This window comes from Rhinolophus sinicus, linkage group LG14 (genome assembly GCF_036562045.2).
Source record: "Rhinolophus sinicus isolate RSC01 linkage group LG14, ASM3656204v1, whole genome shotgun sequence".
NCBI classification, from domain to species: domain Eukaryota; kingdom Metazoa; phylum Chordata; class Mammalia; order Chiroptera; family Rhinolophidae; genus Rhinolophus; species Rhinolophus sinicus.
In genome coordinates, this window is record NC_133763.1 from 39,939,838 (window position 1) to 40,427,424 (window position 487,587).

Genomic DNA, 487,587 nt, shown 5'->3' on the forward strand with positions numbered 1-487,587 from the left:
TCATCCCTTGCATCCTAAACCGTTCTCTCCCTGATCCTATGGAAGCACTGATTATATAGAATTTAGACACATACCATCTTGCGCTGTATCTTAAAAAATTTTTATTTTGGGTAATTGTTTCACTCTACTGATCCCCAACCCCACATCACACACACCATACATCAGGACACATACAGATGATTTCTCAGGCAGGGCAAACTCTTTCTTACAATGTTAGGAAGAATTTTGTTTACTCTGTGGATATTTCTTTTCAATAGCAAAGCCCCAGAAATATGAATTATTTACAATTCTTGCCTGGATAATTTCCATTCCTTCCTAACTGAATTCTCTGTCTCTGTTTCTCCCCACTCTAACCTTTTCTTTTCTACAACACAAATATTTGTATTTCTCTACTACCTAGAAAATCAAGTTCATCTCTTTAGCATTATATGCAATCCTTTAGCAGGACATCTATTCTCTTTCAAAAATGTATCCCCAACTCTTCTTTTCAGTTCCATCTTCAACCAGAAACCTTTCCGGTGTCCATGTCCTAGCCATATCAACGATTTGCATTTCCTAATAGCAGCCTGCTACCTTTTTGTTTTATCTTCATGCTTTCTACATTCTGGCCAATCTAGCTGGCATGTTTGTTCTCATCTCTACCTAGTAAAACTCTACTCAGGCCTTTAAGACCTCTGTCAAATATTATCTCCCTGTGCGTTTCCACAGACATTAAGGTGAATAGCCACGCTCTTTCTGTTCCCATGGCCCTCTGTTAGCACCCTGCCGTTCTGCCATCATAACACTCACCACACTGTATAGTAATTACCTACAGAGTATCTGTCTTCACTACCAGAGTGCAAGCAGAGACTGTCTTATTAACCAACATATCACTAGCCTGATGTCACTGCCTATTACATAACAGACAGTCTATAAAGTCTTGTTGGATGAACAGAAGAAGGAATTAATTAGTTATATTCATATTTATATGTCTTCCACTACCCACAGAATTGTTCCAGAACAATAGTTAGTGTTGAGTAAAAGATTGCTGGGTGGGTAAATGAAGGGGTAAATTAATGAATGACCTCTATTTTCCTATGTCTAACCTTTATCAAATTACTTCCCCTGCCCCCCTGACTTAAATTTGTTATTAAACATTAATATTGGTCACAAACTGACCTCTCTTAGCTTTACGGGTCCCTTAAAATCTGTTAAATATCATTTAAAATATATTCCTAATTCTATTTTTAGGATAGTTTATTGTTCATTATTATATGTGCTGCCGAAGCGAGCACTATTGTTCATTATTATTATATCGGGGCACAGGAATGGATTAAGCATAATCCTTGGTTCATGAACGTTATCATTATTGGTTATTAATGCCCTTTTTCATTTTATTTGTTTGATTATTTGTTTGCTTATTTACTGAATGTATTTCTGTGAGCCCGTCAAACAACCTAAGAATAGAATATTACCAGCATCTTATATCTATCTCTGTATTACTTCTTTATTCACACTTCCCCTTCCCCACTATGCCAGAGTAACCTCTATACTGAATTGTATTTTTATCATTCCCTTGTTGATTTTCTTCTTCTTTCTCATATAGATATACACTTGCTTTTGAACTATATAAAAAGCATGTTATACTGTATATATCCTTCAGGGAATTCCTCCATTCCCTGAGCATTATACTATAAAGAATCAGACAATTTCTGTTTTTCCTATAGGGTAGACCCTCTTATCCAAGGGGAATATGTTCCAGGAATCCTCAGTGGATGCCTGCAATCATCGATAGTACTGAACCCTATATATACTAGATTTGTTTGTTTGTTTGTTTGTTTGTTTTTCCTATACATGCCTTTTCATTTAAAGGAGGATTTTATGGCTTCTCTTTGGCATATCCGAATTGCCAGCATTACTACTCTTGCACTTTGAGGTCATTATTAAGTACAACAAAAATTACTTGAACACAAACACTGCAATACCGCAACGGTGGGTCTGATTAACTGAGATAGCTACTAAGTGAGTAATGGGTGGGGAGCATACACAACATGGATACAAGGCACAAAGGGAGGAGTCACTACCAGGGAGGGAGGGAGCAGAACCGTTGAGATTTCATCACACTACTCAGCACAGTATGCAATTTAAAACTTATAAACTGTTTATTTCTGGAATTTTCCATTTAATATTTTCAGACCGAGGTTGACTGTGGGTAACAGACAATGTGGAAAGCAAAACCGTGGATAAGGGTTAACTACTGCAGCTATAATTTCTTCTTCTGGGGTGGTTAAAATCCACTGTATTCAATTACAGGAGACCAATGCCTCCTCTCTGAGAAGTCAGGGTCCTCTCAGACGTAATTTCCAAACACTTATACAGTGATAAAATTAGTATATTTTTAGATTGAGACTTAAGAAACAAACAAGTAGTCTAAGAAAGGTTATTTCTAAACTCTAAGCACATTGCCCAATTATTTTTTCTTTTTTTCAAATAAGGCGTAAAGTTTCAAGCATGGGAGTCTGCAGCAAACTATCCAAATACAACCAGGATTACTCTATGTCTCACTAATCAGAACACAATCTCTTCCTGTCTAATTTGTTCATTCAAGAAGCATTCTTTTTAGTCTGCTTCCTGTGCACCTGGCACTGATTATAATGCCAGGTATTCCTTTTGTCTGGTAATCTTCCTGACTTATCTTTTGCCAACCAATCACATAAAGGATGAACTCTGCTTATCAGAAACCCAGTGTGCAGTAGTTGATACATAATGCTCACTGGCCAATAGAAAATTATTTTAGCCTGAAACAAAAGCAGGGGAAGCAGCAGCAAATCTTGATGTAGTGAAATGAGATTAACTCTAAAGAGGCAAAAGGCAGCAGAGTGTAACTGTGAAGGACACAGACTTTAGGACCTGGCTCTGCCATGTTTTGTCTGAGTATTCTTGAGAAAGTTACTTAAGTTCTCTGTACCTTAGTTTATTCATCTGCACAATGAAACTAACATCAGCACTGGCTTCACAGAGTTGTTATAAAGATAACATGATTTAATATTTATAAAGTGCTTAGAAAAATGTCTGCCCCATAATAGAAGCCAATATAAGTATTTGATACGTAAATAAATGATTTTACTGATATTTCATATTTGCTTGCTTCTAACTTTAGCTGCATTTTGATTCCTTCTAAAAAAGTATAGTACCAGAGGGTAAGGGGGATCAAATATATGGTGATGGAAGGAGAACTGACTCTGGGTGGTGAACACACAATGGGATTTATAGATGATGTAATACAGAATTGTACACCTGAAATCTATGTAATTTTACTAACAATTGTCACCCCAATAAATTTAAAAAATAAAAAAAATAAAAAAGTATAGTAGTCTTTTGTCATTCTATGAGAATCTTTCCTGTTGGAAACCATGGTATCTTATTCAACATGGCAACTCAGGTGGAAGACCCCGTTCTTGATAATTTTGCATATATGATCATTTCAAGTGAAGACATTGTGTTGACCTAATTCATTCATATAACTGTGTGATTAATGTTTATTGACCTCTTACTTTGTGCAGAGAAATGTGCAAGTGCTTCAGCAAATATAAAGAAAAATAAGACTTGGGACTTGACTTTGAACTGCTTACAATCTAGTAGCACAATCTTACGTAAATGTCATAAGAGAAGTGAAGGTAAATTGTCATGCAAGTTCAGGAAAGGGAGATATTGTACCCAGATAGAAATACTAAGAATTTCTGAGAAGGATGCAACTCAGGTAGACCATGAAGTGTGAGCAGAACATGCAGAAAAAGGAGAGTATTCCAATGCGAGAGAACACAGGACTGGGCAATTGGGCAGCAAGTTAGCTAAGTCTGAATTTAGTACAGGTAGTAAGAGCAATGAAGGCTAGAAACGTAAACTAAGACTAGATTATAAAAGCTAACCATTATTAAGCAGATAACAGCTCTAGGAATGGCACTGACTGTTCTAGATATATTATCATATTTAATCCTCACAATAACCTTGTGGGTAGATACTAATATTATCCCATTTTATAGATGAAGATACTGAAGATCAAAGAGGTTAAGAAGATCCCTAATGTCTCATACTAGCAAGTAGGAGATCTGGGTTTTGAATCAGGTCACTCAGAGGCCCAAATCTCTGAAATTAATTTTGAATTAATTTAAGATTTTATTCATTTTTTTTAAATTTCAATGTTTTATTTGCATTACAATGGAAGCCCAAAGGAGAAAAGATTTGGATTCTAAATAAGTAAATATTAAAATCCTTGCTATGTAAAGAGATGCTATTTGGAAAAAAGGTACAAGGCCCATATAAAAGCAATGTGTATCTGAGATGCTTCCATTGCCATTAACTCCCTACAGACACAGATGGAGATTGCCATGCAGGACATTCTATAAAGGAAGTTCTTACCATCAACACCTGGGGAAGGAAGAGGAAGGAAGCAGGACTGGGTAGAAGAAATTGTTCTATAATGAAGTCTCAACAAAGTCCTTACCCCACAACACGGGGAGCTCTCCTGCTGAGATGGCCGTTTAAGAGTTCTCGCTAGTTGAGCTGAGGGGACCATGAGCATTTGTATCTGCTTGTTCACCAGTCATGGGATGATATCTACTCCTAGCAGGGAGTATGACCTTGAATAAGACGAAACTGTTCAGTCCAGGCATTCTCAATGGTGGCTGATAATGGGGGCTATGTGCTGGCAGCACTCCCTGGAAATAAGTCCTTCATTCCTAAGAAGAACCTTCTTAAAGAAGGCTCATCACAGCTTCCACTACAGGTAATAGATTAACCCCTAAATCTCAAAGACTTAATCTAAGAGAAGTTCATTTCTCTCTTACATAAAGTCCAATTTGTCTTGGGAGTTGGGTAGGGATGCTCTGACTACGCCATCATTCAGAAACCTGCGATCATTCTATCTGTGGCTTCCTTCACATTTGAGGTTTCAGCATCCTCTTCACTCATTCATCAGAAGGGGAGAGAAAGAGGAAAGGATCACATAGGAGATTTCCGCAGGCTAAGCCTGGAAGTGATATATATTACTCTTGCCTACGTAAGTCTTGCCTCCAACAGGCAGAATTCAGTCATGTGACCATACTTACCTGAAAGGGAAACTAGCAAATGTAGTTAATCTGTGTACTCAGGAAGAAAGAGAAATATGGTCTAAAACAACTACCCAGTCTTTTACAAAAGTATTTTCTTAATAAGACTAATTTTTCTGTTTTTTTATTGTACAAAGCAATGTGCTTTCCAAACGATTCAGCATGGATTTCAGCATACATGGACTTCCTTCGTAGTGAATGGTGTCTTTGAGATCAGGCAAGCCTAATATCTGACCCAGATTTAGACAGACTTAAGAAAATGTGCAAGTACATGATAACAGGGTCAAAATGTGGTGGTTTACCTGAGGTCACTACTTTTCTTCCCTCAACTTTATCCCTCTAAAAAATAATACTTATCTGATGATTAGTGATATTGAACATTTTTTCATATGTCTATTTGCCATTCGTATGTCCTCTTTGGAGAAATGTCTCTTCAGGTCCTCTGCCCATTTTTAAATTGGATTGTTTGTTTTTTTGTTGTTGAGCTGTATGAGTTCCTTATATATTTTGGATATTAGCCCCATAAAAACCACAATAAGATATCACCTCACACCAGTTAGAATGGCTATCATCAACAAAACAAATAGTACAAATAGTAACAAGTGTTCGAGAAGCTGTGCAGAAAAAGGAACCCTCATACACTGTTGGTGGGAATGCAGATTGGTGCAGCTGCTATGGAAGGCAGTGTGGAGGTTCCTCAAAAAATTAGGAATAGAATTACCATACGACCCAGCAATCCCTCTCTTGGGTATCTACCAAAAAAAATCTGAAAACATTTATCCATAAAGATATATGTGCTCCGATGTTCACTGTAGCTTTATTTACAGTGACCAAGACATGGAAACAACTGAAGTGTCCTTCGATAGATGATTGGATAAAGATGTTGTGGTATATATACACAATGGAATACTATTCTGCCATAAGAAAATATGAAATAGTGCCATTTGCTACACCATGGATGGATCTCGAGATTGTAATGCTAAGCGAAATAAGTCAGACAAAAAAAGTCGAGAACCATATGATTTCACTGATATGTGGCATATAAAAATGAAAGCAATAAAAGAACAAGACAAACAAATGAAGAAACAAAACTCATAGACACAGACAATAGTTTAGTGATTACCAGAGGGTAAGAGGGGATGAGGGTGGGAGATGACGGAAAATGGGATCAAATATATGGTGAGGGAAGGAGAATTGATTCTGGGTGGTGAACACACAATGTGATATAGAGGTGATGTATTACAGAATTGTACACCTGAAACCTATGTATGTAACTTTGATAACAATTGTCACCCTAATAAATTTTAATAAAAAAATAAATAATAATAATAATACTTCAAAATATTTGGTCTATTGACAGTAATATTCTAGTGCAAGGATAATCATATTTTTTCTTTTGGTTAGACTTTTACAGTTTGGAGCCAGAATGCTAGAGATTGCCAGCAGTGCTTGCTGTTGGAAACACTACATCCACACTACCAAGAATTCTTCAGTGAGCAAAGGGCAAGTGGAGGGTTTCCTGTGTGCTGGTTAAAAAACTGCTTTTTTCCCACCTTCTAAGTTCTTCTAGTTGGGCTAATCAAATAAACAGAGACAGAAAAACAGAAGAAAATATACAAAGTTTATTATAGCTGTACATGCCAGGGGTGTCTAAGATATGAGACCCAAAATGCATTGGGCAGTTGAGGTTTATATGCCATTATGACAAAGGAGAAAGTGGGCAGAGGTGTGAGATTTCAAAGGAAAACAGCAATTTACAGGTAGCTAAAGAAGAGTGGACCACACATGGCAGGCATATTCCTGCTAGGTAACCCAGAAACAATGGGACACGTGTGTGGGTGGGGATCGAGCTACTAGGCCCCTGCCTGGGGCCTCCTGATCTAACCTTAAGGCGATTATGTTAAGATGCCCTTCCTGGAGTAGGCCTTTCCATCTGAATCTCTTAGGCAGGAAAGGGAGAAGAGTCTTTTGTTTCTTAATAACCAGCTTAAAATCAATATCCCAAAAGGCACAGTTTGAGGAGAGGCAAAACTTTAGTCCCCTTCACATGGCAAAAACATAGTAAATACCGCAATTTTATATTCATAAAATTTCAAGTTTTTAATAAACATTGATCCTAAACCTCGCAGGAAAAGAACACATTGCTTATTTTTTTGGACTTATCTCTCGCTCAGATGGGCTGGTATACAGTACTATACCATGCCAGCATGCTTATTTGCTTGAGCTATACTATACAGCCATTTCTCTTCCTCACTTACCTTGCTATATTTCTAAAATAACACCCTGACACTTTTGATCCTCCATTTGTATCATTCTAGAACTTTCCTCTTTCAACTGCAGCCTGGAATGTATATCAACAAGTGTTAAGATATCCAGGGATTGTTTCCTACATGGCGACCAGCAGTGCACAAAAAGCAACTTGAAAAGTAACTTATTATTGCTCTTTGAATAAGCTTTAGGGTCAGACTCTTTAGGTCCATCTGTTGCTACCTTCTCAACCTTGTGTCTAGGGACAATCATTTTACTTTACACTCTTCAGTTGTTGTTGTTTTTTCATCTGTAGAATAGGGTTTGTTTGGTCTTTGTCCCCTTTCTTGCACAGGGCTCCTAAAACCCTTGGGATTTTCCTAAGCGATGAGAGCCAGAAAAGTGTCTTTTGTTATGTTAATGAGTGATTGTTGGAACTCCCAGAAGGATGGGGGCTGATTGCCAATGAAGCCAGTCATGTGATTATAGGGTTGGAGTTTTTAGTCCCACCTCCCACTCCACTGCACCCCACCTCTGGGGAGGAAAGAGGGTCTGGAGATCGAGTTCAATCACCAATGGCCAATGACTTATCACTCATATATATGTGATAAAGCCTCCATAGAAAACCCAAAGAAGAGGGTTCAGAGAGCTTCCGGGTTGATGAACATATGGAGATTGGGGACAGTGGCATGCCTAGAGACAGGATGGAAGCTCCTTGCTATTTCCCATACCTGCCTTACGCATCTCTTCACCTTGCTGTTCCTGTGTTATATCCTTTTATAATAAACCTGTGTGGACAAAAAACAGGGCCACATACTAAACCTGACAAGCTCAGGGGAGGTCAGCATGGCAGGCCCCACCAACTCAGAGACCAAAATTAACCATATAGGATGGTCTGAACATAAAAATCCCTAGCTAAAAGCAGATCATGGTGGGTAGGCACACCCTAGGCCAGTAGTTTTCTTGACAAAGGTTCATCCTTACCATAAGTGAGCCTGTCTATTGTTTTTTTGCATCTTAGATGACATACCCTTGGAATGTCAGAGTAATCCCTTTTTTCTGGACCCCTCAGGGCACAGCCCACTGCACCAGAGCAGGAGACCACAGAACCCCTCATTGTTATCTTGTTTCCCCGAATGCCACCTCTATGTGTTGTAAATGTTAATCATTAACTACCATGTACTCACCAATGTAAAAGAAGTATGTGTCTTTCCATTTTACTTTTTATCCAATCATAAAGATTTCCCACTTTGCTTTCTCCCACCCCCTAAATCTACCACCAGTGGATTTTATGTAACCCTCCTACATCTCCTCCTTTGATTCTAATTTATAAAATAAGCTGCAAAGCTGTCATTCTCTGGAGTATTTTCGTAATCTGTTGAGATTTTGCTTCCCTGAGATTGTCATTACCTTGGTTCAAATAAACTCATTAAAATTCTCAGATTTGGACGTTTCTCACATGGACATTCTAAAAATTGCTTGTTGGTATGGGGAAAATAAACCTTTTCTCACACATTGGAATTGGTAACCAGAACCTTTAGTTAACCATCACACAGAGTTCTTAGGGATTGTGGGTAATTAACATTCATTATGTGCCTGATACTGTTCTTAGTGATTTACTTGTGTAAAAATATAACTGGGCCACTTCAAAATGGAGTCAGAGCTGCCATCCCCCAGGAACTGTTTTGTATGTCTTATTCCTCAAACCTTTGGATGTTAGAATTGGGCAAAATAACCTTTGGATTGAGCCTAAAGCAGCACTGTATTCCAAATACTTGTTTGCAAAGATAACAGGAAAGCAGACATTTTGACTACTATACTGAAAATTAATACATTCTTTAAAATTAGTGTCACTATGTTAACTTAGCTGCACCAATAGAAATTCTTTCCTTAGCTTACTAACACCCATAGAAATTACTTCCTTCTAGTCATGTAATTATTCCCCTTACCTTTCTTATATGTACCTCTTGCTCTCATCTCATAATCTAATTAGAACACTATTTGGGTTTCTGCCTGAATCAGTACTTCTGGAATGGCTGTTCTTTTGGATCTTAAATAAACACCCGTATCCTCTCACTTTTGCTTTCTGTTTTTAGGTTAATATTTGTTTAATTCTTACATACCTAAACTGTATGAGGTGAGAGCAATTATCCCCCCTTTTCCATTTTACAGATGAGAAAACTGATGCATAGGAAACTTAAATAATTTGCCAAAGGTATGGGCAGGGATAGAATCTGAATCCAGCCAGTCTGACTTCAGAAATTAGACTTTCACTCAACACACTGCATACTGAGAACTGAAGTCAATTGACTCAGGGTCATTTAAAAACATCCCTACTGGGCAAAACTCACTCTGCTTTTCATAATGGGAACCTTAGCGATGTTCATGAGTTACCTGTCCCAGACCTGTGCTGTTACTTAATCCTGTGAGTTGATATCAGCAGTAGAAAATCTAAATGTTCCAAATCCTTTGAATTCTCCAATAATGATGATGATAATAATAATTCATAAAACTAAATTGTTAGCAGAAAACTTATTTTCCTAATAATATTCTGTATGAACACAACAGGTAATTTTAAGGTTGCTTTCTTTAAAATTGAAATAACTTAGTCTAAACTATACAAGTATTAAGGCTACAGGGAAACAAGCCAAATCAATCATGGTCGAATGGCATGAAAAAAGTCTTCCAAGACTGAAGTTTTGAAAAATTATTGCTTTTCAACTACAATTTCATTTTCAAAGTATCCTTTCTTTGTGACCCCTAAGAAGTGGAAAGATGAAATCCAACACTTTATTTAAAATTGCCACTTTTCAAAACAAGAAATGGGAGATGTCTTCTGTTTATGTTATTAAATAAATCATTCTTTAAAAATATCTTTTCATATTTACATAGCTCACTTCTCTAAGATACTCAACATACTCAAACCAAAACTCTCATTGTAATAAATTACCTTTGAACTAGAACTTGAAAATGTAACATGACTAAGTATTTAAATTTAGAATTTCATTGGTAAAATACCTCAGAGACTCTAAAAGACTTCTTATTTGATGCTGGATGAGGAAAAAATGGAATGGAGTATTGTATAATAGTTACATAGAGGCAAGAAGATACAGCTCAGCCTGTTTTGAAAACCTACGATATGTGCTGCATGGAACCCACTGCCCTAACGACCTCTAGGATTGGGACCAGGGTTTCCTCCTCACAGAATGTCTCTAATTAGCTTTGTGGCTGCCTCTTCAAGGATGGGTAGGATTTCAACAAAATGAAATTAAATAATAAGAAGAATGGTTTGTGTTAGAAAATAGGCAGAGGTATAACTGACCAAAGCACAGGGATCGTGGTGGAGACTAGTGAACGCTGAGGCTAGAAATAGAATGACCTGGAAATATGTGAGTGTCCATCCAGACCTAACCTCTGGCACATGAGGAAACTGAATCGCAGGGAGATGAAGTGCCTTTCCCAAGTCCCACCGCTAATGGCTGCGCTGAGATGCTCCTCAGCAACCCTGCTCCCCAGGCTGGTTCACTTTCCATCACCTAATAGTTGGGGACGGATAATGGATGGAATTGAATACCATACTCAGGTTTTCCTCTATAAGAAGTGATCTGACACTGAAACACTTTGAGCAGCAGAATATCATAGTCAGAGATGTAAACATCTGATTTAAGCAGCACTGTGACAGGGGAACTGAAGAAGGAAGAGGCTAGAGGCAGGGAGACAGGCAAACGTTTTGATCTTTGACCACTGGGGGCCTGAACAAGGGTACCGGTGCTGAGAATGGCTTGGATGGGACAGCTAAGAGGCTTACTGTGAAAGGAGAGCCAGACAACTGGAGGAGACCTAGAGGAATGAGAGAGAAGAAACTGTCAAACCAGCCGTGCACCTGTGGGCAAATCATTGAACCTCTCAGTGAGTCCTGTGTGTGAAGCACTAAAGAACAATTTGCTTCTGCCTTTATTCTGTAGGAACCTAACAGGTAATTTAAAGACGGCTTTCTTTAAAATTGAAAAATTCAGTGGAAACAATATCAACATTAATGCTATAGGGATAAAAAGTCAAATAAATCATGGTTCAGTGGCTTGAAAAAAATCTTCCAAGACTGGAGTTTTGAACGAGAGAATCGTTGCTTTCCAAATTTTATTTTCAAAGTATTCTTATTCTTTGCATTATGACTTCACTACAGAGCGAACATATTACCCTTCTGTACATAGAAGAGACAGAGTAGAGAAGAAAGGGCTCTGTGCTCTATCCCAAATCTGCTACTGACTCTTCGCAGCTCCTAGCAAGTCCCTTTTCTGAGCTCTCATTGTCCCATTCTGTGATACCGGGCATTGCCTGGGTGATGTCTGACACCTCCTCCAGCTCTCATGACAGTGTTTCTGAATCTCAAATGTGAGAAGGGACACAGGGGTCAAGGACTGCCAGGTAGAAAAACGCTTCCACCTGGAGTATCTTGGAAGTTAGAGGGGCACGGGTTGGAAGACAAGTTTGCTCTCCTGAGTTCAAGGAGAATCCGGCTTGGTTGTTTCATCACCCTCCCTGAATCCTGGAGTTAAACACATGGCCTGATGGAGTGGCAGAAGAGCCTCTAGAAAGATGTAACCTAGCAGCTTGCCTCTATGCAGCGAAGTCCACAAATAGCACACCCCGTGCAGGAGGCTGCCCTTTCTGTCAGTTCACTCAGCACGTCTCTGAGGTGTCACCTGCCTGGGCGGGTCATCAGTCTGGAAGTTGTCCTCAGCCTTCAGGAAAAGGGTGTCTGTGAGCACACCTTATTGAGCAGAAGGCTTTCTGGCTATTGGGGCGGACTTTTTACATTTCACTCTGTTACCCATAGCTGGGTGTCAGGAACCTACTATTCAATGCTTTACACACAGCCCCCACATGCCTTCTGTATTCACTGTGCCGAGTCACCAACCAGAGCTCCAAACACATTCTTCTGAGTAGTTTTTGTGCTTCTGAGCCAATGCAAGTGCCCTACGGCACAATATGATGGATCTATCTTTCAATATCAAATAATCAATTATGCAGAATGCTTCATTAACAATAACGACTAGAGTAAATGGCCAGGGTCGTGGCTACACAGCTCATCTGTGCTTGAATTCACTGACCCCCTCCCACTCTCCTTGTCAAGAGATATCAAGAAACAGATTCATCAGGAATAACGGCCAGATGTTTGCTTGTTAATGATCCTTCCACAGTCAAAAATGCGATGACCATGGGACACTTCATCTTGTCAATTTTTATGACAGAAAACATGCTTAATTTATCATCAGCTTTGCAGAAAACAGAGCTCTTGCTCATCCAAACCAAACCAGAATTTAGTCTCGTTTGCACTCTAAGTACAACAAGAGCTTTGCATAGTTTGGCCAAACTGTTTCTATTTCTTGCCCGTCCTATGAACTTACCATCGGGAACTTGAACAAGCAGCTCCCAGACCCCACTCCAAGTGCTGAACTGAGCTGAGTGTTGTGCTAAAATGAGCCATGGTGGGATCAGTGCCAGGCTCTTCAATCTTGCCTGAGGCCCCCATCAGTGCTCTGTCTCACCTGCACAGTGTGGAAATGCCTCACCAGCTCCTGCCACTCTCAGCCCTCATAGTCACCTCTGCAGTGAGTGATGCCCTCCACACTCTTCTCTGGCAACCTAAGTGTCCCACAGACTCCAGAGCTCCTATCAGGGTGTATCTGTGTGTGTGCCCCCTCCCAGGGTAGTCTCAGCACCAACCACAGTGCACTTTTCTTTCCAAATATGAATGTGCCTACAGCCCACACAGCCATGCTGTATGCAGTGTCATCTGGTTGTTTCATGGCCTGTCTCCCCCACTGAATGGGGCAGGATCCGAGTGAGGGCTATTTCATAACTTCCACAGTTGATAAACTGGGCAAAAGTGTAAGAAATTATGGGTAAAAATGTATTAAAGGGGTCGACCCGGTGGCTCAGGCAGTTGGAGCTCCGTGCTCCTAACTCTGAAGGCTGCTGGTTCGATTCCCACATGGGCCAGTGGGCTCTCAACCACAAGGTTGCCGGTTCAATTCCTGGAGTCCCGCAAGGGATAGTGGGCTCCGCCCCCTGCAACTAAGATTGAACACGGCACTTTGAGCTGAGCTGCCTCCCGAATGGCTCAGTTGGTTGGAGCGCAGGCTCTCAACCACAAGGTTGCCGGTTCAACTCCTCCGAATCCCGCAAGGGATGGTGGGCTCCACACCCTGCAACTAGCAATGGCAACTGGACCTGGAGCTGAGCTGCGCCCTCCACAACTAAGACTGAAAAGAACAACAACTTGAAGCTGAACAGCACCCTCCACAACTAAGATGGAAAGGACAACAACTTGACTTGGAAAAAAAAAAAGTATTAAAAAATCCTCATAAAGGCAATGCAAATTATAGAAAAGGACTTGGAATCTGAAGTCCAGAACCAAGTTAGAAATTATAATTCAGTCTTCTACCTGTGGTGTAACCGGCAAATTATTTTACCTCTATGAGCCTCGGTTCTTCATGTATAAAATGGAGTTCTTGGGCGGATCAAGAAAAATAGCATATGTAAAAAGCCTGGCACAGTGCCTGGTACATAGTAAGGAGTCAATAAATGTCAGTTCCCGTTTCCTTTTTGAGTTATCCAGTAAAAAGACCAGACCCATCCAATCTCAATTTCTTTCTTTCCGTCTTTGTCTTACACAGACTCTCTCTCTCTCTCTCTCTCTCTCAAACATAATGCCCAGCAATTGATCCCCCTAGAAGAATAATTTGAAGAATAAAGAAGAAACAACAGTACTGAAACCAAAACAATATGAAAAGTATACACTTGACATAATACAAGATCTTGTTATAATATCATCCCCATTTTCTCAGTTTACAAACAATTGCAGACACATAAAAGTGTTTTCCAGCTACCTTATCTTAGTCTGCGCAGCCTGCTATAACAAAACACTGTAGACAAGGTGACTTATACAACAAACATTTATTTCTCCCAGTTCTGGAGGCTGAGCACCTGAGATCATGGTGCCAACATGGGTGGGTTCTGGTAAGAACCCACTTCCTGGTTTGTAGACAGTCACTTTCTTGCAGTATCTTCATATGGCCAAGAGAAAGGTCTGTGTCTTCTCTTTTTGGAAGGTCATTAATCCCATTGGGTGGGCCTCACCCACATGATCTAATCTAACCCTCATTACCTCCCAAAGGACCCACTTCCAAATACCATCATATTGGGGATTAGGTCTTCAACATATGGCTCTGGGGAGGGGGGTATATATTCAGTCCATAGAATATGTCATATAAGTATTGTTCATAAAACTGCAAAATGGAGCCACCTCATTATGTTTCATGACTCTGAAAGCATTCTATGTTCATTTTTAACAGTAAGCAGTCACTTTATGGGTTTAGTTATTATTAGTAATATTTTTACCAGTAATTTAAAGCTAAAGTCGTTTCTCCAACACTTAATTTATACACTAATACCTGGAGTGGCAAAGTTTTCTTTGTAGAGTCAAACAAATTAGGAAGCTGTTCTAATTTAGTTTTTTAACTGCATTTTTGTTCCATAAAAAAGGGAGACACAATACACAACATAAAGAGAACAAAAATGGACTGAAAGAGATTATGCAGTTTCATATTCCCCCATTACTTGGGGTAATGATGTGAAAATACCTCAAATGCTGTGGTCACCATGAGGACACAGCAGCAGAAAAATAGTATTTTATTCCATATTTATCCCTGAGTATGAAATTATAGCAATATTGAAAGTCCCACAGTTCTCCAGCTTCTGGAAATGAGAAATATCTCTTTACTACTCCCGTTCAGCTAACGCAAAAAGTCATTGAGAAAGCTTCCTCCCCATCTTCAACCTTGTATTTCAGTGGCTAGTGCCCATTTAATGTTACAGTTTTATCTGTCTTATTGTCTCCCGCTGGGGCAGCTATCATGGAAGTAAGTATTAATGATCAAGGGCTACACGCTGTGAGAGAGAAAAGGAGGAACAGAAGGAGAGTAAGAAGGATGAAGACAGAGAAATTTCTAAACACAAGAAAATATTTGATGTGTAAAATCCATTTAAAACACCAGAATTGCAGCAGGGGTACATAAAAGGAAGAGTTTTTGTACTAAAGATCTACACATTTGGCAAGCTATTAAAAATGTTATGAAATTTTTGGTTACGCATTCCCAAATTTAAGTTGACAATGCTTGGACCAAATGACATTGCTCTATTTCTATAATAAAACTGCAAATCCTTAATGCATATCTACAAACCTCATCAACAGCAATGCTGTTAACCGAACCAGCTCATCAGGAATTGATACCCACATCTATCCACTTGCTCAGCCAAGACAACGTCGTTCTTGAGCCTGTCTCTCTTTCATCCCAATCACCACAATTCACCACCAACTCCTCAGTTCTACTTGCCAAACACATCTCTGAGTCATTCAATTTCCCTGAGTTTTCACTCTTACCCGCCTCGCCCATCACCTTTCACTAGAACTTGTCCAGTGAAAATCTATTCTCTCTGGATATCCATTCTTCCCTCTCCTAATCCATTCTCAGACAGTAGGCCAGAATGATCTCTATAAAATAAAGTCTGACTTTGTCACTTGCTAGGCTCAAATCCTTTTAACTGCTTCCCGACATTTTTTAGAAAAATGTCAAAATTGTTGACAAAAACCCAGAAGTTTCTTCATGATCTGGCCACTACTTGCCTCTGCAACTTCTTTTTTCTTACTCTTCCCCTTCTCACTCTGCTGCTTCTCACTGCCCTGCTTTGGTTTCCTCAAAATGCCAGGTACATCGTTACATCAGTCCTTTGGTACACACTGTTCTCTGTATTTGAAGCAACACCAGCAGCCCTAGTCCCTCTTTCCTGGCTAATTCCTATTGATCCTTCAAGTTTGGGCTTGACAGTTACCTTCTCAGGGAGCCCTGGAGTCCAGTTTAGGTTCCCTGTTAGATTCTCCTATGGCATTAGTTTATATTTTCTTCAAGGCACTTAGAATAATTATATATAGCTATTTGTGTGAGTGTAGATTTAATGCCTGTATCCACCACTCTAAGTACCATGAGGGCAGAGAATGGCTCTGTTGTTTGCCTAGCACAACACCTATAAATAGTATCAGTGCTTTGCGGAATTAATTCATTAGTAAAGTTTACTTTTCCTTAAGCAAGCATCTACATTCCCTTGCAGCTATACTTCTGTGCTAATTAATGGCTATAATTTTTCGAGCACGTATTATGTGCCAGGCATATATTATGTGCTAAGCATGTCATGTGATATGCTGAGTGATATGCTTTATGGTAACCTATAATGTAATGCAGTTATCATCTCCATTTTCTAAACAGGAAACGGAGCCTCTCAAGGTCACAGATTAGTAAAATAAAGATTCAAAACAAAGACTTTCAGGCTCCCCTGGCCCATATTCTTGAACAATTCATTCTACTGCTCCCTTGCAAGAGAAGGTCAATTAAACTTCGTGGGGTGAGGAGAGGAATCAGGAAGTATGTGTTTTGTTAAAAGTTGGGCTGTCTATTATTACTGATTCACACTGACCCCAAAACATCGTTTTTCTCTATATTTGTCATTGCCATTGACACTTCCTCTAACCACACCATGCTGAAGTGGGGAGAAATGTGTTTCTGGTTTCCATTCGATGTTACACCTCAGACAGGAATGAGTTTGCAGCCTGTCTCTTCGAGCTGCTTGAGTTTGTTTGTTTTAAATATGAACACATAAGATTTTTCCTTTACTGCCCTCAATACAGGTTTCCCTGCTTGGCATCCTTGCTGACCAAAGACTGTGGATGACGGAAGCAGTAATGTACGTGTGGCAGGATTCCATCAGGGAAAAGGAAATAGGGACTTTTCCAAGGGAAGTTAAATATACACTAGCTTGGCTTTAATCAAAATGGTGAAAGATGTCATTTAACCACTTTTTAAAAGCGCAACCAACTCTCCTGCCATAGGATTATCTCAACATGCAACCTTATCCATTACAAATCCTGGAAATAGCCAACTCCTCTGTCTTATAAATACACCAACTCTTTGCTCCTCCAAAACTGTTCCCTTGGTGACAAGTCCGTTCCCTGGGTGATAACTGATGGATTTCTTCCTGATGTCACACAGACGATGACTTTAATCTGAAGAAAGGCTTCAGCTCTTTCTGAAGCATTAAAAACAGGATGCAATCATGGTTCTCCTAAGGATAAAAAAATGGAACTTTCTATTCAGCCAGGAAAAGTCTGCATTCTGTACTAAAACTTGAGGAAAATGCCAATAGAGGTGCTTTGGATAAATATTCCCATGTTCTTGTCCATTTTGGTTGCTTCTGCCCTATGTCTGACTCTGAGCAAGGAGGAGTGGAATATATGCATTGTACAGAAATGTCACTAGTGAGTACAATTTACTGAGCCTCTGCTCATCATTGAGATGACAGTATTTCACAATCCCAGAGAAAATCTTAAGACAGCACATCCAACTTATGGAAGAGAGCCTTCTTTTTCCTATTAATCCATTTTTTGTGGGAGACTTGAACTGCAGTCAATAATACTCTTTGGTATTTATCGTTTATTTATTTTTAAAAATGTTTATTCTCCATATACTTTTTTCTTCATATTAAATATCAAGGGTTTCAACAGGAAAACTATCATGCAGTTAAAAACTTTGAAGCTAGCCAAAATCATTTTCACAATTATTATTCTCCGATTTCCTGCAGATGACAAAATAGCCTAGTCCACAGGAACAGAAAAACAAAATTGATGTCCACCTAAAACGACTTAATGTTTTTTTACAGGAATTATTAGGAGGCAAACAAAATAGTTTAATGCTAAATGTTTGTTTTAGCCATTGTTCTGAGCATCCTGTGTTATTTTATAGGATGTTTTAGGTAGGAATGCACCTGGTACATATGTTAGCTTTCTAAATTAAGCCTTTCAGATCACAGTTGAGGTTTTAACAGCCTCTTAATTTAGATGCCTTGATATATCTTCACTTTCATCACTGCTGCCATTAAAAACAGGATTTTTGCGAGTTCACATGTGCCCTATCAAAATGCTAAATTTTGGTTATTACAAAATTGATCGTCTTAAAGCCACAGATGACTGTATTAACAGGCTACTTGGTAAAGTTTTTAATATTCCTATCCTATTTGCATCTCAAAACTGTTGACTATTCCAGTTCCTTTTTTAAAATCCTGCCCTAAGTAATCATCTGACAACTTTCCCTTAGTGTCAGCTAAATGAATATTCTGGGGGGACAAGGAAAAACAGAGACATTGCCACATAGTAGCAAGCTAAGAAGAAAAGTGAATCCCAAAGTGGAAAAGAGAAGAACGTATATTCTAACCCAGATTCTGCTCCTTATTTCTTTGGTCCTTATACATTTAGTCCTCAGGACTTGGCTTTTCTCAGATTGTGCTGTGATATATATATTACCTTATTACTACCCAGAGTATCAACGTTAATACAGCACTTTGACTCTTGAATTGTGAAGGCAATGGCTTAGAAGCAACATTTTGATAATTCCATGTTTTGGGGAGAGAATATATTTTATACCAATTTCCACTCTATTGATCGTCCCCAAAGACATAACAGTTATTAATAGACAAGAATGGCAAAGGTGCCCAAGATAAGCACTTCAGGCAAAACAGTCTCTACCATTTTTGCTTACCATTACTAGGCATACAATTGGTACTTAATAAAAATTTATGAATGAACACATAGTGAATATGATATGAATGAAGATATAGGGGGAGAAGGGAGGGACAAGGTGATTTGAACCTCTGACTACAGCAGCTTCTGCCTCCTGAGAGAGCGGCATATAGTCTCTCTGGGATATAACAAAACACTTGATGCGTCATTTGGTTATCGGGGGTAAAAAAGCCCAGGATACTCCCACATATACCTGTGTCACCAGTAGTACAAACATTAACTTCTCATTTAAATATGTTTCCAGCCTTCCAGATATTGGTATCACAAGTGGTACGTAAACTTAAAAGTAAGCCTATACTACATAACATTTTGTTGGCTCTATTTACTTGCAGAGTTTGGGGTGGTTGCCCAAGGTTTTTGTTTGTTTGGTTTCCTATATATCTTGAATTGCATAAAATAGCTCTGTGATCTCGTTTAATTCTCACAACAAGCATATATAGTAGGAATCCATCCGCATCTCCATTTTACAGATGAGAAAATTTACATTCAAAAGTAATTTGTTCAAGAGTCACACAGATAATAAGAGACAGAGTCAGGGATTGAACCCCCATGACTACCTGGCTCCAAGGCCTATGATGTGTTTTGAGATGAGCTCAAAAGAGAGGTGTGCCGTTCTGGAAAGAATAACTATTATGTTCCCCTAAATGAATCTCTAGTCTTGAGAGGAAGTTGGTCTGTGAGATGGAGGGCTTTGGGCAGATCTGTCTTATAGGGAAAACTGTGATCCCCACGGGGCTCCTAGATAAAGAAGAGAACTCCAAGTATAACTTGTAACATCCAGGATCTGAAAAACAAGTTGGGGTGGCCTGAATGCATGCAGGATAGGAAGGAATTTAGCAACGTGGTTAATGTCACCTTGAGGTCCATCATGACATACATAAGGCAGGGCTGGGTTCAGACTCGACTGCAATATACACTTCTCTGAGTTTGTTTCCTCACCCGAAAAACAGGTGTTGTAATGGTATCTACGCCCCAAAGTGATTGTGAGGGTGAACTGACAGAATGCAACTCGGCAGGTTACCTGGCATATTTGCTTTACCTAAGGCTAGTGATGAAGGTGGTAATATGGACCATCACCCTCCAGCTGAGATGAATAAAAGTGCCCTGGACCCTAGTACATGGATTTTGCTCTCTTTGAATTAAAATTTATCCTCATAAGTTGGTTCAGGAGTCTTTATAAGGCAGAACAAAAGTCTTCCCCATAAGATTTTTATCTCGTTATTTTTGGTGAGGGCTGAAGGCAAGAAAACCTAAGGAAGATAAACTGAGTCCTTCAAGTCATGTAGGCAATGATGGCGAAAGGAGCTGGTTACTGTCAGCTGTTTTTATTACACCTTATTGGTTTAAATTTTGTGATTTAAGGAACAGTGTCCTCTAAGTACTGTAGCCCCCAATGGACCAAGGATATAGGAAGAAACATTTCCTGAGTGAGTAGCATTGTTTTTGTGAGTTCTTCTTTGACAACCTGGGAAAATCATAGCAAAACCCAAGCTAATTAATATAAAATAAATATAAATATCCCTATATGGGTCATGAAGAAGATGAGAAAAATGACACCTATTTCCTACCTCACTGACAAAGACACTTAAAAAAAAAAAAACACAAGCAGATACTGCTGGCTGGCTTCTAGGTGTGTTTAACTAATTGGAAAAACACTGAATTTTGAACAGATCCCTCTGTCTGCCGAAGGCTACATTTTGCCACTCAGAAATACAGCTGCTAATGTGAACTCAAGCAATGCACTCAGAACCGTCTCAATAGCTGCAGAAGTCACAGAGCATGGAGGCGATGTGGTCTATCTCCTTGACAGGTGGACTCCCATTTAGCCATCACATCCCCAAATGGTTGAACCACAGTGACTTGCTAAAGGAGAAAAAAGTACTTTGGAAATAATCAATTTTCACTGCTGTATGGTACTTCTAAAAGGCTGCTACTGTAATAAAATTAGGATGCCACTTTATTATGGCAGTGGAAGTAATTTTATTTACTTTCGCAGTCGACACATACACACAGGGTGGTGAGAGCAAGCAGCTGCCGCACTTGTTAGCTCACTGATTAAATATGTTGTCACCTAACTCTGAGCTAATTAAAGGAAATTGAAGGTGTTTCTGCATTAGCCAATGTGGCATTAACTTTAACTGAGGTTTCTGAGCTTGCTTACTCTTTTATCTACCATATTTTAAAAATCACTTTTCTTTTTCAGTAGAGATTTCAACCAGAGTTACCAAAACCCATTAGAGCTATCTTTGAATCTTTGGGGTATGTTATTTATAATAGCTATTTACGTCTCTTGCCATCCGATTGTGGAAGAAACTGCAAATAAGAAACAGAGAACTACAGAAACCAGAAACATAAAATTAATTAATACAAGATTTTTGTTTTGCTTTTCCCTACACGATGCCTCTATTTGTGAGTGGACCTATGCATTTCAATAGAAGTAAACCTTCTATTTCAATAGAAGTAAACCTTCTTGTATAGGCTTAAGGCTGATCCTGTGGAACCAACCCGAATCCTGGGAACTCTGTGACTCCACTCCCCTGGCCTCTCACATCAGCTGCCTGGAAGCTTCCTGGCCAGCGGTACTGCCACTGTGTATGTCTCTATATGCAATAACCTCATCATACAGCTATCCCAGTACCAGAAAGTTGATTTGTCTCTTTCCAAAAGCAGATGGATGTCAGTGGGTTGTTTTTCCCAAAATGTTAGCTCTGAAATATTTATCTGTGGCTTTGTTTATTCTTATGCTAGTGAAAAGGTAACTTTGGGGCTTCCGAGATCTAAAAGAGAAAGCTCTTAGATACTTCAAAGGGAAGGAAGAAAAAAAGGTAGATCTGGAACAAAAGTTGAACTACCTTGCTGTACCAAACCCACTTCACCAAGGTTACTTTCCCAAATGAAAAAAATATCAGTAATTTGTATTTATATGATGCTTTTAACTTTTTCAAAGCACTTTCACTTATATTATCCTGTGGAATCCAGGAGCTGGCTTTTATAAATGGAAAGTACGTAAGTGATTCTAGGGTGCTTCTAGAGTTCCAAGCGAAAAAAGCTGTCAAGATTAATTAAAAGAAAAGTGCCCAGAAAAGAATCAAACCAGTGCTAATCAAGCAGCACACAGGTGATCGGGAGGAGACAAAGCCTATCGTGTAAATGGTTGAGAATTCAACAGTTTAAGTAGTACCGTGTTTCCCCAAAAATAAGACCTAGCCAACCATCAGCTCTAATGCATCTTTTGGTGCAAAAATTAATATAAGACCCGGTCTTAATATAAAACCGGGTCTTTATAATATAATACAATATGATATGATATGATATAATATATAATACCGGGTCTTGTATTAATTTTTGCTCCAAAAGATGCATTAGAATTGATTGATGGTCCAGCTAGGTCTTATTTTCAGGGAAACACAGTGATAGCAATTCTAAGCAAGATTAAATGCAGGGGGAACAGCTGGAACCACTTTTAGCCAATATTGATTGATTTAGTTTTCATAACACCAGTCAACCAAACAAGTAAACAAAGGCTTTTCACCTCCCACTGGTTATATTGACTTTAAATTCATTGTCTGTGTCTTACCAGATTTTGAAAATTATAAACCCAGGAGATAGACGATCTGGGGTTAAAATTGGGGTGAGGGGAGATAATACTTATGGATTTTAAAATGCAAAAAATTGGGGGGGCTACATACCCAGCATGGAATAGTACATGGAAAATAATACTAGTACAGACAGTGAGCAACACACTCATTGTATAAGGTTCATTTTTTTTAAGAATTGCAAGTCCATGAATTTGAAAGGAAGTGCTTTAGGCAAGTCAATGGACGAGGTGTTTCTCTAAGATCCATTGTAGCATTAATATATTATGATTCTGTGAACAACACCCTGGAAACATGGTTTATCAACATCTCCATCTATAGCAGCAGCTTATATATAACATCCAAATCCTAAGGAAGTAGTTTGCTCTGTCGTACATTAACAGGAAACAGAATTACCAGTTTATAAAAAATGAAAATGAAGAAAGGAAAGAAGGTGGGAGGAAGGGAGGAAGAAAGGAAAAAAAGGCCTTCTCAAGGGCCATCAAATCCATTTCTACATTTTGATTCGATATAGAATCTCTCAGAATTTTCCATGAGCATCCAGACACGTCTCAATACATTCTGGTGACTGACCCTTGTTTGCTGCCAACTTAATCCATCAACTGCTTTAACCGAAAGCCCTGGAGAGCTGAGGCAGTCAAAGGTATTGGACTCTTCCAGCACAGCTAAGGAGACATCCCCTCAAAAGCTATGGAGACATGGCCCAGGATTGCTTTTTCACTAAAAGGATGTAATTGCTAATGCAGTTATTGACTTGATGGATCTGTCCCAGCCTAGTTTATTTCATTAGGGCCGTTTCCTCAGCCATTTTAGGATGAAATTTCCTAGGCACCTTACTACAATGAAAACATCTGTCTTCCTTTTCTCCGTTTTTTCAACATGTCATTAAAATTGACTCATGTTTTTTAAGGGCCCATGACGTACTAAGCACTGTATAATACATGGCTGTAATCCCTTAGCAGTTTATATCTTAAATATGCCCTACCAGTGAACACAAAAGCAGCCTCCATATTTGTTCCCTAAGATACCTGTGAAAAGCTTTGCTGCTTTCATGAGTCAGTTATTTTAGACCACTTATGGTTCATTGATCCTCTTAAACAATTGCTTGATCATTTCCTTCTTCATCAAAATATGGGCAGAGATGCCGAAGAACAGTTGTAGCCAAAAGCCTTACATTTTCCTCTCGTGAGATAAGAGTTTTGCAGTGATTTCTAAGCTGCAGATTAGGAGACCAAACCCCTTATTTTTCACCGGTTAGCTAAAAAAAAAAAAAACAGATCTCAGTGATAACAGTCATCAAAAGCAGCTTATATATAACATCCAAATCCAAAGAAAGTATGTTCGCTACAACAGCTTAGGAAGGTTGGCTTATTCAAAGATGGCAGATTGCTTTCATCCAAATCTGAGGAATGAAACTATTTCTTATAACTTGAAAGACAGTATTTCTTGGAAGGGACAAAGAAACAAAGAAACGGAACCCATGTACAAACTCAGTGACTTCGAAATACACATTTTCAGTACGGAATGGCAAAGCCCACCTGCATGTACAGCCGAGTGTGAATGAAGAGTTAATGCGATGTTTCTCACCTCAACCCTTGCCACACTAATTAAAGTGGTGTCAGCCCTCCACTGTAAACTAGTGGTATGATTTTCAGAGGTTTATGACTCAACCATAAAAATTCACTCTCAGCTGAAAACTGGCACAAGGCAATGAAACTTGAGAACACAATTTTTGTAGAGAAAAATCATTTCAGCTCTTTTAAGGTTATAGAAACTTTTTTTTTTAACTTTTCATGCTCACATAATGAAAATAAATCTGCTGTATATATACAAATTTTCTATGAGTTTGTTGAATTTCAATGATCTATGATGTTTAAAGCTCTAAAATATTTATGTTTATACCCCTCCCCACCCCTCAACAGCAGTTTTTGATGCAAGCAAATATTGGGACTTTGCAGAACTGGAGTCAGAAGAAAGCACAAGAGGGTATCAGATCTAATCCCTTTTCTCCATGTACAGTTTCCCTTTGTTTCCCTTCCTTCCTTCTGCACGTTATTAATAAGTTAAGGCTAATTTCTTCCTTGGGTTTCTCAAGAATTCTTTTTTAAAAACTGCAAGACTTCCAGGGAGATGGCAGTATCTATTCTGGCTGGAAATATGGAATGCAGTGTGGAGGTTCCTCAAAAAATTACGAATAGAATTACCATATGACCCAGCAATCCCTCTCCTGGGTATCTACCCAAAAAATCTGAAAACATTTATACATAAAGACACGTGTGCTCCAATGTTCATTGCAGCTTTGTTTATGGTGGCCAAGACATGGAAACAACCAAAATGTCCTTCAATAGATGAATAGATAAAGAAGTTGTGGGATATATACACAATGGAATACTATTCGGTGGTAAGAAAGATGATATAGGAACATTTGTGACAACATGGATGGACTTTGAGAGTGTATTGCTGAGTGAAATAAGTCAGACAGAAAAAGCAGATAACCATGTGATTTCACTGATATGTGGTATATAAACGAAAAACAACAAAGGAACAAGACAAACAAATGAGAAACAAAAACTCATAGACACAGACAATAGTTTAGTGGTTACCAGAGGGTAAGGGGGGTGGGGGGTGGGAGATGAGGGTAAGGGGGATCAAATATATGGTGATGGAAGGAGAACTGACTCTGGATGGTGAACACACAATGGGATTTATAGATGATGTAATACAGAATTGTACACCTGAAATCTATGTAATTTTACTAACAGTTGTCACCCCAATAAATTTAAATTAAAAAAAAAGAATTCTACGAATTTTTTTTTTAAATAAACTTTCTAGAAGAATGTGTGGTAAGAAGGGCGATGTGATTGGTGTCTCAAAGACCATTGACCAAAAAGTTGGTTTGGCTGTTGGGGATGGTAAAAAACACCTTCTCCCTTTGGAAGAGAAGAAGCCATTCTGAAGCAATGGAATCAGAGGATGGATGTATTTTTCAGGTATATCCTATTCTTGCAGCAAGCTCCTTAGATAAAACCCTTTTAAAGTCACTCATCTTTTGATGTCATTTGCTTCATATAAACTGTCACTTTAATCAGATCTTAAAAAGAATGAAGATCCATTTATGAACTCGAAAGTTTCTTCCTTGAAACAGCAAACAAATATTAACAACAACAACAACAACAACAAAAGATTAATTCATTTTAAAGCATGCTTCTCTCTCTAGTCTTGTAAAAACAATAAACAAAGAAATCCAGTCCTAAATCAGTTCTACGATGATGAACTGTGTATCTTTCCATAGTAAGTATTTTAATTCCATTGATTTAAAATAATCTGTACAGTAAAGGATATATTATGGAAATCTTCCAGAGAAAAAGAAAGCAATTATTTTAATTATTTTAAAAGGTAAATGAATTAGAAGAAATGAAATAAAATTACCATTTAATCAGTGTCTATTACATATCAGGCAGTTTGCTAGGCAACTTTCATTTACATATTGTGCTTAAGGAGCCAAATAAATTCCAGTTGACACTGATGCTTTTTCTATGAGGTTAAAAGAGCCTAAATCACAGGGAGAGGAGGGAGATGGATAAAAGCACCAGATGAGAGAAAAACACCACATTGCCACTGAAGAATGCTCTTTCTTACATTCTTTCGAATACACATAGAGTACACATCAAATCCGTAGGCAGCAGGTATAGACTGGCTTCGGAAAACGCATGGGAAAAGTTAACCCCTACACCAAATCCATCAAGCAGTGATTAAACTCTCCCAATAAGTGTGAGGTCAATGAAGAAAAGGGCTCTTACACTCTGGCTCCTTTTGTAAAAGCTGAGCCTCTCTAAGTGCCAGAGTTCCATCTTGACTTGTATTTTTTATGTTGAGCTTCCTCTCCCAGGAGAAGAATGGAATATTCCAGGTGGTCAGAAGAGCTAGAGGAGAGTGAAGAAGTTTTGGCTTGTATGCAGCAGGCCAAGAGAAAGGTTTCCAATGACCTAATTTAAAGGACTCTCACCTTGTAGGGCATAGAGAAGACACCACAGACTGTCGGACAAGTAGGTGTTCCATGATCAGAGGTAAAACAATTCGGTTTGACATCTCTCTGACTTTGAGGCCAAGACCACCAACAGAGCGTGCTTGGCAAGCTGCACTGAGAATCCTTGCTCAAAGGACAGGCAGGAAGGGAAACCAGAGTGTGCAAAACTTGCTGATTGGTCTCTGGGATTTTCAGCCACATCAGCATACACAGAAAGGAGCACTTTCAACTTGGCCCTCTCTAAACACAATGGGCAGGGACAGAAAATGAATGTAGCTTTAAAAACGAGGGGAAAGTCCTTCCCAGTGAAGAATTTTGGAACAGCAAAAATGTTTTTCTCCTACAGGGATTTGAATCTTTGCTTGTTTGTTGTTCTTGTCATTTTGGTTCTTAATGTGATCACAGTAATTTGCCAAATGAGACTTATGGACTTCATATTTTCCCTTTAATATTATTTTTTTCTAAATGAAAAAGGTATGTTCTCAAAGGCTGTATTTTGAGCATTTTCTACTTCTATTTCAATCTGAAAGTTTGGATAAAACAGAATTGAGGTATGGATATGGCCTCCTTACATTCTGAATTTTCTCGTATTCCCTGAATTGATGTAATGTTTTTTCAAGTAAATTATTTGTGAGATAATTGTGTACAAATAGGTCAAAAAATACTTTCATATATTTCAAGGTATTTTTTTATCCATGAATTGATTTAGGTTGGGTATCAGGATTTATATTTTGATGTTCAAACCATAATTAGGGCAGCTGTAGATTTGTAGATGAGCTTTTAACAGATCTTTGATGGTTCGTGAATACCAGCAAGGAGAAATTATCGTTTAATTATCTGTGCCTGAAACTGTTCAGTTTACCTTGACTGAAAAAGCTGCCCAAACTGCTAAACTATCTACTAACCCAGCTTCCCTAAGTCTATTCCTGCCTCCCCACTTATGTTCACAACATCTTAGAACCTGGAAAGGAAAAATGTACAGTTATGAGCGTGATTCTTCCCTCTGCCCTCTGTGATACGTACATTGTCCGTGATCTATGCTGAGCATTGAACTTGGCTTGCTTCCTCTTCCCCATCATGGATTATACCACCCCACACCTTATTGCTCTGGATTCCTGGCATTGAACTTCTCACCTTAGGCCAGGTTCCATTCCTTGGTCTCTCTTCCCAATCCTCACCAAAACTTATTTTCAGCTACCTGTCACTTTGGAAATACAAGATCAAGTAAATCATCACCTCGCAGCACTCACACTTCAGGTCTGTAACTCAATTCTATTCTGAGAGCCTTCCTGAAAACTGCAGAGAGATGAGTTCTCCCTGTTTTACATTTTAAAGAACTTTGTCCTTTGCAGGATTCATCACAATTGTCATCGTACAACTGATTATATAATCATTTGTTTAATGTCTATCTTTCCTACTGTACCATAAGATGGCTGAGAGAAGGAACTTGTTCTGTCTCATTTCCTGCTGTGCACTCAGCACCAACCACCATACCTGACAGATAGTAGGCCTTCATGAAACACTCATCACTGCTAAGTCAATAGTCACTGTGGTTTTATGTGCTATTCCTCACATGGAACATTTGTCTTAAAGGAAGAGAAGGGAAGCATGCTTATTGGGCTTCTTCATGTTCCAGTATTATGATAGGATCAAAAGCATTACCTCATGGGTCCTCTCAATAACTCTGTGAGGAATGGGTCATTATTCTCAGATAAGTTCATTATTCAAAATCCCAGAGATAGAGTAGGGTTTAAACCCAAATCTGCCTGACTCCTAAGTATTTTCACTACACTGCACTTCTTTTGTTTCCAAAGAAAGTAATCCTTATGATCAAATGTACAACATTTCTTTCTGACCCTTCATTCATATCAACAAGGTGATCATTTACGTAATTTATGAGCTTTTAATAAGTCTCATTGTTTACTCTCCTAACTCCTAAAATCCTTTGTCTATACCACAATGTAATCTTATCTATAAATCAGGCATGCCTATCTGCTGCCTTGAATCTTCCAGGTTTTTAAATGCACCTAGAATGAAGTCCAGATTCCTTGCAATGGCCAACCAGGTCCTCTGTGATCTGTCCAGCCTACTTTTCAGACCTCATCTCCTACCACAATCCTTTTTGATCGCCATGCCTCAGCCATGCTAGTCCTCTTAATTTTCCTCGACTACACCAAGCTCATTCCTGTCTTAGGACTTTTGCACTCTTCTCTCCTTCTGAAAGTCTACTGTCCTGGCATTTACATGGTTGCATCCTTCTTGCCAGTCAGGTCTCAACTCAGCTTTTATGTCCTCAGGGAATCTCCTCTGACTCCCAGGTTAAAGTAGTACCCTTACCTTGACCCCTATCATTCCCACCGTACTTCTCTGAGATACTTTTTCATCTAGTTAAGCCAAACCTTCACCTAGCTAACTCTTACCATCCAGGCCTCAGCCTAATTATCACTTCCTCAGAGGAGCCATCCCTACACCTTCAGAGAGGGGAGGTCTTCCAACTGCAGATTTTTTAAAAAACTACTTTTTCTTTGCTAAAATTATAATCAAGTAATATTGCTGTTAGCCCTTTTAACTCATATTCTCTTATTTATTTATTTGTGCGATTTCCCAAACACAAATATGAATGTAAGCTCCATAAGACTAGGAAACTTACGTGTCTATTTTTTTTTATTTTTTTTTTTTTACTGCAGTATCACCCAGGGATAAGTAAGTGGTTATTTTTTGTGGAATTTAGAGTGTAGAAAACATTTTAAATGGCTATTTAAAGTAATTATTTCAAGTAATTACTTAAGAAGTTATAATATATAACTGATTAAACTGAGACCTGGAATGTAAGTATGGAAAATGGGGTGGGATGGTAAGGTAAGATTACATAAACACGTATATATCCTACACTCCACCCCAGAGATCTACTGACTCTCTGTCTCATTGCCCTGTTCTCTTCATAGAACTCACAACCATCAGAAAATACATTGTTTTCTTTGTTTGTGGCCTGTCCCTCCAAACCATTAAAAAAACAGTGCCATGAGAAAGAGGACTTTGTCAGTCCTGCTTACCACTATACTTGAGTGCTCAGAACAGTGGCTGTCATGTAGGAGGTGATTGATAAATGACTTTTAAATGACTATGTGAAGATCTTGAAGCAGTAAAAATGAAATCAAGACACTAAAAGAAAAGCACTATGGCTGTGACATAAGATGGGAAGAGATAATGGTGCCCGCTAATTTGGGTTTGGTGAGCCTGTGGGTAAGCAAAAAAACAGAACTGGTAAGCATGCTAAGGAAGTTGGACTTCAGGCAAATGATATCAGGTTTAAGCAGCTGCATTATACGATCAAATATGTGATTTTAAAACACTGCTCTAGCTACAGTGTAGAGAATGGATTGAAGAGAAGCAAAACTGGAAGAAGAGCAGCCAGTATCAGAAAATTTTATAGTTATCCCCACGGGAAATGACAGTCTCTTGGACCAAGGTGAAGGCCATAGCAATACAGAAGAGCAACTAGATCTAAAAGGTATTTGAGTAACAGAACTGATTGACGTGATGGATAATTGGATGTAGCAAGTGAAGAGAGAGAAGACAGTGTTGATTCCCACCTTGAGCCACAGATGAATGGTGGAGCTATTGCCTACATAGGAAAATCGCTGGAGGAGAAAGCTTAGTGCACAGGGTGAGAGTTCTGTAACTCTGTGGATTGGAAGGGACTCTGAGACTTTCCAGTGGGTCAGTCTAGTAAGCAGGTGGACATACATGTCTAGGGCTCAGGTACATTAAGCTAAAGATAAGCACACTTAGGAATAGTCTGCATTATTGTCAGTTGGTTGGTTTTGTTGTCACTGTGTATAGATAAGGCTCTGGAGTCAAACTGCCTGAATTTGAATCCTGGGTCCCCTCCACCTTTGTTGAGTGATCTTGGCCAGGTTACTTATTACCAGCAAACCTCAGTTTTCTCATCTGCAATATAAAGTTAATAAAAGGACCCACCCTCACAGGATTGTATTGATGGTGAAATGAGATAAAAGGTAATATGATAAAATGAGATAAAACATAGCCTTATATAGAGTGAGCTCTTAATAAATGTTAACAATATTAGCCATTATCAGCCATTTGGGCATCATAGAGACTACTAAATTCATGGATTTTTGTAAATATTACAGAGGTAACATAAAGCCAACAGACTCTCACAGGTTAAATTTTTGTAGTTTTCATCCAAATTTAGATCACGTAGTTCAAATCTTCAACAATAATGACAGCTGAGTTCCTATTTACAGGCTGATGCCTTTAATTATTATAGCAAGCACTGACACCATTTATGACACATTCCATTCCATATTTATTCTATTCTTCAGATTCTACTTGTGTCATTTTTGGTAAATAGTTACTAGCATACAAATATGCATTACACTCATAAGGAAGCGTTAATAGGAATAAAAACTAGTTACCCTAAATTTCTGTCATAATTATTTTTCCTGACTAATCAATGAAAAAGCATTCAAAATGTAATATTATGCTTCCCAGAGGTATATGCTGAAACCTGCCATTGAATAAGTGGTCTCCTTTTCACCTATAATAGATAATATATGTATAAAAGCATATGTAACTTTATCAGCTGTCATTATCTTGTTCTTTTTCTTCATCAAATGATACTATGGGATGGAATTGAAACACTAAGTTAACTAGAGATAGAGATATGTGTGTGTATACACACACAGGTATTCTCACACACATACCTATATACATATCTACAGAGTAAATTAAAACGGCATGTGAATTATATACACAGAATAGTTTTTAAAAGGTAATAAATCTTTGCCCTGGGAGGGACCTTAAAAGTCACATCATCCAGTGGCCTCATCACACAGATGCAGTATCTGAAGTTGAAAGAGTTGGGATGAATTGCTTGAGATCATGCAATGATATAGGGCAGAATCATGAGAGCTGGCCTTTTAACTTCCAGCCAGTGTTTCTTCACTATACTGTGATTAACAGATTTGCAACCGCACTTTATTTTCAATTGATTCTGATGGAATCATGAGTATGTTTGTTGTATTCAACTTCCATGCCTTTACTCTAGTAGTTAAACAGACTCAAAAAGTTAAACTGATTATCTTTATCTCCTTTCTTTTGTCATATATTATAGCTTTAAAAAATAAACAACCCATTATAGACAATTAAAAGATCCATACGGCAAGTCATTGTCTACAAAAGATTTGAAAATAAGGCTGACATCTGTTACAAAGAAGGATTAATTAAGTATTACTTTAAATGATGAATTCTGGTTCTATTTCCCATGAGAACATTTGGTAAATGTACTGTTCTAATTAGGGATTTGGATCAAAATATCATTTTATTCTAATCATGAAGTCTATTAAGATTTTTATTAATACTATCAGTTTTACTAACTATGTACATCACACATGTTTATGTGACAAACACAAATAGTTTTCCTTTGGTGAAAAAACAATCTTGTAAATGGTATTAACATTGATAATTGCTGGTTATTAATTTAGAGCTAAACTACTACATTATAATTCCCTTCTATCAAAGCATGCTTTCTTCGTGATATGTCATTAAGCACACTATGTCATTAAAACCTCCTAAGATCCTATAAAGTGAGTGACAACAAAAGTAAGGCTATGCCAAAAGGTATGGCAGATTTGGCTTAAATATTGGCCTTATCTTCAGTATGAAGGACTGGTTCCTACCAAAGTCATTTTCAACAGAAAGTACATGCCATAAGCCACACCTCTCCTCTACTATCTTCCTAGTTCCATCTGAATCTAGTCACGTGACTTGCCCTAGTCCTATAGTATAGCATTTAAAAAGGTAGTATAGATAATAGAAAGAATACAGAAATTAGAATATGGAGTCCTGGGCTGAAATCCTGACTTTACTGCTTATTCCCTCTGTCAATTTAGGCTGGTGACTTAAGCCCCTAAACTCTTCTTTTCTTTATTTTGTCATGTATACTATAGGGATAAGTTATGATGATAATACACCCATTTCTCAAGAATTATTGTGAGAATTACATGAGATAATTTAAGGGTATGCCATACAGCATTCCTCAAAGAATCATTCAGTTCAGGACTTATCAAGTAACTCTCCTAGAATTTGTGCATAGCTGTTACACATTTTCCAGAAATATACTAGGCCACCAGCAGGTGGGGGGAAGAATGGAATAAGACAAAATGAAAATATATGTGTATGTGCAAATAAATATTAAATTGCCTGCATATTTCTAATGATAACATGCTTATTTTTTTAATGAATGCTTGATTACTTACAGAAAGTAATTATTTTAATCTTACTTAGAACATCTAAAGAAAATTACCTGTTTAAAAATTTTGTTATAATGGGAGGAAATGTAAAATGCCAAATCATCCTATTAAATAATAGACATTTGGAATGCTAGTTACATGAGGAGGCCTGCTCCATTGTGAATGCAACCTCAGTGCCACAACTGTACTCTGTCACCTCAAAGGACAAGAGGGTAGTGACAGCTGGGATGGAGGATATAGCCAGGGCTTAGCTGGGAAAGAGTTATTTGCTGGGTGGATTTTCATAGACAGAAAGGAGGGAGCCTGCAAGAGGAATGTTTGTGTATAGGAGAGTAATTATAGAATTCGTTTTTAAAAATGTATTGAATGTACATCTTCAGAGAGAGTAAATTATAAACAGGGAAGTATTATCAAAAAATGTTTAAGAAATAGTTCTTTTACATGTGTGCTCTAATCTAAGTTACATTCATATTTAGGTGAATGTTTTTAATTTTCTTAAAGCAAATTTTGGAACCTCTTGCACCCACTTGGCCAAGCAAACATCCATGATATCAAATGACAAGGTAGTTTCTGGAAGCAAGCAAACCTTACTGGTTTGGCCTTTACTTTTAGTAATGTGTTACAAGTGAAGGCAGCTGCCCAAAAGCCATTGACCACTCATGCCCTAAGTCTGTGGTTGTTTTCAACAGCCACCATGCCCTCTGAATCAGCAGTAAGCTAAATCTTTGTGTGAGGACCAACTCAGAATAAAATTTTTAAAAGATGTTTATAAGGCCCACTTTTAGAATTCAATATGAAAAGAACTTTTATAGAGATTCATAAAAACATTTATTCCTACAACTTAGATAACTTACTTTACTGAAAAGAAGAGTGTCAATGAGAAAAACTGGCACTGCATTTAGCTACTGAAATGTTCATATTTAGACATATTTCTGAAGTAGCAACAAAGAAACAGGCATTAGACTTCAAACTGAATAAGCATTACTGGGTACATCCTAGTAGTAGTTAGGTCATACACAGCTTACTGCTACAAATCTAAAGTCTACATCAATTTAATATCAGAAGTGCTAAACTCAAGCAGCTATAATCACTCCCTTGTAACTTCCATTGTTGGTCCCACTCATTCTGCCTCTAGGCTGTATCCTTGAAGCTCAACATCAATGAAGAGATTTATACAACTGAGCAAATTTGTATCACCCATTTTTATGATCATTAACCCCTTCTCCTAACAAAAAGTACTTCTGCTTCTATTCTGAATCCCAGTCCCTCTTGCCTTTCCAAGGAATTTACTTCTTTGGATATTCTTTCTCTCTCCCTCATCTTAAACTTCTTCTCAATTGGATTATTCTTATTAACATGTAAGTATATGCTACTATTTCTGATCTTTAAAAAATAATAACAAAAAAATGAAAGCATCTTATCTTCCAACGGTTACTGCTCTATGTTTCTCTTTCTGTTTGTATCCAAATGATTAAAGAATTTTCTTCTTGCCCTGGCTTTACCTTTGCACTTCTTGTTTACATTTCAACTCACTTGAATCTGTCCTCTGTCTGCAACATTCCACCTAGCTCAAGCTTGCTAAAGTTAGCACTGACCTCCATGATGGATTTTTAAGCATTTGACCTAGTCGGCCACTGTTTTCAAAACATCGCTTCATTGACTCCTTGACATTACATTTCGTCTGACTTGTTTGGGAATTCTCTCAGTCTCCTTTGCTAGCTACTCTTCTTTTTAACCTCTCAATGTTAGAGTCCCTTGGGCTCAGGCTCAGTACTTCCTTTCTTAGCCTCTCTCCCTAAGGCTCTCATCCATTTCCATGATTTTAAGTACTGTCTGTGCTAATGACGCCCAAATTGATATTGTCAATCCTGACACCCAGAACGACAGACTCATATCCAATTAACTATGGCAGGTCCTCAAATGATGTCATTTCATTCAATGTTTCGTTATGATGTTGATGAGATGGCTAAGTAACTTAACTCTTGTCTATGTCAATTAGCCTATGGTAAAATTGCTTTCATTATATATCGTTTCGTTTAAAGTGGCAGAATCCATTGAAGAAGTTAGATGGAGGACTTACAATACTTGACTCAGTGATTTACATGCCTTGGGGTCATTGCAAACCAACTGTCCAATATGGAACCCTTATTCTTCCCTCCACTAATCCATTCAGTGGCTTTCCATTCCACTCAGAATAAAATCCAATCTCTTTAACATGGTCCCCAAGGTTCTGCACGATTTGTCCTTTGTCCAGAACTTCAAACTCATCCTATGTTTCTGCACGGCAGCCTCACTGAACCAATTTTAGTTCCTAGAAAACATCAACCTCTTGCCTGCCTCAGGTTTCGCATATGTTATTTCTTCTGTCTAGAAAGCGCCTTCACTTCCTTTCATCCATCAGTTAACACTCTTCACTCAACTAAAGTCAACTCATCTATTAGGGTTCAGTTCAAACATTACACCTACAGCTCTCCAAATCAAGTCAACTCTCACTCCCCAGCTATTATTCTCTCTCATAGAATCCAGTTAATTTGCTTCATGGAAGTCATCACAATGTTTAATTATATAATCATGTGTGTGTTTATATCCAGCTCTTCTAGTAGATGGTAAACTCTATGAAGTGGGGAAATTTTCTATTTTATTTACCATTGTAACATACTGTGTGGTCCATAGCCAGGGTTCAATACACATGAGATCCTGAACTAAATGAACAAAAGTTCATTACTAGCTACTTAAACAGAATAAGCTATTTAATCTTGGTAATGACTCTACATATAATATTATCCATGCATATTATAAATATAAAACATTTAGTGTTTGTGTCTCATATAATATCTGAATTTGCATAAAGTTTGTGACATGGCGTAACTGCCTAGAAAATTCTCCAATTTACAAAATGTCTCCATTTTGTATTATGTATTTGAACTCCCAAGCATCACTTTCATTATCAGATAATGCAACTGAATCTTAGAAAAATAAAAGACTTACTAAAAATCATATTTCTGGTAAGATGACATATCTTTAGATTCTCATGTCAAAGACTCTTTATAGTATATTATGTTGCTCCAAGACTAAATTTTAAACATTTGGAGAAATATAGCAGAAGCACAACTTTAATTTCCCATTTATTCCCTTGAAAGACAATTACAAGAAACATTAACTTTGATGCCATTAATAAGATTTCATTACGAAATTCACCCCCCACTCTCAGCCATTACAATGTTAAATAATTTTGGCATCAAAATGGAAACATTTAAAATGATTCTATCTAGAGACAAACTATACCATCATAGTTTCCTGGTTCCATTCACTGATTAATGTAGAATAATGTGGTAAGGGAAGAATCCCCCTAATTTTGAGGAGTGGAAGATGATAAAAATTATAGTTAGCAAGTCCTATCATTAAAACACTGTCTTCCACTAACCTATTCACTCATCAGGAAATCCACATATATATTTTGATAGCTATTTTTCAAGTTTAAACATATAAATAGCAAAATTCTATTCATAGAATAATGCAGGCAGGTTCCACGGCATCAACAAACATAGACTTATATGGAGCCATTTCTCAAAGAACTACTACTTTACTTTATTAGTAATATGAACAATAAGAATAAATAACAATTACTGAGTACTTTTAATGGTCGAAGCACTATTTTAGACTTTTTAACTGCTATTTTATTTTACCCTCAAATCACTCTTTAAGATAGACATTATTTCTGCCATTTTGATGATAACGATGCAAAAGCTCATGGGTCATAAAACCAAGCTTCACGATTGCTCAACGTGTATGTTGTGGATATGGGATTTTAACTCAGGTTTGTCTACATCACACCTGTTTTCTTTACATGCTGGCAATACTGACCACCTTTGCAGGTAGCTAACCTTGGTTTTTTTATCTTCAATGTAATGATTATTGTTCTTTTTCTGGGAATCTAATGTTTTCCTAAGAATCTTCTAAAACCTCCATTAAGAATGGGTGGGAGTAAAAACAACAAAATGGCTATTATGTGAGGTGAAGGATGTTAACGAACCTTATTGTGGTAAACATTTCATAATATATATATATATACGCTTTTTTGATAAATTATATCTCAATAAAGCTGAAAAAGAATGTGTAAGAGACATAAATATTAACTCAGACAGAAGCATGAAATCCCATTTTTTTTACTTACCAGTTGTTGATCTTGGGTACGTCATCTTACTTGAAGTAATTTCTTTGTCTCTAAAACAGAAATGAAAATAACTATAAGCTACTTCATGGGATTCTCAAGAGAAATAAATAAAGCATGTCATATACCAAATATGTTCCCCGATCCATAGGAGATGTCCAATAAGTAATAGTTCTTAGTGCATCTTTTTAAGTTGTTTTGAATATTACTATGTTACTTTTTAGTTGTGTGACTTTGACAAGTTTACGTAACCTCCCCAGGATCCATTTCTTCTTAACTTAAATGAAATTATCATATTACACCTGCCAAATTATTTTGTCCAAATCAATTTTTGTTCAGACTGGCTAGTTTTGAGAATGAAAAAGGCATTAAAATAATTCAAATAATATAAATTTTGAAATATTCACTAAAATTGGTTTCATTTATATTAGTATAACCAGAAAATAGTTCCATACAAAAATATTTATAAAAATAAAACTATTTCTAAAAAAATAAATAATATATCTATATACTTTAAAGAAAAAAAGAAACATTTATAATGGTTACCTGAGCCTTAAAAATAACATAGGCACAATAATCATTCTTGTTAAAAATTCATATAATTTAAGTAGTTCCTTAGCTACCGTATTTCCCTGAAAATAAGAGCTAGCCCAACAATCAGCTCTAATGCATCTTTTGGAGCAAAAATTAATGTAAGACCCAGTCTTATTTTCTATAATATAAGACTGGGTTTTTAATAACATAATATAATAATAATATAATATAATATAGTATAGTATAATATAATACTGGGTCTTATATTAATTTTTGTTCCAAAAGATGCATTAAAGATGATTGTCCGGCTAGCTCTTATTTTCGGGAAACACGGTATCTTTATCTCATAGCATATCACTGCTATTATTTCCACAACATGATTTTTCAACATTGATTTAGTTTTAATTTTTCATAATATTGCCTAGAATCATCCTTAAAATTACATTTGTCATCAACAAATTTGAAATTCTTGATACCGCCAATTGATTTTTTTACATAGAACATAATACTTGAGAAAATATTCTGTCTACAAGTGCTGAGGAATATGGTATGCTCAGAGCAACTTCTGCTAAATGCAGGGAAGTCTAAATTTTATTTTTTTTCATATTTAGATGTGAAAATATTTTATCTCAAATATTTTTATAAATAATATATTTTGGGCCTACTTAAAGTAACAATGTTCAACAAATATTTTTGTAATTAAACTTGTCACTACATTCACTCTTTTATTATTCTTTTGAATGTTTCACCAAATTTGATTTTCCAAAATCATTGATCTTCTCAATTTCATTTTATTATGATAGCGAATATAAATTTATACAAGTAAAACAAGAAGCCACATCAAATTCAATTTTAGATTATGTTTGAGCCTATAGTAAAAAAATTTGTAAATCGTTCTGATTTTCCCACGATCTTTTTTATCTTTTTTTGTAACCAAGTTTTTTAATATTTTATGTTGTTTAAAAAAAAAAAAAATTGGGGAGAGTGACGTCAGCAACAGGGTGGCATGAAGGGTGTTCCCTGAAATTTCTCTTGGAAGCTAAAATAAATTGAGCAGCTATATTCAACAAATGATTAACTATGCAAAACACAGACACACCTGTGAGATCCACGCATCAAAGCATCTGAAGGTGGATGAATCAGGGCAAACAGGGAAGGAGGAAAGGGAGAAGTGCAGAAACGGGGGCTGCAAGATGCAGCCCAGACCTCATTGCACTCCCAAGAGATGGTAGGACTGAGACTGCAGGTGCACGTCCTGTGGCCACAGCAATCCTGCCTGAGGGATCAGCATATAATACAGCTAAACCCAGTAATGGAGGCAGAGGCCTTGGGGAAAGACAGAATACAGAAGTGTGACAACTGGGGTCTAATGGCCTTCACTGCCAGCAGAAAAGAAAGCCAGAGCCTTGCTGCCTCCTCCAACCTCCCAACGCTCGCCTCCTCAATACCCTCCCAGTATTAGCAGCAGCCCCTAGAAAACAAAACAAAACAAAACAAAAAGGTAGCAGTGTCGAATTAAAGAGCAGAATATCTACAGCCTTGAGAACTGGAGAGACAGTTACTGAGCAGCAGACGCACAGTGAGGCTAATTCCAGTGACAAAGGAGGAGCTGTAGGAGTGAGGCAACTATGCTCTGGTAGTCATCATTACTTAGACGAGTACAAAGTCACAGATACACCGGTCACCTCTCCTAGCCCACCCTGCCCTGACCTTTCCCAGCTGACCACAGCAGGAGCAACCAGGGCTGCTGAGGTGTACAGCTCTGCGTGTGGCTGCAGAGGCAGCACTGGGAGTTCAGAGGCTGGCAACCGCAGCGACCACCACATCCTCCCACAGAGGGTGGTGCCCTGAGACCAAGGAGACCTGGTCACAGAGGAGAAGCCCATCTCCACAGGAAATCTCCCACCATGCAAGAAGCAAGAACAGTGCATGAGAAAATAAAAAAACTCTAGCACGAGAGAGAGAAAAGAAAAACAAAACAAAACACTCAGTGCTACCTACTGGAAAGAAAAAGAAAGACCTCTTCACATCAGCCTGCTGCAGAATCAACTCCCATGACACCCAAGAAAAGAAATAATCCATTAATTGCCATGAATAACCAAGGTAACAAGGCAACTCAGAAAGAAAATGAAAAATCTCTACAAAATGAACTTAAAGACATGGAAATATGTGACTTAAACAGCAGAGAATTCAAGATTGCAGTTCTGTAAAAAACTCAATGAGATGCAAGAAAACTCAGATAAGCAGTTTAATAAATTCAGAAATAAAACCAACAAACAAAATGAATATTTTACCAAGGAGATTGAGATTAAAAAAAAAAAAAAGCAAATAGAAATTCTGGAGCTGAAGATCTGAATAAAAGAGATGAAGAATGAAACAGTGAGCTTAGGAAATAGAACTGACCAGATGGAGGAAAAATTTAATGATATCAAAGATAGAAATCTGGAAATGACATAGATGGGAGATGAGAGAAACTTGAGAGTTAAAAGAAATAAAAGAACTCTACAGGAACTATCTGACTCCATCAGAAAGAGCAATATAAAAATATGGGTATACCGGAAAGAGAAGAGAATAAGGGCGCAGAGAGTGTACTCAAACAGTCAACAAGAATTTCCCAAACCCACGTAAAGAACTGGATCCTTGAATACAAAAAGCAAATAGAATACTTAATTACGTCAATCCTAACAGGCCTTCTCCAAGACACATTATATTACAACTATCAAAAATTAATGACAAAGAAATAATTCTCAAGATAACCAGGAAAAAAAAGACTAACTTATAAAGGAAAGCCCATTAGATTATCATCAGACTTTTCAGCAAAAACTCTACAAACTAGGAGGGAGTGGAATTCAAATATTCAAACTACTGAAAGAGAAAAATTACCAGCCAAGAATAATATATCCAACAAAGTTATCCTTTAGATATGAAGGAGGAATAAAGACCTTTTCAAATATACAAAAGCTGAGGAAATTTTCCACCACAAGGCCTGCATTACAGGAAATACGGAAGGAGACTACTAATACTGAAACAAAAAGACAAAAGTGTAAAAAACCATCAGCAAGATTACTAACAGACAGAAGCAGGAAATGCAACCCCTATACAAATAGGGCACTATCCACTTAAACATAATACCAAGGGTAAAGAAGATGAAAACATAAAAAAAAAAAAAAAAAAAAAAAAAGAGAGAGAGAGAAAGAAGACAATTTGCTACTCTGAGTCAGAAATCAACTCACAGCATAATTTATGACAACAAAAACATAAAAGGAGAGGGAGTAAAAGTCTGAATTTGCAAAGGGAAATGGAGATAAGAAGCATGCTGAAGAAAAAGGACTACTGTATATATGCAATTTTCTTTTAAATAAACTTAATGTAACCACTAAAAAAAAAAAAAAAAAAAAAATCTAGAACTGAGACACATAAGAAAAGAGGAAACAGAGGGGAAAAAATCATAGAATACCACCAAACTAAAACAACAGATACAACAAAAAGACAAAGAAATAATGGAGACACTGAGTACCAGAAAACAAAAGATAAAATATCTATAGGAAATTCTCATATATCTATAATCATCTTAAATGTAAATGGACTGAACTCACCAATAAAAAGTCACAGATTAGCAGATTAAACCAAAAACCAAAACCCAACCATATGCTGACTCTGAGATATATCTCAGCTACAAGGACAAATATAAACTCAAAGTGAAATGGTGAAAAATGATACTCCAAGCCAATGCCATCCAGGGAAAAGTGGGTATAGTCATACTTATATCTAACAAGACTTCAGGATAAAAAAGGTAACAAGAGACAAAGATGGACATATCATAATGATAAAGAGGACAATACAACAAGAAGACATAACATTTATTAATATATATATGCTCCCAATCAGGGAACACTAAAATATATAAAACAACTACTAACAGAACTAAAGGGAGAAACTGACAGAAACACAATTAGAGTAAAGGACCTAAATATACCACTGACTGCTAAGGATAGATCACCCACACAGGAAATCAATCAGGAAATATCAGACTGAAGTGACACACTAGACCAAATGGAAACAATCAACATTTACAGAGCACTTCATCCTAGAACACCAGATTATACATTCTTTTCTAGGGCACATGGAACATCCTCAATGATAAACCATATTTTGGAAAACAAACACAGCCTCAGCAAATTTAAGAAGACTGAATTCATACCAAGCATATTGTTCAACCACAAAGCTTTGAAATTGGAGATGAACTACAAAAAAAAAAAAGCAGGAAAACCACAAATATGTGGGGATTAAAAACCATACTATTAAAGAAGGACTGGGTCAAAGAAGAAATCAGCAATCAAAAGATACATAGAAACAAATGATAATGAAAATACATTGTATCAAAATTATTGGGATGCAGTGAAAGCAGTAGTAAGAGGAAAATGTGTATCATTACAGGCTTATCTCAAGAAAAATCCCAAATAAACAACCTAACATTACATCTTAAAGAACTAGAAAAAGAAGAACAAATGAAGCCCAAAGTCAGAAGAAGGGAGGAAATAATAAAAATTAGAGCAGAACAAAATGAATTAGAGAACAAAAAGACAATAGAAAAAAATAATGCAACAAAGAACAGGCTCCTTGAAGAGATTAACAAAATTGACAAACCCTTGGCTAACCTCACTAAGGAAAAAAGAGAGAAGACGCAAATAAAATCAGACATGAAAGAGAAGTTACAGCAGATACCACAGAAATAAAAAAGGATCATACAAGAATACTATAAAGGACTATATGCCACCAAATTAAATGACCTAGAAGAAATGGACAAGTTCTTAGAAATATATAGCCTTCCTATACTGAACCAGGAAGAACTGGAAAATCTAAATAGACCGATCAACAGTAAGGAAATTGAACTGTCATCCAAAACCTCCCCAAAGGCAAAATTCTGGGACATGATGACTTCATTAGTGAATTCTACAAAACATTAAAAGAAGATTTAATACCTATCTGTCTTCCTCAGACTCTTCCAAAAATTGAAGAAGAGGGAATAATTCCTAACTCGTTTTATGAGGTCAACATTACCCTGATACCAAAACCTGGTAAGGATAACACACACACACACACACACACACACACTACAGACCAATTATCTCTGATGAATACAGATGCAAAAATTCTAAACAAAATACTAGCCAGGGCAATCAAGCAAGAGAAAGAAATAAAAGGCATCTTAATTGGAAATGAAAAAGTAAAATTGTCACTTTTCGCAGATGACATAATTCTTTATATAGGAAACTCTAAAGACTCCACACAAAAAACAAAAACTATTAGAAACAATAAATGAATACAGTAGGATACAAAATCAAGATATAAAAATCCATTGCATTCCTATATATTAACAATGAAATTTCAGAAAAAGAAATTTAAAACAACAAACAATTCCTTTTGCAATTGCAACAACAAAATATATGAAAGACCTATACATTGAAAACTACAAGACATTATTAAAATAAATTGAATAAGACACAAAGAAATGGAAAGATATTTCATGTTCATGGATTGGAAGAATCAACATAGTTAAAATGGCCATATCACCCAAAGCAATATACAGATTTAATGCCATCCCCATAAAAATCCCAGTGACATTTTTTTAAAGAAATAGAACAAAAAACTCATCAAATTTGTATGGAATCACAAAAGACCCCAAAAGCCAAAGCAATCCTGAGAAAAAAGAACAAGGCCAGAGGTGTCAAATTATACTACAAAGTGACAATAAGCAATACAGCATGGCATCGGCAGAAAAACAGACACAGAGACCGGTGGAACAGCAGTGTGCACCCATAAACAAACCCACATATATATGAGCAAATAATTTTCGATTAAGGAGACAGAAATGAACAATGGAGGAAAGACAGCCTCTTTAATAAATGGGGCTGGGAAAATTAGAAAGCCATGTGCAAAAGAACAAAACTAGACTTCTATCTGTCACCCTATGCCAAATTAACTCAAAATGGATCCAAGACCCAAACATAAGACCTGAAACAATAAAGTGCATAGGAGAAAACATAGGTACTAAACTTATGGACGTTGGGTTCAGAGAGGATTTTATGAACTGGACCTAAAAGGCAAGGGAAGTAAGAGCAAAAATAAATGAATGGGACTATATGAAGCTAAAAAGCTCCTGCATAGCAAAGAAAGCATTAAGAAAACAAAGAGGCAACCAACCAAATGCGAAAATGCTTGCAAACAACGCCTCCGATAAGGGATTAATATCTAAAATATATAAAGAACTCGTACAACTCAACGACAAAGAAACAAACAATACATTTAAAAAATGGGTAGTGGACCTGAACAGAAAATTTTCCCAAGAAGGCACACAAACAGCCAACAGATATATGAAAAGATGTTCAACTTCACTAGCTATTAGGAAAATGCAAATCAAAACTACAATGAGGTATCGCCTCATATCTGTTAGAATGGCTATCATCAACAAGACACGGAATAAAAAGTGTTGGAGAGGGTGTGGAGAAAAAGGAACCCTCATACACTGTTACATAGTGGGAATGCAAATGGATATTGTCACTATGGAAAACAGTATGAAGTTTCCTCAAAAAATTAAGAATAGAAGTGCCATACAATCCAGCAATCCTTCTCCTGGGTATCTACACAAAAAAAAGGTGAAAACGTTTATCTGTAAAGATATATGTACTCCAATGTTCACTGCAGCATTATTCATGGTTGCCAAGACATGGAAACAAAAATGTCCTCCAATAAGTGATTGGATAAAGAAGATGTGGTATATATACACAATGGAATGTTACTTGGCCATAAGAACTAATGAAATACTGCCATTTGTGACAACATGAATGAATCTTGAGATTATCATACTAAGCGAAATAAGTCAGAAAGAAAATGTCAAGAACCGTATGACTTCACTCTTATGTGGGATACAAAACTGAAAGCAACAAATACACAAGACAAACAAATGAAAAATCATAGACACAGACAACAGTTTACTGGTTACCAGTGGCTAAGACGGGTGGGGTGGGGTCAAAGAGGGTAAAGGGACTCAAACGTACAGTGACAGAAGGAGAACTGACTCTGGGTAGTGAACACACAATGAAATATATAAATGATGTATTATGGAAATGTACACTTGAAACCTATATAGTTTTAATGAACAGTGTCATACCAATAAATGTAATAAAAAAATTTTAAAAGTCAGAAAAATTATAAAATATTAAAAAATCAGATTAAATAATTTCACGTGAAAGGCACAACTTGAAATGATTTTTATTTTATACAAAATACGTCCATTGGAGAAACTAGAGTTTTCACTTCAATTCTTATCTGTATTTTTAGAAATTAAATGCATTATGTGGCTGAAATATTAGAATTATTTTTCCATGGAAGTTATAGAAATCTCAAAAAAAATATTTAAATAAACCTTAAATATATTGAAAAAATTGGGAGTATTTAATCACAGTGTAAGAGTAAAATTTCAACTTCTGAAGATTTGGAGGGAACTACAAATATTGAAAACCAAACATTCAAATAGGTAGACACTGAAATGTATCCCTGTAAAAGAAACAATTGAACAAATTAAGTGCTGAGGATGTAAATGTTGCAAACAATTTAATTTTAAAATCCTATAATTGTACTTTGGAATATCTCCTCGGGTGCTGTCCCGTGAGAAGAGAAAATATATGCTGTCATGATGATATATGTGTATGTTTAATACCAGCTCTTTTACAAAAAAATTTGTAATTCAGTTATTTTGTATGTATAGGATATTTGTACATTTGGATAATTATAGCTTGTATTTCAAAAAATAGAACACTGTAGCTTATTTGGATAATAAATTATGCATGCACCAAAACAAATTTCCTATACATATGTGATCCATGAGTTTCTTAATTTATGAGGAAACTATTTTTTTTACCATGCATTATATCGTAATGTGAAAATAGTAGTCATACTATCACCATGAAAACAAATACATCTTCACCTTTAGAAATGAATTTACAGGGTTCCGGAAAAATGGCGGAGTGAGGTGAGCCTCTGTAAAGCTCCCCTGGAATTTACAAAGAATCGAACAACAAAAACTCCACAAAGGACTCCCTGCACAGCAGACAGGCAAGACGAAGAGGCCCACTACCGACTGAAATCACCTACAGGTGGGAGATTCGCGCGCGCGAGCGGGGGGAGGAGGAAAGTGAGAAGCGGGCGGAGACGCAGCTCCGCGGGCGCAGGACTCAGACCCAGCTCAGTGCGCCGAGCTCGCTGCTTCCCGGAACTACCGCAGCTGCGGGAGATCGGACTGCTAGGGCTCCGCCAGGGCTCCACAGGGCTGAGGGGACAGCATATAACACGGCTGAACCCAACGCTCACGGCAGAGACCTCGGAGAAAAGACTGAGGGAAAAAGGCTGAAAACGGTGGTTTAAGCCCGCACTGCCGAGCAGAGAACGGAGCCTTAGGCACTGAGACTAGCCGCCTCCCTCCCTCACAGAGCTCGCCCCGCCCCCACCTGCCCGGTGCTAGAAGCAGAACAGTAGCAGTGTCAGATCAAAACAACAGAAAATTTGCTATATTTGAGAACTGTGGCCCACAAACACAAATCCACAGCCCAACTAGTTCCGGCAAAGGGAAGAGAGCTGTGGAAGCAGGACCGGCTGTGGTGGTGGTCGCTGCCATTGCTCTGGGCCACCTCTCACAGCTCACCCCGCCCCTGGCCCCACCTATCTGGGCGGTTCCCTGCAGGAGTAAACAGAACTGCTGAACAAAAGAAAGACCTCTTCCTATCAACTTGTTGCAGAAGTCACTCCTGTAGATGTCTAGGAAGAGAAATAGTAAACCAGTAATCGCCATGAGTAACCAAGGCAACAAGATAGCTCAGAAAGAAAGTGAAAAATCTCCAGAAAAGGCACTTAAATATACAGAAATATGTGACTTAAATGACAGAGAATTCAAGGCTGCAGTTCTGAAAAAACTCAACGAGATACAAGAAAACACAGATAGGCAGTTAAATGAACTCAGAAACTCAATTAAAGAACAGTATGAGCATTTTACGAAAGAGATTGAAATTTTAAAAAAGAACCAAATAGAATTTCTGGAGATTAAGAACTCAATAGAAGAAATTAAGAATGAAATAACCAGCTTAGGTAGTAGAGTTGACCAGATGGAGGAAAGAATCAGTGACATCGAAGATAGAAACCTGGAAATGACACAGATAGAAGAAGAAAGAGACTTGAGACTTAAAAGAAATGAAAGAACTCTACAAGAACTTTCTGACTCCATCAGAAAGAGCAATATAAGAATAATGGGCATACCAGAAGGAGAAGAAAGAGAGAACGGAACAGAGAATATATTCAAACAAATCGTCGATGAGAACTTCCCAAATTTGTGGACAGAACTGGACCCTCGAATCCAAGAAGCAAATAGAACACCTAGTTACCTCAATCCCAACAGGCCTTCTCCAAGGCACATTGTACTGAAGCTGTCTAAAATCAACGACAAAGAAAGAATCCTCAAGGCAGCCAGGGAAAAGAAGACGGTAACTTACAAAGGAAAGCCCATTAGATTATCATCAGATTTTTCAGCAGAAACTCTACAAGCCAGGAGGCAGTGGAACCAAATATTCAAACTATTGAAAGAGAGAAATCATGAGCCAAGAATAATATATCCAGCAAAGATATCCTTTAGATATGAAGGAGGAATAAAGACCTTTCCAGACATACAGAAGCTGAGGGAATTTTCTAATGCACGACCTGCACTACAAGAAATACTAAAGGAGGCTATTCGACCACCATCAACAGGGACAATTTGTGGCAACCAAAACTCAAAAAGGGGGAGAATAAAGGCCTGAACCGGAATATGGGAATGGAGAAAGTAAGCGTGCTGAAGAAAATGGAATACTCTAAATATCAAACTTTCTTTTACATAAACTTAAGGGTAACCACTCAAAAAAAATCCAGAACTGAAATATACACTGTAATAAAAGAAGAAACAGGGAAACATCATAGAATACCACCACACAGAAATAATAGACAACAACAAAAAGGCAAAGAAACAATGGAGACACAGCCTTACCAGAAAACTAAAGATAGAATGACAGGAAATTCTCACATATCAATAATCACCCTAAATGTAAATGGACTGAACTCACCAATAAAAAGGCACAGAGTAGCAGATTGGATCAAAAAACTAAACCCAACCATATGCTGTCTCCAAGAGACACATCTCAGCTACAAGGACAAGCATAGACTCAAAGTGAAAGGGTGGAAATTGACACTCCAAGCAAATGGTGCCCAGAGAAAATCAGGTGTAGCCATAATGATATCAGATGAAACAGACTTCAAGGTGAAAAAGATAACAAGAGACAAAGATGGACATTTCATAATGGTGAAGGGACTGTAAAACAAGAAGACATAACAGTCATCAATATTTATGCCCCCAGTCAGGGAGCACCGAAATACACCAAGCAACTACTAACAGAACTAAAGGGAGAAATTGACCAAAACACAATTATACTAGGGGACTTAAATACATCATTGACAGCTATGGATAGATCATCCAAACAGAAAATAAATAACGACATAGTAGCCCTAAATGACACATTAGATGAAATGGACATAATTGACATTTATAGAGCACTTCATCCTAAAACATCAGACTACACATTCTTTTCTAGTGTACATGGAACATTCTCAAGGATAGACCATATATTGGGACATAAAATCAGTCTCAACAAATTTAAAAAGATTGAAATCATACCATGCATATTCTCTGATCACAAGGCTTTGAAATTGGATATCAACTGTAAAAAGAAAGCGGGAAAAAACACAAATACATGGAGACTAAACAACATACTTTTAAAGAAGGACTGGGTCAAAGAAGAAATTAGAGGAGAGATCAAAAGATACATAGAAACAAATGACAATGAAAATACATCCTACCAAAATTTTTGGGATGCAGCGAAAGCAGTTTTAAGAGGGAAATTTATCTCATTACAGGCCTATCTCAAGAAACAGGAAAATTCCCAAATAAATAACCTCATGTTACACCTTAAAGAACTAGAAAAAGAAGAACAGGTAAAACCCAAGGTCAGCAGAAGAAAGGAAATAACAAAAATTAGAGCAGAAATAAATGAAATAGAGAACAGAAAGACAATAGAAAAAATTAATGTGACAAAGAGCTGGTTCTTTGAGAAGATTAACAAAATTGACAAACCCTTGGCTAGACTTACTAAGATAAAAAGAGAAGACACTGATTAACAAAATCATAAACGTAAAAGGGAAGTTATCACGGACACCACAGAAATACAAAGGATCATCCAAGAATACTATGAAGGACTATATGCCACCAAATTCAACAACCTAGAAGAAATGGATAAGTTCTTAGAAACATATAGCCTTCCAAGGCTGAACCATGAAGAACTGGAAAATCTAAACAGACCGATCACCAGTGAAATTGAATCAGTCATCCAAAACCTTCCCAAAAGCAAAAGTCCGGGACCAGATGGCTTCACTAGTGAATTCTACCAAACCTTCAAAGAGGATCTAATACCAATTCTGCACAAACTCTTCCAAAAAATTGAAGAAGAAACAGTACTCCCCAACACATTTTATGAGGCCAACATTACCCTGATACCAAAACCTGGTAAAGACAGCACAAAAAAAGAAAACTACAGACCAATATCTCTGATGAATACCGATGCAAAAATCCTAAATAAAATTCTAGCAAATCGAATACAACAATGCATTAAAAAGATTATTCATCACGACCAAGTGGGGTTCATCCCCGGGGCACAAGGATGGTTCAACATACGCAAATCCATCAATGTGATACATCATATAAACAAAATAAAGGACAAAAATCATATGATTATATCAATTGATGCAGAAAAAGCATTTGACAAGATACAACATCCATTTATGATTAAAACACTTAATAAAATAGGTATAGAAGGAAAATACCTTAACATAATAAAAGCCATATATGACAAGCCCTCTGCTAATCTCATAATTAATGGAGAAAGACTGAAGCCCTTTGCTCTTCGTTCAGGAACACGACAGGGATGTCCCCTATCACCTCTGCTTTTCAACATAGTGTTGGAAGTCCTTGCCAGAGCAATCAGGCAAGAGAAAGAAATAAAAGGCATCCAAATTGGGAATGAAGAAGTTAAATTATCACTCTTTGCAGATGACATGATGCTATATATAGAAAACCCTAAAGACTCCACCAAAAAGCTATTAGAAACAATCAACGAATACAGTAAAGTTGCTGGCTACAAAATCAACGCACAAAAGTCCATTGCCTTCCTATATACCAACAATGAAATCTCAGAAAAGAAATACAAAAACAATTCCTTTTACAATTGCATCAAAAAGAATAAAATACCTAGGAATAAACTTAACCAAGGATGTGAAAGACCTATATGCTGAAAACTATAAGACTTTTCTGAAAGAAATTGAAGAAGACACAAAGAAATGGAAAGACATTCCGTGCTCATGGATTGGAAGAATCAACATAGTTAAAATGGCCATATTACCCAAAGCAATATACAGATTCAATGCAATCCCCATCAAAATCCCAATGGCATATTTTAAAGAAATAGAACAAAAATCATCAGATTTGTTTGGAACCACAAAAGACCCCGAATAGCCAAAGCAATCTTAAGAAAAAAGAACTATAATGGAGGTATCACACTTCCTGACTTTGGCCTGTACTACAGGGCCACAATAATCAAAACAGCATGGTATTGGCAGAAAAACAGACATATAGACCAATGGAATAGAATTGAGAACCCAGAAATAAAACCACATAAATATGGACAGATAATTTTTGACAAAGAAGCTAAAACATACAATGGAGCAAAGACAGCCTCTTCAATAAATGGTGCTGGGAGAATTGGATAGCCACGTGCAAAAGAATGAAACTGGACTGCTATTTGTCACCATGTACCAAAATTAATTCAAAATGGATCAAAGACTTAAGCATAAGACCTGACACAATAAACTGCATAGAAGAAAACATAGGTACTAAACTTATGGACCTTGGGTTCAAAGAGCATTTTATGAATTTGACTCAAAGGCAATGGAAGTAAAAGCTAAAATAAACAAATGGGACTATATGAAACTTAAAAGCTTCTGCACAGCAAAAGAAACCATTGACAAAATAAAGAGGCCACCAACTGAATGGGAGAAGATTTTTGCAAACAGTGCCTCCGATAAGGGGCTAGTATCCAGAATATACAAGGAACTCATGCAACTCAACAACAAAAAAACAAACAACCCAATTGAAAAATGGGCAGAGGACTTGAAGAGACATTTCTCCAAAGAGGACATACAAATGGCAAATAGACATATGAAAAAATGCTCAACATCACTAATCATCAGAGAAATGCAAATCAAAACCACAATGAGATATCACCTCACCCCAGTCAGAATGGCCATCATCAACAAGACAAATAGTAACAAATGTTGGAGAGGCTGTGGAGAAAAAGGAACCCTCATACACTGTTGGTGGGAATGCAGACTGGTGCAGCCGTTATGGAAGGCGGTGTGGAGGTTCCTCAAAAAATTACGAATAGAATTGCCATATGACCCAGCAATCCCTCTCCTGGGTATCTACCCAAAAAATCTGAAAACATTTAGAGATAAAGACACGTGTGCTCCAATGTTCATTGCAGCTTTGTTTACAGTGGCCAAGACATGGAAACAACCAAAATGTCCTTCGATAGATGAATGGATGAAGAAGTTGTGGTATATATACACAATGGAATACTATTCGGCAGTAAGAAAAGATGATATAGGAACATTTGTGACAACATGGATGGATCTTGAGAGTGTAATGCTGAGCGAAATAAGTCAGACAGAAAAAGCAGAGAACCATGTGATTTCACTGATATGTGGTATATAAACCAAAACAACAAAAGAACAAGACAAACAAATGAGAAACAGAAACTCATAGACACAGACAATGGTTTGGTGGTTGCCAGAGGGTAAGGGGGGTGGGGGGGGGGGGGTGGGAGATGTGGGTAAGGGGGATCGAATATATGGTGATGGAAGGAGAACTGACTCTGGGTGATGAACACACAACGGGATTTATAGATGATGTAATACAGAATTGTACACCTGAAATCTATGTAATTTTACTAACAACTGTCACCTCAATAAATTTAATAAAAAAAAAAAAAAAAAAAAAGAAATGAATTTACAAAAGTGTTCAAAATAACGTCAGATGTTTCACTTTCAATATAATGAACTTTTAAACTTTCCTTAAATTGTGTGAATTGGATTTAAATTAATCAAACCCTATGGGAATGTAACTATTTTTTGTATTTCACATTTGACGACTGATATAAATGTATATGAACTTCTATGGAGGTGGCATAAGTATGTTTAAATGTCAATGAAGTTCTTCAACTATGAAAGCCACATGTTAGCTACCTCTTCGCTTCTCATAGGAGTTCAGGAAATCTTAGAATCATCCATAGCAAAATGAGTTTATAACAATCATTCATTCTCAGTCTCTGTTGTCCAGGGGAGTGATTTAACCTCACCCTTGCGTTCTGTGCTTTCACAATAATATCCTACCTATGCATACGTAGTGGCTAGTTCGTCTTCTTGTTAGGGGGTCTATAGTTAGGAACAACCTATGTCACCATTTTGATGATGTCACCTGCCCTCCTTTAAATTACTATTCTTAAAATGAAAATTTTAAATATGCAAAGCATTAATTCCTTGATAGTCTTAATCTTTGTTTCATAAAAAAAAAATACTCCACACATACAACACTTTCTTTTATTTTGTGTTTTCCTTGATTGAATTTTTAAGAATGGTTCCAAAATCACCTTCAAGGTGGGCATTAGAGTATCTATTGTTTCATAGAAGTTCATTTCCTGTTTTAAAGACGAAAATATCTTTTCTCTTGGCACTGATTTCAGTTTTACCATTGAAATCAATATTGCTTTTGCTAATTCAGATTTTAAATCAATTTCTGGTTTCACTTAGAGTATCCCACACAGCATTCACATCTTTTTTTTCTTTGCATGTCCTCTATTAAAGTATTTAAAAGAGCTGTGGTCTGTGGAGAATATTCAAATACTGGGAAATGATAGTGAACATTTCGAGTTGTATTAGAATACTATATTGTTCAGATAGCCTAGCAAGGCAATAGCACTATGCAGCATCACATGTCAAAATTACCAATTTAACAACTATTTTGTTTTCAGAACTTGTTTCTTGGAATGCCACTTGTGTCTTGGAAGACTACTCATTAGTTTTGTGTAATGTATTTTACAAATATCACTGACAACTTTTTTTTTTTTCTAGAATAACTCACCATTAGCAGCAGACAGGGCCAAGAACCTACACTTATAAAATGGCAAAAAGTACAAGCATGAATGACAGATGAGATCATGACTGTTTCTTTCCATCACGTCCTTGCCCCCCTTCCTTCAAGTTGCATAACTGCCTTTCAAGTGTCCAGAAAAGTTGATCTCAAACATCCCCATTTCTCAGATTCTAAGATTGGCCAAAGATCCATGCCAGTTAACACACTACACAAAGACACAGAAGTAAACATTAGTAAATTGCCATCCTTCCTGAAACAAGGACAAGATTACACAGTTGACTGTATATTTATTCCACTTGCATGACAGTCAAACTCCAGGAAAGTTCACCCAGAGAGGCAACATATTAGTCTATTTTGGAGGTTTGAAAGACTGAATTAGGCCTCCATTTGAATGCATCTATATCACATTAGGAAAGAAAATCAGATGACCTTGAAGCCACTTAGGGCCTTAAAATAATGCTAAGATTTTGATGCCAGAGATTGAACCATTAAACCATCACCACCATCACCACTAGCTGTAAGCGTTATGATACTCAGAGGCTGGAATGAGCCTCTGTACTGCTGGGACTTAGCGACTACAGAAAACAGAAAAGTCAGAGTAAGCTGTCATCCAAAAAATTAACTTATGCACCTAATTGGCTTAGGGCTTTTTATTATTATTATTCATACAATTACAACTTGTGTCTATAAAAAATATGGCCATTATTTTTAAATTACTATTTCTGAAAAGCAAGTTATCAATATTAAGGTAGTGACAGAAAGAAGGGAAATTCATCAAATGTACAGAAATTACAGCTAAATCCAAAATAGGCATATCAGGACATAAGTAGGAACACATTTTCAAGTTCTTGGTATGCTTGGCCTCTATCCCATACCACTAATTACTTCTCAGCTCAAATGGGCAAAACCGTTAGCGATTTGCTTGGCAATAGGTAAAAAAGATATGTTTCTTTTTTTCTTTCCCTGTGGAAAATTATCTGCATTGTACCGCAATGCTGAGCAAGTTATTCTTAGCAGCACGTCTCCTCAGGCATTTTATGGCAGCTTGGGGAGTATTAAATGTATGATTAATAAATAATTACAACTATGTGTCCAATCTTCAACTCAAATTCAAAAAGGAGTTTTGACTGTGGAAGGCATTTGAGAGAAGTTCGGAAAACAATATACTTATACATTTTAATTTAGATATATTCCTGCATTAAAATACACATATTTACATATTTCACACATACTTTACATAGAGAATTATTGTAACCATTATCAGTATACACCAACCTCCAGGGAGAAATGCAGTAAAGAATTTAACAGCAGGAAAATGTAGTAAACAACAATTTAGGACAGAAGGTAAAGAGTATCGTAAACATGGAGCATCTGAAATTAGAGAAAGAATTTTTAATTAGGTGGAATGTAATTACTCAGCTGGAATTTGTCTACGTTACAAGAACAGGGGCATTTTGTTATTGTTCTGGAAAGTGCTTTCAGATATTTCATTAACAAACCAAGCAGAAAATCCCATTTCAGTCTTATCCACTGCCTCTCTCTCTCTCTCTCCCCTCTCTCTCTCTCTGCCTAGGAGTACAATGCAATCTGAGCTTAGCTTATCTACCACTGCGCAGTGATATGATATTGGGATGATTTCATCATTTGCTGCCTGGTACAGTCATGGTGAGTGTGGGTCCTGAATTTTCTGGGAAAATCCCAAATTCCTACTTGATCAATTCTATGTGTTATCTCTACGTTCCAAAGTTATGATCACTGCGAGTATGAAACAAAAACTGGCTGGGTAAGAGAATACTTTTAGTTCCAGCTCTACCATTCAGGGTGTGCCCAGAACGTTTCTTAAGCAGTTTGGATTGCAATCCCTACCCCACTCTTTATGCAAAGGCATGAATGCTAAAATGCCAAACAGCCCTTCTCCTTCCGTGGCTTAGCTAGTATTAAGCAGCATGGCATAGCAGCTAAAAACACAGATAGGTACAAGTATGCTTGGATTTGAATCCCATTTCTGTTAATCCTAGCTCTGTTTGACCCTGGGCAGAGCCTCTCTGTGCCTTAGCTTCTCCATCCATAAAATAGGCTCAATGACAATTTCTCATGGAGTTATTATATGAGGCCTTGATGAGTTGATATACATAAAGCACCTAAAACAGCATAGAATAGTAAATGTGAGATAGGTATGGGTTAAATAAACACATTCAGCATAAGAGCTCAAATTTGTTATTAATTCATGTATTCAGCTGCTGTTCCCTCTTTGGACTCCAGCTTGTAACACCCTAAGAGATGGGTTTTGTTCTGTGTAACTACGAAAAAACAGATTAAAGAGGTTAAGAAACGTGCTTACAGTCTCATCCAGTAAGTAACACCCAATATTTAAATCCTTGTATGTCTGATTTCAAATCTGTGCTTTCTAAACTCTGCTTCCCCAGGGTCTCCAGAGATTTTGCAAGCTGATTATTCTGATTATTATTCTGTTATAATATGTGTTGGTCCCATCTGCAAAAATACTTAACAAGCATGATTGTTGGACACAGAGTGACTAAAAACAATGCTGGTTTACTTTCTCACAATAAAGAATAGTGGTTAAAGAACCAGATTCCATAGCAAGACTGCCCATGTTCATAATATCAGTTCTATCACTATCTGGGTGACCTTGGGTTTCACCTTTTTGTGACTCAGATTCCTCTTCTACTAAATGCACATAATAGCACCTAATTGAGGAGGTTATTTAAATATTGAATTAATTAATAAAAATAAAGCATTAGAATAGCGCCTGGCACATAGGAAGTACTATAGAAAGGCTTCTTGTTAGTATAATTATCATTACTCCTGTTAGTATGACTTGGGAGGGCTGGGGGTTGGATTGAAGAAGAGCTGTTTGATAGTATTACACAGATATAATCATGGGTCTACAGAAATGGGTAAATGTGTTTCCAGCTTTCATTCAAACATAAAGTCACTCTTCCTGTCAAAAGGGATTTAATCCATCTTCCTCACAAACCATCATGTCAGAGTGCAGAAGGACATTGATCCTCAAAGAAGAGACACTTAAATTGATCAGTTTAGAGATACAGACAGTTGGGATTATACAAGCCCAACTAACAATAAATAAGAATGTTGACAGGGGCAAAGCCTTCCATGAAAACTAGCTGTTATGTCAGTATCTAATAACTAATCTTTGAGCAAGTACATTAACAAAACAAAAAATTAAAACAGTGGATATGTCCAGTTGACCTGGAAGAATGAGGAGAACAATGTCAGGCACCAAAGAAGGTGAAGACTGGAACAGAAGCATCCCCTTGGGTACACCTGTTCAAAGCTTTCAGTAATTAATGAGCAAAGTGGAAAAGGAAACTGACTTTAGGACTCGTGTATAGCCTTCAAAGTTTGTCATATTATGTAAATAGTATATAGCTCTTAGTACACAATGTAGCATTAGTTGTTTGTCCCTATTCATAAAAACTAAATGAAAAGGTCTTGGACCCAGATATGGTCAAGATGGTAGAGTAGGTAAACGCTTACCTTTTCTCAATGACCACATCAAAATTAAAATATATTAAACTACAGAACAACCATCATTGAGAACCACCTGAAGTCTAGCTGAATCAAAGACCTACACCTAAGGACATACAGAATAAGTCACTTCAAGACCCGTAGAAGAGGCAGAGATGCAAAATGGACTGGCCTCACACCCATACGTGACCATTAAAAACTATGAGGGATATCTCGGCTGCAGAGGTCCCCCTGGGAAGATTGAGGGGTCCCATCCCATACCAGGATCCCCAGCGCAGGGTTTCAGTGCTGGGGAGAGAAAGCACCATTACTACTGGCTGTGAAAACCAGTGGAGATTGTGGCTGAGTGAGACGGAGGGCAGCTGCATTCCCAGGCGCTCATCTTAAAGGGAGCACACATGGACTTAACTTGCTGACGGACTCACTCGCTCTGAGCTCTAGCGCTGGGCCAGTGGCTTGAAAGGTGCTAGGGACATATGGAGAGGAACTGAGTTGTCTGGCTTTAGGGCAAGTGCCAGAGGGGCACCTTTCTCCCAGACAGCGGAGCTGGTGGAAGCTATTGTTTCTTTATTGAGCTTCCCCCCTCCCGGTGGGCAGATATAGGCAGATGCCATTGGATATGAACAAGCTAACACCATTCGTTTACCCTGATTCCTTGAGACACTGCCCCACCCAACTTTTGGGTCCACTCAAACCACTTCTAGTGGCTTTTCCATATAAACAGCTTGTCTTTGCTTAAGCTATGGACTTTCTTAAAATCTCTCATAGATTCACAAAACCCAAACAAGCAGCATATGGCTTTAGTATGTCCTGTATCTCTTGCTGAGCAACCCTAAGCCAAGCACTATCAGCAGCCGGCCTGAGTTTGCAGTGTAGCCTCTCTAGGCACCTCAAAGCCATGTGCAGGAGACGGCCATCTATGGATTGCTTTGTGGCTCATGCCAGGTGCCCCAGGAAGGGCACCGGCTGCAGCTGAATTTGGCCTGCAGTGGGGCCCCTCCCAGGATGCCTCGGGGGCTGGCACGCCCAGTGGCCAGCTTCAGACCAAACCAGAGCTTCACCCAGCAGCCTCCACGGAATACACACTCAAAGGGCACACCGCGTAGGCACCAAAGCCCTGCTAAGTGAATCCTGCTCCATAGTGTGAGCCCCTGCACAACAGCTCTCCCACTGTACTCATGGCCACGCCTCACAACCAATCAGACCAAGAGTCAATTCCTCCCATTTACACGCAAATAGAAACCAAGGCACAACTATAACAGGAGGGGACACACAAAGGACACACCTGGAGCACCCAGCTCTGGTGACCAGGGAGACTGTACCAATGGGCCCCATAGCACATTTACTACATAAGCCCACTCTACCAAGACCAGGAGATACAGCAACCCTACCTAATACATATAAACAAACACAGGGAGGCAGCGAAAATGGGGAGACAAATAAACATGTACCAAATAAAAGAATATGACAAAGCTCCAGACAAAGAATTAAACTAAATGGAGACCAGCTATAGAGTTCCAAACACTGGTTATAAGGATGCTCAGTGATCTTAGGGAGAACGTCAACAAAGAGATAGGAAACATAAAAATGGAGGTACAAAAGATAAAAAAGAACCAGTCAGAAATAAAGAATACAATAATGGAAATTAAAAATATGTTACAGAGAAGCAACAGTACATTAGATGAAGCAGAGGACTGAATCAGCAATTTAGAAGATAAGGTAACGAAAACACCCAATCAGAACAGAAAAAAAAAAAAAAAGAATCACAAGAAATAAGGATAGTTTAAGAGACCTCTGGGATGACATCAAGTGTTCCAACATTCGTATCACTGGGCTACTAGAAGGAGAAGACAGAGAACAAGAAATTGAAAACCAACATGAAGAAATAATGATGCAAAACTTCCCTAACCAGGCAAAGGAAATAGACATACAAGCCTAGAAACTGCAGAGTTTCAAACAAGATGAACCCAAACAGACCAACACCAAGAGACATCATAATTAAAATGTCAAAGGCTAAAGATAAAGAAAGAATCTTAAAAGCAGCAAAAGAAAAGCACTTAGTTATAAGGGAGCTCCCATAAGACTGTCAGCTGAGTTTTCAACAGAAACTTTGCAGGACCAAAGGGAATGACAGGAAATATTCAAAGTGATGAAAAGCTAGGACCTACAACCAAGATTACTCTACCCAGCAAAGCTGTCATTTATAATTGAAGGACAGATAAAGAGCTTCCCAGACAAGAAGAAGCTAAAGGGGCTCATCACCACTATAGCAGTATTTCAAGAAATGTTAAAGAGGCTTCTTTAAGAAGAAGAAAAAAGATAAAAAATATGAATACTAAAATGGCAATAACTACATATCTATCAACAATCACCTTCAATGTAAATGAATTAAATGCTCCAATCAAGATAGGGTGACTGAATGGCTAAGAAAACAAGACCCTTACATATGCTGCCTATAAGAGACTCACTTCAGATCAACACACACACACAGAGATTGAAAGTAAAGGGATGGAAAAAAGATAATTCATGAAAATTAAAAAAAAAAAAAAGTGGGGTAGCAATAGTTATACCAGACAAAATAGACTTTAAAACAAAGGCTATAACAAGAGACACAGAAGGACCCAGTAATCTCACTTCTGGGTATTTATCCAAAGAAACCCAAAATGCTACTTCAACGGGATGTGTGCATCCATATGCTCATTGCAGCATTATTTACAATGGCCAAGATGTAGAGGCAGCCTGGGTGTCTGTCAATGAATGAATGGATAAAGAGTAGGTGGTACATGTATACAATGGGATATTGCTCAGCCATGGAAGGAAATGGGTTCTTGCCAGCTGCAGCGGCATGGATGGACCTGGAAAGTATTGTGCTGAGTAAAATATGTCAGACGGAGAAAGACAGATGTAATGTGATTTCACTTATATGTGGAATCTGAAGAACAAAAGAAACAAACAAAACAGAAAAATACTTGTAGATACAGAGAATATTTTGATGGTTGCCAGACAGGAGGGGGATTGGAGGTAGGTGAAAAATGGGAAGAGATTAAGAAGTACAAATTGGTAGCTACAAAATAGTCATGGGAATATAGTAAAGGGTAGGAAATATAGTCAATGATATGGTAATAACTATGTATACTAGACTAGTCAGGGGGATTACTTCTTAAAGTATATAAATGTCTAACCACTATGCTATATGCCTAAAATATTATGTAAAATATTAATTAATTAAAATAATATTTAATGTTAACTGTAATTGAAAATGTTTTAAATGGGGGAAGATGAAGGAGAATAAGAGGTTCAAATTCTCAGGTATAAAACAAATAAGTCATGGGGATGTAATGTACAGCATGGGGAACATAGTATATCGTATGCTAGCTTTATTTTAATAAAAATCTTAAAAGAAAAAGTCCTATACCCACTCAGCTGTTAGATTTGAGATGTTGGTGCTCAGAGCATGCAAAATAAGTAGCACCTGAAATATTCTCTCTTAATAAGACTTATTTCGGAGTGGGCTCATCTTAGATTTGCCTTGGTAGGGTTTCAGTTTCCCATTTGCTTTTTCCTTTGTTTTCAGGAGAGGGTAAAACTTAAACAGATTTGTTGGGAGACCCAGTGAATGGGTCACTAAGAGGATTACTGATTTTAATGGATTCTTTTTTCCCAGGCAGCTAGCTAGCTCTTTTCTAAAATCCTAAATTTGAAGGATTTGAAATAGATCTTTACCTATTATAGAGCTGAATCATCAAGGGGTTTTAAACCTGCCACTGGATAAAGGACTGAAAGAAAGTACCATCTGATCTAATGCTGTGAATTCTTAGCAGTGAGGCTGGCTCCCCCCGGAGCAGAACAGAAAAAAACAGGAAAGGCAATGCTTAATTGAACCAAAATAGGCTACTCTGACATACATGGAAATCAAAGCTTTAAATGACGAATTAAAATAAAGAGGAAAGAAAGCAAAGGTGATGTTAACTTTTTTCCTGGAGGCTGTTAACTGATCTAGGGCAATGCTTCTCAGATGCTAGAAAAAGTGCTGATCAATAGTGATGTTTTGTATGGTTCCCTCCAAAGTGAGGACACAGTGGTAAGTTTTTGCATTAAGTGTAATTTATTTGATTTAAGTGATTATTCTTTATTCTGGGAATGTGTTCTACTTACATTTTTGCATTAAAATATCCTTTCTTCGGAAGAGATGATGATAACATAGGGTATTATTTTTATATGGTTCATTTTTTTCATTTCAATGCCTTATCAAAATTAGAAGTCAACATCTCTACACATCTCATTAAACAACAACAAAAAAGTTCTGATCCATGAAAAACAAAAATCTGACTCCCAACAATCAAAGTCAAGTTCCCTTGCAGAGGGTAGATTAGAACTACCTTGGAAATATTTTCAAAACAGACACTGCCCTCCCTTCTATTGGGACCTCTCAGAAGGAAGTAGACGGAGGGGGAGGAGACGTGTGTATTTATACAAGATTCTGATAGATACCCTAAATGACATCCAAAGTGCTCAGGGTCAACTCTCACCCTTGGAACACCCCTATCATCTTTACTTTTGTATTTTTTTTTAACTTATTTACCTTTGTGGATAGGAGACAAATGATTTACAATAGACTTTCCTAAATAAGAAGAATATTTCAGGAAACAAGCTTCTATGCTCTACATAAAAAAGATCTTTGAAGGAGAAGCTTCAAGCAAATGACAATTGTTTTCATAAAGGAATCATAATATTAAGACTCTAGGGATATATCCAGTATATTCTTGGTGGCACACTAAATAAAGTCCTTGAGCTAATTTTAATGGAAAAAGTTTCTACACACAAACTGAATAAGTAGATATATTCTTCATATATACTTTTATATAGATTTCTTGAACTTTAAAAAGCTACATGGAAGAATGCTGAACCAAATATTCAAACTGTAAGATGGTGAAAGGGTAAAGGAAATCCAGATTTCTTTTACACTGTGAGGCAAAATAAAATGTTTAAGATACTAAGTTCCTCTCTGTCCTTAAGATCAGTCTAATATAATCATTTTGTTCCAATTCAGCTAATTTCCTCATTTATATTTATATACATATTTACATGAAGTTCCGACATTAAGTTCATGAACTTATTGCAACAATGTTGCTAACCATTTTTTGATATCAGAGGGATTATTCATTATAAATTTGTACCAACTGGACAGCTAGCCAAGTTTATTATTTGGAAGTGCTGAAAAGGCTTCATGAAAAGTTACACAACCTGAACTTATCGCCAACAATTCATGACTTTTGTATCACGACAATGCACCAGTTCACATGACACTGTCTGTGAGGGAGTTTATAGCCAATAAACAAATAGCTGTATTGGAACACCTTCCCTACTCACCTGATCTGCCCCCCAATGACTTCTTTCTTTACCCAAAGATAAAGGAAATATTGAAAGGAAATTCAGGATATCAAGGGTAATACAACGACAGCTCTGATGGCCATTCCAGAAAAAAGAGTTCCAAGATTGCTTTGAAGGGTGGACGAGGCACTGACATCAATGAATAGCTTCCCAAGGGGAGCATTTAGAAGGTGACCTTAGTGATATTCGGTAAATAGGTATTAACACTTTTTCTAGAATGAGCTCATGAACTTAATTGTCAGATTTTGTGGTGTGTGTGTGTGTGTGTGTGTGTGTGTGTGTGTGTGTGTAATTGACTTATTTAGCAACTGATTTCCCTGAAAGGCTTTCTTTTATTACAATATTATTGCAATTAATACTATACCCTGTTCCTTCCCTCACTCACGCTAATGTTGGCATAAACGTGTCTCAACTCTTCCTATGCAAATTCCACCTATTGTCTAATGCCTATTTTTTTTTTCTTTTTTTCAATTTATTGGGGTGACAATTGTTAGTAAAATTACATAGATTTCAGGTGTACAATTCTGTATTACATCATCTATAAATCCCATTGTGTGTTCACCACCCAGAGTCAGTTCTCCTTCCATCACCATATATTTGATCCCCCTTACCCTCATCTCCCACCCCCAACCCCTCTTACCCTCTAGTAACCACTAAACTATTGTCTGTGTCTATGAGTTTTTGTTTCTCATTTGTTTGTCTTGTTCTTTTGTTGTTTTTGGTTTATATACCACATATCAGTGAAATCCTGTGGTTCTCTGCTTTTCCGTCTGACTTGTTTCGCTCAGCATTACACTCTCAAGATCCATCCATATTGTCACAAATGTTCCTATATCATCTTTTCTTACCGCCGAATAGTATTCCATTGTGTATATATACCACAACTTCTTTATCCATTCATCTATTGAAGGACATTTTGGTTGTTTCCATGTCTTGGCCACTGTAAACAAAGCTGCAATGAACATTGGAGCACACATGTCTTTATGTATAAATGTTTTCAGATTTTTTGGGTAGATACCCAGGAGAGGGATTGCTGGGTCATATGGTAATTCTATTCGTAATTTTTTGAGGAACCTCCACACTGCCTTCCATAACGGCTGCACCAGTCTGCATTCCCACCAACAGTGTATGAGGGTTCCTTTTTCTCCACAGCCTCTCCAACACTTGTTACTATTTGTCTTGTTGATGATAGCCATTCTGACTGGGGTGAGGTGATATCTCATTGTGGTTTTTAGTTGCATTTCTCTGATGATTAGTGATGTTGAGCATTTTTTCATATGTCAATTTGCCATTTGTATGTCCTCTTTGGAGAAATGTCTCTCTAGGTCCTCTGCCCATTTTTCAATTGGGTTGTTTGTTTTTTTGTTGTAGAATTGCATGAGTTCCTTGTACATTTTGGATATTAGGCCCTTATCGGAGGCACTGTTTGCAAAAATTTTCTCCCATTCAGTTGGTTGCCTCTTTATTTTTCCGATGGTTTCTTTTGCTGTGCAGAAGCTTTTAAGTTTCATGTAGTCCCATTCGTTTATTTTAGCTTTTACTTCCATTGCCTTTGGAGTCAAATTCATAAAATGCTCTTTGAACCCAAGGTCCATAAGTTTAGTACCTATGTTTTCTTCTATGCAGTTTATTGTGTCAGGTCTTATGCTTAAGTCTTTGATCCATTTTGAATTAATTTTGGTACATGGTGACAGATAGCAGTCCAGTTTCATTCTTTTGCACGTGGTTATCCAATTCTCCCAGCACCATTTATTGAAGAGGCTGTCTTTCCTCCATTGTATGTTTTTAGCTTCTTTGTTAAATATTATCTGTCCATATTTATGTGGTTTTATTTTTGTGTTCTCAGTTCTATTCCATTGGTCTATGTGTCTGTTTTTCTGCCATTACCATGCTGTTTTGATTATTGTAGCCCTGTAGTACAAGCTAAAGTCAGGAAGTGTGATACCTCCATTATTGTTCTTTTTTCTTAAGATTGCTTTGGTTATTCAAAGGTCTTTTGTGGTTCCAAACAAATCTGATGATTTTTTGTTCTATTTCTTTAAAAAATACCATTGGGATTTTGATGGGGATTGCATTAAATCTTTGTATTGCCTTGGGTAATATGGCCATTTTAACTATATTGATTCTTCCAATCCATGAGCACAGAATGGCTTTCCATTTCTTTGTGTCTTCTTCAATTTCTTTCAAAAATGTCTTATAGTTTTCAGCATATAGGTCTTTCACATCCTTGGTTAAGTTTATTCCTAGGTATTTTATTCTTTTTGCTGCAATTGCAAAAGGAATTGTTTTTGTATTTATTTTTCTGAGATTTCATTGTTAGTATATAGGAAAGCAATGGACTTTTGTAAGTAGATTTTGTAGCCAGCAACTTTACTGTATTCGTTCATTGTTTCTAATAACTTTTTGGTGGAGTCTTTAGGGTTTTCTATATATAGCATCATGTCATCTGCAAAGAGTGATAATTTAACTTCATTCCCAATTTGGATGCCTTTTTTTCTTTCTCTTGCCTGATTGCTCTGGCAAGGACTTCCAACACTATGGTGAAAAGCAGAGGTAACAAGGGACAGCCCTGTTGTGTTCCTGAACGTAGAGCAAAGGGCTTCAGTTTTTCACCATTAATTATGAGATTAGCAGAGGGCTTGCCATATATGGACTTTATTGTGTTAAGGTATTTTCCTTCTATACCTATTTTATTAAGTGTTTTAATCATAAATGGATGTTGTATCTTGTCAAATGCTTTTTCTGCATCAATTGATATAATCATATGATTTTTGTCCTTTATTTTGTTTATGTGATGTATCACATTGATGGATTTGTGGATGTTGGACCATCCTTGTGCCCCGGGGACGAACCCCACTTGGTCGTGATGAATAATCGTTTTAATGCATTGTTGTATTCGATTTGCTAGAATTTTGTTTAGGATTTTTGCGTCTGTATTCATCAGAGATATTGGTCTGTAGTTTTTTTGTTGTTGTTGTCCTTACCAGGTTTTGGTAGCAGGGTAATGTTGGCCTCATAAAATGAGTTAGGGAGTACTGTCTCTTCTTCAATTTTTTGGAAGAGTTTGAGCAGGATTGGTATTAGATCCTCTTTGAAGGTTTGGTAGAATTCACTAGTGAAGCCATCTGGTCCCGGACTTTTGCTTTTGGGAAGGTTTTGGATGACTGATTCAATTTCGTTACTGGTGATCGGTCTGTTTAGATTTTCCAGTTCTTCATGGTTCAGCCTTGGAAGGCTATATGTTTCTAAGAACTTGTCCATTTCTTCTAGGTTATTGAATTTGGTGGCATATAGTCCTTCATAGTATTCTTGGATGATCCTTTGTATTTCTGTGGTGTCCGTGATAACTTCCCCTTTTTCATTTCTGATTTTGTTAATTAGTGTCTTCTCTCTTTATCTTAGTGAGTCTAGCCAAGGGTTTGTCAATTTTGTTAATCTTTTCAAAGAACCAGCTATTTGTCACATTAATTTTTTCTATTGTCCTTTTGTTCTCTGTTTCATTTAGTTCTGCTCTGATTTTTGTTATTTCCTTTCTTCTGCTGACCTTGGGTTTCATTTGTTCTTCTAGTTCTTTAAGGTGTAACATGGGGTTATTTATTTAGGATTTTTCTTGTTTCTTGAGATAGGCCTGTAATGATATAAATTTCCCTCTTAAAACTGCTTTCGTTGCATCCCAAAAAATTTGGTAGGATGTATTTTCATTGTCATTTGTTTCTATGTATCGTTTGATCTCTCCTCTAATTTCTTCTTTGACCCGGTTGTTCTTTAAAAGTATGTTGTTTAAATCTCCATGTATTTGTGTTTTTTCCCGCTTTCCTTTTGCAGTTGATATCCAATTTCAAAGCCTTGTGATCAGAGAATATGCTTGGTATGATTTCAATCTTCTTAAATTTGCTGAGGCTGATTTTATGTCCCAATATATGGTCTATCCTTGAGAATGTTCCATGTACACTAGAAAAGAATGTATAGTCTGATGTTTTAGGATGAAGTGCTCTATATATGTCAATTATGTCCATTTCATCTAATGTGTCATTTAGGGCTGCTATTTCGTTATTTATTTTCTGTTTGGATGATCTATCCATAGCTGTCAATGATGTATTTAAGTCCCCTAGTATAATTGTGTTTTGGTCAATTTCTCCCTTTAGTTCTGTTAGTAGTTGCTTGGTATATTTCGGTGCTCCCTGATTGGGGCATAAATATTGATGACTGTTATGTCTTCTTGTTGTATAGTCCCCTTTACCATTATGAAATGTCCATCTTTGTCTCTTGTTACCTTTTTCACCCTGAAGTCTGTTTCATCTGACATCATTATGGCTACACCTGATTTTCTCTGGGTACCATTTGCTTGGAGTGTCAATTTTCACCCTTTCACTTTGAGGCTATGCTTATCCTTGTAGCTGAGATGTGTCTCTTGGAGACAGCATATGATTGGGTTTCGTTTTTTGATCCAATCTGCTACTCTGTGTCTTTTTATTGGTGAGATCAGTCCATTTACATTTAGGGTGATTATTGATATGTGAGGATTTCCTGTTATTCTATCTTTAGTTTTCTGGTAAGGCTGTGTCTCCATTGTTTCTTTGCCTTTTTGTTGTCTATTATTTGTGTGTGGTGGTATTCTATGATGTTTCCCTCTGTTTCTTCTTTTATTATATATTTCAGTTCTGGATTTTTTTTGAGTGGTTACCCTTAAGTTTATGTAAAAGAAAGTTTGATATTCAGAGTATTCCATTTTCTTCAGCATGCTTACTTTCTCCATTCCCATATTCCAGTTCAGGCCTTTACTCTCCCCCTTTTTGAGTTGTGGTTGCCACAAATTGTCCCTGTTGATGGTGGTCGAATAGCCTCCTTTAGTATTTCTTGTAGTGCAGGTCGTGTATTAGAAAATTTCCTCAGCTTCTGTATGTCTGGAAAGGTCTTTATTCCTCCTTCATATCTAAAGGATATCTTTGCTGGGTATATTATTCTTGGCTCATAATTTCTTTCTTTCAATTGTTTGAATATTTGGTTCCACTCCCTCCTGGCTTGTAGAGTTTCTGCTGAAGAATCTGATGATAATCTAATGGGCTTTCCTTTGTAGGTTACCGTCTTCTTTTCCCTGGCTGCCTTGAGGATTCTTTCTTTGTCGTTGATTTTAGACAGTTCCAATACAATGTGCCTTGGAGTAGGCCTGTTGGAATTGAGGTAATTAGGTATTCTATTAGGTATTCTACTGTTTCTTGGATTCGAGGATCCAGTTCTGTCCACAAGTTTGGGAAGTTCTCATCGACAATTTGTTTGAATATATTCTTTGTTCCCTTCTCTCTTTCTTCTCCTTCTGGTTTGCCCATTATTCTTATATTGCTCTTTCTGATGGAGTCAGAAAGTTCTTGTAGAGTTCTTTCATTTCTTTTAAGTCTCAAGTCTCTTTCTTCTTCTAGCCGTGTCATTTCCAGGTTTCTATCTTTGATGTCACTGATTCTTTCCTCCATCTGGTCAACTCTACTACCTAAGCTGGTTATTTCATTCTTAATTTCTTCTATTGAGTTCTTAATCTCCAGAAATTCTATTTGGTTCTTTTTTAAAATTTCAGTCTCTTTTGTAAAATGCTCATGTTGTTCTTTGATTGTGTTTCTGAGTTCATTAAACTGCCTTTATGTGTTTTTTTGCATCTCATTGAGTTTTTTCAGAACTGCAATCTTGAATTCTCTGTCATTTAAGTCATATATTTCCATATCTTTAAATTCCTTTTCTGAAGACTTTTCACTTTCATTCCTTTTCACTTTCTTTCTGAGCTGTCTTGTTGCCTTAGTTATTCATGGTAATTACTGATTTATTATTTCTCTTCCTAGACATCTACAAAAGTGGCTTCTGCAACAGGTTGATAGGAAAAGGTCTTTCTTTTGTTTTCTAGTACTTGTTGGTAGAATATTTTATTTTCTCTCCGACTGCAGCCTTTTTTTCTCTCTCACACAGTAGTGCTATGTTTTCTCTGCACCGTTGCAGCTTCTCACACAATGGGGGTATTATCTGGGAGATGGACTTCTCCTCTGTTAATAGTCTGCCTGGGTCACAGGGTGCAGTGTCTGTGTGGGTATGCTGAGAGCTTTTGAAGTTCCAAAGCTCTTCCTGCACCAGATTCAGAGCCTGTATGTTTCAGCAGTTCTGTTTACTCCTGCAGGGATCTGCCCAGATAGGTGGGGCCAGGGGCAGGGTGAGTTGGGAGAGGTGGTCCAGAGCAATGGCAGCAACCACCACCATAGCCAGTCCTGCTTCCACAGCTCCCTCCCTTTTGCCAGAACTAGTTGGGCTGCGAATCAGTGTCTGCGGTCCACAGTTCTCAGAACAGCAAATGTTCTGTTCTTTTGATCTGACACTGCTATTGTTCCGTTTCTAGCACCGGGCCGGTGGAGGTGGGGTGAGCTCTGGGAGGGTAGGGAGGGGGTGGCTAGTCTCAGTACCTAAGGCTTCTGTTCTCTGCTTGGCAGTGAGGGCTTAAACCACCGTTTTCAGCCCTTTTCCCTCAGTCCCTTCTCCGAGATCTCTGCCGTGAGCTTTGGGCCCAGCCGTGTTAGATGCTGTCCCCTCAGCCCTGTGGGCCATAAACAGAGCCCTAGCAGTCCGAGTTCTTCCCTTTCCCGCAACTGCGGTGGCTCCAGGATGCAGCGAGCTCGGAGCACTGAGCTACATCTGCGTCCTACGCCCCCGTCCCCCTCTCCTCAGTTCTCCCTTCCCTCCTCCCCTACTAGCACGATTCGCCCACTTTTAGGTGAATTCAGTAGTGGGCCTCTTTGTCTTGCCTGTCTGCTGTGCAGGGAGTCCTTTGTGGAGTTATAGTTGTTCAATTAGTTGTAAATTCCAGGGGAGATTTACAGAGGCTCCCCTCACGCCGCCATTTTGATGATGTCTCCTGCCCATTTTCTTTATACAAACACCGAACATGTAGCATATGCCAGGCATTTGGTGGGCCCTGAAAGGCCATGAAGCGTAATTACAGGTTTTAAGCAGATTTGTATTTTTGATGTGGAATATGGCATGGGAGACATCTTGAATAGAAACAGGGAGATTCATTAGGAGGCTATTGAAATAATCTAGGACAATGATTGTGAAAGTATGGTCTCCAAATTTGCAGAATCCAAATCACATGGCAACTTGTTAGAAATGCACATTGCCATGCCCCTTTTCAGATCTACCAAATCACTAATCCAGTCTTCCTCCCAGCAATCTGCCTTGTTGCAGCCTTCCAGGTCATGATGAAGCACACTGATGTCTGTGAACCACTGACTTAGGAGAATATTGGTAGGAGACAAGATCTGTGGCGGTGGGTTTGGAGAGCAGATAACACATTTTCCAGATGTTACGGAACGGAAACATGTGATGACAGACTAGATGATAAGGAAGAAATTAAATACAATTTTGAGGCTTATGATTTGTGTGATTGATGCTTAGGATAACCTTTTCAGAGATAGAAATATATAAGGACATATCAGATTTATGGTGGTCAGTGTAGATAATGAATGCTTAGTTCATATTGAGATGTATCAAATTTGAAATATTAGACATTCAAAAGGAGACATCCAGAATGGTAGTTTAATAGAGAGATCTGGACATAGGAAAAAAGGATTAAAATAAAAATGATCTTGGTAGTAATTAAAATTGAAAATAAAATAAAAAAGAAAGTAGAGGATTTACTCAAAGAGAATATAAGAATAAGTGAAGGACACTGAAGACGGAATCTGGAAAAGACTAACATTTAAAGGATAGATAATGGCAGGACTTTGAAGAAGAAAAACGTAATTGTGATATTTTAGAAATTCAGCAAGGCAAGAGTTTTCAGAAAGAGGAGTTAATCAAAGTGTCAAATGTCACAGAGAGATTGAGGTAAGAAAAGAAATGAATCCATTGCATTTAGAAATGAAAGATAGCTGTGACTTTGCTAAGAGAAATGTCAATGGTAAAGAAATCAGATTATAGTAGGAAAAAATGAATCTGGTTTCAGTACCCACATGTAAAAAGCTTAAAATTTATCACCTTTACCTTTACAACAGGAAAAGTTTCAACAAACTAAAAATGATTTTTCTCAGACCCATTAGAAAATGGCAGTGTCAGGGCAAACCATCACCCAAAAATCCGGAGAGAAGGATTCTCTAGGAAGAGGACAGATATGTTTACCTTAAGTAAATGCAACTGGAGCCATAAGCTGATAGGAATTCAAAGAGTAATTTTGGCAAATTTCTGGAGAAGTGCAGACTAGCATGAGTTTGAGAAACTCCTGGGAACCTCCATAATCTCACGGACACTCCTTCTAGGTGATGATCCAATAAAGATCCCTCCCTGAATTGATCGTGAAGGGTGTTTTGATCACTTCCTCTTTACCCCATTAGTGAGGAAGGGGTTCCATTCAAAGGTCATGGGGTTGACCAAACACACAACAGCCAACACTAGACACATAAGCTGGACAGCCATTTACTGGTCACATATACTCACAGCCCAAGAAAGGAGGAGACCACAGGCAATAAAGGAATACAAGAGGGTTTCACTTGGGAGCAGAGAGAAAAATCAAGGGCTGAGAGAGGCAGCCTTGGTAATAGCAAGAGGGCATGTGCCCCTTAGTACCTACATAAAGATGTGATTGCTTGTTTGAATAATTCTGGCAAGGTGGCAGGAAATGGAAACCCACTACTTTCTGGGATAAACAGGAACCTGTATATCCAATGGATAAGGAGTGGTTAGGTAGGGGACTTTATCCAAGGGAGCAGAAAGGGGTGGGCATAATAACCAAGTTTTCTAGTTTCTGTACTAGATGCTTGGATACCTGGACTTTGCTGACTGTGGAGGCCTGCCCCTCCCGGGGCTAGCCAACTCCTAGAGGTTGTAAAAAACTTGCTTATGAGCACAACTTTCATATGCAAACCAATCAGTTCAGAGCCAATACTCTGAATTTACTGAGTTCTTACACTTCAGGCCATTATTCTCCTTCTCTAATCATGCCAGAACCAGGTATTAGAAAACTAGGGACAGTCCTTATACCCCCAAGCCCACTGAAATTATTCAAACCAGCCAATTCTAAGCCTGTTTACCCTGATTTGCCTATGTCTTCTTGTGGAAGCCTCAATACAGACTCTTGCCCACATTTTCCCTTGCTCCTTCCTTCTCCTGATTGACCTTGGTGCATCCCCATGTGGTCCTGTGTAACATGCTGTGCCTCCTGTTCTAGAGATATGAGTATAAAAAAATGCTTCCTTTATGACAGTGAAGTCTATGTCTGTATGTCTTACCATACCTGACTAAAACAAATTCACCTTTTGGCTACTTTTAAAGCTGATGGGAATTTCAGTTAGGTCATTCATGTCCCTCTTGATTTTCCCAGATGTGAAAACAGCATATAATTTTCATTTTTGGCCTTACACCTCAGGGAGGAGAAGAGAATAATCATCGTGAAATATGTCCAGAGCCTTATCAGAGCAAATACCTATACTCCAGAGGAAAATAATTTGCCAAAGACTATCCCAGTTGAGGGGAGGGCATTTTTCCATTTTAGCCCTATCTATACTACCTATTTCACAAAAAAGGAAATAAACAAACAAACATAGTCAACAGGAGTCAAGATTTCAAGAGAATAGATAGGGAATGCTACATCCAGGGAAAGGAGTAGTCAACAGAAAAAAAGAAAAAAGAAAAAAAACACACAAACAAATGAAAAAAGCTGTACCTCTAGAGAAACACTTATAAAAGTAATAAACCTAAGATACAGGTCCATTAAAACCTTGAGACTTAATTGGGAGATTATAGAATGCCTCTCTCCCCCACACCTCACCAACACGGCTCTAGTACAGTGACAGTGGATTACAGCTGAAAAAACAAGACACAAACTCTCTCTAAGGAGGAGGCATTAGGATATCAAAAAGTCAAGAACGGAAACAAAAGCAGGAAACCAGAGAAGCTAAAGCCTCTAGTACCTAGAACTACGGAAAACATTAAACACATCCCACTCCTAGCCAAGTCACCATATGTCTTCACAATAAAGACCTTGTTACCTCAGTTCCTATTTCCTGATACAAGATATCCAGCTTTTGACAAAAAAAAAAAAGTATTATTTCTTATAACCTGCAGAGCAGAAAATGACTACTCAAACACACAAATGCATCAATACTAACTAATTACACCTATGATAAATCTCTATTTCATATACCTGAAAAAATACAATTTTAATATAATGTCGCTTTAATATTTTAATTTTAAGTCTTTTGTAGCTAAGTTAAAATGTTTTATTTTTTACTTGATGATGAAGTTAAACAATCTCTATGTGGTAAGGTTGCTTTTCTTTGAGAAAGTTTGACCCAGCATGATAGTAAAAGAAAAAGAAAATTTGTCCACATTAGAAAAGGATTAAAGAAAATCTAGTGAAGTACTTGAAGGGTGAAAACTAACTATAAGTTTAGATAAAAGTGGAGGTAGTTGACTTGTTCAGAGTAGAACCTAAAGGCAGAGGTAGAAACTATGGATATATAATATTTTTTTCTAGTCTGCACTGCCCCACAATGAAGCATACCATTTCAGGAAGGAAGTCAGCTTTGGTGATAGGGATTCTCAGACAAGAGTAGTGAGACCAGCTGCCAGAGAGACTTTAAGAGATTTTCATGGTAGACAGGAAGTTGCAATTTCCTTTATAGAAATCTTTGATTCATGATAAAGTCTAGGAGATTAGGAGACTAGGAGATTAAGTAAAATCTTTGATCTTATAATATTGTAATATAAACTATATATTGTTTTTAGTACCAGAAACTAACCAACTGCTTCATCCAATAAATAATTAATATTTACTAAGGAAAAATGCATTTTTAGAAAGCTCTTGTAGAGGACTGACACTAATAATATCTATTACATCTTAGCTATCCACTACTTGCCAAGCACTGCTCTAAATGCTATACATTTACTATCTCATTGAATGCTCACAACAATCTTTGAGGTATTATACTGTCCCATTTTGCATATGCAAATACTGGGACAGAGATTACGAAGTCCATACAACTAAGAAATGAAAAGGCTAGAATTTTAATAACAATGCTATGACCACAGATCATAACTCCATTCATTAGAGGTATACCAGTTCTTTCATACATATTTTTTTACTGAAGTCGTCTCTTTTTCCATTGATATATTTATGCTACCATGGGGAAAGTAAAAAGGGCAGCAGGAAAAATTATCTCAGCATCTGGATTCTTGTCTGCTAGCTCCTCTGACAACCTTCATTAATCTTTAGAAGCTTCCTCCTGGTTATAGGACTTTTCAATTAACTAGCATGAATACAGAGCAGTGTCTTAACTAAATGAAGTTTATTTGTACCTATAGTGTTACAATGCAATATGGCAAAATGATCTTTATTATCAATCAATTCTAACCCCACAAGCTAAAATATTCCATCTACTAGGAAAAAGAAAAGTACCTTTTACAAATAAAAGTTATCAGTTTCCTTTGTTTCTAACAAAGAAGACTGAACTGGTAATTATCTATCTGAAAATTTATTTTAAAGAAACAATCAGAATTACGAACAAAGATTTATGTAAAAGATGTCACTTATAGCAGTGAAAATTCAAAGTTGTCTAAATGTCCCATAGAAAGGTAATAATTAAGTAGACAATTGTGCATCTATAAATAGATGAAACTCATGTTTAGAAAAGCAGTTAACATCACCAGAAAATTCTCATATATAATATTGGGGGGAAAGGATCCCACTATATGCAAAAATGAATTAAGAGCATATATTCCAAAATATCACCAGTGATTATATCTTGGTGGTATGATTATAGGTAATTTTAATATTATTTTTTGTCCTTCTGTTTTCCAAATAATCTATAATAAGCATACTGACTCTTATAATAAAAAAATCTATATTAAAATAGAATTTCATGGTTGCTTTTGAATAATAAGATGATATTTACACTTTATACATTGTTCTGGAAATAATGAACATATGTATGGAACTTTATACGCAAACATATTTTGACATACTATTTCATATAATTGTTAAAAGAAACCAGCCAAGATAAAATAACATATATTGGACGTACCCTCCTGCCTGAAGCAACTAAAAAACTTGATGAAAAACATGAAATAATGGTTTTCAGTACACTGGACATCAGGCAATGTAGGATATTCATTCCTAAAGGACAGGACTCTAATGAGGTGATCCTTAAGATTGCCCCAGCTTACTTCCTTGAGAAGTTTACAAAGCATGAAATAGGGTGAGTGGTGGGGAGGAGCCTGGGATGAAGACAATGGTTCCCTAAGGTGAAAAGATGGATTTATGAGTCCAAGGCAACAAAACAGCTAAAGTCCATAGAATAGGACACTGTAAAGTGAGTTGCAAAGAGCAGGAACAATGTGTAAAGAAACCTCATGAGACCTAGGAGAGAACCACCCTGAAGGATTAGAAGGGACAGTACCAAAGCTCACATGTGACTGGAAATGGTGCCTGCTCCCACCAGCCAAACTGGAAAACATAATTTACAGGACATTGGATAGAGTACTCACAGAGATTTTTTTCTCAGCAGCAGAGAAAAATTAGCCCTGGACTAAATGTGACTGTGTCCATCCAACGAATCTTAAAAGCTAGACCAAAAGGATAAAACTGTTTTGAGTAATTTTCTCACACTCTAGAATACACTTCAAGAATATTTATAGCAATACAAAAATATCCAGCACACAATGCAGTAAAATCTACAATGTCTGGACTCACATATTTAAAATAATAAGCCTGCAGAGAAGCCAGAGACAAGAATTCATAATGAGAGAAAAAGATTAGTCAAAATTGACCCAGAACTGAGACAAATGTTAAAATTAGCAGACAAGGATATTAAAACAGTAATAATAACTACATTCCATTTGTTCAAAAAATTAAATAGGGAAACAGGAAATATATAAAAGACTCAGCATGAACTTTTAGCAATGAAAACTACAGTGTTGAGAAGAAAAATACACTGGGTGGGATAATTGGCAGATTAAAACATGAAAACATAGCAACAAAACTATCCAAAATGAAACATACAGAGGAAAAATGAACTAAAAATTAAACAGAGTGGGAGAAAGCTGTGGGAAAAATTCACCTGGCCCAATATATTAGGTTGGTGCAAAAGTAATTGTGGTTTAAAAGTTTAAATTGCAAACACTGCAATTACTTTTGCACCAACCTAATACATATAATAATAATCCCAAAGGAGAGGACAGAGAGGGTGTTACATACAAGTGGTTGTGAGGAGTTGGGTAGCAGGGAGGGAGGGATAGGCTGAGCCACGCCTGGAAATGCTGAGCTGAAGAAACAACCACTGTCACTGGGATTCCAGGATCAGGAAACCACAGCCTCTGAACTACAACTATCTCTTAACTCTGATGAAACTAGTGACTTGCCATTCATGGCTACTGCAAGAAAAACAAAACACAAAACAATGTCTGTGTGACTTTGCCTGCCAACCAACACAGAACTTCAGAAATTGCCCCATAACACTTCTACTCTCCAAATATTGCTCAACTGTATCAGATTGGCAGCACATAATGTTCTTCTGGAGCTCAAACTTCATGAGAATTCTGAGAAATGTTGACTCTTCTCAGTCTTTAACAGAACAAAATGTCACAATAAACCAACATGGGAATGAATGCTGGGGCACCCACTGCATAGCATCTGTGAATCTTAAACTTAACCACACATTGTGAAATAGATCTGTCTCAGTCAACTCAGGCTGTCATAATAAAACACAATACATTGGATGATTTAAAGAACAGAAATTTATTTCTCACAGTTCTAGAGACTGGAAAGTCAAAGATCAAGGAGCCAGCCTACTTGATTCGTGGTGAGAATTCTCTTCCTGGCTTGCAGATGACCACCTTTTTGTCGTGACTTCACATGGCAGAGGTCTTGTATCTCTTCCTCTTCTTATAAGGACTCTAATCTCATGGGGGGGGGGGCACTCTCACCATCTCATCTAAACCTAATTACCTCCCAAAGGTCCCACCTCCAAATACTAACACATTGGGGGTGAGAGCTGCAACATATGAATTTGGAGGAGCACATTCAATCCATAACAATCTCCCATGTGGTTTTATCAATACAGTCTGTATTCCTACCATTTGTGTTATCAGTACTCCCATTGTCAACACCGTTTCCAATGCCTGCTATTTTCAAGATTTCTTTTATTTTTATCAATCTAATAGGTGTAAAATTGTATTTTATTCTGGTTTTAATTTGCATTTTTTGATTACTATTTAGACTGAACGTATTTTCACTTGTTAGTTGGACATTTTAATTTCCCCTTGAGATATCTTGTCAAATTTTTCTAATTGGGTTGTTAATCTTCACCATAATGATTTATATGAGGTCTTTGTAAATTCTGCATACTAATCTTCTTTGTTATCTGCATTGAAATTATCTTCTAGTATATGGCTTATACTTGTTGCTTTTCTGTTGTTATTTATAGCATCTTTTTATGATACACTTTTTTTTTTTAATTTTTAAATAGTCAAATTTTTCTTTATAGTTTATTCTCTTTGGGTCCTATTTATTATATTCCTTTCCAAGAGATAATAAAGATATTTTATAACAGAAAAGTTCTTTATCACTTCTAAAAATTCCAAAGACTTGATTTGCTTAGTAGGTTTGATTAATCTTCTGACATTAAATACAATATATATTTTATTATTTATGGGTGACTCATTGTTTGTGCACCATTTGTTCTAACTAGATCAACCACCCCTTACTGATAGAAAATACCATGTCTGTCATATATCAAGTTTCTGAATCTGATTCTGAGGTCTTTCTTCTATTTGTCTATTCTAGCACAGTACTAAAATGTCTTAATAACTTGATAATTTTTGTCTTATAGTCTATTTTTCTGATTTTAGTATACCAGCTTCATTTTGCTTGATATTTATTGAAAAATTTTAGTTGTTTCACTTCCAATTTTTCTGTGTTGGTTTAAGTATGTTTGTTTTTGTTTTTGTTTTTTAAATAACATATAGCTAGATATTTTAAAAATTCAAGTCTTACAATTTCTTTTTCAACTGGCAGGTTAATCCATTTACATTTAGTGTAGATATATTTGGGTATATGTCTCATTTTGTTCTTTATCTATGCCTTATTTCTATATTTTGGTATTTTTCCATTTTCTGCCTTCTTTTGGATTCATCAATTTTATTTATGATAATTATAGTCATTATTATTCCATCCCCCCACTTGTTTGGGAGTTATTCCCTCCATTTTTATTATTTTAGTGTTTACAATCCCCTTTAAGTGGTTTAGCATGTGTAACTGATTGTTAAAATGAACTCTTTCTCTCATTGAGTTTCAGCTAAAACCACAAAACCACAACCAATAGATTCAAGTAACCTCCATTCAAAAACAAAATATGTTAGATCATTTATGAGTAATTTGCAAGGTTGGTGACTCAAGACTTGTTCTGCTACCTCATAGGCTATCTTTCCACCACATAAGAGAACACTAAAGATTCATTGGAGGTACATTAGAATTGGAACATTCATTGTAAGATGTTCTTTGCAGTGCTGTTCACTTTCTCTTTGCCACATCTCCACCAAGCCAGGTGAGATGAAATTGGGAGATGCTCAGAAAAACACTTAGAAAACTGACTTGTACTACTTGGAGTTTGGGGATCACAAAGCAACTGGAACCTGACTCCCTCCTGGAGAAGTCTGAAGGTGGGTGCTATATTTGTACATGTTGAAAACAAGACAAGTAGAGAGGGCTAGGGTATAGCAACCTGTGGGGAGCCAAACTTGCACTGTTTTTAAGCAAACCCTTTCTACCCAAGATGTTCAAGAGGGGGAAAGTAACCCAATAGAGAAAAATCTGTGTAGGAGGAAGAGAGAAGCCAGAGCCTAAAGGGAAAGACATAAAACCTGGAGATTTGCATTTCTCATGCTAGGGCATGAGGAAGAGGAGGTCCCCAATGAGGAAGGGTCCCTGAGAAACTCATAAAAGAGCCACATTAGAGAAAGAGCCAATATGTGTGTGTCTGCCAAACAGAAGGCTCAACACACAATTATACGTTGGAAACTAAACACCACCAGAACTAAAACCTAACATGTGATGACAAATGTTTTATTACACTACAGAGCAACAACTCACTCTAGCCAACATGAAAAATATGGCCAAGTCCATTGGAATCTAATTCTCCAACGATTTCTTGCTATTTCCTTTGTCCTAGTCACCTCCTTAGGGGTGTGCCTCATAAGCTATGAACCACAAATATTTTACAGATAAGCAGGAAGTGGTCTGTTTGCCAGTGTATTGGTGAAGGCTCTGCCAAGACACAGGGGTCAAGTCTAAAACCTCTGCCTTCCTCTTAAAAGGTTGGATCCCTCTCTCAACATAACATCTGCTGCCAGCCTGCACTTGGACCTTTCTCTGCCTACCCCTACTCTTTGACTCCCTAGTTCTTAGATTTAACATCTCTGTTCATTGCTCAGGAACAGGTCCTTAACTGGCCAATTCACCCTATTAAAATAAAGCTGTTGTAGGGAAAGATTATCGTAACTGATGGGCAAGAGCTGACTACATCTTTATTTGTGTGATTGTAGACTGCAAGATATGAAATAAGATAAATGGATAACTAAACAGATGCTTTTTAAATAGCCCTCCATTTCCTCTATAGTTCTTAAATTGCTAATGGATTCTTTACTTTTCAACATGAAGAGAACAGGAGGCTCTCTACTGTTATAAACTTTCACAGAGTAAACATGTACCCCTGCATCATTGGACTGGTTCAGTGATGGGGCATGATGGTGCCATTTGTGGGACCACCACTAGCAGCAGCCATTACCAGCCAGTCACAATCATTGCCAAGCCTCTGTTTCTTCTTTTAGGCTCGTCTCTGAAATCTGAAACTCAATTGGCATTTATTTGCTAAAGTGTAAAGCTTCCACCAAGCCTTGGCTCAAATTTGGTGTGAAATTCAGCTCTCCAAGTTGTGTGTGGATATAGGCTAGATTCCAGCTTCTTACACTCCCTATCTTTATCCATCCTCAAGAAACCTCCTGAATCCCACTGTGTCCTTATGGGAACACCCTTCGGCTTGACTTATTCCTGCATGTCTCACATACACAAGCCAGGTGGCCTTCTTCCCAGACTTAATTCATTTGTCAATTCTTTCTGTCATCTTTTGAGGGGGACAATATGGAGGAATCATTTCTTCTTGTAACCAGAAATATAAGATACTGGTTTTTTTAAGATCAAAATAAAGATATCTGGGCTCTCTAAATTTTCTGCCAATCTTCTAATTGTCTCTATAATTATTGGAATCAAGTGCTACAACAACAGTGAATCCTCTGAACAATCTTAAAATTTAAAAAAACCTAACAATTTAGCTACTTTTTGAGGTTTAGTAATATTTCAAATGTAACAACAAAGTTGAAAAAGAGCCCCAACTGAGTAGAAACTAAAAAATTTTCAAAACTGCTTTTATCTCCTAACTTGTTTGATTTGTAGTAAGAGTGAAGATTAATTTGCATTTAAAAAGAGCAAAAATATCATAGTTTTGAGTTGTGCCAAGCACACAGGTACAAGGTTAACACAAAATTAACACAAAAAGTCATCACTGGTTATGAGATTGTGATTCTGATTAGGGACTTTTTCAGAGAGGTATGTCAAACAAAATAATTTTTTTTTTTAATTCTTAAAAGTTTTTCATAAAAATTCTATTCTTAAAAGTAGAGGAATAAAATACCAAGACACAAGAAGGTTAAGGAGGTTCTCCTCCCAGAAGTTTGCTGGGAGATTTGATTGCCATCAATAAGCCAAAAGTTCAGACAAAATCCCTCTTTCCGCCTCCAACGAAAACAATTATTGTCTAAAATGTTTCCGTAATTCTCAAATTGAGCTAATTGCCTCTCTGCTCCACTTCACTTTTCACTTATTTGGCTGTGTCTGATTCACACTTCCTCTATTTCACTTTCAAACCCTTTAAGGCTGGCTGATGTCTTTGGCTAGGAGAGGCCATGCTGCAGTAACAATTTGTTATTCAGGTGACAAGTCAGGACTACCACAATTCTCCTCCATGTGGTAACTCAGAGATCTAGGATGCCTCCATCTTACATTCATGTAATCCAGAACATACAGGCTCTAGGTTACCACGGTAAAAAAAAAAAAAAATAAGGGAATGAGGTGGTTTACTGCTCTTCTTCATCCTGCAAGGAGTACATTGCATTGACTAGAACCATCACATACAAGGGAGACTGGGAGTAAGAGGAGCTCATGGACAGTGGGTGAGTGCTAATCATTTCTGACACAAGAGTGAACTTCTCAAACGATATTTCTGCCTTGTCTCTTTACCTGAGACTTTCTAATGCTACAGTTTTGCTCACCATGAAAGAGCACTATTTGTGTATGTGTATATATGGCTTCATTCGAATCTCAGCATCTCTTGCTCTTGGACTGCACTGCATTTCCCAGTAACTCAGTAACACAATTTTTAGTAAATGTTTACCTTTTCAGTGTAATTTGAGTTAGATGAAAGATAGGGAGTTGAGTAGCTTGTCCATAAAAGCCTATCTGCCTTTTTTTCTCATGAGCAAAGAAAATGAGATGTGGGGCTCAGGCATGATGGGACTCTTTCCATTTTCCTAAAGAGGTTATCATGTGACTCTAGCTCTATGGGTGCAGGAAAGTTAAAAAAGACAAAGTTCTGACTTACCCATTAGGAATGTGTGAATGTAAATCTACTGCATGTTTTTACTTGCCAACATATATTTTTCATGTTTTAATAAATCACAAAACAGCATTCACAGTCTGACTCACTTGGAAAAAGTAGAAAATAGTTATCATGCTCTTTCAGACAATGAATTCTCATCAGCCATCTGAGCGACCAGCTTAAGCAGAAATGAATATGAAATTGCCAATACAGTACAGGGGGAAATGTGTACTCCTGTATTAAAAATGTCGTCAACATCATGTGAGCAGCACACAGAACCACCAATGGATGACATTCAGCCCGAGTTAAAATAGATTCCAGCCCAGAATGGAGAGAACACAGAGAGGAAAAGAAAACCAACAGCAACACAACTACAGTGGAGACCATGATGTTCCCCGAGCAGTTTACGTCAGGTGGTTTGTCTTTGCACCTCACCATCCTTGGAGAATTTGGTTCACATCTAAAAGTTGAGCAAATTGAAAAAGAATGAACCATACGTAGCAGGGCGCTTCTGCTACATATGTAAAAGAACCCTTGCGATCCACTGGACACCAGGAAATGGGTGACCCCATTAAGTCACAAACTGAAAAAATGTTTCAAAATACACTATGGTACCCAGATAGTTAGTTTAGTTTGTTTTAAGCATTGGGATTCTTGATGCCATCCATAAACACACACAGACACACACACACTCACACACTCACACACTCACACACACACATATGAAAGGCTATACATCTAAAGTAGTGGTTTTCAGTTGGGGTGATTTTCTCCCACAGGGGACATCTGGCCATCTATCGAGAACGTTTTGTTGGTCAGAACTGTGTGGATGCTCCTGGAATCTAGTGAATAAAGGCCAGGAGTGCTGCTAAGCATCCTATAATGCACAGGAGAACCCCCGTAACATGGAATTACCCAATTCAAAACGTCCATAGTGCTACTGCTCAGAAATCTTGATCTATACATTAATGATTTCTCTGAGTTATAGAATTAATAGTTATTGTTGTTTCTTCTTTGTGCTTTTCCATATTATGGATTATTTATAGAAAGTAGGTGTTAGCTTTATTTTTTTAATCAGGGTAAAAGGCAATTCCATTTGGGGGAAAAAAGAAAATTATTTTAACATAATTGAATTAACTTGAATAAATTTAAATCTAGAGGCATTTTATTCAGGAAAACTTGGGAGCCTTAATTGTTATAGATAGATGATAGATGACAGATAGATAGATGATAGATAGATGATAGATAGATAGATAGATAGATAGATAGATAGATGATAGATAGATTTCTATTATGTGACCTTCTAATTCTAATGAATTTGTGTTTGTGTTTTTCTTTGCTGTTACATCTATTCCCCAACTTCTCAGAATTGCATTGCTGTCATTCTAAAACTGAATTTCCTATTCATCATTCTTACAGTAAGCCCGCAACGCAGAAATGATTCAAGCATCAGATGGTGGCTGGCCTGATCAGGAATTGGGAAAGGCAATTCCTCATTATCCTGAATCATTCTGAACACTTTAAGATGTCTACCATCTCTGCTCCCTCCCACATCCACTAAACACCAGTAGGGCCCCTTCCATTCGGGCATGTAACAATGAAAAATGCCAAATACATTCTCAAGTACTCCTCGGAGGGGCTATAAACAACCCTGCCTGACAATCACTTAACTAGGTGGTTTCTGATGGCTTCTTTCAATCTTTTGATTCGTGTATCTTCCACATACCAACAACAACAAAAAAACCCTCTTCTGATTCTTTCATTTCAATAAGATATGTTCCTCTAATAGAGGCATAAAGATTCCCAGATTTCTCATGCTGAAAAAATGCCATTTTAAAAATGTACTTGGGTTTTGATAGAGTTAACCAAAGTAAATTCAAGAGACAAAACAATAGACCATAACAAAGTTCTAAGTGGAACTGAATGTTTATTAATAAATGTTGACTTAGTGTGATTGGTAAGAGCATTTGCATAAATTTGACATTTCTCTCTACTGTTACTATCTTGAATTTCTGCCTGGTTGCCTCTAATTCCCAAGTTCTAAAGTAATTACTATAAATAGCTAAAATTTTTTAATCTCTATGACATATTTTCATACATTTTGTCAGGTGTATTATTGTCCAAAGAGTTACTGCTAAAGGATATCATAAGTAAAATTTTGCACTACTCAGAGTAGAATACTGCATCTAAAACAATTACTATATTTCAAAAATTCACATTACAAAACACTAAAATTTCATCCCATGAGGAGGTTATATTTTCCTTAGACAAATTATAATCACATATATATTTAGTGACCTGGAATTTATATTTACTAAGGTATAGTAAAATCTTCTCCAAGCTCATCTTTTTCACATATCAGCTGACATGTATGGGAAACAGTGAAAGGCAACAGGAAATTTGAACTTTAACTGAGGTACTAGAGGTATATTGGGTTGAGATTAGGAGGGGACCATCTTAAACTACAGTTGAAAGCAAAAGAGAAAGAAAAGAAACAGGGTATTTCTTAAAAGGATGAACAGGTCATCAATTAAGTGGCTTCTTAAACCAATAGTAGTGGCAAACTAGATTATTAGGAAGTTAACTTGATCTTGATTCAAAAAGACATGTTTTGACTAAAGTCCACAGCTTTCTTAGAGGCATATAATTTAAATTATTTTGAGTATACGAGGTATGATCACACAATATGGTGAATGTTTAAATTTAAAAAAAAATTATTATAGTAAAAGACACTTTGTCACTAATCCCCTTCAATATATTCCCATGCCCACCATCCAACGCGGGCATTGAACTGGCAACCTTGTTGTTGAGAGCTCCTGCTCTAAGCAACTGAGCCATCTGGCCACCCCTCTGGAAGCTCAGTGGCAGCTCGTTGTCTTCAGTCTAGTTGTGGAGGGCACAACCCACCGACCCATGTGGGAATCAAACCCATTCTTGCCACTTTCTGAAGCAGTTCTGGAAGCAGATCTGGAAGTCCTCTTTCATGAGTGTCTTTAGTTGTGCTGTTGTAGCTGCCTTGATGTCCTGAATCAATTAAAAACATTTACCTTTCATAGTAATTTTGACTTTGGGGAAGAGCCAGAAGTCTCACATATCTGGTGAATAAGGTGGATAAGGACACACTGTAATGTTTTTATTTGACAGAAATTGACATACACCAGAAAAGATGCGTGATATGGAGCATTGTCATGATGGAGGATGATTTATGGCACACTTTAAAACACACCTCCTCTCAACATAGCTCACACCCAACTGACTACACCAAACTTGAAACTTGTCACACACTGTTACTAAGGTTCGACACACCTACTTCCCATATTGAAGATCCCTGCCTTTCCATTGCATAGCACTCAGCAGCAGCATTCACCGTATTTTGTGATCACAACAGAAAGGCTCTATGTCACACACTGCTTCTGGTATGGCAATTTCTGTCAAATAGAAACATTAAAGTGTGTCCTCATCCTCCTTATTCACTGGATCTGGCACTGTGCAACTTCTGGCTCATCCCCAAAGTCAAAATGACCATGAAATGTAAACGTTTTGAATCTATTCAGGACATCGAGGCAGCCATGACTGTGCAATTAAACACACTCACAAAAGAGGACTTCTAGAACTGCTTCAGAAAGTGGCAAGAACAATAGGATAAGTGTGTTCAAAGCCAGGGGGAATATTTTGAGGGGGGTTAATGGAAATGTGTCTTTTACTGTAATAATTTTTTTGTTTAAACATTCACTGTATGTTTTGATCACATCTCATATAGCATATATGACAATGCTATGTAAAATTTAAGGGAAAACTAGTTGATTCTTGGATTTAGAAACACTACTGAGGATTGTACAATAGTCCTTATTTTTTAAACTTTTTGTTATGGGAAATTTCAAATGTTTATAATAGTAGAGAGTATGTATGATGAACCCACATGTATGCATTATCCAATTCCAACCATTATCATCACAATGCCAATCTTCCTCTTTGAATATGTTTTAATTTTAACTAATGCCTATCTGACTGGATGAATTTAGGAGTAGCCTCCCCAGAAAGCCTGAACATAGCCTGTATAATCTCTGAATTTCCATCTTCAGTCGATAAAGAATAATTTTAGGAAGATTAGATCCTAGATAAAGAAATCAAATTGCACACAGCCATCCACTTTTTATTCCTTCAATAACTCAACCAAAACAACAGTAAATGAACTTTTTTTTTTCAGTATTATTCCACAATGACCAGTAGTGCAGAAGAAAGAACAACAGCAATCAAGTTTAGAAGCTGGAAAGATATGGAAGAGTGGTTTCAACTGAATCCTAAATGGGAGCTGGGAAAAACTGAAAGCAGATCCCATTTATATCTCTGAATCTCTGAAGAGTTTAGGAAGAGAAAATTCCAAATCCTAGAATGCTAACAGCCATCCTTTGTCTCCTCAAAGGTGAATGGAGGGTGAGTCTCTGCAGAATTTGACCAACATAAAGTAAAAGCCCTAAAAACAGAGATAGCAGGGTCTTCACAACTAAACAGCTCAGCCAGATCATCATACAGCAAAGCTCATAGATATGAAACTCCTTTCATAGTGTCAGAGATTCCAATCAGAGTTTTAAATTCCCCACTTTTTAACATGAGAAAACTGAGTAATACCAAGCATCTGAGGAAAACATCTAACATGAGAAATTGAGATCAAAATAATCAAATAGGAAAAGTAATTTGGAGGGAAAATGGACTATAGAGTGAACTCTTTAAACAAAAATAATAAAAAAAATCAGTATTCTTAGAAAGACAAAAGAAGGTATTACAACCATGAAACAAGAATAGAATATTATTTTTAAAAGCATTAGAGGAGCAAAGAGAGTTATTGGAAATTTAAAAAATATGACATCAGATATGCAAAACTCAATAGATAACATTGAGTACATTTGCAACAAATAGAAGAAAAAAGGAAAACAAAAACAATAAAAAACAAGTAAATGGAAAATAGGAGGGGAAAAGATAAGAAAATGAGAGAATCAATCTAGATGATCCAAACTTCAAATTATAGAAAGAAGAAAACAGAGAACACTGAAAGAAAAACCAACCAGGAAATAGTAAAAGAAAATTTCCCAGAACTGATTGAGAAGCCCACCAACTGCCAATAAAAATGATAAAAATACAGCCATACCACAGAAGTTCACCATGAATGTTCTAACACCAAGTACAAACACAAGACCCTAAAAGATTCCAGAGAGGTGGGAAAAAAAGAAAAAGTTCTTATGCAAAGAAACAGAAATCAGAGTAGCCTTGAGTTCTCAACAGCAGCATTCAAGGTATTCAGTTTACTATATAGCACAGATCTGGATAAATATCCCTAGTCTTAATAATGTAAGCTCTGAAATCTGTTCCAATCAAAATCAAAAATAACAATATAAGCATGTTGTTTAGACACAGGAGGTAAATACTACACACACACACACACACACACACACTCAGATGATAGAGAGATAGATGTAGATGGTAGATAGGTGATAGCAGATAGATACATAGATATTTAAAAGATGGGAAACTGATTTCTCTGAGAAGGGAAAATGGATAAGAGAAGGAAGAGTAAGACTAATGTTTTTTTCTTATCAAATCTTATTCAGTGAATTAATTTATTTGATTTTAAAAATTATTTAATTGTTTGATTAACATTATAGAAATGTATAATTTTGATTAAAATTTAAAACTGCAACATTGACTTAAAAAAAGACTTACTCAACGTTTTTATGTTACTTGTTAATTGATATTTGTGCTCATTTCATTTGGAGAGACTCCTCATGTGATCAAAACACCCCACTTTCTAACACTTCTGATTTGCCAGCAGTCCTCTGTGTTTGTGAGAAGGCTGCTACAAGGCTGATTTGAGAATGAGCTTTGACAAAAGTTATGAAAGTGAAACATAGAACAAGTGACCCACATAGTGTTTAATATGTCAGCTGGGTACACAAACCTTTAATTAGCTGGAATGTGTTGACAAAGTAAGACCTTCCTGATGGCTCAACAATTTTACCTGAGAAGAAGATCCTCCAAAACACCGAGTTAAACTGTTGAATTGCTTACAATCAGGTTCTAATATCTAAATCTGTGCTGTCTCAGAAGGAGCTTAAAGAGCAACACAGAGCTTTAGAAAACACTAGCAGGCATTCTTGAGATGATAATTTTCAGCCACAAGAGATTTAACATGAAAAGATAGCACTGACTTTGCCACAGCTCTACTCTGAGTTATGTGCTGATGAGAAGCAGATATCCTTACCCTTCCTGACTAAACCATTCATTTCTTCTACCTAATTTTTAAAATTACTAACAACCGTATTACTAGCAGCTCTAACCATCTCCATGGGCACCAGGACCCATGCTCTCCTTCTCCCCTGTTACCACCTCCACAACCGTGGTAAAATACTAAAAACATAGACACTTGGAGATGAGCAAATGGTGATATAAGTCAGGGAAAACGATCAATGAGAAGCATAGCTGTTTTCACTTATTGGATTACCTATTTTGGAATCTGTCTGAGATATGATATTTAAAATAGATTGATATTTTAATATTTATGGAGGGCTCACACTAAATCATAAATATGTACACAGAAACTTCCTTTCACACAGTTGGGAAAAAAATGCAAAGATATCTAAACTAAATGAGATAAGAAGCAGAGCACAAAAGTAACTGTAGAATACCTTTATGATCCCTGTCACCAGACATTCCAATCATTAATGTTATACTGGAAAACATTAATCATCACCCTAAATTGTATCTTTATGTAATATTTAAGATAATACAATGAGAGTCACTTCAAATAGTTTATTTTTATAATTTACATAATTATCTCATTGTTTGTTTAATTTCCTTTGATCTTTTAGGCTATAGCAAGCTTTGAGCAATCAACAAGGAAAAAATGAAATGAAATGAAATGAGGTTGTTTCAAAATACACTCCTTTTAATTCTTTTGAGGCTTGTTTTTTAAAAAGGAGTTAGATACGTCCCTGTAGTTAAGATTCCTTATGCTACCATATTTTTCTGTGAGATAAAAATCACATCTGTGGTTTAATATATGTTCCTAATTTTCTGATCATTTAAAAACTGTCGGTGTCATAAATTGTCTAACATTGGATGGAAAGAATTCTGAGTCTTTCTACTCCTTATAGGTCCAGGTCAATCAGCAATAGTCAAAGTCTCCAAACGATTACAATTTCATCTGACACATGTTCACGAACTATTCTTTTCATAATTTCAGAATCCTGTCCAGATGCTTTACTAGAGTTGATCAACAATATCTTTGCACTTATTGAAAATATAGAGTATATCTATCCTTACATATTTTTCATGATTCTTCTAAGATTTCTGACAGAAGTTCAATAATATTATCTTTAGGTTTCTTGTTTCCTGCAATATAATTTGCCTGAATCAACATATTTAAACAATGTAGACTGCCAAAGACCTGAGAGACTGCATAGAGGACATTTCAGAGGGGCAAGGAAGCAAGGTCATTATGCACACTCTTGTCAATCATTAGTTAAAGGCTTTCCCCAAAGATATTAACTCTTAAATATGTCTGCCCTGCCCTTTGTAGACTGAGAAATCTCCACCTAACCAAGGAATTTGGGGTTCAATTTCCTTTCACTGACATTTGTTCTGCTCTTTTTATTAAAGGTAAAGACAACTTTTCTTAACAGAGAAGGGAGAAGCAATATTGATTTTTCAACATTGGAACACACAGTTCTCAAATCTTTATCATTCTTCCTTTAGTTCCTAAGACAGACATTTAAGTTGTCTACAACAATTTTCATAGGCCTTAGTTTATTCAAGATTTGACAGTCCTTTGATTTATTCATATTCATCCTTACCTGGTTATTCCTCATGTCTTTGTTTTGCTTCATGTTCTTTCAAAATCTGACCCAATCTGAGAATACCTATCTTAGGTTAGCTTCCACCAGAAGACCTTGAGCAAGTTTATGAGTTCGAGGTCGTCCTAGGAAGCACTCATAGAACACAGAGTAAATGAGACAAGGAAAGGAAGTAACTCAGTGTAAGATGTGTTAAAAAGCAGGTCACCATTGCAAACAACAGAGACTCAATTCTGCTGAGGAGCTTGGGAAACTGGATAAAGTCCTCTTCAAAGAGCCAAGGAAACTGCCTTATTATGCACACTCTTGTCCATCATTAGTGAAGGCTTTTACCAAAGAAATTAATTCTAAAAACATGTCTGAGCTGCCCCTGGCAGCTGAGAGCTCCTCACCTCCCCAAGGAAAGTTTCAGGCAAAGAGATGCAGATGTTTACAGTAGGAAGCTCTTGGGTCAGGTCTGCAAGCATGTGAACTATATGCGTTCAGTGATATGAACAAGGATACTGACAGCATCTGCTACAACACACTAAAATGATTAATATGCCTCTTTAGAAAACAGCCATTCTTTATTTTGATGAGAGCATTCTCTTTATCATTATTAGAATGTGTTTTCAGAAAATCCAAATCCCATTAAGCCATCGTTTATCACAGTCTCGATCACAGAAGCCCACCTCTTTCCTTCCATTTTTGAAAGCCATATCTCTAGTGTCTATGGTAACCATGTCAGTGAGTCAATTGTTCCTTTCTCCCATTACTCCAGCATAATAATGCAACCACTTCCTAGTTTCAGCTAGAGGGCAAGAGTCTCAGAGTCTTCATCTATAAAATGAAGATAATAGTAAGATTTAGTTATTAAGTTGCAAGGATTAAGGAGGTGAAATAACTACAATATTTATCATAGTTCCTGTAAAATAGTAAACACACTAGTGTTAGCTATTATATTATTACTGTAATTAATAAGTAGTGCTTTCTCAAAAGACTTAACTTCCACTTTTTTCCTCTTAATCAAAAGTATGCCTAGAAGAGTAGTTCCCTTCATGTCTAAAATATTCTAGGACAGGGTTTCTCAACTTCAACACTTGGCGTTAGATTAATTTTTGTAGTGGGGTGGGGGACCGTCCTATACATTGTAGGACATTAATTTTTGTAGTGGGGTGGGGAACCGTCCTATACATTGTAGGACATGTCCTGGCCTCTACCTACTATGTTCTAGTAGCACACTAGTCCCAAGTTAGGACAACTAAAAATGTCTTCAGACATAGACAAATGTTCCCTGAGGTTGGGAGTCAAAATAGTTAGGAGAAAAATAGTACCTGATGTGATTTTTCCCATCCAGACGGCAGAGTAGGTAAACTCTGTGCTCATCTCCTCTCAGGACCACATCAATTACTACTAAACTACAGAACCATTATTCAGAATCACCTAAAATCTTGCTTTACTGAAGCCTAAAACTAAAGACATACAAAAGAAGCCACCTAAAGACTGGGAGGAGAGGTAAAGACATGGAACAGGCAGGACCCACACATGCACGTGACCATTAAAAATCGGGAGGAATATCTCAGTGGCAGAGGTAACCCCTGGAGAAGCAAAAGGTCCTAGTCCCTCCCAAGTCCAGGGTTTCAGTTCCAGGGAGAGAAGTTCCCAAAACTTCTGGCTGTGAAAACCAGAGGAGATTGTGGCTCAGTGAGGAGGAGGGCAGCTGCACTCTCAGGCACTCCTCGTAAAGGGCCCACACATAGACTTACTTGCAGATGGACTCACTCGCTCTGAGCTCTAGCACTAGGGCAGCAGCTTGAAAGTTGCCAGGGACATATGGGGAGGAAATGAATTATCTAGCTTCAGGATGAGAGCTAAAGGGACAGCTTTCCCTGAACTGAGGAGCTGGCGGAAGCCATTGTTTCTTTGTTGAGCCCTCCCCCTTCCCAGCATGCAGATGCAGGCAGACACCTCATCTCCATCTCCATCCAACTGGCTGTCGCCTTTCATTGCCCTGCCCTAACGATTCCCTAAGACCAGGCCCTACCCAATTTCTGGGCCAACCCAAGATACTTCTAGTGGCTTTTCTATGTCAATGGTCTGCCTTGGCTCATGCTGTAGACTTTTCTAAAATCTCTCAAAGGTTCACAAAACCCAAACAAACAGCACCTGGCTTCAGCATGTTCTGAACCTCTGGTGGAGCAGCCCTAAGCTCGGCACTAAGTACAGCCTGCCTTGTTTTGTGGCTTAGTCTCTCAAGGCACCTCCAGGCAGAGTGTGGACAGTTGCCAGCTCTGGATTTCTCTGTGGTTTATGTCAGATGGCCCCAGGCAGGACACAGACTGCAGCTGAACTTGGCCTGAAGCGGGTCCCTTCCCAGGAGGCCCTGGGGCTGGCAGGCCCAGTCGCCATCTTCAGACTTGACCAGAGCATTGCCTGCCACCTCCAAATATGATACACCCAAAGGAAGACTGCGCAGACACCAGAGCCCTGCTAGAGCAAACCCTGTTCTGTAGGGTCAGCCCCTTCTCAACACTCCTCCACTGTAGTCATAGCCAGTCTCACAACCAATCAGCCTGAGGGTCAATCCCTCCCATTGACATGCAAATGGGTGCTTGATGGGTGCTAGCCATCAAGTCTCAACTACAACAGGAGGACACACACAACCCACACAAAGGACACACCTGGAGCACCCAGCTCTGGTGAGCAGGGAGACTGCTCTACTGAATCCCACAGAACATCTACTACATAAGGCCACTCTACTGAAACAGAAGGAATAGCAGCCCTACATAGAAGCAAACACAGGGAGGCAGCCAAAAGGGGAGACCAAAAAAGTCCCAAATAAAAGAACAGAACAAAGCTCCAGAAAAAGAACTAAACAAAATAGAGACAAGCAATCTGCCAGATGCAGAGTTCCCAACACTGGTTATTAAGATGCTCAGTGATCTCAGGGAGAACTTCAACAAAGAGATAGGAAACATAAAAATGGAGATAGAAAACGTGAAAAAGAACCAATCAGAAATAAAGAATTCAATAACGGAAATGAAGAATACATTACAGGGAATCAACAGTAAATTAGATGAAGCAGAGGTTGTATCAGTGATTTAGAAGATGAGGTGGCAGAAAACACCCAATCAGAACAGAAAAAAAAAAAAGAATCCAAAAAAATGAGGAGAGTTTAAGGAGCCTCTGGGACAACATCTAGTGTAGCAACATTAGCATCATAGTGCTACCAGAAGGGGAAGAGAGATAGCAAGGAATTGAAAACCTATTTGAAGAAATAATGACTGAAAATTTTCCTAACCTGGTGAAGGAAGTAAATATATAAGCTCAGGAAGCAGAGAGAGTCCCAAACAAGATGAACCCAAAGAGGCCCACACCAACACACATCATAATTAAAATGCCAAAGGTTAAAGACAAAGATATAATCTTAAAAGCAACAAGTGAAAGCAGTTGGTTACCTGTAAGGGAGCTCCCATAAGATTGTCAGCTGATTTCCCAACAGAACCTTTGCAAGCCAGAAGGGTTTGGCAGGAAATATTCAAAGCAATGAAAAACAAGCAGCTACAACCAAGATTACTCTACCGAGCAAAGCTATCATTTAGAATCAATAAGAAAAAGCTAAAGGAGTTCATCAACACCAAACCAGTATTACAAGGAATCTTAGAGGGGTTTCTTAAAAAAAAAAATCATAAATATGAACAATAAAATGGCAATAACTACATACTTGGGTGCTAGTCTAGTCAGGGGGATCACTTCCTAAATTATATAGATGTCTAATAACTATGCTGTACATTTGAAGTCAATATAAAATAATATTGAATGTTAACTCTTCTGGAAAATTTTTTAAATGGCGGAAGGTGAAGGGGAATAAGAGGTTTAAATTTCCAGGTATAAAACAAGTAAGTCATGGGGATGTAAGGTACAGCATGGGGAATATTGTCAATAATATTGTGATAGCATAGTATGGTGTCAGATGGTTGTTGGACTTACGGTTATCACTTCTTTAGGTATGTAAATGTTGACTAACTATTGTGTACACCTGAAACTAATATTGTATGTTAGATATATTTTAATAAAAATCTTTTTAAAAATAGTACATGATGCATAAATAAGTAGTCAATAATCATTTGTTAAAAGAGAGGGCAAAAGGAAAGTAAAAAAAAAAAAAAGTGAAGGATGAAGGGAAAAGGAAAAAGGGGAGAGGGAAAAGGAAAACGGGGAGGGAAAGTGGGTGTAACGGAGGAAAGACAGAAACAGAGACACAAACATATTTCCCACAAATGGCAAGAATTTATCCTATGTACTGCATTTAACTAAATGAGAATATGAGTAGATGATCTGACAAATGTCTTGACAAATGACATTACTTGATCTCTTCTGCTTAGAACTTTATCATTTTTGAATAACATATAACTGCCCTGTCCAACATGGTAGACACTAGCCGTATATATAATAGCTGATTAATAATTTTATTTGATTACCTGTTAGTATGATAGTATTTTGAATACAGTGAGTTAAATAAAATATGTTGGTGATACTAATTCACTGGTATCTTCTTACTTTTTTTGATATGTAAATAGAGTCAACCAAACTGTGAAGTTGAGGACACAATCCTCCAAACTGCCAAATATGCCCAAGACTTCTGACACCAACTGTAAGGAGACTTCTGACACCAACTGTAAGGAGACTTCTGACACCAACTGTAAGGAGTTGGAGTCCAGCTAACTGCCCTCACTTCAGGCACCAATTAGAAGCTCTAGGGGTTTCCAAAAGCATTCTCAGTTTTGATAATAGACTAGAAGGACTCACAGATATCACTGAAAGCTATTATGCTCCCCATTATGGTTTATGATGCGGTAGGCAAGGGATGCATAGTGAAATCAACCAAGGGAAGAAACTCATAGAGCAATATCTAGGAGGGTTCCAAATGTGAAGCTTCCATTGGTGTCAGAAAGAATTACCACCCTCTTGGCATCAATGTATGACAACATGCATAGAACATTGCCAACCAGGGGAGCTCACCCAAGCTTTTGTGTCCAGAGTTTTTATTGAGGCTTCATTATAAAGGCAAGATTGATTGATATCCCACACAGTTGAACTCAATCTCTAGGTTGACTGATACCATTTCACCCAAAGCTCCCACCCTAAATCAGATGGTTGGTCTTGCTGGCATAGTCAACCCTCGCTCTAAGACTATTGGGCATAGGTGGTCCCACCTTGAGATCTGGTGTGGCTGGCCCCTACCCTAAACAAAGATGCCCCTATCAGGTATGACAGATTACTCCTAAAAGTAAATACAAAAGCCTCCTTGGGGTATGGCCAAATTCTTCACTACACAATGTGGTTACTAGAAAATGTTAACCGATATATGTGGCTCACATTATAGTTCTATTAGGCAGTACTTATCTATATGCTTCCACAGCCAAATTTCTTGTAGTCAATTCTGTAATACTAAATCTCATATAGATTCATATAACCAAGTTGTGCCATCTTCTGTCATCTCATTTAGTTATTTATTTTCATTCCCACTATGATCTATTGGGAACTTTCTCCATCACTTTTTCTCTTTCTAGGTCAGTTTAGGGTAACTGAATATATTTACATGTTTTAGAATCTCTGGCCTATTTTCAGCTGATTAACCTGGCAGATTTCTTCATAAATAAATTTTTCTCCATCCTTGGAGCTCCATTTTTTTTCCATCCTGAGCTCATAATTTTGGTAATCTTTAATGATTCTCTAGGAAAGCACTGACATCATCTAGCAACCAAGTTTTCAACTGGGCATATCCTCCTTTCTCTTCCATAGTCTATACATTCTATAGAGAAAAGGAGCCCAAGGCGTCATAGACTCTAGACACACTCTCTAGGTCTTTTTCAGCCTTAATCATCCTTTAAAAATAGTAAAATCAAATCATGTTCCTTAATTTTTACCAGGTCCCTTTTGTAATTGCACCAAAGACATAGTTCTCTTCCCAGTTAGACATTTCAGGACTACACCTCTACTTCAGAACTACTCTCCCTTGATCAGTACTTTGTTGATCAGATATAAAGTTCTTGGTTCGTACACCATTTATTATTACTATTCACCTGTGGTGTGATATTAAGCAAGAGCGATAAAAAGAGAAAAGAGAACATTTCTGCTTTCAATGAATTCTTAGCCTGTAATATAGACTTGGCAAAAACATGGCTAATGCCTTTTAAGATAATGAGCCCTATGGGACAGGCAAGTCAAAGGCAAACCAAGATCTGTACTGGTCAGTCCACTCACTATTTATTTCACACTATTATTAATCTACATCTGTGAGAGATTAGTCTACACCTGTCCTTTCCTGTCAGAAGAAAAGGAAAGTTGTTAGGTTTAATAAGACCTCAAGTAAGAAATGCCCACAGTTAAGTAATGTGTGCTGCAGCAACTGTATAAAAGCAACTCGATTATCTATGTCTTTGCAAAGGGGATTCCTAAATCCTGGATCTCGTGAGGTTAAAACAGGCCATTAATTATGTTCAGTTTGAGTTCATCTTCCTATACCATTCCATTCTGTCCTGAGGCGTAGACCAATCAAAATGTATATATGTTGTTTTTATGAGTACATTAAATGGGAATGACAATCACTAATGCAAAAGGAAAACAACTAAGTTGTTCTGTTGTGGTTAGCTCTGGAGGTGGGCATTGCACTAGATTCAGCCACAAGCGGTTGTGGTCATGGCTTCCCTTCCCTGGCCAAACCACTGAGGATGATTCTAATAGATATTACATCTACACAGATGCTGTTGGTTGTCCTTCCTTCCCGCTCATTGTGCCCTAGCTGACTTTGCAAGATGACCATGTCATGTTTTGGTGAATAATAATAAATACACTTATTCACTGTATGATGCTGCAAGGCACAAACAACTGAAAATTCATTAGGCAACTGAGAATGGAGAATAATCACCTAGTATTAGGGACCACGTCATTGTAGTCATCTTGTGCCAGACCAGGAGTTAGGAAAGCTAAGTCCTGATCTAATATTTCTCCTCCCTTACTGAAAGGCCTTAGGAAAATTGCTTAACTTTTGCCTTCATCATTAATCTCAATAATGAATAACAATATATCTGTTTCAGTTGCTTCAGAGTGATTATAAACATTCAGTTTTCTTTTTAAGTACTTAAAAAACATTCTCTCAGAAATCTGTACAGATGTTTTCTTTAAGGTTTTATTGACCACATATTCCTTAAATGAGATGGTTTTCCATACCACCACACAATAATCAGACCCTTTCAGGGAACAGGTTTGAAATTCCAGTTACTATTTCATAAGCCTGAAGTTGTCATTTGAAACAGAAGTCATAATGTTTTGATCACCCATCAAAAGATATTAAGGCAGCAATCTTCTCATATGTTCATGCTAGTCTGGGAAACCTCAGAGGTTTAGCTGCAACTAAAGACCACAGACTGTTTCAGAAAAGTTTTTTATATTTCTTCTCTCTTGTCAAGAGGTGGTTGTACTTTTCCCTTCATTTTTAAAGCATTCCCTGACAAATAGCTAGCTGTATTACCATCAAGTGGTAAAACAAGTGTTTTCTACCATTATTCTATGACCATGGAAATGTTTCTGCTGTTGGCTTATTGCAAATTAACTCAATGGTGCTGAAATTAATCACCCAGATTCCTTATCTCTATTTAGAAAAATAGGGAGGGACTCCTTGGCTTTTTGTTATTGGTACCATGAGGAGCCCAACATAACATTTTCATCATGTATAGTGCTTTGTAATTGCCTTAATAGGACTAATTAGTACACTGGATTTTGTTTTCCAAGAGTCTGCATATTTTTAATGGTTTTCCTCTCTTGTTAAATGATCTAAATGACTTTCCATGAAGACCAGCTCCCAACACAAGCAGACTGCATGTCAGTAAAAAGACTACTAATCTCAGAATGTTTTTCCCCATGATTAAAAATTCAAATATTTAATGTTGAGTTTTTATGAATTACAAGTAAACCCACTACATTAATAGTAATGGTTCAAATCTTTTAACACACTTTGCATGACTTTAAGTTTATATATTTAGAAGTTTCATCAATATAAGGTACTGTGTTCTGTTAAAGATAAAATGACTATTGTTGGTGCAAGAGATATTTTCCAAGTTACTACAGTCAAAATGTTAAATATAATAATATTTTATACCTGAAAAGCATTTCAAAGTGCTTTCATAAGCATCATTCCTATTAATGACTCTTCAATGTTTCAATAAATGGTAAAATATAGATGCTTTCAAGATCCTTATGTAGAGGTAAATATTCTCTTTATTTTTCTTTTTTATGAATAGTTTTACAATTTTTTAAAAATCAGGTAGAGTATAAAGATTGGTAGCGATTCAGACAATTTATTTAAAGGAAACCATTTGATTCCATATATTGCTACAGAAGAAAAAGATCATGGAAGATACTCAGTGGGATAGGAATCATATCAGCTAAAGAAGATACAACATGTGATTACTTTGTTTTAAAGAAAAAAAAAGAAATCAAAAGCTGCTCTCCATAGATATTTTGAGAAATGGGAAAGTAAAGGAAAAGAATCCACAAGGAAACTAATGAAAATGCCCTGAGGCAGCAGAGTGCTCGGCATAGTCAAGGAAGGGAGCTGAGGTACATACAGCCAGAACACAATGGAAATCCATCTTTAATTAGAATTCTTGTTACAGTGACTTAAATTTCCACACAGTGGTTTAAAACGCCTACTGCCCAACACAATGCAAACAGTGAAAAACCTCTGAACAAAACGTATAAGCATACTGAGTAAAAATCAATAATGTGATCGATATGCAGACCACATTTATGTTCAGGGAAAAAAAGCACTACTGTGATTTATAAAACGAAAACAAAGGCCGTGTTATTTTGTTCTGCGGTGTTCGTCTGATATCTTGGAAAATTAATTACATTGTCTTTGAAAAATTAAAATCTAAGTTAAATTTAATGTGAAAGTGGAAAAACAAAATGCTAAGGAGTCCAATCACTATTTGTGGGAAATTAGAATACAGACTTCAAAATCTGATAAAACTGAACTTTCATTCGTAAACTCCCTAAAGCATTATTAATAAAATGCTCTCTCTTGAGGTATGTGTTTTATAATAATCAGGTATAGTTATATATTTTTGACACTGGGGTTTCCATAATCCTGGATTTTATGAGATTAAAATAAACAACTTTTTTAAACTTTAAAAAAAGTATTTTATTTTACATAATGTTGACTATCTTCATAATCATTTTCTGCCACAGGGGGGAGGGAAGGAAGGAAGGAAGGATGATAGATGGATGGATGGATGGATGGATGGATGGATGGATGGATGGGTAGGTAGATAGATTTATGCATTGATTTTATGAGCACATTAATGGGAAATGACAACCACTTACGCAAAACCAAAATAACTAAGGTGCTCTTATAGTACTTGCTCTGAAGGTTAGTCTTACATGAGACTTTCTCTATCATGTAACTAATATTTAGCAGCAAAGTGAGAAGAGAACAGAATATTTTTCTACTACTTAAGAGGAGAACACAGACATTGTATAATCCTGCCTCTGCCACTTACTAGTTGGGACTTACGCAAATTGCTCAACAGCCCTGAGCCTTAGTATACAGTTCTGTAAAACCAAAATAATAATTTCTTATTGTTTCAGAGATACACTATCAAAATCCATGGTACAGTACCAGGCATCTGATAATGCTAGCACCTAGCCATGCTAGCACAGAAACAAACAGTGACCAACACCTGCAGAATTATAAGCTCAGTGAGGGAAAATAATGAAGAAGGTTGTTCTCATATTTTGGCATAGAAATTCTTTTATAGCAAAAAAATGTAAATGAGTTAATGCCTTCCCACAACAAATAATAGCTGTATATTTTTATGACCTACGTTTTGAGAAAAATCACATTCACAAAGGCTTCTATATCTAAGTAATACTTCTTAAAGAATATTTATTCATCACAACAGCTCTCAATACAACAAGACACATATGCAGACAATCTTGGATATGGGAATTTAGTGTATGTTAAAGCTGGTATCTCTAATCTCTGGGGGAAAGATAGACTATCAAAAAAAAAAAAAAGAAAAGAAAGAAAGAAAAACAAAAAAGGTTTTGAACTTGGTAACTATGTAGAAGAAAATAATGTTGGTTCAATAAGTCACACAGTAAAACAGGATAAATTCCTAAATAAGCAGAAGGGAAGCAGCCACCACATTCAGTGTAATTCTCTGCTTTCTTAGAAGCCCGCAAGGATATCACATGGGGTCAAGACACAGTACATTCTGAATAAGATCCCTCGAACTTGGTTCAAGGTCAAGAGCCTGACACCATACCTCCAAGGACTTCTATTCCCTCCCCACTCTCCAACTCAAACTCTTAAATCCTGAAGAGGCTCTCTGCCTTAAACATTCTCAGACTTACTTCAATGCCCTGTATCCCTACTTATGGTTCTCACCACATCCTTAGAACAGAAGAATCCCTACATCCTCTTTTGTGTCTCATTCTCCCGAGCCATCCAATCACTGAAATTCTTCCATTCTACTCTCTGAAATTCATGGTTGCATAGCAACAGAATCCTCGTCCCTTCACCATTTTCACCCCAATGAAACCTGGCTCTCCCCTGTGCTCTCTGATTTTCCTGCAGCACTCAAGTGGTGGCTGTTTTTTGATCTATAACACTAGTTTCACTGGACTGTGAGGTAGATATCCTCCATCCTCATTGCTTCTTTCAGACCATCCCTTCCCTAAAATACCCAGCTTTGACTCTATTGTCACCAGATTACATCAGTAAATATTCCCTATTTTTGCTGACATGTCATATGATCTGGATCATTTCCCTTAATTTCTCAATTATTACAGCCCCTGATTCATTATCTGTCTCTCCCAAACTACTCCTTCCTTCTTCTGTGGTAATTCAATAGACATGCTGTGTTAGTTTGCAAGGGCTGCCATAACAAAATACTGGGTGGCTTTAAAAAAAAAAACTTTTTTTTTTCCTTCACAGTTCTGGAGACTGGAAGTCAAAAATGCTGGCAGGGTTGGTTTTCTCTGAGGCCTCTCTCTGGCTTACCGATGGCCACCCTTTTGCTTCCTCTTTCACATGGGTTTGTCTGTGTGCGCACAATTCTTGGTGTCTCTGTATATCCTATTCTTCTCTTCTTATAAAGGCACTGGTAAGATTGGATTAGGGACTACCCTGATGAGCACATTTAACTTAATTACCTCTTTAAAGGCCCTACCTCCAAACACAGTCACATTTTGAGGTACTGGGGTTAGGGCTTCAACATGAATTTGGGGGGACACAATTCAGCTCATATCACACACTCTGTCTTCTCTTTTCTTTGGCTTCGTCTCTCTTAATGATTCTGTCATTAAAGGTATGTCCTTTAAAAATATGTCACATTATGTCATTAACCCTCTCTGAGCCATCCACTTTCAAGATAGCACTGTAGGCTTTGTCATAACTCCAACACCATCATAATCTCAATTCATTGGTTCCCACTCTTGGTACATGCCCCTTTCCAGCCTACTGCTAAAAATACTCAGTCTTAATAATTTTTCAACCCCAATAAAATGGGTCCTACAACCTTTCCCTGCCCTTTGATGTCTTACCTCTCATCTTTCCTTGGTAAATTACTTGGTACCTCTACCCCTTCTCTCACTTCATTGAACTAACTTGGAAAAGCCACAATCCTGATTAAATCCAACTCCCACCATTCTGTACCTGCATCCTTACAGGTACATAGCTGAAACATAGCTGAAATAAAGCATGCTATCTGGTCTCATTAAAATCCAAGATCATGAGTCTCGGGAGAGGCATTCATGCTACCAGCAGACTTTATGCTCCTTGCATATTCACTCCCACACCCTCCAAGATGAACATAACACACGTATTCTCCCTCCTCAACCTCCAATGCCTCCTCCCTCATCCTCATTCTTAAAGCCTTCTTCCTTCTTAAAACCCCATTCATTTCTCCATATTTCCATTTTGGTTGATGGTAACTTCAATCTTCCAATTGCTCAGGAAAACCATCAAATTCATCTTTGTATACCCTCTTTCTTTTCCCTGTATCTATTTCATCAGGAATTTCTGCTGGTAAATCCAACAGCATATTCCAGTGTGACAGCACTGTACCATCTCTGTTGCTTCCACCCTGTTGTCAAGCATCATTATATCTTTCCTAGAATTTTCCAATAGCATTCTAACCAGTCTCTACATTTCTACCTTTGTTTACCCATAATGCATTCTCAACACAGCTGTCAATGTGATCCTTTTAAAACATTTCCTATGTGTCACTGTTCTGCTCAAAATTCAGTGATGATTCCTCATTTCACTCAAAGTAAAATTTAATGTCTTTATAAGAGTCTAGAAAGCTCTAAATGATCTGGTCTCTGTTGAGGCTCTGGTTTCCTCTCCAACTATTCCCTTCTTCATTCATCAGACACTGTCTTGTTGTTCTTTCTCAGGCATGCTCATGACTTAGAACCTCAACTTAGAACTTTCTCCTCCCAGAGATTTACATGAAAGTCATTCACTTCCTTCCTAGCTTTGCTCAGATATTACCTTCTCAATGAGGTTTGCACCCATCACCTTAAAATTGCTACTTATATCTGCCACTTGTTATTCCAGGTCTCCTTAACTGACTTTTCTTATTTTTATTTTAATAGCACTCACCATTTTCTGACACGCTATATAGTTTACTTATTTTGTTATTGTTGTTGTTTCTAATCTATCTTCTTCCACTAGAATGTAAACTCTACAAGGGCAAGGGTATTTGTCTGTCTTGATCACTGATACACTCCAAGAACTTAAAATAGTTCCTAATACATGAGAGATACTCAAATATTTGTTCAATGAATAGATGAATAAATCAAACAAATCTAAATGTTAAAATGATGAAATTATAAAATGCTGGAAGAAAACTGTGTGTTGAGCCAGAGGAAAGGGCTTTCTATTGTATCTCAAAACCATAAATCCATAAAAAAGATAAATATATTTAAATGAATTAAAAATTTTTAAACCCTTTTGCCCAGCAAACCACCACAAGCCAAAACAAATTTCAAACCACAAAAAAATGATGTCATATCATATAACAGATAAAGTCAATGCTTATATAAAGAGCTTCTAAAAATTGTTAAGAAAAATTTAACAATTCAGTAGAAAATAGATAAAGGCTTTGAGCATACAGTTCATACATAAATGGAAATAACAATGACATTTAACCATATGAAAATATGTGCAGCTGCTCTCATAAGGCATATTAAATATGCCTTTAGATACTATATTTACCCGTCAGACTAATAAAATCCAAAAGCTTGGTAAAGCTTTCTATAGGTGAGACTTACAACACCACTTTCACACATTACTGCTGGAAGTACAAACTGGTACAACCCCTGTGGAAGGCAATTTACCAATATCTGACAAAATTTTAAATACATAGACCTTTTGACCTAGTATTACCACTTCTGGGAATTTATTCTATATAAATCTATTTGCATATGTGTGGCATGAGGTCTGTAGGAGGTTGTTTACTATAATATGATATGTCCTAGTAAAATACTAAAAACAAACAAATTTCATCAATAAGATCTTGGGTAAATAAATTATCGTACCTCCATCAAATGAAATACTTACTATTCAACTGTATAAAAGACTGTGGTGTTCTATATTTTGTTATGGCAGAAGCTCCAAAATATATAATAATATTAAGTGAAAACTGGAAGAAACAGAACAATGATATCTTGTTGTGTTTTGTTGTTTTTAATGGGTAACTAAGAATATAAACAAACACTGGAATGGCATATAAAAAAATTAATAAAAGTAGTTATCTATGGAATTGCGAGGTAGGAACTGGGCAAAAGAGAAGGAAAGGTGGGAATAAGCCTTTTCACTGTGTATCTTGCTGCATTTTTATATTATTTTTGAACTAGGAAAATGTATTTTCTATCCTAAAAATCAAATGATGGAAAATAGTTGCAGAAAAATAGCTCATAAAAAAAAATCCTATTGGAACTACAACATTGAAATGCCAACTAACTTCATTTTATCAACACCTTGATTGAATATATATACCAAATATGAAACTAGAGAAAAAGAACATTTCTCCATTTTGACTCCAGGAAGATTGTGGTGAGGGAGGAACAGAAACTGGTAAAGAATTCATTACTGTTATTTGTCAGATACCGTAGGCCTGAAAACATGTCAGGAATCCAAATAAAACAAGAAGCAGTATTAGCATCAAAACCAACTACTGACAATCAGCAATACCACTTGCAGAATGAACAAACAGGTGTATAGCCACTTAAAGATTAATTTCCACACAATAGGTACAAATAGATAAATAAAAGAGAAGCCTTCCCACTGAGACTAAGAGAAACTGGACCACGGAGCAGTAACACAGCACTATTACTGAAATAACAAAAGATGGTGAGTGATGAAAACAGAAGGAAAACACAGAAATCAGAAGAAACCCTCCTTGTATTTTGCATCTGTCAATTCCTTTCTATGTACAGTTCAAGGTCTTCAGTTGAAAAGGGACCTCCATGCCAATTCTCACTTTTGAGACCAAAAGTATAGAGTTAAAAAGTGGTGAGTACAGACAAGTGGATTCCTCCCAGTATGGCTTCTAACAAAAGTCTTCACCAAAAGCTGAGAGATTAAAAAATAATAATAATACAACCAAATGAACTAAAAATATAATAGAAGAAGAATGGAAGAATGAATGTAATTGGGAATACTTTACATAGAGAAGAGAATCATCAGAGCAAGAGCAAGTAGAGTCAGCATCAACAAGAACACATATTATTTGATTACAAAGCATTTTAGACCTTGGGAATCAGAGAATAAAAATAAAACACACTCACTTCAAGGAACTTAGAAAATAGTACATATGTATTAAAACAAAATTTGTGAATTTGTGACTTGTGGATAGATCCAGCATAGAAATGTGTTATATTAGAACAATATGTTAATATTAAAAGTTTTCTGCAATTTCATATAAAAATCTGGAGTTTTCAGCTTTTCTTCAAAAACTGGGATATAGAGGATTACCAAGTGTTGAGAGAAAGTTTTTCGGGAACCATGGGATGTAGTTTACCTTGAGAACAGAGAAAGCTTAGAACAAAATGAAAGACAATATTAAGGCCTTTTATTAGTCAGCTTGGGCAGCCATAACAAAATACCATGGATTGGGTGGCTTAAACAACAGCAATTTATTTTCTTACAATTCTGGACACTAGAAATCTAAAAGCAGGGTGCCAAAATGGTCAGGTTCTGGTGAGACCTCTCTTCCTGGCTTGCAAATCAACGCACATGAGGAAGAGACAGTGATCTCTCTCTCTCTTCCCCTTCGTATAAGGCCAGTGATCCCATCATGACCCACCACCTTACCGACCTAATCTAATCCTAATTACCTCCCAAAGGTCCCATCTCCAAATACCATCACATTGAGGGTTAGGGCTTCAACATATACATTTAGGGCGACCACACAAACATTCTATCTGTATAAGGGGCCAAAGTGAACTGCTTGCTGGGTGAGAAATGTGCATATTATGTAAGCAATACATTTGCATATTATGGAAGAGATGATTTTTCAATTATCACTTTTCACTCTTGCAATTTAAATTTGGTGTACTCGGATCCTGAGAGTATAATGCTAAGGGAAGTAAGTCAGACAGAAAAAGCAGAGAACCGTATGATTTCACTGATATGTGGTATATAAACCAAAAACAACAAAAGAACAAGACAAACAAATGAGAAACAAAAACTCATAGAAACAGACAATAGTTTAGTGGTTACCAGAGTGTAAGGGGGTTGGGGGGTGGGAGATGAGGGTAAGGGGGATCAAATATATGGTGATGGAAGGAGAACTGACTCTGGGTGGTGAACACACAATGGGATTTATAGATGATGTAATACAGAATTGTACACCTGAAATCTATGTAATTTTACTAACAATTGTCACCCCAATAAATTAAAAAACAAATGTTTCTCCATTCCAAACTTCACCCTCTAATTACAGCCCCCCAAAATATCTTCTGAAAACTCGTATTCCTATCATCACTTCCAGAAAAGGTAATTTATATTCCCTTCCATACCAGTTACCTACATAAAGCTATGGGGTCAATTTCACAAACTACATAAGGAAATTGGTCTTGTTAATTCATATTTACCTTCCATGAAAAAAAAAAAATCAATATTTTTAGAGAGCAGAGATTTAGAATCTAGTCAATTTGGCAGATTAAATTTGCTAATTAATTAATTTACTGATGCTAAATACAGTCAAATGAGGTCACAAATTTTACTTTAAAATTAATTACCTGTGCACATTCTTTAATAATATGGAAGCATTTCACTTATTTTGCAAAGCAGCTGTTAAATATTTAGTTTTTGAAAACATGCTGTTAAAAATCTGCTTTTGCCCATAAAAGTCACCATATTTACATCTCTATTTTTCCCCATTCTAGCTCCTTCTTTTGAAAGCAGGTGGCATGTATTTCATAATTAGCAAAATACTAAAATAGATCATCAAAATGCAACTTTATCAAGCTCCTAAAAGAAAGAACTTATATGGGAATACAGTCCAATCCATACAGAGGATAGAGCTGGTAAAAGTCAGCTCTTTATAGAACAGAAGCTCTCTCATTCTATGACCACTCAGGTTTCTCTTCACAGATCCTCCCATAGTCCCTAAAGCTGGGTTTGGAATCAGGCTTCTCCCTGATAAATGCAGAAGAATGAACTTGCCTTTTCTATCAGTGTTAGCCCACGAGACCTCATAACCTATGTGAAACACTACAGATTTGAGAGCCACTTATAAGCCATAGTTATACCACTTGCTAGTTATTTGGCCACTTAATCTCTCTGAAATCCAGTTCCCTAATCTGCAAAACTTATACAATAATAATGCCTGCTACTTTGAATTATGAGGAATTAAATTCAAAGCCCCATGTCCTACTAAAAGGAGACACTTAGATGCAAGTTAAACAGAAGGCAGAATACACAAGTTTACTTTCTCTCCTTCTGAAACCATATCATAATGGAGTTTTTGTTGTTTTGTTTTAGGACACAAAGCTACAAGCACAAAGAGAACAAAAGAGTTAGAGAAAAGGAACAAACATTTGAAACCAGAAAGAAAGTAACTGACTAATGGTAACTGACAGCAGACCCAAGAAGGCAAAATGCAAAGCTGGTAATGGGGCAAGTGAGAAGCAACCATATTTAACACCATATAACTAACTGCACACCACCCCACACACACACACACACACACACACAGGTGTTTGTGAAAATAAAGGCAAACTATAAAGACTGGTGAAAAGTCTTTTTAATAACCAGTTATCCCACCACTATAAAGCTAGATTATCTGGGTGACTGTCTGACCCCAATGAACATTCATATTCTAAATGCTGTAACCTTCAGAATGTAAATGTTCTTACCTCTGCAATTCACAGAGGTTGATGGCCAGGCCTATATATAACCTGTCAGGCAGGAGACTGGAAAAGCTAAGAAGAATGGGACCTCTACCTTGAAAGATAGGAACAAAACAAACAAAAATGAAAAGGCTTCTCAGAAGAAACAGAAACTATGCAGGGAGAACACATTTACAAAATAGTATTAAGACTCTCAGAAATATAATAAAAGATAATGACGTATGAAAAAGAGGACAGCACACTCTAAAAAAGGAATATCAGAGAACAAAGAAAAGTTTCCTGGTCTCCTCTCTAGGTAATAAATACAGTAAGTGAAGAGTTAGTCTGTCTCCTAATAAAGATTTCCAAAAAGAGATTCCAGTCAAGATGGCAGAATAGGTAAATGCTGTGCTTGCCTTCTCTCACAACCACATCAAAATTATAATTAAATTACAAAACCGTCACTGAGAATCACCTGAATTCTAGTTGAACCAAAGCCATACAATCACGGACATGCAGAAGAAACCACCTCAAGACTGGAAGGAGAGGCAGAGATGTGGAATGGGCTGGTTTCATACCCGTGTGTAATTAAAAATATGGAGGGATATCACAGTTGTGGAGCCCTCCTCCTCCTCCTCCCACAAAGGAACAATTGTTCCCAGGGCCACACCAGGCTCTCTGGCCCAGGGTTGCAGTGCCAGGAAGAGAAGTCCCCATAATTTCTGGTTTGAAAAACAGTGGAGATTGTGGATGAGTGAGACTGAGGGCAGTTGCACTGCCAGGTGCTCCTCTTAAAGTGACCATGCACAGACTTACTTACCAATGGACTCACTGGCTCTGAGCTCAAGCACTGGGGCAGCAGTTGAAGAGTTGACATGGACATATGAGGGGAACTGAGTTGTCTGGTGTCAGGATAAGGGCTGGAGGGGCAGCTTTCTCTGGAATGGGGCAGCTGGTGGAAGCCATTGTTTCTTTGTTGAGCCATCCCCCTTCCTGGCATGTAGATGCAGGCAGCTGCCAAATCTGAGTCGATCAAGCTGGCTGACATCATTCATTCACCATGCCCTAGTGATTCTGAGACCCCACCCCACCCAATGTTCAGTCATATCCAAGCTGCTTCCAGTGGCTTTTTCATACAAACTGCCTGCCCTGGCTCATGCTGCAGACTTTCCTAAGGTCTCTCAAGGTTCATGGAGCCCAGACAAGCAGCATGTAGCTTGAGCATGCCCATATGTCCTGTACCTCTGGCTGAACAGCCCTAAGCCAGCATTAGTGGCAGCTGGCCTTGGTTCTTGGTTTGGTCTCTCAAGGCATTTCCAAGCATGGCAGGGGCAGCAGCCATTTGCAGATTGTTTTGTGGTTCCTGTTGATTGGCCCTGTGGTGGGGGGGGAGCAATGTCTGCAGCTGAATTTGATCTGTACCAAGTCCCCTCCCAGGTGGTCCTGGGGCTGTCATGCCTAGTGGGTAGCTTCAAAAGAAGCTGGAGCATCACACAGCCACCTCCAAGGATGACACATGCAAAGGGCAAATTCAGCAGGCACCTGAGCTCTGCTGAGGCAGATTCTGCTCTGTGGGGTCAGCCCCTGCACAACAACTCCTCCACTGTAGTCACCACCAGTTCTCACAACCAATGAGCCCGAGGGTTAATCCCTCTCATTAACATGCAAACAGCAATCAAGTCTCAACTACAAGAGGAGGGGCACACACAACCCACAATGGAGTGCATAGCTCAGGTGACGAGGAAGACTGCACCACTGAGCCCACAGCACACCTACTACATCAGGCCACTCGACTAAGACTGGGAAACATAGTAGCTCTACCTAATACATAGAAACAAACATAGGGAAGCAGCCAAAGTGGGGAGACAAACATTTCCCAAATGAAAGAACAGAATAAAGCTCCAGAAAGAGAACTAAGCAACAAGAGACAAGTAATCTACCAGATGCAGAGTTCTAAATACTGGTTATAACGATACTCAATGATCTCAGGGAGAATTTCAACAAAAAGATACAAAACAAAAAAATGGAGATAGAAAACGTAAAAAAGAACCAGTCATAAATAAAGAATACAATAACAGAAATGAAAAATACATTACAGGGAATCAACAGTAGATTAAATGAAGCAGAGGACCAAATCAGTGATTTGGAAGATAAGGTAGCAGAAAACTCAATCAGAACAGCAACAAGGAAAAAGAATCCAAAAAAGGATGAGAAGAGTTTAAGGCGCCTCTGGTACAACATCTAGTGTAGTAACAGTCACATCATGGTGGTACCAGAAGGAGAAGAGAAAGAACAAGGAATTGAAAACGTATCTGAAGAAATAATGACTGAAAACTTCACTAACCTAGCGAAGGAAATAGATATATATAAGCCCAGGAAGTTCAGAGTCCCAAATAAGATGAACCCAAAGAAGCACACACCAACACACATCGTAATGAACAAGCCAAAGATTAAAGACAAACAGAATCTTAAAAGCAGCAAAACTAGTTAGTTACCTACAAGGGAGCTCCCATAAGACTATCAGTTGATTCCTCAACAGAAACTTTGCAGGCCACAAGGGATTGTCAGGAAATATTCAAAGTGACGAAAAGCAAGGAGCTATAACCAGGATTACTCTACCCAGCAAAGCTATCATTTAGAATCAAAGGACCGATAAAAAGCTTCCCAGACAAGAAAAAGCTAAAGAAGTTCATCAACACCAAACCAGTATTACAAGGAATCTTAGAGGGACTTCTTTAAGACAACAACAATAAAACCTCAAAAATAGGAATAATAAAATGGCAATAACTACATACCTATCAATAATTAACAAGATCCTTACATGTGCTGCCTACAAGAGACTCACTTCAGATCAAAAGACTCACACAAACTGAAAGTAAAGGAATGGAAAAAGTTATTTCATGAAAATGGTACCAAACAAAAAGAAAGTTGGGGTAGCAATACTTATACCAAACAAAATAGACTTTAAAACAAAGACTGTAACAAGAAACAAAGAAGGAGCTAGTAATCCCACTTCTGGGTATTTGAAGAAACCCAAAACACTATTTCAAGGGGACAAATGCATCCATATGTTCATTGCAGCATTGTTTATTTTGACCAAGATATGAAGGCAACCTGGGTGTCACTGAATGGATGAATGGATAAAGAAATTTAGTAAAGCTAGCATGTGCCTTTAGCAAACAAAAAATTTTTACAAAATTAGCAATGGATATAAATGAGTATCTTGTAGATCTAAGGCTCTGCTTTCCCATCCTTTCTTTCTATTCTTCCTCCCTGACACCTTATTCTTATTTGGATATCCCTTATATGTACACTCAACACATCCTGAGCACACATCTTTCACAGCACATATATACTATAATTTTTGTTTGTTTGTTTGTCTATCTCCCATATTAGAGTGTGAAGTTTCTCCAGGGAAGGATCTGGGTATTACTAACACAGAGCATAGTGTTTGGCATATTAGTAGGTGCTCAATAAGTATTTCTTAAATGGATAAATAAATTGGTGAGTGAACTGCTGTCACACCAGTGTGGTATGTTCCCAGAGCAGATGCTTTTACAAGCCCATTATCAGCTTTGCTGAACCCCCATGCTAAACTCAGATATGCTACTCCTTAAGGGAAAGAAACAAAAAAATACATATTTAACTAAAAGAAGAAGGGATGGATGGGACTCTCCCTTCAGTAAAGAATGACAACTTGAACAAATAATATCTGATTATATACAAGAAAAACAACTCTCAGGAGCACCTATGGCTTTCTGCTTCCAATTGCAAAGGTAAAAGCTCTATCACTATAGTTAAATTCTGAATGTCCATTTGTTTTTTTAAAGATATTAACAGTGATCATATTTTAATCTATTTCCCTTTTTTGCTTCTGTATTTTGTGATGCTTCTACAATGCACAGGTATTACTTAGATAATTAAAATTAATTTTATATACATACAAATATTATAAAATAATATAAATTCAAATCAATGCTGAAATATAATACAAAAATCCTCACATCTTTATGAAATGTACTTTGAACCAACAAGGGTATAAGATTCTCAATCCTGTTCATGTATAATAAACTACATTTGTCCTGGCTCCTCCCAGATTATCAAACCAAAATCTATGGGAGCGAGACACCCAGGCATTCATAGTTCTAGTAGGCTCCACAGGTGATTCTGATAGGCAGGCAGGTCTGAGAATCACCATTTATAGAACTCTTAAAAGGCCCATTAGAGATCCACGATCTTAATCCAAAAACTAGGACTCCATCCAATAATGGTATTCAATATCTTCACTCATAGCTTGTAGGTGGGAAAGTAATCATTAGTTCAGTAAGAAGAGGGGTAGAAGGAGAATACATAAAGAATAGGATTTCTTGGGGTGACTACTGAGCACAGTTTAATCAAGATCCAAAGTATCTACTAAGACAATGGTTAAGATAGGATTTATCCGGCTTATTTCAAGTTTATCTTGCTTTTCTATATTTCTAACTGCTAAGAAGTAATTTCTTAGAGGATTACCTCCATTAAAACCCACCCTTTTATCCTTTTTGCTAGCAATTCTTTCCAGAGTATGTAAAAGTGCATTTCAGTTTCTAAGAAGCTAGTTAATCAAATGGGTATCCAAATTCATTTGCCTGCTATCCTTTGCTAAGAGTTGACACTGAAATAAGGGCTTATAGCACATTCATTTGTGCTATTAACCATGCCTGCTAACCATTTATCTCCTTTTTTCTAAACTGAAAAGCTGAAATTCTGTTAGCCTGCCACTTTACTTTTATTCACCATATTGCATTCGATCAGCATTGCTATTATATTAATGTAATAGATCATCTCTATAATGAATGTGAATACTGTCACTTTGAACCCTTCTAGAGTTATTAAATCCACAGTATTCATTGTATTTTTTAATGTAGCTGTACAGTAAATAATGCAACACAAATAGACTTGAACCTTTTCCCAAAGTCTACAACAAGGATCTAGAGCCAGTGGTGTATTAACTTAAAAAATAGGTCAATCTTATCTTGTAAAAAGAAGATAAAAGGTAGTTCTGTCGTAAGGACAACCATGCTTAAGGTTGTAAACTATACTTGAGAATATAAAGAGAAGCCTGGAAGCATGTATTAAATTTTGTTTCTTGTCCTCGGAGAAAGTCTTCAACTCCATGAACATTTTAAAAACAAAAAACGGATACATTCACCCAGGTATTTCCTCATGTTGACTATGCTGAGAAAGAATAAACCCAACAACAGCAGCAATAATTATAAGGTCATTTCATAGCACTTTACAAAGGGCTTTAATATACATGAAGCGAAAATTAACTGAATTCTTAAATATGGCCATTACACTATCCAATGATATCCTAAATCATATAAATTAAGTAGAGAACCTAACAGTATCCAGCAGAAGAGTAACACAAGAGTTCCTCAAAACAGCAACAAAAACTCAGTGTAAATTAAATGTGTGCAGAGCCCACATATTGGAAAGACATTTGGATAATACAAGAATTATTCTCAAGTTTTTGAGAGAGGCACTCAGCATCATTTGCAAACCATGGACAAACCTGCATTAAAAGACTGGCAAATGGATTAGGAGCTCTTTGTGTTGTTGTTGGTTCACACCCTCAGGAGCTTCCTGAGTGAAATCTGTAACCCGCCTCTCCATGCAGGGAGGGCAAAGAGACAGAAGCGAACTGTAAACCAGTCCAGACCGGTAGGTATTAGGTTTACTGAGCAAGGGGACTTACTCACCAGGCTTGTCTTGGGCTCCTCAGGAAGAGTCCACCTCTGTATCCGCCCGCCAGAATTTTAAAAGTTTATATTGAGGGGATAGCTGGTATAGTCACGTACACAATCCAGACGGCCTCAACATCACCCTACTCTCTCAAGGCTGCATCCTTTTAAAATAGCTCCAGCTGTGGGTACGGTGTGTGGAATGTATATTCCAAGGCCAGGGGAGCAGGCAAAGAGCTTCCGATTGCCCAGGTCCAGCTTGAGGTCTCAACTAGGGGTCACTTTCTCTCCATCACCTCCTCCAGTAATTGTGAACTCCTTAGGGTGGAAGCTGAGACTGCTGCTTCCTTCTCGCTGTTCCTAAAGCCCGGCGCAGTGCTAGGTATGTAGAAGGAACTCAGTAATATTAAGTGACTACACCAACTAAGGTTCTTAAACAGTCAGTCGATGACAGCCTAATTCCCCCACCCAACTCTTCTGAGTAAAACACCTGTAAAGATTAGATAAAAACACAATGTCTAATGTGTTTTCCTTTGTTGTATAGAAATATAATAGCTGTAGAACAGAGACAGGAGAAATGAGGAGCTCAGTTACCTTCTCTATGCAAAGTCATTCATAGATTTAGCATCATGTATGCCATAGTGGCTTTAGAGGTAGCTGAGAAATGAATACTATACAGGAACATAAATAAAGGAGCTACTGTTATATGCAACCACATGGATCAATTTCTATATACAGAATGTAGAGCAAAAGAATCTAGACCAAAGCCAAGTTACTTGGCCTCTTTTTGCCCATTTTCTGATCTCTAAATGGGGTTAATGATGATAACTACGGTACCATAAAGGTTTTGTGAAGATTGAGGTCTAGTGTATAGATATCATGAAATAAATGTTAATTATCAAAATTATTATTATGACTATATGTATGGTGCTCCACGAGACATTGTGAGGAGATAAAAGGAATTGGTTACTGACTAGAAGGAATTTATAATCCGATAGAAAAGATTAAATAAGATTAAATAAGCTGCTATGTGCCTTGGTTTCCCAAATTGTAAAAACAGGGATGATAATAGCCACCTCACAGATTTTGAGAATTGGAGATTATTGCCTAAAATATAAACTTCATAAAAATACAGATTTTTGTCTGTCTTGTTTACCCCTATACTTTTCCATACAGAGTATGAGCTGTTCAGTACATATTTGTTGACTGAAAGAATGAATGAATTAATAATGCATATAAAACATTTAAGTAATACCTAGCACATGGCAAACACATAATAAGTTCTAGCAATTATTAGACATTAAATATATGATAATAAAAATAAATTATTTATATAAAATAGACTATATTGAGTCAAGAAACCCATACAGAAAAACAAAAACTATGTAAGTCCTGGTAGAAATTATTTCCATCTCAGAGGATCTATGCAATAATAGAAGCCTGGTTAAACAAATTATAATATATTCATAAAATGAAATACTATAAAATAGAGCAATGACAGTGAAAAAAATACTGCTACATATAGTCATATGGATGAATCTCACAATCAGAATGAACAAAAGAAATTAGACACAAGGGAACACATAGTACTGTATGATTAGAGGTATATGAAGTTCAAAAACCAGGTCACTGAATCTTTCATGGTATTATCAGGATACATACCTTTGGTAAAGAGGAAAAACATAGGGTTGGAGGAACACAGGCACAACTGTGGCACTCGTAATGCTTTATGTCTTCACCTGGGTAGTGGTTATACAACGATAATTCATTCTGTGTGTATGTTTGTATTAGCTCAGCTTTGTTTTTGCTATGGTAGCAAATTACCCCCAATATCTACGTGGGTTACAACAACAAAAGTATTTTTGTTTCTTACTTTCATTACATGAGAGCTTCAGTCAGCTAGGTTCTCCTGGGTTCACTTAGGCTCAGCTCTACCTGGCTTAAAATTCCAGGAGTCTGCTTCGTGAACCCAGACTAGAAAAGTAGCCACGATTTGGGGTATGCTTTTTCACATGGTAGGGTTCAGAATCTCGAGGATGACTGAGGTAAATTGTGCATCTAGCTGCATTAAAATTTGGGGCTCAGATATGGTGTACCACTTATTTAAAACTTTGTTTCTGATTTATTTGATCCAGTCATCTCCACATGCATAAGGCACACACATAGTTCTCTAAGACATACATTTATTTGCAGGTATTTTGCAATATTTATCCAGTTTCAGTGATACCTTTACCCTGAGCCATTTTCTCCAACTTGAAAGTATTATTTTACAGATGTAATTGAAGTCCCAAATCAGTTGATTTGGAGGTAATCAAAAAGGAGATTATTCTGTTGGGGATAGAGGGCAGGGAAATAATTTGGACTAGAGCCCTCCCTGAGATCAAAAGTAAGATGCCTGTTGTGAGAGAGCCTGGGAGAGGGCCATGAGACAAGGAACTGCCAGCAGCCTCTAGGAACTGAAAGTAGGCCCCACCTGATGATCAGAAAGAAGAGGGAATCCTCAGTCCCACAACTGCAAGGAAATTAATTCTTCCAAAAACCACGTAAGCTAGGAAGAGAATTCCAAGCTCCAGAAAGGAATATGGCCTGGCCCATTCCTGCATCCTTACAGAGGACCCCATGAAACAAAGCCTGGACTCCTGACCCATGGACACTACAAGATAAAAAAAAAAAAAAAAGGGTTTGTTGTTTTAAGCTGCTAAATTTGTAGTAATTTGTTGCATAGCAGTAGAAAAAATAATAGACCCTCCATTCCATCAACTCTATGGCCTCAGACTGGTCCTGGCACTCTTCAAATTGTCAAATATCAAATAGTCGGTAACCACAAGATGGTCATGGGGGTTTGAAAATTAATTTGGGGAACGTACAGAGGGATAGTGGATGGGGGGAGGGGGGTTCACACAGTGTGAGGGATATAAATGATAAACGTCTAAGTTTTGCTTTGTCTTGTGCACCTGAAACTAATAAAAAAAATAAATTGTCAAATATCAGTGTGCATCAGATTCACCGGAAGGTCTGTTGGAACAAAGAATGCTGAGCCCCAACCCCAGAGATTCTAATTCATTAGACATAGAGCGAGGTTCATGATGTATAATTCTAACAGCTCCCCAGGTGATGCTGATGCTGTTGGCCTCCAATCACACTTACAGAACCACAGGACTAGCAAGACTATATTTACCTCTAGGTACTTCAAATGCCCTCAGTAGCAAAATACTATGAGAACATAAGCATCTGATTGAATGAAGCAAATGGTGGGTTTCCTTTCATATTAAAGGTTTCCACCAAAGAAGGAAGAGAGAAAAGATCTTACTAAATTATATTTTAAGGCATAATACCTGATTTTCATTAAGGTACCTGATTCATATTACTCCTGGGACAGGTGAGCAAATGCTTATTTCCATAGATACACTGACACATGACTTTTCCCCATATAATTTACTTTTTTTTTTCTGTACTGTTTTCATTATAGTGGCCTGATTTATAGTAGAAATTGTTAAAATGTCATAACCAATATTTATACTTGAAACTGTTAAAATGCCGTATTCAATATTCTGAAAAGACTCAATAAATTTAAACTGAATTGATAATTATGGATTAAGTTCGTAATATCCCTATCGTAACTACCTAAACAATACAATACACACATTTTTTAAAAGAATTACAACCACTCATAATAATATCATCAAGGAACTATAAATTAAATATTCTTCTGTTTTAGTATTAGGTTTAATAGCTGGGCCAATACACCATGGATCTAAAGGACAATATACACATCAATAGAATTACAATACCTAGGCTTTTTATGTTTGATGTTCCAATTTGTTTAAATATAAAAATCACCACCTTTTGTCTTCATTTTCTATAAAGCTTTTTTTTTTTTTTTTTACAGAAGTGCCTCTTTCTATGTTGGCAACTTCCAAGAAACTGCAGAATGGTTAAGAACTACATTTTGAAATGAATATTCATATCAGAGATATTTATAACATTGTTCATGTCATTGGTCTTTATCCTTCCTCAACACACACTTCTGAGAATTACAATGAATTCTTCAAATGCTGAAGAAATGACCTTCAATTCTTGCGTAGGCTTGAAAATACATTTTTAAATAACAAACCTTCAAATTAAAAAGGAAATGAAATCAAAAATAAGTTTTGTGGGAGGAAATCACATTGGCAAATCCAAGATAATATAGAAAAGAAAGCTGAGAGTTAAAAGTGGTCTAATAATTTGCTTAAGTAAAATAATTTGCTTATAGATATTATAACAGCAACACAAAAATATAAGCTCCTGAGGATAGGGATTTTTGTCTTTTGTTTATTGATGTGTTCTCTGTTTCTAGATTATTTAGTACAGAGTAGAAGTCCAGAACGTTTGTTGAACGAATGAATGAATGATTGGATAAGGCAAACAAAACACAGCTATGATCCTGTGTGTATTCAGCACCAACAACCTAGAATGTGGAAATGGTTCAGATTCCAGCACAACATGCTAGATTCTCAATATAAAAGTGAAAAATACAAAATCTTGGTGTCCCAATAACCACTGTCTTAAGTATATAAAAGCTAAGTATATAAATAGCTCTGGTGCAATGGAATAAATGAAAAAAGAGTTATATGTAAGTATTATCAGGCCACAGACTGGTTGAAAAGCTACAAATAAGTGATAATGTTTGAGTCCTACCTAAAAAGATGAGTGAGAGAAGAAAAGAAGGTTTGAGCATTAAATAGATCTTAGACCACTGTGAACCTGGAGGGCGTCATGCGGGGTCTCTGCTCCCGCTCCCCACAAGAGAACGCAGGATATGGTGAGGCCAAAAAGGAACACCCACGGAGCCATAGATAGGGGAGTCATACCACTATACTCTCGCTGGCGGCTGGGTTGGAGACACAGGAAACAGGAGCCACACTGTTCGCAACCCTCAGTGTACCGCTTGCAGGCTCAGCCACCATCTTCTTGCCAGCCCCCATTTTTTTTGCTAGCGTAGCCACGGCAGTTATATTAGTGGCCAATGGCTCACTGGTTACAGCTGACGGCCAACTAGCCACAGCTGATGGCCATCCAATCAGTTGATGGCCATTTACTACCTGAGCCAGCACCTTTCCATGTGAGGCTGAGAGCCTGGAAACTGCTCTCTGGGGCTCTGTCCCCACAACCACTGACATGAGAACACATAGTACGCACTGCAAGTGCATCTCCAGCTCTTCTCCCATCCAGGTAATTTTCTGCTGAGCTGCGCTGCTTAGAGAAGGGTATGATCTAGATCCCTTTCCTATTTAAAACAACTCTGGTAGAAAAGATGAGTAAAGAAATCCCTCTCTGTATCAAGCCAAAGTGCAGAAAGTGAAAAGGCCACAAGCCATTTCTTCTCTACTCTGAGCATAACATTTAGAGTTACCATTATTTTATCCAGATAGGTTAAGAGTGTTTGGAAATGAAATTAGTCTCACAACTTGGAACATCTTAAATTCCATCTATCTCTGGATTTATCTCAGAGTTTAGCAGAGTCAAGTTGTCATATTGAACTACAAAAAGCAACACTCTCTTGTCCTACTCCTAGGAATAACAATTTAATTGTTTTCAAATTATTGAGCACTTTCTACCTGTCAGGGTCTATTCTAGAGCTAGGAACTACAATGGCGGGGAAATGAAAGTCCAAGTCTTTTGGAATTTCTATTTTACAGAAAAAAAAATAGACAAATACACTCAGATAACAATAAAGCTATGAAGGGAATAAACAGTGTCTTGGATTAAAAAAAAGGTATTTAAAGTAGCCAAGGAAGGCCTTTCTCAGGGTGTAATATGTAAATCGAGACCTGTTGGATGAGAAGGAGCCATTGAAGTGCTAAGGAGAAAAACTATTTTACAGACCCTGGAAAAGCACAGGACCTAAGACAAGAAAGACGTGTGTTATTCCAGGCCAGTCTAGCTTTAGCCCAATAGGAGCTGGGAAGAGTAGTGTGAGATGAAATGGGAAATTACTGGAGAATGACATGGTTCAATTTGGGTTTTTCAAAGCTCATTCTTGTACGTAGGTGGAGAATGCATTAGATAGGGGTATGACTAAAAGCTGAGAGATCTCTTAGAAGACTAACTACCAGGCAAGCAAAGATGGAAGATTAGATGTAATGCAGGGTCTCTGGTCCCACTCTTGGTGGGTGGACACAGAATATGGTGAGGCCAAAAAGGAACACCAACGGAACCATGGGTAGGGGGTTCATAGCACTATAGTCTCGCTAGCAGCTGGGTTGAAGATACAGGAAGCAGGATCCACGCAATGCACCGTCCGCTTCTCTGCCAACCGCCTTGCCAGTGTAGCTATGGCAGTTATATTAGTGGGTAATGACTAACCTGTTAAAGCTGATGGCCAACTATTTACAGCGGATGGCCATCTGATTCATCTGATGGCCATCTAATAACTGAGCCAGCACCTTTCCACCTGAGGCCGAGAGCCTGGAAACTGCTCTCTCGGGCTCCGTCCCTACATTAGACTAGTGTTGGCAGTGAAGGAAGAGAATAGAAGATGACTCAGAGGTATTTTGAAGGTAGAACCAAAAAAATGTATACTTAAAATTTTCTAAAGAGACAAGTAAGTGAATTTAAAATTGCAGAGAGGAGATTTAAAAAGTAAGGAAAACATTTTGAGGCAGGAAAGAATGGGAGAAGCACACACTAAGGAACAGCCCCAAAATAAAATATTAAAGTGATATTTACAACTCAAATCCCATGTCCTGCCCTGGGCCTCTGTTTTCTTAAAACAAGATTAAACTCAGCAGAAAGAGGAACTGCTCTGAAGATTTTTAGCCTTAAATGGTTGAGCCCAAGCCACTGGAAAAAGATAATTTACCCAATGAAAATAACAAAGCAAGATTTAACTAAGATCATTTTAGTGAGACACAGTGGTTTTCACTCTGGCTGCACATTCAAATTCCCTGATGAGCTTTTAGAATTATATACCCTAGCTCCACTGGAGTCCTTCTGATTTAATTTGTTTGAGGTGGGACACAGGCATAGGTATTTTTTAAAAGTTCCACAGAGGCTTGTAATGAGCAACCAGAAATGAGAGCCCTTGAAGAACAGCTGAGGATGTCAGGTCAATAAACCTATTCCATTAAATGATGGATTAATAGCAAGAATGGGGTGAAGGAACTCCACCCCCTCCCCCAGATGAGGAATACAGGCCCATTGGTTAAACTTAGTTCAAGACGACAAGAAAATAAAAGTCAACTTTCTTCGATGTGTTTTTTTTTTAAGCTAGGAAAAATGTTATTCTCACCTCACTTAAGAATACACTCATATAGACATCAGACATATTTTAAAATATATTTTATTTCTATTATAAACAACAAACAGGAAGAGATTAATAGCTGATAGTTAACTGAAAGAAAAATAGAAGAGGAAGAGGGGAGTACCAATCTTGCCTACACAAGGAGACACACAGGAAAAAATAAGAATTGCAGTGGGAAAGTGATCACAAGGGATAAAAGGTTCCGTTATTACGGGGGGGGGGGGAGGTTGTAATTGGTGACCAGACTACACCTGGCAGTGGGTTTCACTACTGTACCACACCACTGTAGCTTTTCAACTGCTCTCAAGTCAGAACTCTTCCAAGATTTTGAATGAGCCACAGAATTACCAAAGCGGGACTAAAAACCAAGTGCTATTCTCCTTAAATAGAGACCAGAAACGTAATTCTTCGTTGGCAAGCAAGATTCCTTGTTTCTGGAGGGTGAATGGGTAATTGAAAGCAAGTGCAGTTATACAACTTGCCCTAATCATTCGATTAATTTGTGGTCTCACTGGAATCAGAACCAAGGTTTAACATTGTTAGGTTTTTTTCTTTGTTCCATTTACACTTTCTTTGCACCCTAACTCCACTGAAAACAGAAAAGCCTGTAGTGGAATTTCTAAATCTACACGTCTGGAGTTTTAAGAGTTGCAAAAGTCCAGGTGAGGTGCTATTGTGTGAAGGGTGCCACCCAAATAATTCGGTGGGATAAAATCTGGGAGTTGAGCAGAAAAGATAAAACATGCATTTTTAGTTTTAAGTGGGCGTGTCCACTATAGGAAGAGAGTGAAAGGAAGAGAGAATTGAGGGCTAAAGGAAGGAGGGGGGACGTAAAGAATCACAGAATGTGGTTACGGTGGGGGGAAGGGGATGCCAGGACACCAAGGGTGCAGATGAAGAGTTGAACCGAGTTCCTAGGTACCGGCAGGCACTGGCCGGACAACTCCCAAGTAGGAAGCGCGAGCGCGCACTACAAGTCCCAGAAGCTCCCGCTTCCTGGAGCCCGCGCCGCGCCGCGCAACGCCCGCCGGGAGTCGGCAGGAGCCGCCAAGATGTCGCAGCCCAAGAAAAGAAAACTTGAGTCGGGGGGCGGTGGCGAATTAGGGGAGGGAACTGAAGAGAAAGATGGCGGAGAGCGCGAGGCGGCCCTGCTGCGACCCCGGAGGACTAGGCGGGAGCGGGACCAGCTGTACTACGAGTGCTACTCGGACATATCAGTCCACGAGGAGATGATTGCAGACCGTGTCCGCACAGACGCCTACCGCCTGGGCATCCTGCGTAACTGGGCTGCGCTGAGAGGCAAGACGGTGCTGGACGTGGGCGCGGGCACCGGCATTCTTAGCATCTTCTGTGTGCAGGCCGGGGCCCGGCGCGTGTACGCGGTGGAGGCCAGCGCCATCTGGCAACAGGCCCGGGAGGTGGTGCGGCTCAACGGGCTGGAAGACCGGGTGCACGTCCTGCCCGGGCCGGTGGAAACGGTGGAGTTGCCGGAGCAGGTGGATGTCATCGTTAGCGAGTGGATGGGCTACGGGCTCTTGCACGAGTCCATGCTGAGCTCTGTGCTCCACGCACGGTCCAAGTGGCTGAAGGAGGGCGGTCTTCTCTTGCCGGCTTCCGCCGAGCTCTTCGTGGCGCCCATCAGCGACCAGATGCTGGAGTTGCGCCTCGGCTTCTGGAGCCAGGTGAAGCAGCTCTACGGTGTGGACATGAGCTGCCTGGAGAGTTTCGCCACGCGCTGCATCATGGGCCACTCGGAAATCGTGGTGCAGGACCTGTCCGGCGAGGATGTGCTGGCCCGGCCGCAGCGCTTTGCTCAGCTGGAGCTCGCCCGCGCCGGCCTCGAGCAGGAACTGGAGGCTGGGGTGGGTGGGCGCTTCCGCTTCAGCTGCTACGGCTCGGCCCCCATGCACGGCTTTGCCATCTGGTTCCAGGTGACCTTCCCCGGAGGAGACTCGGAGAAACCCCTGGTGCTGTCCACCTCGCCTTTTCACCCGGTCACGCACTGGAAGCAGGCACTCCTCTACCTGAACGAGCCTGTGCCAGTGGAGCAAGATACGGACATTTCCGGAGAGATCACTCTGCTTCCCTCCCGGGACAACCATCGTCTCCTGCGCGTGCAGCTGCGCTACAAAGTGGGCGACCAGGAGGAAAAGACCAAAGACTTTGCCATGGAGGACTGAGCGTTACCTTTTCTCCCAGCCACCTCCCAAAGCGGCCAGACCTGCGTAGTAGAGGCGGAGGGGGTTCGGAGGAGAAAGGGAGATCCCACCAGCAAGTAGGGGGCACTATCTTCTGTCTCCCTTTTCCCTCTTGGCTCCTGGGGAGGGAGAGTGACTTCAGTCTCCCTTGGAGGAGAGTCTTCTGGCGATATTTATTAAAAAAGTGAATCGGATGCCCCCAACGTTGGAAACAGTGTTTTTATTAATAGGCTTTTAAGCCTCAAAAGCATGTGGTACCAAGCACTTGTATTTCTTTTTTGTTTGTTTCACGGAAAAAAAGAAAACACAGAAGAAAATGTCAGTTTATGAAGGATCGGTGCACATCCCTGACACTTAACACCTTATCTAAGTTAGAGAAGCCAGGGAGAACGGTAATAAAGAGTTTATGGTTAGACTCCATAAATTTCCAATATGACTTTAATATCTCTCCAGAGCTGTAGTCTCGCCTTCTCTGAATTCCCTCCTTTCCCAGTTGCCTCTAGGCTACAGTACTTCTTCCTCATTGTTTGTTAAATAAACTTTAGTACTGGTGAGGAGAATGAGGCAGCAGTTTGACCCTGTTCTCATTACACTTACTACTTACATAGGGTGCTAAAATTGATGAACACATTACTCCATTAAGTAGACTGTATATATAATTATACAGCCTACCTGAGAAAGCTAGAGATGGTACATTAAGGAGCAAAAGACCTGAAAGACAGTGAAATGGATTTTTTATTTTTGTATTTGTTATTAAGACTTAACCAAGAAAATTTTTCATGTATGTTCCATAATACATTTTTGGGTAATTTTATGAAACAGGCTAATAGAGGATGTTTCAGAACCTGACTCAAGGGCTTATTCATCACCATGGGTAAATTATTTAAGTTCACTTAATTAAGGAAAATATTTTCCCAGCTAGAAAAGTTCACTCTCTTTTAAATTCCTTCACTTAGATGGGTCATGTAACCTGGCCTACATACATCAAGTGAAAGTTCCCTTTTTAGCGCGTTTTTTTTCTTTTTAGCTCAGCCAAATGTGAAAGTTGTGAATTTAGGAAAATCGTTTGTAATGAAGTGTGAGCCATGTTATCCAATTTATTTTCCCGATGTTTCCCTCATCTCTGTGGCAAATAAAACATTGGCCTTCTATTTTTATAGATGAAGAAATTTTGTGTACTGTCTTGAGTTATAATGCTTTTGCCTTTTCAATATTGTCAGTTCCTAAGAACGTTGTTACAGCCCGTTCAGAACATAGCTTCAGGGTAATTCAGACTGCTTAGTGTATGGTTTTTTTCATACTGTTAGCTTTTGTAAGGTGTGAAAACTGGTTTTCTGAAGCGCTCTAACACAAGTTTTGTTTCTAGTAACTGAGTTTTCTGCTCCTTGACAGGTTGGATATTAAAGTACTTAAGTATTATAACTAATTTTTTAAAATTTGGTGTTATAACACTTGGGGTCTGCCATTATGAAGGGAAACAAATGTACAAAATCATAGATTTCGTCGAGTCGTGGCCTTTGTCGAGATCCTTGAATAGCAAGCAGGACAGTTATACTTGTCACCATTTTGATGTCAAGATAGTTAACAGCCTGTATAAGTGGTACAGTCATAGCAAGTTAGGCTTGGTTTAAGCTGTTTTATACTCCTTATTGTAGGATCAACAATATAAGTTGAACATTTATTTAGAATTTTAGTGTATGGTTTTTGAGTAGATTTCTGGTGTTTTTTGTTCTGTTAACTTGCTATTATGTAATGATCCCTTTGCCGTATAGGCCAATGAAAGCATCTTCCAAGTTCCATTTTTTAAAATCTGTTTTCTAAATATATGAGTATTATAGAGTTCTTATTACCAGTATAAGCACACAAAGGGAAACACTAGCTGTAACTCTGGATAACTATAGAAGTGAAAGGTAAGTATTTCATAATTAGGCAAAGTAAGCTTTAAAATTATTTATTGTTTCCCCAAAGAAAAATGAATTATCATAAAAATAAAGCTACTAAAGCAATCAAGAGGCAGCATAGCATAGTGGTTAAAACCTTGAATGCTGAAGCCAGACACCTCATGCTGGAGCCAAGCCTCTACCACTCTCAATGTATGACCTTGGGCAAAGGGCTAAACTGTTTTTCTCTCCTGCTTTCCTGCAAATTGGGAATGACAATGGAACCCTCTTAGAAATGTGAGGAAGCAGTGAATACATGTAAGCGTGTAGTACCTGAAAGATCTCAGTCTCTCCTGGCTGTTGTGATTATGGAAAATTTTGTATGCCAACCTGGAGCATTTGGACACATACAAAATGTGCTACAGAATAAACACTCAACATTTTGGTTTTTTCACAGGTGTTGTTTGACAGTATCAACGTGGCTGTATATGACAAGCAATGTATGACACTGGATACCCGACGATCCAAAGGAAGCCCAAGGCCTTTGGCATGAGGACACTTCCAAAAGGATGAAAGTGTGAGATGCAACAACATCCACGCACTGTCCAATCTCTGTATGAACTGGTATTGATTGCTTAGGGCCTTCTGAGCCACGGAAGGAACTTCCAGCCCTAAGGAATAGAAACACATGGCGAAGTTCTACCTGCTTTCCTCGAATAGCTTACATTTATTTAGCCCTGTGAAACTTTCCAAATATTTCCATTAATTCACTGGACCAATGGGCATTTTTATTGAGTGTACAGTCTAACAGTCACTGTGATAAGCACTTAGGATACAAACCAATAAAACATAGTTTCTGCCTTCAAGTACCATGTTTCCCCGAAAATAAGACCTAGTTGGACCATGAGCTCTAATGCGTCTTTTGGAGCAAAAATTAATATAAGACCCGGTGTTATGTTTTATGTTATATTAATATTAAAATAAGACCAGGTCTTATATTAATGCTCCAAAAGACGCATTAGAGCTGATGGTTCATCTAGGTCTCACTTTCAGGGACACACGGTAGGTATGTTCGTTCATAGGATAAGCCAGAAAGTAAAATAAACAATAATGGGATAAAGACTGTAATGACACCAGTTGTTAGGGAGGGCAGGTAATTACATGTTAGGAAAAATGACACAGGTAGTAAAGAATTCACCTAAGGTTACATAGCTAATTCTTCACAGTTGAACACAAGTCTTTCAATTCCTTACCACAAACAAACAAACAAAAAAATCACTTTTTAATTATGTTAACCTTGCATGCTTAAAAAAAAAAAAAAGGTTCATACCTCTGGAAGGGAAACAGCAGTTGTTATCTTTCGATGAACTTAGGGAAAAGTCCTTAGTTTAAGGAAGTCTCATTGGAGATCTAATAGACCTCTAAGAGCCACTTTCAGTATATAGGATCTCAAGATTGACAGATAGTAAGCACTCATTGAAACACCCCCTGTACCTATTTCTCTAACAGAGGTAATAAAAAATGGCACTCTTTCTGGGGGCCTCAGGAAACTGAATCCCCAACACTAACAAAAGTAGATGAACTCTGCCATTCTGGCTATAGCGCTGGAGAGCAGAGAGGCATCCGATGAGGCATTCAGTCATTTAATTATTTAATAAACACCAACTACCTAATAATTAAATTCTATGATAAATAAGCAAATCCTAACCTCAAAGAACTGGAATACAGTAGAGGAATAAAATCTGCATCAGTGAATTGCATACATTCTGTAGCCTAGAAAAATTTCATTCCAACTAAAAGAAGGATCGGGAAGCCAGCCCTCTCACCAATTCCATCCTTAAAATTTCTCCCAGGTACAAAAAAATATTATTACATTATGAGATCTCAGAGAAAAATCCCTCTATGGTGTTAGTTCCAAAAATAAATCTATGCCTTCTAAATAACTGGTTTATTTCAGCTAATGGACACTGTATTGGGTAGATGATTCTTCTCACATTGGTGATTAGAAAGCTGAGCCAAATTTATGGCTCACTTGTGCTCTTTTTTTGCTTTATACCTGGCTCCATGTCCATACCCATTTGTTTTCTTGATTTATCTCTCTCACTTATAATAAATATTGCAGTTTTGTTGGAATTTATGTATCTTTGTCCTAATACTTTTTGGCATTAAAATATGTTCCTACTTTCTGTAATACCTTCATAAGTTCTGAGGGCAAAGAGTTTAGAGAAAGGGCCAGAAGATTCTGAGATATGTCCCCTTTATTTCCTATGAAATCTGGTATCTAACGTTGTTAATATGGATGGAGAGCTGATTGGATCCCATCCTTCTAGCCAACCTACAACATTTTACATTTTGTAGAATCAAGATTTCTGAATCTGTGAAAAACTCTCAGACATATAGACAATCTTGAGGAAAACTTGAATGTTGTGCATCTCTTTCTAAACCTAGAATAGACCCCATTGAATCTTAACAGTAAAGAAAATTATAGATTGTGAAACCTCTTCCAAAAATGTGTCGAAATAGTTTATAGTAATGATAAAGGAGAAAGATGATATAATGAGACTATTTCTGAAAATATCATAGATGCTTATAGAGAAAGGCATTTGAAACAAAGAATCTTGGACCTAACTAAACACAAAAAGAATTTTAATAAAAATTAAGACATAACCTTTATATACTTGCCCTTCTTTCTATTCTCTCCCTAGATGATCTCATCCAGACCCATTACTTTAAATAGTGTACTGTATGCTGATGACTCCTTGAAGGTATGACAACAGCACAGAGCATTTACATCAGATCATGATAATCGGTACGTGTTTATTGAGTGTTTGTTACATGAGAGTACTAGTTTTGGTTTTAGTGTGTCAAGAAGTATACGATAAGGTCCCTGGCCTGAATGAGCTGAGTCTTAAGTGGAGAGCAAACATCTCAGCATTTCAAAGATACTGGTATTATAATGCAATGTCAAGTGAATCACACAAACACATGCTATAAGAGTTTGGTCATTGCAAGACGGAAGAATCAGAGCTTCTCATTAAAAATGCAGTAATGGACCTAGATCTTGCTGATTCTCAATCATTTCAAGATTCTACCTTAGGTACTCCCTACCTGGAACATTCTTTAGACTGCATGTTATACACACTCTTACTTGCCTTTCAGTTCTCTATTCAAATGTCACCTCAGAATAGCGTTCCTTGACTACCATGATATGTACCCAGATACTCTTTTCCCCTTTTTATTTGAAATTCAGTTGTTTATTTGTTTGTCTTTCTCACAATATAAGATTTGTAAGAGCAAGAATTTTATTGTCCCCTTGTTCACCATTGTCTATCCATTGAAAACATCTGGCACAAAGTAGGTAGTCCATAAATATTTGTCGAGTAAATGGGCCTCGTAAACCAAATGGAACTTATATGAGGGCAGAGTAACCATTTTAGGCAAGGATGATGATTTGAAAAGCAGGTGCTCCTTACATCTTTTCAATCATGGTCTATAGATGGCTTTCTATGGTCTACGTAGAAATTTTAGTAATACCTGGGATACTGATAATGTCACTGATGCATAGGGCAAATGTTTAGGCATGCCACTATTACAGTAATTCCTGTTCAGCTTATAGCCAGTGAGCCTTCTCATGGGTCTGCCAATTGTCCCTAAGCACACAGCATGAAGCTTGTCAAAGAGGACTTGGTGGAATCTCTAGAAATAAAACTTTACAAGGCACAAGACAAAAGTGTCGAAAAGACTTTCAAAATTATTGGCTTAGTTTTCAGGATTTCCATGAACAAAAGAGAAAGACTGAAAATGATGACAAAGGATGAAAATGCAACCAAGGTATAATTTATTAAGGTTAATGAAAACTTTTTTCCCCAAAACTATATTTTGGCAACCAGTTTATTTAGATTTCCCCCTAACTACCGTGTTTCCCCAAAAATAAGACCTAGCTGAACAATCAGCTCTAATGCATCTTTTGGAGCAAAAATTAATGTAAGACCCGGTCTTATATTACATTGTATTATATAAGACCCAGTATTTTATATTATATTATATTATATTATATTATATTATATTATTATTTTATATTATATTATATTATACCTGGTCTTATAGTAAAATAAGACCGGGTCTTATATTAATATTTGCTCCAAAAGACTCATTAGAGCTGATTGTCCAGCTGGGTCTTATTTTCGGGGAAACACAGTACTGTTTGACAAGTAAGTACCTGCCAGTTTTCCCCTGAATGGACAAGATCCCACAAAATTGCACCCCTAAAAAAAGCAAAACACTGAAGAAGTTACAGACCTGTGTCTCTTCATTCGTTGGCAGCTCAGTGCTGCCCAATCTCTGCCAGGAGATCATCCCTGGCCCAGTCCGTTTGGGGTTAGCGTGAGTCTGCATGTGCCTCTGGGGTAGGAAGTAGGCAAGATCTTCTCACTGAGTGCTCTGTACGGCTGAAGCTCAGCAAAGGCATGCTTTGTGATAGACTACAGTAAGAGGCAGCAACCACACAGTGAGGCTACATTCCAACATATTGTGTCAGAATTTTATTAAAAACTATTTTGAAAAACGATTCAGTTATTTTGATAGTACTCTTTTATTAATGTGTGATTATAGCAACTTTGAAGCTACAGAGACATAGGAGAGAAAAATAATACATCACTCGCAATTTCACCCCCTAGACTATTTCTTTTCCAACTTTTATGTATGCTTGTTTTCAAATTTTATAAAAATGATATCATGCTGTCTTCTACAATCTTAATTTACATAATTATAACACCACCATCTTCTTTTTCAAACAGCACCTATTGACACCTGAAATTATTTTGTTTCTTTCTTTACTTTTATATTGACTTTCTCCAAATAAAATCTACATTTTACAGAGAACAGAATCCTCTTAAGCACTCAAGAAATTAATTAATGAATAAATGTTAAATCAATATTCTTATAATTATTATCTTATGTAGTGGTGTTTTTACATCTTTAGATTCCCCTAAGTATTTTGCTTAAGTTCAATTTTAATGAATTTTGATACATGGCTTTCTGGAAGGTTGTCAAAATACACATTCCCAACAAAGATATATGAGAAAATCTGTTTCTTGATATCCTCACTCACTTAAATTTGATTAATCTTATTTTTTTTAAATCTTATGCATAAAAAATGCTAGTTTCTTATTTAAGTTTCATTACCCTAACCTTAACTAAATGGTTGAGCATCTTTCCTTATATTCTTTGGCCCTTTGCATTTCATTTTCTGTGAATTTACTGCTTATTTTACCCATTTTCCTATTAGATTTTATGGCTATTGGAGGACTCTTTGTTAATTAGGAATAGTCTATCATATATACTATAACACATTAATTTTTTACTTAATTAATTTTGGCTCATTGAGAATTTTTCCATTTTAATGAATCCAAATCTAGTTATTTTGTTTGTAATTGCTCCTGATTAAGAAGCCTTTTCCTAGTTGAAAATTGGGAAAAGACTCCCAAATTAACTTCCATTTTCATTATTTGATTTTTAAATTTAGATATTTAACCTCTATGTAATTTTTGTTTTGTTTTGCTTTTTACAGTTTGAGGTAATGATTCTTTTTTTCCCCCCCACAGCTTTATTTGGGAACTAATGTCCCTCCAGAGGCCAATGCTCTTGTAAGCACAGAAGATTATACAGAATAGAATAAAACTTAGTAATAACGAACCAAGTCCCAGAGTCAATCAAGATGAGAAGGTCCCTGGTCCATGAGAGACGTCTGGGCCCACGACAGGTCTGAGGCAAACTGGTCTTGCAAGGAAGAACTTTGGAGAGTCCTGGTGGCTTGCCCCTCCCAGAGGGTGAGCAGGAGTGCCCAGTGAGACTACTCCGAGGTAATGCTTCTTTGTTTTCAATGTAAAAGCATAAAATCCATTTAATTATGCTACCAAATTACTCTTTTAGCATAAATTGGTTTCTGTGGATTGGCTGGATGGTTCCTATACTAATCTTGTCTGAACTGGCTCATGTAGCTGCGATCAGATTGTAAGTCAAAAGGTGGCTGGGTTCAGCTAGGGCAAATGGGATGGTTGATCCCCCTTACCTAGCATATAGTATTTGATTGTTTGTACTCTATAACCCTCTCCATGTTTCTTCCTGTTCCTCATAAGGGAAGAGAGAATTTTTGTTCTTTCAGGTAGAATTCCCGGCTTAACTGATTTTACAGAAGGACTTAGATGAATTTAGCATCTTTATGCTAGAAAATTCTCTTATTCTAAAAGGAAATCAAAATATTGTATTCCAAAAAGATGGCATATTTTTAATTGAACAATAACTTTGCGACTAAGTTCTGGCTGGCAAAATAATAATAAAATAAAATTGAACATGTTATTGTTCCTCAAAAAACCTTAACCAATTTACAAGTTTCTTGGAAAGAAATTTATTTAAAACCGCAGTGCACATGCCAAGTTCTGCCATAATGTGTTAAAATTGCTTCAGTATAATGTTTGTGGTCCATCCATATCTAATCTATACATGTGAAGTATTGACATTATTATAAAGTGTAATTATTTCCAGAAACTTTAAAATAAAAAGTGTTTTTAATTAAACATTTTTCTTACAAGTCACAGCTGTAAGTCACTTTATCTCAGAAAAAATTAGGCAATATTTTAACTAGATCTTGACAAAAATGAATTAAGTCTATTTTTTAAACATCTTATTACTTGCAAGTTTTAGCCTGATCTGATTTTAAAATAGCCAAGTTATAAACCCCTGAAAATTGGAGTTTATAATGGAAGTACTGACATACCCTTAACTTTTAGAAGGAGGAATGTGCTGCTGTTACAACATTTGCTGAGGCTGCCTCAGTGGAGCAACACGACTAGGGTGCTACTAGATGTAGTATTTCAAGTATAAAACTGGTTGAATACTTGCTGAAATATTTTCCTACATTTCTAAAATTTTAGAAAATCATTGTTTTGGAAACTCCTTTTCTGTCACAAGTTATAATAAACAAGTTTAAAGACCTCTTTTCCTGCTTTCTGTCATATTTGCTTAGTTATCTCATCTTCTCCCATGGCTGGCTTCCACGGAGCTTTCCTGTCTTAGTGTATTGCACCTTCACCTACCAGTTAGTCATTCAAGCAAGAAAATGAGAGGTCTGTCTTAACTCCTCATATTACTTCTTCACTACATCTGTTTGGTTGCAAATACTGAGGGTTTTACTACCAAAATATATTTTGAAACCATTTATTCTTTATTATCACTGCAATCACCTTAGTTCATGCCACCAAAACCTCTGGCCAAGATAATCACAATAGCCTCCTGACCTGCGTTTCAGGAGAGCCAATAGTTGGTTAGGTGGTTAGGGAAAGTTCTTTTTTTGTAGAATTCCAGCAAATAAAGCAGTAGGAATCATAGAATTAGAAAATAATCATTTTGGAACTCATGATGAAATAATGGATCTCTGCAATGATACCCAGAGTTGCTAAAACTAGGAGGGGAGTGCTTTACAGAGAATTTTATAATGAAGGAATCAGGCTGAGGTGCTCACAATCCATCAACTGCACTCATCACTGAAGTGGGAAAACCAGATACTATATGTCTTAGACTATGATGAGTGCAACAGATGTATACTTGCCTAAAACACCAAACCTGAATGTAATAGGGCCTCTAGATTTATGGGAGATATAAGGAATGGAAGAATAAGTTAAACACTATGAAGAAGTAATCGGCCAGATCTGGAAGGTGAGAATTCTATAGAAAAACAGTGGCCTAATTTCTCCAACAAATTGATGACATATAAAAGACAGTGTGATGGGGCAGGGATAGTTGTTATAAAATAAGAGTCTTAAGAGACATAACAGCCGAATGCAATATGAGTACCTAGTGGGTCTGATTCACACAAACTACTTATAAAAATAATATTTGAGACAATAAGGGAAATTCACATATGCACTGTATCAAAAATATTAAGAAATTATTGTTAATTTTTTAGGTATGAAAATGGCAATGAGGTTGTTTTTAAAAAATGTTCTTCTTAGAGCTATATACTGAAGTATTTGTAGGTGAAATGACATTGTATATAGGATTTGCTTTAAAATATTCCAGGGGTAAAAAAGGAGGGTGAAAGGAGGAAGCAGATCAACATACACTGATAAGTGTTATAACAGGGAATGAGCACATAGGGTTTATTATACTATTTTCCTTCTTTTGTGTATTTTTCAATTTTCCCCTAAGAAATCATTTTAGAGGAGCATTTAAGTCCTGTATGAAAGAAATGATAAGGCCTTAGCAAAGCTTGTCATAATGGAGAGGGAGAGACATATACAGATTTGAGATATATTTTTAAATTAATAGGAACTGTTAATGGAGGTTAAGGAAAAACACAGGAATCCTTGTTGATTCCTTGGTTTTTTATTTGAGCAACTGGATAGATAAATGGTGCCATTTACTGAATTAGTTTAGACTTCAGAGGAACAGGTTTGGGGATGCATTAAAAACCCAATTTCAGATATTGAGACCCGTATTAGTTTTCTATTGATGCAGTAACAAATTACCACATACATAGTGGCCTCCAGCAACACAGATTTATTATCTTGCAGTTATAAAGGTCAGAAGTCCAAAATCAGTTTCGCTGCACTCAAGTCCAAATGTCAGCAGGGTTAGTTCCTTCTGGAGGATAAAAGGGTTTCCTTTTTGTCTCCAGCGTCTGAAGGCTGTCCTCATTCCTTGGCTTGTGGCCTCACAGCCCATCTTCTTTTCTCTCTCTTGCTTCATGGTCATATCACCTTCTCTGGCTTTGACCTTCTGGCATCCCTCTTGTAAGGATGCTTTTGATTATATTGGTCCTACCAAGATAATAATTCAGGATAAACTCCCCATCTCAAGATCCTTAATTTAGTCCAACCTGCAGAGTCTCTTTTGCCATGTAAGATAACATATTCAGTTCTGAGGATTAGGACTTAGACAAATTTGGGGGACCATTATTTAGCCTACCTCAAGGTCTGATATGTTTGAAGCACCTATTAGGTATCCATGTAGATAGGGTTTCCAGGAGGGAATTCCTGCCCAGTCTCAGGAATTCTTTTCACTTTCCCATTCCCAAATCCTGAGAAAAGTTGGTCGGGAAATCGGGGAAATCAGCTCCTTGAACCCAGGTGGTTGGTAGTATCAGCCGTCACTTTGTGGAAATGATTCATGGCGGAGAACAGAAAACAGTTTATGTCTCAGGATTTGGGAACGGGAAAGCAGAAAAAAAAAATTTGAGAACGGGCAGGAATTCCCTCCTGGAAATCCTATCTGTAGAGATGTGTCAGATGGATAGTTATGAATGCAGAGGTCAGAAAAGAGAACTGAAAGACTAAATTGGGGAGTAATCAGCAAACAGATATGATTTGAAACTAAGCAATGGTTGAATCTGAAGAATTCCAAATTTAGTAGATGGCATCCCAGGTGACTTTAGAGTGAGATGTTCAGGAAGCTAGGCAAGCACTGCACCAGAATAGCTAGGAGAGCAAACCATTCACATAGTACGGAGAGTTGTATTGAATGTGGCTGAGAGGTCAAGCCAGAGGAAAAATATTCATTGCATTTGGCATCATAAATAAAGTTAGTGATTTTTATAAGAGCAGTTCCAGTCTAACTGAAGTGGATTGAAGAATGAAATGGATCCAGTGAGTGCAGGCAAAGCTTCACTGTGGAGAACAGAAACCACACATAAAGGAAGGGATGTTCTTTTTTCAAGAGAGGAGATAAGAAAATATGCTTGTTTGACGATAGAAATGATCTAGTAGAAAAAGAAAGGTTTATAATGGAAGAGAAAGAAAGAGTAAAGGAAGGAGGAACATCGTTAGCAAGGTAACACAGAGGTTCCCCAGCAAAGGGGAAAGGTTTTGATGGGAACAGAGCACTTCTCTGGGCATAAACAAGGGAAGGCAGGATAGTACAAGTGGAGGCTGGCAGGTCAGTTTGCAGAGCTTCCAGGAAGTAGATCTGCTTTGGTAGCTCTATTTTCTTAGTTATGAGAGTTGCAGGTAAAGCTGCAGAGTCAAGTGAAGTTGGGGAGTCAGTTGACGAGGGAAGGTTGGAGAATTGTCCCACCAAGAGGGGTATGATAAAGTCCCTTTCACAGAGCCAATTTGCTGCTCGCAAAACAAGGGGGGTGGATGAGAGAAAGCCTTCTCCTGGTGATGAGATGCATTTGGGAGGTCAGTTTCCTAAGACTGATATTTATAAACACATTATTGTGGATTAATAAATAATAGCCAAATATAATAAACTAATAGATTAAAAGAGAATGTTTCTTTTGTGCTGATGCAATAGGTGTATGTTGACTGCTTGAAATTCACTATGCAGAAAGGATTTCAAAGTCCAACACCTTGTAATGCGTTGTTAAGAATTAGACTTAAAAGTATGTAAAAATGATGGATTCTGTCTGTAGCCCTGGATGAGTGTTTGTCCCTAAGCTTTAACATCAGTTAACACCCCAGAGCCCCAGAAACGTAGCTGTTTCATCCCAGTTAAAGTAGGAGTCATTTCAACAGTCTTGCTGTCCAGCCACAATAATATGTTGCCCACCCTCTCCCAAGTCATAGGCAGATGATATACCAATGAATGAACACTCAAGATTGCCTGGATTCAAATTCCTCTCACACGAACATCAGAAGAGCAAAAATGTGTTGTTCCTGGGCTAAAATCCTCCATCCCTATCTTGAGGTTTAGGATTGAGGGTTGCAAGTACCAGCAATGAAGAGTTAATGTGCTTGAATTTTGTTTTGAGGGATATAAACCTTTGGAAGTATCTTTCAATGCAGAACCACAGTCTTATTAAGAAGGGATGTGTCTCTATATCGCTGAGACTGTTTCTGATTAGTTTGCTCATTTATTCTATTCTTTAGATTCCACATATAAGTGAGATCATATGGTTATTTGTCTTTCTAGAAAAAATTGAGGGTTGCTAGCTGGGAGGGGGGTGGGGATGAGGGAGAAGGTTAGGGGATTAGAAAGCACAGATAGGTAACCACAAGATTGTGATGGGAATATGAAGGACAGTTTGGGGAATATAATCAATAATATTGTGAAGATTTGGTAGGGTATCCGATGGACAATGTCTTATTAGGGAAACCACTTCATGGATGGTGTAAGTACCTGACCACTACAGTGTACACCTGAAGCTGAATAATAATAAATGTCAACTATAATTTAATATATGTATATATATTATATATATATAGTCACAGGATGTGGAGTACAGCATAGGGAATAGAGTCAATGGAATTGTAACAGTTATATACGATGTCAGAGGGGTAGTAGATTGGGGAAAGGGGGTAATCACTTTTTGAGGGATGTAAATGTCTATTACATTGTTTTGTGCACCTGAAACAAATGAAAAAAGAAGAAGGGATATGTCTCAATCTATTCCCTTTGGAAGGAGTATATGAAGGTGTGAAACAGTTATCTTAGGAAAAAAAATTACTTGGAAAGCGTAATAGGATTCTTTATTAAAATACAATCAATTAGGTTTCATTTTCAAGACACATAGTATTGGTTACTTTAATTAGATTCACAGAAATAATCTGGGTTCTTGATCTGATCCAGGAAATAACTTGATTCAAGAGTATTAGCAAACTATCCCCTAAGGCATAAAGAAGATTATTTCTAGTAGTTAATATCTACTACATGTTATTTATTTATTTACTAATTTTACTTTAATAAGTTAACACGTGATTTTAGCTCTAAATTCTGAGTGTACTCTAGTCTGGTTGCCTGTGCACCAAAAATAACATCATTAATAATTTGCCTTCATAGTGCAAAGCTCTTTCCTGGGTTTAAAAAAGTGTACTCTTACAACTTGTCCTTCAGAAGAGACAAAGTTTACTATTCCCACTTAAAAATAATAATAAATTAAGGCACAGACATTAAAAAGTACTATCCCCAAGTACATCAGGTTCCTTTGACTTACAGTTTAATTCACATGCCACAAAATTTGTATGGGTAAGTATAAAAATGTAAACTAAATGGGGCATTTAGGAGACCATTGAAGGAAGGTTCCAACTCCACTTGCTTTGTCTTCTGAATTCGCTTGCAGCAAGACTCAATTCAATTCAACAAGCATGGATTGAAGATCTATTATACTATGTTTAATGCACGTAGAACTTTGTAAGAAGGCAAAAATATCAGTTAATAATAATTTGAAACAAAGACTTGAGCACAAAACATACTAGGTTCATTTACTAGGTTGTTTTCTGAAATTAAAAGTGACGGATTGCTACCCATGTTGATGCTGTTAGACTTAATGCTTTTGTTGCTTTTGCTATTGTTTTGGTAGTGATAATAATGAATTTCTAATTCACTGATTTTTCAGTGCAACAAAAAGATTTGTTCAAAACTCTTGTTTCATTCAAGAAAAACAAAACCTGTAACTACTTTTTGTATTTGACTCGAAACTGGGTAATCAGCAGTCACTACCTTCTCAGTGAGGGACCTCTCTCCTGTGATACATGACATAGCTGGTTCTGTCTGGATAAATGTTCAACTGCATATTTGCTTATGAGGACTGATGCTTATTCTTATGTTATTTTGGTAAGTCCCTAATTACTTAACACAGTCTCTTAGATATGCTATGGTAGTCAATAAATATTGATTAATTTTAAGTTATTTAATTCTAACATTTCTGAATTATAGAAATGTTATATAAAGAGGGAAGACTTTGGATGATTGAGTGGGCCATTAAGCCATTTAGGCACTCAACAGAGATTGGAAGTGATTTTTCTGAACAAGACAGTTGAAGGGAAAAAAAGAAAATAAACCGGTCACTTTAAGAGAAAATAGTTGTATTATAAGTCCTCTTGCAATATCAGAAAGGGTTGTGGTTTTGGTGAAACTAGGTAACCTTTACTGTGCAAAGTATACTTTCCAGAAGTTCAAAACATCATTGGCTGAGGAGTGACATCGGAGAGTAGTGACACCAGAGAAGTGACATAGGAGAAAAAAGATGGCAATTCAAGAGGGGACAGACCAGAGAGGCACTCACCTGAGATTTCAGTGATTGAATGAATTAAGGAGAGTCCCAGAAAATGCCTAAGACTGAGCAGAAAAACAAATGCAGCCCAAGGGGAAAATAATGTAGTATCAAAACATAGGTTTTGCACACTAAGGCCTAACAGGTGTTCTGAATCTACATATGCGTTAATATCAGGCTAATAATTTTTAATGGAAATAGTTTTATGGTTTTGTGTTCCTGCTGTATGCTAAGCACAGTGCTTAGGGGCTAAGAATGAAACTTGAACAAAACAGATACGGTCTCTGCTTTGCTGGGCACAGCTAGTCCTTCTTTGAAAAGGGACCCAAGGGGCACATCTTTGTCTCTACATGAAGGTCACTTCCTTAGAGAGATCTGCCCAGAGCACTCAATTAAAATAGTACCTCACCCCTTTGCCGGATGGTATATTGTATAGAATAGTTATTAACATATTGTTTGTTCCCCCCAGCAAGACATGGATGGACACCATGACAGTGGGGACACTGTCTAGTTTACCACTTTGTCATCAGGGCCACCATATGTGCCTACACATAACAAACTCTCAATAAGTATTTGTTGGATGAATGCATGAATGAATAATGAATTGAGCTAGTTTGCATTTTTGGTTATTGTAATCGACTTTGGGAGAGACATTCTTATACTTTATTTTGGTCTACTTGTCTAATTTTCTTTAATTATTTTTTTTAAGTTAAAGTTTATTGGGGTGACAGTTGTTAGTAAAGTTACATACATAGGTTTCAGGTGTACAATTCTGTAATACATCATCTATATATCACATTGTGTGTTCACCACCCAGCGTCTGTTCTTCTATCACCATGTATTTGATCCCTTTTACCTTCATCTACCACCCACCTTCCTCCTTATCCTCTGGTAGTCACTAAACTAGTGTCTGTGTCTATGAGTTTTGGTTTCTTCATTTGTTTGTCTCGTTCCTTTGTTGTTTTCAGTTTTATATACCACATATCAGTGAAATCATATGGTTCTAGGCTTTTTCTATCTGACTTATTTTGCTTAGCGTAATAATCTCAAGATCCACCCATGTTGTCACAAAAGGCACTATTTCATCTTTTCTTACCGCCGAATAGTATTCCATTGTGTATATATATATCACAACTTCTTTATCCAATCATCTATCAAAGGACACTTGGGTTGTTTCCGTGCCTTGGCTGCCGTAAATAAAGCTGCGATGAACATCAGAGCACATACATCTTTATGGATAAATGTTTTCAGATTTTTTGGGTAGATACCCAGGAGAGGGATTGCTGGGTCATATGGTAATTCTATTCTTAATTTTTTTCGGAACCTCCACACTGCCTTCCATAGTGGCTGCACCAGTCTGCATTCCCACCAACAGTGTATGAGGGTTCCTTTTTCTCCACAGCCTCTCCCACACTTGTCATTATTTGTCTTGTTGATGATAGCCATTATAACTGGTGTAAGGTGATATCTCATTGCGGTTTTTATTTGCATTTCTCTTATGATTAGTGATGTTGAGCATTTTTTCATATGTCTATTGGCTATTTGTATGTTCTCTTTGGAGAAATATATCTTCAAGTCCTCTACCCTTTTTTTAATTGGATTGTTTTTTTGTTGTTGAGTTGTATGAGTGCCTTATATATTTTGGATATTAGCCCCTTATTGGAGGTGCTGTTTGCAAAAATTTTCTTCCATTCAGTTGGTTGCCTCTTTATTTTGTTGATGGTTTCTTTTGCAGAAGATGGGACTATATCAAATTAAAAAGCTTCTGCTTTTTTGTTATCTTTTTAGTTTGATATAGTCCCATTCATTTATTTTTGCTTTTACTTTGTCTTTGAAATCAAATTGATAAAATCCTCTTTGAACCCAGGACCCATAAGTTTAGTACCTATGTTTTCTTCTATACAGTTTATTGTTTCAGGTCGTATGTTTAGGTCTTTGATCCATTTGAGTTGATTTTGGTGTATGGTGACAGATAGCAGTCTAGTTTCATTCTTTTGCACGTGGTTTTCCAATTCTGCCAGCACCATTTATTGAAGAGACTTTTTTCTCCATTGTATGTTTTTGGCTTCATTGTCGAAAATTATCTGTCCATATTTATGAGGGTTTATTTCTGGGTTCTCAATTTTATTCCATTGGTCTGTGTGTCTGTTTTTCTGCCAATACCATACTGTTTTGATTATTGTTGCCCTGTAGTACAAGGTAAAGTCGGGAAGTATGATACCTCCAGCATTGTTCTTTTTTTTTTAGTATTGCTTTGGCTATTCTGGGTCTTTTGTGGTTCCATTCAAATCTGATGATTTTTTGTTCTATTTCTTTAAAAAATGCCTTTGGGATTTTGATTTTTTTGTTCTATTTCTTTAAAAAATGCCTTTGGGATTTTGATAGGGATTGCATTAAATCTGTATATTGCTTTGGGTAATATGGCTATTTTAACGATGTTGATTCTTCCAATCCATGGACATGGAATATCTTTCCATTTCTGTGTGTCTTGTTCAATTTCTTTTAAAAATGTCTTATAGTTTTCAGTGTATAGGTTTTTCACATCATTGGTTAAGTATATTCTTAGGTATTTTGTTCTTTTTGTTGCAATTGCAAAAGGAATTGGTTTTTTAAAATTTCTTTTTCTGAGATTTCATTGTTAGTATATAGGACTGCAGTAGACTTTTGTACATTGATTTTGTAGCCAGCAACTTTACTGTATTCATTGATTGTTTCTAATAGCTTTTTGGTGGCATCTTTAGGGTTTTCTATATATAGCATCATGTCATCTGCAAAAAGTGACAATTTAACTTCTTCATTCCCAATTCAGATGCCTTTTATTTCTTTCTCTTGCCTGATTGCTCTGGCAAGGACTTCCAACACTATGTTGAAAAGCAGAGGTGATAGGGGGCAGCCCTGTCGTATTCCTGAACGTAGGGCAAAGGGCTTCAGTTTTTCACCGTTAATTATGATATTAGCTGAGGGTTTGTGATCTAATTTTCTTAAAATAATTTGTTAGAAGTGGAATTATTGGGTGTGCATATTTTTAAATACTTTTGATAGACTGCCAAGTTGTTATCCTGAAAACAAATTCAAATTTATATTCTTGCAGTGTAGGACAATCCTCATTTCTTATAATTTTCCACAAAAGGATGGTAAATTATTTAACTTGTACCAATTTTATGGGTGCTGTTTTATTTTGAATTTATTTGATTATTAGGTGCATTAGAGTTAGGCTATTTTCATTCTATTGTTGATATTTCTTGTTTTGTGAATTGTTATTACAATGGGCGTATCTCGTTATTCACCTTGTTTCATTGATTTGTACAAACTCTTTATATATCAGAAATATTAACTCTTTGTTACATGTGTTACAAAATATTTTTAACCACTTTGTCATTTGTTGGTCTATCTTCTTTATTATGGGAACTTGGCAGTAAAGGTTTTCATTTTTATGTAATCTGAACAATCAGAATTGTCCTTTAAGGTTTGTACCTGTGGTAGATTAAAAATCCTTTGCAGCCTCTCTCATCACGAGGACGAGTTTTCTTTCCCACCCCTTGAAACTAGCAGATCTTGTGAACTGATATGGTTAACAGAATGAGGCAGAAGTGGCTTGATATAAACTCTGAGAAAGGCCTCCATGTCTGCAGTTTCTGCTTTTGCCTTTTGAATCCTGGAGGCTACTGTACTCTGAATAAGCCCAGTCTAGCCACCCTGAAGATGAAAGATAAACCACCCATTTTTCCTAGCTGAACCCAGCCACCTTTTGATCTATGATCTGTTTGCAGCTGTATGAGCCAGTCCAGCCAAGATCAGCATAGGAACTACCCAGCCAATCCACAGAAGCCTAAGAAATAATACATCATTATTTAAATGCACTAAGATTTAGGGTACTTTGTTACACAGCCATAAATAACAGATGCAATGGCTTTGCTTTATGCTCAGATATTATTTTCATTATATTATAATTATAGAAATAAATACCTAAATTGTATTTTAGTATATTTATTAATTTATTTTTTACCTTTTTGTCTCTAAGTGTAAATTATTTTTGCTGCAATATGTGAGATGGAATTTCAACATAACTTTATTCTCCAAATTGCCAGATCACTGTACCCAAATCATATATTGAATAACTTATATTTACCTTATTCATTTTAATGCCACCACACCAAAATTCCCAAAATTTCAATTTATTTGGTAACTCTTTAAACTTTCCATTGATTTTTTTTATTTGTCCCTATCTAGTATCACACTTTTAATAAATACAGCTTTATATTTTTTTTATAATACGACTTTATTTTTTTTAGACAAACGTTAAGTTCATAGCTAAATGAGAAGAAGGTACAGAGATTTTTCTCATACCCCTTGCTCCCACATATGTGTAGCCTCCTGCATTATCAACAGCACTCACTGAAGTGGTATATTTGTTGTAATTGATGAACCGATACTTATAATCGACCAAAGTTCATAGTCCATTATGGTTTATTCTATGGCTTTAGACAAGTGGATAATGACATGTATCCATCCTTACAATATCATACAGATTGTCTATTCATTCTCTCCTCTCCCCTCACCCTCACCTGTAATTGATCTTTTTATTGTCTTCATAGTTTTGCCTTTTCCAGAATGTCCTATAGTTGGAATCATGCCGTATGTAAGCTTTACAGATTGGCTTCTTTCACTTAGTAATATGCATTTAAGGTTCCTCAGTATCTTTTCATGGCTTGATAGCTCATTTTTTTTCAGAACTGAATAATATGCCATTCTCTGGATATACCACAGGGTATTTATCCTTTCACCTACTGAAGGACATCTTAATTGCTTCCAAGCTTCAGCTATTATGAATAAAGCTGCTATAAACAGCGTGTACAGCTTTTTGTGGAAGTTTTCAAATCCTCTAAGTAAATACCAAGCAGCACAATGCTGGATTGTATGCACACAGAATGTTTAGTTTTGTAAGAAACTGCCAAACTGTCTTTCAAAGTGTCTGTACCATTTCGCATCCCCACCAACAATGTATGGGAGTTCCTGTTGCTCCAAGACTTCACCAGCATTTGCTGTTAACAGTGTTCCAGATTTTGTCCATTCCTATGGGTGTGTAGTGGTAGCTCATTGTTATTTTACTTTGCATTTCCCTAATGACCTACTGTGTTTCCCTGAAAATAAGACCTAGCCGGACAATCAGCTCTAATGCGTCTTTTGGAGCATTAATTTTTGCTCCAAAAGACACATTACAGCTGATTGTCCTGCTAGGTGTTATTTTCGGGGAAATACAGTATGATGTAAAACATCTTTTAACATGCTTATTTACGATTTGTATATCTTCTTTGGTGAGATGTCTTTAAAGGTGTCTGGCCCATTTTTTAATTAGATTGTTTTCTTAATGCTGAGTTTTAAGAGTTCTTTGTATATTTTGGTTAACAGTCTTTTATCAGATGTATCTTTTGAAAGTATTTTCTCCCAGTCCGTGGCTTGTCTTCTCATTGTCTTGATAGTGTCTTTTGCTGAGCAGAAGTTTTAAATTTTAATAAAATCTAGTTTATTAATTATTTCTTTCATGGATTGTGCCTTTGGTGGTGTATCTAAAAAGTCATCATTATAACCAAGGTCATGTAGGTTTTCTCCTATGTTGTTTTATAGGAGTTTTCTAATTTTATGGTTTATATTTGGGCATATGATACATCTTAAGTTACTTTTTTGTGAAGGGTATAAGGCCTGTGTCTAGGTTCTTTTATTTTTTTTCCCCAATGTGGATTTCCAGTTGTTCCAGCACCATTTGTTGAAAAAACAATCTTTGCTCCATTGTATCATCTTTGTTCCTTTACTGAAGATCAGTTGACTGTATGTGAGTCTATTTCTAGGCTCTCTATTCTGTTCCATTGATCTACTTATCCATTTTTTTGCCAATACTACTACACTCTCTTGATTACTGTAGTTTCATAGTAAGTGTTGAAGTTGAATAGTTATCAATCCTCCAACTTTGTTCTTCCCCTTCAGTATGGTGTTGGCTACTATGGGTCTTGTCCCTCCCCATATAAACTTTAGAATCACATTGTTGATATCCACAAAATAACTTGCTAGGTTTTTTATTGGGACTGCATCGAATCTATCAAACAAGTTGGCTATCTACGTTTTAACAAATCTGATGATCGTTCAGAGTTTAGTGATGCCCAGTTTAGGGGCTTTTTTCTTCTCCTCCACAGTTTTCAAATGAATGGCCTCTGTGCTTTGTTTGGCTCAACCAAGTGTCAGCCTCCAAATATTTTCTTTTTTAATTCTAACAGTCTTAAATTGAAATCTTTATGGATCTAGAGATTTCACTTAAAAATCTGGAATTTTGACTTGAATGATCTGGCAATAGACGCCTATAATTCCTCTCGATAGCAATCAGAGGAAGCTGAGTAGCAGGCATTTCTATGTCCAGGCCGGACCTCTTCTGTGAGTGACAAACCATGTGTCTAACTGTTTACTGACATTTCCTCATCCACAAAATTGCTTTTCTGGTATCCATCACTACTAAGGAAATGTCAGGACAACTAACTATTTGTGAGTCTTTTGCAAGTAACCCGCTTGTCTTTCCTGAGTACTTGGAGAGATTGTTCTTTACAGAGCATACATGTTGAGCACTAAATCCCATGACACTCAACTCAGAATGAAAAGATTTCTTTGTTCTTCTCAAATCTACTCCCTCCCTCCAGACCTCTTTCCAAAATGAGAAGTGTTACTGGTAATTTTCAGATTTACTTCACTTACTTTGTAAAACACGGAGTTGCTTTGGAAGGATTATTTAATGTCAATTCACAGTGTCTACTTTCAATTTTGTTCAATCTATACTGTTCCTAAAAGATAGTCCATAAAGTTTGTGGTATACCTTTGAAACTAATCCCTAGTTTAAAGTTTCTTGGCTGTTTTCTTCTTTTTTTTTTTTTTTTTTTTTTTTTATTTCAGGATGGGCTGAGCTATAAGCCTTCTTTTATTCCTACACATTTCCTGCAAATGTCTTCACTTAATGTTTGATCTTCGAGTTACATAGTATGTAGTTCATTAAACATTTTAATATAAGAGGACTTGCTTTATTTCCTTTGGATATTCTCTTTTCAAGGATAGGATATATGCCACCTGCATTCCAAGAAACTAATTACATAGGGGAATTTAGGAACAGTTTATTCTTAGAGCTGCTACATGAATAAATATTTGACTGGCATCTATGGTTATTCAACCTAGTAATATTGTCCCTTTTTTTTTTTTCCTTAATCTACCAGCCAGCAAACAAGGTACTTTTAATCTTGTATTTACTCTGAACATTCTAAGAATTCCCACTTTAAAGAAATTTTTAAATAGGTAGAGTGACTTTTCTAAGATAATCATAAGATGTATTAGTCATGGGTCTCCTGAGAAACAAAACCAATAGGATATGTATTTATATATCTATTGAGAAAGGGAGGGAAGGTCGCAGAAAGGGAGAGAGAGAGAGAGAAAGAGAGAGAGAGAGATTGAGATTTATTTATTTATTTTAAGGAATTGGCTCGTGCAATTGTGGAGGCTTGGCAAGTCCAAAATCTGATGGGGGGCAGCCAGCAGTTTGGAGACTCAGGGAAGAAATGCAGTTCTAGTCCAAATTCAGTCCACTTGCAGAATTCCTTCTTACTCGGTGGAAGTCAATCTTTGTTCTATTAAGACTTTCCACCGATTGGATGAGGCCCACCCACATTATGGAAGGTAATCTCCTTCACTCAAAGTCCACCAATTTAGAGGTCAAGCTCATTAAAAACCACCTTCACAGAAAATATCCAGCATAATATTTAACCAAATATCTGGCCACTGTAGCCCAGCCAAGTTGTCATGTAAACTTAACCATCAGAGAGGTGATTTTTATAGGTATTCATATTTATAAAAGTAGGTTACATGGCATCTTTGGATTATTGGAAAAGAAGATCCGTCCTTCGGTGAGCTGTCTCTTTGTTTACTATTAATGTGAATTGACGGGAATCATAGCTATTTTAAACCAGCATTATCGCAACTCATTACAGGAACTGCATATGCTGGAAAAACAAAAAACAAAACAAAACAAAAAATACTGGGCAGTAAAACATATTGATGAATAGTTATTGACAGCTTTTATCCAGACATGCATTTTCAGGAACAATGAGTCAAGTTCTTTTTTGCAACAGTCAAGTTCTTATCACAAGCCTGCTTAGGCCATGGTATACAGATAGTCTGAGCTCAGAAAAAACAAGAACTGAATATGCAAGTGTTGCTCCAGTGTTCACAGATAGCATCTGGAAAATTAGATCCACATTTTGATACAAATATGTGTAGAAAGGCGGGTGTGTACTTTTGTGGAAAGTATTTGCTTGGGGCATTATAGTATTATTTGTTGAAATACTTACTTTACTTTTTTCCCAAAAAAGGAATAGAGGAAAATAATTGTTCTAGAAATATTTAGTGACTACGAGTATGTATTCTTGCCTTTATTATTTTTTTTTTTTTCAGTTTTGTTTTCAGTTTGGGGAGTGAGTATTCCTCAGATATAGAATGTTTGCTGACCACGTAACAGTCGGCACTTAGCAACAATGCTTTGAAATATCAGAAATGTATTTCATCAGTCTGTACTCAGGTATACTCAATGCTAAAACTTGGCACTGCATAAGTTAAATCCCTAATTTCCCCTCTATGTAATATAATTATTCGTTAATTGACTTAAATAATTTTCTAGTTACTACCAATAGAATCACTACTGGTACAGGTTAGTCACCATTTTTTTTTACAAAATAACCATCATTAAAAAAAAAATCTGTATTTGTGCTGATGCTACTCTTTGTCCTGGAAAAGTACTCACCCCTCTTTCAAGCCCTGCTTAAAAATAACCCTCTATCAAAAAAAAAAAAAAAAAAAAAAAAAAAAATGATATTGATTGAAGAGATTCTGCCTCCAGTGGTTCCAGCTCAGGACCTTTCCCGTAGGGCTCGCAGGTGTTCTGCGACAGTGTGTGTGTGCAGTGGTGTGCACAGAGGGTGGCAGGACCAAATAAAGATTTCTGTCATGAAGCACCATACTCTTGTTGGGCATTCAGGGTGAAAGTGGATGAGTCATAAAAGCAAGATTTATCTTTCAAGCTTCAGGGAATTCAACCAATGGGTGCGAGCCTGGTGAGGCTCTTGTCTGGCTGGCAGCTGAGTGGTTCATGGACCAAGACCCAACCCCTGGGAGGTGAGGTCCTTTGGTAGCTTATGAAATCCTTCTTCACTATGTCCGTCCATGAAGTTCTCCCTTCTCTTCTCACTTCTTGAAAATTTTACTGTAATTAGTTCCTAAACTTGAATCCTCTCCTCAGTTGGCCACTCTATCTTCAAAAACGCAATTGTTTCTCAACTCCAAAGTTCTTCCTATGGTTCATGTCACATGGATTCTGCTGCCCCCATCACTAGAAATAGAAACACGGGCTGCTCTGAAATAGCCCAAGATACCAAAAAAAAAAAAAGAGGAAAACAAAAGTGTAAACTTCCTATGTTCAGACAGATTCGGTGTTTTTATTCTGCTATAATGTCTATGCAGGGAAATCAAGATTTAATAAATGACATTTTCCCTGGAACCCTCAAAAACAAATGATTCTTTTCAAATGGTTTCACAGAATGCTCCCTGCAGCATAGTACTTTGCTATGATCGGCTTTCTTTCTGTGTTCTCTTAAATAGAAGCAGCTTCTTTTCTCTTCTCTATTATGTGGCCACACTGAGATTCTGGCAGGGTTACCTGTTCTGAGCTCCAGGTGGAACAGTTTCTCTGAAAAGACTGTTTGGGCCAGTGGAAAATGATGGCAACTGTCCCTCCAGTGATGAAATCCTCTCTTTCACCACTGTAGGGAGAGTTGCAGTCTTCTCTCAATTCCTACTGGACTTGCCTGCAATTATGAAAGAAAGTGAGATGGAGAGAGGAAAGGGGTGAGGAGTAGGGTTTCTAGGTGGGAATTCCTGCCCATTCTCAGGACATTTTCCCGTTCCCGAATCCTGAGAAAAGTTGGTCAGGAAATCAGGAAAATCAGCTCCTTGAACCCAGGTGGTTGGTAGTATTGGCCGTCACATTGTGGAAACGATTCATCGTGGAGAACAGAAAACAGTTTATATCTCGGGATTTGGGAAAGGGAAAGGGAAAAAAATTCCTGAGAACAGACGGGAATTCCTGCCTGGAAACCTTAGTGAGGAGGAATGAAAGAAAGAAGGAAGGGAGGGAGAAGGAAAAGAAAAGAAAAGAAAAAATGAGAATTTAAGCAATGAAATGAAAACAGGAAAGAAAACAAATCTATGTATCCCAGGTTGAAAAACCAATCCCTTTCTTCTCACATTGTGTCAGGATATGTATGCACTCCTAAAATGTCAACCCCTGTTACTGCTCTGATCATTCCCAAATCTCCATTTCCAGCCTCTCAAGGACTGTGAAGAGTTTGAGATTTTACCCTGCTTGCAAGCTAACAAGTTAGCCTACCGCAGTTTCACAGATGCTGACAGAAGACACGAGACACTTGGGTCAGAAACAAAGGGCTTTCTTACTTATGGCACAGCAAGGTGAGTGAGCCTTATGTCCGTACTAGTTTCCCTTTTCCATCCGGGTCCCATGGAGTAATCGTGAAGAGGCCCAGGTAGAGGCTGCACCTGCTGTGAGTTTGCATCACAACTGAGAAACCCCAAGCTTAGACAACCCCAAACGTTTATAATGGACTGCAAGCAAACCTGTCCATCCTGTGCTCCAGAGAAGACATTATCTTTACTATACTGTGAAGTAAAAAAAAAAAAAGACATGCCCTGGACTCCAGAGTGAGATACTATCTCTATCTTCAAGGTTGTTCCCTATACAAACATCCTTGAAAAGATATTAGGGTACCAAAAGTCAAGGTAATGTCTCTGCCAGAAAGATGTGTCTTTGGAGACATGGAGAATGGTCTCCCAACACAGGATAGCTCTCTTGTCTGAATTCGAAACCCACATATACAATTTTCTCCTGAGCAGCACCACCAGGATATCATATAGGCCTTTCGAATTCAGCTTGCCAAGAGTGAACTCCCCTCTAACTCTGCTGTCTCTTTAGTTTCTATTTTAGTGAATAGCAGCCCATCCTGAGACTTGGGGTCCTCCTAGATGCCTCTTCTCCCTCATCTCATCCCTCATCCCACTCCGAGCTATTCAGTGACCAAGTCCACTAAATTCAGTCTCATTACATCTTTTGTACCTGTCCACTCTCCTCCATACTCATGGCGCTGTTTTAGTTCAGGTCTTAACATCTCCCCTGGCTGTTGAAATCCTACTGTTATCCCAGCATTCCAGGCTGTTCTCTACATTCCCATAAAACAACTCCTAATGATGTCTGTAAAACAAAATGTAAACTTCTATGTCACACAATTGTTTTTGCATTCTGGCCCTCACCTCCTTTGCTCTTCAGACTTTTTTCTTCTCTAATTAATTGTATTTATTTGACTTCTCCTACTCAAATGTAAACCCCTCAATTTCAGGGACTCTCACTTATTTGACTTTGATTCTACCAAGATCACAGCAGACACTGCATACATCTTTACTAGATAATTATTGAGAGTTTATGATGTACAAAATTGCATAGATATATGCTTTTTATTTCTAGTGTTTATATATTTTACTTACACTTCAAGATGAAATTTTAGACAGCCTAAACACACAATTTTAGACCAACCTTCAAGGGAACAGATCACTTAATTTTCAATATCTCCCTTTGCCAAAGAGGGCATTCTGTAAGTAATGTTTATAGCCAACCAACTATTTTTACTAGCAAACTGACTATACATTTATATCAGGTTTGTTACTGTTGTTTAATTTTCAGCAGGGTTTCTCAGCCTTGGCACTATTCACATATCCTTGGCTTCATAATTTTGTATTGTGGGTGTTTGTCCTGTGCCGTGTTTCTGGTTTCTACCCACTAGGTCCCAGTAATATACCCCAATCTGATTTTGATAACCAAAATTGAATTCAGACCTTGCCAAATGTCCCCTAGGGGCTAAAATGCCCTCTCCCCCATCCCCTTGCAGTCTGAGAATCACATATTTAGAGTCACTGCTTGGCACTTTTTAGCTTTCTAAAAAGAATTCAAACAGAGTGAAGGTTGTGGACACATTTCTCTCTAGCTGATATTTAAGAATTACTAGAAAAATACATTCCAGCCAGAAAATAGTACCCTGTAGTAAAAATGGGATAAAATCGTTCACAGAATATACATATTAATGAATGAGATATTTACTATGTAGAACAAACCAGTGAAGAGTATAATGCTCAAAAACTATGGTAATAAACCACATGAACCATATTGTGACTATCTTTCTAGAGCCCATAGGAGAGATTTATACCTCCTCCCCTTTTATGGAATAACCTAGCTGTATAGAGTGCTTTTTAATTTACAAGATTTTTCTTTTTGGCTATTAAAATTCTTATTGCCATTTTATTGCCATAGTCAATATTTATTTATTCTAATGCTAATAAATGTTTGCGAGTTTGGTTGATTTTTTTCCAGTAGGATGGTTCAAGATTGATTTCAACAGTCGAAGTTTGCAAAGGGTTTGTCATCATATTGTCTATAATTCTTCTGGTATTTTGAGTAAACGTTTTTCAAATTGCTGAGATATTATGCTCTAGAAAATAACTTGAGTGTTTGGAAGTATCTGCTCTTCATTTGGATTATGAGTCTTAATATTCACTTATAGCATCATCTCCAGTAGTTTCAAATGTGCCATTGTGAGCCATTTGGAATTTAAAAAGCATTCATAAATAAATGCTTGCTAGAATAGTTCCAATTGGTTAGATAAGTAATGTGCATTTAAAAAATTAAAATAAAATAATATCAAAATGCATACACACTTTGGTTAAATAGTGTGTCTTTTAAGTCATTAAAATACGTTCTTCATCATATTAAGTGAGCCTTTCACAAATGTTGCTTTTGCATTTTATAACAAATAGCGAGTCATACACTAGAACTAACAAATGCCAGGACTGAGAGTGAAGATCTCAAATAAGAATGGAATATCACTTTATGATTTTCAGGAAGAGTGAAAATTCAAAATCTGTTGCCATTTGATTTTCAAGAGACTTATTTATTAAGACATTGAAGCAAAAAATACACAAAGGAATCAAATTTTTTATTCCTTTGTATTCAGTATGGATAGTGTTTGGGAAGAATCAAATTAGATCACATAGACTGAGAATTAATTGAGTAATATTAGGTTGGTGCAAAAGTAATTGCAGTTTTTGTAATCATTTCTAACCTTTTAAACTGCAATTACTTTAGCACCAACCTAATAGACACTTTTTTTTTTAGTTTCTTATATATTCAGAAACTTTATAACAGAAGAAATATCAAATACCTTTATTTTCCAAAATCAAAAAGTCTAAGTCTCCCTCCCCTCCTTCCACAATTCAAGAATTCTGAAATCTGTGGAAACCACTCTGCCACTTCTCCATTCCCGGATCTTCACATCCCTTTTCAGGGCATGAATATACTTTACTTCTGAGCCAGGTGTGACCGTAGGAATCTGTGTCAAGAATCCAGACTTCCCTTGGCACACGTGCAGCCATCACCATTTAAAGTCCTACCTGACCCTAGTGTGCTGATACAAATGGAAAACACAACTTTACTGCTCCAGCAATACCTGTATCCTCCTAGGCTCAGGGTCTGGCCACCCCCATCATCCTTCAGATATTTGTCTCCATTTCCTCCCCTTCCTCAGCAGCCCCATCTCCCTGAACCAAAGTTTCAAGCTGGCTTCACATACATCTTCAGATCTTTAAAGTAGCTCTTAATTACCACTGGGGCAAGAGAAGCAAAAAGCAAAGGTTTAGCTCCTCTTCCATTCTTTCTATTCTCTCTTAACAGTGAGAATAAATCAATATTTTAATAGACCTATAAATTATATATATTACCTTTATCCATATTTCTTTATTCCTTACAAAATTCTTGCAACACACATTTTACAGACTGCGAATGACACTGAGAATGTCTAGCTATCTTGCCCAAGGTCACAAAACTAGAAGAGGCAGAATTGGGACTGAAGCCCAACTCTGCGTGACTCAAGCCCCTCAAACCCTGTAAAAGTTTCATTAAATGGATGAGTCAATGAAAGACAATCTGCTATTACTGAATTTAGCCTTTGCTAATTACAGAACAATAATTTCAAACTCAGTGTTTGGTGTCTGTGGCAGGTAGAATAAGGGTTCTACAAAGATGCCCATATCCTAATCCCCTGAATCTGTCAACACAGTACTACCTCGGTTTTCAAATGTCTCCATTGATGAACATTTCGGTTTACGAAAACCATAAACCCGGAAGTAAATGCTTCGAATTTCGAACATGCCTCAGAAGTCGAACATGTCACTTGACTTCCGCTGAGTGCAAGATCCTGAAGCTTAACTGTAGGCTGTTTTCAAACGCTTCAGAATCTGAATGGTCTTCCAGAACCGATTATGTTCGAAAACCAAGGTAGCTTGTCACTTGTTAGGTGACAAGGCAAAGGGGAATTAAGGTTGCAGATGGAATTAAGTTTGCTAATCAGATGACCCTTGAATGGGGAGATGATCCTGGATTATGCAGGCAAGCCCTCTGAAATTACGAGTCTTTGAATGTGGACAAGGGAGGCAGAAGAATGAGTGTCAGACCGATGTGACAAGGGAAGGACTCAACCTGCCATTGCTCAAGGAGGCAACAAACCAAGGAATGTAGGCATAGAAGCTCAAAAAGGCAAGAGAACAGAAGCTCCCCCAGAATTTCTAGAAAGGAATGCAGCTCTGCTACACCTTTATTTTGGCCCAGTTGAACCTGGGCCAAAGTCAACACTTCTGAACTCCACAGCTGTAATACATTTGTGTTGTTTTTAGCCACTAAGTTTGTGGTAATTTGTTACAACAGCCAGAGCAAACTGTTCCAGTGTCTATGCCAATTTTATGTTTTTGTAACGTTCTAACCACCATTAGAAAACAATAAACCGAGAAACAAAACAAAAAAAATCAAAGAAGTTAGTGTTCCATTATCATTAAGAAATTCTCAGCCTAAGGCTATATTAAAAAATATATAAATTTAAAGTTTCTGAAGTTTTTCTGTACATTCAGTTAGGCAGATAGTTATTTAATCAACAATTACTTATGGAGCACCTATTATTAACTTGGTGTTGAGATAATGAGAGGCAAAATAGGTAAAGTTTCTGTTTGTCATAGATTTATAGTCGGAAAGTCTCAAAATGTGATTCATTGGGTGTTCACTTTATATGTAAATTGGTCAAGCAGGATGAGCGGTACAAAAGAAGTTCACAGTGAAGTGAACTCTGGATCAAAAGATGAGATGATGTCGTCAGACTCAGCCCCACAGCCTCTCTTGTAGTTGCCCCCATCAGGAAGTATATGTTAATAGAAAATACTTTGGGAATTGCTTTGTTGAAAGAAGAGCCACCTAAGGAATTAGCTTTAAGGAAGATCTTGTCAATAAAATAAATGGTGTCAAATGACCTCATCTCCTGTTCTGTCACTGTAGAACCAGTGAGTTAACTGGTGATTTTTTTAAAAAGCCATTACAATTTTCTTAAATAACGTCCTCCTCCATCCTCACCTTTGTCTCAATTGCAAGGAGCTAACTTCTAAAATGTCAAAAATCAAACTATGCTGCATAGCAGCCAACCCCCAATATAATTTGTACACATTGGTGATGATGAGGAGGTGGGAAGTTTGCAGCCTAATGTTAACTTTTTAGGTGAAAATAACGGAGAAATAAAGATCATTTCCATTCAGTGATACATACTATTTGATTAAAAATAAAGTAGAAAATGATTCTGATCTTTCCTAAGACTTCCTTCTCATGTATTATCACCTTCTCTGAGGAGACTTTTATATAACTCTCCAGGGAAAGAGTGAATGTCCATCTCCTATGGGCTTGCATGGCATAAGTTATGTGTTTGGGTGTATATACTATGTTTTATTGTATACAGCACAATGTAATTGCCTGTAATTACCTGTCTCCCATACACACATATGAGCAACTGAAGTTTAATGATTTTTGTTTATAATCTGACACTCAGAATAATGATTCTATCTTCCAGAGTGGCTGGCTCAAAATAGGCACAAAACGTTCCCTGAATTCATAGTCAAAGTAATGCATTCATGAGTTAATGAATAGTTCTTTTTGTCTTAAAGATAAACTCTAGACTTTGGAAAAAGTAGACAACTGCCAAAAAGAAGGAAGGGAGGGAGGGAGGGAGGGAGGGAGGGAGGGAGGGAGGGAGGGAGGGAGGGAGGAAGGAAAGAAGAAAGATTAGTTTTTTGAGACCAAACCAATGCTTGTTGCTCTTCAGATTTAATGAGATATCTGATAGACACTAGCTGTTTGGTGTTTGTTCCAAGTGGGAGGGAGATAGGAATTCCATGCATAAGTTAACCCTGGGGGAATTTTCCCTGGGGGAAAATTCAACAACACATTAGTACAAATAGGTGTTTCTTCAGCAGTTATTTCATAGCCAGTACTTCTTCTAGAGGATAGATACCTTGTTGGGTTGCTTTAGAATTTCTGCTGAAGAGTTACTTGCATAAATCTCAAGAACTCAGTAATGTTTGACTATGGCTCACTCAGAACCAGTTATATCCATTTTTATTATTTGGATACACCTCATTCAGGGATTGTTATGCTCATTTATATTTAAATAATTAGGTACAACCAATAGACTGGTCAGATGTGTATCTTCGCCAATGTTTCGTTTAAATAATAAATGCAGAGATTAAACAGCAAAACCAATACCTAACCAAAACACATTACTACATTTCACACAGCTGAATTGGTTGGCTTCCCCTTGCATTTGCTTGTGTAGATGTTAAAGAAGTAAAATTTTCTGTGTCCCTTGGTTTCTGCCAAGTCACAGCCGCCAATAGTCACAGTAAATCAATGCCTATTCTTCCTCGAAGTCCCTTAGGTGCTGTTGAATGGTAATAAATGCAACTCTCCACTTCAGTGAGCAGGGCTCAGATCCAGGAGAAAGGAAACTCTTGAATTTAGAGTCTTGGCTTATCTGCTGTTGAGCAAGACATTCCAAATTTTAAAGAAGATGCAACTAACCAATGCATGTAAATGATGAAGCTAGAGCTTGTTTTAATTGAGCGTGAGACACCGTACTCCATTTGGGAAATCTTTTTGTCTTGTTAGATTTCAAGTTGTCATGCTATTACTTGGACCTGCCTTTTATCATGCATTATGTATCTTTGGATAAGTCTTTCCTATTCCTGCTGTTGCAATTTTTAAATATTTTAATTCTAGATTCAATAATATTTTATATAATAACTATGAACTTAGAAAAATATAATGTACTCTCTCATGGTGGAATTATTAGCTGTATCCTTATCAGACAGTAGAGACTAAAACTCTTTTGGGCACATGCTCAGGGGGAGCCTATGAATGGGTAAGAGATTTTTTTGTTCTAAAGGGTATTTTTTTTTTTTTTTTGCACCAACAATTTGATCAGAGACATCTAGATCAATTGACATTTCATTGTCATTCATTAAAAAATAATTTTGGACCTCTGAAACATTATGTGACACTTACAAGTTTAATTATTTTAAAATTATGGTTCACATTCTTAGAAATAATTAAATAGTAAATGCTTTATTATAAAACTCCCTATAATTTCCCTTATAAAAGAAAAAGACTTTATCTCTTTGTGTTGAACTAGTAAAACAACTGATACAAAACTTAATTAAATTTTAAAACCTGGTAGATGTGTGAGGGAGTTGGGGAAAGGTGCGCACTGGAGGTCAGTTCATGAAAACAAACTCTGCTTCATTTCCAGTTTCAAAAACATTATGCACTGAGATTTATTTTAGAAGAGAAAGAGAAAAAGGAGAATGGAGCCCATTTCTTCAGTTTCACAGAAAGTCAGACTGATTGTCTTTGATTCTTAGCAGCTAGTGAGGACAGAGTTAAAATGTACTAAAGAGACATCAAACACACACACACACACACACACACACACACACACACCTAAAGAGCAAGGATTGTGTCCCATTTTTTTTCTTCCCCTTGAATCTCTCATTCATCCATTGTTCAAGTATCGATTGAGTGTCTGGCACTCTGCTAAACACTGATAATATTGTGGTGAACTGTATTTTCCAAAGATGGCAGCAGTACTAGCTCCCATCCCACATGCTTTTCTATTATGTGACCTGGCCACCCCTCTTTCAGGAGGTGTAGTCTGATTCTTCTCTATTGGGCTGCTCATAACCAATAGAATGTAGTAGAAATGAAAGTGCATGAATTTTGTGGTCAGTTCATTGGAGGCCATGCATCTTCTGCCTGGTTTTCTTGAAACTCTTTCTCTGGGGAAAGATAATAAACCTGACCAGCCTGAGACTACCTGGTGGCGAGACCAAGGGTAGGCTGCCCAGCCGACTGTTTTGCTGAGCTCAGTCTTTCTACCCTTCTCACCAAAACATCAGCTGTTGATCGAAGCTGTCTGGACCCAGCGGAGCAGCTGTTCTTAGTCAGTACTACATAGAGTAGAAAATTGTCCAGAGAAACCCTACTTGGATTTCTAACCTACAAAATTATAATAAAGTGGTGGTGGTTGTAAGCCACTAGGTTTTGGGATTGCTATGACTAATGTGTAACCATAACAAATACTACTAATAATAGCTAGTATTGGTGGAGTATATAGCATATATAAATATAAATATGTATATATACATATATAAATACATATATATAAGTATATATACATATATATATGTATTCTATGGCTCTTCTTATATCTTAGGCACTTATTTAATCCTCAGATAAGTATTAATATTATCTCTGTTTCCTAGAGAGGCCAAAATGAAGTGGCTGGAGATCACAGAGCCTGGAGGAGCTAGAGCTAGGATTCAAATGCAAGGCCAGCATCCTGACCTGCAATGCTCCCCAGAGTTCCCGCCCTCAAGGAGCTCATAATCCAGGGGAGAAATGGACCCATAAATGATATAATGAAATGTGACAAGTGTCATAACATGGACTTCACAAGACACCATGAGAATTTAGAAGAGACAAAATAGACTTCTTTCTGGAATGAGAAGGAGATGGAGCCAAAGAGAAAAGACTCAGGAAGGTTCCGAAGACAAAGTAGAATTTGATCATGTAACGATCATGTGTTTGAGAGAGGAGCATTGGCCTTACTTGTTCCTCTCTCTCTCTCTCTCTCTCTCTCTCTCTCTCTCTCTCTCTCTCTCTCTCTATATATATATATATATATATATATATATATATATGATGTATATATAGATGCATACATATGCATATATCTATATATATGTATCTTAATGGCAGATACATTGACACAAGAGAGACTAACAGGATGGAACAAAAAATTTGAGGAGGCAAGTCAGGAAAGAGTAACATGGACCATTTCATTCCTTGCTAAAGCTTTGGTAATTTTTTCCTATGAGTTATAAGGAATCGCTAGAGAAATTTTGATCAGGGAAGTAGCAAAAAGAGGCTTGTGTTTCTACAATAGAATTCTGGTTGCAGTGTGAAACATAAATTGGATTGAATTTAGCAATAGGTACTCAAATACATATTTTATATTAAAGAATAAATGGATTAATTTAAATTATAATTTTATTTATTTCTTCTTCTCCACTGCCTTAGGCAATCTGCCTTATCATTCACAGCAAAACAATACAGAGTATACAAAACAATATGCAAAGTTAGTAATAATGGTAACTAACGTTTATTGAACACTTATTATGTGTGTCATTTAATCCCAACAGCAGACTACAACATAAGAATTATTATCTCCCTTTTCTAGAAGGGAAACTGAGGCAGAGTTTAATAGAAGATTATATAGCTATTTGGGATTACATAGCAGAGCTATGATTCAAGCCACAGCAATCCAATTCCAATTGATGCTACAACTGATACACTTCGGAGACAGAGTTCAGTGGTGGCAGGTCCCAAAGAAGATATTGTCACCATTAATTTAATAAAGGTTAATATACAGTCATACATAGGGTGCTAGCACTATGAAGGGAATGGGCATGTAGCCAAAACAAAAGGTTAGGAAACGGCTTTCTTGGGGAGATTATGCTTAAGTGAATTTTAAAGGATGGATTTCTTCCTTCTACATTCATTTATTCACTCATCAAGTATTTTTCAATACCTATGGTGCCAGGCACCCTGCCAGGAGAATAAGAGAATTATTTTACCTACTTGAAGGGCATCTTGTAGCATGTAGACTTAATAACCAAATAATCACAAGCTTAAAGAATGTTATGAATCAGAAGTACAAGGTCTATATAAACTCATAAAGGAATCCTCACCAAATATGGGGAGGTCAAGTTTAAACCAAAGGGCGAGTGAGAGTTATTCAGGTGGTGAGAGAATGTGATGTAGGAAGAGCATTCCAGACAGAGACAGAGTCCTGATGGCAGGCAGAGAGGTGGGAGAGCACGAGGAACTGAGAAGCATTGAGTCTGAGGACAATGAGGGAGTGAGTGATGAGCAGAATTATGAGTGTGACAAGTAGAGCCCAACCCGTGAAGAGTTTAATGGTGTCAATGGGCGACGGTACCCGTTGAAGGCATTTTAAAGTCTGACTGAAGATTCATTAAATTCACTCTGGCCATTGTGTGCAGAATGAGTTGAAAGGAGTCAAGAATGGAAGTGGAGAAACAGTGTGAAAAGTGGATATATTTTACATATGTTTTGGAAATATAATTGATAAGATTTGGGGATTGATTACGTATCGAAATTGAAAAAGGAAAAGGGAATTTAAAGGACATTTATAGATTGGATGACTGGACAGTTGGTTGTGCCAGACACTGAACATTACAGAAAACTGGAAGAGGAAGAGTAGGGATGGGAGCGAGGCACTGAAGGGTGAGGGGGCATTGGAGCGATCGTAATTGCAGGTCGAACAAGCTTAGTTTGAGGGGCCTGTGAACTACCCAAGGTGAGAGTTAATGTATAGTTGGCTACAGGGAGTCAGGAATGCTGTCCAGACTGAAGATGCAGATCTGAAAATTCCTGGAAAATCCATATTGGTAAATGAAGCTATGAAATTGCTTAGGGAGGGAGAGTCGCATAACAATAGAAGAGTACGCTGGGCAGAGGATGAGAGAACATTTCCGAGTTGGATGTGTTACGAGACAAAGGAGACAGAGGAATTTCCTAGAGAGTTAGCAATGAAAATGGAACAAGACACTTATAGAGAGAGTTTTGAGGTGAAAGAAATGGTTCATAATGTCATTTTCCTGACATGAGGAAACGGAGACGAAAGAATGAAAAGTGTTGAATTTGGACGCCTCAGGTGACACTTGTTTCAGTGGAGTGTTAAGGGTAGGTCACAGAAGGAAGGGAAGGTGCCGCTGAAGAAATTTGGCAGTGAAAGAGATAAGACAGTACGACGGTAAGATATGGGGTCAAGGAAGGTGTTTTATGGTTTATTGTTTTATCTTTTTTTTGTTTGTTTTCCAGCGGAAGATTCTAGGCAGTGTTTGGATGTTCTAGTCAGCATTCACCAAGCAGAGAAAGGGGAGTGCTTATATGTCAAGTCCTGCTACTTCCACTAAGAAAAGGGAGTTGTTTCAAAGTATGAGATCAAAGAGAAAAAAGAGAGCACAGAGATCAAAATTTGCTTGAAAGGTGAGAACATGACCAGAAAATATATTGCTGGAATAATTTTTGTGAAATCTTTCCCAAAGTCATTTTTTTTCTCATTACTTCAAATAAATCTGTGGTCATTTGTACACTTATTAATTCCTCCCTGTGAGGATTGTGGCTCTTAATGTGGTTAATAGCTTAAACATTTATTGAGAGTAGGTATCCGTTCGACACTATGTATGTTAAATGTGCCCAATGGAAGTACATTTTCAAGTCTGTATTTCCCAAATGTCTAACCTCATCTCCACATTACAAACAAGAATTTGTCTTCTGAAAATAATTATAGATTCCTGATTTCTAAAAAACACTAAGAACACAGACTGCAAGCTCCCTTTATTGCGATCCAATGCTTGATATGCCCTAGCAGTGAGATAAAATTTCTCACTAAAAAGTTAACAGCAGCAACAAAAAGGAATCCCTAGGTAGATTATTGCTGGCTCCTTCATCATTGCAAAACAAGGAAAAGCATCTCTGGCCAGCACCATGGTAGAGACAAAGCAGAGTAGTGTTCAAAGCCAGATGTGGTATGGAGCACATGACAACAGGGGCAGGCAGACTGTTTGTCTCTGGGCATCTCCTCCACCCACAGTTCTTCTTCCCTTTGCCCCTCAACACCCGAGAGGTCATGGTGGGGTTGGTGTAAACGGGGCAACCTGGCTGTCCGTTGCTGAGAGAATGGATAAATATGGTGGACACATACAGTGAAAATCATACAACAACAGTCAGAAGCAGTGAATCAAATCTGCATTCGGATGGACATTAATATATGCCTGAGTCCTAAAAAGTGTAAGAAACAGGAAAGGAACTCGAATATCTAGTACAATACCATTTACATACATTTTTAGAAAAGATTTAAAACAATACTCCAGAAGGATAGGATATAAAAATGGGCATAATCTTAAATAGAGTAAGTGTCTTTGGTGAGAAGAGGGGGCAGGAGAAGAATGGAACTAGTGACTGTTGAAGAAAGGGGGGGAGGGAGAATGGGATACTTAATTAAAATAAAATGAGGACGGATGGTGATAGTATGCTATGAACCTAGACCTGTGATGAGAACAATTCATCCAAAAAAAGATGAAAGACAGTATAACCAAAAACAAATGTAATAAATATGCAAGTAGGTTTATAGTTAATGAGATTTACAGAAGATTGAAATCTGCCCAAATGTAAATTTAAAAGGGAGTAGGCTTTCTGCTACTGAGCCATTTTAGATGAAGAAAAAATTCAGCAGCCATTCCCCCCAGGCTGTCGATTCATCAAACTTTCCCTAGCAGTTCCAAAAAGTACATAGTGAAAAGGGTCATAGAGGGTACAAAATAAGATTCTGGATGAAGTGACCCTTTGGTGAAAGAACAGGAAATGTGGGAGAAGGGTTAAAGAAATCTCAGTAGGCTAGTAAAAACCTCAAGAGATTGATCAATTTTGTCAAGCTAGTTTTGAGATTGCTTTCATATATCACAAAATATTTTTGAGAGGCAAAGACCTAAAGGCATTGCCAATTAATAAATACAGAAAATCTATATACTGGAAAATTTTATTAAATTAATATTTTATACTTGTGGTCCATGTCAATCTTGACCCAATGATGCTATGACTTTGACGAGAACAAAAGAATGTCCTTCACATGAAAGTTTTATATTCTGACAGCACAAAGGAATGAAATACTTTCTCATCCGAAATAGCAATTGTTTGGCAGGTTCTTTTATTCTTTCATTGGCACATAGTAAATTGAGTCTTTTCAACAGAAATGCAATTGGGAACTTTAAAGATAATTAAGAAACATAAAATATGTCAGTCTTCTCAAACAGTCAGAATATGAGTTTTAATCTCTCTCCTTCAAGAGCATTAGTATAAGTTTAAATCTATAGTCTCATAATTTTTGAAAAAAAGGTATCATTTAAATGTATACTAGGAAAAAATCTCTGATAACTGTAGAAAACAGTAAAATGTATTTTTATAAATATTTAATAAGCTGTATTTGAAATATAGTGCTGATACATGAGCAAATATATTTCTTAAATTTGCTGATATAATGTAGCAAAAAAATATAAAAGAAAAGAAAGGAAATCCTACAATAAAAATTAGGTTTGATGACTGCCTCTGGTATAAATGCAGGGGTTTACTTCTCTCCTGAATGTCTTGGAGGTCACGGGCAACATGAAAGGACATGTGTCTATCTGTCTCCTTATAATCTCGGCAGCTAAAGTGATTGCAGTACAGCATGTACCTAATTGATTGCAGTACGAGAACCTACACCAAATCCTTGTAGTATCTGTAGTCTCCATGAGGTTTCCAAGAGTCCTAACCAGTCTACAGAATTTAAGAAAGACCGTCTGATTCCCACCCGCAGATTGGGAATAGATGATGCGTGTCTCAACTCCAGTTCAAAAGAGTAAACTTGCATGGCCGTTCAGACAGGTAGTCTATACGTTGTTGTAATGCCTTTTAGAACCCACTCGCAGGTGGCCTTTCTCATCTCCTCTGTGCTCTGCATCCACATTCCACAATTCTTAAGTCTGTTATCAAGAGACATATTACTCCCAATCCGGAGGTGTTGATCCTCAGAGCTATTTCCCCCCTAAAGGTTCTTGATACAGTAAAGACATAGACCTTCAAGCAATCAACGCCTGGCGGCCCCCACCTGAGCCAAGGCGCTATCCACCTCTTACTATCAAGGCTCCTACTCCGTGTCCTCCCCAGTATCCATTGTCATGATAAAGCTTGAACACCAAGTTAACATAGGTCCTACATAGCACACATGCAAATAAAACAGATTCCCAGCTGTAACTATACCCTCATCACAAAAGAAAATTACACAATGCTCTAAAAGAAAAGACAACACAGAATCTCACCAAGAAGACGGAGCAAACCTGTGAAGCAGATTTGAAACATCAAAAACAGACCCATAGCTACCATTTAAATATCTTAGTATTAAACTCTTCCAACGTAGGGGACTTCGATGTATTCCAGTTTAAATATTTCAAACACAAAATAGAGTGTGCCATTAGATGACACATGCTCAGAGTAATTCTCACCCATCGGGGTACGGAGGCAAGGCAGTGGCACCCAGTGAGACGTCAAGAAGGAGAATGCATCTCCATTCTGTGCAGCCTGAGCAGGGCCACCATCCTGGGTGTATGCGCTCTCTCTTCTCTCCCAAAAGGACTGCACCACTCAAGGTTTAATCAGAGCAAACACCTTGGAGTTACAAGCTGGTATAGCTGAATGGAGAGCTGTGTTTTCATTTTCATTTTGCAAATAATTAGTTATGTGAGGTTGGGGGAAAACAAACAAACAAACAAAAACCTCTGTGGGCCTCAGTTTGCAAATTTATAAATTATCAAGTTTATATCAGATGGTTTCTAAGGCTCTTTGTACCTCTCATTTTTGTCTCAATCTCCTAATCCTAAATTAAATTTAATGATTTGTTACATTTATGAAATAAATGCATTTTCAGTATCAAAAGAATGCTAGGTATGTGCTAAATATTGAAATACAAAGCCAAAAACCTACAACATACATTTTATATACCTATTCAAATGCCTATATAATAGATACGATATTAACAGCATAGGAAAAATAATTTAAAGAGGAAAAAATAATTAATTCTTTGTACAATATAAAGAAAATAATCTCAGTGAAAGTATTGAGTTAAACCTTGAAGGACGTTATTTTCTGCAGATTGGGGTGCATAAAGATGCCCTCTCCAAGTTCCTTCAAATACTATGATACCAAAAATTTACTGGGATCTGCACCATCAAGTATTGAACAAAGCAATATTACCATTACTAAAAATAATAAAAACCTTAATGTGTACCTCAAAGCTAAAAGCTATAAAACTGAAACTCTGAAGTCACTATACACCACAAATGCAGTCAAAGATGAGGCCGCTTAGCGTTTAAATTCCTTTTTTTCATTTGCATTTGGTCAAGACTTTTGGTGGCAAGTGACAGAAACCCAGGTTGAACTATATTATGTAATAGCAGGGAGAGAGGAAAAGACATCTATCATTCACTTCAATTTAAAGCTTTGTCCAATTATAGAATTCGTATATAATTTATATGTTATAAATTGCATAATTTAGTGTACTATAACTTTTAGATGGGGCCCAGCGTCTCTTTGATAAAAATATTCACTGATTCAGATTCCTCTCCTTTCTTCTCTACCTTACATGTTATCTGGGCATGTAGTTGGCATTGGAGGAGGGAGACGGTAAGGAATAGCGGTGCATGCTCGTCTATCTGGAACTTACCCACATATACCCGCCCTGCTGACAACTGGGGACTCTGCTTCTGACTGTACTGTCTGTGATTGGTCTCTTTGGCTTGGTCAGATAGTCCTGCCTGACTATCTCAATCTCAGTGTGGTTTCCACCAACGGAAGACACTTTGGTGTCCCCCAGACCTTTCATCCAGCCTGGACTGGTGGTTCCTCTGTAGCCCCTGCCTCTGCTGGAGGCTTATCTGCCCCTGGCATGGTAGGTAGGTCTCATGGCAAGCTGGCTGGCTCTCAAATCAGCATTTGCTACGTTTCCGATATCCATCTGTGCTCCCTCATCTCCTTCAGGTTTTTACTAACATGTCACTTTTCAATGAAGCCTGTATAAAATTGCATCCCCATCACGCTTCCTATTGCCCTTCCTGCTTAGCACTCAGTGGCATCTTACATGTAATGTATTTAATTTATTTTTTGTTTTGTGTGCATCTTTCTCCTACTAGAATATAAATTCTGTGGGGGTAGGGATTTTTGCCTTTGTTTAATACTGTATATTCAGTATCTAAAACATAGCCTTGCATAAAATAAGTGACCAATAAATATTTGTGGAATGAATGAATGGACAAATAGAAACAGGAATGCTTCAGAGTTCTCTCTCTCTCTCTCTCTCTCTCTCTCTCTACTTTTATTCTCCTAACTCATCTGGCTCTTGGCACAGAATTTGAGGTCTGACAATTAAGTTTGCAAACTCATTCTAGAAGAAGTGCTACACACCTCATTGCTGAATATCACTATGGTCACCTTCGAAGGACTCCCCTTGGGAAGCTATGCACTGATGCCAGTGCCTAGTCCACCCTTCAAAGCAATTTTGGAATGTTTTTTTTCTGGAATGGCCATTACAGCTGTCGGTGTATTACCCTTGAGGTCCTGAATGTCATCAAAATGTCTACCTTTCAATATTTCCTTTATCTTTGGGTAAAGAAAGAAGTCATTGGGGGCCAGATCAGGTGAGTAGGGAGGGTGTTCCAATACCGTTATTTGTTTACTGGCTAAAAACTCCCTCACAGACAGTGCCGTTCGAGCTGGTACATTGTTGTGATGCAAGAGCCATGAATTGTTAGCGAAAAGTTCAGGTCGTCTAACTTTTTGACGCAGTCTTTTCAGCACTTCCAAATAGTAAATTTGGTTAACTGTTTGTCCAGTTGGTACAAATTCACAATGAATAATCCCTCTGATATCAAAAAAGGTTAGCAACAGTGCTGCAACATGTTTGCAAACTTAATTGCCAGACCTCATAGGTGAATGAATAAATGGGTTTACCATCAATTTGTCCCTTAGTCCTTGGTCTGGCTCCGTTGATGTGGTCCGTCAGCTAGTCTTTTGGTCCATTTGCTTTCATTCCTCAACTGCTGATGACTCCCTTTCCAGCCTTTGATTCCGTCTGTGGCCTGATGTAGCATCCCTCTGTGTAATATACCCTTGAAGATTCTGTATCTGTCTTTTACCTGTGTCCCATTCTCACCTCTCCAACTCCTTGCCTGCTCAGGAGAGGAATTCCTGCCTATACCGGTCTTCACTACCCTTAAATGGTTTCAGGCTGTTAGATTATCAGCTAATTATCTTTATTCTTAATCTGGATGTCCCTGTTCATCTCATTTGGACCATCAGGGAAAAATGAACTAATTGGACCCAATCTTAAATTCTTTTGTGTAGTCACACTGTATTTAAAATTGTGGGCCCTTGCTCCATTAAAAGACAAACATGTATGGATTTCAATTCTATATGCATACTAGTATGAATGTTGCAAGGTTATGTAAGCTTGCAAGTTTAAAAATAGCAAATATTTATTGAGCTTTTAGTATGTGCCAGACACTGCACTAAGCATTTTCTATGTATTCATTTTATTTTCACATAACCTTATATAAGTAGAGACTGTTGTTTTAGCCCCATTTTAGAGATTTTAAAAAAAGAAAAAAGACTAAGATTCAGAGAGGCTAAGAAATTTCCCGAAGATCACATTTAGTAAGTAGCGGAGCTGAAGTTCAGAGTCAGTTACGTTTGTCATCGATGCTTGTGTTCTGGAGGACCACACTAAATAGCCTTTATTATTCATGGCTTCTAAACAAGGATTTTACCACAATTCGTTTATCAAATAAGTGAACTGTGTAAATTCAGAACCAAGCATTCCTTTAATTGACTGCACAGAACAGAAAAGCGCATTTTTGTCCCTCAGACGTATCTTATGATTTGGAAAGTTCCCAGATGAAGATTGCGATCATAAACAAACAAATGGATTTCGATGAGACAGAAATATCTTCTTTTCTCTTTTATGCCCATATCATCTTTCTTTTACTCATTTTTCATGCTATACACAAAACTGTTGCTCTAACATTCCTCCCTATACCCCTTTACGTAATGACTTAGCTATTAAGCCACTGGACTATATGTATTTTAGTTGACAATGGTTACAGTTTTCCTTAGTAGCTTAAATAATGCAGTGCAAATGACTGATAATAACATGCTAGATCACATTAGTGCTTGCAACTCACTCTCAAGTTGTTTACTAGTCTTTATATTCTAATTACCATTATGGTCAGGAACAAAAATGCCATTTTGTTGTATTTTCTCTCCCGTTTTACATGGCTCAGCGTGGATAAGCTGTGAAATGTATTAGAGAACAATGTTTCTAATGATTTTATTTCAAAATATGTTTCAGATTTTTCATGCTGAGAAAGTTACCCTGTGAATTCATAAACTGCTGCGATGAAGTGAATGCTTGGAATTCTGAAATCTCTCAACTGAGGGAGATCTTCAAAACAAGAATTGCTCTGTGACCCAAGCCCTTCCTGTACTTTGTGTTGACCTGGGACTTAGTTTCTGTGGCCTCAGAAGTGAATGTTTTATTCCTAAAACAGGAACAGGCTGAGAAGGTGGTCAGTACAAGATAAAAATTAGAGGAATAGAGTATGGCTGCCACTACACGTTACATCTAAATTTCCTCCGTATCATTTCACTCAAGCTTTCTCACCAAGTTCATATACACTCTTGCTTTGTCTTTCAGCAAATAGGGTTTTTCATGCCTCTTTCAGAGCAGCAACTACTTTTATCAGCAACCAAAGTAGCTCACCACTGTGAAAATAACTTGGAGTCAAAAACAAGCAACCAAGTAAACAAAATATTTTATTCCTCAAAACTGAAGTGTGAACAAAAATACCTGGGGATATTATATTCAAAGGAATATGGTAAGGAGGCTTGAAAAATAATGCTGTACGCCTTGCTGGGAATGTAGTTTAGAGTTTGAAATTTCTTCAGAATGGAGGCCATTCTGGCATCCTCTGAAATGAGTACTTAAATAATAGACTCTTCCAGATGCTGTTATGCTTTGATAGTCCGGGTGATTCAAGAAGAGTGAGGAGAAGGGGGCTGAATACTTTATTTTGTGATCCTAAGTATAAATGTTTCTCAGGCTAGAGTCCAGCAATTCATTACATGATTTTAATCATTGGCTATGATGGATTGAAACGATTAAAAGAACACTTGAAACCAATATAATAGTGTATGTCAACTGTAACTGAAAATTTTAAAAGAAGGAAGGAAGGAAGGAAGGAAGGAAGGAAGGAAAAAAGGAAAAAAGGAAAAAAGGAAAAAAGGAAAAAAGGAAGGAAAGAAGCCTTGTTACTGAAAGGAAATGAACAACATAGAATACATCTGCTCCTGCTTTGCGAACCTAGGAACCCATAACCTAAGGTGTCTGGAATTTGAACTGTCAAGTGTTAAATGACAAAAACCAGTTGTTTTCATGAGTGCTGAGATAAAATTAGGATATTTGGGAAGTAACTGTGAAGCGGAGATAACTTTAGGTGGCCTCATTTATTTACCATAATCACGGATAAAGTGCTGAAAAAAAGGACCACACGGCATGTTAAAAGCATATTTCATCCTCTCTTCATGGCGCAGTTGCATGGCCATTGCTGGGCTAACTTTGTATGTCTCAGGATTTACTGACACTGAAAAATGTCTGTGATTCATTATATTGGTGAGATTTTGAGAAGTGCTACCTACCTCATCATAGTAATGACATGATATCACAAAGTAGGTCACATCCTTATTACTTTTGCAGATCTAAAAATCTGGTCTGAAAAAAACTGTCTCTTAAACAACTTCTCCAAGGCCAAGGGATAATATAAAACATGCTATGAGAGAGAGAGACGTTCCCTCAAAAATTCTGTTTTGACTTTTCCCTTCTATTGAATGATTACCTTTTTTTGGTTCCTTCCATAGATTGCCTCATACAGGCAAACCCCAGTATAAAATCAATTGGCCTAGACATCCTATTGCAACCATTTCTGAACTGTGGCTGCATATCCAGTATCAGGGGATGGGTTGGTTTGCTCTTGAAAAAAACACTTAAGAAAATAAAAAATAAAACCTCTGCCACAAATCATTTCAGGGATGCAAGAGATCCCCTCACAAATTTATTTCTCATAACATCATGTAAAGTCTATTCTCTGAACGTTCCTGAGGTGGGTGAACAGGTTATCAATGAAAAAAACCACTTTAGTCTTCCTGTCACCCTCAGCCTTTGATGCCTTCCTCTACAGGATTCCAAGAAAGTTATGGCATTTAAACTTATTTGGTATAAGCTATTTCAGACCCATGTTTGAACCAACATCTAAAAGAAAAAAAGAAAAAAATAATTAGAGCTGTTTCTAGCTCCTCTACTTAAAACTTTAAATATAGAATCTCTCCTTAGTGGGCCAATAGCAATATTTTAGGCCTGATACACTTTATATTCCTTCTACCTCGATCCCACACTGGTAAGATCTAGTCCTACACATATTCTCCATGTTTCTGTCAAACTCAGTTAGCAGATCATGCAATTCTCTTGGTGAATATTACACCTTATTACAGGTCATGATTTGTATGTTACTGGTGGGGGCCTATTGGGACTTGAGTCTAGCTATAGAGCTGGAAGGGTGACATGGGTAGGTCCAGGGACGATCAGCAGTGCCTTGCAAGGCAGCCTTATCAAGGGAGGTCATTACAGGTTCTTCAGGAAAAGAAAGACTCACCTATCCAGGCAGAGGAGTAAGGGCTGCTTCCACTGGCAAAGAAGGCTCATAAGATTTTAGGAGATTGGGTTATCAGAATCTGCTCACATGTCCCATCCCAATTTTAAGGATCTCATTCCTTCCCAATCAATAGCATAACTTGAAGAGACTTTTTAGTGTTGGAATTCAATTTGCATTATAGTTCAGCTACCTGCAGGATTAGACTTTGTGTTTGGTTTTCAGAAATCTTAGTCCCATTGTTACAGGGGTAGTCATACAAGCTTTTAAGTACTTTGTGTAGAGCTTGAGATGGGAATTTAAAGCACCACGAGCTCATTATCTTCTTGCCTCAACTTCTCCAGCACAGTTAGAAGCAACCAGCCCACCCCATCATGCTCTGTATTTTCACTATAATATTTTAAGACTGTAAATACTTGGTCACCCAGAAACTTGCCTTCTAAAAGCACTTGATTACAGGTGTTTAGAGGTCATAAGATGAGTCACTGCATTGCCTATGCTGTCTCTCATGCCACAGATTACCAGTGCCTCCTTTATCATGGGATACAGGATCATTAATATTTTTAAATTTAATCATATCAGAGAGAGAGATTTGTTTGTTACAGGGAGTTGATCTCATGCAATTGTGGGAGCCGGTGTTGGTTAAACAATCTCTGTGAGGCTTTACGCTTCACGTTTGAGGTGGAACCTTAAGTCCACAGGCCAAGTAGAGTCACGAAGGGAAGATGGGTGCAAAGTGGGGAAGAATAAGAATAAGCGGGAACCCATAAGCATGAGATGAACTCATGAGGATACATTTCATATCTGGTTCTTGTTCCCTTTGACTAGTGTGGGTCCTGAAGAAGCCAGAACACTTCATTATGAAGCTTGAAACACACACACTTGCCCCAGGAGTCAGAGAAGCAGAAGGAAGATCCAGGGACAACTGGAGCAGTTTCAGGCCCAGCTTCTGCCACATATCAACATGGTGATGTCGTAGACTGCACAATGGCTGCCATTTTATTTATGTCCTCCAAATCTTGCAAAAAAAAAAAAAAATCCCTCTTGGGCCTATTGTAACTGGAAACATAGGAAAGAGAATTCTGGGAAATGTAGTTCAGCTTAACCAATTTGCTGCATTATAAAACCCCCATACACTCTGAGGAGAAGTGTTCCAACAGAAATTTTCTGAAGAGATTTTTGACAGTTGATAGGAGGTAAAGGATGTAAAGCAATGCTAAGTGACTAAGGAGCTATAACAGTAAATAGCAAAAATCCTTAATGGAGAAAATAAGTAGCATAAGACACTCCTATGTACCATAATAGAAATTTATCTACCTTATTATACTATATTGGCTTCTGATTTCCTTTATTGATATCTTACCCAAAACGATGCTGTTTATTTCCCATGGATTCTGGTAAAGATTTCTTTTTCTCAGGCTCTGCCTTCTGTCTCTTTCACTCCTTTGAGATATTCCTATATAACTATTTCTTCATTTGCAAAAACAATAATAGGCTTATTTATATATAATAAAATCGCTGAGTTTATTAAATATATAATGATTGCAAAGTATTAGATTAATACTTAAAAATTGAATCAATCAGTAAGTATAACTAAATATTAATTGAAAATTAAATTAACAATAATTATGGCCAGATCATTGTGTTCCTACAGTGTTATTTATGGTTTTCATTTGCATGGTAGATTTTAAAATTGAGATGCTTTTATGATACTAATATCTTTACTTATGACATTGGGTATAAGAATTATTTTAAAAGATTAAATTTTCTAGATCATTTGCATTTTTGATAGAGAAAATAACCATGTTAGATACTGTCCCAGTTATGAACTTCCCACTTAGAAATTGCCTGTTGCATGTTGCATTTTCTTTCCCTTCACTCACTTGAATTTTTTTCTCCCTAACTACAACTGAAATAATAAATACCACTTACTGAATAATTTTTATGTGGCCAGCACATGACTTATTGATTTAACCCTCCAAAGTTTGAAAGTGCGGTGTTCTGCTATGTGCAGATGGCTTTAGTATGACAGTGTTTTCAAATGTCATCTCCACCTGTGGAAGGGTGGAGAGTAAGAAACTAAAAAATAAAGAGGTAGTTAACCACCATAAAACCAGGAAAACCACAGGGAGCCAGGGAGGCACATAGTAAGTACACAAACCAGCCTTGATGAATCAGGAAAGGTTTCCAAAGGAAGTGAAAACCTGAAGGATATTTGAAATCAGGAAAAGATATGGTAGAACATGAGAGAGAAAATAGTATGTGTGAAGACTGAAGGTGAAAAGTCTAAAGAACTTTTCAAGAAGCTACAAATAATTAAGATGGCTTAAAGTTTGGATTATGAGGGTGTGAGTGGTGCTGTGTGAGAATGGAGAGGTAAGCAGAGTTCTTCTGAAGGGCGGAACTGAGCTGGGATGATTATGCTCAATGCTAAAAACAAGAAGGAACCACTAAAGGACAGTGAACATGGGAGTGCCTGATTAAGCTATAAGTTTAGGAAATTACACTGCATGACGACAGAATGCCATGGAAGAAAAGACTGGTGGCAGATGGACCAATTAAGAGGTGAAAGGTGATTATGGCCTAAACTCAGGTATTGGCAGTGACCTTAAGAAGTGGATGGATCAAGAGACATCGACATGGTAGATTTTCAAGTTTTTTTTTTTTCCTTATGTGAAAGATTTTAGTTAACTCATTGAATGAGACAGATTTTCAAGTCTTAATACATGGGCTAGATGAAAGGAAGAGGTAAAATTCAAGATGGTTCTCAACATTCTTACCTGGGCAACTGGTTCAATGGTGGTGCCAATCACTGAGTAGGTAACAAAGGGAATAATATCCCTTGCATCAGGTGTTGTTATACCCATTTTAGAAATGCACAGTCTGTACGACTAGATCCCTGACTCCTGAGTCCCTGCTGGTAGTATATGTTGTGATATGCTTCCCACATCCCCTTTTGGGATTGAAGAAAATTTTCTCTCAGCTGTTGGGAGTGCTGTCAGCTGACAAACCCCCCCGGGAAAAGAACTACACCAGTGTTTCTCAAAGTATGAGCCCACGGCCAGCATTGTCAGCATCACTTGGCGACTTGTTAGATATGCAAGTTCTCAGGCCACATCCCGGACCTAATTACAAACTCTGGCAGTGGGACCCAATAATCTGTTTTATTAAGCTCTCCTGGATTCTGAATCTGATACATGCTAAAGTTTGAGAACCACTGACCTATGAGAACGCTAATGAGAATTGCCTTGACAAAGTCCCGCTCCTTTCGACCCCTTTGTCCCAACTTGGAACAACTCAGAAGGGCTAGACTCATGATGTCTCTACTGAGGCTGCACTGCAGTACAGCCCACCTTCACTCTCTGCCCTCTTATGTTTGCTTTCCTTTTGCCATGGTTGTCTATCCTGCGCGCTAATCTTCACTTCCCATTCCACCCCCTTGAGAACCCAGCCAGCAATAGCCAATACCAGGGTGTCCAAAAAGTGTAGACACTAAGATGGGATAGTGGATCTTGACCACCTGCCTGTCCCCTGGCAATGAGGACCCTAATACTGTTGGTAGATGATGCTCCTGGAACAGGTGCCAGTGAAATTTTAAAAATGCTCACTGGTAGTGAATGGTGTTGGTGTAACAGTAGAAGTAAATAAATGCACTAGTGGGTGCAATGTAGCTGGTGTTTGAATACTATTAATATAATTATAAGGATAATGGAAGTTTTTGGTTATCGAAGGGGACAACTGATGGTTGGAAAAGGTAATAAAAGGCTGAGCCATTAAGGGGTGGTTATGAAAGCCTGCAGTTCCTCTCTGACACCGTGTAAAGAGACTCTCGTTTTCTGATGCTGGATGGCAAAAACATGCTGAGAACTAGGTCCCAAATGTAATTTTAAAAGTAGCAGAGTTCCAGAGAAGCCGGAATTTTTAACATAAGCAAGTCTGCTATATCAAGGTTAGAATTTTAACTAGGAAAGAATGGAATCCTGAGATGTAGGATGCACTTGAAAACCTTCAATTCCCAGTTCCCAGTGGACCCTCTGGATCTGCAGAATTTGCCCACTCTTCTCCCTCTGAGGACAGCACTGGCCCGTTGCTTGATGGTGATGCACAAGTCACACATTATGACACTACACGTGCTCCCCCAACCCATCCTTGTCTCCCGATCAACAATTAGGGTTAAAATCACATGTAGTCAAACATAACCTGGCTGGGGAAGTGCTAGATCTAAGTGCTAAGGGTCAAAAAATCATGCTCTTAAATACTCTATTTACCAAAACAGTAAGGAAAGTCCCAGTGAGGGGGCCATTAGCACCATGAGAAGTTCGGTGGGGGCTCTCCTTTATAAGCCAGGGCTGTGTTGTTATAGAGCTAGGCTCTCAGATAGCAGTGCCGAGATAGGATCTTCAAATGGTCAATTCCAGATGGCGGTTTTCCTAGGCTGCATCTTACTAGCTGAAGCCAGGGCTTTTGTAAGCCAGTAGGCACCACTATAGACATCTTGTGAGTTAAAATATTGAAATATGTCTGCACTGGTTGGTAGATAGCCACTGTAGTCAGCACTCTGCCACTCCCCACTGCCAGAGTCCCATCTCCCCACAGCTAAAGTTTCAATTGTTGCCATAGCATTAAACAGAAGCCCATGTCGGTTGTGTTTGGTCCAGGTCTGTGCCATATTCGTTGTTCAGCATTTTGATATTTTGAAGGGTCTTAATCTATTAAGCTTATTATGAAGATTTGAAGAAAATGCTTCAATATTCCTTTTACCACATATATCATCTGTGTTTATATGTATCAACTCTGTTTTAAAAATCACATAACATTTGTGTTTGTGTTACTATGATATATTTACAACATTTATTTGAAGGAAGGTACACCAGGATGGTGTGGGTGCCATACTATTCCAAGAAAAGTGGGGCAAAGGATGGAATGAAAAAAATAGATAACGTGGTCCCTGGTTATTGTCTATGTTGAGAATATCAAATGCATGAGCAGTGTTTAATTATCCACCTTACTTGCATTAATTCACAACTAATAAATAATTCTATTTTTTTGCAAAACTTACAGTTTTATATTAGAGCATCCCTTTGAATCTAAGGTATTTTAAGCTTTCAATAAAACATATATTTAAGTCCTTCATTTGCTGACCTATGATTGAAAATCATTGTCAGAAATACAAATACTTTTTAATAATTCTCCCAAACCAAACAGACTCTAGCCAAATATTCCCCAAAGTGTGAAACAACAAAGGCAGTAGATGAAAATGAATCAGTGATGTCGTCTGGAATTTTAGCTTAATTTTTTTGCAGTTGCTCAAATATTAATAACTTGTGATCTGATCTTTTTAAACATGCAGAATCTGCTTCAGCCTTTAAAAAATAAAAAGCTAAACAGAGACTTAGCATCACACTGTAGGAAGTGATCACGACTTGGTAGAAAAAGGAACTAGACAATTCCAAGACATTTTAGGGTTGTTATTTCTATGGTTTCCTAGAGAGTATGTACTGAGTGGGGTTGCTATAAAGAAATTGACTCTACATGCCATGGACACAGGACAGCATGTGTGCTGTTTTTCATCTAGTCAGACACTGACAGAAATGGTTGAATGATTGGATCAGTAGGGTAGGTCTCTTACCACAGGTTTGAACAGATAGAAGCAAAATGTAAATCAGCTAAAAGCAGGACCCGCTTTAGTGGCAGAGTTATGGGAGAATTTCCAAGGGCTGAGAAACAAGCATTGAATTCTTAATTAGGAAATTATTACAGTTTTATTTTTTGCTTTTCAAAGTATGAAATAGGGAGAAAAAAAAAAAAAACCTTCAAAATTATGCTTTGTTACCAAAGCCTAAGCTGCTATTCTACTAATGTTGGAAGTATAAATAGCAGACATATGAATATGATTTTTCTTATAAAAATTATCATTGTCGTTTACCTTAGCTTGAATTTTTCCTAGTTGGAATCCGTAATGTTTTTATTGAACAGAAATTGTCATATACAAGAAGCGATGTGTGACACGGAGCCTTTCATTGTGATCAAAAAAATACTGTGAATGGTGCTGCCAAGTGCCATCCAATGGAAAGGCAGGGATCTTCAATATGGGAAGTGGCACATCAAACCTTAGTAACACTGTGTGACAAGTTTCAGCTTGTTTGGTGGAGTCAGTTGGGTGTGAGCTACAGTTGAGAGAAGGTCTGTTTTAAAGTGTGCCGTAAATCACCCTCCATCATGGCAACGCTCTGTGTCACGTGTCGCTTCTGGTACGGCAATTTCTGTCAAATAAAGACATTATGATGTGTCCTCATCCACCTTATTCACTGGATCTGGCACCATGAAACTTCTGGCTCTTCCCCAAAGTCAAAATTACCACGAAAAGTAAACGTTTTTAATTGATTCAGGACATCGAGGCAGCTACAATAGCACAACTAAAGGTTGTGGAGTTCCAGAACTGCTTCAGAAAGTGGCAAGAATGATGGCATAAGTGTGTTCAAAGCGAGGGGGAATATTTTGAAGGGGATTAGTAGCAATATGTCTTTAACTGCAATAAGTTTGTTTTAATTTAAACATTCACCATATTTGTTGATCATACCTTGTAACTATTAGGTGTTATTTTGCCAAATATTGTTATTTTGTCAAATAGAAAGTCACAGTATGTTCAGTAGTATAGATTTGCTACGTCGTAGGCAAAGTAGGCATTTACGGTCTTCAAACATGACTAATTTTTATAACACCAACTCTGGGAAAATGCATTATCTGTCCTAAGCAACCCATTTATAACAGTTGGGGCACATATGCACATTTTAGTTGGGGACAGTCTGAATCAGGCAGTGTGTGATAAGTGCCCAGGAAGTGTTGATTATGTTTAATATTTTCTATTCTAGGCCTTATCCCTGGAATGCAGTTCAGATGACAAGATGCCTACCTTTCTTAACTTATTAGGAAAAGGAAAGGCAAAGTGTTGAGATCAGTCTGGCTAAGTAGGTAGGGGCTAGATCATATCTTTCCTTACAGGTCATGATAAGGATTTCGTTTTCATCCCCAAAGCAATGGAAAGCCATGAAGGTGTTAGGCAGAACATGGCATGTGATTAGATATTTTTATAAGATCACTCTGCTGCCATGTTGAGAATGCATTGGTGGGAGGCTAGAAGTTTAGACAAATGTGGATGCTAGGAGACCATTAGGTACTATTGCAATGGGTTGGGGAAAATAGGTGTTTGATCCAGTTGTGTTTGTAATAGACACAGACAGCAGATGAAAGTACATGAGATTTCCTTTCAGAGGATCAAATTCAAATCCAGGCTATTGCACTAACATCTTTGATTCTGTGTCCACATTAGTAAGGTAGGGAAATTATAGTTACCATACCTGGGAGCTGTGAAGGATTCAAGGTAACTTTGACCCAGAGAGGCAACAAGCCACACAGTGTGAAAGCAGTCATGCCAAGATTAAACTCAAGCTATCTGACCCTTAAAGCTTCTGCCTGTGTGGGCCACCATAAGAACGAAATGAGGGGATGCTTATAAAATGCTTAGAACCCAAACTTGTCCTAGTGTAAGCTCCCACTAATTGTTACCTATTGCTGTGGTTGTTAAAAAATGCTTTGTAAATTTTAAAGCACCATGGTGACGGATTTATAAGGTGATCCATCGAACAAGACATATGCCTGAGTGCCAGTCACACGTATAACAGGATAGTTTTAAAGCTCAGCTTGTAATTATTTGATGGTGGTTTTAAAGAGAAAGGGCAAAGAGGAAGCAGCCTGGGTAGTAGGGATTTTCCTCTGCAAATTGTGGTGTGTGTGCCCCCTTGCCGGTTGCTATGGTGGTTTTGACAGGGGATGTTAAAAAAGGATGAAATTGGGTCTCAAAGCCCTTCTATGAATAAACAAGATGTGAACTGCAGCAGCCCCCTTTCTGACTGGAATCCACTTTTGTAAAGAATCCTCCATTCTTGCTCATCCACTGACAAGGAAACAGAGTCCCAAATATGTTGACTCACTACTTATTCCTGTAAACAACTATTATTCTTATAAACAACTGTGGGGACAGAGCCAGGAGTGCAGTTTCCAGGCTCTCGGCCTCACATAGAAAGGTTCTGGCTCAGGTAGTAAATGGCCATCAACTGTGATTGGATGGCCATCAGCTGTGGCTAGTTGGCCGTCAGCTGTAATCAGTGAGCCACTGGCCACTAATATAACTGCTGTGGCTACGCTAGCAGAAAATGGGGGCTAGCAAGAAGATGGCGGCTGGGTTAGCAAGAGCGGATTGCAGTTAGCAAGTGAGTCGGTTGGTTGGCAGAAAAGTGGACAACAGGTCGCACATCGTGTGAATCCAGCCTCCAGTGAGAATATAGTGGTATGACTCCCCTACCTATGGCTCCCTGGGTGTTCCTTTTTGGCCTCACCATATCCTGCGTTCTTATGTGGGGAGCAGGAGCTGAGACCCCACAGGCCACCCCGCAGGGCAACAACTAACCTAAATATTGCAGCTCTGATGCAGCTGGGCACTGAGCCCTACTCGAGGTTGGGGCTGCTGTGGGTACGTGTGTCTGGTTCAGGCCGTGCTTGGAGATCAAGTGTACCTCTCTTGACTTTACTGTTTAAAAATGTAAGCAAAGCAGATGAATTTGGGAGACCAGCCCCGAGGTTGGAGCTCATAGAGCTCATGGACATCACGTGTTTGGCTCTCCTAGCCACCTGGCCACATCCGAATGCCTGACTATGAGGGCCTTCCTTCCACGTCGGAAGCAGGAATGGCAGATTAGGAGAAGAGCAGTTGGTGCCTTTTCTATCCTTTCCTTTTGGTTCACACAGTCTTTAAATGCGCCTTCCTTTTTAAGCACTAGGTGTTAAAGACTGCTTATTTAGGTCAAACCTTGGGGGTAGAATTGAAGTAGTCTGACAGTAACTCAAGTTATCCCAGAAACCATTCTGCATTTGTTATGCCTTTGCACGTAGTACAACCCCAAAACACATTTGTGGAGCTGATTAACTGCAACGTTTGGAGCGGGTGGGTGGGGTCCTTCAATTCCATTTCCAAGGGAGAGCTGAGTCCATTTGTCCTTGGCCAAAGTTCACAATGCACACGCCAGCCGCAGAAACCTCATGTGCATGAAAATTGTGCAACATGGCACAGAGGTGGCAGTAAAACCTGGAATGCAGAATCAAAACGGTGAATTTTCCATCCGCAGAAAAGAAATGTCAGCTAGAATATATCGTAAATAGTATTGTTAAAGAAAGTGCAGTGAAATGGGCCTGGTTACATTTTCACAGAGCATGGGCCTTCAAAACTGTAACCTCTGCACCTCTGTCACTTTACCTAAATGCCCGTTCCACCATAGATCTGCCTCTGCAGCTTACTGAATGATTGAGAAAATGTGTTCTGTCTCGCTTTTAAATACCTTTAATTCCCAGCAGCTTACAATATTACCATACTATGAGCTAAAGCAAAATGTAAATTCTAATGTGCTCCACAAAAGCACAGACTGGGTGATAACAAAAGGAAAGACAAGAGTAGCCTCCCTCTATTGTTCCAGTAGCTACACAAAGAGCAATGGACAGAAATAATAAATCCCAACCAAATGCAACCTTTCTTGGTGACCCAAAAGGAGGCTTCTCTATTATGTATGTCTAAGGCAGATGTATCCATTAAATACAAAACTGAATTTGCCACTCAAAGGGTATTCTAGTCGAGCTTCAGCAGAGCCCTGCAAAGTTTCCCCGGAACTGGCTTTGCTACTCAAGAAAGAAAAGAAAAAAAGCATCATGATACTAAGGATTTTTGGTGTTTTTTGTTTTGTTTTGTTTTGTTTTTGTCAATTAGTGTGAGACTCACATCTTCCAAAAAAATGTGGGTGGTAACAAATGAAGAAAGCTACGTGTTAGATATTGCTGTGTTGATTGCCTAGCCAACACAGGAAAACTAAAATGGAGTCAAGCTAATAAAGGAATTAAGCTTTTCAACATCATCTCCTGTGCTCCTGGCTTCCTCAGCTGTAACATGTCTATAACTGCGTTTCCTGTGTTGAATCTCTTTCTTCTTTCAACACAGCATGGATTCTGAATTGTTTCATTTGTGTTCTGTTGTATAATCAGAATTTTTTAAAAATAAGAGCATTTAGATTTTAAATAGCAGTCTACCGAAAAATGATGCCTACAAAAAGTGATGAGTACCTAATTACGCCTTACCCCCAATTATATGCCTTTACTCTCTCTGTGTCTTTCACATTTACAAGCAACTACTGCACTGTCAAACATAGTGTGAACATTTATTGGAGGTAGACTTCTTAAGTCTTTAAAAAAGCTTAGTAAGTTTTATGTTTCTGTATATAAAGAGGATGGAATTACAATAGAGGATTTGAGAGTATAAGGAACCTTAGAGAGCATTCATCCCATAGCATTATGCAGAGGAAAGAGAGGCTCAGTTGGGTCACAGAGACACCAGGCTCTAGCAAAAGAGGCAGGGCTTTGAGGCCAGACAGTGTCGGGTTCAATGTGTGACTCCGTAATTTACAAGCAAATTGTGTAGGGCAAGGAAGGCTTGATTTCTTCACCTGGAAAGGTGTAACAATGCCTACTTCACAGGCCTCTTGTAAGGACAAAATTAAATAATGATACCAAGTGTCTAACACATGACAAGGTGCACGATAAGCACTCAACATACATTCTTTGTCCCCTCTTCCCTTTCCTTGGGTCGCTGTGGGGACAGAGCCAGGAGTGCAGTTTCCAGGCTCTTGCCCTCACGTGGAAAGGTGCTCACTAGGATAGTAATGGCCATCAACTGTGATTGGATGGCCATCAGCTGTGGCTTGTTGGCCGTCAGCTGTAACCAGTGAGCCATTGGCCACTAATATAACTGCTGTGGCTATGCTAACAGAAAATGGGGGCTAGCAAGAAGATGGTGGCTGAGCTGGCAAGTGTTGATTGCAGAGAGGCAGATGCTGCCAGCGAGAATATAGTGATATGACTCCCCAGCTATGGCTCCGTGGGTGTTCCGTTTTGGCCTCACCATGTCCTGCATTCTAATGTGGGGAGCGGGAGCTGAGACCCCCGCATGACACCCTGCATGACAGTCACACTCCCAGTCAACGGCAGAATGGAAATGACAGTACAGGTCCCTGGACTCCCACTTACATGATGTCCCATCTTCGGTTAGCTGGGCTGAGCTGTGGTTGACCTCAGAGATACCCTATCATAGAAGCCCAAGCAGCCAATGAAATTTATCTCAAATTCACCAGGAGATAACAATGTAGAGTTGCAGAGGGGGCGAGGAGCAGAGCAGGTCCAAAGTGCAGAGTTGCTCTTCCTCCATTCCCCGTGGAGTTCATTCTAATTCAGCTCCAACCAACTCCAAAAGGAGGCGAGTGCCCCAGCTACTGGCGGGCCCACTGGGAGAGGCCAGCCACACCCATCAGCAGCAGCACTAGGCAAAGAGCCTGAACAAGTCCTCAGACACAGTGTCGACATATTCATGCTCCCGCAGGCGGTCGTTATGTCAGAACACTCTAGGGGGAAGGGGCTAACATTTATCGGGCTCCTACCAGGAATGTTTGCAACCAGACTGTGAAATAGGGGTTATTAATTACCCCCATTTACACACCTGCCTCAAAAAGTCAAGGAAATAACCAGGAAATAGGATAGCAAGTGTCAACACCAGGCTTTACAGCGAGGCATACCTGACTTCCAGGCTCAGGCTGGTTTTACCGTATTCTGCCTCCCAGAATTGTTCACTTCAACACATATTGGCTAAGCCTACTCAAATGAGGCTTTAAGTATGAATAGTCGGGATGATAGTAATCTAATCATAAATCAGTGAGACTGGCAACAGTTTTTAAAGATGTGTTGTTTAGCGTGCATTCTATGGCCCTTCCTCAGACAGGCACAGAAGACAGCTTTAACTAGGGAAGACCAAAATAGCAAGTCAGTGGGTAAGAGTATGGTCAGGGGCATTTAGTACTGATGTTTATAGGAAAATATCAGGTTTTCTAATGAGGTTTTTAAAACCCACTGGTCAGAGTGTCTAGAATATGTTCACTGTGCAAATAGGTAACATTAATTTCCCCTTAATTCTTTATCATATGTTAATAAGTAACTTTTAAAGACTGAGAAACTCAGGACAGAAAAAGTTTGTTTTTTTTAAGTATTTGGAAAGGAAAAGAACAAATTAAATTACCACGTACGTTAGATCAAAATGATAGAATCAATCTAAAATTTGTAAACTAATTGTTATTTGTTTTAAAAACAATTTTACCACAAGAACTGAAATATGATTAGTGTAGTTGAGGTGAGTAGCGATTGTTCTGCTGGGCTGTGAACCATACAGGTTCTGTGCAGATATCACAGAAGCTCTGTTTAGTCATTGTAATAAGACCCCAAATAATCTCCTCTAACCATCTGAGCATAGCAGCCCAGGGGTCCCATGGTGGTCTGTTATTACAGAAAGCCAGGATCATTTACCTTTTGTTCTGCAGCTCTCCACACCTGGCTTCCATGTCATAGTTCAAGATGGTTATTCCAGCTCTGACCTTCACACCTGCCTTCCAAAAGGAAAGAGAAAAGGGGAAAGTAGGATGAAGGGTATTTCCTCCTACTTTCCCTTGAAAGGTATTTCCAGGGATTCTCACATACCATTGAAGTGAGGCTAGAAATGTCCTCAACTACAATTCTATTACTAGGACAGAAAGCAAGATGAGGTTATGGGAACAACTCCTAAACAGGCTCAATCTGCTATTCTTGGTGCAAATCTTAATGGGGGCAATTTGAAAATTACTCTGTCAGAAACTATTTCAAGTTATATAAATTTCACCGATTTTATGGGTCATACTCGTTGACTGCAGAGTGGGGTGTACTCTAGAAGTGCACACTGAAAGAGAACTATGGTAAAGCTAGGCAGACCTAGAGCAAATACATGACTATGGTGAGTCCTTGCAAGTGAGCGGTGATTTTTTGCCTCTTGGTTTGTGTCTCTGGAACCTGTGACAACCAATGCGTTGTAAAGATCAACAAAGATTTCCTAATAAATAAGGTTGTCATTTGGTTTTGTAAGGTAATACATGATGCTTTCTGAGAGAAAAATATTCATCACAAATTTTTATTTTGATTTCATAATTTATAAGTAACTGCAATATTTTGTTAGTAAACATTGGTGGTTTGCATCGTGTCTTATTACACTGTATTAATGTTCCAGTATAAGTGTAAATGTTACGCTTACATATGTTCCATGTGTCTTCAAACAATCCAAAGTGACAAGCCTTCTATAATATATTCTCTAATTGATTTGCCTGATACATTTATGTTAAAGAAGAACATTGTTTTCAGGGTAGACCATTTAACTTAATCCTTTTGGGAACTATATAAATTGTGTATTATCCCTATTTTATTCACTGGAAAACAGAGGATCAAAAAGAGTGAAGTCACTTGTGGATATCACAGAAGTCTTATGTAGAAGAGTCAGAGATCATTTGAATGTCGTCTGCCTCCGGAGACTGTGATGTCCCCTATTTGAAAGCCCCAAATCTAGACATACTTACTGTTGGCAAACCTGGAATGTTTTAAGCCATTAAACATCCTCACATCATGCTTGTAACCAGTGATAGAAAATTAAAGTGAAATGTGGCTCTAAGTACAGGGTTGTGGCCTCCTCCTTCTCTTCCTCTCCTGACTCATTTTAATCACTGAGGATAAACACCTCCTCTCCCCTCACCTTCCAACATGTTGCGATGACAAATTAATTTAATCAGAAAGCTCTGGCCAAGTGTAAAATTTGTTGCAAGGATTTTTTTCCCTTTTCTTGTACAAATTATTAAACTATGGAAAAGAATGTGAGTTCAAGTCATGAACTGAACTGATGTCAGAAAAAGAATAGATTGAATTTAGAATTCTATCAATGGATATCCCATTGAGTGTGATTACTCTTTTGTTTTCAATTTCAGATCAGTGAGGTCTTCGGATGTTTACGCTATTAAATAATATGTTTTTGGATAGCAGACTAGAGGATGAGAAAATACTTCATATAAGTGTTCCCAGAATAGCTGTAGAAAAACCTTTGATTTCTGTCTGCTTCTCTCTATGTTCTATAAGAACCAAATGATTCTGAAATGACAAATGGTCAAGTTAATTATAAATTTTGGTTTTGTGTTAAGATTATATTGTTTAAAGCTAGCCTATCAGAACTATTAGCATAATACAGAAGGTGCCAAAAAATGTGTACACATTTTAAGAAAGGAAAATACTGAATTAAAATTGTGATACTCAATATATACCGATAACAAAAGATGAATACAAGTCACGTTTGACTTCTGCAATTACAGAAAGTGCTCAAAGTGGTTACCATCAGCATAATTTTAATAGTTTTTTCCTTTCCTAAAATGTGTATAAATTCTTTTTACACCCTCTGTATAATTAATTTGCAGCAAATACTTTTACATATAACAAAGCCAATCATTTTTATTTACAACTTGAAATAATTAGGCTTTATTGTTTAGTGTTGCAAAATCCTTTATTGTTTACTATTGCAAAAACCTTTATTGTTTACTGTTGCAGCCCTTTCCTGGCTTGCAGAGGTACCACAAATCACAGGTCATGGTTAGTTGTCAAAGGTGTGAATATCTCCATGGGTTATGCATCAAGCATTATTCCATGTAACGCATATTTGTGAAGACCAGCTGGGGGCCAGCTGAAATAATTCTTCTCCCAACCCCCACCCCAGGCCTCATAGAAGCTGTTCATTACTTATGATGTGTTTCCATGCACCCACTTGAAATCAGGTTCATCAGAATCTCCCATTTGTTTTTCAATATTACCTTACATATCCCAGTGGTCATTGATGTTCTTATGGCACACAAAATTTGTTATAGTCAGTGAGCAGAGATTTTCACATAAATGTAACATAAGACAAATAATTAAGAGATGTAGGCAAACATAAATCATGATAAGTACAAGTATGTAATGGGCACCGCATCGAATGCATACCATATTATAATACTATTGGGATTGTTATCACTGTCTCAAAACAACTTTTAAGAGCATTATCAGTAGGTAGGAGGGTCTTAAAATGTGAAATGTATCGTAATGCTGCCTTGCAGCAGCTCTAAAGCTCCTGATAGTACTTTCTGGTTCTTTTGAAGTATTAAGGTGTTGTTCCTTTCCACCAAGACAAGAATGATACTTAGTATTTCACACGATCCTAAATTTAACAAGATTGGTAAAACTGGACTACAGAACAATCAAGCCTTCCATTTTGACCTTGGTTATGATGTCGTGGTTTCTAGGCTCTGGTACTCAGGCTCAGAGGCTTGCCAGCAGCAGACTAAATATTCCAGTCTCTTCTCTGGCATTCTTATAAGGTTGTGTAACACAACTGAAGATCCCACCCAAGTTTCCCTGGTTTGAATTCAGTATTTTAATGTACAGCAAGGGACAGAGATGGAATTTGTAGAGTTTGTAAACATGGTTATAGAAAATCCTAAGTGAGTAAAGAGATTTCTTTTTTTGCTAAAACAAATATTTTAAGTGTATCCCATGCCTTTCCCAGCATGCTCAACATAACCAGCTGAAGTCTTGAATTAAACTGCCTTTCCTCTGAAACTTTTTTTTACTGTTTATTCATATCTTTGGCAAGGATGCTGTAAATAATGTTTCATCCCATTATATTTTTTGAGGACCCCCAGAAAAAATGCATGCCTGGTCTTATTGCAAAGAATATTCTTTTTCTATATACTTAGTGTTTTGTTTTGTTTTTTAAATCTAATAGTTATTATAAATTGTAAGATTTTTTTTCTTTTTTGTCCACTAGTAAGCTTAAGGGAAATTTTGTGGTATGTGGACATTATGAAGTGCATTTTAAACCTTACTTCTTTTTTTTTTTTTTTCAATTTTATTGGGGAATACTGGGGGACAGTGTGTTTCTCCAGGACCCATCAACTCCAAGTAGTTGTCCTTCAATCTAGTTGTGGAGGGCACAGCCCACTGGCCCATGTGGGAATCGAACCAGCAACCCTGTTGTTCAGAGCTCGCACTCTAACCAACTGAGCCATCAGGCCACCCCTAAACCTTACTTCTTATTGCACTTTGTTTCTGCTCCTTTTGGGTGGGGGTCGTAATTTATGTACTCTTATAAGTGGCCTCAAATCTTTCTGAGATATGGGGGTGGCCAAAATTAAAAATGGGCAAAGGAGTTTTTAAAAATTTTCTCATAAAATTACAGAAATGAAATATCCATACAAAAATCAATAATGTTAATAAAAAATAAAAATCATGCTAACTGACATCAAATGTGAAAAAGACTATTCTCCATGCTTAAAGGACTATAATATTTTTCCACCAAAAGGTTCAGAATTGCTTGACAGAGGCTATGCGATATACAAATAATACAAATATGGTTAGGCCTCAAATGAATGCAATTTGCTGTAAGTTTCTGTCAGATGTTAAAAACAAAATTCTAAATCGCTAGCCATGCTGGCCTCTTCCAACCTGGCAGGGAGGCTAAGGGCCTTCCCACTAGTTATTTCTTCTTTCTGGAACATTCTTCCCTCACATATCTGTGGGACCAGCTGTCTTTCCTCCTGAATTCTGCTCAATGTCACCTTCTCTATGGGGTCTGTACTGACCACTCTGTCTCACACTGCAACTAGCCCTCAATATCCTGCTCTGAATTTTTCTTGTTCCCATATATTTTTCTCTTTCAAACATAGTAGATAACTTATTAATTAGGTGTTTTATTTATGTCCCTTGTCCTCCAACTAGAATGTACAGCCCATGAGTTCAATCTTTTTATATTCCACACTGAATCCCAAGCTCCTAGAATAATGCCCGTGTTATGCATTCAATACATGTGTGAATGAAGAACAGGTGGGTATGTGCATTTTGAACATTTGAAGAAAAATGAAAATGTAAGAGTTTTATAGGACTTTTCATTCTCATCTCACTTATAAGAACTGTTTAGTTTAAAATTATTTTTTAAAATAAATTCTGATAGAAATCTCCATGGTTTCACATATCTATTTTTGGTCTGTTCTCTTTCAACATCTATCATTTTACTATAAATGATCATCTACCTGGCTTCATCCAATAGCCTCCTGAACGCTCTCCTTGCTTCTAGTATCTCTGTACTCAAATGCATTATGAACGTGATTTCCAGATAAATTTATAAAAAAGACCACATTATTCAGGGGTCTCCTCTGCTCAGAACTCTAACTGTTCCATATTACCTCCTGGATAAATTTCAAACTCCTCACTGGGGAATTCAGGAAGCATTGACCTTTGGGCTCACCTACTTTTCAAACGTCTGCACACAGCTCGCTAACATGATGCCTTCATTCCAAGGACTCTGCTCCCCACAATCTCCTGGAAATGGCTTGACCTTCCCAGCTCTGCTAAGTGTCTTTGCTCCTGCTCAGCCTCCTGTTCAAATTCCCGCCATTGTTTACCTGTCACTCGGAAAGGTCTTCCTTCCTTCCACCTCTGTCAGAGAAACACTCCCTGATCTTTGAAGACCAATCGTATTCACTTTTGGTCAGTTTTTTAAATTTGTATTTCAGTTTTTAACCTTACACTGTGTGATAGATATTGTTGTAAAATCCTCAAGTAAAATGTAAGTGACTTAAGCATAGAAATAGAAGCATCTACTTCTATACTTCTTTTCCAGAATATTTGGTACAGTGTTAGAAGCATGATGGATGGTCAAACAAAACCCCCCAAAAAACACCCCTTATTTATTAAATAAATAAATGAATATATAAATGTAAGAATTTATGATGATATATTAATTGCAGACTGAATATTATAATATGGGAATAAATGATAGTTAATATTTGCAGTGTTTTTTTAACCAAATATCACATTTACTCTTCACAACAATCCTGTAAGATACTTATTGTCATGATTTCTACTTTACAACTGAGGAAAGAGAAGCTGAGAAAGATAAAGCTAGTTGCCAAGGCCATGCAACAGTTAAGCAATGTATTAAAGACTTGAATTCTGGTCTTTGAGGATTTGCCAACACATCATACTGCATTTCATAATGACTTGAACTCGAATACACAGAAAATACATGCATGCATATAATATGTACACATACCAATTTATAGTTTAATTGATGAATGTCTAATCTAAAATGTTTTGAAAGTCCTGACCTTTACAAAAGCCTGACTGTAATAAATGAGGAGTGCATTTTACATAGATATATTAGCTAGTGCCAGTAAAGAAAGCCTGTAATCACTGACTGATTTTGAAGAAACTCAACTGGAATAAAATGTTCAAAAGCTTTTAACACCTCATGACTGCATGGTGGGTTTCAGAGAACTGGTGTTTAGAAGTCGAATAATACACTTCCAGGAAAGATTTACGGCAGCTTACAGCTAATATGTATGTTCCAGAAACTGGGCCTTAGTGAGCATGGTTACAAATTAACTGTATTGTGTAACAAATGCTTGATTTCTTCCTTTCTTAACAATATGACTTCAAAGTCCTTGGCCTTCATTCTATCTAATCTTACAGAGAATCAAACATATATCCCACTTAATTCAGATATAAATTTATATATGACTTTTAGATATCAGAGATCCTATTCTATCATATAAGAATTTGAAGGATACATGTATTTTTGTCTCAGCTGTCATTTAAATTAATCCCAATCTCAAAGCAATACTCAAAATGCAAAAGCTAGAAGCAACCTTAAGCTAGTGATGCTCAAAATTTAATGTGCTTCAGGAAGAAGCACATCACCTGTAGAGGTGATGATTCAGGAAGCTGCTTTTTACCAAGCCCCCAAGGCCCTTCCAAGGTAGGGAGTCCATGAATGCCACTTTGAGAACTACTTCCTTAGATTCAACAAACTCCACTTCCTCATTTTACAGATTAGGTAAATTAAGGCCCAGAGAAGTGAAATGACTTATGCAAATTCACGCAGCAAGAAAATGTCTTGACAAGGTCTTGGTCTCTTGGCTCCTAGTCCCACGCTGCTTCAACTTTAGTGTCTCATTGGCTTTTCTGAAAAAGTTAATTTGAATGATGTAAACAATTAATGGTCTCAGAATTTTTGTCTCTGCAATCTGGGATCCTGCTTCTCCAGGTTTAAATGAGCCATGACCAGTCAGCTCTCCTTGTCTATGCATCAGCCCTTAATTTGAGGATAATTGCAACATCTTAGTAATATATACACCGTGATGATATGACAGTCTAGCTCTCTTCTTTTATTGCAAACTCAGCCTTCAGACCAGTGGGGGCAGATACAGTTTCAGGGAAGTGACTGAGGAGAGAGGTAGTTTCTTAAGTATTATATTACACGCATATCAAGAAAACTAAGGTTTATAAATGCAGAAGGCAGTTGGGACTATGTGGGAGGGCAGGTGAAAAATAAAAACAGATTATTCATTTTTTGCCTCATCACTGATACATATCCTGACTTTTTGGTCATAAGCAGCTAAAGAGTCTGACTAATGGTCCCATCTTCACCAAAAAGGAAAAATATCTGAACTCCACTTTGACTCAGAGAAGTACTGTTCGCTGCAAGCATCGCTTTGTTACTGTTTCCTCCCATTCTGCCTAATTATTTCTAAATTTCTTAAATTTTAGCATCTTTTTCTATCTTCTTTTATTTTCTTCCCCCTTCTTTTTGACAAATAGTTATTTTCTAACAGGAGTTTGAAGCACACTGATTTAGAATAGCAAAAATGCAAACCAGGGTGGAATGACTGGGGGCTGGTTCTTTCATCTAAGGTTTAATTGGTGCCTGCAATTACTAATTACTCAACTCTCCATTATTCATGTGTGGCTTATTCCTGGTTAAATATTTGAACCTTGGGTTTCTCGGTCACCAGTCTGCTCTGCAGCCACGTTCCCCCACTGTCAGTGCTTACTCAGGGAAATCCAACGAATTTTAATACCATTCTAAGCACAAAACCTCATTAGGAAGGTATATCTCATGCCAAAAGAAGGCATATAATGTATTCCAAAGCAAATATAGAAGTTTTAAAAATTATTTGCTATTTTAGATTACTGTGGGGACAGAGTCCCAGAGAGCAGTTTCCAGGCTCTCGGCCTCACATGGAAAGGTGCTAGCTCGGGTAGTAGATGGCCATCAGCTGTGATCAGATGGCCATCCACTGTGGGTGGGTGGCCATCAGCTGTTACCAGTTAGCCATTAGCCACTGATATAACTGCCATGGCTGCGCTAACAGGTGTGGATTGCAGCTAGCAAGTGGGTTGGTTGGCAGAGAAGCGGAAGGCGGATTGCGTATCATGTGTATCCTGCTTCCTGAGTCTCCAACCCAGCTGCCAGAGAGAATACAGTGGTGGAGTCCCATGGCCCCCTTGGTGTTCCTTTTTGGCCTCACCGTATCCTGTGTTCTTGTGCGGGGAAAGGGAGCTGAGACCCTGCATGACAATTACTGTGGGGACAGAGCCCCAGAAAGCAGTTTCCAGGCTCTCGGCCTCACATAGAAAGGTGCTGGCTCAGGTAGTAAATGGCCATCAACTGTGATTGCATGGCCGTCCGCTGTGGCTAGTTGGCCGTCAGCTGTAACCAGTGAGCCATTGGCCACTAATATAACTGCCGTGGCTACGCTAGCAAAAACATGGGGTCTAGCAAGAAGATGGTGGCTGAGCCTGCAAGGGGCGCAATAAGGGTTGAGAATTGTGTGGCTGCTGTTTCCTGTTTCTCCAACCCAGCCGCCAGCGAGAATACAGTGGTATGACTCCCCTACTTATGGCTCCATGGGTGTTCCTTTTTGGCCTCACCACATCCTGCATTCTTATGTGGGGAGCGGGAGCAGAGACCCTGCAGGACTCACATAACAATTACTCTTTCCTCTTAACACAAATTACATAGAACTGAATGGGCAGCACTTGGTCTGATTTGATTGAGACCTAAAGATGCCATTTTTGTAGGTCAATAATGATACATTATTGGTCTGTTCATATGTGTCAACCTACATAACATAGGATACTTTCTTTTTAAAAATTTTATCTCCCATAACTCTCGATTGTTGTTACAAACTTTCTGAATGAAAAGCTCATAAGCATTCACCACAAAGGCCATCTGTATGGGGCTGAGAGCTGCAGTCACACCAAAATATGCCCTATCATTTAGGCCTCCTGACTGTTCCCCGTGCTTCCTGGTTGGAAGGCACTTTGCTCCTTTGTCTGCTAGATGAACACTTACTTATCTTTTGAAGTGTAGGTCATATATCACTTTATCTACCCAGCTTTTTCTAGGATCCCCAAGGGGAATTGTACATGGTTTCCTTTGGGGTTCATCTGCTCCCTGTGGGTTTCAATCTCAGTTCCAACAGCAGTTTATAAGTTTGTCTTCTCTAACAGGTTGTAAGCTATAGGAAGGACAGCCTTATTCATCTTGTTATTTCCAATGCAGTCCCCTAGCATGTAGGACGTCTTAAAGTCATGTTTAGGAAAGAGGAAAAAGGGAAGGAAGAGGGAAAAAGAAATATTTCATAATATCATAGAAATCTTACAATCATATTCTTTTCTATGGGATGTCATACTTTGGAGACTATGAAAGTTGACAATCAATGTTCTTCCTGGCTTACTGAAGTAGAAAGAGAATTCATAACGCCTCTAATTTCATTCTCCATTACAAATTGAAACAGGATTTAAGAGAATTAATCATTTTCTGGAGGAGAGGGATTCTTCTTGCCAAAGGAGATGGCAGCTCACTGGGAGGTAAAAGTCACTTGGCAAAAATCCGTTTACTCACTAGAAGCCAACCCAGCTTATATCCACTGCCTCTATTCAGCGTAGAATCTAACGGATGGGAGCCATAGCACTGATGAAAACAGCAGTTGAGGTCATCATTTCAAATAGTAAACATCAAACTAACCCCAGAAGCAGAAGTCAAAAGCAGGGAGAAACATCAGGGTGGCGTAGAAGTCATACCAATGGCACCATGTGATCTTAAATTTCTCTTCTGTGTCTGCTGTTTTTCTATTCTTGGAATACCTTTCATCATGGATATTATCATTGCAGTGGTTCACTGAAGTGTAGCTCAGCCATTAGTACATTCTGCCTTTGGGCCTGATATAGATCTTTGAAACCCTGTACCATCCTCTGAGTTGTGTGCTTCTTTGCTGTATCTTGGGTATAAAAGGAGTCTCCAGACTTAACCATTACAAAAATGCACTTTCCCCAGCATGACAGTGTATACTCTGAGTTGAGAGCTTTGCAGTGCCTCCAGCTTCTAGCACAAGCCCTCGCAGGCAGTGTTGGTTCCATCAATATTTATTGAATGGAAGAAAAGAACCATTGGGATGGAATTAATAAAAAGACCTCTAAATTAGGCAAGGAGTGTTCATCTTCCTCCATATAGTTTCCTTCTCTGTTTGAAAAGGCTGCTGATTTTGTTGTTGGAGAGGAATTGAAAATATGAAAATTACATTGCAGGAAATCTACACAGCTGTTGATTTTTGAGACTGAACTTTTCCAGCCAAATTACTAGATTAATTGTGAGATCTTTTTCCCCCCAAGAAATAAGTTAATGATCTTAGACAAACTAAATACAACAAAATATAAATGCACAAGCATACTGAGTTTGTCCAGACCATAGCATTAGTCCAACATGCCTCTTTTTGTAGCTCGGCAAAAAGATAAATTATTTAACAGATATTGACTATGCATTCTGAGTCTCAAAAAAAAAAAAAAAAAGCTCAGGGTGTCATAATTTTGACAGATTTCACTGGTTGGATAAAAATGTCTAGTGTCATATGCTCTGAAAGCATAAAAATTAAGAAGTAATTTCTGATGCGTGAGCTAGGATAAACACAGATAAGAAAACAATTCTCCTTTCAACACTTTTAGGGTTGTAAAATTGGAATAATAAAGAGACATGAAGTATTTGACTAAAAAAGGTTATCTTTTAGGTTGGCATGCTTTCTCCTATAAAACAAACCAACAAATAAACAAACAAACCAACAAAAAAAACCCAAACCCACATTTTGTTTTCATATTATTTTAACCAAGCTGCTAATTTTATTATTTCCCAACTAGTTTACACTTTACCATATATCAGAAAGCACATGGGTGGTAAAGGTCATGTTCCCTCCATCAGTCATTGACTACCAATGGCTTATACCATCTGCTATTCTTCATGTTCTAGAATCAGTAACACAGTAAATGTGGGTATTTTCTTATGCTATACAATATGTCCTTTGGTCCACTCTCAGTTCTCAGCAGAACTAAATGAGATTGTTGATATACGTACGTATGATACTTAGATAGTTTGGGCTTGTAAATTTAAAGTTTCAAGATAGATGTTGTAGATGTTGGTACATCTACAACAGCAGGAAAATGCCAATACAGTTTAGTGATAGAGCCCAGGCCAGATGCTTAGGGCTTGTGAGAGGTTTAAATGTCAAAATATTTAAACATTAAAAAATCCTGTTAGGTAAGGGCTTCAAAACCTGTCAAAATTACACTCCTAATGGCTCTGTGATAAAATATTTCCCTGAGCACAGAGTGGAGGCAAGAAAGAGCTGAAGCTTTTACAACAGCTAGAAAGGATGTTTCTACTGGGACACAAGCAGTAGTTATAAAGGGCATCTATCACACAGTGTACAATTGGCCAGATAGAACTTGTCCCTGATTTGGGTATTCAGACATCAGAGTCTTAGTGTAATATAATAGGAGTTAGTTTCAGATACCAAGGAGGCTATAACAGAATCCTGGGAATGGACAAAAATTATTCACACCTGTGATGAACATTTATCTATACCTACTTTATGTCAAGTACCTGGCAGTATTTATAAGAAGTATCGTTTGGACTAGATATATTTCAAAATGTGATCACTACCTGTTTGGCGTGCTGACGTTACAAACACTTAAATAACCCTGCCAAATCTCTCAAAAGAAGGTTTTTAAGCAGCTAATAACCTAGAAAAGCGAACAACAGTTAGAGACCTAACAGGATTACAAATAAATGAAAATCTAAGTTGAAGAAGAATGAGCAATGCATATGAAACCAGCCAGACATCGGAAGCCAGGAAACTAAAAGATCAAGCAATTCTCTAAATGGAGAGAGAGAAAAAAAGTATGGAAAGGTTCAATAAAAACAGGAAACCCATTCTTTTCAAAGAACATCAATTATATAGAGGTGGAGAAAGCAAAGGGTGATGGGAAAAGTATGCCCTAAATTATTTTCCCTGATCCCCAGAAAATACCTAAAGTAAATTTCTGATTAGTGTATATTATATAAACAAATGTGCAAAGGTATATTCTGGAAAGCTGGTTTAATATATAAACGTTAGTTCACAGGTTCTCAGTTTAGGGGAGAATATCAGATCCCAAAGTGCTTTCTGGAGATAAAACCCTTCCCACCCCACCCCCACTGGTGGGGACATCAGGATCTGGAGGGGAGGAGGATTTAATGTGGGAAAAGCTCTTCTGGGGATTCTGATTTCCTGCCCAGAGTTTAGCTCCACATGTTTAGTTGGTGATTTACTGATTCTGTGAAAAGATCCAAGCAGATGTGTGGAAGAAAAATTCACCCGTGACTCTCCCACGCTTGGGTGGGAGAAGCCACTTGACTGGAGAGGGTCCCCATTCACATCAGACTCTTTTGGGACTGATGTCTGCCTCCCCATCAAAGGAACCCTGGAATAGGGTGTACGGAGGGTATGGTATAGGATGAAGGGAACAGGGGTTAGTTCCAAGATTTTGGCAGATGAAAGGGAACATTTCTCCAGGTCAGGCATCAATATCACAAAGATCTTGGTGTGTCCCAGAAGGGAATTTTCTAATCTCTGCATGAATTTCGTTACTTTTTACTGGAAAAGTACCTAAAAAGATCAGATAAAGCTGAGAATGAAAACTCAGAAGGGGGTTTCTTAACTTGACAGAAAAAGGCAGGAGGGAAATGTCAGGCTGAGAGCTGTCTGTGTTTCAGTGTTCTGGCCAAGAGCCAATGAGAAGTGAGATGGACACTGCCAGTGTTGATTCTCTAGTCCTGCTGGCTCCCCAGAAGGGATGAGGCTCTAGAGGGCTGTAAGGTAGGGGTGGGGGGCTTGGATGGTGAGCAGTATCTCCATATAATCAGTGTATTTCAATCCTGGAGGAGGATGGATGGAGACTGGTTGAAGAGCCAGGAATGGCCACTGTCAAAGAACCCTTTCTAGGAGTTTCACCCCTGCAAGTAACTCCTTATGTAACGTCAATACTTAAGCACAGAGGTGGGGAAGAAGGAAACAGGGAAACCCCAGATTCCTGCAGTGGAGGGAGTCAGGGGAGGAAGGATTCACTGTAGCCTCTCAGGTGTTGGAGGGTCTGGGTTCCTGGAATCTCTGCCTCCATCCTGGCTACTCAGGGCCCAGGAAGGTCTGGTTATAGGCTCAGTTCCCTAAAGACCTGCTTCCCTATGCATATCGTTCTGTTACCGCCACCCCCAATCATGGCAGAAAAATGCCCCCTCTGCTCTTAGCTCTTGTGCCTTTTTTGTGGGGCAGTATGACTGACGGACAAAGTGTTCACAATCGCCCATTTCTAAGCCTTGTCTACGCTTGAGTCGGGCTTCTCTCATCCCCACTGGATCCTGAACTGCGAGCTTGCCCCACATCTAAGGAAGCACTAAAATGCAGAACACCCTTCCTTGTTAGCTTATTCACCAAATCCTCGGACCACAGAGACCCATGTCTTGTCAAACCAAATGCCTTGGTTTTCTCCCTCTCATCTGCCCAACTTTCCCTTACTGCTCACTCCCCTTACCTTATAAAAGCCGATTTCTATTTGGTTTTGAGATGCTTACAGAGGCCTGAGATCAAAGTGTTCTCCCTATTCAAATAGCCTTTCTTTCTAATTAAAGTCTCTATCTAAGTCTTGATTTTTTTGTTTTTTATATATATTTTTTTTCTATTTTTTGTTTTTTTTGGTTGTTTAAGTCAGTGTGTAGCTAAAGCGTAAGTCTGAGCGTAAGTCTGATTCCAGGTAAGTCTGAGCCCCCACTGGTGGGAAATGAAGTCCTGGGGGCATTTGTCTGTCTCTTGGGAAAGGCAAGGAGGCCTAAAACGCACAGTTCTCTCTTAAACTTCAACTTTTCTAAAGGAGAAATAATTTCTAAATAAGGAGGTTCTAGGTTTGCGCTGTAGGGGCCGCTGGCTGGGCAAGGGAATTGTTGGTTGAAAAACAGTTGCCATCCCTGCTAGGGGCGAGGGGTGTGCTTAGGCACTGTTTGGGGGAGGAGAGCGAGGAGTGAGGGATGGGATGGGCGGGGGTATAAGTGGACGGCACGCGAAGAATCACTGAGCCGCTGGGCGGAGGAGGTGAAGTGTGGTCTCAGCCTCAGGGCCCTGAGGTCGTGGAGCAGCGGCAGCAGCGGCTGGAGCAGGAGCAGCAACAGTGAGCCGGACGGAGTTAGGACCGCTCGGAGCGCTCAGGTCTCGAGGTAGTATAAGGTTTGCAATCCTCTCACTTGCTGCCAGTTGCAGAAGAAGATCTGCTTTTAAGTGAAACGTACATGCTACCCCTCCGAGGGCTGCGGCTTCCCCGGGCTTGCGTCTTTCACTCTCGCTTCTCCAGCCCTCGCGCGCACTCTTTCATTTGCACGCGCCCCTAAGTTTGCCCAGAGCTCGCTGTCCGCTCGGAGCAGGGTCCGGCCGGGTGCCGCGGGCGGGGGCGGGGAGCCGAGGACCCGCAATCCAGAAGCATCGTGGGCCATGTATATTTCATCAAATGGACTTTGGGTGCGTCGCGTCTCGCAGCCATCTCCGCTATGTGCAGTGACATTTCTGACTTGAGTGGAGGAATGCGCGAAGGAAGCCCGGGCGAAATTGGTACTAGAGGATCTTCTTGGCGCCAATGCTAATTGTCCTGATTTATGTCCCTTCTGACTAAGCTCAACGTCTTCATCTAAAATAAAATGAAAGCTGTGCCAAGCGGGGTAGAACCGCCGGGCCGCTGGTTCTGATCCCCGGGAATCAGGAAATCGTCCTGCAGCTTAACAAATTAAAAAGAGAGAGAGAGAGAAAAAGAGAGAGAAAGAGAGACAAAATAGAAATAGAAAAAAAAAAATCCCTCCGTAAAAGTTTAAAGCGAGAAGTGGCAGAGGCAGTGGCGCGACGAGGCGCGGAGGAGAGCCGGCAAGCGGGGGACTGGGCTGGCCAGACCTCCCGAAGGCTGCGATTTCGTTACTAATATCACTAGATTTTTGGAGGGAGAGGCACCTTTCTCATCCTCGCTTCCTCTCCGCCCACCCTGTTCCCTCCCCCTCATCTACCTGTCAAAGTCACTGATCTTTTGCATTTCGGAAGAGGAAGTCAACGGGAAGGAATTTCCCCTCTCCGCTAGGGCTTGGAGAGAGGGCAACGCGTAGGAGCCCCCCCTCGCCCCCCCGGATCCCAAGGCGAAGGTAATTAAGCGGCGGGGAGTGGCGGGCCGGCGCGGGGCTCCGGGCGCGCGGAGTCCTCTCGCACAGCGGGCCGGGCGCTATCCGCACTCCCGGGCTGCGGCGGCGGCGGCAGCGACCTGGTCTCCACCCCGCCCCTCCCGTTCCTCCCGCGCCCCCAGGAGGCTCGGCGGGAGTCGCGGCGGCCCACCGGCTCTGCCGTTGCGGCCGCCGCCCGAGGTGCACCAGGCTGGGCAGGGCCGCCGCCCCGCGCCGTCGGCTCGGCTCCCGGGGGCGCCAGGGCCCCCAGGCCCCACGGTAAGTGACGCTGGCGTGCCCCCCCCCATCAGCCCGTCTCCCCGCTGGCTGCCCCCTCCCTCCGACCCCCCAGTGTCAGCCACTGGCAGGAGGGAAGGCTCCGGGTGGGCGCGGAAGTTTGCGAAGCGCGGGGAGGAGGCAGCGCGCGGAGCCCCTGCCGGTACACACCCCCGCGCACTCTCACCCCCACACTCCCGGCTCCCCGGGTGTGCGCCCGGAGCAGGTGACGCGACTGTGTGTTGTGGCCACAGCTTGGGCTGTGCCTCCACCGACAGACAGACGGACCGGCATACAGCAAGCTCTCCCTTACACATACCTGCCCACACATCACGCACTGGAGGGTCCTTTTTTTTTTTTTTTTTTTATTCCCCCTTTCTTTCGCCAATTGTCTTTGCTTTGGGGGGAAAACTTGCCTTCTTGACTGCCCGATGGAGCTGGTGGTCCCACTGACAGCTTTTGAAGTTCCTTTCATTTAATCTCTTTTGTTGGTGCAAGATTAAAGCTTTACTATCCCATGATGTGCAGCTGGGGAGAAGGGAAAATTGAAAGAGGGAAAGACTTGGTGTAGGAATGCTGTTTGAAACATTTTCTCAGGTTCTTTACCGGCATTGCATTAATCAGTTGATGGATTTAGCTAGGGACACTGAATTGCTCTCCCGTGGGGATTTGTGGATATCTATATATAATACAAATAATACTGAATATTATTGGGCTCAAAATAACCAATTAAGTGATTCATACACTGGAAAACTTAGATAAAAAAAGAAACTGCGCCCTCTGCTGTTTATTTTAGTTACCTCACCTGGGAACCTTTTTTTTTTTTTTTTTTTTCTTTTTCCTGAAATCCACTTAGGAGGCTGTCATTTTACAGAGCAAGGGAGGAAAATTCCTAGCGGGGATTTTAAAGCAACTTTATTTGGAAAAGTCATAGGTTGCGTTCGCATCGTCGCATCAGGTATAGATTTCCAGAGAGTAGAGGCTTTTGTTCCCTATTTTACCCGTTCTCTTTACCCAGGGAAAGGTAATGGAGTCACTCATTACCATTACAATTTGTCAATCTTTGGAATGGAAAATTTTGAGTAAGATTCAAAATTCTGCTAAACATATGGTGTATCTGGCAGTAGCTTTGCTCTAGAAATAAGGCCCTATTTTATGACTGAAAATGCTGTTTTCTTATCTTACAGAAATAATAATAAAAAAAAGAAAGATCTTCCAAAAAATCATTTATTCAAATATACTTAATGGTTAAGCTTGTTAGAAAAAGTTTTCCAGAGAGTCTCTTTTTCGGAGCAGGGGCAAAGTTTTTCTGATTTGTCTACCCTTGAGGTGCATCTCTAACCAGTGGGGAATTAGCAATCGTAGGTTTCATTAAGTATTTTGAACTTTGTCACTTTGAATGGCTGATGCGCCCCACTCCTTTCTCTTTGGCAAAGGAAAAGCAGCTCCATAAACTATCCAAGAGTCTTTTGGAAGATAAACAACCTTCAGTTTTTCATTAAGACAAAACTTGAATCTTTGCCTGTGGATCAGCACACCAAGTAAAAAATGCATGAAGTGTTTCACACGTAATGTTACTCCAGCTTCCATACATAAGGGGTATATTTCTTCTTTTCTGGATATCATGAAATGAGATCTATTTCACCACTCAAGACCAACGTGAGGGCATTCAGAATTCCATACATTTGTCTATTAATCTAGTGATACTTCCCATCGTGAAATTGAAGAGGGATAATCAAAATTTTGTAAGGAAAACATTTTATTTTATTTGCACAGAAAGCTGTTTTTCCTATTGAGATTTTTGTTTTGTCAGCTTTCACTGTGCGTGTGCATTACAGTAATGCAGGTTAGGTTTTTTTTAGGAGGCTAATGTACTTTTCAATTTCCTTTTATATATTTAATTGGAGCAAATACCTGCCTTTAGTTCCATTATTAATCTGGAAAAAAATCAGGTAATATGCTGAAAAATTAAACCATTGCACATTTAGTCCATATGTTTTCTAAGTGTAAAGATTTTGAGAGTGAGTTTTAGAGTTACAAAAGCACCAAGTTGCTTGGCAAGAAATAAAATTTCATAACTCAGAAAATCAATTATGTGTTCACAGAAAAGTATTTGTGAGTGTGAATCATATTGTAGGTCAGTAAGACATTTAGCATACTTGAAAAAATAATTTTATCTTTGGAATCCAGAGTTTTGTTTCAAAACTTCCAGTGGGTGTAGATTTTCTCAAATACGTATTTGAATACGTGGATCTCTGAACTTCCCTACAAGAGAAGGAAAGATTTGTTGTTCTGTGGTAATGAATCACCAGGTTTCCTTTAGGCTTAAATGATTCTGAAATAATTTTACTATTATCCCATCTTCAAACAACCTGCAAAATATATGCTAATTTCTCTAATCATTCTTCTCTCGATGAAAACAGAGATCTTTCACATACTAAGGCGTGCTATTTGGTTTTATTAAGAATCTCATGATAGGCAGTTACTCATAATACCCAATCAAGCATAAGTAAAAAATACCAGTCGTGTTCAGTACATGTTTAATTCCTTATATTTTGAGAGAGAGTTAACAAAAGGATAGAAGCAAATGTTTCCCATTAAGATGAGTAGAAAATGCTTCTTCACAACCAATAAATAAATGCAAAGATCATTCAATATATGTTAACTAGTTCATCTAGTCAATTTCATTATGGCAGTTTTGGAAGCTGCTAATTTTGATAGGTTATGGAATTTGTATATTTCCTTATGTCTATATTTTTCAGTCAATGGAATATGATTATAGTCCTTTTGTCCCTTCCCATTCAGAAACATGCATATTTATATAATTCTTAATGTTTATGAGGAATGAGTCAATAGCTGTCTATTTCAGGTGGCCCTGAAGAGCTGAGTATTGATGGAATAAATAGCCTACTACCACCACCTCCACCTCCTAGTGAGATTATGTAATAAAACAAATGCTGAAAGCCAGCTAGAGTTAGTGGATTTGCTGTCAATATTTTCCTCTCAGTTGATGAAATTGGCAGTTGTTTTTGGAATATAATTGTCTATACTTTTGATCATTATTACTTCCTTGTAGGATTTTGAGAGTCTTCTTTTCTGGTGAAAGAAAGGGCCCGTGAAATACTTTTTGCAAAGTTAACCCAAGGTGGAAGGGAATTAGCTACAGAATCCTGGAGAAAAGATATGTTCCATGGATGCAAAGTCATTTTATAGCCCATTTCAGTCCAGATCAATAACATCCATCAATTTGAGGGCCTGACATAATTTTATATTTTTGCATTGGCTCTGCAAATTTATACACTAGACAGAGGTCTGTGGAATCCTCATAGCATATTAATGGGTATTTTTATCTAAGAGGACTTCTCAGTACCTTAGTGCACAGGTAGAGATGATGGCATTGTTTAATTAATGGTGAGTTCCCAGGTCTGCAAAGTAAAGAACTAGAACTGGGGCTTTCTATAGCTCTTCTGGAACTGCTCTATTGGTGATGCGAACACCTGAGACATATTCAAAGCCCACATTACTTGGCAATGAGTTCCGTTATGGGCCAGCAGGGATTAGTTTAGTTATGTTAAATCCCCAAATATGTCATTGACTGTCCTTCTTATAATTGGTTTGCCTAGCTATTTGCTGTGATGGCCTAGCTTTTAAGAAGCTATTGATGATTTTAACCTGGGTGAAAGCATACCCAGATGGGAACTGGTGCCATTCGGTGATAGAGGTTAAGGGGTAAATAATATTCTATTTTTACGACTATTACATTTCATTTTCTTTGAAAACTCCATAAATATACTTTAATAGAAAATTCCTGATTTTGACAGAGGCTTCTTTTCCATTGTGTGGCATAGAAGTTCATAGATTTAATTTCTTATTAATTTTCTATGAAGAGGATTTCCTTTGAAATGTACAAGGCATTGAAAAGTAAGGAAACCCTGATATGAAAAATACAGATTAGGTGACAAATGCTACGAACATAAAAATGAGAACGAATCCAATAATTAATGTTAAAGAGCGCTTAGTGACCCCATGCTCCTGATCTGTAATATGCTGTGGTCAATATCTTTTTCTATATGAATGGAAACTCATTAAATGTAAACTCTGCAGACTAACTGAGCCATGCCATATTAGTGCTTGCCAAAGCTTGGCGTTTTTAATACATTAATAATACGTCTGTAATGTAATGGAAAACTATTAATCACAACTGGTTATGTGCCAGAAATGTAAGCTATAATTGGCTGCTTCTTGTCAAGAATGTCTGTCGCACAGTCCTGCAACTGCCTAATATTCAAATATCTTGCACGCCTCTGCATTTTTCCTTGTCAGTTCCCTAAATTCAATCATGGTGTAGTCCATAATTCTGTGTAATGACCATCATTATAATTCCGGTATACTCTAATGAGAATTCGTGGCAGTGGGATAGCTGTTGTGTCAGGGAAGAGTAACAGGTTCACATATGTTTCCTTAGTGTCCAAATTTTTCATGTACATATATATATATATATGGTCACTATTTTGTGGTTGCAGGAAGGCCAAATATGGATAAAGACAGTGACCAAGAATAAATGGATTAGGTGGATAACATTTATTAGTTAAAAAAAAAATGTGAAGATTAATCTCAGAGAGAATTCCAATATACACTGAAGGTCATATTTTTGAAATCATATTAACTTCCTGTCTTACTCAGAGTCACTACAGTCCATTTCAGGTCTTCAAGAGTTTAGCATTTTGATAAATAAATTGCTATGTATTTGGAACTAAGAATTGACATTAATAATTTCTGGTCGAGTAGATTTTACACTGCTTCAGTTGTAAAGCCCAGCTCCCCAACCCCACACCCAATGCAAGTGTTTGTTAAAATAAAGTAGTAAAATAAAGCAGTAAACACCATTGAAACATGCATCTAGAAAATGTAAATTTGTATTATTTTAACACCTTTCCATATCATTAATTGTCAAACTGGTGGATGCTTCTGAAAATGTCAACTTACAATTAACTAATGAATCTGAAAAAACTTACTTACAATTAACTAATGAATCTGAAAAAAACAGAAGCCTGTGGTAGCCACAACATATGCTTCTCTGTGACTTTTTTCTTTTTAAGTTAAGATTTCAAAATGTGCTCACCACAGTATAGACTTTACATTACAAGGAAGAGGCAGATTCAAATCTGTAGTTTATACATGTTTAGACAAACTGCTAATTATTGCTTCATAGGAACTCAAATATTCAACACTTTTCCTAATAGAAAATACCAGAAATTGCAGCTGTATGATAACATTTTATGAATTGAATATAATGAAAATTGCACTTGCATCCATAAAGCAATTATTATAAATTACTTTGCTATGGAAACACAATTCAACCATCTGTTGGCATTTCATAGTTTCCGTAGCTTGGTTAATTTTAAGATGGTGCATTATTTAAATATAGTGAATTCCTTTTATAAGATTGTTTGAAGATAGTGAACTTCCGTATTTAAACTGCTTCATGTGAAAAATAACAGTATTTTCTAAAACTGTAGGCTTTTTGTCCTTTTTCAATTGTTTAAAAAAAAATCACTCATTGAGACTATGACAACATGAACCAACTAATTAAACCAATGCACTGTTTTAAACCTGGAATCTAAATTTTACCACTTGTTTAGATTTGCACAGTGATCTCTAAAGAGAAAAGTTGCCAGTTAAACTCACCAATGACTGATACCCATAGCTATATAGGCTGCGTTATCAGTTAACCAACAGCACTTTCAAACAGTAATTTTTATTTTCTCTTAGAATTAGTGCCATATTATTCTGCTTCATGGCCTGTTAACTCACCCTCAGCTATTTTTATATGTGCATTTTAAATTGTGCATTTTACTACAGAGCTTTTAGTTTTAGAGCAGCGTATAGCATTCGCCTTTGGGACAAATTTTCTTCTTCTGTTACTGCAAATGCAGATGTAATGGCTATAAAAAGATGTAAGAGAATAGAAAATTCTTAATGAAAGAAAAATATGCTCCTTTGGTTTTATTTTGAATAATTTTTTCAGAGAGCCAAATTATCTTTATTACTAAACACAGCTAAACAAAAGATGCTAAATTTGTCCAGTATAATGAGCAACTCCAAAAGGACAGGCTCGTTGCTAACAAAGCCAGTTTCCAGTCCTGCTGACAAAAGCTAAGAAATGTATCAGGAATTTGGAGATTTTTAGGGTCTCTTTGCCAAGAGACAAAAGGCATACAAGTAGTTGTCACTCTTTGTCATTGTTATAAAAGTGCTCATTTCCCCCATTGTTCTCCTGGAAGAGTTTCTAGCACTGCGATATTTGAGAAATGTTTAAGTCTAGCTGCTTGCTCTCAGTTTTGTCAAGATGGAGATACAATTTTTGAAGCGACAACGTGTAACTCACCTGAAACACACACATCTGTCTTTGTTACATGGAAGAGTTAAATCCTTCATAGTGAAATTCTCCCCAATGTGAATGATTTCTGTGGTGTGCTCATTTGAGCAAAGCAGCTAAGTAAAGGTTATCTATAATACACCAATTTGCTTTCTATCGCATCTAACCTCCCCCATGTCACCATATCAGACATTTTGTAATGCATTGATTCTAGGACAATAACTCTTATTCATATTGTTTCTAAAAGGGTGTTGGTGCCAGAAGAAAAGAATGATTGATGGGAAACAGACACCGGGCTAGAGACACTCCTCCTTTGGCTTTGGATGCTGACATCTCAGTGCGTCTGAGCAGCCCTTGTGAGCCGTGAGCATCAGGGATCTCCCAGGGTTGTCGGATGTACAAGAGAGCCACCACTTTCAGCGATCGGACATCTTTTACAAAAACCAAACTTGACCCAAGCCTAATATGTTCTAGGACAATGGAAAACCTGCAAGTTGCTGTTAATGCCTAACGCACAAGTATGTTAGCCTTCCACCAAAGTCCCCAGTATCCCTGAACACACACACTATCTCAACCCTTCACTTTTAGTGTGTTTTGGAATCTACTTTGAGGTCTCATCTTTTTTTTTTTTTTTTTAAATATACAGACCTACCTACTTAAAGATATATACGTATATGTAAAATAGACGTAGACCACAGATAAGCAAACCCTGCTTTAGTTACCACGAAGACTGCCAAGAATTTAGAGATGTATTTGTCCAGATTCTTGTCAATTCACGCCCTTTGGGTTACAGTGTCCTCAGTGATGCAGCCCTACCCTCTGGTGTGGGGACATTATGACGTGTGTAAGACTCAGATTTACACAGAAGAGGGGAAAGTTTGGGATTACATGGCCTGTCAGCCGGAATCCACGGACATGACAAAATACCTGAAAGTGAAGTTGGATCCTCCAGACATTACCTGTGGAGACCCTCCTGAGACATTCTGTGCAATGGTGAGGCAACACTTTTGCATGTAATGTTTGATGTTATGTGGGGGCATGCTGAATATTCATACAAATGCAGTGAGAGGGTAAAGACTCAACTCAAGCAATGAGCTGAGTCTGCAAGTGGGAAATTTGTGCCAGCAGGCTAGCTTCGTTCTCAGTGGAGGCAAGTACCACCTGGAATTACAATCGCACAGTATGATTGATGCTCTGGAACGTACCTTCTGCTTTCCATTGACGCTCTGGAACTTACCTTCTGCTTTCCATAGGTTTCACTGAGACAAGCGCACTATATATAAATTATGAAAGAAAACGTCCAACTGAAAGTTAAATTTCAGATTGGACATGGGGAATATGATTAGGCCATATGTGGTATGGTAAGGCTAGAAACCATGGGTAAACCAACTTTAAAACCACAAAGGTTTCTTCATGTGTATATTTAAGGCCAGTCCAAAGTTTCATAATTGAAGGCTAGAGTGGATTTCATGGTTTTCCTCATTGGGGAACTGCTGTGATTTGAAAATCTTTGGTTAGAGCAGGGCTAATGCTTCATGAGAAGCTTTTCCAGAAGAGTCTTATTTGTCAACTCATGTAGCCCCTCATTTTCAAGTGCTGCGGTTTTCTATGGGTATTTTAAAGATGAATGTTGGAGTGTTGAAAACATATTTGCTGAAAGGTAACATTTTCAGTAATGACCTATAAGGTATTAGCATTAGAGTTTGGTGATTAAAATGATATAAATAAATCAATGTGCTAGGTTCATGTTTTTTTGTTTGTTTGTTTTTGTTTTTTTTTTTTCTTTTTTAATATATAGATGGTCTTCATTTGATACAGGATCTGTGATCCTATTTCTCTCACATAACAGATATAATCGTTTGGCAGATTTTAATAGGATTCTTATCTGACTTTATTATCTTGAACCTGGCCTGGCATTTTCAGGGTAGTGAAACTATTAATCAAAGTAGCATCTGTTCACAGTCCCCAGTGATTTAAATTAGCATAAGATCATCCTGGACCTAGCACTGTAGAAAAGGTTTTATAACAGGAAACAATTTTGAGCAATAAAGAGTGTTTTCACCTAAAAGCTAAGGGCTTGCCATTTTTCAGAAGTGCCTTTGGGGACTGGTTTGAATTATAGTCTAAACCTGATTTTGTGAAGAGTGGGAAAAAGAGCTTGGCTATTAGGTGTCACTATGACTAAAGTGCCCTGAAAGACTAAATATTTCAAAGAGAGGACCCGTCTCTCTGGGAAGCAGGTATGTGCTTTGCAAAGAAGTTGCACTTTAGAAACCAGAGACTTCTAAAAGAGGAGTTTATTCAAACACATTAGCAAAATGTAATCAATCTGTAAAAGAGCGGGGATATTTGTTGACTTTAGATCAGGCCTTTAATAATCTCTCAGAAAAGGTCAAATTTAAGATCTCATTGCAAGTCTGGGGGGAAATGGCTGTGCGGGTGATAGGTTGTTCCATTCCTTACCGCAGAGGATGATTCTGGGCCAACTCTTTATGTTACGAAGAACACTCTAGCTCTGTATGTTGGCTCTTGTGCACTTGGAGTAATATGCCACTCCTGGACTTGTTTAATAATTTAGAGATCTAAGTAAAATAGCAAATGTCCTCGTTCCGAGAGCTGTTTCCACTTGTACAGGCCCTTCTTGATGTGTTTGACATGTGATTTGAATGTGCAGCTTGCCTGAGCTCAGCCTCCTGCAAGAGAATGCTTGCTCAGTGCTGTTCCTCCCCATCACGTTGAAGGGTTTACTTGGTGTCTTTAGCAGGCCCCTTCCTCCCATCATGAGTGGGAAAGGGTACACTGGACACCTCCTGCCTGCCTTTCACAGCAAGGTGGTCGAAGGTCCTTAAACACGCCAGTTCCTACCAGTCCACTGGCTAAGTGATGTTAGAGACCAAAACATAAAAAAGAATTAAAATGGGATCCCTCAGCTTTCTCCAGTGCAGTCCATATGCATACTTTATATGCCTGCACAAATCTCCACAGGACGGTCTTTTTAAAAGGCTACATCTTACTATGATAGAGATCTTTGGAAGCCTTGGTGGGCTTCAGATTGTCCTTAAGCAGAATTGTTTTCCAAGGGAGAGTGTAAGATTTGGGAGATATTACCCATCAATGCTTAGTTTGGACTCCTTAATATGCATACAATTGGCATAACAGATTTAATAACCCATCCTGTAAATGCATGCTTTGGGACTGTATGTATGCATATTATATACCGAGTCATGATATGGCCTAATGCAGCAGCATTTCCCCTCTGCCGTTTTGGATTTCCCATAAAACTCTGGTGGAAGGGTTCCTGACACAAGGCTGTAAAGCTGTCTCGGGATGCTGTCATATCAGACCTGTTTAGGTGCTCCTTAGCCCAAGGTCTAATGGGAATCCATAAAGTCATTTGTGTTATGACTTTCACGTTCTCCCCTCCTTGACACATGCAGCCATACCTCTCCCTCAGAGTCATTATGGCCTATTACATCAGGGAGCAGCCTCCTGAGCCCTTATATGTAAATGTTTGCTGCCAAATGGTTTCAGTCGTCAGCTGCTCTCTAGTGGCACCCTTATTAGCTGGGACTAGAGCAATTCTGAGCACCCAGGGGATATTTAGTCAGAGAAATACCCTATAATGCCCATGGCCGATTTATTTTATATAAAGTTGAAGTTCATTGGCAATGCATTAAGAGTCTGTGTTGCTGCGTTTTGCATTTGCTCCATCACTGTAGGCCAGTGACCATCCATGAATGCTGCATTTACTTTAGAGGGAAATTTTAAGAAAAAGGGGCCATATGCTTCCATTTAACAATAGATCTCTGCTTGTTAACCTGGATGACCTACTTAATAACTCATGTTTGGTGATTTTAAATTGTTGTGTGTTAATCCCAGCATTTTAACCATTAGTTTTATGGGAAAATTCTGCCATTTCTACGTAAGATAGTGGAATAAGGGGATTTATATAGAGAGATATCCATATATGTGTGTGAATTATGTATATTGAGATCATACATTTTCTTTGACATGTAGTTTAAGTTGTTGGGAGCTAAAAGAAAAAAATCTCGGCTTTTGTTAAGGGGAAAGTATCTGAAGGGTAGAAGAGGGTTAAGCATTTTTTGTTTTAGGCTGGGTTAACATGTTAGTATAGATCATATTCTTCTTGCAGCCTCAGAAAAGTTTCGCACAGCTCTGTCAGAAAACACAGATCATCTGGTGACTACAATTTGTTGCAATTTGCATAAAGAGCACATAGGACGATATGAACCTGTGTGGAAAGCTGAAGTGACAACACAAAACTATGACTTGTTCTTTGAGTTTAGACAAACTTAGCTGTCATGTCTCCACCCAACACCCCAGTGGCTTAAAAATGGCAAAATTATCTGCAATTATCTCCAGCCTGCAGCTAATTTTCTGGATAAGTTAAACAGAAGCTTTGAAGAGAAGCCTACAGACGGAAGGAGTCATGTGCGTTTGTACAATTTATGGTGCAGAAGTGCTGATGGCTGTAGAAAATGTGAGCCCTTGAGTGCAGCTATGGATTTCAGAGCCAATCAAAACTAAATTAGGAAACAAAGATTATTAAAAAGTCTTCTGTGCATGTAATTTTGGCATAATATTATGAGGTGGACATTAAATGTTTTCCTTGGAGAATTTAGGCATCATTAATGTAGCATGCCTTTAATTACAAGTAGGCTCATATTACTAAAAAAATGGAGAAAATAAAGTACTCTGAGGTGTAGTTAGCAATACCCTCATTATGTTTACTGAAATAATGAAATGAAAGGGTGTCATTTTTCTAAATAAAATGTCAGAATTTGAAATGAAAATGGATTTTCTTTAGGAAATTTACTAAGTGTGCCTGCACTCTTGATAGGCATTTATTCAAGTACCATAACAGGTCTATTAATGATCATTTTATATTGTGTTATTTCTAGATAGACTCCTATTAAGAAAAAAAAACACCTTTAATTATTGTAAGCATTGTGGGTAGAGCATATTTCATTATGTTCAAATGGAATTTATGAAAGTAGTAGAAAGCCTTCGTGTTTTATGATTTTAAAGGAACCCAGGGGGTGAGTGAGTGGTAATGAATAGTCTCAGGGCTATCCATAACTTAAATTTCTGACTTGACATCGGCTCAGGTAAAGCCATCTGGTGACTATCAGGTGGCCTTTGAGAAGATAATTTGATAAACTCAGTTACCTTTCCAATGACAAGGCATTAATATCAATTTTTCCAAAATCTGGAAATGACATTGACATACAATAATTGAATAATCTTAGAAATACACTCTGTTCACATGAAACATAAGTCAATGAATGAATGAAGTTTTAATAACAGTGACATATTTCATTTGAACTGATTTATCCCTTAATTTTGCCAGAATGGAATCTTTAAAAACCTCCAGTTCCTTCATTATTAACACTTCATTGTTATTAGTTCATTATTTAGACTTATTTCTTAGAAAACTTTAATTCATGTTTGCAATGAATTAAGTTCCATGGAGATCAATCTTTCTGATATATCACTGTGTCAAGTATTTCCTTGTTGAGGAGCTTACAAAAGCTCCTTATTATCTATTTCGTCGAGTATAAGGTAGTCTACCTGATTTTTTAATCTGAGTGTGTGCACCCTTACTTCCCGTCACTTGCCATCAGGGCCTTATGGCATCTCCCAGGGATTAAAGGCTAGCAGTCAGGTTGGAAGGGGTCTTCTGGGTTGCAGCTGTATTGGCAAAGCAATGCAGTTGATGGGGGAGGCCTTGGGCGGGAGCTGATAAAGATTATGGCTGGGCCAACAAGACCTAAAACCAACCCATGTCATACATCGATCCCAGACAGTGTTCTCTATGAGCACACATGCCCTTTGCTCTGTTGGGCTAATGCTTCACAAATATTTCAAACGACTGTATGCAGAGTGAAGTGGACAGAGCAGCATGTAGCACATGCAAAACCTACTGGTGTGGTGAGAATCACCGTCCAACAACGTATGGTCCCTGCCTCCAAGGGAAGTAAAGAAGAGTCTTAGGAAAATTCATACAAAATAGTGCGTACACAGAGGGTGGAGGAGCAGAGAAGTAAGGCCAGCACTCACCAGAATTTTAAGGTGAACATTATTTTGCTGCTTATCAAAGGGCCACTTGGGAAACCCTCTCTGGTAGCCAAGTGCCTAACATTAAACAGTGTCTGAAAAAGACAATAAAACGGGCTAAGTGGAACAGATGGAGGCACAGCATTTACATGACAGGGTAGTGCCCTGCTTAATGGTAGAATGACTTATCTGGCAAGATGGAAGAAGAGCAAAAAGTCACAGGACCTGATGAGTTAGACCTGTATATATCTGTTTTTCTTAACTTAGGATATGCTGGAGTATGCTGAGTAAGATAAACCATGGCTCATCTACCTGGAGCTCCAGTTTTACCCCAGGAGTAGGGGAAGCATTTAATTGAATGCACAAGTGCAAGATTTTCAAAGATGAAACACTGAGACTTTAAAATAATAACTGCCTTGTAGTAGACCACTTTGAGTTACTTCCTTCAGTTCCCCCGGCCCTCCCACCCCCCACACCCAGAGGTAAACTTGCCTGCTCAGTCTAGAGGAGCATTACTTTCAAAGTGTGAGAAGCTGTATCCTAAAACAAAACAAAATAAAACAAAAAACCCACAAACAAAATGAAAGTCTGTCTGGACTATTTGGGGTCCCTTAGGCATATTCTTTTGTGGGGGAGCAGAGGAGGGCTTGCTCTGCTTTGCTTTGGAACTCTACGGGGGTCTTAGGTTTGATCCTCTGATTTTGGGGACCAGAATCATCACATAAGAAGCCCCTCATCTCATGTGTTTTCTCCACCTGGAAAAGCAGAAGACATCCCTCAGCCCCCCTTCAAGGTCAAGCTCAAGTTGATTTCTCCATACACTTCCTGCCAATGTCAGCTCATCTCATTCTCCTGACCTTTTAACTCCTCCTGACTCTATGTACAGATTGTACTGTGCCGATGTACTCTACTACGTTCCACTATTTAGTACTGTATTACATTTTGTTGATGTATTGCACCCAAATGCACCGGTTTGCTATATCCTGACTCTTTAACTGGATCACTAGTCTTTAAGTGAGATAATACGTGACAAAGCCTGCCATACTCTCTGATGCAGAGAAGTCAACAGAAACTACACATTCTATTGCCTTTCTACCTCATAACGTTTACTATACTACCAGGCAACAAATAACAACATATTTTTAATGGATCAATTGATTGAATATAGTATTGACTTTCCAGAATGTTTTTTTCTTTCTTGAGAATTTTTATCAGGAATCCAATGTTTGTTTTTTCCTCTGCAAATTAAGAGACAAGTAGGAAAATTTAGCTATCGCACTTGGTTAGCTTATGATGATGTTCTCCAAAGAGAGATGGGAGAGGCGAAATGTACTCTGAGCTCTGATACTGAAAGTATACGTGAGAATTTTTTTCTTCCATTTCTAATTGAATCCTTTAAAAATATTTATCCAAGTAGGAAATTTGGAAAAGATAGAAAAGCCTAACACACAACATCGAAATCATTTTGCCCTCTTTCTTACAAGATTCTCTAACTATAACATATATTTTGTTTTACAAAATTAGAATCGTATTACATATAGTTTTTCATTTCCTATTATGTGTTAGCATTCACTTTATTATATATTCTTAAAAATGTGATTTTGATAGATATCAATATCCTATTATGTGGATATACAATATTTTATTTAATTATCCTCCCACTTTGGCGACTTGACGTTATTTCCGTATTTTCCTATTTGTTATAATGCTATGATAAACATATATATAGGTATAGTCTATATATAGTCTATATATAAACTATAGATATATAGGTATAGTCTTTATTAAACATATCCTTCTCCCATATAACAACCCTCCCATATTAAATGCTTATATTTGGGGGATGTTGAGTTCATCCTATTGTATTTATTTGAAGCTAAGGGATAGGGCTGTACTTCTGTGTTCCCAAGGATGGAATCACTGCTGAATGGATTGGACATTCTGTATGTCAGTCACGGGGAAGGAGGCATTTGTCTGAAATTGGGACGTGGAAGGTAGGCAGGCCCCTCTCTCCAGGCCTTGAGAGAGCTTCTGGGGGTAAAAGGAAGACAGCCTCTGCCACTCGACAGAGAGCAAAGTAGGAGACCTCTTTGGGAGCAGCAGGCTGAAGATGAGCATATTACACCTTGTAAACTATACCTGTAGCTTTAAAACTTGCTTTTAATTGATCTACAGTGAGAAATACATTCTATATTGGAACTCAGTAAACACACACTTCTCCCCACACACAACCAAAACAAAAGCTTCACAAAACAGAACTTACCCTTTCTACATGCTATGCCCTCTGATACTTGTTTTCCCTTCTTTGAGAAATAATTGAAAATTACATATTGATTACAATCCACAAATTATATGTAGCATTGTTTTTGATACTTGTGTAAATGAGAAAGTACAGTATACAACATTGCATAACTTTTTAAATTCAACCTTATGTTTTCGAGATATACTGCTTTGTAGTATACGGATATTTCTTTAATCAATCTTTTATTGATAGACATTTAGGTTGGTTTTTCACTTGACAGCTCTTGACCAGTGTCAAACTGTCCTCCAGAAAGAGAGTTATCAATTTATACCCCCACCAGCATTTTATGAAAATGTGCTAGTCACTAGATACTCATCGATATTGGGCATTATAGTCTTAAATTTTCTTCTAATATAGAGCCTTTGTAGATAAGTGAAAAAAAGTAGTTTACCAAAAAAGATAATAAAATTATCTTTATTCCACCACCTTTTCTGCTAAGGTAATAATTTTTAAAATTTGGCATTAATATAGGACATACTGGAAAGTGAAAAATGACATTTTTTTTTTAAAGATGTATTTATTTGTTTAGGGAAAAGATTGATTTTTATTTTTTCTTGACTATTTAAGTTTTCTTAATCCTAACTGTAGTAGTTTTGTTCCTTTGTACTTTTAGCCACTTTTCTGTTATTAAAATATATATATATAATATATATAAAATTATATATATAATATATATTATATATCAACTGCCAAAAAATGGTGTCTGTGTAAAAGGCTCAAATGTTGAATTTATATATATGTATATATATACATGTTATGTTATATACATATTATATATAATATATATGTACATTATACATATTATAAATATAATATATGTAGATATATTAATTTAACATTTGAGCCTTTTACACAGACACCAATTTTTGGCATTTGATCAAGTTCAAAAACATGAATATCCTTTCTTCCAGAAGAACAGGTCTTGTTTCAGAGATTTTTCCACACTCCTTATTTTGTGGAACTTTTACATATTCTTGCACTGGCTTTCGCTGTCAGGGAGCCATGATCTCAGAGCCAGGACAGATTTATCTGAGGGCCCTCTCATGTCTTTTGCTCCTAATGGATGAACTTTGAGACATTGTCATTTGGCCTAAGCAAAGTGTCCCTTTTTATATAGTCTATTTGGAAGTAGTTGCATACTGAAACGTATTCTTTGTATAAAGTGGCTGGTGTGAAATCTGCCTGCTGTGGTTTTAACTCACCAGACCAACGGGTAGGATAGTTTTCATGTGCCATTTTTTTATTTCATAATTTCTTTTCTTACCAGAGGGGAAAATGGTGAAAGTTGTTTCACACACATACTATTGGAAAAAAACTTATTGAGGTTGGCAGGTTGTAAGTTTCTTCTCATCTTTCTGGGAATAGATAGATTCACATACTGTCAGTTCCATAAAAATTAAAGACCAGAGTTGAGGAAGAAACCAGAATTGGTTTTCACTCTGTGACCTACTTTGAAACTGATTTCTAAAATATTAAATGAAGAATTGAGCTGGCTATGGCTTCTGTACAAAGAAATAGCCCTTCCGTTCCAGAAGGTTGATGTCCATCACATGTAACTTTCTGTTTTCTGTTGCTCCCTTTCCTTCTTGGAAATGATGAAAGGAAGAAATCAAATACATTTCCAAGAACTCTCTCTCAAGGGTCAGCACAGTTGAAGAAGACGATGTGTCTCTCCTGACAGAGAAAGGAGCTGGTGGTTGGTCTGTTCATCTGAGTTGGTTGTGATGCCGGGAACCCTCCTTATGGATTTTGACTTCAAAGTTTAGAGAGACAAATCCTATAGGGGGCGCCCGGGAGCCTTCTCATCAGTGCCTCTGCTGTCTGGCTCAGAGTTATGTTCCGATCGTTCATCACTGGTGTCAGTGCTGCTTCCGAGGTGCCTGGCTCAGTGTGGGGCATATGCTAGTACTTGCTGCATGCTTGTTGGATTGAACTTGTATTTTTACGAATAATATTTAGTTATCAAGAACGTACATGGTGCTGCACGCTGTACTAGATAATGGGCCTGTGTTGGTTCATGCCATCCTCAGTCCTTTCCATTCTCCATATTTAACGGGTGAAGTAATTGAGGCGTGAGATGAAGTAACTTTTCCAACTAACTGGTGGGAGCAGGATCTAAACCCAGGCAGTCTGACATGCATGTCCCACTCTAAAACTATGATATAAACACTCTCCCTACTTTGATGTGTTGTATGTTGGATAAAACCTTTTTAAAAATCACATTGATGACCTGGACTCCGAACTACAATTATGTGATTTTGTTCTTTAAAAAACTTTTCTCTGAAGACTTCAGGAAATTGGATTCTGTAAACAGAGCATATGGAATGTTGGAAATACACATTATGTGATGAGTGTCTTCATTCAGGGATAAGAGAACCAGTCAACAGTGTTTGTTTCCATGCCTGCTTTCTTTTCCATTAATGTGTTCATATAAATGGTAATAAGCTGTTAGACATCATAGAGAATGGAGTACATATTGTATTCACCTTCTAAATCCAGAATAATAAGTCAGCAAACGTTAGCTAGTTAACAAAATCTTGTGGGTGAGGTGTTGAAAAAAGTAATTAGCGTGATACTTTTGATTTTTTATGTTTACAGTATCAAGAACAACTGTTACTGATATTATATAGCCAGCTCCCTCTATGCTGTCTGCACTTGGATATCTAGTAGGCATTTTCAACTTAACATGTTTAGTATAACAGTCTTGATTTCTTTACCCCAAATCTGTGTTTCATCTTTCCCATTTCTATAAACATTAGTTTATATTTATCTAGTTGCTCAAGATGAAAAATCTAGGCATCCTCCTTAACTCTTTATGCCCCTCACAACACATATCAGCAAGTCCTGTGAGCTCAACTTTTGAAAACATACCCCAGATCAGGCCACTTTTCATTATTTTCATTGCTACGTATCAACCAGTTCCCAACCAGCTTTATCTTTAGGTTAAACTCCCGCGGTATCTCCTACCTGGCTTTCCTGCTTCCCACTCTTGCCCTGTTATCAAATTCATTATGGTTTATAAGACTATAATATAGTATATAATACCATGGTATATTAATATTATAAATATAAAATATGAACACCATATATAAATATATATGTAATATAATTATATAATATAATCATAGAAGATATATATAACATTTTTAAGCATCTGAGTCAGTTAGGTCTTTTCCTTGTTCAGTTTCCTCCCATATCTTTGTGTCCCATTGAACATTAAATCCACACCCTTAACACCTCTCTGACCTACACTCTGATTGATCACTCCCGCCTTGCTCAGTCTTTTCACCTACAACTTTATATGCTCTTCATAAAACTATGTTGATTCTTGCCTTATTGTTTGGACCCACATTCTCAATATCTTCCCATTGTTTGTTCCTACCTTTTATTCAGGTGTCTGCTTAAAAACCCTTCTCAAAGGGGCCCATCTTCTCAAAGGGACGCTATCCAAAATCACCTCTTCAACCCTTTATCCATCTCTTGAACCTGCTTAATTTTTCTTTATTGAATTTACTACAGGGTGGTGTTTGAATTATTTAACAACTCAAACAGCACCCACGCTGACTAATCAGAAAGACATCAATGGTTACACCTTGCTGGGTACCTTCTGACTGACTGTCAGTTATAATTACTTGATATTTACTACATTATGTACTGCTCATTTCTTTGTATCTCTTTTCCCCACCACGATACAAGCTCCAAACGGCAGGAACTTTGTCTTGTGTCTGCCTATAGAAGGACTCAATAAATATTTGTTGAGTGAATCAACGAGCTGCTCAAACAGAAATACGTCAGTGTGATCATAACATTTATAGAAAGTGTGTTGCTCTGATACATCCACGGTCTTTGGCATATACAGGCTGCATCAGAGGTCTTTCATCTTGATGGTATCACAAAAATTTTATTTTTTTCAATTAAAAAATTGAAAAGTACATAAGCAATATAATACACATACAAGCACCAAGTAGAATTAACAATGGCAATATTGTATTGTTTTTGTTAGGATTTTAAAAAATAGGCATTACTGAGTTGAAGTCGTCTTTGTCTTTGTCTGTATCCCCCTTGCCTCTCTCTCCCAGGGGGAACAAGTGTCATAATTTTGATGTGTCTCCTTCTCGTCCATGTTTTTATGTTTTTTATACAAAGCTTGTATGTTCATAAGTAATATGTAGTTTTGATTTGGGTATGTTTTTAAATGTTAACATTCTAAAAAAAAACTCGAACTTGTGTTTTCATTTAACATTATTTCTGTAAAGTATCCATTTGCTCTGCGTGATCTAATTTATATTAAAATAACATATATTTCACTGTATAAACGCATTATTAGTGAGAATTTAGGAAGTTCATTTTTTGTTTTGTGTTGTGTTTTTTTTCAGTGTTTGCGTTTACCAGCCACTTTACAAGAAACATCTTTGTGTCTATATCTTGTTGCATATGAGCAAGAGTTTATTTTCTTTGGGTTTCCTAAGGTATATACCTAGAAGCCAGCCTGTTGGGTTGTAGAATGAATACAAATGTAGTTACACCACTTTACATTTTTACCAACAGATTATAAGGATTCTCCTCTCTAAGTTTCGTTTTGTCTTGCTTACGAATATTCTTCCTCTTATTATGTAACGCAGATATTTAAGAAATCATGTTTCTCTTATTATCTTGGCTACCAGAACACTCATAGTTAGATTACATGATCTATCATAGCAATCATACTTAACTCAGGATTTTTGATAAAACTATATTTGCCATGGCTCTTAATCTCTCATCTTTGTTTTAATTGTTTAACAGTAAATCACTTGGAAATTGTATGAGCGCCACTAATAAATATCCGTAATGGTGGCTCAACCGGAAGAAGCATGAAATTGGGGAAATAAATATCAAGCTAAACTATAAGCAAATTTCTTTGACTAGATCTTTATAGAGAGGGCAACACATTTTAAGAGTGTTGCCTTACATCTGACTACCTGAATTGAAAGGTATACTCTGACCTGTACAACATGTGCAAAAATCGCAGTTTTAAAAAGTTATTTTTAATATTTAGTTGTATATATTTTCCCCCCAAATCACTGTCTTTATTACTGAACTCTAACAATAGCCTGATACTGCTTATAAACTGGAAGTCTCCTTGCTTACTTTGCAGCATGATATATAAATATTGCCTCATCCATCACCTGAATGACTTGTCTCCTAGATGAAAACCTGAGGGTGATGTGTAACTGTAATAAATTCAGACAGCAAGGAAAAGGTTGGGTTCCCAATTAAAACCACAGCCAGGAAGTTTCCATTCAGATTGACAGTGTAGGTAGATCAGTACACATTTTGTACACTTGCTTGTTTGTTTGGGGCACATTGGGGTTGTTTTAGGAGTAGCTACACTAAGGTTTACGTGTCTTTGTACCCTTCTAAGAAAGTGCCGCTGCCCCTTCGAGGTAGGAAGGTTCTGGGATCATTGGGTCTTGGACATTCCGAACCAAATATTCAGAAATGGGGTTTTCTAACTGAGAAAAGAGCATGCCTTTAGGGAGATTTTATTTGGATTCAAACAGGTTGGAAGGCTGAAGTTTCAACTTATTTTTATTTCTTTGCTCCAAGGAAAAATGAGATAATGATATACATAGCACAGTGCCTGGCACATAGGAAATACTCAACAAATATTAATCGTCTTTGTCATTGTGACTTTTTAGCATCTTCGGTGCTAAAAAGTTGAAGTCATTCTGAGTTTCATTTTCTGCTTTGAAGGGATCTCCTAAATGTTTTCCCATTAGTTTCCCTTTCTGTGAACTGCCTGGCCCTTCTCTGATGTTACTAATGGCACCTAATAACTAACTGCTTATGAGGCTCTGGCTCCATGCCAGGTATGTAAAATCAAAATAATTTCACAACTGTGGTTCTAAAGTAAATTAAATATATTCTAAATAACACAGTATTAAAATAATCCTTCATAAATGCAGTGGCATTTGCACTAAGATTATAGTGGGTCAATGTTTTAACAACTGCACTAGACAAGCCTAGCAGCCACGTTGTGACTTTTTATAAAAGCAACAAAAAAAAAGTTAACAAAATAAATAGTCATAAATAAAAGTTCGTTTTATTAATAAAATATTGTAATAGGCTCAATGTACTGGCTCTCATGGAGGTTTAGAAGTGAAAGAGAGTTTCAAGTATGGGAAATGGAAATGCTGGGTCCTGAATCAATTTTTTTTTGGCTGCTCTGCTCTCCGTGTTACCCCTTCCTCAACAGCATGCAGAGCTTCTGATCAACAAAACAAAGCCTTCTAGGTGAAACGTTAGATCCATAAGTCTGACTTGTTCCCATGGCAGTTTTTCAGTTCACATGATGTTTGGATCTAGTGTGTTCGATTAGGGCAACAAACGAGTTGCAACGTCAAGGTGACTGACTATGAGAACGAGGAAGAGGTTTCCTTCTAAGAAACGTAGCCTCGCATCATAGCTCAGAGAGGAGAGGGCAGGTTAAATCTCAGCCCCCACCAACCCCTTTGTCTTGGCTCTTAGTGATGGGCGCCCGCCCAGCCATGCTTGCAGGGCATTATGCAGACTTGGTAGCTGTAACTGGGTCTTGTGCAGGACCCACAGTGAATTCTGGAATGAGCACCACGTAGGGGGGGAAAAAGCTCTTGCAGACCATACGAAAACTTTATTTTCATGGTACTGGATGGCAAAGCTCTTTTGTAGTTTAATTTAGCAAATACATATGGAGCACCTACTATGTGCAAGGTATGGAGCTAGAGATGTAAAAATGAGCAAGACAGATACATTTCCTAATCTTGTAGAGCTCATGGTCAAGGCAGAGAGCAACACATTAAAAAAAAGTATACCAACAATTACTACTGTGATAAATCAAAGAAAAAATTGAAGTCTCATGAGAGTATGTAATCATGATGCTGGTGGTGATAGGAAAGTGAAGACCGTTCTTCTTGAGGAAAGTGTGGATGTTGTCAAATGGTAGATTTGCTCAACGATCTTACGGTTTTGCCTATAGTCTATAGTCTCAGTGTTGTTAAGCACACAACCATATTATTGGAGTTCTTACGGCAAAATAACTTTGTTATCGCAAGACTAGAAATCTAACCCTTACCCTCATTTCCTCACGGAAACTATTTTTTAAGGCAATTTAAAAATAAAATTTCTTAGACATGTAACTGCCATGTCGTTGTCTGTCGTTGTGCTTAGCAATACACTTAGCACTTCATTTGGTAATTACCGGTTCCTTTTCTGCCTTCCACACCGGGTTGGGAGCTCCTGAAGGACAGTGACAGAGCCCTGTTCTCTGTTATATCCCCAGCAATTAGTTTAGTGCCTGGTGCACAGTGAGCCCTTAATATATAACCGTGGTGATTGGCTTTCCCAAATCTCTCTGTTCTCTCCACTTTTGCTCTTTTATTTTTATTATTGTCCCTCCCTAATCTTTGCTACCATTTCAATTCTTCTTTGCACTGCCTTTGCCATCATTGGTGATCTGCAGAAGCTGGCAGGAGGTGATCCTCGGGGACGTTTTGTGGAAGCATTCAGTTCCTTACCTTAGTGAGGCTCCCTCCAGTTAGTTCAGTTCTGGGAATGTTTATGTAATTCCTTGCTCTGCAGAGTTCTGTGCTGGGCATAACGGGAGGTAACAGTGACAGGCTACCCTCTGCCTTCAAGAAGCTTTATAAAGGGAACAGTTGTTTACAACGAAGAAGAAAATAAATGCGATGCTAGCACTCCATATAAAGAGCTGTGGGAACCCCGAGAGAAGCAATTCATTGCAAACTCAGGGATCAATGATAGCTTCAAAAGGAGACGGACTTTGAGCTGAGCTTTGGGGGAATAGTAAACTGCTCTGAGGTGGAAGAAGAAAGACAAGGACAGCCCAGCGTAAGGAAACAAGCAAAGCCTTGTCTTTAGCTTTCCTTTTGAAATAATTTCCTTTTGTGGATCTAGCCGAGCAGTAACAAATGTGACTGTACCATCCATGAATTAATCGAAATCCTGCTCAGCCGCCCTTATGTGTCCTCACACAACACCATAAAACATTTCCTATACTGGGCATATTCTCCCACTCTCTAATCTATCAATCGTTAAACACAGGCATGGAGGTGGAGGTCCTTTGTAAAACACAAGTACTATATAAATAGGGGAAAATGAATGCTACACAAAGATCCTGGAATCTACTACGTTTTTATTTGCAAGCTCCGTGATCATAGATCATAGGTACTTAAGAAATGATACAGGGATTCAATTCCATAAATATTTATTGAACCCTAACCAAATAATTTTGGACAAGTTACCTATTTAAACTTTTGGCATTCCAGTTTTTTTGGCGTGGTTTTGTAAAGATTGACCAAAATAATTAATTTTGAAACCTGTAAAATACAGTATGAAGAAAAGTCACTCTTTATACATACCAGACCCTTGGTTTGACGCAGGTCTTTATCTACCAAGAGCTTTGCCAGAGAGATGAGACTTACATAATTGAAATATATAACAATAGATGAGTGAATATCGAAGTCACTGCTACTGTCATTAAGTGTCATGGCTTTAAGTGTCCTTTTTCAGAGATGGGAATAGCTAGAAAGATCACAGTGAACATAGAATTCAATACAAGCAACTTAACCTGATCTACGTCTGTAAGCTGTGATGTTCAGAGGTCTTCCATAATCTTAGCCCAAACCTCAGTTTTCCCTCTTCTCCCCAAATACTAATTCAAGACGATACGACATTTTCACTGGCACACTGAACTATTGGTTTTACCACTGCTTCCCAGTAAGACTGCTTACATGCCTATTTATTTTATTTGCTCCACACTGTTCCAGAACAAATCTTCTTAACTCCATGAGTCTGCCTACAGCCATTCTTAGAATAGCATGAATTTATACATGATCACAGGGAAGAACTTTGTTCTAAAAGAATCTATCCATAAATGGTACAACATTGGTGTTACATTTTCCGCCGTTTATTAAATAGTTGGGATAAATATACAGAGGGTGCCAAAAAAATGTATACACATTTTAAGAGAGGGAAAAAAACTTAAAATTGTAATACTCAATATATACCAATCACAAAAGACAAATACAAGTCATGTGTGTACATTTTTTTGGCACCCCCGGTATATAATTCATTATTATGAGTGTTCCTGAAGTGTCTCAAGTTCAAATCCCGGATTTTTTTTATTTGTATAAAAATAACTTAAAAATGGTTTCAAGCATCTTGAGTCATGTGAATCCTAATATAGGTGGAATATAGGCCCCATTTTATAAATGAGGAAGCTGATTTTTGAAAAGGTTAAATGGCTTGCTCTAAGTCACAATAACTAATTAATGGTCGATCTTGGATTATAACATATTTGTAAACTTATAATAATGAACTTTTATTGAGTATATTGTACCAGGCACTAAGTGCATAACACGTATTAATCTTTGAATGAAAGTTGGAGTAGGTTTAAGAAGGCTGTGTATATATTGCCCTTGATTTCCAAGATTTTTCAAAGCCATACTTTTTTTCTTTTCACATATATGTCTTCTGTTAGTTAAGTAAGCATTCGGCAAAAGAATGTTATAATCATGATGCCCCTTAGCTTGGGTTGTCATAGGCTTAGGAAGGACTTCCACAGAAATAATGCTAGAACAGCGTCCCCTGGGCTCGATAGGATAAGAGGCGTTGGGCTATTGACAAATTGATACCAGAAAAGAACTTTGAGATCTCTGGAGAAAAGGAGCCTGCAGTTTCACAGTATAGCTAATGGGAGCTTAACTGTGAAACTAGAATATTCATGTAGTCTTAGTCCGAAATGAGCAAGCCAGTTCTCAAATGCTGCTTCTACTGGCTTTCCTTTCCTTTAAGGGAAGTCTGCAATTATAGGAAATCATCAGTAAAGTTCTCATTTCCATTTTAGAAAAATACGAAGGAAGAAATACCCTCAGCACCAGATTCTAACATAAATAATTTCCAAAGCTATAAATTCATATTTATGATTAAGTAGGTACTAATCTATGAAATGAGATACTATGTCCAAGAGAGTATTTTTCTGATATGCAAATCTGATTTATTTTTAATAATCTAGGCAGTTAAAAAATTTTTTTCTCTCTCTCAGTAGAACCATGCAATATCTTTAACTTGACAGTGTGCTTCCATTTTCACCTGTTCATGAGCAGCTCTGCTCCCTTGAGGAAAACAGAAGTGGAATGACTTTGAGGTGACATTTGCCAAGGTCAACAAAATAAAGCCAGTAGTAAATCTATTTTAAAATAATTATCTTTTGAATTGCATCCTGTATAAACACAAGAGCAAACACATAGTATAATTTTTTCATATATATATGTATGTATGTATATAGCAGTATCTTTGACCTCTCTACTATTTGGCTGAATCTTCCAATCTTGGAACAGGTCCGTCAGTCTCGCAATCGTAGTGGGCTGACTCATAGAAACTACCAGCAACAAAATCTACAGAAGTATCTTGAGGTTACTGGATATTTTTTGGTGATCTCATGACATTCTAAAAAAATTGATCAAATTGACCAATTTCAAGTACGCACGATGTTTTTGACAGGCAGAAATTTGCCCAAATCATCACAAAGTCCTCTATATGTAGGCTAGCCTTTTTTCCTATCAAACCTGTACCCACATGTATCAGTATAAAAAAACAAAAACTAGCCATTTCAAGCAGTTAATCTATACATGTATTAATTGACTCTGTAGCCTATATATCAAACTTCGTTTTCGTGTGTAGATTTTATAAAGAGTGGCAAGAGTATTTTAGAGCTTCTTGAGACATGGTGTGAGCTGTCCATTTGATAATGAAATCTTATGGGGAGTATATTCCCATAAGATCTTGCCCACCAGGGAGAATGCAAGCTTATGATTGAGCAGGAATCCAAGGAAATTTGGATGGAGACGTACTAATTCTGGTAGGACTGGCCCTTGCCAAGCTACGAGGTGGCAACACTTCCATTTGCTGCCTACTCTTCCCCTGGTTTTTACAGTTCTCCATCGTGGGTTCCACCCTCTCTGTGCCTCAGGTGGGAAGACAGGACCTCTAAAGGTAAAGGCCTTAATAGGAATTGTTTATGCTGTTAATTTTGCTAGAAGTATCTGCATTTTTATAGGACCTCACAAAGCAGTGAATGGCTACCTAATAATGAAATTTTAAATGGTGAGGTATCTATTTTAGGGCAAGTAGAACTTGCCCTAAAACTTTCTGTTTTCACTCATACAGCATCCAAACCACCTTGCACTAGTCTGCTGTATCAGAGTTCAATCAAAGAAGCAGGACTAGTAGGAGACATATATTAAGGGATGTAGTTCAAGGAATTGCCTTATGTGATTATGGAGTCTGGCCAGGCAAATACAAAATGGTAAGGCAGGCTGCCCAAAGGACAGCCCGGAACTCTCAGTCATGGTCTGAAGGTGCTGTCCACAGACAGGAGTTCTTCAGGGAAGGCTTGGCTTCGTTCTTCAGGCCTTCCAACTGGTTAAATCAGGCTCGCCTGCATTTTCCAGGATAGTCTTTCTTATTAAAGTCAACTGATTATGGACTTGAATCACATCTATAAAATACCTTCGCTGCAACACCTAGATTAGTGTTGGAATAACAGACGGCTGTAGCCTAGTGAGTTGACACATCTGCTCTTTAGGAATTCTAAGGAAACCATTTTCAAAGTGGATGAGCTATTTAGGTTTTTTACGTAAATATTTAGTTTAAGACCCAAAGGAAGTGAAATTGAAAGGGTATTAGAGCCTAAGGAAGATAAATAATTTATTTTAGTTCTTGGACCATGTCTACGTCATGCTTCAAAATTCAAGTGGGTGACAAATTTTGGTACCCAGGCAACATTTTATTTATGTTTATGAGTATTTTGTGGATGATGATTTAATACGATATTTATAATTAGCAGTCTTAATAAATGATAAATCAACTAATTATAAGCAAAACACAATTGTTACTGATGATAAAAAGTAATTGTGTAAATGGTAGCTATAGTATTAAGGTTAATAACCAGATACAAACTGAACAGAATTATTGATGCTGATAATCAAAACCAGTTGGAAATGAATTAATTGGATGTACCATTTGGTATCATCTATGTGTTGTTTTAAAAGTAGCTGTTAATGGTCAGGTTTAGAAAACACACTATAATTTACAAGTTACCATTGCTGACCCCCAAATCAAATATAGGTGACCATTTTTCACATTATAGGATACATTTAGGCTCATAATTCCCTTTTCTATTTTTGGAACTCTTCAGTAAGAATAGGAGATTTATAATGGAGCCATCATTACTTGTAGCACCATATAAATATTTAGTGTCTCAACCCCCATTTTAATCAGACAAATTTCATTGTGTTGAAGTCTAGCCCTTAGTATGAGATAAAATCAGATTCACTGGTCTTATTTTGTCACTTCAAAACCAGATACATTTTTTAGCATGACATTTTCTGTATTGCAAATCAATACCACACGCTGTGCCCTTTTTAATATTTAAAAATATTAATGGCTGAGTTATTGATGTTTAAAAATGTTCAGTGTGAATGTATTTTTTTTTCCCCTCATTGTGTATATATGTTTAACTACAACGCTTTCTAATCTTCTCTATCCGTTCTTCACCAGATCTGACTTTTGGACTTAGATGTCTCATCTCCCAGCAAACAGTTTTTCCTCCTCCCCTTGGTTGTCTACCCTCCTCTCAAAGCCATTGGCAGAATGGATTTTAAGATTTGGGATGCAGGGTTTTCTTCCTTAAGGTGTCTGGCTGCCTGAAAGATACTGGCTTGTTTTTTGGTCTCAGTAGCTTGCCCCCAGTGGCTCTGCCACAGTGAGCCCCAGCAGGGGCTCAGAGGCTGCCTGGCAGTCCTGTGTGAAGCCTCCCTAGGGCTCTCTGAGCACTGTCGCCCTCAGCATTAGTCACTACCCACCTGCTGCATTTATCCCTCTAACCTCCATTTCCTCAGCCCCCAATGGACATAACTGCCCATCCGTCCTCCCGAGACGCAGAGTATTTCCAGGCTGAGAAGTGACAATGTTTAACCTTGTCCAAATCCACATGATTGCTGAAGGCTGACTACAGTCACCAACAATTTTATAGTCTCACATTCACAATGAGACATAGAAGTACTTTTTCTTAACAGCCTGGATGGTTTGTTTGTTCGTTTGTTCATTTGTTTTGAGTGGGGGAGGGGCGTGGATGGTGGGCGAGAAATCCAGGAGTCTTTAGAACTAAATGTTAATTTACTCTGCAGTCTCTTGTTTCCTTTCCCAACTTGACAATGTAGTCTATATGCTATGTGTTCACTTTAGTTGTTATATACTATTTGGATAACCACGTGACTATGCAGCATGCATTTTGCTTGTTGCTCGTTTCATACTCAATTATACGAGGTAGGTAGCATTGTCCTTGTTTTACCCTTGAGAACACTGAGACTCAGCAAGGTCAAATAGGTTTGTCTGTGATCACAAAGCTAATGAAGGACTGAGGTGGGAATCATTCCTAGTTTCCAAGTCTGTACTTTGCTGAGGGAATTTTTGGAGACCCCGTAATAATGTATGAATAGCTAACGTCTATTGAGCACCAATTGTGTGGCAGGCACTGTTGTAAGACATTGTAACTGTGTTAACTCAGAGCACCTCCAGTAATTAGGTACTATTATTGCCCCATTTTTTCTAACGAGGAAGGTGGGCATAGAAAAGTTATGCAGTTGCCCCAAATCACACCACTGGCAAAAATCTTGGCAGTCTGGTTTTAGATTCCTTGTACGTAACCTGTGTGCCATAACGTATGAAGTCAGAATTCCACACTTAACATCATCAGAACTCTCCTGTCACTAGGAAAGAAAAGTGACTAGTCTTTCAGCTAAGGCATTTTGGGCATGTGGTGACCACCGGATTTGCTTTTAAACGTTGAAAGGAAATGGAATTGTTATGGAATCAAGGTGCTTAAGGGTTTGCCTTAAATTAGACTGCTTTCCCCATGTCCTCTCACTAGGGACTCTCATAAATGTAAATCCACCGATTTATACTTGAAAAATACAACTCTAGCATTTTTAAAGCCATAGGTACTTGGTAGAATGTGTTACGGTGCAGGAAAGTAATTCTTCCCAGCAAACTCTAACATAGAGAATTTGGTGGTGTCCTTCTGCAATCAGTGTGCTGTGTGTGAACTTGACTCTTGAGAACAGCTGCCATGCTAGAGAAATCACCTCATTCAGAACCGAGGACTTTTCTGGTGCCATGTTGGTATGAGGTTGGCCCAGGAGCACTCCATTATAAATTAACTAGTCCACACGAAGATCGTAATGGCCCTGGAGTAGGAGTGGAAATCAGAATTCACTTCTAAGCCATTATGGGATGTTTGTCAAAGAATCAAGTTGCAGTCCTTTGAAAATTTATTGAGATATACTCAGCCAGTGTGTGTGTTTTTTGTTTTTGTTTTTGTTTTTTTTTTGTTGTTTTTTTTTTGGTGTATCTTAAAAGCTTCTCACAGTTCACTATTCTAGAAGTCTTTTCTATTTTAAGCTTTGTTCCTTTTTTCCTTTATGCTCTTTTATTTATTTTTGGGGTGGGTATCCAGTCTAGTCCAGGGCACAGAGAGGCTTGTGATTCTTTAGAAACACTAGTGTCAAAGCTCTGGTTGAAAGGGACAGGGATTTCTCATTTTCAGTAATAGGGAACTTGAATAACCTGGCAGATTTTCTTGCCTGAGGCAGTGAAGGAAGTAAGAATTGGGCCAAAGTTTCTCTGACAACAAAGTATGACCCACAATGCTTTGCTTTGCCTGAAACATTACATGCCACGCCCACTATCCTTCAATAATGCCCCAGCACACCCGATACCTTGGAAGTGAAGGTTTTACAGCTCTCTGGATCTTAAGGAAGCCCAGAAGCATCTGCTGAAAGTAGTGTGAGATGTTTAAGAAGTTCTTGTGTAGGACAGTGAAATCCAGTGAGAAAAAAATTATAGCGCTTTATCCTTGCTCACCACTCTGAGATAGATAAGCACATCTTAAGTACCAAACGACTTCATGAAGAAAAGACTTCAGTGCCACGTTTAGTGTTTATTCTTAGTCCTGGAGGAGAAAGTTGAGTTTTAGAACTCCATTTCTATGTGGAATTTGAATCCCATTTGAATTCCTTCAGAATTCTGATCTTGATTAATCAGTGTATTGTACTAGTCAATGCTAGTATCGGGAGAGAAAAACTGCATCGTGTTCAGTATTAATGTGACAAAACACAATATGTACTATATCCCACACGAGAAAAATGTGTCAGGGCTGTTTTTATTTAGTCTTTAGATTTCAGTCTTCTAAACAAACAGAACCTCTAATTTTAACCCAATAACTGAAATAGTATTTAAGTAATATCAGGGTTTGAATCATCTATACCTACTTAATGATGGTTATTTATTGAGTGTTTCATGCCACATTCTATTTCTGTTCTTTGCACAATAAATAACCGTGTGAGGTATCTATTTTTATCCCTGATTTATAGCTAAAGGAACAAAGAAGTTCAGGGACACGCTGCTGATGTTTGAGCTGAATTCTCTGAATTGTCACCCAATATTTTGGCTGGATTTTTGCTCATTAATTTATTATGTTAAAATATGTATGACTCCTTGCCAACGTACTTTCTTTTTTTTTTTTTTTTTTTATTGGGGAAGGGGAACAGGACTTTATTGGGGAACAGTGTGTACTTCCAGGCCTTTTTCCCAAGTCAAGTTGTTGTCCTTTCAGTCTTAGTTGTGGAGGGCGCAACTCAGCTCCAGGTCCAGTTGCCGTTGCTAGTTGCAGGGGGTACAGCCCACCATCCCTTGTGGGAGTCGAACTGGCAACCTTGTGGTTGAGAGGATGCGCTCCAACCAACTTTGCCATCTGGGAGCTCAGTGGCAGCTCAGCTCAAGGTGCGCGTTCAACCTTAGTTGCAGGGGGCAGAGCCCACCATCCCTTGCGGGAGTCGAGGAATTGAACTGGCAACCTTGTGGTTGAGAGCCCACTGGCCCATGTGGGAATCGAACCGGCAGCCTTCGGAGTTAGGAGCATGGAGCTCTAACCACCTGAGTCACCGGGTCAGCCTGCCAACTTACTTTCTTAATTCTTTGTCTTCACAACATCCCATCTATGCCTGTGACAGCTTGTACCCCTGCACTGTGATCTCCTGCTTGTTTGTGTAGTTCTTCTATTTGAGCAAGGATCTCATTTCTTGCTCCATGTGAGAACCTCCTGGGGTGTTTTCATGAAATGAAAATATCTGGGCCCTACCTTTGGAGATGAAATCCACAGATTAAAAAAAAAAAATTGGCCAGATAATTTTAATGCAAGTTTAGGCTTGAGAACTATATATTAGCCTATACATTCTTCAAGGGCAAGGATAATTCAACCATATTTCCAGAATTTAGTACCATTGCTGATACATAACAGATATTTATAAAATAATGCTTGGTTGAATGAAGAAATGAATGAGTGAATTTTAAAATGCTGACTTACTATGGTTTTTGCAATATAAATGTTGCAAAACATTTTATTTGTTTGATTAACGTATTGTTGATGAATGCATGGATGCTGGGATATTATTACGTATTCAAGAGCAATTATAATTCTAGCTTTAAATTTGGCTGGTGCTTTCTAATTTTCACAACTAAGCTGTCTTGCCTAGCAGACCTCAGCACAGTGGCTCTTCTAGGGTGCTTTATAAGAAGTCCAAACTCAAGAAAAAGCAGTTTATTAGGATACATGAAGTACAACAATGGTGCAATCAGAATGTGAGGTTTCTTTGCAGGTCTATGCTGGGATTTGAAGGACAAGCCAGTATGTTCTATCCTGCTCAAATTTTGTGTCAGAAAGCAAAGGCATTTTAGAATTTAACCTGCAGAGAGATCCTGGCACCAGCACACAGCAGGCTACCGCCTTGGGCAACTTAATAGGAGAAATTGATTGTTACCCTAGGTAGCCATCAGGATATTACTAGATTTCTTAGAGCCATAAGAACATTAAGTGGGGTTTTCAGGACTATGATACTATATCTTTCAGGTCTAATTTCAGTAGCAATCAATGCTCATAATCCCCCTTTCAAAGCACTGGAAAACATACTGGTATAATTAATGTCACTGAGGTATTGTTTTTCCCTTTGATTTCTGTTGGTTTGTTTTATTTCCTAAGAAAGTTAGGCAAGTTTTAAGACAGATGTCTTCTATGAAAGGCTATTATGTAATTTGAAACAAAAGGCCAGTCTCTAATAATAGTGGGGCATTGGGGGACAATGAATAAATTTGCTTCAATGAGATCAATCATAGAAATTCTCTAGGGCACCATATTTCGACTTGGCATGCAAATTCCAAACCCATTTCCAATATGCCTGGTGAGGACCACAAGTAGTTCTAAGGCCAGTTTTGTCAAGATTCATAATTTGTCAGTTGGTTACGGCTCTGCATAGGATCATAAGTAATTTTAGTGTTGACAAGTACAGATTCTGCTGGGGGCAGGTTGAAATTAAATTCAGCAATTCAGTACAAATCAATAGCTACTTCTTGAGAGCCCACTCTTTTCAAGGCTGAGCACTTAGAGGGAGAGGAAGTTGAGTATGACAAGATTCCTACCCTCAAGGAACTTTCTGTTGAGTAGGAAGAATGTAGCTTTTGATTATAAAATAAAATCTTGTTGCAAAGAAACTAATGGTTTACAAAGTATCACAATGGCAGGGGAGATTGATTTAGGGAAAATTAAGTGGTATCTATTCCCTATGGATACCCTTGTTTTCCATTCAACTGCAATCAGCAACTCATTTGATAAGGGTGATATTGGGAAAATATATGATATACGAGGTAGGACAATTAAGTTCGCGAACTCATCCTAGAAAAAGTGCTACATACCTCATTGCTGAATATCACTACAGTCAACCTTGGAGTACCCCCCTTGGGAAGCTATGCACCAATGCCAGCGCCTAGTCCACCCTTCAAAGCAATTTTGGAACTCTTTTTCTGGAATGGCCATTAGAGTTGTTGTCGTATTACCCTTGATGTCCTGAATGTCATCAAAATGTCTTCCATTCAAAATTTCCTTTATCTTTGGCTAGTGAAAGAAGTCACTGGGGCCCAGATAAGGTGAGTAGGGAGGGTGTTCCAATATAGTTATTTGTTCACTGGCTAAAAACTCCCTCACAGACAGTGCCGTGTGAGCTGGTGCATTGTCGTGATGCAAGAGCCATGAGTTGTTGGCGAAAAGTTCAGGTCGTCTAACTTTTTCACGCAGCCTTTTCAGCACTTCCAAATAGTAAACTTGGTTAACTGTTTGTCCGGTTGGTACAGATTCATAATGAATAATCCCTCTGATATCAAAAAAAAAAAAAAAAAAAAGGTTAGCAACCGTGTTGCAACAAGTTCACGAACTTGATTGTCAGGCCTCATACATTATTTCTAACATTAAAGTAAAAATCACTATGCATGTCCATCAACATGAAAAGCATATTTTTACCCTAGGTACCTGAATCCAGAATGCTTTGGAGAAAGAATTTCACTGAATTAACCCTTATAAATAACTCAGTTGTATTGATTCTCAACAGAAAAATTCAAGGATTGCCTATAGCAACGTACAAATCTTAATGTCTCCATTAAGTGCATCAGCTGACTCTTACAGCAAGGCTTAAGGATGTTATGATGCTCATCAGAATTGGAGTGTATTGAAAATTGGCAGGTGAAATATAGTGTCCTGTTACATTCCTGTTAAGGAATTCACTACAATGGATAAACAATACGACGTTTCATCATCTATATTTGCAAAGGTTTCTGATCTTCATTTACCATCCAGGGTGCCCCCAAATGCTGCCCTTTCCTCTTAACTGGGTCTTTCATTCAGTCCTTATTGCCATTTGCCAAGTTTGGTGTCTTTTTACCTCTCATTTGAACAAATGTATATAGTCTAAAGCCGAGTTTTTCAGCCGGGCTGGGTAATTCCTTGTCTTGTACATCCTAGTAGGATGTTAAGCTTCTACCCACTTGGCACTGGTAACATACAACCCCAGTTGTGACAAACAAAAATATCTCCAGACATTGCCAGATGTCCCCTGGGAGTCAGAATTGCCCCATGAGAACCATTCTTCTTAGGCACCTTCCTAAACATCCTCCCCTAGTCTCACCTCTGTTCATGATAGTTGCCATTTTAATGGTTCTCAGCGTTGCCTTCCCGTGTCGCTCCTGAGCCCTCAAACTTGCAATGGCTTTTTGCCCTAGTATTCAGCCCTTTATCATCGTCACCTTTTCTAAGTTTCACCTTTAACAAAGTACTACCTGCAATTAATAAAGAAGAGTGTCCTGGAGAGCCGTGAAATGCAAGTCTCCCCCTCTACTCCGTCTTTCTCTTATGGCGAAGAGGCAAGTTTAAAAACAGTTTCTGATTGACTTCCAGTAGTTTTCTCTGAAGCTCTAGATATAGCTATACTTCTGTTTATTTGACTTAACAATTTCAGGCAGTATCTATTGCCTCTCTGCCTGAAAGATGGGGTTAGAGCTCGGTTATATAACTCGCTATTCTTCCTCCCTTCTTTCCATTTTTTGACATTTAGGTGGTTATTTATAGTCATATCCATATGACCTTTAAAAAATAATATATTATTTGTCAATCAACGTTCAGGACCACAATGTTCCACCCTCTGAAGCTGGGTGGGACCAGAGACCCAGTGGATTTCATCTCTGAACCCTCCTGCTTAGTAAGAAGAGACCCTCGGTGATGTTACCCTTCCTTCCTCTCTTCCATATCCCACCCTCTGTCAGCTGCACTTACATTTACATTACCATTTACAATGCTGATGTTTTCATTCTGCCTTGCAAATACAACAAATTCTTCTGTGCTTTATTCTTAGGTTGACTTTTTAAGTTGAAAGCTAATGAACCAAATTTACATTATGACAACTATGCAAAAGCATTTTTCAATGCCAGGTCAAGTGCAGAGCTATAATTTTATTTTCTTCTCCATAAGTCCAATGTCATGATCCTTGCATCACTTGCAGGAGAAAGACAGTGTCAGTGTCAGAGCCGTTATTTCTTCAGTTCTTATCAACTATGAGAAATCAGGCGATAGTTTATGTTTACATTGATTCATAAATAGCCCGTATCTTTCTTGTGAGTTTTTGTTTGTTTGTTTGTGTGTTTTTTTTTTTTTTTTTTTTTTTTGTCTAGTCAACTAATATCCATCACTACATGTAGTTACAGTTTTTTACCTTGTGATGAGAACTTTTTTAAGATCTACTCTCTTGGCAACTTGTACATATGCAATATAGTATTGTTAACTGTAATCACCATGCTTGCGTTACATCTTGTCAATTTTTATTTACCTTGTTTCTTGCACTATTTGCCTATTTTCCTTCATCATATCCTCACATTTATCATGTCCATCTTTTCCCCACATGCCCAACTCCGTGGTTCTCCTAGGTTGCACCCACAGTTTCCTGGATCCTATGTCTTTCTAACTTTTATGTTCATTTTGCTGAGGTATACGTTCAAGTAACTTACAAATAAAAAAGTGTATGGAAAGTAAACTTTTCATGGATCCTTGTGTGATTCTCTGTTCTACCCTCACTTTGATTGAAAAGATAGACGAAGAATTCTAAATCAAAAATATTTTTGTTCCCAATTCTAAAGGCCCAGTTAGACTCAATGGTGCTGAAAGGTATACTTTTTTTTTTTTCTTTTTTTGGTGACATATTCTGTTCTCTTGTATTTGGTCTCGCTAAGGCCACGGTAACATATAATCCCCAAATCTCAGTGTCTTGCCACATGTTGGCTATGGATGGCTCCAGCTTGGCTCATTTGTCTTGTTAAGTATAGGATCCAGACTAAAGGAGTTGTCCCCGTTAAGGAATGTTCATCTCTTGACAAGAAGAAGTAACTATGGTAGACCCGAACCTGACACTTAAATCTTCTGCTTATGTTATTTCCACACACATTGCAAACCTGACACCAGTGGAGCCAAAAACATTCCCTCCAAGCTTCTTCCTCCTCAGACTTCACCCTCCCCCCAGGAAGGGGCCCTGAGAGGTGAGACCTCTAGAGAGGGCCAGTGAATAAGAACAATAACACCATGTACCACACTCTGGAAAGATGTTATGACTTCCTGTTTATTCTTGGTGTTCTAAAAAATTTATGATGTTTTATCAGATGCTTAGAACATGTTTTTATTCATCTATTACGCTGGACACTTGGAGGATCCTTCCAATTCAAAAGACTTAAACCCTTCTTGTGGGAAGTATTTCTCAATTATCTCTTCTCCTTCCTGTTCTTCAGTCATTCTTTCTAGACGCTGAACCACCTGAGTTGCTTTTCCATGTTTCTTTTATCTTTTTTTTTTTAAAAAAGCAAAAACAAACATATATGCCATTATCTTGTCTGTGTTCTATGACATTTTTCAAGGCATTTATTCTCTTTAAAAAAAATCTGACAATAACAGATTATTGTTTGATTGTTTCTTACTTAAAGTATTTTGTTCTGTTTTATGAATGCAAAACATTCTTGAATTTCTGAATAGGTGAATCAGATTATTTTAATGTTCTTTTCAGTTTCCTGGTTTATCTCCATTTCTCTCAAGGTATGGTTTGGTGTTTCTCTTTTGAAGAGTTCCGAATAGGTCTAGTCTGGCTTCAGGAAGTAGTAGGTCCAGCAATGAGTGTCCCAAGTGCAAAAGTGCAAAGGCTCCACTTTGAGACTCAGGTGTCCACACAGAAGTCTCACCTTTGTCTAGGCAGGGTTCAGGTCCTTTGTAATTCTTACCATCTACACTCCAAAGAGTGTCTTACATTTTCCTGCCTAAGACGTGAACATGGGTGGATATCCATCTTTAGCAACAACATAGGAATTCTTAAAATATGTGCATCTCTTGGAAGAGCCCATTAAGGAATGGAAATGTGTTTGCATTTCTAGAAGGTTGGAGTTTCACAAAGCTTGTATCTGATACTGGTATGGAAGACTCAATCAGTCCTTTTACTTAGGAAGTTTAATAATTAAGCTGGTTTGGCTTCTCTGTCCTCCTTTCCAATGCCAATGTGAGTGTTAGATGATTTGATGAAGGGCCCTAGAACACAAGCTTTCAAATTTTTTTTAAACTTAAAATGAACAATAATGGATTTTACATCAAGACCCAGTAAACACATAGAAACAAACATGCATTTAACTCAAATGAAAGTTTCACAAAAATGCCCATACTATATACAAAGCAGCTTTATACTTCCTGTTCTATTTCAGATTTTTAAATTCTGATCAAGACTTACTAAACTTGTTTTATGGCTCACTAATCATTTCATAGTGTAAAAATAGTGCTATAGAACACAGTCCTTAGAAGTAAATAAATGTTCTCTGGGTTTTCAAATAAATGTCACAAAATCCCTACTCTAAAGTTATTTCCTTTATTTTTTGAACATTATTTTTAAACTCAGAGTCTTACATGTATTGAACATAACAATTCTTAGCAAGCGTTGTTACCTGTGTATTTTCTCCAAAAAAAATCAAACTTATAGGAAAAACCACAAAACTAAAATGTGGAAGTGACCCAATGATTGCCTCATATAATAATGGGTAGATGTGGTTGTTGTTCTAATTAGGATATTGTGTGGTTAGTATTGCTTGTTTTATATGGCATAGAATTTGCAACGTATTTCAAACAATTTTCATCAAAAAGATTTATGTATTGTTGCTTGATTTTGGTCCACTTCTGAATTTTGAGGTCCGCCTAAGGATGGCTTGAAACAAATAGCTCAAAGACTGTGCTGCAGATTCCCTTCTGGCAGGTGACTGCTCCTGCCTAAAGCTCTGCTAAATATTTTTGTGGAAAATTGTATCACAATTGCACAAGATTAGTCAAGCACTCTTTAAGATTGATTAAAATCTGGGGCTAGCAGAGAAAGGGACTCAACAACAAACATGAGGCATGTACAGTAATGTTACATAAGGAAAGCAATTCTGTAGTCAGTGCTACTCTCTTAGAAAACTAGAGACAACAACAGCATGAATTCTAAATAAAAAATACATTTCAGTGAAATAATCCATGACTGAAAAGTAGCTGTGAGCACACCCGTAGTTAACATCAATTGATTATGTGTTAGGAAATGCGGGTTTGTTTTCTATTGTTATTTGGAGAATTGAGTACCTTTCAAGTACCTAACAAGTTGCATAAAGTACACAGTTTTAAGTGGATTCTGCCATGCTACTGAAAAATCTTAAGTGTTGGTTAACTTGTATGAAAGAGAAAGTAATTTGTTTCTTTTGTGTGTTTTTTCCCCTCTACTGGGGGTTGGGAGGAAGATGGCTTTTTTAGAGTTTTCCAGAACCCTACCCAAACAGTGTTGTTGAGGACTCTTAAGTATCAGCCCCACAAATTACAGTGTCATATAACTTCATTACCAAAATGAAGGAAAAACAGCACCATTTTCATTTTAATGAGGTGTTAGCTCCCTCCCTAGCTGTACCCTGCATCTCAGTGCCCTTGCTGTCTGAACTGACTTGGGGCTCCAAGGCTCTGTCATTACTTGGCCATTCCTTTCTCTAATTTCTTGTGACACACGGTGCTTAAATCCACAAGACATGTGAGGTGAGGCAGAGAGAATTCCTGCAGACTGACTTGCTATATGCAGAACATTCATTTGCATTATTCATTAGATAAGAGCACTGATTTGCATCTCATTCTGATTATCTCCTTTAGGTGAAAAATACTGACGAACTCTCCATATTTTTTATATTAATTATTAGGGGGAATTAGGCTTCATTGCTCTCCTAGATTTTGTCCCATACTATGTGCAATTTATCTGAAAAAAAGAAAAAATACCCCAAACACCCGCAAATCCCTAAATCAATGTGTTTTTTTATTCCCTTTGTATTTAAAATATTTAAAATTTTAACATTTGATGAAAGCTCTGAATACATAAATACATTTTATTGAAATGCAAAATGGGACTTTATTTATGATCTGTATCTAACATTAGGAATGGGAAGGAGGAAGCAGGAGAAAATAAAAGTACATATAGGCACAAGTTTAACATTTAAGTCTACCTAAATTTCATTTTAGAGAAAACTCCTAGCAACAGAAGCATGCCACAGATTAGAAGATACTGCTGGTGGCAAGTTCTTCCCCTCTTGATGATCAAGTCCAAGATATGAATTTTTATTTTTTTATTGGGGAAGGGGAACAGGATTTTACTGGGGAACAGTAGTGTGTTTTATTCAGGACTCATCAGCTCCATCCAATTCAAGTTGTTGTCCTTTCAATTTTAGTTGTGGAGGCCGTAGCTCAGCTCTAGGTCTAGTTGCTGTTGTTAGTTGCAGGGGGCACAGCCCACCATCCCCTATGGGAGTTGAACCGGCAACCCTGTGGTTGAGAGCCCACGCTCCATCCAATTGAGCCATCCGGCCACCCGGGAGCTCAGCAGCAGCTCATTGACCCCACTCCAGCTGCAGAGGGTGCAGCTCGCCGGCCCATGTGGGAATCAAACCGGCAGCCCTGCTGCCCAGAGCTCGCGCTCCAACCAACTGAGCCACCCGTCCTCCCCTAAGCGATAAAATTTTGCTTTGCCTTTTCTCTTCAAAAGTAATGACCAATGAAAATTATACTTTCTTGTAAGCTTTAGCCCCATTATTATTAAAAACAACAACAAAAACAAACAAACAAAGCTCACTGATGTCCTACTATGGGTAGAGCTCTGTGTTGGCCTCTAAAGTTTCTGTGACAGGAAAAATAGTAAAATGTCCTTATTTCCTTGGCCTATAATGTCAGTTCCCCATGGTCGCAGTAAACTTCTAAGCACTCGCCATTTCCTTGGCACTGTCACTGCAGGCTTTTTGTGTGTCCTCTAGGAATTCTCAGGGATTCTGAGGTCTAAGCTGCACAGGAGACTCTGATCCACGTTTGCACGTTCAATTGGAACCACCGGTGCATTGACAAAGGAGAATCAGGGCATTGTGTGGATGGCAATCTTCCCTATCCTCAGGAGAAAAGGTTGCTGAGGAGTCAGTCTCATTCTTCTTCCTGCTAGTGTGTGGCTGTTCAGTTGCCCCTTGAATAAATGATAGCATTCTATTGACAGTTGCAGCAAATCTACTGTCACGGACCAATCACAGCATTCAAAACTGAAATGGGATTCCTGTGGTATTAACGTAACACTGTAACCAGAAACATGGTGTTTGGCAGGCTGGGGTGGCTTGTTTTGAGTAAAGCTTTCCTACAAATTTCATGTTGTTTCACCAGCACAGGTAACAGACGGTGGAGTCGATTCTTTTGTTCTACTTTTTCATGTCTCCCAAAGCCTTTAATTCACTGGTGGAAGAGGTCATCACAAACATTTATTATCCTTGTTCATGAGGCCCTGCTTCACCCAACTGCTGTTTATTCTTGGCTGGTTCTTGTAATTAATGCTGTGATGCAAAGTGGTTGCCTCTGTTCTTTGTGGCTGTGTCTGGCACACTGTGCTGTTTAAGGGTTTTTGGCATCCCCATAAGGAAGACCATTTTTGAAATACCCCTCATTTGCATCAGCCTGAAACTGGAATCCTGTCCGAGGCTTCTGGCCAATGTGACCAGTTCAGTCAACATCAAATTGTGTTATTCTTGCAAGAGTGATTGTTGAAAGATGTTTTTCCATTTCAAGCATTCAAACGTTTTCAAATAATACAGTGCCTTTTCACTTATTTAATAAGGCCAAATGGTGACCTTTCAAAGTAATAAACATTAATATTAAAAATTGGGGGCAGCTTATGCTTAGTTATATTAGTCTGGGATGATTATGCCATTTGGAGGACATCAAGCTTTTGTTTTTGTTGATGTCGTAATGAGCTCGTAGTGCCATGCTTCATAAAAATGTCACTGGTGAGCTATTTCCACTATAGGAGTCTTATTGTGGTTTCAGAATCCTGAATGAATTAAAGAGATTGCATTTGAATATCTCATATACATTTCAAAAATACCCTGCCCAAAGACAAGGGTGATTTCCCACCCTGCCCACCTCCCCTCCCTTTCCCCCAAAACTATTTTCTAATCATCTCACCTGGTGGTTTCACCATTTCCTCATTTGTCTTAGTCAAAACCCTAGTAGTCATCCTTGATCCTCTCTGTCTCTCATCTGTTCGATCTGATTATTGTTGCTAGTAATATATAACAAACCACCTCAGAACTCAGTGATACAAAGTAAAGAAGCGTGTGTGGGACGAAAGATATTGTGGTAGTCATCTTTGGTAAATACTCTTAGCCACCGTCCACCCTCTGTCCACAACTATTCACATCCTTTCCACATACAAAATAGACCTGATCCCTCCCTCAAAATTCCCCAAGTCTCATCTCATTACTACCTGAAGTCCAGGATGTTTTCATCCAAATCAGGTCCCAGTGCTGATGAGGCTCTTTGGAAATAGTTCTTCTAGCATGGTTCCTCTCTATCTCTGCAGAGCTGGGAATAAAAGAGTCCAGTTATCCTCCTCCCACATACCCAACGTGCAATGGGGGCCAGGCATAGGATAACCACTATACATGTTCCCATTGCAGAAAGGAACAGGAACTGGAGATGCCCAGCACTCACTGTCCAAGGGCAATTCTGAAATTCCATTGGACACATCTTGCTGGTTCCTTGATAGGCACTCAGATCTACTCCCTAGCAGTTGTTTCCCCAGCTGTTGGATCTACCATCCCCAGAGTTTGGTTTCACTCCCTGAGATACTCTGTCTTTCTGTGAGAAACTGCCCACATTTGCAGCTGAGTACATTTCTCCTCCTGCTTCCTTCCCAAAGTAGTTCATGGGTTCAAAGACCCCATTTCCTTCATTTTGTGGCATCTCTGCTCCTCTCAGTGCAAGCTGATTCAGTTCCTTTGAAATTCTTGGGATTCCTGTGTATCGATTCTTAAATCTACTATATTAGACAAAAGACGCACCAGAAATCTCTTGAATACATGCCCTTTTCTACCATCAACTCCCTGCGAAGCTGCTGTGGGACAAAACCCTTCAGAATCTGGTGCCTATTGTGTAAAAAGACATGCCCTTAAATCCAGAAAGCTTTGGGTGTATTTGAAAGGTTTATGAGGCCCCATCTTAAATTTTTCTGAAGTTTTAATGAAAGATTTTACACGCACATTTTTATCCTTAGTCTAACGTTGAGACGTTTTCCTAACCGATCTGAATTTGATCTTTGCACTGAGGCACGTTCTCACTTCGAGAATCTTCTTCAGGGAGACACTGAATGAGCAATTTTTTTTTTTTTCAAAGCCAGCAAGGCCTTTTATATTTCCTTTAAGGCTGGCTTAAAACCCGTTCAATTCATTTTTCCTTATATTTCTCTATCTGCAACTTAGACATGGCTGGAAGGATCAGATTCGCACTGTCAGCATTCTGCCTGAAAAATGTCCTAAGCCAAATCCGTCAGTTTATTAGGTATAGTTTCAATTTTCCACGTCAATGCAACGAGTGGGGTAGACAGGGTCCAGAAAAGATGACTTGTCTCTGTTCCACGATGTCTGGGTCTGGGAGAAAGCAACAGCTGGGTTCAATTCAATAGCTTTCCCATCTATCACCTTGGTAAATCTAGTGCCCATTGGACACCATACATAGTTATTACAATATCATTGACTATATCCCTTTTGCTATACCCTACATCCCCATGACTCCTGGGTAACAACCAATTTGTATACTTAATCTCATCTCCTTTTCACTTACTCCCAACCCCCCTCCCATCTGGCAACCATCAAAAATTTCTCTGTATCTATGAGTTCGTTTCTGTTTTGTTTGTTAATTTTGTTCTTTAATTTCCACATATAAGTGAAATCACATTGCACCTGACTTTCTCTATCTTACATACACCACTCAGTACAATACCCTTGAGGTCCAACCATGCCACCCCTGATAGAAGGACCCATTCCCATGCATGGCTCAGCAATATTCCATTGTATATATGCACCACTTCCTCTTTACCCATTCATCCATCGACAGACTCCCAGGCTGCCTGCACATCTTGGCCATTATAAATAATGCTGCAATGAACACATGGATGCACACATCCTCTTGAAGTGGCATTTTTAGGTTTCTTTGGATAAATACCCAGAACTGGGATTACTGGGTCCTTCTTTGTCTCTTGTTATAGGTTTTGTTTTAAAGTCTATTTTGTTTGGTATAAGTATTGAGACCCCAGCTTTATTTATTTATTTTTATTGTTTCCACTTTCATGAAATATCTTTTTCCATATCTTTTTCATGAAATATCTTTTAGCCTATGTGTCTTTCAATCTGAAGTGAGTTTCTTGTAGGCAGCATATGTAAGGGTCTTGTTTTCTTATCCATTCAGCAACCCTATTTTTTGATAGGAGCCTTTAATTTATTTACATTTAAAATAATTATTGATAGATATATAGTTTTTGCAATTTTATTATTCATATTTTTTATCTATTTATTTATTTTTTTCTTAAGTCCCTCTAAGATTCCTTGTAGTATTGGTTTGGTGTTGATGAACACCTTTAGCTTTTTCTTGTCTGGGAAGCTCTTTATCTGTCCTTCCATTCTAAATGATAGCTTTGCTGGGTTATCTTGGTTGTAGGTCCTTGCTTTTCATCACTTTGAATATTTTCTGCCAATCCCTTCTGGCCTGCAAAGTTTCTGTTGAGAACTCAGCTGATAGTCTTATGGAAGCTCCCCTGTAGGTAACTAACTGCTTTCTCTAGCTGCTTTTAAGGTTTTCTCTTTGTCTTTAACCTTTGACATTTTAATTGTGATGTGTGTTGGTGTGGGTCTCTTTGGGTTCATCTTGTTTGGGCTTCTTTATTTCCTGGGCTTGTATATCTATTTCCTTTGCCAGGTTAGGGAAGTTTTCAGTCACAATTTTTTCAAATAGGTTTTCAATTTCTTGCTCTCTTTCTTCTCCTTCTGGCACCCCTGTGATGTGATGTTAGTATGCTTGATGTTGTCCCGGGGAACCCTTAAATTAGCCTCATTTTTTCTGGATTCTTTTTGCTCTTCTGATTGGGTGTTTTCTGCTACCTTATCTTCTAAATCACTAATTCCATCCTCTGCTTCATCTAATTTACTGTTGATTCCCTTGAATGTATTGTTTATTTCCATTATTGTATTCTTTATTTCTGACAGGTTCTTTTTTATGTTTTCTATCTCCATTTTTATGATTTCTATCTCTTTGTTGAAGTTCTCCCTAAGATCATTGAACATCCTTATAACCAGTGTTTGGAACTCTGCATCTGGTAGACTGCTTGTCTCCATTTTATTTAGTTTTTGTTCGGTTTGGTTTGGTTTTCCGGGAGCTTTGTTCTATTTTTTATTTGGGACATATTTCTTTGTCTCCTCATTTTGGCTGCCTCCCTGTGTTTGTTTCTATGTGTTAGGCAGGGCTACTGTGTTTCCCGCTTTTTGTAGAGTGGCCTTATGTAGTAGGTGTGCTTTGGGGCTTGGTGGCACAGTCTTTCTTGTCACCTGAGCTGAGTGCTCCAGGTGTGTCCCTGGTGTGGGTTGTGTGTGTCCTCCTGTTGTAGTTGAGCCTTGATTGCTGTTTGCACATCAATGGGAGGGATTAACCCTTAGGATGATTGGTTGTGAGGACTGTGTGTGACTACAGTGGAGAAGCTGTGGTGCAGGGGCTGACCCTACAGAGCAGGGTTTGCTCTAGCGGGGCTCTGGTGCCTGCCCAGTCTGCTCTTTGGGTTGTCCTTGGAGGTGACCAGGTAATGATTCAGCTTGGTCTGAAGCTGAGCACCAGGCGTAGCAGCCCTAGGGCCTCCTGGGAAGGGACCCGCTGCAGACTAAGTTTAGCTGCAGGTTGTGCCCTGCCTGGGGCCACCTGGTATGAGCCACAAAGCAATCCACAGTTGGCCACTGCCTGCACTAGTCTTGGAGGTGCCTTGAAAGGCCAATCTGCGAACCAAGGCTGGCTATTGCTCATGCCAGGCTTAGGGTTGCTCGGCCAGAGGTACAGGATATGCCAAAGCCAGATGCTGCTTATTTGGGTTGTGTTAACCTTTGAGAGATTTTAGGAAAGTCTGCAGCATGAGCCACGGCAGGCCATTTCTCCAGAAAAGCCACTGGAAACAACTTGTGTGTGCCCAAAATTTGGATGGGGTGTGGCCTCAGGGAATCACTAGGGTTGGGCCGACGAAAGGTGATAGCCAGTTAGATGGAGACTCAGATATGGCATCTGCCTGCATTTGTACACAGGGAAGGGGAGGACTCAACAAAGAAACAATGGCTCCTGTCAGCTCCTCCATCCAGGAGAAAGCTGCCCCTCTCATGCTCACCCTGAAGCTAGAACATACAGTTCCTTCCCATATGTCCCTGACGCCTTTTGACCTGCTGCCTCGGTGCTGGAGCTCAGAGCGAGTGAGTCCATCAACGAGTAAGGTTGTGTGCAGGCCTTTCAAGAGGAGTTCCTGGGAATGCAGCTGCCCTCTGTTTCACTCAGCCACAATCTCTACTGGTTTTCACAGCCAGAAGTTATGGAGACTTCTTTCCCCGGTTCTGGAACCCTGGTCTGGAGAGTCTGGTGTGGGGCTGGGCCCCCTTGCTCTTCCGGGGTGTGAGGACCCCTGCAGTTGAGAGTTGAGATATCCCTCCCAATTTTTAATGATCACATATGAGTGTGTCTGCTCCTCCTACTAGTCTCGAGGTGGCTTCTTCTATATGCCGTTAGTTGTAGGGCATATTTTAGGTGATTCTTAGTGATAGTTGTTTTATAGTTTAGTTTTAAATGATGTGGTCCTGAGGGTAGGTGAGCACAGCATTTACCTACTCCACCATCTTGACCAGATAGCCAAAGATCCTATTTCTAAAAAATGTAACTTTTTGAATTTTTGTGGGTCACTCTTTAACCCAGTACAAGTTGGAAATTTCACTGTCTCTATAATTTAGCTTTGGAAGTTACATGACATTATTTGTGCTGTGCTCCAGTTGGTTGAAACAATCACAATCATACCCAGAAATAAGGGCAAGACAGTTAGACTCTACTTATTGATGGGGATTTTTGGGGTCACATTGTAGAAGAATATGGGATATGAGGTGCTATTGTGTTCATCTTTGAAAAACTCTGTCTGCCATTCCCTTATCTTGCCCATGACCAAATTCCATTGAGTCTACTTTCAAAGTGTATCCCAAGTCTGTTCACTTACCTCCTTTGCCACCCACCCATGCAAAGTACCATAATCTCTCATCTGAATTATTGTACTGGACTCTTATCTGATCTTTCTGCATCTACTTTTGCCCCTTCTAACTCATTCACCACCAAGCTGCAAGAAGAGAGATATTAAAACTATAAATTTATTTATGCCACTCTTTAAATCTCTTTGGAGGCTTCCAGTTGCATGTACAATAAAATCCACATGCCTCCCAGTGGCCTAAGAAGCCCTACATGATCTCTCCCTAGCTTGTCTTTCCAATTGCCTTGATGAAAAATGACACCACCTTCTTCCTTTGGTACTAGTCTCAAGTCATCCAGGTTTTCTGACAGTTCTTGGACCAACCCAGCCAGCTTCGTACTTGTGCTTTCTGCGGCCTGGAAACCTCTTTTCTTTGGTTTTTCATTAGGGTCACGTTTTGTATACCGTAAGTTCCTATTAATATTACCACATCAAATAGTAAGTATAGTATTCAATTGAGTAATCTCAGAATCTTTTCTATGCCTTGACATTAATCATTCTATCTGGATTATCTCTTTAAATCCTTATAATACCTGGTGAAAGAGGTTCTATTATTATTTTTATTTTACAGATTAAAAAATCTGTGATTTAGAGATTAAATGACATTCCCAAAATCATACTACCATGTGCTATATAACAATATAACATATACCACATACTGCAGAGTTGAGAATCATACCCAGGACTGCCTGACTCCAGAGAGTAGCTTCTCACCACTATACCTTGTACCTTGACAGAAATACTCGTCCCATGTTTTATTCTCAGTCATAGCAACTACTTCTTTTCTTCATTTTGCTAACCAGATGAAGCTTTTTAAAAAACATGTATTCACTTGTGTATTGCCTTTTTCACTAGTAGTGAAGAATTTTTGTTGTTCATAGCAAAATCCCAGCACCCAACATAGTACATGGCACATAATGTATACTTAATAAGTATTTGATGAATTAGGGTAGCGATGTGTTGGTTAATGTTTAACCACCAGTTTGGGTGGGGGCTGATTTGTAGCTCTTTTGAATATCCGTACTACCACGACAGGGCCAATTTCAAGCTGCAAACAGTTTAACAACTGACTCACAAGATTCCTGCAAATTAAGTTTTAATATAGCAATGAATGAGTGAATGAATGAATGAATATTGCAAAGAACAGAGTAGCTCACCAATAATAACTGGTTTTTAAGGGGGCTGAAGGTTTCCTTTTCTCCATAAGCCCTTGCAGTTTTAGCCACACACATCGGTGAGGGTTCACAGCACATCTGTTATTAAAGCTACAAAAGGGCAATAAAGAGTTAACACTGTATCTGAGATATTAAATATCTCTACCACAATGTAGTGAGAAACTCTGAGACCAGATACTGTCATTTCTTCATCTTTTTTCACTGCCTCAGGTGTTGGCGAGGACACATATGATTCAGCAGCAAGGGCAGGATGACTTTGTTTTATCCTTTATAGGGAAAGGATGCCCGGGATTGGACCAAAAAAAGAGTGAAAAGAAAGAAGGGGGAAAAAATCATTAATATTTCACATTAAATGTAAAAATGCTCACTTACAGCTTTGGCTAGGAAGAATAACTTCCTTGAGAATATGTTACATTTTTATGCTGAATTATCATACATAGGTCCGAAATATACCGCTATATGTGACATAGAATGACATTGGCATTATTTTTTAAATCACTATATGCCACTCGGCATTGTGGATAGTATCTTTTTTGACAGTTCTTAATTATAAAAATATCAGTTGAGGTTTGTTGTTTTTGTTTCTGTTTTTTGATCAGCAGCCCCACACTAATGTGAATCTGGCAATAGGTCTGAATGAATTTGTAGCATTTTGTGGGGTTGTATTTATCTCATCGGGTATGAAAGTCTTGCCATCATGTTGGCTGGTTGCAACACCAGGGTGGTAAGACAAGGGGTGATGCTTAGATGTCTGGTCTCAGTCATGGCCAGGGTGTAATGCGGCTCTTATTTAACTGACAGGTCTATACCTTGGCCCCATATGCTGCGGTCCTTTCACACTCTGCATAAGTAATATCTCCTATTATGCACATTCACTCTGGGATTTTGAATGAATAAATTCTAAAAGGCTCTCCTTGCCAGCTTAAGGATCCTGAGTTTTAAAAGTGCACATGTAATTAATTTTGCTTTAAAGTCTTGAATTAATATCATGAGAGATACCTTGCTCTTTATTAATTGCCAGGTGTGAATCTAAAGAAAACAGCAACTGCTTTTTTTGAAATCACATGAATAATATCGGAGCAAGATTGTCTCAGTAGGAGACAAAAACATTATATTTGCGTCTCATGGCAATCTATCCGTTGGTTAATGGACCCAGAACCCTCTAGACAGTTCACAAATCCACATAACAGAGCAGATTTTTGCATTAGAATTCCTGACTTAGCTGAAAAATGTGAGAAATCAGATGCAGCCAGAGTTCCCTATTGATTACAAATTTGAGGATCAAGAGTGAGTTATTCCATCTAAGGCAGTATTCATTTAAATTTAAAATGGTTCTTCCTGGTAATCTCATTTTGGTTAGTGTCATACAAATCAATGGCATTTTTAGAGTATTAATTCCATCCCATTTGAGGGGCTTCCTATGACAAAATAGGCATTGATATCCAGTCATATTTGGAGAGTCCCTAAGAGTTTGGGTGAATTTAGAAATGCAAGTGAAGCTTTGAGACAAATTTGTAAGCAACTCTTAGTTTTTGTTGTTGTTGTTTTGTTGTTGTTTTTATTTTAAGGAAATTAACAATCAGTAGTCCCTAAAGGTGAAAATGGGAGTCAAAATTCTCAGCATTGTCAAAGTTATTTTTTGCTGCTCAAATATCTTTGACTCATTGTTTCTTTTGCCGTTTGAGCACAGTACTCTAATAGTTGGGGTAAGTTCATCAAATGTTTCAAAATTTTATGCTCTTAAAAGGACCTCGGAGGTATATAATTCATCAGTTGTCCAGCATTATATCTGATATGAGAGTGCCCTATACATCACCCTGGACAGATAGTTCTAGTTTGAACATATCTAAAAATGGAACATTTTTAAAATGTCGTAAGACAGATGGAGCTAACACCTGTGGCCTAGCAGGTAAATATGAGTCAAAGGTTAAAAAACGAAGTGCCTTACTTGAGCAACTGTTTGTATACCCACGTTCATAACATCATTATTCACAATAGTTAAAAGGTGGAAACAAGTTAAATGTCCACTGACATAAAAATAAACATAATGTGGTATATATATACATACATAATGTGGTATATACATTACTCCACTTAAAAATGAATGAAATTCTTATTCATGGTGCAACATGGATACACCATAAAGATATGCTAAATAACATCAGCCAGACACACAAGGACAAATATTGTATAATTCCACTTATGTGAGTTATCTAGAATAGTCAAATTCATAGAGACAGAATTGTGGTTGCCAGGGCCTGGGTGAAGGGGGGAATGGGGAGCTATTGTTTAATGGATACAGAGTTTCAGTTTGGGAAAATAAAAATGTTTTGGAGATGAATAGTGGTGATGGTTGTATAACAGTGTAAGTGTGGTTAATGCCATTGAACTGTACCCTTGAAAATGGTTAAAATGGTAAATTCTGTGTTGTATATATTTTGCCACAATTGAAAGCAACAAAATAATAATAATGAAAAAACCAAGTGCCTTGGAAGAAGCTAGGAGTCCATGAACATCTTTCTGTACTTTCTCTCTTTACTTGGTTGTTTTCCTGTCTGACTCCTACTTTGTACTACTGACCATCTTCTTTTCATATCTCCATCCTGGATAGATAAGCTCAGTCAGTGTTTCCTAAGAGGAAAGTGGACAGACTTTATTCAAGAGTGTTATCTCTAAGGATGTCTTCGGTTCCAGCGTGTTTCTCCATGTATTTTTCCCCCAAGAGTCCACATAACCTCCAGGCCCCTGATTCCCACTGTCAGCCCAAAATCCCCTCTCTGGAGTTTAGCCTCTGCCTTCCTCCTTCCAACTCATGGGGGCCCTAGAGAGACACATATTAGCCGGAATCTCCCTCTCTCTTCCTGTATTTGCTGTTTTGGAGGCGCATGTCTCCTACCTTATTTTTCTTGCATTCCAAAACATGTATTTAATTTTAAATGTTAAGATACAATTGCTGTTCTTAGGCTGGTGAAATAGTCTTGTTACAGTTGCTATTCCACCTGTGTGAACTCATTGTGCATACTTGGGAAATTACCGGTGATCCCATGGGATTTGATTCTAATGTTCACTCTAATTCAGTTGGCTCACATTATACAATAAAATCTGACTGATTCTGAATAATGGAAGTTAGACTATTGTGGTTTCCTGTAAAATGAGAACCATTGACTGTTGTTTAAAAGAATTAAATTTTTCCTTTTAAATTCCATGTGTATCATAAACAAAGTAAACAGCGACTAATAGGCAAAATGAGGTAAGATATAGAAGGACTATAGTTCAAAATATACTAGAATTCTAATGTATAACAAATGCCCTTAAACATATACTAATTATTTAATTGTTAGATTCAGAAATGAAATTGATAGGTGATCAAATTGTCTTTTCCTTTGGATGGCAGGATAATTTTCTCTCTTGAATGGTGGGATGCTTTTCTCTCCTGATATTCTTTTTATAGTTTCTTCACTGTTGCCTTTCAATATTATATTTTTTGCTCACCATTCTTCTCCTTTCTCCTAGTCTTCCTGATGTGATCTCAAATTCTACTGAGTTGCTGTCATTTCTTCAACTGTAATCTTTTTGTGCTTTTCAAACCTGGATTCCCAACTGCCCACTGACCATTTCCATGTCTCAGAATAAATCGAAATTCTAGATCCTTTAAACTGAACTCAATCTCTTCCTCCTCATTGCCCACTGTTTTTTGTATTTCCTATTTTTCTCTGCCCAAAATCCCTTCCTTAGTCTTCTAAGTTAATAGCAAGCAGTAACTAGTATTATTGAACACTTACTATCAGGCACTTTCAAATAAAACAGCCCTTGGAAATGTATTTAATCATATCCTCAGTTGACAGATGAGGAAATAAAGTCTGAATGAAGTCAAGTAACTTGCCTAAGAGCTCCCAGTGACTCTTCTGGCTTTGAGACTACAGGGCTTATATCATCAATGCTGTGCTTTGCCTTCTAGTCACTAGGTCTTACGACTTCTTAATGTCTGTTAAATTTATGTCTCTTCTATATTTTGTCTACTACTATCTCTGTTCAAGTTGTTGTCACTTCATCTGGAATATTCCAACTCTTAATTTGCTCCTAAAACTTTTTTGCAGTTAACTCACGCACATAAGTGACTACTTGTCTGCTTTCTTGTTCTTTCTCCCTTTCGCTCATATCTTTCCATATGTGAGTCAAGAGATAGCCCCAGTTACAGTCCATATATGCAAGCCAACATCTGTATCTAAGGAAAGAAAGTCTAAAATGTTAAAAAGTGACATTGGCACAGTACACCAAAGCCTGTATCTGTAATGTGTTTAAAATTTTCTAGAAGACCGTCAAGTGTCCACATATTTCTATTACTTTCTCCTCTTTCTCAGTGTAATTTGGTTTACCTCCTATAGCACTATTAAAAACTAAATAAGAACATATTTCCTATTCTTATTGATGATTAATATGGCAACATGGTTTCTACTGTATTTTTAGAGTATCTGTAGTGATTCAGCTAGAATATGGATTTCACAGACACTTATGTGTTGACCTGATACTAATAACCATTTGTCAGAGTATCTGTGGGGAAAATCCACTTCAAATTCTAAGTGCCTTACAGACTTTGAGACATAATTCTTATGTAAGCTGTGGTCTTCTTACATTTGAATTTGTTGAAATTTCTCTGTGTATTTAAAGAAAATTTAAATAGTTTTCCATATGTGCTTAGGGAACAATAAATATGTCGTGAAAAATGCATGTGTTTTACAGTTAGGCAGATCTGCCTTTGCATTCCACTGCCACAATTTATTTTTTCTGTGTTGATGATAGTTTGCTTAAGCCTAAGTTTTCTCATCTGTAACATGAAGATAAATCCTTCCATATGCATGTGTCAGGGGGTTACGGTTCCCAGGTAAAATATAGAACATCTAGATAAATTTGAATTCCATGTAAATGATGAACATTTTTTGTATAAATTTTTTTTGTACATGAAATTTTAGTGTAAAATTATTCATTGTTTATCTGAAGCTCAAATTTAGCTGAGCATACTATGTCTTCATTTTCTAAATCTGGCAAACCTACAGGGGGCAGTAGTATATCTCTGTGTGACACCCATGGATGTGTGATGTAGGAAATAATTTCCTGTATTAAACAATCTCATGAGAAACTACAATAGTTGCCACTTTAGGGTTTTGTTCTTCGGAAACTGTGTGATAGATGAAGTGATTTTTCATCATTTAATTGAATAATATGATATATTTGACGTTCCATATAATAAATAAGAATGAATTGACAATATTTAAAATAAGAACGAATTGACAATATTAGATATGGAAGGGATTTCAGAGGCCGTCTTGGCCACTCCGTTTTACACCGATAAGGAGCCAGACCCCCAGAGAGATCAACAGATTTGTGCACAACTACATGCAAACTCAGCCATTTTTCTCCTACAGGGTTTCTCCTGCAGTGTTCCCTATCTAATCCCTGCCATGACTTATCAGAATGCACTTGCATGCAGTGACAGGGTAGGATCCATTTCATTTTCTCTGTGTGGCACCTTGCCCAGGATCGTTAGGATGTATGGACCTAATTGATAATTTGGGGCACCACAGTGTGTAAACATTGCCACCATCTCAGCCACTGCATCTTTAATCATAAACTCATCTCTAGTAAAACACTCTTCTATGCATTAAGTTGGGTCACTTAATGTAATCACTATAATGATCTTATTCCCAGACACTTCTAATACACATTTTCCCCCGTATTCAAAATGCAGTGATATACTGTTGTTATCAAAAGTAGATGCTAGTGTGACTTGCATTACTACAGTTTATTCGGTTATTCTTTGTTTTTAACAACTTAATAAGGTGTAAATTATTCTTGGTTCAAAACAAATTCCAAAAATGACATCTATGGAAAATTGAAAATTTGAACATTTGCTTTAAAGTGATGTTAAAGAATTTATTCTTTAGGTATGATAATGGTATTGTAGTTACAGTTAGAGATACGTGCTGATATACTTAGGAATGTGTTTGTGAATTTGCTTCAGAATCATACTGTAAGAAGAGGTAGGATTACGTAGAGAATAGATAAAACAAGATTGGTCATGAGATAATTGTTGAAGGTGGATGACAGGTACACGGAGCTTTCATTATACTATTCTGTCTGCTTTCATATATGCTTGAAATTTTCTGTAATAAAAAGTTGAAACTATATTCCCGATTCCCAAATTCTAGTCTGAGTATACAGAGCTTAAATAAAATTATATCGCACAAAATCAAAGATTTTAGTGCTCACATTTAGGGGACAGAAATAACATTTGCCTTAAAATTCAATACTTGTTTGCTTCCCCCCCCCCCCCCACCTTTTCTACCCATTGGGAGAGTCACATGTAATGGAAAGAACTTAGAACTGGAGACTCAGAGAGTCTAATTCTAGCAAGTCTCTCCTGCCTTTTGTTGGTTATTGGACCTCAGGCAAAATACTTAAACTCTTTGGGCCTCAGTTTTCTCATTACATAAAATGAGAGCATTGTACTGTGGTCTCATAGGGTGTAAAGCTCTGAAATTGTTTCACTTGATATCTCACACAGGCTTTCCAAATCCACCATTAAGCTGGTTCATGGTGTGTTTAATCTTCATTCTGTCCTTATTACTGAAGCAGTGGGCTTATTCTGGAGCAACTGATTTTAACTTAAAGATACGAAGAATAAGACACCAAAATATTATATGCTTCCTATGGATCTCCTGTACGTGAATTTATTATTTAAGTTCTGAAATTAGTTGATGTCTTTATCAATATTACCTAACCAATGAGTTAGAAAAATTATTTCCCACTTTGAAAAGTTGAACAGTGTTTATGGTATGGAGCAAAAATAAACTTTCAAGATTCAGAGGGTGCACCCTCATCCAAAATTTTCTCACTACCATATTTACTCTCTATATATCATTTTATGATTTTATTACATTCAGTTATGTCCACAACCTTCTTGATGAAATCATTTATGTATTCCATGTAGCAGGAGAGTGTTCTCTTCACCAATTTTATTGTCTTTTTTTTTAGCTTTAACTCATTCCATAGGTTGGCATACATTATGAAAGTTGTGCTTATGCCATTTTTTTTCAAACAAAGGTAAGACTTGACTATATGAAATGTAACCCTAACTCACTGCAGGCCTATGGGTTTGTAATTTCTACCCAAGAATTCAAGTTTGTTTCAGTCCTATAATCATTGCAAAATATTTGCTTATGAAAAATATGCACTGGGTACTATTTTATAGTGATGCTAGCAGTATTATTTCAATGTCACATCAAAATTCATCCATTCAACAAATGTTTAATGAATGCCTTCTTGTGTGTTAATTTTGAAAAGGAATCTCATAGAAGAGAAGTCTTAAAACAAATTATCAGAGGACACGGATTTCCAATTTTAAACTGATTTGTTTATCAGAAAATATTACTAAGAGACATTTACTTATTCATACACACAATCCTCCTCTTGCGCAGATACTTCAAAATTATCATAATTAATTCAGAGTCACAACGTTAGCCCTTATAAAGTGAAGTGACTATTTCACTGGAAGCCATAATAGAATGCCTTTATGAAATCCATTATCACCATTTTTTTAAAACAAATTCTCTCTGCTGACTCAATATTTTTGTAACAATCCATTTTATCAATCAATAACCTTCTGGATCAGGATTTATTTGTTTGTTCTCTGTAAAATGATGATGCTTTCATCCAGGGTCTTCAGAGCTAGCTTATTTAATCTTCATGGAATCATGGGGCCTTCCATCAATGTGTTAGAAGTACTGGGCATGACAACTAATATGACCCATTCTTTCTTTAGTCAGGTATGTATGCCAGTAACCATGTCAGGTTCTTGGACCCTGTTTTTGTAACTGTTCTTTTCTTTCACTCTCATCTCTGACTGATAACATTAGTGTGAGTGACTCTGTTGGTTAATGCAGTCATCCATTCAATAAACATCTTTTTTGAGAATCTACTGTATTGTTAGGTAAGTACAAGAGTGACAAAGGTACCCTTAGCAACCCCCATATTCAAAATATATTTCGAAGTCTAGTTATCTTTGGTAGCATAACAACTAATCATACGCCATATGGTTAGGTTAGAACAGGCTACATTGTCTTGCTCTTTGTGTCTTGGGTTTCTTTATGAGGATAATTTCATGATGATTGTTTCGTGAGGGTTCCTATCAGTACATTAGGGGAAAGTGTGTCCAGGGGAGAGTTTTAACCAAATCATTCTCCCTTCTTGGCCAACCCCTTGAAGATTCTTTTGTTTCATTATCTTTTTAATACTCTTTGATAAGGAAACATTTCAAAGCCTTTTTAACATTGAAAGAATTTAGGGCCCCTGGCTGCCCCTTGTTCAGGTCATTCTCAACTTCTTCACATAGTTTGTTGATGTGAAGAGGACTTGATTTCTCATTTCAAACATCAGTTGCCTTTCCTCCATGAACCCTTCCTATCACTGTCTAAAGTGACTGATCTGTTCTCTGTCTCAAAAGTTTCCCCTTTTTCATATATGTAGAATTACACAGGATGTAATATTTTGAGATTGGCTTCTTTCACTTAGAATAATGCCATTTGAGATCTATCATGTGGAGATACATCTAATGCATCTTAATTATAAGAATTTCAATCCAAATCTAAAGTGTTTCCATAAGTCTACACTATTTTTAAATGTAAAAGATCTTAGATTCCCACATTCTGACCCTCCATTTCCCTATTTTTCTTGATACTGCTGTTTAGAATTTTAACTCTACACTTTAAAACATAATAATTTTTTAGAAGTAATTACATTTAGAAAATTGACCGATTTCTTTGATCACTCATATTTCTTTGCATCCTTCTACCTCTGCATTTACTATTATTTTAACTGAAGTGAAAAAAAAAATTCTTAGTCTGTGTCTGAAAATGTCTTTGTTCCCCTATACCTTTAGAATAGTAATATACCCAGAGATAGAATTCCAGATTAAGTTATTTTACATCCATTTATGAAGGATATTTTCTGTTCTTTCCCAGTACCTATTGTTACAAATAAAATTTTATTGCAAATTTATGTATCTTGGTGGTTTTTAAATTTTTTTTGTAGAATGTGAAAAAAAACATTTTTTTTTGTAGATAATCAATTTTTCTCTCTGGAAGATAGATAGATAGATAGATAGATAGATAGATAGATAGATAGATAGATATAGTTATTTATATAGTTATTTTTCATGTAGTTTCAATAAATTATTTAATTACACTTTTATTTTTACTTTTTCAGCTTGGTATTTGCTATATACTCTCCGTCTGAGAATATCTATTTTTGTTCAGTTTTAGAAATTTTTATTTATTCCCTTTATTCTGTGCTTTGAATTCTTTTTTGAAGTATACTTGAGAGTCTCAACTGATCTTCTATGTCTCTAACTGCTTTCTCATATATTTTTAAATATCCTTGTCTTTCTGCACTGCATGTTGAGTGAAATTCTCAATGCCATATTTCAGTTCACTTGTCATTGTCAGAATTCTAAAGTTTATTCCTCAAAACAAGCTTTATTTAAAAAAAAAATTAATATCCTTATTTTTTATATTCCAGATTTCTAATTTAATTACTCTTCTTAGCTACTTGTTTATATTGTGTGATATGTTTCATTTCATTGATATTATTGCTTCCCTGTATGTCTTTGAAAATCCTAAACATTTTTATGTTGATATTTCAGATGTTCCTGTTGTTTTCATTTTATCAAGATTATATTAATTTTCCATTTGTTTATTTCTTTGGATAGAATTTTAGCATTTGTTGTCATCACCTATTTTAGAGTTTTGGTTTGAGGATGGTGACGGATTAAACAAGGCACAAATTACTTGACACTACTTCTATTGAGTGGTAGATCTGTATCTCTTCTTTAATTTGGTGGGATATGTAACTGTTTGACCAAGATGCAATGATGGTGATACCGAACCATTTTTCTGGGTACTTCCTATCTCTTGGAACAGTCCCTTTACAGCCCTGAACCACAATGTAAGCAATCCAAATACCATATAAATGGCCATGTGGAAAGGCCCCAAGACTACACGGAGGAGAGGAGAGCGGCCCAGCCAATCCTGGCCCTCCACCTGTCCCTGCCAAGGAGCTAGAATGTGAGAGAAGCCATCTCTAACTCTGTAGATCACCTAAACACCATCTAGGACCATAATTGATACCAGGTGGAGCAGCAGAAGAATCACCTAGGTGAGTCCTGCTCAAATCCTGACCCAAGAAATTATGAGATATAATAAAATCGCAACTGATTTAGGCCAATTGATTTAAGCCAAAGCATTAGGATACTTTGTTACACAGCCGTAGATAATGGACACATGGCCTTATCTTGAATCTGACTGTTTTCCTGCCTCCTACCCACTCTCCCATAATCTCTGTACATACTCATCCTGACTACTGATTTGGGGATACTCTACTAAATTTCCCTATTCCCCCAGTCCAGAACTAGGCCTGAGGGCTCCTGTCTGTAGGTGATGCTGGAGATGCTGCAGACAGAGTCACTGAGCCAGAAGCAGCCTGACCCAGGCCCTGGCTTCCATGCTGTGTCTGCTTCCGCCTGCGTCCTTAGGTCTTCAAGTTCATATAAACAGCAGATTTTTTTTTTTTTTTTTTTTTTTTTTAGCCACCTTTCAAGCTGGAGGAGGGAGCCATGCTTGATTATAGTTTCTTGTTCTGTGTGGACACTTTTAGTTTCAGCTACCACACAGGAGCTAACGTCCCGTTATGTTTGCTGGTTTCCAGACTTAAAGACCAGGAGACTTTCAGATTCAGTGCTATTTACTGTGATGTTTCTTCCATTTCTGATCCATAAAGGAGAGATGTTCAGCATGTTTGGGAGCTTAGTTCTCTCTCTCTCTCTCTCTCTCTCTGTCTCTCATTTTCTCTATCACAGTAATATTTTTCATTTTCTTAAAGTAACCTTTTTATTTTAGAATAGTTTCAGACTTACAGAAGAAATGTAAAGATGGTAGTTTCCCTATGTTTATATCCAGTTTCCACTATTATCAACAGCTTAAATTAGTAAGAGAAATTCTCACAATTAATGAAGTAATATTGATATACGAGTATGTATAATTATTAACTGAAGTTCATACATTATTCAGGTATTTTTTAGTTTTTACCTAAGGTCCTTTTACAGTTCCAGGATTGCATCCAGGACACAACTTTACATTTAGTCTCTGAAAACTCTTCTTGGCTGTTGACAGTTTCTTAGACTTTCCTTATTTTGATGACGTTGATAGTTTGAGGAGTATTGGTGAGGTATTTCGTAGAATGTTCCTCCATTAGGATTTATTGTATGTTTTTCTCAGTATTGAACCAGAGTTATGTCTTTTGGGGAGACAGACCACAGAGATAAAGTGCCATTCCCATCACATCATATGAGAGGGACGTACTATCAACACGACTTACCACTGTTGACCTTAACCCTGACCACCTGGCTGAAGCAGTGTCCGCCAGGTTTTTCTACTGTAAAGTAATTCTTTGATCCCACTTTTTATATTGTCCTCTTTGGAAGGAGGTTCATAGGAAAGGAGTGGGATTTATGCTCCACTTCTTGAGGGTGAAATATCTCCACAAACTGTTCCAACTTTGACCAAGGGGAGCACTTTCAGTTGACGCCTGTGTCCCTTTGACATACACCCATTATTGTGTGTATGTATGAGTACGTGTGTGTTTTAGCATTTCTTTACTTTCTGCTCCTATGAGATATTCCAGGTTCATCTTGTCTATTTCCTGCCCCAGTCAGAGAGAATCAACCATTTCCCAAGAGCCCTGCTTCCTTCCGTTGAAGATGGGGGTTAGAAGCCAAGATCTGGGTGCTAAGGGTGCTTGCTGCTACTGGAGTGTTGTTGCTTCAATGTCTTCTCAGCTGATAGAGCAATGAAACTGATGTGTGCATACTAACCAGTGCTTGTACACATACCGATAAATATTTCTGTAGAAAACCATCTATATCTATATTAAGCTAACCATGAGTTCATACTCATGTCTCTAATTCTAATCTGCTACGACGTGAATCACTCTACCATCCTCCCATTGCTTTTCTGTAAACTCCCACTATGACAGTGAGAAACCTGACTCTCACCATCTGCTAACAGGTTCTTAATTTTTGAGTTCTAGTATACTTGTATAGTGGTTTCAGAATATCTAGCACTTCTACTTGTTTCTTTCCTAAAGTTTACATCTTCCTGCTTACATTGCCTATGTGTTTTTTCATGTTGTCTACTTTTTCTTAGAGCCCTTAACGTGCTAATCATCGTTATTTAAATTCCATGTTTGATAATTCCGTGTCATAGCTGAATCTGAGTCTAATACTTCCTTCGGCTCTTCAGACTGTGTTTGCCTTGCTTTTTCATATGCCTTGTGTTTTTTCTTTGAAAGCCAAATTTGTTACACTGAGTTTAGAGAAGGGTGCAGAGCCTCAAAATGTGAAATTACAATGCCCCTTTGACCAAAAATTCTGAATACTTTCTTTATAATTTCCTTTCAGTATATAAAGCCAGCTTTTGTTAAACTGTTTAATCAGTCATATATATATATATATGTATATATATACATACACACACACACACACACACAGAAATGTGCTCAAATCATAAGTGTATGTACAGAACAGTGAATTTTCACAATCTGAGTCACCTGTACAACTAGCACCCAAATGAAGAAACTATATTACCGCCATACCCAGTAACACCTCCTGCCCTTTCAACTGACCTTTACATTTTACTAATTGTTTCCAACCCTCAAAAAATAACTACGTCCTGGCTTCTTACAGCATAATCTAGTGTTTTGGAACTTCCTGTAAATGGAATCATATAGTATGCGTTCTTTCACGTCTGACTTGTTTGGTTTAACAGTATGGTTTTTAGATCTGTTTGTCTTATTCTGTGTAGTTGTACATTGTTCACTGTCATTGCTCATTGTGTGACTATATGACAATTTATTTGTATACTGCATGGTGACTAAAGATTTGGGTAGTTTCCAGGACTGTTGGAATTTTCTAATACATATTTTTTGGTCAATATATACAGAGGGTACCAAAAACAATGTATATGCATTTTAAGAAAGGAAAACTGTATTAAAATTGTAATACTCAATTATACCGATAACAAAAGATGAATACAAGTTACGTGTGACTTCCGCAATTGCAAGAGCCGCTCAAAGTGGTTCCCATCAGAGTCCAGACACTTCTGATTATGGCAAACTACTGCTCGAGCAACATTGACCAAAGTGTCCACTTGTATACATTTTTTTGTTGGCACCCCTCATATGTATGTTTCCTTTAGATATATATCTAAGGGTGTAATTGCTGGGTCATAATTTAGTCTTACTTCTGGATTACTTAGACCCTGACAAGCAGTTTCCTGAAGCTGTTTCCTGGACAGGCTGTGCCTGTCCTGTCTCACTCTCTCATGCCCCACCCCCTCCAACACCACCCAACAGGTATGAAAGTTCTGGGTTCTCTAAGTGCTCACGCACATTTGATATCTCACACCCTTTTCACTTTTGCTATTCTAGGATGTATAGTGATATTTCCTGTGGTTTTAATTTTCTTTTCCCCGATGGGTAACAAAGTTGAGCATGGTATGTTTTCTGGCCATTTGCACATGCCATTTATTATGATGAATTTTTAATCACCTGTCTTTCTAGTTAGACTAGGGATTCTCAAAATCTGCTATTGCCTTTCTTCGAATGTGCCTTTCATCTACTGTTACGTAGATGTCTGCGTACTTGAGTGAATGTATAGGGTTTTCAACTTCTATATCCAAAGCTGTACCTGGGAACCACCTCAAGGATTGTTCCTGGAGGATGAAGTATGTAAGTTTTATATCTTAAGCATTTTTAATAATGTTAAATATTTTTCAGTGCCTGTTGTGTACTGGGTATTATCTAAGACTGTGTTAGAGGTCCGTATATGAGTGAATCAGAATATTTTGCTTGTTTGTTTTTTTCACTCAGAGAGTTTTTAGACCATGCACCAGCCTAAATTAAATGCTGCTTTTGGATGATTCCTCCTTTAATATAAGGCCTTGGATCTATTTTCCCACCTTTCTGGTGCAGCTGGATGGGTAGAAACTGATAGATAGCACTTTAATGTCCTAGCACATATGAATGTGAAGGCCACTTTGAAATTCGGTTTTGAGAAATTTCTGGCCAATAATTTTCTAGAAGGGAAAAAGAAGGATTTTTCGCTGATATTTTTTCAAAAGTGGTATGAAGTGTATTTTGGAGATGGAAACATCCAATTATTAGGTTGGCGCAAAAGTAATGGCAATTTTTGCAATTGTTTTTAACCTTTTAAACCACAGTTAACTTTTGCATCAACCTAATACTTGGTTCCTAATTTCTCCTGGTCAGTCACAGGTGTCAGTGTGGGTTTTGTTTTGTTTTGTTTTGTTTTTAATAATTTTATTACTTTCAGGTGCACAAGACAAAGCAATACTTAGACGTTTATCATTTATATCCCTCACACTGTGTGAACCCCCCTTCCCCCCATCCACTATTCCTCTGACATTGCGCACAGCCATTACATTTCCACTGTCTCTATTCCTAATGCTGTACTCCACTTCCTGTAACCATATACATACATATGTATACATATACATACATATATATGTATATATATATATAAAATTATAGTTGGCAATCATTATTGTTCAGCTTCAGGTGTACAGTGCAGCGATCAGGCATCTACATCATCCCTGAGGTGGTCTCCCAAATGGGACACATGTCCATCAGAGACCCTACAAAATCTTTACATTATTGATTACATTCCCCAAATTAATTTTCAAAACTCCGTGGCCATCTTGTGGTTACCAACTATTTTCTAAACCCCTCACCTTCCCCCTTATCCCCACCCCTCAGTGTGGGTTTTATGAAAGAAATCCTCTTCGCAGTCTAACACAGCTTTATTACCCTTAATGATGGCAGTTGTAAAGCCTGCACTCTGAGGAGACACTCTTCCTAGCAGTAACTATGACACCTGGAGATTTCATTTTGCCTCACACACCTTCCCCTCTTCCTCCACAAAACTCCTCTGTGGAATCAAACTTTATGAAGTAGGTGTGCGTGCAGAAAAAAAAAAAATGGCTTTCAGGTTGTGGATAGCTACTTCCCCCAGGAAGCATACTTTAAAATTTGGCACAGAACCAAATTTTTCATGGTGTACTTCTTTATTTATTTTTAAGAATCTCTTCATTCTGCTTTTCCTTTTGATCAACTTCTGCTCCAGAGATGAAGGAGAAAAATGGGCACTTTCATGGAGAAAATGTCCACATGTTTAGCATCTAGGGTATAAATGATGGCTGTTTTGTACGTTTTTTTAACTATACAAAATGGCTCCAAACTTTTTGCCTCTTGAGGATGAGGTGAGATGTGTATCAATAGTTGTTATAATTCTGGTTCCAGTGACTCAGCTGCCATTGCCTCTGGTATCCACAGGGGAATGGTTTCTGGAGGGCACCTCACTGCCCCACCTCCTCACGCGACTGTGGGGGCACAGCTGGTGCTATCGTCTTCAAGCCACCGAGGTGCTGTGTGTTCTCTGGTGACCTCAAAGTGGTAAGGCCATGCTCTGACTCATACAGAAGTAGGGAGAATGCTTCTTTGCTCACTTCAGTGCTAACCTTTAGAGGGAACACTTTCATTTTCCATCTGTTGTCCCAATTCCCAGAGGACTGGCTGAGTGAGAGACATATGCAAGCGACCAGCACCAGGCAGCACTCAGAATCATCTCCCCCCTTCCAGTGACCAAGGCTTTCTTCCTGGTTTAACCTTGTCTGCTCTATTCTCCTTTCCCTGAGGCAGAGTCCCTCCTAGAAGGTGCTTTTGTCTCTCAGGTGGGTTGTCTTTTTGTAGGGGCTTAGCCTCCAGTTTATCTGACAGATGTGCCTGCCCTCAGCAGTGCTCACAGCTTCTGCAGGCTCTTTCCAGGACTCTACCACCACGACTGTTCTCGTACCCCTGCCCATATACCATAGCAGTTACTTGTGAGATTCCTACTCTAGCCAGTAAATACATCCACTTAGTGAAAATAGAGAGCATGACCAGTTAGCCAGGATCCAAATAAATAAAGCTCAGTTTTTACGTTGTGTGTTGGTAAGCTTCTCTGCTTGGTTTCTCAGATTCCAAACTCTTTTGTTACTTTTTGAAACCTTCTGCTCCTCTTTCTTTCTGTGCTGCATGTGCTTTTCTTCAACTTGTTTAGCTACAAGCCTTGGTGGCATTGGCCATGGGTCCTTGCTTTTCTAATCTGGTCTGCCCCCATTTGGAACCTTACCTACAGTGGTAATTACCCCTGTGCGGTGGTGAACCGATTTCTCTTTTAGTCGGTCACACATTTTGATGTGTTTTTTTTTAGTCCATTTAATGAATATTTGGGGGGAGATTACTATATGCCAAGCACTGTCGTCACGGTGCATATGCCTCACAGTACACCCTTGAGGGAGGCAGAAAAGGCAGCACGTGGTGGAATAATGGTAACTTAAAATAGCAGCATGTGAAAGGTGTGAAAGGAGATTGTATGGGGGTGACTCAGCTTGGACAGGCAAAAAAAGTTTTCTTGAGTTGGCTATTGTTTTTCTTCTGCTCAGCACTCACTCATGCATCGCCTTCTCCAGGTAACAGCCTCTGAGACATGACCTTGGTTGAGCCAATTAGTGCACCCCATGCTGCTTCCAACAATAATAGATCCAGGAATAGACATAGGACCTAAATTGGGCCAACGGAAGACATTTCTCTGGGATTTTCCTCATAATTTTCTTCCCTCTCTGGTCCAAACGCGGTTGCCTGCGGCCATGTTGCCACCACAAAAAGCCTGTCTATAGGAGGAAGAAATGAATCTATTATATTGAGGGAAGGGGCGGGAGGGCAGGGAGCTGAGAGAAATCTGACAATAGGTGTGTCATTAGATCAGGCAGTGCCTAAGCCCAGCTCCCTAGCAGCCCTTCCTGTCAATACCTCCCTCCTTCTGTTAAGATGGTTCAGGTTTTATTCAAGTTGGACAGGTCAGGATTTTAGTCAATTGCAACTGAAAGAGGTGTGATTTAATAGTTCCTAAAAGAGATGATGCCAGAGTTGCGTGTGGAAAGAGGAGGAGAGGAGCATGACAGACAGTGGAAACACTTTGAGCAGAGGCTGCAACGATATGTAAACGTGTGTAGTGAGGACATTCGTGATGGGAGGGAGACCTGCTGAGAGGATGTGGGAGAAGTAGTTAAGGACGAGATCAAGCAGAGGAGTTTGCAGTTTTACCCTGAGGACAATGCATTTTAGAAAGATGGTTTGAGGACTATACTTAATAATACTGTATTGAACACTAGAAATATGTTAAGTGAGTAAATTTCACATGCACTCGTCACACAAAAAGTGGTAACTATGTGAGATGATATGCGAATTAACTTGACGATAGTAATCATTTCACTGTGTATTTGTATATCAAGTCATCATTTTGTATACCTTAAATCCTTTGTATACCTTAAATATATGTATATTTACATTATGGCATAGGCTTCCTAATATTTCATTCATGGCCCTTTGGAGAACGCAAGAAGAAAAGTTAAGCCCCCATAGCACTCCAGTCAGAAATAATGAACACCTGAATTAAGCAGTGGTCCTGGGGACAGAGAAAATAAAGATATAAAACTGCCAGGATGGTGTTGCTGAATAGATGGGGGTGGATAAGGGACAGGGAGGCGCAGCGCCCCCCTGTGGATGAAGGTGCCAGTGCGTGAGATGGGGACTACAGGGCAGGCAGAGAAGGTGTCCACCTGGGAATTCAAAGCTATTCTCTGTCACTGCCAGATGCATCCAATAAAATACTACTTTCAATACATTTCTTCATCTGTGTAAAGGTTTAGATGAGTTGATCTTTAAGATTTCTTCAAGTGATTTTTTAAAAAATGAATTGATTCCCTGCCAAGGGATCTAGAAGAAAGGTTCAAATTCCAATCTCTCTTCCTGTTCTTAAGCCTTCTCTTCCATTTTAATTCCACCCCATACCCTCCCCCCCCACATACACACACACACTCTACCACCACCACGTGTTTCTCTGATCTTGTTGTGCCACACTCCCTGGAGGGAGAGCAGTGCCTCATGGGTTCCTCTAGATGCTGAGCTTATAATGCTCCCCAGCTGGAATCCCGTCTCCCTTTTCTTTATTCTTCCATTGGTTCAGCTTGGCTCGGTGCGTCCTCCCTTCCTTTGGGTGCCTTCCTTCTCATACTGTACCCTGTACTGTGGTCCTTGTACGTCTTCTCTGAATATCCACTTGTGGTCAACGCTTCCTATGTAATGCAATCAATTATATGCATCCTCTATTATTTAGAACCCTAATTATTTTATATATGTTAGTTTGCTTTGTTAACTAAAGTAGTACTCCTTGAGGGGTTTTGTTGTCCAGAACGGTGCTGGGTAAATTGCGGAAGCATCATATAAACCAGTTATATGTGGTCTTCCCCTCTTTGGGAATCCTGTCCCACTCTCACTGTGTCTGTCAAAATTTCATCAATGCATTCTTTAAGATGCAGTTCAAATTTTGTCTTTTCTAAGCCCCAGCCTGAATTAGTCCCTCTCTTTTCATATATCTATATATATCATATAGCATATATATTTCAGCATGTATATGTAAATGTATCTATATTTGAGCATATCAGAGTCATAATATTTCTTAAATAATATAAACCAGTACCTCCAATAATACATATAAGGGGCAAACAGGTTTATTTTAACATGCTCAAACCACCACCCCCAGTGCAATTACTATTTGACCCTTGGAAAGATTTTTGCAAACAAGAAGATCTCATATTTGTATTCATGGAGTCCCAGTAGCACATTGCATCTTGAGGAGAAGGTTGAACTTGTCCAGGGAATAAGCCCATCAGCTGACAGAAGGCAGGTGATGAGATCTCTCACCAGATTAAAAAGGGAAGGGCAGCAACTCATTAGGAAACACAGAGATGTCTGCTTAATTACTTGAAAAATGTCTTAGCCAGTGCATTTTATGACACCTGGAGGGTATAAACATGCCCATAAATTTAATTAATTTTCTTTCTTCTTTCATTGCACCTGTGTGGCCTAAAGGCAAAGAAGTCTAATGAAAGTACAATCAAGCCCTTCTGCTGGACTTCTACAATTCATTTGGGCAATATTCAGAAAATGAAATACTGACTTTTCTATCAGCTTATGAGGAGAAATGTATTTGGAAAAATGCAGCCCAGCAGTGAAATTATTTCCACATCAAATTCTGATCAATGGCTCCCTCAGTCTTATTTCCAAAAAGAGCTTAAATCTCTTTATAGATGTATTAAAATACATTTAATACTCATAAATCTCTAAGATCTCATTGTTTTTCTGGAGGAAAGCGTTATAGGAGAACTAGAAGGCTGAGTGGTTGGTCAAACCCTTAGAGCAAGTAATTCCATTTGCTCGCTATTGCAGTAGCATAACCACACATTTTTATTAAACATCTTTAAATCTATGATATTACTGTTTTATCAATTGCAAACTTAATAGTAATGAGTTTGCTTGAGTAGCCATTGTAGTAATATTATATCACTTAACGCATGCAATTGGCCAGAGACTGCCCTAGTACTTTACATATCTTATCTTGAATTCTCATAACAGCCCTGGAAGGAAAGGATCATCCCTTTTAAAATGACTCCCAGAGAGATTAAGGGATGTATTCAAGGTCACATAGGTAGCAAACTCAAGTCCTTTTGGCCCCCAAATCTGTGCTCATTTAATTTGCTTACATGAGCAGTAATGCCAAGCCATTTTTCTCCTTGTTAATTCAGTGTCACTGAACATATGAAAAGTCCATAGACGTATCTTGATTTCTGAAAAGAATCTTGACATTATTGAGCTTTGAGTAGTGAATTATTCATTGGAGATTCTGGACTTAACCTGGACAATCTGCCTACCCAAGAATTTGTAGAAGAAAATTCCAGCCGTATATGATTCCATTTAACCTGGAATATACGTGTCAGTTGTTCCTACAACAAGCAGAAAAGGACTTCTTTGCTTCCGTGGTATAAGGGAAAGCGGAAAGAAAACATCATATATTGTGCACCTACTGTGTGCCCATTATATACTCAGCATATGGCATGTATTAACTCAGTAGCACGTTATGTGGGTAGTGGAGGTGACGATTCAGAGGTAGTACCCAATAGGAACACCCCCAAAGCAATACCCCTTCTTAACTTGGAATTCTGCTTTTAAAAGACACAGTGGTGAAATGCCAAACTTCATAGCCTAACATACTCTGGAGTGATTTGAAAATTGTTGCTAGTTAAAAGTGAAATGAAATATTTTCGTTCTAGAAAAAAAGAAAGCCTTATTCTGTTATGAAATACTGTAGTTAGTGCTGTTTTCAGTTTTAATCTCTTGCAAACTCATTGACTGTTAATGTTTAGTGGGCTCATAAATTAATTTGAATCGATCTGATTTTGCACAATGAAGCCCATTACACTTGTTTCAATTTTTTGCATCATGGCTTTAACATCTGGAAGCTATGAAAAGCACAACAGCCTGTCCAAAGAGACTGCCACAAGAAATCACGTTAAAGGACATATTATTAAGACTTGGCTAACCCTCGGCACTAAAGCTCCAGCCATTCTTTCTTCACTTCTGTATTCCGCATCTCAGGCAGGAGTGCAGACCAGGGAAGGAGCATGAGTGGCAGGCAGCTCCCAAAGCCCTACTGGGGAGTTGCTTTTCCCAAAACAGATTTTTCTCCAGGTACCTATGAAGCCCTCCCTGCCGCCTCTCCTTTCCCACCTCCTGGTTTGTTCTCCAAGGCCACCTATTAAATGAGTTATGACTAGTTCCTCAGTGACATTTTGGACCTAATTAAATCTACCTGACAAATTCTTGTGGCAGAGTCAGAAATAACTTTTGTACTCAAGATTCTCCACCATCATGCATGTCTCAGTATGACTCTATGCCTTTGTGCTTTCTCTATTCATTATTATTTGAAGAAGCTAGTAAGCAAGTAATGCTGCCTTTGAAAGTGGAACGTTTGGAAAAAAAGCCCGCCTGTGATTTTATGCCAGCCGTAGCAAGGGGGAATGAAGGTACCAAATTCATTCACATTTCTGCATGCATTTTAAACCTTGGCTTAGATTAACATGTTCGTGTTTCTGGCCGTTTAAAATATACCTTTTATATATGGTGTCGGCATTTGTTCATATGCGTGGCATAAAGGTGGCGAGAATGGTCTCTGCGGTCAATATCCTGGATATTCAGACTGTCACCCTCCCTACACTGTCACCACACAGAGAACTCATCACCAGGGCCATGGAGCACAGTCCCCTGGGAAGAGCTGTTTGGGTAGCTTCTGTGGTCAGACATTTTTTGGTCCCAAAAGACTTTACTCAATGGGATTCGATTCCGTTTTCCTGCCTGGAATGTTGCAAATTTTTTTTTGAAGTGCTCCCTACTGGATTTCTGTCTGCTTTGTCTCCCGAGGTTTGCATTGGTATTTAACAGAAGCTGTAGGATTGCGGTGTGTTCATTTAATTAATGCAGGGATAATGAGAAATTAAATAGCATCCTGGTTCACATTTTACAACTGAGGCAGAATGTATAATGCTTAAAAATACGGATGTTTATGTCAGACAGAATCTGGTTTGCGACCCACCTCTGCAAATAGCTCTGAGACTCTAAGGCTCGGTTTTTCATCTGCTGTATAATAATCACTTCCTTTGTAAGGTTATAGCGAGTTGTAAATGAGATCATGCATATTTGTCAATTAGGGTTGTACCCAGCATATAGTAAATGTTTAATAAATGTTAGTGATTACTGCTTCAGCTGCTACTGTTACGCTTAGTCCACCGGCCCAGAGAATATCTCTAGGAAAATAAAAGAGGAGTGTCCCAAGGAAAAACACCAATTTACCATATAACCAGCACATAAAATTTAGATGGGATGGAATTGGAAGAATTAGCAATCTCTCTTTGGTGGTCAAAGGTTCTGGATAAGAGCTTGACTTTGGAAAGGGACTCTTAGGGGCATTTCTGGGATCAGCAGATGTCACAGTCAAGGTTATTTATATCCACCTGATAGGTCAAAGGCAGGTGAGAAACATCTGTTCATGGAACAAAAGAAAATGGAGTGCAAATTAAAAATAAATAAATAAAAGAAGGAAGGAAGGAAAGGGAAGGGAAGGGAAGGGAAGGGAAGGGAAGGGAAGGGAAGGGTGGGAAGGGAGGGAAGGAAGGAAGGAAGGAAGGAAGGAAGGAAGGAAGGAAGGAAGGAAGGAAGGAAGGAAACAACAACTTTGCCTGTCTTCAGTGATTGGTTCTGTGTGAAAATATATAATTATGCCCATGCAAGCTTTTTGGAGGATTCAGATAACACGGATTAAGGGTTCAGATATGGCTTTGGAATTAGATAGATCTGGGCTTGCATCCCAGCTCAATCACTTTACTGTGACTCCCTGAGCAAAGTTTATAACCTATGTAAACCACATCTTCCTCCTTTTGTGGGAATTCATTTCGATGCCGAAAGCATATTAGCAGAGAGCATAGCATGAGGTAAGCAATCAGTATGTGTTAGTTACATTTTTCTCTGTATGAGACTGTGACATTGGTGTGTATCCAGGCAGACAATCTTTCTAGCCTGAGAAAGTTCTCATGTGTGTTGAGATAAAATTGAAAAATTTTTTTTAATCCTCATGTACTCTACTGATATAGAAATTTGAATAATCCAGAGATTTTTTTTTTTTATAGAATGCCTTCCAAATCATTAACATTTTAATTACTCAAATAGCCACTAGGGAAAGCCACAGACTAAAGAAGTACATGTGAAGACCACGCTTCGTGGGTCCAGTGCTATTCTCAGCACCTGACACATAATGAATAATGCAAACCTCATGTAAATGCTATGAGATAGGCAAATATCATCTTCATTTTACAGACAAATAAAGTGACACTCAGAGAGATTAAGTGTCTTGTCCAGAGTTATGCAGTTTGTGAGAGGAGGCAGGATTTGAACTAGAGTCTGTTGTCTTTGAAACTTGTTTTTTTATCCAGTGTCAATGATGTAGTATATACACGTCATATATAATGACTATATTGTAGAACAACAACAGAACCCCCAGGATGTCCCAATAAACTCTGTGAGTCTTCATTTGACTGACTTGGTCCCAGATGTTAAATGCTACCTGTGATGCAGTGTTTTAGATTTTTCACCCCCACTCCCACCCACTATTCAAATACAATCATTAACTCAGTCAGGAAGTAAATGTTGCATCTGAGATAAATGCCATGTTCATGTTCATTTTTTCCCATCTCTGGTTGTATAAGAGAAGGATTTTTATCGTTAATGTGACACAAGTTTTATTTCTCAGGAGTAAAACATGGGTAGATTCACATGCCTCCAGGGCAATCTCCTACTGAGGTGGAGCTCAGCACCTAGCAGGTTTCCTCCCCAACTGGATTTCAGGTAACCTGACTTTCCTTATCACCTAACCTGGTTTCTCCAGGCCACATCAGCCTAGGGGTGAAACAAGTACTGGGATACAAGTAACAGACAATATTTCTTTGACTATCAGCCCATTCGTTATTGTATGTCCTCCCGGCCTATGTTAAGATGTCCTCAGTTATTCCGAGGAGATTTGCTCAATCTTCTGTAAGCTGCCTTCTTCCTCCCATGTTCTAACTTCCTGAAGTGATGGCGCTGTGGAGGGCTGTGGTGTCTGCAAGCTGCTTCCATTGTTGGTGCTTTGGAGCAAGCTGAGCCCAGCAGCTGACAAGCAGTGTGCTGTGTTCTCTGAATTCCTGATGTCTCAGAATGACTTCTGTATGTTTCGAGAACTGGGGTAAACGCAGTTCTCCACTTGAAGATTTTGTTTCATCAACGGTAGTGGGTCAGAGTAGGGGTGTGGGGTCAGACTCCCTCTTGCTGGGTCTGAGTTATAGCCCATTTGTTAGGGTGTGGTGTGACAGTAGGCAATTACTTCATCTCTTGTTTGTCTGGGTTTCTTCATCTGTAAAGTGAGGCTAACACTAGTACTTACCTCGTAGGGTTGCACTAGTCCAGAGTGAGGGCTCGGTAAATGTTGGCTACTGTTACTGTTATACGAGGTCAGACAATTAAGTTCACCACTCATCCTAGAAAAAGTGCTGCATACCTCACTGCTGAATATGACTACAGTCACCTGCGGAGTACTCCCCTTGGGAAGCTATGCACCCATGCCAGTGCCTAGTCCACCCTCAAAGCAATTTTGGAACTCTTTTTCTGGAATGGCCGTCAGAGCTGTCATCGTATTACCCTTGATATCCTGAATGTCATCAAAATGTCTTCCTTCCAATATTTCCTTTATCTTCGGGTAAAGAAAGAAGCCATTGGGGGCCAGATCAGGTGAATAGGGAGGGTGTTCCAATATAGTTATTTGTTTACCGGCTAAAAACTACCCCACAGACAGTGCCATGTGAGCTGGTACATTGTCGTGATGCAAGAGCCATGAATTGTTGGTGAAAAGTTCAGGTCGTCTTTTTCAGGCAGCATTTTCAGCACTTCCAAATAGTAAACTTGGTTAACTGTTTGTCCAGTTGGTACAAATTCATAAGGAATAATCCCTCTGATATCAAAAAAAAAGGTTAGCAACATCGTTGCAACAAGTTTGTGAACTTAATTGGTAGACCTCATATTCAAACTGGCTCAGGCTCCAGGGTTAGTGCAGAGATTTTCATCTGCTCTTTCAGTTTGTACTTGTAACCCATCTCCCAGGACTCAGCCCAGCTCCCTCAGGACCTGAAGGATGCTGGGATTAATAGCACTTGGCTTTATTTAAAAAATGCCCTGTTCTCCAACTTTGTGGCTCTAAACTTAACTTATGTTTGGGTACCTTATTATTCCTTCCATAGTTACTTACTGTTGCCTAGTTAGCTCCCTTGAGCAAATCAGTCCTGTTGGGACTATTCCATCCAAATAGACGAACATATGCCTGTATTTTTTAATTCTTGGTCAAAATTACTTTTGGCTCAAATTGGAAACAGGCATTCTCTCTCTCTCTCTGTCATTATAATTTACTTATAGAACTGACTTTGGTGTACTTGACTCTTAAATCTCTTTCAAAGAGATGATGGTCTCTTACATGAAACCTCCCAAATAATCTTTCAATGATACTAATTGTTTTTTCTTGAATTTTCTGTATCCAGAATTGAAGACTAATGGAAACATGTACTTTAGTAGTTTACTAATGAATACCTAGTTATATTACTTCTATATGATAGTAGATCATCTATGCTTCTTTTGTTCTTATTCAAGTATTACATAAGTATCAGGTAGTCGACATAAGCTATTCTTGCATCAACTTTTATTTTTTTAATCTCTGATCATTGTTTGTTGCAGGTAAAATGCATGCAAATGTATGTGTATCAACTCTCTACAAGTATTCCATGTTGTTTAAAATTGTGTCTCAGTGTATGTTTGCCGAATTTGTCCTGTTAAGACTGGTAGGAATGATTTTTTTCACTGCATCGTTTTTTGATCACTTTAATCAACAAGCATAGTCTCACGTGCTCAAATTGTGCATGAAAATATTCTTGCATCGACTTGGAACATTTAAATTTTTTTTTGTTAGATGATACATGAATCACAGGAATTATTTTCTAAAGGTAAATTTGAAACACCACCTCCAATATAAAATAGCATTAACCCTTTCACCAAAGAATTCATTTGAACCTAGGTGTTAATCTCTTTTCTCTGTTATGTTGTTGATTTTTCTTAATATTGAAACAGTGTTCCGTGCTGGCTTTTTGCATGCCAGGATATTTTAAATCTATGAGATCAGACTCCACTGTTATTTTGTGCACTATGAAATCCATTTATACAATTGCTTTTGACCTAACACATCAGCGATAATTCCAATCTCGGTTGTAGTAAACGCCTTGCCTGTTTGCAGGAAGTGAGATACTCACTCCCGAGAAAGCACAGCTAATTTCCGTGTTAGGGTGTCCCAGACACCTGGAGTCAGCACATCTTCGGAGAAGCTGAGAAATAACAATAATAATGATTATTATTGACCGAGCAACTACGACATGCCAGCCATTGGACTAAGTAGTTTACAGTAACCTCATAATGACTTCATGAGGCACACAGCATTATTATTTCCAGTTTTAGAGATAAGAACACTGAGGCTCAGAGAAGTTAAATATGGCACTGACCTGTCTTCATGTCCAGATAGTAATACTGTTTTCTGATTCTGAGGAGGCATAAGCCTGGAGCAATCAAGAACAGCACCATCAGCTAGAAGGGAGTCTCCTTTGATGTCAGGGGTATTTGAACGTAGTGGCCAGAATAGATTGTAGGGAATGAAAACTTGTACCATGGTCAGCCCATTAGGCTTGGAAGCATTGGTCCCCCAGTGTGTCCCTATTGGGCTGCTCATGGCTCACAACATCCAAGCAACTGATCTTAGTGGAGTGAGGACCTCATCCTAAGCAGGAGACTAGTGAAAATGCCCCGAGGATGTAGTTGGACACAGCCTCGGACTTGCTTCATGCTATGTGCCTCTCAAGGAAGGACAGAGCACAACCAGGCGAGCAAAGTACCAGCACATTGGAGCTTCCCATACTGAGCAAGACGTCAGGCCAGCAGCAAGTCTAAAAGAGTAGAAATGTCACAAATGAAGATGGGCTCGTAGGTGGCAGTCCCACTTACTAATTGATTGAAGGACAATCCACTCTGTGCTTCATACGCTCTTGTTCTTGGTTGGCCTTCCAGCCACATGTGTATACAATTGATGTCCTTTTCTCGTCAAGGATGCCTTCTCTGAAAATAAGACGCAGCCAGCAATATACAGCTGGAATGAGACGATTCCTTTGTTGCCCGCTCAGGCTCTTAATCCTGTCTGTTCAGAACAACTTGTTTATACGGCAAGAATTTATGATGTGGTTAGTACCTTTCAGAGTTGATTTCATTAGTTTTTAAATAAGAACTTCTGGAAAGGATTGTGCTCTGAACGAAGAAACAATTGGAAAAAGGCTTAGAGGTGGAGGTATTAATGTGTTAGTCTACTCTGTGGGGAGTGGGGAAGCTGATCCCTGTAATATCTTATCTTCCCTTCCCACCTCTAAAAAGTTTGCTATGTCATGACAGTTTGCAGAAACTTTTCAAGATTTTTTTTGGCTTAAAAATATTCTTTGCAGAGTCCCAAGTGATTCTTTCACTTAAGTCATATTGTGGAGTATTCCTGCATTTACTGTGAATTCTATTGGAAAAGATGATCCTCTGAGAAAGGGACTGGAAAAAATGAGGTGGTTTCTCTTCTAGGAGGAAATGCATTTTCCCTGAGTTGCTCTGCTCTTGTAGACCCGTGGGAATATGTTAATGACCCTAAAACGTGAATTTGTTTCTAAAGAAACAGTTCTGTGGTCTCTGGGAATTTGGTTTATTTGTAAAGATGGCAAAGACTGGTCCTAGAATTGTTCACTAAAACAAAATATGGAACAAAGATTGAGGAAACTGAGTTATAAAGTAGATAAATGGTAATACTAGCACTAATCCTAAAATGTTTCCTTTCTTGTTATTATTATTTGCTGACTTATTTTATCTGTTTATTGTACTAGTTCTACAGGCACTTACAAAATAGTCACGAAAGCTTAAGAAATAATGACATCACAAGACATTTTTACTTCTGGGCGTCCTTGGGCCTAGGACTGACATAAGAGGCTAGTATCATGGCGAGAAGAAATGATAAGCATAGTGGCCTTTACTTCTCGTTCCCGTCAGCCCCCTGCATCAGGCAGACTCCTCAAAAGTCTGCAATCCTTGCAGGATTTGTTCCATGTGCAGACCAGAGAGAGCTACAGAAAAATAAGTAGGCTGAAGAGTTTGTATAGGGCAGATGGAGGCTGGCTCTTTGGGGAATTCTGGAAAGACTGAGTTAATAGAGTAGAATTTGAATACTGACTCTGTACGTATTAGCTAAGCAAATGGTCTAGAATTCTGTTTCCTCACCTTTTTTTCCTTTTCATTTTGACCTTAGTTAAGTATATTCCCTTATATTTAAAATGGGGAATATTAATAAAAATATATTTGATGGATTTTTGTGATCTCCAAACCATGCATTATATAAGAATGTGGTTTTAAAACTATATCAGAAAAATGAATTATTATTTCTGAGCCTGCCAAAATTTTGAACGCATATTAGATTAATGCTCAGAGCCTAGAAATGCAGAGTAAGTTACATTTGACTCACTCGTTGGCTTTGGCAGATAACACAGCACCATGATATAATTGCTAATCAATTTCAAAGATGAGTGAGTTTCCTTGTACCACAGAGTGCTTCCCAGAATGGATAACTTTTAATGTGTTATCCACATTTTGACTTCCAGCGGATGAAAGAGGTATTAGAGTAGAGCGGGAATGAACTTGGACTTTGGGGTCAGATAAAGATGGCTTCGGAGCCAGAGTCTGGTGACTATTAAATGTATGACAAAGTACTTGACTCTCAGAGCCTCAGTTTCCTCACCTATAGAACAGGTGACCATCCTTATCTTCCAGATTGCTTCAAGAGATAATGCCCGTAAACCAGCTGCAGAATAAAAGATGAATACAGTGACCATGACAGCCATGATGATGCCATAAAAGTTCATTCTAGTTAGTGAGCTCAGATGCTGGTAGACACAGCCAGAGGTGCTCATCACTGCACCCACTTGTGCCCTCTCAGACCTGGATATAACCTTTTGGGCCATTTTAGAGAGCAAAGGTCAATTTGGAGTTAAGCAACGTGACTTCAATTCCTGACTGCCATTTGCTACTGGTAAATGGTGGTTTATTCAGATAAGTGATTTAGGCTTAATATATTTCTGTGTGTCTTTTCCAACAGATGACATACTTCTTTCTAGGAGTATTCATTGTATCTTGGGGTTAATTTGTCTCACATGGTTAATCATTTTTTCCTTGAGATGGTAGTTCATTAAGTTATAATACGTACCAAATTAATTACAATCCTGACAACTTCACCTCTTGTTAAATTACAGTTCCTTACACAGAAGGGTAGGTGAATAAACAGGTAACCCCTCGGTGGTGCTGTCCCATTCAGGCCAATAGGTGTGCAGACGGAAGGAGAGCAGACTCCCAGTATCTGTTAGTTGGCCCTCAGTGACATCTGCTCCTTCTTTATCACCTTAGGTACTGCTAGTCTATGAAAGGTATACTGCTGCCAAAGAGAATGAAATGAAATTAATACATGGCTATAATAGTAGAAGAAACACATTTAGTCCATAGATCGACCCCTCCATTAGGAAGCCTCAAATGAAATCCATCTAGAGAACTTACCAGGCATTTCCCATATATCTGTGAGTAATTGGTACTTTGGATGGTTTTCCTATATAGAGAGAGAATAATAAAGGCTTCTTGATTCAGAAACACTGGAGAGCAGCCTGGTATTGTGTGAACATTCAGCAGACCAAATTCCAGGGCTAGTTTCATCTGGTTTTTCTGGCTGTTATGTCAAGGTGAATGGAATAAAGGGCTACTGTATGTAACCTTCTTCGTTTCCTAGCTACTAAAACATTTCAAGATCAGATCCTTTTTACTGTAATAATATCTTTTCAAGTGAAGACAAGTATAGGTCCAGAAAAATATCATATAAAGGGCACGTGATGCAGAATGGAGTTCTTTATAAGTGAAAAAAATTCAGCAAAAGGTTGGTTGTTCCCCATGCTTAGAGAAAGCCCCAAATGATGGGTTAAACCAGTTTTTCTCTGCATTTCTTTTCCTACTTCCAGAAGCTCTGGATCTCATGCTTTCCCTGGTTTCTCCCTTTTCTTTTAATAAATATTCCTTATGTTCTCTCACCCACTAATTAGTGTCATCATGTGCCTATATTGCTAACAGTTAAAGAGAGCAGTTCCTTTGAAAATATAATTCTCTTTTAAATGCATCATCATTTTGAAGTGGTCTCATAAATTTTGTTGCTGATTTGGGATCTTAAATGGTATATTTATTTATATTAAAGTCTGCCTGCTGTTCATCTTGAAGATATTATATTTGTATAGTTAACAAAGTGATGAGCCAAATTTAATTTTCTTTCCACTCTGGAATGCTTTGCATCTTGTAATCACCATTGATTGCCTACTTACTAGTCGGAATCAATAGAAGGAGTAGATGTAAAATTGCCCAATCTCAAATTTTATAATATAATAGTCTAGTCAAAATGGAGGGGACTAATAGCATTCAGCTGCATAACATTACGATAATGACAGTGTGTATAGCTCGGACTACAGAGGAACAAATTAAAGTTGGAAGCTCAAATATTGAACTTGATTTTATTTAGGATGAAGTTTGTGCACAAATCTCGTAAGAATATGTGTTTTTGACTGTTTTATGGATAATGTAATTTATATTAACGTTTTATCATTTAATTGCATTTCCTTTCAGAGACTACCAACACTGCTTTACCTTTGTTTCAATACTGTCTCTGATATGACTTATGCATTTGGCTAAAATCCATCAATATGAGATTATGGAAACATTAAAGCACATAGACCTGTGCAGAGAATAACAGCTTTCAATTTCAGATTTATATAAATCAGCAAAACCCTGGAAATAAAAAGATAAGAAATATTACTAGGCAGTTGGAGACTTAGTCAACTTCTCTCTTTATTTTGCTTTATGGGACTCAGAAAATAATTTCATTGAGCTTAAATATTTCTAAAATGATTGTTGTTTTATATGAAGTCTGTTAAACACTGGCATACCACTGGGAGAAGCCTTTGGATCATTCATCGGTATTCAAAAATTTAGGTCCTTAAGCAAGCATCTTTGATTATGCTTTTAAAAAAGAAATGCAATGTGTACAATTTCAAAGCCTATCCAAAAAGGAGCTGTACTGAGAAAAACCAATCTTAACAATTGATAAATTACATCCTCTATTGGAAAAGAAATGTGCTCATGGCATTTTGGAAAACATTCAGCATGGTAGTCAAGTTCTTTTAGTGAGTTCCCTGACAGTCCTGGTCTTTAACTATTCCCTACACCTAGATGCAAGAATCCCTCCCCAGACAGCTTTCCAATACAGTGATTAGGGAGTAAACACGGAATGGAAACCTCATTTGTAGACTTTGATTATGGATTAATTACTTAATTGTCTGTTGCCTGTTCAGGATGGTTAATGGATATGAGCATCTGTATTTTGACTTTTTTTTTTCTCCTCTCTTTTACGCCCTTTTATATTAAGTTCTCCTCACTAGAAGCCATGTAATAAGAACTACCTTTCATGTTCCTGTCTTCACTGGTATCTGTTCTAAAGCAGCACAGGATTTTTGTTTCAGAGCAAGAGGTGCATTTGATTAGTATATGTGCTGCCGAAGCAAGCACGCAGTGCATTTGATTAAAAGGCAGAGAACTACCTGTGCTAATTCTGCCTGTGTTGTTTTGTCACTCTAGTCTCTGGAGGTAATTAATTTTTTGGTAATTAATATTTACCTGTATATGGGATAAAATTTTGTAATAGAGCAAAAATAACTTATACATTTAATCACAATGAAATAATGTTCTAGGGATGTTAAAAGATGCTCAAGAATGCACTTTCTTTTTTTTTTCAGACATATATGGTTAATGGAAATCATATTTAATGCTTGAGAGCTTACTGTATGCTAAGCACTTGTTCTAAATACTGTGTTACCTCTTTTGATCCACACAGCTATTCCATAAAGTAGGCACTGTTTCCTTCCTGTTGTCCAGATGAGAAAACTGGCACACAGAGACATTACATAACATGCCTAAATGATGCAGCTGAAACATGACAGAGCTGCATATGACTCTCTCTGCCTCTACCCTCGCTTAACAACACACTTTAATTCCCATGAAAGCCCAAGGTCAGTTTGTCCCCATGAATACAATATTGATAGTCAGGAATTATTCCAGGACTATTTAGATTAGGCCAATTATTAAAATAAGGCTGCTACTGAAACCACAGCTTTCAAATTTGTTAGCTCCGGAACTGCTCACGTAGTATCAAATGTCCCACATGTGGGACCAGGAGGCAGGATGCTGAGAGGTGGGGCAGGGCCTCCAGCAGAGAACCGTGGATAAGCACAAATGAAAGCTGCCCTTGGGAAATAACAGCAGCTAATTTTTATTGAACTCTTTCTGTGTGTTAGACCCCGTGTAATGCAGTACCTTATTTAATTTTAGCTTCTTATAATTATTCCAGTTATATCAATGCAGCAACTGGGGTTAGAAAAGGGTAGGCAATTTTCCCAGGGTGGCATAGCTGCTGAATGGCAATAGCAAGACTCAGACTCTGTTTATGTGAGTTCAAAGGGCATGCTCTAAGATGTCTGGCTTAGCTCTGACACATAAAGAATTGGGAAGTCATCAATCCTGTCTTATAAGAAAAACCTGGATGATCTGAAAATCAATGAGTTTTCTTGCATCCATCAGTGATGAAGTTACAAGGCAAATCATCATCCTAAAAATCTGGAAATACAGGCTCATTCAGAGAGAAACAGCCAAGATCTGCATACCTGCAGCAGACATCACTGGAACCATAAATGGGTCGGAACACTTCAAGGATAATTTTGATGAATTGCTGAATGCTGAGTGTGAACTACCATGAATATGAGAAATTCTGGGGGACCTCAACCTCTGAGTCTCCCACACATTTATGCGTTTGCCTCAAGAAATCCCACCACGTTCTCACGGTGAACATTTTATCATTGCTCTGGCAGGGAGTAATTACTGTAAGATGTGCCCAGAGTTATGCAGTAGAAGAAGGACTCAACCACCACCGCTAACTTTAAAGAGGAAGGCAGGGTAACGTGAACCAAAGAATATAGGCAGCTTCGGGAAGCTGGAAAAGCCAAGGAAGTGAATTATTCTCTAGAGTCTTCAGAAAGTAATGCAGTTCTTCCTCTACCTTGATTTTAGCTCAGTGGGACTTGTGTTTGACTTCTAACCTACTGAACTATAAATAATAAACTTGTGCTGTTTTTAGACACTAAGTTTGATATACTTTGTTTAAGGCATCCATAGAACGGAGATGTATGATGCAAATGGATAATGTAAGCAGAGGAATAGAAGTGCTAAGAAAGATTCAAGGAAAATGCTAGAAATCAAAAACACTGTAATGGAAGTGAAGAATGCTTTCGATGGGCTCATCAGTAGACTTGGCACAGCTGGGGAAAGAATCAGTGCACTGGATGATAGGTCAATAAAATCTTTCCAAACTGAAATGCAAAGGGGAAAAAAAAGAATGGAATGATTAAAAAAAAAAATAGAACATCTCAAGAACTGTGGACCGTTTCAAAAGCTGTAACATACACATAATTGGAATGCCAGAAGGAGAATAAAGAGAAAAAGATCAGAAGAAATATTTGAAGTAGTAATAGCATGTTCCAAAATTAATGACACACAATAGGTCCAGGAATCTGAGAACACCAAGTAGGAGAAACATCACACACATGCCTCTAGACATATTATGTTCGAACTGCAATCAATCAAAACCTGAGAAAATAGTGAAAGAAAGTGGGGCAGGAAGGTGACATTTCACCTTTACCTCAGTAGAAACAGAGTGTAAGAAAGACAGTGGATTTCTGCTCAGAAACCATGCAAGCCAGAAGAGCATGGAGTGATATATTTAGTTTTGAAAGAAAAATATCCACCAACCTAGAAGTCTATATTCATGAAAATCATTCTTCCAAAGTGAAGGAGAAATAAACACTCTCTGACAAACAAAAACTGAGAGAAATCATCACCAACTGATTTGCCCTGCAAGAAATGGTATAATAAAAGTTCTTCAGGCAGAAGGAAGATAATATAGGTCAGAAACTTGGATCTATGTAAAGAAAGGAAGACCATCAGAGAAAGAATAAATGAAAGTAAAATAAAGTTTCTTTTTTCTTCTAATTATTACTTAATCTAAAAGATAACTTTAAAGTTATAATAGTACCAGTGTATTGAGAGATTATAGTATACGAATTAGTTCAGTGAAGATAGCAGTGTCACAGGGATGAGAGGGAGGAGTTGGGAAAACTCCATTAAAAGGTGCACATGTGAAGCCAGGTATATGTGGTGTTGTTTGAAGATGGACTTACTCATAGATTAGTTAAAAATGTATATTGTAAACTCTAGAGCAACGACTATTTTTTTAAATAGTATAATGGATATGCTGAGAGGACAGAAAATGGACAAAGATGCAATGAAGGAGTGTAAGGCAAGATTAAGGGTATGCTGTTAATCAAATTAGTGATTTTTTCCTGCTTTGCTTTGCCTAGAAACTCAAAATTAAGACAGCTGTAACCCTAAACTCAACCAAATGTAGTATATTAAAAGAGGACTAGGCAAATATGCTCTTGTCTTTTAACCATGATTATTAACCCGATTAGTAAGACAAAGTCCAAGCATATCAACTGGCAGTAGGTTCTTAATAAATATTTATTGAGAGATCCAAGGTGGTGGAGTAGATAAACACTGCTTGCCTCCTCCCATGAACACATTCAAATTACAACTAAAGTATAGAACAATCAACCTGGAGAACCACATCTTGGGTTCTTGCCATCTACAGCTGCATGGATGGACCTGGAAAGTATTGTGCTGAGTGGAGTGTAAGACAGAGAAAGACAGATGCAGTGTGGTTTCACTTATATGTGGAATCTAAAGAACAAAATAAACAAAACGGAAACAAATTCACAGGTACAGAGAACGATTTGATAGTTGCCAGGGGGGATGGGGTTTGGGGGTAAATGAAAAAAGGGAAGGGATAAGAAGTACAAATCGGTAGTTACAAAGTAGTCAGGGGGATGTAAAGTAAAGCACAGGGAATGTAGTCAGTAATATGGTAATAACTATGTGTAGTGCCAAGTGGGTACTAGACTAATCAGGAAATCACTTCTTAAATTATATAAACATTTAACCACTATGCTATACACCTGAAATTAATATTAAATAATATTGAATAACAAAAAAAAAATAAAATATTTATTGAATTAGTTCAAATAGTGAATGAGCAACCAGAGAGGCAGACTAAGGCTTTCGAGCTATTAAAGATTTGGGCAGAGTAGGAAACCAGAAGCACTGAAGGAATAGAAAAGCAGAATAAAGCATACGGAAGATAATCCAGACAGTTAAGGCTTAAAGAACTTAATCAGATTGTAGTTAAAGCAGAAAAGATTGCTGGAAGCCCCAGCATGTCATTTAGGTCAAAAGATGATTTATAATGCTCGCTTTGGTCCAGGCGCTGTTCATGTTAGGGATAAAAAGATGAATAAATGTGGTCCATATACTTAGGAAACTGCAGTCAAGCGAGAGACACAGACAAATGAATTGCTATCATCTGGTTCATTCATTTGTTCAATACATATTTCTTGAGCACCTAGTCTTACCAGGCAATGTAATAATTGCGGGAATGAAGAAGTATAGAAAGTGCAATGAGGAAACAAATGTCTAGGATTGTGAAGCAAAGCTCCGTGACAGAAGGACTAGAAGGAGGAGTAAAATAGAAATCAGATAAGAATCTGAACAAGTAACACAATAGCAGAAATGAAGTGTTAGCAATTTCTGACTTAAGGGATTGTATGAATGTTTCATACTCTATCTCAAATTAGTTCCAAGGATTGTGTAGCTCCGGGCCCACGGGGCAGGTCAGACAGTGGGAAACACTAGGTTGGAATCAAAATGAAAGAATAGGACAGGTCCTGACATCTCATTCTGAGTTTAAATACCACTGATGTTGATAGTACCTTTTTTTTTTTTTTTTTTTTTTTAATTAGTACCTGAGATGGAACTAATTTAATATTCTTGATTCTGGAGTAAGTAGTCTGTTTCCTAGAGAAACATTAACTCTTGGCTGGAGAGTGAGCCTTATCCTTCTGAAAACCTCCGTTGTGTAGTCTGCAGTCCTACCAAATGAGAGGTCCCCATCTGTTACTCGGCCCATCAGACCAAAAACTGATACGGTTGTGTGCCCACTGGAGCCGGGGTGGTTAGTGGAACTAGAGTGAGGAAAAGAGCCTCCAATGACATGCTAGTCAGTTGGGATCGAGTCAGGATGGGATGTACACACTAGATTGAGACCCGTCTATCTGGGACAGATGGTTAAAGAAAAAAATTGTGTGTGTGTGTGTGTGTGTGTGTGTGTGTGTGTGTATTCTCGATTTTGTGGAGGAAAAGCTCAATATGAGAGGAATCATGAGGGAAAACTGAGTCAGTCCATGTAATACTAGGCTTTCTAGAGCTGTGCTATCCAATACCACGGTCACTAACTATTGAAATTGAAATTTGAGTTAATTAAAATTACATAAAATTAAGCATTCAGGTCCTCAGTGGCACCAGTCACATTTTGAGTGCTCAGTGGCCACATGTGTGTGGTGGTTACCAGGTTGGACAGCACAGAAATCAAACAGTTCCGTCAACACAGAAAGTCCTGTTGGATGCTAGTGTTCGAAAGCGAGTGGGATATAATGATTAAACAGAGAACTGTAGTTAATGTTTCCCAGAAACAACTGCAAAGCAGCTTTTAAAAAATATTATTTGGGAAGTGAGGATAGTAGAGCTCTTGCCAGATAATTATCTAACATGACTAACAAACATTTATAGGGGTGTTTGTCCCTTTCAAGTGAAATGAAACATCCTCATTTGTGCAGATTAGGAGATTTAGTGTCAGTGAAGTCAAGTCACTTCACACTCGTAGGAAAAGGGAATCAGGAGTCGAAGTCAGGTTGCTGAAGTCCAAAGCCTGTTCACTTGACCTTTGCACTCCAAGGTGTCCCGGAAGGCCATATCCAGGACCAAGAGGCTGCTGGGGTGCAGTGGAGGGCACCGTTAACTGTTTGTACCAGCATCTGAGGTTAGCAGGAAAGATGTCTATTCTGCTTCAGCAGTTGTTGGATATTTTGTGGTATCACGCTACCAAAAAATGTGTACAGTCAGGTACACCTTCTGATCTTTGCAAAAAGTTAGATGCATTTATGATTTTCGTTCATACCCAGCCAACCACTTGGTTTGGTTTTCACTCTAAGCTAAGAGCTGGTTTTTTTTTGTTGTTTGTGTTTTAGATTTTATCGGGGAATAGGACTTTATTGGGGAACAGTGTGTACTTCCAGGATTTTTTCCAAATCAAGTTGTCCTTTCAGTCTTTCAATCGTAGTTGTAGAAGGTGCAGCTCAGCTCCAGGTCCAGTTGCCATTGTTAGCTGCATGGGGCACACCCCACCATCCCTTGTGGGAGTCGAGAAGTTGAACTAGCAACCTTGTGGCTGAGAGCCCGTGCTCCAACCAACTGAGCCATCTGGCCACCTGGGAGCTGAGCGGCAGCTCATTGACTTCATTCTAGTTGCGAGGGTGCAGCTCGCTGGCCCATGTGGGAATCGAACCAGCAGCCCCATTGCACAGAGCTCACACTCTAACCAACTGAGCCACCCGTCCGCCACAATATAAACACACTTTTTAAAAAAACCTGAAAGTGGTGTATGTGCAACCAATGAAAAGATTTTAAAAAATAAATTCATTGCCCTATACTGGAAAAATTCCTCAATTTCTCAGTTATAGAAATTAAGTGAAGTGCCTTTATTTCACCAACCCTTGTGCTTTTAGTTTCTTCTTTGGGAAGATGAGAGGCTCAAAATAAATATCTTTAAAATTACTTTGGGTTTTGATTTTTTTTTTTAAGAGCTAATTACTTTTTCTCATTTTGCTCTTAGTTTACTTCAAAGGTTTTTGAAAATAACTATTGAGATTTCTTCATTTAATTTTTTTTTTCTTTTTTAACAGTTAATAAAGCAGCTCCTTACTAAATCTTTTGGAGGCTGGGTAATTTCAGTTAAGGTTTAATGGTTTTCAGGCTGTGAGATGGACCTTCAACTCTCATATGCTCACATATTTTGGAAAGCCTTGGATCATTTGTGATTGACAGTTCAAAAATGCAATGACCTGTTGTGTCTAGCCCATGTCATGCTGGAGAATACTAAATCAATAGTAATGCTATCAGAACCAGAAATCAAATGCAAAATAGTTCCCTTGGCTTCCTGCATAATGATATTTGCTCTTTTGATAAATTACTAATGGGTTCTTGGACAGGAGATCTCCTGGAACAGCCAAGCCTGGGTATAAAGGCAAAGGGTGAAGCAGTGATGTTTATTGTGCAGAAAAAAAATTGCCTTCCGTAAACAAACTACACAAAGAATGTCTAAATATAATTGAATTTCACATTGTGATAGGATATCAGTAAAAAAGTAAGACTAAGCAAACCGTAAACCACGGTCTTGGAGCCCTACTGAAAGTTGTCTGGAGACCCCCACACGAAACAAACCGTACATTCTACAACGAGAGCAGCTCAGAGAGGGCAGATCACGGCCATGACCAAAGTAACAAAATACCTCTATTTGTGCCACAGTTCTCCCTGGAGTACCCACCTCATTTCTCCAAGACAGTGCAGTCATTGACTCAAGGGCATCACTGTTATTCCACATCTTCATAATTTGATTGCTTGAATTGATTTGGGGGATTGTTTAATGCTGTGGACATGTTTTAGGACCAAAAAAGTGGGAGGAGGTTTAAATAATTTTCTTTAAAAGCCTGGTTTAAAAAACTTGTACCACCTGCACCACAGTCCCCATGGTGTATATATGTATATACTGCATAAATATAAATACTACAAAGTGTCCACATGTCACCTAACTCAAAGGCTTTAGAAATTTGTGGTAAGAAAAAGTCTTCCTACCACACAGTTGTCTTAAATAGTATGACAAACGCTGACCATCCTCTGAGCTTTGCAGAACGCCGGATAGCATCCTATAAGATGTTTTAAGTAAAACAGTAAACAGGCCCATGTTTCCTGTGCTTTGGTCTACAAAATGAACGTACATCAAGCTTTGGGTTCACTCCAATCCTAACCTTGCTCTATGCATATAAGGTAGTTGCTGTAATTTTTGTATTGAAAATAAACAAAAGTAGGACTTGCATGGTACAGAAAACAAAATATATTTTTCCTTCAGCCACTGACCACCTACCTCGTCTACTTAATATTGTAGCTGAGTCTCACTGCTTGAGTGAGAATATTTGTGCTGCAAATACACCTTTGTTTTGTCAGATTTCCAAATTAAAGGGAGAAAACTCTTATACTGAAGGATTAAATGCAACCAGAGAACAAAATAATGAAAAACCTTATTTGAGAAAAAATACGCTTTGGAATAAGAGGTTACCATATACCAATATGTCACATACAGAGAAAGTGAGCTTTTGATTACTTAGAGGTAAGGTTGCCAGAGGGTTTCTGATTTAAATTTCTAAGGCTTAATCAGAGTATCAGGGGGTTTGTTGAAAATCTTCATAACTTGTGAACTTGTTTTTTATTCCTTTGAAAAATTATACAAAATATTTTTTGCTTATATTTATATTCCATGTGGTATATTTCACCTTGTAGCTTTGCAGCTATTCTTGTGCAGGTTTTATACTTGTTGTAACATCAGAACTGAATTTGAGCATTTCTAGGGGGAAAATAGTAAGTTTTAGAAATGGAAAAGTGACCCCAAAAGTTGGCTCGCAAAATGTATGAGCTCAAAAAATACTGAAAATAACCTAAAAGAATATGAATTGGGACTATATAAATAAATTATGGTGCATCCATTAAACAGAATTCTACCAACAAGTTTAAAAGATCAGAACAGTCTCTAAAACACATTGAAGGAAAAAAAGCAGTGTCCCCACTGTTCAGTACCGTGATTTTTCCACTCAGTATTTTCATGTAAATGTGCATAGAATCAATTAGGAAGAATTGCATAATAAATTAGTAATACTGTTCTTGAGCAAAGGAAAGAAACTAGGGCTCAAGAGATTGAGAGATTTGTTTCTCACTATATGGTGGCCCTTTGTACCCTAATCATTTTTATGTAAAGACAGATAGACGTAATGAATAAAAGAACTATTCAGTTTCTTATACCTTCATGCTTTACATATATTACTTACAGTCTAAATTTCATCAAAATTTGGCATTTTGTCCAGTAAAGTGGAAGTGTGAATATATAACAATTTGGGAAGGTTTTTTTTAAACTTTGAAATGAAAAACTAAGTCACTAACTTCCACTTTGGAAATATTTTGGAGGTAATTTAACCATTCAGCACTAAAGCATTTTTTCAATTCATGACAGTAATTACCAGAAGATAAAAACATTTGGTACAATAAATAAATTTGAAAGATATATCTATTATTGCAGCTAATGTGTAGGCTAACTTCATATATGAGATTGTCTGTTTTTATAAATACATGCTTTATGTAAATATAAGCCTATAAATAAGAGCATTAGTGTTATCTACATTTAATTATCCCATGGACAGAAAAGTTCTAGTTAAATAGATAAAACTTAAAAATTTTGAACTATTTCATTTTTATTTATGCTGCCTGTAACTTTAGAAACTCACGCTTCTGAAAAATTAAAAAGTGTTGACTATTTGATTTCCCCTCCACACCCCATCACTTTAACTTGTTCGAACGTGTGCCACGTGAGGTATCTTGTATTATGTCCCCACATCTGCTGCTCCATATAAACCAGTGCTGCTATGTAGAAACAATAGTCCCCTTTTATTCAGACATTGCCATTATGTGAGATTGTATTAGAGCTTTAAAATTTTTCCGCTCTGTATTTCTGTTTTCAGCTTCTTTTATGGAATAAATAACCCGTCATTTCAGTAATTTTTTATATTCTTATAGTTTTGAGGTTCCTTTCTTCTGGATCTCTCGCCCCTTCCTCTCTTCCCTCTCCTGCTTGCTGGCTCTCTTTCTCTATCAATCTCTCTCTCTCTCTCTCTCTCTCTCTCTCTCTCTCTCTCTCTGTCACACACACACACACACACACACACACACTCACACACCATTCATAGATCCTCTGAATAAGGTGAAGGGTGTGGAGCAGACAGCAGGACCTTTGTGTGGCACGTGCCAGGCAGTGCCTCTCCTGCTGGAGAATATCCTTGTCACTTTGGAGCCTGCTGAAACTAGTATGCAATTCACATACCCCAAGTACTGAAAGGGAAACCGCATCTGGTGTCAGAGCAGTTTACTGATAAGATTTTATCTTTTCTCCTGCTGATACTGATAGAGCCAGAGCCAGGTGGGCAGTAAATAAAGAAGATGTATTATGGGATGGATTTGTTAGCTAACAGTACTTTCTCAGAACTATATCAAAAAAGACCCAGAAGTATTCATCTTTCCCATCCATGGAGCTCAAAGAGGAATTACGTGGTGGGGGAGGGGCGGCTGCAGGAATTTATCCATACAATTTGTTTTACACGGTGAACATTTCTTACACAGTCAGCCTAATCTGAATAAGTGACTAAAAATCCAGGGGTTGATAAATTATCTTCATGGCACCTGCGTCTTATGCCTCAAGAAACTTAAGCAAACCCAGGGCTGTACTTGCGGATTAATTGAGCATGCATAATTTACCACCGCAGTTTACATAAGTGTAAGTATTTTTCTCATTCTGGTAAATAGGCATTTCTAGCTTCGGGAGAAAAATCAGAATATTGTTACACAATGAAATGAGCCATCAGCCCTATTCAGCTATTAGAAGGGGGAAAAATATCCCTTGTTCTTACGGCCACGTCTTAGTTTTTTAAATTGAAATGATTTTTCAAGTTGAATGTGCTTTTCACTAATTATATATATTTCTTTTCATTCACATTCATTGTGTTGATTTTTACCCATGCTTGTAATCAATACTATTTTCTTGTTCTAGATTGATGCTACTGTATTTGAATTATTCAGAGAATGGTAATCTAGGATAATAGTTTTCTGGCAGTTCTTTTAGGTGGACTACAACCAGCAGCTGTTGAGTAGGGAATAATACTCATGCAAAAAAATTGGGGTTTGAGTGGTTGTCACACATTAGTACCCATGTGCTTTTGGGTAAATTAGCCATTAATATTAAGCCACTATTTTCCTTTATAAAATGGGGATAATAATACCTACCCCACAAATGGTTGTGTTAAATGCTATAATGCATGTAGTGAAGAACCTAATTTAGAGTGAGCTTATGCTAGCTGCTTTATTATCTCATTAAAACAACAATTTATTTTACATACCTAACTGTAAACGCTACATCGCTAAATTAGTAGTTTAAAACATTTATTTCTATATGAGAATTTATTTAATTCTTAATAGTAGGCTCTAAAGTATTTAGAAACACTGTTTATATAATGGTTAGTTGTCTAATTATGGTTTTGTGGAAAATTTATACAAGTTTATATGCAGGCAGATAACCTAGGGGCATGTTAGGTGTGTTCAACTTGTTTATATCATAATGTCTACATTAGAGTTTTATTCTTTTTGTTTAAGCCAAGAGGTCCCTTGTGGGAAATAAAAGCTTAAATGCAGTTGTTCATAAAGGAATACTATTGTGAATTTATTAATCCCTGTGTTACAATGGGGAGATACATCTAAACCTCAATTCATACAGTAGGCATAATCTTTGAGAGGCTCAGTTTAAATTTGATCTTTCTCATCTATTCCTATTCCCTGTAATATAGACATTATAATTTTTAAAGTGTGATTTTTTATTTATGCTAAACTTTTTATTGCAGTAGCTGCTAATGCTGAAATCTTAAATTTTGCTAACTCAGGGCCTCTGTGTAATAAGTTATAAAAAACACATTGAAATATAATAGAAAAACTGGCTACATAAAGGAGCTTTATAGTGAATCTTATAAAATCCACCTTCCCTTTTACAAAAGAGGCACATGTGTTCATATAGTAAGTTTAATTTTTCATAATATACAACACCCACACGTAAATTGTAAAATCCACTGTATGCTTCTTTCTTAGTGAGAATTACAGCTTTCAGCCAGGCACTGGATTATTCCTAGAAAGGCATGTCACATTTTCTGCCACTTCTGCGTGGCTTACTGATGTGGCTGTCACCCTAGAAGCCCAGTGAATTCAGAGATGGGGCTGCCTTTCTGCTTGATTTTTCACTGAGGTATTTCTCAGGAGACTACTGCCCGGCTCTGGTGAAAGAAGCCAAAGGGTAATTCTCCCTAAGAATAATCTTAGACCTCTGAGACTTTCCCTCTGCACACAGCAGACTGGTTGCTTCCTGAATACTAAATGGAAAGTGTCATACCATTAGTCAAGCCACAATAGCACCAGAAATAATCATTGCTTAATCAGCTGTTTTTTGTTGTTGTAGTGGTTCTTCTCTCTTTCTTTTTCAGTCCCATGTTAAATATGATCACAGAGCCATGAATGGGAGAGAAATAAACTAAGGGGATCATTGATTGCTAGCACAGGGCTTAGAGTCAGACAAATGACTTCAAGTACGTAAGACTCAGTTTCTTCTTCTGTAAAGTGGGTATAACAGTATTATCCACCCCAGCTGACTGTTGGGAAGATTAAATGAGATGATACATATAGTTATAAACATAGTGCCTGTTATTGTGTGTTGGTGACTTCTAGGTAGATCATGGACCTCAGAAGCATGGACCTTTTCTTCTGATTTCTGCCTGGATGACATGAGATTGAATCCCAGTCTTGTAGTTAATCTTTTCCCTTTCCTTCAAATCACGTGTTCAACTTTTCTGTCTTGGCTTCCTGAATGACCACATTGTAATGCCAATCATCTGCCACTAAAACAAAGAGGGTCTTAATTACGCCTATCAAATAAATCCTCTTATAAGCACCAATATCAATGTTAAGTGAAGTGAGGGTCTTAGCTGCGGGCTCCATCAACCATCCAGGCCGTGAGGAACTCTGCCTTTCTCTGCTCAGTTAATATGTGCCTGGCGCCCACCTTTCCAAGTGCAGACAAAACGAGGAAGTCAGAGGCTGGAGCTCCACAGGTGATATCGAGAATGGTTATAGAGGCCCCGCCTCACCCACCAAAATTGTGTCTTTAAGTCAGTTTTAGTCGTTCTTGCAGAACTTGGGGTTGTCACTCAAAATGGTCCCTGGTCACTGTGTAGCAGACTTTTGTTAATATTTTAATTATCCTACTGCCAATGTGCCTTTCTGTTTAAAAGGAAAATCCCACTTTCAGTAATATTACTAGATATAGCACGCTGTTCCTGAATACAGAAGTCAAGAAAGGGAAATAAAGCTTTTCAAGGTCTTTTGGCAGCCAGAGCTCAGTCATGTGACATTGACTTGACCAATCAGATGTTTTTGTTCAAAGCCTTGCCTCCAGAATGAAATGGTAGGAATTCATTCATGATCACTTCAGTGATGGTGAGTGGTGGCCTCAAATACTTAGTGGGTGGCCAAGTGTATAATATGATGTCTTCTTCAGTTGCTAGGAGGGGAGATAGCAGGTAGTAAAGCTAGTTTTTGGTTTGAGAAAGTCTGGGATTTTTAGATACCGTTAAAAATTAGGTGCTACAGCAGACATGGGAGGTAACAAGGAGTTACTCTTACCAAATAACTAAGATTATATATGCCTATTCACTATCCACCTGTCGTCAAATGTTCTGTGACTTAAGACAAGCATATTTTCATTGCTTGTGGCTAGCAAATTGAGTTCACTGCATCTATAATAACAATCACAATATATGTGATTTTATTAACCTGTCAATTAGCATTCTGCTTTCTTCTGCTGGTCACATCCCAAGTCTAGGAGGGTGTTAAAAATGGAAGACAGTATTTCTTCATATCCAAAGTGCTGAATTTCATATGTTCTCTTCACGAATGAGAATTGGAGTGGTTGTACATATATGTAGCTTCATATAAAATTTTAAGAATGCCTCTGGTTCACTTCATCAGAAGTTTAGGTGTTATATTGAGTGAAATTAGAAAGTTAATTTGTGGAGCTATGCATGTCTTTGGACTTTATCTCATAAGAAATTGCTGCTTTAATTATTCTCCAAGGTAGAAGTTCTCAAAATGCGTTATTTTGATGAGACCACCCTCAAAAAGAGGTGTTCAAGTTGGTTTGTTGAAAACTCGTAAAATAGCTCCCTCTTGAAAATATGTACTATATATTAGCTCATATATATTATCAGTATATATACATGTGTGTGTGTGTGTGTGTATATATATATATACATATATGTACATATATGTTTATATATGTATATATATATATGTATGTTACATTGTCTGACGCAGAGTTTTCCAAATTTGTCTGACTACCCAGATTTCAGGTAAAATGATTCTGAGCACCCCTAAAGTTAATGGTTGTTAAACTTTGTAAGTATAGAGTATTAAGAGATGCACTTTGGGAAATGTTTCCATACTGTAGTTCCTATATTGTGTTTCTTTGCGTTACCTATTTTTAATAGCAGATGCCTTGGGCCTATACCATGTTTCCCTGAAAATAAGACCTAGCTGGATAATCAGCTCTAATGTGTCTTTTGGAACAAAAATTAATAGAAAACCCAGTCTTATTTTACTATAAGACTGGGTCTCATATAATGTAATGTAATGTAAAGTAATGTAATGTAATGTAATGTAATGTAATATAATACCAGGTCTTATATTAATTTTTGCTCCAAAAGGCGCATTAGAGCTGATTGTCCGGCTAGGTCTTATTTTCGGAGAAACATGGTATGATTCCATGATTCACTTCTGCCTACTTACTAGGTTCTATGATTTTGAGCATGTTATTTGGTTTCATTCTGCATGAGTTTCTCATCTATAAAATGGGGATGATAACATCCATGTCAGAGGATGCTCTGAAAATCAAATGATTCATATCTGTAAATGCTTTGAAGAGGACTAGCTTCTAGTAAGTGTTCTATAAATGTTGGTATTATTAATGTTCTTTGTTTTTCAAGCCAAGTTAAAGTATTCGTTTTACGACACCTCCTTTTGTATGGAATCTTTTACTAAAGCTCCATAACACATAGTTCTTTTTAAATCTAGTAACTGATTTGCTGCTTGCTAATTGTATGTCTGGGCCCAGATTTTTCTATGTGGTGATTCTTTCCAGTTCTAATTCAAGAAATTTTCTATTGAAAGTCACAAAAATTAATTCCTGTAATCACATTGTTTACTGAATAGATCCAACAGGCAATCACACCAACATCTGAAAACAGGAAATTACAGGTAGCTAGGCCCTAAGAAGTTAGACTGAGATGAAACTTCTCGTTCCAGTGTTGGGCATTTCAAGATGTTTTGGTCTCTTCCTGGGCCCCTTACTCTAGTTCTCCTAGCAGACTGACTTTCTCTGTTTGCTCAGTTTTGCTGCTTCCCCATTTTATTTTATTTTATTTTTATTTTTTATTTTGTACGTAGGTGGGTCCGGCTTGCTGATTTCTGCTTTCATTAGCTTTGCATCAGGGCTCCCACAAACAACAAACACAGACTCTCAGCATCTGAATTCCTTATTTCTAGTGAAGAGTAATTTACTGGCTCAGACCAGACTGTAGTTTGAATTCCTGGATCAAGTTCCCCCTCTTGCTTCGGTTAGCTACAGTCTAAGCTGTAGCTTTATCTGTTACAAACACGTCCATTTAGAACAGCGCTCCTGTAGATGGGCATAGGTGGTGCCAACGCCACAAAATGGTTACCATCTTTGCAGTAGGAAGATATCTCGTAGTGTTTTCTTCTAGAATATCTGCTGTTTTCACTTCCTTTTCCCCTCCCAAGAATAACTGAAGGATGGCAGGGAAAATGTTTTCTAATTAAGCATTTAAAACCCACATTCTTAATTTCATGGAAATGTCGCAACAGGACGAAAAATCTGAGTTTGGCTTCCATAAGTTAAAAACACAGTCTTGAGTAAGCCCGTTAACTCAGTAGGGCCTGTCCTAAAGTGAGAATACCACTATATATTATACTCCTGGGCCAAATGGCAGATGTAAATACAATCTGGTGGCTCCATTTTCACTCTTGCAGTAGCCACACTGCAATAAACGTTTGGTCTTCATGACACAAAGTGAAGTTAATGACACAAAGTGAAGTTCATGACATAAAGTGAAGTAGCTGATATCTGACATTATCAAATTCAGATTCCAAAAAAAGGAAAAAGCTAATAAGGAATTTATATTTACCCTTTTATTCTACGTTATCAGAATTAGCTCCCATGCATCCCATTTCCCCTGGAAAAATCAACCAACTCTTCTTCCCAATTTGTGTGTCACAGATCTTAGGGATGGGTACTGTTTTGGATGTCTGCATTTTCCCTTCAATTTCATTTCATTCTCATTCATTGAGACATTAATAATTGAGTTTACCTGCCCTTACCCGGAAGACAATTATTGATCTAGACCGTATTCTAATCATGTCAGGGCTTTCAGTGGCTTCCCTCATGTTTGGTGGTATCGCCCCTGTGTCCTCTTTCATTTTAAAGCATTTGTCCTTTTTGTTTTAGTCTGACAGTGATGTGTTATTCATCTCTGCAAACAAAGGAGAGGACATCCCACACTGCATAAACATTTGTGTCACACTTTGCTCTTGAAATTAGTATTCTTTTAAACCAGTTAACACATTTGTACCGCCTCTGACACCTTTAACTATGACAACTATGAAACAAAATAGTGTACAATAAACAAACACATCACTTGGAGCCAATGAGATTAATTACTATTCGGGACAGTGCTTAGATTAATTATTTTGTTTATGTAGTATGTTCGTTAAGTGGTTGCCTGATTGCTGCTCAGAAGATTGATTACTTGTTACATTTACCGTGTGGTTTCTGTGGGGAAAACATCTTTTAGGATTTATCACTCCTAAAAGCCCAGGGGGCTTGGTTGACATGAGAATGTTCCGGTAAAGCTGTAAAATGGAGAACAGGCTGTGGATAATGTGTTCTTTAAATAAACACCTACAGTGGGAACTGGAGTAGCCATCAGGTCTGTTTAACATCAGGAGAAACAATCGATGATAAAATTGAGTTAATGCGAACTATACAGTCTGAAAACCCGGCACACCTGTTGGATTGCAAAACTGAGGTTAATAAGCACTTCCCACGATTTTTCTTGGTCTCCAGGAAGCTAAAATCACAACCACTGCGACTTCATTGTCACTTTACCTCTCAGTCAGTTTATCCCACATCCCAGTGGCAGCTGCATGGTGAGTGCTGCTGCTACTGCTGTGTGAGTCCGCCTCGCAATGGGGCAGGAGAGCCTCCATCCTCACTCCCGGTCCTTTCTGAAGAACCCACACCACAGCCCTTTGAGGTGCCTGCCTCGCTGTAGGAAAACGACATGGGATTATGTGATGCATAGTAACGTGTGTTATCTGCTGGGTTCAAAGGGTGACTTTGAGCACCAGGAGAGGATTTACGATAATAGGATTGTGTTGCAGTGGGGGATCATAACAAATTTAAATAGGAAAGTACTTTTAAAGGGCATAAATGAATTAAGATTAAAAATAGGACAGCCTTTTGTTTAGTGAAAGGCTGGATTAATCTCTCCATTTGGGGACCAAAAAATATGCCGCTTACCCATGATTGTATATTATACGTATCTGTGACTTTGAATGCTTATAGCTGTACTAGATGCACAGTGTTAGGATTCAAAGAGAGTTCATGTATATGCCAAATATACTTTCCCTTTGCCCAGAAGAGAAAGGCTACAGAATATTTCTATCTTTCCTACTCTTTTGACCTTTCTATTTAGGTCTATTTGTCATAGTCATAAACAACTACCACTAAATACTTAGAAACAGGGCAGTGAAAATGCTTAGAGCTTTTAATATTACGGATTAAAACTAAGCAAGCATTTTAACCAATACGCATCCCAATAAATGGTATGAAAATAACCAAAAAAGTAAAATAATGAAAATGAAATAGGACTTGTCTTCCGTCTGAGTCACAGTTTTCCCTTTATGCCTTGAGATTTCAGAAGACAAGCCATTTACAAACATGACGCGTTTTTCAGCGTTTAAAATAATTTTGAATTGAAGGCAAACATCACAACCATTATGCCATTAGGGCAAAGGTAGTTTTGCTCCCTAAAGATACAGTAATTGCAAAATAGAAACAGCCTAGAGTGTAGGTACAGGGACATTGATAAATGAGAAGATAATGAGAGATGGGGAGTTGTTTTTTGAGTTCGCTGGCTTCCTACAATGGTGCAAAGACTAGAAATAAAAGGAAATGCATTTGTCCAGCTGAAAATATATTTAGGGCCTTTTTGATTAAATTCTTCTTTACCTGTATGACTTGAAAGCTGGAACTAGACGGGAACGGATTCTTTACACGGGAACTAGATGGGAACGGATTATTTTCCTTTTTGTTGACTGCTGTTTGTTGTTTCTGTGTGTGTATCTGTCTAAGTTCAAGTCCAGCAAGAAATTCTAGTAATTCAAGATTTTCAGCAGTTCACCCCTCCCTGCACAATCCCTCAGTTCTGACGGACTAAGTTTGCTATCTTCAGAAGTGGAGCCCACACTATTATAAGAATAAAGTTGCCTATAAAACAGGTTTTCCATGGTTTGAAAACTCTACATTCAGCATATTTAGAAATAGCCTGAAATCCTGAGAAATAGGGTCTGTTTTTCACAGCATCCTTGATACCTTCCTCTAGTGTCCCTTTCATACATTATTGTATCTTTTACACCTAAGACCTATTAGAATACCGTGTTTCCCCGAAAATAAGACCTAACCAGAAAATAAGCCCTAGCATGATTTTTCAGGATGACATCCCCTGAACATAAGCCCTAATGCATCTTTTGGAGCAAAAATTAATATTAGACCTTGTCTTATTTTCGGGGAAACACGGTAAGTGGCTTACGTTCTTGAACTCTTAACTCTGAGAAAACGGAAAATGTGTATTTGGAACCTCACTGGGTTGTTGTTAATTATTGCCTTAATTGTAAAAGCAGCATGTTTAAATCTATCTATAAAAGTGTGACTTTAAGTTCATGAAACTGGTTTTTGTGTATTGTTCATGAAACTGGTTTTTGAAGTCATTTCATTACTTTATGGTCACACCTCAAACATTTAAAGGTCCCTGTAATTATTTGATGGCTTAATGTGGCTACCCCTTTAAAAGAGAAATGACATTATTGATACATTGTTACTCCCGACCCACAGTTTAGTTCAATTGCTTTTTCCACTGGCCTCTCATCAATGTCCTCATGTAACCAAAGATATCTCTCAGAAGACACTAACCAAGGTGAGGAGACCTGGGTGTTTTCTAGAGCAACGTTTTATTCATTCAGTCAGTCAGTAGTTGGTCAGTCAGTCAATGAATAAATGTATGGACTACTTATTAGATGTCGGACCCCGTGCTTTTATTTTCTGTATGAATGAAAGTCCTAATCCCTGTCTCCAAAGAGTTTGGGATTTTGTGAGAAGGCAGAGGAGCAACAATCAGCATAAAGAGCCTAACAGAGCCCTTTAGAGATTACCTAAAGCTCTCAAAAAAAGTGGTCCAGGCTTCACTTGCTGGAGTTGCAGAGAGAACCCTGCTTATGACGTCCCTTAAGCCTGGAAGGAGGAGGAGATGGGATAGGAGGCAGGAGAGGAAGGTAGGGCAAGACTAGGAAGGTCTTTGTAAGCCATGTATTTGGTTTTTACTCTGCAGAAACTGGAAAGCAAATGAAGGATTTAATTGAGAGAATGACTTCTGTCCAATTAGTATCATATTCCAACGGAAATAATCAGCCATACTTTATGCCTTTTCTTTACCTGTCAAAATGTCCAAAGTGCTTTTTTTTTATTATTGTTCTTTTTCATTGTCCAATCTGAGTTGGTTTCCATTTCTGACAGATTTGACTTTGAAATGTTTTTGCTCACCTGAAAGATAGGGAGATTTTTCTTTCTCGTCTGAATTTCTAACTTCTACCTTCTTTTCTTAGCTGCCTGTTTGCTATGTTTTCCCATGCTAAACTAGAAAACCAAGTCTTCTTTGAAATATAATTATACAGCACTTAAAAAAAGATATTATGTTATTTATATGACATTAACTACCTGCCTTTATAACTATTGGTACTGAATGAACCAGTTTAGAAACTACTTTAGGTCGTAATTCATAAAATTAATACTAGAAAATATTTTAGCTCCCAACTGTGAGACCGAAATTCACTGTTATTAAAAATTTCCCAAGACTGGAGAACAACTAGTTCTAGAGAAATATTTGGGAAAAGTTTGCCTTGTGATGTGTGTCCATTTCAAATATCTATTTTGTAGTTTAAATGTAAATGGGGAAATAAAAATCTGTGTTTAAGGAATGCATCCCATCTCTTTAATATTTTGTCTCAATGTCCTGACCAGCTCTTCGGAAAAAGAGGATTTGCCCCTTTTGTAGTTAAGACAGTGAAAGGATAAAAGCCATCAATACAGCTGTTTTGGACATCTTAGTGAATACACTGAGTTGTTACACAGCTGTTCTAGTCACTTGCTCTGGAGCTGACTGTGAGTATATCCAAGAATACCAGCATCTCTCTCCACAGTCAGTTTGATTCCTGCATATAGACACATTTAAAAAATGGTGAGGATTTCAGGTGGGAGAGGATCTGAGCCCTCTTTGTGTGGACCCAGCTAAGAGAACCCTTCCCCCACACGTGTCCTGGAGATACAGACGAAGAGGGGGAAGCCAAGCTCTGTGACAAATATCCTGTGGAAGCAGAGAAGAGAACAAAGGTGTCCATGCGTTTGCTGGAATTTCCCAGGACCAGTTCTCCCTATGACCTCAGCAATGAGAAAAGTACCAACATTTTTACTTAAATAATCCAACATTGTTTCCCATGCTTCCTTTTTGTTTCTGTAACCTCAGGCCTATGGGAACCCAAACAGCATTTCTTTTCCCCAAGAGTATTTTATTATTTAGGGCTTTGTCAGTGATAAGAGCACCTCCATTTTCATTTTCCAATTTCAGGCAAGTGGGATTATAGCATCATATGAAAGACATCGTCAGGTTAATCCCTCGCTCTACTATGGCATAGCCTATTTTGCCCTGTATAGATAGCATCATCTACATTTAGATTTATAGGATGAATTTCATTAAGTTGAATGCTCTTACTGGGATTATATGCTTTTTTAGTTAATGGTTTGCCCAGGGCTACTCTTAATAAATATCTTAATGGCGCTAAGAAGCTTTTTTCCCCCCCACTTTAATAGTAGCTGAGAAAAAGAAAACCATATTATGTTGCTGGAAAAAAATTGTCATTGTGACTACATTAAAACAATGCAGGTTCATCTCTCTGGATTAAAGCCTGTCACTTCATCTACTCTCTAGACAAAATAGTAGAAACAAATTGAATGAAAACAAAAACATGAGCAGTGCTATAACAGACTCTCTATATTGTATTTTATTTGGGAAAAAAAAGCAATTGGAGTGTCAGCTTAGACTTTTTTTAGGGGCATGCAGAAACAGATACAGTTTATAATAACAACAAACACTCACATGGCAATTTTAATGTGCCAAGCACTCTTCCAAGCATTTACTTCCTCAATAAAAACCCTATTTAAAGTGGCTATTATTATATCCTTATTTTCCAAATGAGGAAACTGAGGCACAAAAATTGAAAAACTCACTTGAGTTCATAAATAGGCAAGTGGCAGAGCAAGATTGGAACCTAGGACCCATCTCCACAGGCACAAAAATCTACTTCACCGAGTGCCTCTTCCCTGAAAGGAGTCAGGTTCCATGCAGTGAGCACAGGCTGGCAAACCCAATGAGCAGAGGGAAAGACCTTAATCGGAAAGTGTGACCATCTTCATTCAAAGAGCATAAAGCTCTTTTATGCTGTTGCTGTTGTTACTGTTTGTTTTAATCCTTGGAGTGGAAGAAGAAGAAAAAAAAGGATTACAAAGAAGACAAAATGTTTCATCCAAGAAACCCAAAGTGAAAATGGAAAGTACACTAAGTAAAAGAATACTTCAAGGGAGTCCTAAAAATTAATCAGCTCTGTAATAGAGGTGACCAAAATTTGATTGGAATTAGGGACAAGAAGAAAAACAACAACAAATATTTAGGAAAAGCTGCTCTTTTAAAAAGGCACTATAAAAATGGTTGGATTTTTAAAAACGAGAAAGCCATTAAAATTTTAAGTATTAGTGCCTAAGAAAACCGATAATTTTTATGCTAGTCTTAATTGTTCCCATTTTCTTTTCTATGTTTTCCTTTTTTTCTTTTCTATGTTTTCCTGGTATATTTCTATTCAACCAAATCTCCAAAGCAATTCATAATTTAAACGTTTCCAGTTGTTTCTGTCTGCATTACTGATCCTTTCACACTGAAGTCTTCACTAGGTCAAAGTAGCAAATATGTTAATTGGAGAAAAGACTCCGTGTTAATCATCATAGGATGACACTGACAAGGGTCCTTGAAAAGCTCACCAGTATTCGGAGCCATATTGTGTAAGGCATACAATGTGAGATAGTTTTGATTGACTAACCCATACAACATCAAAGCGAGTCACAGAAAAGACCTTAAAAGTCAGTCAGTTTAACTCTGAACTTCTTGTTTTGGAGGATTTTCATAGATATAAATCCAGAACCTTTTAGAACCCCTTGGTAGGTATTTTCTTTCAAGCTCTACTCTTTATTTTCCCTTCGTAAAATAATATTCTGCTAGTAATGAATAAGTTACAATTGCTACTTCTGTTCTACTCTAATTATATGTTCCTCCCCTACAAGATCAAAACCTCAGTCTTACTATTTGCTTCATTCAGACATCAATCAACTGCTCTCTGGTGAGTGAGATCCGTGTGCACTAGATGCCCGAGATTTTTGCAGGCTGATTTCTTTTTGTTAGGACTCTGTTTTTCTTTAAATGGTTGTTCAAATCTTCATGATTTTCTTTATATTTTGAGTCAGAAAAATGATTTGAAATGCTGGTATTTTAATTATAATCTTGTTGATTCAAACTCCAGACTAATAGCAATTCGTTATTGGGGTCAGGAACTTGCTATAACTACTGAGCTAAGTGAGAGGGTCACCACAGAACTATAATTGTGTGAACATTTCCTTCTTTCCTTTTGAATTCAAATTATGATTGATCTAAAAATGACTCTGGAATGCACAAGAAGACACACTGAAAATTAAATTTTTTCCCCATATCTTCATGATTGTAAACAATGATTGAATAATGAAAACACTCATTTGATCATCTCATAATAATGGTTTTCTGTGATAACATCATATAAAAATGAATGAGTTTTTTGATCTCCCCCACTTTTTAGATATCCTACTTCAATTGGTCCCTGACAAGAGCAATTTCTGGTAATCTGGCCCATAAAGAGGCTTTGTGAGATAGGGAAAGATGATCGTCTTCTTGACTGAATACTTTCTGGGGCTACCTTAGGACCTCTTTTCATACTCACTTCAGAAGCTAAATGTGGGGACCACAGGATCCCCATTTCACATTGGTGTTTTTCAGGGAGGAGAGGGTCTATCCTGCCTCCAGTGGCTGTTGTAGCAACAACCACCTTTATAGCATGAAGTGCAGTTGTAGCATCAGCAACAAGACAAAATTAACCACAGCTAGTAATGGAGCCATAGAAGCATCTGGCTTTGGACCAGGGCCTTCTGCAGCAGTCACTCCCTTCATTACTACTTTTTCCAGAACACATTACTTCTTAGAATACCAGGGCTAAGTTACCCCTGTTTTGACATCCTCCTGCCTAGCACCTCTTGGCTCCAAACCAACACCAGTTTCACCGTCATCACCAGGCAATACGATTGTCAAAACGCCGATGTTTAAGGATCCCCAGAATATTGCTCTGATTTCTCTTGTTGGCGCTTCAGCAGCTTCTGTTGCCTGATAAACCCGATAACTGGAAGCCACTGTTTCAAAGCTAGTATTTTCCATAGAGAAAAGAAGCCCCAGCTGGGACTACTCACCAAATTTAGTTTGTGGGGAGGGGGAAAACAGAGCAAGGGATTGTGGAGAGCCTCAAAGAACTGCAGCCCAGGTAAGTACATCTGAAGAGCTGTATCTATGATGGGTCAGAGCCCAAAGGTGTAGGAGTGCTGGTGATATTTGTTGTTCATTAATTTGTTCATTTCCCCCCAAATAGTCATTCCTTAATTCATCAACAAATGCCAAGTGCCTACCGTGCATCAGGCTAAGTACTGGAGATATGGCCACACACACACATGGTCCTTTTCCTCATGGAATGGACCGTCTAGTGGGAAATAAAGGCATTAGACAGATGAATATGCAGAGGATTATTTAATCACCAATGTGAGAAGTGTCATGTTATGTAAGCATCTAAACTTTTCTTAAAACAGACAATTTGCAGTAGCCAATTTGATTGCAAGAAATTAATTTATTAACATCAGGTAAGAACTGCTGGCAGTTTCAATTTCTTCTCAATGTGCATGTTTCACAGGATTAAAAAAAATCTCAAGTAAATGTTACAATTAGTATTTTATTTCCAAGTCTGTTGTTAATCATAAATGACAGTATTTATAGTATATCATTTGTTGGTCCAACATTTATTATGCAAGGGAAACCCAAGATTTGTATAAAGTCCTCTGGCTGAGCACCGTGCACTATGGAAAAGCTGCATTCTAGGTGTTTACCCTCATGAAGGAGAAATAAGATACACAGTGAAATAACCACAAAACAAAGACTTTGAGATAAGGCCCATGAGTTAATATACATAATACATGCTATTTATATATATATATATATATATATATATTTTTTTTTTTTTTTTTTTTTTGAAATGAAAAACTAATGAATGGACTGATAAAGACTTTTGCCCTGATTTATACATTAACATAAAAATGTTTATTAATGTATTTTTTAAAAGCTATTGCACATGTATAATACAAGTAGTAAATCACGTGAAATCTGAATATTTCCAGAAAGTTAGGGGCATATAGTGGAGTTGGGGCGGCGCCTGTGTAGATTGGTTAGGGAGGCCAGATGGGGCATCTATGTGAAGATGAGGTACTGATGGCAGCTCAGGGAAGAGGAGCAATGAAACGTATTGAATCATAAAAATTCAAGGGATGCCTGGATACAATAGGAGGCCAGTGGGTCAAAATAGAAATGTGTTGTGTTGTTAAAGAAGAGACCATAAACATAAGTTGGGATCTGACTGTGGTGAACTTTGAGTGCCCAACTAAGGAGTTTGGATTCTGATAGTTTATGCCATTGGAGGTTTGGGGGCGGGGAGGGAGTGTGATGATCAAAGTAGAAAAATCGGTCTGGCCGCAGCACACATAATGAGGGAGACATAGTAGATTTTAATAACTCAAGGAAGTAGCTGGGAGTTAAGAAATAAATATATGAATTAGAAGATCTTCAACAGCTCTTCCGTGGACTGGAGTATATGGTATGCACATTTCCCAGGAGCATATTTGAGTTCTGTTAAAAACAAAACAAAACAAATGGAAACGCAACCTCTCCCTTTACCCCAAATAGGAGGGTGGTAAAGGAAAAAATAAAGGGTTATATGTAGCGCTGTGTGTTGGTAGGAGACACTCCTGAAACACTTTTGCTCTGGTGCACAATTTTCTTCATAATTATGAGCATTTGGGATTAGGGGAAGAGCTGTAGCAAAGACTGGATTGAGGATCAACCCGTTAGAGGATCAGGTGGCAAAGGACTGGAAACCATTAATGACCTAGCACAAGTAATGCCAAGTTGGTCATTTACTTAGGTGTGAGTTCCTGTTGTAAACACGTCTGATCAAAGAGAAGAAAAGTCCATGGAATCAATACCTTTATTGTGAAGGGGAATTGGAGTACACATAACCCAAAGCTTTGAAACGTGGCAAATCCCAGTTTGTGTAACCAAGAACATGGCTGCATGGCCACAGTTCCGGAGAGAATGGATGTATAGGCTATGAGTGTGAGCATGGGTGTGGGAAAGCTAATAACACTTCCAGGTTCGCTTTTGTGCTTTGTTTTACTTTTCTTTAATTTTCTTCAAAGCTTTAAGACAAGCAGGCTTATACCTTTGAGACCTCTACTAATTTCTGAGGCCCATTTTATACTCTTTCTATTTAGTCATGAATCGGGAGTTGGTCTTTGCAAAGTGCAAATCATGAATAGTGAATATGAAACATTTTAAGAATGTAGTAGGAAAGATATTAGCACTTTGGGGATGGCTGCTTAGTGGAGTGAGAGAGCTAATAAATACTCTCTGTTACCAGCTCTTTTCATCTATGGTAATTAGCCTTAACAAGGCAAGTTAAAGAAATTCTTTCCAAGTCTTGTACAGTGCGACTTCCCACTTAGCATTTCTTGTCTCCTTACAAGCCTTATAACCTGAGGCAATTCCAGACATTCCCCATGGGAAAGACATATTTCAGAGTTATGCTTACGGCACTTGCCTTTATTAATTTTATGAAAGAAATCCATTTTAACGTTCATTTTAATGTTTGAGTATTCAAGAATTTGGGGGTTGGGTTTAAGTATTGTTATTATTTTAAAAATGGAAGTAAGGTATAATGACAACAAATTATGACCCAAACACATCTTAATTAAATATTCTGAAACTCCACATATTTTAATGTATTATGCTATTTCTCTTGGGAGTCTTTTTATCATAATTTGTTGAAACATTCCAAGGAATTATAGATACTAAGCTATCTTGTTTGATAGATGTCAGTAGATGACAGCAGTTTAATATAGAATCCTAGCTCTCTCTTGTCATTTATTGAACAGGTCCATGCCACCTTCTTTCTACTTTGCCTATAGAATACACACCCCACACGCATGCATGCACACACACACACATACACACACCCTTCTGTTTTTCAGAATTCCTAACCACACCCCACACCACCATTTTGCCACTGTGTTGCACGCCTCTGTAGTCAGTTGCTCCTTAAGGTGACAGTGAAAGAGACTTCTTATTGATTATTTTACCTCCCATGCAATTGGAGGTTGACCTACTCCCTGCCATTTTTTCTCTGTGAAGATTGAAGGGACCATTCATTAGAGAGAAGGCTTCATTTAAAAAAGCAACCCCAAAGTTTTAGTGGATTAAGCCATTTAGTTACAGAGTAAAATCCTTTGCAATCTTATGACAATCGATGACCTCCGTCCTTCCTTTATAAAGTTAAAAGACTGTATATGGATCTTCCTTTCATTTTTTATAAGCTCTTTGGACTTTTATATCATATCACACTGTATTTTCTAGGGAGAATTCCTAGCTATAGCTCTTTGTTCTTATTTCTTTATACATTGGCAGTTTTAAAAATAGAAATCATTTTGCATCTATTGGGCTGATCTAGACATTTTCTCTATTTACATTAGTTTCAGTCATCTTTGGGCCACTTCCTTCTCATTTTTTTTTTTTTAATTGGTCTCTATGTTTGGCCCTGGTTGTGATAAGGGAGACAGAAGCTGAGTCTAGACTTCAGTCCTTTTGTGCACCTGTGAAGCTCCCTTGAGAACTCCTGCCTGTTACACATGGCTTGTCTGTACTGAAATAAAGGTTTGGGTCAAACAGGCAGTCAGGACATTTGTGTGACTTGACAATTTTGCCTATTTGCCTCTCTTGTGGGATGATGAGCACCTTAACTGCGTATTTTCTCACTTTTTTATCCTCCAGTGTGTTGTACAGTATTAGGCATCAACACATATTTGTTAAATGAAAGAGTGTTTCGTGAAGGGCTAATCCTGGTGTGGTGATTGTCTCTTGCTTTCTCATTGTTCCAATATTCTATTTCACTGTCCTCTCTCAAGAGATTGCTACCTTGAGTTCCCTGAAGAATTACAGAAGAGTAGAAGCTGATAAAAATGTATAATAAGTCTGTGGTGGGGTTAGGAAAGGAACCTAGAAGTCTCTACCTCTGTACTTTGACACACTGTTATAAATTCACCCCTCCACTGGGCTCCATCAATTACTTTTCCAGACATTAAGAGGGTTTTCATTAATGAAAATTCAGGTACAGCACTTCTCTTTCCTTGATTTTTTTAATTTGGGGATGCATTGGAATGGTGAGCATCTGGAAGTGGGAGGACTTCCTGAAAAGAAGTCAAGTGAGTATGATTAACAGAATAATCACGGGCATTGATAGTTCTCCGTCATGAGTTAGGCTTTGCAGGGCTGCAAGTCTGGGTGGTGAGAAAAATGTCACATGGAGATTTCTGAAAAGCAATGAATTCTTTCTGTTAGGTAATTTGGTTGTATTGACCCTTAGTTATTTTGAAATCGCTTATTTACAACTTACTCTAAACCAGATTGCTTTCTGTTAAAGGTTCAATATTAGGAGTAAGAAATATGAGCCCCAAATGTGTCTTATTTTAAGACTTTCAATCATGCTCTCTTTTGTTAAAAGTATAAGAAATTATTTGCTTAAGAAATACATAAGAAAATAAAGCAGAACTATGAATGCATAGCAAAAAATTGGATCATTCTTTTTGGTGTTCTGATTGGCCTGCTGCCAGTGGGTGCTTCTCTTTAATTCAATATCCAGTGGTGATCAATATATTTGAAAATGCATTTTGGAATTAATGGACAATTGAAACCTCTTCCATTTCTCTACCCCTTGCTCCAAGCAAAATTAATCTTTCCAATCTCTGTGTTTTTTTAGTATTTTGTACAAATTCCGATTGCATTTATCACAGTTTAGAATGATTTTTAACTGCTTATTTTTTCTTTTATTGGTATATGAGAGTCTGCATCTCATTCATCTTGTTTCCCCTTGTAAATACCCAATATGTGTTAGTTGAAATGGGGACCACTGAGAAATACCAGTTTATAGTTACATGGGAGGTAAAGTGGTACCTCAGAAAGTCTGCTGGATATGCAGTTTTTCCAAGTTTAGAATTGTTGTCACATAACTAAGCCATATACCAAGATGCACCTCATAGGGCTATAGTAGAGGTTAAGGTAATGCATATTAAACACCAAGTGCCAGGCCTGATACACAGAAGACTTTCAACCAATAGTAGCTATTTCGATCATTATTCAAGGAAGAGCATGATAAGGGTGGGCTGGAAGAGAAAAAGGTGGGATTCATAGGGAGCTAGGACCTACCTTGGATGTGAAAGCAGAACAAATTGGCATAGAGATAAAGCATGAACAAAGGCGCAGAGGAGACTGGGTTAATGGCAGCATCGATTTAAACCAAGTGCTCAAGCTAGAAACCTGGGTATCAACTGTGGCTCTTTTCTTCCCCCTTATTCTTATCCCCAACATTCAGTTCACTACCAAGTTCTGTCCATTCTGACTTCCAAATATTTCTCAAGCTTATACAGTTGTCTCCGTTCTCACTGCACCACTCCATTCCTGCCACCCCTTTCTAGCCATGATCTAGCCTTGAACTTGCCGCTTGCGTAACACTGAGCACTGAGCACCTGGCCACTTCTTCCCCATCCTGAGCACATATCAAGCACACACACAGTAACTCTTACACTCTTTTCCTCCAGTAAGTCCTTGTCATAACACCCATTGCCTGTATGTTTGTCTCTGTCCTTCACAATGTAAGCACAAAAGGAACTCTGCTGTAAACCATCAGAGATCCTACTTTCCACAGGTTCCCAGCACCATGTCTTACAGCGTTCCTGCATCTAACCCCCAGACTTTGCCTCTCTTCCCATTCCTATGGATGAGTTGTCCCCATTCTAACCCCTCTGTGCACGCATGGATCCCATCCTTTCTCACCAAAGGGAGACATCGCTGCAGATCATTCTACCCTTTTTCTCCTACATCATTTTCTCTCTCTTGCATCATGTATGCAAATATGCTAAAATGGCCCATTAAAACACAAAAAACCACCTTAACTTTCCATCTCCTAACCACTGCTGTTTCTCTATTCCAGTTTACAGCAAAGCTTTTTTAAAAAGTCGCCTACACTGGCTTTCTCTGCTCCCTTTTATACCACTCTCTCTAATCATGGCTTTGTCCCCACCATTCTAACATGTCAGTTCCTGTCAGGATCACCATTGATCTCCATATTGTCACATTCAACGGTGAGAGCTCAGACTTCACCTTTCTTGATTGTTTAATACAATGGATTCAGTTGATTCCTCCCTCCTTCTTGGAACTCTTTCCTCACTTAGCTTTCTGGGCTCTTCAATCCTGGTTCTCTCTCATTGCTCCTTTTCACTCTTTTTGGCTGGTTTTTCTTCATCCTCCAACGTCTCAAGGTACAATCTGTTTTTTCTTCTCTGTCTCTACTTACAGTCCCAGCAAACAGCTCTTATGGCCTTAAGCATCAACTGTGTGTTGATAAGCCCCAAATAGCTCAAACCCAGACCTCAGGACCAAACTCCAGACTTACTGTGGCTTCCTATTGCTGAGTTTCTATTAAGCATTTCAAACTTATCTTAGACAAAACTCCAAATTTCCACTCTGCCCACAGACAATGAATGTAACTTCATTCTGCCAGTTGCTTAGGCCCCAAATCTTGGAATTCTCCTCTCTTCATCACATCCCAAACTTTGGTGTCTTCTCATTAGAACAGCCAGTTTATCAACAAATATAGCTAGAAGCCAACCATCCAAGCCACCAGCATCTCCCATGTGGGTAATCACAGTAGTCTCCCATCTGGTTTCACTATTTCCACCCTGGCTCCCTAGAGTTTTTTTATGGAGATGGCATCCAGAGCAGTTCTTTTAAAATGTAAGGCATATTGTGCTACTCCTCTGTTAAAACATTGTCTAATGTTTTCTCATCTCTAATGGGTAAAAGTCAAAGTCGAACTCTTTCTAGTGGCCTCACACCTCTCTGACTTTATCTCCTACTAGCCTCTCCTTTGTTCAGTTTGCAACCCCAGGAGCCCTGGTTCACTTCTACCACACACCCAATCACGTCTCCACCTCAGGGACTTTCTGCAGGCTATTCTTTCTGACTGGAACTTTTTTGACCTCAAAGCCTCCATGGCTCACTCTCGTTTTCCTCAATTCTCTGCTCACTTGTTACCTTTTCAGTGAAACCTTATTTGATCACCTAAGTAAAATAATATCCCCATCCTTACCTTTGGCATATCCAATTCTGTTTACGCTGCTTTATTATTAGTTTTTCATAGCACTTACCGCCTTATGAGATATGAGGTCTGACAGTTAAGTTCATGAACTTGTAACGATGTTGCTAACCTTTTTTGTTATCAAAGGGATTATTCATTATGAATTTGTACCAACTGGACAAACAGTTAACCAAGTTTACTATTTGGAAGCGCTGAAAAGGCTGTGTGAAAAAATTAGATGACCTGACCTTTTCACTAACAATTCACAGCTCTTGCATCACAACAATGCACCAGCTCACACAGCTTTGTCTGTGAGGGAGGTTTTAGCCAATAAACAAATAACTGTATTGGAACATCCTCCCTACTCACCTGATCTGGCCCCCAATGACTTCTTTCTTTACCTGAAGATAAAGGAAACATTGAAAGGAAGACATTTTGATGATATTCAGGACATCAAGGGTAATACGATGACAGCTCTGATGGTCATTCCAGAAAAAGAGTTCCAAAATTACTTTGAAGGGTGGACTAGGCGCTGGCGTCAGTGCATAGCTTCCCAAGGGGAGTCCTTCAAAGGCAACTGTAGTGATATTCAGTAGTGAGGTATGTAGGGCTTTTTCTAGGATGAGTTCGCACACTTAATTGTCAGACCTTGTATATTTATTTGCCTGTTTATTGGCTGCCTTTACCCATATGAAGGCAACTCCATGACAACAGGGCCTTTATTTTTCTCCTTCCATTTATCTTTATCCGGTATATGGAATGTTGAATGAACAAATGAGTGAGGCCCTTAGTTGACTATATGACATCAGGATATCAGTCATTCCTTCTAGCCCATCAACACAAATGTACTAGATGGAGTAATACTCTTGAGCATGTCTTGTTTCATGTCTTTAAAATATTTAGCAGTTTCCCTGATGGAGTCCTTTTTAGAGCTTTTTTTTTTTCCATGTTAAAACCCCTGCCTTGAAATATCATAAGTTTAACGAAGCATGTATCTAGCAGCAGCTTTAAAGCAATTTTGTGTTGATGTCTTCACAATGGTGGTATCAGCAATTGTGTTGCTTCTGGGATCGCTGGCTCTGTAATTTCTATTCGTGCTCAAATGCCATTGAAAAGCCACTGAATATTACACAATGTATGCCAATAGGAAAAATACCATCAACTGCCATTTTATTCCAAGCTGCGCTTCTGTACAACAAACTGTTCCAAATTTAGTGAAAACCAAATCCAAGTTACCTTAAGCAGAAAGACAGATATAAAACAGTGAATAACTTTTTAAAACAGAAAACAAACAATGTGTTCACCCCATTAGAACCATATAATATTACTTTTTTTTGTTGTTAACATTTTCTGACCTGTCACTTGTATTGAGTTTTTCATGCTTTAATCAAAATCATTTTATCATGTCTGCAAATAATTTTGTAAGATACGAAAATCCCATGGTAGGTTGCTATGGGTGGTTTATCTGCTCATTTACTATTGTGATTTCAAAGCTCAGGCTTTGTAATCAGGTAGATCTTAGTCTGAAACTAAGCTCTTTAAATTCTCATGTAGGCAAACTCATAAAATTACATAACATCTCTACTACTCAGTTTCCTCATTTTATGAAATGGGAAGAATAAGTTTGTTATGATTGAAATAAATAATACAAAGCATTCAATATGCACTTACTGGTATTTCTGTTGTTATTAATTATACTGTTGGGAGGACGATTTATTAAAAGCTCATAATTTGGATCTGCATTCATCTCCAGAATATAAAGTTTTTCTTACTTCCTAAGTGAAACATTATTCCAAATGCATTGACTTGATTCACTAAAGTGCAATGTTTGTTCTTTTCTCCTTTTTAAGATCTGACATATTTCTTTGAACTTAAAAACTAAGTTTTTCAGTGATAGCTATCTTCTGAAAAGAAGACAAGTTAACATAGCCCTTTGCTTGTTTTACTTGCATAATATATGATTTATTTTAAGAGAAGACCCTCATATAGCTAAAGCACCCATTATCCATTACAATATACAATGTATTGCATGATTCTAATAATAAGGAAATTGACTACACATCAAGTGAGTTCATGTCAAGTACTGAAGAGCTTATTAACCAACAGAAGGTGTTCTGCATATTCAACCAAAAGGATTGAAAGGCAAATAATTTCCACAAAAAACAGGCAACAATAGTTAGGCATAAATCTAAAACTAAGAAAATGTAAATAATTACAATAACTTTCTTTGTAGAGATATAGGTCACAATTTCGGTTTCCAGGTAATGTAAATCAACCCAAAATATATTTTAATTGAGATTTAAGCATTATCATCAGACAAAACCAGTTGGAAGTCAACAAGTCTGATCTAAACAAATTTATCCTCTTTGTGCATTTATTACTTTCGTTTATAACTTCCAAGTTTTCCCTTTCTAGTTTATTACAGATTCAGCTTAAGAGTAATTATTATATGCTCAGAGGGTTATATTTTAAACAACAAAACGTCTTAGTAACTGGCAGACACCAAAAACCTCCATAAACCCAAACTGCAGATGAATAAGAGTCCTAAATAATTGTAATATCAAACTGATCTATTTCCTTGTAACAGTTATTTTTGTATGGATTGCTATTTAATTAGAAATAGGTAATAGACATAGTTATCATGTATAAGGATAAACACAGAGAAGTGTTGTTGACTCTCCTGAGTCTGGTTAAATACAGTTCCACATCTTTGGGTCAAAAAAGTGCTACTAATCTTAGATAAGAATGTGATAAGGTATAAAGCTTTGCAGGGTAACACCCCAATCATGTTTGGCTCATGAATATATATTAGTAACTTCAGAATCTAGGCCAGGCACTGCCTTTTAAATGCATTGAAAAAAAAAAATGACATTAATGAAAAGGGGAATTATGGAGAGGTAAGACCTTGTTCTGTCAAGTTTAGTACCTGTTCTAAAAACAATGATTCAGAGTTTTAAGCTAAAACAATCGCTTCTAGTTAAAATTCCCTTCTGACCAAATAGTGATGCAGAGAACTTTTAAAAGTCAAATGGAAATGAGCTTCAGTAAAATATCCTTGTTTTTAAGTGACTCTGCAACAAACATTTATTGAGAGCTTCCTCATGTCAACACTGTGCCTTTACCAATGACCCAGTTTCTTTCTACCCTCAAAAACTATATCGTTTAGTTTTTTTGATTAATAATATTATTAAGAACTACTAATAATATTCGTAAAGGGACTAAAATAGGTTACTGAATATCTTTCAAGTAATTTTTTTTCATGTGGCAAAGTGTTTCCTTCTCTGTAGCTGCTTTCAGAGCACAGAATAATAAGCATTGTCTCTTCCCTTAGGAATTTATATTATAAACTAATGACTCTCTGCATTTGCTCTACAACTTTTGAGCTCTCTGCTGGGCTGATCTAAGCACCAGAGTCCTTGGTGGCTAATAAATGACCATTTTACAAAGAATTCCACTGGGAAAATGGGATCCAAATGAGCACTCCAGGGCATTTTGTTGCAGTGAATTCCCTTAGGTCCATGGAGCAAGATGATGAAAACATTCACCTTTTGGAAGGTTATTTATGTGCTTCAGCCTGGCTCCACGGAATAATTGGAAACCCCCATTGGCAGCCACAAACCCCCAGAAGGAACCCTTTCCCCCATATGTACATAGTTGAGCAAGTGAAAGTTAATCTGTATTTAAGGGACAGTTCTTGAGGGGTGACGCTGAGGTTTCATAGTGTTCACTAAGTCACTTGAAAAGCCAGTCTTTAAAAGTGATGTGTAATGTATAAATTTGGCTTTCAGTGCTGTTGTATTAACAGAGTAGACATTATCATTGTATAACCATTAAGTATAAATGCTTAAGCAGTTTAAAGTACTGAAGTCGGAAGCACTTAAAAGCTCTAGTAAAATTGTCTATAGGACTCAACTAATCTAAAGCATCATAAATACTTAAAGATCATTAGCATATACCTTACTATGTTGTTTTTTCAAGCAGCTTGCTTTTTGCATGATGATAAGAAGCAAAGATCAATAACTGCCCATTTCTTAGCAGAGGAATGAAGTGTGTATCTATTTTTCCCCTTCTGTGAAGGTTACTGCTTTTTATTCTCTCTCTCTCTCTTTTTTTTTTTTTTTTTTTTTTTTTTGAACAGTATCAGGCCTTGCTAAATGGTGTGGGTGACCCATAAGCTGACAGATTTCAAGGCAGGGAAGTCCTGAAAAGGGTGGCAAGGTGTGAGAGAAATGAGGAAGAGAGAAGCTGAGTGATAGAGACGAAAATGTGTAAAACTCGGGGTAAGAACTTGGAGTCAGACATTAGGATGTGTGAATCCTGGTAAAGGAAGAATGTCTTGGCTTGTGAATTAGGACAAGTTATAAACTCTCGAAAGTTATTAAAAACACACCCACCTCTAAGAATTATTAAGAGGATTATATGATATATGCCTTTGGAAGTGCAAAATATAAAGCAACATAGTTGTTTTTTGTGGTAGTGGTTTTATGTGTGTATTTGGCTTTTTGTTTTGTTTGTTTATGATGGCAGAAGAGATTGGTTTGCTTTGATTTTCTTCCTCTCTCTCTCTCTCTCTCTCTTCCTTTCTTTCTTCCTTTTTTTTAATACAAGGAACAGCAGCCATTCCTGCTCTTTCTTCTGTGTCTTTTCATGAAGTCTCCACCAGAATGTCTCATACGTGACTTAAATCTAATAGGTGCTAAATGAATATTTGAAAAATGAATGAAGTGTTTTTTTCTTCTCACAACTCTGAATTTTTTCAATTTGGAATATGAATTACATACTTCCTTATACTGGTTTCATGTTTATACATGGCCTCTCAGCTGTTAGTCTGCAGGGCTCTTGGTGATCGCATATCACTCATAGTCACATAGCCCATATGCCCAGTTAGTGTTCACTGATTATGTATTAAATGAACTGAGTACATGAGGTATAAACCCACCAAGCTTTGTTGTTTTACTTCTCAATGTCTTTTTTGTTTGTTTTTTTTCTGACAATGCTTTCTCCCTTTCTTCTGAATTTTATCATTATAATGATTTTATCATTATCAGTCTGTAACTTGAACCAGGTGTTGGGAATTTGAGAATTAAGGCCCAGCTCTGTTCACTCGGAACTTACAATTTATTAACATCAAACATTTAGTAAGCTCTTATGTGCCAGACACCTTGTTAGACTTTATGTGTGTTTTGCCACCCAAATTGTAAAAGAACCCACTGAGGTAGGTATTATTACCCTCACAATTTACAAATGAGGGCATTGAAGATTGAGGAATACCTTTCCCAAGGGCACAGGAGGTGGTGCTGGGACTCTGACCCAGGCAGCCTGTCTTCCAGGCCCAGTGAGGGAGAACAAGTGACATTCCAAGGTATGAAGTGCTAAGTGTCCATGGAGAATTTAAAAGTGCCATCAGATCTCAAGAACATGAAATGCTATTTGGATAGACTTGGAGTAGGTACAACTTGAGTTGGAACACTACTTGGTATTATGTTATATTATATTATATTGTGCCTGGTATTATATTATATCATATTATACTATATTATACCCAGTGATATTTATAGTAAAATAAGACCGGGTCTTATATTAATTTTTGCTCCAAAAGATGCATTAGAGCTGATTGTCCGGCTATGTCTTATTTTGGGGGAAACACAGTATGTAAGGGCAATAGTAACAATGTGAAACATTTTCATAGCACTTCCCCCTGTGAAAGAGACCACTTGTTAATGAACTCATGTGTGCCTTACAACAGCCTTAGGAAGTAGGCAGGTAACATGCCCATCTTACAGAAGAGGAAACTGAAGCCCAGACAGTGAAATAACAGCGCGGTCTCCTCGCCGGTGAGAGAAGTATTTAGAAGAGTAGCAAAGAGTGGGTACAGATTGTCCAGAAGAAAGCCATACCGAAAAATTTTAGAAAGAATCAAACCTATTCTGCCCTAGGAGGCATTTCTCTAGGCAATGAGTAGGAAAGCACTTGAGACAAATTATCTTCCCCTACTGACAAATTGCAGATGGTGTTAGGTACGTTGGCTGAGGAATTTACATTTGATTCTATGTGAGCAATAGAATTCCATTGAAATGATTTTGAGCATTTATTGTTTAACATTTGATTTAATATAAAAGTTGCTGCACTAAGACTCAGCTTAGACACTTCCTCTGAGAAGCTTCCTGGCCACCCCTCCATCACCCATCTCCACCTGTGGGAGAGATGCCCCTCTGCGTTCCCTGACGACCCAGAAGCCCTCGTTCTCACAGCTCTTACTACATTGTTGTATTTCCTTGTATCATTCTGCCCACAAAGATTGAGCTCCAATGACATGAGAAGAGAGTTGTGGGGTTTTTTCCTTCGTTTTTTTGTAAATCCCCCAGCACTTAGTACAGAGTTTGGACTACAGAAGATGTTAAATATAATCACATTAACTACCTGAAATATTTTCTGGACAAAATAAGATATAGCTAGATATTAACAAATTTGTTTCCTTCTCCATTTGTCTTGAGTGTATGTATGTGTTTCGTACATCCCTATGAAATCTCGAACACATTACGGGTAGGGATCAGACCTTTTCCTCGTATCCCTCCCAGTTTCTGCTGTAAATCTGATTTCATACCTAGGAGACTATAAGTACTTGTTGATCACATTCTCCCTTGTGTGAGGAGGAAAACAGTGTATCCAGACATTTATTTACTAGGTTTCAGCACAGTAGTCTGTCACTACCAGCAGTTTCTCTTTTCTCAGTTCTGACTTCCTCCCCAAATCACTCTAGGTTCCGACCACACCTGCTATTCACCACTTCTCACACGTCGCTCGTACTTGTCCTTCCCTTATACTGTACCCTCTGACTGGAAACTTTTCCTTGTGCTTCCTGCATGTGGTGACGCCCTGCTCAGATTTCAAGGCTCAGATCACTGAACCTCCAACCTTCAACCTTTCTCTTGTAGAAGAATCAATTAGGTTTTCAAATGAGTTCCATGACACTAGGTATCTACTTCCCTTAGAGTTTATTCAGGAAGTATTGCCTTGCTAGTCAGTGAAATGCAAGGAGGCAAAGCCTAGGTCATATTTATCTCTGTATCCCAAGCACCTAGGACTGACTGTACCTGGAACATAGTAAGCAATCAATAATTGTTGGAGGAATAAACTAATGTATATAATAAAGTTACTAACAATGGTATTCATTACCTAATATTATCTGACCCTCCCTCAGTCAAATTTCCTTTTCTGTCTTGTTGAAAAGATGGGTAAACCTGTCATTCTTAAGATGTAAGTCTTTAATGATGCATCAAAAGTAGTTCAGGTTCTCTAAGAAGCAGATGCTATGACAGTATATGATATACAGGAGACTTATTGGGAAGACTTTGCGTGGGAGGGAAAAAGGAGAGGAAGCTTGGGGAGGCTGAGAAAATTGATCACCATGCAGTTCCCTTGCGGAGGAGAGAGAGAAGGAATGAAGGTTGGGAGGAAAACTTTTGACTATGGTGCAGTTCTAAGAATGTTTCAACAGAGTCTGTGGGAAATCTTCAAGCCAATAGTCATCCATCATAGGAGCCCTGCACCACCCAGGAATTGGGTGACTTAATATTTCTGATGCATTTAGTCCTCAGCTGGGAGTAGATCTTGGGAAGTGCGGCCTCCCTGGTTAAACCCAGAGATGGATTTCAGAGCCCAGCAGCTGAGACTGTTGGTCAGCTATAATCCCTGCAGTTAGAGAGAAGAGACCACATTTTCATGGTGACTACAAAGGCTTGAAACCCTTGAGGCAATAGGGATGGTCCTTTATCACATCTACAGATTAACGCCTAAACCTATTTTAAATACATGAAGCTGCTTTAAATAATGTAACAATAGACGGTGCGCCCAGAATCTTATATCCATTTGAAGTTGCTTAGTCTTCAGGTAAACTTCAGATGTTAGCCAATTCTGACATTTTAGAGAAAAATAGAATATTCAATGGAATAAACTTAAAATACTACAGGAAATTTTTAGCACAAATGTAGTTCCAAGAAAAATCATGGGAGTTTTTTTACGTGCAGTTTCTAATAAGTAGACATTTGACTAAGGTCATAGTTTTGTGGATAGTAGAGGTTAAATTCAAAAGACTTCCTTTTTACAAAAAAATTACATTTAACAAATTGTTAGTGCCGCATATCTTATGCAAAAGAATGTGTAAAAGTTTATTGTATAGAATAGAGCATATCTAATTTATAGGGGTTTTAAATGACAAGCCTTTTCTAAATTCCAGAAGGCTTTTTAAATTTGCATTCTTATAAATAAACCAGTCTCTCTTAGAAGCAACCTTAAGTCTAATAAATAAGTAAAACCCAACGGTTATTTCATATGACATTTTTCATGCCAGAAAGAAATGATTCACGATAAAATATGGTATAATTTATAGAAAGTAGTGCTATTAAAACTAGATGATATGGTTTCTCCGCTCAATATCAACTCTACTTACCATCCTTGGCACTCGACCACCTGTTCACTACTTTTTCTTATTTCTGGGTGTTTTCTCATTGGTTTCATCTTTTTGAAAATGTCTTTCCATTTCCTCCCCACCCGCATGAATCCATTACTTCCTTGTGGATACCTTGAGTTGGTGAAGACTACCCTCTTCTAAGAAATCTTTCCTAAAAAATTATTCTCCCAATTTTCTTTTAGAAGCTATAAAAATAAGATGAAATACTGTTATTATGCATTTGTGTTCCCTCAGCTTCTGTACAAGTAAATTTTACACTGTGGTAGGTAGGCACTTGGTCACATCTTGCCTTTTCATTGAGTTGTTTCATGTCTCGTTTCACGTATTAGATCAGAAAGTCTTCAGGGAAATACACTTTTATTCCTTTCGTTTTCCCATTCATGCAGTAGATCCTCAACAAATGTTGTGTGTGTGTGTGTGTGTGTGTGTGTGTGTGTGTGTGTGTTAGTTTTATTATCTTTTTAAAATCAGGGTAAGTGCTTATGATAAGGAAACCCAAGATTGAGGATCTTTTATTTATTCAATGTTACTGCCCAGAGACAGCTTCTTTTAATTATTTCTGTTTTTATTCTTATGATGTGTTTACCTTCATAAATAACATACATTTACCTCTCTTCATTAGAAATTTTAGACATTATCTACTGATTCCCTAATATAAGAGTCTAATATAGCATTATTTTCACTGTTTGCTCTCCTTTTTTCATCATTTAATGGTTATTTTATTAATTTAAGCATTTTCTTTATTTTGTAACTTTAAAAAAATACGTATTTCTTGATTTCTTGTTTCACCAACTTCGGTGAGCACCTTGATTTTCCCAATGTGAGAATTTTAATGCCGCTAAACTTTCTTCTACTTTTCTTTCTCCCATTTCATCGATCACATCCTCAGTTACTTCTGTTTTTATGTTGTCAGGATTCTCAAGATTTGTATTTTGTGCTGTAACCATAACCAAGGCTTTCATGCTTGATCCCTAGGTTGATTCTAAAAGTTAAAATTCAAGTAGACCAGGGTTACTATGGCTATATTGATGCTGCTCATGGATGAATTGAGTACAGAGATTGCATTTCCTTCTTTATAGCACCAATGGGAAGAATATTTCTAGCCCAACGTCAAATAGACTCTTTTAAAATTACCTCCAATGCCTTAAAATCTTGCCACGTTATTTTTTGGCTTATATACGCTTTATATCAAAACTCCATGCTTTCTTTTACAGCTTTTTCTTTAACTCCTTATTTTCTTGTTGACAACAGCATATGTGCTTATCATAGTCTGAAGAGTTTCATCTTCTTAATTATAAAATCTATTGCATATCATCAGCTTTTTTTCCTGTTGACCTCCCTCTTGGATTTACATTGGAGTCAAATTATTTAACAACTAACATGACGTCATCACTGACCAATCAGGGAAGAACCCATTTATAAACTGCCTTAGAAACTTCATTGTGAATGATTGGTTTCTAAGGCAGCAGCACAGCTATCACACTAGGAGTCCTCCTTTTTGTTCTCCTGAGTTGACTTCGTTATTTGTTGACTCTCCTGAATTTTTCTGTTTCTCTTTCATTTTTCTAGAACACACATTCAGCTTCTTCAGAAGAAATTTTGGGAAATTAAGTTTACATAAATGAAAAGTCTTTATTTTACCTTCATTCTGGATTGATAATTTGGCTGGGAATAGAACTCTGGGTTGAAAATAATATTCTCCTAGAATTTTGAAAGCATCACTGTACTGGCTCTTGGCCTCGGCTGTTGCTGATGAAAGAAGTCTGATGCTTTCTGAATTCCTGTTTGTGTATATTTGTGTGTGTGTGTGTGTGTGTATGTGTGTGTGTGTGTGTACTCATGCATATGTATTTTCTTTTTTAATCTAGGAGCTTTTGGATCACTTTTCTTGAGTTTCTTAGATTTCCTCAAGATGTGCAGATGTATCAGGGTATTGGATTTATTTTTTAACTCATTGTGTTAGTCATTCTGTGAGACCTCTCAACCTGAAGGCTAATTTGCCCCTTTAGTTATGGAAAATGTTTTTTCTTTATTTCTGATCATTTCTTATGTCCTGATAACATCTACATGTTTTCTGTTCACTCCTTTTGTAACTCTACTAGGTGTACTTTGGATTCAATCTCTGTGTCACTTACTTCTCTCATATTTGTGTGTGTGTGTGTGTGTGTGTGTGTGTTGTTCCCTTTACTCAGTCTTCTGAGCAATTTTCCCAGCTTTATTTCAAACTCTCCTATTTATTTTATTTTAACTATCTTTTAAACACATACACACACACGCACACACGAGCTTTTTATTATATCCTAGCTGTTCCCTTTTCATAGCATTCTGTTCTTGTGTCGCAGATGTAGAATATTTCTGACTTTCTCTGGGCATACTAATTAATCACAGTTTTTATACTGTTCTCTGTTTCTTGAATTATTTCTCTTTCCTTAGAAGTCAGTTACTTTTCTCAGTTATGCTGTAGCTCTTCCTCCAGTGTCTGGTGGTTCTTGGTAATCCATCATTCTATAAGAACCAAGGCTTGGGAAGTTGCATGGCTTTTCTTGGCCACTGTATAAGTACATTAACCTGTAACCCTCCTCCATGAATAAGAAGTCTCATTTGGAGCTTTATGTTATTGGTCAGGGATTCTCAACTGGCAGGCCTCCCTTTGGATTGAGTTGATAGAGAGTCAGTGATCAGACTGCAGTCTGCAAGCCACAGGACCACAAATGCCAAAATAAGGAGAGATTGATTCTTGGGCACTGACATTCAAAACTGAAACTTAGGCTGTCCTCAGTCTATTTAATTTATTTCAAAAATAGTCACGGTTTGTTTTTGTTTGTTTTTTTGGTTGGGAACAAATGCAAAGCTTCTGATCACTCTGAGTAATTCAAGTGGCATGCGTAGTTGTTCTGTATAAGACCTTCATTCCCCTCCTATTTTTAGCACCACTTCTCACCCTTACTCTCAGATCACCCAATAGTCCTGAGCCTGGAGCATTTCAGATTTCCACAATTCTCACCTTCACAGTAGTCCTCTCAGCATATTCTGGACTATTGTATTTCTATCTATGTTATATCTGTCAACATTCCCATTTGTTTTCTTCTATAAATGTGTCAAAATATTATATCTTTGTTGTTCTGTGTCTATTCCTCTTTGTGCTTCCACACAATTATATACATATAAAATACATTACTTCAGGGTCCCTGGTGGAATTCAGAGAATGCATACCTGTGCTCAGTCTGCCATTTTGTCCCACAAGGCCCATAAATGTTTTAGAATTTATATTGAACAGGGATGTTTTCTAGAAAAAAAAAATATATATGTCTTCCTAAACAAAAGCAAAATGCATTTCTTTGCTATTGTTTATCTTTTGTGAGACTCAATGGTTATGTTTAAGGGTTTTCAAAACAATTGAGGAATGCGAACCACTTCACAAAGGAATTTTAATGTTGTTGGCACAGGACTGAAGAAATGGACGAATACTAAAATTAAAACAAAAAAAATTGCCCTATATTTTTCTTAATTAGATTTGATTCATTTACTTGGGTAAGAGGGATAATGTATATAAATTAAGCCTATCTGAAATGTGGTTTGTGGACCACTGCAAACAAGTCCATGCATTGTTTGTTACCTGCCCATGACAAAATAAGGAACTTGCACCTGAATGTAAATCAACTAAATTACTAAGCACACTGTGTACTTAGCTGACATATTTTTTTTCCATTGGAAAGCAAGACTTTCCAATGAAAAAACAGTAGTACCTTTATTAACGTTTTGGCAAATGCTACTTATCCTATCAGAAACAGGTAACAGTTTGCATATCAGCACCAGTCCTTGGATCACACTTTGAGAACCCTAGTAGAAACCACTTAGAATAGCGCCTGGCAGAGATAGCAGTGCATAAATGTTAGTTGAGTCTGACACACGCTTTTTTTGGAATGAAATTTGCAAACTACCATGATCGTTCACACATAGGATGCTTAGTTGTTTATCTCTCTAATAAAACAATAAAGGGAATTTTGCTAATTTCTCACAATGAAAGTTTGGTGATTTTTTAGTTTGGCAAAATCTCATAAACCCCTTTGGTTTATTCAACAGAAAACACTCTTTAGGTTGCCAATGAGTCAATAGCCAAAACTGTGCAGTTCTATCCTTGTTGCCAATCCTTGCCTTTCGGTCCTAGCTCTCTTCCTGAGAGCCCCCATCCTGAGACTCCATGCCAGTATAATTAATACTCTGGAATCTGCAAACCATGGTTTGTATTTTGCTAGTGAGTTAATATATCAACATCTGTCTTCCATCATAAGTCCCCCCAGAGTTTGGAAATGATCTCTCCATCTCTGCTTGCCAATAAAAGGCAAGACATTTCTGCCATGCTGTTGAGCAGGTACTGCCTCCCAAATATGCATACTATGGCATAATCAGGCACTGGTCAGCCCCATTCTGTACGCACTCAGGGTTCCGTGGTTCTCTTCCTGAGCACTTTTAGGAGAAAACTCACCTAAACCCTAGCTCACTGTCTGGTACTAGTCCACCATTGTTTCCAGCCAGCTGTAGTTCCAAAGGTCATGTTATGGCCCTGTCCTCCAATCTCATGCCAGAGTATCCTGGAATGGCCTAGTTTCTAAATGGGGCTCTTACCGTCTTTACACTTTACTCCCAGAACTAGTGCGCAATCTCTCTGTGTGGAGTTTATCTTCCCGTGCTTCTACCACTCAATCCACAGAAGACTGAATAGACTACACCCTAGTCCAACTTGGTTCAAGTCCCCGTGACCTACCTCAAGCACCACAGCTCTGTTCCCTCTTAGGACCTACTTCTCTTCTTTCCCAGGATGTCATGTTGGTTCAGGGCACTGCTTGGGACAACTCTTCACAAAACCTGCTCCAGCTATGCTGAAGTTCAACCTGCGAGCTATGCCTTGCCCAATTCTCGAGACAAGGAATGCCAAAGGCATGCAGGTTATGTTAGCACGGAAAACCCTTTTAGTTTGTCACTTACCCACTTTCAGTTTTCCAAACATGTATGGTGACATTATGCCTTTGTTTTTAATGATTGCCTTGGAATGAGCAAGTCAGAACAATTGCTGCCTTTCCATTTCCAGAGAGTTAGCCTTATCAGGCCGAGACCATTTCAGTAGAGCTGACCCAGATACCTTGTTAATCTTTCTCTGCTCCATCCGATTCACACGCTGCTGCCATATTAACTTTCTTAATTTGCTTCATGAGCCCTCATGTCTGTGCTGAAGAAGCTACAGTGGCTCCCTGTGGCCCAACAGATGGAGTCCTAGAAGCACTGCCTGAGGATTAGGCCACATCGTTTATTCAGCCACTGACTCTCACACTCTAGGGTCTCTTTCGTTCTTCAGTCACATGCCTTTAAGTATTGTGTCTAATTTTGCTCATGTTATTAGACCTGCCTTCTCCCTTTCTACTGATTCAATTGTTAGGCCTTCTCTAAAGCTCAGTTCAAGTGCCCTCTCTTTAGGACAGCCTTCTGGATTACCTCATCCAAATGTGACCTTTGCCCCTTTGAACTCCTACTGTGTTTACTGTCATTTCCTTTTATTTATTAGTGTACTTCTCTCCTCTCGTTGTGGTGTTAGCTCTTTGAGGGCAGGTGCTGCTCCTTCATGAATTGGGTTTAGTCGTAGTGGCTAACACAGTATCCTTCATAGGGAAGACACTCAGTAAAAAAAATAGTGACTAAGTTATTGATTGTTATACACTAAGGAAGAGCCAAGAGAGTAACTATATGGTGGTCACTTAATGGAATAGGTTTGGGAAAGTTTGAACCTAGGCCAAAAGAAATGGGGCCACTCTGGATGAACAGAAGCTAATTCTTACGATACTGAACAGCAGGTTTGAAGATCCCCCTTTCAATAATTTACCTTAAAGTATTGATTTATAGATACCATTCCGAAACCTTCATTATATGTATGCAAATTATGGTATTTGGACCGAAAAGATATAGAAACACCTATTTTATCTGGGACTCTTTAGCAAATCTCTACTTAAGAAAATTGGCCTAATAATTTATTCACTTCATGGACAATTTTATAGCCATTAAAATTATACTTGATAGTTCACAATAACATGGAAAAGATTTACATAATACAAGTGAAAAACAAGATAAAAATTGTATAGATAGTATAATTGCGACTGTATTTTTTAAAAAATGCATAAGAAAAGATTTGCAAGAAAGAAATATCTACAAATCATCTATGATTAAGTGTAGTTTCATAACTCTGGGTTTTTTTCTCTTTTATAATATTTTGCATATTCTAAGTTTTCATGAATAAATATGCTAGACTTTACTATATGAAAAAGGGATGGATGAAAAGAGAAAGGAAAAATACCTAATGAAATGAAGTCCAGTTCATTGGTAGCTATTGTTAGGTCATTAGTCCGTTGGCTTGGAATAGAGAACAGAGAGGCTGTCCCTCAAGAAGGAATATAGAATTCTGCTTTCAATCCAGGTTTTATTACATTCGTCATGAATATATTTCAGTGACTAATTTGTATCTCATTGATTGCCACTCATATATAAAAAATATTTTGACATCTGTTAAGTTTTTGTGGGATAGTTGGGATATACTGAGTTCTCCCCAAAATTGAGCTTATACTACTTGATGGTGTAGAAAAATATGGATTAAATTCAGAAATAATTTTACATAACTATCCAGAATAATTTTAAGTAGAGTGGATAAGTAGAGTGGCACTTCTTTCTAAAGAATCATGCTGTGTAATTTGAAAATATAAGAAAACCTAGCTCCAATCTGTGCTAAGGAGACGGACTTCACTCTGGTGAGGTCCGGCTTTCAAATTTGCTCTCTCATGAGTTTTGGACAACATGTTTGTTGATGATGAATCATGGGGAAAATGAACAGCTAAACAATCAATGCACCGTTTTAGAAAAGTGAAAGGAAATCGGGTTCCACATACTATTGTCATTTTTATTTAGGTTAACTTTCTCCCATTCACAGGCTTGTATTCACACAAGGGTTATTGAGAGCTAAAAAGTGCCTACAACAATGATCAAAGACCACAGAAGTGAGTGCTGAGTTTTATGGCAAGAATAAGGCAGTTTTTTAATATATGAAATTAGTGTTTCTGCCTAAGATCAGCAATTCTAATTGTGGTGCTTGACATTCAGTGTTAATCCACCAGCTCTAAAACTTATTAAAAATGGCAGCAGACACACTGGCAGCACAGAAGCAGATCAGAAATTGTCGAAAACAATGAGAGCTTTATGATCAGCCATGAAATTGAGGTTATTTTAGAAATCCGACTTTTGCATGGAATCCACAGGTGCAGAATCAATAGCTCACGAATAATGTTTGCAATTGCAGACAATCCCGGCAGTACATTTCAAAGTTCCCAAGTGGGGGAAAAAGAACCTTCATTTGTTGTTTTTGCCTTTGTTTTCATCCGGATGTGTGGAGCTCCTCGTCCCTACCCAGTGGAATGAGCAATTGAATTAACAATAAAGAATAAATGTCAGCTTTTCTTCCTAAATGAAGGAAACACATCAAAACAAAGAGCCTATGAAGGGAGGAGACCTTCCTTCACTTTATCACTTGTGAAAGTGTTTGCTGCACATTCCCGTAAGCAGGTGTGTAAGGCCATGGGAGCTGTTCATGTTTTAGCTTCTATATCTAGAATTATCTAGGAGCCACCCCAAACCATAACTCCTTAATTATTCAGGAGCTTGTGAAAAAATGGTGGAGAAGTGGCTGAAGGTGTACAGAGGTCATCTAATTGGGTGTGGCCATTTTCTTCTCCTACTCGTTAAGTGAGTGAGACCTGAGGACCTCATTTCTGTTCTTCCGGCACGACCCTATGCTTTGTCGCATGTCTGACAAGAAAGTCATTTTCCTCCTGCCACCCATGGTGAGTTATCCTAGTAATGGCTAAGCCTTCTGCCAAGGAAATAGAAACCATCCAAGGAAAAATGAGGAACCTAAAACTGACAGTATCTTGTCACAAGCACCCATTAATGAATACCATGGAGGTTTACATGCTACCTATTCATTGCCATTCTGCAATTTACATCTGATTCCCCACAGATAACACAGATGTGTTGTGTGAATATTTGTTGTAGCTATACAGTTTGAGGAGCAAATAGGATTTTATAATAAATGGGGGGAGGTAAGAAGAGAGAAATGCATTGTGAAGTCACTTCTTTGGGGTGAATATTTCAACAGAGTAAGTGCTTTTGTAAATGTGCTATCTTTTGTCCACTGATCATGGGTTTCTTTGCATAGAAAGGGTTACAAATAATGTTAATTCCTGGTTATTGGTGTGATTCACTGTGATCTCCATAACCTCTCTTATTCCAATTCCAAAGATTTTTTTCCAAGAAAAGTATAAATCTTATCATCCAAAGTTGTGCAAAATATTAATACCCTTTTCAGGCCAACAAAGATTTGGGGTATTCAAATGACACTGAACACTGTATCCTTCATACATATGTATAATGACGTTTTTACATTTATAAAAACTGTTTAAATCTGTGCAAAGTTGTATAGCTACAAATGTACAGCTACATTTGGTTTTCTGAGACATTTTGAAGACTCCTTCCTCTTGCACATATAGCACTCTTATTGATACAAAGGAACAATAGGTATATTCATTTATAAAAGGAAGAATAATTGCTGCCAGCTGTGGAGACTGAAACCCAGCAAAATGTGCATAGTGCGTATATAAGGCTTTACATAAAGTATTATAATACATTTCTGTCTTTTTAATATCTCCTTTCCACCCAAACAAAGAGAGTAGAGATAATACACTATTACAATTTTTTTTTTTTTTTTTTTTTTTAACTTGGGTGTAACCAGTTTATATCACTACTTCCTTAATCAGGTACAGCATAGAGTACTTAAATTTCATGGCCCTTGCTTATTACTGCATATCCTTTGGAGAATTAGCACCTCAAAGATTTTCCACTGTGTGGCATCCTTGCCAGAAATGTAGCTCAGCTCATTTAAATTGGGAGGAGTGATGGTGGGCCAAAGAGTCAAGATGTATATTTGAGACACATCTTGAGAACCTGGAATGTAAGGCCAGGGAATCGGACCTGTTCTTTATTCTCTAGGTAGAGGGTAGTGGTTAGTAGCAGAGATTTAGGGTTAACCAGATGCTTTGTTGGAATTCTGGCCTTCCCATTAGGTGAGCTCTATGACTGTCCCACTTTCATCTGTAAAATGGAAGCACTACTCCTCTCTTAGGTTATGGTAAGGAAGAGGGTAAACAGTATTATGTAATGTAAGACAAGTTTCGTAAACTGCCTGGAGATATAGAGCTTGTTAAATGAAAACTATCACTAATAAGAAGCCATGGGAGGATTCTGAACATGAGAGTAACATGATTCCACCTATAATTTAGCAAGATCACGCTGGTGATCCTTGGGAAGTGTATACGGTGCATGTACCATTCCGTGTGTGTGTGTGTGTGTGTGTGTGTGTGTGTACACACACACACACACACACACACACACACCATTCTGGTGAGTGATGTTGATAATGGGGAGACTATGAATGTATGGGGCAGGGGTTTATGGGACATCTCTCTACCTCTTTCTCAATTTTCTTGTAAATCTAAAAGTTCTAAAAAATAAAATCCTATTTCATAAAAGTCAATGAAGGCATTTCAAGATGGCAGGAGAAAACGGAGTTTCAAGGATGTCAACCTTTGAGGAAAGGTGATATAGGACGAAGCCAAACACTTTGCAACTGAATCATCTGTATCCTTGAAAACATCAATTTCCATTGCAAGGGTTTGAGGAGTGAGTAGGGTGAATAAAAGGAAACAAGTGTGAAATATTGTTTCAAAAAGTTTGGTAGGAATGGAAGTCAAGAAATGTTTATAATCTGAGGGTGTTTGATTCATGTATTTTATTGGAAGGTTATACGTTCAATCTCATTGGATTAATCGTTTTGAAGTCTTTTTGAATCAAGGGTCAATGATTTTCTTAGTTTCCTTTAGCCCTAATTTCTCAGATGACTTCATGGACAAAAGTCAAGATAAGTTTTGTATGACACAAAAATACACACAAGGGGCCTGACTTTAATAAAGTATCATTTCCCCTGGTGAGTTTTCTCTCCCATTGACCCCAATGATTATGTCAAAATCTTTGCATTCCTCCAACCTCCTCCTCTTCGTTGTCTTCATTCCCCTCGGACAGTCTAGCTCAGTGAGAAGACACAAGCCATTAGTGATTCTGAGTCTTTCAACTGTCAACTATCAAATCAAAACACGTTACATGCCTCTGAATCTCCTGATTTTTCCTTTCCTCTTCACAATGGAGCAGAACAACACTTCCGCCTGCTGGGCTGGGTTTCTCTCCTCCCTCCTCTTCCAGAACCCGTGTTATTAGTCCTCTTTTCACCTCATATATCTGCAGCTTCACAGTCTTCAATAAACAGGCTCCAGTCTCAACCAAACTTTGTAAAAACCCTCCCTTTACTCATTTTCTCCCTCCAGCCACTTTTGTAAGAAGCTGATGTTACTTCTATAGCCTTATGAAGTTTGGCCAACTTTTCACATTTTGCTTCTTCCTTTGCAAGTTTCTGTGCTTTGAATGTTCTTTCTTGCCCCACAACTCCCCTGCTTCTCCCCAAGCTTCTTCATATCATTTTTTCAGTCTCAACTTTAACATCACTTCTTTAGAATGGTCTTTTCTCAACCGTCGCAAAGGACCTTCTCTTCGTTACACCTACTACACTTCTAGTCACTTCTTGTCATTCTCTCCTACGAGATTATAAAGTCCACAAGGGAGGGATAATGTGTCCTGTTCATTCTTATGTAATAAATGCTGTGTACAGCCTGGCGTAGAGTAAGTATTCAGAAAAATTTTTGTTGAATATTCATTGCAGATTTTCATTAATAGATAGAATTCCCTAGTACATATATTATAATGTAATTAATCAAAAGAATAGGTTTAGATGCAATTGATTTTTACATTAACAGATTTTTATTCATTGATTTGGGGAGTAAAGCAAAGAATATTTTCAAATGAAATTATATTTTTCACCGAGCACAATTATAATTTCAAATATGTTTCCTCTGAAAAAGTGTTGACCTCAACATATGCTATAGCCATCTTTAACATTTCTGTATTTACTTCAACAAGCATTATCTCTTTGCCATATGTATTTAATTTTTAAGTTTGTGTATTTAATTCTCTTATGCCACTAATAATTTAGTCAGCCAGACACATAATGTTTATCCATACACATATTGAAATGTAGAACAGAATTACTTCACAATCCATAAGGGTTTCCTCATGATTTGGTAATTCATTCTCATGGCTTGAGAGCCTCACCCACCCTGCCTTTGTGCAAGATTTTTAGCAGAGCAGCCCAGCTAGAAGAGCCAAATAAAATGCTAGTAAAAAAAAAAGGAAAAAAGAGTGTGGCGATAGAAAGTGACAGCTGAAAGACCTGGGTTCTGATGCTAATATGGTCATTGATGAGCTGTGTGATCTTGAAAAAGGCGTTTGATCTCCTCCAACCTGCTTCATTTCCAAAATTAATGTAAATGGTTTGCAGTTAACTTTTAAGTAAGAGAATAAATGTATCTGAAATGTGTATTCTGCATATAAGCATGCTTTTCCTAAGCACGGAGGGGTACTTAGGAGATAGCCACAGATACGTTATCCACAGATAGCGTGTCTTCTTCATGTGGACCCAAAGTAAACAGTCTAAAATAAAAACATGCTGTTGTACTTGAGACAATTAAATGCTTAATGAACAGAAGAGACCATTCCATGCCAGAGAGTTTAGAGAAAAGTAGAACTTCTCATTAAATAGTAAGACCTCTTCCCTATCAATACAATAATAAGACTGAGTATAAAGCATCTAATTATGTGCTTGCCTGTAGAAACTACTCGTGAATATGCACTGAATAAATGAATGAAAGAGATGGATGCATCAATGAATTCGAGTATTTAAAATCTTGATTATACCTGCATAAACATTTTACAGTGTTTTGTACATACACGTATGAATGTATATATGTGTGTATGTGTGTATATATGTGTGTGTACATATATACATGCATACATGCATAATGTAAATGTGTCTGTGTCTATGGTTATGGGTCTTTTTCATAAATGTAAAGGTAGCATTTCTTGAATTTTTCAAGAAATATTACTAACTTAATTTATTAAATACTTGAAATATATTAGTTTATTATTGTACCCCACGCCAAAATATGTTCCAAATGCTTTAAATATTAAATGATGCCGTAAATTAAAAAATATGTTAATATTTACATTTAGTGGAGTGAGAATAGATTTTTCTAAGTTCTATCTTAGAAAAACAAATAGAGAAACCATAAAGGAAAATACTGATAGATATGGCCACATTAAAATTTAAACTCTACGACATCAAAAATATTCATAAGAAATATGCAAATGACAAAATGGGGTATTTTGCAATGGATTTGACAGAGCTAATAGTCTTAATATAACAAAACTCTCTCAAAGAAATAATAAGAAAGAAACTTGCAACCTAAAGATATTTTTTAAGTAAAGACAAAGGACATGAGTAAGAAAAAGAGAGAGAGAGAGAGAGAAAAGAAAGAAAGAAAGAAAGAAAGAAAGAAAGAAAGAAAGAAAGAAAGAAAGAAAGAAAGAAAGGAGAAAGACAATAAGTCAACACCTATGAAAAGCTGTTCTATTTCATTAATTCTTAAAAACTCAGATAGAAACAAAATGTTTGGTGTTGACAAGGGTGGGGTAGAAATGCTCACCCACATTCTCTGCTGATGGGAGTATAATTGTGATCTGTCTGGCAGTGTTAACAGCTTTAAAACGTGTACCCATTGATCCAGGCAGTCCAGCTTTAGAAATTGAACAGAAATAATTGAACAGAAATTTAAAGAAACAATCAGAAATTTAGGCAAAGATAAATGTACAGATATGGTCACCTAGGATTTATTTATAATCAGGAAAAACGAGAAATGGCTACATAAGCATTTTGGCCACAGCAGATGAAAAATGTGTGCAGAGATTTTTATAATCTTTTGTTAAAAGCAACTTAGCCATATGCATTGAGATTTATATTTTTTAAATATTTATACCCTATGACGTATTGATTCATTTTCTAGGAAATAATTGGAAACACACAAAAAAACTAAATTCATAAAGATATTCATTACATTATAGCAATTTATACATTGTTGGATTGAGAGCATTGGTTAGTAAATGGTAGAGTCCAAAAACAAGAGTACTTGGCCATTACAGATGTTATTTATAAAATATTTTCAATATCTTGGAAACATGCATATATCAAATGTTAAAGTGAGAGAAACGTTAAAGCTGTCTTGGGTTCAAGCCAGCACTCAGCCACTACCTTCCATGACTTTTCTAAGCTTCAGTTTTTGAACCCGTAAAATGGGAGCAAACGTGTGTATTCCTTATAAGCGTGCTATGAAGACTGTATGAAATAATGAATATAAAGTACTTAGCACAAGGCACATACCACTCAATAAAAACTTAAAAAAAAAAAAAATGGAGCACATGATTCCATAGAAGAATGGTTGTAACTGCCTGAATGAATTGTACAGTGGAAATAATTTACTGCAGCATTAACAGTGGTTATCTTGTTTATGCAGGTGCAATGATAAGTGACTTTTTTTCTACATATTTCCCAGACTTTTCTACCTTTGTAATTTTTTTAAAAACATTGGTTCTGTTTTTTTATTTATGTATTTTTTTTTTCTTTATTTTTTTTGCCTCATTTTGTTTCCAAATGTTAGAAAGCAGACAAAGGATTCTGAAAAGAAAGAGTAAGTCAGAAAGCAGCAGCAGCAACCAGGACCTGGGCCACCAGGGCAGAGCCACCATCAGCCAGCACCATCTGCCACACAGCAAATAGTCAGAGTCTTGGCTGGTGAGGTGCAACCTGGTGGCCAGCGCGGTTGGTGCTGCAGTTGTGGGGTCCATCTGAATCCACCGTGGAGCCTGTGGACAGCAGAGATGCCAGGGCCCCACCAGACATTGTCATTTGGGAGGCCCGAGGGAGGATCCAAGCGCTGGGATTTTTCATAATTACTCCACCTGTGATTCTAACTCACACGCAAAATTGAGAACCCCTGGGCTAGAGTGTGGCATCAATGAGGCCAAAGTTCCAGACTGCATCCCCAAGGGACTTCCGTAGTTAGCAGTTCTGTGTGCTCGCAGGCTGCATGCCCATGCGTTAGCATATGTCTCACCAAGGCTGGGCCAGTTCAGCGCCTGAGAGGAAGGGAGCAAACTACCCCTCCTCTCTTTCCACCTCCCCCACACTCTATTAAATGGATGACCCCAAACATATGTCCTATTATTGGTGCGTCAGTGGCCTCACTTTACCTAGACAGTCAGAGCACGTATTTTAAAAACAAATGAGACCTCAACTGCTAAAGATGATTGTTGATAAAGATCAGAGGAAGCAGGTGATCTGAAAAAGGTATCAGTTTAATGGAATTCGTGTTTAAGAGGGTGGGGTAGTTTTGCTTTTCCGGTAGAGTTAGAGAGATTAGTGACTTCACAATTGTTTAGAGTTCACTCGCAATATTTCAGCATTTTCCTCCTGCTTTTGTGGGCATCATTTATTTATCCACCGGTGTGTAACGTTACCTTAAAACATAATGTGCTATGAGGTCTGAGTTCATCTGAAGTTCAGAGTGTTCCAACATATAAAATGAGCTGACCGGAGAGGAGTCAGTTTTTTCATCCAAAATAGTATCAACCTAAGTGCACCCAACAAGTGAAATCGTTGCAACACTCACACATCTGATTTTTACTTGCCCTTTTGCAAAATCCATTCCTGTTTGCTTTTGAAAATAACTTTTAATTAAAAGCATCCTGTGGATTTTACACGGTGTTCCGTTTTCGATGTCAAAAAGCGGCTGTGTAATTACAGGAGGGTTAGTTGGGAAGTGCAGGAAGAATCATTTATGCTCTTGCCTTTTTCAAATGGAGCCCAATGGAGCGAGTTATATCACTTTGATTTTCCTGTAGGTCTCACTCAACCTTTCTTCTTCTGGTTCCTTTTAGATGTGGTCATTTTAAGCTTCAGTACCTGTACCTTTGTTCCATTCCTTTTGTTTATCCATTGTGGATATATCTCTCTTTCCTTTGCTTCATACTAGCAGAGCCTCTTGCTTCTGTAGTGGATTAGGTAATCCAGCTTCTTCCATGGATTGGAAACATCAACTACCCTTGCTGTGTGTCACTAGTTCCTGTGTCATAATGAAGATGTGTCTGATGGCATTTAGCTTAGGCAGTTGAAACCCGAAGGGAGCAATGGGGGTGTGGTATAATAACAAAGGGAACAGGCCTTGTTATCTGCACAATTTAGCTTCAGTTCCCTCTTCTTTGAATTATAGTTGCGGGAACACTCTGTTTCTTCATCTTTAAAATGGAGATGACTATGGATTTTGCAGGTTTGTTTGTAAGTTAACAATAAGGTTTGTAAAGAACCAGAGATACAGTAGGCATTTAATAAATTGTATCTGCTATCATGACTGTATATAAAGTAAACATACATGTATAAAGTTTATAAATGACACAAAGCAGAAAAACTTACCTATTATAAGAGATAACAGAATCCAGATTCAAAATTGTTTCAACAAGTGTGACATTTAACATGTGTGAAGACATAGTATTCAATTTAGTTTCCAAAAGTGGGCTACTGGTTTCCTAATTCAGAGCACAGTTTAGCTTCTTTAATTTACTATATTTTATCACAGCATTTGTCCCTGTCAACCAATTTCACCCTCCTGAAATTTCCCGTTCTCTTGACCCATTCTCCTTATTTCCTTCTTACCCCTGGCTTATCCATCTCCGTCTCCTTTATGTTCTTATCTGGCTCAGTTCATTTCTCCATGGTGGTTTTGCCCAGGTTCCATTTTCAACCTTTTGATCTTTCCATTTTGTATAATCTTTTATGGATTCTGCTACTGGTTCACTAGTGAACATTAGGTTCACATATCCACTTACTGACTAAGTATCACCCTGTAATCCTATACCAACATTCTAAAAGGTAACCCATCAAGTTTTCATAAAGTTTCTGCCTTCAGCTCATTGCCCATATTGGTGAATTATGTCACCATTTACTCAGACACACAAACCAGAAATCTCCCAGTGAACCATGAGCTCCTTGAAAGCATGAAATTCATCTCATTTGTTTTCACGTCATTCATTCCTAGCACAGTACCTGCAAAACACAAACTGTGTATATTAATTATGGCGTTCCACCTTCTTCATTCCAACAATGAAACCCTGAATAAGGGAAGATCCTTCAGCAACAAAATAAAAAATTAATGAGCATTAAGTTGGGTCTCAGTTGTACTTGAAATACCAGTGGGATAAGTGTGAACACCGTAGAGAATTATCTTCATTTCTCATGTTGTTCTCCCTGACTATGTCTTGTTTGGTGCTGTTGACCCAGTCTCCCACTTCTCCATTCAACTCTATCTCCTACACATGCCCTCCGTCACCTGCCGTTACACTATGTATGAAATCGAAAAAGACACATAAATGCAAATTAGTTTTTCCTTTTGCTTTCAGTCACTGACCAGACCTCCAAACTCCATTCTCTGTGTCCCATTGAGTAATTATAACAACAGCTAGCATTTATCGAGAGCTTACCATATGCTAGCTCCCTCTAAGCACATTTCATATAGTATATCATTTAATGGTGTGAGGGGTAAATAGTGAGTATCTGTTGTGCTACACACCCATTCTGAACTGAGGGTTGCTCCTTCAATTAGCCCTGAGTTTTGTTCTTTGATTCACATCTTTAAATAATCTTTCTATGTTCATTTCCATCAATGCTGGAAGAAAAGAATCATCTTCCTGGTCTTCTTGTTTTGTGACCCAAACTAGTTCACTTCTGGAAGGGACCTTATGGCAACATCTTCTCCAGGCCCTAGAGGACAAGTTTTAAGAATAGCTGCTCCAACATAAGCGGCATCACAACCAAATGCGATCTGTATACACTTTTTGGTATCTGATGCAACACATTAACTGTGAAATATCTTTTTTTTTAATCACAAGGGGAAATTTGAATATGATCGTGCAATGTGAGATGCTAATTTTATTAAGTGTTATAATGTCATTGCAGTTGTTTATTTTTGAAAACGTTCTTATCAGATAGGGATGCATTCTGCAGATTTAAGAGTGAAAATACCTGATGTCTATAATATGCTCTAAATAGTCCAGAAAAAAAAATTATAATATTTAAAAAAAAAAAGAACGAAAAAGATAAAATGGGGGTGCTAGGGATAGAAGAAGACTGATGAGCAAACTATTGATAATTGTTGAAGCTGGCATACGGGTACAAAGCAGTTCACTACATTGATCCTGTACTTTAATGTGTATTTGAAAACCTCATGTGAAACATTTAACAAATGATGGTTCCTGGTACCCCACTCCCGTTGTGCTGAATCAAAGTCACTGGGAGTGGAGCCCTGGAATCTGCATTCTTAGAAGGCTCCCCAGGCGATTCTTAGGTGCTCTGAAACTTGAGAATCACTGGTTGAAATTTAAGATGGCAGGATCGTATCCATCTCTCCCAAAACAAAAATTGCTACTGCCCACGATGTCCACGCAAAACCTTAATTTCCAGGATGAAAAATATCAACACATCAATTTCAAAGATGAATAGTAATAGCACCAGTTCTGCCACATAGACAGAACCAAGTTATAAGAGTTCAGAAATAAATCTGATCTATTTCATGAAATAGAAGATATGGTTTTAGAAATTACCTACTTTTTATTCCTAATGAAATAAAGGAGGACATTGTCTAGATTGAGCAAAAGCAGGCCTGGGTAAGGAGAGCAGGCTACATAATGAAAATGACAATAACTGAAATAAAAATCTTATTTGAAAGTAGTAAAAAGCAGACCTGACATTGCAGATAATCAAATCAGCCATACCCAGAATACTGAGAAAATGAAATCATGAGTTTAAAAAATGAGACAGAATATAATGGGCATAGAGGTCAGTCATGAAGATAAAAACCTATAGACTCAACAAATGGATCAAAATGAATCATTGAAGATATAATAACCTGTATTTTAGAATTCTGGGGAGAAAAAGACCCCAAAATAGCATCTGATAGAGTTTATCATGGCCCAGGTAACTTAGCAATCAGGGCAGTGACACAGACTCTTTCTTGTTATAATTTTTAAATTATGGAAAATGGTGGTGATGCATTTCCTAAGTTTCAGAGCAGAAAAGTTAGAATCCTTAAAGAGGAGTTAACATTACCTTTTCTCCTCGTTCTCATCTCTTCATAGACATGAAGACGATGGAACAACTCTAGTATTCAGAGGGTGCAATTGTGAGTTGTTCATATTAGAAGACATCCTCAGATGTGCAATATAATGGAGACTCTGTCACCCACCAACCTGTTTCTTAAAATTATTAACAAATATTTAAAATCATTGATGAAAAATCAATGTTCATGTATCCTCTGGATCATATTTTGTGATCGCGAATGCATCAGTCTTAAATTACATTCCCTCCTCCCGATTTTAACATCACTGAACTCAGGGTGTATCTTCTAATCAGTCGTGTCCTACAGTTACTGTTTGACAGGTGGCACTTGTGACATAGTTGTCATCTCCTGCACGTGCACAAACCAGCCTGGGATTCTTGTTGACATGACTGAACAAGGGCAGTCCCTTGATATTTCAAAAAAGACCATTTCAGGACAATAAGAGGAAGGATTATGGTTCCAGATTCTTGCTGAAACCCTTCTATTGACATCTTCTAGTAAGATCAAGAAAATGTAAGCATCAAAACTTGTAAAACAAGTATTAGGAACTTGGGGGGTGGAATCCTGCTGATGGTAAAAGTACTTTGTTAAGATTGTTGTTTGGGTTATGGGTATATAAGGGTTATTATACTGCTCTCTCTACTAATACGCATCTTGGGAAAAAATTGAAATTAAAAGTCTTTAGAAATTGGAAGAAAGAGAAGGAGCAAGAAGTGGGAAAGGAGATAATGCATTCCCAATGTCCCCACTTGCTCAGAAGATGATAATTATGTAGAAAAGCATTGATAGGGAGAACACAGTGGTTCAAAGTGATTTAGCAAAGTCAATCTAACTATAATTAAACATCTATTTTTCTTTTTACAAATGCACAGTAGTAATGTATGGTGCAAATCTATATCTAGGTCTAGAGACCTTTTTATAAGTATAAGATAAAAATTCAAATAAGGAAGCATTGTGTCACAATTGAATTTGAAGCATTTTTTTCCTTCATCAGTAGTACATACGATGGTATTAATACTTCTGATAATCAATGCTGTATTAAATTCTATGAACTGTAGAAACAACTATTAATTATTAAGCACTTACCTTGTTCTGGACACTGTTTTAAGGGCTTTCTGTGTCTTGTTTCTTAAAAATAAGGTATTTCTTATACTCACTTTACAGAAGAGGAAACTGAATTATGGGGAAGTTAAGCAATGTGTCCAATATCTTGCAGCTAGTAAGGCGCAGAGCCAAGATTCAAATCCAGGCAGTGGCCGGGCTCATGATCATTATATCACTGCCTGAAATGTCTTCAGGATACAGAGCGTCTGGTGCTCGCTTACATGTGTGCAGATAAGGAACAGAGGCCCAGAGCACTTCAGTAGCTTGACAAGAAGCATGTAATAAGTTAGTGATAAAATACAGTCTGATCTTGTTCTATTTCTATCTTACATGACCTCAACAACCACAAAACACAAACATTGTGAATATTCAAACTACACACACAAATCCCCCCCTTTCCCCTCAAAAAAAATTCCTGTTATTTCCAATGTTACCAGCCAAATGAAAGTAAAAGAATGCAGTGAATTTTAAAGGAGAGTCGGGCCATGTATGTGATTTAAACCTCACAGCACGGCTTCAGGTTACCATTTTCCTCTGTGGTGTAGCAGCTGGAGAAATGAAGTCTTGGAGAGGATAGGTAACCAAGTTCCACATCTCTTAGGTGGCAGCATCCAAGCTTAGACATATCTGCCCACCGTCTTTGATTTTCCAAAGATAATTAAATACAATTGCCCATGTCCAAAAGGAAGTTGTTGCCACAGCAGAGGTTGCAGCCAGCAGCTTCCATTTCAATTTCGCCTACAGATGCGCTTGGTCTGTCATGGGCAATGTTTTCTTTAAAAATTGGGGCAGCTTTAAATACTGAGAGTTCACCTAAAATCTGATTATTATCACTTCTCTGCAAAAAGGAGAGACTGTGGAAAAACTGGATCTGATTCCCAACATGGCAATAATCAGCTGGAGCTGACTAGAGGTTGCTCCCTTCGTCCAGTGACCGCCGCCCCCCCCCCCCCCCCGGGCCCCGGCCCACAACACTGGATCCTTTTGTACCCCACATACTTCATAGGGTAATGCTGCCTGCCTGGGCCCTCTGGGCTTTGAGTCTGTGACCTTGAATCTGCATAATTATTATATTTCAGACAAATTCAGAAACATAAACTATGACAGTGGCGGTCGACTCTCAAGGTTTTTTTTGTTTTATTTTGTTTTTAAGTTAGAAGCAGCGATCAGATCTGGTTTGTGATCTTCAGAATTACATTGGTAATCTTTTTCAAAGGGGATCCAGATAAATCAACTGACCCATCTCTTCTTTTTAAATCTGGGAGTTATGTTTGTGTCTCAAAAAATAACAAATTTTACCTCTACTTTCACTTTCTGTTAATACCTGCAGTCACAGCAATGTTAGAGTGTTACAATTTGTAACTAATTACAACTGGCTATTTAAAGGTTAACAATATCTTGCAAATTTATATTGTATTTTTAAAATGTATCTCAGCAGACTTAGAATTTGAAAGGCTTTGGGGAAAAGGGATTTTTATAAATCCAAATAACTGTAGTGACTGAATGGATTTTCTTTTTCATTTTTTCCTACCTAAAAGCTGGGGGCTTTTTGAGATAAGCACTTTTTTTGCTTATAAAACTCTTATATTAGGCCCTAAATAGATATCAATATTAGAAAGAAAAGAAGTATTATTGATTTCTATTCAGAAGATCTCTATATGAACTAATTGTTGGTGTATTTATTTCTTTTAAAAAGTGAAATCACAATAAAAGCACTAGGTAATGTTTAGATTTATTTTCATATTTACTCTGAGGGAGCAAGAATTCATATTATCTTTGAAAGTCTTCATTGTTTAAGTTGATATTGCTACTTACCACTAATGCCATAGCATTCAGTAGCTAAGAGTTACCATGGAAGGCTTGGATTTATCCTGGACAAGCACCAAAAGAAACAAAAGTAGAGGAGGAATGAGGCTAAGCCCCCACTTTGTATAGATTAGGGTTGCATTCTGGGTAAAAACATCCACTCGAAAATTGGTCTCATTCCTCTCCTGGTTGTCTCCAAACCCATTTGCTAAATGCCTATCATCTGTAAAAGGCAGGGAGTGGGTACCCTCAATATATGTGTGCTCAATTATAGTGTAAATAATGGTTCTCCTGCACGAATACATTTTTTCTTGTTTACTTTCTCCCCCTTTGTTGAAAATCTCCATTGGTGCTTTCTAATCTGCCATCTTGGAACTTCTCCTGAACTAATACATTTTGAACATTATAAAACATCAAAATAAGAGTTTTTAAAGGCTGAGATAATATAAGTAGAAAAAGATGTTCCCATATTTTCTCCAGCTCCCCTAATGGGCCACTTTGTGCCATCTTCTTACTAGTGTCTATCCCAGTGTTTCCCCAAGTCTTGTCTATGCAATACCAGCTCAATGTCATTTTAATAAATATATGACAGGGTTTAATTGTCAAGTAAGTCTGGGAAGTGCTAGATTAAAATTAGACAGGTTTCTTGCCATGGGACTTCTCATCTTTAATCTAGAATCCTATGGTGAATCCTTATGAGGGAGAGAACCTACAGGGCTAATAGTCTTCGGAGATCTCTTAGGTATATCCTACTCTATTCAAGTTTCCTGAAGATCATCTTCACTTGCCAGCTCATTCCATAGATTTCCCATATATTCCCAGGAAGATCCCAGTCACCAATTCCCAATCTCTTTGTATGATAAGCCTTTTATCTCACTGACTCTTCCCTTTTATCCTAGGACTATGTCCTCCCCTCTGCGCCTAGAACCTAATAAATTTTTGAATATTCCCTGTCTGGGTCTTGGCCCCAGCTCTCCTCTTGCCCACATAATTGGGGTATCTTGGCTTTAGACAGACTTGCCAGCCTAGCTTCACTCCAAGTTCTAGGATAAATCCTGGTTTTAGGTAGCAGGGATTTAAAATACATGGAATCCACAATTTGGGACTCGCCACAGATTCCCTCTTCCTGGCTTGTCCTGCTCGGGTATAAGAACACCTGTTCTGATAACCTTCTTATTTCCAGGACCCAGTCCCCACTTTGTACTCCATTGGTGGTTACCATCATGCTAACCGGCCTGGCACTTGACCATTTTAAGAAAAATATTTTAAACTCTTGTTAACAAAGAATATGATTATCAGGGACTTAAACAAAAATTAAAATATCAGTTAGGTTTTATTCAGGAACTATTGTAATGTACCAGTATTTTGATCACACACACACTCACACACACACACAACTTAGATTTGGTTCTATCCACATTCTGCCATTACTGATCATGCAACTTTGCCAGCTGACTTCAGTCCCAGTTTCCTAATCTGCAAAATAAAATGATAACAGTATATTGCTCATAGGATTGGTTTGTTTGCTTATTTGTTTTGAGAATTAAATGATTTAATAAACATAAAGTACTTGAAAGAGAGTACTTAGAACAATCCTGGCACAGAATAGGTCCCCAATAAATATTAACTTTTATTATTGTTGTTGTTTTAAATACATGCATTTAAGGTATTTTTCCTGAAGAGATTTGGGCCTTTTTTATAGTTCAATAAAAATCAAATTTGTGTGTTTCGTTGGAGGGTTCAAAATTGCGCATGTTGTTTCTGGTTTTAATTTTTTTAAGTATTGCTCACTATTGATTATTCTTAGGACATGTCAAAATAGTACAGTTGAAAAGTAGTGTTGAGGTGACCCACTTTGGTCTTATAAGCTTGGATCCTCAGAATTATCCTCTCCATGTGTTTTTGTTTACTACCTTTTATATGGTGTCAACATACCAGACTGCTCAGAGGCAGTCTCTCTTGGCAGAATGTTTCTTTTTAAAGGCAATACCACAAATGACTCAAACAAAGTCATCACTTCTTCAGGTTAGCTTGGTATATTTGTTTCGTTTTGTTTGAGATTCCTTTTGCTACAATAGTCAAATATAATTTGGCCATCATATGTTAATAAATTACCGTGTTTAAAGTTTGGCAACATTTATTGTAAAGATTGGGCTGTCCACCATTCAATAAGTAGTGTAAGTATTTTTCCTCACCCTGTAGGCTCATGAGCCATCAAATACTGTACTAAAACAATACTGATCCTGCAGCAAGATAAAAAAGAAGGCTAGCAATAAGGACAATGTGATTTTACACTTTAATATCTAATATTAGATCCAAAGTCCAATATAAAATAATCTAATATTTAAAATTCAATATCTTCTGACTTCCCAGTTCTGAAATCACTTGAGTAGACCAGTGCAATCCATTCAGGACAAATAGGTTTTTCTCTGATATGGTCCTGAACTAATATTGAAGAAGATCTGAAATTGCCTAAAATCAATCCTTATATAGGTTCCTGTTAGTGAGAGTTAACACAGCAGATTAATGAAATTAGAAGGTGAGAAACAAAGGAGACGTTTATTCAATAATTTTAGTCACGGAGTATCCTGGCTGCTAACTAAAAAGATGTAGCCAATAAATAAGAGAGCTTTTTGCATTAGAAATTCATTTTTGTTTCCAAAATAACAGCATAGACACTAGCAGCTTATTCCCATACTTAACCCTTCTTTCATGAGTTTGTTTATTCTTTCCTTTTCCACTATATTTCTTTCTGCTCTATCATCAAACATTCATCAGTCTTAAAAATTCATTACTTGATCCTCTTCCCCATTTAAAATGCTACCCCATTTTCTGACTTCTCCAATGAGTGTTTTGAATCCCTGCTCTCCCCCCTCTTTTTTTTATTATTCCACCATTCTCTAGTAAAATGGCTTCTGCCTCAGCCCTCTATTGTAACAAGTATTTCCAAGATCATTGACAACCAATTTCAAGACAAATCAAAAAGATTTTTCTTTTTGTTGTTGTTGTTGTTGTTTTGTTGTTGTTGTTGTTTTTGTGTGTTTTTTTTGTTTGTTTTTTTAAGATTTTTCTTACTCCTTCTCTCAAGTCTCTGGCTCTATTGATCACACACACTTTTTTTTTTTTCCTCCTGGCATTTTAAAAGAATATATATGTTTTTAACCTCTAGGATATGAATTGCCTTTTCATTTTTCTTGGAGGTCAGATTAAATTTTTATTTCTCTCTTTGTACACACATTCAAATATCTAGAGCACCCTGTATTATACCAAGGGTGCCAAAAACATGTATATATATATATATATATGACTTGTGTTCATCTTTTATCGGTATATATTGAGTATTAAAATTGTAATACAGTTCTTTTCCTTTCTTAAACTGTGTATACATTTTTTGGCACCCTCTGTATTTTAACTCAACCATGGGTTGTAAGCTGCCGATATAACCAGCTCTAACTAAAGGGTATTTTTACTTTATAATCAAATGTATGGGCTCTTTCTTCTCCAAGGGGAGTTAGTTGATCAATCCCTACGTGGTTGGTCCAGAATACATCACTCCAGAGTTACATCATCCTTTACCCCTAAATTCTGGAATAACTTAATATTGAGGTTGAGAGATTCCTAATTACCTTTCTGGAGGCACATAAGTGCATCCTTATTGCAGTTTGATTTGTGGCCATCCAGTTCATATTCTTTTAGATGTAATCTTCGGAGAATTTTTTGGTCCTTGTGGCTTACCTCCCCTTGGCCTTCCCAACCATGAAAAACACAGGCTCAAATAATTCTTCAAAGACTCCTTATCAGTCTAGTTTTCATCTTGGGCTTTGTTTTTGTCAGCTGGTCAGGCTATATTTTCCATGGCTTCTGTTCTCATGTAACTCGTCATCCTTATTATCATTACTATTTTGTGTGTGGGGGAGATGGGGATGTATCCCCTTTCCTGGACTTCTGCCCAAAGCAAACACATCAAGGACCTGTTGGCATCGATGGGAAATGTCATTTCAGTTTAAGCTGTGAGAAATACCAGGAACCACTGTGAAAGGTCAATTGCCAAACAATTTCCTTCATCACATTTGGTTGACTATTTAAGCCAGTATTGTCCAATGAAAATACAATGTAGCCACATAAGTAATTTTAAATTTAACAAAGGTAAAAAGAAACAGGTAAAATAATTTTAATAATAATGTTTTATCTAATCTATATCCAAAATATTATCATTTGAACATGTAAAGTTATTGATGAGGTATATATTTCAGTTTCTATGTTAAGTGGGTTTTTTTGTTTGTTTGTTTTTTGTTTTTTATTAATGGGTTAGCTACTTTAATCTTCACCTGGGAGTGAGATATATATAGTCTCTGTTGTATACTTGAGTAAACAGAGGCTCAAAATGTTAGATAATTTCTCCAAGCTGATTTTGCTCATAAATTCAAGAGTGTGGATTCAGTCTCAGGTTTGATCTCTTCCCATCGGGGTTGATTTTACATATACTGTATTCTGAGTTGGCTGGCAGGGTGGGAGGATTATGTGTTTTTCTAGATTGGCTGTAGCTACTATAACAGTATTGATACTGAGTGATAGATATGGTGTTTAGTAAGAGTCACCTGGGGATGTGTTTATATTTATTTACAAAGGGCATCCGGGAACTTGTACAGTTACATCATAAATAATAGGAATGGTGTGTCTGTATTTGGATCTCCGATAGAATGACTAATTCTATGTATTCTATGAAGAGATTGACTTTCACACTTCCATTTGATTAGCTCCCTTTGAAGAACTGAGGTTGAACTATTTGGTGGCACACGGGACCCTGAAAAGGAGGCTTTTATGAGATGACAAGTTGAAAAGGTCATAGTTAAGAATAGCAATGATAGTGATGACAGGGGTGATAATAAGAGTAATTGCTGGCATTTATTGAAGTCTTATTATGTGCCAGGCATCTTGCTAAGCTCTTTTTACATGCTAGCTCATTTAGTCCTCACAAAAGCACTGTGAAAGTGTACCATTATTATTCGTATTACACAGATGAGAAAACCTCTGAGGCATAAAGAATTCATATGGACCCATTCTCCATTCCAAAAAGAGAATGTCTTCTTCACCTATGCAAACCTGAGATATCTTTGAAAACCAAGACTCCAACTCTTCTAAATCATTTATAATGATTTCTTAACTTTTATACCCCTCTTTAATAATAAATTTTTGCACATATTGTCTGCAAATTAGACAATTCATTTCTATATAACCTACTCAAAATAGCCCTCTATAATACATTTTCTTATTTTCAAAATGATACATCTTTCTCAGTTTTGTCTTGCTGCTACATTGTAGCTGATAAGGGAGAATCAAGCTTGATAGAAATTAATCTATAACAAGTAACATAATGCTTGGCACATGATAGCTGCTTAATATCTTTGTTACTTAATTTACTTTAGTTCCTGACGGTAGCTCTGGTAGACTAACAGCCACTCCAGCCTTACAAATAAACGAAGATTATATTTGTTGTTAGTAATATGCCAAGATAATTATGTGTCTGTTGATCTGAATAAAAATAGTTTGCATTTTAATGAAATATTGGAAAATTATAAATATAATAAATATTGGTAGATTCTGTCAATATTAGATACAGCTATATCTCAGGTATGAATTTGAGCAAGAAAATTGGATTTAGAGAAAATGTATTTCAGGTGGTAATGCTGAGATGGCATATCTTAGGGGGGAAAAGGGAGTGAAATTAATTGAAATGAAGGACTAGAAAGGAAGAAAGAAAACTTAGCTTTCGTTCAATAGGCCCTGGAATACACTACCTACATCCCAGACAGTGTGGACTAGATTTTACGAGCCTAGAGCCAATACCATTCTGGAGCCCTTTTTTTACAAACCTTGGCTTGGAGAAAGTCCTGGAAGTACACATTGTTCTCCAATAAAGTCCTGTTCCCCTCCCCCAATAAAATCTTTGAGAGAGAGAGAGAGAGAGAGAGAGAAATGTAAAACTACAAGCACACACTTAGCGACAAAGCCTGAGATGCGGCTTGTGTAATTGAGCAGCTTTGAGGTGTAAATTTCATTAGTTTCCTAATGAATCAACCTCTGGGCCCAGGTAGAATTTTCAGGATCCCTGTAATCAGAGAGCCATTTAAGCTGCAGCACAATAAAGAAAGACCATTTCCTCTTCGGCAAAATATGTATGTTCCTTGTTCTCCACCCATTTCCACTTTATCACATCTTACATTTTTTTTCAAGGATTTGCATCACGGAGACACTTCCATGCCTGGGCATGTAAAATTTCAACTACTTCCTCACTCACTGCTTCTTCCCTCGGTTTTATTTAGTTCTTCATAACTACCCAAGAACAAAATCAAATTCTTAGGATTCAGTGATTCCTGTAATTTCACAGGGATGCTTCGATTTGGATAAGTAAGGCAAGATGAGGTGAGGAAAAGAGATCTTCAGTTCTAAAGCCACTAGGAGAAATACTGCTGTGAGTGATGGAGAAAAACGAAGACAAAATGAACACCAGGAAAGGACTGGGACATAATTGCAGCTCGTGCCATTTGTCTTTGTCCTCCAACCTCTCCAAAAGTCCCAGTAACTGTATCAATCACACACACAGCCACTCTGCACTTGGAGTTGGCCTTTTTGTTTTTTGTTTGGTTTTATTTTGTTTTACACTGTTTGTGACATCATATAAATTCCTTCTACAACTTAGGGGGCTGAGTAGTTCTCTAAGCTTGGTAATCTATGTGATCCCCAATCACCAACCTGTGGGCAAATACCCCCCATCCCTCCAATACTTTCCAATCTACTTAAGTTACCCTATCCCTCCCTGCCTTCCTATCTTTCTGCTTTCCTTTATTTATATTCGTAAAATTTTGTTCCACACTTATTATGTACCAATTCTTCTCACAGCACTCTAGTGGAGGAGACATAAAATAAACAATTGGGACTTAATGTAATGAGTTGCATGATAATGTATATGGTCTACTGTATGGTGTGTGTGTGTGTGTGTGTGTGTGTGTGCACGCGCGCACGCACGCGCACTCATAGGTTGGTTTGCTTGACTTATGAAGTATGACCATGAGTGAGTAAAAAAGACATAAAATAACAACTACAGAGGTCAGATCTTGAAGGATCTTACAAACCATGGTAAGGAATACAGTAAGTAATTTGAACTGTACTCCTGAAGGTAGTGAGAAATCCCTTAAAGAGCTTCAACAGGAGGCATGATACAGTTAGTGGATTTTAGAAAGCTCACTAGCAGAGCTATGTAGAGAATAGACTGTAAGAGGGCAATATAATATGGGGAGAGATCATTTAAGAGTCTATTATAGTAATTCAGGAGAAAACTCCTTAGTATTTAAAAAACCAAAGCAAGCATTGGTGGTGAGAACAAAGCTGTGGTGATGGGTTGCATCTAGAGAGCTCTGTTGCTGAAGAGACTGAGGAAAAAGAAAGAATATGAGAAGATCCCCAGGTTTCCTGCTTGGGAAATGGAAGAAGTTGTCATTCTCAGAGTCAAGAAACATAGTAGGAGGGCATGTTCAATGCTAACTACTAATTATTGTGCGCTCACTGCATGTCTAGGAGATGCTAAACACCTCACATGCGTTCTGTAATTTTATCTCAAATTAACACCATGAAATACAGATGATTATATTGAATTTAAAGAAGAAGAAATCAAAAGTAGCTTGTCCAAAGTTACATAATAGCTATGTAGTAGAGCTGAGATTCAAACTAGACAGGTCTAACCCAGAGCCTTGGTTCTCAATAAGCAATACACCAGTGTTTGTCTAGACCACTGGTGTGGTCTAGAGGGTGTCTGCGTCAGAATCAACTAGGGTACTTGTTAGATTGGGTGCCTAGGTCCAACCCAATCTATTTAACCAGAATTCCTATGTGTGGTGCTGAACTCACCATGTATTTCCTATGTACCGTAAAGTTTACATACGACAGCAATACATAGTATATATTACAACTCATGACAAGAATGACAAGTTCACTTTTTTTTTTTAATATGGTGATTTTAGTGTATGGAGAATGCCACCCAGATTGCCATAGTCGTGGAATGCAGCAAATATTTTCAGGCTGAATTTGCTGCTAGGATGGTTTAACTCACAACGCTCAGTCTTGGTAAGGCTATCCAGGTTTGTGTGAAATACATTATATATGGGAAGGGGGGTGGAATGGAATAAATTAACACCATGCCAAGCCTTCCAGACTCTTCCTGCTTCGAACTCTGTTCAGTGGGTTTTGACACTTACCTCCAAATCAGCCCCAAGCGTGAAATGTCTTTGTGGTTTTTTTCCCCCCAAAATGCTTGCAAATTCCTTTTACATTTCACTTCGTAAAATGTCTTTTTTAAACATACAAAGATATGTTTAATTTTGTGTCCAGGGGTGAAATGGACACTCCAGGAAGTTGCACAATGTTGTTGGTGACTGTTCCCCCCAAGAACACCCAGTACTCTCTCTAGGGGCATGAGTAACCGATTTGAGAAACGTGTGATCTCCAACACTGAACTGCAAGCATTTTGTTGCATTATTTCTGTGTTCTTCACAATGCCTCTAACATAGTGGGTACCCAGTCAACACCTGGTGAATTTGGAAGAGAGGAGGTTGAAAGGAATGAGGAGTATGAGGAATCAGAATAGACTCACTAGAAACCAATCCCTTTGGAAAGTGTGACATTAGGAAGTTCTCTTCATGCTTCTCATGATGAAGTGATCACTTCAGCAGAGGATGGTTTGGTTTTCTTATACTCTCTTAAGTCTGGGGTCTTTCAGAAAATGGACTTCAAGTGGGTCTTGGACTTGCTTGCTCATGTGAGAGAAGAAGGAACTCATTTGTGAGAATCAAGTCAGAACTCTCAGGATTCAAAATGCTCAGACCAAACATCACAATATGTGACAGTATCAGGACTCAGAACATTCTCACCTTCATGATGTTTTAACTCCTTCAAGTTACTTTAACTTTAAAATGCAGACAGCTCATTTCAGCGCTGTGTTAAGATTTAAATGTCTGTGTTCTGATCTATTTCAAGAGTATGTATAAGAATATATTGTACCAATGATTTTAAGTGATATTTTTTTAAGAAAATAAGATTTAAAAAAGCAGTTTTCCTACCAATAGTGTTGTCATGCAGGGGACCCTGCTGGGTCTCTGGTCCCGCTCCCCCCATAAGAACGCAGGATATGGTGAGGCCAAAAAGGAACACCCACGGAGCCATAGGTAGGGGAGTCATACCACTATATTGTCTCTGGCGGCACTATACTCTCACTGGAGGCTGAATCCACACTGTCCGCAAACCGCCATCCGCGCTTGCCAGCCCAGCCACCATCTTCTTGCTAGCCCCATTCTTTCTCTCTTTCCTCTCTCTCCTAGCATAGCCACAGCAGTTATATTAGTGGCTAATGGCTCACTGGTTACAGCTGACAGCCAACTAGCCACAGCTGATGGCCATGCAATCACAGTTGGCCATTTACTACCTGAGCCAGCACCTGTCTATGTGAGGCTGAGAGCCTGGAAACTACTTTCTGGGGCTCTGCCCCCACAAGTGTCATCTTACCACAGTGTTTTCTATAGCCATTCACTTTCAAACCCACTTGATTCATTAATATCCATTGCTTCTTCAGTATATGCAAAGTATATATTTCGATTGCATTTGTGGCTTGTGGCTTGAGAATGTATTTGGCTCCTGTTTAGAAACTTGGTTGGGCTTCTTGACCTCTGCTGCCTTCACCCGTTTGAAAATCCTAACTATAATCCTCTGTGGGGATTTACACAGGTGTCTATTATGGCCTATAATCTGTGATATGGCTTCTAGTATTCTCATTGCAGAAAGGTTAAGCCCTCCTGCCTTTATTCCTGAGTAGAAAAGTTCACACAGTGTTAGTATTGTCAGGGAGCAGATTGAAACAAGCAACAGCTTCAATCAGGCCTTAAGCCTGTGTTTATGCCAAGGAGAAATCTTTGTGATGAGCAAGGGGTTTTGTTAGAAAATGGAGCAGTTTTTAACTCTGGAGTTCAAAAACAAAGCTCTTTATCCTCTGTTATTCTTAGAGTGGCCCTATTTCCCAAACTGAAATTTAGAACTCCTGCTCTGACAAATACATAGGTACTTATGTCACAGCAGTTTCAGAATATCTAAAGTTGGGACAGTCCCATAGTATTCAGGCTATATTGTTACCGTGTGTATACCCCACATTGGGACCCAAATGCCAGTTAACAGGGCAGGTTACAAATGAGATCACGTGGTCATTTGTAGAGATTGCTACATTTTATGTCCAAAAAATATGTTGCCTTGTGGTCTGTACCTGTCTGAGGGCATACAGAGTTGATCCCCGTAACTGTGGGCATCAAGGCCTGTCAGTATGCATGGTGCTGACACTTATCTTTCAGATTTCAGAGCAGATGTCCACCATCTTGGATTGGACTTAACCTCTGGTTATGATTTCTTCCCGTTCTCCCTAATGCCAGTGTGGGGACAGAGTCCCAGAGAGCAGTTTCCAGGCTCTTGGCCTCACGTGGATAGGTGCTGGCTCGGGTAGTAGACGGCCGTCAGCTGTGGCTAATTGGCCATCAGCTGTAACCAGTTAGCCAATTAGCCACTGATATAACTGCCACAGCTGCTCTGGGGAGTCAAGTCGTGAGTTGAGAAAGTCAGTCGCTTGGTTGGCAGGCAGAGAAGCAGACGGCAGGTTGCAGGTTGTGTGAATCCAGCCTCCAGTGAGACTATAGTGGTATGACTCCCCTACCTATGGCTCCGTGGGTGTTCCTTTTTGGCCTCACCCTATCCTGCGTTCTTATGTGGGGAGCGGGAGCTGAGACCCTGCAGGCCACCTCGCACGACAAATGGCGGAGCGAGCAGGGTCTCCCACACGACAGCCAGTGACGAAACTCTAAGACCTGAAGGGAGCTCCTCAACGTGACCAACAGACATCAGCTTTCAGACTCAGAGTCATAAGAGTGTCTTCAGAAAAATCGTAAAGGATGGTTCTTTCCCATGTTATAGCTGAGCAAGAATCGGGAGCAGAGAGAACTCGGGGAAAGGAGGAGTGACCATGAAGGGACTGGGAATAGGGTGCCGCCCACCAAAAATTACACCTCTGATAGAAAGAGGCCAATCACCAGCCTCCCAGAAACTGTCCTTGGTTGGCTCCCAATGAGCTGTAATGACAGAGGAGACAAGGAAGCCATCTCCTCAAGATGAGAGCCCGTCCTAGCAGTTACAGCATGGTGCTCATGGTTCATCTCTCTGAGAGATGAGCGGACGGCTGTGTTACCACTTTCTTCACCCTTTTAAAGCCGTGCATTGGCAAAACCAGAGCAATATCTATTTCAGAGTCACAGTGAGAACAGGTTGGGTGTGCTATCCCAGAATGCTGTTTCTGCTCTGCTTGCCTTTGTTTGTTTGTTTTTGACTGTCACTTACCAATAAAACAGGCAGGGACTAGCCAGATGCAAATGGGTGTGAGGTAGCTCCGTCTCACTGTTTTGCACAATCAGTGTAAGTGTTAGCCCAAAGGCTTCTCACAACCACTTGGAAGTACATGCATGCCTGCTTGGCATGGAACTTATAGTTCAGTAGCAAATCTCCCATTAGAATTCCCTACGTTGCCAACTGTCATTCCCAATAGTTTGCCAATACGATGGGAAGGGCAAGTTCAAAATGGCAGGATCCACAGGTATTATTATATTAATACTGCTTATGTAGGATTTTCTTTTTTTTAACTCTGAAGGGTCTAGCACATCTTAGGTGAAAGGATATTCTTTTCAAAGTGTCACTTGTTAGAAGAAAGGCACTTCCATCAACAAACAATGAAAGCATATCTCAAATATGATTTATCCCTTAAGTCCTGAAAGGGAAGAATAACAGCATATTCCACTTTGGCTACCATGCTAATTAATAACTAACTTCAGTATTCCCAGAGGTAAAATATTAGTTGTTTTTCACACAGAATTAAGCATCACAATCTTCTTCCTCTTCTAATTGTCATAAAAATATTTAACAGCAATCTCTGTTTAATTATGAAGGCATCTTTTAATGGTGTAAATATTGTCTGCACAGTCCTAAGTGTTTCTACTTTGTCCATAGACAATCAGTTAAGGCTCTGTTGCTTGTATGACTTATTAAGATCTATGTAAGGCTGCCTGCTGGCTACAAAATAATTACGTATACTTGCTAACGCCTGAATCTGTTGGATTTAGCAGCAAGAAGTATTCTGTTTTCACAAGTAGGGGGAAGTTATTTTTCTTATATAAATTTCATTGTTGATGATATTAGAGAGGATTAGGGTAGGGTTGAAGTAGTTGAAAATTTAATTAATCTAATCCCTTTAACAGTAATTGTTTTCCGTTGGTAATTCTCTGTAAAAACAGTATTATAGAGCACGCCCAAGTGAAACAGTTATACTAAATATTTTAGCATAAAGTCTCTCTTCCAGCTTTTTCTTTCTAGAATGGTAACATTTTCAGCTTCTTTGGTTTTTCATTTTTCTTTTCCTTTCTCTGTTACCTGAAATGCAAGGTTTCTGCTCAGGGGACTAGAATAATTTTTTTTTTTCCTGCTAATTTTCTCTCAATGTCATTGTCTCTCAGTAAGTTATGTTCAAGGCTATCATATCATTAATCTAAAGAGCATGAGTACTATGAAATAAGAATGGTTCAATTGATTTTTTATTTATTTATTTATTTATTTATTTATTTATTTATTTATTTATTTATTTTTGGTATCTACAGTCATTTGGTATAGATTCTCATTTGAAATTATTTGTTTACTCATCAATTTCAATAAGTTGTTATGCTGCTGAAATTATCACTAAGTCAAGAGTCAGAAAGATGAAGGACAAAACTGTCATTGTGGTCAACCTCTGGTTATCTCCACTGAAAACTGGGAATTGTTCTTAATCTGCTCAAATGTGACATGTTGAGGAGAGACTTGCTCCGACCTCCCAATATAAATTACAATTAGTATTCCTTCCCCAACATGATTCTTCCCTTTATTTAGCAGGCTTTATTTTCCTGCATAGCAGTTATCAACATGTAACATCACGAAACATTAAATATTTCTTTACTCAGTGCATAGCCTCCAACTAAGATGGACGCTCTGCTGAAAGCAAGGACTTGAATTTGTTTACTCCTGTATCTTGAGATTCAAGACAAGTGCCTTAAATATAGTTGATATAGTAAGCAATCAATAAATCATTATTGAATGCATGAAGCTTTTCTCTCATTTTTCAGGTGCCTAAAGCACCAGATCCCTGCAAAGCAATGAAATTGTCTCTTTGTCCCGGCATGCATTTTGTTGGCTGACAACTTGATGTAAATGCAAGCATTTCTCCTGAGCTGACTGTCCTGCTGAGCCCCAGTGGAAGCCCTGTGGTACAAACACAGACACTGAGTGCTTGACGTGGGCATGTCTTCATTAACGGACTAAAGCGTCGGGTTGTGCAGTGCTGTTCGGCGTCCACATGTTTATCATTTTAAGAGTCATATAAAGCAGAGACTCTCCAAGGATGCTCTACAGACACTAGCTATGTGCTGTATAAGTAGAGGTTACTAAACCAAAAAGAGGCTCTGTGATCAGAAGCTTCTGAAACTAGGTATTGCGCGAAGCTAAGGAAGGTTCTTCACTTCCTGGCATCTCAGATGTATGATAATGCTCATTAGGGCTCTCAAAGAGGAGCACATCTTAGGCTGTGTGTCCCAAACTCACCAGACAACTCTGTTCTAAGACAGGGTTGCATCATAGGGAATCCACTGACTTGGAAGTTGAACAGGCCATGGCAGGGCAGGGGAAGCAGATCCTGACTCTGCCTCTGACTCGCTTTGCTTTGTGACCTTGGGCAAGTCACTGATGCTGCCTCACGACTCAGCTTCCTCTTCTGTAAGGTAGGCATGGAAAGTATAACCCAGGATACTGTACTTAAAGTGTCTGACCCCTAAGTGGTAAATAAATGGTGGTTATTGTCAACACCTTTTATTGAATGTACCTATGAGTGCATTTTAGACAGGGATCTTCAAGTATATTTTCTAAGACAGGTTTGCTCGTATTGACCTATTTCCAGAATCAACCTGCTGTGCCTCCTTCTTTATCTCAGCACTCTATGCCCATCTGAGAAACTCTGTGCAAATGTGCTGAAGTCAAAGAAGTTCTGTCTTTCGACACGACTTACTGCAAATGTCTGATAACTCACTCGGTGCATCCTGCAGAGTTGATACCCTTGACCTCAAATGAAGATGCTTTTGTCAGAAGGAAGGTGTTAGCATCCAAGCTAATGATTGTGCAGATGTCGACATCCTGATAGATTTTGAAGGGACCATATTTTTTCAGTAAATTTAAATGAAGGTGTGATTTGTGTAAATCTGACCCCTTCCAGTAAAATGTGCATTTACATATATTTAGAATTTATAAATCCTGACAGATTCCACAATATGTATAGCCCTCCATAAAAAGCCCTTGCCTGTTTGCAGAGCTTTGCATTTGGCTCTCTGGTATGCGTAAAACAGTTTAAATAATAATAAATTTGGTGATTTATTCCACCTGGAAGAGAAACTTATTTTACCCTCTTGGCTCGTTTTGAAGGGGATACTATAAATAGTACCACAAACTCTGGGATCAGGAATAGGGAATTGAAATTCGAGACAGAAATACAGAAACATTTCTATTATCACTGATGCCTTGAATGTATTTTTGAAACAGTTCTGTTCCTCAAATAATGTACCTTCTCTTCTTTCTCCTGCCCCATCTCAGTTATACTTGAGTCCCCCAAACCTGTTGCCAGCTCGAGGATTCAGTTGCATTAATGGGAAAGAGAGAGTGAAAGTATTAGCTGACTAGGTAAGAGAAAGTGGCCTCTAGGGAAGCCAAAGCAATTCTCCAATGTTCATCTTACATTTCACAGGAGTCAGCCGGTAACTGAGCATCGATGTCTAAAGTGTAAATTCATTATTTGAGACCCAGCTCATGCATCCTGCAGGTATGATGAAAAACTCTCAGTTCATGAAAAATGAAAAAAAATCAAATTATAGTTAAAAGAGAAAGGCTAAAGACATTGTCAGAGGATCTATCCTTTCACGTATCCATGCTTTCAATTATCCACTACAGGATTAGAGAGAAATACATGAATAGTTGACTCCAAATGACCACATTTGTTTTCTTAAACAAAAATTGGGGAGCAAGTTGTTTGCCATAGGATCTACTGATGAGAATGGAGGGCAGCCACTTAGTGTAGCATAAATGGTGTTATCACTTGTGATCTGACAAGAAGACTGCTTTCTAGTTTCTTGGTTGAATGGACTGTGAAGGAAAGTAGGCTTTGTGAGAGGGAAAATAACAATAATGGCCAACATCCATAGAGAGCTGACTGTGGGCTGGCACAGAGGGACACATCAAGTGCCCACAGCTCTTTGCAACACCCTTCTAATTTAGTACTGGATTTTCCTGTCATGCTAAGTTGTAGTACACACCTGCTCCAAGTCTTTCCTGAGCAATCCTCCTGCCTCTAGCTAATGGGATGGCAGATGTTTGGACCAAGCCCCAGAGCCTATAGTAGACCACATTTTAATGATTTGTGGTGGACAAAGTAAATGCTTTAAAAGCAGGCTTTATGAAGCAGGGACCCAGTTAAGTGTGATGGATTTGAAGTAAACCAGAAAGAAGCTGAATGTTGCATTGGGGTATTGTTTCCCAAACAGGACACAGGTACCTACGGTTCATTGCTAATTCTAAAGCTCTGCTTGAAAAATGACTTTTTAAAGAACTGCGTTCTTGAGGAATGTCCTTGAGGCAGGGAGGAATTCCCTTGCTTTTTCTAAAGTGTCTTTCTAAGAGATGTCAAGGTATTGAGATGTTAGTTGCTCAATGTCTCCTTTGTGCTTCCGGGACCACATTATAGGTCTAACACATGGGATAAATAAATTGTTTTCATTTCTTAAAGCCCATGGAAGGAAACAAGGCAAGAAAATTGCCATAGTGCTTCTTTTAAAATTTTTTTTCACTAGAAGAATGCAGTGAGGACGAATAAAAATGATTACTGCAAACAGTTTTTATTTCCTATCTTTCCTACCCTCTGACTCAGCAACAGCAATATGGCAAGACTTGTGTCAAACCCATGTCTTGATGGACCCTCTTTTGTTCTTCTTCCACAGGGCAACCCCTACATGTGCAATAATGAGTGTGATGCAAGTACCCCTGAGTTGGCACATCCCCCTGAGCTGATGTTTGATTTTGAAGGAAGACATCCCTCCACATTTTGGCAGTCTGCTACTTGGAAAGACTATCCCAAGCCTCTTCAAGTTAACATCACTCTGTCTTGGAGCAAAACCATTGAGCTCACGGACAACATAGTTATCACCTTTGAATCGGGGCGTCCAGACCAAATGATCCTGGAGAAATCTCTTGATTATGGACGAACATGGCAGCCCTATCAGTATTACGCCACAGACTGCTTGGATGCTTTTCACATGGACCCTAAATCCGTGAAGGATTTATCACAGCATACGGTCTTAGAAATCATTTGCACCGAAGAGTACTCCACGGGGTATATGACAAATAGCAAGATAATCCACTTTGAAATCAAAGACAGGTTCGCGTTTTTTGCTGGACCCTGGCTACGCAATATGGCTTCCCTCTATGGACAGCTGGATACCACCAAGAAACTCAGAGATTTCTTTACAGTCACAGACCTGAGGATAAGGCTTTTGAGACCAGCCGTCGGGGAAATATTTGTAGATGAGCTACACTTGGCACGCTACTTTTATGCGATCTCAGACATAAAGGTGCATGGAAGGTAAGAGAACTTCTCTGTCTGACTTGAATGAGAATGGGTGTGTTCAAAGAAAATGCCAGTGTGTCAGTCAAGCCGCTGTGCAGTGACATTTGTCACTTTCTGCTGCAACATTTTCCCAGGAACACCAGCCTAGAGGTAGGTTCTCAGGCATTTGAGACCCTTCTTACTCAGCAGTAATTTGTGATCCCAGACGTGCTGTCACTAAACCGCAACCTGGCAGAATTTCTTAGAATGTAAACAAAAGGGGGAAAAGACATCTTAGAAAAGGCACTGAAAAACAAGAACTACATATTTCTGTTGTTGTCAAGTATAAGAGAAGGTTTCAACAAGCTACAGCTCTGTGTTTATGTTTTATTATATTGCACAAAAGAAAGTTCTGGAAATGAAAGTTATATTTCTTTAAATTGATTAAATTAGCACCAAAAGCATTTAGGAAACATAATGCATTTGTTTAAATGGGGCAAGCAGTGCTTTTCAGGTTTTTGGATGTTATTGTCTTTAAAAGATATGCTGCCATTTTAAATGTGGACCTGAGTTAAGCTCCCTTTATTTTGTGGGTCATTTATAGATGGACCAGAGTTTAAACATTAATGGTCATGGTCAGGCATATCTTTGATTTCGATAATATACCAGAGACAAAACTGAGCAATTTTCCAAGAATTTTCAAGATATTTAAATGAAAAACTTGAGTAATAAGAACCAGGACCGCCAAAGTAGAGATTTGCTACCAGATTTTTAAGTGTGGTATGTTATCAAAATAACCAACTGATGGCAGTGGACGCATGAGATAATGAGTTGGAAAAACTAAAGTTGAGTGGACTATGAAACAAAATGGAAAAAAAGAGAGAAAAACGCAAAGCCAAGCCAAAGAATAGTCATTCTAAACATGGCAACATCACTTTAAATCAGAATATATGAAGATCAGAATATCAATGGTATATAAATGATGTAGGTTTAATTAAGTAACCGTAACATTTAAACAAATAAAGCAGGATTCATTGACTGGTCGCCAGCAACCCATAGGGCAGCGCAGTCCTCAGAAACGGGTGAACTGTGAGACTCCCTGGCCTTTCAGAGAGTTGTCGCAACCTGTCTCTGATAATAGTGCTATTATATTTGTGCCCTAGAAGGAAGATGAGGTCACTGCTATTAAGGAAAGGGCCATAGTGGGCACACACAATGGTGTGGTGGGCATGACCTCCACATGGTGGCAAAGGTTTCAGAACGATGCCTGTGGAAAGTAGCAGGCATGGGTCGCCGGCCACCAGTGACTCACAGTTTTGTTCTAGCTTCATGTTCCTCCTGGAAGAGTCAAGAATCTTTAGCAATAGAGCCTCTTTAAAAACTTTTAATCAAGGTCTTTGTGATGTATGATAATGATATTTTTACAGCAAAGTAGTATTTCAGAGGGAAATATGCACTGGTACAGTGTTGATCTTGTGGCTTCCTGAGTATAGAGGGCAGTTCAGGTGTGAGATGGACCACGGGTGTGCAATAGGAAGCTGTTGCCTTGAACAGGAGTCTGCTGTTTATGATAAAATGTAGCCATTATACTCATGAATATTTTGGCAAAACATGATCAGTTTCCAGTATCTTATTCTTGGGAACTATAATATATAAAAATAATTGATGTTGATATTATTACCCATAGCTTTTCATGACAAAGTAACAAATATTCTGTTTACGAGAAGCAAGGTCAAAATTAATAAGCTGTGATCTGCACTGTTAGGTAGAGTTCCCTAGGTCAGTTTCCTTGCTGTTTGAGAAATCCTTAATCTACGCCAAAGTCCTTATTAGCCCAACTTCCCCCAAACACTCTCCTTTTTCCATGTGTAAAGAAGGCAGTCTTGTAAAGCTTTTAGTTGGGAAATAATCATTGTTGGGGCGTATTTCTCTTATCATATATTCATTGTTGTTTCCTCTTATTATTTAAAAAATGAGTGTGAATACACTGTAAAGCTACAGGCATTTTTATGCATTTTCTTTTGGGGTCAGACGAATGTATTATCTCTTCGTTGGCATGTTAGAAATGTAAAATCCCACCAGATTTACCACTTTTCTCTTACCCCTCATCCTGCTACTGTCGTCCAACTGCATTTCAGTGATTCTGAGGAGTTTGGAGGAGCCCTCTCCCTTCCCTGGGACTCACCTCCGCTGTCTTTTCTTGTTCACCAGTCAACTGTAAGCTGGTGAGGAAGCAGCTGGGCAAGACAGAGAGGTCCACTAGAGGTGAGCCCCTTCCATAAGGTCTCACTCTGTCACCTCGAAACTCTGTCCAAATTCCTTAGGGCAAAACTGATGTTGGCATGTACTGTGCTAGGCACCAGATGGCTGGGGTATTTTTAGTCTTAGGGGAGGGACTAAAGAAGCAAAGCCTGATGGCTCCGGCGTGTCTCCAGCTTCTGAGTTATATAAGGAAGATGGAGCTACTAAAGGAAACTGTTGAACTGTTGCCTGGTTCGCAGGCCTTTCAAGCATAGAAGCTGATACGCTGATATACATTTTACCCTTGAACATTTCAGTAGGGTTAACAGTTTGGTTTGTCTTTTTCTTTTTGTTTTTTTAATTAAAGTTTATCAGGGTGACAATTGTTAGTAAAGTTACATAGGTTTCAGGTGTATAATTCTGTAATACATAATCTATAGCAAATCATCTACAGGAGGATTGAATATTAATTGATGATCTCTAAAGAAAATTCTACATCTTCCTTTTTAAGAATAAATAAAAACTTTCCAAAATATAACTGAGGTCTTCGGTTCCTTCAATTCCCCGTCCTCCATCCATGAGATGAGTGCAACACTTGACATGTCTATACCTGATATGATCTTTTTCTACTTGTCACTCCACCCGTACCCTCACCATAATGTGCGAATAGGCATGAATTACTTGGGGAAAGTGGGTAAATATTTACAGAATAGAGGACAGAGAATACAAGATTTTTATTCTTGAAATACTAAGCTATGAAACAAAAGCAGTCGGAGAATCTTTGGTGAGTTGACTGTGAACCCCAGTTCTCTACTGCTTGTGCACATGTGTACACGGTGTTTAAGTGTCATATTGGCCAGTACTGTTTGGGATGAAAATGTTTTGACCATCATAAGACTAATGTAGCATTTATGTGTTTTTTAGCATGTGACACACCTGAAACCTGTTTTACTGGTAACAAAAACTATAATCTCATGGTAAAAATTGTAGTCTTCTTTTGTTACATACTTATTTTGCTTCCATTTACTCCCTTTCATTGTGTGCTTTTTAAGATAATGGAAGAAAAAGAGGAAACATGGCTGTTGGCAATCTCAGCAACTCTAGTACTTACATTGTTCAATAAACTTAATAATCTTCATGGACTAATTCTGACTTATGGATGTGCTCCTTCAGTAAATCAGGGCGATTTTCTCTAGTGAATAACAGATGAGTGCAGTGTGCCAGTACCTTAATTACAGAGTGGCTCTCTTAGTCTTGATCTCATTTTAATTTACAGAGTAATACTACAATAATATCACTAATGGAAGGTACATTAAAGGGCATCAAGTAGCATTAACTGTATTAAATTATGGTACTTGTGTTAATTAACTGCCGAAGCAAGATGGTTCTAATGGCCGAAAAGGTCGTCTAATGCATAAATACAATCTACCCAAGTGAGAGGTGAGAGGAGAAATGAAGAGTAGATGTTTGTTCTGAACATCTCTCTGTACTGACAGGGAGTTAAACACATGAGCTGTTAAATATAATGTCCAACATGTTTTGTCAATTATACATAGAAAGTTTTTATTATTTTTAACATTTCTGTTAAAATATAGCTAACATACAATATTATATTAGTTTCAGGTGTGCACCATAGTTATTCAACATTTATAGACCTCAAGCAGTGATCACCATAAGACCAGCAACCATCTGACACTGCCACGCTATCACGTTATTGACTGTATTCCGCATGCTGTGCATTACATCCCCATGACTTATTTGTTTTATATCTGGAAATTTGACCTCTTATTCCCCTTCACCTTTTCCCTGCTTTTTAATTTTTTCAATTACAGTTGACATTCAGTATTATTTTGTATTAATTTCAGGTGTACAGCACAGTGGTAAGACATTTGTATAATTTAAAAAATGATCCCACTCACTAGGCTAGTACTCACCTGACACTACCCATAGTTATTACCACATTACTGACTATATTCCCTGTGCTTTACATCCCATGACTATTTTGTAACTATCAGTTTGTACTTCTTAATCCCTTCACCTTTTTCACCCTGCCCTCACCCCTCCCATCTATCACCCCAACATATCTAGTACCCATCTGACATTATACACAGTTATTACAATATTATTGACTATATTCCTTATGCTATACCCTACATCCCCATGATTACTGTGTAAAAACCAGTATGTACTTCTTAATTCACTCCCTTTTGACTCATCCCCTACACACACACCCCAAAATCTGGCAACCATAATATGTTCTCTGTATCTATAAGTTTGTTTCCATTTTGTTTATTTTGTTCTTTAGATTTCACATATAAACAAAATCACACTGCATCTGTCTTTCTCCGTCTGACACTCCACTCAGCACAATACCTCCCAGGTCCATCCATGCCGCTGCACATGGCAAGTACCCATTCCCTTCCATGGCTGAGCAATATTACATTGTATATATATACCACCTCCCCTTTATCCATTCTTCCATCGACAGACACCCAGGCTGCCTCCACATCTTAGCCATTGTGAACAATGCTGTAATGAACATATTGGATGCACACGTCCCCTTGAAGTAGCATTTCTATTTCTTCAGATAAATACCCTGAAGTGAGATTACCGGGTCCTTCTTTGTCTCTTGTTATAATGTTTGTTTTAAAGTCTATTTTGTCTGGTATAAGTATTGCTACTCTAGCTTATTTTTATTGTTTGTTTGTTTTTCTCATTTTTATTTTCATGAAATATCTTTTTCCATCACTTTACTTTCCGTTTGTGTGTGTCTTTCAATCTGAAGTGAGTCTCTTGTAGACAGCATATGTAAGCATTTCGTTTTCTTCGCCATTCAGCCACCCTATGTGTTTTGACTAGGGCATTTAATCTATTTACATTGAAAGTAATTGTTGATAGATATGTAGCTTTTGCAATTTTATTATTCATAATTTTGATCCTTTTTTTTTTTTCCATTTAAAAAAGCTCCCTCTAAGATTCTTTGTAATACTGATTTGGTGATGATGAACTCCTTTAGCTCTTTCTTGTCTCGGAAGCTCTTTATCTGTACTTCAATTATCAATGATAGCTTTGCTGGGTCATCTTGGTTGTAGGTCCTTGCTTTTCATTCCTTTGAATATTTTGTACCAATCCCTTCTGGCCTTCAAAGGTTCTGTTGGGAAATCAGATGACAATCTTATGGGAGCTCCCTTATAAGTTACTCGTTGCTTTTCTTTTGCTGCTTTTAGGATTCTCTGTTTGTCTTTAACCTTTGCCATTTTAATTACAATGTATCTTGGTGTGGGCCTGTTTGGGTTTATCTTGTTTGGAACTCTCTGTGCTTCCTGGACTTATATGTCTGTTTCCTTCACCAGTTTAGGACAGTTTTCAGGCATTACTTCTTCAAGTAGGTTCTCAATCTCTTGCTTTCTCTTTTCCTCCGGGTACCCCTGTGATGCGAATATTGTTATGCTTCATATTGTCCCAGAGGTCTCTTAACTATCCTCATTTTTTCGGATTTTTTTTTTTTTTGCTGTTTGCTGTTACAATTGGGTGTTTTCTACTACTTTGTCTTTCAAATCACTGATTTGATCCTCTGCTTCATCTAGTCTGCTGGTGATTCCTTCTAGTACATTCTTCATTTCAGTTGTATTCTTCTGACTGGTTCTTTATGGTTTCTATGTCCTTTTTAATGCTTGCTATCTCTTTGTTGAAGTTCTCAATAAGTTCCTTGAGCATTTTCATAACCGTTGTTTTGGACTCTGTGTCTGGTAGGTTGCTTGCCTTCATTTTGTTTAGTTTTGTTTTCTGGAGTTTTCTCCTGTTCTTTCATTTGGGATGTATTTCTTCATTTCCTCATTTTGGCAGCCTCTCTGTTTGTTTCTATGTATTAGGTAGATCTGCTATATCACCCAGTCTTGGCTGGGTGGCCTTTTTTAGTAGGTGCCCTGTGGGGCCTAGTGGTACAGTCTTCCTTATCACCTGCACCAGGTGCTCCAGGAGTGTCCTTTGTGTGGGTCGTGTGTGCCCTCCTGTTGTAGTTGAGCCTTGGTTACTATTGGCACATCAGTGGATGGGATTGACCCTAAAGCTAATTGGCTGTGGGGTTTGGCTACATCCACAGCTTGCAGGCTGCTGTGTGGGTGCTCATCCCACTGAGTGGGATTCACCCCAGTGGGTTCTGGTGCCTATTGAGACCACCCTTTGGGTGTGCCACTTGTTGGGCTAATTAGGCAATGCTCTGCAGTGATATGAAGGCAACCTCCAAGTATATTGGTTGTGGGGCCTCTTGCAAGGTTTCCAGTACAGGCCCAGGTCACCCACAGCCTGTGACTAGCCAAGGACTACCTGGTAAGAGTTACAAAGCTATCTGGGGTTGTTTGCTGACTTTGCTAACCCTGGAGGTGCATGGGCGAGGCCATGCTGTGAAGCAAGGACATCTGCCACCAGTACCAGGCCTGGGGTAGCTCTGCAAAAAGCCAGGACACCCCAAGGCCTGCTGCTACCTGCCAGCTCCCTTAAGGTTCAGCCACTGATAAAGCCTCATGTGGTACAAAAGTTGGGTGAGGCAGGGTCTCAGGGAGTCACTAGAGTGGGAAGAGTTGTGGTCCCCAGGTTAATGTGAATTCTGGGTTGGTGCCAGTGCTGAGCCTGAAGCTTCTCGGCAAAAGTCTCAGAGCACACCAAGGCTAGTCGCTGCCAGCTGGGGCCTGTCAGACTCTGATTTTTTCCAAGAAAGAGTACAATATGGGTGGGTCTGGCTGCTCTTGGGGAAAGTGCCTCTGGTGTTGGGGGAGTTAGGTGGGGCATGGTCCCAGTGAGTCAGCAGGGCAGAGCTTCAGAGCTCCCAGACCAATGAGATTCATATTTGGCCGTGTTGGGGTAGGCTCAACACAAGAAAGTGGTGCCTGCCTGCTGGCTGCATGGGAGGAGGACTTCCTAATAGGGAAATAGCAGCTGTCCTCCAGCTCGCAACCTGAAGCAACACAACTCAGTCTGTCTCCTGTATGTCTCCAACACCCCCTGTCCCCCCCCACCCCCCGAGTTACTATCCCTTCGCTGGAGTCCAAAGTGCCTGGGAGTAAGACAGTGTCTGCCGGGGCCCTTTAGGAGGACACCTGGGTTTCCTACCACCTTCCATCCCACCCGGATGGTAGGAATCCCCACTGTCTTTCATAGCCAGATGTTGTGGGGGGTGCTCCTCTTCCTGGCACCAGTACTCTGGGCTGGGAAGGCCAGTGTGGGGCTAGGGTCCCTCACTCCTCTGGGGGGAACCTTCACAGCTGAGATATCCCTCCCTGTTCTCAACCTCCACACGGAGGTTTGGGGTTAGCCAGTTCCATGCTTTTGCCCCTCCTACCAGTCTCAGTGTGGCTTCTTCTTTATATCCTTAGTTATAAAACTTCTGTTCAGCCAGACTTCAGATGGTTTTCCAAGTTGATTGTTCTATAATTTAGTTGTAGTTTTAATTTGCTCATGGAAGGAAGCAGGTACAGTGTTTATCTACTCCACCATCTTGGATCTCTAGAAAGTTTTGAATTTTAAGTGTTTTGGTTCCTTCTAAGCTTTCCATAATTAACTTGAAAATTGAAACGTTATGTTTTTCTGTTGTGTAGGTTTTATAGAATATAAACTCAGCAGTATTTACTGTTTCTTTCAGGTGAACAGTTTCAAGGAAGTAATGTGATTTATTGTAATAATTGTTAAATCTGAAAGACAAATGAACATTTGATGATGTGCTCATTATTTGTAAGATATGCTATGAGCAATGTGTCAAGGTACTTGTTTCAGACATAAGATAGTAGAAATTCTTTTTCAACCACAAGAACTTTTAAATAGAATTGTGTAAGAACTTTTTTCAGTGGCTTGGAAAATTCTAACCCACATCTCTATTACTTGCCTAATTATGTTTATATTCCTAAACATAATTATCAATAATTTTTCTCAGTGGTGTTTACTCGTGTCTAACCCTTCGTAGCATCTATCCAAGCTCTTTACAGGTAGTTGGCTGTCAGATACTATTTGTAGAATTGACTGTTCCTTCTATGTCTCCTTTGTTTATCTCCAAGAAAGGAGTGCTAGCCCAGAAGCTTCACTTCTACAAACTTTTGGTGCTATCTTCACTTCACTCCTGCCCCAGCTCAGAACCACACCCTCCCTGTCTACTCCCAGGACCTGGAAAGGCCCAGAGACAGAGCCACTCTAACTGGGAGTCAGGAGTGAGAGAGGCCACTGCACTCTCACCCTTAAAAGGAATCCAAGATGTTTGTAAATCCTTACTGTTTGAATGTCAGCACATCTGTATTTGCTACAATTAGGACAAAGTGAGGTTGAAGTTCACTTTATTCAAGCGAGGCTTTCAAATGGTGAGTGGAAAAATATGTGAAATTAGGTAAACAAGGACACTGGGAAAAGTTTAAAAGTATAAAAGCAGTAGGGCGTTGTTCATATTTTCTCAAATAATTTGGAAAATCATGTAACACAGAAGTGATCTGCCAATGCAAAAGGCTTGCCAGTTATCTTGCAATTTCTCTAAGTCTTTTTCCTAGCCACAGTTTGAATAAATCTACCAAAATATTTACTCTTCACCTCTCATGTGAGAGGCTTCAAAGCATTGGGCCTGGCATTTTTTCATTCTTCCCCATTAATCCTAATGATTGCAGTTGGGTTTTACAACGTTACACAGATTCTGCTTTTATATCTTCTTTCTGTCACCGGTAAATACTTGTTCTCCACCCTGGGACAAACACTGGGTTAGACACTGGGTACACGGAGATGCACAAGGCACAGTTCATGCTCTCCAGGGGCTAATATCCAGAACAGGCACGGACATGTAAACAAAAAAGGATGACAACATGGGTTAAGTGCTTTTACCATGTGCATGTGTCAAGTGTGACTGTGTAAAGTATCCCCTCTGGCAAGAGAGGAGATACTAATTGAATCTGAAAAGCCTAACAAACGCTTTGATGAGGATGTGACATTTGCATGGTGTCTTGAAATGTGCACTTTAGAATGCCAGGCAGCCAGGGCAGAATAGATATTCTAGATGACAAGTGATGCTTTAAAACAACACAGCATGTTAACAAACTCCAAATAGTTGGGAACTGGAAGAGTGAACAAACTCTGGGAGAGGGCCTTCCATCTTCTCCCTGTGGACTGTCAGCATCTCCAAGAAGTATTGAAGGGTTCTTCCATTTTGGCCTCTGAGTCTCCCATGCCATAAGAAATGTAAAATAGTATGGTTTCTCTTATGTCAACTAAGTGCAGGTGAGAAGCATTCTAAGGCTGTGGAATTCAAGGATATCCTAGCATGGCTATGTTAGCAAGAAGACGCAGATACAGACAAGGAGAAGTGTAACACTGCTAAATTGTAGAGCGACTGTAACTCGAAGTCCTGATGCCCAAATGGAGAGGCCAGAAAGGCTCTCCAAATTCCATATAAGCCATGATAACACAAGGGTTTGAGGTTTGCTTACAAAGTCAATGGGACTTGGTGACCAATCAGATTTTAAGGAAAGAAGAGCTGAAGGAAAGACTTTAGTAGGACTCCAAGTGGATAGTTCAGTTAAGGATTTGAAAACACGGCCCTGGTGTTGCAGAAAGAGATTTGAGTTGGAAATACAGAAGTTTGAATATTATCACCTTATATGTGATGGTTGCAGTTTAGGGAATGGATGACCTCTATATGATAGGGTTTTTCCCATATAATTATAACTGACTATGGTCATTTATAGAACATTTACAGGACTCTGTGGAAAGCTGTTATTTAAGAGGTAATTTCTGAAGGAAACTGAGAAATAATCTGCGAAAGAGGAGGAAATAAGAAGAGGTGAATGAGTTAAGGAAATTCTAATAGCTCCCGTTAATATTCCAGTATTAATCCTTTCCATGTGTATAGTACTCAGGTTATAAGGTTCTTGTCAGGTAACTTCTTTCCATTAATCCTCGCTAGAGACTTGTGAGTCAGGTGTTGTTTAACCTCACTTTACAGATGAGAAAATTGAGGACCTGAGAAGTTCCGTGAAAAAAAAAAAATTTTTTTTTAATAGCCCACATATACTAAAGTGGGCAAAATCATGTTGCTCTTTACAAATGTGCTTTCTCGTTATGCTCTCGTAACCACACTAGCCTGAAGTGAGCTCAGTACATACAGGAGGCCCAGAAAATTCCCAAAGGAGCCATCTTTAAATAGCAACAATGAACCAATAAGTCTTGTGGCTCCTCCATCCTGGGAATATTCAGGGAGAGACCTTGTCCATGTCCTTTGGCTCTGTCTTTACTATACCAAGTTGCTGTGTGTTTATCTGAACTCCTTGTCTCATTTTTTTAATCAATTCTTTAATGTTTTATTGAGCTAATTTGTCATATTGCATTAGATCTAGATGTTTTACTTCTAAAGTAAAATTATGATGATAGAGGGGAGGGGAGAAAAGAAAAGAAATGAAGCAAATTTTCTCAATATTAATTTTTCTGTCATATTTTCCCATAAACCTTTAATACCAATAACTTTTTTTGCTTAATGGCCATCGTCAAACACTAAATCAAGCCACAAATATTAATGGATAAACTTGGATATGGACAGCTTACCTTAGTTTATTTTAAGGACGTTTATTCTTTAATTGAAGGCAATCTGCTTTTTCTTTTAACTTCCACATATTAGTCCACATTTTCCTTCTAGAACTATAGTGAATATGTGTCTGCCTCTTTCATATAACAAAATTTTATAAATCTGCAGTCAGTTAACCCCTCCCCCAAGTTTTTTTTCAAGTTAAATGGATATTTAACTATTCTACCATCCCAAATTTTTGTATTTAATTAGCTCTTCTTTTAAAGGGAGAATGAAGGTCAGCAAATAAGAGTATCTAAATGTAAAGCTTAGTAACCATAATTAAAAACAGAAAACAGCATAAGAATTGCTATTTCAGTCCAGTGGAAACACTTAGAATAAAGATTTGCAGTGTGAACCCATTTTAAGTGGACACCTGAGTGCCATTCTGATTTGGAGCATATTTTTTGAATCCTTGAGGATTTCTTGAATTAAAAAGAGAATATATGCATAAGCAGCTCATTTTCCTCTGAGGTTTGCACCATTATAAGGAGAGAATGTATCTAATAATTCCTCCAATTAAATTATGAACTTCATTAGTGTACAGAAAAACAACCCAGTTTAGGAGCTTGTCTCTTTATCCCTAATTCCCCGGTGCCGTAGAGTTTTTAAAACTAGTGGATCATTAAAGGAAAGATGTCTCCTTCCTAAGAAACATGAAGATATTTAGGCAAAATACCACCTAATCAAAAAGTGAAATAGTTTCCTCTCTCACTTAACTTCACATGTGTACAGGAGGCTACATTCTAGCTACATCCTGCAGGCCCGAACAATGGGAAACGGGTGCACCCAGCTCTCAATCTAACTTCTAGAGCCATGTTATTTTTATCTGAACTCAGGGGTTGGCATTTTTGGAAGGTCTTGCTGTTTCTTGTCCCAAGGAGCAGAGGTATCTCCTGACACATTAGGAAGTTGTGTAGCATTTTTTGTGGACTTACGTGATCAGTGGTTCAGTAGAGATACTATTTCCATTCATTCTTCAAACAGTAACACATGTGTTGAGGTCATGGGTTTTATCGTAATAATTTGATTGTATGGAGAGAGATGTTGATTTCATTGCAATATAGGTCTGTATTCCAATTCTGTAAGCTACTGTTAGAGCTAAATATGTTAATTTACGAGAACTAACTGCACTGCATATAATGATTGGTATTTCTGCCTCTTTCTTATAGGTTGGAAAGCTGTATTTACACAAGGTCAATCGAGTCGTGGCAAAGGGAGAAAGGGAAATGTTTAAGCAAGTGAATTTGTTTCTGAACTTGCACTTGAAAAACAGTGAATGAATGCATAGGCTAGGTTTTAAATATGTGATACAGGAGCCTCACAAATCTCATTGGTCCACAGATCCCAATCTAGAATATAATATAATTGGGAAAATTACTGTTAGTTCTTTCTTTCTGACTGGTGCCTAGGAGAACTGATATTGTGCTAGGAGTGTATTAATATTAAGAGGACAGAGAACAAAACATTTGGATCTCAAAATCATTAATTGTCTTATTTTAGATGGAAACATTGGCTAGAAGGCACAAGAAATACGTTCTAGCTCTAGCTGTGCTAGTAACTCTGTGAGCTCAGAGTAAGTTTCAACCACTGTACGCAGAATCCCCTCATCTTCAAAGTGAGAGGGGTATACTAGATCAGTATTTCTCAGCATTACTCCTCAAATAAAAGCAGTAATGGTCAAAATACATTTGGGAAACTTTTGCACTATTTCCTTCTAGGAGAATTGCAATGTTTATTAGCATGTTAAGGGCCTGAGATGTCTTTACAGTAAAAAAAAAAACAAAAAAACAACAACTTCCATTTTATTTAACCAGACCTCCCAAATTTACTTAGCCAAAACCATTTACTAATACCCCCAGAGAACTAGGGTTAACAGAACTCATGTGGGGTAACAAGGTTCCTTCAGTCTCCAATATCATGGGACTGTTTATGTGATATAAAGAAAGAAAGAAAAGCATTGTGTGTGTGTGTGTGTGTGTGTGTGTGTGTGTGTGTGTTTGAATTATTTGCACTGCTAAGAACAGATTGATTTCACAGTAAGGTCTAATTTTAGTTATCATCCTTCCCATATTGTTACTACATTGGGTGAAAAAAATGAGACGGTCTTAGGGAAAGGTTAGCCTTCGCAGGGATTACCTTGCTTTTTATAACTGTTGCTCTTATTTTTTGAACATTGGAGAGTACTGTGTATCTAAGAATTATAGGAAATTAAGTACTGTATTGGAATAGATAGAGATATTTTTGTTTTGTTTTTAAGCTAGAGAAATTGTGATGGAGGAGTCAGCAGAGATGTAAAAAATGAAATGCCAAGTGTTACAATCTGGTGCTTTTTAGAGATAAATAGAGATACTGGAGGATTTCGATTCCTCTCGAATGTAAGCTCTTCAAACTCGAATTACAGCAACAAACTAAAATCATGTATTTAAAGGAAAATAAGGTTAACTAATATTTAATATATTCTTTTTTATTTCTTCATTTCCTTAGGTCGATACTCTTGAAACCACAGGCTGGTTTTAGTGAAATGCATATTGCCTCTACTTTGGCTCCTTAGCAGTGTTAATGAATAACAAATGAGAGCCCAGTAAAAGTAAACATCGTATACAGCTAAGGGACATGGTCTTGTGTAGGCATTGCTGCTGCCATGGCTGCTTTTACTCATTTAGTCTTACCAGAATATCAGGGAAGCAAAGCTGTTATAACATATTGGTGGCATCCATGTGTAATTATAGATCCTCCCTTGCTGCTGGGAACAGGGAACAGATGGGGGGCGGGTGGGCCAAGAGATAATGGGAGGGGGAGTCTAAGAGGTCAGCGATTTGGCAGATTGGGAGTAGATAGCATCATGACCTCCTGTATTGGAATTACATAGGCAGTGTGTATGCCAAATAGTCAGAGTTAGAGCATTGCAAAATCATTTCTTGCAGAACTGAGAGAAACCATGAAATAATGTCGCTCCCTCTTTTTCAGATGTGAAACAGAATGGTTAAATAAATTAGCTAAGGATGATGCTGTTGCATCACCAGAATTTAGACCCAGATGGATCTTGTGTTTTACTCACTGATCTGCCCTCAGTGCCAAGAACTAGGCCTGGCACATAGTAGGGCTTCAATACATATATTGATTGAGACAATGAGTGAATGGCTGTGGAATAGCCTTTTGAGCATCACGTAACCCAGGGGTGTCCAAACTGCGGCCCGCAGGCCAACTGCGGCCCGCAATCCATTGTTAATTGGCCCACAGTAAATTCCAAAAATATATTTAGTTTACTTAAATAAACCAGGTGAGGCAATACGTACTTCACCTCGAGGGAGTGGCCCGGCTGTTTGTGTATTTTACTGCATATGGCCCTTGGTGAAAACGGTTGAAAAAAGTTTGGACACCCCTGACGTAAACCAACCATTCTAAGTATCTATGCTCTTCCCATTTGGGCTCCTGTGGCCACATTTATGTATTTTTTGCATAAGTCTACAAGGGAATTGGGGCTAAACCCAATATTTTTGGCAACGCTTTATCTAACAAACTAGAATTGCAAAGCTTCAGGCTTCCACCAAGTTGTCCAGAGTTAGAGAATAAAATTTATCAGAGTAATACATGTTTTCAGGATAAATGGGTATCACCCTACCCAACCATACGTTGTTTCTTTTATTCATCTGGTTGGTGCTTATAAGACCAGAAATTGTGAGTTACCCTTTTTTTTTCTGAGAAAGGACAAGTCTCTGAAGACATGGACTCTTCTGTCCATCCTCAAGAATTATTTAGTAAAATTACAATATCACTGTATGTCTCAAAGTTGTCGTCAAATAATGTTTGTTTCTTGAGTTGCACAACTAAGAAATTAAAAATGTATAAAAGCCATCTACACTCCTCAGTACATGGTTAAAGGAGCCATCATCTCACCCCAGCTAGTTCTGCTACATGAAAGCCTGACAGCAACGTGGCATTGCTGAAGGAAGGCAGACACTGGGCTTGGGCACAAGACTCATAAATGGGGACTGAATCTGCCTGGTCTTGGGATATAAACTTAGCCAGGAAGGTGCCTAGGAGGCCAAAGCAAGAAGGTTCTCCTCTTCCCTGCCTCATTTCTCCATTTCAGGATTTCGAGGTAGTTCTAAGCGCCTCCCAAAACAATGCCAAGGGCTCTCCTTCTGGTAATGGCCAAGCATTTCCTGTCATGCTAACACTCTTGCAAATAATAACTACTAACTCTGGACTAAATACAAGAGCAATTATTTGAAGGTCCTAGAGAGTGACCAGAAGCAGACAGATACTGGAAAGGAGTTGATACTTGGAAGAAAGGAAAGGCATTAGGTGAGTTTCCCTTTGTTTTGCTTTTCTACTAAAAAGTAGGAAAAAATGCAAAGAGACTTCAATTTTTCTTCTCACTTCTCCACTCCCACCCCTAACCTATACACTTGACCTCTCTCAGCCCTGCATCTTCCAGCAGGAGAATGGTGAGATCCAGCTTAACTCTCAAGCCCACCTTCCCATAATTCCTATATGTTACCAAACTTTCAAAACACTTTAAGAGAACAAAAAGAAAAAAGATGTGTTTCCATATTTGTGATGTACAGGACCCTTTAAAGTCACAGTGCAGAGCAGTGACCCATTTTGCAGGGGAACTAAGGGCAGCAATAGTAGATGATAGAGGAGAGAGATATGGGTCTCTACAATGTATTAACAAATTTTTCATCCCAGGGAGCCAGAGTGTGATGGTGACATTGATAATATTTTAGAAATTGAGAGGGATACCTATTTGGAACTACAGTGAGCTCATATTTTTACTTAAAAGTGATAATGACCTACAGGAAATTGGAATTATGAAACTGGTAAACAAAGGAGAGCGGAGACTTAGATATGATAAGTATTTGTCATTGAATGTATGAGTAAATTAGTCTATTGATGACCTACAAATAAAGTAAATTGCTCTTTTGCATTTTTAAGTTTCCATCAAATATAAACATTTACTTAGAAATAATCAAATGACAAAAATTATTATTTTTACTGATTGGAGCCCTGATCATTGTGAATGACAGCAGGGTACCTAGGAAGTATTCTTACCCTGTATTTCACCTTGAATGCTTTTAGATCATCGATAACCAGTATTAGAGGACAATGTTTGACTCTTCAATGTTTTCTGGCTCAGCTGGAAATATATACCAATAATATAAGCATAGAGAATAGGATTCTGAATGGACAATATATTACAAAAATATGTTGAGAATGTTTTACTTCCTTTGGAAAAGTTGTTTTGTTTTGTTTTTTATGCTAAGTGAAATAAGTCAGAGAAAAAGTGGAGAATCATGTGACTTCACTGATATGTGGGATATAAAACTGAAGGCAACAAAGGAACAAGACAAACAGATAAAGAAACAAAAACTCATAGACACAGACAACAGCTTAGTGGTTACCAGAGGGTAAGGAGGGTGGGGGATGGTAGAAGAGAGTAAAGGGGGTCAAATATACGGTGATGGAAGGAGAACTGACTCTGGGTGGTGAACACACAATGCAACCTATAGATGATGTATTACAGAATTGTACACTTGAAACCTATGTAGTTTTGTTAACCATTGTCACCCCAATAAATTTTAATTTAAAAAAAGAGAGAGAAAAGAAGCAGGAAGTGGTATTTCTCAGGAAGTCTTGAAGATGCAAGAGAAGTCTATAATTGCGTGTTGCATTTTTCCGCACTCCTACCCGGCGTGAGCAGATCAGTTGAGAAATCTCATTCACACTCGCTTCAGAAGCATTTTTTATTGTCCACCCTCATGGCTGACTACAGATCAGAGAGAATGTAAGGGTGGAGCATGTTCTCTTCTTGGTTCCAAGGGACATCTCCGACCCACTAGAGCAACTCAAATGCTCTTTGGTTCTCCAAGCTCTGCCCACTTCTCCAGCCGTAGTGAATGTGGGAAGTCAGCAGATCACAGGCTCTAAGATGGAGCCTTTCTTGTGTTCCACAGTGACCCATTCCGAGGAAGAGATAAAGCATGCTGAAAGCAGCGAGTGTTAGCATCAAAGGAGACCGTGGCAGCCACCTTCTTATCCTCAGCAGCACGTGGAATGGAAAATGTACTAAATCCCGGAAGGTATAACAGAAACTAAAGATAGGCCAGGGGATGTCAGAAATACACTATAATTAAAAAAGGAAAGAAGCCCATTTTGGAAAAAGCAGTAACCATTTGATTAAACTAATGCATTGCAACATTTTACAAGTGTGGCTTAAGAAAGAAAAGAATCTCCAGTTATGTTTGGTTAAATCACAGGGATTCTAATCCCAAAACTGTACCATGGGAAATAATAAGATAGTAGCCCTCCCTTCTCCACAGGGGATATGTTCCAAGACCCCCAGTGGATGCCTGAAACCACAGATAGCACCAAACCCCATATATACTCTGTTTTTTCCTATACATACATACCTATGATAAAGTTTAATTTGTAAATTAGGCATAGTAAGAGTTTAGCAACAATAACTAATAATAATATAGAACAATTATAATAATATACTATAATGCAGGTTATGTGAATATGATCTCTCTCAAAATATCTTATTGTACTATATAGTCACCCTTCTTCTTGTGATGATGTGAGATGATAAAATGCTTTATTAAGTTGAGAACTTCCCACCTTTTCACTTACAGGAAGTACTTTACAGCTTCTCTTTGGCATGTCTGAATTGCCAGCGTCACAACTCTGGTGCTTTGTTTCCATTGTTAAGTAAAACAAGGGTTATTTGAACACAAGTATTGTGAACTACGACAGGAGATTTGATAACCGAGGAGGCTAGTAAGTAATGAATGGGTGGGTAGGTGTACAGTGTGGAGACACTGGACCAAAGGTTGATTCTTACCCAGGCAGGATGGAGCAGGAAGGCACAAGATTTCATCATACTACTCAGAATGGCAAACAATTTAAAACTTACGAATTGTCTATTTCTGGAATTTTCCGTTTAATAATTTCAGACCCCATTTGACCGCATGGAAAGCAAAACTGCAGATAAGGGGGGACTCCTATACCTACCTCACCTCCCTTTCAAGAATTTTAAAAAATGCAAAATACTATACAAATAAATGTGAGCACTTAAGTGTTTAGTGCTTACTAGTTCTTGGCAGTGTGCCAGTTGATGGAGCTACAAAGATGAAAAGCCAAAAAAAAAAAAAAAGATGAAAAGCCACAATCCCTGTCTTCAAGTTGCTACCATTTGGATGGATTGATTGACATTTCACAAGTTAAATTATAAAGCAATGTGATCTGTGCAGAGATAGAGACATGCATAAAGTTGCTATGGCAACAGCAGGGAGGAGGAGGAAGACCTCTCTGATGGGGGAAGCTTTCTGGAGGATCTTCGATATTCTCTCCTTCATCAAGGTTACTTCTGAACAATCACCTCCATATGTTAGGTTGAACCATATGCAATTATTTTTATTACTCAGTTAAAGATGGTCAAATATTATCTAATAATCGAAAACATCCAATGCCCTATTTCAGTTCTAGTACACTTAGAAAGACACGTTTTGTTCTCCTTTCCCTAATATAGGTGTATCCAGAAAATGTACTCACAGTAGAGTTGGTTCCAAACACACAGAAATATTGAGTAAAATGTAGATTTGCAAGACCACATGTTGTTTAATCAGACTGAGTGACAGGCTCAATTTTCAATACAAAGTTAATCCCGTTTTCATTAAACATAAATGTTATTTATGGAAAACAAGAGTCCTGCAGAAGCAAAAGGATATCTCTCAGGGTTACGCATTTAATATTTGCTTAGCATTGATGAGTTTCAACCAAGACACTTCTTTGCAATTTATTTGCTCCTTTCCTTGATATTGATCATTCTATTAGATTTTGCTTCTAACAACAGCATATGTAAAGATTCCAGCATTATTTTCCTACCAAAACAAGATGCCAGAGTAAATTACATACCGCAGTTGAGTTTTTGACACAAACAAAAATGAGAAAATGTGAAGTGGAGGCATGTGCTTGTTAACCAGCTCTGGTTACATGGAAAGGCAGCAGAGGGTGGCTGGTTTAAAGATAGGCTTCGGTTCAAATTCCAGCTCCTCCATTTGTCAATTGACTTAAGAAAAATTATGTAAGTTAAATAGCTCAGTGTCAGGCCCCCTCATCTATAAAATGGAACAAATGTATCCCACATTGATGAGTTCTTCAAAGATTATTAATGTATGCAAAATGCAACTACATGTTAAATAAATGATAGCTATTATATTGGGCCCGGGAATGGTAATTACAATGGAATAGTAGGACCTCAAAAGCAGTTTAGCTTTATTTCCTATTAGTCTCAGTACAACAAATTGTCTGTCACTATTAACCATTAATATTTTTCTTCTGTGAACTTCCTTTTTCTATATTGCTGGACTGAGTTGATATTTATACTAATATATAACTCATACTCTATCGTATTTTTTCATGAATGCACTTATGTTATCTGCCTTAATAGTTTCCTTTCCCTTTAAGGACTTCAGCACGTTAAATTTATCCTCACTGTATTTCTAGAGTTCTTTGTTGGTAGAGATCCCCATGAAAATGAAAACTGGGAATTGCCAAAAGAGCAGAGCCGGGTCATGTTTTCTAAGCTTGAGTTCTGGATAAATGCAGTCATATGCTACCCATTTCCTCTGGGCCATCTATGTGCAATCATCCTGACGATGGTGGATGGCCTACTCTGACATTTTGCATGGGGGACTCTTGAGAACGAAAACTGTAGTTATAAAAGATTCATTGTTTCATCCCACAGTCCTAACACTGTCACCTTGACACTCAGTGACAGTATCGTAGTGTCCAGTGACTCTGTTGGTCAGCAAAAAGGAGAAGAAAATGTCTCAGGGTCATCTAAGACTGAAAAAGAGTGTGGGACTTCTTTTCCATAGAAGGCAGTAACTAATGCCATTTTTAGTTCTGTCTTTCCTCTGGCTTCAGGGAATCCACTTTTGAAAGGCAGCAAAGCCCCTCCGTGCTGGGGAGGTCCAGGGGTCACCATGTTAAGAGGCACATCCATTTTGAGACAGATCCATGAGCTATGAGCGAATTGGAGCAGAGTTTTAGCAGGTGGAGGAAAAGTTCTGGGAGCTAGGTAGAGTGGGCAATTTAGTGAAGAAGATATGATGCAAAAGGAATTACATATTGAGAAATGACTTTCAAAACCCAATTAAAACTAGTCACTCTCTGTAAATCACCTTTTGATTAGTAGTCTTATTTCATGTCTGTTACCTGGGTGAATATAAAATAACGTATTCTAGTTTAAAGGTAAAGTGGACTTCTTAAAGTAAGCATGTTGGTGGGTTTGGGAATAACATATAAGCATTCTAACATTTAAAAACAAAAGGTGGCTGACCTGTCAATGCCCAGGGAAATTCTGACATGCAAATGATAACCTCCTGAATAAAAAAAAAAAAAAAAGTGACCGAAGCATTACTAGAACCACAATTTCTACATCACTATAATTGGAAAATGAATGTCATAGTTCAGACTTAAGTGCTTTTCACAAATAAAACAGTAAACTATAAAAATATAAAACATAGTTAGAGGAGGTCTCTGTACGTGGAGATATGTGTCTTTACACTTAACTAATTAGTCGCTACTGAATGTTTTTGCTTTGCTCAGCGGCATGTGGTACATAAATCATTGCAATATGTTAAATGCAAATGGTTGTTAATAGAGGAGCCATCTGCTCTGTACTGGAGAGTTGGTTAAAAAGAATGTGGTAAACCTACTTTGGATAATGTTGGAAAACTCAAATACCAAATTTCTAAAACGAGCTGCTGCTTTTAACCCCCACATTATTAGTGCTCCCCTGGCCTTTTGAATTCCATGGACTCATCGCTAACCCACACATAATATCGTCTGTGCTGTTTTAATGCAACCCACTGGACACTTCTAAAGGCAGAGTATCCTTCAGAGGCATCTCCCACCGCACGGAGACCTGCGGCATCCTAAAATTGTGTTCAGGGATTGGGAACAGCCAATAAATAATCCGATGATCCCTTCTGGAACATCTTTGCTAACATGAATAAGACAGATTCTCCATTCCTGTCCCTCCTGGAAGCTATTCCTTTATAGCTGTAGGTCACTGGCAAGTTGCAGGCTGATGATGGATTGCCGTGGGTATCATCAGTGTTTGCCACCTCCACCTCCCGTAATCCACAACACTGTATTTCTTCCAAACATCATCAGTGCAAAGGGAAGCCATGATTTCTCTCCCAACATACTTTATTAGATGCTGTCACGTCGCGTCCTAATAATGTCTGCTGGACTCACCGGTGACAGTGTAAAACATGGGGAAATTAGTAATAGGACAGGAATCAGAGCCTTCAGCTTTCTAATGTCATGTTCCTCTTTCTGGCAAAACGGAAATGCTCCTGAATCCTGCCCTTTCTAATCAGTTTCTGGTCAAGGTTGCTACCAGTATATTTAAGAGCCAGCTGCCATGATGATATATTACATTAATATCCATTGGAGATGTGCTCAAATGATGCGACACTCAAAATAGAACCTTGGCCATGAAAGAACAAGCTTAGAAATTAACTGTGTGGATGAAAATCTTCAAGCTCACAACTTCGCTAAAGCCAGATGTGGTGTATGAATATTGGCCTACTGCTAACTTGGTTTTCTTGACCCTACTTTTTTTTTTTTCTTTCTTTTTTCTTTTCTTCACCCCATTCTTCTCTCTTTTGGCTTTAATAGTATCTGATGTAAGACTGTGCTTTTGGGGATTCGCCTGCGGGAGAAAAGGCTGCAGGAGAGCTCATTAGCCCAGCAGAAGATGTATCCTTGGATGAGTTATACAATGAAAAGCTTGCTTCTGAGGGCCACCGAAAAGAACCAGGGCTTTTCGGAGGTGGGCAGCCCTGCGGTGCAATACAAGCTTTTTATTTGTTAAAAAGGGATTTTTGTACTAAAAACATTCCCCTTTATTTGTTCTGCTGAAACGAGGAGCCTCCTGAAGGCTGCAGGCATTTGATGACTCCATTTCAAAATGAACACTTGTCAGTTTCCAAACGGGCTGCTGCACTTGAAAGTTACACAGAACCATTCGCAGATGGAGAGACTGGTGTGATAATCAAACAAGCAATACCTTAAAGGCAGCATGTGCTGGCTGTGAACTTGAGAAGCTCGAATATCGAATTGGGTTCTAACAATGATCTTGAGCCTTTACAAAGCCCATGCTTTAGATTTGGAGCCCAGGAAAAAAAAAATTTTTTTTTTTTTAGGTTGTCTAATTACCTTAGTTTATGGAGCTGTCATACCACTTTGGTACTCAGAACACTATTTTAATGTAATTTAGATTTTGTTACTTCTTCCCCTCCAAAAGGAAAACTTTACCATAGAGGCATATTCATTGTTTTTAATGCTAATGTCTGGAAACATTCACTAATTAATTTTCCCACTTAATTACAGGGAACAGGAGAATTGATTCTTTAAACCTGCGGATGATATTTACTAAAGTTTTAATGGAACTATAAGTGGAAAGTTTCTTTGGGCCAAAATTATGGTCTGATTTTCTGGATTTTTCTTAGGAGAGGAAAAGGTACCTGGGAAAATAGGAAGAGGAAACAAAAGCCAGCTGCGGAGACATGGCATTTGTCAACTTTGAGTCTTTTGTCTAGAGAAGTACATTTGGGTCATTTCTGCTTTCCTTCTTGAAGGCAGGATCCTATGGGGCATCCCCAATGTACTCTGCTGATATTCAGTGATACACACCCCAGCAGGGAGGACATTCAGACACATTCCATCTGTTGGTGTTTTAATTTTTTTTCAAATCCACTTGACGAAGTGTTTGTCAGCAAACTTCTCACTCTGTTGTATTTTTGAGGTTTGGGCCCTCTCCTTGGGCCCAAAGATATCTCAGAGATGCAAAGCAGAATTTCAAACCCTCCCTTAATACTTTTTTATACTCAATTCCAAAAGACTTATTTCACTTTTGTTCTGAAAACTCCTCTGAGCCATAAAGTTCAACCAACCTGTCTAGTTAGGTGAAAGCAGGCATGTATTTATTCTATATGATATGGATAATTTTTTAAACCTTTACAATGTGATATTCTGCTTTAAAATAGAAAAGGTTGATGTGTGAATAAAATACCTCTCTTTCTTTAAAACAGATCGAAAAATATATTTGAATTTACTATCAAAAATAGCAGCCCCACACCATTCAAATACTGATATTCGGGGTGTAGTTCAAAAATGTCACTTAGAGTATTTCTGTCTAAGAAGGGTATGACTCAAGAATTCTAAGGGAGACTAGGGATCACATTATATTATAGATCTAATCATGAAAATCTTTTTCACACGTTTGTTAGTCACTTATTTGTCTGGGAATTAAAATCCAGTGTTCAAAAGCTATACGGAAAATCTGGGTGGTGTCAGGTATCTTGTTTTCACACTGCTTGATACCAGAATTAATTAACAAAAGACAGGGGAGCTAGCATTTTGAAACTGGTTGTAAACAGGAAGTACTTCTTGTTATATGATGTTTGGAACAACCGACCTTATTGTTCTTTGTGTGAACCCACAGAGCCAGAGGGTGATTTTCAAAGTCCTATAGATCATGCTGGAAGGCAGTGAGCTCAGCTGCTCCCTAGACAGCTGTGATCGGCTGTGGCACAGAAGTCATGAGCACAGCCACGAGGGGAAGCAGGTTACTTTGGCTTTCTCCTTTGAAATGGCATTTTTCAGCGATGGCACTGTCAGGTGGCACTGCATATTGTTCACAATGGCAACCCCATAGCCCAGAACCACTGAGCTAGAAAACCCACCTGCAGTCTGATAACCATCCTTGTCGACAACTGTTGAGTGCAGTCTTTTCATGACCTTGGAGATTCTTTCCTCCCCATAGGAAAAGTGTGCAGTCTGCCCTCGATTTGTGCTACTCTTTCTTTTTCATTGAAAAACTTTCTGAATCGAAAGCTTTTTATCCCAGGGTCATGCATCGGACATGGGGAGCTGTACCCTCTCCTCATTTCCAGACTGAGTTCTGTGTCTTCTCAGAACCGAGACTGCTCTTTCTTCGTCTGGTATCAACTGTGTAACTGACTGGTCAGTTTTCTGAGAAGGGGTTTCCTGGGGATGCCCAGGCCTCAAGATGTCAGAAAAAGCACACACAACAAAGGCACGCCCTTCGAGCCTGCATTTGGGTTGGAGTCTGGAGTCTCCCTGCCTGTGTGCCTGATGTGTTTGCAGTCTGACTTGCCTGGGCGTTGCAATTTCCATAGGGTTCAAAAAAGGAGAAATGTCTGAGGCTGAGAAATACTGAACTACAGCCAAGCGAGAGTGGTTGGAGGTTTCCTTCATCAGTAATACAGCTCTGGGAGAAGCTCGCTCCCTAGACAGTGGCTCTGTGAGGAAACTACATTTCTTTGGCTCCGAGTATGAATTTAGTATAGTGGGCTAGCCAGAATCAAAATGGGGCTTGAGTAAGCCTCGGGTGTTACACGCTAGCGCAAAAGACCACTCATTTGAGAGCAAGCCAGAGGCTGGGTGAGGGTTTACCCTGAAAGTGTGTTCCAGGCAGCAGTATAGTGCCTACCTGTGTGGTCACCTTCCTTGGATGACAGTTTGGCTACATGGGCTGCGATGGCTTTTCTGGATTGAGAATACGTTTCTCTCAAGGTGCACTCACAAATCTGTTACAGATTTAGATTTTTATTTTTTATTTTTTTTTTGGCAAGTTTTTTAAAAATCTTCAGAGATGTCAAAACAAGTGAAAAATTTATATCCATGCTAAAATGTTCAGTCCCTGGTTTAAAAAGAAGCTTTGATCAGGCTTAGGGGACCAGAATAGCATTTGGAAGTTATTGCAAAGCAATCTTGAGTTAACACATCCCTTCCAAATTGCTTAACTATGTCTTTAACCTTGCACCCATAGCAGCCAGGACTTTCTTACCTTGTATTTGCATTTATGAAGAACCCACACATAGTAGGAGTTCAAAAACAGCACTTCAACCTTAGTAATCCCATCTCTGCCATCATCTCTTTCCTATTCTTGAAAAAAACAAACAACTTTCCTGTCTTGAGGTGTATACTGACCCCAGAAAACAGTGTAGCAGAAGCAGCTGTAGCATATGTTAGGGGCAGAAGGGAGAGAGGAAAGTAAAACAGAACAAGACAGAGCAAGCAGGAAGAGCAGATTTCTAGAGCGAGAACAGCACGGTCACACCAAAGCTTCGTGTTACTTAGTACTCATCGCTGTAGTTGGACAGACTGAGTTCAAATCCATTTCTCTATTATCTACTATCTCTGTAAATTGAGCAACTGCCTCGTCTCTTTGAGCTATATTTTCCACATCAGTAATGTAGGAATAATAACTGGCTTCATGGGGTTCTTGGAGGAATACTGTATAATATCCATCCTTTCCTTTTGATATTCACTGCTACTTCTGTCTTATATTGGGTTTCTCACTATATGAAACTCTTGAATTTTTTATTTCAGTGAGTATATCTTTTATTTCTACAGCTGTGTTTAGTTTATTTTTTGTTTTTGTTTTTGTGTTGTTTTTTTTCAAATTTGCCTGGTTATTTTTTATAGTCTCTTGTTCCCCTCTTGTGTTTTTTAACTTTCTCTTTATTTGTTAAGGCTATTAAACATACTTTGTATTTGATCTAATTATTCCAATTTTTGAAGTCTTTACTTGTCTGGTTCATTTTACTTTTTCTGCCAATTCTCATATATGGTGGTTTGTTTCCTGCAAGCTTTGTGATATTTTTATTCTTATAATTGATAGTCCTCTATCTATAGCAATTCTTTAAATAATAAAATAGATTGTGTTTGTTTTTCTGTGTTTTTTTTTTCTTTCAGGCACCTTGTACAGCATAAACCCAAGTCTATTTAAAGTTATAATTTAGACCTTACAGTTTTCAGGACCATGCAAATAAGGTATATTTAAACCCCAGGGCCTCTGAGGGCTGGGCAGTGACTACAGACAATCAGAGATAGTTGGCTTTAACTGTACTTAGAGCCAAGCCAAGAAAAATGACTTTCCTTGCCGACTGACTTGTACATTTACAGGGAGTGTGGATGTGGGTGTTGATGTATATATATATGTGCTCACACACATTAATTTACCTTTTCCCACAAGACCCTAACCCTTTGTGGGTTCCATCTTTATTTAAGGTCGTCTTTGATCCACCGGGCTCCAGGTTTGGTGCCAGAACCACTCTAACTCCACCAGCACAGCCACCCTCAAGCTCTAGGCCATAGAAATCTAATAACCCCGTGGCTTCAACAGTCACCTGCTTCCCTGGTTTTATGGTTTATTCCTGACTTCAGTGTATTTTCTATACTCTTTTGCAGTCTCAAGGTATTTATCAAGTATTTTTAGATCTAGTATTGTAAGAAGGTTCTAGTGTGTTCTAGACTAGTATAATGACAGAAACAAAAGTCTTTATAAATATTTTAGGCTGTTTTCTTCACTAAAATGTAAGTACCATGACAGCAGGGACCTAGTCTATTCTGTTCATCTTTGTAAACTCAGTGCCTAGAAAGTATTTCCCAATCCTGGTTACACTTAGGATCATGCCCAATGCCTGTGGATCTGTCATGGGACCTGACATAGGCATATTTTAAAAGCTCTTTAGGAAATTTAAATGAGCAGCCAAAACTGAGAAACGTTGACCTATAATATACCTGGTGGAGGGTACATCTCAACAAGTGTTCATTGAATGAATTAACGAATTATTAAGAAATCTCCTAAGGGAGAAATGTTCTATTCTTTTGAAAGGAGTCAAGTCATTGGGAAATAAGTAGTGGATCATTTGGGAATTGATAGAAAAGGCTAATCCTGGGGAGGATTTTGCCTAGCCTTTCTTTATCTGGGCTGATATCGGCAATTCCTAACCAAATAACTCTCCTCAAGCCAATAATTGTGATTTATAAGTACCTTCTCTGGCAGGCCCCACTCCAGTAAGAATTGGATCTGACAATCGTGTGCACAGATTTCTTCCCCAGGTTACAGAGCATCATCCAACAGTATATGAGTCCTATTAGGAAGGCGATCTTTTTTGCTGACCAGATCCATTAGAGTAGGTTGACCTTATTGAGCCATAATATCAACAAAAGCAAACTCCTGAATGCTTGCTTAACTGTGCCAGAGAAACAGCAGTATACAGTGAGCATGGAAAAGAAAAAGAGGCTAAAAATGATTTAAGAATATGACATCTTTTCTGGATACCTTAGTCCTAATATCTGTTTGTCAAAGTCTTGGGCTCCAGAATCTCCACCTTTCAATTTTAACTATTTCATTTCTTTCACAGGCATTTAATAGTTCCTTAAAAACATGAAGAAATGTCATCCTTTACTTGACTGATCTGATAGAAATAGTTGAGAAATGACCAGAAAGTCTGGATCACAACGTTAACATTGAAAGAAAGAGGAGGGGCTGGCTTTAAATGCCAACAGAGAAGGAGTGAAACTGGAAAAAAATGTATTTTTTTAACAGAAAAATATAAACACATTGCTTTTGTTGGTGGTATTTAACAGTTTGTTTTTCATAGTGACAACTGTAAAATATTTATGATGGGCTATTTTGTCCTTAGCTTTTGAATTATATGTGGTTATAATGGCGAGTTGATACAACATAAAGGAAAATATTGATTGGGAACATTTGAAATATAGATGAAGTCCTTTGGTTAGATAGAATATTGAAGTTTCACTTTGTTTCATATATCTAAGGAACATTTAGAAACTCTAAATGTAGAATTTATAGCATTGTATCCTACTCTACTATGTAAGTCAAATTACTGCGTTTAAATTTCTGACTACTCTTAAATAATGGATTATTCCATATTCCGTATGATTAAGATTTTGAAACATATAGACTTTAAATAATTAGAATTATTATTGTGAACTCCATTTTAAACACCATGAGAAAATGTTTACATGTCCTAAGACTGCAATAGAGATTTTTGGATACAACAATATGCAAAATCTGAAAGTAAATATGAAAAACATGGATTTTTTTAATCTCTCTGGGGAAAATATTAATTGTGAGAAAATATTACTCTCTTGACTAATAGAGCACCTCAATGTGAGTTCCAGGCATACCTCAAAGATATTGCAGGTTCAGTTCCAGACCGCCACAATAAAATGAGTATCACAATAAAGTGAGTAACACCAGTTTTTTAGTTTCCCAGTGCATGGACAGTTATGTTTACATTATAGTATACTCTATTAAGTGTGCAGTAGCATTATGTCTAAAAAACAATGTACAGACCTTAATTATAAATATTCGGTTGCTAAAAAATGCTATCCATCATCTGAGCCTTCAGCAAGCCATAATCTTTTTGTTGGTGGTGGGTCTTGCCTCAAAGTTGATGGCTGCTAACTAATCAGGATGGTGGTTGCTGAAGGCTGAGGTGGCTGTGGCAATTTTAAAAAATAACGCAACAGTGAAATTTGCCGCATCTATTGACTTTTCCTTTCACAAACGAGTCTCTGTAGCATGCAATGACGTTTAATAGCATTTACCCCACAGTAGAACTTCTTTCAAAACTGGAGTCAGTCTTCTCAAACCCTGCCTCTGCTTTATCAACTAAGAATATGTCATATTCTAAATCCTTTACTGTCATTTCAACAATCTTCACAGCATCTTCAACGGGAGTAGATTTCATCTCAAAAAACAACTTTCTTTGCCCAACCATAAGAAGCAACTCTGTATCCATTCAGGTTTTATCATGAGATGCAGCAATTCAATCACATCTTCGGGCTCCACTTCTAATTCTAGTTCTCTTGCTGTTCCCACCACAGCTACAGTTACTTCCTCCACTCAAATCTTGACTCCCTCAAAATCATCAATGAAGGTTCAAATCAATTTCTTTCAAACTCCTGTTTATGTTGCAATTTTGACCTCTTCTTGCTAAGAATCACAAATATTCTTAATGGCATCTAGAATGGTGAATACTTTCCAAAAGGTTTTCAATTTACTTTGCCCAGGTCCATCAGGGCAATTTACTTTGCTGGGAGGAATCACTATCTATGCCAGCTATAGCCTTACAAAATGTATCTTAAATAATAAGACTTGAAAGTCAAAATTATTCCTTGATTAATGGGCTACAGAATGGAAGTTGTGTTAGCAGGTGTGAAAACAACATTAATCTCATTGTACATCTCCATCAGAGCTCTTAGGTGACCAGGTGCATTGTCAACAAGCAGTAATATTATGAAAGAAATCTTTTCTTCTGAGAAGGTCTCAAAAATAAGCTTAAACTATTCAGTAAACCATGTTCTGAACAGATGTTCTATCATATAGGCTTTATTGTTACATTTATAGAGCACAAGCAGAGTAGATCTAGCATAAATCTTAAGGGCCCTAGGACTTTCAGAATGGTAAATGAACACCGATTTCAACTGAAAGTCGCCAGCTGCATCAGTCTCTAACAAGAGAGTCAGCTTGTCCTTTGAAACTTTGAAACTAGGCATTGACTTTTCCTCTCTAGCTATGCAAGTCCTAGATGGATTCTTCTTCCAATATAATGCTGTTTCATCTACTTTGAAAACCTTTGTTTAGTATAGCAACCTTCTCTTTTTAAATTATCTTAGACCTTCTGGATAACTTGCTACAGCTTCTGTATCAGCAGTTGCTGCTTCACTTTGTACTTTTGTTATGGAAATGGCTTCTTTCCTTAAACCTCATGAACCAACCTCTGCGAGCTTCAAACTTTTCTTCTGCAGCTTTCTCACCTGCTCTGGATTAAGCTTTGGTTTAAGGGAATGTTGTGACTCGTTTGATCTTCTATCCAGACCACTAAAACTTTCTCCATATCAAACATAAGGCTGTTTTTCTTTCTTACCATTAATGTGTTCACTGGAGTGGCACTTTTAATTTCCTTTAAGAACTTTTCCTTTGTATTTACAACTTGGCTAACTGTTTAGCACAAGAGGCCTTCCTAGCTTTCAGCCTATCTCAGCTTTCAACATGCCTTCTTCGCTAAGCTTAATCATTTCTAGCTATTTATTTTAAGTGAGAGGTGTGTGACTGTTCCTTTCACTTGAACATTTAGAGGCCATGGTAGGGTTATTAATTGGCCTAATTTCAATATTATTGTGTCTCAGGTAATAGGGAAGCTTGAGGAGAGGGTGAGAGATGGGGGGATGGCCTGCTGGTGGAGCAGTCAGCACACACACAACATTAATAATGCTACATCAATCAAAGTTCACTGTCTTATATGGGCATGTTTCGTGGCATCCTAATTCAGTTACAATGACAACATCAAAGATCACTGATCACAAATCACCGTAACAAATATAATAATAATGACAAAGCTTGAAATGTTGCAAGAATTAACCAAAATGTAACAGAGACAGGAGTGAGCAAATGCTATTGGAAAAATGATGCCAATAGGCTTGCCTGACTCAGCGTTGCTACAAATCTTCAACTTGTAAAAAAAAATGCGTTATCCGCGAAGCTCAATAAAAGTGAAGTACAATAAAGTGACGTTTGCATGTGTTTTTAAAGTTTAGTCCGTAAAGCCTTCTTGATAAAGATGTTACTCTAAAATTGAGCATTGGAAAATAGGTGGGTGTGAAGAGATAGTATGTAATTTGGTGGGGTTTTGTTTTTTTGTTTTTCGTTTTTTTCTGACATCTGTGATTCCCTGTGATTAACTAGAATTAATCAACAGGAAATGACCACTTGCTCGTAGGTTTGGTTACAAGTGGGGACTTTGTGTTCTTTGTTCTAGATGAGTCTGTCAGCAGTAACATAGTTCTTTATTTCCAATGAATTTGGTGCCTTCTGAGTGTTGATCTAGCCCATGAAAAATTTGGTCACCTTTTCCCAAACTAATATCCTATGAAAAAAGCCTAAATTAGAACAACTGTTTTGAAAATAATGAATTCTGAAAAGCACCTTAAGATGACAATAAATTGTTCCAGAAAAAAAGAGGTAGAGAGTTTAACAATATCCACAAGCTGACATTGCTTGAAAACACACAATTTGAACTGAAATGTGAGCATATTTCTACCCTTTAGACATTATAAACTTGCGATAACACCCTACTGTGAGGAGAGCTTTGGTGCCCCAGAAGTAAGAGTTTAGCTGTGATTAAAAGGATTGAGGTCTGTGCCTTGAACTGACAGATTAGATTTTGCCCCATTTTCCCTGTTAATTCTAGGCTTGACAGCCCCAACATAAATTAATCTAAATGATGGCAAACTCCTACAAAGCCAAGCATTGTCTTGCAAAACATCATAAAGTACAACTGAAAATGCTGATATCTTTATCACAAACTGCTGTTCCAATTTGGTAGAAACATGAACAAAGCAACTAAAAACAGGAAATCACAGCTACCTCGATGCTGAGAGCTATAGAGATTTGGACCCACAAACTGAGTTTATGGGGAAAATGTGCCTGACTTCTGTGGTCACTGCTGTGAGCTTCTGTGTTTGTCTTCTAGTAACTCATACCAGTGTAATTGCATCCTGCTTGCCCAATATTTCTCATAACTAAAGTTGATAAATATAAACCACAGTTTATGATTGTGAATCACAGCCTGAAGTAAGGTGGCATGGACATTGCAGAGAAATGTAAACAGTAGATGATAATAGATTCATTGACTCAATCCAAACCCTATCATAGACCAGTTAAGACATCAGAGAATCAGAAGAGTCGAAGACGAATCTTAGGTTCCAAGGAACAGAACATGGATGCAGAGCAGACAGGTCTAGTCTTCAAATAAAGGCTTTACAGACTCGTTAACCTGATTCATATTATAAGCTGATTATTCCTTTGGGAATTACCCATCTCTACAGAGTTGCGAGTAGGTCCCAGAAGTTAGGGGTGGTGTTTTCCATTTTTTTGTCATCAGCCAGCCCCCTCCCTCGCCACTTCATAACTGTGTTCTTCAGTTTGAAGCTTCCTGGTTCTGTGATTAGAAAACCTACATATCTTTTCATTTGCAGTAACTGTTCATATGATTAGATTGCTGAACAGTCAAGAATTGAACACATACATTGTTAATTCATCCTCAGATCTTAAGGAAAAATACTAAAGAACACAAGATGAAAGAAAGGAAGAGGGAGAAATGGGAATAAATATTTACTGGAAACAATGTTTCTTTCTAAACCCAACTACCATTAGGTGATCACTGCTACCCTGTTTCCCCGAAAATAAGACCTAGCTGGACCATCAGCTCTAATGCGTCTTTTGGAGCAAAAATTAATGTAAGACTTGGTATTATATTTTATATTATATTATATTATATTATACCTGGTATTATATCATATTATATTTATTATATTAAATTAAATTAAATTAATTATATTATATTATATTACACCCCGTCTTATTTTAATATATATAATTTTTGCTCCAAAAGTCACATTACAGCTGATGGTCCGGCTAGGTCTTATTTTTGGGGAAACACGGTATCTATAAATGCATTATTTATGTAAACCCAAAGAGGCCAAGCCTACTCTAGTCCCTAGATGTATTTTTATTTGGTCAACACAGTATGTTAATTTTGTTTGTAATTTGAATATCTTTTCAGGGAACCTAAAATTTCCAGATAGTTAGTGTTCCCACGCCACACCTTGTTATCTCAGACAAGGTGCACTTACCTGCCTGACAACTGAAGTCATTCAAGTTGGGACCCCTTGGTCCCAACAGAATGATTTGGAAACATTGACTCTTGGAGTGAAATGTGTACTGGGTACCTATGATTTACCAGGTACTGAACTTGAAATGGGTAAAACAATAGATTTTCTAATTTCAGGCAGTGATACATGTAATGAAGAAAAATAAATTAAGGTAAGGGAAAGAAAAGGAAGAAGACAGCCACTTCAGGAGTGGTGTAAGAAGGGTTCCCTGAGGTCAGGATATCAAAGCAAGAGTTAAATAATAGGAAGGAATGAACCATGCAAAAATCTAGGGGAAGAGCATTCCAAAACAAATAGTACCGTGTTTCCCCAAAAATAAGACCTAACCGGAAAATAAGCCCTAGCATGATTTTTCAGGAGGACATCCCTGAACATAAGCCCTAATGCATCTTTTGGAGCAAACCTTAATATAAGACCCAGTCTTATTTTCGGGGAAACATGGTTAAGTACAAAGACCCTAAAGAAAAACAGGAAGTAGAGAAGTGTAGAGTACTTAAGGGGGTAAGTGATAGAAATTAAGGTAGGAAACTTAAGCAAGTGCCAGATTGTTTAGGTCTGATAGGCTGTGGGAAGCCACTGGAAGATTTTTAGCAAGGAAATCAAGTATTTAATTTATGTGATAATGAATAGGTGATTTCTAATTCATAAATAGTTCATAAATATTTTAAGTTATTTTAATTTCTTAAAATATTAGCAAAGTTAAATAATACTCTTGGAATTTTATCTGTATTCTTAATCTGCTCAGCTAATCAATATGTTAGAAAACATTTATTGAGCACTTACTATGTGCAAAGTCTTATGCTAAGCTCTGTTGACAGTATAAAGATCATTTAATACATAAACCCCCTGCCTCAAATTGCTTAGCCTTTACGTTCTAACATTCATTCACTAGTCACTGGATGTTTTCTGCTATGCTTCCTAAACACATTTGTTATATTTTTCTTCCTATGATTATTAAAAAGCAGACTTATGAACCTGAGTTTTGTTATTGACCAATCTATGACACATAAGTCTGCTTCTAATGGAACTTCCATGTTACTCCTTTAACTCATTAATTGCATCACTTTTAAGGAAAGCATACAGCAATATGGAAGTTCCCAGCTCAAAAAAAGGCAAAAGGTCTTTGAAATGGGTTTGAGAAAATAAATCTTTTCATCACTGCCAGCACCTCTCATCCTGCTGAAAGCTGATGTCATTTGTGACACTCAGGAAATGATTTCTATATGGAAGGAATGATAAACCAGTCTGCCTCCTACTGCAGTAACCCAATGAAAGGCAGTGTTTGCAATTTCAATTCTGAGGATCGCTTCATAATTGTTGAGTTATATCAAATTAGCATCTTGGCTTCTGTTACCCTATTTTGTGGAATCTTGAGTGTGAGTGACAGGGTCTGTGGACACTCAGCAATGACAGAGGCTGCTTTGAAATGACAGAGACGCTGTCATTGCTGAGTGTCCACAGACCCTGTCAATAGGACAGGGACGGGAGCTCCCTGAACAAAATTAGAGAAAGGGTCATCTCATATCGCACCCACCCACACACTTCCAGTCTCATACAGACATTAGGAGGAATTTCTTGGGCACCCACAACGCTCCCATCCCTGAAACCAACCCATCAGAATTACTCTGACCTCTATCCACTTTCCTTAGAGCCGTCTCTCTGATAGTTTCCCAAGTTTTTGTGCCATGATTTTCCATCTCAATAACATAATAGCTTTTTTAAAAGCTGTGGTTATATCTTACCCGAAGGAAGAACTTGAATGGTGGAAATTCTAGATGCCTTAGCAGGCAGCATAGCAGAGTTAGGGACAAGAGGCCTTTTGTTCCCCCTGGAATGCCACCATTTGATGTCTCAGGTGAGGCAGACCAGACACCTGTGTCTGGGGAGATGTTACTGCCTAAAACCTTGGCTGGATATGGTTAAGTGCTATGCAATTCAACTACTTTCACTACTGGAAGGCCAGTGTTCATAAGTTATTTCTCCGTTTAGCCACCTCTATAGTGCGGCAGGATCTAAGTAGGAAAATGAATGCGTCAGAGCGTCATCCCAGCACACGTGGAGCCAAAGCTCACAGGCACGTGTTGTGGTGCAGTGGAGAGAACTTTGGAGTTTGGAGACCCAGGTGTGCACTTGGTCTCTGCTGCTTGCAACAGGACAGGTGTGGGGCAGCTTCCTGGGCCTCAGGGACGCTGACGTCATCCGTAAGCTCCCACAGCGCTGTGAAACTTAAACATAGAACAAGTATATGTTAAAACACTTGGTAAACTGCAAAGCACAAGGCAAATGATGCTATTTTCATTTTAAACAAAATTAGAATGAGGGCAGATGGAGATTTCAAGATCTTTTAGCTATTTTTTTTAAGTTTCTCTACCTTTCTTAACAATCTGTTTTTATTATAGCTGATTACTTGAGCATGCTATAGTATCAGAAAGGAAACCTTTCTGAGCAAACATCAGAGTTTTATCTTAGTGCCTCCCCCTCCTTGTCCCTTCCGTTTCTTGGCTTTTCCAGGGCTTTCTGGTGTCACGCAGGAGGTTGGCTGCACGTGTTCCTGAGCCAAATCTTGTGTATCTTGTCAAATTAACTGTCACGTCCTGTCATGTTGTTTCTTCTTTTTTTTTTAAATTACCCAATTAAAGAACTAGAGTTCGTTTTTCTTTTCTTTATTTTGTAAATATGAATTAGTCTAATTATGCTTTTCAAAATAAAGCATATTCTCATCTGAATTTCATGACCATATGATAGAGTGAAGGTGGGGCTTATATTTTGGATTCTTTTCTGGAGAACCCAATGGGAAAAAAGCCCAATTTCAAGTACAAATATAGTGGAGCATCCTGACATAACCCATGAAGGGGTATAGTGTTGTGGAGTCTTTGTGTCAGAAAGCTGCGCGGGGTGTGTCGTCACAGAATCTCATCCCCATGAAGGATATGGAGGGTCATCCAGTCCAACTCGATCGTCATTTAGGAAACAGGACACATGACTTCAGTGTGGCCTACCTTCAACGTCATGCCAAGTTTGATCACTCTTTATCTGAACCATAGTTTGCACTGAGTAAATGTTAACGTAAAATGAATAATTATCCCACTATTCTTTCCCTTTCAAAAAAAGAAACTTGTTCATATTATCAGTCTCTTCTCTGATTAAGACCATTCACTCCGCACTTTTACTCACTTTTTCTCCCTCTAGAGTATGAATCCTCTTTTGCTGTGTACACAACGATTGCCTATCCTTTAAACTTCAGCTCAAGTCTGATCTCCACCAAGAAACACCATCCTACATTAATCATGATTTTCCTTCTTACCTGAATACAATTCAGTTTAGTGCTTATTCATATATATGTATATATATGCAAATGAGTGAATATATTCATGTGTATAACTTTTTAATTATCATTTAACTTCTCAGAAATGGTGCTGGAATCGAGTTGTTTCTTATGGGCCCTAGAGTGTCAAGAAAGATTAGATATAGATATAGATATAGATATAGATATAGATATAGATATAGATATAGATATAGATATAGATATAGATACAGATATAGATAGATATAGATAGATATAGATAGATATAGATGTCTCTCTCTCTCTCTCTCTCTCTATATATATATATATATATATATAGAGAGAGAGAGAGAGAGAGAGTTATGGAATTATAGTGTGAATAAAGACAAGATCCTAGGATTGGCTTTGACCATTCTGAATGAAGTCTTTCAGGAAGAACTATGCTCTATAGTCCCAGGCAATATGTCGGATCTCAACTGCTTTTTAGGTCAGCACTTCTCTGTTGGAATGTAATGCGAGTGACAAAAAGTAGAGGGATAATTAGGTGTGTATCAGACAGAAGCAGATGGGAACTCCAGGTTCTGTATTTGACTGTATAATCGACCCCAGGCAGGTAATTTAGCACTCTGAGCCACTCTTATCTGTAAAGGGAGAATAATAATGCCTGATTCAGAGTAAGTAAGCATTCAAGGAACTTAGAACATTGCCTGGCATCGAGCAATTACTCAGTAAATTCTATAAAGATGATGATGGTGACGCCTTCTTGAGTGTCCACAAGGGGTCCAGCTCCTTACTAGGACCTCCACTTGAGCGTAGTCTGTACCCTACCAGACACATTGTAAATGGTTGTAGAAGCCCCTTGGGGAGCAATTTTTGAAACGTAGTGAGACTATTCAATGTGTCTTTTAACCAAGTCAACTCATTCCCATCCTAGAGTATATCTGAATGAAATAATTCAAGTGAAACAACAACAACAAAAATGTATTATAAAGATTTTCATTGCAGTGTTGCGTATGAAAGAAATAAATGGAAAAAGGTCAAAGTTTAATAATGAAAGAATAACTTAATAAAACTATGGTCCACCCATACAAGGCAATGTTATGCTGTATATTATTATGCAATTAACATTATAATCATGAAAACTATGTAAAATTACTGAAATGATCCTAGCAAATACAAATGAAAATTCAGAATACAGAATGATAAGTGTACTCTGATAATGATTCTATAAAATATACATGGGTGTGGAAAAGGTTGGAAGGTAATTTGCAAAAGTAGAAATAATTATGTTAGAGCGAAACAACTTAAATTATTATTTAATATTATTACATCACATTTTCAATAAAATAAGTGTAAGCACTTTGTTATAGAAATACTTACACATTCTTATTATTCAGTCAAGCACAAATATTTATTTAGCATCTGTTCTATGTTCTACCCTTCACTGGTCACAATGGGACAATCTAAAAGGAAAAGGGACAATCCTCAAAAGGCTACATAGACCAGCAACACAATAGGAATTGTAATAGGAGTTGTCTAAAAAAACAAAAAAAAATGATTCCTACCAATAAAAAATAGCCCAAGGGCCACCAATATGGTGAATGATTTACTGATGGTGCACATTAATCTTTCTTGACACTCTAGGGCCCATAAGAAACAACTCGATTCCAGCACCATTTTTGAGAAGTTAAATGATAATTAAAAAGTTATACACATGAATATATTTACTCATTTGCATATAGGTAAACCAATATAATTTTTATATATGCATATTTTACAGTCACCATATGTGATGTAATGATGTCTATAAATATAAAAATTCAAATTCAGCCATAATATAGAATAGACAGAATCTTCAATGAAACATAATCATATTTTTGCATATTTTTTCTATATGCCACTTGGCACGAGATATGATTTGTAAGAACTACTTAACATAATCCCTCAGGATCTGAATTCATAAGAATTTAAAATCTATTTTAAACATCTAAAACTACATTGAGTTTGTTTTGCTTAGGGGAGGGCAGATTTCTAGCATACCACTGTTACGCCCAAGTATTATTTTAATTTTACCTTCTTTCAAAGCTATATTAAACAGTATGAAATTCACCTCTTTTGTTTCTCCAGCCGCAGTAAACAATTCAACAGAAACCCAATTTTCTTTCAGTTCATAAATGTACTGTATTCCCCATTGTGTCAAAGTACCACCTCTACTTTGCTTCTCTAGTAAGCTGATGACAGATAAAGATTCTACAACCTACGTCTGCTCAGTGCAACAATAGCAGTTGACATAGATCTGTAACAACTCACTTGGGTAGCTCGATTAGTGTGGGGAAAATAATAAATGTAGTAGAGAGTTAAGTAATATTTTTGAATGGTATTGTAACCATGTCCCCTCCGATGGTAATTTAATCTCTACAATTGTAGACCTCCCACACAACAAATTGTTCTCTTTCAGAGACACAGTAGGGAGAAGAGTGCGGGATACCAGCTGGCAGTTGCTGCTATGGAATGCTACCTACAAATAGAGGTGGGAAGTTATGGGTCATCATTCACATCGCAAAAGGATGGCTACTGAGCAGATGTATGGGCACTTTTAATTAAATATAGACCCAAAAATCTGTCTCAATGTAAAGTTTGTTATGACACATTCTCTCCAGAGACCTGGAAATTCATAGCTAAAATTAACTTTAGAACAAAAGGGTTTAGAGTCAAGGATGATATTCCAAAGGGCCACAAAATGTCAACCTGATAAAAGTAGGGATCTGTAGACAAAATCTCCTATTTCTATAAGGGTGGGTTGGTGTGTGTGTGTGTGTGTGTGTGTGTGTGTGTGTGTGTGTGTGTGTGTGTGTAAAGGCATTCAAAATGAAAGGATAAAGTCAGATTTCAAATCTTTTCCAAGTTATTAACATAAGCTACTAGGATAATATGAAATCTTCCACATTTTGTATCTAGATTGAAATGATGCAGAATTAATTCATCTTGTCTATGTGGGGATTTAAGATGTTCTCTGATCTTTAATTTTTTTCTGGGAAATTTAGGAGAGATTGTATGGGATAATTTTGAAATATTTACTTCAAGATGTTTTCAATTCATTTTGTCCACAAAAGCGGTAGACCTTTAAATTTTTATTTAGAATCCTATTTTAGTAATCCAAGAAGCTTAGGTTTCCCTGTCAGAGTTGCTGTACAACATCTTGATTAAATATTTATAAGTTTTTTTAAATGTATATTGCTTGCTTGATCTATTGAATAAGCATATATTCATCAGTCTTTTACAAAAGACTGCTAGGCAGGAGCAATGTCTTTTATCTGTTTTCTGTGTGTCTAGCACACTATGGGTGCCTAATAAATGTTTAATGACATTAAGCCATAAGATAAATCACTACTGTTCTACATATAATTGGAAAAGGAGCGTCCTGAATGGAGACTTGGGCATTCTAAACCTGTGCCTGCCAAAAATAGGAAGTGCAGATCTTAATATTTTCCCCAAATGGTTTTTTGGGGTTTTTGTTTGTTTGTTTGTTTTCATATGGGACTCTGGGAAATGAAGATAGGAAGTAGAAACATGCAGATTTGAAATTCTTTGAAGAATGGCGCTGAGTCTTTTGACCATCAGACACCTGCATGCTTATTTCATATCAGATACCCACTAAATAATTATTGAGTGAATGATTATCGTTATGGCCTAACAAACTTCATTTGCGACTGTGATCAGATTTATCCTGAGGAAAATGTAGTCCTGTGTGATTCTTAAACCCTAGGATTTTCTTGTGCGCGTAGATCTCAGTTGCATCATGACCAACCCTGGGATATCAATGGTATTCTTAGAAAATGGCCATTTTTCTCATTTGTAAAACAGGCAATTTTGCCACAAAATAAAAATAATATATAGTACAATAGATGAGCTATCTGCATTTCCCCTAGTCCCTAGCCTACTGGAGTTGCCCTGTACTAAGATCTTTAAATAAAAATGGCTGAAACATTCACCCAACATGTAGTTGGAAACCCTTTCTTCTATCACCATGTCCCCAATATTTCCAGGGTTCTTGGGTGATTTTTCTCTCACCTCATTGCTTTTTGCTCCATTTCCCTACTCACACTGTCTTCATTCATTCTCTCCTTTCCGCTGTTCCCTTCCTTCTGCACCACACGAACATAGTATGTGGAACAAGGATGAATCGCAGCCCATAATCCCAGGTGTGCAGAATACCACATTTCTTTATTTTCTTTACCTAAAAGAACATTGGTGACAAACTTTTGTAGTATGATTGTTCCTTTCACCTTCTTTCATAATGACCCTTGTATGGTACGTACTAGTGCTATCCCCATTTTACAGGTAGGGAGATTGGGGCTGAGAAAAGTTAAGTAACTTATTTAAAGTTTCACTGCCAGGAAATAAAGTACTAGGATGTGAACTTAAGACTCCTGGTCTACACCTGCACTGGACTTCTAAGTACTATGAGCACCCCCTGAGGACTACAGAACGGCATTCCTCTGAGTCTGTCACGTGTGCTATCTTGTCTGATATTAACATGCCCGTCCAGCTTCCTCTTGACTAGTGTTAACAGGATATATTTTTTTCCATCCTTTTGTAGGCAACATATAGTTGCTCATGCTTTTAAAAAATCTCGCTCTTAATTGAGTGTTAGATTTAGATTTAATGTGCTTGCTGATATGGTTAGACTTAAGTCTATCATCTTGCTATTCGTTTGCTATTTGTCCCTTTCTTGTTTCCTTTCCTCTTTTTCCACATTTGTTTGGATTAATGTAATTTTATGATTCCTTTGTTGGCTTATTAACTGTGCCTCTCTGTGTTGTTATATTTAGGAATGCTTTAGGGTTTATAATATGTAACTGAAAGTTACCACAGTCTAACTTTGTAATTTACATCTGCCCAGACTTGGGTTTTTGGGGAGTTCTTTTGTTTTTTCTTGAGTTTCTGACATGTTTTACTCTAACTTTCAATTTGTATAATGTAGGGATTTCTAACCTGGTTGATAACATATTACCGAAAGTAAACTATATTAGATAATTTCTTATTTTTCTTGGTCCCAACTTCCAATCTTCTCCTGCTGCTCCCCGGCCATGAACCCAGGCCGATGTAAGTGCCTACTCTTCATATTTTCCCCCTGCTTTTCATAGTCACAGCTCTTTTCACTCAGAATTAGTTGTCTAATGCCTCTCCTTAAATTACTACAGCCTTCGCCCACTTATTTAATGGTGTCACACACAGCGTCATTTAGAGCAACAGTGAGGCAGAAGGAGCAAGGGATGGAGTTTTGCCTGAGGGGAAATTGAAGTGCCCTGAACCTGATATATGTGGCTCTGGGGTTTTTCTGACCCCTCTCACCTGCTTACAAGGAGTTAATGAGTCTGCTTGCCACATCCCTGTTTTCCCCCGTTGTGGACACCGACTTTCTTAAAGCAAGGTTGTTAAATTTAACAGCACTTTATAGAAGGTTTGGGGCACACGGAAGTACCACGTCCAATGTGAGTGACTAGTTTTAGGGTGTCATGTTCACTCTTGAGCAGCTTTCAGCCACAGAAGGTGTCACACAGCGGTGATGGGGTGGCCAGGGCAGAGAGAAGCATCTCCATCACTGCCAGCTGGAATCTCCAACCACCACCACACCTCATCCTCCAGGTTCCTCACTCCTGGCTGCAGAGAGAGAAGAAAGACCTCCTTTCTCCTTCCAAATTTCACCTGATTCCGTGCCTCACGAAGATTGTCTGGAAGCATTTTGTTCCTTCAAGGGAAATTCCCACCCCTACCCTGAGAAGGTCTAATGTATGTGAAAACAACTGTGCTTCACAACAGTATATGTCCTCAAGTCTGTCTCATCCTCCATAGCATCACCTTTGAGGGACCAAAATCCAGTTTACGGTGCGGGTGCCAAGCTCAGTCTGGTTCCCTATCGTAGTGTTTTCTCCAAAAAGAGGTATAAGAAAGATCAGACCACCACATTCCTCCTTGTGTTGTGTTCTCCCCTAATTTCCTAGGAGCAAATGCTTGGGTAAAAAGATGCACGTATTTCCCAGGGAGAAGTGAGTTTTTTCCGGCATAGGGCAGCATAAGTTGTGATTTAGTGCAGTCTCCTCAGAGTCTTGGATCTGCAAATGACACACCAAATTTACATCACTAATCAGAAAGCTTATCATCTCAAGCATCTCAAGCATGTGCATTTCAGTTATTTCAAAGGATCGGGGCTTTCCCAAGAAGAGAGAGTAGGTATTTGCATTTTATTGCATGAATGAAAATCTCAACAAATGTGTTTTCAGAATTAAAGATTTTGTCACACAGATGTAATCCATCACAGGTGTTTCTGGCAGAGGTCCCAAATGACAGTTTTGCAGCTTCAATAAATATTAAAGTACTTTCTCTACTAAATATCTCTATTTAATGTAGAGGTTTATTTTTTAAAAATTAATGAAAATAGAATTATTTTGAGTGATTGTAATGTGAAAAGTGAAGCTCAGAGAAATTAAACAACACCCCTAAAAGTTACATCGCTTCTTAAATGATGATCAATAAATGCAGCGGTTCCCCCAGTGAAATAATCCCAGGTTCTTGGGGTGTGTCCGTGTCATCAACAGAAGCATGTTCCCCTCCCAGTCTTAGCACATGGCCCGTGACCCTGAGGGATATTTCTGATGAGGTGAAAAACTGAGGGCATAACTAGGAGAGAAGATACATCTAGAGACATGGTCAGGTGATTGCCTCAGGAAGAAGAGCCCTTCCTAAAGAACCAGTGTGTTGGAAGTGACCAGAATGAAAAAGTCAGGGTCAAACACTGCAAATCAAACCATCAGCCAATGCAGAAACCACGATGAATGCACATTAATCCTGGTTAAAAACAGAGTTAGAATCTGAGGTATGTGATGCAGGGAAACCGCCTTGGAATAGAGTCACAGCCCCGGGCACTGGGAATAAGTTTGTTAAGCCAAATGCGCCAACATGGGAGAACAGAGCTGGGTGCCATGCCCATGCCAGGACCATCATGGAATGTCCGGGAAGGAGAAAAGCCAGAGGTGCAGGCTCCCAGGTCAGGACAGACTGGAGACAGACAGGCTAGTCTGGCACAGCTGAGAGTGTCTTGACAGCTTTAAGTCCCAAGAGACCCCCTCAGGAGTACCTGTTTCTTCTGGCTCTGTCTGGCAGGTTGTGGGGCCAACCTGCTTGCTTCCAGGCAGTGTCCTGACACCAATCAATGGTGACCACACAGCCCCACACAGACACCTCCATTGGACAGAGGGCACTCTGTCGGGCAGATTCACTGCCAGCCTCGTATCTTATTCTTTGTCAAAAAGCTCTTGTGTTTACCAGTGCATTAAATACAACCCTGCAATAGAAAACCCTCATTTTCATGCTTGAAATATATTATCTAATGGCATATCTATTTGACTTTTACTACATGCCTTTCATTCCTCTAAGTGAGGTAATTGACCTTTACTTTGCTACCCTGTGGATTAAAAGGCTACAGCACACTCTGCATTTGATATTTCCAGTCCTGCAGGAGAGGCAATTTCGATTTGCTTTTGTTACAGTGCTGCTCTTCAGTCGGGCCCTCAAATGAAGGGAAACCTCAAGGCCCAAGACTGCGGTTATTGTCCCCATCATGTGGCTTTTATTAGAAAAAGTACAGATCACTTCATTTCTATGGCCATGGGCCATGGGCCTATAAGACTTCCAGAATCTTCTACCTCCGTTTCAGATGACAAAGCCTCAGTCCCTGCCTCCAGTGGTGGTGTTCGGGGATCAACAGAATTTTTCAGATTTGGTTCAAGCACCTGAAAGTTTAACATTATGTCCAAACTACACAATTTGTGGGGAAGAAACAGATATTAGTGTTATCAGCAAAAGCTTAAGCTCTCTGTCAACCAGGTATACCCAGAAGTCTTTGTGTGAGAATTTAGCAATCGTGTTCTACAGGCCTCTACAAGTCAGGGATCTGGAAGCCTTGACTTTGTCTGGTGCCCCATTAGCTTTCCTTCCCACAACTAAAATGATGACAAGTGAAGGTGTTGATAATGAAGGGGATGCTGATAAGTAGCAAACATTTACTATGTGCCAGGCACGGTTTTTAAATGCTTTGAAGGTAATAATTGGTTATTTTTCCTAACAACTTTATGAGTGAGATACCATTATTCCCCAGTTTTCAGAGGAGGAAACCGAGGCACACAAACGTTACGTAGCCTGCCCATGGTTACACTGCAAGCAAATAATAGAGCCAGAATCCAAACTGAGGCATTGTGGACTTGAGAGACGGAAGACCCGGATGCAAGTCTGGTTCCTAATGTATTTGGACGTAGTAAAATCTTAACCACGGAGTCTCACATATTGTGTTTAACAGATGTCTCGTAATGATTGATGATGACAGGCAGAAACTAAGACTTACCATGTTCACTTATTTTTGAGTTGTTCATGGTGGCGCTTGACATGCTATCTCATTCAAAAGCCAAAATAAAAACAAATGGAGTTGCTTGCTCATTGTCCTCTCTGTTTTACAGATGAGGAACTAGTCGACTTAGAGAAGCAAAGCCACCAGCCTAAGAGCGAACAGTTTAAAAGTGATCAAGGGACTATTCAAATCCAGGTCTTTTCTAACTCCAAAGTACAGCACTTTTCATCTTCACTTAAACAGTTAGTTCATCTACAAAAACAAATAAATAATTATTAATTAAAACTTTTGATATGAATTGTGTCAGGTTAGAACTGGAATGGACTTTGAAATTATCTAGTATATTCTAAGATACTAGTGATAACTTGTCTCCATATTCCAATTCTAAATCCTTTGCAGAGAAATCTGGTCAGACCAGTTCATCTTTTTAAGCCAGGCAATGAATTTTGGGCTGTTGACCAATTTATGTAATGACTGTTTTGGGGTCATACATTCAGTCTAGTTTAATCAGCTTGAGAGGAGGCACAGTCGTGGAGAAGTAACATGATGTGTTTTGTTAGAATCTTTTGGTTGCTAGTGGCAGGAAAACAATTCAAACTAGTTTAAACAAAATAGAGACTATTTTGGTTCATGTAACGAAGAACCCAAGATACAGCTAGAGTCAGACAGGCTGGCATCGTGGGCTACACAAAGGCATCAGGATATTGCCCCTGTTTCTTGGATTTGCTCTCCTTTCTGTTGGCTTTATTCTAAGCTGAGATTCTACACTTTCAGGCTGTTTATTACCAGTTTAGCAAAACTCTAAGCAAAGAAATTTCTTACTCCTATAATCTTGATCCCAGGTCCAGTCACTGGTAGTGGGCCATGTTTCCATCCTTGAACCAATTATTGTGTCCAAGAAGTTAGAGTGAATCAATGGACTGAGCCCAGCCACTCTGTTCACCCCCGGAACTGCAAGTTGGAATAGAGACTCTCTTAGCCTAGGAATGAGAAAGGGTGGTCCAAATGTATTGTTACAGAAGAAAGAAGAAGGGATTTGGAGTGTGCAAAAAGTACAGCATGCATACCCACTACAGTATAGATATTGCCAGAAGGTAGTCAGTCAGCCAGAAACATGGGGCATTTTCAAACACAGACCGAACCCTTCACATTTCAAAGGAATTAGCCCTGGAAAGCTAATGTAACCCACCCAAAGTGAATCAGCTAGTTAGTGATTGAACCTAGGTCCCATGATCATATATCCTTTGACTCTAAACTGTGACTGTGACCCATAGTACATTATTTTAAATTTCGCCTGTCATAAAGATATTTTCATACTTTTGGTGTAGACCCCACCTCTGAATATTTAACCATATAGATGGAAAGATAATTCCAGTAGCTACTATCTAGTATTGTGTTCCTGACCATGTCCTATCAGTTGGATTGTTTCAGAACTCATTGTTGTTGTTCATTTCTCTTCTCAGGGTTCTCTGTTTTTTGTTTTAGAGACTTTGTTCCTAATCTTAATCTTCAGTGACACAGTACTATTCAAGGGTCACAGCAAATAAGACCAGGAGATCAGGCTTCTTTAGTGGGTGGGTTTCTCTCTCTCTCATTCTCATTTTTTTTGTTTGTTTGTTTGTTTTTGTTCTTAAACGTCAACTTTTCCAAGGCTTGTTGACAAAAGTAGGGGGAGAAAACAAAGGCCTTACTCGGTGCACTCTTTTCTACTGGATATTATTTTATTTCTCAGAAAAAAGGAGAATTAGAAGAAAGCTATTTCCCCCAATTTTCCATACCACCCATGGGAATCTAATTCAATTTCCTCTCAAATTTTGTAGTGAAAAGTCAAAGTGTATAGTAAGATTTGCTGTAGTGTATTCTTTTGCATAGATTGTACTTTTATTCCTAGTCATAAACTTAGTTATTCAGCCTGATTCATTTTTAATCCGACTCTAATATAACTATTTGAAGAAATAAAGTTTTTAAAGTGGATGAGTGTACTTATGAGATCTCAAAAACTTACCTGACAATCTCACCTGATAAAGGAATCCTACAGCGTCAGACAGCTTTCAGGTCTATAGCCAGAGCCTTATGAACTCTGTGGCTTGGCAGAACTCAAAGAAACTTTCGGTTTATTTCTGCCCTATTTTTTTTCTTTTGTCCCAGTTTCTCATAGAAAAAAAAAAAAGGAGAATTATGTTTTTTTAATCCAAGAAAGTATATAAGAAATTATCATGATACAATTCACATCACATTGGAAGTAAAAAATTGTGGAAGAAATATTTCACTTATGTGGTTCTACGAAGAGAAAAAAGAAATGTAACTTAGCCGTCGGTTACCATAAACCATAGAATGGATGACTATGTGGGAAAATAACTTGAATAAATCCACCGTCTTTACAATTGCTTCTTATATCAGGAATATATTCAGTTTATAAAACCAGGTAAAGCTGACTGTCTTCAACAGGATGGAGCTTGTTTTCTTCAAGTGAAATCACCTGGGAGGTTCCCCAGGCTCAGGGCTCATATAGTGTGTAAGGACATTCTCAGGCTGTGGTTTCCTTCTAGCCCCCCATCATTCAACGGAACGTCCATTCTTATGGCTACAAAGCCTGAAGTCCCTCTAGCATCTCAGTCTGGATCCCAGACAAGAGAAAGGAGGAAAGCACAAAGAGAAAGGGGCAAACAGCCAGAGGAATGATTCCATTTAAGCTGTCCTTCTTCAAAAGTGTTCCTGAACACCCTACTGAGTGGCTCCTGGTCACATCTCATCGGTAAGAAATACACAACCTGGCCAACCCGAGAGGGGAACATGAGTATTATAGTTTTCCCACATGTTTTCTAGAGGAAGAAAAGAGAGAAGGGGGTGTGAAGGACTTTTAGATAGCCAAGCCATGAATTTGCCAGACTTCCCTATTATAATAATAGCTACTATTTGTTGAATACTTACTATGCCAGAATCGGTGGTATACACTTTATGTGGACAATAGTACATTAAATAGTCATTTAATCTTTGTAGCAATCCAATATTTCAGACACTAATAGTCGTCCATATAATAGATAAGGAAACTGAGACTCAGATGGAGACACCAGCAGGTTTATGGTAGAGCTAGGACTTGAACTCAGGCCCTTTGTCTCCGGAGTCGAAGCTCTTAATACCATGTTGTCCTATCTCGCTTATAGACTCTGGTTCGTCGAACAATGATCATTTGTATTTCTGGAACTGGAGACCCCTAAATTTTCTGTTTCTCAATACGAAAGTTCACCATGCGTATATTAAGCCTCTAGGGTCTTCTATTAATTGCGACTTGGTCTTGGATTAGTTTAGTTTTAATTTAACCAGCTCTTTCCCTCCCAATCTTCTGATTGATTGGCTGTGCAGAGAACAGTGGCAGTCTGGACTGTGATAATTATCTTGTTATGTCTGTATTTTATCCTCGGCACCTCCTATCTAACCAGAGTCCTCGTGAGTGTAGTAAACGGCTCACAGAACACAATCATATACCTGTTCTGATCTCGGACAATACATTATCTCCAATTTATGAGCTCCTATTTTTATTTTATTTTATAGTCATGGTACTCTAGCATCCATGGCAAGTCTTAGAAATGGGAGAAGGGCTGTTTTTAATTTTATCTAAAAGAACTGGCAGTTTAGTGAATCATGTAATCTGATGTTTCACGACGGGTAAGTTTAGGGTTTCAAGTAAAATTTAAATGGAACTTTTAGAGGGTTTTAAAAATGCCATGGGCATCTCAAAGTTGTTTATTGTTTAAATATACAAGAAGACTTTCTGGTCCTTGTTCCATCAATTTTTGGAGCAAACCAATTGCCTCATAAATTTAAAAAAGATCACACGATTCCGGTGTCTGTGAAGAACTGATCAAGTCTCAGTTTTTATTTTTTACACTCCCAGAGAAAACAATGTAAAAGTACGTTTCTCTGCTTCAAATAATAATAACAATAACAATAATAAGGTTATTCCACTCAGTTTTCAAAAATAATTCTTCCAAGAACAAAGCACAGGAGAGGAAGCCCCCATCAACCAGGGTCGATATTAGGTTCTCAATATATTATAAGAGAATGAGCTCAAGAACCCTATGGAAACCCGCCCTCTTGATTAGCAGGGTGGCTTTGTAGAGTCCTAATGCCCCTTCTTCCATGTATACTTCTCCAATAAGATAGGAATCCAAGCAAAATTTGGATGTCCAGACTCTCGTTTGTCTGTTAGTGTCTGGCTGCTTTCAAAAAAATGATGTTAAAAGCAGGTATCTATTTCACATTGAATTTTGGCCATTGCATAGTTTACAAAAATAGATCTTCTGAAAATATCCTTGCTTACCAATGATAACTACCGTCAGAGTCTGGGCTTTATTAATGAAGACAGAATAGTAGAGTGTTGGAAAGATTGGAGCCCTCTTTCCTCATGGGATTAGGGTCAGACCATGCCCGTCTGATATTTGAAGATCTCATATTTTGCTGTAAGATTATGCTTTCTAATAGTGGTAGTTATGTTTATTAAATGCTTATTATATACTAGGTGCTGTGTTCAGATATTAGCTCAGATGTGTGTAAGAGAGACTCATATTAACAATGCCTTAAACAAAGTAGAAGTTTATTTCTCACGCCTTGTAGTTGGGAGGTAGGGAAGTAGGGCTGGAATGGTGGCTCTGCTCCACACACCTGCCTTGACTCCCCTTCCCCTGGCTGCAGTGGAGGTTGTCCCAAGGCCCAGGTTCCACTTCCATCATCATTAACATAGTCCATGTGGTTCAAGATTGCACAGTGCCATGTTCATGTTCCAGGAGGAATGGAGGAAAGTGTACAGACCCAACAGAGTTGTCACAGACACCACTCCTGCTAGTATCCCAGTGGCTGGAATGTAGTCACATGGCCACACCTACCAGAAAGGGGTGCTGGGAAATGTAGTCTTTATATACGTGACAAATGCAGTGGTAAGAGCAGAGTTCTGGAGACCTACTGCCTATGGTTTGAATCCCTGCTCCATCTCATACTAAATGGGAGACGAGGGTTTTTTAACTCTTCAGTACTCAGATGCATCATCTATAATTGTTAGTGCCTGTCTCACGAGATTATTGTGAGGTTGTACAAAATAATGTGTGAAATATGCAAAAAGCACTTCGCACAATGCCGAGTGCTTGGAAGTCTTCAGTTAACATTAGTTCTATTTATTTGTCAAGTCACTCATCCATGGCCTCACAGCAAATAAGTGGCAACGGTGGGATTTGAACCCACACCGTCTGATTCCAGTGTCGTAACACATAATCTCTAAATTATATCAATGCTAGTCTCCCATTTCAAAAACATGTAGAGTTGGAAACCAAAACTTCATGTATTGAAGTGAAAAGCAAAATGTGGAGGAGCTGCAGAGGCAGAAAAAGTATGTGAGAGACATTTTATACTGTAGCACCTTTTTAAAAAGACCTCTACAAAGCTCTAATATTTTTGCTAACCCATTTTCTAAAAGCATTTGTGTACCTAGTGTCAATCCAAGGCAAGGGGTGCAACTGGACGCCAACTCAGGTTTTGTAGTGCCTGAAATATGTACCATTGGGGTAGGGCTTATTCAGAAAAAAACCTTCATTAATTAAAAGTATATAATATCTTATTTGTGAAAATTATGCAAAAGCAAATGACCACGTGAACACATTGTTAGGGTCTTCCTCAAGGTCTTGGAGGGCTGTGATGCTGAAACTTGATTCACTTCAGGCAAATCCCCCTCTGGCTCAAAAGTAGCCCAAACCCTGACCTACAGGCAGCAAACCTGGCTTCCTTTCCTGTTTTGCTTCATAAAAGGCCAGTTGCAAACTTCTTTGTCTCAGTACCTCTAAAATGTTAGTAATAGACTATATATACAGACCTCTAATTCACAGGAAATTCTGGTGGATAACATGCTTCCCAGAATAAATATATTAAATTATATCATTTAAAAAGCAAGCAGACTGGGTTTTTCATACCTACTGGCAGGTGGCACAGATCTAAACGTTGGATCTTTTTTATAAGCAAGATGAAATTGACTCATGACAGCTGGTCACTAAAATACAGGAAGTGCAGACCTCATTGAAAGCAAGAACACACTGGTTTTCACTCTTTGCATCACAGATTAGAGCTCACGTTTCCTTTTTTAAATCTGTCTTAGCAATGCCCTTATTTGACAGTATGTGCTGTTTGTCACTTACATACAAGTGGGCCTTCAACGTACAAACAAGTCAATTAGTTCTGTCAGCTGTGTCTTGGTGTGAGTTTTTTTTTGTGTGTAAACAGATTTGGTGAATAGGCTTAGCTCTCCAGAACATCAGATATTTATTTCACTGCTAGTGAAATCTGTTCAGTCTCTACTTGTATAATTGCTCCCCCACCTAATGTGATGGCAGATGTGGGAGCTGGGTAGCCGTGAAAATGGATAAAGAATCTGTCAGAGACAAGTGGATGTCACAGAAATCTACCCTCCACCCCATTACAAGGCTGGAGGTCATAATACCAGGAATTGAGAGCAATCGCCTAGCATTGTGAAACCCCCCTCAGAGGAAAAACCACTTTGGCAGGGACTCTAAATAATGAATTTTAGCATCTGATTAGAATGGAGTGATGAGAATAAACTGAGCTGTGGAAAATGAAAGGGAGTCATTCCCAAATCCAGGCCAATGTCAGGGTACCTCAGTGTCCGTTTTACATGCTCAGCCCTGGCACAGTGACTGAGGAAGGACAGCCCCGAAGCTGAGCTAGGTCAGCAGATTTACTACTGGAGAAGTTTTCACCAGTGCCCAAGCAATGCTCTGTCAAACTTCAACTGAATCAGGGTGGTCTTCTTTGCATGAGACGTTGAAGCTAAAACATGCACATTCCAAAATAATTATGCTACACAAATATTTGGTTTTCCCTTTCCTCTAAGCCACGTTCTCCTGGGTCTTTCAGGCATTCTTGTGTTAGGTTCCTGGCATTTGGCAAATCCTCTGCAGTTTAAATTAAATTAAATTGGGTTTTACAAGGTCTCACCAATCATATAGAGTGCCATTTGCCCATTTTAAGTTAGTTATGAAAACCAATGATGAGGGCACGTGGCAGTTTTCAGCACACATCATGCAGTATTTATTTGATTTAGTACAGTGGCTATCCATCCTCGATCTTTAGTCCATTGCTGGGTTAAACATATAGAACAGGTTCATGAAGGTCCTACTTTCAGGGAGCTTACTTGTTTCTTAATCATTTGTTAATTCATCAAATATTTTTTTAAGTACTTATTATGTGCTGAGGGACGTTTCAGTAAATCATACGTGACTGTTGCTCCCAGGAGCTTATACTCTAGTGAAGGTGATGGAAGAATAGGCAGTTACAACACAGCCAGTGTCTGCAGCAGAGATAGCATGGGTTTTCTCACGCGACTAGCCTTGCCTGGTATCAGAGGAGCACATACGAAAGGCATTCTGGTGGGAGAAGAGATAGATGTCAAAGGCACTTATAGACCATGTTACAGAGCTTGGACTCTATTCTGAGAATAATAGGAAATCTTTCAATGCTGCTAAGCCAGGGTGACCCAATTATTTTTGTCTGAATGATTGTTTTGACTCTTGTGTTCAGATTGGGCTAGAGAGGAGCATGACTTGAGTCACCAAGGTCTGTTCAGAAGTCATTGTGATAAACCAGCTCAAAGGTGGTGATGGTCTCAAATAGGGAAGCGGCAATGGCTAGAACTGGATGTATTTCAGGGCTGTCAAGGAGGAGGAATCTCAGAGCTTGGTAGGGGTTAAGTAACAAACAATTAGATGTGATAGGAAAGGGGGAGGTAGAAGTCATTCTTGACCAACTGACTGGAAGGTGATGTAATTTACTGAGACAGAAACCACAGAAGGAGTAGGTGGGGCGGGGAAGCCAAATAATTCAGTTTATGTCGAGTTTGACATGCCCAAGAGAGACATTCCTGGTGGAGATCCAGGACGTATCAATGTGTTAATCAGGTCACCTTCACCTGGTGATAATGGAGGGACGAGGTTCTGTGGGTTTCTATGAGTAACAGAGAATCTCTGACTACCCTAAAATGTTTTCAAATGTTTGAGCTTATTTTGCGTACGTTTATTTTTTTTCTGGAGGCAAAAATATGATGCAAGTTTGCTTTAAAATGCCTATAACTCAAAGGCAATTAAGGACCACAGAGGAAATTGAAGGGACAACCTCGATAAGAGTGCCCAAGGAGAGTCACTTAGGCTGACTGTGCTGGGGCAGAACCCAAAGAACAGCACATGAAGAGAACACAAGGGAGAAGAGGGTTCTGGAAATGAGCCTGAGAATCCTGTGGGGAGAGAATGTCAAAAGGGAGTGGTCTACAGAGTCATATGCCGCTGAGTCATCAAATAAGGCAAGCAAAAGCATCCATTGGATTTTGAACAAGGAGCCCATAGGTGATCTTGGCAAGAGAGGCTGTGGTTAGTTGGAAAGAGGGAGTGAGTGCAAGGTGAGAAACCAGAGATGGCAAGTGCAGGAAACTCAAGAAGGGAGAGGAGAGTGTTAAAGAGGTAACTGGAAGAGAAAAGCAGGGAACAAGGTAGATATCCTCCCAACCCCTTAATATGGGACCAATTTATGCAACGAGTGAAAAATTTAAAAGCACAAAGAGCCTTCGGTAATAACCAGGTAAACCAAACACACAGAAACATTTAAGGAAATCAGAAGGGTAGAGATCAGGGTGTCTATAATATGCAGGGTAGATATCAGGGAAGAGTTATGAACTGAGTTGAGACTTGAGCGATTAATAAGCTTTCGGGCAGGTGGAGATGAACCATTAACTGGAAGAAATCTGAGAAAAATAAGGCTAAACATTCATCTATTCTTCTTTCGCCTCCTTTTGTTATTCAAAGAATATTTTCTCAGTAAATAGAAAGTCTTTAGAATGGAAATTGCCTGTAACTTGGAGGGTGACTACACGTATGAAAGTATTAACAGTTACAAGAAATAAATCCAATTTATAATTACTACTTGCATTCTTGTTCTTCACACATGAAACAGAATATTCTTTGGGGTCACATTGTTGATTTCCTCATTTGGAATTTTTAACACCAGAGAGTGTACTAAATCAGTATAAGTTGGTGGTTCTATCACTTAGGTTTCTAACATCTTCTATATATATAAAACATACCCATAAATAAAGGTGCTAATGTTGGAAGGAGAAAGATCCTTTAATAAGCAACTTAGCACAACCAACTCCTCACATATAGGAGATTGTTATAAGGCCTAGCTCATAATTAAACACTGCCTATTTCACTTAACTGAATGATGTATTTCCTCTTTTCCTTTTTAAAAGATTATGCAAATGTTAATTTTTAAAGGTTCAGTTTATGTGTCTGATTTGAATAGGTATGGTTGAAATAGCCTTTCGGCTTCTTACAGTGAATATGCGTAACTATACAGAGGGCCTGGGATAGCTATAAGTATTATAAATTATAGCAGACCCCAAAGGAAACTGAAACTTGGTTTTCTCCAAGGAGGTCTGAATGTGTGGCCATTGCTTTAGGTGCTACACAGTTTAGTTAGAAGGAGCCCAGCAGCTGTCAGTGATAGCCCTTGTCATCCCTTGGCTTCCTTGCTGCAAGGATGGGTCAGTGCTCCAAACAGATCATCGATGCACGAGAGAGAAACTTGAGTGTTACTGTACAAACATTATATAAACCAACATCAGCTATTAAAGCATCCTATTTTTCTACCTAAGAAAGAGTATTGTTACTATTCCCAATTCATAACATCTTCCACAAAAAAAACAAATGTAAAACATTACCATATTTCTTTGTCTTTATGAAACTTGGCTTTCTATATTTTTGTCCTAGTTCCTAGAAGAGGCCAGGCCAGTTTAAAAATACACACACACACACACACACACACACACACACGTAACATTTTCAGGTTCTGACTCTGACAGACCTTGGTCCTTTATCCCCCAGCCTGGGTGTTGGGTTCTCTCCTTTGTGTGGAGACATCTCTTCCTGCATGCATTGTTCTGACTTCAGGATATGGTCATTTTGTCAGCCTAGGTTTTACTTCTCCAGAGGATGTGGCTCGTGCTTGGAGTGTTACAATTTATAACCTGCTACCTCAACAAATATCAAGTTGGCCTTTGCAATTTTACAATCAAAGACTTTGGATATGGCAATGTATTTATTTTTGTGGAAACTGCATATTCCATTTTTGCCTCTCATATATCACAGCTTTATTCGCGGATACCAATGGCAAGGCCTTTGCTAATGACCTCAAACCCCTACCACATGTAGGTTTTTATTTTCTAGGACTCTAAGCATCTTTTATCTGAGCTATTTGACCCATTTCTGAGAGATCTTTGTGATGACCTTGTTTTCCGCAAGTGGGGAATCTGAGGATTACTCAGACTCATTAGAGGCCTTGGTGGAAATATTCTTCTGATCTGAGGAGATGTCATTTTAGGAATGAGAACAGCTGATTATAACTTCTTGGGGTCTATACAATAAATCTGAATAGGAAATTGTCTTAATGGTTATGTATCTTTTTAAACAAATAAGAATTATCCTTCTGGTTTAAAGAAAAACAGAAGATAACATTTTTCTTCCAACCCACATGAAATTGTCACAGATTTGATAATATCACAGAAGAACCTCTCACGATTGGCAGTGTTTTGGATGCTCGTTGGGAAACCCTTAATTTCGGAGCTCGATTGTCTTAGGAAAGCTTCAGGCCCCCACTGAACTGACTGGTATTAAGATTCCCCATCCCCACCCCCAAGGGCACTTGTTGAGAAGATTTTGAGGGTGGGGCTGCAAATCTGCATTTCACCAAGCAACAGCCTCCATGTAGCACTCAAGTCCTGCAGGGTGAGAGCCACAACCTAGGAGCCAGATGAGTAAAGCCTTAGTGATCACTAAGACCAACGTGACTTACAGTGAACTCTTGTCTTTCCTCTGCCTAGGTGCAAATGTAATCTCCATGCCACTGTGTGTGTATATGACAACAGCAAATTGACCTGTGAATGTGAGCACAACACTACAGGTCCAGACTGTGGGAAATGCAAGAAGAATTATCAGGGCCGACCTTGGAGCCCAGGCTCGTATCTCCCCATCCCCAAAGGCACTGCAAATACCTGTGAGTAACTGCTCGTAACACCTATTTTGTGCACGATGAGCTGATAGTTCCTGTCAATTTCACTTGCAATTGTGCTTTTGCTCCTCTTACCAATTGTCCCATTCCTTTTCAAAATGCAGCTAAAGCTTTTATCCCTATTTTACTACTTGTAAGCACGTTTTAGCACTCAGATCATCTGCTAAATTCAGTCTTCCAATTCACATCAGATGAGTTGGGAAATGATGGAAATCACAGGAGAAATTTTTTCTAAGTGGATGAAACAGGAGGTACCCCCCCCCATTAGTTTCCTATTAAAATAATGAACACATTCAAAACTCCCAACTCTAACTTAATTTTAACTTCCAGAAATTCTCTAAATGTTTACAATCCTATGCTTTGTCCAGAAGTGCTTCCCTCTTTAATTTAAGTGCTTTCCTCTTTAATATAAACTACGGCTTAACTTTGCCCAGTGAAATAATTGGCTTTTTCCAAATTCTAGCAGTTGAGGTCATGCCTGGCCTAGATCCTGTTAGTAGAGGCCACCTTTAGCTAAAGAGCATGACTGAAGGCATGTGGGGACCACACTGAGAAGAGAGATGCTTGTGTGCATATGAGTGGAGCACAGGCATGATCTGTGTCTACAGGAACCATGAGAGATGCCCCATTACCATGCATGTGCGTGCACCACTGAAATTTCTGAACATCCATTAGGAAAACATGCTCTGACATGCTCGAGGAGAGAAGTCATTACTTCGAGAATAAATTGCCCAGTTCCATGAATGGACCGATTAGCCACTTGCTAAAGCTCAAGGTTTACCCTCTTTCAAAATTAGAGAAAGGGTGAGGTTGAGAATATATCCATCCAAGTGAGAAGTAACAGAAAGAGCAGGACAGTGGGCAATGGGAGAATGGGAACTTGAAAAGCCACTGGCTCCATGCAAGGTGACAAATGTTATCAGGCACTTCAAAGCAGCAGCTGTGAGAAACCAAAATTTAAAAACTAATATCACAGACACCAGGACCTTATCAAGTTAAATGTGAGAGTAATGAACCAAGTAACAAGCTATGAAGTGTGGGGGCATGAGATTATGATAAAATTTCTAGGAAGCAGGAAAAAAAAATCCCTTACTCAGTTTCTTTGTGTGTTAAAGAAAAAAACTGATGGTCTAGCTCCTAAAATTAATACATAAAGCTCTGTTGAGCAGAAATGTTGATTTTCCAAGGCATTTTTTGTTAACAGAGACTCTTTCCTCCATTTTTGCCATAACTCAAGAATTCAGAAGGAATCTCATGAGGTTATTTGTTGCAATACCCTGTGGCCGGCTACCAAAGAATCCCTATCACCACAGTTGTCAAAAGGGTTTACAAGTTTCCCAAAACAAAAATGGCTCAGATTTCACTAAAGAAGTCTGCTGCTTCTTTAGTGGGACAGGATGGAAGAGAGTGAAGTTCACAAACCCTGGCTGGCCAACTCGTCATGGCTACCAGAAAGGCGTCTGGGCTGGACTGCTATTGAAGCATGGGCTTCTAGTCTACCGTGACCTCATTCTTCTTCTATCCATAACTGTGCTTCAGAGTCTTGTTTATTTCAAGACATTTTCACTGCGAAGACCTTCTTGTGCCAGCCAAGCCTTTTCACTGAAATGGATTTCTTGTTATATTCTCTGTAGAAATGATCTACCTACCTTTAATCTTTTGCCTATCGCAGATCACCAATTCACTCCCTGGCCAAAGGAATGTAACCCCTCTCAGTTTTCCTTATAGATTCCTTTGTCCATCCATCCCGTAGTTTTCCCTGGCCTTCTTGAGACTCTTAGACTTGTCTCCATCTCTATTAAAATAGGAAGCTGACAGATGGACCCAATGGCCAAGAGGGTTCAAGTCAATGTTTCAATTCTCAATATGGCAAAAATTGGATTAAAAATTTTAGAAATTATCTGCAATGGTCCAGTCTTGCAATGGAAAAGTCTTACAATGGAATGAACCCCTTAAACTAAATCTCTGACACATCAGACTGTGCTTTAAAAAACGTCCAAGGATGGAAATAAACAATTGAACACAGGTTCCGGGATCAAATACCAGTTTGTCCGTTCACTAGCTCTGTGACCTTGAAAAAGTAAACTAACCTCTCAAATACTGAGTTTACCATCTGTAATGTGAAGATAATAGCAGTTCTAACCTTACAGCAATTTTGAGAGAATTGAATAAGCTAATGCATGTAATGTGTTTAGCATAACACCTGTCACAAAATAAGCGTTCAAAAATAATTTTATTTTTTGGATTCTTTTCACAAGGCAGACTTGTCCCTTATTGGACAGTTTTAATTGTTATAAAACTTAATTTCTTAACATCAATGTTGAATGTCTCCTAATTTTGAACCACTTTTTTCTTTTTAAGTAGTAAAAGAAATGCATTGACCCCAATTTTGTTTTTCTTCTCCAGGTTAACATCATTAATTCCATTTTTCATGTGTTAAGATTTTCATGTCTTTTACTTGGTTGCTGGCCCTGGCAATTCTCTAATTTTTTTAGTGTGGAAATTTAAGCCAAGCACAGGACTTCTAGTACTATTATGATTCTCATTTCATATTCCCTTTTTCTTACACACATGCATACATGCACATACACACACACACACACACACGTACACACATACACACACGACTCCATTTGATAAATTACAAGTCAGTTATTTCAGAGGGACACTTAGGATGTGTTATATCCTAACACAAGAATACAAAACCTACGAAGTTAAAAAGGAGCGACTGCAACCTCTGATCCCTCAACATCAACTCCTTAGTGGCCTAGAAATGCCACCTATACTGGAGAATCTCTGGATTTGGCAGAATCTCAAGCAGCCAGGATAAGTTTTGAACAGGAGGGTTAGTTCCCACCCATTCTTAGCAAAAGAACTAAGAGGATTGCATTAAACAAAGAAATTGATAGGGTCTCCCTTCAGAGACACTCAGCCCATCACTCAGAGGTACCCTAAGGTGGCAACCTTGCTGGGAATCATGTGGCTTCAGAAGCCCTGATTTTTGGTGCAACTCCAAGGCAGCTTTTATATGGAGCGTGTAGAGCCAGGAGAGTACAGAGCCCCAACAGTCTAAAATACAGCCACCCCAATCTGAAACATGTTACGTTTCCCTATGCTTTTCACTACAGTCATCTTGGCAGAGGCAGAAGTAATAACTCTTGTGAGGAAATTTTTATTCATCACCCGATTTATTCAAGACCCAGTGTGTTTTCTTGGTCTTTTAAAGCCATATATATGTGCATCAAATCTTTTCCTTATTTCCCTACAAAAGTGTGTAGAATTTGTATTTTATCTGTAAGATGTCTTTCTTCTCCCCATTGATCTTCATTCTATTTTTGACAGAATTCTATTTTGAATGTCCTTTGAATTGTATTTCTGCTTTCCACGTACAGGAACTCTGTCCAACTTCATGCTTAATCATGACTCTTTTGATTCTCATTGTTCAGCTTATAAATAACCGTATTGAGTAGCACCTCTTGAAATTCTGATCCCTGTGAAATAACACAAAAGAGTTTTCTACATATAGTTACTGAAAACTTAATAATCAACCTTTAAGAACTATAGCTCCAGGAAAGATAATATAATAGACCCTGTACCACTGCTTCCCAAACTGTGTTCTATGACCCTTAAAAGAATTCCATGACCAAGTAACTTTAGAAAATGCTATATACGATACTGACCCTTAGATATTCACATTACCTTATTTAAAAATTTTTGAGAATCCTATAGTAAAGCAACCTATTTTACCCAGTGTTTCCCAAACTTAATTGTTCATGGGACACTTAATAACTTTCTATAAAATACTCTTTGAAGGTCACGCTGCTCTAAACAGTTTCTCCAGCCTAGTGATAAAAATGTCATGGAGACAGACAGAAAGCCCAGCTCATTCAACTGCATTCAATCTTTTCCTTTCCTTTTACCTACATGGTCTAATATTCTTCAAAGAAAGAAAATTAAATTGGTCTGACACTGACATTATTTGTTTGTTCAGAAATCCAACTTGAATTGTTACACAATACCTAGGACTCCTCCAAGCTAAGTGATGGAAAGTAATTTGATGATTGTTCTATTATTTTCTCTGATATTAAATTTGCATTGATCAATTTGGATTTTCCCAGGAGAACCCATGTGTGTCATTATCCAGACAATTTCCTAAGTGTTCTACATGCATTAGTTCATTCTTAACTGACAACAATCTTGTAAGGTAGAAGTTACTGTGTTCATTTTACAAATGTGGAATCTGATAACTACTTAGGGAAAGAAACTTTTAAGGTTTACATAGCTAGTCGGGGTGAGAAGGAGGATTTGAACCCAGGTGTGTCTTAACTCAAAGGACTGTTCATTGCACCATTTTACGTCCCAGATTAAAGTTCACTGACTTCTTCTGTCCTCCACTGGGGTATGGGCTCCATCTTGACACCTGTTTGAACAAGTTAGCCTTCTCTAAACCGGCTTTCCCTCCTTCTCTTCCTAGACCTCTGCTTGTTGTTTCTTTGCCTTCAAAGACTCCCCTTTCATCCTTGCTTTAAATTTTCTGGCTCCCCACCCCTGCCTCTTCTCAGTTTACAGTTTCTTCGTTGGCATTTCAATCTATTCCTGTGTTTTCAGTTCTTAGTACTAGTGGTTTAACAGCAATCAACCAGTTGTAGCCTGAATTCTTCCAATGACTCCAGATTGATTTTTCTACCTGTCTATGAAGATCTCCAAGTCAGCATGCTAGATATTGAATTCATTCCTTTCCCCAAATCACCTCTCTCTTCTCTCTCTATTGAAATTCTGCTCATTTTCAATTCTGCTCATTCTCCTCAGTGACTATTCCTCAGTGAAGCCTACCTCGATTCTCCCATGCAAAATCAACTGCTCTTTCTCTCTAGATTCTTAGTAATGTATGTACACTCACAATCGAATGACTCTAACCAAAATTCTAATAATAATGATAATAATGGTGGCTACTATTGGTTAAGCACACCACAGGCTATTATACTTTGTGAAGAGCTTTATGTGCTTTCTTGCATTGAATCCTTACAATATCCCCATGGGTTGTGTACTAATTTCATCCCTATTTTACAAATAAGGAGGCACAGGCGCATAAAGGTTAGCAAGGTGCCTGAAGGTCCCCCAGTGAATTCATGACAGAGCAAGATTTAAACCTTACTTCAGGAGCTAAATGGTTAGAAATGTAAGAATGGGACCATATTTTATTTTTGGCCTTTATAAATATTTATGGAATTAATGATTTGGTGGATGAATAAGTGAACTTAAATGACCCTGTAATGTTCATTTGGGTACATTGACCTCCCATTGACCTTCTGGTGTCTCGTGGAACATGTGGCCTTCACAGCTCAGAGACTCTAACACAAGGACCTTCAATTTCCTACAGCAAAAGACCAGCTGAGATCTTGGAGGAAACACAATAGGAAAAAGACTCACTTTTGTTTCATGGCCCATCCAGCCATTACAGATGACACATTGACTGGTTTGCTTTCAGAGGCTTCCCCAAGTGGCATTCATGGCCTCAGCAACTTAACTCCTGTCGGGTTCTGGCCACCAACCTTTCAGGCTCAGAACCCTGATCCTGTCAGCCCCAATAAGAGTGGGCCTTCCTCTCAAAGCCTTATGTAGATAAACCAAACTGGAAGTCCCAATATGTAAAAGCAGAATACCCAGTTACGCATACAAACTACCCATCCACCGTCTCTTATCTGAAGCTCATAGGACCAGATATGATTTGGAATTCAAACATTTTAGGATTTTTAAGGGTAATCCAGTGTACATATCTTATATTACAATCCCCACAGCAGAATATCAGGTGGCACCACTTAATTCAAATCTCAGTGTCTTTCCCAACTGATGGAGATGACCTTGGGCAAGCTCTTTGTGTTTGAGTCTGCCCCATCTATAAAATAAACCCAAGTATTGACCTCATAGGGTTGTCATAAAAAGTACACTAATTAATACAGATGAGGTATTTAGAACAGGTACATAGTAAACACACAATAAAGTTAACTGCTCTATATTTTCATAATTTCGCTGAGCTCTAGACATGGATCCATCCCAGTCTGATTAGAAAATTCTCCTTTTGGAGACAGCAACTATATGGGGAGACCAGTTGTGTCCAAATGCCAGTCGATTCATCCACAATGTGAAATAACTATTACGGTGTTCAGAATATTCTAGTCCTTCTGACTAGGGTAGTCTCTCCTCCGTAATTAAGTCTCCTTGCAGAGCCAGGCAATAATCAGAAGGTGGCCTGGCATGCATGGGAGCAGGAAGTGGAAACGACTCAAATGCTACCAACATCAGGCTGAAACCTCCTGACAATCCGTCCTACCACAGGGTCCGCCTCCCTGATTCCAACAGAACAGGGAAGGTGTGAAAGTGCACAGGTTACCCCTCCCTCTTTCTGAGACAATGCTAGGCCAGCGCTGCCACCGCAGGCATCAGGATGGCCCTCTTTCTGAGTAACCATTCTTCCATTCTTTACACATGTCAATAAGCTAATATCACCTCTGTCAATTCTATCAGTTATTTCAGGCCCCAAAGCCCTTCTGCTGTGGCAAGATGACTTTACCTACCTCTGATTGCATCACTTATACGATGATTTCACAGTATAATTCTGTTAAGACAGTCTTATTTCCTTCACTTCCAAGTTCCCCGGAGACAACTCACTGTACCTCCTATCAATAGCAGTTTGGAGCAGGGACCAGGGCTGGAAGGACGTTGGCAGAAATTGCTGCAGAATACAAGTGAGGCTGCAGAATGTCTCCTTACTTTTCACCTACCTCTGCTTCAGTGGCGCTTTTTGGAGCTAGCGTTCCCAATAGCCACAGCCTAGCTAGAAGATCCGGTCACTCACTTGACCGGCTTTAATCAAACTATCACAACAGTGGTAATATTTCCTGTCATTTTGAAGCAGGCCGAATCCTCGTCCCTTCTGCTTCTCTCGTGATAAAAAGCTGCTGAACTTCCCATTGACTCTCCAAAGGAGTTACGGCTTTTAGCCCTGCATTAACCTGTTTCAGAAGCGCAGTGTGTTTATTTTTGAGCTCTCCATCTCCTTGACTCCCTTAAGTCTCACTACGTCCCCTTTAGCCATGTACTTGGTTGGAAGGTTAGTATGGGAGAAAAACAAAAGAAGAAGAAGACAGTAACACATTATATAATTCTACTAGGTTCTCATCCTTTTAATTATAGCAAAATTCCTTTAAAACAAACATTAAAATAAATATGGAGGTGTGGAGGGCTGGTTAAGGAGGGAGTAACTGCAAGTGCCTCCAACTGAGTACCTTCCCATTCTTTGGGCTCACTGAGCCCTTTGGCCATTCAGCAAGTGTGCGTATCTCTGACCGACATTGCATTTCTATTCTTGAAGAAGCAATAGTACCAAAGTCATACACCATGTATTGCAGAACCCTCACTCAAAGCTCATGTATATCATGTTTCCCCAAAATAAGACCTAACCGGAAAATAAGCCCTAGCATGATTTTTCAGGATGACATCCCCTGAACATAAGCCCTAGGGCGTCTTTTGAAGCAAAAATTAATATAAGACCCGGTCTTATTTTCGGGGAAACACGGTACCTGTGCTTTATTTCCTCAGTTCAAGTTTAGCAGTGTCTCAGGAGGCAGGAATTAGGAAGGACCTGCTCCAATGCTGAATACAAAGCGGTCGACTTGGACAAGGTTCTTGCTTCTGTTTATACCTTCAATTTCCTCTTCTATAAAATGAAAGGGCTGAATAAGATTATGTCTTAACTCCCTTCCAGCTCTCCATTTTTTCACTTTCTGAATTTCCTTATCTGCTATCTTCCCTCCTTTTCTTCCTTCCTATCAGGCATCTAGTTATCTTTCCCACATGTTTTTGAAGTTGTTTCAGAGACTGAGCTAAGCTAATGAAACCTGAATTTCATACTCCTTCACTAGACTCCTTCTAAAAAAATTAAAAAATTAATCAATTTCAAATTTATCTAATTTTATATTTTGAAGTTAGTATTCTTTTTCTCAAAGAGAGCTCCCAGATTTGTATAGCTTTAGGCCCCACAAAATTTGTATTTGCCCCAGGGTGGCTTAGGAAAAAAGGGAAATACAAATCAGAATATTTAAATAAGAATTTAAAAAGGAAGATGTTAAAGAAGAAAAATAGAAAGAAAATAAGCCAAACATTAAACAAGTTTTATTCAGTTGAGCTTTGAGCCTCTGAGGTTCCTGGAAGGCAGGGTGGTGAGGACTTCTGTAGATCTTGTAACTCTTGCTATCAGGATAGAGCAAATGCTCAAAGAGCACAAAAATATTCACTAACACTAAACTTGGAGAAATATTTCAGTGGAACATTTTGGAGGGGATAAGATCATACGATGACCTCAAGGGTATTTTCACTATGACAGAGAGAAAGCTTCTTGGAAACAAGTGCTAGTTCATTGCTCATATATAAATCAAGCAAATCTTCTGTATCAGGCATTGTCCCAGCCAGATAGTAGAGATACAGGAAGGGACAAGAGATGGCACTCATCCCCTCAGAGTTCTCAGGCAAACACACAATCATAAAAATAAGTTGATAAGTTGCTCACAGAGGCCTGTACAAAGAGGTGTGTGATCAGGAAGGAGACTGGCAATTTACATCAGGGAGATGAAGAAGGAAGGGAAAAAATAACTTCTGAATGCAATTTTTAAGGTAAAAATATTCTTTCCATAATAGTTGTCACTTCACAGGGAATGTTAATAAAAACTGCCAACATGTGTCTCGACAATGTTTTCTGAGCATGATCTGACTCTTATTCCCATGGCTTATGGCCACTGTCACTTGTAAGGTACAATCACATTCATCGATTCATCCCCCACAGATCCCAAAGAAACTCACCTTTCATGAAATGAATTCTATTGTAGCCTTCCTGTCTTATTTTCTTAAACTTTTGAAAGATGTTTCGTGACTAACTCATCGCTTTTTTAATGGCTGTGATAGGTTTATTAAATTCTTTAGATGTCTGTAGAGAAACAAGGTGTTTGGACATTAAATAAGAAACATTAGGGGGAAAAAATAACATTTGAAAATATACCAGTGAGCAGCCCTTGGCTTTCAGCTCTTTTCAACTTCAAACATCTTTATTCCAATGAGCAGTTTAAAAAAAAAAAAATCTTTTCTAAGTAATTTCCATTTCACACCAATGGAATCGAAAATGACTCACCTGGTAGCACCTCGAAAAATTGTCAGCCACAAAATGAGGAAGAGTCTGAATTTCAAGCATTCGAATGTTAGGTAATAGAAAACAGCTTCATGAGGAAAATAGGATCTCCTAATGGCCGTGCTTGGTGAGGTTTGTCTCGCTGCAGTAAACATTTGTCCCCTGTACTGGCATCCCCAAAGGAATGGAAACATTCTTGCATCTTTCCAAAGTGCTCAACTCCAGCATGTACTTACTTCATCAAACCCTCTTGCGGGTTGGCTCTCCATTGTGGCCGGCCAAACACCCCGAGAACTTTGTCTTGCATTATGCATGGGCCTCTAACTCCATGTAAGTTTGAAAACACATGAAAAGTCTCTTTCCTGCCAGCCTAACTTCCATTCTCTTTGATGGATTACAAAAGGCAAGCAGTTTCTCGTGGTGGAGCAGGGTTTTCAATCATGGGGAAATTTGGAGCTTCTGAAATTGATACTAAAATTACGATGCTGCCATCATACCTCACTCAGCAGGGGATTTGCAAAGCGGGGGGGGAAATCAGTACCAAGCCACTGTCACGCTGTGGCAAAGACAGTCTACTGATTGTCAGGTCAGGAATTCAGCAACCCTTTGTAGAAATCGCATTCAGCTTGAAATTCAGTTCACAGCGTAGAACTAAAACATGGAAATGGAAACTCAGGTTTCCAGTTTGGGTTGCTCAGTAATCGGTAATTAAGCTGAAGCACCATAAACTCTGTGCATGTATAATCAAGAGAGTTTGAATGTATCTAGTAACTGAAAAAAAGATTTCCATCCTTCCAAGGTTTTTAAAAAGTCATGGTAAACTTTAATTTCTCCTTCCCACCCCCCCCATCCCACCCCCACCACCACCGACAACAACAACTAAGAAATAGGAAAACAGCTCTTGGTTTTAAAGAATACAAAGCTAGAGGTCTCTGAGGAAGGTACAGTGATTAGTTAAAAAAAGCAGAGGGCAGTCATTCAAAGATAAATACTAAAATAGAAGTTTAATGATTCCTACATTTACCACCTGTTAGTACACTTCAGCCATGTGGAGAACAAGCCTGAACAGCTCATTAACAGCTATCATTTATTGACTATGTACCATGTGTCAGACATTTTTATGGATTATCTCATTCAAGCCTCACAGCAGCCCTATGCAGTAGATATTATTAGCCCCTTTGCAGATGAGGAAACAGGCGTCGAGGCTGGGAACTTGCCCAAAATCACCCGGCTAGTCAGTTGCAAAACAGGACTATCACTCAGTTCTGTCTGATTTCCATCTCCTGCTCCACCCACACCACTACCTGAATTTAGTGGAGAAGATAAAACTCTCTGGCTTTTAATTAGCAATATCTATCACGGTGTTGCTTGCTTGATGAGCCAACTAAATCAATATTAGTAATCATAGCAAAGATGGATATAGGACATACGACCTGCCAACCAGACAGCATGCTCTGAGCGCTTTACATATATCAATTTATGTAATCCTTGCAACTATCCTAAAAGGCAGAAAACAGCCGAGAGTGTAAGCAACTTGCCCCAAAGTCATACAGTCAGTGAGTGTAAGAGTAAAGCTTCAAATCCAGACAGCGTCGCTCCCGTGCCTTGATTCCTAGCTAGGAGTTTTCATCTAGATACACACTAAATTCATTCCCAGGGTTATGCCAAATCCAGTTGTATTCTGAAATGGTTCCACCATCTTAGCACAACTTGTAAATTAAAGTAGAAGCTGAAAAATCAATGAAGTCCATGATCAATATGAGCAACCTAATGTATTCTTGAATTATTCTGCTCAATTAAGTTTCTATTACAGAGTTTAATCCACATATCTGACAAGCAAAAGAGGAATAAAAATGATGGTTATGGGAAATTAATCAAATAAAGTGCCAAATGATTTTCATCAGCTAACACATGCATCTCATAACACATTTAAAGAGATCTATTGCATTATGAGGATGTATTTGCTCAGGTCTATGTTGTGTCTACTTGGTACTCTGTGCCCAGAACATAAGCCTAATTTAACATCTGTTTTGAACCACATACAAATGTTCATTAACCTTATAGGCAAACACAAAATGTTTCATCTCATGAAGCTGTCTTGAGCCAGCTGTTGAAGTTGAGCATTCATTTCCTAACTCTGATGAGTTCAGGAGTTCTAGAATGAAAGAAAAATGACTTGGATGGATGGAAATATATTTTGGGTTTTTTCTGTGCATATTTCCTAATGATCTGAATGTTATCAAGTGTTCAGTTTCTGAGATTTTTTTATATTGAGTTAAAGATGTCATGTGCTAATAAAGGTCTAACAGCTTTTCTTTATTGTTTCTTTTTCTCTAGGTATCCCCAGTATTTCCAGTATTGGTAGTAAGTAAAAAAAAAAAAAAAAAAAAAAAAAAATCACCAAACCAAGTCTAGACTAGCTTTGCTTTGTTGTTCAGTTCCTCGGATCTATTTTCCCAGTGTCCATTTCTGATGTAAGAGAGCATATTCTTTGTGAATTGAATTGTTGTGTTTGTTCTCTGCACAGATATGATGAGAACACAGATAAAATAGTTATCTATGTAGAATTCTTTTGTGGATATGGCAGTACCACAGTCTTCCTGACTACTTTTGATCAATGAAGGCTACCTTTACAGAGGTGCAATTACTTAGGTAACCTTAACTCATTTAGCAAAAATATAAACAGTCCTATTTACCAATGCTTAGTAACCAACAAACAAATTGCACTCTCTCCCTAGGACTGGATATAGATTTCTACCATAATTTAGAAAAGCAGAGAATGGATGCCAGTGAATGCTTCAGGCATATTCATTAGAACCCAAGGAAAATGCCACGAAACCCAGAGGAGGGAATTTTATTAATGCATTAAACTTTAGTCTTTGTGAAGGCCTGAAAGAAGCAGGTTTGTGCTCATTAGTCTTTCTGGAGGAATGAAGGAAGAAAAATAATCAGTCTGTCCATTTCTCCCGCCTAAAAAAGAGTGATCCGTGTTTATCTGACTACTTAGGTTTAAGTTTGCTAGAGAAGGGATATAAAAAAAAATACATGCAGCATTTAGGAGTCAGACTACTAGAAATTTCTGCAAGAAATCTTTTAGTAGAATTGGAAGCAATTGAAAGAGAGATGCCTCTTCAACCCTCTATGGAACACTTGTCCAATCCCATTGCAAAAAGCATTCTCCCAGTTATTATGTGAGACCCAGACTGTAGCCGCCTCTTCACATAAAAACAATGACAGTCCAGTATAATCCTGAAATGCTTATTAAGGAAATGCCCTAGAACTTTTCAGAGCAGAATCTTGCATATTTCTATACATTGCACCCTCTCTCTCTCTGATGGCTAAAACCTTTGCACAGCGGCTGAATAACTGATCAGAAAGAAGGTACTCAGGAAGGGAGGTTATACACTGTAAGTGAAGAGAAGAACTTTCACTGTGGTCTCACCCCTCACAGGCTTTGTCATATGAACTCTGCCATGTGGGGTGCTTGCAAGGTAAACAGCAGCAGTGGAAGCATCACAATACCCAACATTCGTCTAAAAAGCAATACTCTCTGAATTCATATAAAACAACTACTTCCCACTTCGTATAAATGCACAGTCAGGTCTTCCAATTTTTAAATCAACCCAGTTTACTTAAGCTTGTGAATAGGCCCAGACACAGATTCGTTAAGAACTAGCTGTGTTAAATTCCATGAAAATGAGTTGCTTTGAAAATAGAAGTAATGTTCTCATCCATTTAGATACCAAGCTAATTCTCCAGCATCCTCTTTGTGGTCTTGTTGAGAAGACATCAGTGCTACAAACTTGCCAATGAACACATTCACCTCTAATAGTCTAAATTTTCTGCTTTAGTATCTCCCATGGTCTTTGCCTGGGTCTTTGCCCCACAATGTGTTCCTTTCAGGCCTTGACAATTGCATTTGCACGTGCATTTTAGAGCAAAAAGGAACCTCGTGGAAGGAAGCTGAGACAGGTTATTGAGGCTGCTTGGCGATACGGCCTGTCAAAGTTTTCAGAAATGGACAGCTGGGAAGTAGTTCTGTGGCGCTGGGGTGTGTTTCTGTTCGGAGTGTCAGTCGTGTGTTGCATGGAACTTCTGACTGTTCTGCTCACTCAGCATCTCATCCGGCTGCCTCCACCACATGCCCCGTCTCTGAGCATCAGCAGATGTTGACCTTTTACACACCGAATCGGGCAATTCCGTTTTGTTTTGCTTTCTTTTATTTTGAAATCATTGGTGACCTGAAAGGATGCTTTGTTGTGCCTTTGGAAAATGGATTAACCTTTATTATCAGGAACCTAGGAAAACTGAGGTCCTTCATACCTAACCCAAACCCTCCAACAAAGTGATGGCTTGTACCCTGGCTTCATTACGCCTCTGGCTGTGGTGCTTGGAGAGCAGCAGGTGTTTCCTCAGATTTCTTTAGCAAACAGGATGTAAGAACCTGCAGGGGTCACCCAACATCACACATGACTAGCTTGCCTGTTGCCCGGCTTTAAGGTCAAGAGATTTATGATAAAACCATCAAACACGATTGTATCTCCCTGGCTACTTCAATGGCATTGTTCCTTCTTTGTGGGCTCCTAAGGTGGTTGTGTGCACTGGTGGGTTACTCTCTTCTCCGAAGGGCAAGAATTTATGCATAGGTGACTCACTGCCTGTTTTAGAGGGTACAGGAAAGGGTTTTCCAAGGTACCAGCCAGAGAAGAGGGAGCTGCCTGGCCAGAGCTTTTCCCCTTATTCCAAAGAAGGAAATCAATGAACACAATTCCACCAAGTCTGTTGAAAGATGCCATTACAACAGATGTAGCCTTCATAAGACTCCCGTCATCAAAGCGTATCTCAAGGAAAATGAATGATGTATATTATCGACGTAAGTTATTGATGTATGTAACTATAAGTTCACATACATATGCTAGGTACACAATGACTAAAGCTTTTGGAGCCCTGATATTGGATTTCAGGATAGATCTCCAACTGTGAACGCCTATATGAAGTTTCAAATGCATACACAGAGGGGTCATCCTTTCCGATCATCTGCTAAAAATGTTTTTGAAACAAACTTCCCATTAAGGTCATTTATACCTGCTGTTGTCTATCTATTAGGAAATAGGTTTTCCAGTCATCCCAAAGGTACTTGATTTAAAACTCAGTCATTTTGATGTGCTTTGGCCATGGCTGAAAAAATACTGGTGATATTGTCAGCAATTAATGAATCCCAAAATAGATCTGTCGCCATTTGAGCCTTGTGAACTCTGTTTTAACTTTACCTGATGTGGTAGTAATTCATTTAGGTTTCTTTCTTTATACAAAATGTATCATGCACTTATAAGTAAACAGTCACAATTTTATCCAAGTGAACATTTTGTTGGTTGGTGCTGATGGTCCAAATTAGTAGTTGGTTTGGTGTGGGTGTTTTTGTTAAAGTAATAAACTAATCATTACCTTCTGAGATATACTATGTGAGCCTTAATCCTGACACGCAAGCGATTTCACTAAGTATGTTAAACAGTATATTACAAAGATCATAGTTAGAACAACAGGAATTGACCTAATGTGCAAATACCTTCGTGTGGGTGACTGTCACTTAAGAAAGTAGAGGACAGATGAGTCAGTTTAAAGGTACATCATCCACTGAAATGAAAGAGCATATCAGGAAACACCATTTCAAAAACATGGAATTTTTTTAATAAATCAAAATATTTCTTAAGACAGCAGGAAAAGAAGAGAGATGTAAACAATTTGTGAACCTGAGTATACATTAATTCCTTAAAACACTTTCAGATGTTAGACATAATGGTATGAAGAGCATAGAATATTGATGGAGGCATTTGGCTGTCCCCTCCTCTCCAACTTATTCAATTTGAAACAATAGTTCACTTAAGGGAAATAATCCGTGTTCCTGTTTTCTTTTATAATAAGTATTGCCTTCATCACAGAGCTGAAAATTCATCTCTAATTTGATTTAATTGGCAGGACCATTAAACAACGGAACTGCTACCTGCAGGGATCCATCAGCCCGTTGAGAAAGCCCAGAGATGTTTTCATACTTGAAAACATTTGATGCCAGTTGGAGACATTGTAAAAGTTGTTTTCCATGCAGCATCCAAATATTTTTGTTCACTACCGATTTACCGTAGAAACCTGGATTGCGAGGAAATAACAAGGTTAATCATTTCCCCACCCAAGGGTTATGGGTAATTGTGCATGCTACTCAGAGAGCTGCAGTGTTTGTTTTCTTCCCCTTTGCTTTAATGCTTCTAAATCCCCCAAATAAAAGTTTCATTTGAATTGCCCTTTAACTAATTAGGTTTTATATAATGAGGGGAAAAATGATCAGGCTTGTGTAGCTATACAACAAAGTGCGTGGTGAGCTACATTAATTTTGAACTGTTTGCTGATGTTCTAGGAGGAAAACTAAGGTCCCAGGTGAAAATGCCTTTGGGACTTTGTTCTGTCATGTACCCAGTATCATCATCACTGATCCATTTCATATTTGTGTAACTAACATTTCCCATCCATGAAACCTTTGTGGTTATCCTAAAATTGAATGAACATTAGGGCATAGCTGCTTCTTTCATTTTAAAGAATAAATCAAACATGTCAGTGAAGGAGGAGGAAGTATTCCCCTACCTGAAAAAAATAAATAAATAAAAAGAATTCCAAGAGGTTTAGCAATCTTGAATGACAACAGTTTCCCACCTTGAGCAAATTCATTTTTTTTCATGTATTAATCTTTTACCAGGTGAACTTAAGTGTGAGCTGATATCTGTGCCTTTGCTATTATCTCTATGTGGGGGCATCTGGAAATTCCTAACTTAAAGATTTGCCAAGATCACTGAAACATCCTAGAATGAAGCTGTTGATCCCTAAATTGATCCTTTTCTGTGAGGGGAACTTTAGCGTCCTGGAGAAAAACAGAAATTAATTTTCTGGTACCTCACTGTGTTGTCAAATTATAGGCATCACATCTGAGGACAGGGGAGAGGGGACTGTGACCCTCCCCACATTAAAATATACCCTTCCTGTAGCACCAAACATCCTTAATATGCTGAGAAAGAAGGGAAATGTATAGATGTGAAGTATACAGAGGGTGCCAAAAAAATGTATACACATTTTAAGAAAGGAAAAAACTATTAAAATTGTAATACTCAATATATACCGATAACAAAAGATGAACACAAGTCATGTTTGACTTCTGCAGTTACAAGAGGTGCTCAAAGTGGTTACCATCAGCATCCAGACATTTCTGATTATGGCAAACTACTGCTTGAGCAATGTTGACCAAACTGTCCCCTTGTATACATTTTTTTGGCACCCCTGGTGTTATAGAATATGGGACAGTTCATGAAATTAGCTATGCAAATTCTAAAACATGTTTGTATATATTCTGTGACAGTAAAAATCCAATTTTTTTTCTTATCAGGATAGTCGCTTACAGCAAAATAAAATTCTGTGCGTCATCTCAAGGACAGACCTACCACTGTCACATTAAACTGTATCTTCCCCACCAGTTTAATGAGGCTGTATTTCTGAGAGTAGGCAGCTTGCTGTGAAGATGGTAAGATTACCTTCAAGGCCCTGGGGATTTCATCTGGAGAGCTTTAGGGTTTTCTATAGATTCCTTTCTAGGCATCAATAATGTTTCCAGGTTCCCTGAGGAACAACAGCAGTCATTGTATAAACCCAAAGGGACCCTGTGACTTTGTCTTCACCTGATAATTTTCTCATCATTCCTGGAAGAAGGATGTTTGATGACAGCTCACTAATATTCCCTCCGTGGCTTTTCCTATTCATGGTGGCACCCTGTTTCCCACCATATTTTAAAAACCAAAAAGTTATGTAAAAATTCGTGTTTTTAGTAAACTGAAAGAGCACAGATCCAACATCATCATTTTACAGATAAGGCAACTAATTAAGACTTAAATGAATTGTCTTTCATCTGGATAGTGGCCAAGGTAGGAGTCCGGCTCAGCGCCCAATTTCTAAATGAGGACTCTTTACCCTTTACCATGACATTAGAATGTGCCTTCTCATTTGCTTAAATTACTAAAATATGAAATACTACATGGTAGACTGTTCTAGAAAACACAGATGGGAAAGCATGGTCCCATTTTACTCTGTTTTTAAAGGGTGTACAGGAAGTGAGTTGAAAGCTGTCTACGGTTCTTGCTAAGTGAATGCCATATATGATAGAAGACTACTTAATATTCTAAAACAACCCTACCTCTAACGCTTTCTTAATGTAAAAAAAAAAAAAAAGTTGTTAACCTGCTTCAAGCTCGCTTTTTAGCTTGATACACTATGAAGTCAGCAGTAGATGGTTAGAGTTAGCAATTTTAACGTAGTTCTTTCCAACTTATAGCACAGTTTCCCTTGGGGGACAGAAGAGAAAAGCTTTCTTTCCAAAGCCTCATTTTCATGAATAGTTTCTGTTTTTCTGATTCATGAAAATGAAATCCAAGTGCCACAACCAAATTGTCACATAAGAGTTTTCTAAGTTCCCTCATTAATTAAAAAAAAAAATTAGGTAAGATATTTGATTCTTAGTCTAAACTGATGTGCTTCTAAACAGAAAGAAACTTGGAAATTAACATTTTGTGTTTATATGTTAAAAATAAAATCTGTTTCACAGTGTTCCAAAATAATTTCTATTGCTTTCTGAGCAGTAGTATTAATTGATGTAGGGCCTAGGATGCGATAATTCCCTAAAGTAAGTTATATCTTAAGCGAGATTTTTTTATATATCAGAATCACTCACTTTTGGGAACAATTAAAATTGGAAAAAATACAGGGAGCACATTATTTTTTCAACTTTAATTCAGCAGGAACTGTTTATACTAGGGTAATCTGATTTTTATCGCAACAGCAACCACAATTAGAATAATAAGAGCTAGCATTTATTGAATTTTCAGTACAATGACAAGCAAATATTAACTCATTCAGGCCCAACAACAACCAGCATCCCCTTTTTATAAATGAGAAAGTTTAGACACAGAGAAGTTAAGGAACTCGTCCAAGTGATAGAGCTGGGATTCGAATCCAGGCGGAACTCTATTTATATGCACTGTATCTTAATAGATATTTTCTAGGTTTCCCATAGATGTAATTTGAAAAACCAAGGACAGTAGAGTAATAGCATCTGATGAGCCTTTCAGCTGTTTTGTTTCTTTATAAAGGGGGCAGTTGTGGAGTATGCGATGGTGGTCTCCATACTCCCAGAGCCAGTCTTTGGAGTCCAGTCCATTTTCCCAGCTGTATGGGGCCAGGATCCTTAAGAAGAAGGGATTTTTATAAAAGACTATTCTTGAATGATTGGCCATCTACAATTCCATTGGACACATATGGTGATCCCTCCCCTCAGCCCAGAAATAATTTCTCAGCTCCAGTATGGGTTTCACCATGACAGTCAAAAGGTCCGTAGTCACAGCATACAGCCATCATTCTTCCTTCACACAGGGAACTCTTCATCCCCTAGATTCTCCAAGGAGCTCGTGCCTCATCCCAACAGCCTTCATCCTTCCATGAATCTTAGTGTGATCCTGCAGGGCCATGCGAGACACTGGAGTGATGGAACTTAGTAGCGCTGAGAGGAACCTTCCAGATCTTTTAGTCCAGCACCTTTATCTGACACATAAGGAAACTGAAGTCCAGAGAAATTAACAGCCAGACTGCCCCTTAGTAGCAGAACTGGTACCAGACCCCTGATCTTCTGACTCCTAGTGCCCTTTGCCTTGCAACAAACTACCACACTGTGACCTTCGTATGGACCCAAAGATATCCCCTGGTTAATTCGTGAAAGAATGAAATTAATAAATTCTGCAACAGTTCACCTGAAGAGACAATACGAATACTGTTGACCTATTATAATCTTTTTATTTGCAATTTCTAACTACTCAGACAAGGGGCCCACTGGCAAAAAAAATTCTCGGAGGCTTCATGTTATGCAAAGACTTTTATTAGAATTGGATACATAGAATTTGTCTCAATTATACTATTAATATGGCCTCCAATGTGCCTAATTTACTTCTGGGAATTAAACATGTCTTAGTAATATTGAGTGAATATTTATATGTGCCAGGATCATAGAATAACAATAGTAACCAGAGACTAACTGGCTAATTATACTTTCCTTACGATTATAAAACAAAATGAATTTTTAAAAATTAAGATGAGATATTAAATTCAAAATCTCGTGATGGCCAAATATTAAAACATGTATGCACAGACAGTAACATGCTATAGGAATTTAGGGGCTTCAGATTTCAATATCTTTTTCTTTTTCCCCAGGACATTTTTATTCCCAAGGAAGACATAACACCTAAAATTTTGTTCCACTGGAGATATGTATAGATTAGATTAGGATTTTCACATGATGACTGCTGGTGGTTCTGAGTTTTAATGGTTGAAGAAGGTTGAGCTTCCCACATATAAAAATTATTTGGAAAAACATGTCTAATTATATTCCCAGGCAAATACAAGGACAGCCCTCCCCCACCATCCCCAAGAAACTGTCTTAAGTGCGCAATGCAGAAGAAAATTATACTCTATGTGGGGATCAGATTGTAACTGAGGTGTCAATCTTGATAATTCCATACAGATCAAGTAGTTTACAATTCAAAAGGAGAATGACCTACATTAATTTTTATACATGTGGGAAGATCCTTAAAATGAAACCTCAGCATCCTGGGGGGTGGGGGGAATCACAAGACACTAAGAAAAGGGTAACTAAAATATAGGCATGAGCAAACATTTAATATACTGGAATATGGAGTAAAGTTTCATTTATGAAGTGAATTTTCAAAATTCACTTCTAAGTTGATAGAGTGTAAAATTTTTGCTTTAAATTTCTTGGCAAAGCTTATTGACAAAACAATCATATTATTATATTATTTTAATTTCATCAAGACAAACCAGTCACTTGAAACTTAACATTAAATTTGTAAACATCACCCCCACTTATGACCTGGATTTGCCTCTCCTACAGGAGAAGGACGGAGAGAACCATTTCAACAAACTAAATTTCTCTTAATTTGATGTTCATAACATAAAGAATTTTCTATATAAAACCATAACAATGGTTTGAAATTTTTTCTAAATGAACAATTTCTAGAAATTATATTCCCTGAAAATGCAAATTTATCGTTTTTCAAAAGTGATTATCACCGTTCACGGGAGGCTTGTTCTATTCATTCAATAGCTACCCATCACCCAAATGCTCAAGTGAAAAGCAACATTCAGTCTACAACTTGCATATTTTGCTACTTGCTACCAAGTATCTATTTAGTAACACCTGAAAACAGATGTGGAAAGTTGTTGCATGCTGTTTTCATTCATAAATTTTGACAGATATAACAATATTCACAGAAAGATTTCCGTGGTCAAATATTTGAAAACCAAAGTTATAGTGAAAGTTCCATGTCTTACAAGAATGTTATTTGCTCTAATCTAATTATGGAGGAAACAATCTGATAATACCTATTTAGTAGCCTAACCACTTGATATCAATTATTCAACTATTAGATATTTACTGCGGCCTTCTGCAAGGCATTGCCCTTCCTCAGAGAGATCCAATCCAATTACAGAGACGAGAAATGGATGTATGACATTTAAACTAGCAATATTAAAACTCATGTTTATCCGCAGCAATGAGAAGTCAGGAGACAGTGACATGCTAGATAGAGTTTAGCATTAAGGGCTCTCCTTGTGAACCTGGGTGGGCCCAAAGGACCAGGCAAAAGATGTGGTTTTGAGTTGATCGCAGTGGCTGGTAGATTGGAGTCATGAGATGACTGCTTTTCTAGTCATGGCCTATGCACCTTAGCAAAGATATTTTTAAAGCATCCAATCCTAAACCTGGCTGTTCTCCTGCGTTTCCAGAGTCACTTTTTTTTTCATACTGGTGAATCTAAGAAAGAAAGTACATCAATTCTTGAATTAACAATGCTCATGTTTATTTTTAGATCAGAACCAAAGTCTCTAGAAACATATTTTTTAGGTAAAAACATCATGAAAACATATGCGCATCCATTCGTGCAAGCCTAAAATGTGATGAGAAGCACCTTGGACTATTCTCCTTAAGCCAGAACCACAGTAATCCCTCTCTTTCTTTCTCTAAGAAATCACATAAACAAAAATAGGAAATAAATCCACTTCTTTGCAGAGATAATGGCTCACACTTAAAACATACCCCCAAAGAATTGCTCACAAAAGACTAATGCAGGCAGTTCACATCTGTAAATATAAATTGCAGAGACTGAGATCCTCAAGTGAGAAATTATTTCTTTCTCATTATCTTCCAATTTCAGGCACTAGCTTTGTAGAAGGTTTGAAATGCTGAAGTCCCTATTTGGTTATGTGTAAGAACAGTCTATTGCAAAAGACAGTGTATATGGGTTGGTTAGGGAAGGTGCTCTATAATTAATGTCCATTCAATGTTTTGGGAATCATCAATTGCTTGCTCTCGTTTGGTGCCAGAGTCATGTTTTGTTAAGTGCATCACAGCCAAGTTAAAATGTGTGGTTTGTGTCTTTGTCCATATGATTTTTTTCTGTTTAGACCAAATGACATGATAGCTGAAAATAACATGCCCTGATTTTTCCTGATGCATGCAGATTCTCCCAAGTTTAATACGATATGGCCGAATATTTCTTCCCTTGAGGTTTCTAAACCAAAACAAGGTAGGAGCATGTAAAATTCCTACTGATAGAAAATCCCACATGTTTAGGGGGAAAATCCTATATACTGTCATTCTGGCACTGAATAAGAGCGTTATAATAAATGCCATGTCTCCAAAAGAATCATGATTCAAACATTTTTTCTGATATGGAGAGTGTCCCAGAAACATAGTGAAAGATGTAGGAAAAAATTAAGTGGCATAGACGTTATAAGCACTTTATTAAATTTACATTGTATATCAGTCCCAAGAAAAGCCTAGAGTTCTGTCGCCATCACAGTGTGTGAGTACCAATAATAAGTCTTAAAAACTTGTGAGTGGCACAGGCGTCCTTCCACTGTCTCCCTTTTGCTTTTCTTAAACAAACTAATATGTCAGTTGTATTGAGGGTTGAGGAAAATAAATGTAAAGGCAGTATTGCAACCCCTAAGGAGACTTTCTTTTTTTTTTTTTTTTCACTTTTCCTCTATATTGACTTACAAAAATTTGGAACTCCTCTCTCTCTCTCTCTCTCTCTCTCTCTCTCTCTCTCTCTCTCTCTCTCTCTCTATCTCTCCTCCCTCTCCTTCCTTCCCCACATCACAGTATATTTTCTCTGTTGGGGCTTTCCCGCTTGTAATCCTTTATGAATTAACAATAATTTCTACCAGCACTAAAAGCAACTTGTGTTCTGTCTGTCCTTATAGCAGTCATTATTTTCTGACTTCTAACATCAACAATAAAAAGAAAGTTCATAATAGAGAGAGACAGACAGGAAGAAATAGAACTTTTAAAAACGGGGCAACCAAATTCATAAGATGCAGTGGAATGTTGAATTCACACTGACATCTAGCCTCTCGATAGACATGTACAAGTACGAGTTTATTTTCTTAGAAAATTGTATTCTTTTGCCTTCTTCCTTCTCAAAAAAGAAGAAAAAAGGCACATCTTTGGCTTCCACCTTCCTTCATTATATACAGGATGTTTCTTTGAAACTCTAATGAATACAGATGGAGGAGGAAATGAGCAAAAAGAGGAACCAGGAAATAGCTGCTAAGCAAAACAAAATATATTAGCAATTTGTTGAGGAGTCAAATTGGAAGGGCTGCATTTTCAGTCCTTGATCAGAGTGATAAAATCGAGACTGTCCTAGATACATATATTACTAGTAAATAGAATTATCTTAATCATCTGCTCCAAATGAATATTTTCAAGTTTCTGCACATATATGTGGAAGAAATACAGCTCAAGCTCACCCCTATTAGTAGATTTCTCTGAGGATTCAGGGGGAGGTTTGGTGACTTTATTCCTTGGCAAGTTCAATGAGAGCATCTTCAGTGAAAGGTCACTCAGTATTTCCCACTGAATTCCATAGTTCAACAAATTATACATGACAGGATCTAATACTTAACACTTCTCCACAGTAAGTGTTGAGACGAACGAAGTTATGCATTGTTCACAACCTGAAACAGACCGATTTAATTATTTTGCTATGTTTTCTGTGAGTGTCACAGGATTGAAAGCTTTCAGAAAATGTCTTTAGTTAACGCCAGCTTCACTTTTTTAGAATGTAGATAATGAGTTCAAATGAATTGATTTGAGAAGCAGCACAGTTGAATCAAGTGCTTGAACTTGAAATCTAGCTAAAGGTGCACTTTCCAGCAGAGGCCAGTTCTGTGCACCCACAATTTATCCTGTGCACATCTGCAGAGAGCATCAGAATCTATCCTGTTTTTTGCTATTTTCACAAGCAACTCTTCAGGAATAATTGGAAAAGAAATGGCAGGCCAACTTAGAGAGAAATCCCTGCCATTAACAAACCAATATCATCACAAAGGTAATAAATGTTGAGGAGAACACTACACTTTTGAAAGGTAGACAGATTGAAGGTGATTTAGATGAGGTCCAGATGCCACAGAATGGTGGACCATTATGATTCTGTTCTGTGATGTCTGATCATTTCACCCAAAACAGTGTAACTGATTTATACGTAAATGAGCTTATGGTTACACAGAGAAAATGACATGGTGAACTGAGGCAATGATATTGCTGATTAACTCAACAACACACGTGTTATTTTAAGAGAGGGACAATAGGGGATCCCAATATCAATATTGTTACTAGAATAATCTTCATATCACTGGTTACTTGATTTAAATGGTAATTCTATTTGCCTCTAAAACTAAAGCTTCTAAACTTTATGTCTGACAATGTTAAACCATTTCAACCAAACAGAAGGCTTCCTTTGCAACAAACTCCCAGAAATAACAGATACAAACAGTCTCTTCATTTAGGGCTACTTTTCAAGTGGGTGGATAAGTGATTATAGTTTGAACGTTTCACTATTGCTTCTAATGTGCTGTTCATTCTTTTAAACCTATCCAGTTGCTCCCAAAGTAGCTTTGTCAACAGTTTCTTCTGTTCAAGTTGCAAACCACAAGAGAGGTAGGAATTCTTGGATTCATACAGTGATTTCATGGTGTTATGTGTTGTGAAACATTGCACTGTATGAATCTGGAATATCTGTGAAGTGTCCCCATCAGCTTATCGGTGAGGCATGTTGACTGCTATTGATCAATGCATCAAAAAGTCCTGAGAATGTCATCTGTCAGAGGGGAAAAACAGCGTCACTCAAGAATTTGATTGCTGCAAATTAAAAATGCTGCAACATTTGTTTTCTGAAAGATTAATGTGTGAATAAGAATTATAACAGTTTAGGTTCCTGTTTAGAACATGAATGTTAGACTCTGAACATTGGTATTCATTTGCATTGAAAATATGGAGACTCACTTAGAGTGAGTTTCAAGGATGCTTTTCATGAGAACAGGATGGCAGGTTCCAGGTCTGGTGCCCATTTGGCTTTGTAACAAATGAAATAACCTTGGAATTTCTACTTCCAAACATTATTCAGAATGAATCTGAGTAAATACCAATGAAGATTTGCACTGGGTTAAGCCTTGATTATGACCTGAAAATAATAATTATATTATTGTCTTTACATGAAAACGACCAGTATCTTTACTGTGACTCATGAATGGCCCATTCCAGCTAGCATCTGTCATTCACAGAATGAAGATTTTTCAGGAAACATAAAGACTCTTGTTTCTATTTCACCATTTTCCTTTAAATGTGCTATGTGACAGGTGTGTCTTGTTTTCCACCCTTGACTGTTGGGCATATGTTATGATTTTCCTTTTTTTTTTTTTTTTTTAAGGAAACACCTCCTACAAATAAATATATTTGTTAGTAAAATATGAATTTAGTTTGACCCACTTGGTGAAAATGACCATAATAGCTTCCCTATTGAATTTAGTCAAATAATTTTTCAGATTTTAATCAACATTGAATTGTTCCTTCTGTGGCATATAGAGAAAAAGAGGAAAGAGATCAGAAGATGGGAAAAGCAAAACCGGTAGTATTTAAACCATGCCTTAAACTTTCCTCACAACGTGCTTTCACATATTGAACATTAAAAACGCCCTTTTGAGGGGTTTCCAAATGGATTTGAAACCTGGGGAAATAAGTCATTTAGGAAGAGAGAAGGACCAGCTGATAGGTTATCAAGCCTGTGTGGGTATATGTGCGTGTACATCCTAAGGCAATCATGGAGGCCACGGTGGGGACATCATTCCTAATCTATAATATGCAAATCTACACAAAGAAACCAAGGAGGTGAAGGAGAAAGGAAGCAATAGGGACTTTTACAAAGTCCATCTCTATGTCATCTCAAGCAGGCTGGATAAACAAGAAGCCTCTTGACCTGGAATTTGACCTTACCTCATTGAATCTCTGATATCTTGGTGTCAACAGCACTGATAAGATCCAAATGCATCACTGGTGGCAAGAATAGGCCACCTCAGGAGGTAGCATTATCATAGAAAAATCCACATCATCATCCAGTGATGTGTATGGAAGAGTTTCATGAGCTACACAAGGTTGTAAGACAGGGTTGGGGTGGGGTAAGGACCAGGAAAACGTTTCATTCCCACCCCTGAGGGAAGCCCCTTTGGAGTCCTGATGACTGTTAATGCAATGAAGGGAAAATAATTTTTAGAGTTTGAATTCATTCACCTCCTGTCTATCTAAAGTCTGTTCCCTAAATCCTTTCTTTTTGAGTGACTGAAATTAGGTCAAAAAAAAAAAAAAAAATCTACCTATGCCACAGTCAGGGTACTTTATCTTATATTTACTTAGGTAATGTAATAATGTAATCAGAGGCAGCATGGGGAACAGTGAAAAAGAAGGTGCCAAGGGGATATTTAACCCTCTCCTTTACATTCTTTTTCTTCCATTTTTTCTTTCCAACCTTTTGTTTTCCTGTGACTCCTATCAGAAAGAGCCTCTACACCTTAGAAGAGGATTGGTTCTTTCCCAACCTAGAAAGCCAACTTTGAACACTCCCTCTTCTAAAACACTTCTAGCTTTTATTGGTTTTTAACTAGCCAATTACTAAGGACTATGTTATCATAACTGCCTTATATGATATCATATGATATATGGAGGATTTTGCCCCCCCAGGGGACTTTTGGTTGTCACAACTAGTTGCTACTGTATCTAGTGGGTAGAGACCAGGGAAGCTTCTGAATATCCTACAATCTACAGGACAACAAAGAATGATTTGGCCCAAAATGGCACTAGTGCCAAGGTTGAGAAACACTGCGTTAGACTTTGCAGGCCTGGGCCTCATCCATTTCCCCTGGTACAAGGTGGTTCTTAGAAAGATTGCAGTGTCTGCTGTGCCCCAGTATGTAGGTATGCTTTGGAGACCCCCATTAGCTTTGTTTACACAACAGTAATTACCATATTTCCCCGAAAATAAGACCTAGCCGGACAATCAGCTCTAATGTGTCTTTTGGAGCAAAAATTAATGTAAGACCCAGTATTATATTATATCATATCATATCATATCATATCATATCATATCATATCATATCATATCATATCATATTATACCCAGTCTTATATCATAGTTAAATAAGACCAGGTCTTATATTGATTTTTGCTCCAAAAGACGCTTTAGAGCTGATTGTCCGGCTAGGTCTTATTTTTGAGGAAATACATTAAAACATATCTGAAAAAATATATGTAGTCTTCAATGCAATTTGAGATTGAGAAACTATATAAAGCTATAGCAATTTTTGGAAATACGGTTTTTCCTACCTAAGTTGACCTGAGTAGACATATAGTCAACTCTACTAAAATAATCACTAACTCAGTTATATCTTCTTGTTTTTTTAAATGCTTTAATCTATAGTCTATAGCCAGACTCTTATGCAATTGGGGTGGTGAGGGGATGAATTTAAAAATAACTTTCCTCAGTGATTTCCTGTGACTCCCAAAGGAAAGTGTCTCAGGATCATCACTGATTGCTTAATTCATTCCACTTTTTTTTTTTTTTTGAGTGCTCAGTCCATGTCAGGTGATGTTTTGTGCTCTGTGGTTACAACTGTGAACAAAACAGAAAAGATCTGCCTTCATGTATTTGCAGTCGGAGTGTGGGGGAGAATATTTTTTTAATATAATTTCAGGTACTATAAAGATTAAAAAATAATTAAACAGGATTAGAAAATTGGGGGATTATTGTGATTTGGTCTAGAGCTGTTATTTCAGAGTGGTCACAGGATTTTCTTTGAGCAGAGAACTGAAAACAAAGTGAGGAAGCAAGTCATAGGGACACCTGTGGTGGGGCGGGGGGAATATTCCAGATAGAGGTAACAGCAAGTGCAAAGGCCCTGGGGAAGTTCTTGGCACGTTTGCAGAGCAACATGGAGACATTTTACAATGAGTGAGGGAGAGAGTCATAGCAGTGAGCCCCCCAGGGAAGCCAGGGACCAGATCAATGGGGAATGAAAGAGTTCAAACTCTGTTCATCTGAATGGCATGGGGAACCATTAGGGTTATGAGCAGAGGGATGTCGTAACCTAATTTAAATTTTGAAAGAGTTACTCTGACTGCTGTGTGGAAAGGAGACTATCACAAAGATGGAAGCCAGGAGAGCAGTTTGGAGACGGCAGCAACAATCCAGGTGGGGGGTGATGGTAGCTTTAAGGATGAGATGGTGAGAGGTGCTGAGATTTAGGATGTATTTTAAAAGCACAGCCAGAGGATCTGTTAATGGATTAGTTGTCAGGGATGAGAAAATGAAAGGCGTCAAAAACAACTCCAGGAATTTCGAGCTAAGCAATTGGAGGAGCAGAATTGTTGTTTATTGAGATGGCGTGAGCTGCCTGGGTGAGTAGCAGGTTTGGGAAGGTGACCAAATAGCTCAATTTTGCACATGTTAAACTTGATGTTAAGTGTCCAAGTGGAGACATTAAAAAGGCCATTGAGTATATTAGTCTGAATGAAGCCGCACTAACTGACTGCAGAGTTGGTCCAGGCCGGAAATAACTATTTTGGAAAGATCAGCACATAGATGGTTTATAAAGTCATGAGACTGAGTAAAAAACCCTGGCTCTAGGGTGAGCCTAAGTAGCAATGAGGTCCAAGGACTAAGGCCTGAGACATTTCAGGACATAGGACATAAGCAATGGTGGGTACAGATGGAGGAGCACCGATAGAGACAATGGTGGCCCAGAAGTCCCCTGTTCAGGAAGGGTTGCCAGGCAGCCCTGAGGGCCCCAGGAGGTTTATGATTATCAACTTAAAGTGAAACTTACTTCAAAATGGTTGGAGAAAAACTCCAGCTACATTTGGCTGCTAGGGTGTAGGCATGGAGAGGTGGAGAACTGGATTTAACCAGGATCAGGTTTGCCCGGAAGACTGTGATTGGGGAGAGGGGGGCGGGGACAAGGGAGAGGAGAATATATGAAAGGAAGTGCTTATGAGGATGGACCATGGGAAGGGAGGCAATGGTAGGTAAGTGAATTGGAGGATCAAAGAATTATTGAGCTATTCCTATCATCCCTTAAGAAACTTAATATGATAACGCAGCTCAAACTGTATCATTAATAATCATTGATGGATTCTATGCCTATGCTGAAAGACTAGTCACTAGTGGTAAATTAACAGAATACTGGGAAGAAAAAAAGAACAGTTTCATAGTTACGTTTGCAACGCCTTGTATTTGTACAATTTTCTCATGTTTTTCAAATCATTTTCAAAGATATTTTTCTCACTTTTTATTCTGCAATATGTCGTGGCCAGAGAAGACAGCTTTGTCAATGTCTCAGAAGAGTCTAAAAGTGTTAAAAAAATCAAGTTATTGTCAGCCCATTTCCTAGATTATAAGACATTTTAAATATCCACTTATTTTCTGAAATAAATTTATAGTATTGGTTTTTAGCTGAATATGATTTCATATATAACTATATGATTACTTATGTCATTTATAGTATTTACTTTTCTGATCAAAATTAATAAATTGGTTTTCAAAAAAAGGACGCAGAAACAAATAGTTAATGTCATCACAGAAATGTATACTATTCATTAAATTCAAAGAATAGTAGGTAACAGTGTCACATTTGACATATCTGTGGAGATTCATAGACTATGTTTGAAAGTGTTGAACTTGGATATCTACAAATATGCTTTTATTCCTTGGATAAAGCCTTGTCCGATGGAGCTCATTGGGAAGATCTTAGAGTCCTTCAAATACAAAGGAGCCATGTTGTGAAACGTCTCCAGCCTTAATCTCGACCCTTTCCCAACTGCATGCCTTTGCCCACTCTGTTCCTTTCACCTGAAATGCTCCTGCCCTCCTTTTTTTTTTTTTTTAATAAACCCTACCTGCCCGAAAAAGATTTAGTGTTAAGTCCAGCATTCAGTTAGTCTGTCCTAAGTCCTCTCAAGTTCGATGAATATCTTTTTAGATCGTTTTGTGCCACTATTAAAATACCTCATGCCATTTTGTTCTCTATTTCTCAGCACACATAAACAAACCTCTTGACAACAAGGACTTCCCTGTAGTTCTAAAAAGTTCCTAGGATGAATTTATGCCCATAAAAGATGCTTTTGAAAAAAGTTGGATTAACTCTACTAGGTGCACCAAGGACCAACCTGGGGTGAGGAACATGAAGGAGGACAGCCATTCAGGGGCCCCTTCCAGACAGGAAGAGGCTGAGGGTGGGCTGTTCGTGCCCTCGGGAATTCTAGGCAGCTCTGAGGGAAGAAATCCTTGGGAAGCAATTATATTTGGAGAGTTGGGTCTCCTCCCTGTTGCCGCTACTGTGAGGTGGATCCAAGCTGAAAAGATTCTGCTTGTTTCAAACCTTCAAGCAAGGAACATTCTAGAGTCCTTCTACGTTTCCTAAGGTGTCAGAAATGCCAGCTCAGCAAGGTGTAACTCAGGGAAATGTAGTGTATTGGGGTAAATGCTTATTGTTTTTTAAGAGAATTTAATTCCATGAGCTGCAATTCTATTGTTGTTGTTACTCTTATTAATTTGGCATGCCTTAACTACTAAATTTAGGCAAGTATTTTTTTTACCTCGTATCCCACATTGGATTCCAAAGGCCTCCTTCGCCTAGAACTCCCTCTCTCTGGTTTTGTTGGCTCCCCATCCCCATCCCCACCCAGCACACACACAGTGATACAGATAGCCTCAAATAGGGACAGTGGCTTGCCTTCAGGAATCTTCCCTTCTTGCCTTTTGTTTAAGCATCTGGAGTCCCCAAGGTGCTGACCCTATTCCTGAGTATCTTCTACTCTTTACCATTTTCAGTGTCATCCTCTGCTTCTATCGAAATTTGATTTCATTCTGTCAGGACCTTGACCTCAGCTCTCTACTGTAGTAACTGCCTCTCCAATAAATGAATCTACAATGTCCTGATGAGTTGCAGCATGTTAACAAGAAAAGAAGGGGAGGCTTGTCACCCTTCCTTATTCTTCCGTATTCATTGTTGATGATGCTTATTCATTTTTACCTAGTCACCGAATGCAGTACTTCCAAAATTTTATCTAGGACAACAGAGTAACTCAGCACCTTTCATAGTGCCTGGCACATGGTAGACCAATCCAATAAAGTATTGAAGGGATGGGCTCAAATAGTGCCTGTGTTTGGCTTCCTGGTGAGATGAAATCAAAGCTGGACGTTTTAAAAAAGGAGTATAAAAATGATTTTCAGTATCATGGTTGACCTTCCCCATAAATGTCCACGTAGGCTTACCCCCCATATTTTGAGAAGACAAATTACATTCCCCACCTAGTTACCTCTCACCCTTCTCATTTCTGTCTAATTTAATAATTATTGCTACCAGTTGTCTTTGTCTTTACCACTTCTTTGGAAAAGGTTGAATTAGTTCACCACTTCTTGCTTTGGTTGAGAGGCAACACAGAGAAAATCTAGTCACTCTTCACCCTTCCCCACCTGCTGTCGTTCTCTTTCCTCCATCCCCTTGTCTAGTTCTTGTTACCATCACCCCTAAGCTTCAGAGCCTCCTCCAACATTTTGAGGAGGCTAAGGGAAAAAATCTGGGAATACAGTAGCTGCCTAATCCTTCTTTTGTAGCAGACTTAGCTTGAAACTTGAAAGAAAAAGAAATCGTAAGAGCCCTTTTATAATACAAATAATCTCCCTGCTTTAGATATTGTCTCTCACACATAAACAAACATGCAGATTTGGCCTGATGAAAGGCTTCCCAAAGCCATTTTCCCTTTTAGCATTTGGGAAAAAAGCAAAAATAAGGAATTACTTAGTTGTCTAGATCACTATTAAATTTGCCGTGATTTCTGTGAAATCCTGACGAAGTTCAAGTCTCAACAGAAATGATAGTTAGACTGTAAACAATGGAGCCAAGGGTGATGGCAGATTCAGGTTCTGGATGCTCACATACTTGCCAGCCTCTTTTTGAAGCCTGCAGATGTGAAGAGAAAATGAGGGCAGTGATGCAAAGACAGTCAAGTTCTCAGTGCGCAAAAAGTAGACTTTTGCATCAATAAAATCCAACTCTTTCCAAATATTAAAAGGTGTACACCTGCAAATGCTTCTGTTCATCTGGTCTGCCAAGAATTGACAATCCCCAGTCATGTTCTGAATGTCCAACCTTTCTATCGTGCTTGAAACAGATGCTACTTCCATGCCAGTCACAACCACCTGTTGTCGCCATGTGTCATGTTGAATCGTGTATATGTAATGCCGTTCCGCCATCTTTTCTCCACTCCTCATTTTATCCGAGCATGTAGTGTGCTATTACTCTGCTACTGTATACACTCTGTATACATTTCTGTTCTTCCTTGCAAGATTGTGAATGCTTCGGCCACTCCAATCGATGCAGTTATATCGATCTGCTAAATACAGTCATTTGCGTGAGCTGTAAACACAACACTAGAGGGCAGCACTGTGAGTTATGCAGGCTGGGCTACTTCAGAAATGCTTCTGCACAGCTGGACGATGAGAATGTGTGCATAGGTCAGTTCCATTACAATTTCAGCTATTGTTCTGTGCCTTTCGAGCTATGGGGAGCTATTTAAAGTGGAGAGGCTGGTGATTTGCACCATGGCTGAGCCAAAATGAATTTTCTCAATGGAGAAAAACATCTTTGTGATAGATTTAAAATTCACTTGTGCTGGTTGAAATCATAGTTGGGGGATATATTTTGAATCCTTATGTTATTGTTGCTTTAAAGATAATGCTCTGAAAAATCGTGTTTAGAAGATGAAGAATTTTCTTTCTATTTTTTTCTTTCCTTTTTTTTTTTTTTTTTTGCATGAAATCTTAAAACCTGGTAATTTCTATCTGATCCTAACTTTTGAAATGAAAACTCATTATATGGGATGTAACAATAGATATGAGAAATTAGGATACAAGCTCTTGCACATAATTGGTAATCAACAAATACTGATTGATTAAAAATATTGCCGTTTGGAATTGAAAGCTACTAATAACTGGTAATGTAAAAGTTTTCCTGAAATTTTCATCCACAGTAAAGAAATTCCATTTATTGAATTTTCCTAGAGCCCCCCAAAAGAGAAGCAATTTCTGAAAATTATTCTAGATGCTTAATTCTCTTAGCTTCATGAGCCCTGGAAAACTGAGTCCCCTGGGTCCCCTGGAGCAGTCTCCCCAAACCCCATGACTACTGTTTATGTCAGCTGCCGGGATAGGTGCCCTTCTCATCCAAAAAACCTTGCCTACCTTTTGTGTAGTGGAACCTGCCTTTAAGAAAGGGAGCTAATGGAAAAATAAGAAACAATAAATGGAATTTCACTTCATAATTTACTTGGAACAAATGCATATATTCAAAATGGTGATGGCTACAGATCTGTTGCCACACCAGTAGGTAACTGTATAGGCAACCAACTTTAAAGGTAGATTTTTTTACATAAGTTAAACAGAATACACGAGCTGAAAAATGGCAGGTGATCTTTTCATCAAAAAAAGGAATCCAGTCAATCTGCAATTCTGAGATTATTGTTCTTTGATTGGATTGCCAAGGTGATATAGGTACTTGCCAAGTGTCTCATAAAATAGCTGTACAAGTTGTTTTGAATTCAATTGGGCCAACTTTTACATAATGCTGTTTATGTCTACAGTATGTTCTATTTTTCAAAGTCTTCCGTATTTATTATTTGTGAATTAGTGGAGAAATCCCTGGATTTAAAGGCCGGAGAGCTGGGTTCAAGTCCCAGTTTGCTAGTTTAATAGCTGAGTGCCTTAGGTAAGTCATTGGAGAACTCTTGGTCAAATTGGGATAATACGGGATGACCAGGAAACACTTGGTGAACTATGGACTGACTTGTAAATATGTTTTTCTGACTTGATCCTCATTAACGAAATACTTGGGGGTAAGTATCGCACTGATAATTTCCCCTATTTTCTAGTTGAGAAAAGTCAGGCAAATTGGCCTAAATCATATACCTTTAGCAAAGAGTTATTTTCCTGACTTCAAAGTTAAACACTGTCTCCCAACCACTGTGACACATTTAGCAAAGCTAAGCTTGTCAGTCTTCTACTTATGGTTTACTTTCTGGATGACAGCCACAATTCGACTATGAGCTTGTGAACAGAAGCAGTTCAATTACCTCTATAACACTTGGGTTACAAAGATTTCAGGATACTAATAAAAACCAAAAGACATGTAGCTGTCTGAATTTTGAATGCAGAGTTACATTTCACTGAATGTCATTTGTAAAAGTATACAAATGTCATACCATAAATATGGAAACAAGAGAAAAGGGAAAATAAATAGGAACACAGGAGTAAAACCTAATCATTTTTACAAAATACATAAAATTAAAATGTTTTATAACTTAATTCATATTATTTTAAATAAACCAAAGAAAAGGGCCTTCTGAGAGAAGATTTTATTCCATAAAATTTCTTATAGCAGGTCACTTAATATTATCCCAATATGTTTGGCTCAGAGTATTCTATTCTCAGGAAGTTTGGCCTTTTTTCAGTCCTAAAGTAATCTGTGAACTACAAAATCTGCACTTCCTGGCCAATTCTAAGAGGTATGGTCCTGTTGTAAATCCATGTTTGATTATCCACAGACAAGAACAGAGCCCATTCAGTTTTTGTGGTTTAAATCACATAAACTAAAGATGAAATATGAAAAGCTTAATATTCATTTCTGTATTGATTTCTATTCTTAAAAAATCAAGAGCAATTGTTTTTTACCATTTCTAGAAAGTTTGTTAATTAAAATTATAAACCTTTGGAGAATTTCATTTGTTATTGAGACAAACATGTTTCTATTCAGTATGTTATACTCTTCAAACCAAGTAAAGTAATTGGTAAACACAAAGATGAGTGTTTTTAGGTACCACACAATTAGCTACAATAACCCCCAAATATCAAAATTCCTTACATTGTTGTCCTTTTCCTAAGGGGTAAAGTTGTTTTTAAAGAGTGAACAAAAAAATTTGCCTCGCTGGTATATGCTATGGTTTATCTTTTGTCTTTAGTCAATATACACACACAAGGAATCAATAACAATTTCCTAAAAGAGCTATAGATTTTAATTTTCCCACTTAAGGGGTGAAGGGCAGAGATATTGGGGCTGCCTGTACACAAGGCTAAGGCTGGAGTTCACAAGGGCTTCTGGAAGCCTGTGGCTCCATTGCCAAGGTTTGCCCTATGGAGCAATATGCCCTATTCACTCTGTTCCACCTTTAAGCTCCCCAAAGGGCTTGAGGCAGGACTGAGAATTAAATTGGAGAGGATACACCACAAGTAATTGAGAGTTCATGTTTATACTATTTTGTACAGAAAGCACTAATGAAAATGAATGGGTATTTATCCAACTCATTTTCACAGAATTAGGCAGTAAACTCAGAAAATTTGAACTTCATCTTAGTCTCTCCAAATTAAAAAAAAAAAAAAAAAAACCAAGGCACTTTCCCAATTTTTTAACAACTGGCAGTCAGATCCACGAGGGTACAGCCTATACCTTTGACAAAGTGTCGACTCTGTGTTGAAATAGATGTTTAAACTACTTGCATCATTTTATATTATGGCAAATATAAAATGCAACCTTTTCATGTTGCCACAGTGATTGCTGCTTTGTGATTACTGGTGAATTTACCCATTTTCATACAAATTCCAAGCACTACCATGTCTCCAAAGATGCATGTAATTACCCTGTATGATGCAGCAATTACATGAAGTTGACATCCTTGCATGATTCTGTTTCATATAAACTCAAGCATTAAGCAGGAAGCTAGAGGATAGGTGGTTTGTGACCTTGGGTAATCACTGCTAATAATCCCTGATAACAAGCTTGACATCAGAATGGAACACAGGGCTCAGCAGTTGCTACTAAACGTATCTCAAATTATGATGTATTATGTTTTATTGCTCTTGAAACCCACGATCAGGTCATCAGGGATAGCTTCTCTAGAGCAAAGCAAACACAAGACACTTCTAATACCTATAAATCAATTGTAGTGTAACTTTTTAATCAAACCTCCAAAAGTATGTCATGTTGTTTTTTATTCTCATAGTTCTTCCTAGTTTCATGAAATAAAATATAATTCTCCAAGGCCATCCTCATCACCCAACACCTACCATTGATCAAAGCCCCATAAATGGTATTTTTAAAACTAAATTATTTGTATGTAAGGTGGAGTGTAGACCACACCTCTCCTTGTCACTTATTTTCATGACTGTTTGAAAAGCATTACATTTACTGCCTTTTCCTATGAGAACCATTGGGATATACTGTGATTTAGATCTTCTACATTTTTAAAAATTTTATTTACATTTTTTTGCATCTAAAAACCTTAATCCATTGTTATGGGCCAATTGATTAGAATAATATATGAATTCATGTTGGCCAGATGTAACTCTCTTCCTGGCCTACAAAATGTTGGTGACTCATTGCCAACTTATACACTTTAAATAGTAAGAAACATTATTACAGATTTGGTATAGGAACATACTTATAATATACATATGTACAGAGAAACATTTTAAAGCCACAACAAAATTCCTATTTAAAAAATTTTGAACAACCCCTATACACACACACTAAAATAAATAATGCCAATTTAAAATAAAACTCTAATTATTAGGGACAAGCCAAGCCAGGCAAGGAGAGAGCATTTTAGAGTAAAATTTAGTTTTATTTTCACCTATGTATTTCATTCTTTATGTCTTATATATATGTTTGTATCATAAGAATGTTGAAGTCAAAACACGACTTAACGTGAAATAAATCATAATTCTAAGGTACTCCACATTCTTTGAAGAAATTATCTAAATAGTTCCTATGACAAAAATAGTGAGAGCCAAAATTCTGGACCTCTCTATAATATTAAACCCTGAATTTCCATTGCTAATTTGACGTTAAACTTAGTAATATGAAACCAAAGTTTTCAGGGCTTTTCATGGTTGGTTGTTTCGTTGGTTGCTTGGTATGATTTTATTTGTTTTTTTTGTTGTTGTTTTGTTTTGTTTTGTTTTTAACAAGAAAACCTCTTAATGGGACCATAAAGAAAGTGAGATAGAGACATACAAACCTGTCTAAGAGTATACAGTGCGGTAATGAGGAAAGAAACTTTGGCCCAGAAATTCCAAAACTAGCTGTTATTACTTTTCAAGTGAGTGGAAGCTAAGTAATTCTGGTTCAGCCTTTAAGCAAAATAGTGCTTCAGAAGTAAAAAAGTATCCTGTATAAGAATGTGTAAAGAGTCAAGGAAATATTCTATTTACTTTTTATTACACGGAGTTATATTGTCCTACCAGCAGACGTTATAATGGAAAATGTGTTTCACATGATGCCTATATTGAAATTGACTTGTGATTGCAAAATTTATTTTTCTTTCATGATTGTTCATCGAGGCTGCATAAAAGCTGTACTAACATGCCTAGCAGATACAATATCTAAAGGCTCATCACAAAACGGTGCATATATAAATAAGTTAAGGTGCTATCCCAAATCATAAAGTAAAACTGCCTTTGAATGAACAAAGTGCATTCATATTGCACTTTAAAAATATTCAGCAATTCTCAAAAATTGAGTGTAACAAATAAGCCCATTTGAAAAATTTAAAACAGGTTTTACACTGATGGCATGTTGATTTATCTTTGATATAGAAAATTCTCATGGTGTTCATTAGACCATCTAAAACTGCCCTCACAGATGGCATCTCCATTATGATCTGTTAGCAGTGAAGAGCATGATGTCTTATTTCCTGGAAGTTTTCAGTTGGTTTCCTCCGATATCGTGGAAGGCTGAGCATGTAAATCATGAACCTGAAATAGCCATATTTCCAAAAGCATTTCATTAGTGGCCATCTTTCTTTAAGTAAGTGATGCGTTGATGGATAAGTGACGCTTCTGTGTTGATAACCTGTAAACCATACAGACTTGTCTCCAGCCTGTGTGTTGTCTTGTTTCTACAGAGTGTTATTGTAACCCTTTGGGCTCAGTCCATGATCGTTGTAATGGCTCAGGATTTTGTGAGTGTAAGACTGGAACGACAGGGCCTAAGTGTGATGAGTGTCTGCCGGGAAATTCCTGGCACTACGGCTGTCAACGTAAGTAACTCTGGGAGGTGCCCTCTGCCTGCTGCAGCATGGCTGATTCTGCTTGTCTAGGCCGGTGCGTGCAGCTGCTCAGAGCAGAAAAAGACCCCAGCCACTGACAAGCTTTAAAAGCTCCTTAATGCCCCAGCCTATGGCTAGGAGAGAGAGCAATCCATCAGCTGTCCAGCTGGCTGTTTTGAAACCCAACTTCATCCCCTCTGATGGCTGGAGCAACTTATATTGAAATATTGAACACAGAACCATGTACCTGGCCTAACCATAAATTAAGTGGCACAATAGGGACCCAGCTTGAAAACTTTCACCGCAAAATGAAGGGTGATGTGTATGTGGTTAATATATTTCTTGAACTGGAAGTTACCCTGGAGCTCCAGAGTTCATAAATTAAATTATATCTACATAACTTACTACCACCCTTGCTATCATACCCATCACTGAATCTTAACCAAAAATCTAAAGGTATTAAATCTAAGGGATAGTTAAATGCCAGGGTAAAATAAATGATGAAAATCAATATTGATTTTAAGCCTCTGAGGTTAGGCACCCTTCAGTGAGCCTTAGATGGATGTCATTTCGTTTGGTTCAGCCTCATTTCTCTGAGGATTATCAGACCTTCTTAAGAGCTTGTCAAGGCAGGTGGCATGTCAGTGTATTCAGGGAACAGAAATTTAAAAATCTGAGCATAAGCTTCCTTCTGTCATTCATAACCTTTTCTGCTTTTTAATTCTACACTAACTTTCCATTCTATCTACACAGTCAGCTTACTAATATTAAAGAGCCACCAGATATATCCTCTACAGCAACACAATCCAGTGGACAATCGTGCCAGCCAGATATGTAGCTTTAAATGTTTTGTTATCCGCATTAAAAAGTAAAAATAAATAAAAATTGATGTGAACAACTTATTTTACCCACAATAGCTGAAATATTATAATTTCTACATATAATTAACGTTAAAATAAGGATATAGTTTACATTTTTTTTCCTACAGTCTTTGAAGTCAGATTTTTTATACTTAAACAGAACATCTCATTTAGGACCGGCCATATTGCAAGGCTTAATGGCCACATGTGTCTGCCATATTGGACAGCACAGCTCAGAGGTCTCTTAGCTTACCTGTCACTTGAAAAAATGTCAGCATGCAGGAAACGTCTGAAAGCCAGTTTCTACCAGGGCTGTACAGAATATTTTACTAGCTACTTGTAGAATTTGTAGTAATCTGTAAGCTATACTTCTACATAATGGAAAGCCAAAGTGAAATTTACTGCCATACGAATGTCATGGGCATCAGTGAACTGTGGAAGTGGGTTGAGCAATTTAGCACTGAGTCAGCCAAGGGTAAGGTGGGATCCAGGAGCTGGAGGATGGGCATCTCCAGCCATGCTGGAGAGGAGCATTAAAAGACAGTCAAATCAAAGCAGTCAGGCAGCACACCTGCGTGTAAGCTCTGGATAAGGTCATGGTTTAAAAGTCCTCTATGCCGTAGGTTCCAAGAAAGCACCTTCGGGGTCTGGATGAGTTGGTGGATCTCAGGTGCCATGTGAGGAGCCGGGTCTCAGAACAGTCCTCAGTCCTGGCACATATGGACAGCGAGGCCCAGAGAAGGCCACCAGTCAGAAGGAGAGAAGGAGGGACAGAAAAAGGTCTAAAACCAGCCCCAAGACTCAAGGCATGAGGTGTAGGGAGACTTTGTAATTAAAACACACTTCTCAAAAAAGAAAGTCTCATGTAAACTTCCTGAAACAGCAAGACCTAATGAATGGATTCCTGGAGTGTAACCAAGGAAAGACATTAGAGAGGAAAGTGAATTAATCTAGCCGTAGGGGAAATGTATCTCAAAAAGGGCCTAACGTAATGTTTCTGTATTAATTATTAGAGTATCATAAAAGGATATAATGTCACCACATGTTTCCTTCTGGGATGGAAGGTTGGATGTAAGTGCGGACCTACCACATAAGGGCTGTGTGATGTACAAGACTCTCTGTGCCTCAGCTCTAGCGCCTCACATAGTTGCATGTGGATCAGTGAGATTATGGGAGTAAATGCTTTATCCTTTTGAGTATTTCTTGAGGACCTACTGTGTGTTAGGCATTGAGCCAACAGTAGAGTCTGCACAATGAAGAGAGATAGCAACTGTGGACATGTGGGCATGGAGTACACAATCTGGAATGAGAGGCTGACATGCAACCCAACAGGTTTGACAGGTGATAAGAAGTAAGAACGAGCTATGTACATGCTTTTGGTGAAGCCCGGATGGGAAGTAAAGCTTCCCTAAGAGATAACTATTTGCTTGAGTACTGAAGGATTCGTAGGAGTTTTCCAGGATAGAACCTCCTGGGCAAAGGTGCATGAGCTAATGTACTATGTTTCAGAAATATCAAATAGTTTTGATATGACTGGGGGATAAGGTTGTATGGGTGTGTGTGTGCATGCGGGCACATGTATGTATGCTAGAAAGGTAGAGAAGATGTTGAAAAAGCAACCAGAAACCAGACCATGTGGTTTCTTAAACACCAAGCTAAGGAGTTGCATCTCATCAGGAAGGCGACTTGGGAACCATCAAACAAAGGAGATATGGAATCTATCATACAGTTTTAAGCAGAGGAATGAAAGGGTAAAATTTTGTTTTAGAAAGACTCCTCTGGCTAATCTGTAAAGGAAGGACTGGAACAAGATGAGACTAGATTTGCTATATAAATTTAACATATTTCGAGTACACCCTTAAACACAGTTTTATCTCACCGTGAAATCTTTCCTTCCCTCAGACCCATCCGCACAGGATAGATACTCTATGTCAAAATATAGAAATTCTTCTGTCAGTTGGCAAATGGCTACTGCATGCGATCCCTAAGTGCCTTCCCCTGGGATATATCTTAGACCACCCCCAAGATCCAGCAACTAATGAGGCGACACCTGTCTTAGCAGGGTACCTTCCAACACCAGTCTTATAACAAGTATCCATTCTACTCAGTTGGGGATTGTCTGTTGACAAATATTTTTATATCACTCCTGTGTCTGCACATACATAAGTACATTCAAAAATGTTTTTCTGTCTTTCTCTTCCCTCCACCCCCATGCACACTTCTGCTTGCCCTGAGTTGAACCCATCCTTGGGTTAGGCACCTGATCAGTGGCAGTGATAGTAACCTGGCCACAAGAAACCATGCCAAGAAGAAAAATAGTGGTGGAGTAGGGTTGACAGTGGCATTGGCAGCCGCGAGCAGGGATTAAGTAAACATTTGGGTAGGTACTGCCAGGAAGGGGCAGCAGTAGGTGTCAGCACAGAGTCTGGGGATCCAGACACCCAGCTCCAGTCTCCTAGAGGAGCCATGTGGAACTGTAGTCTCAAAGGACTTGGGAACGGAAAATAACAGGATCCAGTTACCGATACTACCGCTTACATCCTCTGAGCGGAACAAAGTGAGTACACACTTAGGCTCTGGAGTCATACAGGCCTGGGTTTGAATCCCACCTCCACCCCTTACAACCTGCGAGACTTAGAGGAAATTACTTGGACTCTCTAAGCCTAGTTTTCATCTAAAAATGGGGGTAATGGTAGGACCTAACACATGATAATTGTGGAAGTTCAAGGAAAATAATAAATGTGGACCTCATGGTACCTAGTAAGCACTCAGTTACTATTATTTAGTTCCAAGCACATGTTGATGTGACAAAGCGCTAGGCAAGAACCCATGTTTAAACTTACTGTACAATAATAGTGAGGAACATGCAGCAAGGATGACCACTCTTGAAATATCACACTATCGACCTAGGAGCCTCTAAAAATCCCTTGATAGAAACAAGGCTGATTCAAGAGACTGAAGCAAAGCTGACCCCCACAGCAGTGGTGGGGCTTCAGCTGGGGAATGCAGAATTCCAGGCTCAGCAGTAAGTCTCTGCCTGAGGGGCCCACCAATGGGGTGCTCCGTAAATGTAAGTGGGTCTCTCACATAAAAGGCGAAACACTTGACAACTATCAGAATGAATGGTCTTTGCTCCACATGGAACACACAATCCAGGAAAGGAAGCAGAAATAAAAAGATTTCAAGGAGGCCAGGCAGAATCAAAATTAGTGTTGAGGTAACCAATAGAAGAATGAGACCCGGAAGAGAAAAAGGTATTTTTTTTAATGTGCCCCTGTGAAATCAGAGAAGAGGTATGTGCCACATCTCAGAGAATAAAGCTGAACCTTCTAAAGAGGAAGCCACATTCCATGCTTCACATAAAATATAGGGGTTAACATTTATTGGGAAGCAATGAAACACTTATTACTTGCACAAAGAAGACTGGATAATAGGGGAGGTTTGTGGGGTTGGGGGGAGGGAGGAGTCTTTCCTTGGAAAATGGAATGGAAATAGCCACGCATAGAACCAGTGAGGCTGAGATGTGTTCTCTTCTTGCAGGATGGAGAAGATACATTAGAACATCATGCAGTGTTTATTAAAGCCACCAATTGTCCCCCATTTTTACCTAATTTATGAATTCTAATGATGCTTTCAGAAGCACTTACAGCCTGACTATTTGGGTTAAAGTCAAAAGATTTGGTGACATAGTTAAATGTTATGATTTTGCGAGATAACAGCGCATGTAGGAAATCAAGAACTAAGCATGCATAGCAAGGGGAAGGCTAAGATTCAGTTGCTAACCATGGCCTACAGTCTCAACATATGGGTTCTCAGAAAGGATCAGTACACATGTTACCAAAACAGGAAAGTGTGTTTAATAGGAGACTCAATGGCCTAAGCAAGAAGATTTTTATTAAATTTGAATGGGATATAGTGAAAGCACCCTTATAAAAGTGTAAAACTAGACACTGTGTCAAAAAAAAAAAAAAAAAACAATAGTTATTCTCAGGAGAAGCATAAGAAAGTTTGGGGAACAAAACTTGATGGCTTAGATGTATCCCTTCCCAGAGAATGCATAATACTGTATTCATTTTCTATTGCTGTTGTTGAAAATTACCATAAATTACCACAAACTTAGTGGCTGAAAACAACACACGTTTATTGTCTCATAGTTCTGTAGTGGGAAGCCCAAAAAGGGTCTCCAAGGTGTCAACAGGGCTGCCTTCCCTCTGGAGGCACAAGGAGAGAATCTTTTTCCCTGCTTCTACTTCCTTCTAGAGGTCACCTGCATTCTCTTGTTCGTGGCCTGCTTCCTCCAGCTTCAAAGCCAGAAACTTTCTCTGTACCTTTCTTCTATCACCACATCTTTCTCTGACCAAAGCAGAGAAAGGGTCTCCACTTTTAAGGAACCACATGATCAGACTGCACACACACAAGTAATCCAAAATAACCGCTCCATCTCAAGGCTCTTCCTTAGTTGGATCATATCTGTAAAGGCCCTTTTGCCACCTAAGGGAACAGATTCCAGGGATTAGGGTGCAGACATCTTTGAGGAGGCATTTTATTCTGCTTAGCATGGTAATCATCCAGAATATCAACTTTTAATGCCAGGGATAAATAGGCATGTGTCCTGGAGAAGGAATGTAACTCATGCTCGGTAAAACTTATTCAAAAGACACATGGAATAGAATTAGAAAAGAGCAACATATGTCAGGAAGGTATGGACTTGTACTGTGAATTAGAAACAGTGAAATATTTTTCAGTCAAGACCAAAGATCTTACAGGAAATGTGAGAGTATGTTGTAGACCACACAACCATTGGGAGGATATAGACACTGTCTAAAACCAAATTAGAAAATCTAAATGCTCTGCAATCTTCCAAAATGGGGAAATTCTGATAACAAGATACTAAAAGATGCGTTGTTGACTTGTATTGATGAGAATTTCTTCACCCAAAGAATAGAAAAAGCAGTCGGGAACTACTAGTAGTGCTTATTGGTCATATGGAGATGACAGTGTCACATAAGAGAGCAAATGCTGATAAAACCTTTAAGGGATCTCATGCCAAACCTTAAAAAAAATTGTGATATTCTTGGTGGGGAGAGTAAAATCTTCAACCTTCTTTAACACACACACACACACACACACACACACACACACACACATTTTTCCCAGTAGACTACCTAGAGAAAATGGGAGACTACTGAAATAAACAACATGGCTACACAAGGGTTCCCAATGAGGTGTTGATGAACATTTATTTAGCACCTACTATGTGCTAGACACTGCTGCAAATTAAGGCTAGCAAATCACAATTGCCAAAAAGCAGAGTGGTAGAGAGTTGTGCTAACAGCTGTTCAAGTGACAGATATGGAGATCTTATCTTACAGCCAAGCTCAATTCTAGACAGCATTGTGTCCTACGTTGCAAAGAAGCTAAAACAATTCCAGGCTGAACAAAGACCAAAGGAGGTTATAGGCCCCTGAAATGTGCCCTGAGTAGCCCAGGTCAAGAGGCGAGACCTTGGGAAACTTTTAACACAGTGGACAGTGATGTAGGAGAGTCCAGTCTTTGATAAAGAGTTTTTCATAAAGAGAGTTGAAGCAGGTGGGTGAGCATATGATTTGACATGTTCCAGGTGTCAGCCCATGTTTGGAGGACTGTTATGTAACAAGTGGACTTGTTGGCTCTGGAAGATAGACTTGGGACCAGTGGATAAAAAGAGAGAAGTAGACTTCCGCTTAGCATTTTAAAACAATTATTCTCTCCAGCTGCCTGAGAATAAACAGTAGGGTACCTTGGATGACGATAAATCCCTGGATTCTGGGAAAGTTCAAACAGAAGCTGAACAGGCTCCTATGAATGATGCTTTTTGGAGAGTTTCTGCTTACATGAAAAATCAAGCGAAAAGACCTCGAGGGCCTCTCCAACTTCCCAGCTCTGACTTGCAGACCAAGTCCATGGGACAAAAAGTGAAGGTATAGTGAGATACTCAGCTCAATTTGTATTAAGAACCACAATTTGGCCACTCAGCTAGCCTCTGTACTCAAGTCTCTCTTTACCACCCGAAAGACGCTGATACCCCTCAGTTGCCATGTTCTCAGTCCTCCCTGTATTTCCTAGAGTCAGATTTCAGACTTACATAATTCCTTTATTTCTGGAGATGAATTGGTTCCCATCATAGCTTTCCTGCCGCTGTAGTTCAGCCGGTTTCCTTTTCTTTCCTTTTTTTTTTTTTTTTTTTCCTGGTATGAGATTAACTTCTACAGGCCTGACAACTTGTGACCATTAAGATGATGCTCCCAATTGCTTCTCTGAGATGAACATTATACCTCCCTGGACAAATACCTTGAGCCTAACTTGTAATTTTTCAATTGTCTCTCGCTGCCGTCTCCTGCTATGTGCTGTGTTACATGAAAATATCCAGTTCCCGTTGCACCAGCTGACCTCACAGGTTGAATCCACTGACAGGCGGCATGTCACTTAGACAAGGATGTCTGCGATGCATTAGCGCATTTGCAGTCCTAGAAATACAGTTTCACTCACTTGGCTCTTGTATCTCTATTGTTAGAAGTGAATGGCATCACCGAATCCTAGTTTTTAATTTCCTTGCTAGCAACGTGAACACCAGTCTCCTCTCCCTTGCTGAGCCCCACATCCATAACAGTGATGAAAAACAAATACTTGGAAGGGCACTTGATGTTACTGTTGTTCCACTCCTAAGGGTGGGAAGGAAATGCTCTTTAAACAGACCCAGCAGGAGCCTCCCAGAGGTAATTTAAAAAGGAAAACATTAGGAAGACAGAAGATAGAAAGTGGTAATTTGTAGGCATTACAAATGCGCTGGGTAGTCTTACTGGGAGGGAAAGGCTCATTTTGTCAGCTAGAAGAGCAAACCCCAGGGTGGCTCCCAGTTGTGAAATCTCTCCTGATTCAGCAGGAGGACGCCATACCACTCAGTCATGCTAATAGCCGTCGCTTTCCAGTTCCAGGTCCCGGTTTCCCTCCATTCTTAACATACCTTTAATTTAGGGTTGGGAGGAAAAGCCCACCAATTTCTAGTACATAGGGGATCTCATGCCACCACGAGTGGGGGGTTACACTTAGGCCGTGGAAAGCACTTTAACTCCTCACACCACTAATAACTTCTTTGGAAACAACCATCAGAGGCAAAGCCTGATGGGGCAGCTTGACGGGAGTGGGTTGTTCAGACTGCCCTTCACTAAGGATTGGGTCCTAAATACATTCAAAACCGGAGGCTCTTGAATTGCGGAAGCTCGTTGTAGGACAAATGCAGAGAATGGATGTACTAACAGCAATTCCAGGCTACCTCCTGACATTCTGAAGTTTGCCTACCACTGAGCTATCCTGCACGAAGCTCAGAGAGGGGCCTCGGCCCGACCTGGGTGGGCCACTCTCCACAGTTACTTGACAACCCATGTTAATTTTCCCCTCTGTTTGAAGAGACTATTAAGAATGACAAATATGCCCAAACACTATGATGTCACACCATAGAACCATCCAAGTTTGACAGCGAAAGGTGTGTGAAATGCCAAACCACACGGAGGAATGCAGGTATAATGGTATCTATAAGTATCCCAGAATCAAAGCAGCAGCGCGGAGCTATCTGAGAGTAAGATGATCAGTAGGCAAGTGGAAATACAATACGGGTTGTTCTTTCCTTACTTTACTCGTAAATGGAGTTTCACCTTGAGCCATTCTTTACGCACTAGTGAGTATATGTGTGTGTGAGTATGTGTGTATGAAAGAGAACGAGAGAGAATCTCAGAATCTTCTAAAGCTGCATCTGTAATGTCTAAATATGAAAATCAATCTAATGGGAAAAGGACCCCCACACTGGAAACTTGTAAGACAAAAATTGTCATTTCAGTGAAGGGCCAGTCATCAGCCCCCCGTTGCAATGGGGTAGAACTCGGAGATAGAAGAGCCACAGGGTACGCCAGGGTGGGAGGGTTCCTGACAACTAAATTCTAGGTGTCAACCCAGTGAAGTCAAGGGTCTTGATTCTGGGTGTGACTGCTGCCACCTTCCCGGGCCATGTCTGCTCAACCACCGTGGTCAGCCTTCTCTGTGCACCGCCTGTGACATCCGAGAGAGGGGCTGGGCATTCTAAGGTGTAATCTTGAAATCTCACAAGTGGTCTGAGATTTGCATATGGACGAATTTCTGAGGAATAATACTATTTTAACATATCGAAAATTGTTCTTATTTACTGTGTCTGGAGTATGAATGCATTCTCATTCTGCAAGAGAGGTCAGATTATTTTCCTCGTTTTGTAGATGGCAAAACTGAGATTCAAACTGGGTAATTTCCCCAACTCAAACACCAGATAAGTGGGAAACCTGTTATTAGTGAATATTTATTGTTCATTGAGTTTGCTGTGGCATTTTATAGGATTTTTGTCATTTTTCCTTTGCAGATGGAGACAGAGGCTTTGGTGATTTATTCCAGGGATTGGCAAACTTTTTCTATAAAGGGACAGATAGCAATTATCTTAGGCTTCATGGGCCTTATAGTCTCTGTCACAACTCCTCAAATCAGCTGTCGTAGCCTGGAATCAGCTGCAGGTGACACATAAATGAATGAATGTGTCTGTGTCCCAATACAGTTTTATTTATAGATGCTGAAATTTGAATTTCATTTAATTTTCCCATGCCATGAAATATTGTTCTTTTGATTTTATTTCAATCACTTAAAAAATTGAAAAAGCCATTCTTAGTTCATAGGCCATAGACAACAGGAGGGCTGGATTTGGCCTGCAGATCATAGCTTGATTTATTTCAAACTCGCACAGCACTTAGAAATGAAGAAACAGAGGACCTGTTCAATAAAGTGGAGAGAATGTGAAGCAGGAGGCAGACGAGGACATTTTTTGAAAACCAAAACCATACGTTTCATTAAAGTGTGCCCTCTGTCTGGCCGTGGGTATCATGGATCTAACTGATTCATATTTACCAGGCCCTAATTGGTCTGAAGAAAAACGGTAGGATTTCCAGAAACAGGAAGGCTTTGACCATATAATTTCCAGGACAAGATCACAGACATAGTCAGTGCCAACTGTTTAAAGGCTCATGAGCCAGCCAAGTCAATTTAGCATCAATTTCGTACAATCAGCAGCTAATGAACGAGAAGTCAGGGTGGCCACCATGCAATCAGGATTGCTCATGTTGGTGTGAGAAATCATTCTGTTGCATTCTGCAGGAACAACCTGTCACCTTGAATACCAGCAAAAACCTTTACGAAGAGAAAATTACAGTAATAATATCAGGCTATATCACCAAGGGCACAGGAAAAAAATATATACATACAGATCCTGTTGAGAATTTATTTTTTTTAACCATCACCTTTGATAGTGGAGGTGATTATTCTGAATAAAGTGCATGTCTGTGCTTTGAACCCCTGCCTTTTCTGTCCCAGTGCTCTTTTGAGTGTGACTGAGTCTATTGAACTCAAGGCATTCTGGATCATGTGGCTCTGCCTACAGAAATAGAATAATGTCATGACCCAACTCTATTTAAATGCTATTTGCTTTTTGTCCTATCTTTGTCAGGTTCTCTATTTTTAAAAATTAACCTTCAGTTGTCCATTGCTGCAAGGTGGGGAGAAGAGGCCTGCATAAATACACGCTATTGAGCATGTTGCGATAAATTCCAATAAAGCTGAATTCCATCGAAAGCAGGCATAAGCACACAGAAATTCAGACCCACACACAGTTCATCTGGTCACTATCCAATCTCATCATTATAGTTTACAGTCTTCAACATCCAGAAACTACTAATTATTTTTAAACAGAAATAATCACTGAGATGTGTTTTTAACAATATTCCTTCCATCTACAAAAGGGTAGGATTAATATTATGTATTATAGTTATTTCTTCTAAGCTGCAACTCTTGGGGGAAATAGGCATATGTCTCAGAGATAAACCACTACAAAATAATGAAATATTGATGTAATTATTTTTAAGAATCACATTTAGACCTCTTTTTAATTAGTATTATTGACCCTATGGACTTACTCTTATGTTAATCTGTATTCTTTGTCATGAAAATCAATAATATGGACAACTGCATTGTTCACGTGGATTTTAAGTGCAAAAAGACCAAGTTTGGGAGTTTTCAGGAGGGCTTGTTACCAGGATAATTTGGTAATTTCTTGGTGTATGTGTCGGAAGAGTCACAGCATTTTCAATGATTTTACTGACCCAGCATTTATTATTGCCCACTTGGAAGATGTATCATAAGAGTTTTCCTGAGATATCACCCCTGATTTTTTTATTTAAAATAAGAATTAAAGTTGCTGATTTTGCACCAATAATACTAAGATAAATATAGACATATAAATTCTACCTGATTATATCAAACCTTGAAATTTCTAAAGCAATGAGGACTTTGTGCTTCACCTATTAATAGGCCCATCGAACAAACATGATTAAGTCAATCGTATCTAATGCGCCCCTTCATACACAGCATATGAGACCAGATCATACCATAATCTGTAGGAAAACTATGCCCTTCATTTCATCTGGGGTTACTAAACTTAATGTAACCAAGGTGATAGATGGGCTTCTTACCAGAGTCTTGCTACATCTTTTGAATTCTCCTCTCTGGCAAACTGGGTTGGCTATAGGATGGCCCGATTCATTCACTTGTTCATGCAGTCATGCACTCGATTATGCATTCATTATTCATTATTCATACTCTCATTCATTTAAAAAATATTCATACTCTCATTCATTTAAAAGTCCTACTATGTGCCAGGCATTGTGATAAATTTTAAAACCAAAAGACAGATGAAATGTGATCCCTACCTGCCCTCTAAGGGCTAACAGTTCAAGAGGGGGGTCTCAAATCTGAAAGGGCCTTATTGTTGCTGGAATCTAGAAGACCAACTTCCAGTACCATTTTTCTACTTCACTTTTCTGATCCTAGGTCTCTCTGCTTTGTCCTATAACCTTAGAATCACACATCTGAGATGGAGTCTTAGCGATATTCTAGTTTAGCTCTCACTGTAAGTCATACAGTTATCCCCACTTTGCAGGTAAAGGAACCCAGGCTCCGAGAGGCTAAGTAACCTTCACTTGTCATCTGGATCCCTGCAACTTAAAAGTGTGACCCATCAGTATCACTTGGGAATTTGTAAGAAATGCAGAATCTCAGGTCCCACCTCAGACTTACTGATCTGCATTTTAACAAAATCTCCAACTGATTCATAGGCACGTTAAAGTTTGAGAATCAGAGAATGAGATAGTAAGTGTGGACTTTAACATAGGATAGGCTGACTCAAAATCCATGTTTGTTGTTTGTTTTTACCACTTAGTGTTCATAGAATAATGCTGGCTGGGAAACCAAGGGCAGGCAAATGCCTTGTAAAAATTTATATAAGGGGCAGGAACTCATATAGTTTCACACGTCGTCAGTTTTTACCAGCACGTATTCTACAAATCCAAATCATATTAAAATAGAGAGAATCATGAAAACTTAAACAAGTAGCCTGTTTATTTTCTTTCATCCCTATAATTTAAAAGTGGTTAATATTTGATAGGTTAATAATAAATATTTTAATATAGTATATTGCGTTTGGTTATGAATATATCAAAAGGAAATACAGAGTGAGTTCCAAAAGATAAACTTTTATTGGGCACATGAAATAGAACATAAAATTTGATGGCAATTACCATTTAATCTATTCATGTTTAGAAACGTGTTGAAAGAGAATCTCATAACTCAGTTAATTGTTATGAATTATTAATTGCTCGTTTGAAACGCAATGAGCAGAACTGCACTTGTTGAAAAACTTTCTCAGTGGCTTTAACCTTTGTGTCATTGTTTTTATGAGGACGGAAGGGAAAGACTGACAGCAAGAGTCTGATCATCCAAAACAAGGAAGTGACAAGACGTGAACATCTCAGTGACTATGTAAAGGGTAATAGAGATTGAAATGAGGTAGTTATTGGTGGTCCCACTCCAGCATACTTAAATGTATTTTATAATACAAATGCCATACAGAGACCCAGGCATCTGTATTATAAAACTGCCTAGTCAATTACGATGTGCAGCCGGGATTGATGACTGCAGTTTCAGTATTTGTACATCATCAGAGAGATTTAATCCAACCACGATTTGACTCAGGATATTCTGAACCCACAGTGAGATGCAAGCCGGGCTCCCGTTTGCCACCCCTTGTTAGAGTTCGAGGTAAGAGGGCACCCAACTAAGGCCAGGAACAATTTAGACTGTGGGCAGCTTTATAAAGACATATTCCCTAGATGGCAAGGGATTGCTGATCCAAACAGTCTAAGATCAAGAATACGTCTGGATTTAAAGATACCGGATGTAAAGAGTCCCTTCTTTCTCAAAAATCAATGTTATGAGTTTCTTCTGTTGGATGAAAAAAACAAACCTTCAAAAAGCAGGAGCTTTTTTTATTAACTAAATCCAGGGATTTATTGTTTAGTGTCAGCATCGTAACTGCTTTATAATTGATTTTTCTGAAAAGAGCTGAAAACTTAAGCCACGTTAATTTCCTTTATCTTGACACACTTGATTAGCATTACTCTGAAATATATTTTACCAGGTTCCCAATTACCATTTTTTTTAAAACCCACTTCCTCATTGCATACTTGCCTTGATAAAATATTTCTAAAAGAGAGAGAAGGCAAGTGTATAAAGAGAAAACTATGGCTGCTTTATTCCTCTTGATAGCTTTATCCTCTTTCTTCAAAAAAATTATGTTTATATTTAGTGATATTTTTAAAAATAAATGGGATTATTAAAATACATTAATACCTGTTAATTTTAATTTTTATTTTTTTCTTTTTCTATCAGATTTATTTCACTTAGCATAATAACCTCCATGTTTCCCATCTATGTTGATGCAAATGGCAAGACTTCATTCTTTTTTTATAGCTGAATAATATTCCATTGTGTGAGTGTGTGTGTGTGTGTGTGTGTGTGTGTGTGTATACACCACATTTTCTTTTTTTTTTTTTTGCATTTTTTAAATTAGTTTCAGGTGTACAAAACAATGTAATAGTTAGACATTTACACACAAAATGATAACCCCCTCCCCCAATTTATTACCCCTCTGACATCGTATAAAGCTGTTACAATTCCATTGACTCTATTCTCTATGCTGTACTCCACATCCCATGAATAATATATAATATATATGTATATATATTATATATAATTATAGTTGACAGCCAATATTGTTCAGCTTCAGGTGTACAGCACAGTGAACACCTCTTAATTTTTTAAGTCTTGGGATAAAGAAGTAAGAACATTATAGGCAATGACAGAAATTTTTAAATAATGAAACAAAATGTAATATTTGCAACCTAGGCTAAGGTGCCTCAATCCTCAAAGACTCAACCAAATATTTAGCGTGCAACAATTGCCCTCCTGCACTGTCAGTGACCCTTACTTGGCCTGAATTTGCTCATGGAAAATGAAAACAAGAATTGGACCCACCTCATTTAATCTGTGAGAATTAAATAATGTTATTCAACTCAGTTTCTGTCATACAGTAAGGGCACACAGTGAGGTAATGAAACTACAACTGATGATTCCTGCCCTCCACATTTCATTGAAAATAGTAGAGATTGTATCAACGAATTTAAGAAAGCAATCACGTTACAAACACATGACATGATAAAATGAAAGCTAAGGGAGTCATGGCCACATCCTGAAAAAAAAGGAAGCTAAAAAATGAATAGGATTTGATACTTTTTGTGGTTATTTCAAGTTGTAATGGTGATCTGTAAAGGCAAAGTTTTAGTTAAGATTTTGTCACTAAAATCAGTGCCTTTTAGTCTTGCAGCTTCCAAATAGGAAAATAAAGCCCTTATGATTAACTGTTATCCGTTAAATTAACCCTAACCTTAGCAGCAGTTCTTCATCAATTTTAGGATCATCTTAAATCTTGGAAATTACTCTATACTGCTAAAACGCCTGCCTGCTAGCTGGATCCTGAATTATGGTGACCCTTTAACAGACCAAAAGCTACACTAGGTTCTGCACTTGGACATAAATTAATTTCTCAGGAGTGAAGGTTGGACAGTTAGAAACCATTGAGTCCTCATCAGACCTATTGGACACTTGACTATTTTTAGCTTGGTGACTGTTGACACCCTAGGGATTTGTATATCAGAAATGCACTCAGCTCCCTCATTTTTATTTTATTTTTTTAGAGCTCCTCAAGAGACTTTCCACTGGGTTATTTGGCTGTTCTTAGCAAGTTCATGCTATGTGCTATCTTTCAGCAAAGTTAAGATTTCTCTTCTGGTACCAAAAAGATACTCAAATCGAGACTCTTACTTTGAAGGGAAATAAGGTTGTTTATTCCTGCAGAAGATTAAAAAAAATAGTAATGCGTAACAATTTAACCACATGCCATTCTGCCCTTGAAGAAATAAGGCTGAATCTTATATGAACCAAAAGGCATTGAGGAACAGAGAATAAGTTAATACTTCTGCACATAATGTCACTACCACATGTGAAAATGAGAAGGAATCATAACGTTTTTAAAAAGTAAGGAGAGTGTGAGTGAAGTGTCACTAGCAGCAGGCTTGCACAGGGCTCATTGCCAGGGTCAGCCAGTCTTGATTTAGTCTATTTGAAATGTGCTCTCTCTCTACACACTTATTGGCATATTATGTTTTGTAGTCCAAGACTAGAACACTGTAGCTCCTCCTAGCTCTAAAAGAAAATCGAGCTTAAAGTGGGTCTGTTTTGGACCCATCACAATGAATTTGTGTGGCACAAGGGACAAAGAGCCAGATCTATATGTTGGTTTTATAACAGCTCCATCACTTATTAGTTGTTTGCTTTGAAAAAAAATTAAACTCTCGGAGCTCCAGGTTCCCCATCCGTAAAATGGGTACAGTAGCACACAACTGAAATGAAGATTTCCTGCCCAGAATACTTGGAGCTCTCCTAATGGCTCTCATTGTAAAAGGAAACTGGAAACTATTGGAGGTCTATTCTAGCTGAGTGACTCTCTCTTGTATAATGGTTGTAACCCTGGCATTGCCTCTTACTTTGAGTCGTGTTGAGCAAATTATGTAACCTCTCCATACTAAGATTTTACTTCTTGAAAACAGAGATAATTCCATCTCACAGGGTTGTTGGAGAATTAAATGAAAGGCTTGTAACGTACTGAGCACAGGTCCTGGGACACAGTAAGCTCTCTGCATAATCACTGTAATTAGTATTGCTCTACTATAAGCAAACTCCAGAAGGTAACAGAGAACCTTGATGAAGAGCTTGGAAAGATTTGCAACTGTCAATGAGTCACTGAACCTGCAAATGGAAATCACAATCATAAATGTTGGTTTTTAAGCAATATTTGACAAGACAGTTAACTCTATGTGTCCAGAAGCCATCGGGGGAAAGTGGAAAGTCTCTGGTGGTGGATAAAGACCTTAATACGGATTTCTTGATGTTCTGAAATTCGGTGGGGGATGGAAGCATAGGAAAGGCAAGGAACTGAAAGTCCTTCCTATACTCAGAAGGCACCTGACATCGCAGGTCTGTTCCCTTGGTCCTAGGGAGGTGACTGAGACCTGGAGAGTGCTGGAGTCCTCGCAGCCTTGCTCAGCATTCTTAAATACTTCCCCCTGGTTCTCTGAGTGAGAGAATGAATCTGCGACTCCGTTCACTGTGGCTCATTTCTTGGCCACTAGTTGAGTGTCACAAGACAATGGCCAACGTTGGCCATTTGTATAGTAGAAGAAAGAGTTCTTTTGTGTCCAGTTTCAAATTAGAACCTTATTGTTTCGTAGCAGAGCACAGTCACCTTCAAGTTTGTCAATACCTCTGAAGGTAAAGGTAGTCCTTTATTTCTCTTTAATCAAGAAAGCAAAGCTTTCCTGTTCCTAGTTCCAAATTTAACATTAATACAGAAAATAATGTTTCTTTAGAGCATGGATTTCTAACTAGAACTTCATCCATTAAACTGACAGTCAAAAAGGAGGCTGCAAACGTTTCTTTTCAAGAGAAGACAGGAATTTACTGGGGATCTTTTCTTTCCCTCAGCAGGTACCTAGTTTGCAGCTACAAGAGTATACATTACTCACTGAAAGAGGTATTTAAAAACACAGCTAGAGATCATGAATAAAACCCCTCAGGGGGTGTCTTCAGTCCAGTTCTTTTCCTCTGCTGTACTTCAAGCTTTTCCTGCTGACTGTGTCTTTCTTTTCAAACTACTATGACTTTAGTAAACAAGAAAGAGGAATACCCTGTAGGGAAGCATGCTGGAGTCTTACAAATAAATACAACCATATTATAAACACTTCATAAATTAATTTGCACTCAAAAACGTTTTAATAATAAACATGCCATAAGTATGCTTGGACATTTCATACATATTATTTCATTAATTCTTCCCAATAAACCTACAAGGAAGTGCGTCTATACCCGTTTTATAGATAAGAAACCTGGGGCTCAAACAGTTACTGTTTTTAAAGCAAACAACTACATAGTGGGTGATAAATGCTATAAATCCAAGATAGAGTTCGGACTCTTTGTCCCATATGACACACAAACTCATTGTGATGGGGTCTAAAATAGACCCACTTTAAGCTCAATTCTCCTTTAGCGCTAGGAGGGTAATAGGAGCTTGCAGTGCTCAGTCTTGGACCATAGCCCAGCTGCAGGATCAGTTTGCTGTCAGGGAGATGGAAGCAAGCCTCAGTACTCATTCATGGGAGCATTCATGAACACAAACACCACCACACAGGAGAGAGAGCCTTCTGGATAAAATCAAGCATCGACTGACAAAGGTTACCAACTCTCTCTCGCTATCACTTTATCATCTGACAACAGAAGCAAATGTTTCTTCACTGCCCTCCATGTGCAGTGAATTTAGTTTTCAAAATCAACAATTAGTTTACCCATGTTCACTTGGAACAAGCAAGTGATATCCCCTGATGCCCAGCTTTCAAGCTCAATGCTTGCAGGTGTGTGCAGAGGAGAAGCCCTGCTTAACATACAAACATGGAGCATCTCATACAGGCCTAGGATGTGAAAAGAAAGAATGGACTGTCATTCTAAGAATGCAAATCATGCAATTCAAGCCCCAAAGCCTGTGTCTTCTCAGCCAAAAATATGACCCAAACTGGTTGTGAAACTATTTTCTGACCAACTCTTCCAGCCAGTCAAAAATTCAAATAAATAGACATCAAACTGTAGCAGACAGACCCCATGTCACGTCACAAGTTAATACCCCGAAGAAGGAAACGGCACCCATAGACAGCTCTCAGATATCTAGTCAGGGGATAAGATGTGACAAAAGAGAGCATCTTATTCCAACATCACCATCACTTGGATGTTGGCAAACCCTTTGCATCATCTTATTTAATCTTCACAACATCCCTCTAAAAGAAGATATCACTTTCTGCATTTTACCGATGAGGAAACTAAGACTTGCGAGGTGAAATAATTATCTAAGATCACGATATTAGAAGAGAAAAGAACGAGGCTCAAACTCGGCTCTCTCCTTCCTCTCCAGCCCACACCAACACACACTCCTCGTTCAGCTGCTGGATGCAGAGCACTGAGCTTCAGCAACTCGGGGGTGAGCCTTCTAGGGAAAGTGAGGCGAGAAGTAAGGCACACTGAGGGAGACTACTGAACCTCAGACACTTGCATGACGACTTTCAGAAGCAATAACAAGTCATTTTTCACAATTCCGTCCATCAGCCTCGTGTGGCGCTCTGCAGGATCGAAGGAAACAGGGTTGCATTCTGGAAAATGAAGGTTCCAGCTTCTCTAAAACAGCAGGCTATTCTTCACTACCTGTCTTAGTGTTTGCGAAAAGCAACAAATGCCTATTGACTCTGAAGGCTCAATATTCTCAGATGGGAGAGCAACTCCAAAGGCTCTACTGGGCGGCTCTGTGGTGAAATGGAAAGTAGCTGCTGTTGCACCGCAGCCATTCCTGTGAAATGAGGTGACAGCACTGGATAACATGGCAAGAACAATACGTGGACAAGCCTTTGTTGTGGTAGCAGCTTCCGTGATGTCATGTCAGTCCTATGCAGTAAGGCTCCCTCTGTTGCCTTGGAGACAAGGAATGGCAAGAATTCTCTTCGATGCCAAGTCCTTATTCCCTGGTGGCAGACACACTGTCTCAGTTCTGGCATCCTGCCCTGTGCCTGGCATTCCTTTGGGAAGGTGTGTGAGGAGAAATGGAGATGGCTTGAGATTGTGGCTGCAAATGCTATAAACAAGCTCTTTAAAAACTTGGGCAGGTGTCACAGAGTAGTGTCTGATGAGTTTGGAAAGACACACCTATTTCCAGAAAGGATAAGAATATTCCCCAGGCTGTAACACAGTGACCCCTCATGATAGGAGACAATGCATTTCATCTTAAAAACTGAAAATTGTCTTGTGAAAAGAAAGATGAGCAATAAAGAACAAAGGAAATAGGGCAGTGGACGGCACTCTGGAATCACAGGAGGCTTTAAGTAGAGTGAATGGATCTGCTTACAATAAGTAATAAGATAATAGAGTGACCCACAGGAAGCTGAGAGACCCTCCGTGAACTAGTCTGATAAGTGATAGGCTTACTTGGCTGTAAGCTACTTGGGTTTAACAAAATGAAAACCCCTTGGACACCAAGCAGATGCCCCTATTCCTGCTTTCAAGCTTTAGGAGCGAGAGCAGGATTTGGACACAATGAGTGCAAGCAAGTTCTTTCTCACCCAGAATTTTGGAGTCTGTTGTAACCTAACTCTTGGTACCCTGGTATTTATTAGAGGATCTCTCTCGGTCAAGTGAACCAGCCAAGTCTCTCTGAGTGCTCCAACCAGAAGCAGGTGGACCCACCAAGGAGCCCAGCCTGCCTGCTTATGGGGCTCTTAGTGGGTTTTAGAATAATAAATAGCCTTTCATGTGGATGCAGGTACCACATTGCACTTCATCTAACCTTCACTCCCAAAGTAGATTGAGGTATGTGGTACCAAACAGGAAACCCAATAGCCCAGTGTTAGAGGTTCCAAGTGGTTTCATTATTCGTCTGCAAATACCTTTGTCTGGCTACACATCACAGTACTGTTGCTTACGTAATACGGTGCAAGACTTTTGTTCCCCCAGTTGGGTGACATTTGTGCTTTGATGTCCTATTAGTTCTCAGAGACTTCACTATAAAACCGTTCTCCATAAGACCCTACGGGAATGCTAGGCCTTAGATCCATGGAATTACACATGTGGAGTATTGTGTGTCATAGGAATATAACTCAACATACAGATGAATTAATAGTTGTTCTGCAGAAATTCTGCATACAACATGATCCACACATTTGAGAAATGGCTTTCTTTTTGTTCCATCGTGAATCTAATTACTGGCACATCTAAGTTGTATTATTTGAAGGAGCTATCAATCTCAATTTATTTTGCGTTACTTTAGATGTGTACACATAGAATTGTTCCAGTCTGTTCTCCTTCGTTAGAAAAGCATTTTTGGAAAGAAAGAAAGCCCAGCAGGCATCATCCAAATTGGAAGGAAACATCATACACCTATCGCTCAGCTATTTTCCATTATGCATTTCTGGTTCTTTCGGTACCAAACTCCCAATCCAATACTTTAACTACAAAAAGCAGCATACATTTGGAAAAATCTGGAAGCAGTGCATTTGAATTCCATTTGCACCTTTCACATTTACGCATGTGCCTGGCACTATGCTTAGTGCTATGGGTGGACATCACCCAACATGGTTACACTGGGTGTGTTATGCTCAGTTCACAGAGAATTTAGGGATGTTTAATATCTTGCCTAATAATGATATACATGTGTCTATCAGATATTAATTAATGTTCTAAGAAGCAAATAGATATTTTGGGGACTTATCTAACAATATTTTTATTATGTTTTTTGGTAACAGGAAAATTGCAACATTCTTTTATAAATATTACAGTTTGAATCATACCGGTACATAAGCTGCCAGCATAAATTATGTGTATCAATATTACGAGTTCGTAGTCTCCTATGAACCTGAGGATGTGTTGTCCTAAAGTTTAGAAAATTATGACTCTAAACTTTGTTATGTCTAAGAAGCAGAAGATTAATTTCTTGTTTTTTTGGATTATAAGTAGTGTAAGGAAATTTTTTGAAGACTTTTTTTTTTCACTTATATATCCCAGACTCCTTAGAGATAGAAAGTGAAGCAAACTTCAGAATGGTCTCTTTTTATCCACAATATTCAAGGAAAAGCCTCAGTTTCCCATTAAAAGTTGATCTCATTTGCTCTAACAGCCCAAGTGCAGATATATTTCAATTCTTACATGTTCTGATCTGAAAGTTTGGGAGTGTTATTCACCATAGGTCTGATGTCAAATATTAAAAAACACAAAACAATGAAAAGCTAGTTCAAAATCCCCTTACTTTCAATTTATTAAATTAATGAAGATGACACATTAGTGCCACTGTCATACCACTCCACTGGCAATCTTCTAGAATTAGGAAGTGCCAATCCAGGGGAAGCAAGAGAAATCTATCATTTTAAATTTATCTTCAGCCTACTCTGAAGCCATTAGAAATGATTATATTCAGCCCAGTAGTCTTTAAGTTCAAAAGGTAAAAAGCACTTTTTACTGTAAATAAACTGAGGGACAAAATTATTTTCAATGAACCTTCAATTTCAGTGAAAATAAAGTAGGCAATTACATTGGCTATTACTGAGGTCACTGACCATCTGGCTTTAAACTAAAAAATAGGTATCATTTTGCGTCATGGACAGAAATGAGCGATGTAGCCACAGCTTCCTTTTTAAAGACCTGTAAATTCAGTTAATTCACATATTAACAGTCTTCATGAAACTGTTACTAAAAATATAGCCTGACAGCCTTTTTGAAGCTGAGTAACTCAGGGGTAAAAAAAAACAACAACATGTAATGTCTTGCCATTACCATTACTATATTTACTAGTTTCCATATGATGGGTCTTTGCAAAACATTTTTGCATGCCAAAAAAACTGGTAGCCTAATTTATCATTCCAATTTCTATAGGCTTCCTACATATGGAATCCAGTTTGTTGGACATAAACTTCATTTTTAGGCTGGAAGCGTTACTGCCTCGTAAGAAATATAATTTAGTTTTTACCTAATTTTGTTCTACTTCCTACAATCTCGAAGGCATCAAAGCAATTTAGGAAGTTGGACGGATTGCTGTTTTAAATTCACTTTCAGTGCATATGGCTTATTTTATTTACTTTTATTAATCTCTTTTACCTCTGAAAAATGTCATTATTGGATTTTTATATAGCATTGGTTCACACAATCTATTATGACTTGAATTGTGTCATGGAGGAAAAAAATTAGAGCAGCTCATTGCTTTTTTTTCTTTGACAACTTTGCAAAGACTTATAAACATACTGTTCAAGAAGAGAGAGATAAAAATTGCATTAACTTGATTTGAGTCTTAAGCCTCTGCTAACTTGATTCTTATATTCTTTGTAAAACCTAGATTCTGTGGTATTGTGTTTTGTTTTTCTAACACAAGCCACTAGCTTCAGGTTATGCTATTCATTCAGCCTCAAAATAGAATACATACTTTCTGAAGGTTCCGTTCTCTGTATTCACTGCTCTTAGAGAGGCTTTGAAAGCACCCTTGCCAGTATACATAGATGCCAGCCTACAAAAAGGAGAGAAAAGGTGGGGGCAGGAGCAAGGCAGGAGTAAAAAATAAGTCACCAAGAGGAGAAAAAAAAAAAACAAAACTATTTTCAATTTGAGGTTATTTCTATTCAGTCAAGTCTTTCAAAATTATTCACAGTAAAGAGTTATGATTCCTTACAGGTGGGGGTAGACCTTAGCTCCCACAGTTCTTCTGACAAAACAAACCCATTATGCTAACAGGAAGCCAGCAGGGGAGAGTTTGTTAAAACACCTTCAGAATGGAGCTCTGTTTAACCTAGAACCTGGCACAAAGGAGCTGCTCCAATCCATGGCTTGGGATGTTGAAGAAAAGGGTTCACAGCAGCACTTTCAGAGGTAGCTAACCTGGTACTCCCAGGTAGGAAGCCAGAAATCACTATCTCCCTTCCCCAACTAGTCAGATGTACAGGAAGGAAGTGCAAATGGATTGACAAGTCAATGTACACTCGTGCGTGGCTCGTCTTTTCTGATTTCATCCTTTGTTCTTTTCCATTTCTTTAGAACATTGAGAGTAGAAAACAGTTTGCTTTGCCAGGAGAGAAAAACCTCAAAAACAGTTCTCAGCACAATGAGCGTGCAGACTGAGACCCATCTCAGAGTCACAGATGGTTAGTCCCGCATCTCATCATGACACATCTAATGCCCTAGTGCCACGCCATGAAGCCGGGCCCCTGCATGGTGACATCCTGACAGTTCACCATGAGTGCACCCTTGGGTCATTAGAAGTCCCTTTTAGCATGACATAGCTCCTCTGCTCTCCCACTCAGAAAGAGGTGAGCTGACAATATCGTATCAGGCAGGACAGATTTTACAATTTGGAATAGCTTTTGCAATTAAATCTCAGAAAGAAATCCAATAGTTCCTGTGTGGGATGTGAAATTATTTCCTCTATGGCCCATGGTTTAATATTGACTACTTATGAATATTTATGTTCCTAGCATTTTAGCTATACTGCTGGGGAAAGAGACAGTTTTGTTGAAAAAACAGCTGTAATTGTTTGATAGGTTCCTTTTTTTTTTTTGACCGCAGTACATCCTTCAGCTTTCACTTTTACACCGAACTAGAAATTAGGAGGTAGCCAAGCTGTGGAAACCGCTGTCGGAAATTGCCCATCCATCATGAAGAATGATCTTTTCTCTGAGGGAGATTTTCTGCTGGATTGCCAAGTGCATAATATTCCCCTGGAGCAAGCCTGCATTAAACAACACTGCTATAACACATCCCCAGGGGTATTTAGCTCTGGCAGTTCTGGCAGCCCCATGCACTGGGGCGCTAATTATGTTCTATAGTTATCATCACATCTTAAAGCGCGGAAGGTCAGAAGAGTTTATCTAATCCTGGGATAGAACAGCAATTAGAATCTATCCCAGCCAGGACAGCTTCCATAAAATCCTTTATCTCTGCCCATAAAGGAAGGGTGCTGGGTGAAACAAGCCTTAGAAGCCTTCCATTTTATTCAAGAAACATGTATTGAGCATGAATTCTGTGCCAGGTGTTGTCCCGGATATTGACGATATGGTACTAAGTAAGAAGACACAGTAGACGGTGCTCTCAGCAGCTATACGCTGGTGGGAGGCCGATGGGAAACAAGTAAAGGGATAAACAGTGGATGAACACCTCATTAGACTGGCCGTCCTCCAAGGTCTTTCTGAGAAGGTAACACTTCGGCTGAGACCTGAGTGTCAAGAAAGAACCCACCATGGAAAGTTCTGAGGAAGAGTATTCCACGTAGAGGAAACACCTCCAGCAAAAGCCAGAAGTTAGGAAGGAGCTCAGCCAATTCAGAAAATGCAAAGAAGCAAGTGTCACTGGAGGATGGTGAGCGAGTGGGAGATGCTCTGAGATGACGTAGGAAAGGGTGATAGACAGGCACCAGATCACTGGTCGCAAAAGGCCAGGACAAGAGGTGTGGACTTTATTCTAAGTGCAGTGGACGTTAACCACGAGAGTGGCATGATATAGAGGTTTACATTTCAAAGGAATAATTCTGGCTACTGTGTGAACAGTGGATTCTAGAGCGGGGAGAGGAGGGAGGGAAAGATTGAACTAACAAAACTGCAGTAGTCCAGATAAGAGGTGTTAGGGTCTTGGAGTAGGTTGGGTGCAAAGCAGGACCTGTTGCAGTCTGTGTCTGCCTTTGCGGAAAAACTCACTATTAAATCTAAATTTTGAGGTGGTCTGCAACAGAGATGTGCATCTTACTGTTTTCTCTTGCCCTCACCACGTGGAAGCCTTGTAATTGATTAGTACCCGATTCTGGTTGACAGAGAAGGAAACAGAGGGACAAAAGTAGTAGCAGGTACAGCATTCCAGCATAAGGATGTAGAGCATAGTGAGCGCACTGTATACCAAGGTGGTTAAGCCTACGGGACTGGGTGGGGTCCCAGGCTCAGCCACCCACCACCTGTGTGACCGTAAACAGGTTATTTACCTTCCTTGAGCCCTGGTTTCTTTATTGGTAAAACTGTTGGGATGAAAGTACTTCCCTTATAAGGTTGTTAAAAGGATTAAATAAATCAATGCATGAAAAGCACTTAGAAAAATGTCTAGCACAGACTGAGTGATCAATAAATAAATGTTAGCTTTTGTTATTATTATTCTGGTTTGGCTGAATCCTCTCCCCCCAAAATGAGATACATATAATGGCATATCAGCATGCAAATTTCCTTTTAGTTACCAAACAGGAAGAGGGACTATGGAGAGAATTATTATTTTTTTAAATCTATTATAAGGAGAAGAGGAATTAACATTCAAGAACGTTACTTGCCAGATGTTTCCTAGACAATCACATCTCGTTTAGACCTCTCTGTAATCAAAATAGTTACCATTTATTGGTAAGCTTTTTATATGCAGTGTCTATTTTCATCTTCAAAAGTATCCTACTAGGAAAACATATGCCTGTTTCACGGACGTGGAAGCTGAGGTTCAAGGAGGTTACTGACCCTCGCAAGGTCCTACAACTAGTGAGTTGAGGGGCCACGATTTGACCCGCCCAGCTCTGTATGATTTCACAGACTTTGCTATTTCTCCTAAAAAGTGAGTAAGAGACAAACTGTAACATGCCGCTTACAGCTGTCTCTTAGATCCGTCATCAAACAAACCAGGAAATTAGGTTTCTCCCCTCCCTTTTCCCCATGACAGCTCAGGTCTTCATTTGTCCCTTGACTGGTTTCCAGTCAAGAATGTTCTGCACTGTATTCCTAGCCCAGTTAGTGTGTATTGATTATGCATTTTGATGACATAAGGCAGTACCCATCATCAACATGAATTCATTATGTGCTTCTTAGGAAATAAACTGATGAAGGTTGGAAATCATTGAAAATCCTTTACTTTTTCATGTGGTCATTCAATCTTTTCCCATTATGCTCACATTATTGCTCTTGGCAATATAGTTAAGAGTCTATTGATGTAAGAATTGTAAAATAAATCTATATTATGTAGTTTATAACTTGGTCAGACAGATTCATTTATCTTGAAATTTTGGCCTGGTTGTTCGTTACTGACTGAATTTTTGCCATAAACTTTCATCATATTATGTAATACTAGAAAAAATAATACACAATTTAAGTTTGTGGTACCTTTGGTTTTTTGTTTGTTTCTTTGTTTTGTTTTTCACATGTTTCCAGAAAAGAAGATTGGTGAATTTAAAGTAACAAATAAATAATCGATAATATGAATTGAAACATTTTTGTGTACTTAAGCATTCAATCAAAAGAAAGTCTAAGACATCTCATCAGAAAATTGTCAAGAACTACCTTGTTTCCCCGAAAATAAGACCTAGCCAGACAATCAGCTCTAATGCGTCTTTTGGAGCAAAAATTAAATAAGACCTGGTATTATATTATATTATGTTATATTATATTATATTATATTATATTATATTATTATATTATATTATATTATATTAAGATACTATATATCTTATAGTAAAATGAGACTGGGTCTTATATTAATTTTTGCTCCAAAAGATACATTAGAGCTGATTGTCCGGCTAGGTCTTATTTTCAGGGAAACACAGTAAAATGTACTTGTGTTTTGCAAGGTTTTTTTCAAACAGTTTGCTACCTAGTGTATGCAAGGGCTGTGATTATGTCCTTAAGGGTCACTTCCATGTGTTTACTAAATTATAGTCCTTATTCATTTTTTACATCATTAGTAACCCTAACAATTGCCAAATGCCCGCAGTACAGTAAAAATGCAATGTATTCAGTTTTAGGTACATTTTCATTTTGATGGATTTGTGAGATTTGGGGTTATTTTGAAGTTATATACTTTCTTCCTAGACTTTAAAAAAGGCTTCTAATCATTATTTTGGAACTATGACAATAATTAACTGCAGCAAGGTGAAGGCTTCTATATTCAAGTTTGAAATAACAGCCTTACCTTCAGTTCCACATCCTTTGAATTATGTGTTTCTCCCCCTCTATTTAACATAAGCAGAGGCATCATTTTTACACATTCAGTGCATCTTTTCTTTATTTGCAATTTGTAAATAAACTGCCCTGCTTTGCCTTGTAAAAGCCAGGCCAGCCATAGACAAGCCTTTAGACTAATGCATTTTTAAACACTGTAGGTAGAAAGATTTATAACCAGCAACCTCATTAGCACAGAGGAGTTGCCTGATGGGACGGGTCAGAGGTCTGCCTGCAACAGACCCTAATCGGCTGGAGTAATATTCCAAAAATTAGACAAGTTCGGGGCACCCAGTGTAAAAACACAAGCACTGCGTGGAAAAGAGTGATTTGGACACAGAGGAAAGATTGAATGCAGCTGTGACAGATAGCAGGAACCCAGGGAAAGAGGGGGGAATGGGAGCAGAGAACTTCATGTTAACCATGAGGCCTACACGGAACAACGGCTACAAAGCAATTAGAACCCTGGAAGGTAAAACCAGATAAAATGACCGGTGTGCGATCACACAGCATATCAAGCAGCAGACCCAGTGACAAGAAACGTGTTTGTTTGAGGCGGAGTCTTAGCTTTGTTTGGCCGCAGGACAAGTCTGAATGGGAATTTGGGAAGTGCAGAAGTCTGTTCGCTCTTCTGCACGTTTTTATGGGGGGGTACATGAAATTCATTCATCCTTCTGACCCTTGGAGTGAACTAGCCCAGATAGAAACTAAATCCAAGATACAGTTTTAGTTTAAGACTTGAAGTTTTTAAACTTTAAATGTCATCCATATCCCCAAGCAAACAGAGCTGGAGACACCCCTCCAGAAGGAACACACCTCTGGAGAGGTTGAGGTAGGTGTTCCTCTCTCAATCAATGCAACCCCGCATTTCCCCTCCTTCCTGGCTCTCCTCGCCCCTCTCTTCCTGCTGCTCTCCTTCACACCACAACAAAAGAAAAAACAAAAAGTACTAAAAACTAGTAAGGTAAGGGAATTTCTGAAGACTTTGAGTTAGAAATGAAACTCCAATTAGTTTGAGTTATATTCTCAAGAATGATTTAACTCTTACGTGACTTTAGGAATGGAGCAATCACTTCAAAAAACCATCATGGAGAATCTCCTGTCATGTGCCAGAAAATAGAGTAAGATGCTTAAAATACAAAGAAGACAGCACCCTGTCCTCAGACTGCTTATGTTTGAGTTGCGGAGACGGACATGCACATAGAAAAGGAGAGCTTGTTGCAGGTTTCAAAGAGCCAAATAAAACCTACTTTCACTGAAGGACTTTATGTCAGGCATTGTTATAATTACCTTATATGTATTAATTCATTTGATCTACATAACAATCCTATTAGGTATGAAATTACCTGCATTTTATAAATGAAACAAAGATAGGTTGAGTTATTTGCAGGAGATCACCCAGCTAGTATTTGGTGCGGTCAAGATTTAAATCCAGGCTGTCCAAATTGTATCTACAGTTATATCTATGTCAACATCTAGACCACTTGCCGTAAGGCTTCAAAGGCAGGACCGGTGTCTGAGGGCTGGAACAGCCTGAGAAATCTTCATGGTGGGGGTTGTCCAAGAGCTGGGCCTTCAAGGATGGGTGGGGGAATTAAGAAAGGACACTCCAAGAGCAGAGACATCAACTCAGGGGCCAGCATGTGGCCGTCAAGGGACAGGAGGGCTACAAGGACACATGGACCTTTGGGGTCAGAGGTACCTAAGCTCTAGTCCTGCCTCTGCTACTCGGTTGACAGCGGGGCTTGGGTAAGAGCCACGGGTTCCCCATAAACTGGAAATAATAATTATAATGATGATACCCATCCTGCCAGGTTAGTGGAAATGTTTGGCAAGATGACATAAGTAAAAGTGTCTGGCCTCTTAATTATAATTTAATTAATTGTAAGTGTGTGTGTGTGTGTGTGTGTGTGTGTGTGTCTAAGACAGCGAACAGATTAGCCAGGAGTAAGAAGCTTACGTTGGGGAGTAAAAGGAGATGATGGGGAGATTCTGATCACATTATGGGAGATTCTGACTACACAATTATCAAATTAGCAGTGGGAAGCCATGGAAGGTCATAAGTGAAAGAGTGAGTGAGCGGTATTGTGAAAACTCTGTGAGAAAACTCAATCTGGCTATAGCACCTCTGTACAATATGATTTCAGGGAGAGAGAATAAGCACAGTGGGAGGGTATTTTAGAAGCAGAAAAGAAGCAGTGGGTAGGGAATATGTGATTTTTTTCTATAAAATCCATTTACTAATTCACTCAGAAATACTCAGCTATTCATTGACTATGATGTGGTACCAAGCGCTGCTCTAAACATTGCACATACAGGAGAGAACAAAACAGTCACAAGCCTTATCTTCACAGAGCTTATATTCTAGAATAATTCCTTATTAATATAAAGGTGCATGTATTCATAAGAAACAGAGATGTCGAAGAAAGTGAAATGTGTTAGCACGAGATGTTTTCAAAGCATCTTATATGATTTCTCTTCGACCAGCCCACCCAAATCTTATTCATCCCTGACAAATCTAACCTTGGTATGCTTTCGTCTATTTCAAAGAGAAGCGTGAACATCTCTTCACTCTATTTTAAATAATGTTCCCAGGCTCCCAGTTGTATCCAAATCAATTCATTTTTTGTTTTTTCTTTCTGCTGCTGGATCTGAAAGCCCTGGAATGCACAGCCTCCACACACAGCTTGCCTCGCCAGCCTCTCATTTTTATCTCATTAGCTCACCTCTCTCCTGCTCCTCCCAGGAGAAGCCTTAAAATGCCCTTGTCTATTCCAGCAATAACTTCTTTGTTCCTTGTTGAGGTCACCTACTATGTGGACTTGTTCTCTTTCCTACACCTTTTTCTTAACCATTTAGGAAAGTGTTCCATTGGAGGTTAAGAAAGGATTCTGAGTACCTCCCTTCTGCCTCATGTATGAAGTTTAGTTTTAGTAAAAGTTATGTTGCACAGAATTACTTAACTTGGCTCATGAGTTGGTCTTACATCTCTGTCTTTACCTAAATGTTTTCTTCAATAAGGGCTTGTGTCTGTTTTTCTCTTCATTAAAAAAAAATGGACAAATTGATCTTCTTTAATAGGTAAGCAGTTGTTTATGCACGTAAGGAACTATAGGAGTGAACGATGATTTTTTTCCCCAAATTGACAAGTATTTATTAGGCACCAAAGAGGCTAGAAATTATTAAGGATGAAAGTGAACTAGAAGACACAAGAGCACATACAATGTGAAGTTACCTCATCTGCTGAGACGTACATACATGAACCTATAAAAGTAAATGCCATTTCTATGGCTCTTCCAGTGTGTCTTTTTATTGTAGGACTTTGAGGAGTGCCTGGCACTTACAAAGCACTTAATAATAATCATTGATATACATAGTAATCTCTCAGATCCACAATAACCCTGTGAAATGGCCTCTGTTGCAGATGAAGAAATAGAGGGTCAGAAGCTTAGATTAGAGAGCCGTGAGTGGCGATGCCAGTATTCGAACCCAGATCTGGACACCACCACAGTTAAAAACAATTCAGTACTAAACATTTTTCAGTATTTATCAGTGGGAAAGGACACTGTGACTTGCAATGGTCGTCATCAACTTTATTGAAAAGATATGCTTCTGACTTGTCTATAATTGTGTTGTAACCCCTCTGTCCTACCCAGAACTCACTACTAGAGTTTAGGTCACTTAAACGTTTGGTCCCCGGTAGCAAATACATTTTTGAAAATTAGCAGTCCTTTTCACTTGCAGCTCGGCCTCCCTAAATGACTCGTGTCATCATTTTGCACATTCTCTGGATTCCTTAATGTTGTTTTCCTCACCTTGAATTTATTGACACCGATTCATTTTGCCTTGACATTGGCATTAACAAGGAAATGGCTTTGTTTCATCCTGACATTATAAAATCACCTCCTAAGACTTGGTTTGACATTGTCAGGAGGTGGTTATGGTGACAGCAAGGCCACAGCAGACAAGAGTGAATTACAGTGATTCCCGGGGGAAAAAAAAAAAAATCATTAAGAAAAGTTACTGCTGTGCGATTTCAGTAGCTATTTTTCATACTTAAATATCCCTGCTGTTTAAAAATCCTAAGAGGTCTTGGACCATATTTAGAACACTCCTGCCAAGTACATATAGGAAAAATTAAGTCTCTAAGGAGACATTTGGCTATAGCTCGACAAACAGGAACTTTAAATTATATTTTACAAAGTGCTCAAAACATTGAAATTCTGCCTCAAAAAAAAAAACAAAAAAAAAACTACGCATGTGTATTAATGACACAATTATCTCCTTTCATCCCTGGATACCTGGATTTCTTAATGTCGAATATCAAAGGCCTGTAGTATTGCTCTGCCTCCTATTCAGAATATGAAATGTTTTACAGATTTGTCTCCAGCACTGAATGGGGTTATGTGGATTGCCCTTCACAATTCTCATGCCATTTCAAAGAACTTTTGAAATTCTTTTACTTGGCATTCTTCTATGTGCCATTGATAGTCTCTCACCTCCATCCCTGTAACTATTTAACTAGTCACTTCCAATTCAAAGAAAAAAAAAAAAGTCACAGAGTTTCTTCAGGGCCATGTATTTTTCACCACCATATTACCAGCAATGCTAAGATTATGATAAAACCTGTTACATTTTTGCCTAATGAAAAATGAAAGAAATGCTTCTGATCTCTTAGCTCACCCAGCCACCCTTGCTCCTTCCCCTCCCTCCATCTCTTCCCCAGTGTATATTGTATCATTGAAGGAAGAAACCCAAACCAAGTCTCCAATCTTTTCCTGTTAATGTTCTCCATTATGAAATCATGTATGGGAAGCCCTGACGAGTCACGGTGTACGATTTTTACATGTGCCCCTTGTTCACTTCCTTTCCCATTCCTTGCCAAATATTTTACCCCTCCAAGAGCCCACCTTGCCTCGGCCTCACCATGCTCAGCCTTACCTCCTACTTCCCGGAAACTGAAATGAGGCCATCAGGAATAAGTTCTTTCCACTTCCCACTCTCCAACCTATTAGCTTTATATCCGTCTGTATCAATATCTATCTATCTGTCTATCTATTTATCTATATACCTGTCTTACTAATAAGAGATATATAGCCACCATTTAGAAAGAGGCAGAGAACAAAAGACAATGTTTATTTACTTGTCTCGTATTTGTTGGACAACGATTCAGTGGCAGGGACAATGCTGAATGCTCTCGCCGTAACCGCAATGAACAGATCACAGACATGGTGCAGACATGAACAAGGGGAGCAGGAATGAGTCTCCCTCAAACTCAAGTTGCGTGAAATATGTTTTTTTCGAGTTAAATCTGACTGTGTGCCCCTCTGCTGGAGGAGTGGTGTGAGATTCAATCCCAATCACCACTGTGGCTTGATGTTCAAATGTAAAAACGCCCCCTCGTTTTGCCTCAGTTGGCACTAGTTACCCACGACGATGTGGAGCTGGGTGGGGCTGCAGGTCCCTTTGGCTCAGGAGGCTCTGCTGGTTCCATCCACCTGGGGCCGTGCAGTCCTTGCCCCAGGGTCCACCGCCCTCTTAGGCTTATGGGATCGTGTAGGAACTCCCTCTTCTGAGATAATTTTTGTAGACAGTTAAGATCATCGGCGGTTTGAGTATATGTATTAATAACACAAATACTGATATCAGGCAAAATTTGGTCACATGATTCATTTATTAAACAAATTATCTTTATTATCTCAGGAAAAGATACTTTTCTATTCTCGAGTAACGATTCCTGTTATGAACATTTTTTATATCATCAAAGGACTGTATATTTATTCTAGGTAATTTGGAAAGAGTGAAAAGTATAAAGATGAAAATTAAAATTACTGCAATCACCTGCCCTCCTACCAGCCAGAGATAAATACTGGTCACATTTTGGTACAATTGTGCAGTACCTGTTCTGAAGTATGTATTACGTAAGGTATATGCAGAGGTATATGTATGTACTCATGGGAGCATATGAGATAAATATTTTACTGCTTTGCCTCCTGACATAATGTCATGTACTTTGAAACGATGGTTTGCACCCTGCTGTGTGCCGCCATTGTGTGACTATAGCTCCCAAAGAACACCATCTTCACCTTGGCCCAAAGAGTAGAGGTTGCATCTTCTTATTAAGCCAGACGAGTGTGTGTTCTGGTCCTAGAGGAGAAATGCTGTGATTTCTCAGCAGCGTTTGTATGAGCATCTTGCTTGTGTCTATGTCTGAAGGTGCTGACCTAACTATGATTTCAATACATCATTAATGATCGCTTGGGGAAAGGTGCCCAGCCTTCGGCTTGTGGGATCCTCAGTGAATTAATTCTTTCTCAACACCAGCAGAGCCTTATTTCAGGTTGCAAACGCTGTGAACTTTGGAGGTGTTTGGGTAGTGCCTCTCACTCCTGCATTAGTGTCACCTGTTACCTTTCACGCCAGCTGGGTGACCGAATACTGCAAACATAGGCTGCTTCAAAATGAATGTGGCTTTTAAATGATGTTTTGAGCAGTATTTCCTTTGATTAGACAAGAGCCAGTGTCACTCCCTCCCATGATTGGTACTTTGACATTAGAGGAATAAGAAGAGAGTGGCTGTTCTCTAAAGTCAGAACCTGCTATACCTGATTACCCAGCCATGTCTGACCACCCAGCTGACAGCTTCCACGTGGTTCTGTACAGCCCTTCAGCTCTGCTTCTTGACCTCACTGCACTGGAACCAAGTAGTCTGGATGATGTCACACAGGCATTGTGCCACCAGCACCACTGTCCCCAGATGGATATAGACGCAGACAGGAGTAGAGACTGAGAGCAGGGAAGCATGGATGTTTCCACCTGATGGCTCCCACTTTTCAGTTTAGACACCGTTTGCATCTAACCATCCCCAGCCTCACCATTATAGAAGCCCAGGTGGACTATGGGGCCGTGGAAGCAGGATGCTGGCCTCCTGCTAGTCTGAAAACACACCTATGTACTCTGATTGGTGCAGGAGAATGCACATTGAACGAGAGTGTACAGGTCACCTTTGAGAAAACGGGCACTGCTGCATGTGGGGACAGAGTCCCAGAGAGCAGTTTCCAGACTCTTGGCCTCACATGGAAAGGTGCTGGCTCGGGAAGTAGATGGCCGTCAGCTGTGGCTAGTTGGCCATCAGCTGTAACCAGTTAACCAATTAGCCACTGATATAACTGCTGTGTTGGTTGGTCAGTCGGTCGGTTGGCAGGCAGAGAAGCAGACAGCAGGTTGCAGGTCGTGTGGATCCAGCCTCCAGTGAGACTATAGTGGTATGACTCCCCTACCTATGGCTCCGTGGGTGTTCCTTTTTGGCCTAGCCATATCCTACATTCTTATGTGGGGAGCGGGACTAGAGGCCCCACAGGCCGCCTCGCACAACAAATGGCACAGTGAGCAGGGTCTCCCGCCCAACACTGTGCCAAGCTGACCTTGCAAGGCTTTGTGGCGTACACAGCAATTGAAGACAAATATTCAGGAGTTGTGTGCTTGACCCCACACTCTTTCAAGACTCTGGCCCACAGAGGACACATACAGATGCTGTCTTTGAGGGAGGGTATTTGCTTCCTCTTTCACTTTGAGTACCTTGAATGGGATAGGTAGTGATGAATTCATTATTCTGACACAGATAGGAATAAATACCTCGCTCTGCCATCTGGGCTTCCAGCACTACGGGGCATTGAGGAAGTCACTGAATGTTAACAAAGTATACGCAGCTTGTATTTTATATTTTTTAAAGCAGCTCCACATAATTCACCTTGAGGCTTCCAACAACTGTGAGGTGGGTGGATAGGACAAGTGTTATTATCCTTGCTTTAGAAATGAGGAAAGAGAGGCACAAAGAGGTTAAATGATTTCCCCAAGTTCACCCAGCCCATTAACCGCAGAGAACAGGCTTGAATCACAAATTCTTCATGTAACCCTCTTCAACCCCCTTATGCTGTTAGTACAAGTGAGGAGAAAAACTATCCCCGTTCCACAGAAGGCTGACAGGTGAAACCAATCAAGTGAAAACAGCCACCTGAGTCATCACCAGGGCTCATAACATTGGACAAGAAGCCCAGTCGTCACCTGTTTGATCAACACAGGGAGAAACTCCTCACTCTTTGCCTTTTAAGATGATAGGCTTTCCATGAAAGATATTCATGCAAATCATCAAGCTCAAGAGAACTTTACATATACCTGCTACAAAGTCTTCCCCTAACGTTAGAGTTGTCACTCAAACGTAGGCTCCACAGACGCAGCTGTGTTGTCAGTCTGGCCCACTCTACATGCCCATCGTCAAGAATAGGGCCTGCTAGAGAATGGATGGATAAATGGATCGATGTCACTAAGTGGTTTCATGATAGGTCCAAGGCCTTACAGCAAAGTGATGGCTAGTGAGAACTAGAACTCAGGTTACATAGCTCCTAATCAATGTTTTTTCCACTGTACCACACCACCAAATCATAGCCAGAAATATGAGAAAAGATAGGAAAAAATCCAATCGGTATACCTAGAATTCCCCAAAGAGGCCATTGCACAGCAGTCTATAAAGTTTCTTCACTACCCCAGGAGCTAACCTGTAGGCTCAGTTTTATATCTTCTATCTCCCAACTTAGTAAAACTGCCGCCAAGGCTGAATAAATGGGTCATAATCCCAGCTCTTCATCTCCCTGCCACAGCCTCTCAAATGCCTAAATCAGAACAGAATGCTGCACACATGCCTTTGTTATTAGCCTGTTTGGTGGAGGTTATTCATTCTTTGACGTTTCTTTGAAAAGGACAGGAACAATTTGGAACATTGTTCCCTTAGCAATCCTGGGCATGTTTCAGGTGATGAAGGTAGAGGTCACTTTATTAATGCAACCATCAAGGAAGGCTGTCATAGTAATATGTTGCATCAATTCCTTGAAGTGCAGGAGACAAAGCCAAAAAGAGAAACTTTCAAGTCTATAAATACAGCCCCAGCATTGCTCAAGCATAGCAGCTTACTGACAGGGGGAACCTAAATGTATAGCTTTGAACAAGACCCAAACAGAGAAAAGAAAACTTTCTTTGGGTAATGTAATGGGTCATCAGGACCATAATGGGAATAAGTGACCCTGCGGGTCGCAAAGGAAAAGAAGAAAAGAACAAGTAGCAACACTGAGTCCTGGCTGGTGGCGTCTTTGAGCACATGCAGTCTCTCTCTAGGTCTGCTCTTCCCTACCTTCCAGAACGGACTAATAGAGAGAAAAGGAATCAGAATCTCATAATTCACATTTTGGCAATATATTGCAGTTTGGGGAGAGCAAATGGGTATGACAATCAAGAAACCTACAAAAATCAAGGTAAAGAATGGAATAATTTAGCTACATCCTTGTGACTCTCCTTTTCCAAGCTACAGGACAAGTAAAAAGAAGTGAAAGGGGGAGGAAGAAATTCTGCTCATTCTTCTTCTTTCCCTGTGAAAATTCTGAACATTTTTGTAGACTCACAGCAATTGCGGGAGCTTATTTATCTACTGTTGTGGCTTGCTTACTGAAGCTGTGATGAGGGTTATTATAACACCTTGCTGACTTCAGCGTTCTCACCAGGACCCCACACTTCATCTTGTAGCCACATAACTCTGTTTCAGTCTAACATTTAATACGATAACCATATCTACCAGGCGCCACAGGTTATCTTGGTTACTCCACATGAAAGCATTCCTAATTTGAAACATGAAGGGGTTACAGGTTCTATGTTGTGATATTAGACACACCATAAATGCGTTATTTTCACCAACGGTAAAATGGCCCTTTAGAATATAGTCAAGCTATTATCAAAGTAGTATTAGCTTAAAAAAAAAAGTAGTATTAGCTTTTCCTACACACAGCAATCATATTTTATCATAATAAAAAGAATTGTGTCTAGCAAATAACAATTTGCCTCCAGTACTGGATTAAATGTTGCATATGGAATTTAAAAATGAACCTTCTGTGTTTAGTGAGATTGTATCCTCTTAGATTGTCAATGACAATGAAGAGAGTCAGGACATGCTTAATATAAATACTTCATAAAATAAGTTCAGAGGTTTCAGTTTAAGGCAGATTCACACAGATGGGTACCACATAAAGAGAGTGCCAACTGCGAGGTGCCTGTTGGCTACAAATCCAGCCCTACTTGGATTTTTAATCTGTAGCTACATGCCAGATGCAATGGAGGAAATGCCAGGATTGTAAGGGAGGATTTATCCTCTGGCCAGTTCTGTCAACTGTTGGTGGATGCCCCAAACCTTGTGTTGACAGGAATTCTGCAGTCCAGTGCAAGAGGGTGTCCTGCCTAAGTACTTGTGTCTTCTATGTACCGGGGAAGAAGGGAGAAGGGCAGGTACAACATCATTTGCCATTTCCAAACTAGACCTTCGCTATTTGGGGTTATAGCTTACATCTGAGCTGATTTGTTTTTGGAGCGCTGCAGAATGTGGTAGAACGCTGGAAGATGTGATGCTTAATGCTGCTCACAAAGACCTCTCCTGGTCACAGTGTGGTGTGAAAGCAGAGCAGCTGGTCAATACAACTGAAAACTGACTGAGGATCTACAGAAGATTTATTTCTACTGTCTTGAGGAGCACAGAATATAGCACCGTGCAACACCATTTACTGCGTTTCTCCTAATGGAGAGACCTGGGTTCTAATTCTAGTTCTACCTTAAATTGCTTTCGATTTCCTCATCTAGACTTTCTGAATTTTCCTCAAGCTCTGATTTTGCTCTTTATATCAGAGCAAAGTAGAGCAAATTACATGAGGGTGACTTTGGTTCCTCTTATCCTTTAATAAATTGTGGGCAATACTAAAGCGTCTGCCTTAGATCCTGACCTTTTGTATTTATACCCCCAGGAAGACAATCCATTCTTACATTTCAACTTCCAGTACTTACCATTGCCTCTACCATGTTTCCCTGATAATAAGACCTAGCCGGATCATCAGCTCTAATGCGTCTTTTGGAGCAAAAATTAATATAAGACCTGGTTTTATTTTAATATAAGACCTGGTCTTATTTTAATATAAGACCCTGTCAATAATATAATATAATATAATATAATATAATATAATATAATATAATAATACCAGATGTTATATTAATTTTTGCTCCAAAAGACGCATTAGAGCTGATGGTCCGGTTAGGTCTTATTTTGGGGGAAACACGGTAATTCCCATGGCGCTGCACCTGGAAAGTCACTGTCTCTGATCTAGAATCTCCAAAGTGTCTTCATTCTCCTTTCCCCAATATGCTTATCTTCATTGCTACAGCTGACACCCTGAGCTAGACCTTCATCATTTTACCCCAATATTAATTGAGGAGTAATTCTTTGTTGTGGGGGACTGTCCTGTGCATTGTGGGGTACTTAATAACATCTCTGCCCTCTAGAGGCCAGTAGCACGCCGTTTCTCGAATTGTGACAACCAAAAACATTTCCAGATATTGGCAAATGTCCCCTAGGAGGCAAAAATTACCTCCTGTTGAAAAACCACTACTTTAGACTGGCAGCCAGTGACCTCTGTTAAATGTTAATTCCTCAAATTTCTCCAGTCCTTTTACTGATTATTTCAAAATCCATGCTGTCAGATTCAGTCAACAACAAGCAATGCTTCCTTTGAATTATTCCTTCGCCCGGCTCAAAGTGGCCTTCCTCTCATACTCTTCCAGTCTGTCTCTTTATTCCTAAACACAGTCAACTGCAGCAGGAAGACCTTTATGATTAATTTACACTCTCATATGATCACTGCATTTTGTTGACATCTTCTCTTCTCAGCATCCATCATGGTCTTTGTTTCTCTTCCTATGGCGTAAGCTCTGATACTCTCGGTGTTCTGTCTCCAGTCTTCATTTCTACTTAACCTCTCTTCTACCAGGATACGGCCTTCTGTTCCTTTCACTGCACCCATTGTAACAATAACCACCATCATCCCAGCTCCACATCTGTATCTCCTGGGTGACCAATCTCCTGAACCTTGAACTAGTTTTTCCTGCTAATAACAAGACTCCTGCAGAAAAGCCTACAGACCCTTCAAGGTCAATAGGTCCAAAAAAATATTCCTTTTCTTTCTTCAGTAAACTGTTCTTCCAACCTTCTTTTCTTAATAAATCACATTATGATGCATGCAAATACCGAAAATGGCAAACTCCGAATCTCTCTTACGCATTTCCAAAACATCTGTCTCCAGATCTGTCCCTTCTACTTTCTTCCCATTGCTCTAACTCGGCCCAAGCCCATGCTACGGAAGCATCTTGTATCCTTGCCTCCAGTCTGTTTTTTGTCTGGTCTAGCCACATTTTGTATTTTCCCTTAAAATAGCATCCTGTCCACATGTCTTTGATAGCCTCCCATTGCCTTTTAGCTAAACTCTGTAGTGTGTTAGGTAGAACCTTCACAACTAGGACACAGCCTACCTTTCTAGTCTCTATTTTCCCTTTGCGCACCCATCATTCTAGCCAGACCAGTCCATTCATCACTCACTAACATGTTCCATGTCTCTCACTCAGGCTCCAGGCAGAAAACTGAAACCACACTAGGTATTTTAACAGAGAATGCATTAAAGGAAATGGTTAAAAACAGGTGTTTTAGAATTTAAAAGTGAGAAGAGGACACTGAAGTCATTCAGAGATAGTAACTGTGTAAGCAGGAAGCAGCTATCACTCTTGGGGTGAGGGATTTCAGAGAAGAGGATGGGGTTACTAGAAACAAAAGTTTGGAAGACAGACCCCACAGATCCGGGACCTGCACCTCCAAGAAGGGGTAGTGACTGGCTACTGCTAGTACCTCTGAAATATTGAGCAGGGGCCCCTTGGAGCTGGAATTGAAATCTCTAAAGAAGGAATGCAGGAACCTCCAAGGGCGAGATGAAACTGATTCTGAAAAGCTGAGTTCCAAAACCAAATGCTGCTGTTGGGATGAAGGACCTTTACTGGGGCAGTACTGTTAGGAAGAGCCATGAAACAGGAAAAAAGGAAATTTCTTCTTCCTTCCTCTTTCCTTGTCTGCTCCCTCTAGTGTTCCCTGTGGTTGGAGGAAGCCAGGAGACAACCTACAGGGTTCCAGCCTCAACATCAGAAGGGACGACCGATTTAGAATTGAGAGAAAATCGCTTAATAACCAACTCAATGCTCTTTCACGTCTCCTTGCCTTACTCATACCGCTTCCCCATCCATAATGCTCTTCCTACCAACATCTGCCTGATACATGATTCTGTTCAAATACACTCTCCTTCCTTTAGTCTTCTCTAATCTTCCCCCAAGTAATTATTTACACCAGCATCTGAGTTCCCCTGGCAGTTTGCAAATATTTCCTTTATCATATTTTTTCATATTGTATCATAATTATTTCTGTATATGTTCAATGGTTTGTTTGTTTTCTGCCAAATGTGACCTCCTTTAGGGCAGGTAGAGTTACAACCATAAAATCTAGCAGAGTGCCTGGCACACAATAGATATGCTGGTTGAACTGGACAAATAGAATTGATAAGGCCATTTTAGTGAAATAAATATTACATTTCTTGTACATATTTTTTCTTCCTAACCAGGCTTGAACTCCGTAAGAGTAGAAAGCATGCTTTATATTTCTTTTATTTCTTTGTAGTACTTAGTACAAGGTTTCATATGCTGAAAAAGAGCTCAATGATATTTGTTAACCACTTAGTTTATTCATTAAGCACAATTTTGGTTCAAAATGACATGAAGATGGAGCATAAGTTTATGAATAGCAGGTAGGGTCTCTAATTAGGTTTAGCATATAAACCTATATATGCTGAGTTTCTAGCATATAATTCCAACAGAGTGTTCTTTTATCTGTTGTCATGTTCTTTTATCTGTTGAAAGAAGAGCACAATCAAGAGACTGCATGTACCATGTTTCCCCAAAAATAAGACCTAGCCAGACCATCAGCTCTAATGCGTCTTTTGGAGCAAAAATTAATAGAAGACCCAGTCTTATTTTGCTATACTATAAGGCTGGGTCTATATAATATAATATAATATAATATAATATAATATAATATAATATAATATAATACTGGGTCTTATATTAATTTTTGCTCCAAAAGATGCATTAGAGCTGATGTTCCAGCTAGGTCTTATTTTCGGGGAAACAGGGTAGCATGTATTATAGGAAGTCTACAGTGATGATATAGATAGTCTAGGTTTCTTTTTCCTGTTTATCTCTTACAGCAAATATATTCCCCCAGTTCATGAAGTTACATCTGTTCCTTGTGTATTTATTAAATTTCTCACAATCATCATCAACCAGTAGATTATTTAAATGTAGGAAAAGTATTGCATTTTAACTTAACCACTAATTTCTTGAAAAAACAAAACCTCTGTTCAACAACTGATTTATATTCAGGTCCAAGAAGAAGCAAATAGCTTTTTTTTTTTTTTAAGGGAGTGATATTTAATTAACTATTGATTTCTTCTCAATTATTCAAGGCAAGCAATTATCGATATTGATGGAACAGATATTTCCCTACCTCCAGTGCCCAAATGAAAGGAAATATCCCATTCAGCAATCTGGTGCCTGGAACAAGAAATGCCAAGAATCTTTAACTTTAAATGAAAACAGTTATTTGGATCTGTTTATTCCGTGTTGCCCCAATTAAACAGATATTTCCTGAATTGTAAGCAAAACAAAATCCTGAAAACCTATGTATGCTTTCCAAATTAACAACAAAAAAAAAAAAAAGAAAGAAAGAAAGAAAAGAAAAGAAAGAAAGAGAGACAGAGTTTTTGTCAGTTTTGACCATGATCTAAACACCTGTAGACTTGGCATCCTGACATTCTTAACCATGACTCATAAAATACAATAATTTGGGTCTAATACTCATGATTTCTAAACCACCCAGTGAGGGATAGCTTCCATAATCATTAGCTATATCATTTATAGCTGGAACACCACCTGGTATATCAAGATTTTGAGCCTGAAGGATTTAGTAGGCCTAATTGTCCCTTCTGACACTTACAAATAGCAAGTGTGGGTACATGTGAAAATTACACCAATACATTATACACCTGTGTTAGAAGTCTCCAACGAATTGTTCTGGAAGGTGGTAAAACAGGGCCCTGTCAGGCCACTTTGTTACTAATTCTGGGAGCATCCACCACCATTTCCTTCTCAGCTCATTTGCACATAAAACATTAGCATGTTATGTATACGAAGCTCCTTTTGAAAGTGACGTAACTATTGAACACGAAAATGGACAAGGCAAAATTCTCTATTGTATTATTACTTGGGAGACGATGGTTATTTTTTTAAAAATACTTTGCATTTGATGATAATATTAAGCGTGTGTGTGTGTGTGTGTGTGTGTGTGTGTGTGTAATTCATGTGGTACCCCTGGAGGAATTTGACCATAACATTTTTTAAAAATGAAAAATATTATAATTTGCAAAAAGCTTCTTTTTCTGCTCTGCCCCCACCGCCCATTCCAGAATGGGTCTACATATTAAGTGCTTAAGCAGCATATGTTGCTGGGAAGTGTTCTTGGCTCCTTTACTCTTTGTTGTTGTTTTAATTTCCCTGGGTTCTATTTAACATTCTGCTAAATCAGTGAAACCTTGATTATCGAAAAGAATAGGAAACATGGAATTAATGAGAATAACCAGGACTTTGAAGAAATAAGAAATTATTGGAGATGAAAGTTACATGACAGGGACAGCGAATGAATTTTAGTCTCTGGAATTGCTTGTCTTGATTTATGCAAACTGATGCTGTTAATTGATGGAAAGAGTGAGATTTTGGTAATCAGGGTTTCACCATTGCATTTATTATTATCCCCAGAAACCAAGGTAACCTTGGACTCTACTTCCCAAATTTACAAGACAATAGAACTCCTAACAGGCTGTCAGAGGCAAAGTGACTGTCTTCTTCCTCACACCCCTCCCACGAAACAGTTTTCTCTCTTCCCATCTGGCTGCCGCCTGCCTGGAGCATGCCGCCTGCCCCTGTCCCATCCCCCCAGTGCTTTGCTGTTCATTCCTGACTTCATGCATGCAGCAGCTAGCCATCACCTGCAGGGAGAATGTCACACCCCTTAGAGGTTCTTGGTCATTTTAGCAATACTGCTTTGCATTTTAATTACCATCTTCTGGCTTCAAAGCTCTGCATTCTTGTATCAGGCACTTGTCCTTTAAAACCCCCAAGGTCACCACAGGTCCCCCTTCCATGAAGAGAAGCTACTGCCAAACCAGGAGTATCACGTTACTTTGTATTCCATAGCCTGAAATGGACAATGATAACATCCCAGATTGCAGCAAAAATCTATATGAAAAGAACTAATGTGATGAAAACAAAGGCAGCAAACTACATTTGTTTGGAAATTGGAGTCACATGCTTAGTTTGTGGCGGGGAGGGGGAGCGCAAGATCGATAGAGATTTTTTTAAAGCTGAAAACATGATGTACCAGATGAACTTAAATTGATTCTGCTTCTCCTCCCCGCGCCCCGCTCCCCTCCCCCTCACTCTGCAGCGAATGTCTGCGACAACGAGCTCCTGCACTGCCAGAACGGAGGGACGTGTCACAACAACGTGCGCTGCTTATGCCCGGCCGCCTACACGGGCATCCTGTGCGAGAAGCTGCGGTGCGAGGAGGCCGGCAGCTGCAGCCCCGACTCCGGCCAGGGGTCGTCCCCGCAGGGCCACCCGATGCTGCTGCTCCTGCTGCTGCTGACCGCTCTGCTGGTGACAACCAGCCCCCTGGTGTTCTAGGAGGGGCGTCCAGCCACCAGACGGGCCTGTGCAGTGGGGAAGCAAACCCAACCCAAGCATTTGCTACTAACGTAGGAAACACACACTCAGACACCCCCACTCAAACACAGTGTACCAACTAAGAAGGCCTGACTGAACTAAGCCATATTTATCAGCCGTGGACAGCACATCCGAGTCAAGACTGTTAATTTCTGACTCCAGAGGAGTTGGCAGCTGTTGACATTATCACTGCAGAACTCTCATTGCCGATTGGAAAGGTTGGGACAGCCCCCCAAACAGGAAAGACAAACCAAACAAACAAAAAATAACACATCAAGCAAACTAAAAATATTTGCTACTCTCACGTGGTGCGCCCAGTACCACTTGGCCCTGTGCCGTGGACCAACCAAATAGGAGTGTTCTTTGCTGGCAGTGCACTGTGGGTATCAAGACACCAGTTATAAGCTGCCATATTGGCCTGCTTCAGTCCCTGAATCCCTTCCAACCTGTGCTTTAGTGAACGTTGCTCTGTAACCCTTGTTGGTTGAAAGGTTTCTTTGTCTGATGTTAGTAATGCACATGTGTAACAGCCCCGTCCAGAAGCTCCAGCCAGTCACACCCTGTATATCTTTGCAGCACTGAGTAATCCCAGTGCGAGCACACATCCACTGTCCAAGAGTGGTGATAGGAAAACAAGAAAGTGTATCTATCCTTTTGTATTCAAATGAAGTTATTTTTCTTGAAATACTGTAATATGTAGATTTTTTGTATTCTTGCCAATTTGTGTTACCAGACAATCTGTTCATGTATCTAATTCCAATCAGCAAAGACTGACAATTTGCTTTGTCCTCTTTCGTTCTGTTTTGTTTCATTGCGCAGAGATTTCTCTGTAAGGGCAACGAACGTGCTGGCATCAAAGAATATCAGTTTACATATATAACAAGTGTAATAAGATTCCACCAAAGGACATTCTAAGTATTTTCTTGTTGCTTTAACACTGGAAGATTTAAAGAATAAAAATTCCTGCATAAATGATTTCAGGAATTTGTATTGCAATTTCTTAAGATGAAAGGAGCAGCCACCACGCAGTTGCACACTCACTTTACTGATTTCTATGTGGACTGAATACATTCAGCCGGTGAATTTAGTACCCAGGAAGACGGAATGATGTTCACTAGCTTGGACAACTTCTGCAAAATATGAGACTATTTCCACTTGGGAAAATTATAACAGAAAAAAAAAAGATCTAAGTGATTGCCAAGATTATGCCAAAGCCTGTTGGCAGAGTATTAAGAGACTTTTATTTTTAAGTCATGCTATTTTCACAGATTGATATGGTCATGTGACTCGAGGGATGCTGATCTATGTATCTTTCCAAATACAGTGTTTACATGAGGTATAATACGAGGCAGCATACAATGGGGAACCAGGGAA

General features: G+C 38.3%; 2 protein-coding genes and 1 long non-coding RNA gene across 16 annotated transcripts; all 3 read left to right on the forward strand.

Moving 5' to 3' along the window:
* Positions 1 to 75,558: 75,558 nt before the first annotated feature.
* Positions 75,559 to 85,999, forward strand: LOC109455140 (uncharacterized). Of its 2 annotated transcripts, XR_002138580.2 has the most exons (4): positions 75,559 to 75,749; positions 77,391 to 77,545; positions 80,680 to 80,948; positions 84,743 to 85,999. It is a non-coding gene; the product is annotated as an uncharacterized LOC109455140 (long non-coding RNA). The 2 variants fall into 2 exon arrangements; XR_002138579.2 differs by lacking the exon at positions 80,680 to 80,948.
* Positions 86,000 to 119,802: 33,803 nt separating this feature from the next.
* On the forward strand, positions 119,803 to 124,989 carry PRMT6 (protein arginine methyltransferase 6). Its single transcript, XM_074318726.1, has 2 exons — positions 119,803 to 121,053; positions 123,314 to 124,989. The coding sequence occupies exon 1, from the start codon at positions 119,831 to 119,833 to the stop codon at positions 120,956 to 120,958; it is 1,128 nt and encodes a 375-aa protein (XP_074174827.1). The 5' UTR covers positions 119,803 to 119,830; the 3' UTR covers positions 120,959 to 121,053; positions 123,314 to 124,989.
* A 67,997-nt stretch (positions 124,990 to 192,986) lies between these two features.
* On the forward strand, positions 192,987 to 487,188 carry NTNG1 (netrin G1). 13 transcript variants are annotated; one of them, XM_074318381.1, is made up of 10 exons: positions 192,987 to 193,154; positions 201,035 to 201,780; positions 348,956 to 349,596; positions 404,600 to 404,772; positions 416,303 to 416,329; positions 426,580 to 426,645; positions 429,006 to 429,065; positions 436,801 to 436,968; positions 442,407 to 442,541; positions 485,936 to 487,188. In XM_074318381.1, exons 2-10 carry the CDS (start codon positions 201,535 to 201,537, stop codon positions 486,172 to 486,174), a joined length of 1,755 nt encoding a protein of 584 aa, XP_074174482.1. In that variant the 5' UTR covers positions 192,987 to 193,154; positions 201,035 to 201,534; the 3' UTR covers positions 486,175 to 487,188. The 13 variants fall into 13 exon arrangements, with proteins under 13 accessions (XP_074174482.1, XP_074174480.1, XP_074174483.1 ...); XM_074318379.1 differs by lacking the exon at positions 192,987 to 193,154 and adding an exon at positions 193,163 to 194,117; XM_074318380.1 differs by lacking the exon at positions 192,987 to 193,154 and adding an exon at positions 194,140 to 194,411.
* The last annotated feature ends 399 nt before the right edge of the window (positions 487,189 to 487,587 follow it).

Excerpts from the sequence above, each read along its gene's own strand:
- PRMT6 (XM_074318726.1), top strand. The coding sequence starts at position 119,831 with ATGTCGCAGCCCAAGAAAAGAAAACTTGAGTCGGGGGGCGGTGGCGAA.
- NTNG1 (XM_074318381.1), top strand. The coding sequence starts at position 201,535 with ATGTATTTGTCCAGATTCTTGTCAATTCACGCCCTTTGGGTTACAGTG. Across the intron at positions 201,781-348,955 it reads CTGAGACATTCTGTGCAATG|GGCAACCCCTACATGTGCAA; the intron begins GTGAGGCAACAC and ends CTTCTTCCACAG. Across the intron at positions 442,542-485,935 it reads CTGGCACTACGGCTGTCAAC|CGAATGTCTGCGACAACGAG; the intron begins GTAAGTAACTCT and ends CTCACTCTGCAG.